This window comes from Rhodnius prolixus, unplaced genomic scaffold (genome assembly GCF_049639745.1).
Source record: "Rhodnius prolixus isolate KJV_2025 unplaced genomic scaffold, Rpr scaffold_10, whole genome shotgun sequence".
Taxonomy (NCBI): domain Eukaryota; kingdom Metazoa; phylum Arthropoda; class Insecta; order Hemiptera; family Reduviidae; genus Rhodnius; species Rhodnius prolixus.
The window spans coordinates 28,480,316-29,057,031 of record NW_027411615.1 but is presented as its reverse complement, the minus strand read 5'-3'; the positions used below and the strand labels follow the sequence as shown (position 1 = coordinate 29,057,031).

Sequence of the window (576,716 nt, the reverse complement as noted above, 5' to 3'; positions counted from 1 at the left end):
ACCGAGGTTTTCAGTTTTATTCAAAAGTTTAGGTTTCGAACTTGGAAAGTACAGCATGAAAACCTTAAAAATTATCATCGGAACATGAAAATATATTTCCCCATTTTAATCAACATTGAAAAAATATAGCAACATTTTCTGTAATTGTTATTATATATATACATCTCTTCGTTGAATGGCCCTTGATATTTTCCATTAAGTTTATAAAGTAGGTCATTTTAAGATGATTGGATAAGTGGGATAAAAGTTTAATTCTCTGGAGTGCTTTTCGTTTGGGTGAGGGCAAAAAAACTACTGGCCGTGGAACCGTTCGAATAGGAGGATGAGACAAGAAAAAGTGTATTCAGGTCGTGTTTCAGGATAAAAAGGAATGAAAGGATGAAGGGTGAAGGAGGTGATCTATTTAATTTCGTGGTTTTGCGGCTCTTTCAGGGTGGTTTGGGAAGGTTGTGCAGAACTGTCTGAACTTGTATGGGGCAGCCAACCCACTTTAATATATGGTATGGTTAGGTTTGTGGAAGTATCTTCTGGTAGGGAGGTTAAGAAACTAAACCGGAGAGAACAAGATGGATTTATCGAGACCGAACAGCTGATGCCAGATCATCACACTGTCCAGTTGAACTACCTACAGCCACAAGATATGGTAAAGATGTATTTTGTGCATTATAAACTACAGCAAACATTAAATGCAGTAGATTCTTTGCTGACATAAATAGATTGACTCACAGTCCTCTGTGAATTTCCCCCCAATCTTACACGGTTACCAACGAGTTTGCCAAATTACTTTTACGTTTAACAAAAGCGTTTTCGGTAATCAGCTCCATAGATTCTTTCAGTTCCCATTAGTATTCTCAAGGGAATACATAAGCCTAACTACAAATCTCTTTGCCTGCAGATTAGAGGTAAGTTGACCCAATCTCAACATCCATTTCCCTACTCTTAGATTAAATCCAATAACTGGCAGAAACTGCTTCTTAAAATTCATAAAATGGAGTAACGTGAAAGAGTAAACTAACAGGAAAATAGAGACTATTAACTAGAGTTTTCAATTACTGCCCAATTTGCTCTTTAAATGAGGTAGTCTATACTTTTAATTTATTTTATTTTTGTTTTTCTTGTGCACATTTGTTTGTTTTTTCAATTTCCCGAAATTTCTAATGAAGAACACCTTTAATAAACAAAACGTAGAACACCAATAAAACGTTTTTTATGATAAATCTTTTTTCTGACGACTAACATGGAACCCACGAGACTCAAATGAATTGACCTCAATCTGAGGTATAAAATGTTGAAAAGGCTACTCGACAAACGATCAAAACTGACCCTGACGAACAAACGATCACGATATACCGCTCTTCTTGCCCCAATGTGGACGTACGGAAAACAGCTCTACGGAAGTGCCTAAAAATAGAACATCAACCGACTTCAGACCTTACAATCAAAAATTCTAAGAACATTAGTTAACGCTTCCTTCTATGTCTCCAATCATACTATTCACTCTGTTCTAAATATTCCTCTCGTCTCGCTACACAAACTTCACTCAAATCTACACAGTCATTACAACCCTCTGATCCACAACATGTCCACTACAACACTTCCTTCAAATCCACTGCGCAGGCTAGAGCAGTGGTGGCCACGAGACCATTTCAACACAACGCCGACCTCCTAGGATGGTTACTGTGTAAGCTTGCAAATCTGGTGAACTAACTGGATGGTCGTCGTTCACTCCACTCACGCCCTTGGCGCACATGCATGTGCGCGTATATGTATATGTTATATGTATTGTAACGAAGTTGACCTGGGCAGAAAAGAAAGGCCTTCGTTGCGGAGTGCTTCGGAGTTAGCCAGTTAGGCGGTTAGACAGTTAGTGAGTAGAGCTGTGTTAGTGCAGCTGAGACTAGTGCAATTCGGTGCAGTGCGGACCAGTGGTCAGTCGTGGAACAGTTTTGTGGCGTTATGTAGTGAGTAAGTAACAGTAAACTGTTGGGACTGTTGTAAATGGTAACTGTAATGAATAGCGTTAGTTGCTAGTAAATGTTAATGTGAGTAATGTTAATGTGTTAATAAATCAGGTTATTACTTACAAATTTAGCGAGTTTTATTATTTATCAAACCCACATATTATTAAATTAACTAGTGGCAGGCACTAGTTGTAGTTGTGAAGTTTTTAGTAAAAGGACAAAAACTTTACAGTATGTACAAATATATACAGTGACTTCCATTAATATTGGGACAGTACATACAGAAGTTCAAAATTGACGAAAATTAAAAGTGGCACCCATTTATTCAAATTTTTATAAATTCATTTCATTTTATAATTACTATTAATTAAATAAAAACTATTTAAATAAGTACATAAAAATGTTTTGGTAGATTAAAAAAAATATATATAATAATAAGAGCAAATTCTACCACTCATAAATATTGGGACACTATTATAATTTATAGTTTGTCCAAGGTTTTGCCCGAATATTTATACAATTTGTAAATATATACCTTAAGCATATATTCAATATGAAATTAATAATTAAATTAGTTTATATAAATCAAGCCAGGTGTAACATGTCGCGCAAAAATACAAATACAACGATTGAACAAAGAAATATAATTTCTTTGCACAAAGACAATAAAAAGTGTTAGAGAGACAGAAAAACTGATCGGACCTAAAACTTCTACTGCGTGGAACATCATTCAGCGTTACCAAAAAGAAAAAAGAATTGTTTCAACCCCACAAAAAGGCCGTCCTCAACTGCTCTCTGAGAGAGAGTAGCGTTATATATTAAAAGAATTAAAAAAGATCACCGACTTAGTGCACCAAAACTTCAATGTGAAATTTTTGACATGTTCAGAGAGCAAAAAAGGAGCAGAAACAGTTCGGAGAGTGCTAAGAAAACTCGACTATCATGGTAGAGTAGCCTGGAAGAATCCTTTTGTCAGTAAGATAAATAGTGTTAAGAGAGTGAAATTTGCCGAAAAATATTCCAATGTAAATAGTGACTTTTGGAATGATATACTCTAGCGATGAATCAAAATTTAATGTTTTCCAGTCAGATGGAAGGGTTATGGTCTGGAGGAAAGCGAATGCTGAACTCGAAAAGAAGAATTTACAGCCAACTTTAAAGGGTTTTAAAGCTGCACCTCCGGGTGGAGGTGGGTCAGTTCTGGTTTGGGGCTGGATGTTCGCATCAGGATTTGGAGAATTAGTGTTTATTGATGGAATGATGCACAAAATGGTTTATAGTAATATATTAAAATATAATTTGAAAAAAGTGCCCAAACATTTGGTATTTTAGGGTCTTCTAAATTCTACCAAGATAACGACCCCAAACCTACGGCTTGGGTGATACGTCAGTGACTGTTATACAATTGCCCAAAAGTATTCCAAACCTCTCCGCAGTCACCAGATCTTAGTCTAATTGAACATTTATGGCAATATTTAGCCAGTGCTTTAAGAAAAACGAATAATATCTAACAAAAATGAATTAAAACGATGTTTCCTGGAAGAATGGGAAAAAAACACCACCTGAATTAACCAAAAACTTGTTTCACCTATGCCTGATCGTTAGAGGGCTATTGTAAGTCAAAAGCAATTACTAAATTATTACCAACCAATTATTAAATAGTAGGAGATTTTAAATATTGTACATTTAAACTCTAGCACTTCTGGTGTCCCAATATTTTTGAGAGCTTTATTTTACACTTTTTCAAAAAGTGCTACCTAACAGTTTGGAATTTCATCGATTTATACTTATATATAATTTCTACAGATGTTGCTAATGTTATTTAAAAAAAAAAAAAAAATCCAAACTTTTGTATGTTGTTTTCATTTTCCTTTTAAATCATTTTGTAATAGGTGTCCCAATATTAATGGGAGTCACTGTACGTGCATGTGTATTTGCGCTATTCTTATCTCTCATCTCTTTTGCTTGTTGAATTGGATACAGTTGCAAAATAAATAAACAAATTTAAAAAAAACAAACTTTTTCTGGCCATTGCTGAACATTTTTTGTTCAATATATAGTTTATTCATTTATTGTTAATTAAATGGTGGATTATATGCATGTAGCTATTGATCTCTAACTCAACTATGTATTTACTCTGCGGATATATCTTTTTAGATCAAGTAAAATAGATAAAAAGTAAAATTCAAAGTCTTGGAATACGGTGTGAAATTTAAAACAGACATATCGTAGCACTACTTTCTGTTTAATGCCATCATTAATTTTTATTTTATTAATGTTATTTTTAGAAAAAATATAAAAGAAAATACTGAAATGTTTTCCTATAGAGCAAGTTATAAATCCGCCTAACCGAGTGCACTTTATAGAATATTTCAAGGCCTACAGACTACGTGAATAATTCTCCCGCTCCAAGAAAGAGAATTCCACTAGAAATTAGGTTTTTTTTTTCGCTCTAAGAACTCCAGTTGAAGTCTGAATATACAAGTACATTGCTTCATATTATACAAACGAAGTTGCGAGATAGTCATAGCAAACACATCAGAATTGATTTGAATAATGTGGTTAAAACTGAGTGACAAGCTTAATGAACGCACGCAACCTTGGCACATCATGTTTTGACAAGTCTCGCTGGAACAATATCATTTCTATCTCCTCCACCTGGTGGATTAAAATGTTAATTCAATGATTCATTTGGTTTATTTTTTCAACAACTATATCTTTAGTTACTAAAATATTCTCTAGAGTTCAGAGATAAGCGTTACTATAAGAACAGAAAATTAAATTTACATCTTTTGATGGATTTATTTTCTAAAGTATTAGAAAAAATAGAGATAAAACTATTAATTAGTTTTTATAATTTACATTTTTGTATTATTTAAAAACTAGGTATGAGCTGCAAAGATTATAAATTTCAAATTTATAACAACCATTACAATTCAATAGGCGTGGTCACCATGAAATTTCCAGCTTTTTGATTGGCCAATCCAACCACCCATATTTCTACACCTTTATCTCTACAATCTGTTTGGTTAATTATTTAACTCTAATTTATGGTCAGGACCAATAATACTACTCTTGATGGGAAAAAACAGAAATTAAAGAAAAAAACCAAAATCAACTTAGATGTGGGCCAGAGAAATAACGATTCGGCTAGTTTACCTTTTGTGGTAACATAATCAATTCTTCAACACCGGTGGATGAACCTGACACCACTGAAGATCAATGAAGATGGCCCCTTTCTCCTTATATATGCTCTTCTTATATATGTGCTAGCATGAGCTCCATTATGTATAGATGTCATGGGGGAAACTGTATTGCCTAGCAATGAATCCCAACTAGGAATGGAGCTGCCTGTGGCACAAGCATCCAGCAACTTCTTTTTGGACTGTCAAAACAGCATAAAGGATTAGCAACGGCAATCCAACTCAAAGACAAGGAGGAATAGTGTAGAACATTACGTGCAATGACCGGGTGAAGTCCTAATTCCGGAAATTCAAAATTATTCCGGAAATGAGAAATAAATGATTAATAAAGTTTTACATCTCTTATTTTTTGATTCATTAAATCGTTGTACTCAATCAAAGAAACATTTATATTAATTTATTAGACTCCTTTAATTACAACATCAATTTGGAATGAACTGTCTCTGGTTATAGGAAATTTGTAATTGAATATCTAAGTAAAAAGAAAAAAAATGTACAGATATTTAATATATAATTACGACAACGCACCAGCTCACACCTCAGCAGTTGTGGTCGCAAAATTAATGGAAATAGGGTTCCAACTCGTTTCACATCCCCCCCTATTCTCCAGACTTGGCTCCCTCGGACTACTATTTGTTCCCCAATATGAAGAAATGGCTGGCGGGAAAAAGATTTTATTCAAACGAGGAGGTGATTGCAGAAACGAATGGCTATTTTTCAGACTTGGACAAATCCTATTATTCGGAAGGGATCAACAAACTAGAGCAGCGTTTGACGAAGTGTATAAGCCTAAAAGGAGTATATAAAAAAAGGTTTACCCCAAAAAAATAAGTAGTTTTTATTTTTGCACGGACTTTTCAAACGACCCTCGTATATATTGATTAAAATCTGATATGTTTAATAAAATTGGGCATGGAATGCGGACAAAGGGAATACAGTGGCGCATGTGACCCGGTGGGCCGCTGTATACAGCAAGAGGGTACTATATCCTCATCTACTTTGCAGAGCCAACCCCAAAACAAAGTCTCTAAGAAAAATGATTCTAATAAAAGTTATAGGTCAGCTTGCACCAAAAAAAATTGCAATGCGATTTTCGATTTTGATTTCGATAAATCAAAAAAGACAAGCATTGATTCCTTCTTGTTTTTTTTTAATAATTCATAGAACAATAAAGAATTTTTTTTATCCACCAAACCATGTTAGGTTACCTTTTTTTTTTACCAAACTTCAAAACAACCACAAAACCCTTTTTTCAGTGTTAAAAAAGTGAAACCCCTAATAAGTGAAGTAAATGTCCCGGTTTAGAGATCTTTTTCGATCATGCAATTTTTAGCTACTTATTTAAAGCCTTCTTGATAATATATAAGATTTAGAATCGTATTTCAGTACTTAAAAGGGGTAGCCTTCGCCCCAGATGTGCTTTTAATCGTATTATAGCCCTGGGAATGATGTTTCAAATAATACTTATAGACTTGCGCATGTCCAGTTTATAGAAAATCCATGAGGATTCAGTACAACGATACTGAATAGATTTTTGTTGCTAAGTTACTGTCAAGTTGTCTGGTAGGAGGATCAGATCGAAATTTGATGTTTTTAGCTTCCCACAATTTTGAATTATTTTATTTAGAATATACTTTAAATCCACTTTTATCCTGGATTAGAAGTCTTCAAAACGGGCATTTCCTCCCCAAAAAAGAAAACCTCAATTTCAAAAAATTAACACGCGAGCTATACTTTTCTGACCAAGTAATAATTGCATATAAATAATGCAGGAATTACTTAATCTTAAAATGCATCTCCTAGAATCATTGCACATTTCACTAACTCTAATTTGATACCGTTTTACACAATAAGATTCTGTACAACGTTATTTTCATATCAAAACAATCTTTTAAATAAAATAAAATGTACAAATGGGAATCCAAACAAAAATGATCGATCTAGTTTATCGATTGTTAGTAATGAATAAATTACCAAGTTTTATGTTATTTAGCGTTTCTGAAGAAATGGTTTCTGTAGTATTAGACACGCAGTAATTTCCTATTTTTTTTATTAGATGTTTCGCTGTAACTCATTAAATAACTTTCAAGTTAATTAACTAATAGTATACTGAATAATTAATCAAGAATGTTAAGTAAATTATATTAGAAAATTAATATTAATTAATTCAATCTAATAAACAATGAGATATATATAATAGGGTTTTGGTTTATTAGTGAAAATTAGGCGTCAATTTTCTCTTTTGTGGAAGTTTTGAATAATTGAGATAATCCTGAAACCCGGAAAATCTGTTAATTTCTTTTTCTCTTATAGGCTAATTAGCCTGCTACCGGCTCTTAAATAAAATTATCGCTTGAACGCATCAACCCTATCTTTTTTATTGAAGAGGTTGACTTTGTTTGTTCATCACCAGTTTGGCTTTCAAAATAGGCACAGCATAATTCAGCAAAACCACCGGATTGTTGATGAGAAATTTCAGCATTGGAATGAAAACAGTGTAGTAAACCATTTTTGGATGTTTCTCAGATATTTAACCATGTTTGGTGGCATTCAATTCTGTTTTAGAGTCAGGACAGAAGACACACCAACCTTAGGATGTAACAATGTAAAAAATATTACAATTCTTAATAAGCATAAGCCCTAAAGATGTTGAAGTCCCTAGATCGAAAGCTTTGCAAAAAATAATGTCTAAAATTGGCAATTGATAAAATCTAAAATCTTACTTCTTTTTGGATCAGCGAATCAGAATCACCAAAAAACGATGAACAATACTCTACAGTAATATTAGAACCAATCAAAAACCTTATTTATTTAGTTTAAAAAAACTTTCTTAAGTTACCTGGATTTTAGATTCTGAATGCAACAATTATAGTTAACAGTAAATTGACCATAATTCTTTTTCTGGCCCCTAATCCTAAATCTCCTTGCATTACGATAAGTTAACCTCATCTCACAACCTCCGTTCTAAAGCACACTGACTTTTACCCATACGATACCAGAAACGTTTTAGTACTCTCGGCCCACTTCACGTTTTCAGCATCCTTTTGATACATCGTAGTTCATACTTATATCCCTAAATCTGTGACGCCCAAAAGTCAATACATAAACAATACTTCTAATCGTGGCATCCAACAATTTTTAAATTAGAAGAAAAAAATTGCATTCTGTCCACTGTTAAATTTTTGCTTTTGCTATTAAAGAATTAAGATTATTTAAATCATTTCGAAGAGTTTTATAATCTTCGAAGTAACTAATTTATTCAATGATTTTTAATTCAAAACTGAATAAAAAAATACCTAAGTAAACTTAAACTTCGAAAGGCTTAACATGTTTCAATTCAACAAAACACATGCACATTATTAACAAAATCATATAGTAAATACAAAAATAACAGCCCATGTTGATTTTATAGCTGGTCATTCACTCGAAGAATGAGACATTGGCGTTAAATCTCCTCTTCACTTAAAGGGATTGAAAGAGACAAATTCTATTCTGAACAGGGAACGAGTTAAAAGTACTTAAAATTCTTTAGAGCTATAAACTAGTTCTGTTTTATGATGGGATGTAAACGTTATGATAGGGATAACACAAACTTTAAAATTCTCTGAAGAGTGATAAAGCAATAAAATAAATTTGTTATGTGTATACAACGTTACAATGAAGTATTTTGCTTTATTATTATCAACAAACAAATCATTAATTTTTCATCTTAAATTTCCAATATTTTTTTAACTAGCTGACAAGAAATAAAAAAAATTAAGCGTATGCCGTTATTGTTTTTGCTTTAATAATAATTTTCACCATACAACATGCAAATTACTTACAACAAAAGCTTAAAAGAGTAAAAAGCACAATTTCAAAAAGCATTTTAGATGCTTTCGCTAAGAGAGAGGGACAATTGCAAGATTTGCTTTGCTTTGGAAGAGACCTTCTTCTGTAGATAGCCGTCCTCGGTTTTCCGGCTCAGCTACTAAACAAGAAGTAGTCAATGTAAGATACAGACTCAGGCTTGAAGAAGAGGCTATAAGTAAAGTAGTAAGTAAAGTAATCGCCTATTTCACCAATTAGGTGTCGTGGACGGAGGCGACTAGCAAACATACTTTACTGTAAATTTCTTTTATTAACCATTAAATAAAATCCAAGGCCTAAAGACCGAGAATCGAACCCAGTACCACAATTCATATTAGCTTCGCAGGTCTCGCCTCTAACCGCTCGGCTACCATGGCGCCTAAGGGTACGTTTACAACAGAGCTGTGAGTATAGATGATAGCAGAGATGATAACTGATAGAGTAAAATATAATCGCTGATTAGTGTGCACAACAGAGCTGTGATACATGCAACATGTCCGAGAAGTGAAGAAGAGTTTTTATGTTCAGCAGCAACAAAAAGGTATATTTTAAAGAAAAAACGCTTTAGAAAATATCATGTACATCCCATAAATAAAAAACGAAGTACTTTGGGCGAATTTCACTATTTATATAAGGAACTTAGAAATTATCCGGATCGTTTTTTTGAATATGTGAGGATGGGTCCACCCACATTCGACTATATTTTAGAAAAAATAAGGTCAAAATTAAGAAAACTTTGGAAAACTTGTCATGGAAATCCTATAACCATAGAAGAAAAACTAGTGATTACTCTTAGGTTAGTAATGATTTTATTGAAAAAAAACAACAAATAAATACACATGAAAATAAATGTAAGCACGATTTAAAAAACAAAATATTGTTTAAAAGTAAATAATAAAAAATAATGAGTAAAGACAGCACTAAATAATTTTTCGACGTCCATTTTGAAGCTCCGATACTGGAGTTCAGCTAGCAGAAAAATGAAAAATTCAATTCTATCATCTATGCTCGTTTATAGCAGCGAGTATGAGTCACTAGTCGAAGCTTTGTTGTGCACGCTCACATAAGAATGTACTAGGTTATTCTATAAGCGCTGATGCATCACTGCTATCATCTCCGCTATCATCTATGCTCACAGCTCCGTTGTGAACGTACCCTAAGAAGAGGCTATACTCAGGCGTATTTCCAGTTAGTAACCATTCTTCTCCTAACTGAAACAGTGGTTAGGCCAAATCTCGGTTCAATTGACCCTGTCCACTGTGCATTGATTTGAGCACTATTAGCTTCCACCACCTACAGATCATGCTTATTTCTAGCGTTTTATTTACTTCTTTTACATTTATTAATGCAATATTAGCGACCAAGAACGAGTGAGAAGGCTGTAAAGTGAGGGAAAAAACCGTCGGTTGGTAGCCATGACCTCTTTCCGCCAGACTTACTTAGTTCAGTATGAGAAAACAAAATTACAACCTAATTTATTAATTATTGTTTATTTCCATTTTGGTAAGATATGTTTGAAAGTGAAATAAAGGAATGTTAGTAATGTAACCAATCTACAGAAGGAATGATGGAGATTCTGTAGAAAACTGTTCTCGATGAAAGAGAGTTTGGAAATGAGAATGCCTTGTCAGTTGGTATCATATCGGATAAAATGCTGGGCTTCACATAGGCAATGCTGCCTTGTTTGGATTAAGTAAAAGTCGTTTGGCCCAGTTGGGAACTTTTTCTAATTCGAGAGAAAAAGGGATGGAGGGGGAAAAAAACTGATGTTGGCTAGAAAGAGGAGACTTGAATTCAGGAGAATTGCTCGGCGTGTGGGATATAGACGGTCCCTTATACAGGGAGCACCCACGACATGCACACGCACCATTCCTTGCCACGGTAGGGCCACTAGAAGGGCGATGAGAAGGAAGTTTTACTCACCCCTCATCCACCCTACAGCCCAAACTTTCGTTTCAACTCTATTCACAACCTTATACTACGTCATTAGAGCAATAACGTTATATTTTCTTTCTGTCCCAGCATCTATAAGATCACATTACGTTAAATTAAATATAAAATTTTCTATAATTTATTTATTTAGTATTGATAAAATCATCTATCAGTGGTAGACTAATCAGAGATTTTGACTTTACTTGCTGACGACAGTAAGAATGGACAGAGATACAATAAATAAATCAGCTGCGAAAATGGATAAAAATAGAATTAGCAACGCTGCCATACAAGGGCATCGATAGTTCTTGTATATCTTAAGATTCTAGTGCAGCCCAACTCGACCCTTAAGAACTGTAAGTATTGAGAAGAAGAAGAAAAGAAATTTATTATTCTGGTACTATTGCCCCCTAAGAATAAAAACATGTACAGTTGGAGACCCTATTAGTTTGGCCTGTAATTTAAAAACTTTTAAAGTAAAGTAAAGTAATCGCCTATTTTTTCAGGCGGCGCTTAACGTCCAACTACCAATTAGGTGTCGTGGACGGAGGCGACTAGCAAACATACTTTACTGTAAATTTCAGCTATTAACTATTTAATAAAATCCAAGGCCTAAGAATGGAAATCGAACCCAGTACCACAATACATATTAGCTTTGCAGGTCTCGCAAAAACTTATAAATAAACATGAATATTTACAAAAATAAGAAGTAAAATTAAGGAAATAAATGAAATTCAATTATTATTTGGAGGAAGCTGGGTAGAAAGGAGATAACTGAACCGAAGGGATTTAAAGATGGAAATGATAGGAGCATGGCGGACAGATAAAGGTAAGGAGTTCCAGAAAGAGGTAGCAAGTATTAGGAAGGATTTGTCGAAGGATGAAGTACAATGTGAGGGAATATAAAGATCAGAGGAACGAGATCTAGTAATACGAGAATGGATCGAGGATTTGAACTTGAAGAGTTGGAAAATACGAGTAACATATGTCACACGACGATCTTGCATTATTAGTTTTTGCACAGCATTAATGTTTTTTGACACAACAACTGATTTTGGACGACCTTCACCGACTTTCGTCGGTGAGCGAACGACGACCACTATTGAATTCGTTATACCAGCGTTTCACAGTGGCAAAGGATGTGGCTTTATCGCCAAAAGTGGAAGTAAGTTGATCGATGCACTCCTGTCTTGATAATCCACGTCGAAAGTCGTAATAAGTAAATCATTGCACGAAAATTTTCACGAGTTAATTCCATTTTTTCGCTGAGACACAATTTTCAAGTGACTGTAAACAACACAAATCGCGCTCAAATAACAAAACGTTCTGAAGAAGATTATGGTCAAAAATGTCAAACTTTCAAGTGGAAACGTCAGATAGCACCTGACAACACTCAGTGTTGCCAAGGCTCAAAATAACAAAATATAAATAGTGCCCACTCTTACGAGATGGCCTTTGAGATTGGATAACTTGGAAAAGGAATGCTGTTAGCTTAAGAGTCCATTAGGACATAAGAGCAACATTATACCCATTGGCAACTTTGGTAAAATGATATTAATGATCACGGCAAAATGGTATATTAATCTTAACCTCCAAGTGAGCGTGTTTGTGAATTTTGCTGACCATTTTGTAACGTCAGAACACTGCCCAAAGACAGGCAGGGCACAGAAAAAGAACCGGGTACCAATGAACTCAAATATTGACGCCTTAAATTTAAATAATAATATTGATTAAAACTCTACAATATGGTAGTTATAAAAGGGATGACCATTAAAAAATAATAAATAATAATTGAATAATTACAATTAATGAAGGTATTAATGATTGAATAAATAAATTTAAAATGCATGTTTTTTGTGTAAGGTTGATTAAGTGTTGATTTCCATAAAGGTGAACTGAGTTCATCACGTGCCCGATCGCGTAATTACCAATAGCACACCCGCTGTGGGGTTAAATTACAGGTATAGATCTGCATACATTGGTGGTAAAAGAAGAAGCTTTATTTAATATCATTTTGCTCTAGCATTAATGTAAAAAGGTATTTCCATCAATAGTGTATTTAAAATATATGTATACTATAGAACAGAAATTAATGATGTCTATTTATACTACAAACTGAGTAAAATAGAACCTGATATTAAACATAAAAAAAATTGTGTTTTGCAACGCGAGCTCTCATAAAACTTAATTAATTTTTTTTTTTATTGCTATTTTATGTAATTTATTGATGTCCCGGTTATGGTTTAATCATTCTATATTACATATTACTAGGTGACTTAATTATTTAAGGCCTAATTAAACTCCTGTAATTTATAGCTAGCCTATCTTTGACTTCTTTACATGCTAGTAAAGAGTATCTTTAATGCAGTCACCATTTCCAGGCACCTTCTTTTATGAACACCCACGAGTGGAGTACTGGAGAGTGTAATTTTATGCATTACACACACGTATACACACGCGCAAAAAAAAAATACATAATCGCACGGTGGCGCAAATTATTATATTTGCTTAAAAGATCAACTGAGGTGGGTTTTAATTAAATTTACAGTCGGTGTCGAGAACCGAGTAAAGAGCTTTCTCTTTAAAGTTGAGAAATAAAGTGTTCCAACAGAACACTGAACTGAAATTTAAATCGTATTTCAACCAGTACAGTAATCTTTAAATAATATATTTTTATTTAATTTTTTCTACGAGTAGAAAGAAATTATACCCGTTACATGTTGGAGTTCGTCATAAATTATTTGCAAAAAATAAAAATCTATGTCATTATACTAGCTGAGAGGTTAGCGAATACTGGATTCCAATGCGGAGATTACAGGTTCAAATCCAGCTGCTAGTCCTTAGATTTACACCTCATTAAAGCCTCTTACAGTTCACTGTCCGTTGTTGGACAGGGCTGTCTGTAACAAGAGAACATTGCCCCGAGGCTGACAGTGCACTGAAAAAAAAAAAACTCTAGGCGCCAATAACCTCAGATGTTGACGCGCCTTGAATATAATAAATAAATCTTTCAAGTATCTGGGTTCAATTATCGAAGCAAACGGTTGAAGAAATGAAAAGGAGGTTATGCTGAGGTAGGAAAGTGATAGACATGCTGAACTGGGTTTTTGTGGAGCATTAATATGCAGAGAAGAACAAAACAGCTTATAGTATAAAACAGTATAGTGGATAGCATGTTACTTGTACGGAGCGGAAACCTGGACAATATTCAAAGCCATTGGAAGGAAACTCCTTGCAATGGAGATGGATTTATTGGAGGAGGTCAGCAGGGATTTCTAGACTGGATACGAGAAGGAGCGGAGAAGTAAAGGAGATAATGGAGGTGAGAAGTAACGTATTAATGCGTACAGAGGAGAGAAGATTGAGATAGTTTGGGCATGTAGTGAGGATAGAGAGGGGTCAGAGAGCGAGGAGGATGTTGGAATGGCAGATGGAGGACAGAAGAAAAAGAAGGAGACCCAAGCAAACATGGAGGGTTTCGCTAAACGAGAGCCTACAAAGTTTGCGAAATGAGGATGCAAGCGACACAGAGAGAAATGGAAGGAATGTCTTAGAAAAAAATTCGATGACGAAAACCTCATCTTTGATGAAACTGTTTATGGAGACTGGTTGGTTTGAAGCGTAACCAGTTAAAAGATTGTATGAGTCAGATCTTGAGGCTTCCACCTCGAAATAATGGTTATATATGGGAAATAAGTCTATTTTTATTGATTGACTTCTCGTAATAAACTTAATGTTTAGTTGCAAAAATGAATCTTCGACAAACTTAATGAATAATTCAGATATTATTAATTTAAGTGTATTTAAATGAACCTAATCTTGCTGCATAATGATAGTATCAATTGTGAATAATTAGCCAATCAGCAGGAAATTGTTTATACAAGCATCATAACTCAAATGGTGTAGAGTTAACAGTGCTATAGTTGTGCAATGCTGCAGTTAATCTGGCAAAATTTGTACATTCAAACATGCAAGCAGAGCTATTTCTGTCCTTCTCTCAATCTCTATCTCATTTCGATGTGTTTGTGATTTCATGTGCATCCTAACCCAACAGGACCTTTTGCTTTTGCCAATCCAAAGCATAAATACACACAGACAAATCATACACAACCACAAACAAACACGTGGATTCAAATATATATATACTCGTACATACATACATACATACACTGACTTCAGGCAATAGCATTCATAAATGTATGCATATTCAGCGTTCAAACCTGACTCTAGCAAGTACGCAAATGCCTAGCTCAACACTATCCTAGTTTGCTAAGCCAGGATGTTCCCTCAACATAGTGTTCTCTCACCAAACATCAAGGCTATCTGCATACTTGAGGTTCATATTATTGTATATATTCGAGAAGTTGAAGATAATCCTAAATTCATAAAATTAATCAAAAAAAATAGAATCATAGGCTAGCAGAAGTTGTGGGTAACCATTGCTATTGGTGATTCCACGCTAATAACTTGTTGGATGCAGCGCTGAAATAGAAACTAGTTTGGTAACATCAAACATCTCTTTTTGCTGCGCTTCATGTATATCGGCCATTTATTTACATCTGTTTCCCATCAAACTGACTATTTACTTACAAAAAGGGTAAATGATTCTTTCTATCAATGGATATTGCATCCAAATACTACCCTTTTCATGCAAACTAAGCAAAGATATCTGCAATCTGAATAAATTGGCCATTAACTCAAAAGTAACTGGATCTTCCGCGGACAAACAATGGTAATAGAATCCTGAAGATCAAAACTTCACAAAAGGGTCGAATAACCAGTATATTTTATTTCTTTTTTTTTTTATCGTTTCATTTAAGGCGCGTCTATATCTGAGGTTATTGGCGCCCATAGCCTTTCTTCAGTGCACTCTCGTACTCTGGGGTTTCTCTCTTTATAGACAACGCTGCCCATCACTGGATAGTGTGCTTAAGAAGGTCTTAGGAGAAGAAAATCTAAGGGCTAGCAGCTTAGATTTGTACCCAGGAACTTGATCTAGAAATCGTATCTCCTTAAGGTCTAATACTAATTATTAGATATAAAGGAGGATTTTCACTATATTTTAAAGAAAATTTGATAACTTTATCTTTTATGTTACGCTTTTTCGTGCAGTTTTTGACGATCAACCCTTATGCAACTGTCCTACCGGACAGTTTTAATCTAACTTCTCTGATTCCCGCATCCTTTAAAACCATCCCACCATAATGTAATTTATTATTAGAATAGTTCATGTTAAACAACAACTACAGAGTAAAATGTTCATTTATTGATTCTAGAAATTATAAAATTTTCTTTCGTCTACCTCTGATTTCTTTCAAAATTTTCGAAAAAGATACAGTGATAGATATACAGTAACGATGCAGTAGCACCGAATCGCCTCATTCATCCAAAAATAATCATCATCTCTAGGTTACCAACAAAAGATGATGGAAAATAGAAGAATTTTATTCCCTTTAATTTTAAGAAATGTTTGACTCTCCTACGACCACATTTATTGACTAAGTTGAAGTCCACTACATGTCTACACAGCTGAATTGTGAGTTACTTGAATTCTGCTTTAAAAAATATATATGCCATATTGGTTGAAATACAGTGGTCTGGATGTATAGGGGAGATGATGTCACCAACCTAAGAAATTTATTTAGTATAATGTAGAAGGGTGGCATGATGGATTGATATGGCATGCTCCAACTGGAAGTAGCCATACCACCACTTTCATTGGGGCTGCTTATTTTCTCAGGACACTTCTTGAGTCCTGGCAGAACAAGAGGGACATTGTATAGCGTTTCAGCACCAATGGTTAGCTGCCTGAACTCGATAGCAGTGAGCAAGTAATGGTAATTGCCTATTTTGAACATAGGATTACAAAATTAGGCGTCATGGACGTGGGCGAAAGCATTTACTTCAAATGAGTATCTACTCCGGGATTCGAACTTGGGACCTCCCACTAACAAATCTACGTTTAGTAACTACTACATCATCTCCTTCCTCTCTAACCCGAGCAGATATGGCCATTCCCTTTAAAATTAATTTCCTATTTGCTACACAAAATACAAGTCGCATAAACCTCAGACTTAAAATAATGGTTCATTCTTAGTACAACTTTGGAAAATTTCCTTTAAATAATCCCTTTGAATCCCTTACCTGATCCTTTGACAGCGCACAAATCAAAAAAACTTCGCGACAACCTCTTAGAAGGATTCTACAAACCATTCATTTCTCTGGTAAATCTGTGATATAACACAGTTTTCAAAGATATCCGGAAGATTAGTGAACACCTCAAAAGAAAAGTGGCCATCAAGAAAAATATCTATGATAATTAAATTTTACTAAATATCTTGGTAAGGTCTTGCAGAATCCTGTTCCCACTCCTAAGATCTCTAGCTTAGTTCTTTGTAATCTCCCTTTTAGGGTACTTCTTTAGTTCTGAAATGCCAGGCACTAAAATGGAACTAAGTTCCTGTTCACAACCGTCACTGTACCAACGTACATTTCAGTTTGTTTTTTATGTGCATATATAAAGATAATTTCAAGTTAAATGCTTTTTGGTGAATGCCCCTTCCTAATGCGATTAATTAAATTCTTGTTTTATTTTTTCTGCGTTTAAAGAAAATTAATTAAGAAAGCTTTCCCGCTTGCCTGAAAATCATGCTTCATTTTCCAACTAATAAACTGGTTGAACTGACACACGCGATGCACTTACTCAACACTTTACCAATGTGACGTAATTTTCTTCACAAACTAAAATGAGTTTAAGGGATCCTCTACGCTTGTTTTGTTCATTTAAATTTAAACTGTTCTACTTTTCCTTTGTCTTACGGTTCTGGAAAATCCGAATCAGAAGCTGTTCATTGTTATTTCATTTTTTAAAAGATCATTTCTCTGGAAAAAAAACTTACTTTGAGAAATGTACTCACATTTACTACACAGCCAGCCATATTATAAAAAATAAATTTAAAAAACCCCTACTGACAATACCATCATCCTCTAAACCTGGCAAAAACCTTGTCTTACGAGAGAACACTGCCGGGAATACTGAAAAGACTAAAATATAAGTACATAAAATATGTAAGTATATATATAAACGAGTATATAAAATGTTCACAATGAGTTTAGTTCTAATGAAAAGAGTAAAATAAAAAATAAATTAAAGTTCAGATTAAAAAATAAAGCTAAAAGATAAATTTTATTTTAACGGGAAAATAGTTATAAAAATAATAGTTTAAACCTTTGATGTATAGATATTATTACTTTTTTAGAATAATAAATTTGCTTGAATACAAATTAATATTAAATCATATTTAAATTTTGCTCCACACTCCTAGACAAACCTAGATAAATTTTGTTGGCTGAGAAAGAGAAAAATTTAAAGATCAGTTCTTGCTTTACTCGTACTATTTTTTAAGTTGCATTTATATTATTTGATACATAAATATTTATTTTTATTATTTATTCTCATATTAAGTTAATCTATAAAGAATTCAAGCTCTTAATTTGAGTACATTACTCACATGTGTACAAATTAATTTTAGAGCAGTTTCAGTTTTAGAATTAAGCAACTTGTCCGTCCAGTTCTCCTCGTTGTTAAAGTTATAAAATTCTCTCAGAGGTTGATATAAGGGGCATTTGAGAAAAATATGATTCAAGTCTTCGATTTCATTTAATTGCCAAAGCTTACATTGAATCTGAGGATTAATATTATGAACAGTATCCCTGGTCAGTAATTTTAATAAAATACTTGCTAGAAGTGCGGAGTTGTGCTATTAATCTGGTGTAGGAGGTAGAGGTTGGTTGAGAGCTAGGTAAGGGTTGAATCGTTAGTCAGGTTAAATATTAATAGGTAATATAGGCTAAAAGTGGAATTGAATAAATAATTTTGGTCTATTGCAGTTAAATAGTTCTGGTATCTGTCTAAAATTTGGGGGTATGATAGTTTTTAAATGAACACAATCCTCAACAACAATTATCTCGGCAAAATCGATTTTATTTAATAACTACCTCAATCCTAATAATTAAATTAATCAATATTCGTACGCTATGAAATGCCAGCAATGAGCCTATAACTTCCTGAATATAGGTTTACGTGTTTGTTGTAGGAAAAATAGCGGATAGTTTATGAGTGCAGGTGTGCAGGTTAGGAGTTTGCCTGTGGGTTCGCTAAGCCCAAATTGTTGCATTCATCAACTAATATCTCAGCAAGCTTTATGAGTGTGCGAATCTAGCGATGTCAGTGTATTATTCTTCAATAACGCCAATATTCCTGAAGAATTGGCTAATGCACTTTCTACTACAAGACACCACTTTTTCCTAACTCCATCTACTTTAAGAAAAAGACATGCAGCATCTTCTCATCAATTTAAAACCATATTTTCTAAAAAGCACAATTAAGATATTCAATTTCAATTAGTTTTACCCCAATTTCCATCGATGTCTTTCATCCTCTCCAATTCTCCTAACCTCTAAGCATCTTCTACTACATTACTCTAGTTTTGTAAGTTAATAATCACTTCAAAGTGTTAAATTGAAATCAACTTTATTTATTTTTGGTAAATTAAATAAAAAATATAATTTTTCAATTATTTTTCGTTAAAGTTTCTAATCTTTTTTCATTTAGTTAGATTTCTATTTGGTAATTCATACTTTTGTAAATTCTGTTAATAATTTCCAAAAGATTCAGATGAAGGACAATGTTACCTTTGAATCGTAGAATTTAAATAAAAAGTTTTCGGAAAAAACAGTACCTCACATTATTTCTGGACATTTTTAAAGAAATCGCCTAATTTTTCAGGCGGGGCTTAACGTCCAACTACCAGTTAGGTGTCGTGGACGGAGGCGACTAGCAAACCATACTTTACTGTAAATTTCTTTTATTAACCATTAAATAAAATCCAAGGTCCCAAGACCGGGAATCGAACCCAGTACCACAATACATATTAGCTTCGCAGGTTAATTTCTGGACATACTTTTTTATAAAACTTTTTATGTTCTGAATTCGCCAACAAGCGTCGATGTGATTTTAAATCTAAATTTCCTTTAGTAATGCTTTTATCAAATTAAATTCATAAATCTAGAAAACTGAAATGAAATTTTCTTAAAATAATAAGGATGTTACTTAACAAAGGTTAAGCTAGAATAGCGAAGTTTTACTGAAGTAAAGGCAGCAAGGAGTACGAATTGCTTAACTGAAAAGAGATTCTATTTTACTCACTACAGGCTTACGAATTTTATTTAATCTAATGTTGTTAAGTGCTCGTAAAATAGTGAGCGGGATTCACTTGTATGTGGTTACGCTCTTTAGTAGGAAATCGATTGAGATTTAATGTTGCTGAGATTAGTTCGGTTACGTGGGCTACGGATGCGCGTTAATGGATTTTAATAGCTACATAAAACCCGCAAGCTTAACTGTACATAATGGTTTATTCTAGTGAAAACAACTTATATGTATTAAATTTATTTTAATAAGGATTATTTAGATTTTACTTTTATTATTATTATTTAATTATTTAAGTTCGTTAATTAGGAAGTTAATTTGATCTATATTAGTAAAATTGTCTACTGAAATTAGAAAAAATAAAGATATATTCGGGTACAAGAAGCTTAAGAAAACGTAAAATGGCCGCCAGTACATATATATTTTATTTGTTAATTTATTTTGCAACTGTATCCAATACAACAACCAAAAGGGATGAGAAATAAGGGATGGCACAAATGCACATGCACCTATATATTATATGTACATAGTACATACACGCGCATATGCGTGTGGAGTGAACGACGACCATCCAGTGATGGAAGCCGTTAGTTTGCTAGGTTGGCAGAACTTACACAGCAACCATCCTAGGAGGTCGGCGTTGTGTTGAGATGGTCGCGTGGCCACCCGCCGCTTTAGTCTGCGTTGTGGATTTGAAGGAAGTGCTTGTAGTAGACAAGTTGTGGATCAGAGGGTTGTAATAACTGTGTAGATTTGAGTGAAGTTTTTTGTATCGAGAATTGGCTATTTCCAGAAACGAGAGGAATATTTAGAACAGAATGTATTGTGTGATTGGAGACGTAGAAGGGAGTTAAAATTATTCAAGTTCATGCTTATAAACTAAATCGGTTTTCCAAAATTTTGGCTATACAGAATAAGTTCAATTTTATTTTCAAAATTGTTTCAGTTAAAAAAAAAGAAAAAGTCGGTAAAACTGGATTGCTTAGAGCGTATTCAAATCTGATAACATGTATTTCTAGAAAGAGCCACTTTAATACCGATGTTTCATCTAAGAAAGTATTGGCTTACGATTGATCTGGGGTGGCACCGAGCCACAAGTCAAGGCGAGAATCAGCAATCTGGAATACCTTGCTCTTGAGCGCCATTTGGCTTACTTTCAGCCCCTATAAAATATTACTCGGATGCTATAAGAGTGACTGCCAAAAAGACAGAGAGGATTGAAGATTATCTCGGCTGTTGTCCAAGGGAGGTACTACCACCCAAAGATGAAGATTAGATTTGTCTACGATTTAAAGAAAGAAGAACATTTGTCTCTAGTAAAGAGTTTGACGCTAGGATAAGCGTGAATTGGAAAAATTTCTTAGATCTACTCGTAACATTCCAGTATAGAAGGAAAAAATGAAAGACATCGCAGAAGCAAATGGATAAAGAATGGAGTGGAAGAGATGTAAGGACTGGAAAGTGAAACCATTGAGAAAGACCGAGCGAAGGTTTTTAGGAACCGACATTCAACTTGAAATCGCAGGAATTTAGAATTCAGAAGATATGGTATACGGTTAAAACAACAGTTGTTACACGATATAGATGCAATAGTGAATAAAAAATGACAGGCGATTTCGTATGTTTGTAGTACAATAGGAAATCGCGGAAACAATAATAGAATAGAAACTATCCGTCAAGTTGGCCGTGGTGTGCATTATGGTAGAAGCATAACAATGTACGACAGGCAAGTGGCTTATTTTTCACAATGTACTCTAGGCTGTACAGAGAATGGTATACCAAGGCGGGAGGTCACACAGAAGGGGGAAATAGGAGTCTGAGAGGAGGTGAATGGGACATTAACGTAACGTATAGGTAAGGTGAGAGAGAGGAAGCTATGATACATGGGTCGACAAGGAAATCGTGCCTTGAATAAATGAGTTTAGGCAACAGTAGCGGAGCTTGGTGGAAGTGAGGAGAAGGTATAGTGGAGGAACCGTTGAGAAAACGTCCAGTGTCACCAAAAACGAACAGGGGCACTGTTTGGGTGTGTTTTACTTCCTCGCCCCCAAAGTACCGGCCGGAAGTGAACTAGAGGAGGCTCCTTCACAAGGGAATGTTGCACACTTCTCTCAGCTACTACAACACTTTACTCAAGGACATACCCTAGCTGGTGGTAGGGCAGTGAAAGGTAAAAGGGGAGATGTCCTGCCGGTTTGTCACCAAGATTTATCCTCCTCCCCTTAGAACATACACACATACAGAGAGGAATGGCAGAGGGTGGAACAAGTAAAGAGAAAATGGACGCAAAATAAATGTCTATTATACCTCATCACTGAGGATGATGTTATCTAGGAGCAATACTTTCTGAGGCGAGACAGCGTAAATCCCATAACACTCTTTCATGAATCTTCAAGCAACGCCACCTATCGGCAGCTAGCTCATCATCCTAATTGTTGTAATTACACCTAATAACTTCTCTAGCTTACGATATGGATGTGGAGACTCTAAAGATTGAAAGCGTTATCTACTAAGAATGCTTCGATGACCTCGAACATTTCTACTTTAAATTAAATTTCAGATGTGCGTAGTAAATTGGTAACTTCTTTAATGACAGAATTGATCACCCCCAATAAAAGTCTGGCTAGTAAAGATTGTTGTTTGTGTTCTTGACTTGTAAGAATGGTTGCAGTTCATATCAGTTTATGTCAATACTATAGAGTCCAACATATCGCACAAAGAAGTAGTTTAGGAGGGTTGATGATTCCTACAAGACAGGGGTGTCAAACTCAAATTAAACACGGGCCAATTGGTATTACAGGCAAGATTCACGCGGGCCACATCACGTTTACAAATCTGTTAAATTTGTCTATTCTGAAGTGAGGAACCAAGAATATGGATAGAATAATTAAAACATTGTATAATTGTATTTATAAAACTAAAATTGCCAGCGATTCCCTCGTACAAGTTTTACTATACCTGGATTCAAAGACTGAGAACGTAAGAATATATTTTGGGAATTCCTACCTCTTTTTTTGTCTTTTAAAACCGAATCATTCTGGAATTCCACTTAGAGTGGCAGACATATCGCTTCCAAACTGAGTCAGCGTGTTTTATACATGCCCGTAGGCCTTCAGGTAAGGCACTGGGCTATGTGGTATACTCGTCTTCAGTAGCTAAAGGGTTAACGAGGGAGGGGATTGTGTGGTACGGTATTGCTTTGATCTCCCCTAAGCGCTATTTTCTTCATAACAATTTTTTCTATTTTCATTTTATTTCAGAACAACGTGGGGCCACAAAAAATTACCTCGGGGGCTGCCAGTTTGACACCTCTAAGGAATAAACGTTACATTTTGACACTCTGGGACTTTCATTTTTTTTTTCTATTCGAAGAACATTGCTCAAGAGAAATTAAGTGCAGCTGTAAGATGCAAGAGCACTGTGCAACATTTGTTTAGTAAAAAAAGAAAGAAGTGCACGTTATATTGTGAGAGCTTAAATGAACAGGTCGCCAATTTAAGTAATAAAGAGAATTAACCCAAGACTGCTTCCCTAAGCAACACCAGTTTCCACTTCGAACCTCTCTGGCTGACAGAAAAAGGAAAACTTGTTATAGGATCTTTTATTTTTCTGAGCTTCCGCAAAAAAAAAAACCCCTGGATTCCAAATTCGGTCAATTGGTTGCACATCGTCGAGAAAGACACCCGAACATTACTGGTCTTGCTCTAGGGTAATAGCAAAAAGATTTAATTCCATTACACGTGGAAATTGTGGAATGAAAACTAATGAACAAGTAGAATGTTGTGAGCATAGAGATTTGGGAAGATGCGCAGAAGCAGGAGCTAAATCGTTCGTTACAATTAATTTTTAACACTTTTTGCAGTAATCAATTCTTTTTCAGTTAATCAGTATTGTTATTATTATTAAAGAATTAAAGAAAGCTATTATTAAAGAATTAAAGAAAGCTATTATTAAAGAATTAAAGAAAGCTATTATTAAAGAATAAAGAAAGCTATTATTAAAGAATTGAAGAAAGCTATTATTAAAGAATTGAAGAAAGCTATTATTAAAGAATTGAAGAAAGCTATTATTAAAGAATTGAAGAAAGCTATTATTAAAGAATTGAAGAAAGCTATTATTAAAGAATTGAAGAAAGCTATTATTAAAGAATTGAAGAAAGCTATTATTAAAGAATAAAGAAAGCTATTATTAAAGAATTGAAGAAAGCTATTATTAAAGAATTGAAGAAAGCTATTATTAAAGAATTAAAGAAAGCTATTATTAAAGAATTGAAGAAAGCTATTATTAAAGAATTGAAGAAAGCTATTATTAAAGAATTGAAGAAAGCTATTATTAAAGAATAAAGAAAGCTATTATTAAAGAATTGAAGAAAGCTATTATTAAAGAATTGAAGAAAGCTATTATTAAAGAATTAAAGAAAGCTATTATTAAAGAATAAAGAAAGCTATTATTAAAGAATTGAAGAAAGCTATTATTAAAGAATTAAAGAAAGCTATTATTAAAGAATAAAGAAAGCTATTATTAAAGAATTGAAGAAAGCTATTATTAAAGAATTAAAGAAAGCTTTTATTAAAGAATTAGTGGAAAATGAATTTGTAATATGTTCGGATGAAAAGAACTTATTTATTGATTGTATATTAGTTAATCTTTTCCAATGATTGAAATTTGTGCACAGAAAGTAGAGTAAGGTAAGGCGAAGAATTGGATATATATATATATATATGGTCTATGAAAGTGTTTGTGTGGGTTCAAACCAGGATGAGATTGAATACGAATACGGTGATGGCTGTTGGTACTGAAGATTTACTAGCATCTATTACTTCCTCTAGCCAATATACACGCGCACACAGTAATCTTGCACGTACATACATACATACATATATGTATTTGTACTGATATTGTGTATGTGTATGTGTATAGTATCCATCCGTCGGAGAGCCACATTTGTCTCAGTCTAACACTAGAACCTAGCTATCCAACTAGAAGGAATGGTACCTATTTAACCAGGCCTTACTTTACAGTCTTACTTGGATTGACACAATTTATACCAATCTATTTTCTAACACATTCTACCAGATAAATGGCTAACCATTTCAAAATCTTCTGTCCAATATATCTGATTAAATAAAACTAGTAGAAGGAAAATTATAGATGAAAAACAGTTACATAGAACGGTGAGAGTTATTAGAGAAAAGTAAATTTATGTTTTACGCTGTTAACCGAAAAAAATTGGATGTCCGATATGAAAGAATCATTATTCCAGAATCGTAACTTACGTAACAAACACTTTCTTGAAGCTATTTCCGGAAAAAAAAAGTCGTCTCAAAATTTATACTGTAAATTGTCACTTCAATCGAATTTTTTATTTTAGAATTACACTTACTGCAATTTCGATTTCAATTACTGTAATTCTTGTTATCATGTCCACGATATACTTAGTAGCCTAATGTGGTTATTTTGTCCGAGTAGGCTGTATTTCATAGGACGTTTATATCAGTTAAATTTCCTACGAACTGTACGGAATATCGTCATCATAGAATACACGGCCATACGAAGAACTTGCGGCGAGATCCTTTATTAGAAAGGAACTCCTTTGGAAAATTTTAATTTAGCCGCAGAATCCAAATTACATATTTTTTTTTTTATCGATTTCCGGAAAGAATTACGAATGAAACTGTTTTTTAAGAGTGATTGCGAATTTCTAAAAACCTTCAAGCTTTAATAAGAATGGACAACTGCGCAAGAGCAGGAGGCTGAAAAAAAGCATCAGTCTTGATTTAATTCTTGAACATTCATGCTTAGTTCATGCCTAGAGCACGTAACTTGAACAAAATATTTTAGATGGCCTCTCTTAGGCGTTGAAACCAAAAAAAGGAAGCTATGCTATTGTTAGTCAAGCCACAGAGTTCGAAACACTTGGTTGTTACATTAGAGAGACACTAAAGTAAACCTCCACACTTCAATTGTTTTAAATATAAGTAATAGATCTGCATTTTTGCAATGAACAACTAATGTTTAAAGAAATAAATGGATCCATAATCGATATCTTAAAAAAAAGTGAAATATCGACAAAGTAATACGATATTTCTGTTTTACGAGATTATAATAACTAAATTATTATCGGGTCCTCTGGTTTGACTCGATCTAGGTGTAAAACGTTCCAGTTTTCCCTGCTACTATTTTGTTTTTGAGATATTCAGTTCACAACTTTTTCTAACTCAAGGGACCACTAAAACAAGAAAATATTTAGTTTCTTTCTCTTGTAACTGTGACCTTTGATGGAAATACGAACAGATAAAAAGTGAAGAAGGTAAGTTTCTAACATTTTTGGAGTTTTTGAACTTATTTTTACGATTTTTTTTTTTTTTTTTTTTAACAGTTCAGTTCAAATTAGTGATCAGGATTGTCGTACCTATGTTTCTAAAAACATTGAAGATATACCAATTAATGACTGCAACAAAGCGAACTGGGTTCAAATCATGATCTTGCTCTAGGATTCTATTAATTGTATAAACTATAGAATATTAATTACTAAGCGCTCCATTCTATGACTACCTGATCGGTATACGTAGATGACTGTCTATGTTTTTCTAAAAAGATATGCCTAACTTGGCAACGTATATTAAAGGAACTTATCTCGGCTCTCTATCATCTTGTAAATTTGTGGAGTCTGTATTATATTCAGTGCACTTTATACTGCACTTGTATAAATGGAAGTTACATAAATCTACTAAAGGTAGACCTAAATTGATATTTGCCATTACCTTATTGCATAATGTAAGGAGTACATTAAGTCACTTAATTGGTAAGTGATACTTAGTGCTTACATGCTTACATACATATTAGCATAACTCATAATATTCACCAAAGTTCTGAAGGTTTTCCCATCATTCAACAGTAATCCTTCCTTCCTAATGTAATTCTACGATCTACTCACAAACATGCTCCTACCATATTCTGCTTGTTAAATCTACTACAAAATGGGATGTAACTAACTTGCACTGATAGAGCTCATCTACTTATACCAATTATAGAACTGTAATGATTAATATTTCCTTTTAAAGTATACTCCAGAATATCTAGTAAAGGCGATGAAGAAAATTCAAGCATTTTTCAACATTAATTTAAAAAAAACTAGGATTGAAATTTCGTTGGTTTAAGATCACATTCAATAATCAAAGTCCTGTATCAATATCCCAAAGGTGAATGTGCTGAAATCTCATTTATATTTCTTTATCTAGACTAAAAAGAACAGAACTAAACAGACGCTATCGACTACTTAAAAGACTTTTAGACGAAAGATCAAAACTCTCTATTTTGAAACCCACTTGAGCGTAAGGAATAGAACTGTGGGGTTCAACCAATCGCACAAATCTCCAAAGGATTCAGTCACTTCAATCTAAAATACTTCGAACTATTGTACACGCTCAATTTTATGTCTCCAACCTGGACTATACACATTGACCTTAACATTCCTTTTATCACCGAAGTCGCTGAAAACACGATACAGAAAACTCCACTTCAACCTACAATCTCATATCAATCCTCTAGCTCAAAATCTTTCTTCAAGAACTCTTCCTGACAACCCGACAAAACGTCTTAAAAGACAAGTGGCCTCGTGATCTCCTCACCAGTGAACAGAGTGACTAATAGCATAATGTTTTCAAATGTAACTAATGTAACAAAAATTTGTTTGTTAAAACGTTAAGAATAAAAGTGTAAGTGTATTTATTTCTAAGTAAATAACAATTTCGTATTAGAAATTAAACCGCGAATACAGAACTTCCTAGAAGGAAATGATGTAAAAGTTAAATTGCGATGACAAAACACCGTTATTCTGACAACATTAACTGAAAGCTCGGGATTTCCCATCGTTTTAGCAATGTTTGAAGAGGAATAGATAAACCATCATTTTACAACTTAGTATTAATTTAAATAAATAATCTAAATAACATTTTTCTTTATCAAAACACACTCATCCAGCCTAAACTAGTAAATATGTAATTCCTTCTTTTTAAAAATAATTTTTCGGAATGAGTAAAATGAAAAAGGTCAACTTTAGTTGTAACTTTTAATAAAGAAATAAAAAGCTGATGTAATTTCCAAATAATAACATTTTTCTCTTTAATTCATTCCACACAATCCGAATAACTACGATAATATAACCTACCAAAGGAAAATTAAGATCGGAAATTGGGTTTCATGATAAATACGATCCCCACGTAGACCAGCTTTGAATACTAAAACTTCGAATAACAAAGTTCATTCCACACAATACGAATAACTACGATAATATAACCTACAATAAGAAAACTGAGATAGGAAATTGGGTTTAAGATAAATACGATCCCTACATAGACCAGCTTTGAATACTACAACTTTGATTGGCAAAGTACATTCCACACAATCCGAATAACTACGATAATATAACCTACAATAAGAAAACTGAGATAGGAAATTGGGTTTAAGATAAATACGATCCCTACATAGACAGCTTTGAATACTACAACTTTGATTGGCAAAGTACATTCCACACAATCCGAATAACTACGATAATATAACCTACAATAAGAAAACTGAGATAGGAAATTGGGTTTAAGATAAATACGATCCCTACATAGACAGCTATGAATACTACAACATTGATTGGCAAAGTACATTCCACACAATCCGAATAACTACGATAATATAACCTACAATAAGAAAATTGAGATAGGAAATTGGGTTTATGATAAAAACGATCCCTACATAGACAGCTTTGAATACTACCACATGGATAGACGAAATACATTTCACACAATACGAATAACTACGATAATATAACCTACAATAAGAAAATTGAGACAGGAAATTGGGTTTATGATAAATACGATCCCTACATAGACAGCTTTGAATACTACAACTTTGATTGACAAAGTTCATTCCACACAATACGAATAACTACGATAATATAACCTACAATAAGAAAATTGAGATAGGAAATTGGGTTTAAGATAAAAACGATCCCTACATAGACAGCTTTGAATACTACCACATGGATGGACGAAATACATTTCACACAATACGAATAACTACGATAATATAACCTACAATAAGAAAATTGAGATAGATAATTGGGTTTAAGATAAATACGATCCCTACATAGACCAGCTTTGAATACTACAACTTTGATTGACAAAGTTCATTCCACACAATACGAATAACTACGATAATATAACCTACAATAAGAAAATTGAGATAGGAAATTGGGTTTAAGATAAAAACGATCCCTACATAGACAGCTTTGAATACTACCACATGGATAGACGAAATACATTCCACACAATACGAATAACTACGATAATATAACATACAATAAGAAAATTGAGATAGGAAATTGGGTTTATGATAAATACGATCCCTACATAGACAGCTTTGAATACTACAACTTTGATTGACAAAGTTCATTCCACACAATACGAATAACTACGATAATATAACCTACAATAAGAAAATTGAGATAGGAAATTGGGTTTAAGATAAAAACGATCCCTACATAGACAGCTTTGAATACTACCACATGGATGGACGAAATACATTTCACACAATAAGAATAACTACGATAATATAACCTACAATAAGAAAATTGAGATAGATAATTGGGTTTATGATAAATACGATCCCTACATAGACCAGCTTTGAATAGTACAATTTTGATTGACAAAGTTCATTCCACACAATACGAATAACTACGATAATATAACCTACAATAAGAAAATTGAGATAGGAAATTGGGTTTAAGATAAAAACGATCCCTACATAGACAGCTTTGAATACTACCACATGGATAGACGAAATACATTCCACACAATACGAATAACTACGATAATATAACCTACAATAAGAAAATTGAGATAGGAAATTGGGTTTAAGATAAAAACGATCCCTACATAGACAGCTTTGAATACTACCACATTGATAGACGAAATACATTTCACACTATACGAATAACTACGATAATATAACCTACAATAAGAAAATTGAGATAGGAAATTGGGTTTAAGAAAAATACGATCCCTACATAGACCAGCTTTGAATACTACAACTTTGATTGACAAAGTTCATTCCACACAATACAAATAAGTACGATAGTATAACCTACAATAAGAAAATTGAGATAGGAAATTGGGTTTAAAATAAAAACGATCCCTACATAGACAGCTTTGAATACTACCACATGGATAGACGAAATACATTTCACACAATACGAATAACTACGATAATATAACCTACAATAAGAAAATTGAGACAGGAAATTGGGTTTATGATAAATACGATCCCTACATAGACAGCTTTGAATACTACAACTTTGATTGACAAAGTTCATTCCACACAATACGAATAACTACGATAATATAACCTACAATAAGAAAATTGAGATAGGAAATTGGGTTTAAGATAAAAACGATCCTACATAGACAGCTTTGAATACTACCACATGCATAGACGAAATACATTTCACACAATACGAATAACTACGATAATATAACCTACAATAAGAAAATTGAGATAGGAAATTAGGTTAATGATAAATACGATCCCTACATAGACCAGCTTTGAATACTACCACATGGATAGACGAAATACATTTCACAAAATACGAATAACTACGATCATATAACCTACAATAAGAAAATTGAGATAGGAAATTGGGTTTATGATAAATACGATCCCTACATAGACCAGCTTTGAATACTACAACTTTGAATGACAAAGTTCACTTTACACAATACGAATAACTACGATAATATAACCTACAATAAGAAAATTGAGATAGGAAATTGGGTTTAAGATAAAAACGATCCCTCCATAGACAGCTTTGAATACTACCACATGGATGGACGAAATACATTTCACACAATACGAATAACTACGATAATAAAACCTACAATATGAAAATTGAGGTAGATAATTGGGTTTATGATAAATACGATCCCTACATAGACCAGCTTTGAATACTACAACTTTGATTGACAAAGTTCATTCCACACAATACGAATAACTACGATAATATAACCTACAATAAGAAAATTGAGATAGGAAATTGGGTTTAAGATAAAAACGATCCCTACATAGACCAGCTTTGAATACTACAACTTTGATTGACAAAGTTCATTCCACACAATACGAATAACTACGATAATATACCCTACAATAAGAAAATTGAGATAGGAAATTGGGTTTAAGATAAAAACGATCCCTACATAGACAGCTTTGAATACTACCACGTGGATAGACGAAATACATTCCACACAATACGAATAACTACGATAATGTAACCTACAATAAGAAAATTGAGATAGGAAATTGGGTTTAAGATAAATACGATCCCTACATAGACCAGCTTTGAATACTACAACTTTGATTGACAAAGATTATTCCACACAATACGAATAACTACGATAATATAACCTACAATAAGAAAATTGAGATAGGAAATTGGGTTTAAAATAAAAACGATCCCTACATAGACAGCTTTGAATACAACCACATGGATAGACGAAATACATTTCACACAATACGAATAACTACGATAATATAACCTACAATAAGAAAATTGAGATAGGAAATTAGGTTAATGATAAATACGATCCCTACATAGACCAGCTTTGAATACTATCACATGGATAGACGAAATACATTTCACACAATACGAATAACTACGATCATATAACCTACAATAAGAAAATTGAGATAGGAAATTGGGTTTATGATAAATACGATCCCTACATAGACCAGCTTTGAAAACTACAACTTTGAATGACAAAGTTCACTCTACACAATACGAATAACTACGATAATATAACCTACAATAAGAAAATTCAGATAGGAAATTGGGTTTAAGATAAAAACGATCCCTACATAGACAGCTTTGAATACTACCACATGGATGGACGAAATACATTTCACACAATACGAATAACTACGATAATATAACCTACAATAAGAAAATTGAGATAGATAATTGGGTTTATGATAAATACGATCCCTACATAGACCAGCTTTGAATACTACATCTTCGATTGACAAAGATCATTTCACACAATACGAATAACTACGATAATATAACCTACAATAAGAAAATTGAGATAGGAAATTGGGTTTAAGATAAAAACGATCCCTACATAGACAGCTTTGAATACTACCACATGGATAGACGAAATACATTTCACACAATACGAATAACTACGATAATATAACCTACAATAAGAAAACTGAGTTAGATAATTGGGTTTATGATGAATACGATTCCTACATAGACCAGCTTTGAATACTACATCTTCGATTGACAAAGATCATTTCACACAATACGAATAACTACGATAATATAACCTACAATAAGAAAATTGAGATAGGAAATTGGGTTTAAGATAAAAACTATCCTACATAGACAGCTTTGAATACTACCACATGGATAGACGAAATACATTTCACACAATACGAATAACTACGATAATATAACCTACAATAAGAAAATTGAGACAGGAAATTGGGTTTATGATAAATACGATCCCTACATAGACAGCTTTGAATACTACCACATGGATAGACGAAATACATTCCACACAATACGAATAACTACGATAATATAACCTACAATAAGAAAATTGAGATAGGAAATTGGGTTTATGATAAATACGATCCCTACATAGACAGCTTTGAATACTACAACTTTGATTGACAAAGTTCATTCCACACAATACGAATAACTACGATAATATAACCTACAATAAGAAAATTGAGATAGGAAATTGGGTTTATGATAAATACGATCCCTACATAGACCAGCTTTGAATACTACAACTTTGATTGGCAAAGTACATTCCACACAATACGAATAACTACGATAATATAACCTACAATAAGAAAATTGAGATAGGAAATTGGGTTTAAGATAAAAACGATCCCTACATAGACAGCTTTGAATACTACCACATGGATAGACGAAATACATTCCACACAATACGAATAACTACGATAATATAACCTACAATAAGAAAATTGAGATAGGAAATTGGGTTTATGATAAATACGATCCCTACATAGACAGCTTTGAATACTACAACTTTGATTGACAAAGTACATTCCACACAATACGAATAACTACGATAATATAACCTACAATAAGAAAATTGAGATAGGAAATTGGGTTTAAGATAAAAACGATCCCTACATAGACAGCTTTGAATACTACCACATGGATAGACGAAATACATTCCACACAATACGAATAACTACGATAATATAACCTACAATAAGAAAATTGAGATAGGAAATTGGGTTTATGATAAATACGATCCCTACATAGACAGCTTTGAATACTACAACTTTGATTGACAAAGTTCATTCCACACAATACGAATAACTACGATAATATAACCTACAATAAGAAAATTGAGATAGGAAATTGGGTTTAAGATAAAAACGATCCCTACATAGACAGCTTTGAATACTACCACATGGATAGACGAAATACCTTTCACACAATACGAATAACTACGATAATATAACCTACAATAAGAAAATTGAGATAGATAATTGGGTTTATGATGAATACGATTCCTACATAGACCAGCTTTGAATACTACAACTTTGATTGACAAAGTTCATTCCACACAATACGAATAACTACGATAATATAACCTACAATAAGAAAATTGAGATAGGAAATTGGGTTTAAGATAAAAACGATCCTACATAGACAGCTTTGAATACTACCACATTGATAGACGAAATACATTTCACACTATACGAATAACTACGATAATATAACCTACAATAAGAAAATTGAGATAGGAAATTGGGTTTATGTTAAATACGATCCCTTCATAGACCAGCTTTGAATACTACAACTTTGATTGACAAAGTTCATTCCACACAATACGAATAACTACGATAATATAACCTACAATAAGAAAATTGAGATAGGAAATTGGGTTTAAGAAAAATACGATCCCTACATAGACCAGCTTTGAATACTACAACTTTGATTGACAAAGTTCATTCCACACAATACAAATAAGTACGATAGTATAACCTACAATAAGAAAATTGAGATAGGAAATTGGGTTTAAAATAAAAACGATCCCTACATAGACAGCTTTGAATACTACCACATGGATAGACGAAATACATTTCACACAATACGAATAACTACGATAATATAACCTACAATAAGAAAATTGAGACAGGAAATTGGGTTTATGATGAATACGATTCCTACATAGACCAGCTTTGAATACTACATCTTCGATTGACAAAGATCATTTCACACAATACGAATAACTACGATAATATAACCTACAATAAGAAAATTGAGATAGGAAATTGGGTTTAAGATAAAAACGATCCTACATAGACAGCTTTGAATACTACCACATGGATAGACGAAATACATTTCACACAATACGAATAACTACGATAATATAACCTACAATAAGAAAATTGAGATAGGAAATTGGGTTTATGTTAAATACGATCCCTTCATAGACCAGCTTTGAATACTACAACTTTGATTGACAAAGTTCATTCCACACAATACGAATAACTACGATAATATAACCTACAATAAGAAAATTGAGATAGGAAATTGGGTTTAAGAAAAATACGATCCCTACATAGACCAGCTTTGAATACTACAACTTTGATTGACAAAGTTCATTCCACACAATACAAATAAGTACGATAGTATAACCTACAATAAGAAAATTGAGATAGGAAATTGGGTTTAAAATAAAAACGATCCCTACATAGACAGCTTTGAATACTACCACATGGATAGACGAAATACATTTCACACAATACGAATAACTACGATAATATAACCTACAATAAGAAAATTGAGACAGGAAATTGGGTTTATGATGAATACGATTCCTACATAGACCAGCTTTGAATACTACATCTTCGATTGACAAAGATCATTTCACACAATACGAATAACTACGATAATATAACCTACAATAAGAAAATTGAGATAGGAAATTGGGTTTAAGATAAAAACGATCCTACATAGACAGCTTTGAATACTACCACATGGATAGACGAAATACATTTCACACAATACGAATAACTACGATAATGTAACCTACAATAAGAAAATTGAGATAGGAAATTAGGTTAATGATAAATACGATCCCTACATGGACCAGCTTTGAATACTACCACATGGATAGACGAAATACATTTCACACAATACGAATAACTACGATAATGTAACCTACAATAAGAAAATTGAGATAGGAAATTAGGTTAATGATAAATACGATCCCTACATGGACCAGCTTTGAATACTACCACATGGATAGACGAAATACATTTCACACAATACGAATAACTACGATAATATAACTTACAATAAGAAAATTGAGATAGGAAATTGGGTTTAAGATAAATACGATCCCTACATAGACCAGCTTTGAATACTACAACTTTGATTGACAAAGTTCATTCCACACAATACGAATAACTACGATAATATAACCTACAATAAGAAAATTGAGATAGGAAATTGGGTTTAAGATAAAAACGATCCCTACATAGACAGCTTTGAATACTACCACGTGGATAGACGAAATACATTCCACACAATACGAATAACTACGATAATGTAACCTACAATAAGAAAATTCAGATAGGAAATTGGGTTTAAGATAAAAACGATCCCTACATAGACAGCTTTGAATACTACCACATGGATGGACGAAATACATTTCACACAATACGAATAACTACGATAATATAACCTACAATAAGAAAATTGAGATAGATAATTGGGTTTATGATAAATACGATCCCTACATAGACCAGCTTTGAATACTACATCTTCGATTGACAAAGATCATTTCACACAATACGAATAACTACGATAATATAACCTACAATAAGAAAATTGAGATAGGAAATTGGGTTTAAGATAAAAACGATCCCTACATAGACAGCTTTGAATACTACCACATGGATAGACGAAATACATTTCACACAATACGAATAACTACGATAATATAACCTACAATAAGAAAACTGAGTTAGATAATTGGGTTTATGATGAATACGATTCCTACATAGACCAGCTTTGAATACTACATCTTCGATTGACAAAGATCATTTCACACAATACGAATAACTACGATAATATAACCTACAATAAGAAAATTGAGATAGGAAATTGGGTTTAAGATAAAAACTATCCTACATAGACAGCTTTGAATACTACCACATGGATAGACGAAATACATTTCACACAATACGAATAACTACGATAATATAACCTACAATAAGAAAATTGAGACAGGAAATTGGGTTTATGATAAATACGATCCCTACATAGACAGCTTTGAATACTACCACATGGATAGACGAAATACATTCCACACAATACGAATAACTACGATAATATAACCTACAATAAGAAAATTGAGATAGGAAATTGGGTTTATGATAAATACGATCCCTACATAGACAGCTTTGAATACTACAACTTTGATTGACAAAGTTCATTCCACACAATACGAATAACTACGATAATATAACCTACAATAAGAAAATTGAGATAGGAAATTGGGTTTATGATAAATACGATCCCTACATAGACCAGCTTTGAATACTACAACTTTGATTGGCAAAGTACATTCCACACAATACGAATAACTACGATAATATAACCTACAATAAGAAAATTGAGATAGGAAATTGGGTTTAAGATAAAAACGATCCCTACATAGACAGCTTTGAATACTACCACATGGATAGACGAAATACATTCCACACAATACGAATAACTACGATAATATAACCTACAATAAGAAAATTGAGATAGGAAATTGGGTTTATGATAAATACGATCCCTACATAGACAGCTTTGAATACTACAACTTTGATTGACAAAGTACATTCCACACAATACGAATAACTACGATAATATAACCTACAATAAGAAAATTGAGATAGGAAATTGGGTTTAAGATAAAAACGATCCCTACATAGACAGCTTTGAATACTACCACATGGATAGACGAAATACATTCCACACAATACGAATAACTACGATAATATAACCTACAATAAGAAAATTGAGATAGGAAATTGGGTTTATGATAAATACGATCCCTACATAGACAGCTTTGAATACTACAACTTTGATTGACAAAGTTCATTCCACACAATACGAATAACTACGATAATATAACCTACAATAAGAAAATTGAGATAGGAAATTGGGTTTAAGATAAAAACGATCCCTACATAGACAGCTTTGAATACTACCACATGGATAGACGAAATACCTTTCACACAATACGAATAACTACGATAATATAACCTACAATAAGAAAATTGAGATAGATAATTGGGTTTATGATGAATACGATTCCTACATAGACCAGCTTTGAATACTACAACTTTGATTGACAAAGTTCATTCCACACAATACGAATAACTACGATAATATAACCTACAATAAGAAAATTGAGATAGGAAATTGGGTTTAAGATAAAAACGATCCTACATAGACAGCTTTGAATACTACCACATTGATAGACGAAATACATTTCACACTATACGAATAACTACGATAATATAACCTACAATAAGAAAATTGAGATAGGAAATTGGGTTTATGTTAAATACGATCCCTTCATAGACCAGCTTTGAATACTACAACTTTGATTGACAAAGTTCATTCCACACAATACGAATAACTACGATAATATAACCTACAATAAGAAAATTGAGATAGGAAATTGGGTTTAAGAAAAATACGATCCCTACATAGACCAGCTTTGAATACTACAACTTTGATTGACAAAGTTCATTCCACACAATACAAATAAGTACGATAGTATAACCTACAATAAGAAAATTGAGATAGGAAATTGGGTTTAAAATAAAAACGATCCCTACATAGACAGCTTTGAATACTACCACATGGATAGACGAAATACATTTCACACAATACGAATAACTACGATAATATAACCTACAATAAGAAAATTGAGACAGGAAATTGGGTTTATGATGAATACGATTCCTACATAGACCAGCTTTGAATACTACATCTTCGATTGACAAAGATCATTTCACACAATACGAATAACTACGATAATATAACCTACAATAAGAAAATTGAGATAGGAAATTGGGTTTAAGATAAAAACGATCCTACATAGACAGCTTTGAATACTACCACATGGATAGACGAAATACATTTCACACAATACGAATAACTACGATAATATAACCTACAATAAGAAAATTGAGATAGGAAATTGGGTTTATGTTAAATACGATCCCTTCATAGACCAGCTTTGAATACTACAACTTTGATTGACAAAGTTCATTCCACACAATACGAATAACTACGATAATATAACCTACAATAAGAAAATTGAGATAGGAAATTGGGTTTAAGAAAAATACGATCCCTACATAGACCAGCTTTGAATACTACAACTTTGATTGACAAAGTTCATTCCACACAATACAAATAAGTACGATAGTATAACCTACAATAAGAAAATTGAGATAGGAAATTGGGTTTAAAATAAAAACGATCCCTACATAGACAGCTTTGAATACTACCACATGGATAGACGAAATACATTTCACACAATACGAATAACTACGATAATATAACCTACAATAAGAAAATTGAGACAGGAAATTGGGTTTATGATGAATACGATTCCTACATAGACCAGCTTTGAATACTACATCTTCGATTGACAAAGATCATTTCACACAATACGAATAACTACGATAATATAACCTACAATAAGAAAATTGAGATAGGAAATTGGGTTTAAGATAAAAACGATCCTACATAGACAGCTTTGAATACTACCACATGGATAGACGAAATACATTTCACACAATACGAATAACTACGATAATGTAACCTACAATAAGAAAATTGAGATAGGAAATTAGGTTAATGATAAATACGATCCCTACATGGACCAGCTTTGAATACTACCACATGGATAGACGAAATACATTTCACACAATACGAATAACTACGATAATGTAACCTACAATAAGAAAATTGAGATAGGAAATTAGGTTAATGATAAATACGATCCCTACATGGACCAGCTTTGAATACTACCACATGGATAGACGAAATACATTTCACACAATACGAATAACTACGATAATATAACTTACAATAAGAAAATTGAGATAGGAAATTGGGTTTAAGATAAATACGATCCCTACATAGACCAGCTTTGAATACTACAACTTTGATTGACAAAGTTCATTCCACACAATACGAATAACTACGATAATATAACCTACAATAAGAAAATTGAGATAGGAAATTGGGTTTAAGATAAAAACGATCCCTACATAGACAGCTTTGAATACTACCACATGGATAGACGAAATACATTTCACACAATACGAATAACTACGATAATATAACCTACAATAAGAAAATTGAGATAGGAAATTGGGTTTAAGATAAATACGATCCCTACATAGACCAGCTTTGAATACTACAACTTTGATTGACAAAGTTCATTCCACACAATACGAATAACTACGATAATATAACCTACAATAAGAAAATTGAGATAGGAAATTGGGTTTAAGATAAAAACGATCCCTACATAGACAGCTTTGAATACTACCACATGGATAGACGAAATACATTTCACACAATACGAATAACTACGATAATATAACCTACAATAAGAAAATTGAGATAGGAAATTGGGTTTAAGATAAATACGATCTCTACATAGACTAGCTTTGAATACTACATCTTCGATTGACAATGATCATTTCACACAATATGAAAAACTTCGAAATTATAAGGGACTGTCAGTTACTTTAGACAGGAAGCTGTGTTTTGTTATATGATCCCTAAATAGGCCACTTTTTAATATTACAACATTGATAGGCAATTTCATTGAAAACAATGAAACTATATTTGTAGGATGTTGTAAATATACTTTAATTTTGCTTTTTTCATTGAGAGTTCATAACAATAGTTGATATTAATTCCGATCCGAGCGTGAAAACGTTTTTGACGAATTTATGCAGACCGTCCAAAAATATCTGTATTGTGGATGAAAATACTTTTCGCAAATTTGCTGCTTCTCGCAATTTATTATATCTTACAATAAAAGAAAGATAACAATTGCTTTAATGAATTGTGCAAATTTCGAAATATGGGATGTTTATTCTGGCTACATATAGTCGAATCACCGTCGATGGAGGATATCTGGTTTCGTTAATAAGCTGACAGTATAATCTGCCTTACAGTTTTACGGAGCATTGGACTGTTTTCTGATCCAAAGGCTGCTCAGGCAACTTGGAATGTTTAGAAGATTCTTAAAACTTGGCTCTGTTAGCCTGCTCAGAGGAGCAGTTTCCCGGGGGGCACCTCGGGGAGGTAGAGCTCAGATTTCTGCCCCCCATAGAATACCATCCTTGCCTTTATTATAAAACCGTATTCCATCCAGTTTTGACCCTCTATAAAGCAGGTTTAGTAGGAAATGTCAAAACATTCATCACCTGCGAAGGTACAAGGTGAAAACCAGCTTTTTTGGAATACGGTTTACCGCGAAAAAAGTTGGCATGAATGGCGGAAAATAGATTTTCGCGTTTGGGGGAAGCAACAGAAATAGAACAACAAAACCCAATAATTCAACCAACAACAACTGAATAACAAAAAGCGAAAGAAGTGAAACAATGGAATGAAACAACAACTGAAACAAAACCAACAACAAAAACAACAAAGTAAAATGAAATATAAAAACCTGAAAACATGGTAAAAATACATATTATATATACATACACATGATATAAAGAAATAATATAAATAAATATAAAGATAATCATGCTTAGTAACATGCAGAATTTCCAAAGTAACTGGTTGATGTGTAGCTGAAAACCCTAACTAAAAAGCAAATTTTAAACTTTAATTTTAAAATTACTTTAAATATCTAACTAATATATTGTATTTTTCCACCTGAAAACCCTAACTAAAAATCAAATTCTAAACTGTAATTTTGAAATGACTTTAAACTATCTAATATGTTGTATGTGTTCAATATCTAAATACATAAAAATAAATCATGCTTAGTAACATGCAGAATTGACTGACCTTTTCTGCTCTACTTGGACTTGAAGTTCCGAAGAAGGATATTAATAGTGGTCATATAAATGAATAATTATGATTCCATTTATTTATAAAATGACTAGTGTCATTTTGTCATGCACTAAATATATATCAAGCACTAAAGAGTGGTTGGATGGCTGGCTGGTGGTTGATGTGTAGCTGAAAATCTTAACTAAAAAGCAAATTCTAAACTTTAATTTTGAAATTACTTTAATTATCTAATATATTGTATTGGTTGGTCCACCTGAAAACCCTAACTAAAAAGCAAATTTTAAACTTTAATTTTGAAATTACTTTAACTATCTAATGTGTTATGTCATCCTTCTTCTTGAAGTTCCTAACATGCCCTAAAAATGGAATCATAATTATAAAGAAATCCGAAGTATTTGTCGTTGACGGAAAAGATAGTTCGCCATCTTACTAACAACTAAGTAAAATTTGGCCAACTATGAAAATGTTAAAATTTTGATAAGGAGATTTTAGTGTGCCACTCGCTGTAGGCTAGCCTAGTGCGAGTGACACGCTACTAATCGCGCCCGAACGACATCGATATAACCACTATAATTCCCCAGTCTACCTTTTATTGCTGTAGGTTGGGATATGTAACAATATCTTGCAGTTACATATCCATCGATGTTGCTTCTTCTTCTTCTGCACCACATCAGATTAACGCAAAAATTTAACGCAAAACAATAAATCGCATGACATTGCGGAATTTAGAAAAATATGAAAAAAAAAATTGATATAAAAATGAAATAAAAAAAGAAAAGAAAGCAATCCCCGATAAAAACACTCCCGGAATTTTAACACTCCCGGAACTTTAACACTCCCGAGCTGAAAAAAAAGTAGCCTCCTCTTGGAGGAGGCTAGTGTTTTGTGTTATGTCTTTATGTGTATATTACTTTTGTTATAAATAGTGCATGGTATTCTGAGCTGGGGTAGCCGTGGGGTCGCTACTCCCCAGGTAGCTGCATGCATCACCTACCCCTTGCGGCATTTGTTAATAATGTTACCGAAATTAGGAATAAACTGCCGAATAGTACTAATTGTCAAGCTTAATTTTTGGATAAAAGAAAAATTAGACGCTACTATAGCGAAGAACAATTAATAATCTTCTTCGACCCAACGATGCAAAAAATGCGAAAGTAATAATGAAGGAAGCTAGTACTTCATTTCTTTATACCATTTCCGGTCTGCAACAGTTGGTTTAAAACATTACAGTGAGCGGTATGAACTAAGAAAGCTAGAGTGAAGTGTGTTCTTTGGCAATTCACTGCTCTTCTGTTGGTAGTCCAAGTTGAAATTCCAGAACTAGGACTTCAGGCTTCAGACCAAGTTAAAAAAAATTAAAAAAATGGAAACCATTTCTTTTACCTATCTGACCAAATACACCTTATTCGGATCAACAACTTACTCAATGTTAATAAATTCTGATCGTAAGATTACGACTGCACTCCGCGTTGAAAAACACAAGATAGAAACAATGAAATTCCTAATAAGTTTACTCTTATAAAGTAATGATATATTTTGCTTTAAATTAAAAAGATAATTAGAATTATTAATGTAATTTTCTTATTTTATAACGCCTTCTAAATCGTACATTTACTTTTAATTTCAAATGTTGGTAATACGGCAAACAATAATGGGTTAAACTGTAAGATGTTTAATCTTAGTTTGAAATGTGAAAAGTCTAAAAGCGGTTTGATAACAAAATATCAAGGTCCTTAAGAAATGGAATAAAATAGCACCTAAAAAAGGGTTTATCAGAAATCTGTCATAGAAAGTGTGGATGAGTTAAAAAGAATTTAGCTTCGTCTGGAGATGAGCTCAAAAAGAGACAAAGAGACTTTAATTAAAAAGGGAATAGAAGTAGCTTTTTTATACTATGTCTTAAGATACTCTGAACGATTATTACCATCCTATCTAATCCAGTAACCCATCTAATGCAGAACATCTATCCCATTTAATCTAGTACATCTATCCCATCTAATCCAGTACATCAATCCCATCTAATCCAGTAACATCTATCCCATCTTATCCAGTACATCTCTCCTATCTAATCCAGTACTTCTATCCCATCTAATCCAGTAACATCTATCCCATCTTATCCAGTACATCTCTCCCATCTAATCCAGTACTTCTATCCCATCTAATCCAGTGCATGTCTCCCATCTAATGCAGCATATCTATCCCCTTTAATCCAGTACTTCTATCCCATCTAATCCAGTGCATCTCTCCCATCTAATCCAGTACATCAATCCCATCTAATCCAGTAACATCTAACCCATCTTATCCAGTACATCAATCCCATCTAATCCAGTAACATCTAACCCATCTTATCCAGTACATCTCTCTCATCTAATCCAATACTTCTATCCCATCTAAGCCAGTTCATCTATCACATCTAATCCAGTACATCTATCCCATTTTATCCAGTACATCTCTCCCACCAAATCCAATTTATCTATCTCATCTTATCCAGTACATCTCTCCCATCTAGTCCAGTATATATATCCCATCTTATCCATTACATCTATCCCATTTAATCCAACTCATTTATCCCACCTAATACAGTACATCTATCCAATCTAACCCACATCATCTATACCTACCTGACAACTTTATACTTCAATAGAAGTTTTATCAGAATTGGCAAATCATTTAAATGAGAAACGATTACCCCAAACTACACGCAGTTGAACGTAATATTTAGCCTACTAGGATGCTAGTCTTCAGTCTTGAATGAATTGAAATGATTAGGAAATCTTTCTTTGTAAAAGGCAATACATGAACTTTAACATTTGAGTCTTTATGAAAATAATAAAGTTAAAAATAAATGAAAAAAAAATCCAAACCAGAACACACTTTCTTAAATTATGTGAACTTCAAAAAAAAAAAAAATATTCTACTTATTGCAAATTTCCGAAACAGTTAGTCTTTTGTTTTTGAATGGTTTCTGTACAATGACGTAAAAGTTCAGACTGAATATGTGGGGCAATATTTACATAAATATTGGACGTGATCTTTTATTTCATATTTAAACCAAAATTTATAATTGCTTCAAGATTGAAACTTATACTTATTCTTTTTAAAAAAAACTTTGTGGAATTTGTCTTATATGCCTTCTTATTGGGCTGGGTCTAAAAGAACAAGAGAGCTAACACGATCAGTTGAGTACGGAACGAAAGATCGCGGAACGGCGCGAAACAGTAGCATGCTACTCGAGTGAAATCGCAGATTCGATTACGAGGAAATGAAACGACTAATACCGTGAAAATCGACCGCCCCCTCTTCACGAGCAACGCCTTTTTTCTCCGACATGCTAAAAGCCGATAAAGGTATCGCCGCGCGCGGGAAATCACGACGTACGCGGTATCTTATCGAACGATAGACCCAGCTTTAAGTCTACAGAGATTTCTCAATTTCATTATCTTTAAATTCAATCTCTGGATACAACATTCTCAGAGTTCTATGATTACAGAACAGTGAAATCAGATCATAGGAGAAGTTTCAATACTTAGTTTTTTCTAAACTTATTATTACTGTTCATGATTTAGCGAAGTCCATCCCACTTTTAAGAGAAACCTAGCTGAATAATACCTTTCTCAATTCTAAACATTTTTAAAGCTTTAGAACATTTTCAATGAACATGGTTCAAAGAACAACATTATCTCTCACCGATTTTCCCATTTAGAGCTTAAAATAATTATCTATTTATCATTACTCGCAACCGGAAGTAACAAACAGCTCGCGAATAAACGCAATCCTGTTTCTGAAAAAAATTCAATTGAATTCCCGGACTGGCAAACTCTTTTGAGCTACCTTGGAGTCAATTTTTTTTCCCCATATTCTGGACTGCAATAAACAGTACAAAGTAAACATACTGAACTAATGGTAGATTATTTTAGAAAATATAGTTCTTTTCTGATTTTTCTCAATAAATATATTTGTATCAACTTTAATAACTTAAACAATACTAGTGTAGTTGTTTTTATTATTATTACTATTATTTAAACTTGAAAGCGTTTATTACTCGTAGCTATATTGCAAACTATACAAGTGCAGACTTCTAAATTCTTGTAGACCAAGGCTAAAATAAAGTGATCTTATATGTATTTAAAAGTATTCAATACTTTTACTATTCAATAAAAATTAATAAGAAAAATTGAATTTAGCATCAATGAAAGACAAATTTCCAAAAAAAATAAAGATAATAATATTTTTTAGATAAAAATTTAATTTAATTAAGTTAAAATTACAGAAAATAAATAGAAAACTATATGACAGTGATTAATAGAAATACATTAACAATTAATACATTTTAATAAAATAAATTGAGCTCATTTCATTAACGTAAAATTTAAAATACGATATTAAATCAATAATTGCATTTTTTTCAAGGCGAGCTTTGTTTGAAGTAAGTGATTAGTTAATCTTTAGTGAGGAATTAAAGAATGGATATTAGTTAGAAAAAGCGAAAGATGCAAGCATTGAGCAATCTTCTGCTGGTAAATTTAAATGTTTGGCTCTCTGTTCTGTATTATTTGTTTATTAAGTTGAGTAAATTCTACTGATTTTATCAAGTGACTTGTTTAGTTTTTTTTTTGTTAAGTATTTTCTATTTGGGTAAATTGTTTACCATAGTTTTATTTTAGAGTCTTGAGTTCATTCAGAATTGTAGATTTCTCGAAAGTAAATTGCGTGCCCAAAAGGATATTTTAAATCTCAAATTTGTTTTTGAATATTCTAATTTTTAAATGTGATATTTAACCAAAGTATAATGTGAATTAACAGAACAATCATTCTCAGCTCAATGTACTGATTAGATTTCATGTTCCTAATTACCAAAATAATACATATTCCAATCTTCAAACTCCTAACAACAAAAATCATCACAATTAGTCTTTTAGCTAACAATATCCATAATCAACTTTTCCTTCTTTTCTATCAAAACATCTTGATCACCTCGTATCTGAGATGACACAGGGCTGGCTGCAGTCCAACTTCTGCAGTTACCTCGATACAGGCCCGTAGTATTGTATAGAAATAGAAAAAGTGATATTTGATATTTGCAGCGTAGACTATGATTGTGATGCTTGTTGTTTTAGTTTAATTGAAATAAAATTAGGTAACATGAAATAAAAAAGTCCAATCGAGTGAAACAGTTTAGATTCTATGTCCTGATTGCTCTAAAATACAAGTGGTCACACATAGAATGTATTTAAAAATAGAATATATAGTCACAAAATTTGATGTTAAAATAAATGAACCTTTTGTGGTAACCGCAATTTTACTTTCCCCAAGTAATGAACTCAAAACTACACAGGATGGACAGAACAATGGTGAACAATAACCATACAGAAACACAAGACAAAACAAAGACACTTGATCGTCTCAGTAGTATTTTTCTTCAACAATTTCCCATTTAATTAATACAAAACAGTCATCCACACATTCACATTTATATTCTCTTGTTACTTGCATATTCCTTTTTCAAAGACCCAAAAATATACCATTTTTAATTCTGCTCTTGTAAAGATTGAACCGAAACCTTTATCACAAACACAGTTCTCCGCTTTAAAATGTAATTTGTAATTTTTCTATTGTATTTAAAGTTTTTACACAAGTAAATAAACTCTTCTTCTTTTTATTATTACTTTATTCTATTAAAATGTATTTGTGGCTACTGTATCATTTAGTTTAATGGTTATAGTTTAGTATAATTCTGTAATTCAACTATTTTATTTTATCTAAAAATATTGTTATATGTTATTTGAATTTTAGCAGCACATTTTTCTTTCATGCTAAATATATTAATTTATTGAATGTAAATAAAATATCCACTTGACATAAATATAAGATCATTTAATTTTTATCTAATGCCAAGATAGAAAAACTGTCAATCTACACTTAGAAGTCTACAGTTAAGCAGTTATTGCAATTATCTCAAGTAATGAACTTTAAAGTTTGAATAAAGTTATGTTTAAGTTAATAACGTTGATAAAAATTAATTTAATTCCCAAAAATCTATCAATACCTCAGCATTCACAGTACTGTTGATCGACGGGAATCGAATAGAACTATGGAACTAATAGTAATTAGTTCACTATTAGGTAATTTTACTTTTAGAATTAGGATTAGAAACTAGTAATTATTAAATTAAATTTTCTAAAAACAGATGTTCAATTACTCGCGAGCTGTATGTTACGTTTAGAAGCGATTATAGTAAAGCTCTAAATGGTGTAATGTTGAGAGACGACTCTATTGAGTTGTTTTTAAATTGTTGGAACTCCGGCAGAGCCCATTTCTGTGTCATAAACAAGGGTTTATGAATTGAGAAAATCGATAATACCCTCTAGTTTCTCTAACACCGTGCAGATGGAAACAACTAAACTGAGAACAGTAATAACATTAAACCTTATGGCTCGATAAAAAAAAACGAAGAATTAAACTTCCACATATTTACTCGATTTAAGTTCTGTTAGTTCAATCAATGAACCCTTCTACGATTAAAAGTATAATGAAATTAAGATTTCTTCCTCCAACTTAAGATGACATATAGAAATTCTGTAATATATGTATACATATTATTTAGTATTAAAGTGTCAGACTGAAAACAATTTTAAAGTTTGGTTGATTGCTAATAAAAGATCACGTGCTATTTACATAGGTATGCTATAAGGCCTATTCAGAACTTAGAAATTTAAACATATTCAGAAAGAAAATCTCATGCAAAACAAGACTAGCTGTTTTAGACAGTAGAAAGGAAACTCTAATAAGTTAAAACAGATTCTGCTTTTTTTATAAATTTTTACTTAATTGTAAGAATATGGGTGCACAGTTTGGAATTCTATTCAAAGTATGTTTAAGCGTTTTTTATATTAACATAGTTATTTTGTCATTAAGTAAGTTCGTTAAATGTTTTTACAACGAAACAATGATCTTGCTCAAATCCAAGAATATTTTTTTAATTTTTTGTTGGGTAAATAATATACGGCCTACTGCGAAGTTCAGAAATAATCGTTTAAAATTTAACAATTCGCCACTACTACACAGATATCAACTAACTTAACTTGAAACTTGTTGATTGGGGGAGGATCAAAAAATTAAATTGAAACTTACAGAAGATGTGGGCTTGAGAAAAGTTGGATCTTCAACAGGTGTTGTTTATGGGCTGAGGCAAGTAGAGGAGTCATTTGAATCTTGCTTTCTTGATCTCTTCAAAAGTGTTAAGGAAGATTATTGCGTCGAAATTAATCCTCTCTGATTGAAGAAGTAGGTTTGAGAAAAGTTGAATCTTGAACTGGTGTTGTTTATGAGCTGAGGCAGTTGAGAAAGAGTCTTTTGATTCTTGCTTTCTTGATCTCTTCAAAAGTGCTAAGGAAGATTATTGCGTCGAAATTAATCCTCTCTGATTGAAGATGTGGGCTTGAGAAAAGTTGGATCTTGTCCGGACGATGTTAATTTGTTAAATTAAGTGCGGACAATTTTTGCGACTATAAATATATATATACAAAAGGCAAGGATTGACAAAAAGAAAGAAGTATAGGAAGACTTTGGAAAAGTTGGAAATCTACTGAAATATAGTTTGATGAAGCGAAACTGATGTATATGAAGAAGCAGAAACCACAGTTTGTGAACCATGTTTATGCCTTGTTTCGGTATGGAACAGCAGGAATTGAACTAAAATCGTTGGATCTCAAAAAAAGACTAATCCATATTTACTCCATAGATTAAAGAGAAACACTAGTTTTAAAGTATTATTTTATTGTAACTTTATGTTGGTAAGATTCATTATTGTCAAAATTTTTTGACTAATTTCAAACTAAGGGTAAACAACGAACACCTAAAAACCTATTTCTTTTCGATTTATGCCCTAAATTTGCTAGAATTTAATGTAAACTTTAAAAAAATATTAATTATTAAAAAAAATTACTTTAATAACTTTAATTTCTTTTTATTTTTTAAATATTCTATTTTTAATGTTAGTGGTATTAAGAAATTTCATTGCTTATTATGCGAACGAAATGTTAGTCTGTTCACAAATTTCAAAGGATCCTCTGAACTTCTCAAAAGAGAATTTGCGTTTCCTTGTACTGGATTGCAACATGGTTCTCCCATTAATAAGATTCAAATGTTTTGGTACGAAAAAAAAATTAACAAAATGATGAGAAGAAGGATTAGACGTTCGTCTCCGCAATATACTGATGAATATAAAATGCTTGATCGTGGATTCAGTTCTTCTGGAAACCAAATATTTTGAATAACGTCTTACTTAGGCAGATCGAAAACATCATATCCTATCGAAATACGAAACTGGCGCAGAAATTTGTCCTCCCTCTCAATTACCAACAGAATATATTTTGCCTTAAACCAACTTTGCATAAAAAAGTCTTATCACAAAGAAGCTATAAAAAGCACGAAAACGAAATTTAAACAAGAATCGCCAAATACATTATATATTTATTCTATAATCTTTGTCCATTGCAGTTAACACGCTGCCAGGAGACAACACCGACACAGCTCTTACTCGGCACTTAATAATATTTCATATAATGCTTGTGCCCACCGAAATAGTGAATTTTGTAGAGATCCCGAAAAAAAGTACCTTTACAGCTAAGAATCAAATTAAATTTAAAAATTAATTAACTGAAAGTTTCCCACAGACAAAGAATTATAAACCAAAAAATTCAATGATATACTATCTACTTCTGGATTTCTCATGATGTTCACTGTTTTTATAAAAAATTATAGTGTTGTTTTGGTAATGTTGTTTGTGTGATTGTTGATATGGTGTCAGTGTCTAAATGTTGTTTGTGTAAATCACCAGGAGCCTAAAAGTACCTGAAAACCCTAACTAAAAAGCAAATTCTAAAGTTTAATTTTGAAATTACTTTAACTATCTAATAAGATATATTGGTCCACCTGAAAACCCTAACTAAAAAGCAAAATCTAAACTTTAATTTTGAAATTACTTTAAATATTTAACTAATATTGTATATTATCCATTTCCAAAGTGTCTGGTTGATGTGTAGCTGAAAACCCTAACTAAAAAGCAAATTTTAAACTTTAATTTTGAAATTACTTTAAATATCTAACTAATATATTGTATTTCTCCACCTGAAAACCCTAACTAAAAATCAAATTCTAAACTGTAATTTTGAAATGACTTTAAACTATCTAATATGTTGTGTTGTTCAATATCTAAATACATAAAAATAATATATACAAAATAAATATAATCATGCTTAGTAACATGCAGAATTTCCAAAGTAACTGGTTGATGTGTAGCTGAAAACCCTAACTAAAAAGCAAATTCTAAAGTTTAATTTTGAAATTACTTTAACTATCTAATAAATTGTATTGGTCCACCTGAAAACCATAACTAAAAAGCAAAATCTAAACTTCAATTTTGAAATTACTTTAAGTATCTAACTAATATTGTATATTATCCATTTTCAAAGTGGCTGGTTGATGTGTAGCTGAAAACCCTAACTAAAAAGCAAATTTTAAACTTTAATTTTGAAATTACTTTAAATAACTAATATATTGTATTTCTCCACCTGAAAACCCTAACTAAAAATCAAATTCTAAACTTTAATTTTGAAATGACTTTAAACTATCTAATATGTTGTATGTGTTCAATATCCTAAATACATAAAAATAATATATATAAAATAAATAGAAAAATAATCATGCTTAGTAACATGCAGAATTGACTTACCCTTCTGCTCTACTTGGACTTGAAGTTCCGAAGAAGGATATTAGTAGTGGTCATATAAATGAATAATTATGATTCCATTTATTTATAAAATGACTAGTGTCATTTTGTCATGCACTAAATATATATCATGCACTAAAGAGTGGCTGGATGGCTGACTGGTGGTTGATGTGTAGCTGAAAATCTTATCTAAAAAGCAAATTCTAAACTTTAATTTTGAAATTACTTTAATTATCTAATATATTGTAATGGTTGGTCCACCTGAAAACCCTAACTAAAAAGCAAAATATAAACTTTAATTTTGAAATTACTTTAACTATCTAATGTGTTATGTCATCCTTCTTCTTGAAGTTCCTAACATGCCCTAATAAATGGAATCATAATTATAAAGAAATCCGAAGTATTTGTCGTTGACGGAAAAGATAGTTCGCCATCTTAGTAACAACTAAGTAAAATTTGGCCAACTATGAAAATGTTAAAATTTTGATAAGGAGATTTTAGTGTGCCACTCGCTGTAGGCTAGCCTAGTGCGAGTGACACGCTACTAATCGCGCCCGAACGACATCGATATAACCACTATAATTCCCCAGCCTACCTTTTATTGCTGTAGGTTGGGATATGTAACAATATATTGCAGTTACATATCCATCGATGTAGTCCTGTGCGCCTTCGTCTTGGTGGATGGGTTAGAGTAGGAGTCCCTCGTCAAATGGCACTGGACACTTGACACTAGTTAAAAATATTTAGGACGCAAACAAATACTTTGAGCGCATGAAATTTTTAGCGGAATTTGGAAGAACCCGAAGCAATTATTTTTTAATACGCACAGGTTAAAATATATATTATATTAAATGAAAGGTAAAAAAAGTTCCGAAGCAATCACTCCCGGAGATTTTAACACGAACTCGGTTCCTGTAACAATAGAAAGACAAAAGATTAGATTATGTATTATGTCACATCTAATAAACTCAAGAAGGTAATAATATTTAAATGGTTATGCTATGCGTTTTGCAGATGACTTCTAGGGAGTCTTAAATTTCATCGTTACCACTTGGAACTAAAAGTATTTTCTAGCTGATTTTAGTACCAATAAATTAATTTTAAGTTTAGAAAAAAGTCAGATTTTAATTTAATTATGATTTCATTAAAAATCCTAATACTTATTATAGATATAAATTTCTGAATTTCATCATCAATCAAAGTTAATCTCACAGTTTTTTTAATATTTTATTTTACTTTCAACTAAATGTACGGATTTTATAAAATCTACTTTTTGAACTTAAATTTAATTCGATCTTAACAATTTGAGTGCTTTCTTTATTCGATTTATTTTTCAATTAGTTCCAAATTTAAGTTCAACACCATTGTTTGTCATGTAATATAATTAGTTCATTAAACGTTTCTAAAATTAGACCGTTTCAATTTAAGATCTTAAGAGCCATAAAAATCTAATTAAACAAAATTTGAAAGGGAAATGGATGACTATTTTATTATTTAACATTTCCTATAAATTCCCAAGTGCTTATTTTGTTTAAAACTAAACTAATAAGTGCATTATATAATTTATCAGTTAGATGATAAAAAACGTTTCCCAGATCAATTTAATAAAAATAAACTTCAGTAAAACTAGGTGAAATTGCCTTTTTAATACACTTAAAATAAATTCTTATTCAACTTGAACTCAATAAATTTTGAGTATTTCAAACACTAATAATTTCAGTAAATTAGTAAAAGTCATTCTAGTCAAAAAAGGACATATTCATTATGACTGATTGGCATAGTATAAATCATTCAAGAATCCACATTATTTAAATTAATTAATGCTAAAAATATTAAAAAAGTAATGTTCAGTAAATACCTAGCACGAATTCATTATATACGTCATAATGTTCACCTATTCACTTTTTAAAACCAAAGATCACTCAAATTACAAATTTACTCAACTCTATTGAAGAAAGATTTGTTGAACAAAACTCTACTTTTTACCATGCATTTAAATGAATTAAATAAATAGTATGACTATTTACTTTAATAAAATTCCATCAAACTTTTATTAGTAAAACTAAATTTTCCTACATAAATCAATAGTAGTTTATAAACATTGAAAAATAAAAATATATATTCATATAAATCCCAAGATATAACCAGTTCAGACATGAATGTACTGGGTCAACTCTATTTTTTCTTAATTTCTTTAAATAAAATTATATAAAACCACAATTTTCTTATGTGTTCTTCTTTCTTTCTAATACTCTATTAACAATTATAAAAATTTGATGGAATATAGTCCATTTAAAATAAGAAAATGTACTTACTGCGCAGAAGTGATGTTACCTCCACCAGAACTCGAGTTACACTAAACCTTCACATGTGTGTAACCTTCACACAGCTGTTGTTAGTGTAACTCGAGTAAAGGTTACACAGCTGTGTGGCTGTTACTGGCCATAACCTTACTACGCAGTAGAAACGAGACGTATTTCTTATGATTATTATTAAAAATCATTTAGTAAATAAATACATATTTATTTTTAAATACTTTTTGATGCTTGAATAATTTTTTAAATGATTTAAACAATTTATATATATTTGGGATACTTTATGACGTCACACGCATATGGTAAATATGTGTTATTTTGAGAATAATATAATAATTATTTATATTATTATTTATTTATATAGAAATATGACAATTGTAGATGCAATAGTAAAGAATATATAGGAAGGTGAAAATTGTAACCTTTCGTTTTCCCTAAACTTTGATTCCTGATATCTCGATTTCTATTGCACAAAATTCAATGTATTTTGGTAGAAATATAGATTATAACTGTCTCTAGAGAAATATGACGATTGTAGATGCAATAGTAAAGAATATATGTATAGGCAGGTAAAGATTGTAACCTTTCGTTTTCCCTAAACTTTGATCCCTGATATCTCGATTTCTATTACACGAAATTCAATGTACTTTGGTATAATTATAATTATAGGCTATAACTGTCTCTAGAGAAATATGACGATTGTAGATGCAATAGTAAAGAATATATGTATAGGCAGGTAAAGATTGTAACCTTTCGTTTTCCCTAAACTTTGATCCCTGATATCTCGATTTCTATTTTACAAGCCTAATTTTCAATTACACTTGGAACATAAGTAAGCTAGCAGTAACAACTTAGTACCACTATCTGCTTCTAATTCAAGATTTAAACTTGAGCACGGTCAGGCTAGTTGACTTGATGTAAGTATATAACTTAAATAAACACACATTTAGAACTTAATTTTGACCAAATAATAAAACTCATTCTTGTTCGTAAATTCTTAAAATACTTTTAAAACAATTTGTAGGAATTTGAATCAATTTGTCCCCTCAGGTAAAAGGACTAATAAGTCAAAAAATAATGTAGAGAAATTTAATTCTAATCTTATCAAAAGGTTCCTTCATTCTACTAGAAACAAAAATATATTTATTTTCCAGTAAACTAGTAACAGTCATTGTAGTCGAAAAAAAGGACTTATTCATTATGACTTATTGGCATAGTATAAATCATTCGAGAATCCCATTATATAAATTAATGAATGCTAAAAATTTTAAAAAAGTAATGTTCAGTAAATACCTAGCACGAATTCATTATATACGTCTTAATATTCACCTATTCACTTTTTAAAACCAAAGATCACTCAAATTACAAATTTACTCAACTCTATTGAAGAAAGATTTGTGGAACAAAACTCTACTTTTTACCATGCATTTAAATGAATTAAATAAATAGTATGACTATTTACTTTAATAAAATTCCATCAAACTTTTATTAGTAAAACTAAATTTTCCTACATAAATCAATAGTAGTTTATAAACATTGAAAAATAAAAATATATATTCATATAAATCCCAAGATATAACCAGTTCAGACATGAATGTACTGGGTCAATTCTATTTTTTCTTAATTCCTTTAAGTAAAGTTATGTAAAACTATAATTTTCTTATGTGTTCTTTCTTTCTTTCTAATACTCTATTAATAATTATAAAAATTTGATGGAATATTATCAATTTAAAATAAGAAAATGTACTTACTGCGCAGAAGTGATGTTACCTCCACCAGAACTCGAGTTAGACTAACAGCTGAGTGAAGGTTACACAGCTGTCTGAAGGTTTCACAGCTGTGTGGCTGTTACTGGCTGTTACCTTACTATGCAGTAGGTACGTGAGGTATTTCTTTTTATTATTATTAATAATAATTTAGTAAATATATATTGATTTTTTTTTTAAATACTATTTGATGCTTGAAATATTTTTTAAATAATTTTAATATTTGGGATACTTGATGACGTCACACGCATATGGTAAATATGTGTTATTTTGAGTATAAAATAGTAATTATTAAATTATTTCAAAGTTTTTTTTTCTACTTTAAATAAAAGATTATAGTGTAGGCTTATTTTTCTTTTTTTTTAATTCAAGTTTTTAAGACAAAGTTACACAGGTGATTGTGACAATTTTCTTTTAACATTTTGTGAAAATCTGTTCAATAGATTTTCTTGTGTTAATTTCTTCTTTTTTTTTTTTTTGTAATAAATGTTAAATAACCTCATTTAATATTTTACCAGTGTTTTAACCGTAATTTAAGTTTAAGGACCAACTGAGAGGGAAGGTCGAGAGATAGATCTTCCCCAAAAAAATTCCAATGAAATCAATAAAAATTATAGAATGTTATGTAAAAAGTTAGGATAAAATGTTTGAAGTAAATTGTTGTTAACATAATATTAGTAAATACGGTTGTGGGTCAGATAATGACAGAACATTCTTGATGCAAAGTAAATAAATACAAATTGACTGATCTAGGATCATGGTAAGCGCTTATTCTATACTAATCCATGAATCACTAATGGAAGCACAATCTATAAACTAAATCGAAGGCGCCACGGTAGCTGAGCGGTTAGAGGCGAGACCTGCGAAGCTAAGATGTATTGTGGTACTGGGTTCGATTCCCGGTCTTAGGCCTTGGATTTTATTTAATGGTTAATAAAAGAAATTTACAGTAAAGTATGTTTGCTAGTCGCCTCCGTCCGCGACACCTAATTGGTAGTTGGACGTTAAGCCCCGCCTGAAAAAATAGGCGATTACTTTACTTTTTAAACTAAATCGAAATTATGAATTTTGAATACAAGTGTAGTGTTCCCTCTAAATGTTGATTTATATCTTCTTTCTTTAAAAGCTGTTCATGAATACAATGATTAATAATTATATTAACCTAGGCAAATTATTGAGGTGCGCCCAATAAATATAAACAATTTTTTACCGACATATTGCCTTCTTCATGGTATTATAAAATTTGTGAAGTTTAATGTTAATCTACATCATCATAACTGTAATTAATAATTATAACCTGAAGAACTGGCAATGTTCCTAAATTATCCGAGTTAATATAAGACGCTAAAGGTGACAGATTAATATGAAATAGTTACATAATTTTACTGGAATCTGTAAGTAAATTTATAATAATTCGATTTTGTTTTGGATTTTGAAGGATTGATTTTTAAAACTTGCATTTATTAGTTGAAATTTACAAACATCCTATGTGGTAAAGTGATAAGAATTGCTGTTAAAAGTTATTATTTACTTAATTTCGTTGCTACAATCGTATCAACAGATAATTTAGATTGAGAAATCACTGAAATATCTATGATATAGAATCTTCTTAAAAATCCATTTCTGCCCAAGTACCCAATAAACGTTTACGAATTCCAAGCGCAAGAACTAGAAGGAAAAGAGCTAGCAATACTAAACTGGCATGTTGAGGAAGGAATATAAAATGGTCTGAGGGACCGCCAAAGCACGCACGATCTCTCCCTTCACACTACGTAGTGTCTGTCCTCTTCAAAGCCCTTATACCATCATTCGCCCCTTTTTTTAGTTCCTCATTTCCTTCTTTAGCCAGAAGCGACATTTCGTTAGTTGGACGGCCCCCACACAGTCAGCGAAGCGAGTGATTTGAGAAGAGATCTTTTGCTTGCCTTAGGCTACTATCAGTCCGTCCTATTCGCCACTTTGGTATGTGAAAGTGGTATGCCAGCGCACGTGTCGTCCCCTCATATAAGTTTATTTAAGATCCTCTCCCTTAACTTTACCCTAGCTTTCCAATAGTCACCATTCTTACCACTGCAGACAGCCAATCTCTCACCAAAAGAAAACTTCTATCTTTATTGATATCTCCCCTGAGTATTAAACTAAGTATGATTTTTTTTAAAGCTCTATTCGTTTTATTTTTTAGTTAGCTTTTATTATTGTTCGTATTTTTAATAAATCCAGAAAGTTACTGCATAACTTGAATGTATGTTTTGGATCTTGAGAACTCATCGATTATTTTTACAGTTGTAAGTATCTCAATTAGATTTACGGAATTATAGAGTATAACTGTCTCTATAATTGAGTGAAATACGATTGTTGTAGATCTAATAGTAAAGATAATACAGGCAGGTAAAAATTAATAACCTTTCATTGAATGGGCTCTTTTATGATGCCGTAAAAAATTTATCACAATTAAAGAGCTCATGACAGTATAAAAGAGCCTGCTAAAAAAGCAGAGGACTGAAAGGGGCACCAAAATCTGCAGTGTTCAAGTCTGGTTTCAGTCTAACTGTAACCATTTTCTTCTACTAGAAACTTATTTGATGTGATAAAGAGTGGTAGAAAAAAGAGAAACATCTCTCGCACAGTACAAGCACCTTCAAAAGAAGTCACAATTTAAGGAACAAGCAGGATGCAAGAAAAGTTATGCCCGAAGAAGGAGTACATCCTTACTAATAATAATTATAATTTCGATAGCTAGCTAGGGCAATCGCTAAATGTGACATTTACACTGAGTATTATATTATATACAAATAATCAAGTTGTAGCTCGCTATTTTTGTAACTTTTGAAATGTTCATTGTAGTGTAGTTAATTTGAGAATTGTTATCATTTCAACAAGCATCAACTACCAGCTAGTTTAAAAACCAGTGGTTCTTAATTCACTGACAGTATTACAAATTTCAAAAATGCCCTATATCTTAGGAAATAATCTATGTTACTGAGATCTGAAGCTTTTTTAGCCACCAGTTTTAATTGCAACAGTACAACATGGATATCTTGGCACCAGTCTAACATCTATCTACATAGCACTTGCTTGTGGACGATTTTAAATGAACAAAAACGGTTTTCCATCTTAACTAGTTGAGTTCATGACATTTATAATGCAAGAACTTAGCAATTAGTGCAAGTAAAGAAAATGTATGTCCTTAAAAAAAAAAGGAAATTTTACTCTGTTTCGGGACGTTTAGGCGTTCTAAAGACCAATGTTTTGACAAGTCAGTAAACTAAAGCAATCTGTGAAGCTGTTTCGTTTTAAAAATAAACAATTTATCATTTTGGAAGAGCTAATCCTTTAAAGAATTACTGAGAGAATGGGTGTAATGCGTTTAACTTCCATCCTGAAAGAATGCCATAAATTGTTAGTGAGAACGAGAGGGTAAGATCGAGTAGGCCAACAGTTAATGTAGCTAAAAGTGGAAGAGTATGGGTGGACCTTGGAGGCGGCGATGGACTGAGGGTGTGAACCTCTACTGGCCGCCGGGTGGTAAGACTAAACAGCGTAGACTATAGCCTGGCTAGTATAGAAACAGACAAAAGCGGACATCTCCGCCCTACCATCAACATTGGTGGCGGCCAGTCTGTTGTTACCGCCTACGAGGTCAAATTTAATGCGGTCGCTTAGAAACGTGTTAAGCCAAGTAATTTGCGGCTGAACGTTTTTCACAGGCGACTTACTGAGTAATTGCTCAGTTGAAAAATACACTATTGTCTGAAAGGGGATGGTTTTAAATGAATTACTGGTGAGCGGAATTGCGGGCTTATTGTTTTAGTGCGGGCAGGCAGTTTTAAAAGTTGACTGTTATTTATTTTAAGTGATAAATCGGTCCTCATTTTAATTTTTTTGTTAAATTCAATAGGATTGTACCGTTGGTATTTCAAATTAAATTTCGTAATTTTAAAACACGAAACCTACTACGATAATCAATATGACTTCCTAATACTGCAGTTCACATACTTAAATTTCAATTTTATTAAAGAGTAGTTCACTTCAATATTATGTACGTTCACGTTAAAGATTTTCACTAGAAAAATCGAAATTACAAATTCCTTTCAGAATAAAGCACTTCCTTCTCTGCCAATTTTCAGTTAATTTGGAATTTAATTTTTATATTTAATTATAATAAAAAAAATAATAAAAACTACAAAAATCTGTTTAGCAATAGATAGTTTGGCACTTTTGGTTAGCCAAATTTTCTTCAAATTTTGGTACTACTAGAGAGATACTTACTTGTCAGTCACAAAGAGTAGTTCGTAAGGCTGCAAAATTTCCATAAAATATATTACGGGTTGACATGCGGCAACCGTAAATCCGGATTCTTCCGTATTCCGGCATGAATATTTCTGGAGCGTATCTTTTAGTTTTATATATATTGAAAATACTGTAGAACCATCTGTACTGTATTTTATTTAATCGGAGCACAATAAAATTTCGTTTTCACTATACTTAGTGTTTATTTTATACCCCCTGTAAAGGAGGGTGAATGCGGTAATTTGTTATTAAATACATACAGCATACATAAACCTTCAATTATCTGGCATTATAAAACATTCCCCTAACCCTCAGGTTCCGAGGTTGCCCGATTTTTGAATGTCAACCTGTAAGTTTATTTAAAAAAATTAATTTATAGTACTTTAGATGGTAAGTTTTTGGACAGAATACCAATAAATTGTATTCATTTTAAATTTATGTACCTTATATCTACTATAAAATATAGGTAAACCCTAAAGGGTTTTAGAGCTGCTCTTATTGTAATGTGAGTTTCTAAATCTAGCTCCAAAGAGGTTATTTCTTGTAGCCCATAGAGTTTATAAGACTTATTGTGAGCTTTTCACTTAACTTTCAATTGAGAAACTTTTTTAATACACACAAGTTTGTTTTGCTGCCAGTGAATGCAATGGAATGGAGTTTTGCATTTATGCATTCGGTCACAGGCTTTTGTTAAAATAAAATCTATTTATTCTAAAATAGAATATTTTAAAAAAACTACGTCATGTAAATCTGAATTAACATTCAATAAGATTATATCTCGTTTTAAGTAAATAATTTGGAATTGTCTTCATATGTTACTTCAATCATTAAGATAATTACCAAACAGCTTGATTGCGTAGAAAATAAAGTAATAAACAATTTTCCTGCAATCATTTAATAATGATGTAATCATTCAGTCAAAAGTAGAGATTGAAATAACATCATTCAGTCAAAAGTAGAGATTGAAATAACATCATTCAGTCAAAAGTAGAGATTGAAATAGCATCATTCAGTCAAAAGTAGAGATTAAAATAGCATCATTCAGTCAAAAGTAGAAAATAAAATCATATGCACAATCTTATGTGGCTTTTAGCCACAGTGGTATTAAGCTACTTTCATCTTTTAACTAGCGCAGCATCTATTCCAGATTTGCAGCTTTTTTCAAAGGATGATTAATTATAAAACTAAGAAAAGTTTATTTAAGAGAAATTTTGTCAAAAAGAAAAGTCCTTATTTGCTTTGCTGAAGTACTTGAAAAGTTCTAATTAATACTCAAACTTAATTTAAAATTAGTCTGGTAAAAAACGAACTGGATAAACTGTAGCCACATTTTCCTAACAGTTGTTATTATTATTTCTAAAAGGGTGCCTTCTGAATGGTACACGAGTATTTGATCTAAACTGATCCTTCCTTAAAATAAAACTAAATTTATCTTACATTTGCTATATTATTATGTAATATCTAACTGACATTTCCGTTGTCAACGAGGACTTGGCTAGCTCTTTCTATACCCTGAGGAACTGGCGTACATCAAGATGGTATTCCTGGACCTATCCTTGTCACTATTTATCCATAATATCTTTCTTCTCATCCTAACTCAGGTATCTTAAACTACCCATTGAACTCAAACGCTTAATATACAGTACTATTCTCAAACCTATTGTGGACTTACGGACTAGAGCTGTGGGGTTCAGCCAACCCTACGAACATACGGACTGTACAAGACATTTCAGTCAAAACTCTTCCGACAAATAGTTGACGCTCCTTTCCACGGTGACTAACCTCACTCTTCACACCGACCTCAACATTCCCTTTATAGACTAACTCGCCAATACTAAATTCCATACTACTCTCTCGACTAGCTCTAATCCTCTTGTACGGTCTCTCGCTTCCTCTGGCATCCGTAATTCTCCTCGCCGACTGAATCGCCAGTGGCCCCGCGACTTCCTTGTAGTCTGAAGGCCTAAACGCCATTATTCTCCTATCTCTCCTCTCTCCTATAGAGAGTGGGTAGTTTTTCTCCTCCTGCTCTCTTCCCGCACCAGTTCATCACTCTCTCCATGTTTACTGATTGTATACAACTGTATGCAGATTGTAAATTACAAAATAAATTAAAAAAAAGAAAAGAAAAAAGTTGTTAGAGACTCCTCACTCTTCACAACGACCTCAACATCCCCTTCATAGACCAACTTGCCAAGATTAAATATCAAAAATCCCGTACTGCTCTCTACTTGCCCCAATCCTCTTGTACTATTGTCTCTCGCCTCCTCTGACAATCCTCCTAACAATCCACCTCGCAGACTGAATCGCCAGTGGCTCCGCGACTTCCTTGAGGTCTGAAGACCTAAAGATCATTATATCCCGTAGAAAGTGCTACCACTGGGTAGTTTCTCTCCTCCTGCTCTTCACGTACCAATTAATCTTGCACTTCCTGATTTACTTATTGTATACATGTATATACAGATTGTAGATAACTTAATAAATTAAAAAATAAAATTTTTTTGTAAACTACATTACTTTATGCAAATTCATTATAACACTATTATTATAACTTTACTGTGAAATACGTGCCACAGCCCTGAAGATGACCTAAGTCCGCATGCTGAAAGCTCGGGAAAGCACTAAAAAGATAAAAAAAATGACCGAAACTGGCATTATTCTTTTTAACTTTTGGATTAATGAAGCAGTCACCAATAAACAATAAACAATATTAAAAGTAAAAAAAATAAAGTAACGCCTATTTTTTCAGGCGAGCTTTACGTCCAACTAGCAATTAGGTGTCGACAAGCTAACATACTTTACTGTAGATTTCTTTTATTACTCATTAAATAAAATCTAAGGCTAAGAGACCGAGAATCGAACCCTACCTAACGCTAAGACCGTACAAGAGGATTAGAGCTAGTCGAGAGAGTAGTATGAAATTTAGTATTGGCGAGTTGGTCTATAAAGGGAATGTTGAGGTCGGTGTGAAGAGTGAGGTTAGTCACCGTGGAAAGGAGCGTCTAATATAAACAAGTAATTCCTGTGAGGCTTTAATTTCGCAATACTCCCTCTAAAACAATATTAAACTATTAAACGAAATCCTCCACCCTACCAATTATGCCACCATGTGGAAGTTAATGACGTAGCTATAGTATAAATTCAACAAGTGTATTATTTATTAGTGGAATAGTTGAAGCTAGGAGCGTTGCTTTATCGCCTAATAACATAGTTGTAAAACATTGCAAGGGGAGAAATTAAAGCCTGCCCACTTTAACGGTTCTAACCTTGGTCTGTGTTATCAAACAGACCAAATCCAGCGTAAATCCACCGTAGGCCTAACACTCGTGCGCCCAGAATTACAACTAACACTGCAATACTTAATGCACTAATCAGCAGCTAGTAAATTAATTCGTATATCCAATCATTTTGTAGGTGACATATTGTAGAGTTTTTATTCGCTGAATATGATTTTTAATATTTTATTTAAACATTGTTATTTGCTTAAATGATTTTACTTTCTCTTACAAATACACATAAGAGGAAGTACCGGTATCGTGCCAAGTATGACCGGAAAATTGCTTTTTAAATATCAAATTTCCGTCGAAAAAAATACTTTGGGGAATTATGACTTTGTGTTAATTTAAATAAAGTTATTTTCGAGCTACAATCAGCGCGTTGGCGCTGTAAGTAACACTGATAGAAGTGAACGTTACGTTAGAAGCAAACGAGTGTAGAAGTTACCCGCTGGTTACACACCAAAACACTGAACTATTAGACACTCTCTTCACTAGAGAGGAGATCAAGAAGCCATTGTCTAGTTGGGTTGTCAGGAACAGTTCTAGAAGAAACAGTGAACTGTAGACGTAAACGAGTGGAGAAGTTACCCAGTGGTAACACTCCAAACATTAGACACTCTCTTCACTAGAGAGGAGATCAAGAAGCCATTTTGTCTTGTTGGGTTATCAGGAACAATTCTAGAAGAAACAGCGAACCGTAGAAGTAAACAAGTGGAGAAGTTATCCAGTGGTAACACTCCAAACATTAGACACTGTAATGGTGTTTGAGGAGATGTTGGTTGTAGATGTTGATGGATAAATAACACCTTGTATTGGTATAAGATATTATATATGTATTTGACTGACTGCCAAGGACTGTATACTTTACACTACAAGAACAGAACAGACTGACTGACGTGGCTAAAACGATGTGTACAATTAAGGTGTAAGACTTTGAACAGAAATCCTTTTTGACTTTCCTCTCGTTCTTATATACATTCACCGAGCCTCCCTTCTCTGTGTGCCGAGGGGGCTGTCTCTCTCTCTCTGGCTAGAGTGGGTGCCTTACAGACACTCTCTTCACTAGAGAGGAGATCAAGAAGCCATTGTCTTGTTGGGTTGTCAGGAACAGTTCTAGAAGAAACAGTGGGCATCAGAAGTGTACGAGTGTAGAAGTTACCCAGTAGTAAAACTCCAAAACACTGAACTATTAGACACTGTCTTCACTAGAGAGGAGATCCAATACACAAACTAACATACAAAGGTGTAGTATCCAACGAAAGCATAGAAATAGGATCTTAGAAAAATAAAACAATGATCTCCTAGTAAAACTACCGAAGATTTTTTCCATTTTCTTTTTTCTGAACTTCTACTTCCGAAACTAGCCGACATCATGTGTACGATAAAGACCTGGCAAACGAATAGAATTGCAGAAGCATAAAGTAAGAAAATTCTATAGAAAGTAGTTACAATTTACATTTTTTAAATTAATTTTCTGAACCTCTACAACCGAACTAACGGACAAAAGCTGTTATATCCAATCAAAGCATAGAAATGGAATGCTAAAAGACAAAACTTTTGTTCTCATACCGTCTGGTCGGGTTATCAGGAAGAGTACTTGAAGAAAGATTTAAGATTTTGAGCTAGAGGATTTACAGATTGAAGTGGTGTTTCTTGTATCGTGTTTCGACGACTTGGTAGATAAAAGGAATGTTAAGATCTGGTTAGAGACATAAAAAGAATCGAAGTATTTTGATGGTACAGATTGGAATTTTTAGCGTTTGGTTGAATCCCACAACTCTATTCAATACGCCCAGATAGATTTTGAAATTGAAATATAAATTAGTCTTTTGTTGTCTAAAGACTGTTTAGATCTATCGTCTAAGAGTGTTCTTAGTTTTTTAAAGCGTCTGTTTAGTTCTGTTCTTTTTAAGTGTAGTGGTGGAGATCATAAGAATCAGATTACAGAAGTCTAAGTGAAAGAATAATTCGTTCGAAGAGTGAAGGCGATGTTTCGAGACTTAGTTTCAGCAAGCTTAGTAGCCTATCTCTTGAAACACTGTTCTAATCAGGAGAGATGTGATAGCAGATATCTGTGAGCTATTACTGGTTCATGATTTTTGGACAGTAAAGAGGTGTCATCTGCGCATGAGTGAAGTGTAGGGTAAGGCTCAGTTCGTATGTTTGAAGCAGAATTTTTGTTTAAATTTCAAAACAGTATCCTAGTGATATTTATATAGTTTTTTCTTCCTCTTCTATTTTCCTCTCTTGTACTTTCATTAACATTTTCAAACAAGAGATTATTTAAATTAGATTCCTAGTTGTAGAAGTTTTGTAACCATATTTAATATCAAAATATTTTAAGTAAATGTAAAGGATGTATGCTCGCAATATTTTATTGTAACTACTTCTGGTTTAGGATATCGTGTATAGTTATGCAAAACTACCCTCTAGCCTTGTTCCAGGTTTATAACTTTCTGCTGTTTCAGGTCAAGGTGAATATTTATTTCACAATATTATTTAAGTTAATATATTCAAACTAGATTTTTTGCCTGAAATTCTGTATTATATTTAAAACAAGATTACTGCAAGATTTCTACTCTGTCACCCTCTCCACAATAATTTCAAACAAACATTCAGCTAGAAATAGTGCAGAAATGCGAAGAAATGATAAAGAAAGTGAAGGAAATCTTAAACTACTGAAGGAAATAATAACGTGAACAGTTTTAATGGAACTCAGCAGAGCCATCACGAAATATGGTCTTGTATAATATCACAGTTATTATTATAATTATATTCTTTTGCTTTGTTAGAAAATAAGAAAGCTAACCAATGCATTGGACTGTAACTTAACGGCCAAGAAAATCTTTAATCAAAAGTAAAGCCCAAGGTAGCGGGCATCATTCACTTCTGGTAGAGATATTAGGTCATAGAAGACTGGTGGAAGAGAAATTCGCTCGAACAGTGAAGGTGATGTTTTCAGACTTAGACTCATTAAGCTAAATGGCCCACTTCTTGAACCAATTCCTCAACTGATTCCATTTTACTACTTTATAGAATTGATTTTTCATTTTGTGATTCCTTTTTTAAATTCGAAACCTGGAGCGTTCTCAGTGCACTGCCGCGAACCTTCGAACAATGTCCTCTCTATAAAGACAACACTGTCCGGATCATTATTAAAAGTGAACAGGAGCTCTTAGGAAGAGAACATTCTGTGGGCTAGAAACTGGATTTGAAACTCAAGATCTTTGAGTGAGAATCCAGTATACTAACCACTGAGCTAATCCCTTTTCTTTTTCTCATTTTTTTGGTTTTAATTTTCTCTGAGAAAATTGGTTTTAATTGTTTTCTTTCTACATCCAAATACATGTAACCTTGTTCATTCTCAACTTGTTATCGGTAACTTTTTCTTAGATTAATCCTATTAATTATTATGTTGCTGTATTATTTTAATTATGAGACAAACTTACTTATAAAACATGAGTTTCGGTTTACTTAATATATCTACTTATATAGGGGCTCTGGCTCCAAAAAAGAAGCACTCCCTGTGTGAATGTTGTTTGTCTGTTTACAGCCAGATTAATATTTTAATTATTTTGATGGAGAAATACACATTCTTACGTATCTCCTTTTTTTAGATATTCTACTCCGTTTTTTGGGGGCAAATATGCGATTTTATGTAGAAATAGTGATTGGAACGTTTCTGAGTTTCATAGAAGGAAGAGTTTGGTACATTTTGTTGGTAGAAAAGCCCAGTGATGATGCTAGGAGTGTGGCCAGGGGCTGGGAATTGGAAGTGACAAGTGGTGGCTCTACTGGGGGTTGCGAGAGGGCTCTAATTTAATAATTTTCCATTTCTTTCTTTCTATTTCTTGCTTTTATATTTTCCTTGATCCGTATCGCCATGCTCCTTACAATGAGATTACTCAACGTACTGCTAGACTGAGAACCGAATCATAAACAATGTTTTGTGCCTTTTGAGAATGTTACATTTGTGTATTCTGGCAGAATTTCAATTAAAAATAGTGCTGCACGAGAAACGAGACAAATCTCGGTCTCGGTCTGACGGAGACGAGACTTGAGCAACCGAGACCGAGATCGAGACATGATATATATCTCGTCGAGAAATCTCGGTCTCGTCTCGGTTTTTCAAATATTAATTTTTAGCTACAAAATTATAAAATTGTGTTCTTTATTAATAAATAATCATTACGGGTATTGAATTAATTATTAAAAGATACGATTTTATTATATATGTTCAATATTACTACATCTAATTGACTTCGAATTACATAAGTAAAGTAATGCCTATTTTTTCAGGCGGGGCTTTACGTCCAACTACCAATTAGGCGAGGCGAATAGCAAACATACTTCACTATAAATTCCTTTTATTAACCATTAAATAAAATCCAAGGCCTAAGACCGGGAATCGAACCCAGTACCACAATGCACATTAGCTTCGAGGTCTCGCACCGCTCGGCTACCGTAGCGCCCCCTTCGAATTACCTAATTTTTACATAAATTCACTAAATTTACTATTCATATCATTCATTCATTCAATTTCATAAATTTCACTATTAATAATCTAATACTTTGAACTTAGATATTATTTGAATTATATTTTAGAATTTTAGAATTAGTGAATTTGAAAAAAAAGACTGTCTACCTATGCATCTAAAAAATATTGCCACAAATTTTCGTTTTTAAGATACTCTTTGCCCAAGCATTGATTCATAAAAGAGCATTTACTGAGTCAGAAGTTAAAGAAGATCTTCTATTGGTCATTAACATCGCAGCTTGCGAAAATAATCTTTCCGATGGCACTGAAGTTGCACAGATACTAAAAATATCTTTTGCCATTCTAGACAAATTTTTGAAGGAATTCTCAAGTGTTTCCACCATTCTAAAATGTCAACGTCTACTGGTGCTTGGTCTAATTTGGTGTAATTAATTATTTCTGTCTTCCATGCTTCGGTTTTATTTGCTGATTTTTGAACAAATGGTGCAAAAATATTGATGCAGTCGTCGTCGTCGTCAAAAGGTGAATCATCAGATTCTTTATCTTCACCAACAGCCATAACTAATGGAGCGGGAAGTTTGTTGGGAGGTGTATTTTTTATTTCACAAATCGACTTGATATAGGAGGCAGATATGTTATTTGGGTCTTTCATTTGGTGCGTTTTTAACATCTTTTTGAAATTATATAAAGATATATAACAGTAATAGTAACATATGATGCATTGAAGTTAAGTAGTTGTCTTCTTTTACACACATTTTCATTACCAATATATAAATTAACATTTTTTGAAAAGATTATTAATAGCAAACCACTTTTAATACTTAAACAAAAATTCAAAAAAACCGAGACCGAGATATCTCGACGAGACCGAGATCGAGACTGCATAAAGTCTCGCCTCGTCTCGGTCTCGTGCAGCACTAATTAAAAACAAATTTACTTGATTCTTCTTGATTATAAAATTAAAACAAAAGCAAAAAAACGTTAAAATAATGAAAAGAATGAATAAACCTTTGCATGTACCCATTTCTTACCAGCAGAATTAAATCAGACTCTTTATTGATAAGGATGTCAATCCTTTCTTAATCCCAGTAATGCGCCTTCAATCCATAGAGTTACTTTTGGCACGCAACCAGAGTATGCCAGACGGATGTACAAAAAGTAGATGCTGAAATTTATTGTTAGAATATGGGCAGTTGATTGGTAAAAAGTAAAAATAAAAAAGAAGTAAAATAATGCCTTATTTTTCAGGCGGGCTTTACGTCAAAGTACCAAATTAGGTGTCTTGGGCGGAGGCGAATAGCAAACATACTTCACTATAAATTCCTTTTATTAACCATTAAATGAAATCCAAGGCCTAGACTGGGACTCGAACCCAATGTACACGACACTTCCTAGCTTTGCGGGTCTCGCCTCTAACCGCTCGGCTATCGTAGGCAGTTGATAATAAAAGGGCGTCAAAAATTATTGTATTATAATTTTTCATATATTTTGAAGCGCCTCAGTAGCCGAGCGGTTAGAGGCGATGCCCGCTTGGTAAAATGTTATTGTTGGCTACTGAGTTCGATTCCTGGTCAAGGCTTTGGATTTTATTTAATGAATTAATCCGCCGAGTACACTTAATTTGGCAGTTGGACGTAAAGCCTGCCACAAAGAATAGGATTACTTTACTTTACTTACTTTAATAATTTATCTAATTGAGAATAATTAACTTTAATATAATTTATGAACAATTACTTATGGTTCTTCTAATTATTTTATTGTAAATTCTCATTAACAATTAGCTGGAAGCTAATTATTTATATACAAGAATTATGTTAATACGCTAATGTTACCGTTAACAAGTGTTAACTTATTTATTTATGGTAATATAATATCATTAACGCACATATACACAAATCATTTCAGCCTGTTGACATAGTTAAAGAGAGCAATTTAAACTAAAATCCACAAAGCAGTAGTAACACATACTGTATCAGTCAGTTCATTTACGTATTTGTGTTCATATATATGTGTATAATATATATAAATATATATATATATATATATATATACATATGCGCGTGTATATAGTTGATATTATGGGGGTTGCATCACTAAAATAGGTTGGAGATAAAAGGAAAGTTTGCCGAAACTCAACGTGTTAAAGTGGTGTGTCTGTTTTGGTGTGTTGTTACATATATACACACATACATATATATATTGTATAACGTGTATACATGGCTGTTGTACACTGTATTATGTTGTAAAAGTATATACATGTATGTGAAGCTCGACTTTACTAAAGAGAAGTCTGCTTATAGCTTTATCATCTATAGGTTTTATACCTTGCTGGCATACATTATACACTCTAATTCTGTGCACTCTAGTTTAAAAGTTTTCTTACTTAGAATACTTTGTTAACCACTAGTGCGTTACTGCCTCATATTTCTATATTATACAACTTGTAATATTTACTTTCATATAGAACACTGAATTCCACTTAAATTCTATTATACACTCAGGTACAATTAAAAGATCATTGTTATACGAGATACGAGTTTAATGTAAGTTTTCTAAATTTTTTATTTAAATTAACTCTTTTTAAGATATGTTTTCAATATTTCGAAAGTAAGTATAATGTTTGTATCTTTATATTTAAGGGGGGATTAGGGATTGAAATTTAGAGAAGTCCCCCTAGTAAGAACTGTTAATGTAGGAAGAGCAAATGTATTTTTTCCTTATTTATTTATTGCTACCTGTATATTGCATAAATACATCAGGCATCGAGTGTAAACTACAATTACATGATGTAAAAGCTGCCCGGCATAGCCGATACCTAATGCAACTGTAGAGGCTAAGGTACGAGAAAGAAATCAGCCAGTACTGTCACTCGCGGGAATTTTTGTAACTAGGATTGTCTGGGACAAGATATCACTAGGAATTAGGTACAGCGGTAGATGTTTAGATCTTTTTGTAGGATGAGGTTAGTGACATAATAGGGAGCATTAACAATGGAGCGGAGGACTTTTGATTGGAAGAATTGGATGCGGGAGGTATTGGAAGCTTTAGTGGAGCCCCTTAGCTCTGATCCTCAAGTCCAGATGGTTTTAAGTAAAGTATTGAAGAGGGTTAGTTTGTTTTAGAGAGTATGCTAGTTTAGAATAATTATGCCCGATCATGCGTTATTAGATGCCCATACCTTTTTGTTTAGTTGTCAAGAGTGTGGGTTCCATGTGAGTCCACTGACCAAATAGAAACCCAGGTAGTGTACTATGTTCCAGTTAATGATGGCATTGTTAAATAAGTTAACACATTTGGGCCACGTTTAAACGCCTGTGCATGAAACTTATGTAAAAACTTTTGTTTTCATTAATTTATTATAGTGACAATGGGTGCAGCAGCTTTCCATTAGATTGAGGTACTCTTGAAGGAATATGCAGATTTCAGATGGTTACTCCATGATTACTCATTACGAAATTTGCAATGTTTTTGAAATTGTCCCAAAATTAGAATTTTGGGTCAACCATAAAGTTTGCAAAAAATAATAATTTTCCCATTTATCTTTGTGATTATTTATTGTATTCTATGGATTTTCTTTTTTGCATTCATGCATTTATGTATTGATGCATTGATCTTGCTGCCATAATTACTCTTGAGGTTCCAGAGAGATTGAACCGACTGGTTATTTCACTTACGAATCTAACCTATCTCTGTCATTATTAATAAATTCAAACTGCGCTAAGAAAACGTCGAGTTGGCGTTTATTTCTAATTTGTTTTGAAACTGATGTAATGCGTACAATAGAATTACTCTATAGCTGCTATCTATAGCTCTGTCGTTTAAATTTTGATTTACTTTCCCTCAGACAAAGCAAGAACAAGCAAAAACGAAAACCTGAATTGCTAATATCCATGTAATATTAGGTGTTATATTAGATTCTTCAACTTCTTCGTAACGGTGTTACAATTCATGAAGATTCTTGGCCCTCTTTAAGAAATGGGGCCCACCAGGCATTTCTTTCCAGCCCAGTCGTCCTCCAGTTGCGAAATCCAAACATTGCCAGTGCGTTTCCTGTTATCGCATGCTTTGGCCTGCCTGGTACAAATGCCCACCACAATTTCCCTTGGGATGTGCGCAGGCTTATCGCAGTTTTTCGAGTTTTATTGCTTTTAGAGATATCCAACTCCTTGAACAGGGTATGAAAACATTATGCCTAATTTTCCAATTCTGCCCATCGCGTATAGAGACATAGATTCTACTTTATATTACTTTAACCGAATAAATTGGATTTTCTTATATTACTATTTAATTAAAGTAAAAAGTTAAAGTAAAAATTAAATTAATATCTCTCACGCCTTTGTTGCGAGTGCAGTGTAAGATAAGAAGGAATTCATTGCAGCTGTCAGTAAATTGCATCCTGAAGGATAGGGATTATATTGAAAAATAAGGGGAAGTAAGGAAAAAAAGTTAAGAAAATAGATAGAGCACAAAAAAATGCATCCTTCACAGCTTGCTAGCTGCAAACAGTGAGAGCTGCTTATTAATTTCCCCTAGACGTTCACGAAGAAGGGGCTGCAATCTAACCACCCTCTTTACCAACCTCTCTCGTAAAAAGAAAAAAAAAACGACAAACACCCCCTTAGAGAATGCATGCTTCAGAGTATAGAAGGAGATCGAAGAATAAAAGGAATGGTTGGGAAGAAGGAAAGCGAGTAATTGTTTACAGTAGGGTTGACGAGGCGGCCATTGCTGTGCTCGACCTGGTGGAATATACTTTCTTATCGTCGCTGCTTACCTGCGGGGTAAATATTTAAACTTAATGAAGTAAATAAAGGGTAAGTTTAACCCTACTTAACTTTATCTTATATTACCTCTAGGTAGAAACTGACAGGGTTGGGGGACTTAGCTGGTTGAATTGCACCTCTGGTCGCACACAATTTTGCTTTCTTATTATCGTCTAAATATATCACCAGTCTTGGCTTTAAATATAAGCTAATATTATACCAGCCAACTTCTGGAATTGTAGATTTGCGTTACAGCCTTAGTTAGCCTCTTTCTAACCTTTCCTTGTAGCCAAATCGCAATTTCCACTATACAGACTTTTTTTTCCAGAAAACCTCGGTTCATAAAACGACGCTATTTACTGTATACTACAAATCATATATAAGGTCACAGACAGCGATTTTTTTGTCATTGTCACGAAGTATTTACATAACATGGATGTTGATACATACATTGTATTATTTTTACAAAAAGTAGAAAGAAAATAAATTTATTATCGTGGTACTGTTGTCCCCTAAGAATATAAACATTTATTTTTATTTCTATTTATTACATACAGCTTTTGGGGCTTAACCCCTTAGCATGGAGTTTGACATTGATTTACAATAATACATAAATGGTAAATAAACGCAAAAAAATAAATTTAAATTCGTGACAAAAAAATTTTATGAACTTCCCAAGGGCTTTTCTCCTCCTTTATGTCTTACGTCAGACCTTAGCTTTCATTAGCTTTCTTAGCTTTTTAAAAGTTACCACTCATTTAGTAAAAAACTTCTTATTTGTAAAGATAATTTAACGTAATCACATATTACGTTGATTTGATTTACAGAGTTAATAGAAAATAGATTTACATAGTTTTCTGGGTCAGGTAAAGCTGTTGCAATATAGTTGTTTAATTTATGTGATCGGAAAGGCTCGAAGACCTGGCAGGAGAAAAGGAAGTGCAGCAAAGGAGTCTGAAAGGTTATTTTTACATATTTAGTGCATATATTGGAGCTATCGAAGACATAAGTACAAGAGTTGAAATTGATTTTTGTTTTATTGAGGTTTACTAATCTAAGCTGGGATATTAAACGAACTCTTTTTTTGATGGAGACAAGCCAAGATAGATGCTGTTCATTGCTGCCCAGACTACTTATGTGACGGTACAAAATATTATATTTACATCGGTCAATTACATAGGCGATATCTCTACTTAAACAGTCATTCCAGAGTTGTTTTTCTAAGTTTTTAATTTGGGATTTAAGAATAACGGGATCTCCCTGCATAAAATCTAAAGCACCTATAGAGTTTAAAATTGATTTAAACTGGTTAACCCAGTTGTATTGAACTTTATTAAACGGAAGAGTTTCCCTAGCGAGAAGAGCGTCTAATTTGAAATAAAGCACTCTTTCTCTATATTCTAAGTTATTTTACACTAAAATAATTAGAAAATTACTCGGTAAATGGTTCTGAAAATTCACAACACTGTTACCCACACGGTAATCTCAATTTGTGCTAATAACCTTAGAAAAAACAAGAAAATTACAGAGACGAAGTGTACACCTGCACAGTCACTGACAAACTCTCTAAGAATATAAACATGTATAATTGGAGACCCTATTGCTTTGGCCTGTATTTATATATAAAAAATAAGTAAGTATTTACAAAAATAAGAATTAAAATTAAGGAAATAAATGAAATTCAATTATTATTTCGGAGGAAGCTGGGTAGAAAGGAGATAGTTTATTTACGTAGTTAAATAGACGGGATTTAAAGATGGAAAGGGTAGGAGCATGTCGGACAGATGATGGCAAGGAGTTCCAGAAAGAGGTAGCGCGTATTAGGAAGGATTTGTCACAGGATGAAGTACGGTGTGAGGGAATGTAGAGATCGGAGTAACGAGATCTAGTACCGCGAGAATGGATCGAGGATTTGAACTTGAAGAGTTGGAAAATCTAAGATGGTCTTTGAGATTGGATAACTTGGAAAAGTAATGAAGCCAAAAAAAATACTGTCGGCTGTAGACAGGGAAAAAGCCACTTCAACTCATCCTAGTAGTGCGAAATGTAGAGTGTCTCTAATGATATTTCTAATTTGGTTTTGAAAACATCTCATCATTTATTAATTTTTTAGTTACTATGTAAATTATTTTTCTTCAACAATATTATTGTAGTACTAAATGATCTTATGAAGCGGACTGATGCCTTTCATTAATCTTTATGCAACTAGAAAAGGCTGTGCACCGCTGGTATAACTAATAGACAAAAATGCTCATATGTATTGTAGGTATAGGGTTGATCGTTCATTGATCAGATCATTTAGATGTGACAAAATGAGTGATTGGAAGTTGAATTTTCTACTCAAAACTGATTAATTACCACTGATGTTAGATGAAGCCGGTCAGGGATTAAAAAAACAAACGTGTTACGGCGGATAAAACCAGCGATATTATCAAGCTCTTCGAACCTTACCACATTTGCATTTATTTTTTTTAATTATTTCCGTGAAAATGTTCAGCCAAATTCGACTTGATCACTAAAACATTTCTTTACCTAAAGTAAGACGCAGTAAAAACATTGGGAATTGGAAATTAATTTGAGATGAATAATATTTGTTTAAGATTGTTGTAAATGATGAAGCGTTTGGCGGATAGCATCATTTGTGAACGAATTTAACATTGAAATAAGGATAGAATTGACATTCCTAAGGGTGCTGCAATGACAACTTTAAGTAGCCTAATTAGTTATACACTTTAAATCCCTCCTTAGGGGATTGCCTTAAATGTAAGACAAAAGAAAGACAAACATAGTAGTAACTACTATTAGGAGAATCCCGAGCAGTAATCCGAAGTTCTAGGACTTAGTTACTCTTCAACTTCGCCCCGCCACCCGTCGTTCCGAGAATACAGTGCTCTCTCGTTGCACCCCATCACTGCTCCTCCCCTACTCTGTACAACACCATTATCATAATAAAACCATCCTAAACTTTTCATTTCTTTTCACATTCAAAAGAAGCAATTTCTTTGCTATGGAGTTTGCATGTAGCTTTCAACAATGACATGATGTGGGCTGCATTTAGAATTCTATAGCAATGGTATTTTACCTCGTACTCTTCTTTTTTTTTATGGTATGGGCACTTGAGATTATACCCTAGGGTGTATAATACAGTTCATGTATTACCTGTTTTAAGGTATTTTAAAAAATAATGTTTGTTGAAGTGGGAATAAAATCTGAAGGCGAGTTTGATTTAAATAGCTACAGTTCTCTCGAAAGAAATATTCAGTTCTAACACTGGATAAAATATGCTCTTTTAGTAAATAAATGATAAAAATGAAGAGCAGTAGTGTAAAAATAGGAATTGTAATTGTGATTCTTCGAAGCTACGGAGGATTCACCCAGTAATGATTTTAAAACCCATCTGCTCCTTCTGGACAGAGCTTTGGAGTTCAGCTAAGCGTTCTAATCTCCAACAAATCCGATTCAATTAGTCTAAAAATCCTACACCGTTCCATATTTATTCTCCAATCTCACAAAATCACATTTATAACCACTATAGCTTGCTCTTCTAATTCTGTATGAAACTCTGATCACCCATATTATAGCCACGGAATTCTCAAATCATCATGACAACTTCTCATCTGCTCCTAGCGTCCAGTAGTGGCCTCGTGATCTCATTGCTGCTGCTAGGAGTGGACATAGTTCCTCCACCAAATTAGTATTTTTGTGTGTCCATATTTAAAGATTTGATTGTGCGCATGAGCTGTAAGTGTACAAAACATCCAATTATTAATAAATCTGCAAGCGTGAAAAATTTATGCGCATTAGGCACATGAAAAATAAATTTCTGAGTGGGTAGAAGTAAAAAGAACAAACTTAAAAATTAAGCGTTCTTTGTTCATTACTTAAAATAAAATAAGCATCATTATAAAAGAATTAAAATGTTTTTTCTTTGTGCCACTCATTTTTTTTTATTATTAAATTGTTTGTTTCACTAGAGATGGAGTTTAAAAGTAGGTTAAACATTTTATTTGAAATTATAAAAGTAAGAAATCAATGATTATTTTTTAGTAATTAGTGTCACAAAAAGCCTGATAATGACAAGGGCACTGAGATGTCCTTAACAAGTTAACTGCGTAGGGATTAAGTTCACTGCAAAACGATTTTTCCAGAAGTAATATTTACGTTTAGAAAGAGGAAAGTTATTTAATTTTTCCTACTTAAAAGTAAAAAAAATTGGATATTTACTTGTATTTTATAAAATAATTAATGCCTATTAACTAAAAATGGCGACTTTGCTGTTGAGCTAACGAAAACAAACTCTGATTCAGATGAGATAGATTTGTAACAAGCTACTGCAAAGACTGCGTTAGTATCCCTATCTACTGAATAACCATAATCTTCTGATTTTCCTTGATATTAAAGAGAACTTCATAATTAATGTATCGTATATTCAATTTATATATATAATATTACACTGAATATTCGCTACATCAAAGATCTAGTCGCTTCTCCAGTTAAACACATATCTATAAGTCACTATTATCCCACACAAATCCTCTTATCTTGTAGCAAAACTACCCTTACATCCTTGGAAATCCTAGACGTCTACTGTAGCACAAGGCTGAGGCCTTGAGACTTCCTCAATTGACGTCAAATTCTAGCGGAAAGTTACTACGGGATGGCTACTTGTTGTACCTGACAGTAATGCTCATAGTTACTAACTTTATATATTCTTTTAATATAAAGAAAGTAGAAGATATAATAATGATTTTATTTTATTTATCAATGTTTACTTCTTTCTTGTGGGTTATTTTTTTTTAATGTAAATTTATCTTAAGGAACTTTGGTCTACCGGATCTAGTTTCTGTTGATGCATCACAAATACCTTGAGGAGTGTCTGCAAGCCGTGTTAAAGCTGCAGATTTAGTTACCATACTCGCCCCTAGAAGACTGTAAATGGCAAAAACATGAAACAAAAAATTATAAGATCGGAAATGTTTATCGCTCACAGGATGTTATGATGCAACATGTAACGCTTGGAATGAAAACGTTTTCAATATTTATACACCAATTAACATTTTTAAGGCACATCAACCTCTGAGATCGTTGGTGTTTGAAGCCTTCACAGTTTAACTGCCAGCTTTGGATAAATAACACGTTGTCCATGGTCGGAAACAGATCTATAATGGCTGCCCAAAGAGGAAGAGATATCACAGAGTGGCATTATCGGAAACCTGGAACTTCCGCCTGTCAAATGTTATACGAAGTGATAATCATTCATAAAAATAAATGGAGAATGATCGAGCAATTTACATCGTTATTTTATTGCTATTTTTAAGGCAAAATGACACACAAAAAAAAAAAAGTCGTTAAAGTTGGACTAATTGAGAACGATTTTGATCGATACCACAATTAGTATCAAATGAAATATGTTGTACAAATGTTGCTCCATTTTTTGGGAGCTTCAAAAATTTTATTATTTAAATATATACCACTCCACTTTCTGTCTTCTTACATCACACACCTATCCCACCATCCGACCAGTGCGGTACCTTGGAATGTACCTAGACAAGAGACTTACCTGGACCATACGAGACTTAAACGTACCGAACTAAACAAACGATACAAACTTCTAGCCAGACTACTTGACAAACGCTCAAAACTCTTACTACAGTGCAAACGACGACTCTATACAGCTCTTCTCACACCAATATGGACTTACGGACTCGAACTTTACGGAACAGCTAAAAAATCCAACATCAATAGTCTGCAAACACTCTAATCCAAAATACTCCGCCGCATAGTAGACGCTCTATTCTATATTAGCAACCACACAATACATACGAATCTCCAAATTCCACTCATCTCCGAACTTGCCAAAATCCGATATAAAAATTTTTCATCAAAAACTCTCATTTCATCCCAACCATTTAGCTGCAAACTTATCTTCCAACTACGCTACCCTCCAATCCTCGAAGATGGCTGAGGCGCCGTTGGCCCCGTGACCAACTGGGTGACTAATGGCGGCCATCACTGGATGACCGTCATTCACGTCTGCCACGCTATTTATACACATTCATCACATTTACCTATTGTACCCTGTAGGTACAGGTGTAAATTTCAATTAAAGGATATATATATATATATATATATATATATATATATATATACCAGGTATTTTTTGTATATATTTACCAGAAAACATTTGGAGTACTAAAAAAATTGCTCAAAACTATAAAAAAATGATTTAAGAACCAAATCCATGTCTTTTTCAATAAATACAATGTCCTTGAACTTGTACCTGCCCTATCTCAACCACACTAATTCTCTAACCGCACCCTTTAATCAATGGCAACCCCAGAAACCAACTACTATGGCTCAAATGCAAGTGTAACCTTGTGACATGCTTAGTGCAGCGCAATTTAATGCATTTGGATAGAATCAAATCGATGAATTATTGCCACACCCTTTTAAAACTCATCGTTTTCTATCTTTTCTGTGTTCATTTTATATATTATATATAAATACAAATATAAGCCATTTATTGAGCTGTACCTAAACAGAGTAAGTTAATATACATTATAATCTCATGGATCCAGCAAAGATCAGAAAGACTGGCACGCTATGTCGGAGACAATCACTCAATTGACAACCTCATCGACTACATCGATATAAGTGCGATTTTAAGCAATTTCCAAAAACTACAACATACTCGCACATCTGTCATTTCATTTCTATTGATAAATTACAGTTGCTAAGCCAATGCCTTTCGTTTTCTTGTAAACCAATATGGTTTTTGTCTCACCAAGGAAAAACAGCACAAGTAAGAATTTTGACCTGGTTTTTCTGCTGCATTAGTAGCAGCTGAAGAGTAAATAATTGATGTCATTCCATCTGCAACCACTATCACATCTGGGATATACGAAGGTCGTTTGAAAAGTCCGTGCAAAAATAAAAACTACTTAATTTTTTGGGGTAAACCTTTTTTATTTTTCAACATAGTCTCCTTTTAGGCTTATACACTTCGTCCAACGCTGCTCTAGTTTGTTGATCCCTTCCGAATAATAGGATTTGTCCAAGTCTGAAAAATAGCCATTTCTTCATATTGGGGAACAAATAGTAGTCCGAGGGAGCCAAGTCTGGAGAATAGGGTGGGTGTGAAACGAGTTGGAACCCTATTTCCATTAATTTTGCGACCACAACTGCTGAGGTGTGAGCTGGTGCGTTGTCATGATGGAAAAGGACTTTTTTGTGGGCCAATCGTAAGCGTTTTTCTTGCAGCTCGGTTTTCAAACGGTCCAATAACGATGAATAATATGCACCTGTAATAGTTTTACCCTTTTCCAGATAGCCGATGAGGATTATTCCTTGCAAATCCCAAAAGACAGTCGCCATAATCTTTCCGGCCGAAGGAACGGTCTTCGCCTTTTTTGGCGCAGATTCCCCCTTGGTAACCCATTGTTTAGATTGTTCTTTGGTCTCAGGAGTGTAGTGATGTATCCATGTTTCATCCACAGTGACGAAACGACGCTTAAAGTCCTGCGGATTCTTCTGGAACAGCTGCAAACCGTCCTTGCAACACTTCACACGATTTCGTTTTTGGTCAAGCGTGAGCAATCGCGGCACCCATCTTGCGGATAGCTTTGTCATGTCCAAATGTTGATGCAAAATATTATGTACCCGTTCATTCGAGATGCCCACAGCACTAGCAATCTCACGCACCTTCCCTCTTCTGTCATCCATCACCATATCATGAATTTTATCAATGATTTCTGGAGTGGTAACCTCAACAGGGCGTCCAGAACGTTCAGCGTCACTTGTGCCCATATGGCCACTTCGAAAATTTTGAAACTGTTCTATCGAAGGTGCAGAGTCACCATAATGTTTATCAAGCTTCTCTTTAGTCTCCTGAGGCGTTTTGCCTTTCATAAAGTAGTGTTTAATCAACACACGAAATTATTTTTCGTCCATTTTTTGAAAATCACTCGACTTCCTCGATTCAAACGAATGCCAAACACAAAGAAATAGACCTATCTGGCTGAAACTTGGTGTGTGTTCTTCCAAGAGATGCTACTAACTAAACATAACCTCGATACGCGCCAGTGGTGCTATCTCTCTGACTTTGCACGGACTTTTCAAACGACCCTCGTAAATGTTACATTTATTTTTGTATAAGAGTGGTTTCAGCGATGGTTAAACATAAACCACAAAAATAGTGGGTATAGAGTAGCCTTTCTCGAGGCACCTAGGAATAACCTAGGTTCGAAATAAGTGGAGGTTTATCGAAATAAAACCACTCTTTACTTTCCTTTGTTGATGCCATCATTTCTGAAAACAAGCTACCTCAGAAATCTGCCGGACAAGCAATCGGATCAATTTTTACTCTTTTAAATCAATTCAATACTTGTAAACTTAAAGTGATATCGGCATTAATGCGTGATGCTTCAAAATTTCTGCTAAATAAAACTTGATTAAATCATTTGAAACGTTAAAGTTATGAATTCATATTGTTTATTACATGTGAAAATGTTAAAAGATCTGATGAAAGTAATCAAAATCGAGGAAGGAGTTCTAATTAAATGTGTTATATTTGACCTCCTTTGGTTCATGTGAGATATTACATCATAAAGGATTCGCTGCTAGACAGGCTCCTGTTTATTGCAGTTTGCAGTTATATTGGGAAGCTCAGCACGTTCTGGTCGTACATTTCAGCGGAGATTTGTGTAAACATTTTTTCAGCAGTTTTCCTCTCAAAATGAAAAAAAGAAGATTATATGTAGGTATGTATATATATAAAGTTTTTTTTTTTACTGAAAATATTACTTATTAGATATTCTAATATTAGTCGAAAAACACCCTATTTTACTCGAGGACAATACTTTCTCACCTATCGAGAGCGATTAAAGATTTTCCCCTCAATAAAAGTCATCAACAAAGTCGAAGCTAAAACCTAGTCTTCTTAATCAACCCGCCGACTGTAAAATATGCGCTGTGATTCCTTTACCAAGTGCTAAAGGTGTGAAAGCGATTGAAATTTATCGTGAGATCAGTGAAAATTTGGTGCACAAAGTTGAAGAAAAAGTGAAAGAGTGTGACTACCACCTGATTTCTGCATTTAAAGATGCATCTGAGTGGACAGCGCTACTGGCTACTGTTTCAGTGGTTGTCAAATCAGGCGGCCGACTTTTATGAGGATGGGATTCAAAGAGCTGAGTTGTACTATAAGATAAGTGCCTTAATATTGGTGGCAATTATGCAGAAAAGTAGATTAAGTTACCAGGCTTTCGGGTAAATATAAAATTGTTAAGAAAAGTATACTTGTTTTTCTTTTATTTACAAAACGGTACTCACTTAAAAAAAACACGCCTCATAGAATATTTAGGTACAAAAGGAAGTTGACTTTTATGGAATATCCGGAAGAAGATAAACCTGAGGCAAAATAGGGTCCAATACCTTGCAACGTATATTCAGAATTGTACGTAATTGCTCAATTACTGACCAGATTTAGCTCTAAAATTGAGATAAATGGCTACAATTTTTGATACAGTAGTTTAGGAAATCTTTTTGATATTTAAATTTGTAGAAAATCGAGAAGAAAGTTGACGCTTGTTTAAAAGGAAATCTATTTCTCTTCGTAATTTTCTATTTTCCTTATTTCTATTAAAATAATACAGAATTCTTAAAAAATGAATTGCAAAGCTTTTCAGTAAAGTGGTACTTCATTTTGAAGAAGTTTATTTTTCCCCATTTCTTGGTGTTTTAAAAGTTAATGTCGGAATACGTTATAGTCGAAACCAAATCGATTTATAAAGCTTCTTGCGATTTAAAAATTTGTTTATCCAGAATTTTGGTATACTCAAAAACCCACGTGAAAAAGCAGATCATACTCGGGAGAAAGTTTTAATATAAAATTACGTATGATTATAATAAAACTTCCTTTAAATATTAAGTCTACTCAATTTCTCGTAGATCTTAAATTATTTAATTATAATTCTTTAAATATTAAGTGAAAACAATTCTCACTGAAGTGATAGCTAAGCCACAAAAATGTATTTTTTTGCGTGGAAATACTAAGTATTCACAGTTTTTGTATTTAGGGTTATATTTTTTTGTTTACAATCTGCTACCACTTATATTTTCTGCAAAAACTTTTGGTTGAATTTTGTGAAATAAATATTATGGTGAGTGGATGAGAAATACGGAAGAGAAAAACAAAAAAAACAAATCAAAACACGGCAAGCTAAATGAGCGTAGCGTCTCGGTGGATACACTTTGTTCCGTTATTGTGCATTTTGTGCTTTGGTTCTGTGCGTGTGTTTGTGAAACCCAGTTGAAACGAAAGCATGGGCAAAACGCTAGCGACATCTAACATAAACATGTTCTCAGACGGATTGCATCTATTTTATTTCTAGATATATATGTACCTGCCTACAACATACGAACTCCTTTCAGTTCTTGTTCTTTTCCACAAGTTGCTTTATCCACTTTTTCATGTTCTACTTCCCTTTTCGCCTAAACTTGAATTCATTCCCTACCTCTTCCCCGCTGGTTGAATAACGAGCTCATTCTTCATTCAACTCCAGGTGTTGAACAAACATTCTCTTGAACTCCTGTGTAACAATACTATATTCTTAACAACATGTAATCAAACTGTATTTGATTAATGTTCTTTTATATTTTATAATAAATTATAGAAAATTTTATTTTGCCGACAGTTTTATATATTTCGCGATTTATTTATTCCAAACAGTTTTCTTCTTCTTTCTCTTAATTTTCCAAGGTAATTTATCTAATAAAATAGATTATTCTATTATTTAATTATTTAAGGGAATAATTAAAGTTCTGAACCATTATTAAGTTATTATAAATGCACCTTTTCAAATATATTTCATTTTATGTTGCTTTAAATTTAATAAATAATTTGGCGTGTCAATTTTTTTTAAAAGTAGGTGATGGACCTTTAATTGAGGGCTTAATGATTGACAAAAAAAACAATAATTAAGGGCAGACAGGACTCAAGTTTGAAAAATCTAGTGCTGCACGAGAAACGAGACCGAGACGAGACTTGAGCAACCGAGACCGAGACCGAGATCGAGACATGATATATATCTCATAGGGAAAAAAAATTCGAATTATTAAGAGTTTTTATTATGTAAATATGTATGTACATACTTACATTGAAAATACGTATGAGCTTACCTAAGTTTTAGGCATATATAGCCTCAAGTAAAAAAGTAAAAATAATGAAAACGACAAAAAAATTACATATGTATTAACATTTCAATAAATAATAATATACACATGTACCTAATTTAAAAAATGAAGAACAGTTTTTTGTTTCAATGTGGCTTGACTTAGTCAAGTGACTTAGAATTGTGGAAAGCGTTGATGGTGGAATATTGAAAGTTTTGGCGATATCTTTTCTCTTCGAACCACTTTTCACGGCCGCGATACTGTTTTCTTTGTCGGACACAGTAACGGAGACGTACTTCCTATCGGGACAAAAAAAAAACGAGACCGAGATTTGAGCGACCGAGATCGAGACTGCATAAAGTCTCGCCTTGTCTCGGTCTCGTGCAGCACTAGAAAAATCCGTTGGAAGTCCAGTGCTTAATCAATTAGCTAATTATTTCCTAGATAAAAACTTAATTACTAAAAATAAGACTACTAGTAATAAAAGAAGTATTAAAAATTATGAGAAAAGAAATAAATAAATAACTTAAAAATATATATTTTTGTTAAATTACAAAGCCAGGTAATAGCTTATAATATTTGCAAATATATGAGAAGCCACTCGATGAAAAGGTAATAATCGTATAAAATATTTCGTAAACCGACTCAAACTACAGCTTTTTACTTGCAGCAAAATAGAAAAAAGTAGGTACTCGTTGAACTAAAATAATGTTAAACATCTCAAAAATTGTAAAAAATAAACACACACAAAAAAATGTCTAAACTACTTCTTTAAAGTTGTTTATTCTAAACATGTTTATTCTATGAGAAGATGCTTTGTAGAGCTTAAAGCTTTACCGCCGTTCTTGTTAAGTTGCATTCCTTAACTTTGTAGTAGTCTTAGTTCAAAATACATTCAACTTGAAGACCAAGTCTGTGACGTACTTTCTCTTGCAAATGTATAAAACAACTACCTCGCAACGTTTTTTTTTTACTATTAGCATTATTTGTAATATTTTATTTATTGGCATATTTTATGTACCATCGCTGACAATAGAGTCTCTAATACAATAATGTATTTTCTCTCGAGTGAATTGCTGCTTTCTGAAATAAAAACTAAGAGACAGTAAAAGTAGATTTTCGTATTTTAGTGCAGAAAAGAAAAGCAACTGTTATTTTATACGCAACGACATGTAACAACACAAATCTATCATATGAAAGAAGTATTTTTTCAGAATTCCATTTTTGTTTTTCTCAGTTTCTCACGATTTTCATTAAATTTAGTATTTTGAGTTCCACTTATAAGTTCACACTCGTAATCAAGCTTACTTTGAAGATATGTCTAGAAAAATTGATTAAAACTGTCCCGGTAGGACAGTTATATAAGGGTTGATCGTCAAAATCTGCACAAAAAAGCGTCACTTCGAAAAACACCCAACTTTACAATTTCTTTCTCTTTTACTATAAAAGATAAAATTCCCAAATTTTCTTTAAAATATAGCGCAAACCCTCCTTTATAGCTGTAATTTTTTTTTTTAATGTTTTTAATAAATTTGAACACTAAAAAGCAAATTTACTGAGAAATTAGTAAATTTTTCGGGTTCTTTCGAAAGAGATTTGTTTTCAAAGACCAGTGGCTTTCCCTCTCGCTTTTTTTTTTTTTTTTTTAAATTTAAGGTGCGGCGTCAACTTCGGAGGTCATTAGCGCCCGGAGTTTTCGCCAGTGCCCTGCCGTTCTCCGCGCATTACTATCCCTTAACAACATTGTTCATCACCGGTAAAATGCTCCTAGAAACAGAAAATCTAAGGGCCAGCAGCTGGATTCAAACCCTGGGATGCGCCACGTGGGAATTTAGTACGCTAACCACTCAGCTAATCTCTTCACGGACTTTTTTATATTGAGGGCGCTTTATTGGTACAGCATTATTGTATATATCATAAAACTCTTGTTGCACAATTGTATGCAATAAATAAGCAAAACTATGCATATGATACGAACGTAAGATTCTGCCAGATATTCTCAGTTGATAATGAATAAAGTTTTTTAAGAGATTTAATTAGTTCTTTGAATCTCAGGTAAAACATCTTGGGAAGCTGAAGGTAGAATATTTTTTTTTAGCAAGGATATCTAGAAAACAGAAAAGTTTTACAAGATTTGAATTTAGTCGGAATTCAGCCATTTTTCAGACTCACAAAAGAGATGAAAGTATTTTTATTTTTATTTTTTAAGATGAGTAAAACATACTTCGTCTAAAACAGAACCATTCACTGCGATCTAAAAGTGCCTTCAATTCAAGACCTAAACAATCCATGACCGATATCAGAAAAAGAAAGTAAAGTAAAGTAATCGCCTATTTTTTCAGGCGGGCTTTACGTCCAGCTACCAATTAGGTATCGTGGACGGACGCGACTAGCAAACATACTTTACTGTAAATTTCTTTTATTAAACATTAAATAAAATCCAAGGCCTAAGACCGGGAATCGAACCCAGTGCCACAATACATATTAGCTTTGCAGGTCTCGCCTCTTAACCGCTCGGCTACTGTGGCGCCCCGATACAAGAAATCTTATTCTCCCATATCCTCACTTATCCTCACAATCCTCTCATTGACCAACTTTCATCTTTGTCACTTCCAGACAACTCCAACGGCGCTGGCCTCGCAATTTACTTTTGGCGATGCAAGTCAATGATTGATTTCATTTGATAGCCAACAGTGGATGGTAAACTCTGCCACATCTTATTCTATCAGTTACTATTTCTACTTGTTGCAGCTGCAATCACATCTGCCATTGTAAATATCAATAGTTATTAAAAATAAATAAATGGAGCAACAATTTGAAGAATTTCAGCTGTGTTCTCAGCAGAATCTTACCTTAATTGCATCGCCAAATCATTTATTGCATAGTAAAACGTGCTTTTTAAAGACTGAATAGTACAATCTAAATTCAGTCTCCTAATTTTCAATCTTGCTTATCAATGGACTTTCTAATAATTGATGCGAATTAGATGAAAATGTAAATTTATAGTCGAAAGAGAATATTGAAATTCACAGCTTCATTTTCTCATGTGAGCATAAAGTTCAATAAACATTTTTGATGGAGTATGCCCAATTATTTCCTAATTTTATTTCATTACTGTTTAATATTAGCATATTGTAAAAGGGTTAGAAGCCAGTAAACAATGTACTGCAATATTCATGAAGCTGGATGAATGAGAGAAAATGCCCTTTTGTTATTGAAATTATTCTTAATTTCAGTTATATTTCAAGGATGAGTTAAAAAGAACACAGCTATGTGGCAATTAGCTGGAGACAAAGGGCCAGGTTAGCAATTGGAAGGGTTAGCAGACTGTCTCATTACCAGCTGTAAACAACTTGCTGACGGCGGCGACTCCCGCAATTTCTCGCCTCCCTTTTTATGGCGCCCTTTTGCTACCTTTTTATCTTCTTTCTTTCTTGTTTAAATGAAAAAAAATAATAAACATTGAGAGCATTTAAAATGATGAATGCTAGGGTTAGTATAAATTTTGACGGCCAAAGGTTGTGGTTTTACCACTTTTATACCTTCAACTCTTTTCTCTTTTTATTCTGTAGGCTTCGTCCGATCCATTACCCTTAAGCTGGTGGATACGGTGAGTCTTTTAGCATGACCGATCGCGGTGAATCAAATTGATCGCATTAAATATATTTTTAAAAAAAGAATATTGTAACAAGATTTTTTGAATAAGTGTGATATCTTTTATCTTCTTTATAATTTTATTAATATTTTAATGTTCAAAACCTTTTCTAAATTTAGACAAAGCTAGAAGCATTTTATTCAATTTTTATTGCGTAAAATTCTGATGATTCGCAAAAAGTAATTGAAAGGAGGCTATCTACTATAAAGGAATTAATTTAGCAAACTACTTGTGCAATAATTATAACAAATGTTCCTATAAATTCAATTTAGGGCCCTATTCCGACAAGCTACCCTAATCCTAATCAACAGACTTGTGCCGCGCTTGTGAGAAAGTAAAATGAGAAATACAATAATTTCCTGAAAAGTAATGGTTCAAAAAGGTTAAGGTAAACTTGGAGATGGCGAATAGCTGGGAGAGGATTATTGCTCTGGCAGTGGATAGCCTTGTCATCGGCTTAGGTGGAAGTTTGGTGACAGGATGTTGTAGAAGATTGGTGTAAAAGTGGGGGCCAATATCCTCTTTTGGTAAACACCAGCAAGGTTAGGAATCATGGGCGAGAGAAAGAAGTTGGCTAGGTCCGCCAGTAATGGATGATAGTATTGCTGATTTTATCAATCGGAGCCACTTGTTCTGACTGTTTTCAAGTATAGTGAGAGACGAAAACATAAGTGAAGTGGAATTCTCCAAACCAAATTTTTGGGGGACAAGGAGCTGGTCTTGTAATTGCAGCAGCCTATGCTAATCTAGTAGGTAAATCCTCGCCACTTGACAATGCCCAGGAACATCCTCACTATTTCTTGTAGTAGTATGATCTTCTCTGATCTCTCCTCACCGTTTTTCTCACATCACATGAGAAAATAAAGCTTTGAATCTCAAAATTCTCTTTCTACTACAAATTGACATTTTTATCTAATTCGCATCAATTATTAGAAAGTCCATCAACAAGCAAGATTAAAAATTGGGAGATTAAATTTAGCTTGTACTATTCAGTCTCTAAAAGCGCGTTTTATTATTTAGAGAATGATTGTCCATGCAATTACAGGACATTCTGCAAAAAATACTTCCGCCCACTTTTGTGAGCCTGAAAAATGGCTGAATTTATATTTATATGGGTAATTAAATTAAATAAAACTAATCAGTGTTCTAGATATGATTATTAGAAATGTCGTACTGTCGGCTTGCCAAGATTGGTCACCCAGTATATCCTAGAGCAGGAATGGCGAACCTTTTTGAGAAGTGGTTCAAATTTTTGTTCATTTTTTTTAGTACTAGCTCTTGGGTCACTAATGCCCATTTGCACAAAAGTTAAGTTTACAAATTTTAAACTGAATATTTTCAAAACTAAACATCTTTAAAATTCAGTTAGCTTAACGGGTAAAACGGGACGAAACAAGTGCTATGGAAGTCTCTTTTTACAAACATAACTGAACGAAACCTTGTAAAAGTGGGTTTTATCTGAAGAAAAATCTAAATATGGTTATTTGCTTTGGGTTGTCGATTTTTTTTTAACAAACAAAATATGAGTAAAATTACACATTTTATTTGATATTTTGTAAACATTTTTGCTTTATTTCAAATACTACAAAAGCATTAGTCGTCATTTGCGTTTTAGAACTGTAATGATCAAACTAAAGGTTATAGATAGCATTTAAATTGCTTTTGTGTCAATGAGTGATTGAAAAAAATACAGATAGAATATAAATTATCCACAACAATTAGAAAATCTAAATCAACCCACGTAAACAAACAAATGGTTGCCTAGCAATTGTGGGTCAGTGAAAAAACTTGCGCGTGTCAGTGTCTGACCCACGGGTCACAGGTTCGCCATCACTGTCCTAGAATATCGTAGTACCAATAATAGTGTTCATCCATTGAACTAGTTAAATCTCTTTAAACTAGAAGGACCTGAAATAGTAAGATTTGATTTAAAGGTAAGACAATAAATGGGAAGGAATGCCCAAAGAATTTTTACAACAAGCGCCAGACGTCATGTATGGTTAAGTGCTTTAGGAAATATCGTGGAAAATCGCTGGTCAGTATCGTTTCCGGTAAAAGGAGGAATCGATGATGTTGTTTGAAGCTCTATTTATGGTAGAATGACAACTATGAAACCCAAACTGGTGGTTTTAGATGAGGATGAATGGAAATTAAAAGTGTTTGGAGAAGGTTTATAAAAGAGGTATTTAAAGATTTTACGAAGTAACGGAAGTAAATTGATATGACAGGAGGAGGAAGTATTGTTATCATTTTCATGAATACTACACATTCTCAAATATCGCTTCATCTTTTTCATTCAAACTCACTACACTGTAAGCGTTAACTCTGTAAACGTAATAAAATAAATGAAATGTAGGAAATATTCTCACCGGATTCTACGAGAACGATTCAAAAATATTCTAATACTTTATTCATAAACTGAATTCATCGTAAACTTTATTTATAAATTATACTCGTATATAAATAAATTCCCACGTTAAATTTATTCAAAATTTACTCAAAAGCTCTCATTAATAACATGTTAAATTTTCTTTTAATAAGAGTAGATGTCTGAAAATGAGCTCTCCCCGCTCACTCTCGGAAAGGCGCTTTCGGCTCCCCGCTGCAACTTCAACACCTAAAGAGCAAAACAGTTATTATATTGTAGGATCTGTTAGTGACAGGTAAAACTCGAATAGTAAAACGAAATTCAGGAGTTTCAAGTTGCCAACGCTATGGTTTTTCTCTTCTGTTTACATTCTCTGTGTGATGGATTTTCTCTTTTCTCCTTGTGCTCGTACTTCTCACTCCACTTAACTAATACAAGCACACAACACTCATATTATCCATCGTATCCTTCACTATAGTATACTACACCTAGTTTCACAACAGTTCTAGAAAGTGGAAAGAGGCGTCTCAAACCCTCTAGCCAATCCCCCTTGCTTGTTTCCATCTTCTCACTTACCACCCTTGCATGCTGTTACTCCCTTCTTGTTACTATAAGGGAGCCCCAGTTTTGATATGTAAATTAGGTGGCAGAATCCTGACAAGACCACTCAGTCTTTAGAGGGCTATTGTCTAGTAGATTGTGCTTCTCTTGTAAGCACAGCCTACCTCCTTCGCTTCCTCGTCATCTCTCACTCCTTCTGTATATAAATATATTCATAAATATATACGCTACTATTTACAAAAAACAATTTTGCTTCTCTCTAATAATTTTATATAAACTAATAATACGTATTCATTTATTTAATTTACAGGAAACAAGAAAGAGAATCACAAGTGATGCTGACAATCATATTGTCTCGCTTAAACACAGCCTCTTCTAAAAGAGAAACTGTAAAACCAATATTCTCCAGTTGCCATTCAACAATAGTGAATTAGAAGAAAAACCTTTGAGTGCTTTATATCCCTCTTTTTATTTATTAAGACGTTTCGGACCAACCAAGACCCATTCTAAGTATCTCTTGTAAGTATTGAGGATTCAATTAGCTAGGAATCGGTTCAGAACAAAAAGTCAAAATCAGTCCGTCTTTTGCCAACGTTTCGGCAAATTTATTGCCTTCTTCAGAGCCTGGATATTACAAATACAATAATTTAGAATATTGAACCACAGGACTACAAATATAATACTCTTGTAAGGCTTTTTTATTTTAGTATTATTTTTATTACAATGTACTTATGTGTAGTCATGTCCTTTTTAGATTACTACCAAATTCCAAAATTTACAATTGGAGTTTTTTGTGATATACACCAGAAGCCGTTCAAATTATTTACATTACAGAATTTTCGTTTGAAAAATTACCATATTTGTTGAGTTTTTTTTTTTGAGGCTATAAAAAGTAAACTAATAAAGTAGTGCCTATTTTTTCAGGCAGACTTTACGACCAACTACCACAAATTAGGTATCGTGGACGGAGGCGATTAGCAAACAAACTTTACTACAAAAGTTCACGTAATTAACCGTATTAAATAAAATCCAAGGTTTAGACTAGGAGACGAACCCACTAAACCAACAATACATCTTAGCATTGCAGGTCTAGCCTATAACCGCCTAACATACTTTACTGTAAATTTCTTTTATTAACCATTAAATAAAATCCAAGGCCCAGAGACTGGGAATCGAACCTACTAAACCAGCAATACATCTTAGCATTGCGGGTTTAGCATACTCGTATAACCGTTCGACAACAGTGGCGCCAATAAGAAGGGAGCACATGGAATCCACAGATCACATTTTGTGTAAATCAGGTTTATTTGTCTTACTCGCTGGTTTTAAAATTAAGTTTTAAATAAGCACAAAGCTGCAGATGTATTTTTTACACTCATGTGACATAAATAACCAAATTAGCCCCACAAATTTGGCAGAAATTATAGTGAATGAGATAATAAAATTTTTATTATATAATTAAAAAAAAAAAAATTGGTCCTACCTTAATTACTATTATCATCGTTATTACACTTATAGGCATATTTTTACTGAAATCCACAATTTATACATTGTATATTAATGAGTAGACCGTAATCAAAGTATTATGTAATAATTACTGTGATCAAATTATATCTTAATAAGCTTGGAATTTTCGAATAATAATAATACAGTTATCCGCTAGCTCACTTAACACGTTTTAATCAATGATTTATAATTATGAAAAAATAGATAATAAGAATTGAAACCCTTCGAGGTATTTCTCTCTTAAATGTTGCCGATAAACTGCATTGCAATATCCTTGGACAAAGATTGAGAAAAGTGCATGAAGACAATTAGGAAGAGGCTCAGTGAGGAAGAAGAGAAGAATTCGGATGACGGGCGTTAAACATTAAGAATCGTTTGGGAGCATAATGCGCGCAGTTAGCTAGGAGATGGATCGAAGATTCATGGCCACATTTCCAACGTAGCGTATCCTCAACTACCCTCAAAGGGAATGCTTATTACCAGGGCTGTAATTTTCCTCAACTTTTCTTTCATACCACCAAGGGGATAGGTTTAACGGGTTTGGCCAGGTCGTCCAGATAAATCTAGGATTGCTTCATTCCCGTTTGCTGCTCTCCAAAAAAAAGAGAGTATGCTTTCCAGTTAGCCACTCACTTGTTCAGTGGTCTTGCGGTAACACAGAACTTCTTACTTAACCTGTATAATGTTAGCACTGGCCTCCTTCTCTCATCTTGAGTACTAATCTTTCACTACAATGACCAGTGGAGAGTTATAAATAAGTTTATCGCGTAATATATACTGCTGAGTAGTATAATGGTGTAATGTGTTTGCAACAGAAGTTTTGATGACGAAAACAGTAGACCCTAGATTAGATTATCTGGGTGGGACCAATGCCCCACGGCACCGTAGCCAAAAGGGGCTTATTGTGCCTTCCCCCTTTGGACTTAGTAGACGAAACCTCCCCAACTAAAGAGATTGAGGACTTTCCCTACTAGTTCTTTTTGCACTACTATCCCCTTCAGGCTCAAAGATCCGAAGGTTTCATAGCGCAATCACTCGAACAGCCAGTGAGAGGCCGTTTCCTCCTCATTCTAACACAATCTACACAACGGTTTCGAGCTAATAAGTCCCTCCTTGTACAGATGACTATACCCTATATTGTACTGTGTAAATGTATTGGGGTGTAACCTTATATGTTGCTCATGTTCATGTTGTTAGGCTGGGATACCCACAGGGACGCCAAGTTCCGAAAACAGTAAATAAATGCAAATTTTTAGCCAGAAAGAAGTTTGCAAGTGAAGTGGCTGTATTTTCCTTCATTTCGGAATTGATGGATTTTTCAGCGCTCCAACTTTCTTGAACATGTAGAAGTCAGCCATTTCGCTTATTGGTAAAAAAAAAAATATTCCATATCTCCCACCAAGATGGATTCCCATACTTTGAGTTATTGGAAAAGAAGACCTAGAAATGGTGGCCCAAAGTGAAACGCAGCCAGTTCAACTTGTTAAATAAACTGTTCGCTAACAGAATTTCTTTATATAAAAAGGACAACACCAAGCATTCATCGGCTATTATGCCGTAATTAGAGAATAGTGGTTTAAGCAATTTTGCCATCATCATGTCTTTGCGGAAGTTAACTATTCACAAAGAGCAGTTTCTTCCGTTCTGATATTGTCCCTTAAATCCATAGAACAGGATTTCTATCTCCATTCATATCTTATAAACTTATTTTGAATTAATTTACTTTAACAAACAAATCAACAGAATTTCTTGTTCTTTTTTTATAATTCAATATAATTTATTTAACTAAAATTCTAGATGAACAAATTAAGCTAATATTTCTAATTTTTGTTGCAGGTAAGACTTGTCTAAGCAGCTGAATAATTGGTGAGCAAATTATTTTTAAAGAAACAACAGTTTTCTCTATTTAATTAAAGATGATCTGAAAATTAGCATCTAAACTTAAAACTAACATTTAAGAGACGATTACAAATAACTAAAAACGTACTTATTTCAAAAAGAAGAAGATTTATTGGCGATGCAATTCTCTAAAAATGGGCTACAGAATGGTCAATCATTTTAGTAATCTAAATAGAAATTTGACCAATTTAATTAATTTAAGACTGACAGTATTTTTGTTATCTGCTGCTGAATATAAAAGGTGTACAGAAATAGTTACAATTTTAATTACAGTAAAAAAAAAAACTGCATTGACTAATCATAGGAGACTGAAGTTCAGTCTTTGAATGATTAGTTTGCCGATATGCAGAACTGAAAATAAAAATTTGTAAATCTATTTATTCTCACATAACGTTATAAATTTTGATTATTTATTCTATTAAGTTCGTAAAACTTTTAAATACCTCTATTATTCAGCCATTTAGCGAAAGTTTCTTTGTATTTACGTCGAAGAATTGCATGTTACACTTCAGTTTTGCGGTTCTTATTCGTCCTTATAATGAACTGTATTTCAACAGAGACATTATAAAAAACGAGAAATGGTGAAATATTGATTGAAATGTTAACAGTTCCGAATTCCCAGTTTTTGAATTTTAAATATTATTAAATAATATACTCGGATCTGTTTAGGTTTTCAATAGAGGGGTATAAACTACAGAAATAAAGTGTATATAGATATGGTAACAGATTTAACTGAACTTTAGAAAACTGGAGAATAAATGTGTTAATACAGGTTGCATTCCCCGCTGAATAAAAGTCAGTTTTACCTATGCCAGTGCCCCCAATGTATGCAAATACTAGGGAATTATCTATGTAGAAGAGGTTTGACTGCAAACCGAGTGAGTTAGTTTTTGGCATGGAGCGTTACAGGCTCTCCTAGGAGAGCTGCAAACAAAGTGGTCCAGCTGGGCTTCACAGTCCCCAAGGAGCCGTTCCGTTTTAATTCAGCCCCCCTCTATTGCATTTTAAGCTTAGTGTTCATCAAAATTACCATCCTCCGTTAGCGCTTTTGTTCTCTTATCACATGTGAGGGAATATAATATATGGTACACCGTGTCTCCCCCTTTTTTTTACAAAAAGGACGAGCTTTGATTTAATGTAATATTTGGTATAAATCAAAAAGGCTGGACCACTTTCATCCTATTATCTCAGCCAACGGTATATTTCATTTTATCTGTTTCAATAAATATTAAGTAATCTTCTTGTTATATCAGTTTATTAAAAGCCTTGCTGATGATATTACGTTGATTTCCTGTAACTCTCGTTTCTACCAGCGGAATAAATTGAAATTAGAACGCTAAATAGAATCTATAATTGAAGAATTGTAAAGGTAAAATTAATTATTTTCTTCAAACGATGGGAAGCATTAGTAGTTTGATTGCCAAGATATTAGGATTGTAAAAAGAAAATACAAATATATTTTCTGGAACCCGCGCACACGACTTAAACGAACTGAAGTTAACAGGCGTTATCAACTACTGGACCAACGTTCAAATCTTTCATTTAATAACAAACGACTGATTTACAATTCCATACTAAAACCTGCCTGGACGTAAGGTATTGAACGGTGGGGTTCAACGAAACGCTCCAATCTTCAAAGAATTCAATCGCTTCAGTTTAAAATGCTCCGCACTATCCGTTAATGGCTCCATTTTACGTTTCAAATCTAACTATCCACACAGACTTGGAAATTCCGTTTGTAGGTCCAGGTTGCACGAACTCGCTATAAAAGTTTTCATCAGAACTTCATCACTCTCATTCCAATCCTCTTGTCCGCCATTGATCATCTCACTTCACCTTCCAGATCATCCTCCCAGACGATTAAAACGCCAGTGGCCTCGCGATTATCTCTCTTCTGAAGAGAGTAGCTAATCCTGGAGATGACTTAGGGAGTGTTATCACTGGGTAACTTCTCTCCTCAATTAGTGAGTTTGTAGTCGTGTCAGTTATTGCATTGTTACTTATGGCGTATCTAGCGCTGGTGTAACAACAAATAAATTTAAAATATACATATATATATATATATATATATATATATTTTAATTTGAATCTGATTCTCAGACTCTCTTTTGAATCTACGAGATCTACAAGCTACTACATTAGCAACTATGTAGCAAAGTTGTGTGAAGTATAATTGTGGCCCTCCTTTAATAGGAGAGAACTTAATGTTCTTTTAGGGTTTTTAAGCAACGCTTGTTGTAGGTTCATTATAAAACAGTTACGTAGTGTTAGATAAACCAGGGTTTTTTTGTTTAAAAGCAGAAATGATTATTAACAAAAATTGCACGAAGTGCGTAATGTTGAAAACATCTACGAGGGTCGTTTGAAAAGTCCGTGCAAAAATAAAAACTCGTTTCTGCAATCACCTCCTCGTTTGAATAAAATCTTTTTCCCGCCAGCCATTTCTTCATATTGGGGAACAAATAGTAGTCCGAGGGAGCCAAGTCTGGAGAATGGGGGGGGATGTGAAACGAGTTGGAACCCTATTTCCATTAATTTTGCGATCACAACTGCTGAGGTGTGAGCTGGTGCGTTGTCGTGATGGAAAAGGACTTTTTTGTGGGCCAATCGTGGGCGTTTTTCTTGCAGCTCGGTTTTCAAACGGTCCAATAACGATGAATAATATGCACCTGTAATAGTTTTACCCTTTTCCAGATAGTCGATGAGGATTATTCCTTGCGAATCCCAAAAGACAGTCGCCATAATCTTTCCGGCCGAAGGAACGGTCTTCGCCTTTTTTTGGCGCAGATTCCCTCTTGGTAACCCATTGTTTAGATTGTTCTTTGGTCTCAGGAGTGTAGTGATGTATCCATGTTTCATGCACAGTGACGAAACGACGCTTAAAGTCCTGCGGATTCTTCTGGAACAGCTGCAAACCGTCCTTACACGATTTCGTTTTTGGTCAAGCGTGAGCAATCGCGGCACCCATCTTGCGGATAGCTTTGTCATGTCCAAATGTTGATGCAAAATATTATGTACCCGTTCATTCGAGATGCCCACAGCACTAGCAATCTCACGCACCTTCACTCTTCTGTCATCCATCACCATATCATGGATTTTATCAATGATTTCTGGAGTAGTAACCTCAACAGGGCGTCCAGAACGTTTAGCGTCACTTGTGCCCATATGGCCACTCCGAAAATTTTGAAACCACTTATAAACTGTTCTAATCGAAGGTGCAGAGTCACCATAATGTTTATCAAGCTTCTCTTTAGTCTCCTGAGGCGTTTTTCCTTTCATAAAGTAGTGTTTAATCAACACACGAAATTCTTTTTCGTCCATTTTTTGAAAATCACTCGACTTCCTCGATTCAAACGAATGCCAAACACAAAGAAATAGACCGATCTGGCTGAAACTTGGTGTGTTCTTCCAAGAGATGCTACTAACTAAACATAACCTCGACACGCGCCAGTGGTGCTATCTCTCTGACTTTGCACGGACTTTTCAAACGACCCTCGTATTTTAACAATTTTTTTCTTATCAAAAACACAGACTCATCGAGGAGGCCAGGACTCTGTGACATCTTTGTAGATACTTAGTACTTTGCAAGTAGGTTCTTAAAGGTTGATCGTTAAAAACTGCCTTAAAAACCGTAACGTTGAAAAACACCCAACTTTGACAATCTTTTTCTCTTTTTCTATAAAAGATAAAATTCCCAAATTTCCTTTAAATTACAGGGCAAATCCTCCTTTATAACTGTAATTTTTTGCAACAACTCAGATTTAAGATTAATAGATTTCGAGAAAAAAGTTTCCAAAAAATGGATTGATAGATAATTTTGTTAATTTTTAATAATTCTAACATTGCTGATCTCAGAACGAACATTTCCGGTGGAAAGATATTTCGAAATTTTGCTTGATCGCAATACTTCCCTTACCAGGTAAGTGAATGAGAAAGAAAGAAAATACACTGCTCCACAAAAAAAGTGGCGCACTTTAAAAATGCGTTATTTTTTTTTCTCTGTAACTTTTTTGTTCTACATTTTATTTTAGTTAGCAAATATAAGAAGTATAAAGTTACGGGAAGGCTAAAATAAAATAAAAAATGATCTAAAAGAAATAAAAACCTTTAATTTAACAAAAAAGTACTTCTCGGCAAAAAATGAGTTTGAAAAAAAATGTATTTCTTCCGATTAAAAAAAGAGGAAAAGAATTTTAGTGACGTGTATTGCTCGCATTACTGCATCCAATCTCCTCGGCATACTCCTTATTAAATCTCTCACGAAATCTTGTGTTAATTCCTGCCATATCTCCACTAGAGCACCTCGCAACTCTTCTAAGCTCCTGGGAGGATTATTTCTCCATCTTAATCGCCTACCCAGCTCATCCCAAAGATGTTCAATTGGATTTAAATCCGGGCTGCGTGCTGGCCACCTCAAAACACGAATGCTAGTATCCTGTAGATATTGAACAACACAGGCGGCAGTGTGTGGTCGGGCATTATCTTGCATAAAAATAAAATTTTCCCCAATAAATGGTGCATAGGATATCACATATTGCTGCAAAATTTTCCTCACATACAAATCTGCATTCAAAATTGCCGTGTTGAACACGTGGAGCTCAGTCTAAGCCCCAAAAGAAATCCCAGCCCACACCATCACTGAACCACCTCCGAATGGTAGTCTACCAGAAATATTGCACGGAGCGTAGCGCTCCCCAGGCCTTCGGTAAACTCATCGCCTCCCATCAGGTGCGTAGAGAGCAAAACGGGACTCGTCTGAAAAGAGAACGTTTCTCCAATCGTTCTCAGACCAGTTGTGGTGTTCCCTAGCGAACTCTAGACGGGCTCTCCGATGGTCTACGGTGAGCAATGGTCCTGTGGCTTGCTTCCTAGGGCGTAAATAATTCATTTCAGCGAGCCTTCTTCGTACGGTTTCGGCACTGAATGAAACTCCACGAACAGTAAGCAGTGTTTGAGCTGTTTCAGAAGGAGTTGATGTACGATTTCTCAGAGTGTGAATTCTAATAAATCGGTCATCAAGTGCTTCTGTGGCTCTTGGTCGACCCGAACCTCGTCTGCGAGTGCAGAGGCCTGTCTCCCGGTAACGATGGATGGCTCTACGGACGGTGGTCTCAGGCAACCCTAACGTTCGTGCTGCGTACCGCTGACTCCGTCCATCCTCAACTAATGCAATAATACGGGCCACTTGTTCTGCAGTAATCACCATTTTCTGAGAATTTGCAATGCTTTCAGCTTGAAAAAAGTCGAAACGCAACTGTAGAGGTCAATAAATTTATTTACTGTTGAGGTAAAGTTCATGTTGTTGTTTACACAAAAAGACCGAAGGGGATTAAACGAGGAATTGCTTCTCTATTTACAAGAAACTTGGGGCCTTGATTCGATTAATTGTTCCCTGACAGTTTATGAAAATAATTAAAACTAATAATCTTTCTCCAAAATGTGATAAAACAAAAAATAAACGCTTTTTCAAAGTGCGCCACTTTTTTTGTGGAGCAGTTTATATATATATATATAAAATGATTTTAAGAATACAAAACAATTTAAATATTTTCAGTTTGGAGGGTTGATTCTCCAGTTACGCTGCTGGAAGATTTAATAAAATGGAGCTTACAAGCTATATATTCCACTAATTCGATTATAGTGAAGTGAAAGGAAATAAAAAATCCCACTTTGTTATTCTAAGAATGTGACTGTATGCTACTAGAGGGCTTAGTTTTATTAGATCAGTAGGGCTTTCATATCCCTCTGGGTACATCCTTGGAATGAAATGAATTTAATCCTATATACTGGCCCTTTTTGTATTATATATGTATTCTAGTTGTCTCTAGTTAATTGGCTAAGGGTTCCAGATTTGTATTCTTATTTTTTATTTAACTTTATGATTGGCGGTAAAATGAAAAAAATTAATTAATAAAATAAAATGGAGAATTATTGAGTTGATTTGGAGTAATGGAAATTTATTATTAAAACTGTCCGACAGAACATTGATCGTCAAAAACTGCACGAAAAAGGGTAACGTTGAAACACACCTAACTTTGACAATTTTTTTTCTCTTATTGTATAAAAGATAAAATTCCCAAATTTTCTTTAAATTATAGGGCAAACCCTCCTTTATGACTGTAATTTTTTTGCAACAACCCAGATCTAATAGGTTTTGAGAAATACGTTGCTGAAAATGGGCAAAAACGGCATTTTCAGAAAATGTTCTTGTTCTTTGTTACCCTTTTTTGTAAACAACGTAGCGCCTAAACATGCGAACCGATTTTCATGAATCTGGTGTCTTTCGATTCAGAATTTCATGTAGATGTTTCTTTTTGTGGATCTCGATGCTGTACATCGAATGGGGGAGGAGTTAGCCCCTTGTATGTGAGGCCCCCTCAAAAATTATTATTATTACTGTAAATCTTAGCCCTATTTTGATAGAATTTGACAGGTTAATGGGGGTTAAAGCTTTCCTACGTGACATTAAAATGCCATCATGCTGTTACATCTACTAAGGGGACGAACTGCAATCGTTTAAATTATCGACGCATGAATGATTTTCATGAATGAATAGCCATTCAATTTGAAATTTTATGTAGGTATGGATTTTCGGGTCTCGATGGTATATAATATACTTTAGGAAGGGTGTTGGCCCCCTTGTAAAAAGGGGCTCTTATTTTAAAATATTGTTAAATACTCGTAATAACTCGTAAATCTTCGCCATATTTTGATAAAATTTGGCAGGAAGAAGAAGTGCCAAAGTATTGCAATCGTGCCGGACTCGCAGTTTGATCTCTCTTTGCCATTTTAGAGAGAAGTACTGTAAACGCAATTTAACTTTTACTTCATTTCCTACGAGGAAGTTCTGTATTCGCAGTCCAATTTCAAATACGAAATTGTTATTTGCCTATAAATAAATACCTTCCACTTTTATTCGAAACGTTTAACAAACAAATTTTTTAAATCATACTGGTATTGTTGCCCGAAGATTCGGAAAGTTCCCCTACATCAAAACTTTAAAAAACAGCTAAATGTTGATCTAATTAAATATTTATGTTTAAATAGAGGACTGTTTTTGAAGGACACTAACCGATATGTTTGAAGCAAATGAAGCTGATGTCTTCCTATCATTTCATGATGAAAGCATGAAGTAGTGATATGTCTTGATGGACATTATCTGAGATTAGGTCTATAATGAGCTAGCCACTTCCACCTTACATTTGACAGGTTTCGGGCTATTGATCTCTTGATAATCTGCAAGGATTAGATGTACTAATTAGTAACGTAGACTAGATTAGGTAATTCCATTGTTAACATTATTTGGAGAGATAACAAAGGATTGGATTTTCAAGTTTTATTTTTAAATTCTAGCTATATGGGTCTTTAGTTTGTTTTCTAATTTCTTGGCATCAGGATTTAGCAGAGAAAAGAGGCGTCTGCAGAATCCATTGACACGTTTTGCAGTGACGGCAGTTCTTGAAGATATGGAAGGTCTTCTCGCGAGAATATAGGGATAAAACAATGTAAAAGGAGTTTAAGGCAGAAAAGTTTCTTGTCCACTGTTGCAGTGGTCAAATACTTTAAATGTTGTAAAACCACAAGAAGAAAAACATTTGATAACCCATGGTTACATAGAAATTTACATTATTTAAAATGTGTGTAAGTTCATTAGATAAAAGGTAGAATCTTAGTGAACTGGGAGAGCCACTTATGAAGAGGATGAATTCTTTGCTCTGTTTGGGTTTGCTCTTTGGTGTGGGAAGGTGCAGGCTGGTGGGTAGAGAGCGAGCATGAGTATAGTGTAGTGGGTACTCGCCCTGTTACTTCGTTTTCCTGCAAACAATATCCCAGAACGGCGACCTGGCCTGACTCATATCTGCTCTGACCTAGTAACTCGTTTATCATTCGAAAGCCCAGAATAGAAACATGAAATCTAAAACGAGGTTATGTCTATTTCGCTTTCTAATACAGTCTTATCCACATATTTATGTTCACTTAATTTTCCTTTTTTTTTCTTTTAAACATACGAACTTTTCATTTCTCATATCAGTTATGCTGCCTAAGGGGTTCTCATTCTTGTTGTCTATGTCTATGCTCCAGTCTACCTCATCTCTAATGTTACGCGATTCAGTTTGAACATCTCAACAAATACTAATATATGTTGGGAAAGAAACTAGCCGTTGTTAGACTGGGAGACATGAGCAACTCTCTTGAAGTTTTAGTAAATGTGAATAACCGCCAGGCGGGATGACTATTATTTGTTAGGGGTTTAACTGGAGTACAGCGCATCCTGTCTTGTTGACTTCTTCCGTTGCCATGTCACTTGCAACCTGCACATATACATCCTTTTTCAAACATATCTGCCGAGTCCAGCTGCATCCATTTCCATTCTTCCTAAAAGTTTTCTCGAACTCTTTTGGATAATTTCCACGGTAAGATAAAATAACAATACTCTGTATTTAGGCAGTTGAGTTACTGGAACCCACCAAACTAGACTGAAAAGACAAGAACTCAATAGACGATACGGACAACTAAGAAGACTGCTAGGGCGGAGATCAGCCATGAACGTACAGAACAAACTGACTCTATACAAGACACTACTAAGACCCATCTGGAGCTATGGAGCTGAGATGTGGAACTCTGTGAAACCATCCAGCATCCAAAGAATCCAATCCTTTCAATCTAAAGTCCTTCGGGCATATCATCAACGCTCCTTATTATGTCTCCAATTTAACCCGCCATACAGACCTCAATATCTCTTTTGTCAATGAACTAATCCATTCTCGCCTAACCATATTAGCCTAACCATACATCCTAATCCAACAGCACAAGCCTTATCCATAACAACCCATCCTAACAATCCTCCACGACGCCTGAAACGACGTTGGCTTCATCATTCCTAACTTTCCATACAACCTCTAGAGAGTTCCAGCATTGGCTGGCCCCTCTCAATATGCCTTCCCGATTGTGGCGCTAGATCCTCCAGAATTCAGCAAACAATCTGTGCCTAACTCAATTTAGAACTCATTTATATATTGTAGCTATGTACAGGTTATAAATAAATAATTAAAAATTAAATTATTGTTTTAGTTGTAAATATCACGTTGCATTTTACACACAAATTGCCTTTTTTTTTTTGTTTTAAAACAAATTAAGATGTAACTAACAATTTTCGATAAATTCCATTTTAAAAGTGTTAGTTGCCAGGTATTTAGTAATTTCGTTGATTTTATCAGTCGTTGTTCGCTTGTTTTTGTATCTATTTCCGGTTTTGGACCTTTCATCCATTATCAGATATCCGTTAATCAAATATATGTGTGTAAAATTTCTATTTTAGTTATATAGAACCTGAACTAGGCTTTGGATTTTAATTGTAGGTTAATAAAAAGAATTCATTGTAAAGTATGTTTGCTATTCATCAACCTGGATGAACATTAAATCCTTCGACCTACATATATGCTGAGAATCCTCTCATTTCTCTGAAAAGGAGAAGACTGAAAAAAAAGTGCCTTTTCAAAGCTTTGCTGCTTTCACTGACAATACGATTAAACTATATATGGAATTGCAGCAATTTGGCCCAACCTCTATCTAAGCTTCCCTAGATGACCCATAAACTATGACCCCGAAAAAAACTGGTACCAGAAAAGTAACAGATCAGTTTTCAAACGAGAATCGGTGAAAATTATTTATTTATTAAAAATGTATACTGTTCTTAGGAAAGTGCGCAGATATTTTATGGCGGAGACATGTTGACGGCCAACAGTACTTGCTCTACAAATTTTATCTAGTAAATTATTCAGTGTCCTTCTCTGTTAGCATACTCGGGCGAGAATTTTGCTTTTTCTTACTTTTTCATCAGTGTGAATATTTTTTCATGTTTTTTGATGCTTGTAACATTTTACACCAAAATAATGTTTTACTTTTGCCCATATTTTATTCACCGCTGGATAGAAACATCTTTCATCATTCATGATTTTCTATTTCGCGTTTTGCAAACTTTAAGGTCATTTCTATACTTTTATTTTATTTTAGCACTATTTACAGGGTGACCAGAGTTATATGCTCCACCCACTTTTTTTTTAACGGCGAGAAATTTCGAAAAAATAAAAAACACGTATTTAATCATTTTTAGTCTAGTTTATTTTCAGTGATTGACCCATTTTTTTAAACCCCTGTATCTCGAGATACAGCATCCAACTTTTGTTTTTCAAATGGAACGTTATATTTTTTGTTGCATATTTTTGTAGTATTTGAGCTCCTAAAAACAACAAAAAAAGTTTTTTGGAAATCGGTTAGGTTTTTCAAAAGTTATGGTAATTTAAAATATGAAAAACAAATTTCAGTTTACTGTCAAAATTACGTTATTTTTTTTAAAGAATCTATTCAAACTGGGCACAACCAACGGATAGGCAAGCCAAAACTCTGGACTCCCACGCTTTGCTTGTAGCAGCACTTATGGTGGCGAAGTCAAGATTTTGGCAGGCTAAAGTTATTCGACGTTCAGGTTGTATTTTCTACAAACGTTTGGTATGAAAGTTTTAGGAAATCAACTAATCGGCCCATACTTATACAGAGAGAACTTAACTGGTGCAAGGTACCCAACTTTTTTTTAAGAGACATTTTGCCAGTTCTGCTTGAAGATGTTCATCTACAACGTCGGCTAGATATGTATTTTCAACAAGATGGTTGCCCGGCACATAATGCGAGAGTGGTTCGAGGTTACCTGGACAGAAATTTCCATGAAAAGTGCTTAGGGGCTCATTGTCCCATCCAATGGCCACCTCGATCTCCGGATTTAACCCAAATGGACTATTTTTTGTGGGGATACCTAAAAAAAATAAAGTGTAAAGTATCCTTAATCCCGTGGCTTCAGTCGATGATCTGAAACGTCGAATAACTCTAGCCTGCCTAGATCTAGACTTCGCCACTATAAGTGCTGCTACAAGCAAAGCGTGGTAGTCCAGAGTTTTGGCTTGCCTATCCGTTGATTGTGCCCAGTTTGAACAGATTCTTTAAAAAAAATAACGTAATTTTGACAGTAAACTGAAATTTGTTTTTCATATTTTAAATTACCATAACTTTTGAAAAACCTAACCGATTTCCAAAAAACTTTTTTTGTTGTTTTTAGGAGCTCAAATACTACAAAAATATGCAACAAAAAATATAACGTTCCATTTGAAAAACAAAAGTTGGATGCTGTATCTCGAGATACAGGGGTTTAAAAAAATGGGTCAATCCCTGAAAATAAACTAGACTAAAAATGATTAAATACGTGTTTTTTATTTTTTCGAAATTTCCCGCCGTTAAAAAAAAAGTGGGTGGAGCCTGTAACCATGGTCACCCTGTATATGAGTACTGCTGTCAATAATTTTCCCTTTTTAATTTTATCATTTTTCACAATCTACAAAATAATTAATAAATAAAATGTAATCAGTGAAAATGATACAAGAAGTCTTCATGACTGGATCAGCTGAAGGAGAAAAGCTGCCAATCGGCAGTTTCTTACATTACTGGAGATGATTACAAGGCCAACAGCGTTTCAATCTGTATAGAAGATGATCCGGAATCGTTGTGGAGATTTTGTATAAGAGGATTTGAGACAGAAAGAAAGGCACGTGATCACAATGGACTATTCATATCTAAATAAAATCGTAAATCAAGGATGCAGTTAATTTAAGGTTAATACTGTGTGATTACCTGCTAATGCGGTTTCAATTAAACAAAATTTTCTGTTAAATTCCCTGTGACCTTAACAGCTTCACTGAAAATCCAAATGACTTTTCAGAATTTCCTATTTTTGCTGGATAAAATTAGATTCATAAAAGCAAACTAATCTCCATGGAGATAAACATATTTCCACTTTAAGCGCTTTTGTTTATAATACGCATTGTGTATTGCAGGATATTATAGGATATTCTGTTTTGAAAATCTCATAGCCTGATGAAAGTCCCTGGTTAATACTTTCTATGGAAACACTAATCCTATATTAACGGTACTCTCGTTCAAATCCACTCTGATTAACTCCTAGGACAGTATTATGGGGATGACCGAGAGGTCATGGACTTTTTGATCTTTCAAATAATCAACGAATAGCTGAAATGAATTCACACACAATTATGTGAATGAATTAGTTTGATTTTAATTCGATTCATTTATAAGAAATAATACTGCGACATCTAATACGAGGGTGGTCGTTTGAAAAGTCCGTGCAAAAATAAAAACTACTTAATTTTTTGGGGTAAACCTTTTTTATTTTTCAACATAGTCTCCTTTTAGGCTTATACACTTCGTCCAACGCTGCTCTAGTTTGTTGATCCCTTCCGAATAATAGGATTTGTCCAAGTCTGAAAAATAGCCATTCGTTTCTGCAATCACCCCCTCGTTTGAATAAAATCTTTTTCCCGCCAGCCATTTCTTCATATTGGGGAACCATTTCTTCAGTAGTCCGAGGGAGCCAAGTCTGGAGAATAGGGGGGATGTGAAACGAGTTGGAACCCTATTTCCATTAATTTTGCGACCACAACTGCTGAGGTGTGAGCTGGTGCGTTGTCGTGATGGAAAAGGACTTTTTTGTGGGCCAATCGTGGGCGTTTTTCTTGCAGCTCGGTTTTCAAACGGTCCAATAACGATGAATAATATGCACCTGTAATAGTTTTAGCCTTTTCCAGATAGTCGATGAGGATTATTCCTTGCGAATCCCAAAAGACAGTCGCCATAATCTTTCCGGGAGGAAAAATCATTTGTCTTAGAAATAATTAGCAATAATGATTTGACCAGTCACAGTGAAGAATGGAAAAAGTAGGTTGGGTAGAAAAGCCTTGACAAGGAAGAACAATTTATTAAACCACGCCTACCTTCCACACTAACGCCCTCTTGCAAAATGGAAGATCTGAATTTTTCATTGTTTTATTTTCGACTAAAAAATATTGCCCAAGTTTACTTGGAATTAGGAATTTGTTGGCCACAGAGAATGTAAATTGAACACAATAGCAAATAATATGAGACAGAGAGATCTTAAACAAAAAAAGTAAAGTAAGTGCCTATTTCTTACCAATTAGGTGTCGTGGACGGAGGCGACTAGCAAACATACTTTACTGTAAATTTCTTTTATTAACCATTAAATAAAATCCAAGGCCTAAGACCGGGAAACGAACCCAGTACCACAATACATATTAGCTTTACAGGTCTCGCCTCTAACCGCTCGGCTATCATGGCGCCTACAAATAGATCAAATCAAAATAATTTGTAATCATCGTAAACTATCTAATCACCATTAATTGGGTTATCTAATAAAGCCCTCGCAGTCCTACAATATGCTAAGGTTTTTTGTGCTGTAATACTTAAATTGCTGTAATACAATTGAAATTATTGTATATTTAAGTTCAATTTCAATTTTAAATCGCAATTTGAAGGCGTTTGTCACAAAGATTTATGAGAATTGTAGTTAAAACAAAGTTAAGTAAACATTTCAAACCAGAGTTGTTTTTTGTTTTTTTACGTTAAAATTTTTTATTTTCCATATTTTTAAATAAAATCTAACGTTAAAAACTCTAACTTTATAATCGCAAGAAGCTCGTGAGAGAGAGAAAATATAGAATAAAACATTATGTGTGAATAAAGTAAGAAAGATATGGGGCATTAAGGGAGCATAACGTCTATAAGACTAGTAAGCTCGGTAAGCACTAGCAAGTGTAAGACCATAAAGTATGCTTAACTTCTGCTGCCTTTCCTTGGGTATACCATGCTTGGCCATGTTCTCATGCAGTACTTGTGGGGCATTACATGGTTACATTCACAAAGAATGATATACTTACCCACTGACTGTTAAGATTTCTATACTACATCAATAAACTTCTTATCTACTTATTGGTTTGTTATGGTTTCTTTAACATTTGTTTTTTATTATTTAAGAGCTTAAGAATATTACTAGAATTGTTATTACGATTCTATAAATGGTCTACCATTTACACACGTTTAACAGAATCGATAGATTTTTCTGAACACTAAGAATAACTAGTATCAATTAAATTTCTGTTCAAGGAATCGTTTTACCCATGGTTTAAAAATAGAAACAAATTTGACTAAATCTAAAATTATAATTCAATCTGTTTTTACCTAAACAGCACTTCTTTCTCACAACAGATTGTATAAAGTGTCTAGGATTCTTTCTAGGATAAACGGCTAACCTAGAGTCTAAATGCTAGTCCTAAACGGAAAGAACTAAACAGACGATTCAAACTTCTCTCTGGACTTTTCGACAAACGATCGAAACTTTCATGAAACAAAAACGACTTAGCAAGCACTAGTATGATACTCGAACCTATCAGGACAAACGAACTTGGGGCTCAGCCAAGGCGTCTTACTTTGTTCTAACGTTGCCCTTATCCAATTTCTCTTCTATTTCCGAAGCTGTGAAATTTTAAGTACCACGCCTCAGTTTCCTTATTTACATCTTAACCCTCTGTTAAGAGTTCTATGTTTGGATGACTTTTTCTGAAAATGGTTCATTTAAATTATATATATATATATATATATATATAAACAATGAAGTTAGGTGCCACGGTAGGCGAGCGGTCAGAGAGCGAGACCTGCAAAGCTAATATGTATTTTGGTACTGGGTTCGATTCCCCGGTCTTAGGCCTTGGATTTTATTTAATGGTTAATAAAAGAAATTTACAGTAAAGTATGTTTGCTAGTCGCCTCCGTCCACGACACCTAACTGGTAGTTGGACGTTAAGCCCCGCCTGAAAAAATAGGCGATTACTGTACTTACTTTTTTTTTTAAAAACGAAGTTAACCTACTTTTTCAGTACCCATTTGAAAGCACCGAAACTATCACTGCACGTAAAAAAACTGAGTCGAGTGAGTCAGATATTCGCTCCAGAGTTTATAAACTCATTTGCATAAATGCAGTACATATTAGTGCAACAAGTCGAGCTGAGATTCATTTCATAACAAGTGGGTGGAAACCAGAAAGCTGGGTAAGATTACCAAAGATGAGCATTACACTGTACTCATGGTGCTTTGGCGTGTACCCTATTAGGACGATACTTCGGGCGCTTCAAGCGTAGGTGAAAGTTTCTCTACTGACAGTGCTATGAGTTGGGTTACCTTGAGGGTTAGAAAGTGAAGAAATTGAAACGTGGATTTTATTAAGAGCCAGCAGTTTTAGAGTCATCGAGATCACATTCTGTAGAGTAGTATTAACTGTTTATCTTGATACTGAGTTATTGTAGCTTCATGATATTGTAAGATCAAGATTGATTCATAAACGCTAAGGTTTGATGGTTTGTAGGATGGCGAGCAAGGAAACCCAAATTGATGGAGGTATTTTCTGTAAAGTAAGAATTAGAAATGGGACGGGACCTACGCCCCATACCACCGCAAAGAGACTTATTGTGGTGCGCTTTCCTTTAGATCTAGTAGATGAAACTTCTCCCACTAAAGAGTTGGAGGACTTTACCTACTAGTTCTTTTTGCGCTACTATCTCCTTTGATCTGAAAGATCCAAAGGTTTCATAGCGCAACCGCTCGATTGCTACACAATCGAACAACAAGTGAGAGGCCGTTTCCTTCTCATTCTGACACAATCTGCACCACAGTTCCGAGCTAATAAGCCCCCACCTTGTACAGATGCTCCTGTAAAGTACAGTAATGCCAATTTTTCGAAGTGGGCTTTACGTCCAACTACCAAAGGTGTCGTGGACGGAGGCGACTAGCAAACGTACTTTACTAGGTCTAAGGTCTAGACCGGGAATCGGAACCCAGTATCACAAATGCATATTAGCTTTGCAGGTCTCGCCACTAACCGCTCGGCTACCGTGGGGCAGTTTCTAATTGCGAGTACCCCTAAGAAAGATGAAAGTAAATTTTTTTAATTAAAATTAAGAGACTAATTAAATTGTAACCCAGTATTTGGATGAATAAGTATCGTATAATTAACAGCTGTTAAAAAAAATGTAATTTAATAAAAGAAGTATTAATTATAGTAACAGAGCTGTGCATTATCTCTCTTCCGCCACCCATATCAGGCGGGACTGTGCGTGTCTCTCGAAGGACAGAGAATGGTTTACGTTTCCTCCGCAGGCATTGGGTTGCGTGGCCATTTATTTCCAAATATTTATGTTTAAATTAAAATATTCATAACAATTTCGCACTTCTTCCGAATATGTTGGCGATAATGGAATTAGTGTGAGCATGATTTCCTCTTTAGCTGTTGTCCGTAGGAGATAATCTGTGATAAGGTTCTCTAAATTAATAACACTGTGGTAGTGTGTAGACCAGGGGTCCCCAAACTACGGTCCACGGGCCACAAGCGGGCCCCTGAGGGCATTTATCCGGCTCTCGCCGCTCATTCCGGAAGGGGTATCTCTTTCATTGGTGATCAGTGAGAGAAGCACTATATGTGGCGGAACCGCAAAGCGCTGCGTCGCTCATGTACAGTATTATTTCCGGTGACGCGGGTCGCACGGCGTCACGGCTCCGAAAAATAACAGCAGAAGTAGGAAGAAAGGCAAAGCACTATAACTAAACCGGACATTGACCATCTCCATGGTTGGCGATGGTCATAGTTCCCACAGAAATACTGGGCAGTTTGTTGATTTAAATTAACTTGTTCTTTATTTGAAATATTCTATTTGTTCCCGTTTTGTTTTTTTGTTTTTTACTTTAAAATAGTTTGTTTTATAGTCCGGCCCTCCAACGGTCTGAGGTGCAGTGAACTGGCCCCCTGTGTAAAAAGTTTGGGGCCCTTGGTGTAGACAGTGTGTTTGGTTGGGTGACAACGTAAAATATACAAAGAAACCAAAAAAAAGAATCAAAATTCGTTTGTACCAATTAAAATTCACCAATCCGGAAACATTCTTTGGGCACAACATTACCACCTCGTTAAAGATTTTACTACGTGATAAAGGAAAACAGAAAAAAAGTATTGGTTGATGAAAGATGACAAGCAATAATTTTGAATGCACTATTGAATCGATACTTTGTAATCGTAAAAATTAAAAAAAAAAAAAAATTAAATGGTTAATAAAGGTCCATTCGTGCACAATTTAAATAAATCCATTGGATCTTGATAAATTAGCATCGCAGACCCTTAATTGCGTGATTCGATCCCATTAACAAATATCGTTTAAAAAAAAGAAGAAATAATTAACAAAAAATCAATATTATCTTTATAAATTATGTCTTTCGATTTATCACAACTCTATTATAACTCAATCTGCCAGGCCAAAAATGAAACATTACCGATATCATCACATCGCATGAAATATCGATAAATAATTTTCTTTTATCACAGTGGATAAAATGTTCATTGACATCTCTTTTTAAAGTGTGACAGTGTGACATTTGAGTTGATGTTAGTTTATAGTACACACAGCGTGGCAATCAATTTCTTTAATGGCAGTTACTCGATTCAAAGTACAAGTAAGGTTGAAATTCATTCATTTTAAATAATTATATGTAAGCACAACTACGCTTAATGATTTAACACTGTTTAATCACAGAAATTATACGCCAGTTTCACGTGTCAGGTTCACTTATTGTTTAATTACAATTAAATCGAATCACAATGCAGGTAAATCCATTCGATTCAGTATTTAGGGGGGGACATAAAATTTCATTAACTATGCAAATAATCTACCCTTAAATGAAGGTCAAATGCCGTTGAACTAATTTTAAACATATTTATTTTTGGCGTAAAACTGTAAATGCTAACAGATGTAACAGGGAACTTGCTTTATGGGAAGGGATAATAAAATTGTTTAAAATAGGCAATTTTGTGGGTTTTTTAAAGGCCTAATTAGCCTATCTTCTCAAGCCATAATTTGTCCATGAGCCGATGTTGTGGAAAGACAAAGATACCCCTTAAACCAGTTAAGCGCGTTCGACGAGTATACTCGTTGTGAAAAATATAAAATTGCCATTAACTATAAAAACTCGAAATTTTAATAAAATACAATAAGAATATTATTTGGTAGGATATTTCCTTTATCTTACCAATAGAACTGCCAAGTATTTTATACGGAGAGGGATGGATGGAGTCATCCAAATGATAAGTGGTTGGTCCATATTTGGTCTCCGCATTAGAGATTCGGAATTACGCACACAAATAGAAGCTCTCAACCCTTGAGCAATGCCGTTTTTACCTTAGATAGAGGTTCAGACCTCAATACGAGCATGATTTTTCATTTTGCACAGAATTCAAAGCTCTTTTCTTCTTTATAAAAGGGCTCTTGCGTCCCTAGTTAACTAGACCGTGAATCGGTGCAAGATTTTTGAAAGATCACAGAAATGCTCTGTAATCTCAAGCTCCAGAGATTGCAGAAAAAGTCGGTTGTAGTGACTATTATGATCTTGTAAACTTTTTGGTTGTTTTGCCCGCCTTGCGTTCGACGTCGAGTATACATGTCCATTGTCTGATTTTAATTCCGCACACTGTGGGGGAGTTTTTAAAATTAAATTCCACACTTAACCGGTTAATACATCTCTCAGAGACGAAATTATTTGGCGAATTTCAGAATAAGTTCACTGAATCGTGCTGCGACCGATAAAAACAGAGATATAATAATTTGAATTTAAATTATATACGTATATTATAGTGGTATATCTAGCTGGAGTGGCTTTTATTGGACTAGATTTCCGGTAAGGGTGGCACAGAGAATCTGGCCAAACTTTTGAAATCTGAGCTAAGTGCAACTTTTGTTCATTGGGCAACTAAATTAGTACAAAATTTAATCAAACTACAGTAGCAGCTTGCTTCTTCTCAAATGTTAATTTGAGGACTTATGTATTTGATTTGGTATTAAATTCCATTACCATTCTGTTCGTCTTTTATTCTCGCTACATGGCCTATCTCCTTTTAATCTTTTATCTTTTATTTCTTCATACTACAAACCCTATTTGTGCTATCATCAGACATTATTCTACCATCAGACATCATTATAAGGCCCTGAAGTTCATTGGATCAGATCTGTGATGTCAGCGTAAGATCAATTGCATATTTTACAAGCACAATTAATAACAAAAAGAAAAAGGTTTGTCCAGAGCAGAGAGAAAAAAATCATTAGATATTTTTTCAACATAGTAATTTAGACAGAGGAAGCGAATAAACGCTGTTGTAAGTGGTTTGAGAATAAAGCATGTGAAAGTGATGTAATGGAGATGACTAAGAAGGCAAGAAGATGATAGATGATAGATGAGTTATATAGGGAAGTGGAAGAGAGATGAGGAAATAAACAAGCAGAGAGTGAGATGGAAGAAGGAGAGCAGGTCCTATTCCAGAGCATTCAGCGAACACGAGGGGACGCGGCAATGGAGTGGCGAGAAGTGGCCTAAACAGCACTTACTGCCGTTAGTAGCTTGCCGATATTGATTTATTGGCAGAACTGGCACAGGGTATACGGATGTTGGCGATGTTATGTACCAAGAAACACTGGTTATATTAACTGCACTCTCTCTTGAATTTACACCGAACATGCCAGCACTATGTCTAGCTAACTAACCAAACTGCAGTTGGCCTCTGCTATTCAACTACTTTTACGCTAAGACTGATCATAGCATCACTGATGACGGCACTGAATCTTGACTGGAGGTGGAACATCGCAGGAACTTCCGTTGATTCTTTAACTACAAATACTTAATTATGTTGTAATTACTAATTAAAAGGAGGTTCTATATTGTACCTTTAAGCACTATATTAAGGTAGCCATTACACATGAAAGTTTTATTTTTCCCTTAGTCCTGCCGCCCTCGAAGAGCCCATGACCCCTTCCCTAATTACACCCTAGACGCTTCGGTCTTTCGACTGTAATCTCCAATTTGCTTGTACCAATTTTTCTTAATTCTCTTTCCCAATACTTCGGCTCACCTTCTTCTCAGACTCTATCGATCATTCTTCCCCATTCCGATAGGCTTCCTTACCATTCTCGACGTCTTTCATTCTTCCTACATAACCTATCTTCACTAATCTTGTATCTTTTACTTCTACCACTAAGACTACTGCAGCATCTAGTCTTGAGCACCCAGGAGTTCACTGATTTCAGTTTTTCCTGATTTCTCCAGACACCCCCTTTCTTGCATATTCTTTACAAGATCTTCCACTTCTGAATTCTCACCATATTCATTGCACATGCATTCTGTAATGGACAAATCATGACCTCTGATTTTCTTTTTTTCGAGAGATAGAACGGCATTTCAGTTCTTTTTTCTTTGCCTTGGTTTAACCCCTTACACCCTGGCTACCATTCCTTCCTTTGTCTTAGAGCCGTCAGTTTACCTCATTGGATCTCGAAACCCCTCAGAAATATAAAAATATTCCCCTAGGTATGCACATATTTAGCGAGTGTTCGAACTTATTCTTTCAATCTATGCACTTATTCTTCAGATTGACACAAATTAAAAGAGAAATCCAATTTTTAAAGTATTTTACTTAGTTCACCAGAACATTTATAACCTTTACTTAACTCTTATAACCTTTAATTACCCATTAAAATCCATCAACTCTTCGGCATACAGTTTTTTTAACATCAAAGACTTTAAAATCTTATTTTAGAAACAAGTGTTTATATAATTCAAATGATTGATGTTCTATATAAGTCAAATATAGCTTTCTGTTTCTGTTTAGGCACGTTATTTTTCGTATCGTGTTTGTGAACACCTATGAATTATTAACTAGACAATTGCCATAATTGCAATTATTACGTCAATAATAACCCTTTTTCTCGTCAAATTACCTTGATTTCTTCATGAATAAAAATTGGTTCAAACCTTATTTTACTTCCGTCTATGTTTTCTAAATTTTAAAACAGTATCATTTATTTATGTATGTAAATAATTCTCACATACAGTTGACTAGAATTGAAAGTATTGTTCAGATTGAATTATTTATATTGAATTCAATCATTTTTATTTGTATAGGGATGGACAGATGGTTATCAGGGGTCTAAAAAAGGTATTTTACGATCAGCGAACTGATACTAAACGGGTATTTAACTATTTTAAAAGGTTTTATCGAAACAGGCCCCGATTAGTTTCCTAGGCGTGGTTATAGGCTAGACCCGCAAAACTAAGATGTATTCTTGGTTAGTAGGTTCGATTCCCCGGTCTAGGACTTGGATTTTTTTAACGTTTAATGTAAGAAATTTATAGTCGCTAGTCGCCTCGTCCGCGACAACAAATTGGTAGTTGGATATAAAGCCTGCCTTGTATTTATTATATTTTATATATTATATTATTCTTATATTTAAATTTAAAACAAAACATCCCGTGAAAAATAATTTCCTATATTTTGGCTAATTTTAGAGTATGGTACATAGATGTAATATGGGTTTATTGGGTAAAAAGAGAAAGGTTGTATACAGGAGACAATGAATAATGTAGTGCCGGCAATAACTCTTGTAATATCCAAGAGCCTATGTAGTAGCCCGTTATAGCGCAGTAAATGTATTCATACAGCCATACCGGGCAACAGTGAACTTACATACACTCTCAGCCATATCTTTTCGGCAAGTATCATAAATATATTGGCGAACACCTTCCAGGTCTTCACTCTCTGTACTGACGAATCCAAGTTCTGCAATATCGTGCAGGATATCAAAGCTCATGTTTTTATTCGTGCAGAAAAAAAAACCACTTCACGTTTTTACAAATCAAATTCAACTTTAATTAGTAAAGCATGCCGTTATTTTGGTATTTAAACCGGAAATGGTTACCCTTGATCATTATTCTCGTACAGATTTTAATTTTCTTGTTAAATAAAGTAATCGCCTATTTTTACTGGCGGGACTTAACGTTCAACTACTAATTAGGTGTCGTGGACGGGGGTGGAAGATATAAACCATTTTTACTAACAAATAAAAAGTAGTCATACGCGGGATTCGAACTGGGGATCTCCCACTAACCAAGCCCACGTTCTTGACCGCTAGACCAACCCTAATTATAAGTAAGCACCGCTAGGATTAATGATAAGCACTGATAATCATAGAAATAATACGCCAGCTTCACGCATCAGGACTACATATTGTTTAATAATAATGTAAGGCTGGTATGGGACTGACTGGGTGCCCTGAAGGAAATTAGTGTCCAAAATAAGATCTTTTTAGTGTGGGTGTCTGGTCATTCAGGACATAAGGGAAACGAAGCGGTAGATCTACTGGCCAGGGAAGGTTCTGCGGGACACTTTGTTGGCCTGGAGCCCTATTTTGGGGTCTCCAAGTGACTTAAGACTGCGGCCATTAAACTATGGGTGCAGACTAGGTCTCAAAAGGGGTAGCTTGCCACCACTGGGCAAAGATAGGCGAAGGAGTTCATCAAAGGCTACTCGCCAAGGCTGATTGCCTTGATTAATCCGTCAAGACCGTGGGGTTATAAAGATAATTGTAGGCCTATTAACTGGCCACTGCAGGCTCAGCCACTGCATCGCATGGTCCTGGAAGATGATAGCCTCTGTAGGTTCTGTCAGGAAGAGGAGGAAACGGCACTGCACGTGTTGTGCTAGTGTGAAGGGCTTGTCTAAGGATGTTACTTCTTGGAGAGGAAAAACCAAGGCCTGCGAGCTTTACACAGGAGTCGCTCTCCAAAATTAAGAGTCTGATTAAAAGGACACTTTTGGAGGGCGAGCTCTAGAGCGGTGGGAGCCACAAAGGGGTCGCAGTGGCGCAGGTCTTAAGCCACCCTACTAGAAACTTAGCGCCGTCTCGTCACATAAAAACCTCTCGCGCTCGGATAGTACCTCCTCCTCCTTCGCTACAAGCTGTCGATGCGCCGGAAAAGGAAAATTATCACGAATCACGAGGCGTAATGAGAGTAAATCATTCGATTCAATATTTGGGGGGATAAAATTTTATTAAATATGGAAACAATCTGCCCATGAATGAAGATCAAATGCTGTTGAACTAATTTCGAACAAATTTAGCAAACATATTTTTGGCACATAACTGTAAATGCTGTAAGAGACGTTACAGGAAACTCCCTTTTTGGGAAAAGGATGATAAAATTGCATAAGATAGGCAATTTTGTGGGTTTTTTTTTAGAACCCTAATTAGCCCTCTTGTTAGGAATATAACAACTTAATATTCTTATGCTTTGAGTACATCTGTAGAAGACGGGATGAAATATCTTTTTATGTGTAACTAAATATTAAAAGTACAACTTCAATCTCCATTTTTGATTAAATAATATTATGCGGATCCTGCACCAAAAAAAATTAGGAATTTGGGTACATTATATGAATAATTTTAATTTTAAAAAAGTGATTAATTTTTGCTTCAATAATATTTGAAAAGATTTGAGTCTAGAGTACAATTTGAAAAGAGATGGTGTAGAGTACATTTTAGTAAGAGGTGATAACGTACAGTCCAAAATATATTGGCTCTTGTATTTAGGTCACGTAGAGCAGAGTGGAGTGTACACACGCGGCAGCAGACAACAATCACGCCTCACAAATACAACAAAACTCAGTCTGGGTGCTGGAGTAACGGGCGGTGGTGGATATTTGGCGTAAAACTCGAGCCAGTTTATTAGTGTTTGGACAGTGGCCCTGTCACCAGTACCACTACCATACTCTACTTCTTCTTCCTCATTGCTCTCCTCTACCTCCACCAAACTATCTCTTCCTCTTCTGATATATTTCCTCTCTCTGATTCTTCTTCAGATGTCTCCATGCCAACCAATCACCCAATTTTAAAATGTTATCTTCAATAATGGTTCTATTTTTTCTAAAAAAAACAAACAGTTGTTTAACCCTCAAGCAGGCTCGCTAATTTAACTATTATTTTGTGAGTTCGTATAAAGAAATTACAAACAAAAAAACGTGTACACTGTTTAAGGCTTGTAATTGTTCCCATATTTTCGAAACGCCAATTAAAATAGTGTTTATAAAACTACTTCATTTATTGGGCCGAACCTCAATAAATCTGATAAAGAATTAAATCTTTATTTTGATCCCCATTATCACACATTACGCAATCAGGATCTCTTTCTTCTTCCGAATCGATTCCTTTAAATCAATTTTCATAGGCCTATGAAATTAAATAAAAAATTACAATAGTATAAATCAACCTTTTAAATATTTCATTGGTTTTTATCCGTCCTTTGCAGGAATGTTTGTTGTATCCCATGTCCAGTTTTGGACTTCAATGAATCATCAGAATTAGATTTATCATTTTAGAGAACAGAGAATTTGACTTATCATAACTTGAGCTTCACACACAATATTTGCTGTAACAGACTGAGACGAAAACATAGTTGAAGTCATTTTTTTAAACTGATAACTGCTCAGAGCTCAAGATTCCTTCCAAGCAGTATCTCGATCAAGGATTGCTGCTATCTGAATTTTTGTGGTTGCAATTTTAGCAATTTTTCCCCAAATTAAATACTTTTAAAAACAAAAGTTATTGAGGTAAAGTTAAAAGGGAGCCACATGCCAGAACCAATTTAAGTACTATATACAAATAATAATAAATTTGAGTAATATAAAAATACAAAATTATATGATTAGTAATTTTTGAACCTGGTGCAATAGGCGAACTAATAGATCTTTTTCTTCTTCTTTTTGGAACCGAGGTAAAGTGATAAACAGATCGACACTATTTTATTCTAGGATAACTCTTATTTCTTTGAAATCAATGATCCTATAAATTCACACACTTTAAATGATGCAGAATAAGATATTACTAAAAGTGTAAGCTCTGATTTGCTAAATAATTGGATCATAATTAACAAGTCAAAAATAAAATAACTGGAATTAAAAAAATTCAACAATTTTACGAGGGTCGTTTGAAAAGTCCGTGCAAAAATAAAAACTACTTAATTTTTTGGGGTAAACCTTTTTTATTTTTCAACATAGTCTCCTTTTAGGCTTATACACTTCGTCCAACGCTGCTCTAGTTTGTTGATCCCTTCCGAATAATAGGATTTGTCCAAGTCTGAAAAATAGCCATTCGTTTCTGCAATCACCCCCTCGTTTGAATAAAATCTTTTTCCCGCCAGCCATTTCTTCATATTGGGGAACCATTTCTTCAGTAGTCCGAGGGAGCCAAGTCTGGAGAATAGGGGGGATGTGAAACGAGTTGGAACCCTATTTCCATTAATTTTGCGACCACAACTGCTGAGGTGTGAGCTGGTGCGTTGTCGTGATGGAAAAGGAATTTTTTGTGGGCCAATCGTGGGCGTTTTTCTTGCAGCTCGGTTTTCAAACGGTCCAATAACGATGAATAATATGCACCTGTAATAGTTTTAGCCTTTTCCAGATAGTCGATGAGGATTATTCCTTGCGAATCCCAAAGGACAGTCGCCATATTCTTTCCGGCCGAAGGAACGGTCTTCGCCTTTTTTGGCGCAGATTCCCCCTTGGTAACCCATTGTTTAGATTGTTCTTTGGTCTCAGCAGTGTAGTGATGTATCCATGTTTCATCCACAGTGACGAAACGACGCTTAAAGTCCTGCGGATTCTTCTGGAACAGCTGCAAACCGTCCTTGCAACACTTCACACGATTTCGATTTTGGTCAAGCGTGAGCAATCGCGGCACCCATCTTGCGGATAGCTTTGTCATGTCCAAATGTTGAAGCAAAATATTGTGTACCCGTTCATTCGAGATGCCCACAGCACTAGCAATCTCACGCACCTTCACTCTTCTGTCATCCATCACCATATCATGGATTTTATCAATGATTTCTGGAGTAGTAACCTCAACAGGGCGTCCAGAACGTTCAGCGTCACTTGTGCCCATATGGCCACTCCGAAAATTTTGAAACCACTTATAAACTGTTCTAATCGAAGGTGCAGAGTCACCATAATGTTTATCAAGCTTCTCTTTAGTCTCCTCAGGCGTTTTGCCTTTCATAAAGTAGTGTTTAATCAACACACGAAATTCTTTTTCGTCCATTTTTTGAAAATCACTCGACTTCCTCGATTCAAACGAATGCCAAACACAAAGAAATAGACCGATCTGGCTGAAACTTGGTGTGTGTTCTTCCAAGAGATGCTACTAACTAAACATAACCACGATACGCGCCAGTAGTGCTATCTCTCTGACTTTGCACGGACTTTTCAAACGACCCTCGTATGTTACATTGAAATGCGCCAGTTGTATATCTAACTACATCTTTTATTATATTAATACATACTGAAAATCAGCGAACTGTGGATTACCAACAAAATAATGCTAGCTTATGTTTCCGCTTGAGAATAACTTATTTTTGTCAAAACGTTGCAATTAGTAAAGTTTAGAATCCACTTTGTATATTAGTGAAATCATAAAACATGATACTTCAGCATTGAAGAACATGCAACATGCTATTATATTCACTATGCTTTTCTAATTTATTATCCAGCAAATAAAGAAATAAATAAAATATCTAAAAGTTACCTTCCGAGTCAATTCAATACCGAAAAGCTTTATCACAATGGTTAGATCGTATTAACCGATTGGTTGAAAATGGAATATAAGGAAAATCCATTAGAAAATCAAATAGAATAATGGGAAAGATAATGAAAGGAAAAGTTTTTGAGCAAAATAATTTGCGAAGCTGGAAAATGAAATAAGGTTAAGAAAATGTTATGTAGCAATATCAGACAGGTAGCACAAGTTTGGTTTGTGTATTATTTCAACATTTGAGAGCAAAATGTTATTTTGCAAATAACCATGCCTAGCATTTTCCCAGCTTATGTAAATTTTAAGAATGAAAACAATGATTATTTATTTAAATTTTACTTTAATATGACTTTCATAAAGAAGCAAACAATAGCTTATTTATAGAAATCCAAAAATATGTATAATTCATTTTGGTCTTTACATTTTGAAATTGATTACCGAATTTCCATTTCCTTTATTAGTTAGTTTTCTCTCAGTATGATTTTGTAAAAGTATGAATGTTTGTAAGTCGTCACAAACATATCTAAATGTTCTTCTAATTTATATCAGAAAACCTAGCATAATTAGTATAAAATCTATGGCTTTATTTCCTCAAAAATTATTCTTATCTATGAACGTTTCGATCCCAAGGAGCCATCATCTGTGATACGCCCACATCATGGCAAATTTATTATATGAAACGTATTTTTTTAAGTAACGGTTTGGAAATTTGGTTGCTGCAGTGCTGTGGTCAGCATTTGGCACATGCGCACTGTGTACATCTGTCAGGAAGAAACCGGACGCTATTATGGAAGCAATCGACATGTTCACGTTTGTTCATGAGGCATTTAAAATGCCTCCGCCAATTGAGAATCCCGCCGACTGTGAAATACTGCGCTTTGATCCGTTTTCTTCATGCTAATGGTGGGGAAAGCAGCTGAAATTCATCGTGAAGATCAGTGTGAAGTTTATGGAGAAAACATTATGAGCAGTGGGAATGGGTACGGAAATGGGTTAGAGCTTTTAAAGATGGCCGAACGAATGTTCATGATGTGGGACGCGAATTTTAATTTTACATGAAAGTCAGTACCATAATCTAACTTTTCTACAGAATTGCTACTAATATTAAGGCACTTATCGTATTGTACAACCAGCTTTTTGAATCCCATTCTCATAAAAGTCGGCCGCCTGATTCGACAACCACTGCATTCCGATCCGTTTTGACCTCATCATCGTCATCCTGGTGCTAACCACTTAGATGCATCTTCAAATGAAGAAAGAAACTTATGCCATTACTGAAGAAGATTTGGTGCAGAAAGTAGACGATAAAAGTGAAAGAGAACAGAACGCTTTACGTTTTTCATCTTTATCAAAATGAGCTTCCTCAAGTGTCAAGAAGTGTTCTCCATGAAATTGTGACCGGACGCTTCAATTATCGAATGTTGTGTTCACGCCGAATGCCGAAAATGTTCGACTGAGGATAACAACTTGGATCCGATCTAGCGCCCACTGACTACCACCTGTTTCTTCATTTAATGATGCATCTTGGTGGACAGCGCCGCGATGATGAGGTGAAAACTACCGTATTGCAGTGGTTGTAAAAATCAGGCAGCAGACTTATATGAGAATGAGATTCAAAAAGCTGGTTGTACGATACGATAAGTGCCTTAATATTGGTGGAAATTAGGCAGAAAAGTAGATTAATTTACCAGGCTTTCAGGTAAAAATATAATTGTTAAGAAAAGTATACTTGCTTTTCTTTCATTTCAAAACGGTACTTAAAAAACATGACTCGTATAGAGATAACAAATACCTAAATCTACAACTTTTACCTAAAACATTTTTAGTCCATAAATTTGATTAAAGTTCAAGGGGATATATTATTTCCAAATTAGTAAGAATTAAATACGTCTTAAAACTACTTCGTTTGAAGAAAATTTGTTAAATGGAACGCTGAGAATAATGCTAATAAAAAGTTGTGAGATTTTTTACTGATGTTTTGTTCTATTTTTACTTAAAATGGCTTCCCCAACGTTTTTCCACAAGTTCATAAAGTTTTATTTTTTTTCCCCCACGTTCGTTACAGATAACCCTGTATAATTCTGAAAATTTCGTGGCTATATAGAGATACAGTTTTTATTCATCTCATTTATTACGAAAAATGGAGTGGCAGAGGGGCGTCCAGAGAGAGAAATGCGAGTGGGAATAAAAAAATATATAAAAAAAGTTAAGAAAACCGAGGCTCATTCATAATTCATTAGCGATCGGCTTCAAAAGTTTTGTATCCAGTTTTCAACTTGTCCAGAGCCGGTAGTAAATAATGCCTTACTTTCTCGGACACACCTTCTTTTTTTTTATCATTGTAAGAATGGGCAGGAGAATTAGCCTGCTTTATCCTAGCTTTTTTTTAACCATCCATATAATTAATGGATTGCGAGGATTTTCTAGTCTAATTATTCTCTAGGGAATCTCGAAGCAAGGCAACTCTTTGTCTCCCTGGTCTAGCTGGAACAATGTAAAGCTAAGCGAATGGTTTAGCTACACCCACCAAGTTAATGGCCAGCTTAACTTGAGATGACATGGAACTGACAATGAACTAGATCTACGGAGGGGCTACTGCTCTCAAATGTTGTAAAACTTTTTTTAAAACTATAACACTTTTTTTGCTAGCAACTCTAGTTTGTGAATTTAAAAGAGAAAAACAAAGCAACAAAAGTTAAACTGGTATGAAAAAATTCATTCGACTTTCCCTGTACAATAATGCTCGTGGTTTTACTTATTCATTTTATATTTGAGCCAGAATATTTGAACATACATAATTACTAGTAACGTTACCTTATTGCAATGGAAACGGGAATGGGAAACACTTCTATTAATGAATAAGCTGAGAAATATTAAATTAAAACCATTGAAATGGATGACTTCAAGTAGACAGTCCCGCCACGAAGAAGTCATACTTGCAAGACTAAGAATAGGCCATACGATGTTAACCCATGGCTATATCTTTAGAGGTGAGCAGCAACCCCATATGTGGAACCTGCAATGTAATACTATCCGTCCATCATATTTTCGTAGAATATACCAGATATACCCATGTATATCTGGTACATTCTACGAAAATATGAGCCCATGCTAGGCCATGCTAGGCGGAAGTTAAACATGGGTAATAGCATGAAAGAGATATTGGACGATAATGAAGACAATGCAAGGAAAGCCTTGCAATACCTTAAAGATATAGATTTATATAGTCTCATATGACACTATGCTAGTCTCTAATTATGAAAGTATGTAAATATGTTTTTATTTTAGATTAGGTTATTAATGTGATGCGAGGAATATCAAGTACTCCATCACAAATCGCGATTGGATTTAATGTGTGTGATTGTATTTATTTGGATGAATGTATTTATATGCATGAGTGTTTTTTATTAGAATGATTGTTTTAGTCTAGAATGAACTAGTACAGTGTCATTCAGCAACATTGTCAGGTGCGAAGGACCTTAGATGTTGAGCACCTTTAAAAAGAACACAATAATAATAATAATAGTAACGTTATCTGTATTATGAAACTGCATAATTCATCCTAATTAACATTTTAAAGGAATATTAGCCTCATCTGACCTCAGAATACTCTAAAAAAGATTTTATAAAAAAAAAGTTATTGATCAATAAGTATAATTCGCTGAAATGAACAACGTCTAGCCATTGCTTGAAATAACAATTCCCTTCTGTAAAACGGATAATTGGCGTTCAGCGTATTTATTATTGCGATAATTTTTACAGATCGATGACCCTCATTTAGATTAGTAGTAAAATAAGAAATAGGATAATCGCCTATTTTTTACAGATAGGGCTTAACGTCCAACTACCCAATTAGGTGTCGTGGACGGAAACACATAATTTACTATAAACATTTTTTTTTCCTAACAAATATATGCGGGATTCGAACTAGAGATCTCCCACTTACAAAGCCTCGCTCCTGACCACTAGACTAACACCCGCCCCATTTATAAGCATTTAGATTTGAAACCAGCGGCTGGTTTTTTTTTTTTTTTTTTTTACGTATTCTCTTCCTTAGAAGCTTCTTCGGTGATGGATGGTATTGTCTGTAACAAGAGAACACTGTTCTCGAGGCCGGCAGTTTATTGGAAAAAAAAAAACTCTGGACTCCAATGAGCTTAGATGTTGAAGCACTTTGATCTTATCCGTCGCAAGTACTCATGTTTATTGTATCTCTGACTGGATTCTGACTTTTCTCCATAATCAGAGTTAGCTTAATTAGTTTGGAGTACAGATTTCGTCTTCACTTTATATTTTCCTTTTGCACTAGTCAGAGTCAACAGAGCCTCTCAACCAACTCTGCCTAAAATTAAATGGTACCAAAAAATTGACTAAAATAAACGTTGTAGATACGTAAATATTTATTAAATAAACTCACAAATTTCAATAACAAAATTGGTGGTGGGTGTCTTGGAAAAATCACACACTAAATTTTCAAATCCATACAGAAAATTGGAATTTTAGGTTTTAAAATCCCTTCCTTTTATCCCTAACCACAGTTTCAGTTAATATTTCAATTAGTACAAACAGAATTCGTATTAAACAAAATTGAACTAGCCTTTAGAATTCAACCCTTAAAAAAAGTTATGTTTTTTAAAAATCACTCTAAAAAGGAATATGTACTGAAATAAATGGGAGAAAAATTTAAATAAAAAACTTTGCAACTTTTTGAAATATTACATTTTAAATTATTTATGTATTATGATTGTGAGTGTGATTTTTGAAATATATAAAAGCGTATTAAAAATTGAAACATTAAATTGACAACAGATTTCGCCAGTTGGTGCTTTAATTTGAAAATTCTTTTTCAAATTTCCTAATCATTTCCTCTATGATATCCTAATAAAATATTGTTCCTCTGTGAAGAAGAACCTCGGTATCACTTTTGACCAAAACCTATCCTGGAAAAACCTCCAATAGCACCCTCCGTTGGTTCCAATCCTTCCTGTCAAATCGTTCCCAATTCGTTGTCACTCCCGATAGTAATCCTTATTCACTTCTTCCTTTGTCACGCGGTGTACCTCAAGGTTCTTCCCTATCTCCCACCCTCTTCTCAATTTACATCAATGACCTTCCTCTTTCCATCTCTCATTCCCAGTATCACCTCTATGCTGATGATTTTCAGATTTACCTATCCTTTTCCCCGTCGGATTTGTTTGAAGCTGTATTTAAACTTCAAGAAGACCTCAATAATATCTCAGCATGGGCCACGAACAATAAGCTTACCCTGAATGTAGAAAAGACCAAAGCTATTGTTATTGGCTCCAACCCACTCCTTAAATCATTGGCTCCTCGTCCTAATCTTTTCCTTTACAATACCTCTAAAAAAAATATTGTTCCTCTGTGAAAAACCTTGGTATCACTTTTGATCAAAACCTATCCTGGAAAAACCATGTTTCCCAAATCTCTCGTCGTTCCATCCATATCCTTAAGCATTTTAATAGTTCCCGTCACCTTTCTCCAATTAAGACCCGGCAACTCCTAGTTTCCTCTCTTATATTCCCCCATTTCGACTATGGTTGCTTAGTGTATGGCCGGTCTCTCTGGTGATATTGAAGCTAAGCTCAAGCGCCTCCATTAACTGCTTCATAAGATTTATTTTCAGCATTGCCCAGAGACTCCCGCATTTCGCCACTACTACGATGAGTTGAAGTGGCTTTTTCTCTGTCCTACAGTCGCCAGTATTTTTAGTTATCCAATCTCAAAGACCATCTTATATTTTCCAACTCTTCAAGTTCCAAATCCTCGATTCATTCCCATAATACTAGATCTCGTTCCTCTGATCTCTATATTTTCACTCACACCGTACTTCATCCTTCGACAAATCCTTCCCAATTTGCGCTATCTCTTTCTGGAACTCCTTACCTTCATCTGTCCGCCATGCTCCTACCCTTTCCATCTTTAAATCCCTTCTGTTCAATTATCTCCTTTCTACCCAGCTTCCTTCCAAAATATTTATTTCCTTAATTTTAATTCTTTTCTTAGTAAATACTTATTTTTTATGTATAAATAACTAAAATGCAGGCCAAAACAATAGAAACAATAAAGGTGTTGGGCAAACAAAAACTTATTACAAGGGTATTCTTGCCGATGCAGCTTCACGAAAGTTAAAATATATAAAATCGTAATTAAATTTACTAATAAATAATGGTTTATTAATTGTTTTAAATTCAATAATGTTTATTCATACGTAAAATAAACATATGTACATAATGCATAACTGGAAAGCAAAAGCAAATTAGAACAACCAAATTGTGTCACAGGCAGTAAATCATTCCCTTTGCGACGAAATAAACGTGTTTATTCATGTAGGAACTTGTCTGTAAGTACACTAGCATAACTAAAAATATGTATAACAACTTCACGTTAATTGGTGAGTTGCCAAAGCTTCTATTTTAGAATTCGTATTATTTGTTCCAGAGGAATGTTTGTGGGGTTTAGGTGCACATTTGAAATTAATGTTTTTTGTACATGTTATTGTATAAATTAATTTCTCATATGAACATTATAAAAAACTAGATGCGTACTAAGTTAAGAAGTTTTTACAGAGTTGTACTTCTTTGTATTAAATTTAATATATTTTGCATATCTTATTTGTTGCATGTATACAATGATTTATATTTCGGGTGATGGTGGAACGATGGGTTAAAATTTTTAGTGGAGAATTATGTGTTAAAAGTGATGAGGGCGATATGCAAATTAGAAGATCTTCGTTTTTTATTGCCTATGTTAATCTAATAAAAGTAATTTCGGAAGAATAAATTGAAGGAATTTATTTATGAATTTTGCACAATGTTTAAACTTAAATTTACTAAAATTTAAACTTCCTTATTTTGGACAATCTTTTTAAAGTAAATAAAAAAGAGAATGATTATATCGCTTAAATCTAAAAGATCTTAAATGGCATTTTCAAATACACATGTAGATAGAAGAATCATGCAGATAGAAGCAAATTTCCAGAGGATGAGGAAGTGCGTGGTTCTTAAGACGGAATTGTATATGGTGGCAATGAATACTATAGCTTTTTTGGGAAGTTGGATCAGGATGTTAGAAGTGATCTAATCGTAGCCAGGACTTTAAAAAAAAAATAATAATAATAATATTTATTTGGAGGGAAGAAATCAGCAGAGTGGTTAGCTTATGCTGGATTCCAGCTCGGAGATGACTGGTTCGAATCCAGCTGCTATCCTAGGGGAAATCTAGGTTTTCTCTTCCCTAGGAGCTTCTTACAGCTCACCGTCCGGTGATGAATGACCTCATACTGGCCGTGTCTTAAATAAATAAATAAAAATTATAAAAAAATCATCGCGCGTGAAGTTATTGGCTCCCGAAAATTTTTTTGAGTGCACCGCCGGATTTGTGGCCAGTGTTTTCTTGTCACAGGCAACTAGGAACTGTATAAGAGCTCCTAGGGAGAGAAAGTATAAGAACCAGCAGCTGGATTCGGATCCGGAAATCCAGTAAGTTGACCACCTAGCTAATCTCTACCTTTAGATTTTATTTATTTATTAATAACTGTTTAGTACAGTTGTTCGAGGGGCACTAATTTATATTTTGAGCCTTGGCAACATTGCATGATCATTTAGCCGAGAAAAAGGTTTGTTCTCGTTGGTTCCCACATAATCTGACAAAATCTCAAATAGATGCTCGTGTCGATCGGTGCAAACAAATGCTTAAGAAATACAATGGCGGTTCTTCAAAAGACGTGTATAAGATTGTAACAGGTGACGAATCATGGATATATGCGTATGAGCCGGAAACTAAACAGCAGTCAACTGTATGGGTGTTTCAAGATGAACCAAATCCAACAAAAGTTGTTCGCGCTCGAAGCACTTCGAAACAAATGGTCGCCTGTTTTTTCAGAAAACCTGGTCATATGGCAACAGTGCCTTTAGAGAAACGTAGAACGGTCAATTCTGAATGGTACACAACCAATTGTTTGCCGGAAGTCTTCGATGAAATAAGGAAAACAAACAAGCGCCGTCGGATCATTCTTCATCAAGACAATGCCAGCTGTCACACATCTCGTCTAACAACCGACTATTTGAGCACTCAAAATCGAGAATCTGAACAAATGCTAGTAAGAATTAAGATTAAGTCAAAAGTCAATGTTTCAGTTTTAAAAATATAATATGCGTAAATACGAGTAGTATTCTATTTACAAAAGACATGTCAACAAAGTGAATAACTTACAAAAATCTTGTACTTTATGCTAAAATAAATATTCCCCAAAAATATAACCACTAAACAAATATGTTCCTTCTGTGTACGGACTGTGGTAGTACTTGTTGAAGAAGAAAGAAAAGTGAACAAATATAAAAGAAGCGGCAGTGGACTCCATGGAGGGTTGTAGCTGTTGCAAGGTTAGCATTGTGGAAGAATAAGATAGTCCAAGTGTCAAGAAGGTAGTATGTCGCTTCTCAAATAGAAATATAGGGCAACGAGGAAATAGAAATGTGGAAACAGTTTGCGAATTTGTGTGGTATTGTTAAAAAGACAGTCCTATGAATATATCTATTACAGATGGCAGCCAGTTATGTAGAAGGAAGAAGACGGAAAAAGAGCTGTAGACTGCAGGAGGAGTATGTGGGAAATAAAAGTGAATGATAAGGGAACGGATGGATGGTTACCGTCAGCGGTGGCTGCAAGAAATAAGGGGAAAAATAAATGTTGTCGTCACCACGAATCCGGTTTTTTTTGCTTCTTGCTGTTGTAAGACTTTTCCATCCTTTACCAAGGTTAGGGGAGTGGCTGAGAATGTTAGGACGAGACCAGTGGTGCAAGTGTCCGCCTAGGGCTGTTATCAGAGAGTAACACAAGCTTCTGTCAGTTTGTATCTGTGCAAAGCCCAACTTTAACTCGCTTAATCTTTTAGCTTCTTTATTCCACAGTATTCACAGACACAAAATACAAACTTCAAAAATTTTCCTAACTTATCAACAACTAATTCCCAAAAATTACTAGGAAAGTAAAACTTTAAAATTTTGGGTATTATTTTGATTTGTAAAAATTTGGAAGATTTTATTATTTTATTGGTACTCGTATTTTTCCATAATACGCCTTGGAGGCGACCTATTTCATGATTCTGGTCGAACTTCACCAAGACCAATAAAACAGGGTATTGATACAAATTTAAGTGAGTAGCACCTCTTAAATGGACGGCTTTTTCAATTAACAGCGCTTTTTTTAAGAGCAGTTCGGTCGTTAGAATCATTGGTAAAAAACATTTATACTGTGGTCACCCTTCCTTTCCTGGGACTTTCTTGGAGAGCTTGGTCCTTTTTTTTAGGATTACAGAGATTCAGAAGGCTGGGCTAAAGAAGCTTTGTCACCTGCAAGACACTTGCAGATTTCAGGGGAAGACGGAGAATGTTCCACAATGTACCTGCTAAAACTAGCTGCGATGTCCTTTCCAAGGTACATTCAGACACCTGGGGAGCTAATAAGGTGTAGGAGAAGAACATACCCTCGCTAGTTCCTGCTCAGATTTCAGAGATTTGTCCAACATCTGTGACTGTACATCAGACACGAACTTACTGTGAACAAAGTCTGAGATATAAGAAAGCTGCGATAGAAATTTGAGGCTGCCAAAGACTTAAAAAGAAAAACAAAAAAATCTACAAACTTAAAACTAATGTTTACAATGACAGGACTTCATCCCAGGCATCAAATAATTCTTTCTGGGATGAAGTCCTGACTATGAAATGAATTTTGAAAGCTAGATAAAATCAGCCACTAAATTTATGGTCATATAAATTCAAGGCTTCTAGCAAAAGTAGGAACAAAAAGACTCTTTATGACTCTTTCAACTCAGGAAAGCTCATTTTGTTATGAAAAATTTGTCTTTAACTAAGCCGGTGTAACAAAGTAATTAGAGGGACTGCCTAAAATAAGCCTACTCTTTGTAATGCCAAGGCTTTATTACCATAGCTTTCCTTAATTCTTTCTACCCGCAGCTGTGGCTGCGCTCGGTTAATGTCTTTTTTCCTTCCTCCATTGAAATTAAATATTTCTTTTTTTTCTTCTATTAAAATGAGAATTACGTATTGTCTGACTGCTGACTGATAAGATAGTTTTTGATAAGGATAAAAATAATTACTAGTAATCGCTCGCAGTTCTTCTCTAATTAGATTAGATTAGATTCTAGTAGGGGGCCCTTAAAGGGCCTACGCTACAGTGACCCAATGAATCTATTCTGGCTCCAACCTCTCTAGAGCTCGCCCTTCTTAATTCTAGAGAACGGCTCCTGGGTAAAGTTCTCAGGCCTTGCTTATTCCTCCCCGAAAAGGAACATCCTTAGCCAAAGAAGCCCCTCGCACTGACACAACACGTGCCGTTTCCTCCTCCTCCTTCTGACAAAACCTACAAAGGCTTTGATCAGGCTCATGCAATGCATGTGTTTTCTGAGCCTGCAATTTTTTAATTAAATAATTGGCGAATTTCTTCTTTTGTATTATTATTTTTTTTTAATTTTTAACATAAATGACATGTAAATGTATTTGGTTTGGTCATCTATCTCTATCTATCTCTCCTAAATCAGTTTTCAGGTTCCTATCCAAATCATTCAAAATCCACATTCACATTCAAAATTTTGAAAACAAATACCTTCTTATGAACTTTATCTAGTTGGTAAAACCATATAGTACATCACGCGTAAACATTTTTTATCCCGGATCAGTACACCGATTTCAAGTGGTCCGTGATAGAACATCCTAAAAAGATGAACAAAAAAGTCAAACCTGTTGATATTAATGTAGATTTAAAATGATGAACATAATTTACAAAAAAGTTAGCCAGAAAAAATAGTTATTGCTTCAAAATTATTTATTTAAAATTTAAATAATCCATAATTTTGGATAAAAAAACGTTATATCATTGGAAGTGGAACCATAAATTGCTTCTAAACTGTATCTTAATTTTTGATTACATATTACGTAAAACACAAAATTCTCTTTTAACTTTAGTAATTCCTGAACGAGGTGGGTTTTTTAGGTAGTAAAGTTCTCGCGAACGGAAATATGAAGTCAACAAAATTTTATGAACACATCGCGTCTGCCTCCTGCTGAAAATGCATTTAATTATACAGGATTATCAATTCGATAAGCTAATATGAGAACATGATTACGTCGTATATGTTTAAAGAATTTGTTTTCTGAGATCTATGTCGCCTTTAAATTACCTTTAAACGGGTTCAAAATACAATTTTGGATAAGGTTCAGTTCAGTTCACTGTTTCGTCATTATTTTAGTAAACATGGATATAATTAAAAGTAATTAAAAATTATAATTTTCAAGAACATATGATTGAGTAAATTGCGGTCAAAATATAAACCAGATTATTATTTTTTTTTTTTAAATAGTTTCAACTTACCATATTTGGGCAGAAGAAGGATATTACAAATTTTGCTTATGATATTAAGAAATTGAAGAGCACTGGGGGGTATAAGATGATGGAAAAGTATGCAGTATACCGTGGTAGGGTACTGTGAGAAAAGTTTATATCCAATATAATAATATTTTAATAATATCTATTAATAATACTACGGCTGTGAAGATGTGGTATGTTCGAGGAAAATTCTAGGGAAATCAGTTTGATTGGGGTGTGCCCGAGGGGGTTGTTTTCTTCTTTCCACAAGAAAATCACGTTTTCTAGTTTATTTTTTTTTTACTTTTTCTCTTTTCATTCACTGAAAGGGGAATTTTTATAATCGTTTAGATGGCTTTATTTTAATATTTCAACGGAAACACATGTTTTGGAAGACGACTGTTCACGACTAATGTTGTTTTTTGGTCACAATTTATTTTTTGTGCCTCTAGGTCTGCATTTTAGTCTGTATTCATCAAAAGTAAATGCCAAGTGAGCATCTACTGGCCATATCGTTTGGACAAAAATAGTGTACTTTCCACGCGGAGGTCCCGGGTTCGAATAATCCAGCTGCTGACCCTTAGTTTTTCCTCTTCCCTAGGGAGCTTCTTACAGTGCTGTCTGTAACGAGAGAACACTGTCCGGAGGCCGATAGTGCACTGAAAAAAAGCTTCGGGCGCCAATAACCTTAGATGTTGACGCGCCTTAAATCATTAAAAAAAAATTGCGCACCGAAAGTATCGAATAGATATTAAATTTTTGGAAGCTGGAAGCTCTACAACCTTTGTTCAATATTAATTACATAAAAAATGGGTCGTAATGTTATCTTTAATCGTTGTATCGCTGAATTCTTCTCCAATGATGACTTGTGAGATCTATGTAACACTTCATTGAAGAAAGATGAAATAATTAAAAGTGCTTACTTCAAAACCAATTAGCATATAATTTAAAATATTAAGTAATAAACAATGTAATCATTTTTGGCTAATGAATAATTTCAATCTTGATTATTAGGAGAATTAATTTCGTACAAAAACACTTTCACGTTAATTCTTCTACGAAATTAAAGTCCATCCAGAAAATAGATTGATAGATGGTGTTACGTGGTTTTGCTTTACGAGACAATAAAATAAGAATGATTACTTTCGATTACAAGGGAATGAAACATTCTAAAAGACACGACAGCCTCTAGAAGTTTTGTAATAGGGCCCCAACAACGTAGCTTAGGCTCAAAATGTCCAATGTTCAGACTTTACCTTAATTGTAGTTACAATGCTTGTTTGTGCACGTTTGTGTGTGTGTGATGCTGTACCTATACACTGTCTCTGTTTAACCATTAATCTTCGTTACATGAGGTTATGGGGACGTTAGGGTCTCCCTCCCACTTTGCCCACGTAGTTGCTAGTTTGTTGGGCCAATATCTCATACTTGGAGGCTGCAGAGGGTGACTCAGAGAGCTCCCTACACACTCTTTATGGACCCCCCCACAAGATAATATACTCAATGACTTCCATTCTCAATTTTACGCCCTTCTACCTTATTAAACTACTCAAAGGGTTTGGGCCTGTTTTATCCGCTAATGCTTATTTGACGGGGCTAAAAATTCTTCAATTAATTTATTTCCGCTGGATTTTACACGAACTGTAAATTATTTTTGTGATTAATAATATCTATTTTTATTTTTAAGTAAATTAGTCTTAATTTTGAGTCTTTATTCCATCAGAAACGTCTTGGCATCCCTAATATCTTCTTCACTCAACACTCAGTCAAATCCGTTTTGCATCGCGTGAAGCTCAAATATCTTGTTGCATTCTCCTCTTCATAACGCAAGAGTATTCAGAATTTCGGCTTTTATTAACTTTAATGTTAAATTTATTGATGTGGGGTCATTTAATGTAAGTACCGAAAAAACATGTGCCTTTACCAGAAACATTAAGATTCTCTACTTGTGGATACCATGGCACTTAATTAAACAAAACTAAGTACCCTAATGGAAAATCCTACACAGAGTCTCTTTGGTCCTTTGTTTAGGCAGCACGGGCAAAATACTCTTGCCGTGTTTAACCCCAAGAAGCGTCACCCAGTTCTTTTCATGTTCTTTCCATATCCAATCTCTTGGAACCACACGAACTTCACACCTTTGGTGATCCCCAGGACTGGTTCCGGGCCGATGAAAGGAGTGTTAGCTTCGTTTCTATCCAGTTGATCGGCTTCATTCCCCTTAATCCCCATATGACCCGGCACCCATTCCAGCCGAACGTTATTATGCCGAGCTAGTAAGTTCCAGGGCCCATTCCCAAACCAGGGAAGAGGTAGTTCTGAAGGAAGTAAGGGCCTTTAGTGCAGCTTGGCTGTACGAAAAGATACAAATCTCCCTATTTCTAAGATCCATTCACAGGTTTTCCTCAACACAAGTTTTGATGGCAAAGAACTCGGTCGGCCTGGAAGACGGTGGCATAATTCCCAAGAGCTTTCTCAATGAGTATTTAAATTATTTAATAGACCAAATATTTAAAACAACAAAACCAAAAAAAGCACCTCAAGCATTGATGCCACACGAACAAGCATGGATAAGTATCTAATAAAATAATAAATGCTTATTTCAAAAGACGTTTAAGCTTATTTTGTTGTTTTAAGCTAATTTAATTAATGCGCCTCAAGGCTATAAATGACGAAATAAACGCACCGTTACTCTACAAAGTTGTGGATATTGATGAACCATTGTGACAAGCTGATTGAAAGTAAATAATAATTCCAATCGTAAAATGAAATCCACTATCTTACTTCTCTTTTCAAACATTTTCAGTTTGACCAAACTTTATTGCCGACAAGGAGAGGCGATTTGAATAATACAATATTATTATTAGAGGGGCAATTTGCAAATTTGCACTAATATGGATTAGTAGCCGCTAGCGGTGCCGCCTTTATTCAAATTATGGAGCTAACTTAACCTCCAGTCATACTTGTAATTGGGCGCTTGTTTCTCATTGATTATAAAGCTCTACAAATAGCAATTTATTCAAAAAATTTAAAGTTACCATCTTGCTTTCCTGATAATTTTTATTTAAAAATAAATAAATTTAATTAACTCGCATTCCCCTCTCCACCTCTCCAAAAAAAAGATTATTGGAAATAATTGGAACTCATAATCTATCCGTTATTAAACCCATGGGTATCGTTTACAGTTGCAATCTGTTATACATTTGGGATTGCTATGTAGCTAGCCCGCGTTGGCCGTATAAATTAACCTTCTATGATTAACAATGGGTTATCTTTATTTATAATTACCTAAAATGCAATATTGGCAATACTTGGCTAATAAAATAATTTTATTAACTTAATAATAAAACAATTCATTTGTATTTTGCATTAATGAATTTGGGTATTCTTTTAGTAATAATAGTGAACATTTTGAATGTTATTGTTTGTGAATATATAGGTTTCGTGACCGTAAATTGTTAACTTAGCATTCAAGATTGGCGAGGAATCGGTCAAACAAAAAAACAAACCCGTCTTCTTGCCAACGTTTCGACACAAATATATTGTCCTCTTCAGGGCGTGGCTATGCGGGATGGTTGAGTTACAGAAACTGTCATTCTATAAGACTTATGAGTCAACTTATAAAATGGCAAAACAAAGATTTACACAAGTTTATTGCTCATTATCTTCCATTCCGAGATTTATCTCTTTTTTTAACTACTGAGCTACAATAGCTTTATAATATTTTTAAACAAAGTAAACAACGATTACAATAGTGGGGAAATGGCTAATTATAAATTACCACGCACCGATATCAAGTGTACAATTGCAAAAGCAGCACTACAAAAATGGCCAGACAGATTACAGTAATGGTAATAAAGGGAGATTCTATAAAACTATAGCAGATCAGTTACCTAGACAACCATGGTTTAAGGGGAACTGTCACCAATAAATGGGTTGTTAAGACAATAAGCAGGCTGAGAGCGAACCATGCGGTGTGCGGATCGTATTTTCACAGGATCAACAAAAGGTTCTCTCTCCTCTTTGCGTAGTTTGCAATGAGGAGGAGGATTTCAAACATATAATAATGATATGTCCACGTTATGTGGTAGAAAGGAAACTAATGTTTGACGACATATAACTTATAGGTAATGACGATTTATAGGTATTTAGATGCACCATTTCGCTACGAAGACCTAACAATTCACCACCAACTCTATGTGCTTACATCTATAGCAGAACTAGCAAAGAAATATATTTACATTCGTACTTAAAAGTTATAGCAGATTAGAATGAATGGAAGAAAATGATTAGAGAAGGATTACGTGATTTTAATTTCGGTTAAGCTATAAGGAAGGCAGGAATATAGAGTACTGATCCATCCATAAGTTGTAAGGTTTATGTAAATAGTTGTATACAGTAGAGGGATGAATGTGTGAAACGAATGTATTTGTAGGTAAGAATGGAGAGTGAGTGATATTCTAGTGATAAGCACCTGTATGGCGAAAGCCAATGCCAAAAACAAGGCCAAAAAAAACAACGATTACTAATGGCAACACTAATTTTACCAAAATTTTAGAATAGAAGAAAATATGCAACCAAAAGTCCCATTTCAATGAAAAAAAATGACTTTAGCGATATTTTTTTCGGAAGTGTTACCCTGAAAGTGAAAATGCACAAGTTCGAAGTTATCTACTATTTATTATCTGCAAATTGTAAGTTACAATAAAATGTAATTACGTAAGCTGTAAGAGAAAGCCTCGTGCTCATTCCAGACATATTTTTAGGAAAATTCTTTTTAAGAAGTTTTGAGAAAGAATAAAATGAAATATGATTTTCAATTCAGAACTGAAAAAAGATTTATATTTCAGTAGTTGAAGAATTAGTAGCAAGAGATATTCATGCGAACTATAAAGACAAGAACTCTACTTCATCTAGTTTTCTTTTACAGTATAAATACTTAATTCTTTTCAATGATTTACTTACAGAATAGAAGGGCAACCAATTTATAACCCTAGTAATTAAAAAGGACATTATAGTTATTATCAATTAAACTATATAAGCAAAATCTTGTAACAATTTTCTTTTTTCTTTTCTTTTGTATTTTCCAGTTGAAACGAGTAATTAATCTTGACTTTCATTAGTTTTCCAACTTTTTCTTTCCACCATTTATCACTCTTTAACACAAAGTTATATTTTATTAATTGTTTTTCTTTTTACTTCGCTGCTCCTTCAGTTTTATTATTATTATATTTTAACACACGCATATTAATCTTTTTGTTTTTGTTTTGGTAAAAGTTATTGTGTCGTTACGAATTGGAATTGATAAATTTTGCTAAATTATATTTAATTAATTAATAGTTGCATAACCAGTTAACTGTTTCGATCTTGTTGGAAAAATCTGTTCCCTAAGTGCGTCGTACGAATTAAGCGATGACGAATATATTCGTCAAACCCAGAGTAGGTTTGATATGAAATTGGGTTGCAATGAAATGACTTTTATATTTTTTCCCCCGTTATTTATTTCATTTACATTTATTCATTTATTTATATTAGATTAGATTAAATTAGGGCGGCCTCAAGGCCTACGCCACCGCGACCCCTGTGGATCTATTGTGGCTCCCCGACTTTAGAGCTCACCCTCCAGACCTGTCCTTTTAATCAGACTCTTAATTCTAGAGTACGGCTCCTGGGTAAAGCTCTCAGGCCTTGGTTTTTCCTCCCCGAGAAGTAATATCCTTAGCCAGAGACAAGCTCCTCACATTGACACAACACGTGCAGTGCCGTTTCCTCTTCTTCCTGACAGAACCTACAAAGGCTATCTCATCTGCCAGGCCCATGCGATGCATGTGTTTTCTGAGCCTGCAGTGGCCAATTATATTTTATATTAACATAAATAGGAACCAAAAACATCAAAAATAAATTTCGTTGCGCTCGAATATACTATTGTTGTTGATCTGGTAACAGCTTCTACACACTGATTTACTTTCTTCGATCGGACAAAAATATTTTTTCTAAATTACCTTATTACCTCAAATACGCATTCAAATGATAAAGTGTTATGAGGAAATCCGACAAAGAATCATAAAAACTTGGAAAAACCTGGTGCGACTAAACAGCTTACTCCAATACTGCCCTTGCATAAATACCAAATTACAAAGAATGCACACTGCTGCAATTATCCCGAGTAGGTCGCAACATTACAGACTGGTATTTATGCAAATGAATCCCCGGACCAGATGATAAAATACAAATAATTATGCTGGGAAATATCTTGGCAGGTTAGTAGCCCACGACGCAGCAATTTGGATGAACGCTAAATCTTGAACCCCGCACATGAGCCAAAAGCTCCGCCTCTTGAATACAGGTAAATAGGGAACAAAAGGATCCTCATCCCGTTTTTTATTACCAGGCGCGCCACTTACTGCATAGTCTAGCCCAGTGGTCGGCAAAGTGCGGCTCCGGAGCCGCATGTGATCTTTAGCTCCTTAAGTGCGGCTCTGGCACAAATATCCACGGAAGGCGCAATAATATTTTCATTTAAAAAAAAACTTGGTAAGAAAAAAATTACATCTTATTTTGATAAATAAAATTCTTCTATAAATCGAGAACATGTATAATTTTTTGTTTAAGTTAAAAGATAGATAGGTAATTAAAGTTTTATATTGTTGTAAAAATACGTAGCGAACATCGAGTTTAATTTTATTAGTTTTCGTAAACGTAAACACAAACCATGTACAAGCTACCGGCTGAAATTGTTCGTATGTTATAGCAGGTTTCAAAAATTTAAAAACAGCAGAGCAACTTTAGCATTTGTCAAAAATCCTCTTAATGCTACGATAACCGAGTTGAAATTTTCTCTTTTTGAAATTGACATTGGTAGCTTTGAAATACAATTGCTGGATTTAAAAAACAAGGAGATATGGCGCTCTAGATTCGAACGTCTTTGTGTTGAATTGGAAATATTGGAGAAGAAAAAATGTGATCTTAGTTCACAACACAAGTGGTCTGCTTTGAATGACCTGGAGAAGGAAGACATGATCATTTTCAACGTTTGGAATAGTATTCCTGACTTTTTGGAATAAACGATCAGCTGAAAAAGTTCGCGTTTGCTGTTCTTTCCCTTTTCGGTTCTACATATATATACGAACAATGTTTTTCAAGCATGAACATTATCAAGAGTAAACTGAGAAGTCGTCTTATTGATGAGAACTTGGAATCATGCCTAAAATTAAAAACAGCCACATACAAACCTGACTTACTCAAACTTTCCAAGGAGATGCAAGCACATTGTTCGCATCAATAAATATTTATTAAGTATGAAATTTAGTTTTATTTAGTGTACTACTTATTTAGTGTAATAAAAGTTTACTAAACAAGCAGATTTGGCTCCCAATTTTTTTTAATATCATTGTAATGTTCATATTTGGCTCTTTGGCTAATAAGTTTGTTGACCACTGGTCTAGCCTAACACAATATATGAATTCGTTATTGATTCAGTGATGACTAATAAAAGACAAGGATATATACTCGAAGACCAATTCATATACTGTATCTATCTAGGAGTTCTTTTTATTTCGATATGGCCTCACAATATTCCAAACTTCTTGCAGTTTACGAATATATTATTAGTTTTAACTAAAATTGCAAAATTAACTGCCGATGGTCATATACTCGTCATAACATAAAATTTTAACACTTTTTCCATGACGAATATCTTCGTCATAAACAGTTAACTAGTTAAACATTGTTATTAATATAAGCTTAAGCTATTATCTTAATTTAGTTAAACATACTCTAATCAAAATTCTGAATTCAAGTTCCAATAACATCATTAGTGCTGACTGCAGCTGTTTCTAAAAAGTAAAATTAACGTTGTATGTAAACAGTTTAGCGCATTTTATTTCTCAAACGGTTTTTTTTTTTTTTTTTTTACCTTTATTTAGATTTTTACCACTGCACAGAAATAAATGCAACAAGCAAAACAGATGGTCGATAATAGAGTGTGCTGATAGGCTAGGCCAACAAGCACACATTGACATGTCTGACATGAACGACGGCCATACAGCGATAGCAGTCGTAATATGCCATAATAGCAGGAGTATCACGACTGTCTCACTAGATAGCCGACGCTACATTCGCAGATGGTCGCGAGGCCACCGACGCCTCAACCGTCGTGGAGGATTAGTTGGGAGGGTGGAGGTTGAGAGGGCTTGGACTAAAGGATTCATTTGAGAGGATAGTCGGGAATGGAATTTTATGTAACGGGATTTGGCGAGGACAGAGACGAAGGGAATTTTAAGGTCATTGTGGATAGTATGGTTAGAGACGTAGAAAGGAGCATTGACAAGGGTACGAAGGATTTTGGATTGAAGGGATTGGATACGATGAAGGTTCGAGTGTTTGGCTGTCCCGTACAGTTCTATTCCATATGTCCATATAGGGGCTAGTAATGTGTAGTACAGCTGTCTTTTGTTACGTAGCGTCAGTTTTGAACGTTTGTCTAGTAATTTTTTTAATAGTTAATATCTGTTATTTAACTCAGTTCGTTTTAGTCGAGTATGAAGATTCCAGGTTAGTCGCTTGTCGAGGTGAAGTCCAAGGTAACGTACTTTTGTAACGGTAGGAAGAGCAATATGGTTGAAATATATGAAAGGGAGGGTTTTCCGGTTTAGTGTGAAGACCATATGTTTGGATTTTTGTTGATTTACCTTAATTCTCCACTTTCGCAGCCAGGGTTCTAGGATATTAATATGGGATTGAAGATGGCGAGTTGCCATGACAGGATCATTGTCACACGATAAAATGGCCGTGTCGTCAGCGAAGGTAAAGGTAGCAGAGTATTTGGATGCAGTGGAAGGTCAGCAGTGTAAATTGTATAGAGGAGGGGTGCGAGAATACTCCCTTGTGGGACAAGAATAGGATATATAGGAGAAAAAAAAGTGCCTTGTACAACCATGAAATATCCATCAGCAAGGTATGATTTTAAGATGAGGTAGTAGGTTGAAGGAAGGATGCCCTTAAGTTTCCACAGAAGACCCGGATGCCATACCCGATCAAATGCTTGAGAAATGTCTAGGAAGGCTCCCGGGCAATACTGTCTCAAACGGTTAAGGCACAAGAACTTTTTACGTACTGGTTAAACAAGTACCTTTATTTCAGCCTAAAAATAACCTTAAATTGAAACGAGAAAATCAAAATGAACTGTCTGTCATTTTAAAAACTTTAATTGCAGCATTTAATACGCAAAAAAAAAAAGTAATAAAAAAAAGGGTCTGTGGCAATATTCAAGGATTTCGAGTAAACCCTTATTAGCATATAAAGGTGAACTTGAACTCCAAGGCACCCCAGATATCCGGATACTTAAACTTAAGATCTGGAGATATGCTTCTGTTGGAAGGAAACTTTATTTTAATTAAATTTAAAATAAAATTGCTTTATAAAAAATAAATAAAACTGGATTTAAGAGTAGATTTGTTACTGGAGTTGAGTAGTTTGATGCTGCGAAGAGATGGGAGAGCAAACGCGCAAAATATTTACTGAATGAATAATAATAAATATGAATTAGCAACCGGAAATAAACAAAAGAGAAATGATTAAAAGCTTTATTTAGGAAAATCAAAAAAATCAAAGTGCCCTTTGATTAGCAATGATGCGAATGTTTACTTATCTGATAACACTTTTGAAACATCGATTAGAACTCTTTCCTCATCACAGCCTCTATAATCAACGTGTACGCTTTGACGTACACACTTCCTTTATTAGCTACTCATTTTTATTCCAAAATTTTTTTTTTTTTTTTATGAATGAGAGATTTGATTTCATGATAATTTGCTAAAGAGATGTTCACATAATGATGAAAGAATTTTTTACAACCATTTTGCTTTCTTGAATAAAGTGAAATTGGTTTTCATCGTATTAGAAAGGCCCAAGTACACAAAATTAGTGTAGAATTAAAGAGGTAATTTCACAAATCTGTCTCTGATGTCGCTCGTTTAGCAGGACGCCACAACCGTCCGGTTTCTTTCATTTGACTACAGGTTTCTTAGGATTAAAGATATGTTTCTGTCATTAAATCATTTACTACATCCACAATTCCGTATTTACTCAGGTTACAAAGAGGTTAACTAACCCTGGAGATGGGATTGCTAAAGTTTAAACGTAAACTTAGCGTTTTATTTCCGTTTACTTTGTCTAAAATTGTATTTATTGCACTTTTTTACTCGCATTTTTCTCAGAAAAATGTTTAAAATAAAATTTTTATACCTACATAAGTATAATTATCACAAGTTTTTGAACAAATTCTAAAGAAATATTTTCGTGGGACTTTAAACGGACATTTTGAGCGAAAACCTACTGGATTACAAATACTTTCTCTTACTAGAGTAAGAAACAGGTACAACTTGACATCTGTAAGAAACGTGAGGAACAAAATATTCCTTCAAAAAAACAGCAATATCAATTTTTAGTGTCTAAGGTGAACGCCCTTGAAACAAGAGGGGAAATTCACATGCAATTTAATTCGACGTTGACTTGATGGAGTGAAGCGACCTTTGGAACGCTCTTACGATGGTAAATATAGATTTCTATTTTGAAAACATTTCAATTTTTTGACGTGGAATCCCCAAACTAGACTGAAAAGACAAGAAACTAACCAACGCTTCAAAACTTCTCGCCAGACTACTTGACAAACGATCTAAACTCAACTTACAAAACAAAAGACTCTTATACCTTCTGCTACTGCGACCTATTTGGTCATACGGCATCGAAGTATGGAGATCGACTAAGCGTTCCAACTCTCTACGCCTCCAGACATTGCAGTCAAAAATACTACGAAAACTTCTTAATGCTCCATTCTATATTTCTAACCTCACCATTCATAATGACCTTAACATCCCTTTCATTAACGACCTTACTAAAACTCGTTTCTTAAAATTTCATTCCTCTACAGCAGCTCATCCTGATCCTTTAATTGAACACTTATCTTCTTCCACATTACCAGGTAATCCTCCAAGGAGATTAAAGAGAAGATGGCCCCGCGACATACTCTCCTCACAACAGTATAGTGATCTGATCACGTTAATGGAGTGTCACCACTGGGTGCCTTCTCCAATCTTCATTCAAGACATTACATTACAACACATTTGCTTGTTGCAACAACCGTTGCAGTCGCAAATTTATAAAAAATTTAAAAAAAAAAATTCAATTTTGTGAATAAGTAATTATCTTAGAAACTAGAGAGACAGTTAATCTTTATTAAAGAAAAAGTAATGCCTATTTTTTTAGGTGTCGGGGACGGAGCCGACAAGCAAAATATTTTACTACAAAGTCCTCATATTAAACATTAAATAAAATCCAAGGAATAGAGTCCGAGAATGGAACCTACTAAATCAACAATACATCTTAGCTTAGCCACCAGCCGCTCAGCTACCGTGGCGCTTGGTTAAAATTCATTATTAAATGCATAAACTTAATTAAAAAGATGTAGTACCAATGTAAGTATATTTACTTTTTAACCTTCATCACAGTTTAGGGAGCGCTTACGATGGGACAAGAATTCAGTATGCAGGAAAAGAAGGATGATAGGAAAACAGTTGTATGTGACACATTCTGGCCAGGAGCATTCCAATGAAGTTACTTCTCCTAAGAAGCGGTAGTTTGGCTTTTTTACTTTAAATAGTTTGCATTAATAATTAAGTTTAAGCTCCTAGTAGTAACTAGCAATATAAGTAGCCCACTTTTAATTATTTTGGTTTCTATTTTGTTTATTTCTTTAAATCATGGTAAAAGAATTGTTTAGAGAAAAAATTATTCCCCTTCATTCATAAAGGCTCTCCAAGCTTTTTGGTTTTACTTTCAACCAATCCTGTCCATTGTGCTTAAAGTCTTTGCGATATTGATTAGAATCGGAACACAAACACCAACAAACTGATTGTGTGTCGCACAGCTGCTTGGATTTCTTTCTTTTTTTATTTGTATCCGACCTATCAGATTTCATGGCTCTTGTTAAAAGAGAAAGATGAAACGGAGGAGAGTGGGTTCTCTTACTTGTTTGTTAACAAGGTGCAAAAAGCCTCTTGTCAATTTCTTAACAAGCAATACTGCATAAATATGAACACACTTCTTTTTATCATTCCTTTATATACGTACATAAACATCAAGGTTTAAATTCAAGTCGCTTGTTATTTTATTATTCGTTTATATAAAAACTGAAATACTCTTTTACAATTTTAACAGATTTATGAATTAATAAAAGAATTGTGTCAACAATCACTCGTAACTTATCTTTTTTTACATTAATGGTAACAAGGATCAATCTTATAAATAACAAATTTGCTGATCAATAAAATGTATTCAGGGGCATATCTTTTTGTTGAATTGGCGACCTGCTGATTTATTTTTTGATCTCTCAACTAGAATAAAGTTTTTTTTCCCACCGATAGTAAAATCTACGTATTTATTTATTAAATATAGTACTAGTGTAGCCGCGCGAAGACACCTACACCCAGAAGCGGATACGCGAGGGTTTTAGAGAGGGTTAATCTTTAGTGCCCTTAGTGCGTAAGCCCCACCACCTCGACAAGGTTGGACACCAAGTGGGGTCAAGGCCTGAAGGGCCAGGGCCATAAAGAGGGCAAACAAAAGACACCGAGACAACCCTGCAGTTGAAGATGGAGAGAAACTGATGCTGAAGATAAGTGTAATGTAAAGGATTCAGGAAGGCGCGGTTTTTGCTCCTCCTTTTTGCCGATGAACGAGTTGCACTGTAGTCTGGAAAGAAGAGAAGTGAAAACACAAGGAAGCTTACTAGATGCGAGGCTACAGAAGTTTGGCGGGAACTAAAACGCGGGAAGAGAATGGCGGCAAATTTAAAAAAGAGGGGGCGCCGAGAAAAGCTGTATTCCAACTATATTCAACATTTTTCCACTTCGTAGTGGCAGGATGCAGCAGCAGCACGCTGGTTTCGTCGACAGATAATGAAAAAGTGGACAGTAGAGTTGTCATTGAAACAAATTATTCAAATTAAGAATACATTTTCTTATCCACCTTAGATCTGGAGTCAAAAAAGACGTTGCATTTAAGCAAGAATTTTATTATCATGGAAATCAAAATGCAGACGCTTATAACGCTGATGTATTGCATTTAATACCCCTTAATACAGGATTTTCAAACTGGGGGCCCGCGGAATTAGGGAGTGGCTATTTTAAATCTTCTCTTAGAACTAATGCTGGCGGAACTATATTGGGTTCCCGATACTGAAAACTAACAATACCACGGAAACTGGCTTCTACCCCAAGTACGAGAACTTTTAATGTACTCTACTTGAGAGGTGCAGTTTTAATCATCTATTAGAATACTTAATTCTTTCTTTTTTTTAAATTGTGGCCGCCTAAACCGCTTAATGCGAGGTGTAAATTGATATATGTATTTATATATATAAATCTCCCTCCATTTCTATATCATGATTGTTGTATTTTACGCTCTCCTGATCGTGTAACCGATTATTGATGATGTATAACGGCAAGCTTCCATCTGTCTACAATGTCCGGTTGTTTATACTAGACCAGTCGTCCTCTAACACTCTGAGAATCCATTAGGTCACGCAACTCGGATCAAGAGTTCGTAATTTATTGCTTCTTCAAAAACCAATGCTTGGTGAAAAAGAAATTGAAAATATATGTTGTATATTACTTTTTTTTCTCTCAAATCTCGTAAATGATCAGATTTTCAATTTTGATTTTTCTCAGGTCCATTTTGGCGTCCTCTGAGTTCAAAAAAGTGATTTTTACAAATTATACTGTTTGTTTAATGGCTTCTCTTTTGGGTATTCGGGCATCTGGCTTACAGGTACAATGAGGTGGCGGATTGCGAGAAGGGTCTTACGCAGTACTTTGTGCACATGAACCCTTTTGCGGTATCGCAAAATATCAACGCGACCATCACAGAATAGGTGCGAAAGAAGTCGCACGAATGGTAATCGCAGGTGAGAGGCAGGCGTAAAAGTTAATTAATACTCGTCTTAACTTCATGTGGCCATTTCGCTTGTCATTGTACAGATTGAACAAACTCATGCATCGCAGGCGCTTGGCAGAATTTGTCAGAAAGAAGATGGTGTATTGGTAATAATGTGGACGAGCTAATGTGAACTTAGTGTTCGGTTCTTCGGGCAAGAAAAAACTCTTCTTTGCTTTGCCCAGGAGCCTCTCAGCAGACTCCTAAGTCTAGTAAAAAAGACAGGACTGAAGGAGATGATGTAACTGGTGGGTATCATACTAGATCAGGGATGGCGAACCTTTTTGAGACGTGGGCCAAAGTTTGTTCATTTTTTTTTTTTTAGTACTAGCTCTTGGGTCACTAATGCCCATTTGCACAAGAGTTAAGTTTACAAATTTTAAACTGAATATTTTCAAAACTAAAAATCTTTAAAATTCAGTTGGCTTAACGGGTAAAACGGGACGAAACAAGTGCTATGGAAGTCTCTTTTTACAAACATAACTGAACAAAACCTTAAAAAAGTGTGTTTTATCTGAAGAAAAATCTAAATATGGTTATTTGCTTTGAGTTGTCTATTTTTTTAACAAACAAAATATGAGTAAAATTATACATTTTATTTGATATTTTGTAAACACTTTTGCTTTATTTCAAATACTACAAAAGCATTTGTCGTCATTTGCGTTTTAGAACTGTAATGATCAAACTAAAGGTTATAGATAGCATTTAAATTGCTTTTGTGTCAATGCGTGATTGAAAAAAAATACAGATAGAATATAAATTATCCACCACAATTAGAAAATCTAAATCAACCCGTGTAAACAAACAAATGGTTGCCTAGCAATGGTGGGTCAGTGAAAAAGCTTGCGCGGGTCAGTGTCTGACCCGCGGGTCATAAGTTCGCCATGACTTGGGGCACGGTAGCCTAGGCGTTCAGAAATTAGAAAAAAACTTAACTATACTAACTAAGGGAATAAATCAGCTGTAGGCCCTTAGATTTTCTCTTCCTAGGAGCTTCTTACAGCCTACTGTCTGGTGATAGACAGTGTTGTCTCTATCAAGATCAGCAGTGCGTCACTTTCGATTTTGACGCGCGTTCAATTAAATATATATATATATATATACACTAGCGGAACAACTATCAATAATTTAGGAGTACCCCATTCACCCTAAACCCTTCAAAAAATTATAATTTAAGCTCTGCTACAGGCGCTGACACATTATCACATAAATATAGACTTTAATAGCCATCTTTACGGTGATCATTCGGATTGATCAAACTAGAAGGTAGATGGGAGGTTACTTCTTCATTTTTATTTTAACAACCCCCAGAAGGAGGGATATCAACTTGCGCCATGAACAGCGGATCTGAGTCATTTATTTTTTAATGAGTTCCTCTCTACCGCCAGCCAGCCATTGATCTACTTACCTACCACTTCTTGTTATTTGTTCTACCATCTGGGAACGATTCTCTTTTTTTCAAGAACAAAATGTTTAATAAGGATTTATTTTTTAAAATTAGAAAAAAAAAATCCGTTCATTATTAAATAAAAAAGAATTCTTCCAACTGATGAGTGTCACAATAGATGCTAAAAAATCTTAATTTTAATAAAATAATTTATCGTTTTTACTTTAGAAAAAAGAGTTTTCTTCTTATAAGAAATAGTGGGCTATTTTAGGAGATCTAATGAACTCATTTATCCCAAATGTAAGAGAAATCAATGCCAATTTCAGTTCTATTTTATTATTCATCTTTGCCAAGCGTTCGTCCTATTCACCAGGTCATCTTTAGGGCTTGTATTGATTAAATAGCCATTTCCCCTATGTATTTAATATATTGTTTGAACATAGAAAGCCTTCCAAGGGAGAAAAAGTTGAAATGGAGAAGGTGTGCAAGAAAAACAAGATCCAATCGAGTTAGAAATGAAGAGATTTTTAAAGGAATGAGCTTAAGAAAAACTGTTAGAACAAAAAGTAACAGAAAGAAAACTGGGGATGGTACAGGCATATCCATAGGATGGATCCAGACAAGTGGGCTGAGAAGATTCGGAGTTGGATCCTCTCCAGAAAGAAGACGAAGAGGAAGTCCAGCGCGTCAATGGCAGGAGGAGATCGAGGAGGAAATAATGGGTAGTGATTTGAAAGATGGTGATTGGAATGATAGGAAATTATGGAAAGAACAGCTGACTTGAGGCGAACACTTTGAGGAAAACGCCGTAAAATAAGTAAATATTTAATATATAATATTTCATAATAACTTGTATAAAACTATGTGATAACCCAAATTTTGAAGCTATTTAGGTATTGTAAAATACAGGTTTATACCACTTCTAAAAACATCTGGTACGTTCATTCGCATTTCTTTCTCTTATTGCAATAATGCAGGTTTCTTTAACCAGTTAAGCGTAGGATTTAATTTTAAAAAAAAACCACAGTGTGCGAAATTAAAATCAGACAATGACGTGTATACACGTCGAACGCAGGGCTAAACAACCAAAAAGTTTACAAGATCATAATAGTCACTGCAAGCGATTTCTGAGGCTTGAAGTAACAGAGCATTCTGTGCTCTTTCAAAATCTTGCACCGCTTCAAGTGTGCATTGCCTAGTAAACTAGGGATGCAAGAGCTTTTACAAGGAGCTTTGAATTCTGTGCAAAAAGAAATCATGCTCGTACTGAGGTCTGAACCTCTATCTAAGGTAAAAACGGCATTGCACAAGGGTTGAGAGCTTCTATTTGTATGCGTAATTCCTAGTCTCTAATGCGGAGACCAAACATGTACCAATCACTTATCATTTGGTTGACTCCCACCATCCCCCCTTCGTATAAAATACTTGGCAGTTCTATTGGTAATCACAAAAAGGTGGATCTTAAAAGTTAGTCTGTTATTTATGTGACGGAATGTGTATGTTTTGACTATGAAATGGTGTCAGCATAACTCAAATGCGCAAAAATTGTTCTAGATTTATGAATTTCGTAGTACGTATTTGTAAAGACATTCAATATTTTAAACCAGTTAAGCGTGGAATTTAATTTTTAAAAAAACCCCACAGGGGGCGGAATTAAAATCAGACAATGACGTGTATACACGTCGAACGCAGGGCAAAACAACCAAAAGTTCACAACGTCTCGTAATAGTCACTGCAAGCTCTCTTTTTCTGCAATATCTCTGGGGCTTGAGATTACCAGAGCATTCTGTGCATTTCAAAATCTTGCACCGCTTCACGTAATGCATTGCTCCTAGTTAACTAGGGACGCACAAGAGCTTTTACAAGGAAGAAAAGAGCTCTGAATTCTGTGCAAAATGAAATCAAGCTCGTACTGTGAGGTCTGAATCTCTATCTAAGGTAAAAACGGCATTGCACAAGGGTTGAGAGCTTCTATTTGTGTACGTAATTCCCCAATCTCTAATGCGGAGACCAAACATGTACCAATCACTTATCATTTGGTTGACTCCCTCCACACCCCTCCGTATAAAATACTTGGCAGTTCTATTGGTAAGATAAAGGAAACATCCCACCAAGTAATATTCTTATTGTATTTTATTAAAATTTCGAGTTTTTATAGTTAATAGCAATTTTATATTTTTCACAACGAGTATACACGTCGAACGCACTGTTATAGAGATTTGGTTTGACGTGTATATAAATAATCTTCACACTTGGAATTTTTCCTGAACATATTTAATTCTCATAAAGTTTGTAGAACTACACATTATACCAAAATAGCACATTAGAGTGGAATTACCCTTGAGATTTTTTGCTTTCTCATTGCTTTTACAGCGCAATGTTCAATGTTAGCATTATCAAAACATAAAATGAACATATTTGTTGCTCATACAATGCACTTATCAGCCAGCAGAGGTTTGTTAATTTTTTTTAGTGGGTTTAACGAACCCACAGACAGATTCTAATTGATACTTAAAATTATACTTACAAAAAAATTGACACTTACGAGAGCTGCAATAGATCTTTTAGAGTTGTACACAATTTGGTCCAAATTAAGAGCCATGGCCTCATTGAGCAATCAATCCAGATTAAGACTTTACTTAGATTTATTCAGTTAATTTAATCCAGGAACCACCTCCTCCTATAACAAGATAAGGGAGATGATGTCATCTCAAGAGCAATAAAGTAGGAAAGGAAATAAGAATAAAAATTTATGAGTGATAAGAATAAAATAAAGAGCTTTTATTTTTAGAACTCAATTTAGGAGGAGTTTCCTCTCTCAACCCCTCGCGCTGTCCACTCGCTCACCCTTTCTCTTTCTCTCTAGGTGCCAAGAGAATAGGCTTTATAAGCATAAAAAGGTAAAATAAAGATTTATTCAGAATTTACTGGATGATGTTCTGATGATCAAGATTTATTGCGGATTGAAACTATTCTTTGCATTTATATAAATACTATTTGAATCATCAAACTCCTTTATATTTCTGGACAGATAACAAGTCTATTCTTGTTTTTTATCTGTGAAAGTCTCAGTCAAAAGTTTGTTCACCCTGCAATCTCAGGGCTGCTGAAAGAAACTCTTTATGCTACTTGGAATGACTTTAGATAAGATGCTGAAAAAGGAATCCAAAACATTTATAACACTTTGCAAGTAATCTTAAATTTGCAAAACTACTTGCATCCGAAATAATGAAATCGCTTAATAATTATTGTAAGGTGAAGACCGATTAATGATTGCCAAATTGTACAGGCTGTTCACGGAGGAATGGTCGAAACTTCGGGAGGTGATTCTGGGCATCATTTGCAACAAAAAATTCTATATAAACTATTGCTCTATTTTGCTCCGTTTTATAGATATTTTTAATTTTATGTTTTTTCAAGGTTTTACTACTTTTTAGCAAACAGTTGCCTATATTTCTCAAACTATTGAAGCAAAAGCAAATTCAATTAGCTCATTAGAAAGAAGGTTAAATTTCCTTTTAAATAAGCTAATTTATATTACAAAATAATTATATCAAGAATTTCACTTTGTAGCCCAAACATAAGAAATAGCAAGTTTCTAATTTTTTCCAAAAACTTTGACTTCATTTTTCTCAAAAACATTTTATATAAAAAAAACCGTGCACTATTCCTGAAAATCATCTACAAACAAACACCTTTCGAAAGGTATACCATGAATAGTGATTATTTTAAAAAATTGATGCAAAAATCTGTGATTAATTGCAAAAAAAAAGTAGGACTCAAAACAGCGTCGGCATTATGAAAGGAATTCACCTACCATAAGAATATAATTGATCAGAAACATCAAATCCAGTACGATTTTTTTGCAAACTTATAATTTAATAATTAATTAAGAAATATATTCAAAAATATAAAATTATGTATAAAATTTGCATATTTCATTGAAGGAAATTGCAGTGAATGTTTTTTTTTGGCAAAAGCAACACTTGATCTACAGCAACAATACTAAAATATAGCCTGTCACAATAACATTAACTAATTCAAATCTACTCTGACTACTGGGGACTACCACCAGCCGAACTGGCTCTTGCAGCTGCACCGTTCCTCGTCTTGCATCAGTCTGACAGTCAACCTGCCGACCCAGTAAACTCATCCATTTCAGTGTGTGATTTCTCTGACCTTATACCAAGGCTGCTAATTATCCATTAAATTTCATTAATAAATGTCAGGAAATTTAATATTCAATTTCATTTTCATATTGATATTACCTGTAAATAAAGTGCCAAAATTTTCATCATTTATTTATACTTAGACCTTACATTTTGCATATATTTTACCTTATTAACCTTAATTTAATTTTAATTCTAACTTGTTTCCTCATAATGTACTTATTTTTTTTTTGGCGCATCGACTGCCTTGGCCATTAGCGCCCACTAATTATGTTCTTTTCACTTTCCAAATACTACTCGAGCTGGGATGATACGTGTGCAGACCCATAGCTTCCAATCGCTGCACCTTGCTTAGCAAGGTAGGGTGGAGCCTGGGTCTGCAAGATTGTCTCCACACATCCCCTCTTATTTCATCGACATTGTCGACGAGGGGGAGTGTGGAACATCATTGTGCCATCCCTTAAATAAACTAAATTTTACAATATATAACTAAATCTGAATTAATAATTATAATAAATGTTTTCTATTATATTTATTGTAGGCAAAACCAAAAGTATTATAATTTCTATGTTTACTATTTGCTTGGGCTTTACTAATACTAAATCCGAGGAGGCTATTTACTCTACTAGCAGTTGGATGTGCAGTACTTTGAACTAATATTCCTGCACATCCTAAAATAAACTAGAACTAAATAAAATTAACCTAATGGGGTTGAAATACTCGTATAAAATTTCTTTCAACCCCGGGATAAAAAACCTAACCTAAACGTACATACGACTTTCTCGCCAATAAATACGTTCACGCCAATAAATACATTCACGCCTATAATACACTCTCGCCAATAAATACATATACGCCGATAAATACATTCATACTAATAAATACATTCTCACCTTAATATAATACACTCATCCTAAGCACTCACATTAATAACGTACTTATTATTATTATTAAGGTAAATTATATTGTCTCTTAATGCAATCACTTTCTGAGAACTTCTTTACACGGAAAAAGACGCACTTTGCAAAGAAGCATAAGATCTTTCACCTTCTGTAAACTCAGTAAATGAATTTCTCAGAGAAAATGTTTTCAATTAAAATCAATCTTGTGCCCTAATTTGCATACAATAACAGTTCCTAAGGGAAACGATTTGCTTAGTGGTTAGCAGTCTGGATTACCACACGGAGATCCAGTTATAAGGACCAGCTGTTGGTCGTTAGATTTTCTATTCCTAGGAGCGAGAAATTGGCTAGTAGTCATTAAGAAAATAGAACTGCTCTAACCTTGCGCGGTGGTAATATCTTAAAAAAGTTCTGTTAAAGAACGTTCGTTAGTAATTGAAAACGAGGAGTATCTAGGTTTAGATTGTATTATTTAAAATTTCAATGGAACTTGTTGTAAACATTTCAAAATTCGGAGATTGAAACAAAATTTATTTGAATTTCGGGTGTAGTCATGCGAGAAAGTGATGTAGAGCTCACAGCAGTTGCTTAAATTGAAGACTCTTCAAAATCTAAGATCAACATTGACCAAAGAATTCACAAAGTACAATCGACAACGTAAGTTTTCTCTCGGAAATCCGATAGCAGCAGATTTAGATTTAGATTTACACGGCGGGACGGGTCCCATGACCCACGGCACCTAGAGGCTTATTGTGCCTTCCCCTTCTGAGTCTAGTAGATGAAACCTCCCCTTCTAAGAAGGTTGAGGGCTTTCCCTACCAGTTCCGTTCTGAGCTACCATCACTTCTGGTCTCAAGGTACCAAGGATTTCGTAGCAAAGCAATCGAATAACAGGTGAGAGAAACCGTTTCTTCCTCTTCCTGGCACAATCTGCACAACGGTTCCGAGCTAATAAGCTCCTACCTTGTGCAGGTGATTCCTGAACCTTCCGTGCTCTGTGAGTAGGCCTTGTAATCAGAGTGATCTGATTCCTGCCCAAACCTAGAGTCACTTTGGTTCTTTGTTTGCACAACAAGGACATGACCCTCTTGCTGTGTTTGACCCCAGGAAGCATTACCCTCAGTACTTTTCATGTTCTCTCATAGCAGCAAGTTGGATGTGAAACCAGGATTTCCATTCTGGATCCATTGCCTCCTTAGATACAGAGAGAAGTTGATAACCTCCAGGCTAACCTGGTTTGCGAGCCAGAGGAGGCACCTTTGAAGGCACAGTCGTACATGCTGCGCGAGTTGAGTTAAGTGCATTGTTTGTTAAATTAAGGAATAAGTTTGATCCTTTACATTAAAGATATTGATCACTTAAATATGTGGCGGGAGGTTTCCAATGTTTTTGGTAATTAAACGCAACTCTCCCAAAATTACCAAATAATTATTAAACTTTATTGTTTGTTACAGATGTAAAATTAATTTTTAGCTATTTTGTGTATGCTTGAGAACATCTAAAGCTCGAACGATTTTTTTTCCAGATATTAAGAAAAGTACTAGTTTTACTGCCTTGGTAATATTTTTAGTAGAAAGGGGATGAAAAAATACATTAAAATGAGCGTGCTCTTCTTTCTCATTGATAACAAGTTTAAAAATTTAAACATGATTGATAAATTCCAGATTTTGAAATGGCCTAGCACCTTTAATTTTGAAGATATCGAATTGCGATTTCCGGTTTCTTTCATAACTTTGTATACTCTTTAAAACTGTTTATATGGAAATGGGGGTCAACTGCGAATACTCACTTTTGGTCGCGCGTCAGCCGCGTATGCGGGCAGGAATCTAAAATCAAGTTACATATTCTGAAACTAGAGGTGACGGGCAACAAATTTTTCCTCTACCATTTTTTTGCTCAGATCAACCGTTTAAGCATGAAATGCATTTGAGCCGTCTTAAAATGAACACCCTGTATACTTATATTTATTTATTTTTTTTGTTGCACTAATTGTAATTTACAATTACAAACTTTAATTTACCAGTTGGTTAAATTGCACTTTACAAATTACAAGAACAAAATAAGTATAATATGTTTTCATTTAGGTTTTCAAATAATAGAAATGTACAAACTAATGAAATTGTATTTCTTAATTTTTAGAATTTAATTTCGCTGTAAATAAATGTTAATTATTTCACACAAACCTGACGTCACAAAATGGAATAACCAGAATACGGATGGCTACATCCACCGGCTATTAGATTCTATTATCAAAGGATTACTTTCCCATTATAGGCTGTATATTAGGTTTTCATTCCATTCGCCTCGTATTATGCACATATTTAGTTTTGCATACATCTAAGCCCTCCTTGTCTAGCCTATATAATTCGCAAACTCCACTCCTCCTCCTCCTTGCTACATAACATAAATACTACAATAATCTACTCTCTCATTAGTAGATTAATATAAATGGATTTATATATTTTACATAGCCAAGTACTGGGTGTACCACAATATATCGGTATTGTTCGCAAAGTACATCATCTATGTATACCCATAATTATTAATAATATTTGTAATATTATTGTCTAGGATTTGATTTTACTGGATATAATAAAATTCATTTATTCAGCAGTGCATTAACTGATTATCAAATTATTGTTAGAATTAGATCATGTTAAGTTCAATAGAATATGATGAAAATGCAGTTAGCTTCATCGTGTTGGATAATATTGCTGATTTTATCCGTCAAAGATGATTTCTTTTGTATTTCTGTCCGGAAAAGGTTGATTTTAAGGGAAGTATGAGACGGAAACAGTTGGAAATCAAACTCTCCCTTTGAAGAACAATCTATGAAGATGGAACAAGGAAACACGAGCAAAACTAGGATATATTTTTGGCAAAATAAAGATCAATAGGTTAGGTTAGGGAAGGAATCAGCCAAGTGGTTAGCGCAAAGAACTCCTACGCGAAGAAAGCCCAGGTTCGAGAGTCTTGTTTGCCCTTAGATTTGTTTTGTTTCGCTAGGATCTTCATATAGCTTACCATCTGGTTGACTGGCTTTAAAACTAAAAATAATGATTAACAATAATTATTTTGGATTGGAACTGATCAGTGGAGTGGCTAAGTGCACTGAGCTCCATAGACAGAATCACGCGTGCAGTCTAACAGAACAATGCCCGGATGCTAGGAGTGCACTAAGAAGGCTCTCGGCGCCTAAAAACAATTAAATTGATCACCATCGGCCATGCAATCAAGAAGAAGGTAGTTACTAATCTTAGGATTCAAGATTGGCGAGAAAAAAACAAACTCGTCTTCTTGCCAACGTTTCGACAAATATATTGGTTGGTTGACTTACAGAAACTGTTTCTGTATAAATAAGAGGACAATGTATTTGCAAAACGTTGGCAATAAGACGAGTTTGTTTATTATTTGACCGATTCCTCGCAAATCTTGAATCCCAAGCTTAACAATTTACGGTCACGAAACCTACGTATATATTCGTAGTTACTAATTCTAAACTACTGCAGTTCAATTTAGCCATTACTATTACATTCCTCGAATTAAGTGAACGGGTTCTGTTCGGTGCTCATCTGACGTTCAGGTTACAAGTGGGTGAATAGCAAACGTTCTATAGAAGAGTAGGTTAACTGCAAATATAGAAAACTTATAAAACAAGCGGTAAACAGTAACAGCAGTGACATTAAGTGGCAACGATGCCGTCTCCTTATAAAAGCAACTGAGGCCTAAAGAAGCTACGCAAGAGTTAGTGGTGCAACTAAATCGGGTTTTTGGATTCTGGATAGCCATAGGGAATTCATCCAGACAAGAATCATTGAACAACGAGCAACTAGTGCTCCAAAGAATCGTGCGTGGGCACACTCCTTAATGGTATAAAAACTAAAACCTCAAGTCAAGAAAAAGAAATCATAGAATACTAGTATAGTTAACGATTCCTATTAACAGAGAAATGCAAGTTAAAGTGTGGTAAAAAAGTAATGAGCATTTAACGAGAGCATTAATGTTCACCATTTTACTTAGCTATAACTATTACAAACTAAACCGCGAAGGATCTATAATTACTTTGTAAGGAAGGAATTAGCCAAGAGGTTTAGTGCTCTAGACTCAAAACGCTGATATCCAGATTCGAATCCAGTTGGCTGCTTTTAAACTTCATCCTTCTAGGTGCCCCTTACAAGCACATTTCCATTCATTGACAGGGTTAATTGCTATAATGTTGTTATAAAATTAAAATTAAGATAAGAGAAATTAATGAAGTTATGCGAAGTTAAACATCGGGTAGATATCGAGGGAAAAATATAATTGATTGAAAATAATTATTAATCTTAATTATGGTTTTTTAAAAATTAAAATGTTCTTTAGCCAAAGTTCTCTCTAAATTATGCAAACTTATAACCAAACTTCTAGCTGATGACGTAGTGACACAGTAAGCCACTCCCTCACCAATAAAAGCACAGTTTTCCAGTACGTAAAATGGTGCTCTCCCACTTTCATTCAATGATCTATATTTTACTTTCTTTTACTTCAGGAAAATATTTCGTTAACATTTTTGATTTTGCATTACATTAGAAGTATGAAACCGGAAATATAATGTTGGAAACATGTTTATTTTGGACATTTTTACGATATCAATTTTTATTGCATTATTCGATAATTTATCAAATACCTATGGGGGAAAAATTAGTAAAAAAAATTTAAATAGTATTTTTCCTAGAAATAATTACTAAAAACGATTGGCTAATCTCATTGGCGAACGGGATGTGGGAATAGGCGGACCGTAGCTGATGACGTAGGGACACAGTAAGCCACTCCCTCACCAATAAAAGCACAGTTTTCCAGTACGTAAAATGGTGCTCTCCCACTTTCATTCAATGATCTATATTTTACTTTCTTTTACTTAAGGAAAATATTTCGTTAACATTTTTGATTTTGCATTACATTAGAAGTATGAAACCGGAAATATAATGTTCGAAACATGTTTATTTTGGACATTTTTACGATATCAATTTTTATTGCATTATTCGATAATTTATCAAATACCTATGGGGGGAAAATTAGTAAAAAAAATTTAAATAGTATTTTTCCTAGAAATAATTACCAAAAACGATTGGCTAATCTCATTGGCGAACGGGATGTGGAGTAGGCGGATTGTAGCTGATGACGTAGTGACACAGTAAGCCACTCCCTCACCAATAAAAGCACAGTTATCTAGTACATAAAATGGTGCTCTTTCACTTTCATTCAATGATCTATATTTTACATTCTTTGACTTTAGGAAAATATTTCGTTAACTATTTTGATTTTGCATTACATTAGAAGTACTAAACCGGAAATATAATGTTCAAAACATATTTTGAGTTCAAAACATGAGCCCAAAATGGTTGGCTAACCTTACTCTGAAACTTTAGTGTCTATTATTTTAATGTAGGTGTTAAGGATTACCTTCTGGTAGATGTGAGTAATTTGTTTAATTTTTAACAAGTCATTTGAGAAAATAATAATAATAATTAATAAATAGACCTAATATCGTGGGTTAACGAGGATTCCCCATCTAGTAAAATGTAACTTTCTTTGATAACTCCCACTAGTAAGCTGGATGGTCGACAAGTTAAGAAACATCTCCACAAAACTGTTGAGGAAACACACAATAGTTTTTATGTTTTACAACCCCTTGGGGGCCAGACACCAAACCAGTAACCACCCCTAACTGCAAACAAGTCACCCTCTCTCTAGAGACCTCTGTCCAGAGATGTTTAACAAAATAAAAATAAATAAAACTCTCTAGGCGGAAGGATCGCTCTTTGTTTTTCTGCCATTCCCAGAACATCGATCTGTTTATTAGGGAAATCTTAATATGTATAATCTAATGCGGGTAATACAGAACCTTGTTTATGGGAGTTCTGATTTAAAAATCGATATTGGAATGCCGCAAACATAATTATATTGTTATACTTTTAGCTGGCCCCCCACTCATTTCCTTGGGGTAAAACACAGTATTTTAGAAATTCCTTACTTATAAATAATGAAATTTATTAGACAAATTTAAGTAAAATAGATTCTTGTTAAAATTCCTGTTATGAAAAAATGTATTTTTAGAAAAACAAAACTTTGCTAAGAGTTAAGGAAATTTAAAAGTGACAGGCGTTGTACATAATAAGTGCCTAATATCAAGGTAACATCCATGTTTGTACCTACGTGAATAATTGATTGCATGATGATTTATTGCATTATCCAAGGATAGCTGCACTTGACGTTGTGATAATCGTATATTGTCAAATTGTAATATAATGACAGCTTTAAATTGTTTGGTAATAACTTCCATATTATTTTATAATTACTATAAAATTATTAATAAATCGACTATTAATTGTAAAATTAAATTGTAGTGGTGTATCAAATTTCAATGTTTTCTATCTCTTACGTAAAAGGAAGTATTGCAATCGTGCAGACTATTGATTAATTAAAATTTCTTCCTGTTTTTATGGAATTTGTCTTTTTGTTCACAATTTTTCCATTTATCCCTTCTTAGTAATATCTTTTTTCAAGTCATCCAGTCTCAAAGGCCTTCCTATATTTCTCAACTCCTTAAGTTTAAATCCTCCATCCATTCCCGTAACACTAGATCTCGCTCATCTGATCTCTATATTCCCTCTCACCGTACCTCATCCTTTGACAAGTCCTTCCTCATACGTGCTACCTCTCTCTGGAACTCCTTGCCTTCATCTGTCCGCCATGCTCCTACCCTATCCATCTTTAAATCCCGTCTATTCAGTTAACTACTTTCTATTCAGCTTCCTCCAAAATTCTAATTGTTTTAATTTATTTCCTTAATTTCTGCTGTTTTATTATTTTATTTTTACTTTCATTTTCACTTATTATATTTTCACTTTTGTAAATACTTATTTATTTATTTAATTTCTCTATAATCACAGGCCAAACTGTTAAGGCCTCTATTTGTTCCTGTGTTTATTCTTAGGGGACAATTGTCCCAGAATAATAAATTTCTTTTCTATTTCTATTCTATTTCTATTTCTATCTTGAACTTTAAGGGTAAACCTCCAATCTCATTCTCTCTGAACTCTAACACAAAAAAGGAAAAGCTACTTGGTAAAACTCAAGAAACCCTGAAACGGATGTTTCTCACTCGACAATTAGAACATATTGTAATATTTTTTGTAGGAGCGAGTAAACATTTATTAAGATCCATAATTTTGTGAGATGTCTGAGAAAATTTGAATAATTCTTTAACTTAAATAAAAAACAAAATATATCTTTAGATCAATCCTTTACATCGGAAAAACCTCTTTTCTCTGCGGGGATTGTGCTTATGAATAATTCCATTCATTTTATACCGGAATAATGCAATCTCCCAATTCAACATATTTGATTCTATAAGTTCCAATAGTTTATAGAGATTATTAAAATTAAATTGACATTTTTTTATTTAGAAGCCCAAAATTTTGCTGCTTTTTTAAAAATCTATTTCTTGGCCGATCATATAAATTAAAGAATTAGAAGGATACAGAAATCATAACTTGCAATCTATTAGATGATTTCATTTACGCCTCATTTTCGTAATTTTAAATAAACTAAAACATTTGGATAGAATTAGAAAATCTAGCATGCTGTCGGGTGAATCACTGATATTATACACCTTTGCTAACGCGACCATTTGTTTAACTTTAAATATAACTTCCAAATTTTACCTGTTTATGTTCAATACACAATTTTTTTTTACATGTAAATCAATTTAAAAACATTAATAATATCTGCGTCAAGAAATAAAAAGATATTATTTCATTTTATTTTTATGTTTAAACTATTCGGCCTAATTATGAGATCATTTCAATTTCTTGGATTTTAAATTTTTCAAAGTAGGAAGTTTAGTAAAGTAATCGCCTATTTTTTCAGACGGGGCTTAACGTCCAACTACCAAATAGATGTCGTGGACGGAGGCGACTAGCAAACATACTTAACTGTAAATTTCTTTTATTAACCATTAAATAAAATCCAAGGCCAAAGACCGGGGAATCGAACCCAGTACCACAATACATATTAGCTTTACTAGTCTCGCCTCTAACCGCTCGGCTACCGTGGCGCCCTAGTAGAAAGTTTAATTTTTTACTTATTTATGTCGTTATTTTAATCCCAAACTGTTTTTGGTTTTTATTTTTTGAGTTATAATCTTATAGATATTTATTTCTGTTTCATTTTTTTGTAAGTATAGTGACCTCAACTCGTTGCCATAAAGATGTAATTCTTTTGTGCAAATAAAGTGATTTATTGATTGAATATCTGTCTCAAATTTCTATCCCAAAAAAATGTATATTGACCTAAAATGAACTATTATAAGAAATTAGAATTCTTTAGGCTAGTTTTAGCCTAAAGATAGCGTTGCAATCGCAAGAAAGTTGTTTTTATGTAGAGAATGCTTGTATCGGTACAGTTAAGAGCCAATCCTAGTGGCTATGAAATTAGATTTGTTTAGAAATGGATGTGAAGCCAAAAGAACTGATGTAGTTGTTTGGTATTTAAGGCACGTCAACATTTAAGGAGCATCACAAGCCTCTGTATCCTCTAATTACAGACAACACTGCCCATCACCGGACAGTGAGCTGTAAGAAGCTCCTAGGAAGAGAAAACCTGAAGGACAGCCGATGAATGTTAACCCAGGATCTCCTAGTAAGAATACTGTACGCTAATACTGTCCCTTCCATGTTTTTAAAAGATCTTTAGTGGCTCCATCAAGAGTCAAGGTTGGTAACATAGATTACTGGCATCTGTAGAGTGGCGGGGGGGGGGGGAGAAAGAGAGACAAAACAATGGGTTTTCCCTGTGGGTTCGCTAAACCCAAACAGTTGCCCACAACACTATCCTTCTTTAAGCCCTATGTTTATCGTGGTTTATTGAGGGTCTCGGTGTAAGTGTTATTGTGTTGTTTGTTTGGGTTACCCACGGAATCCGTCAATACTCTGAAGTAACTTCAATACTCCTGCTTTACTCTACGTAGAACCTGGGGGCAATAGTGCAAGTACTATGTTTTATACTGAAGCTTACTTTATTAGAAACTAAATTGAGAGAATGTCTCAATATCAATTCTGTCCACTGGGTTACGGTTTTAACGCTGTTATTTCTTACAACCTCCAGTACAAACTGAGAAATCGCCAACAAAATTAGTGAATCGGATCTGTATACTTTGCTGATTCAAGACTTTTTAGTTGTTTTTGTTTGTTGTTTACTTGAAAATGACTCCAAAGAGATTCTTTATTATTTAATGGGTTTTGTTGGCGTTTGTTTTTACCGTTGATTCAATCGAAATATTGCCTTTTTTTTAAAAACCAAAGTTGAGAAACTTTTATTGCTTTATTACTTTTATTAACTGAATTTATTAAACGTTACCACATTGGTCTGCTTTTTTTTTCAAGCTGTATAATTTTTATTTTATTTATTTATCCTTTTATTGAGATTTCCACCTGTACCCGCAGGGCACAATAAGTAAATGAGTTAAATGTATGAATACAGTAACGTGGCAGACGTGAATGACGGTCATCCAGTGATGGCCGCCATTAGTCGCCCAGTTGGTCACGGGGCCAACGGCGCCTCAGCCGTCTTCAAAGATTGGAGGGTAGCTTAGTTGAGGACAAGTGTGCAGCTAAAGGGTTGGGGATGAAATGAGAGTTTTTGATGAAAATTTTCAAAATATTTTTTTTTTTTAAATTTATTTTGTTATTTACAATCTGTATATTTCACTATACAATAAGTATATAGGGAGATTGAAGTACGAGGGTCGTTTGAAAAGTCCGTGCAAAAATAAAAACTACCTTATTTTTTGGGGTAAACCTTTTTAATTTTTCAACATAGTCTCCTTTTAGGCTTATACACTTCGTCCAACGCTGCTCTAGTTTGTTGATCCCTTCCGAATAATAGGATTTGTCCAAGTCTGAAAAATAGCCATTCGTTTCTGCAATCACCTCCTCGTTTGAATAAAATCTTTTTCCCGCCAGCCATTTCTTCATATTGGGGAACAAATAGTAGTCCGAGGGAGCCAAGTCTGGAGAATAGGGGGGGATGTGAAACGAGTTGGAACCCTATTTCCATTAATTTTGCGACCACAACTGCTGAGGTGTGAGCTGGTGCGTTGTCGTGATGGAAAAGGACTTTTTTGTGGGCCAATCGTGGGCGTTTTTCTTGCAGCTCGATTTTCAAACGGCCCAAATAACGATGAATAATATGCACCTGTAATAGTTTTACCCTTTTCCAGATAGTCGATGAGGATTATTCCTTGCGAATCCCAAAAGACAGTCGCCATAATCTTTCCGGCCGAAGGAACGGTCTTCGCCTTTTTTGGCGCAGATTCCCCCCTTGGTAACCCATTGTTTAGATTGTTCTTTGGTCTCAGGAGTGTAGTGATGTATCCATGTTTCATCCACAGTGACGAAACGACGCTTAAAGTCCTGCGGATTCTTCTGGAACAGCTGCAAACCGTCCTTGCAACACTTCACACGATTTCGTTTTTGGTCAAGCGTGAGCAATCGCGGCACCCATCTTGCGGATAGCTTTGTCATGTCCAAATGTTGATGCAAAATATTATGTACCCGTTCATTCGAGATGCCCACAGCACTAGCAATCTCACGCACCTTCACTCTTCTGTCATCCATCACCATATCATGGATTTTATCAATGATTTCTGGAGTAGTAACCTCAACAGGGCGTCCAGAGCGTTCAGCGTCACTTGTGCCCATATGGCCACTCGGAAAATTTTGAAACCACTTATAAACTGTTCTAATCGAAGGTGCAGAGTCACCATAATGTTTATCAAGCTTCTCTTTAGTCTCCTGAGGCGTTTTGCCTTTCATAAAGTAGTGTTTAATCAACACACGAAATTCTTTTTCGTCCATTATTTGAAAATCACTCGACTTCCTCGATTCAAACGAATGCCAAACACAAAGAAATAGACCGATCTGGCTGAAACTTGGTGTGTGTTCTTCCAAGAGATGCTACTAACTAAACATAACCTCGATACGCGCCAGTAGTGCTATCTCTCTGACTTTGCACGGACTTTTCAAGCGATCCTCGTATAGAGGTGTGAAAGGCAGGAGGAAAGAAACTCCCCAGCGGCAGCACTTTCTACAGGATATTAATTTTAGGCCTTCAGACTGCGAGGAAGTCGCGGGGCCACTGGCGATTCAGTCGACTAGGAGGATTGTCAGGAATGTCAGAGGAGGCGAGAGACTATACTAGAGGAATTAATATTAAAATATTAAAGCTGTAAAAATATTTATAATAAAATGTTAGTATTAAATATAAAATATGTATTGAGGGTCCGATATGTTCACCTATACCAGGGGTCGGCAACCTGCAGCTCGCGAGCCGCATACGGCTCTTTTATCCAAATTGTGTGGCTCTTCAGCCTGCCTACAATATGTTATATCGTATATGTCAATCTTATTGAAACAAATGAAAATTTCACCTATTAAAGTAATGATATTTTTCAAAAATAATTTTAAATGCGATAAATCAAACATCAATAGACTGCAAACACTCCAATCCAAAATACTCCGCCGCATAGTAGTAGAAGCTCCATTCTATGTTAGCAACCACACAATCCATACAGATCTCCAAATTCCATTCATCTCCGAACTTGCCAAAATCCGATATAACAGTTTTCATCAAAAACTCTCACTTCATCCCTCAACTTTTTAGCTGCAAACTTGTCTTCAACTACGCTACCCTCCAATCCTCGAAGACGGCTGAGGCGCCGTTGGCCCCATGACCAACTGGATGATTAATGGCGGCCATCACTGGATGACCGTCATTCACGGTTGACACGTTATTTATTTATACACTTATCGCATTTACTTATTGTACCCTGTAGGTACAGGTGTAAATTTCAATAATAGCATAAATAAATAAAATAAAAAATGCGATAGGTTTGAAATTAAATAGAATTACATTAAAACAAAGTACGTAATTATATAAGACAGCCTCCTTTTCATTGAAATACAGGTTTAGTTATTATTTATTTGATTATTTACTTCGCAACAGAGTTTTTTACAACATTATTCCTGATGGCTCTTACTAAAATTATTTAAGGAAAAATGGCTCTCTACTTAAAATAGGTTGCCGACCCCTGACCTTTATATTGATGTCCGAAACTTGAATCTCTGGTATTCATTTGTACTTCTTAAGAAGCAAAAACTAACGGTAGCCGAGCAGCTAGAGGCGAGACCTGCGAAGCTAATATGTATTGTGGTACCGGGTTCGATTCCCCGATCTTAGGCCTTGGATTTTATTTAATTGTTAATAAATGAAATTTACAGTAAAGTATGTTAGGTAGTCGCCTCCGTCCACGATGCCTAATCGGTAGTTCGACGTTAAGCCCCGCCTGAAAAAATAGGAGATTACCTTACCTTAAAATATGAATATAAAACATTAGGGAACACACTTGATTTTACATAATTCTTTAAGGAATGAAGGGTTTTCAGTATGGACTAACTTAGGGATTTAACATTAATTCCCAGAGTTAGAAAAGAACATGCAAGAAGTATTAACGCTTTGAAGCAGAAGGCGTCGTAGTCTTTCTATTAATGGAACTTAATAATAGTTACTTAACTAACTTGGGATGTAAAGAGCTGCGATTCGGACTGAATTCAAACTCGGTACCAAACGAGGAGGGCAAAGTAAAGTCGAGAAAAACAAAAGGGGCAAAAAATAGAAGCAATTCAACGTCTGGCAGTAGTTATAGTCTTGCTGTTTTTAATGTACCAAAGTGTAAAACCAGGGGTGTGGTGTACACGTGTTTTAGCGAGTTCAGAGGGGGAATATGGTCACGTGACTAAATTAAGTTTATGTTCACTAATCCGTACTTGTAATCAAGCGATAACCAACTGCTACCGACCCCGGCTATATGGGTGGGGCACATCAAAATTGCTAGCGAACGTTGCTCACCATCCCGGACTAGGGGAGGAGTCGTATAACTGAACGGCTCCTGCTCCTGAATTATGGACCCAGTGTATAATGTGCAAAGAGTGAGCTATCATCAGGCGGGGGTTACCATGGCGAACTGAGATAGAGGAAAATTACGCTCCAGCGATTCTAAATTAGAATTATTCTCTTATGAAGCTCACAGTTCTATCAGAACTGGTAACGTTCCTCTACTTGGATTAAGTTGCATTCATGCAACCAAACAAATACACGAATACTTACGAGTAAAATATGATTCATGCTTGTCAATTATAAGTTAGCTGTGAATTTACAATAAAGATTTGGCATTATAAGTGCAACAAAGAACATACTCGTATAATTATGGAAACAATGTTAATTGAATTGGATATTGATGGCCGAATAGCCGGACTCAAAATTAATGAAAAAAAGACAAAAATCATAACAAACGGTTTAAAAGAAAATGTAAAGTTGTCGGGCAAAACACTGAACTGATGTAGTTAATACTGTACGCCTTCAGCTGGCCTGTTACAGCCGTTTGAATGTTTTCGACTGTCCCAAGATTAGTTCCCTAGAGGTGATTTTTCAACTTCGGGAAGAGAAAAAAAGTCACAAGGACTCAAGTCAGGCGGAATAAGGAGGCTGAGGAGCCCCAGGAATGTTTTTACTGGCCCAAAAACTCTGGTTTATTGAAATGACTGTGTGACAAGGAGCATTATCGTGATGCTCAACACCCACTTGTTCTTGATGTTCACCTCAAGGGAACTGATTTTGGGGTCAGTCGAAAACATTTAAACTATTCCAGGCTATTCCAGTATCGGAGTTCGAGCACTGCTATGAGCAGTGGAAGAAACGTCTCCAGCGCTGTGTGGCTTCAGAAGGAAGTTATTTTGAAGGTGACAATATAGAATTGTAATTCTTTTAGAATAAAAAAAATGTAAAAAAATCAGTCTCATTACTTAATTTTTCAGACCTCGTATATCTGGATTTGTATAGGATTTGAAAAGAGGATTGAAAGAGAAATAGAAAGAAGAATTGCGTTATCTTGGAGAAAATATTGGTCACTGGGACATCTTATGAAAAACCGCAATGTGCCAATAAAGAAAAAAGGAAAAGTATTGGATTGCTGTGTAATGCCGTGTTTAACAACATGGATTCTAACAATAAAGATAATTAATAAGTTAGAAGCGACGCAAAGAGCAATGGAAAGAAGTATGAAAGGTGTGAAAAGAAAATATAGCATCAGAAGATCAATAATTAGGCAAGATACGGAAGTTATAAAGACTTAGAGAAGACCTGTGAAGACATAGAAATGGAAGTGGGCTGGCCATGTTGTGCGATGTAATGATGGAAGATGGTCTCTAGACATACAACATTATTATTATTATTATTAATCTCAAGGCTACATCAATTCAATAAATAGAAAAAGCATTGCAATTAAATAATTATTAAATTTTTCATACAAAGAATGCCACAGTTTCCGCTAATATTTCAAAAAATGGTGCCAATGATTATGTATAAAAATATTATGGGCTCCATGGTAAACCGCTTTGTTGGGAACGTTTTTTATTTGTATTTAACGAGGATTCTGAGGTAGAGATGAAGCAAACTTTAAAATGCCATTTCAGTATTCTGTAAGGTTTTTAATAATGATTACGAAATTTATAAACTAGATCCTATTAATATATGTACACCGGATATTAGATAGTTGCTATCTAATTAGTTTGAAACAAAGAGGATATTATTTTTAGTTAATGTTTAGTGAATTCTGACGCGATATAATTCCTTTAACGATTTAATAGTGAAATCAATTATCTAGTTTTCAAGGAAGTGTAATCACTACAGCAAGAAAAAGTCATGTTAGTGATCACATTAAATATTTTATTTCTCAGAACATTGACAAGGTGCTATCGATTGGTACTCTTCATTAACTTCAAGTCGATACTTCCTTCGAAAATAAATAACACAAGTTAATTTAATGTCATTTCCGGCCCTAAAACAAAAAACTGAAAGATTCTCTTTTCTTCAATTTATTTATTTTGTCATTTCGCATCCTTTGACCAAGCTGAACTTAAATAGGAAATTGAATTAACTCCAGCTTCCTTTTTATTATTTACATTTATTGATTTTATCGGTGAACGTTCAGAAAAATTGGATGATGTCATTTCCTCATACTTTCAGTTCTCTAATATCAATGACAGAAGTTTTTAATTTTTTTTTTTTTGCTCAGTTTTTAATTAATATGGATTACATTAAAGAACGTGTTTTAATTTTAATATATAAATTATTATTATTTAAGATGCGTCACCATGTGAGGTCATTATTTGAAAACATATTTACAAACCCCGACTTTTCTTAAAGACCCCTTTTTCATGTCCAGGATACTTTAAGATTCATATTCTCTTATGTAGAATACTGTTCTCTCTTGCGGAGAAAGTTAACTGCATGAATATGGTTAATTCCATCACTGGTACCATTTTCGAATGTCTATTTCAACATTTAATTACTCGTACATACTAGCCAGCGTTGAAGGCGTGTTAATCAAGAAAAGGAACAATTTCAATGTTAACCCCATTAATCCTGCCCTATTTCTTATCCAACACAAATCGGTTGTGATGTAGAAGATCCTTTTGGTCTCACAGAGGTTTCTTTAAAAAAAACTACACCAATACATGCAGCAATACCCATTTTAACCTTTAGAAATTGAGCGCGATGAGAGCGAAGAAATCAAACATGTCACAACGCGTTGTTGTATCTTCGCTTTGCTTCCCACTATGCGCGGTCCAACATGATAACGTGCTAGTTTTCGCCGCTTTGTTCGCCGCTCCACTATGTTTCCAGCCTTAGGGGAATGAAACAGCCAATCAACTGGCCAGGAACAGAACTAACACTCCTTTCATAGGCCTGGAAAGGTGGCTCTCAGAGACTGGATCTGGAGAGAACATGAAAAGAACTGGTTGACGCTTCCTGGGTTTAAACACTGTAAGAGTGTTATGCCCATGCTGTGTAAACAAAGAACCAAAGATACTCCTTGACTTGGGCAGAAATCAGATTACTCTGATTACAGGCCTATTCACGGGGCACGGCAGCTTCAGGAAGCACCTGTACAAGGTAGGGCTTATCAGCTCGGAACCGTTGTACAGACAGTATCAGGAAGAGGAGGACACGGCCTGTCACTTGTTGTACGATTACGTTACAATTGAGCGGTTGCGCTATGATATATTTGGAACTTTGAGACCAAAGGAGATAGTAGCGCAGAAGGAATTGGTAGGGAAAGTCCACAACCTCCTTAGTAGGGGAGGTTTCGTTTACTAGATCCAAAGGGAGCTGGACACAATAAGTGCCTTTTGGCTGCGTTGCCGTGGGGCGTAGGCCCGACCCGTTTTCTATTTATATTTCTAAAATGAACCATTCAATTCTATTTAGGAGGAAATAATCTTGAGTAAAATTTTTGAAATTTTGAACAAAATTAGTACTTTAGGACTCCAACTTAGTGTGGCATCAATCCAAATTGTATCTTTAACACGATTTATGTAAATATTTAGAATCCTGGAAGAACTTTTGGAAGTATGAGATTTCGTGGGTTATATTTACACAGCCCTGAGAGTGAGTAATGAATGCTAATGCAGGGTTAATGTTGTCGCGTTGGATGGAGGCCCTTGTTTGAGTGACAATCTGTCTAGTGTTGTGGTCACCCTGTTAAGGTATGGTTTAGAGCACTGTCTTGTAAAGCTATATATTATATTCACGGTGATCCATAGACTAATGAGAAGGAAGATTCAGAAGGAAGATAGTGTATACATTCTGACAGTGTTTAGTATTCACTATACAAAGGTTACCAAAGGTTACCCACCTCACTGGACAAGGCTTTCCATGGTTACCTGTCATTTTATCGTGTCAGTTTCCTCGGTACGCCAAATGACCTTCCGTTATTGTGATCATTCATTATTGAAGGGCACTACTTTAAAACAAGCACCCGTGTGAAGTTCTCGCTCTGATAATGAAAGAATGTTCGGGAAACATGGCGGACTTACATCTCCTGACTCATTTATAAGCAGATTTGAGTTTTTCATTTTCTCCTATTAAAATCAAGCAAATTTACCTATTTATTTATTTTTTCTAATAATTTTAAATAAGATACAATGAGTATTAATTGTTTTGGAACTGATATTTTCTTGTAGAATTTTTATTACATAACCTGCGGAGCAAAATTAGTTTAAAAAAAAACAAAATCTTAACAATTTAGTTCATATTTTAGCTCTCAAATTACAATAGGTTTCAAATCACTGATTTTTTGGGGAAAAAAATTAATCTAATTGTGAGAAATGCAATAAAAGGTATAAGTATGATCGAGTTACAGCTTCACACCGGATTTATTGTTTTTCTCGTTGATTTATTGAAAATAAAGTAATTTTTTTACCTAAATACCTTCCACGGAAAGTACTCAATTTCCCAAATGTTTCGTCATTCTATGATAAAGCTGCTAGATGAGGATAATGTTGGTTGTAAATAATTACAATGATAGATCGATAGCTAATTTGATTTACTTAAAGAATATTGAATAGTGAAAACATTACAATCACCTGTTGAAAAACTGATGAAAAGGTCCGAAAAGCTATAAATTTGGTTATAGAATTTGTGATTTATTAGATAATCTATTGAGATTAAATGGAAATTGCCTTTATGGTAGTCAGTTTTTTTTAAATTTTATCTTCTCTTATACTGGGGAAAACCTGGGAATTCATTGCTCTGGAAATCATTAACTTGATGACACATAACTCCTGTAGACTAGATTATCGGGGTGGGACCTATGCCCCACGGCACCTAAACACCGCAGCCTAAAGAGACTTACTGTGCCTTCCCCTTTGGACCTAGTAGACGAAACGTCCTCTACTAAAGAGGTTGAGGACTTTCCCTACTAGTTCTTGTTGCGCTACTACCACCTTTGGTCTCAAAGTTCCAAAAGTATCATAGCGCAACGGCTCGATTGCAACATAAACAGGCCGTTTCCTCCTCATCCTGTCACAATCTGCACAATAAGCCCCCACCTTGTACAGATGACTATGCCCTATGTGTACTGTGTAAATGTATTGGGGTGTAACAGTAACATATATGTTGCTCATGTTCATGTTGTTAGACTGGGATACCCGCAGGGACGCCAAGTATCCTGATGAAGTGGCTAATCCACTTTCGCCTACGGGGTAACTCCTGTAAGTTGTGTGGATATAAGGTCCACTGCGGAGAGAAACGAAGTGGCTGGTCGCTTGGTTAAGCTAGCTACTGATTGTAAGTATTCTTATCTCTTTGGAGACATCAAAAATCATTTTAAAAGATAATAATATTACATACAGTGGCAAAATGGAAAGCACTTCACTACAGCGTGATTCAGTTCAATTCAAACGAGATTTGAAGATAATTGGTTACTAGCCAATCATGTACAGAATAGACCATTAAGATACACCGAAATGTCATAGTTGCGAAATGAACAGTGCTCATGCTGCTATGATGCTGTAGGTTACAACAATAAAGTCAGGGCAATCCTCGAGAAATAGACAGACCAAACGGACTAACTCATCAACATTGATAATTACACGGAGACAAAGATCTAAACTCAATTGCAGTAATAAATATAAACAATAATGAGGTGGCAAATAAACTGATCAGTTTTAATAATGAATTTGAGTTGAGTTCCTTGTAAATATAAAAATATCTCCTCAGTCATGTCCTCAGCGTTTTATGCCTGAATGCAGCAGGCTAGGCAACTTAATAATTTTTTATAAAACGCGGCTCATTAGTCACTTCCTTTGCCACAAGTCTCCACAGTACAGATTAAATTGAACTTATTCAAATTCATCTCTTGACACCCCTAGAAGAATTTGAAAGCTGTAGATATTCCAAAACTAAATTCGAAATTTCCTAAGCTCAGCATTAGGAATCATTATCTTATTTATCTTTTTATTATCATTCATTTATTGGTAAATATTGTTCGAATTAGCTTAATCAGTTTTGTACTGCTTTATCCCAGTACAGTAAGACCCCGCTTAACGCGGGGGATACGTTCCATCAAAGTAGAGCGTAATGCGAAACAGCGCTAAACGAGGCTATCTTAATATGTTTCTTCGACGTCTTTGAACTATTTCTTCGACGTCTTCCACATTTACCTCATCTAAACCGGTTTGTTTCGCTAATTCCACTATTTCTTCCACAATTTCGGGGAATCCCCGTAATGCTGCGAGCAATTTCTGGGAATCCCCGGTTTGAAATAAAAGAGTGCTAAACCGAAACAGCGCTAAACGAAACAGCGCTAAACGAAACAGCGTTAATCGGGGTCTTACTGTACTTTTTTTTTGACCAATATTGCGATCATTTTTTTTATATTATGGTGCATCAAATATGAGTTCATTGGCGCCCGTCGTTATGCAATACCTGCATTCAGATAATGTTCTATCTTTTCACACAACATCTGTCCATCACCGGAACAGTGAAATGTAAGAAGCTCCTAAAGGCAAAAATCTAAAGGCCTGCAGCTAGATTGGAACCCGTGATCCGAAGATGTACAGTATTTTTTAAATTGTATTTTGATATTAATTAATACATTAAATAGAAAAATAAATAAAATCTTTTTTTAAAGACTTTTTTATTCAGCCAAAAAAATATTCCTTTTTTAACAAGCAATTTTTAATTTTGATAAAAACGTGCGTATTACGTATAAATAATTAAATACCATTTTTAATAGATTCCTAACCAAATGAGTGGGAATATTCACACTGGATTGATGTTTTACGTCTTTTTCACTTTGACTTGCATTGATGAACAGTTTTGCAGGCAGTCCTCTGGAATCCCCAGTATTTCATCCTGAAAATCAACATTATTTATTGTAATTCAAATAATTTAAATATGTATTGAGTTTTACCTAATATTAGGAAGCATGAGAAAAAAAGCATCTACAACAATTACGAGTAATGTAAATTATAAAAATTAAATAAACACTATGATTAATCTAAAGAATTGATCTTTTTATTAAAAAACCAAAATCTTTTATCTGTTTGTCACTAATTTAGCCGTGAATCCCGATTACGTTTTACTAAACTCTAAACTTGACTACAATACTGACAATTTTCTTATTATAGAAATGAAATTTGCAAATAACAGCTATTTTTTTTTTGTTTGCTTGTTGGCTTCCTGTCTGGGCAGATTAGCCAGGGATGTACTAATGTATTATTTAATGGGATGTGTTATGATGAGTACTATTGTTATTTTTGTTTTAGTTGCTGTTATGGTTTATTTTTTACTTTTTATTTTCAAAGTTTGATTTTGTTTTTGGTAATGAATTGGAAAATAGCCAGATACGTTTCGAATATTGGTTCTGTGAGGATGGTATGTAGGTTGGCAGGAAGTGGACATTTCGCTTTGATGTCTGCATTCCACAGTTTGTCCCTATCATCCTGGTGACTATTGCAATCAAGGGTCAGGTGGTTGGCGTCTATAATTGTATCAGAAGGGCAAGAGCAAATTGGAGGGACTGAAATTCCTATACGGCTGAGATGGTGGGGCGAGAAGTTATGGTTGAAGCGCAGTCGTATCAAAGTAGTAGTGAACTTTCTGCCTTCTGCGAAGTCAAAGTACCACGGTTTTTTAGGTATTGTCGGCTGCAGTGAAGTGTAAAATTTACCTTTGGCATATTTTGATTTTTCGTAATCTATAGACCATGCCCTGTAGTAGGAACGTTTAGAGAAGTTCTTTATATCTGAAGGTAACAGTTTCTCGAGCTTTAGATTCTCCAGGCGTATTGCCTCTTTTGCCTTAGAGTCTGCAATTTCATTGCCAGTTATCCCTGGGTGGCCCCTAATCCATATCAATCGAACTGTCTTTCCGCTAAGACCCGCTCTCTTCAGGAGGTGGACAGTTTCGAGCACCGTGAAATCGGCTTTATGCCCGGGGCATTTAAGCTTGTTGAGCACACTCTTGCTATCAGAAAGTATGACAACTATTTGTGCCTCTGTCGAGGCCACTAGATTTGCGCATTTATTGATGGCAGTGAGTTCAGCCGAAAAGGCTGAGGCATGGCGGTGTAACTTATATAGTCTACTGAGGTTGGTTTGCGGGTCATACACTGGACATCCCACCCCTTCAGGGGATTTAGACCCATCAGTGTAGAGGAAGTACGCACTTGGGAACCTGGCATTTAGTTTTGCCGATAAGTATTCATTATTTGCCGATTCAGGGATACTTTTATCGTATTGGTAGAAGTTAGTTATGACACATTCTGGAGCTCCCAGTGTACACTCAAGGTCAAAAGAAAATGTTGGGAGATGGGTACTCCGGTGTAGGGACAGCATGAATTGCGACAGAGACCAGAACTGATGTACAAGAATTGGTGTACTTTTTTTATACCAATAACTTTCAGTAAATAACAGCTTAAAATATTAAAAACAGTATTTATTTTGGTTTATTTTTCAAATTGTATTTTGTGCATCATAAATTTGTTTTAATATTTGTTAAAGCTAACTCCGACCGCGTAAATTAGATAAAATGAAATAAATACATTAAATAATGAGGTGGCAAATTAAATTTGTACGCATTCAGTGTGAAACAAGGGCTAACCGATTGTAGACTGAAACTTGCTGGACCCTTTTGATGTAATATATTTGAAAATAATGTGCAAAAATATTGATATCGAATTATGTTAATTCAAGTATTTACAGTTATTTAAAGTGTTATTGGATTAAATTATGAAGTTATTTGATTTTTAATCCAAACATTTTGTTTACATAATACGTAATTTAGTTTGGATTAGTAGATGAATGGGTGGCTAGGCCAGTCTGATCTAGTTCATACAGATAATGAGGGTTATGCACAGTTCTGTTCTACTTTCGCCCCTTTGCAGTGGACGGAGTTGCTGTGGCCCTCATCTGTCATCCAATATTAAAGTCGGTCTCCGCGGTCTTGTGATGAAGTGTCTCTAGAGGAACCAACAGCTCTGCTCTACCTTTCCGCCATCTACCACCTCTTCCGGGTCGAACTCCTTCCTTCTCTCCTTGCTATTCTCCTTACCAAGCTGCGCCCTCTCTAACTCCTTTCTTTCTTTTACTTCAACGACATTTACTGTATAAAATTTATGATTCGCGATCCCCCTGTTCGTTCTTGTTATTAAGGAGAACCGATACACATAAATCATAAATAAAGAAAGAAACTTGGTTGAAGCTTCCGCCTTAACCTAGAGTCCCTATTGTACTATTTCCATGTTTCTCATAACCAGCTTTCCCAGAACTTCAAGACCTGTGGAGAAAAAGTTTTTTTCTTTTTTAGGAGCATTGTAGAGGGAAAATGCTATGTGTTTGTGAATGTTAGAATTGCCGCAGTGAACTGAGCATGAAATCCTCCTCCTGTTCTGGGATTTTAGTATTGCGATAGGGGGAGGGGGGCTAGTTGTTTTGGAGAGAAATAGCTTGCAGCCATACGGCAGATGGGTGTGGGCAAAGAGGTGAAGGTCCGCGCACATACTCACGTAGAAACTTTGTGTAAGGCCACGTGAGTGTACGTGTGTATTGAGGATGAGATCGCGTGTGATATGAGTTTAATGTGACGCGATCTACACAACAATAGATAATGTATGAGGGGGACACAGCCCGGGGGTTGTAGCCGCCTCCAAACTTACCCAGCCAGACAGCCGCTCCCTTTCCTAAAACACAATTAAGCGACCGCTCTACTAACCCAGCTCTCTCAACTCTCCACTTTCTCCAAAAAACCCCTCCACCTACACACACACACACACACACAGTAGACAGATACCCCCTCCCAAACTAAATACATCTCCCCCATCCCCAAAACAGCCATATACGCAACAAAATCCATCTCTTCCTCTCGAATCCTCCCCTTACCCTATAGATCTCCCTTCAAAGTCCTTTGGGATTTATTTATATACCATTCTCTTGGGCTTTAAATTAAATATCGTAACTGATTTCCATTAAAGGGTTCCGGTGATTTATCTCGGATTTTTTTTTGTGTGAGTGTGTTCCTTTAAACTACTATCCTGTGCCCTTCTACAGAGCTGAACCATCTTTAAGCCCTTCTATTCCTTCTATAGCCACCCATACCTAACAAACCCTAACAGTATTAGACTCGTCATATGGACACATTCGGGCAGACATGTGGTCTAGTCGTATCCACTACAGTCGCCTCCATATCCCATTATGAATAATCCCTCTTCAATTCTCCCACAGATGGCATTTACAATATTTTTACTGAGATTTGAAAATATCCTTGAGCCAGATAGTTGAAGTTCGTCTTCTAATATTTTCCCTAGTTTTTTCTTCTCATCCCTTTTTGCGGTAAAATCATCGCGTTGGCGGTATAAGCCACCATGATAACAGTGAACAGTAAATGTAAACGAGAGAAGTTACACAGTGGTAAGACGCCAAAACACATATAGCGTTTCATCCTTGCCGATAAATACCTTTAGCAGAACTCCATTTTCGGACACATACAAAGTACTCACGGGTAATTTATTTAGTAATTAATAATTTACCAGGATTCCGACTTTTTCCAGTGATTATTAAGCATATATTCTGGAAAAAAGGGCGACCCAGTCTCTAACAACTTTTTTTCTTTTTTTTTAATTTATTTTGTAATTTACAATCTGTATACATTGTATACAATCAGTAAATATGGAGAGAGTGATGAACTGGTGCGGGAGGAGAGCAGGAGGAGAGAAGCTACCCAGCGGTAGCACTCTCTATAGGAGAGAGGAGAATGTGTGGAGGAGAATATGAGGAGGAGAGAGTGATGAACTGTTGCGGGAGGAGAGTAGGAGGAGAGAAACTACCCAGTGGTAGCACTCTCTATAGGAGAGAGGAGAGATAGGAGAATAATGGCGTTTAGGCCTTCAGACTACAAGGAAGTCGCGGGGCCACTGGCGATTCAGTCGGCGAGGAGTTGTAGGGATGCCAGAGGAAACGAGAGACAATACAAGAGGATTAGAGCTAGTCGAGAGAGTAGTACGGAATGTTTGGTATTTAGTCTTGGCGAGTTGGTCTATGAAGGGAATGTTAAGGTCGTTGTGAAGAGTGTGGTTAGTCACCGTAGAAAGGAGCGTCAGCTATCTGTAGGCAGTAGTTTTGACTGAAATGTCTTGTACTGTCCGTATGTTTTGTAGGTTTGGCTGAACCCCACAACTCTAGTCCGTAAGTCCACATAGGTTTGAGGATATCGTTGTATATTAAGCTTTTGAGTTCTATGGGCAATTTGGAGCGTCGTCCAAGAAGTCTGTAGAGCAGTTTCGCACGTTTTGTCATTGCTGGTCTTTTAAGTATAGTGTGTGGGTTCCACGTGTCCAACAACCAGCACTGCTCTTGTAAATAGTTATCTCAGTAACAGTAATAAAAGTAACATGAAATATATTCAAATTTCAATTTACTGTATGAAAACTTTGAATTCTAGGAATATTAATTTTGGCTTTTACAATGTCTGACATTCTTTATATTCTCATGAGAGTAACGTACTGATGAGAATCTTTATGGTAGTAGTCTATTCGACCTTTTCTTCTAGTTGATGAACAAATGTTATATCCCCTACGTCATCTTATCAAACATACAGGGTTCCTGAAGGTTAAATGTTACTATAGTTTCTTCACACCCTACGTTTATGTTTTTATTCCCGTGATTTATTGTTTTTAAAAGGTCTCAGAACAGTTAGCCGCCTGTTTTCACCACACATTCTGGCTCCTGTTGTTAACGAGTTTCAGCTCAATTTAGCGACCATGTTGCTATGGAAAGAAGCAATATGGTTTCAAGATTCACAAAATTCTCTCTTACTATTTTCTCGAGGTTCTATCTTATTTTATTTTATTTTTTTAACTCGGTATTTTAAAAAATATTTAATGATTAAGGCGGCTGGGGGCTTATATCGATCTCAGCAAAACTGAACATTTTACAGAAGTTCAGTACAAGCTACAGCTCGGTTCTACAGAGCTGAAGATGAACACATTTCCAAGAATCTGGAATCCATAGTAGAACGCTGACCTTCAGGAATGAACTACGCGTAAACAGCCACATCTTTCATGCAATAGAAATAAAGCAATTGGAATCGTTTATTGTTGTAAATTTCATTAGCAATCCCGTCAGGATAATGCCAAATTGGAAATCGCATACCCGGGTTTCGATACCACATACAGATTTCAGATTTGATTTACTAGTGTGCAATACTGAACGTATTCCTAAAGGCAGGAAGAGATGAGTTCAATGGTTAGCAAACTGGACTCCCACACGAAGATCTGGGGTTCGAATCCAGCTGCTAGCCATTAGATTTCCTATTCCTAGAAGATTCTTCTTACAGCTCACTGTCTGTGGTGATGGACAATGTTATCTCCAACGAAAGAAACTATCCGGAGGCCGATAGTGCACCAATGTCTTCAGATATTGTCGCGTTTTAAATTATTATAGAAAAATATATTTGTTTACTAAAACGTTTGTATCCAAAATACAACCTTTCTTAGCTTATATTAATTGCCAATATCCACATTTTTGTGGTGTTTCGGTATGGAACAAATAGACTTGAAGGGCTAAAACACAGTTTATTGAACCCAATCAATTATAAAACATCAATAAAATAAAAATATGAACTATTATTCTTAGATTTTAATATTTCCCAATTAAAAGTTACTGCTGTTAATCTATTTTTAATTATCTCGAAAGTTACCGTTCTATTTTTTAAAAGACCCATAAAAAAATAGAATTTTGAAACCAAAAAAGAAAAAAAAAACTTATTAAGCATTTATTATTCGATTGGATGAACTTTAGTAAATTATTCTTTGAAACACCGGCTGTTAATTGAAGCAGTTTATTCTATACAAGTCTGTTTCTATTAGCTGTTTTCGAATGTTCATTCATTTGTAAATGATTTTTGGTATGACAGTTTAGACAATCACCGTGTACATTTCCACTCTGGGTGTATTCACACAGACTCTGAATGGAACGAGTGTTGGAGAAGTGTGGCTGAAAGTTTTGAATGAAGAGTTAATTCATGATTTACTGTACGGTTGATTTTTCTGACAGTTTGCTGTTTTTTTTTTAACAGCAGTTCATCTAAACAACATTAATTTCCTCTTTTAGTTTTTTTTTTTTCAGAACTGTTGTTGACAAATAGTCAATCTACAATAAGAATCTTTGTAAAAGTATTTAGCAAATAATCGATAGGATTTTTAACTTTACATCCCTTATAAAACACGAGGGGTGTTTTTTTTATAGTAAAATCCGTTTTGAAATAAAGCTTTTCTTATCCATTTTAAGTTTACCTGAAAGCTTATACCTTAATCTACTTTTCTACATAATTGCCACTAATTTTATGGCACTTATCGTATTGTACAACCCAGCTTTTTGAATCCCATCCTCATAGAAGTCGGCCACCTTATTTGACTACCACTGCAACCCGTTCGTTTTGACCTTATCATTGTCTTCGAGGCGCAGATGCATCTTCAAATGCAGACACAGGGTGGTAGATCGATATTGTTTTGAGTTTGATTAGCCGTGTATGGTCGGACATTGTCATGGAGCAAAACGCTCCCTTTATTCTGCATTACAGACCTTTTGTTGTTTTGGATTGCACCGTGCAGTTTTTTTTTTAAAGATTTAAATACAAGATGCAGAATTGCAGAAAAAAACGATACTTATTTAAAAATAAACACGCCTAAATATACTAAAAATTTTTTATTTCAAATTCTAGTTATTAACCCAACTAAGTCTAAATACATAGTCTTCACACTCAAACGTCAAACTCCGCCACCTGTCTTCTTACATCACACACCTATCCCACCAGCCGACCATGTGCGGTACCTTAGAATGTACCTAGACAAGAGACTTACCTGGAACCCCCATACGAGACTTAAACGTACCGAACTAAACAAACGATGCAAACTTCTAACCAGACTATTCGATAAACGCTCAAAACTCTCACTACAGAACAAACGACGACTCTATACAGCCCTTCTCACACCAATATGGACTTACGGACTCGAACTTTACGGAACAGCTAAAAAATCCAACCTCAATAGACTACAATCACTGCAATCCAAAATACTCCGCCGCATACTAGACGCCCCATTCTATGTTAGCAACCACACTATACATACAGATCTCCAAATTCCACTCATCTCCGAACTTGCCAAAATCCGATGTAAAAATTTTCATCAAAAACTCTCACTTCATCCCAACCCTTTAGCTGCAAATTTGTCTACAACTGCGCTACCCTCCAATCCTCGAAGACGGCTGAGGCGCCGTTGGCCCCGTGACCAACTGGGTGACTAATGGCGGCCATCACTGGATGACCGTCATTCACGTTTGCCACGCTATTAATATACGCTTATCGCATTCACTTATTGTACTCTGTAGGTACAGGTGTAAATTACATTAAAAGGATAATAAAAAAAAAAAAAAAAAATTCTAGTTACTGAGAATAATTACAATCGAATCAAATTTTCAAAGAGTCAAGAAAAGCAACCAAAGTAAAACAATATCAGCAACAGAACCTAGATGAAAATCCATTTCCAGTCCTAAGCCTCCTTATGGTCAAAGCTGTCCGACAAATCGAGCAACAACTTTGCTCCTCCAACGTCAACCTATTCCGATCAAAGATATCCAACATAAGATGGATAGTTGTTTTCTCTCCCGTCTCAACAGACTAGAAAGAACATCAGCCCCCATTTTTGTACAAGTGACTCCTCAAACCCAAACCCTCAGCGAGAGAACGAACCATTTGTCTTGCAGATGTCCGTGAGAAATTCCAAAGAATCTTAATAGGAACTCTGGTAAAACCAAGAGCTAATAACTTGATAGCTATAAGTACTTCGAAGTGATCTGGAAACCAGGCTTAAACGATACCGTAAATGTCGGCGAACAAATGAGCCTTTCACTGCACAAATCATTAACTCCACAGAACAAAAAAGTGGATAAATGCGATGAAATAATGTACTTTAATTTTTAAAATTCTATTTATAATATAAATTCAAATAAATTTGGTCGTTCTCATTCATCACCGGCTTCAGGATTTGAGTTCAATTATTACAGCCATTTACATTACAGCACGGAGTTAATCAAAATAGTTTTAGAAATAAATTATTCATTCTTCAATTACCATAAAATTTTTGTCGTTTAATGGTGTTAATCTTTATTATTTGGAAAATTCATTATAATTATAAAAAGCTTGGAACTTTTCAAAAAAGGTATTTTTCACCCTTTAAGGTCTCCCCAAAATCGGCTGCAAAGATTTTCCCAAAAACTCTATGTACCCCCATTTTGATCCACAGCTTCTACTGAAAACATTTCCCTAAGAAAATTCAAGACAGGCTTCCCAGACATTAATTCAATCGGTGCATTGGACTTCAGAATTTGAATTATAGTAGACAATTGCAGTAAAACAATATTCTTGTCAGTTATTAAAAGCAAATTTTACACAATACTATAAATTATTATTTTGTAATTAGAAAATTCATCATAAGAGTAATTTATTGAAGTTTGCCTACGTTTGAAGTAAATATTAAAGTAAAATCTGTTATATCTTTGCTATTTGTTTATTAGCCTTCTATAAGTGGCTCTGTGTGTAATCGCAGGATATGTGAAATTATTATGAGTGTTGCTATGGTAATTTCGCTGGTGTTTCCGAAATTAGTAAACTTCCTTTCTCCAAAACATGATAATAAATAACTTTATACTCTCTGTAAGAGCCCAAACCCATGAAGGCTCCCTAGTTAATTATGAAATCCTTTGAATTGTTTCCGACAATTAATGTTGTATACGTTTTACTTTTAACTAAAATTTTACTGAATCAAAATTGCAAGGAGTATAATAAAGTATTAAAAGCACCTATTTAAATTTTATTTAAACTTTCAGGCAAAAAAAGTGGCCACCCTTCAGTAAGTGCCCTGATTTTCAATCAATTTGTTATTAACGTCTCCACATATTTTTAGAATAAATAACAGACCACAGGAATATTAAAGGAAAATAATAACAAGTGGTATTTAGAAAAAAGAAAAATGATTAAGTAATTTGAAATTAACAAAATGTTAATTTTCCAATTATTATGGTGTGTTCGACGGAGTATTGACCTAATAGGATTTTGAATAATTTCCTGAAGGATAGTTTGATATTCTTCCGCTAGTGCAATTCTTAACTCCTGAAGTGAATCTGCTAATGTTGGACGTCTCTTAATTCGTCTTGACAACTCATCCCTTAGATTAAGATCTGAACTACGAGTACATGCTGGGCCACTCTAAATATCGGTTTAAAGCGTTTTCCAGGTAGCGGGAAACAATCTTTGCTGAATGAGGTCGTGCATTATCGTGCTTAAACGAAAATTCATCGCTAAAGTATGGTACGAATGGGTTCAAACAGCCTCCGAAAGAATGTCATCTATGTAGCCAGTAGCTGTTAGAGCTCTATAAAAATTAATTCAGTCCGAGCTTCAAATTAATCCTGGCTCAAACCACATCACTGTGAATTTCAAGGATTGGAGATCAATGTTTACAAAAACAAACGGTGTGCTAGTGATTTGTTTGTTATTTTTTTTTTTGTTTTCTCCATATTTCTGTATTTCCCTATTTTGAATTTCCTTATCATTTCTTTAAGCTACCATACGTTTATCAAAATTGCATGCTAAAAATATTTTATCTTTGCAATAACGAATGGTTAAATACATTTTGTTAAGGGTGGCCACTTTTTTTGCCTCTCAGTGTATTTTTTATTCTTAAGAGAATTTTAAGGCAAGAGAAACAAGTTTCTCTCTCCAGTAAATAGCAAGCTATAAAAATTGATGTTCAGTCACGCTTAAAACGCTTGTTGTACTAAGTTTTCGATCGGAATCGGTTAAATAAAATAAGTTAATCGATAAAATCGACTTTATATGTCGAATCTCACACGACTTCTACCTCCAACAGTTGTCAAGGTTTTCTTCATAAACTACTTTTGGCAGTAATTTAAAAAAGATAAAATGTTTTATGCATTTTATGAAGGGGGCTTGTTCGGTAAGTTTAGGCTTGTTCTGCACAAAAAAGGCAACAAATTTTGGTTATTTTGGAATGTGCTTTTGTCTCTTGTAGCTCTGTGAACAGTATGCACTTAAATAAATGCAACATAACAAATTATTGGGTGAATAAGTGATTTTTTTTGACCCGCTCTTACGTTTTTTGGACTATCGCAGTGACTCAAGATAGGTTCTTTGTAATACTGTCGCTTGATCTTATTTCATTCTTCTTTCTTTTTTTGCTATAAAGCCCGCGTAAGGCCCTGGACTCCTCAGTAGTTTAAACTAGGGCGGCCTCATGGCCTACGCCACTGCGACCCCTTTGGATCTATTGTGGCTCCCCACACCCTGTGACCCTCCAGACTTGTCCTTTTAATCAGACTCTTGATGCTGGAGAGCGGCTCTTGGGTAAAGCTCTCAAGGCCTTTACGAGCCTCTCACACTGACACAACACGTGCAGTGCCATTTCCTCCTCTTCCTGACAGGACCTGCAAAGGCTATCATCTGCCAGGCCCATGCGGATGCATGTGTTTCCTCAGCCTGCAGTAGCTGAGTTAATAGGCCTACAATCATTCTTATAGCCTCACGGCCTTGACGGATTAATTCTGCAGTCAGCCTCGGCGAATAGCCTTAAATGAACTCCTTCGCCTGTCACTGCCCAGCCACCACCACTCTTGGGTCTCCTCAGTAATTTTGCTCCATTCGTACCTCTCCATCTGGTTATACCCAGCTTCGCAATATTCTTTTCAACTCCATCAATCCATCTTCTTCTCGGTCTTCTATCTTCCCTTCAGGGTTTATTTCAATTAAACTTACTAGCTATCCTATCCCTTGTCCATGCGCTCTACAAGTCTTAGCCAGGTCACGAATCTTTTTCCTTTAATTCCTGCTACTGTCTTTGGTGGCAACGCATACAGCTTACTGAGCTCATCGTTTAATCTTATATTTTAAAACTCCATCATCCAGTTTATAACCAAATATTTTCCTCACGCTTTTTCTTTCCCAATCTTTCAACAGATAACTATAGTTCCGGCTATTTCACTCATTTGCTCTACATAATTACCCAGGATGGTGAATTAATAAAACTTGCTGGTCGAACATCCCTTTCTTCTGTTTCAGTAAATCCAGAAAATTGTTTTCAGTCGCCTTCATTGTTGAATATACTGGATTTTGAACGACGGGACGGGACCCATGCCCCACGGCACCGCAGCCACCAAAAGGCTTATTGTGCCTTCCCTTAAGTCTAGCAGGGATCCCTAACCCCTTCTAAGAAGGTTGAGGGCTTTCCCTACCAGTTCCTTCTGCGCTATAATCTCCTCTGGTCTCAAGGTACTAAAGATATCGTAGCGCAGTCTCTCGATTGTAACGCAATCGAATAACAGGTGAGAGGCCGTTTCTTCCTCTTCCTGGCACAATCTGCACATCGGTTCCGAGCTAATAAGCCCCCACCTTGTGTAGGTGCTTCCTGAACCTTCCGTGCCCTGTGAATAGGCCTGTAATCAGGGTGATCTGATTCCTGCCCAAACCTAGAGTCACTTTGGTTCTTTGTTCACACAGCAAGGGCATAACCCTCTTGCTGTGTTTGACCCCAGGAAGCATCACCCAGTACCTTTCATGTTATAACCAGATCCAATCTCTGCACCCTTGGCGATCCCCAGGACTGGTTCCGGGCTAATGAAAGGAGTACTAGCTCCATTCCTGGCCAGTTGATCAGCTATTTCATTCCCCTTGGTCCCCACATGGCCCGGCACCTATTCAAGTCGAACTTTATTGTGCCGCTCCAGATGATCTAGGACCTTTTTACATTCCCAAACCAGGGAAGAGGTAGTTCTGAAGGAAGTAAGGGCAGTTTCAGTACAGCTTGACTGTCCGAAAAAATGCAAATCTCCCTATTTCTAAGATTCATTCGCAGATTTTTCCCTAGCGCAAGTTTTAATGGCAAAAAAATATAAAGGATACTAAACGGCTCAACGCTATTTTCTTTTTTTACCAGAGCTGGGTTAGAGACAAAAATTATGCTCGCGTAGCTGCACTAACTGACAAAATAGTTTGTTAAGGTAAATATTTGTACGAAGAATGCATATAAATCATCTGTTTCAGGGAAGTATTTCGCTTAATGCAAGACATACAATGCATGCTTTGAATTCTTTTTATTTTTATTTTTTTGGGCAGAATTCTTTTCGGAACTTTTACAGTTTTAAAAAACCATTTACATCTTTCGATCAGAATAATGATTTACATGAATTGGTCGATGGTTAGCGCTAATGTGTATTCAAAACAAATTTTATATCAAAATATTTATGCGTTTCAGTTATTTTATGATCTTTTTGTTCTTGTTCTAGATGTTTCAGTCAAATAACTTTACATGTGCACAATTTTAAATGTTATTTCTTTAATTACATTCATTATAAAATCTGCTTTGTTTAAAAATCACTCGTTTACAACAAATGACCGACCTATAAATTCTCTTTCTTCCGAAATTCTGTGAGTTGATAATTAACATTGTATTTTTCATTACATAAAACATTATAAACCATAATCATTGCAAACATTGCGGGTACGCTATTAATGGAATGATCTACAAAACAGGACCTGATATTTGAATCCGAATCATATCCTTTGTCCAAATGGCCACACTTTATGACCTCTATATTCCTCTTGAGTAGGCAAAGGGTAGGTCCTGGGAGTGCGGTCATGGCGCCTAGCCACAATGTCTGCCTGTAGCTGACCGTTTGTGGACAACCTTGTACAGAGAGGTTTGTATCCAAGTATATATTGGTATAAATTTGCGCCTAACAGCCAGCTTGTTCTGTTTACTAGGGGTTTGCTATTAATTCTAATATTTTGACCTCGTTTTGTAATCTTTACGATTTGAGTTTATTAAACTTTTATGTAATGTTCTTTTAGTTTGATAAATACCAATAAAATTGTATTGGTCAGGGATGTTTTGCAAACCATGTGAATTTATCACTTCCGTTTACTAACTTTAAAAAAGAAAATCTTGAAAATCGGTTTTGAGTTCGAACAGAACAAATTTTTAGAAAATCAATTTGTGTGGAGATGCAAGTGCACTTTTTTTGTGAATGCACCTGAGTGCAGTGGCGTTGCTCTGCTTCAAGGCAGAGTCCACTTAAAATATTTTTTTTTATAACCATTTTTACCGCAAACGATTTCAACTATCTTAGATAATTTTGTACTGTTAACTCAACGAAAGACTGAATCGTCGTGAACTACATTACAGACATATAATATGCAGTTTACTGCATAGACGCAGTTCTCCACTCTTGTGAGGTTAACTCGATAAGAAGTATACTCTTTTTTTTTCTTTTTTTTAATGATTTAAGGCGCGTCAACATCTAAGGTTATTGGCGCCCGGAGCTTTTTTTCAGTGTTCTCCCGTTACAGACAACACAATCCATCACCGGACAGTGAGCTGTAAGAAGCTCCTAGGAAGAGAAAATCTAAGGGTCAGCAGCTGGATTCGAACCCGGGACCTCCGTTTGGGAGTCCAGTAAGCTAACCGCATAGCTAATCCGTTCCCTAAGAAGTATACAGTTAGCAGTTAGTCTTCTTAAGCTTTTTCGAAGTGAGGCGACCCTAAAAATTGAAAAAAATCCTACCAAGTTTAAGCTATAGTTTCTATTTTAATTGTTTAAGAGAAGACATTATGATGTATCAAAATTTTGATCATGTTGAAGTCTTGTCTTCGAAACCGGAGCCAATCGTAACTTCTCTTCTTTTTACTTCTGTTGATATTGCTCTTTTTATGTTTATAAAGTCATTTCTTAAAAACATTAAACTTTCTTTGTGTATTTCATTTACTTCATCAATGACTCTCTTTTTTTACCAACACAATAAATTACGATTAGCGATAGGATGGAATGCAGCCGAAGGCTTCAAAAGAGGTCTCACAGCTATTGTTATACTTTGAAACTGCTATTAAAAGCACTGGCACATTCTCATAACGTTTTAGTTTTATTCTGTTATCGATATTATTAATCGCCAAACCCCTTCTAATAGCGTTCGCAATTCACAAACTTTCTTGAATTTACGCAGTTTAGAAAGAAGTGTAGTAACTACAATGCATTTGTAAGTTCAGTTAAAAAAAGATGTAATTATTGTTCATAACTTTTAACTTTCATTTCGCACTGAATTTGACTGCACTTTATAAAAATATTATTTAATTTCTAGCTGTATTGTTTTGAAATAACATTTCGGCACTTTTAGTCATTTTTAAAAGCTACAATGGACTGAGAAACAATAAATATATTAAGATTTATTATAAAAACCATTCATTAAATCCACAAACGTAAAAATGTTTTAATTACATCCCAATCTTTGTTATTTTTTTTCTAAAATGGAGTTTTGTTACAAGGCTATTTAGGTTGGACTCCAATAGTTATAATGGGGGCCAAAATCGAGTAGATCGGCTTGAAATTTACAAATAAATGGGTTGGGCATTTACGAACAATATTTTTTTTTTTTTTAACTTCGTAAAACTGCCTTTTAAAAAAGGTCTTTTCCACCAGCTCCAAATAGAGGTATAATTGGAGGTAAAATTTGTGCGATGAAGTATTGGACATGTCTTGTGTCCTTGGCGATACGTTAATTCGCTCAACACTTGAAACAGTAAAAGTTTTGTAAGCGCAAGAAACCAAGAGAGAAGAGAGGGAGACGGCCGCGAGAGAAGAGAACCAGGGAGGGGAGCGAGCCTGACCGAGCGCTGATGCCGAATGGAGGGAGTCAGTCAGGGCCTGAGTGGCGTAAGACCAGGTAATAGGCGCTAGCGGTGCAAGTTCTTCTCTCTCTCCAGCTTGAGGTGTGCGTACGCTTTAAGGAGGACGTTTCATCACGTACAGTTTCTTTTTTATTATTTTTACTACCAGGCTAAGGGAGCCTGAGGCTATTTTATTTCTTTGTATTTTCTTTTCTTTTATGTTAGTGTACTTATTGTGTTTTAGTTAATAAATAGGGCTGGTGCCCGTCTGTTAATCTCTCTTAGCGGCCTTGTTAATTCTTACCCTTTCCCTTCCTCCTCCCCCATTACACTGGTGTCAGGTGTGGGGTTCCTTTGGTGTAATTAAAAAAAAAAAAAAAAAAAAAAAAAAAAAAAAAAAAAAAAAAAAAAAAAAAAAAAAAAAAAAAAAAAAAAAATTGGTTTGTGTTTATTCTATGTGGGTGATAATTTAGGTGTGTTCCATATTTTGAAATTTAGTAATTTAGCGATAGAATACGTACATGGTATTAATAAGTAAATAGTAATAAGAATAGAAGTGTCAATAACTTATTGTACATAGTGTACTAACTACCATAGAAGAGTATTAAACACCAAATCGAGTGCACGACATTCTGTTTATGTTTGTTGACCTTATAACCATTGGAATAACAAAGTAAGTTTGCAACAGAGGTTTGTCTGTCGGTGAGGCTGTTGCTAAGAGCGTGATTCTTAGTGGAGTAGTGGGAGAGCTGCTAGACAGTACGCCTCAGTTAAAACGGCCTCAAAAAAGGCTCGAGCGTCTGCAGCGAAACGGCAGCGTTTTCATCATTTTTATGCATTTTTTTTTCTCCTCTTTATTAGTGTAATTAAGTAATAATTAAATTATTAATTAATAATTAAAATATAATTAATAATTAAAATATAATTAATAGTAATCATTAGTGTTGTTTGTCACTATGGCATGTTGGGTATCATAGGAAACAGTTTTGAAAGTCCTATGCATCTATGCAACTTTTATTGGAAAAGTAAGAAACCCTGACAAATTTTTGCGTTTTCAATTATTCGTAATTATAAAGTTCTGTAGTATTCTCTGCCCACATATTTCCTGTTCTAGAGAATTTATAGTTCCTTAACGAAACGATTCATTATGGGAGATATCGAGCAATTAAAGAAAGAAATGGCCGTGTTAAAACAAGAATGCGACGAGCTACGGCGACTTTCGCTAGCGCGGTCTAGTACCACTACAGCTCAGACTAGCAGCGCGAAACGGGACCTTAGTCTGCAATCCCTGATAAGCCCTTGGGGTGGAGGCGAAGACGAGGAAGGAGTAGATATATTTTTACAAAATATTGAACTGCTGGCGGTCTCAGGGGGTTGGACTGATGATGATCTGAAACTCATATGTAGATTGAAGTTGACTGGCGCTGCTTCGGCGTGTATAGCGGGCCACCCAGAGCTCTTAGAACCGGCGGCAACCTTCCAAGATCTTAAGAAGGTATTAAGAGACCGTTTTGATACCTTGCTCTCCCCAGCCCAGAGACTGCTGCAATTAAATTCGCTTGTACAGCGACCAGACGAGGGGGTGTTGGCTTTTGCAGATCGATGCAGGCGATTGGGCGAAGGTACTATTCCAAAGTCGTTAACGGCGGAGCAATCACGTTACGCCAGGGAGCAAGCCGAACAGGTCTTGCTGGCCGCCTATGTAAAGGGCTTGCGTGGGGAGCCGGGGCTCCAGTTACAGTACCATCCGCCCACTAATTTCCAAGATGCTGTGGCTACAGCAGCAAGGATAGAATTGGCAAAGGCACAGGTCCGCATGGCTAATCAGGAGGTGTGTGCGGTCCAAGGACTATCCGGTAACGAGACACGTTTTTCTCGCCGAGGACCCTGCTTTAAATGTAGAGAAGATGGACACGCGGCGAAAGACTGCCCGGGAATTCAGCCAGGCCCGGAATCTGGGAGCCCCTCAAAACGAAACGCGAGGAAGGGGAAAAGGGGCGCCTGTTTTGTTTGTGGTCAGCAGGGACATTTTGCGAGAGAATGCCCCAGGCGGTCGAACGCAGCAAACGTCTGCTCGTGTAACTCAGGAGTAGCGGAGCTCCAGGCCCCAAATGGGAAGGGACCGGTGGAAGCCCCGTCCACCGGAACTACAAGAACCTAGGGGCCTCAATCTCGATTCCTAACGTCTGCGCGAACACTTCGAAGAATATGCTGGTAACTGTCGAGGTGGCGGGTAGGCATCTACGCCTTTTAGTGGACAGCGGGTCGGAAATTAGTATAATTAAGAAAGCGATACCGGATGTACCCCTAAAAGATGCGGAGATTACAGCGACCGGGGTTACGGGGAGTATTATCCCTGTTCAGGGGACCCAAACGTTACCGTGCCGTCTAGGTAGAAATAGAATAACCCACCGCTTTACTGTGGCGTCAGTCAGTACTATTGGGGATGGACTTATCGGATTAGATTTCATGGCGGCCGTGGGTATGGTAGTGGACGTACCGCAGAATTGTGTGAGAGCCAATGGCGGGTTTATCGAGAAGGTTGCACACTCCGCGGACTATCGAACAGCGGATAATGTTTCGAAGCAAGGAATGAGGAAGGTAAAATTAGCACGTAAGACTGAGGTGGCTCCGTTAAGTGAGCAACTGTTAGAAGGGCGCCTTCATGATAAATTGGAGGGAGACTTGTTGTTTGAGCCGGCATCAGTCCCTTTAGGCCTGAGGATGGCTCATAGTGTCCATACGGCATCAGGGAAACGAGTATGGGTAAACGTGGTAAATCTCTCGGGAGTAGCCATTCACCTAGATAAAGGGCAACCGCTGGGAACCGTTGAGCCCTTAATGGGACAGCAGGAGATCATAGGCTACTGCGCGGCAGTGGAGGCCACGAGGAAACACTCGGCCTCGCCAGATAACCGGGAGCAGGAGTTCCGGAGCAAACTTGAACATTTGCCAGAAGAGGCTCAGAATTGTATCCTAAGGGTTCTTAGGAAATATAGTGTCCTATTCGAGGAACCCGGGCCAGAGGGGTGTACGTTACCGGTTTACCACCGCATATATACTAATGAGGAGGTGCCAATCACCAAAAGACCTTATCGTGTGCCACACTACCAGAAGGGAAAAGTGGCCGAGCACTTGAGGGATATGCTGGATCGGGAGATAATTGCACCGTCGTCAAGTCCATGGTCGGCTCCGGTAATCCTGGTACCTAAAAAGTCGAATGGAGGGGAGGTCAGGTACCGGTTTTGTACCGACTTTCGAGGCCTTAATCAAATAACGAAGACTGATGCCTATCCCCTTCCCCTAATCGTGGAGACACTGGAGACACTGGGAAGGAGCCGTTTTTTTTCCACTCTGGACCTGGCGAGTGGATATCACCAGATACCCATCTGGCCTGGGGACTGTGAAAAGACAGCATTTTCCACGTTGGGAGGGCATTATGAATATCGGAAAATGGCCTTCGGACTGGTCAACGCGCCGGCCACCTTCCAAAGATTGATGGATCACTTGCTCGCGGAACTCAAGGGCGAGGAGTGCCTTGTCTATCTGGACGACATAGTGATATTCAGCGCCACCATTGGAGAGCACGGTGCTCGGTTGGACCGAGTCCTCACCCGATTGCAAAACGCTAACCTGAAAGTTAACCTCAGTAAATGTAGTTTCGCCCAGGAAGAAGTTAAATATCTGGGACACGTAGTATCTGCAGAAGGCTTGAAACCCGATCCCGAGAAGATTAAGGCCGTTCGGGATTATCCTGTCCCCAAGAGTGTAAAGGAGCTGAAAAGCTTCCTGGGATTAGCAGGATATTATCGGAGATTCATCCCGAGATTTGCAGATACGGCTAAACCACTGACGTCCTTGTTGAAGCAGGAGGCTCCATATTCGTGGGGACTGGAACAGGAGAGGGCATTTGAGGCACTCCGAAAAGCTTTATGCGCGGATTCCCTCCTTATCTACCCAGATTTTAAAGATCCTTTCATATTGGCGACGGACGCTTCGGGAGTAGCGTTGGGCGCAATATTGTCACAAGTAAGGGATGGTAAGGAAAGGCCCATCGCGTATGTGAGCAGGCAGCTTAACGCTGCCGAGAGAAATTACTCAACGACGGAGCGCGAGTTGCTTGCTGTTGTATGGGCTACCGCTCAGTTCCGTTGTTACCTACTGGGAAGAACGTTCACCCTACAAACGGACCACTCAGCTTTGAAATGGATGCTGCGGCTAAAGGACCCTTCCGCCAGGCTCACTAGATGGGCTTTACGGTTAGCGGAATTTTCGTACGAGGTGGTGCACCGTCCGGGCTTGAAGCACCAGCACGCGGATGCGCTCAGTCGGGCAGTAGGAACCATTCAAAGCTCACCCACTCCGGAGGAGCTCCGGTTTCGGCGAGAACAACAACGGGATTCGTGGTGCCAAAGTACACTCTCAAGGGAGACGGAGTGTGTTAAGACCGGGGAAAATGGCCTTTTATATTGGACCGAGGGAGGGGAGAACGTTGATCAGTGGAGAGTAATGGTCCCTGCATCCCTTAGGGACCATATTCTCGAGCTTCTCCATAATGCCCCTTGGTCGGGGCACCCGGGGGTTATACGTACCACCAACCGCATTAAAAGATACTTTTATTGGCCTAAAGTCAAAGAAGATGTAGAGAAACATGTTCGGAAATGTCAGCGGTGCAATGAAAGAAAAACCCCAGCTGGGCTGCAAGTACCCCTGGGACAGACCTATGAAGCGCATCGACCATGGGAACAGGTGTCACTTGATATCGTGGGGCCACTGCCCACTTCCCTTTCAGGCAAGCGTTACCTACTGACGATGGTAGATACCTTCTCCCGATACGCCGAGGCGGTACCGCTACGAGAGCAAACGGCAAAAGAAACGGCCCGAGGTTTTGTTGAATGTATCGTCCTAAGGCATGGGGCTCCAAAGCGAGTATTAACGGACCAGGGCCGAAATTTCGTGTCGGACGTGTTCCGACAGACATGTAAACAGCTAGGGGTAAAGAAGCTTCAGACGACGGCCTACCATCCTGAAAGCAACGGAGTCGTAGAAAGGTTTCATCGGACCTTGGTAGAGGCCATGGCGCATGTAGTAAGGAGGGATGGACGGGACTGGGACCGGTGGCTGCCGTTTGTTTTGATGGCCTACCGAACCACACCGCACACCTCGACAGGGTATACCCCTCATTCCCTCATTTATGGAAAGGAGCTGGACTTACCCTTTGACTGTTCAGTTGCTCCCAGTTGCCCGCCAACCAACTTGCCGGAGTACGTGGCTGCCTGGCAAGAGAAGGTGGCGAATGCGTTCACGGAAGTTCGGGAAGCACATCGGAAAGCGAGACACGCGAGGGCCAAAGCCCACGATAAAGGAAAAGTTATGAGGGAATACGAGATAGGAGAGAAGGTCTATCTTTATGAACCTGCACTCCCCGCCGGCCATGCGCGCAAATTCCACCGCCCGTGGTCAGGACCACATACGGTCGTAGCGCAACCCTCACCTTGGACATATAAATTAGCCTTGAACAAGGGGGGATATGGACTAGTACATGTAAACCGGATAAAACCGGCTCCCGACGCCATCCCGGAGGAAAGGGACCCGCACCGGGATCCAAACGGGGGTATCGGGGCCTTCCCAGAAAGCGAAAACCCAACGGGGGGCCGCATCGGCGAATGCGAAAATTGGATAAGGGGAAATGATGAGGATAGTCTGGAAGGGGAGCTAAGCCACCAGGAGGAAATAGGAGACATCCCCCCGGGGAACGGTACCGACACTAGTGGGGGGGATGAACAAAGTGACGAAGGGAGTGAGGAGGAGTCCGCCTGGGACCCAGAAGCGGCGCTGGAGGAAATCTCCGAAGAAGTCGACAGCTTCAGATCACCCTATCACCTACGGAGTCACCCGGAAAGGGACCGCGAAGCCACCTCAGAGATTCCCTGGGATGTTGGAGTCAACGTGCAGGATAGGCGCCGAATCCAACGAGATTAGCATGCCCAGATAATAGCATGAGGGCCTTACGGCAGGGGCGAGTAGAGTAATATGTGTTGCATGCTGTTGTAGTTAACAGGGAAATTAAAGGTAACCTTGCCAGTAAGTAGGTTTAGGGACATAAAATACAAAGAAATCCTTGGGAAGGGGCGTTCACGGGGGATACAGCGTACCCTTTTGTCTGTGAGGAAGAGGGGAGGCGGCCCGGTAAGCTCCGAGTAAACAGTCCGCTGGCAGCTGCGTTTGGAGAGGCCCCATCCACTCATGAGATAAGGTGGAAAACATACTACCCCAAGCGGCGCGTTCATACTGTTAGCCGAAATTCGCCTCACGGAGGAGACCGCTAGGAGACGGAAAAATGGCAGCCAACCCTGAGAAGAAGCAGGAGGATGCCCTAAAAGTGGAGCCTTTACTGGGTACTCCACTTTTCAAAAGGGGGAGACAAATGTAAGCGCAAGAAACCAAGAGAGAAGAGAGGGAGACGGCCGCGAGAGAAGAGAACCAGGGAGGGGAGCGAGCCTGACCGAGCGCTGATGCCGAATGGAGGGAGTCAGTCAGGGCCTGAGTGGCGTAAGACCAGGTAATAGGCGCTAGCGGTGCAAGTTCTTCTCTCTCTCCAGCTTGAGGTGTGCGTACGCTTTAAGGAGGACGTTTCATCACGTACAGTTTCTTTTTTATTATTTTTACTACCAGGCTAAGGGAGCCTGAGGCTATTTTATTTCTTTGTATTTTCTTTTCTTTTATGTTAGTGTACTTATTGTGTTTTAGTTAATAAATAGGGCTGGTGCCCGTCTGTTAATCTCTCTTAGCGGCCTTGTTAATTCTTACCCTTTCCCTTCCTCCTCCCCCATTACAGTTTGTTGTTTTTTTTAGAATTATTTTAAACTAGTGCTGCACGAGACGAGACTTGAGCAACCGAGACCGAGATCGAGACATCATATATATCTCGTCGAGAAATCTCGGTCTCGTCTCGGTTTTTCAAATATTAATTTTTAGCTACAAAATTATAAAATTGTGTTCTTTATTAATAAATAATCATTACGGGTATTGAATTAATTATTAAAAGATACGATTTTATTATATATGTTCAATAATACTACATCTATTTGACTTCGAATTACATAAGTAAAGTAAGCAAAGTAAAGTAATCGCCTATTTTTTCAGGCCGGGCTTTACGTCCAACTACCAATTAGGTGTCGCGGGCGGAGGTGACTAGCAAACATACTTTACTGTAAATGTCTTTTATTAACCATTAAATAAAATCCAAGGCCTAAGATCTGGAATCGAACCCAGTACCACAATACATATTAGCTTCGCAGGTCTCGCCTCTAACCGATCTTCTATTGGTCATTATCAACGCAGCTTGCGAAAATAATCTTTCAGATGGCACTGAAGTTGTACAGATACTAAAAATATCTTTCGCCATTCTAGACAAATTTTTGAAGGAATTCTCAAGTGTTTTCCACCATTCTAAAATGTCAACGTCTACTGGTGCTTGGTCTAATTTGGTATAATTAATTATTTCTGTCTTCCATGCTTCGGTGATATTTGCTGATTTTTGAGCAAATGGTGCAAAAATATTGATGCAGCCGACGTCGTTGTCAAAAGGTGAATCATCTGATTCTTTATCTTCACCAACAGACATAACTAATGGAGCGGGAAGTTTGTTGGGAGGGGTATTTTTTTATTTCACGAATCGACTTGATATAGGAGGCAGATATGTTATTTGGGTCTTTCATTTGGCGCGTTTTTAACATCTTTTTGAAATTATATAAAGATATATAACAGCAATAGTAACATATGATGCATTGAAGTGTAGTTGTCTTCTTTTACATTTTTTTTCTTTATATCAATACCAATATATAAATTAAAATAATTATTAGAAAATAATAACATTTTTTGAAAATATTATTAATAGCAAACCATTTTTAATACTTAAACAAAAATTCAAAAAACCGAGATATATCGACTAGTCCTAGACCGAGACCGAGATTTGAGCGACCGAGATCGAGACTGCATAAAGTCTCGCCTCGTCTCGGTCTCGTGCAGCACTATTTTAAACTACAAAATTCCTCGTCTCTCATAATATCATAAAATATTACGTATTTCCAACATTATCTTTGCGGGCGTAACAATAAAGACTATCAATTGTTGTTTTACTTTATTTAATTGATTTTAAATAATCAAACTTATTGAATATTTAACAAAAACTTACAGTTTAAAATGTTAAGTATAAGGGTTGATTAAACGCCAAAAGGTACACAAATCAGCAAGCACCCAACATTTCATTAATTCTTCATTAATATTTAAGTAATTTTACTGCATTAATATTCATTAATATTTTTTAGAATTTATTAGATGTCACAGACCCTTATGCTGGCCATTTTCGTCTACAAAATATTTGTTCAAGTAGCACTGTAGATTGACTGTAATATGTAGTTATTTATAATAATCAAACTATTAAATACAGGATAAAAAGAAAAACGTTATAAAAAATAAAAAAAAATTATGAGGCTAAAAAATTCAAAACTTTTTTTTATAAAAAAAAATGTAATATGTAATATAAAGTAAATAAGATATGTATATTTTTAGGACAGCTAATTATTCCAGTATTTTACTATAAGTAAAATTAGGGAGACTAAATTAAATTACAATTGAGAAATCAATAATTGTTGTTGAATAATCTACTTGTTATTAACTCTGTGTTATTTGTGCTCTCGAATATTTCGGTAAGACGAATTCAAGACAGTAGCCTACTCTAACTTTGTCTTTTTCTACTTTAACATGCATGTACATATGTGTGATTTATCATAATTATAACAAAAAAATATTATAAATGAAGTGGCCAGCATAAGGGTCTGTGACATCTAATAAATTCTAAAAAATATTAATGAATATTAATGCAGTAAAATTACTTAAATATTAATGAAGAATCTGATTTGTGTACCTTTTGGCGTTTAATCAACCCTTATACTTAACATTTTAAACTGTAAGTTTTTGTTAAAGAGATTTTTGTACCTCTTGGATAGATTTTCCTTTTTGTCTATTTTACAAAGTTACATATCTGCTTTACAGATTTTTTTAAATTTGGAATAAGCAATTCTATCATTATAACCTGATAAGATGGTAAGTCGGAACCGTAACTACCACTAGAGAGATCTTTTTAAAGAATGATTATCGTTAAGGTCCCCCAAACCATCCTCAGTAACAACTTTTTTTGAAAAAGCGTTTTGAATAACATAGGAAGGTACTTGTGCGTGAATAGCAAAATTAAACTGCGATTTCATTACTTCCTTTTAAGAGGAGTAAGAAAAATAAACTGCGATGCAGAACTTCTAGGCAAAGAGGCAAAGATTTTTTAATCGAACGACAATTCATTGATTTAAATCGGTTCACTCATTGATAATTTAAACGATTGCAGTACTTCCTCTTAGTAGGTGCAAGAGCATCAGCAATGTAGAGGAGCTTTAACCACTTATTCGAGCTGAATTTTATCAAAATCGGATTAAGCGTTATAGAAATATTGGTAATAATAGTTTTAGAAAGGGCCTTATTTGGGTGGGGCAAACTCTCCTCCTTATGAGGCACAGCGTCGAGACTTTTAAAGTGCAAATCTGTACAAAATTTCGATTCGAATGACATTTCATTCATGAAAATCGGTTCACGTGTCGATAATTTGAAACGATTGCTATACTTCCCCTTAACAAGTGTAAGAGCTGATCGCCGCTTTAATGTTACATAGGGGAGCCCTAACTCTATCATCCTACCAAATTTTATCAAAATCGGGCCAAGATTTACAGAGTAATTAGTAATAATAATTTTGGAGGGGGCCTTACATAAAGGGGGCTAACTCCTCTCCCATTCGATGTACAGGGTCGAGACCCCCAAAAGGCACATCTACATAAAATTCCGAATCGAATGACACCTCATTCATGAAAATCGGTTCGCGCGTTTAGGCTGTACGTTGTTTACAAAAAAGGTAACAAGAACAACAACAACAACAACAACAACAACAACAACAACAACAACAACAACAACAACAACAACAACAACAAGAACATTTTTTGAAAAAGCCGTTTTTGCTCATTTTCGGCAACTTTTTTCTCGAAACCTATTAGATCTGGGTTGTTGCAAAAAAATTACAGCTATAAAGGAGGATTTGCCCCATATTTTAAAGAAAATTTGGGAATTTTATCTTTAGTAGAAAAAGAGAAAAAAATTGTCAAAGTTGGGTCTTTTTCAACGTTACGCTTTTTCGTGCACTTTTTGACGATCAACCCTTATACAACTGTCCTACCGGACAGTTTTAATTTGTAGCACAATAAGTTATTGTAGTAAAATGTCAATGGCTGCTAAATCATAAAAATAATTTTGATTCTATTTGTTAATAAAAAAAAAAAAGAAGTCAATTATTCTGATTAATAATCACGTAATTAATTAGTTTCTCTTGCATAAATATTAGATAATAGTAATTACTGCATTAATCATGAAATTAGTGGTAAAGATGGTGAGGAAGCTAAATAGCTCTACAGCTATTCCGCTAATTAAAATAATTAGGAATATCTGATTACAATTCAATTTAAAACAATACCAGCGAAAGGGTACGCAATTCAAGATTTAAAAAATTTAACTATATTTAAATTCAGAAAGGAACCGTGGACAAGATTAGGCTAGATACATCTAGGAATAATACCATTACACCTGAACTAAACGATGGGATATGTTTAAAAAATAGTAACAAACTCGAAACCTTCATTTATTAATTTTTTTATTTTAAATTCACCTAATTTTTTTTTTTTTAATGATTTAAGGCGCGTCAACATCTAAGGTTATTGGCGCCCGGAGCTTTTTTCAGCGCACTGCCGGCCTCCGGACAGTGTTCTCTCATTACAGACAATACTGTCCATCACCGGACAGTGAGCTGTAAGAAGCTCCTAGGAAGAAAAAATCTAATGGTCAGCAGCTGGATTCGAACCCGGGACCTCCGCGTGGGAGTCCAGTATGCTAACCTCATAGCTAATCCCTTCCCTACCTAAATTTATTGTTTTTAATTCCCTTTGTAATGTACTGTATTTAAATAAAATAAATTTCATACATTTTTATGCCTCTTTATTAAATGAAGTTTTATATATAATTATCCTCTACTTTTCAAAAGATAAAAAAGTATTTAGGATAAAAAAAAGACAGTGGTAATTTAAATTTCAGTTATTGTATAAAACGATGAATTTTGAGTGCAAAAAAAATATTTTGAAAAATAATGTGTTTTATTTTAAAAGTAATTTCATGTAACGCATTTATTAATTAAATGAGAATTAAATGTTTTGTCAGTTTATCATTAAAATATTTATTTATATAAAGCAGAGAGAACTACATGATCTGCATTTTTATCAGTTTTTTTTACGACAGTATTTGTCTTTAAATTGGTCCAATTTTATTTTAATATAAAATTTGAAGTAATATTTTAATTAAATAAAGTGTGCTGCCAATCTTAATTGGGCAGTTAATCAACAATTAACTGATTTTTATAAATTAAATTACTTTAATAGTTCAAGAGATGGGCTTATTAAACTTAATGAAACCAAGTCTCAAAATAACACCTTCACTCTTCGGCGCATTACTCTTCCTCCAGTATTCTATAACCTAACACCTCTACCAGTAGTGAACATTGCCCGCTACCTTGGGCTTTACTTAGACCGAACACTTTCTTGGAATCCCCAAAAAGAACAGAACTGAACAGACGGTATCGACTGTTTAAAAAGACTCTTAGACGACAGATCAAAACTCTCTCTGGACAACAAAAGACTAATTTATACTTCTATTTTGAAACCCATCTGGGCGTATGGAATAGAGCTGTGGGGTTCAACCAAACGCTCCAATCTCCAAAGGATTCAATCTCTACAATCTAAAATACTTCGAACTATTGTACACGCTCCTTTTTATGTCTCCATCCTGACTACACGCACTGACCCTTAACATTCCTTTTGCTAAAACACGATGCGGAAAACTCCAAACTGCAATCTCATATAAATCCTCTAGCTAAAAATCTTTCTTCTAGAACTCTTCCTGACAACTCGGACAAGACGTCTTAAAAGACAGTGGCCTCGTGATCTTCTCTCAAGTGAAGAGAGTGACTAACCATCTAATATTTGGGAGTGTTACCACTGGGTAAATTCTCCACTCGTTACCTTATCATTTATTGCTCTATTGTATCATAGTTACTTATAGCGCTAACGCGCTGATTGTAGCGCAATAAACGCAAAAAAAAAAAAAAAATTACTTTATTTCACGTAATTTATTAACTTTTAAGGTCAAAACTCAACTTATTATTAAAGCTCCTAGCTTGCGAATTTTAGTATAGTTACTCTGACAGTTGATTTTTATTTCTTTTTAAAATTGTAACTGTGCTCTAAAGATATTTTTATTCTGCTCCCGTCTGATATTAATTTATGATGGATAGAGAAACAAATAAATAAGTAGAATGGTTTTAATCCAATTTAATACATTAAATATCCAAAGAAATGGATTCATAAAGAAATGTAATTTGTTTCAAAGATTAAAAATCATTAACCTCAATTAATGTTCATAAAAAATGTAGTGAAAGAAGTTAGAAAATAATTTGAATCTCTTTGGAATAAAGCAAAGAATTTCTCTTACTCCATTAACTGAGAAAAGATATCGTAACCGTGAGTTTTTATTATAACTTTTTTTCACAGGTAATATCAGTTTTGGAGAACTGATGTGGCACCAAAAAATGATACCATTTTGTTTAAGCATTAATGCTAATTGTTTGTAGATAATGTAAATTATATTTCTAAAAATGCATAAACACCTTATTTCATTACCTGGGAATAAACGAGATAAAAAAATCTTATACATTGTGAACAACTTTTTTTTGTTCTAGATCTTCATCCAATTGAACAGAGTTTACAAATTTTTGCGAAAAATAGCTCTGTATAATAACGCTAAAATTATAAGAAAAGTACTCTCTGAAGCAAGTTAAAATATTTATAAAAATAAATTTTGTATAAAAATGAAAAATAACAGAGAAAAAACAACAAAAAAATTAGATACAACGATAATGTAAACATAAATTATGTTTTATGAGAGATTGCGCTAAGATTTGTGCATGGACGACTTCTAATGTATTATTTCAAGGCTTCACTGTAATAATTTATATTTCTACATGGGTTATGATGCTGGCGAAAAGCGGTGTACATTATCTTTGGAAAATTCATTTCCTTTAGTTTATTTTATTCACAACGGAGGTATCCTTCATTTCTTAAAATATAGAACTCTCATTACAAGTCCTTCGTGTAGAATTAATGAGATTTTCATGGGTATAAATATTATTACCGTATTTATTTTCTGTATACTTGCGGTGAAATAAAAGAAAGATTATAATTCAAAAATGAAATGACAAGAAGATGAATTAGATTCATTTTATTTTTGCGCCTTCTTGAATACTCGTCTGACACGTCTCGCTGAACATATAATTATAACACCTCTTCAAATTGGATTCAGGAAATCATATTCTCCGGTTCAACGGCAATAAATAACTAAATGAAATAGAGAGCAGATTCAAACTGAAACACTATATGACTATTGTACTCGTATCTCTGGAAGAATAGCTTTTGCATTCGACACATAATAGCATGACAGTAAACATGAATTCGACCAAAAGTGCATGAGAGTTATCAATGCTGGGCTTCTTCAGGGTTTCTAGGTCTTCAGGGTTGTCTTCGGTTCTATGCTATTTACCATTTACACTCACGATATTCCTACATTCATGCACCTGATGTTGCAATTTTGCCGAAGACAACCTCCTTCTATTATGACACAACAAATACGCACAAGTTATTAAAATAGCAAACTTAAACAAAACAGAAAATTGAAACTAGAGATAAACGGCCAAAATCTTTAGCTTTTATAGACTTCATCTATTCGTAACTTCAAAAGTAACTGCAGTAATTTAGAAGTGGAAAAAAGATAAACAAAACCTTAACTAGAACTTGATTCAGAACTAAACTACACCCAAAATGTTACACTGGAGATAGAAACAATCTCTACCAAATTCTCAGACAGCTCTATCCACTCATTAACCGACGGACACTTCTGTAACTGCAATGCTCCAGGCTTTTCTAGCATCTCCAAACTTAGACTTGATGCTTGCTCTGTCTGGCTGGGGATTAGTAACACTACAATATAGGGGTCCCCAAACTACGGCCCCTGCCACACTTCCGGAAGGGGCATCTCTTTCATTGGTGGTCAGTGAGAGGAGCACTATATGTGGCGGTGCCGCAAAGCGCTGCGTCGCTCATGTACAGTACTACTTCCGATGACGCGGGACGCACGCGTCACGGCTCCGAAAACAGTGTAAAATAACAGCAGAAGTAGCAAGAAAGGCATAGCACAATAACTAAACCGGACATTGACCATGCCATTAGCCAAAAGCAGGTCCATAATTCCCACAGGAATAGTGGGCAGTTTGGTGATTTAAATTTACTTGTTCTTTATTTGAAATATTCTATTTGTTCCCGTTTTTTTTTTTTTTTTTTTTTTACTTTAAAATAGTTTGTTTTATAGTCCAGCCCTCCAACGGTCTGAGGGACAGTGAACTGGCCCTCTGTGTAAAAAGTTTGGGGACCCCTGCTATAATAAATAAGTTTGCAGGATTTTTCAAATTTAAGTGCTGCGTTTGGGAGTACAATGTAAGAGTACCATCGCTTGTTCAAGGATTGTTCAAATACGCAGGAAGCAGTACGTACGCAAAATTAAAGACTTCATCGGCACCTTAGCATAGATAGTTCTAGAATTAGTATACGAATAACAGAAGATGCAAAATTCTGCCATTGAATCGACAGAAAACAAACCACAGTTTGCACTACTCTTAATAACATTTCGATTATATAAAACTACAATTTGTACGTTATCTTTAATTGTTAATTTACTTTCCTTGGGCAGAAATAAACTTCCAGCCAAATAAAGATGTTTTTCTTCTTCATTTTCTTCTTTTATTTTGTTGCAGAAGTAGAGAAACGTAATATAATTAGGAATTTATAGACTAGACTGCTAGAAACACATTGAACGAGACGGGAATGTTTTATCTCTTCTTCCCTTGCATAGACAGCGTCATCTGACTCATGAACTGCATGTTTCACATGCCCCAAGAGATGACATACCTTCATCTGACTACCATTCTAAAGCTACATGCTCCACTTTAAACGATTTGGGTTAAATACAGATTTTGCTGTCAGTCTGTTTTCATACAGCTTTCTCGGAAGAGGAAGTGGATAATCAGGCAGATTTACGACTGTAAGTTTTCGCTAAATGCAATACAAAAAAAAGAAGTGTTTTTTACGAATTGTTCAGTTAATTTCTGTTTGTATGTGATCAGCTTGACTGAAAAACGGCAGACAGTTTTTATTTTTTGCTTTATTTTAAGGCGCGTTAACATCTGAGGTCATCTGGGTGCCCTGAGCTTTTTTCGTGCAATGTCTATCACTGGACAGCGAGCTGTAAGTAGCTCCTAGGAAGGGAAAATTTAAGGATCATATCAGTTGGATTCGAATCTCCCCCATTGGAATCCAATATACGCTTCCCTAGGCAAAATGTGCAAATTAGATGTTTGGCTTAAAAGCTACCTTGGTACTTCTTGCCTCCCTCTCTGACTGTGGCATGAGACTTTAGGCAGTTGTGTCTAGATTTGTCGCGAAGATAATGGATCAAAAACTGAATCTCATGCAGAGATTAGGCTTTCTATCTACTAAACCTTTGAAGGGGTAGGGCTATAAGCATCTTTGTTGCCTAGGACAACAAAATTGAACGTGTGTATCCAAAATAAGGATACATTTTTTTTAAATATGGTTAGTTCCACATTGCTGGAAAATATATTTTCATTTTATCCGTCGCGCTCCACATATACCTCAGATACAGAGAGCAGTTGATAACCTCCTGGCTAACCTGGCTTGCGAGCCAGAGGAGGCACCTTTGAAGGGACAGTACATGTTTCACAAGTTGAGTAAAGTGCATTATTTGATAAATTAAGGAATAAGTTTGATCCTTTACATTAAAGATATTGATCACTTAAATATGTGGCTGGAGGTTTCCAATTCGTTTTAGTAATTAAACGCAACTCTCCCAAAACTACCAAATAATTATTAAACCTTCTTGTTTGTAACAGATGTAAAATTAATTTTTAGCAATTCTGTGTATGCTAGAGAACATCTAAAGCTCTTAACATTTGATTGTTCTTAGAAAAATCACTCGGAAAACGACTTATTTCCCGATATTAAGAAAAATACTAGCTTTACTGCCTTGGCAATATTTTTAGTAGAAAGGGGATGAAAAAATACATAAAAATGGCCTATCGCGTGCTCTTCTTTCTCTTTGATAACAAGTTAAAAAATTGAAATATGATTAATAAATACCAGATTTTGAAAAGGCCTAGCACCTTTAATTTTAAAGATATCGAATTGCGGTTTCCGGTTTCTTTCATAACTTTTTTGTACTCTTTAAAAGTGGGTATATGAACATGGGGGTCAACTGCAAACCCTCACTTTTGGTAGCACGTCAGCCGCGTAAGCGGGCAGGAATCTAAAATCAAGTCGCATATTCTGAAACTAGAGGCGACGGGCAACAAATTTTTCCTCTACCATTTTTTGCGCAGAACTACCGTTTAAGCATGAAATGCATTTGAGTTGTCTTAAAATGAACACCCTGTATATCGTATCCCAGACCTGTTTAACAGGCGTGCTATAACAGGTTAAAATCAAAGAATAGTATTGATTTTAAAGAAAATTTGGAAATTTTACCTTTTATAGAAAAAAAGAGAGAAAAAATATTTGTCAAAGTTGAATATTTCTTTTGTAACATTACGCTTTTTCGTGTAGTTTTTAACGATCAACCTTTTCGTTACTGTTTTAATAAATATGTCGGCAACTGACGATGCAGAGAGCTGGGTTTGTGCATAACAGGGCGTTCCTTAAAAAATAGAAAAAGGGGTAGGTAAATTTTTATTTAAATGGGAATATTTTCTTTGATGTTTTGTGGAAAAAGTCTAAGTACTCCTTTGATGTGACATAATTAATTATTTTTCACCCTTCAGGGCCTGTAATCTTTATATTTACCTATTTAAAGCTTATAGACTTTGTATTATGTACCGTGTATTTAATATAAAAGATGGACAAAAGTAAATTATAAAACAATATGGTGTGAATACACAAGCACGCGATTTTCTCTTTAATTCTTCCGCAAACTCCGAAATTTTATTTAATCCTAATTGATCCTAATTAAATCCATTTCCCAAAATCCTCCAAAGTGTCTAAAGTAAAGTATTTCACTCGAAAGTTTAAAGAAAATTTTTGAAAAACAAAATTTGAAAACGATTAGGATAAAATATCACTTCTGGTGGATCATTTTTGGAAAAAAAAAAATCTTATTTTAGGGCCCCTTCATTTTATTGGCATTTTAAAAAAATATTCATTTTTGAACAATCCGTTATTTTCCAAATTTTGGAGTTAAGCTGGTCCACAAAGTGCCAGATAATTTCCGGACAATTTGCCAGACTTTCAACAGATCTCATTCACCAATTTATAATCACTACATTTTTCGTAGCTTAAAATTAGTTTGTTTTTTTACTTCCCCAATTTAAAGAAGGCTTATAACATAAATTGATACACTGCCGACAATGATAATGGTGTTTAATAAGTTGTGTGTTGATTAAACTTGCAGTCTTGACTGCAGTGTTGTTAATTATGCGGTTTATTGTAGAACTGCCATTAAGAGTACGATGAGCGCAGAAGGATCTGGGATAGGAGGCTGTCAGGAGCCATCCCTGGTGCTGCAGATTTTGGTGGTAGTAGCATTATTAGAAGAAGTGGTGGTAATATGGAAAGCTTCTTTGTTTTTGACTTACCAATGCTGGGCATTCCAAAAAAATTGTATTGCTTTCTCTGGTAATTACTAGCTTTATATATTAGTCTTGCACTATTGTTTATTGTTAGTCAACCACCAGATGAGCAACCTTCAATTTTATGGAAAAAGTGGAAAGTGGTGCCTCTGACTTGAGGTGCAGGTAATATGGAACATCTTAGTATTTTCATTGCAAGTCGCCGTAGAGTGGGTTTAGGTACAATGAATATTTTTACAGCTTTTTTTTTAGCCCCATTTTAGATTCTTTTTGCCCCAGAAATATAAATGATTTCCTTGTAATGCTTGCAATATGGAACCCCATGAAATTTTCCTACTGCGAGTGTAGAACAGGGTTCCAGATTATACAGCACCCATGGGGTTCCATATTGCAAGCATCGCTATCTTGGTGTTGATATGTCACCGCAAAAAAAATTTGGAGACATATGAACTGATTGACATTATGAAAATCGCTGTAATACATCCCTTTGAAGCAATCTATACAGCGGATTTTGATAACAAAACAAAAATTACAGTTTGAACTTGCCTTCTTAAAGTTTTCAAGAATCGATAAAAACGAAATTGAAAATATCAAAATGAACATACAGTAGCAACTGAACCAACCACCTGCTTTGCACACATCTAGCTACAGTTTGAGGGGGATGCTGTTAACACAAGATCACTGTCGCCAAAATATTATAAGGTTCTATAATACCAGCAGGGTTCCATATAACCACCACTTCCTCTTAAGAATTTACAAATTAAAATGCAATTTGTAACCTTTGAATTCCTTATTTTAAGACAATCTACTTTAAAAATTGACTACTGGTCCATCTAAAAGAATTTTCAATGAATTAAACCACTTGATAACTAACACTGTTGAGTGCTCGTGAACCCATTTTCTTGTAAAACAAACGTAATTTCTCATACGAAGATAAAAGGAATCCTGGAAAATGATATACCGTTTGAAAGCCTATTAGACAAGGAAACTTTTATAAAAAAGTGCCAGCACCTAGGTCTGATAATGATCACGTAAGGGCCTAATGAGTTTTCTTAAAAATTTCAACTACTTTTATTTTCCCAGTTTCCAGAGGAAGATTGAGGCTGTTTGGAGAATAACTTATGCTTCAAAATGGTATCAATTTTTAAAAAATTTATCTACCTTTCTAACCGTGTCATCAGAATCGAATTCGGACTAAAACTTTCTGAGTAATAACATTTTTATTGGAAAAAAAAAGTAACGATTTTAGAAAAAAGTGACGTCACTCAAGAACAGTGGGAAATATGAAGTTGGCCAATACGTCATTGAACTCCACTTTAGATGTATATACACAGTTGGCCTATGGACAATACTTACTGGTTCACCCTGTATATAGAAAAATAAAGATTCTAATTTCCGTGGAGCAAAAGGAAGTATACAAGAGATTTCATATTAACTAGATATATGTGGTAAGGTTATGTTGTCCGTCCATAAACTACTCTATTCTTTGACAGCCATGTTTGATAGGCCTCCTCCCATTCAGAGAATAACAATGTTTTATATATTATATTTATACATATATGATAAAGGACCGACTATTGTTAGCCCTTAAAGGGTATAAATAATGAGGTGAGTAAAGTCGTTGTTATCTTTACACTAATATCTTGCATAGCCGGCACTACGCTACCAACCTTACACGCTCGTAAACATCCCTAAATGTACTACAGGGGCTACATCACCTCCCCAAACCGTCGGCTGGCTGCTCATTTTACTTTCCTAAACATCTACGTCATCTACATTTTTTCTTTTTTCTTTTTTTTTTGGGCCAACTTTTCATATCTTACGTGCTAACATTTTCCCTAAACTTTGTATGGAAAACAGAAACAAAGTATCTTTACGATGTTTATCTTAATAATTTATTAAAGAAGTGAGAAAATGGAATTATTAATTCATTAACATGAAACGGCGTAAATTCACCTTCTTTCCACTTACAAAACTTTTCTTTAAGTTTAATCAGGTATAATAAAATTTACTACGAGGAATAAGGTAAGAATAACTTTCAACACAGGTTTGATTCCTGCCGAAGACCAATAGTTTTTCTCTCTCGGTGAGCTTATTACGGCTCACTGTTTAGTGACGAATAGAGTTCACTGTGACGAGAGAGCATTGTTCTAAGGCCAGCTGTCTAATGAAAAAAAAAGGCGCAAGTGACTTCATATTTGGATGCACCTTAAAATTAAACAATTAAAACTGCCCGGTATAAGAGTTGTATAAGGGTTGATCGTCAAAAAGTGCACCAGAAAAAGCGAAACGTTGAAAAACACCCCAACTTTGACAATTTTTTGATCTTTTTCTATAAAAGATAAAATTCCCAAATTTTCTTTAAAATATAGGGCAAATCCTCGTTTACAAAAGAAATTTTTTTTACACCAACGGAGATCTAATATTTTACGAGAAACACGATGAGCAAAAAGTGCATTTCAAAAATTGTTCTGGTTGTTCTTCTTGTAACCTTTTTTTGTAAACAACGTAGCGCCAAAACGCTGAAGAGGAGTTAACCTGATTTATGTATGGCATCCCTCTTAAAAAATTATTACTAATAATTCTATAAATATTTTCCCGATATTAATAAATTTGGCATTATGATGGGGTTAAGGTTCCCCTACCAAACATTAAAATGCAGTCTTTTTCTTACACCTACTAAGGGGAAGAACTACAATCATTCAAATTATCTACGTGAGAACTGATTCTCATGAATGAATTTGTAATTCGATTCGAAATTTTATCTATATAGTTGGCTCTTTGGGATATCGATGGTATATACTTTAGAAAGGAAGTTTGCCTCCACCTAAGATGGCTCCCTCTTACAACAATTATTAAATAATAACTCTGAAAATCTTCGCCATATTTCAATAAAATTTGGCGGGAAGAAGAGGTGGCAGGGGAATTATAGCAATCTTACCGAATCTGCAGTTTGATCCTTACCCTTTTAAGGAAAAGTACTTAAACCCAATTTAACTTTTATTAATTTTCTTAAGAAGAGTACTGTGTGACGGTTAAATTCCCAATACGAAATTGCTATTTACTTAAAAATAAATACCTTCCACTTTTATTCAAAATGTTTTACCAAAAAAATTGTTTGTGGACTTTTTTTGAATGCTGCAACACTAAGCATCATTTTAAACAATCTCTTCAATGGCAGATAAAGTTCTACTGGTTCACAATATCAAGTTATAACGAAAGTATTGCCTATTCCTAATGTTAAGAAATTCTGCAATCTAGATATGCAACTTAACGAAATAGACTTTTAAAGGTTTGCATTTTTTGGGCATTATTGATTATTTTAAAATATAGAATGATAATTAAAAATTAGGTATAATTCAGTTTTTCTTGCTTAAGTTCTCACAACTTCCATTTTACAATTCTAAAATATAACCTAGGCACAAAAAATGCATTTCCCTTAAATACATTCCAGGAATCTTTAATTTTATTTCAGCTACTTTACAGAAAAAGAAAAAAGATGTCCCCATAGATGGATTATTACCAAACTACTTCCGTCATGTTCAAGGACCGGAAATTATTTATTTAAAGCTCCTTAAAAACAACCTAGAATTCTCTTACAAACAGAAAGATCAAGGAGTATGATAACTTGACCTAACTCTGGACGTAGACACATCAACACAAAACTGCAACAATCATAACCTAACTGAGACAGTTACAGCCACTCATTAACATAAGTACACTAACAATAACCTACAAGACACTGACCTATTCTGACCTTCCCCTATCAAATTTTGATTACAGCTAGCAAACGACTGGCCAAAACAACTGAAGACATTACAAAAAAAAATAATACACTGAACATCTCTTCGTGAAACAAAAACCACAGTCCTCTAACAATGTACTTGTTATATACCAATGGTAACTTGGTTAGCAGTAATTGCCTTGTTAGTAATTACTTCTTCTTCTTTAAAGTTTAAGGTGATGCACTTGAGATTTCTTGACTTGTTACTTATATACATCAAAAAGGTTTAGAAATCTTCTCTAAAACACTATTTTAGGAAACAAAGAAAGCTAATTTTAAAGAAATAGCCAGTTAAATAAAGATCAAAGAATACTTCAATAAAGCTTTGAAAACAATTTGGGTAAACAAAAACGCGAATTAAGAACTTATAATAATTTTTTAAAGAAAAGATTAAAGAATGCATCTAAAATCAGTTAAAAAGCAACGATTAAACATTACATTAAAAAAATCTATAAATAAATACCAAAAAACCATTTGGGGAAACCAAGAATGCTAATTTTGAACTTATACTCGATTAAAAAGAAATAAATAAAAATAAAATAATACAACAAAAAGGCTTAGAAATAAATTTGAATATTTTTTGTAGAATTCAATATTAAAGAATTAACCAACACTAAATGTAGTCAAGACGAAGAAATAATATTAATTTGTAAGTAATAATTAAATGATAACATGCTATTTTCATGCAAGAATAATAGAAATATAATTGAAATTTAAAATAAGTAATTGATCATAAAATCTTACCTTGTTTAAGGAATATCCAAGTTCATCAGCATTCCCAGTAGATCACCAGCCCAATAGCACTTGGCACATGACACTATTTAAAATAATTCATAACACTATTCACAACTATAACTGTATAACACGCACTTATATTCATTTAAAAATCGCGGTAATAGAGAGACACGACTAACAAGTTAAAGATGGCCGTCGGTAACTGGCCAAAGAGATCAGTTGGTAAATTGAGGTTACTTGAGATGAGTAACAAGTTGTTTTTTAAAATTTATTTTCATTCAAAATTTACAAAAATAAAATGTAAATAATAACTTTTATCTCAAAATTTTAGAAAATTTAAGTCATGTGAGTGTTCAAACTATATTTGCTTTATTTTGCAATTGTATCTTCGTTGATTTTTTTTTTAAAGATCACAAAAATAAATCGATGAAATAAAATAATTGATTCAATAATTACATATTCACTATTAACATTTTATTTTGGTAGATTTTTAATGAAAATAAATTAATAACAAAAAGCAGCTTTTAACTCATCTCTGGTAACCTCTATGTTCCAACTGATCTCTCTGGCCAGTTATCGGCGGCCATCTTTAACTCGTTAGTCATGTCTTTTTTATTACCGTGATTTTTAAGTGAATATAAGTGTTTGTTAAAGTGAAGTTCGGGTTTATAAATTGTGTTTAAGTTATACTTAGTGCGTGAAATACAGTTTTAGTGCAAATAGTGCTGTGAATTATTTTAACTAGTGTCAAGTGCTGTTGGTTTGGTGATCTACTGAGATGCTGAGAAATTTGGTTATTCCTTAAACAAGGTAAGACTTTATTATCAATTACTTATTTTAAATTTCAACTATGTTATTTGTTTATATTCTTGCAAGAAAACTGCATGTTATCATTGCATAATTATTACTTACCAATTGAATATTATTGCTTCGTCTTCACTACGTTCAGTGTTGGTCAATTCTTTAATTTTTTGAACACTACAAAAAGTATTCAAATTGATTTCTAAGCCCTTTTGTTGTATTCTTTTATCTTTTCTTTTAAATCAACTATAAGTTCAAAATTAGCATTCTTGATTTCTCCAAATGGTTTTCCAGAATGGTTTCTAGACTTTTTTGACTACAGATTCAAAATTATTATTCATAGTTTTCCCCAAATTGTTTTATAATTTTTTTTTTGTGATGCATTCTTTATTCTTTTCTTTTTAATCGCCTATAGGTTGTAAATTAACGTTGCTGTTTCCTCAAAATAATATCTCTGCATTTGTGATTATATTCTTTGATATTTTCTATTTTATTGACTAATAGTTTAAAACTAGCATTCTTTGTTTCCCCAAATAATTTTTTAAAATTTGTAAACCTTTTTGATGTAAAGTTTTTTTTTTAATTGGATAAAATTTCAATATTGGTATTCTTTGTTCTACAAATTGTTTTTCTAAAATCTATGTAATAGACTACCATAATGATGTGTCGACTTCCAAAATTACATAGGTCCAATTAATGCACTCTGATTTTTCTGATTCTAAGAGATTGCTTAGATCATTCTCTCTAGCTTGGCTCTAGTTTTAATGCTTTCTAATGTTATACTGCTATTAGTCTTGATTATAGCAATGATGTCTGACTCCATCATTCTGTGTTCTAGAATTCTAGTTCTGGAATACGTTTTGTTAATGACTGTGGTTGTATTTTGTTAGATATGGTTTCTTAAGAGGCTGACATCTTTATACTGAGTTTACTGTCCATAGAGTAGAAATTAAAGATTATATTACCTTTTGCTCCCTGAAGCAGGCTTGCTAGAATTGTCGTCGAATACTGTAAATGTTATTGAATCTTATTCAGAAAGTTAGGTTTTGTAAGAAAGACTCGTATAATTTGAATATTGTAATTAAAAGCGTAAGTCTACCGAATTTTGTAAAGCAGTCCAGCGTGTCGAACTAGTCTACATCCTCTAAATCAAGAAATACAGCTGCTGTGTACTTTCTGTTTTCTACTTTATTCACGATATGTTCAGTTACTCGCTTAACTTGATGTTACTGATAAATGCTTTGACCTGAACCCAAATTGGTGAGATTGTATTTTGTGTGAGTCAGTCAAGTTATGTAATAGTTGTTAGCAGATTTGTCCAACCGTAATTATTTAAATTAATACATAAATATCCAATGCTTGATCTACAAGTGATTGTGATTGCATTTGATATCAGTTACATTACTCTAACGTTTTCAAGCTTTTTACTGTGTCTCACCCTTTCTATGTAGAAGTATTAGTATCGTGCCGATTATGGATATGCCGGAAGTAAATAATTTCCTGTCCTTGAACATAACGTTAGTAGTTTGGGCGGATTGAAGTGTTTAGGACCATTTGGAATGAAATTTGGTACAACGTGATTTGGCTATGTCAAGGGCAAAAAGGGATTTTCAGGTCATTGTGGGTACTCTGATTACTGACGTAGATAGGTTAACGATAGTGGATAGGATTTTCGATTGGAAGGATTGGATGCGGTTAATGATGATGCACTATGATGCTGGTATGCTGTGTATAGTTTCCTTTTGTTTTGTTAGAACCAATTTGTATCGTTTGTCGTGTAGTATTTTGGTAAGTTCAAGTTCATGTCGTTTAAATCAAATATGGGGATCCCACGTGAGGCTTTTATCGAAATAGAGTCCGATATATCGCAGTTTATCTGCCGGAGGAATATGAATATGGCCCAGATAGATTAGAGGGAGTACATTATGATTGAGAGTAGAGGCTCTGTAGTGTAATTTGGCCTCATTAACCTGTACTCTCCGTTTGTGAAACCAGGGTTTGAGAATATGAAGAGGAGACTGGATGGATCGGATGGCAATTACGGGATCGAAATTATGGGAAACTGTATAATTTACTCTAAACTTTATTTTGTAAATTAATTACCTATATATAGAACTGTATCCTTTGTTTCATTTTTCAAAGAAAAAGTTTGTAATGGCATTTTTGTGAGATGATAGGGATTGTGCTTTCAACAAATTGTAACGTCTTGCTAAAAAGTATGTATTTGTTTCAAAATTTAGGCTTAAATATATTCATTAGAACGTAGACAATCATAGTAAGACAATGTCTTATAAGTGTTTGCACGAATTTTTTGTTTTAGTTCCTATAAAGTTTAACAAAGCTAATCAATTTATCTGTAATATAATTAATTGTAGTTGTAATTGAGTTGGTCAGGTTACATAAACGAATTACAACAGAAACTAGCTGTACTTCGATTAGTAAAGCGCTACTATAATGCCCTAAGGGATTCCGCCGTAGGATTTTGTTCCCTTTTAGTTTTCTATATCATAAATTTATCTGATACGTACGTTATTTAATTAACATTTAACGATTCTCATTAATGTTTTATCCTCCTTATTTGATATTTGTTTAGTTACTTTCAAGAATCAGTTATTGCTTGCAAAGAGGTGTAATTTAAGACATGAAAAGCCTAGGCGGACGAATTTTATTCTAGAAAGATTAAAATAAAGTGCTCAATTTTGGATCTTCCCCAAAATCTGATATCGCGAATTATTGGAATTATACTACAACCAAATGATATTCTTTGACTGGAACAGGGGAATAAGTTAGTTCATGTGTATTTGAATTTAGTGATGATGATGTTCATGATTGTTAGCTTGCCCAGGATGCTAATTTGCCACAATTTTAGATTTTCGTATCTATTAAATTCTTCCACTCTCATACGAATGAAATAAGCAGTTAATACAGTTTAAAGATTAATTATATCTTTAAAGTTCTGCGACTCAAAATATTTTTTATTCCACACACTTCTGTCTCTTGTTGTGGTCTTCATGTATTAGTTATTTCTTTTGTCGATTATGTAGGCCATTTTTCTTTGTTTCATTCTCTATAAATTTTCATTTTCTACATTTTACGAGGGTCGTTTGAAAAGTCCGTGCAAAGTCAGAGAGATAGCACTACTGGCGCGTATCGAGGTTATGTTTAGTTAGTAGCGTCTCTTGGAAGAACACACACCAAGTTTCAGCCAGATCGGTCTATTTCTTTGTGTTTGGCATTCGTTTGAATCGAGGAAGTCGAGTGATTTTCAAAAAATGGACGAAAAAGAATTTCGTGTGTTGATTAAACACTACTTTATGAAAGGCAAAACGCCTGAGGAGACTAAAGAGAAGCTTGATAAACATTATGGTGACTCTGCACCTTCGATTAGAACAGTTTATAAGTGGTTTCAAAATTTTCGGAGTGGCCATATGGGCACAAGTGACGCTGAACGTTCTGGACGGTTACTACTCCAGAAATCATTGATAAAATCCATGATATGGTGATGGATGACAGAAGAGTGAAGGTGCGTGAGATTGCTAGTGCTGTGGGCATCTCGAATGAACGGGTACATAATATTTTGCATCAACATTTAGACACGACAAAGCTATCCGCAAGATGGGTGCCGCGATTGCTCACGCTTGACCAAAAACGAAATCGTGTGAAGTGTTGCAAGGATGGTTTGCAGCTGTTCCAGAAGAATCCGCAGGACTTTAAGCGTCGTTTCGTCACGGGTTCCAACTCGTTTCGCATCCCCCCCCTATTCTCCAGACTTGGCTCCCTCGGACTACTATTTGTTCCCCAATACGAAGTAATGGCTGGCGGGAAAAAGATTTTATTCAAACGAGGAGGTGATTGCAGAAACGAATGGCTATTTTTCAGACTTGGACAAATCCTATTATTCGGAAGGGATCAACACAGCGTTGGACGAAGTGTATAAGCCTTAAAGGAGACTATGTTGAAAAATAAAAAAGGTTTACCCCAAAAAATTAAGTAGTTTTTATTTTTGCACGGACTTTTCAAACGACCCTCGTATTCTATCATTTATTCAATTTCCAGCTCGCTTAATTATTTCATATGTTTTCTGCTCTTTGTTCTCATATGATGTTATTTAATGCATTCTTCTGGTACAATTATTATATTAATATTAATTGTTAATTGTTCTATTCTAAACTTCAGTATGTATTTTGTAAACACTGTAATTCAGAATGTACAATTCGAGTTCGTAAACGTTTAAAAGGAGAGGATTTTATTTGTCTGTAAAGGGTGTAAATAAGGTTCATTATTAACATTTTAGGGTTAAAAACTCTTCATTTTTGCAGAAATATTTCTTCCCTTTAATTAGGGTACACCTATTTAAAAAATGCAGTGCCATATAAATTAAGGATCCAATTAAGACTGTCCTGCAATAAGTACACTTCCTTTCACAATAGAAATGAGGAGTGTAAATTTAAGCCTCATTCTAATCTGTCCACTATGTAATGGTAGCTCTGTTCGGTTCACTTTTTGTGTGGTGCCCAATGTTAGGTCATATAAGTGCTAATCCGTCTGATTACTTAGTTATACAGGGTGTATGCGGAGGATTGGTCGAAACTTCGGGAGGTGATTCAGCAGCTCAAATGCAACAAAAAATATTCTCTTCACTTTGGCCCGATTCTCAATAGTGTCCAAGATATTTGCATTTTTTACTTTTCCATTCGATATTCGCGTTTTTCGACATAAAAACGGTCGTAACTTTTCTATTCTTAATCCTGCAACAAATCTGCTTATTTCAAACGAACGAGCATTAAATTTCTTATAAATTTGCTCAACACAGAGCCTCAAAACGTTTCTTATAACAATGAAATTTTTTACTTTAATGTCTAAAAAATTCGTTCTCGATGATTATTGTTAAAATTTTCAACTGCATTTTTTCAATGATTAATGAATCAAGGAATCACATATTTTCAGAAAAAGTTGCGCATTTATTGAGCTTCAAGACCATATGGATTTTTTTGGTTTTTAATAAAAACCTACCCCGAACAGAGGGGTGTAAATGCAGAAAAACTGGGATTTAGCTTAACCTACTTTTCACTGCTAATTTAAGGTAAAAATTTCATTGTTATAAGAAACGTTTTGAGGCTCTGGGTTAAGCACATATATAGGAAATTTAATGCTCTTTCGTTTGGAGTAAGCAGATTTCTTGTAGGATAAAGGGCAAAATAGTTACGACCGTTTTTATGGTAGAAAACGCGAATATCGATGGAAAAGTTAAAAATGCAAATATCTTGGACACTATTGAGAATCGGGCCAAAGTGAAGAGAATATTTTTTGTCGCATTTTAGCTGCTGAATCACCTCCCGAAGTTTCGACCACTCCTCCGCATACACCCTGTATATCAGGGCAGTGGCTGATTTACTGATTTATTAATTCTGAATTGATATTCGAGCTTAAATAATTTTTTCTTTTCACTGTTAGATGGATGAAAGTAAGTTTTACTTCTTTGAGCTGCAATATCTTTAAAAAAAAGGAGAAAATTCTACATTTACAGCATTTTTTTTCTAACACATTCCATTCTCACAAAATACTTTACTAACTTTAAAACCCATAACCGCTACGTTTTCACGAACGCCAAAACAAATAGTGGTTGTAAATAAAATAAACATTTTGGATTGTATTAATTTGGTTAAAATCAATTAACAACCTACATCAGGATAACAAAACAAGAGTAATATTATCTTCTTAAGGCTTTTTCTTTTTGATTGGGTTTAGTGCACTTATCCAACAGGGGCAAATGGATTAGTCGTTTCTTCAAGGGAACTTCTCCACGCGTATCCCCAGCCTAACTACGAGAACAGCCCTTACACGGACACCTTCAAGACACAAAGAGATTGGTAACTACTTGGCTTACTCGATCATCACATCCACTCACCTCACTTACTCGCTGTAACATTACTCATGTCTACAATCACTTAACAAATAATAATAAACCCAAAGAAGTTGTCTGATTAATTTAATAAAAATCGCAAATATTTCTATCTTAATACTAACACATGATTAATATTGGTTTTAAAAAGTAATATTAAAGTTAACACAAACAATTTAGAATTTACAAAACTACCGGCGAAACTAAAATGATTAAAACTAAATCCTGTAATCAAACTTATGGTCTCTCTGGGGCTTAGCCTAACTGACAAACGCAAGGACATTACATATACTTCACAATCTAAAATACTGCGACAAATAGTTAAGTCAGGAACCTGACACTAAACATGGATCTTGGACATTCCTTTAGTAGAGCAGCTGGCCAAAGAAAAATACCAAAAAATAACATACGACATTGCCATAATCCTTTCGTACAGTCTCTCGCCTCCTCTACCTCTTCAGACAATCCGATAATCCTCAACACTGACAGAACCGCCTGTGGCTTCCGAGATCTTCTTCGGGAAGTTATAAATACCACCAAGTGTTACCAGTCAGTAGTTTCTTTCCTCCTGCTATTCACGTTTAACAGATTCAACTACTCCCTTATCCACCTATTGTCTTCTTAAATACACAAAATGTTAATTTTTAAATAAATTAAAAAGAAAAAGGTTAACAAAATAGGAAACATTAGTTAAAAGTTAATTCTATTGTTTAAAGAATAAAGTTATGCACAATTTATGGCATCGATTTGGTAGTCAAGTAGTTTGGGAACACAAGTGATTAATATAGTCTATTCCAAGGAACAAGTGTGTACAGAACTTTACCTAATGTTAAAATGATGTTTGTAATTGCAATTGAGTATGCCGTACTGTATAGAGCATGATTAGGAGAATTGCCATCGATTGATTGATTGTTAAATAGCAACCTCAAAATCAATTAATCTAGATTGATGCTTTGAATCACAACTACTTGGTTATAAACCGTTCATGATTATAATGTACTAGCTGTATTTAGATTATCATAAATAAATTGATATTATATACTACGTATACAGGGTGACCAAAGTTATATGCTCCGCCCACTTTTTTTTTTTTAACGGCGGGAAATTTCGAAAAAATAAAAAACACGTATTTAATCATTTTTAGTCTAGTTTATTTTCATTTTTTTAAACCCTTGTATCTCGAGATACAGCATCCAACTTTTGTTTTTCAAATGGAACGTTATATTTTTTGTTGCATATTTTTGTAGCATTTGAGCTCCTAAAAGAAACAAAAAAAGTTTTTTGGAAATCGGTTAGGTTTTTCAAAAGTTATGGTAATTTAAAATATGAAAAACAAATTTCAGTTTACTGTCGAAATTACCTTATTTTTTTTTAAAGAATCTGCTCAAACTGGGCACAATCAACGGATAGGCAAGCCAAAACTCTGAACTTCCACGCTTTGCTTGTAGCAGCACTTATGGTAACAAAGTCTAGATCTAGGCAGGCTAGAGTTATTCGACGTTCAGGTTGTTATTTCTACAAGCGTTTGGTGTGGAGTTTTAGGAAATCAACTAATCGGCCCATACTTTTACAGAGAGAACTTAACTGGTGCAAGGTATCTAACTTTTTTTTAAGAGACATTTTGCCAGTTCCGCTTGAAGATGTTTCTCTACAACGTCGGTCACATATATGTATTTTCAGCAAGATGGTTGCCTGGCACATAATGCGAGAGTTGTTCGACGTTACCTGGACAGAAATTTCCATGAAAAGTGCTTGGGAACTCATTGTCCCATCCAATGGCCACTTCGATCTCTGGACTTAACCCCAATGGACTATTTTTTGTGGGGATATCTAAAAAATATGGCTTCAGTCGAAAATCTGGAACGTCGAATAACTCTAGCCTGCCTAGATCTTGACTTCGCCACCGTAAGTGCTGCTACAAGCAAAGCGTGGGAGTCCAGAGTTTTGGCTTGCCTATCCGTTAATAGTGCCCAGTTCGAACAGATTCTTTAAAAAAAAATAACGTAATTCTGACAATAAACTGAAATTTATTTTTCATATTTTAAATTACCATAACTTTTGAAAAACTTAACCGATTTCAAAAAATTTTTTTTTGTTTTTTTTTTAGGAGCTCAAATACTATAAAAATATGCAACAAAAAATATAACGTTCCATTTGAAAAACAAAAGTTGGATGCTGTATCTCGAGATACAGGAGTTTAAAAAAATGGGTCAATCACTGAAAATAAACTAGACTAAAAATGATTAAATACGTGTTTTTTATTTTTTCGAAATTTCCCGCCGTTAAAAAAAAAAGTGGGGGGGCATATAACTTTGGTCACCCTGTATATTCTAATCATAATATCCATTCATAAACGCACTTACATCGGTGATTACTGATTAAAGTTTAGTAAAAAAATATTTTATAATCAATAATTCTGAGAAAAAATTTGGTGAAAAATTATCGAGGCAATAAAAGTTGATTCAAAGAGATGATGGACATAATCTGAGCATAATTATATATACGAGTACAATTCTTTAATGATCTGAACAGCTGGGAGAAGTATTGTTAGAAATAAATGCACCATCTTGAAGAGGGGAAGCTTGTAAAAACATTACAACCACCGGAAATACTAAATATACTTCATGCAATAGAATTAAAGGAATTGAAACGGTTTGGCCAGCAACTTAGGATGTACGATTGCCGAATATCGTAGGCAGTTTTTTAATAAGAAGAATATCTCACAAAGAAAAACCACAACAAGCAATTTTTAAAGAGAAGGGAGTCTGCATTAATTTTTTGTGGGTAAGAGGTCATTGTGGTATAAAAGAGAATGAAATTGTTGATACACTTGCAAAGGAAGCCACCAATAGTGGGGAAATGGCTAATTATAAATTACCACACACCGATATCAAGCGTATAATTGCAAAAGCAGCACTACAAAAATGGCAGACAGATTACAATAATGGTGATAAAGGTAGATTCTATAAAACTATGGCAGATCAGTTACCTAGACAACCATGGTTTAAGGGAACTGGCACTAATAAATGGGTTGTTACGACAATAAGCAGGCTGAGAGCGAACCACGCGGTGTGCGGATCGTATCTACACAGGATCAACAAAAGGTCCTCTCCTCTTTGCGTAGATTGCAATGAGGAGGAAGAATTCAAACATGTAATAATGATATGTCCACGTTATGTGGTAGAAAGGAAACGAATGTTTGACGATATATACAGGTATTTAGATGCACCATTTCGCTACGAAGACATTATATTCTCCACCAACAGTTATGTGCTTAAGTCGATAGCAGAGCTAGCAATGAAATATGAATGTATTTAGAAGCTATAGCCGAATTAGAATGAATGGAACAAAATGCTTAGAGAAGGATTACGTGATTTTAATTTTGGTTAAGCGAGAAGGATGGCAGGAGCACAGAGTGCTGCTCCATCCATTAGCAGTAGTTTATGTAAATAGCGGTATATAGTAGAATGATGAATGTGTGAAGCGAATGTATTTGTAGGTAAGAACGGAGAGTGAGTGATATTCTAGTGATAAGCACCTAGACGATGCTGGCTGTATGGCGGAAGCCGATGCAAAAAAAAAAAAAAAAAAAAAAAAAAAAAAGTTTTAATACGATTTTAAATTTCGAAATTGGATCAAATTTAAGCGAAAGAACTTTGAAAATGTAGTAAGAGATTGCGATGAGTGTGACCAATTATATTTTGTCATGTCTCCAATAATCGGGTTGACAGGTGTCCAGGTATTTCAAGCGTTACTCTCATTAATAATTGGGTATCATATATCTCCCAATAATTATATTAGCTCAGTTAAATAGAATATCTCGTGAACGCCAGAGACCGGAATAGCGATCACATTAGGTTAGTATCAAGATTAGTAAATTGCCGGGCGATTCTAATTTAATCGACATAAAAAAAAAAATTATAAAATTTTTAAAAATTAAAAACTGAAATTCAATTTGCGGGTAAAACTCTATTGGGCATTAAAATCAGAGTTGCATGAAATCCGATTAAACTGTTTGGAGCACTAATTAGCAATAATTACATTTTATTGGACCAATCAAACTTCCGCAGAATTTTAGCCAATATCAAAGTAAAAAATAAACCAGATGGGTTTAAAAAAAAAAATTGTCTCTAATTTCTTCGTACAACGCAGCAAAATCATCATCCAACAAATTCTAACAAATCATCAATGCCATTCTTTCTCAATTAGCATTTCTAGACTTTACTGATTTTAACAGAAACGATTAACTTTAAAGAAACTGCAAAACAAATCCACTGAACTGAGTGCTGAGTTAGTTCACAGCATCACGCATTAAATTGCAAACAAAAGATAATAAAACAGATGGCAACGAATTATAGAATACTTCATCTTTTTTCGTCGGTATAATCGTCCAGCATGGATTTTCCCTAAACTCTTAAGTCTCATTGGATTACAACTACATCCTGAACAGATTTTGAACGAATTGGATGGACTTATCTTTCCAATTACATCCTTCCTTTTTGTGCCTATACTTTTTTTACTCCTTCTATTCTTTGTAAAAATTATTTTATAATTAATTAACAATAGAGTTCATGGAGATTATTAATTGACTAGGGAGATAATGGTGATATTGTGAGCATAATACACGAGTTCTTCAAGGTACATACTCGTTCTCAACAGTTTGGTGGCGAATTATTACAAATGAGCTTACTAAAGATAAATCAAAATCCTATACAAAATATTTATTACTAAAAACAATATTGCATGAAGGATGTTTACACAAACTTTTCTCTGGATTAGCGTATTAGATTTCCACGAGGAGCACTCGGGTTCGAATCCAGTTGCTGACCTTTAGATTTTCTCTTTCTAGGAGCTTCTTACAGATCACTGTCCGTTGATGGAGACCGACAGTTCACTGAAAAAAAAAAAAAAAAAAAACTCCGGGCGCCAATATCGCAACCTCAGATGTTGACGCGCCTTAAATCATTAAAAAAACTTTTCCCCAAAAATGCGCTTTATCTGTTTCAGCGGGTTCTCAAAAACTATTATTTCCTATATGAAATTAACTTCGAAATTTTAGCATGACCACGATATTCTCCTTTTAGCAGTCAGAGAAACTAATGGATCGTAATTTCTTGCTATATAGCAAGAGTTAAATTGAATTTCTGAGTTATGAGACTTCAGAAATTAGCAATCAAAAATTCTCCAATGCTTTGCATTTCTACAGAATGCTTATTTCCAGAAAATATATTGCAGTAAAATTATTTTTAGTAACAAAGAGCATAATATTGAATAGTAAGAAGATATTATCCTTAAAAAAAAAGACCTTGAACATAGAGTTGGTTTAACTAAAGTTAAGCAAAGACCTAGTCTATATTTGAATACTGTTCTACTTTCATAGACTTTAATAAAACTATAAGAGAATTCAAAGATAAGATGATTGGCTAAACGAGGTCTCACTGTTTTGTTATAACGTTCAACATCTCAATTTTTAGCTGAATGGTTGAAAAACATGTAACATGGCATGGTAAACAGATGTCACTAACTACATGAATACGAGACCAATTTAGCCTTTGGTTTCGTGAGAATGGCCAATTGAAATTTCTTATATTTTTTTGCTTATTGAAACAATCACTTAGCAGATGTAACTTTCTGTTACTTTGACCAATCAATTTCCAATCGGTATAACGTTATAAATAATATATAACTTAGTATATAGATTTATGTATATTGATTTAATGAAAAGTTTTATTTTCCGTCGTATTAGTTTTACAAAATTGATTAGAAAGTGATAAAATCCATTGTAATGTTGATGATCGATTGCATTCGCACTATTAAATCGAGTTAGATTGAATGTCCGCGTGGTAATGTACACCTATTTGTGTGTTGGGTCTGTTTTAGAGAGGGCTATCAATGACAGACAAAAGGGCCCGTCGGTAGCCGAGCGGTTAAAAACGAGACTTGCAAAGCTGAGATGTACGTAGTGTTGGTTAGTGAGTTCGATTCCCTTGTCTAAACCTTGGACTTTGTCTAAAGAACTTTGTAGTAAAATATGTTTGCTAGATCAATTCACGATACCTAATTTGGTAGTTGGACGTAGTAAAGACTGACCGACAAAATTGGCATTACTTTTACTACAGTAGATAGATACGATAGATAGATAGATTAAACTTCCTGACCTCTTTGGATCTATTGTGGCTCCCCTCACTCTAAAGCTCACCCTACAGACCTGACCTTTTAATCAGACTCTTGATGCTGGAGAGCGGCTCTTGGGTAAAGCTCACAGGCCTTGGTTTTTTCCTCCCCGAGAAGTAACATCCTTAGCCATACGAGCCTCTCGCACTGACACAACACGTGCAGTGCCGTTTCCTCCTCTTCCTGACAGAACCTGCAAAGGCTATCATCTGCCAGACCCATGCGATGCATGTGCTTCCTAAGTTGCAGTGGCCAGTTAATAGGCCTACAATCATCCTTATAGCCCCATGGCTTTGACGGATTAATTCTGCAGTCAGCTTGTTTACAGTGGAAGAAGATAACGATTTAGGTAGCCAAGACAGAATAATTAAGGGAGAGTTTCTTTGCCATGATTACAGAACTATACAATTGCAATTCACTGATCAGAAAAGTTCACGATAGTGTAGATTAGTCGTTAAACATATTTAGACCTTAGACGTTACTAGCCAGTCGTTGTTTTCTCTGGTTTTTCAACGTACTTCAGAACACACGTATTTAAACTTAGTTGAGGTTTTCTGTACCTCAACCTGCAGATTCCCGACGAATTTTCTTCGCCTCCTTGATGTCACCGTGTACTGGTGAGTGCTTTTTACCTGAAGTCCAAAGGCGCCGCTTTTTTTTTCTATCAATTCTTTGAAGATTTCTTGTATTGTTGCCACTTTGTGAGCATAAGCATAGAATCAGGTGTTGAGGGTAGAGTACTGGGGAATCTTTTCCTTGTCTTGATCATCTTTTACTGGAAATTCCAGTGACATCTCCTTGCGTCAACTTTCAGTCTATCGTAGGCAATGTCCAAACCGTTGAACAGCTGTGTGGTCATTTGGTCGACCATTCTTGCCCAAACCAACTCCGGTAATCGCCAGAATTTATAACAACGATAATTATCTTCTATATTATTATTTTTTCAAATATTACGAAAATTAGGGCAGTTTTTTCAATTGTTTGGTATCTTTCCTTTCGATTCGCAAATTCAGAATCAGGATATCACCTAATACTTCCGTCATCTCTTGCGAAAAAAAAACAAATATTCCTTGCTGTAGAATATATTTAATAGAAAATTCCATCGGAAGATGAAAGCCGAAGAACTTGGTGATTGATTGAGAAATCTGCAGCATTGATTCATTCGACGCTGGCAAGGCGCTTCAAGTAGTGGGATAGACAATCATATCTTTGACGAGCTTTACGTCAAAACTGTAAGACAATTACTATAGCCCAGTAAGTAGTTCCAAAAGTTGAATAAGTGAAGACAGGTGTGAAAATTCACTGAAGCGCGTTTGATAATTGACTGATTATGAATGCTAGACAGTCTTCAAATAATCCTCCGTTAAATCGTAGCGAATACAAGTAGATCTAATAAGACGAGGTGACTTAAGGATAAGTACTTTCTTAAATTAATTAATTAGCCATGTTAACTGGAAATAGTCTTGAACAGATTTGTATCAGCATCCCCCCCACATTCGGCGACAAAATGAACAGAAAACCTCTCCTCTTATTCCTTGTAATTACAATCTTGGATTCTTCTTTAAATAGAGAGATTCTGAGGGAAAAAGTGCAGGATCTTTCTAACACTCTTTCACAGCCTTCTTCAAGCCCTAACTCGATCGAACTGAGCATTGAGTGAAATCATGACCGGCTTCCCTATATACTCATTGTCGCTCTGTCTAATTAGCAAACTCAGTTTGATGCTGTTAAATGAGAATTTCAAAACCGCAGGCTCTGTTTTCGCAAATCTTGAGCTTTTTCTTACAGACCACTTACTCAGCTGAGCTCGACTTACCGCGCAAAGGAATTTAAATAATCTTAATTCTGATTAAATTTTTTTTTTTTTCTAAAACCTTATTGTGAGGCATCCTCTGTTAGAATTTACCCAAAATAGGCAATTTTAACCAATTTGTTTAAACCACGTTTTCGAACTAAAAGGAATTGAAAAAACGGAAATTTCTGATGAAACGTTAATCTAGAAAATCTGCACAGATCCACTGGGTCGCGGTGGCGTAGTCCTATAAGGCCGCCCTGCTAGAATCTAAGGCAGGGGATCCCAAACTTTTTACCCAGGGGGCCAGTTCACTGTCCCTTGGACCGTTGGTGGGCCAGGGACTATAAAACAAACTATTTTAAAGTAAAAAAAAAAACAAAAAACAAAACGGGAACAAAAAGAATATTTCAAATAAAGAACAAGTAAATTTAAATCACCAAACTGCCCAGTATTCCTGTGGGAATTATGGACCTGCTTTTGGCTAATGAGATGGTCACTGTCCGGGTTTAGTTATAGTGCTTTGCCTTTCTTCCTACTTCTGCTGTTATTTTACACTGTTTTCGGAGCTGTGACGCGTGCGTCCCGCGTCATCGGAAGTAGTACTGTATGTGAGCGATGCAGCGCTTTGTGGCACCGCCACATATTGTGCTCCTCTCACTGACTACCAATGAAAGAGATGCCCCTTCCGGAAGTGCGGTGGGGGCAGGATAAATGTCCTCAGGGGGCCGTATGTAGCCCGCGGGCCGTAGTTTGGGAACCCCTGATCCAAGGTCCCTGAAAGAAATAGATCAATTCATGTGCTGCGCATGTCAATTATAAATGAACATTTTACTACAGGAAATTAATTGATCTTTTAAAAGTTTAACAGTTTATTGTCACATTTCTTTCTCCATTCCTGAAACAGAAGTAACCGGCTCTTAAATTTAGTTGAAATAAAGTTTATTGTTTTTTAACTTTCGGCATGTTAACAAACTAGCAAATAAAAAAGAATATATAAAACGAAAGTTATTAGCTGAAATAAGCAGGATGTTCTATTTATTGCCACTGAGTGCGTAAACGCAGAATCCTGTCTTTGTTAGGTTGGTGCTACTGGGTGAGACCAGCGATTATTGGAAAACGGGGAAGTGTTCTGGTACAATCTAGTTCTGTACTTTGTTCTGAAGTCTTGTTATATGGGAAACAAAGTTAAACCTTTTGTACAAATTAGGGCAGGAATCCCTTAGTTGATTTGTTGAGTTAGACCAATTAGACTGACTAGTCAGACTCATTATAATTTATAGAAACTTCAGAATTAGTGGCGATAAGTAACAACTTTTTTTTGCATCTTCGTGTGTTTTTTTGTTTCTATGGTGGCGCGAAGAGGTAGGTGGGGCCATTATCTCGAGCAGATAGTCCAGTATGCTTGCTACCTAACTTTTGGCCGATGTTAGAGATCTCTTTGTAGGTGATTAGGCGAGGACATGCGTTGGGCTAAGCGGCGTGGACTTGGTGGACTTGATCCAAGGGGCGAATTTCCTCACACCTGCAGGCGAAGGAGAGGCTGCTACTTGCGATAATACAATGAAGCAAGCATGAGTACATTCCTCAGCTTCTGCTGGTGAATAACACACGTCCTGGTAACCTCATTGGTAGTGGGTCTAGGTGCGGACGTGGTTGAATGCCATGCCGACCTAATCTGGTGTATGTTGCCTTTAAAAAAAACACAGGGTGTTCCACTGTTGGTAGATTCAGGCCCCGGTGAACACTGTAACAGAAGGAGAAGTAACTCTGCAGAGATTTGAAACCACTGGCACTTGAAGTTCAGTGCAGGCAATTTGAAATAAAAAAAAAAATTGGATAGATTAGAAACCCTGGATCTCGCAAAGAAGGCGAGGCTTTTCCAACAAGAATTTCAATAGCGATCCTAAAAGTAGGCCTCTTTTTCTGTCATTGCGTTTTACCTGGAACCATTGTGGAGACTTATTACCATTATGCCAGAAATAGGAATGATCTTCCTGTTTGAGATCTCTGGCTTGTTGAGACCAAAGCCCGTCAAAAATCCACTAAATTTTGTGGCGAATGATGCTGTTCGGTCGTGATCGGAGACGTTCGGCTAGGTCGGCTGGTTATGACTTCTCGCTGGTCAGCCTATCGCCCGCGCGTGTAATGACGTACGCATCCGCTTGTTGGACTTTCAGCTTTTCGTGTATATTTAAAAAACCTTATACTTATTCTCTGAAGCTTTGAATATATTTTAACTTATTTCTATGTTATTCTGTGCCATTCTATCGCTACAAGGCTACCCCATCTACCTTCTCTTAGACCGCATGGTCACCTCCTTATCTATTGTGGGAGTCCGCTAGTGACCAGCGTCCTGGTCGGTGCTTGGGCCTGCTGTATGTGCTTTTGAGCCGGCCGGTTTTACTGTGCTTCTTACCGCCTCTCAACTCTGCTACGCTTCGCCTCCGCCGAGCCTTGGTGGTATACACGTACCATCACTCGATTGGCCTCAAGGGACATCACCCCAATTATTCTACGCTTAGCGGGCCACTCCGTAGTTACTCAACGCTACGCTTAACCCACAGACACGCCTATACAGTTACCATTTCCGCTTTCCTTAGAGACGCTTATATCTCTACCATATCCGCTTTCTTGGCATTCCACCTCTAGCAATGCGCTCCAGGAGCTTCACTTCTGGCCGCAGGGGTAAGTGTAACTCATTCCTCTACCTCTGCACTATTCCGTACATATATTTGCATGTATTTAATTGTGAACTATTTACGATTATTGTGACCCTAACGCGCCCCGCCTAACGCTTCGCTTCATGGCTTACGCGCTGACAGATGCAATAAGCATCTTTTTGGGCAGAATCCCTCACTTTGTTCCCAATAATTATACTAATAAATAAATATTACATTTTTATTTTAGATGCCATTAAATAAGAAAAATTAATGAATCCTAGAACTATTTCACAGAATAAAAACTAAGTTTTTGGAATTTTTAGAATAACTTTCCTTACTGCTGTAATAATACTTAACTGTAAGCACCAACTTGGGAAATGTAAATTATTTATTCAAGAATAGTAAAGCTTTGCGCTGAGGTTAGCCGCTTAGGCTAGGCTGTCCTTCTAGTTGGATTGGCTTAGAGAGCAGCCTTAATCACAGGCCATAATTCCGACTGTCCGGCCGGCGGTCCAATTCTCTCCCAGTCTCTCTCTAGTCCACTCAATAACCGCTCCTTCTTTCCAACATTTCTCTCCCCAAGTGCTCTATCCTTCCTTAATTGCCTTTGATTTCACCCATTCCTTTTGAATCTTTTCTATCTCTAGCGTTTTCTTTCTTTTATTTCCTTCTCAAACCCCCAAAAACGTTTCCTCTTTTTTTAAGAAAAACAAAACTAAATTGTTCTTAAATAGACTTTATCTAGATTTAAACTTGTGCCCTAAATTGGATTGCCTAAAATAAAAGGGAAAGAAGATTTACTTCCTTTTACAACAACCTGAAAGTTCAATTTTTGTAAGAAATTATATCTTTTAATGAAAACCTTATTACAAACTCTAGTAGGCGTTATTTTTATTTTAGAACCAATTAGAAACAGCTTCCGTAAAGTAGCATTTCTTTGATGGGGTTTTCTTCTGTTTTTTAGGCAAGAACTTAATTAGCTGCCTTCTTCCAACCAATCAAATTAAATTCATCGTAAAAATTCCATAAAAGAGAAGTTTGCTGGCTATTGATTGGCGATTGTAATGTCTACCTCTCCTTGGTTATTAAAACATAATTTATTTCCATGTTATAATCTATTCAAAATAATTATTTTACTTTAAACATTATTTGGTAAAAAAAATATTTTAAATTATACTTTTTAAATTTTATCTTAGTAGAATAATTGGGAGCTTCAAAAGTTTGTGAACAGAATGATGGAAAAATTATGTGGCTTCCCAATTAGATAGAAACCAAATTCCAGATTCTTCCAGGAGTTATTTAAGGGCTAGCCGTTCTTGAGATTAAAAAAAAAGATTGGTTAGAGCAAAGGTTCCCAATCTTTTTCGGTTTGCGGTTCCCTAAATAATCGGATTTTTTTCCGTGGCACCCTTAATACATAAGATTTTTTTTAAAAAAATTTTTACTTCAAAAGATGCGGATTGGTAAGAAAACAATGAAAGACTCGAAAGTTGCTAAATTCTTGGAATTTTGCCAGCATAAACGATTGTTAGGCGCAAAATTTCGAGTATTGGAAATTTCAAGAAAATTGCCGAATCGTTTAATTGAATATTTCGCGGCGCCCTAATGACGGTACCGCGGAGCTCCGGGGAGCCGCGGCGCACACTTTGGGAATCCCTGGGTTAGAGCATAAAATATAGCAGGGATGGCCAACAAGTCGACAAGCTGGCCGATCGCGAGTTCAGTTTTGGTCGATCGTCGATCGCTCGCAATGTCTGGGGGGATGGAATTCCGTGTACCATGGACTTTGAAGCGATTGTAGAAGATTCCCCTGGATGTGAGTTTTTTGGCCCTTTAAATAATTATTGTTGTTGTTTTCTGCGTAGGTAGATAAGCCGTATAGCTATATTTCAGTACGAGGTGTACTCAGCGAGCTATTGATAGATTAGCAAAAAGTAAGTCATTTTATTCTTTCACGATAAATTTTCCTGGCCCCTCCAAAAAATCGCGAAAGTGAAACATTGAAATCAAATTATCAGCCATATTGTGCATTTTTATAACAACTTTTTCATATTTACGAACAAATAGTACAACAACTTATACATTGCAGTTGATAAAAAAATTAAATTGCATTTTAAGTTAGTAAAAATCTATTTTGAAAAAGTGACGGAAAATTGAATTTTGTAGGTACCGCATGCTGCGGAATGCTGCTATCAAAAGTTGGGAATGGAAATTTATTTTCTTCATGAGGCCTATATCTACGGTGACCATTATTTTTGTATCAAAAAACAGGACAAGGAGGAAAAAAAACCTATAAAAAATATTAACACGTTTATTAACTCGAGATCGGTTATTACAAAACAATGGCCATATAATATGGCCCATGTTCAACCGAAACTGAGCGACTACTTGCACTATACACTTATTAGTTAGTAACAAAATGTAAATAGTAACTCTTGTAAATAGAAAAAATATTCAGTCTTTTAAAATCACAACAAAATTTGTTTTAATGTCACATTCTTTAAAACTATACTAACGACAATAATATACAAATATATCTAATTCACAATATGAAGGTCAGATCTTAACAAAATCATACATAAATCTTCGAAAAAATATTCATATTTTCATTAATTTCATTGAGTATAATTAAAATTTCATTGAAAAACAGTACAAATGAATAAAAAACAGGACATTTATGCTTAAAAAAAAAGAAGAAGGACAGCGTCTTAAAAAGCAGTACTGTCCTGCCAAAAACAGTACGAATGGTCACCGTACCTATATCTCGAAAACTTAATAAGTGATTTAAAAAATAATATATTTTACTTATCTACCCATACCTCGCTGGAATGCACCTTATACTGAAACACAGTGTGCATAAACATAGTATGCATTTCACACCCCTTCTTCGCCCTTAGACTATGCCAATGACAACAAGTCGATTGCGACACAACTTTTAAGATAAAAAGTAGATCTTATATAAAGAAAAGTTGGCCACTCCTGGTATATAAGATGCTAATTTGCCCAAATATAGGTACTGTAGTGGAGTAATGATGCTAGTTGAGTTAAATGATGATGCTGGGTCGAAGCAAAAGAATAATCACTCTTCGAACGGTCCAAGTGCCCCAACCTTCAGCTTCTAAATTTTTTTCTGTACAGAAACTTGGACTTTTTATGAGGAAATAAAACCTTAAAAAACTTCGTTCTATCAAAGACATACTTTCGGCGTAAAAATCTTCCGCAAAAATTAAAAGAAAATAGTAATAATGAAACACTTATGGTTTTGGTTTTTTTTGCTAAAGCTCTTTTCTTTTTGACTTCGATAGTGGAACCTAAACTAAGAATAAAGTTTGAAAATTTTTGCTTTTTTTTGCCTTGAGTTATGAAATGGACTACTAACTTCACCAACAGACACCTACAACCAGACAAATTTTTATAAAACATTTTTGTTCATTAAGTTAAATACCGATAACTGAAATTCGGTTACGATCGCAATACATATTTTGGACAAAAGCATTAGACATTAGATAAAATGATAAGGATTTCAAACTCTGCCAGTAACATTTTAAAAAAATACGAGGGTCGTTTGAAAAGTCCGTGCAAAAATAAAATCTACTTAATTTTTGGGGGTAAACCTTTTTTATTTTCCAACATAGTCTCCTTTTAGGTTTATACACTTCGTCCAACGCTGCTCTAGTTTGTTGATCCCTTCCGAATAATAGGATTTGTCCAAGCCTGAAAAATAGCCATTCGTTTCTGCAATTACCTCCTCGTTTGAATAAAATCTTTTTCCCGCCAGCCATTTCTTCATATTGGGGAACAAATAGTAGTCCGAGGGAGCCAAGTCTGGAGAATAGGGGGGATGTGAAACGAGTTGGAACCCTATTTCCATTAATTTTGCGACCACAACTGCTGAGGTGTGAGCTGGTGCGTTGTCGTGATGGAAAAGGACTTTTTTGTGGGTCAATTGTGGGCGTTTTTCTTGCAGCTCGGTTTTCAAACGGTCCAATAACGATGAATAATATGCACCTGTAATAGTTTTACCCTTTTCCAGATAGTCGATGAGGATTATTCCTTGCGAATCCCAAAAGACAGTCGCCATAATCTTTCCGGCCGAAGGAACGGTCTTCGCCTTTTTTGGCGCAGATTCCCCCTTGGTAACCCATTGTTTAGATTGTTCTTTGGTCTCAGGAGTGTAGTGATGTATCCATGTTTCATCCACAGTGACGAAACGACGCTTAAAGTCCTGCGGATTCTTCTGGAACAGCTGCAAACCGTCCTTGCAACACTTCAAACGATTTCGTTTTTGGTCAAGCGTGAGCAATCGCGGCACCCATCTTGCGGATAGCTTTGTCATGTCCAAATGTTGATGCAAAATATTATGTACCCTTTCATTCGAGATGCCCACAGCACTAGCAATCTCACGCACCTTCACTCTTCTGTCATCCATCACCATATCATGGATTTTATCAATGATTTCTGGAGTAGTAACCTCAACAGGGCGTCCAGAACGTTCAGCGTCACTTGTGCCCATATTGCCACTCTGAAAATTTTGAAACCATTTATAAACTGTTCTAATCGAAGGTGCAGAGTCACCATAATGTTTATCAAGCTTCTCTTTAGACTCCTGAGGCGTTTTGCCTTTCATAAAGTAGTGTTTAATCAACACACGAAATTCTTTTTCGTCCATTTTTTGAAAATCACTCGACTTCCTCGATTCAAACGAATGCCAGACACAAAGAAATAGACCGATCTGGCTGAAACTTGGTGTGTGTTCTTCCAAGAGATGCTACTAACTAAACATAACCTCGATACGCGCCAGTGGTGCTATCTCTCTGACTTTGCACGGACTTTTCAAACGACCCTCGTATATAAATCAGCTTTTTCCAAGATCCATTACTTTTTGAATGAAGAGTAATTTTATAGTTAATCTCAAAAAAAAAAAAAATAATGATTGATTTTTTGCTAAAGGGGTACTTGATGTTAACTGACTTTAAACCAAAAACTTATTGTAGTCGCTCCCGAATGAAATATCGCATTTGAACTATTTGCTACTTTAACCCTTGAGTTAAATTGTATACGTACGTACATGCAAAAAATTTTTAAAACCCCTTTTGGGGTGGGCGAGGGCACTCATTGTTCTCATATCCGGTGAAAAAGCAAATCCGAAAAGCTATTACGATTACAATACCTACAATAAGGAGTTGAAAGTAAATAATAAGATTTTAATCTAGTCGCTTTCACTTTACGAAGATCGATGAAGCACCACAGTAATTATAATCCTAGTTAGAACTTGTTAAACTACACTATAATCCTTGGTACCCAATATCTCTCTAAGACTCCCCCTAACTTTACGCACAATCCTAACTCCAATTATGGTAAATTAACGGCCAAGTTATTAAATTACGTTCTTTGTCGATAAAGTATTTATTTTGAGTTGGAAAAAAAATCAATTACATTATATTTATTTATTTTTTTCTAATCGCCAAAAGTTGAAAGAACATGGAGGTTAAAGATCAAAGTTTTTTGTAAAGATTGCCGCCAGAAAGAGCCCGCTAACAGTTTAGCGTGTTTGACGTGCATACACGTCAAACCAAATCTCTGTTACGGTGCGTTCGACAAGTATAGTCGTTGTAAAAAATATAAAATTCCCATTAACAATAAAAACTCAAAATTTTAATAAAATGCTATAAGAATATTATTTGGATGGATGTTTCCTTTATCTTACCAATAGAACTGCCAAGTATTTTATACAGTGGGAGGTGGTGGGAGTCAGCCAAATGATAAGTGGAAGGTACATGTTTGGTCTCCGCATTAGAGATTGGGAATTACGCGCACAAATAGAAACTCTCAACCCTTGTGCAATGCCGTTTTTACCTTAGATAGAGAGATTCAGACCTCACAGTACGAGCTTGATTTCATTTTGCACAGAATTCAGAGCTCTTTTCTTCCTTGTAAAAGCTCTTGTGCGTCCCTAGTTAACTAGGAGCAATGCATACGTGAAGCGGTGCAAGATTTTGAAATGCACAGAATGCTCTGGTAATCTCAAGCCCCAGAGATATTGCAGAAAAAGAGAGCTTGCAGTGACTATTACGAGACGTTGTAAACTTTTGGTTGTTTTGCCCCTGCGTTCGACGTGTATACACGTCATTGTCTGATTTTAATTCCGCACACTGTGGGGGTTTTTTAAAAATTAAATTCCACGCTTAACTGGTTTAAAATATTGAATGTCTTTACAAATATGTACTACGAAATTCATAAATCTAGAACAATTTTTGCGCATTTGAGTTATGCTGACACCATTTCATAGTCAAAACATACACATTCCGTCACACAAATAACAGACTAACTTTTAAGATCCACCTTTTTGTGATTGAAAATACTTTTAAACGGGTATTTCAATTAAAAAAAACAAAAATTAAAGTTTAAAAATTTAAATTACTTTACGTAACTTTACGCTCATCTTTTTTATGTAGTATCATAAGAAAAATAAGGTGAAATAAAGTGAAGTACCAAATAAGTGTACACTAATCTTCTACCACATTTTGGAATACAGTAAGACCCCGCTTAACGCTGTTTCGTTTAGCGCTGTTTCGGTTTAGCGCTCTTTTATTTCAACCCGGGGATTCCCAAAAATTGCTCGCAGCACTACGGGGATTCTCCGAAATTGTGCGCTTGATATGGATGTAATAGTGGAATTAGCGAAACAAATCGGTTTAGATGAGGTAAATGTGGAAGACGTCGAAGAAATAGTTCATGTTATATAGTAAGTAGAAACATGTTAAGATAGCCTCGTTTAGCGCTGTTTCGCATTACGCTCTACTTTGATGGAACGTATCCCCCGCGTTAAGCGGGGTCTTACTGTAACATTAAACGTAAAGGAAGATCCCTAAGGGCTAATAGCGTTCTAAGGGATAGTTATGTTGCCCCTGATTCCTTTGACTGTTTATATTCTAGAAAGGTTAGAACTGTCCAACACATACACCCACCCGGGTTGCCCATGCTGTCCCGTATAGGTGACCTACTCTGTATTTAGATTTCTCCCAAACTGTCGCCTCCTCATCCGAATAATATGGCCTACACCAGTAGCATAGTTTGGTCAATTTATGTGCTCAAAGTGAGGTGAATCTTCAATTCTGTATAGCCAAACGTTTCTTAAGGAACGCTTCCGAATGTTGTGCTTTTATATATTAAAGAGGTCCTGAGAACATTTTGGAAGTTGGCTCACTGTTGAGGAACTTCAGTAAAAATTTAAATTTAGGCGAGAAATCTAATTGTTTTTACTCATGAAACTGTTACAGAAAAAATTGCATTTCTAATCTAGCGTACTTAACGTGTAGAAATTTATGAAATAGTTTTTCCTAGAGAAGGAAAATAGAGATTCTATTAAATTATCTGAACATTTTTTTGTTTTTCAATTGAAGTAAGATCTGCTTTAAAAATAAAAAATAATAATAATAAAAAAAAATCTTGACCACAGATCCAAACTCGACTTGAATCACAAACTGACAATTTACAAGGCACTGTTAAGACCCGTATGGACATACGGAGCAGAAGTGTGGGGCTCAACCAAACCCTCGTAACTCCAAACGCCTGCAGCAGACACTACAGTCTAAAATCCTACGGAAAATCCTGAATGCTCCAAACTACATCTCTAACCTTACCATACACACTGACCTTCACATCCCTTTCGTCACTGACCTAATAAAGTCTCGCTACCGCAAATTTCACTGCCTCCTAGTTCTCCATCCTAATCCTCTTGTACAACAACTCTCCTCTCCTCACCTTCCTGACAATCCTCCTCGTCGCATGAAGCGGAAGTGGTCTAGAGATCTATTGCTGTGATTAAATAATTGTGAAAGAGTTTCACCATTGGGTGATTGCGCTAACCTAATTACAAGTGAACTGAACCAGTAAGATCAAATTTACTTGATGCAACAACTGTTGCAGTTGTAAATATACAAATAAAGTGAGAAAATAAAATAAACAAAATAATAAGGCGTGCATCACAGGTTATTTGGCTCCCAGAACCTTTTTAAGTGTTTTGCCGGCTTCTGGACAGTGTTCCTTCAGGCAACACTTCCCATCACCGGACTTGGGGATGTAAATAGCTCCTAATAAGGAGAAATCTAATGGCCAGCAGCAGTTCCTAGATTTGTTTGTTGCTAAATTTTTCACCTGACCATAATTCACACGCAAGAAAGCAGTGATACGCTAATCTGGAATTGGCACTGAGCAATGATGGAGTATTTAAATATAATCATGTGCGTTTAGAGGCGAGAACTGCAAAGCTAATATGCATTGTGGTGCTGGGTTCGATTCCCGGTCTTAGGCCTTGGATTTCATTTAATGGTTAATAAAAGAAATTTACAGTAAAGTATGTTTGCTAGTCGCCTCCGTCCACGGCACCTTTGATGGTTGGATGTTAAGCCCCGACTGAAAAAATAGACGATTACTTTACTTTACTTTTTTAATCATGTTTTTTTGGTTCGAAATCGCTGTCTGATTAGAGTACGCATAATCTCTCCGATAACTAGTCTTTGGCCCTTCAGAACTATTAAGTTGTAATCACTACTAATGTGAGGGAAGATATTAGCTGTGTAGCGAAGATCGTGGGTTCAAATCCAGCTGCAGGCCCTTAGATTTTCTCCTCCTTGAAGCTTCTTACTGTCCGTTGTTGGGCAGAGCTGTCTGCAACGAGAGAACACAGTCCGAAAGCCAGCAGTGCGCAGAAAGAAAGCTGAGATATGAAATTATAAAAAAGAAATAGTGTGAACTAACTACTGCGCAGGTGTATAATGGCTGCGAAAACCTTACGCTTCATTTATTCGTATTGCAGATAACTCGGCAAGTGGATGGAGCCTTTGTGAGCTGAAATTATAATTATCAAAGACTAGTGAAAGCAATGATTTATTCTTCTTCTTTTTTTTAAAAGATTTTATAGTATTAAATTATGCTACCCCTAACGCCCTATCTACGATGATAGGTTTCACACTCTAAATGTTGGTGTATAGTTTGAAAGGTTAGCTAAAAATCCTTGACAAGCAGAATTATTCGATTGATATAGTTTCATTTTCCATATAAATAAACTATTATTTATTTTTGTGGTTATGCTATTAAAATTTTGCAACGTTCGGCAGACTGACAGTTGGACAGTATATATATATATATAACTGAGTGATGAATATATAGTATTTGACAGAAACGACAGAAGAATAAGAGGAGACGAGTAATGGCAAAAGGGGTTTGAGGATCTACCGTTGTCACTGGCACCTGTCCAGAGGTGCGCGCTCCAACGGCAGATATTAACAACAGATGTTCAATATTCCCCTGGTTCGATATATGAGGTCTCTCCGCCTCTGAATGCTTCAACCCTTCACCCTAGCAGCTCTTTCCCTGCTTGGTGGTAACCGTGACAGAAAAGACCACGTTTTTACTATTAATCATAAACACCCAGTGGGTTTTTTTCCCAGTTGAAATGGACGTACACTAAACCAGGCTGTCTGTTAGATGTTCAAATATTCTAACTGAAATAAATTTATTTACTTATTTATTAAATTAATTTTACTTCCTGTGTATTATTTTTCGGATCGATCACATTGAAGAGTGCTTCCGTTTTTGTGAGGAAAACGCCGAAAATCATTAAATTGAAGAAGTGGATTGATTTATTGAATTAGAAATGACGATTTTTTTTAAAAGAATCTTTCTGCCATTACTGTTTTGGACAACTTACAGTCGCCTTCTTGCAAAGTGCGATAAAATATTTATTTGCCAGATACGCAAAGCTATACTTTTGACGAGTTATTCAATTTAACTTTCAATTTAAATTTTAACTTTGAAACAGTGCGATAAAATAGAATAAAACAATAAATTTGTTTAATAAAAGGACACTTTCGCTTAACCGATTTGCTTCAAATAATATTGTAATTTTACTTATTTATTGCATTAGTATTAGTATACATATTTAAGGATAAAGAGGGCCGTGCATTGTCCTTAGAGCTCCCTTTAGAAGGATGTTTAGGTCCACCCATCCCTTACTTCTACTTTTAGAAGCGTCAAGCGTTGAAATAAGTTCAATCAAAACTTACAAAACAATATTAGTGCAATGAGCAAGAGAATTTAAAAAAGTTTTAAAAAATCGCAGTCATTTCATTGAAATCGCCAAAAACTAAAAAAAAAAAAAATAATAATGCGGCACACAAATCGGATAATCGCGTCTTCCGGTACTTCTGCTATCCAAAAAATCATATTTAAACTTTTTGCGATTATCTTTTATTGAGTTTTCCTCAATTGTCTTAGTGAAGAAGAGACTTTTTTTATTTTTAGATTCAGAAGATCCCGATACAAATATTTCTGGTAAAATGAAAAATCTTCGAAGCTAGTAATAGGGAATGTATTTGTACCTTAATAATACTGTTTAGTAATATTGCTTAGGATTAAGAAAAGCTCAGTGATTAGTGTATCGAGTACGATTCCTTCGCGGAGATCTCGGGTTCGAATCTAGCTGCTGCTCCTTAGATTTCCTCTTCTTAGGAGCTTTTTGTTACAGAACATTGTCTTAGTGAAGGACACTATACTCTGTAACTAGAGAACACTGTCCGAAGATAAGATAAGATAAGATGGTAGACGGGACGGGACCTATGCCCCATGGCACTGCAGCCACAAAAGACTTATTGTGCCAGCCCCTTCTTAGTTCTAGTAAGCGAACCCTCCCCTCCTAAAGAGGTTGAGGACCTTCCCTACTAGTTCTTTTTGCGCTACTATCTCCTTCGGCCTCAACGTTCCAAAGGTTTCATAGCGCAAACGTTCGATTGCGTTACGCAATCGAACAACAGGTGAGAGGCCGTTTCCTCCTCTTCCTGACATAATCTGCACAGCGGCTCCGAGCTGATAAGCCCCACCCTGCACAGATGCTTTTTAAACCTACCGTGCCCCGTGAATAGGCCTGTAATCAGAGTAATCTGATTTCTGCCCAAACACAGGGTCTCTTTGGATCTTTGCTTACGCAGCCAAGGCATCAAGGTCTTGCTGTGTTTAACCCCAGGACACATCACCCAGTCCTTTTCATGCTCCCTCCAGATCCAATCTCTGAGAGCCGCACGAACCGAACCCCTGGTGATCCCCAGGACAGGCTCTGGACCGATGAAAGGAGTGTTAGCTCCATTCCTGGCCAGATAATCAGCTTTTTCATTCCCTTTAATACCCACATGGCCCGGCACCCATTCCAACCGAACTTTGTTGTGCCGCGCCAGTAGATCTAGGGCCTTCCTGCATTCCCAAACCAGGGAAGAGGTCATTCTGAAGGATACAAGAGCCTTCAGTGCAGCCTGGCTGTCCGAAAAGATACGAATCTCCCTATTTCTAGGTTCCATCCGCAGGTTTTCCTCAGCACATATTTTAATAGCAAAAACCTCGGCCTGGAAGACAGTGGCGTATCTCCCAAGAGATCTCTCTATGAGTACCTCGGGTTTAACCCCATACACTCCAGACCCAGTCCCACAGTCCATCTTGGAGCCATCGGTAAACCAAATGCCTCCCTTCCGGTACTGGTCCGTCCAGTTCACCTTCCATTCAGTCCTCGGTTTGATACAAACCTGAAAAGGAGTCTCGAAACTGTATTTAGGACAGATACTGTCCCCTGCCATGTCAATAACCGGTCCAGGGTCGACCTTATCTGAAATACTCATATGGCCGATGCAGGAGCTAATACGCCTCCATTGACCATTGCTCGCCATTCTGTACGCACTGGCCCTTGCCTCCGCCTGAATAACATATTGAAGCGGAGCCAGCCCCAGCAGTACCTCCAGCGCTGCAGTAGGGGTACTACTAAAGGCCCCCGTGATCATCAGACAGGCCAGTCTCTGCACCCTTGCTAGAGCCTTAATTGCCGTCTGTTGTTCAGTCTTCCTCCACCACACCACTGAACCGTAGGTGATGATAGGTATGACTGACTGTACGTGTGTAGAGCCAGTGGGTCATCTTTGGGCTAAGACCCCATGTCTTCCCACAGGTTCTAGTTATTCCACAAAGGGCACACTGTCCGAATGTTGGCAGTGCTCCGAAAAAAAAAACTCAGGCCGTCAATGACCTCAGATGTTGATGCATCTTAAATTAAAAAAAAAGAACACTACAATAAAATCAAAGTATTTCTGTTAATAGGTGTTTATTAATTTTTTGAGATTAATTAAAATTTTAACCTCACTTGTAGAGAAACATTATAAAACTTACTTTTTTTGTAAGTTTCATCTGCTGTAACAGATTCGCATTCTCAACTGATCTAGCATTCTAAGACTATTGATCAAATAACGTTGTATATGATGTCCAGTTTTTTTTAAATAGTTATCGCTTGCAAATTCTTCATTATCTATAAATGGGGCGAATTCATGTTTTACCAGTTAATAATTACGATAAATGATTAATGGTAAAATAGTTTAACTATACAAAAAAGGGCCATTAAAATTGCCAGATATTGCAGTTTGGTTTTTTGAAACTTATAAGAGCAATTACTACAATAGTTGCACTTTTCAAATTAAGAAAACCGTTATAAAGAGTAAAAAACAACAAAAAAAAAAAATGTAAAAAAGATATCTTTAAAAAGTGAGTAAAGAAATGGCCACAGAAGTCGAGGAATTGTAGATACAATCAAAGCCCCTTGAGAATAACAGGGTCTAACAGCAAGAGCTCTTCCCCTGAGTGTACTGATGCTGGCAGAGTGGTAGATCAGTACCACCAACTGAACAAACTACGAACATATTCTTTGGATCGTTTGTATTTCTAGCTTCATTGAGTACAATCAATAAAATAAATGGTTCTGGAGAATGTAGATAATCAGTTACTGACAAATTATTTGAATGATAAATTATATTTTTAAATGTTTAGAAAATGTGATAAAAACTATTTTGTGCGAAAAATTCGCATAATCTATTCAGCAAAGTAGACCACAGCTTATCATTCTTCTTAAAATTTTGAGTTGAAATTCTATATTAAGCTCTAGTGAAAATTAAATAGGCAATGTGGCCGTTTAATACAAAATAATACTACCTTAAAAAGCATTTTCCTCAAATAAAAATTTTTAGATTTTCATGCGTGCAATAAGCAAAGAAAATTAAAAAAAAGTCAATGGAAACTTTGAACATACGTCTCAGAAACCTGGACCATTTCAAAGATAAACGAACACCCTGTTTTCAAGTGTGGCAGAGAGGAAGCGGCTACGTAAAATCTATAGAAAGTGGAAGTCAAGATGTGGTGACGTAGAAAGAATGGAGATCTGTACGCTCTAAAAAAAAGGAGACCCTCAGTAGTTGCTTGGATTAATTTTGGACAGATCATATGGCGAGATTCCCTCTGAACTATAGCCCGAAACTTCGTATTTAAAATAAAGGAAAATTGGATTGGAAGACCCCTAATTCCTGAAGGGATTGCCCAGGACGCGAAGTATTACCCAGGACCTGCGTAACTGGCGGAAACATACTGAGAAAGCTAAGACCCACAACAATTGGGTTTTTGGAGCCAGGAAAGATGAAGTAGAAGATTTAACATAGACACACTTGACTATACAAAAAAAGGGCCATTAAAATTGCCAGATATTGCAGTTTGGCTTTTTGAAACTTATAAGAGCAATTACTACAATAGTTGCACTTTTCAAATTAAGAAAAACGTTATAAACAGTAAAAAACAACAAAAAAAAACTGTAAAAAAGATATCTTTAAAAAGTGATTAAAGAAATGGCCACAGAAGTCGAGGAATTGTAGATACAATCAAAGCCCGTTTATCGTTTTCTAAATTCCACTTTCTTTTTTTTTTTGACACAAAATAAGGAACTGCAGAACGGATATTGCGGGAAAAAATTAAATTAAAAATTTGGCATAAAACTTTTTTTTTTTGGCATTCGCTTCCGCCATACAGCCAACATCGTCTTCTAGGTGCTTATCACTAGAATATCACTTACTCTCCATTCTTACTTATAAATACATTCGCTTCACACATTCATCCCTCTACTATATACAGTAAAAACTCTTTATTCGCGGGGTATATGTTCCATAAATATGCCGCGAATACAGAAACCGTGAATACGGAATGGTAATTTATATGGGATTATAGGGGATACGTTCCTAGGTGACAAAATAAAAAAAAAAACAAATATATAAAAATATCAATTTAATTGAAGTTTTTGAACATTTTGATTAATTATCTTCAGGCTTAGGCAATGGTTTGAAGAATTTTGTAATTTTCTCTTGCTTGGCAGTTTTTAAAAGCTTTTGTTTGCAGTCAAAGTTTGAACTTGCCACTACAACTACCATCAGGTTCTTTAAAATGAGCGTAAAGATACTTTGCCTTCACCCGGACCATTGGACCACTCATGGGGCACCCTTTTTTTGGATGCGGTCTTCGATCCATAATGACAACGCCACTTCCATTTTTTTCTATTGCTGGATCACGAACAATTGCTTTCATTCTGTGCGTTTACATTCTCAAAAACACCGATCGCGGCGAAGGCGGCTTATGTCAAAGTCCTCGGCGATATCATTTAACAACATACTTTAGGCAAAGTTGTAATACTAAGATCTATTTTACTTTTTTTATTAGTCCATTTGACGGCATTTACAAAGGATATTGGGTTGGATACCTATTGGAATCCTTTTATTATCATAGTGTACTTCCGCGAATATAGGAATTGGGTCGCATTTTTTTAATCCACGAATAGTGAAAACGCGAATGAAGGAAGCGCGAATAAGGAGCTTTTTCTGTACAACTATTTACATAAACCTTACAACTAATGGATGGATCAGTACTCTATATTCCTGCCATACTTATAGCTTAACCGAAATTAAAATCACGTAATCCTTCTCTAAGCATTTTCTTGCATTCATTCTAATCGGCTATAACTTTTATATACATTCATATTTCATTGCTAGCTCTGCTTCAGACTTAAGCACATAGATGTTAGTGGAGAATATTATGTCTTCGTAGCGAAAATGGTGCATCTAAATACCCGTATATGTGGTCAAACATTCGTTTCCTTTCTGTCACATAACGTGGACATATCATTATTATTTGTTTGAAATCCTCCTCTTCATTGCAATCTAAGCAAAGAGGAGAGGAACTTCATAAAACTTTCCCTTACCACAGGAACGTTGAATGTGAAACTTCGCAAATTTTAGAAGAAAATTAAGCACAAGTTACAACTACATAGAGAACTATAGTGTGAGTAAGGCGTGTAAAGGCCAGATTTTGCCACTCTATTACTGAATAGCCTACGTATAAGCCTTTGTTGGGTGAAATCCCGTCTAAAAATAGTTTTTTTTTTTTTTTGTACTCTCTGCAAGGGAGAATAAAGTGCCAGTTTAACATACTCACTCGAGTCAGCTCGGCCCAACTGAACGAGCACAGCGCTAAACATCAGCTATAAGAGCACTTCAGTATTATACATTTTATTTTTATATTTTCTACAACAGTTACAACCATTTCAATGTTAAACATGTAAACTTATGTAGTGCCTCCATATTTAAAAAAAATAAATAAATTTTCCAGCTATATTTCTTTATATTCGTGGGCCATATTTGACTTAGTTTATGCAAGTTTAATTTATTGTTTTTGTGAAAATGTTAATTGTAATATTTTATTTTAAGATCAAATTAACTTCATTTGGCTCGGCTCATTATCCATCGGACTCTATATGCAGATCTTAACATTCCTTTTACCACCCAAGTCACCAAAATACGGTACAGGAAACACCATTTCAGCTGGCAGTCACACGTAAACCACCCTCTAGCTTAAAATCTATCTTCTAGAACTGTTCCTGACAACCCAACTAGGCAATGGGCTTCTTGATCTCCTCTCTAGTGAAGAGAGTGTCTAATAATTCAATGTTTTGGAGTGTTACCACTGGGTAACTTGTACACTTGTTTACTTCTACGTTCGCTGTTTCTTCTAGAACTGTTCCTGACAACCCAACTAGACAATGGGCTTCTTGATCTCCTCTCTAGTGAAGAGAGTGTCTAATAATTCAATGTTTTGGAGTGTTACCACTGGGTAACTTGTACACTTGTTTACTTCTACGTTCGCTGTTTCTTCTAGAACTGTTCCTGATAACCCAACTAGACAATGGGCTTCTTGATCTCCTCTCTAGTGAAAAGAGTGTCTAATAGTTCAATGTTTTGGAGTGTTACCACTGGGTAACTTGAACACTTGTTTACTTCTACTGTTCACTGTTTCTTCTAGAACTATTCCTGACAACCCAACTAGACAATGGCTTCTTGATCTCTGTTCTAGTGAAGAGAGTGTCTAATAGTTCAATGTTTTGGAGTGTTACCACTGGGTAACTTGAACACTTGTTTACTTCTACTGTTCACTGTTTCTTCTAGAACTGTTCCTGACAACCCAACTAGACAATGGCTTCTTGATCTCTGTTCTAGTGAAGAGAGTGTCTAATAGTTCAATGTTTTGGACTGTTACCACTGGGACACTTCTCCACTCGTTTACTTCTACTGTTCATTGTTTCTTCTAGAACTGTTCCTGACAACCCAACTAGACAATGGGCTTCTTGATCTCCTCTCTAGTGAAAAGAGTGTCTAATAGTTCAATGTTTTGGAGTGTTACCACTGGGTAACTTGAACACTTGTTTACTTCTACTGTTCACTGTTTCTTCTAGAACTGTTCCTGACAACCCAACTAGACAATGGCTTCTTGATCTCTGTTCTAGTGAAGAGAGTGTCTAATAGTTCAATGTTTTGGACTGTTACCACTGGGTAACTTCTCCACTCGTTTACTTCTACTGTTCATTGTTTCTTCTAGAACTGTTCCTGACAACCCAACTAGACAATGGGCCTCGTGATCTCCTCTCTAGTGAAGAGAGTGACTAACAGTCTTAAGTTTTGGAGTGTTACTATTGGGTAACTTCTACAATCGTTTCCTTCTACTGTTCACTGTTTCTTCTAGAACTGCCTGATCATACGATCATGTTAATAAACCATAAGCCCAAACAAAGCGGAGTGCGCGAAAATTTTAATCAAAATATTTCTCCCATTTTAAGACATGCAAAGAAGTGGACCGATTTAGAGGGCCTTAAAAAAAATTGTTTCTTGATAAAAAAATAAATAAATAAATAAAATCGCTTGCTTTTTTAGCGTTCATAGGAAGAAGTACAAAATAGCTACTTCTTCAAAGAAATAAATGCTATCATATTATATTAAAAAAAAAAAAAAACTACAAAAAAAATACAATATTTCTTGTTGCTAGAAATTTATTTAGATAGAACTGGGAATAATGTGGCCTGAGTTTGGGAAGAAGCTTGGTGCGAGAGGACCAGTGGCAGCACAGCCAGGACTCGTTGTCCTGCGGACAGGAGTGCGGGCCATCCTTATACTCGCATAGGCAACATCTGTATTATCATTTTATAGGTTTCTTCTGAGGTCGTACCGGGCGGCCGTGCTAGTGTAGAGAGTTAATCCGCGAGGTTATTTATCATGTTGAGCCAGGTTTAGCACGTCTACTGTTAGACCATTTCTTACCGCCCCCAACTACTCCTCTACTTGCCGCCTCCTTGGCATACTACCCATGCCTACCATATCTCCATGATATATACAGGGGGATACATTTTTGTTATTGCACCATCCTCTTCCACGCTTTGTACCTTATTCCCATCTTCCAGTGCTTCCTTATTCAACTTTCAAACAATAAAATTTCCTTCCTTACACACTTTATTTACTTCCCTTCCTCGCGTGTTATTTATTTGAATTATATTATATTCTAGATTTAGAGTAGTCTATATGCAGACGCCCTGTTTACATCAGCTAGCTTTAAACCTCATCTAATAAATAAAAAAATAAAATATCCGAGCGTCTTCTTTCTATTTAGATATTTACTAACCCCTTACTGCTTGCCAAGAACAAATATTTTAGGCGTCAAGTATTCGAATAGGGGAGGAATGAACTAAGATATCAGCGTATTGGATTACCACGTGGATATCCCGGTTTCAAATCCAGCTATCGGCCCGTAGACTTTTTCTCTTCCTAAAGGCTTCTTACAGCTTACTTGTCCGGTGGTGGAATATATTGGCTGCATCGAAAGAATTTATATTATTTTTCCTTTTTTAGACCGTAGAAACAATATTATGCGCGAATTTCAAACAACAGCAAAGAGTTCATAATCCATAAAAATCTGAATTCAATTATCTGTAGCCATCTTAAATAATTTCTTTACGTTAATGATACAAAACTTAGCGTCGTATATATTATTTTGAGATAACAAGTTATGTAATCATATGCTGTAATATGCCTCATTATACTTGAGCTAGATGAATCTGGGATGTAATTGAAGTAATTACTGATGTAATACACATGTAACTACGCATGTAAGATGCCAATTCTGTAATTCACATAATAATGGAAGTGGAATTGATCCATTGAATGTAGTATTGACATTATAGCACACACACACAGATGTATAATGTACTGGAGGACGGTTACTGTATTATCTATGTATATGAGCCTGCATAAATACAAATGAAGGGGGTTTAGAATAACCACCTTCCGCGCTAGCCGCTCCTGTATGTACAAACATCTCCCTTCTTGTCCCTTCCAAACGTACCCACAACCTGCTTGCTCAGCCTCATTATCAAACTTACATATTGGTACAGTTGAATACCCGAATCTCTGACCTTTCGTCATCAGCGCTCGTTAGCATTCATTATACGAGATATGTCAAACTTTTTTTTATACTCGTAAATGTCAAAAAACATAATTATTAAATCGGTTTTAAAATTAATCGTTGTAACCCGATCTGCAAGCCGAAATTTGGTCTTATTATTGACATAACGTTAATGTTCTGAAGTAGTATGGTCCAATTTTAGAAACCCTTGTATTATATTCTCTTATCTCGAATGATTGAAGGCCCCATCACGTTGAATACTGGATGTCTCCTAAGTCTTATAACTTCCCAATCCTGGGTTCCACAACGTGAGTCTGGCTGTTGAAATTGGTTAAATGAATTTAGTTTGAGTCAGGAAAAAGTGTTTCTTATCAACTATATAAATTTTTCCCTTTTTTAAAAAATAATAAAATAACGTTACGAAATAAGTGTCAGGATTAACTTAAATATTTGTACAACTATCATAGATTAAAACTGTGAAATCAGAAAAATATAAATCAAAGATCCGCTAACAAAAGCGAGGTAAAATTTCTCTTACAAAATTTGTTGATGGGACTAAAAGTAACTACACCGAATTGCTATGGTAAATTTCTTGCCAATGATTGGCATTGTTTACTAGGAACTTTTGGGATTGATTGATCAGTCATTTAGTAATTATATTAAACGTTGTGCGGTTCTCGGACTCTATAAGGAGAGAAAAAGGATCAGCCTAAGTGTACGGAAGTAACCTTAGACATATCAAAGGAAAACTGGCCATAGTTTTTCAGAAGTTAGTTGCAATATATTTGTGCTGCCGGTTTGGCTGAAGCCCCCGCTTTAGGATTTCAGGATGGAATTTTTACAATAATCTTTTGATTTCTATAGATAGTTACAAATTCTGTAATATTCTCTTATTAAAGCTGGTTCATGAATATTATATTTTAAATATTATTTTGCATTTGGTTTGGTTGTACCTAGTGTGATATTTTTTTCTTTGCACTAAGCTAGAAAGAAATCTGAATAATGTACAAATAAAAGTAAGAATTACGACTTAAATTTGATAGAGGCACAAGAAATATGTGGAATTGCTGGGTTTGAAAGTGGAGAAAACCCATTGTTCACAGGAGCAGAAGTCTGTGTAGGATGGGAACTCGATCTATAGGTACAAGTCTGGAGCACACCGAGGTGTTTTCTCCTGGAACGAGGTTTTGCGAAGGGAGCGAGTGAAATAGCGAGAGAGATCTTTAGGTTCTTCCTTCAGGAACGGCTTGCCCACAATATATTCACTCTTGCCTTACTTTACATATTCTTGTCATAAATGTGTGCATGTGTTAGTTGAACATAGTACGTACTGCCCGGGCTCTTTACCATAGAGACCATAAAATGTTTTGGATAGGACATTGTGATAACCCTGCGCCTTGCTGTACTATTTATTATAATATAGCCTCACAATTACTTTTTATTCCTTTCCAATAGTATATTTTATTTGATAAACGATTCTAGCACAAATAATACAAATTTATTTCCTACCTCACTGAATGGATTAAACCCAGCTTAAATCCTTTATGGTTATCTACTGGAGTGGAGCGATCGGATTTAATGCTACTAAATTTAGGATCTTCGCACCCTGTACCAAGGATCTCCTTTGGAAGGATGGATAAAGAATTCTTAGTACTTTCCACCATCTCTTTGTGAGCCTTCAAACAGCGCTTCAGTTGACTTCTCCTCCAGTTCTCGAACTAAATTACTTTATTTATGTAAAGAGTATACTTGGAAGGGTAAATATTTTGAAGATTCCCATGTTATCTTTGAATAGAATTGTTAATTGTTTATTTATTTAGTTCTGTTTTTTTAATTTAAGTCGCATAAAATCTGAGGTTCTTGGTGACTGTAGCTTTTTTCTATTCTGTCTAGTGAGAGTGTTCTCTCTTTACTGTGTATAACCCGAACAGTGAGCTGTTAGATGCTGCTAGGAAGTCAAAATTTATTCATTTTTAGCAGGATGAAAAAAATAAATGCCTTTTCAGTCTTATTTTGTGTTATTTTATTGTGCCGAGCTTTCGACCTAGGGACTAGGTCATCTTCGGGGCTAATTGGCAGTCTAATATTTTACAACATTAAAGGTTGGTGTGTGTCTTCTAGACATGATTATATTGTCAATTAGCCCTGAAGATGACCTAGTCCCTAGGTCGAAAGCTTGGCACTATGAAAAATACAAATTATGACTGAAATTGGCATTTGTTTTTTCATCCTATTGTCACTAAAAATAATGGAACTGCAATTTATTAATTTTATTTGCTGATATTTTTCATCTAATTAATTTTATCGCTGACCATCATTCTATCTGACCAAGTACTTTTAGTACTCCGTTAAGATCTAATGATTTAGTTGTATTTCACACAATATTAATAGAATGTTCAGATGTTTGTGTGTTACTGGAAGATTTTGGACGAGGGCAAAGTTTTGAAAGTACGGCCAGTTTCTTTGCCAAGTTATGCTTTAGTTCTGTAATGTTGGTAAGATGAATATGGTTTGGATTATGTTGTCGCAAGGATGTGTGTAGCTGAAGAAACGTGTGAAGGTAGATTTTGCTCGACTCCCAGGAAAGACCTGTGCGTTTTCAGCCATTAGACCAAGTATATCTATAGGTAGAAGTAAGATTGTGCTTCTAGTAAGGCGAAGAAGTTCTGTAACTTTACTGCTCTTTTGGACAGTGCCTCCTTGACACACGCCAATTACCTGCTAAGTCGGTGCACAAGCTCTTCGAACAAACTTACAAAACGTTCTCTCTTTCTCATAAACTCACACGAACTCACAAACACATTTCTATATACTGAAAAACACGTCTTCCTTCCCCCTTTTAGACTTTTCCACCTCTAAAATCCGTTTCTCGATATACGACATAAACTAAAAACAACACCTGGCCCATTCTAAACTTTTCCTCTCTACCCTACGACCGGCCGGGTCGGTCGCCAGGGCGGAAAACTAACCATTACTCTCGCGACACTTTACACGAATACAAGCGCACACATTACTATCTCTTTAGAAACTTAATGCGTAAATTATTAAATCCTTTGCCACCCCCGGCTTTCGGCGAGGTTTTCTCAGCATTGTTACAGCTGCTGCTACAAAACATCTCGGCACAGAGTGTGCCCGGTTAGAAAATAGTAGCAGAATACAGAAGAAGTTGTTCACCAAGTGTTGCCCAATTTTCCACATTTAATGTACTCTCTCTTTTTTGAACTGCTGTTTGTCACTAGAAGGTTTTTTTTATTTATTATGAAACTTTAAGTCGTAATTATATGTTCGCAGAAAGTAACTTCATATCTTTGTTCATAACTTTGGATAGACGATATCATATTCTTTTTGGAACAAAGTTTTCGACATAGAAGTGTAATGTAAAACAGTAACGAAAATCTCCATGATCCGGAACTTTTCCAAAAAACAAATGTGGCTCCTAATAAATACAGCATCATCGTAGGAACCCAAACATTCAAGTCGCACGATTGATTCGTTAATATCTTGTCACATCAGAAACGTTTCGAACTTGGCATTTATTCATCCTGTGGTTTACATCAACAATGATATAATAAGTTTTTCTTTTTTTTGCATTTATTCGTGCTACAATCAGCGTGTTAGCGCTATAAGTAACAACGATAACAGAGTAACAAATGAAACAAACGATTGGAGAAGTTACCCAGTGGCAACACTCCCAAAACATTAGACTATTAGTCACTCTCTTCACTTGAGAGGAGTTCACGAGGCCACACTGTTTTTTAAGACGTCTTGTCCGGGTTATCAGTAAGAGTTCTAGAAGAAAGATTTTGAGCTAGTGGATTTATATGAGATTGCAGGCTGAAGTGGAGTTTCCTGTATCGGGTTTTGGTGATTTGGGTGATAAAAGGAATGTTAAGGTCAGTGGTGTATAGTCCAGATTGGAGACATGAAATGGAGCGTTTACAATAGTTCGAAGTATTTTAGATTGAAGAGATTGAATTTCTTTGGAGATTGGAGCGTTTGGTTGAATCCCACAGCTCTGTTCCAAACGCCCAGATGGGTTTTAAAATAGTAGTACAAATCAGGCTTTTGTTGTCTAGAGACAGTTTAGATCTATCGTCTAAGAGTCGTTTAAGTAGTCGATAGCGTCTGTTTAGTTCTGTTCTTTTTAGTCTAGTGTAGAGATATATTTCTATAAAAATCCTTACAAAATATTTGGAAGAAAAGCGTTGATAGAGCTTAAGTGTTAAAAACAAGGCTGACTTTCAGAAATACTAGATGGCCAACCACCTGAGTAGATAAGGATGTACCAGATTCCGGTGTGTATCACTCTATCATCTCACGTAATCCACACCGATACTCTGTCAGCCATCAAATCCGATTAGCCTATTTCATATTGTATGTTTTAGTTAACCCAAATTAATTAACTGTAATCATTTTTCGTTATTGCTAGTCATTAAATTCTTAAATAGCATTTCCAAAACTTTATGCTACTTTGCACATTTATCTTTCTTATTATCTCTAAATTATCCATTTGTGCCTATTAAATATTAAGCCTCCGTCATTCTACTTCAACTTCATCTTTCCAATTCACAGCTTCTTCACAAATTAAAGCTTCTTTCTTCAACAGATAGGGCTGCTCTCTTAAACATTGATCAAAGAATATACGAGTATAATCAATTAGGTACAAATTTAGTCTACTGGCGTTTATTTGTAAAATGAAGGAGACATTCTGAAGATATTTTTATTAATCAATTAAAAGTTAAGAGTTAATCAAAAGTTATTGTGGTGATGTGCTGTATGTTATCTGTAATATTTGCTTAGTTATATTTTATTTGTTTAAATGAATGAGAGATAGTAAATGATAAGCAACCATAACAGGCCAGAATCAAAGGCCAGCACGCGTGGTAATATAGGCCAGACAATACGCCAAGGTCCGTAGTAAATTTTGAGCAAAATGGACCAATTTATTAATTTGAGCGTCTTTCACTAAAATTATGGGTAGAACTGAAAAAGTAGGGCCGAGGAACTGGAAGAAGACTTCTTGAGGTAGAAAGTGACATTACTCAGGATTCTCTAAGGGTACGTTCACAACGGAGCTGTGAGCATAGTAGATAGCGGAGATGATAGCAGTGATGCATCAGCGCTTATAGAATAACCTAGTACATTCTTATGTGAGCGTGCACAACGAAGCTTCGACTAGTGACTCATACGCGCTGCTATAAACGAGCATAGATGATAGAATTGAATTTTTCATTTTTCTGCTAGCTGAACTCCAGTATCGGAGCTTCAAAATGGACGTCGAAAAATTATTTAGTGCTGTCTTTACTCATTATTTTTGGTTATTATTTTATTATTTACGTTTAAACAATATTTTGTTTTTTAAATCGTGCTTACATTTATTTTCATGTGTATTTATTTGTTGTTTTTTTTTTTTCAATCAAATCATTACTTACCTAAGAGTAATCACTAGTTTTTCTTCTATGGTTATAGGATTTCCATGACAATTTTTCCAAAGTTTTCTTAATTTTGACCTTATTTTTTCTAAAATATAGTCGAATGTGGGTGGACCCATCCTCACATATTCAAAAAAACGATCCGGATAATTTCTAAGTTCCTTATATAAATAGTGAAATTCGCCCAAAGTACTTCGTTTTTTTATTTATGGTATGTACATGATATTTTCTAAAGCGTTTTTTCTTTAAAATATACCATTTCGTTGCTGCTGAACATAAAAACTCTTCTTCACTTCTCGGACATGTTGCATGTATCACAGCTCTGTTGTGCACACTAATCAGCGATTATATTTTACTCTATCAGTTATCATCTTTGCTATCATCTATACTCACAGCTCCGTTGTAAACGTACCCTAATATTGCCGGAACGTCGTAAGAGTTTTCTCACATTGTGCATTTAAAATCCCCTTGGCAATGAACTATATCAGAGATGCCTCTCAACCGGCTCTGAGATCTGCTTGTGAGCATTTTGGCTTGCGTGGCTTTGAGCCATTATTTGTTAGTGATGGATGACAGGGGATTCGATTCTCACAGATCCGCTTAATCATTCCTCTTTTTCGAAATTCCAAGCGTAATTCACAGGGACCTCAACTAGGGATTTATCGTGAGACAAATATAACTAAACACGTTAAAAAAATTTAGTATCCGTAGATTATTATACAATTAGACACTTCTTAACCAAATATTCATGATCAGATTAGTATGATAGCATGAGCGTTAAAACCACATTTACAGAAATAATTGTTAAACAAGGTAATAAGTGATATAAATATGAAGGTTATTTGGGGAAGTCTTAATGGGCTTTCATTATTTATTAGCCAACGTAGCCATTTCTAGAGAGGAGATGTGCAGCAGAAACATAACTTGACGCCGGCATGCTTAACCGTAGCGTTGATAAAGCAGGAATTGCGTCTGGCTGCATATTTAATATCGTCAAGATAGGTGTTCACTTATTCATGATGAGCTGGCGTTGCACAAAGCTCGCATTGCCGGCGACCTGACACTACTTACACCCCCCCCCCCCCCCGCCTTACCCAAGTTTCGGTTGCGGCCTTAATTTCTCTCTTCCAGCATCCAGTCTCACTCCTGATAGCAGCTACCCTCTCATTTACTAATGCACCTTATTAGAATTTTCAAGGTTATGTACATTTAACTTTTTATATCTTCACTAAATTTTATTTTTACTTTTAGCTGCAAAATATATACAACTTAGTGTAGATATAATGCAAATTGTTAGCTATATGCAGAATGCACAATTGACATCTCTTCTGAATAGTGGTGAGAGACGTCATCCATTGCTGGAATTCTTCAGGAGTTAGGATCTAATTTGATCAAATCGAAGTGGGATGTCAGGGCAGAGATGAGGCTTGAGCTTAGAGATTAAAATGATTGGATTAGAATAATTTGGAAGATAAGAAAACCTGAAAGGAAATATATTGAGGTTCTTTTTTGCAGGTTATGATATTGGAAACGTAGAAGAGCATTAACGATTAACATCTTTCTTAGGACTGTATTCTTTGGATATTTCGGGGATCCCACAGTTCCGCTTTGCATCTCCATATCGGTCTTATAAACTTGCAGACGGCCAGTTTTATAGGTGTATTCATTCACTGAAGAGTTAGGTTGAAGGAGTTGTCTCAATTGAATGTATTTTTAGTCCGGTTTATACCTCTTCAGTCACGTAATCCAGACTGGATTACGATCTGGATAGAATCTTTGATTGCTGAGATGGAAAGATGCTGGTAATATTTATCATCTGTACAGTTGGGCAGTTGTTTTTGTAGTCTAAGTTGCCAGAAATTTGTGCGCATTTATTTTTTATTCGCTAGAGCGTGCACCATTCAAATATACATCAGATCGAAGTGATTTTTTGCATCTTTTGGGAGATATTTGGGGTTCAAATCGATTGTGAGGATTGCAAAGTGGTAGGCGATATTTTTTTTTGGTATGTCTACTGTACGAATAGAATTTAGGATGGGACCCAGGATGCTGCCTTGCAGGCGCCAGCTAGTAGCGTATGATAACATGATAGAGAATTCAACTCCACTTTGAAATAGGACTGGCTGAGGTAGTAAGTGATGGGAGTTATTTAACTTGAATTAGAGTCTTGGGAACCATTTCTTAGGGACTTTTTTTACAAATAAATTTTCACAATTCAGTTTAAACAATACTTGTTTTATTTTTCATTTTGTTTTTCTCTTTTTCTAATATTTGGCTGCTTTTACCTTAATTTTCCATCGTACTTCTTTTGTAAAAGGATTGGATTTGATTAACTTACATTTTTTCCGTATTCTCTGATTGATCTTATTCCCTTACCTCGCCCTGGCCTCAAATCTCCATCACTAAATGATCTTTTCCGCTTCATCTTCACAAAAGAGATCACAAAAAAACTTTATAAATTACTCTAAATCTGTACCTTTTTAAGCCAGACAGTGCTAACAATCAAAATTAGCAGTAAAGCATTTTTTTTAAAGTTAAATATCCAATTTCTTTTGATCTCCTTTTGTATAAAAGGGTTCATTAATGGAAAGATTAATTAGATTTTATTATTGGAGGTTAATTCATGTTTTATATTTGATGGATTTATATTGGTTTATTGTTTTTTTTCTCTGAAATATGAATGTTTCCCGCGAAATGTTAATAAAAGTTGGCGGTACTGATCTAGGTAAAATTGACACCCTGATTTTGGTTCCAGAAGTAGATGTGCCATCAAAATTCTTCTTCAATTTATAGCTACAAAAAGTAATGTGGGAAGCAAATATCTCTAACTAAGGGGCTCTAATATTCCAGCCTGATCGCAGACCACGTTGATATTTATTGAAGGAATCATTTAAAGATATGGAGGATTGTTAGGTGGCTGATCAGAGCAGAGTTTTGAGCGCCTAACTTTAAAATGGTGTTTGGGTAAATGCCAAAAAGAGCAGTAGGTATATGGATGCATTCATCTATTTGGGAAGGAAATGTTGCATCATTGGAAGTGAAAAGGGAGATTATCCATTATGAAGTTATGGTCTTATTTTGGATTCATCCATCAACTGAGCTGTAATATATAGTCTCCACAAATACTAGAAGTTTTTTTGTGACAATACACTTTTTCATTTACTGTTCAGAATCATGAGTTGTCTCCGTGGTAAACGAAAAGAGGTCTTCGAAAACAATTCTGCAACATATATGAGGTCCTATTAAAGAGGCTACGTTTCGGAGTCGCAAGACACATCAGTTGTTGGTACATTTTTTCAAAAAAAAAAATCGCAAACATGGCAAAGCTTGTCTTATTAAGTTGGGCAATCCTCAAAATACTGAGGAAAAATTGTTACTTGCCCAGAAATATATGCAGGTCAAAACTAGGCCTTGTCTGATAATGTTCAGAAAGATCTAGAAATCTTTCAGCAACAAGAAATTGAAATGGTTGCAACAAATAATATGGAAAACTAGGGGCACCCTAGAATAGAAGTTCATTAATGGTCTTTAGCACCATCAACCAACCGATCAAGCATTATTGATCTTGATTATTGATTAGAGTAAATAAAAGCTATTAGCTATATAGATAAATGGTTGATCATAAATAGAAGAATTTACAAAAGCAAAAATGAAACTACTAGTACATTTTGTATCTAATTTCTGAAGTGTTTAGCTTTCATTGTGTACTGATGTGTTAATGTTACACATTCAGTGGCTGTTTGATAAAAACTTATTGTCTTATATTTAGAGCGCTTATATACGAGGGTCGTTTGAAAAGTCCGTACAAAAATAAAAACTACTTAATTTTTTGGGGTAAACCTTTTTTATTTTTCAACATAGTCTCCTTTTAGGCTTATACACTTCGTCCAACGCTGCTCTAGTTTGTTGATCCCTTCCGAATAATAGGATTTGTCCAAGTCTGAAAAATAGCCATTCGTTTCTGCAATCACCTCCTCGTTTGAATAAAATCTTTTTCCCGCCAGCCATTTCTTCATATTGGGGAACAAATAGTAGTCCGAGGGAGCCAAGTCTGGAGAATAAGGGGGATGTGAAACGAGTTGGAACCCTATTTCCATTAATTTGGCGACCACAACTGCTGAGGTGTGAGCTGGTGCGTTGTCGTGATGGAAAAGGACTTTTTTTGTGGGCCAATCGTGGGCGTTTTTCTTGCAGCTCGGTTTTCAAACGGTCCAATAACGATGAATAATATGCACCTGTAATAGTTTTACCCTTTTCCAGATAGTCGATGAGGATTATTCCTTGCGAATCACAAAAGACAGTCGCCATAATCTTTCCGGCCGAAGGAACGGTCTTCGCCTTTTTTGGCGCAGATTCCCCCTTGGTAACCCATTGTTTAGATTGTTCTTTGGTCTCAGGAGTGTAGTGATGTATCCATGTTTCATCCACAGTGACGAAACGACGTTTAAAGTCCTGCGGATTCTTCTGGAACAGCTGCAAACCGTCCTTACACGATTTCGTTTTTGGTCAAGCGTGAGCAATCGCGGCACCCATCTTGCGGATAGCTTTGTCATGTCCAAATGTTGATGCAAAATATTATGTACCCGTACATTCGAGATGCCCACAGCACTAGCAATCTCACGCACCTTCACTCTTCTGTCATCCATCACCATATCATGGATTTTATCAATGATTTCTGGAGTAGTAACCTCAACAGGGCGTCCAGAACGTTCAGCGTCACTTGTGCCCATATGGCCACTCCGAAAATTTTGAAACCACTTATAAACTGTTCTGATCGAAGGTGCAGAGTCACCATAATGTTTATCAAGCTTCTCTTTAGTCTCCTGAGGCGTTTTGCCTTTCATAAAGTAGTGTTTAATCAACACACAAAATTCTTTTTCGTCCATTTTTTGAAAATCACTCGACTTCCTCGATTCAAACGAATGCCAAACACAAAGAAATAGACCGATCTGGCTGAAACTTGGTGTGTGCTCTTCCAAGAGATGCTACTAACTAAACATAACCTCGATACGCGCCAGTAGTGCTATCTCTCTGACTTTGCACGGACTTTTCAAACGACCCTCGTATATTCTATGTTTCAGTTATTCGAACATGAAACGGCATTTATATGTGCATTTATACAGCGAATTAAAAAACAATGTTATTGATATATATTCTTCTTCTTTTTAAAAATGTGCTAGATCAGATTGCTAGTAATATTGGAACAGTGCACAACAGAAGATTGTAGGAAAAATAATCAAGCCCAGTAGGAGTTATCTAGTGACCCATGTGTTGGTTGGAACTCTTTCATGTCGATCTGAATGTCTGAGATTAAGTTTACCAAGAGGTTCACATAGAAGAAATGTGACGGCAGATCTCTTCTTCTAACTTGGCTCTCTAAATGGAGAGAGAGCACGAGAGAGAGGCGAAAAGAAAGGGAAGAAAACCAAAAAGCAATATATGTGTGACTTGCTGCCGAACAACTAGTATTTGGGTTTAGGTTTGCAAATAAGGAGCGTAGAAGGAATGAAGCTGGGACTCTGGCTGCTAAGCAATTGATCTTGCCTCTTACTATTCCTTCCTACCCATTCCTCTCTAAAAAAAATACTCGCTTTATTTTATTGTTTACATTTTATTGGAATCTTTCTACTAATACATAAATATCTATCGCAACCAATGAAAACATTGCATTCATTCATAATCAAATTTATTCTACTTTAGTTTAGTAATAACAAATTTACCATATATTCATGGAGAATCATAGGTAGCTCTAAAGTGTCGCCATTGATTTAAATTTCAAGAAAAAACGTATTTGAAGGAGAGATATTCTGTGTTTTATAGTTAAAAACATTTCAGTCAAAACTACTGCCGACAGATAGCTGACGCTCCTTTCTACGGTGACTAACCTCACTCTTCACCACGACCTCAACATTCCCTTCTTAGACCAAATCGCCAAGACAAAGTACCAAAAATTCCGTACTACTGTCTCGACTAGCTCTAATCCTCTTGTACTGTCTCTCGCCTCCTCTGACATCCCTAATACTCCTCGCCGACTGAATCGCCAGTGGCACCGCGACTTCCTTGTAGGCTGAGGACCTAAATCATTATTCTCTTATCTCTCCTCTCTCCTCCTCGTATTCTTCTCCTCACACTCTCCTCGTATTCTCCTATCTCCCCTCTCTCTCCTATAGAGAGTGCTACCGTTGGGTAGCTTCTCACCTCCTGCTCTCCTCACGCACCAGTTCATCATAGTCTTCATTGTTGTTCATTCTTTTTGGTGACTGATTCATAGTTTCAATAGGATGAAAAAATAACTGCCATTTCAGTGTAGTAAAATTTATTTTGCCGAGCTTCGACCTAGGGACTCGGTCATCTTCAGGGCTGTGGAACATATTATATTTACAGTTTGTTAATGGTTCTATTGAAATGAATATGTATAATATAACGAAATTTACAAAAATTATTTACCTAGTTTACAAAGTAATACTTTTACATTACAGGGTTGGTGTGTCTTCTGTCTTGTCTGTAGAAATGATACACATATCTAAGACAGAAAACATTTTAAATTTCAAAAAAGACACAAACAATTTAAACAACATATACGCAAACTTACTACAAAGTACTTGACAATTGGCAACACTAACTTCCACACAACCTAACACATATTACACATAGACCGATCACACTCAGTCCATGAACAGACAAGACAGAGGACACACCAACCCTCTAATGATGAAAAATATTACTTTGTAAACTAGGTCAATAATTTTTGGTCAATTTCGTTTTATTGTACATACTCATTTCAATAGAATCATTGTTAACAAACTGTAAACATGTTCCACAGTCTTGAAGATGATCTAGTCCCTAGGTCGAAAGCTCGGCAGAATAAATTTTACCAGACTGAAATGGCAATTATTTTTTCATCCTATTCATACTCTCCATATTTACTTATTGTATACAATGTATACAGATTGTAGATTACAAAATAAATTTTAAAAAAATAATATAAACATTACACTTAATTCCAGTATAATTGAGTTATTTATTTATTTTTATTTTTTTAACGTCTGAGGTTATTTATTGGCTACCAGAGCTTTTTCAGTGCACTGCTAGCCTCCGGACAGTGTTCTCTCGTTACAGACTGCACTACCCATCACCGAGCAGTGAACACAGTTAGAAGCACCTAGGAAGTGAATAAAATCTTATGGCCTACAGCCTGGATTCGAACCCGTGATCTCCACGTTGGAGTCCAGTCTTTTCCCTTAATTGTGTTATTGAGTTTTGTTCAAATTAATTATAATTTACAGAAAAATTATTTATTTTTGAAAATTAGTAACACAGCTCATTTTATTTTACGTTTTTTGGAGGTACCGAATCCAAATATGGCCTTTTTTATTTTCTACTACTCTTACCAAATAAGAGAAGGTTTTGCCTACCTACCCCATGGCGCTAGGGCCCTACAAGGACATGGGCCTCCTCCACTATTCTTCGCCATTGGGCTTTGTCAAAGGCGTACCTCCGCCATCTTCTTACACCCACTTCCTCCACACCATCCAACCATCTCGTACGAGGCCTCCCTCTGCTACGGCTTCCTCCTCCTGGCTTTCCCTCCATAAGTTTCCTTGGAATCCTATTTTCTGGCACATTCTTTTTCGACATGTCCAAGCCACCTTAACTGGTTCTCTTCCTTACAAAAGATACCAGATCTGGTTCCGCCGAAACTCTGCCGAAGTTCTTCATTTTTTCTAATTCTCCAGCGCCCATTTTCGCGGCAGACAGGCCCAAATATTCGTCCAAATACTTTTCTTTCCCATGTTGAGAAGGTTTTGCACTGAAAAATGCACTGGGCGCCAATAACCTCAGATGTTGTCGCGCCTTAAATAAAAATAATAATAAAAAGTAAATGAAAGTCGTTAGAGAGTACCCAATTTTTCGTCGGCTCTCTTTTTGAGTTATAAAACTCTTTAGTAAAAAGTAACCATCTTGTTTGGAAACCTCACACGACTTTACAATTTTCATGTGATAAATTATCTTTTCTACTACATTTTATTGATAATTTCGGTCACAAACCCTTAACAGGCAATCAATATGCACCATTTTAATCAGGTACGTGTCTCCAATTATTCTGAATACCTGTTTTTTTGTCCAAAAATTCCAGCCCTGGTCCCTTCTTTTCACTCGTTTTCCTGCCTGGTGGTCTTTTCTAATGGAAAATGTTACACTGGACGCCAATGTATCAGATGTTGATGCGTCTTAAGTTAAAAAGAAAGAGAAAAAGTTGGAGATACTTTCATTATTATTAAAAGCACCCAATTGATTGAGCTATTCAATTGATGGAAATTTTCTAAGATTTAATAGAATTTTGATCAAGCTAATCAACCCTGAAGATTTTACTAGTTGTTACTAAATAAGATTTTTAGGCATATGTGAACCAGCAGAGTTTAAGTCAATTTTTAAAAACGTTGTTTAAATTAGGAATAAAGTTCTGATTTATTTGATCTTTAAGGATAAAAAAAAAAAAAAAATTCTTTCTTCATCGCTCACTTAATGAGACAGTTAATGTTTGTAAAATTAATAACCTAAATAGTATTATATTTGAATAAATATCTCTTATTTTCCTACAATACATTATAATAATATAATTCTTTATTGTAGGAAATTAAGCGTATCCTCTAAGTATATTGTTTTATTATGTGGGACAAAGATAAATAATGGATGACCCAAGTAAACATAAGTGCGAACTGGATTATGATGAGGCTACAGCTAGTGGGTGGTAGTAGATGACGTTCTTCCTGACGTAATGCTCAAACGGTAGCAGCAAGGAGAAGAATGAGAGGGGGGAGAGGAGGATTCAAGTGTTCTGTGCGTGTGTGTGTCAGAGAGAGAGCGTTTGTACGTATGTTCGGAGGTAGTGGGTGGCAATGGAGTTAAGCTAGAAGGTTGAGAGTATAGAGCGCAAGGGGAGCGAGCATGTCTTGAAGCATAGGCCCCCCCTACGAAGAAGATGAAGAAGAAGAAGGACCTTGCTGCTGTTATAATAAATGACAGAACCATAGCTCATGGTTCTTGTGCGCCACATGGCTGAGATTAATGCCTGAACCCATTTCTTATTTGGACAGCATGCCGAACTCCTTTGCTATGCTCACCATCCGAACACCCACTAGCTGTGGGCTCTCTACCCTAACCGCCCACTTGCTATCAATTATTTGGCTTATAGCATACTCTTCTTTCTTTTATGCTGCTTACGCTACTCCCAATAACTCTGCTAGACAGTAAAAATTTATTTTTTGATTTTTCATTGAATAGCTAGATCAGTTAAAACAAAAACGAAAACGATCTGATGTGATTTGAACTCTTAAGATAAGATAAGATTCTAATAGAGCGGCCTTTTAAGGCCTACGCCCCTGCGACCCTTTTGGATCTATTGTGGCTCCCCTTCTCTAGAGATCGCCCTCCACACCCGTCCTTTTAATCAGACACTTAATTCTGGAAAGCGACTCTTGAGTAAAGCTCACAGGCCTTGGTTTTTCCTCCCCGAGAAGTAACATCCTTAGCCCCCTCACACTGACACAACACGTGCAGTGCCGTTTCCTCCTCTTCCTGACAGAACCTACAAAGGCTATCATCTGCCAGACCCATGCGATGCATGTGTTTTCTGAGCCTGCAGTGGCCGGTTAATAGACCCACGCGGCCTTGACGGATCAAATCTGCAGTCAGCTTTGGCGAATAGCCCTTAATGAACTCCTTCGCCTGTCTCTGCCCTGTGGTGGCAAGCCACCACTCCTGTGACCTATTCTTCACCCATAGTTTAATGGCCGCAGTCTTAAGACACACTTGGAGACCCCAAAATAGGGCTCCGGGCCAACGTAGTGTCCCGCAGAGCATTCCCGGGCCAATAAATCTACCACTTCGTTTCTTTTATGTCCTGAATGACCAGGTACCCAAACCTTATTGTGGTCACTGATTTCCTTCAGGGCACCCATACAGTCCCAAACCAACCTTGAATTGACCTGGTAATTTGAACTCTTACTAAGTGTACAAATCTCTCTTACTACAAATATTAATTTTGAAAGAAATTGCTATTTAAATTTAATTACATGAACCAATTCATTTCATTAAGGAGGGTCATACTTTCAGTCTCCTAATCCAGATAGCCCCTGTTCTTAAACGTGTCTCCAATTATTCTGAATACCTGTTTTTTTGTCCAAAAATTCCAGCCCTGGTCCCTTTTTTTCACTCGTTTTCCTGCCTGGTGGTTTTTTCTAATGGAAAATGTTACACTGGACGCCAATGTATCAGATGTTGATGCGTCTTAAGTTAAAAAGAAAGAGAAAAAGATGGAGATACTTTCATTATTATTAAAAGCACCCAATTGATTGAGCTATTCAATTGATGGAAATTTTCTAAGATTTAATAGAATTTTGATCAAGCTAATCAACCCTGAAGATTTTACTAGTTGTTACTAAAAAGTTACTCGCATAAAATATTTACAATAAACTTTCAGTTATTTACTTCAGGAATGGTAGCTGAATTTTTTTTTGCAGCTTAGTTACAGTAATTCTGATTGAACGATGATATATTATCGTAATTATTTGCCCGCTCTTCTCGAAGAGGTACTAGGCGCCACAGTAGCCGAGCGGTTAGAGAGGCGACTCCTGTAAGCTAATATGTATCTTGGTATTGGGTTCAATTCCCGGTCTCTAAGCCTTGGATTTTATTTAATGGTTAATGATAGAAATTCATAGCAAAGTAAATTTGCTAGTTGTGTCTCGTTCCACGACATGAAGCCGCTCTTAAAAAAAAAAAAAGTAGATTTTACTTTACTTCTCTTTTACTGAGCCGCTACCGAATTGCACATATAAGTACAAGACTCGACACTTACAGGGCCATTTGATGACACGTGAATCTTCCACCAACCTTGCCAATCGTGCCGGTTTGATCCTCGCTATTAATCCTAAATGTTATACTGCCAGCGTGTTTTACGATTCACTTAGGAACTTCATACGGATTGCCCACAACATTACAGAAATTCTACAAGAAAACTTCAAACACATTGACTTATTTTAGACATTTTTTGACTTATAGACATATTTTACATAGTACAAATTATACAGATTTAAGGCGATATAATCCTGTGTTTAACCACTTTAAAACAAATTAATAATTACTATTTCATGGCGCAATATAATCGCACCTGATTAAAATGGTGCATATTGATTGCCTGTTAAGGGTTTGTGACCGAAATTATCAATAAAATGTAGTAAAAAAGATAATTTATCACATGAAAATTGTAAAGTCGTGTGAGGTTTCCAAACAAGATGGTTACTTTTTAAATTAAATAAGTTGAACGTAAGTTTAGCGAGCATAACAATTTCGTTTACGGTTTGTATAACTGCTTAATGCTAATTCTTATCGTTGTAGTTTTAGTCAATAAAAATGGTAAAGCGATTACTAAGGGCACTCTAGTTAATTGGAAGGTTTAAAGAGGATTAAAATTTAAACAGTGTATAAAAAATAAAACTGACATTGGATCTGTAACAGTAGGGAACAAAGTTACTAACCTCTACGTCATTTACTGAACAGAATTGGGAATCAAATCGTTACTCTTTTAAACAGACAGCTGATGTTAATTACAGTATCTAATCTTGAAATTTATTCGTTGAAAAAAAAGGAGAGGGGAAGACTGAAATTTCAGATTCTCCCCCTCCATTCACCCTAAGTTTCATTCCATTCCATAGCCTCTGCACATCCAGGACTTACGGACTCTCATTTAGCTAGATTAACTTGTGCCTGCGGTTAAGGCACCAGCTTAAATGATCATTATTGATTTCTGTACTTAGATGACTTTTGCAATGGTGGTTCGAAGGCTGTTGTAAACAAATGGTTACTAATTGTCGCGGAGAACATTTTTAGGAATGATTCTTTATGTTACTTACTGGATCTTACTTCCAGTTATACATTAATAAAATTATTGTTTATGAAGGAACTATTTGCTTCCCTTCCATTCAGGGAAACACTATATTTCTGGCTTTCCAAGTTGGGAAATTGTTTTATAGACTTTCCACTGACTATAAAATTTGGTCCTAAGAACTGAATTAATGTATACAGGGGTGAACCAGTAAGTAATGTCCATAGGCCTACTGAGTGAAGTACATCTGAAGTGGACTTCAAAGATGTATTGACCAACTTCATATTTTCCACTGTTCTTGAGTGACGTCACTTTAATTTTTTTTCTAAAATCATTACTTTTTTTTCCAATAAAAATGTTATTTCTGTAAAATATAAAATAAAAATGGGAGAGAAACACAAACTAAAACACATAAACCATAATAATAATTTACTTAATATTCATAAGGGTTTGAATAAACACAAATTAACCTAAACATAGTTTATTCTCTTAATTCATAAGGCATAACACACATAAAGCATAACTTCCATAAAGAGTGACAAAACTAAACTCAACTCAACTAAGGAATGTCTCCAACTACCTGCAACCCTCTAGCTACCCCTAACGGTCAGCCCTTCTCTTACACCCTCAACAGGGTTGCCAAATATCTAACATTCCAAATTTACTACATTACTCAGAAAGTTTTAGTCCGAATTCGATTCTGATGACACGGTTAGAAAGACAGATAAATTTCCTAAAAATTGACACCATTTCGAAGCATAATTCATTCTCCAAACAGCCTCAATCTTCCTCCAGAAACTGGGAAAATAAAAGTAATCGAAATTTTTGAAGAAAACTCATTAGGCCCTTATGTGATCATTATTCGACCTAGGTGCTGGCACTTTTTATAAACGTTTCCTTGCCTAATGGGCTTTCGAACGGTATATCATTTTCCAGGATTCCTTTTATCTTCGTATGAGAAATTACGTTTGTTTTACCAGAAAACGTGTTCACGAGCACACAACAGTGTTAGTTTATCAAGTTGTTTAATTCATTGAAAACTCTTTTAGATGGACCAGTAGTCAATTTTTAAAGTAAATTGTCTTAAAATAAGGAAGTTAAAGGTTACAAATTGCACTTTAAACAGGCTGTTTGGAGAATAATTTATGCTTCAAAATGGTGTCAATTTTTTAAAAAATTTACGTGTCTTTCTAACCGTGTCATTAGAATCGAATTCGGACTAAAACTTTCTGAGTAATAACATTTTTATTGGAAAAAAAGTAATGATTTTAGAAAAAAAAATTAAAGTGACGTCACTCAAGAACAGTGGGAAATATGAAGTCGGCCAATACGTCTTTGAAGTCCACTTTAGATGTACTTCACACAGTAGGCCTATGGACCATTATTTCCTGGTTCACCCTGCATAGTTACGCCGATCAGATAAGAGGGGATGAGTGGAGTAACTATCAGCTGATGTAGGATGCACCCTGCCTTGCTGGGTATCATCTGTGGAAGCCAGAAGATTACGCGTGCCAACCCAACTCGAATGGCCACAAGAAGAGAAAAGCATGAAATAATTAGGGGCGCTAATGTCCGCAGTAGTTGATGCGCTATATACGAGGTGTGTTCAAAAAGTAACGGGAATTTTTAAATTTCGCGGGTTTGGAGAGTCTGATTGTAAATTTTTTTTTTTTATTATGTTGGTACACGTGCCCCTGAAGTACGATAAAATTTTCAGTAATATTCATTGTTTACTTCTTAAGTGGCAGCCGTTAAGGTTAGACGTGTTTTTCGAGCTTGGCGATTTTTGTTTGTTAAAAAAAATGGATCAAAGAATTTGTATTAAATTTTGCGTAAAAAATGAAATAAAGTGTGTGAAATGTTAATAAAGGCATATGGTGAGTCTGCTATGAGTAAAACAAGGATTTACGAGTGGTATAAGCGTTTCCAAGATGGCCGCGAAAACGTTGAAGATGACGAACGACCTGGACGTCCAAGCACATCAACAACCGATGAAAACGTGAAAAAAGTGAAAGAAATGGTTATGAACGATCGCCGAATCACAATCAGAGAAGTCGCTGATGATGTTGCCATATCAATTGGCTCATGCCATGAAATTTTTTCGGATGTTTTGGGTATAAAACGTGTGGCAGCAAAATTTGTTCCAAAATTGTTGAATTTCGAACAAAAACAGCGGAGAATGGAAGTTGCTCAAGAGTCACTCAATGAAGTCGACAACGATGCGGATCTACTGAAACGTGTTATAACAGGTGACGAAACATGGGTTTACGGATATGATGTCGAAACTAAGGCTCAATCGTCCCAGTGGAGGCATTCTGGATCGCCAAGACCGAAAAAGGCTCGACAAGTGCGGTCGAATGTGAAGGTTATGCTCACTGTGTTCTTCGATTTTAATGGCATAGTGCATCATGAATTCTTGCCACAAGGTCAAACAATCAATAAGGAGTACTACCTACAAGTTCAACGCCGTTTGCGTGAAGCAATCCGAAAAAAACGCCCGGATTTGTGGCAAAACAATTCATGGATTTTGCACCACGATAATGCACCTGCTCACACTTCATTGCTTGTTCGTGAATTTTTGGCCAAAAACAAAACTTTAACGATGCCCCAGCCTCCATATTCGCCAGACATGGCTCCATGTGACTTTTTTCTATTTCCAAACATAAAGAGAACATTAAAAGGCCGTCGTTTTACAAGCATAGATGACATTAAAAGCGAATCGCTGAAAGAGCTGAAAGCTATCACAAAGATCGAGTTTAAGAAGTGTTTCGAGGATTGGAAAAAGCGCTGGCACAAGTGTATTGTATGCGAAGGGGACTACTTTGAAGGCGACAATATTAATGTAGATGAATAAATAAATATTTTTTTCAAAAAACGAAAATTCCCGTTACTTTTTGAACACACCTCGTATATGTAGTTAGGTTAGGAAAATAATAACTCGTTTTTTGGATTTCGGTAGGGGATTTTACCTTCGATGATCTAGGACAGATTATGTATCATGTATTCCATTATTTTCAACTATAAGTTTTTAATTATTAAATCAGCTGATCTGAATTGAAGAGAATGAAAATAAAATAATCAAAATTAGTAACTCATTGGTTTATTTCTTTTATATACAAATTCACAATAAGGATTTCGTTTTACAAATTTACCAAAACCTTTCCGAACTTTAAAAACACCCTTATAATAGCATATCGCGCCCTTGACTAATACAATATCCGGATTACCAATAATTTTCATCTTATGAAATATATTATAATCACAATTTTGATCATGTTTCTGGTAGACAATTTGTTTGAATTTCTGTGGATCCCAAATTACAATATCCGCATCAGAACCAACATCTATAATACCTTTTTTCGGATACATATTGAATATTTTCGCTGCATTGGTACTAGTGACGGCCACAAAGTGACATTTCGACAGCATACCAGTGTTAACTCCTTTTTCCCATACAACGGACATTCTATCTTCTACACCATTAACTCCGCAAGGTATTTCTGCAAAGTCTTCTGGATAACATAGCTTATCGTCTATATAATAACTACAATCATCACTAGCAGTAAGCGTTAACTCTCCTTGTGATAGTCGTTTCATTAGATTCACCGAAGTTGTTTGATCTTGACGAATTGGCGGTGACCTTATGTATGCGGTTTGTAAAGATTCCGAACTGTTTGCTGGTGGCCCAGTTGAGCCCAAAGCGGAAGCGGTTACTTCGCCATATATCGGTATTTTAGTGGTTTGTAATTTTCCATTAATAACGTCGGCAGCATATTCACTCATAACATTGCAAACATAAAGCGGAGCTTTTACTGAATTCGCAATGGTACAGGCCCTATAAACGGCTTCACCTTCGATTAAATCCGGTCTAGCTAGGTAATGAGCTTCTGGACCTTTAATATTTTTCACTAATAAGATTTGACTGTTACAATCGATTAATGTCTGATTTTCAGCGTGCACCATGGGCAATGCTCCACTTTTACGGCAAGCTAAAAAGATGTTATACATGACATCATCGGGCACTATTAAATCTTTAGCATATCCCATGAAAACTTTAAACGAATTAACACCTTTTGTATTTGTTACACAAGAGATTTCATTGGGTGTTTTCTCGTCGAAGGAACGGACCACCATATGGAGGCTGTAATCGCATACCACTGAATCGTTAGCTATTAATTGGGTTCTCTTCAAAGCCTCGACTAGGCACTCATTTTCATACGGAATCGCGAAGTCCATTATCATCGTAGTACCACCAGCCAAGGCCGCTTTTGTGCCTGAATAAAAATTTTCCGCAGTTCTAACACCATTTTGTATGAAATCAAAATGCGTGCTCGGATCTATACCTCCTGGCATTAAGAGCATATCAGTAGCGTCTATTACGAATGTATCTTCGTAAGCCAACAAGCCTTTACCTATTTCGCTCACTTTACCATTCACAATTAGGACGTCCGCTAAAGCATATGAATCTGAATTCACCACCGTTCCATTTCTGATCAGAATAACTGTAACAAAAAGAAAAAAATATGATCTAAAATGATTACAGCATCTACATACTTAGCAGATTCAAACCATTGTTTTCCTACTTTTGTTTTAAGATTCATACAGCAATAAATACTTCGAATATAATTTTAGTTAGTTACTTTACGGTATCCAGCATCCAGCCATTTGGTGTCTTTATTTACTCACAATATCTTCAATAACACAATCCAACTTACATCTATCTATTCATCTAATCCAGGAATTCTTAACCTTTTTTTGTATCAAGGGGGCAATTAGGATTGCAAAAAATAGTGGTCGGCGTAATTGGATTTGGAAGAAAAATAAATGAAAAATATAAAATTGCTATTAACTATAAAAACTCGAAATTTTAATAAAATACAATAAGAATATTACTTGGTGGGATGTTTCCTTTATCTTACCAATAGAACTGCCAAGTATTTTATACGGAAGGGGGTGGAGGGAGCCAGCCAAATGATAAGTGATTGGTACATGTTTGGTCTCCGCATTAGATATTGGGGAATTACGCACAAAAATAGAAGCTCTCAACCCTTGTGCAATGCCGTTTCTACCTTAGATAGAGGTTCAGACCTCAGGTTCGAGCATGATTTCATTTTGAACAGAATTCAAAGCACTTTTCTTCCTTGTAAAAGGCTCTTGCATCCCTAGTTAACTAGAGCAATGCATAACGTGAAGCGGTGCAAGATTTTAAATGAGCACAGAATGCTCTGGTAATCTCAAGGCATTACAGAAAAAGTCGCTTGCAGTGACAATTACGAGACGTTGTAAACTTTTAGTTGTTTTGCCCCTGCGTTCGACGTGTATACACGTCATTGTCTGATTTTAATTCCGCACACTGTGGGGGTTTTTTTTCTTTTAAACTAAATTCCGCGCATGCAAATCGTAGCGCGGGTACAATGTTGAGGGCCCCTGATCTAACCACATAGCCCATCTTTATAGCCCCAAGCTGGCAGTACTCAACCTTTTTGCTTTCCATCATTACATCTCATTTTGGCGATTGTCCCTCCTGGATGTAATCAAACTCCTATTTATTAAGTTAAGTACTACCATTGATTAAAGAAAATAAATGTTGGAGGAGATAATGTAAAAAACCTATTACAACAACATGCATTTAAAACTTGTATTATTTAAATTAATTATCCTGTTTTTACAAAATAATTTTTTTACTAATAAAATTATACGTATTTTTACAATTACCTACCTTTTGAAAATTTAATAAAAAAAATATACAATATCTTTGCATGTTTTATGGTTTTGCCAACCAAGCTTTGTCTGTTCGAAATCTGCGCTTTCCTTAATTTTTATTGGTCCATTATCTTTATTGCATTAGTTGGTTCTTTTTTAAATTATATCTTTGTTGCAGTTTAAACAATTTAAAGAAAAAAGTTTTTTGAAGGGAGTCGGCAACCTATTTTAAGTAGAGAGCCATTTCTTCTTAAATAATTTTAATAAATCTTACCAAGAGCCGCAAGGATGATAGTGTAAAAACCTCTATTGATCATTTGTATTTACAAATTATTATTTTATGATATTCAATAACATTTAAATGTTTTATATATTTATTTTCACATATTGCAAAGTAAATATAGAAATAACTAAACCTGTATTTGAATGAAAATGGTGGCTGTCCTATACATTACGTACTGTATTTTAATATAATTCTATTCAATTTCAATCCTGTCAATTTAAAATTCATTTTAGAAAAAATATCTTTACTTTAATAAATGGAATTTTCATTTGTTTCAATAAAATTGAAATATACAATTTATTTTGGGGCAGGCTGAAGAGCCACAAAATTTAGATAAAAGAGCCGCATGCGGCTCGCGAGCCGCGGCTTGCCGACCCCTGCCCTAACCTGATGAATTACAATTATTTCATTTTTAATTCACGACTATCAATAGTTGAATTGTACAACAATCGATTAATATTATTTATTTATTTTCAGGTAAGTTGCTGTTCTCAATCTGGTTTAAAGTAAGTGGCTTTATAATTAATCTATTTTTCTTTTCTTCTTATAAACATTTAAGTAAAATAGATTTATTATTATTTTATTTATTATTTATTTATCCAATTATTTATTATTATTGGACACAAAACATATCTTGTTAGTTGAATAATTTGAAAAATAAAGTAAGGAATTCCAGTTTGGACACAAAACATATCTTGTTAGTTGAATAATTTGAAAAATAAAGTAAGGAATTCCAGTTTGGACACAAAACATATCTTGTTAGTTGAATAATTTGAAAAATAAAGTAAGGAATTCCAATTTGAGTTTTCAACAAAAATAAAAAATGTGTTGTCGTATTTCGAAAATGGAAAAGTGCTGAAAATTTTTATCTAAAGGTACTGAGGGCGGCCGAATTTAAGATTTTTACCATAATCAGCTTTATTTTTGCTGAAAATTTTTATCTAAAGGTACTGAGGGCGGCCGAATTTAAGATTTTTACCATAATCAGCTTTATTTTTGCTGAAAATTGTTTTTATGGAGATTTCTTTCTGTAATTCTATTTATTATTATTTTTTGCTATCGGATCCAACATTTTTATTAGCTTTCTGAGGCACTATCTAGTTAGTATAGATTGGATTTGCACTTATTTTTAAATATTTATTTTTTTGTAAAGTGTATGTTTTAGGGAAGGCGGGGTCATGTTACCTTGAAAGAAAATCTAATTATCAAGCCCTAAACAACGCTGAAACTTATCAAAACGTCCACCAGAATGCGCTAGTCTCTAGCAAACCATTCTGAACTTTAACCAAAAACAGGTGTTCACCAGAAAATCACTGCTAATATGAGCGTATTAAACGTTCGGTAAATAAAAACATAACTTCCGTCTTATGCTTACTCTGTTCATCTGTTGCATCGTCTTCTTCGGAATCGTCAATGTTATGTGTCCTCCACCAGCCAAACATTCTCGTATTGATCCTGGACTGTTTTCTCTCTCTACGGCTCCCTTACAGCTAGTCACTCTTTTTCTCCTTCTTTCGGGTTAAAAAAAAAATAAATATTTACTATAAAATGAGTTCAATAATTTTTTACCAAAGTCACAATCACATTATTTGTTTAATTTTCCAAAATTACGACCAAAATTATATTTATTTTTAAACTTTTATATTTTGTGATATATTGTGATCGTCTTATGGATAAATCGATTTAAAGAATCATATGTTTTAAAAAATATATTATAAAGATGAAGTGCTATTATAATAAACTGCTTTTAACTGTAATTTCACTGAATAATTGGCCGCTGCACCATTCTTACTTCTAAAACATGTTATGCGCGTAATTCAAAGGACTGGACTGACTAGTTAACAATACTTCACCGTGAATTTCAAAATAATCATTAAATAAAATCCAAGGCTTAGGCGGGGGGGAATCGAACCTACAATACCACAATGCATCTTATTTTTGCGGGCCTTGCCTCTAACCACACGGCTATCGTGGCGAATTGCCTTTAGGACTATCTAAGCACATTCATCTGTAGTCGGGAAAATTAATGATATAAGAAACAATTATTAATCTGTTTATTATTAAAGCGGAATAATTTATTAAAAAGGACATATGTTAAAAAGACTATGTGTTCTCATTTATTAAGACTTCTATACCAAAATTATAAAAGTTGCTTGTAAATGAGTTGTCCTTTAGACTTACCCAAATAATGTTTCTTCTAATATGAACTATAGTAAAAATATGAAATTTCAGAGCTTTTCAAATAGTCATTTAAATAATCTATTTCGCTAGATTTAGTTGAAAATTGAACAATTTTTAAACTTTTAGAATAAGCTATCCTCAGTAACTCTAGGATAAGCCGTCCTAGAAAAACAAGGAGTTTTCACAAATTGACCCTCAGATTTTTCGCTAGTAAATTCTTCATATTTGAAAACCAGTTTGCCACCAACAAATATATGAATTGGTCCACCATAGATGTGCATCCCTTCAAATATATTAAAATCGGTAGCCTGCTTATGTGTCTCCTTGGAAATGGTCGATTTAGCATTTTTATCCCAAACAATTATATCTGCATCAGATCCGACGGCTATAGCTCCTTTTCTAGGGTATATGTTGAACACTTTTGCAGCATTTGTACTGGTCGCGGCCACAAACTCACTGCAGGACAAATAACCTTCTGTGACTCCTTTCTGCCAAACAACTGCCATACGATCTTCGACACCGTTCACTCCGTTTGGAATTTTTGTGAAACATTCCTTGCCCATTTTCTCTTTCTGTTCAGTGGTGAAGGTACAATTGTCACTGCCCACGCATGATAGTACTCCTGATGATAAATGTTTCAACATCTTGATACGATTAGTTGGATCATGGCTTATTGGTGGACTCATGACGTGTGCAGCTGCTATCTGAAAGGAACAACCTTTTGGAGCGCCAGTGCTACCAATAGCTGCGGCTAAAGTTTCTCCCATTATCTGTATGTTTGCGTCTCTTTTATGCTCTTCTATAACTTTAGCAGCTGCATCTGTCATTACATGCACCACATACAGTGGACTTTCCACAAGTTTGGCAATAATACAAGCTCTATTTGTTGCTTCTGCTTCAACATCTTCCGGCCTTGATAGAGCATGTCCTTCTGGGCCGGTTATACCTTTAGCTATTAATCTTTTAGCATTTTCAGCAATAATTGAACCATTTTCAGCATGTACCATTGGTATTGCGCCGAGTTCTTTACAACGTGAAAACGCCTCAAATAATTCAGCATCGTTCAACATCAACATGCCCTTATAGGCCATGAACATTTTAAAGGAATTTATACCTTTTTTTGTCATATCTTCCATTTCTTTTGCTACTTCGTCACTCCACCATGTTATCGCCATGTGGAAACCATAATCACACTTAGCATTTCCTTCCGCCTTTTTTACATACCTGTCGTATGCACTCAACAAACTTTCACCAATTCTGGGCACAATGAAATCGATAATCATTGTTGTCGCTCCTTTAATTGCAGCTTCGGTACCAGTAGCAAAATCATCAATAGTTTTGGTGCCCATAAATTCAAAATCTAAATGGGTGTGGGGATCAATGCCTCCAGGCAGAACATATTTATATGATGCGTCGATAACAGTCATATTTTCTTCTGGTTCAATAATGGGCTGAATATCGATAATTTTTGTATCTTTCACCAAAATATCACTGGTAATCATTGAATCAGCATTAACTATAATACCTTTCTTAATCAGATAACCTGCAAAAGTGTTCAATGAGATTACGATATTTTAAATTATAAAATGTCAACAAATTTTTAAGTTTTTATTAATGAAGTAATAAGAATTTAGGTTTGTAGTTTTTGAAACTGTAGAGTTTAACTTGGCCCTATTTAGGTACCTTTAAGTATGCCTCATCTAACCACCTTATAACTATTGTGTCCTAAATGTTCCAAATAAAAGTTAAAGAAGATCATTACTGTAAAACACACGTCTTTTTTTTTTGTTTAATTGATTTAAGGCGCGTCAACATCTAAGGTTATTGGTGCCCGGAGCTTTTTTCAGTACACTACCGGACGGTGAGCTGTAAGAAGCTCCTAGGAAGAGAAAATCTAAGGGTCAGCAGCTGGATTCGAACCCGGGACCTCCGCGTGGGAATCCAATACGCTAACCGCATAGCTAATCCCTTCCCTCACGTTTATTTTATAGGTTAATGAAGGATGAAGTCCTAAAACAAACAACTTTTGTTAATTAAATTTGATTTTTTGTAAAGAGGTAGGTACCCAGTTTTAGCAAAGAAAAAATATTTTTTTAAAGAAATATGATTATTGTGTTCGGTTTTTCTATTGTTTTGATTCATCATTGTTCATTGTTTTTCATGGAACAAAAAAAATAATTACACAGAGAGTGATTGTTCTGTGTTTATAAATATCTCAAAATTGAAAAAAAAGAAGCTGTATAAACAAAATGAGCGTACAAATTTGAAAATAGGCTTTTTTTTGTGAATAAAACTTTCTAAATTTTTTATTCTATTTTTGTAGCCGGTCAAATAAATTCAACCGAATTCCTTTATACCTGATTCTCCTCCTTAACAGAAGTTTACCCTTCCAGGATAGCCCGCGAGTTCCGCCCACTGATAAGTAGCAGACTTCTCGCCGGTGTATATTTTTCGAAGTCTAGCGATGCTGCATTGCCAGTGGGATGTGCCATTTTTTTTTTTTATTGTAATGCATGGTCCTAAACTCTTGGGTGTGTCATAGGCATTTTATGTGTTGCTAAAATTGGTTTGATTAAAATTCGTCAAACGAATTTCTTCCTTCACTCGATTGTTCAAGCTATTTGAAATAGTTGTTCATTTTTACTGTAAACTTTCATGGATACGCTTATAGATACATACTCGTAAATAAAGTAATATGTAATATATTAAATATAAAGTATTTAAAAATATTAAAATATTAATTAAGCTAGGTAAATTAATAAGAGGGAAGGAATTAGCTCAGAGATTAGGGTATACTGGATTCCAATGCGAAATTCTGACTGCAGGACCTTAGGATTTCTTCTTCTTAATAGCATCTTACAGCTCACTGTAATGGACAGTTTGTCTGTAACGAGAGAACACTAAGAAAAGGCCGGCAATGCACTGAAAAAAGCTCCAGATGTCAATGACCTCAGATCTTGACGCGCCTTAATTACTATACTGTAAAGTTTTTCCCAAAAAAACTTTACTTACACAACTAGTGCCTGCCACTAGTTATTTTAATATGTGGGTTTGATTAAATAATAAAACTCGCTAAAGTTTGTAAGTAATAACCTGATTTATTCACACATTAACATTAACTAACATTAACATTTACTAGCAACTAACGCTATTCATTACAGTCACCATTTACAACAGTCACAACAGTTTACTGTTACTTACTCACTTCGTAACGCCACAAAACTGTTCCCCGACTGACCACTGGTCCGCACTGCACCGAATTGCACTAGTCTCAGCTGCACTAAAACAGCTCTACTCATCAACTGACTAATTTCCCAACTAGCTACCACTGAAGCACTCCACAACACTGACTCTCTCTAACTATGTCTCAACACTGACTCTCCAAGACTAACTCCAAAACTAACTGATTAACAACTCGTTAAGAACTCCTTAAAACTTGCTTGAAACTCGATTAAAACTGACTTCTCCAGCTGTGTCTGCCTCCTTTTAACTACGTGCCTCCCTCCAACTGGAACTGCCCTCCTCCAACTCTCTGAGCATAAGTTTCCACGCCCTCCTGATGTTCATTGGCTGGAGAAAACATACTGCCACCACCTCAGCTGTGAGACGCCTCCTCCCATTCTCCGTCTCTCTCCAACTCCGTCTGTCTCACTCTCACCTGTCAATCACTGGCTGGGAAACACTTATGCCACCACCCCAACTGAGGCCTTTCTCTTAGCTGGCTTTTACACAGGTCACTAACTCCTTGAACAATCTAGCCCTTTCCTTTCTAGTTCAAGTAAAGACCGGCCCTTTTGTCTACCCAGTGGTGGCCTGTTACCGGCTTTAGTCGCTTAACCCCTAGAACAATCTAGGCCTTTCTTTTCTGCCACAAGTAGATACCACCCCTTTTGTTTATGCAGTGGCGGCCTGTTACTGACTTTGGTCGTTCAACCTCTAGAACAATCTAGGCCTTTCTTCTCCGCCCAGGTCAACTTCGTTACAATACAATAATTTTTACTTTTCTCTTCCTTTTTCTAGAAAAATTAGTTTTATAACAACCCTCGGGGAGGAATAGACTCCTCTATAAGTTAATCGAATCTCCTAAATCGAATGCTTTTACTTCTTCAAAATTTAGAGTCAAGTCATAACTTTATTTATAACTTAATTCTAGCAAAGACAACTAAGTAACTGCATTAATTGTGGTAATTAAAAATCTTTAAAGGACATTCATACGATTCTTAAAAAAGTGATAGAATTTCGGGTTTAGCTGTCGATTCACCAATTTAAAAAATAAAATTGCTTGAACAAAGACTTTCTCATGTTTCTAACTTAAGCATTTTCTTCTACTTATTGTTTTAACCAGTTAAGCGTGGAATTTAGTTTTAAAAACCCTCCCACAGTGTGCGGAATTAAATTCAGACAATGACGTGTATACACGTTGAACGCTCAGGGCAAAACAATCAAAAGTTTACAACGTCATAATAGTCACTGCACTGCAAGCGACTTTTTCTGCAATTTCTGGGGCTTCAGATTACCAGAGCATTCTGTGCTCATTCAAAAATCTTGCACCGCTTCACGTATGCATTGCTCTAGTTAACTAGAGACGCAAGAGCTTTTACAAGGTAGAAAAGAGCTTTAAAGTCTGTACAAAATGAAATCATGCTCGAACCTGAGGTCTGAACCTCTATCTAAGGTAAAAACGGCAATGAACAAGGGTTGAGAGTTTCTATTTGTGTGCGTAATTCCCAATCTCTAATGCGGAGACCAAACATGGTCACCAACCACTTATCATTTTGCTGACTTCCACCCCCCCCTCCCCTCCGTATAAAATACTTGGCAGTTCTATTGGTAAGATAAAGAAAACATCCCACCAAATAATATTCTTATTGTATTTTCTTAAAATTTCGAGTTTTTGTAGATAATGGCAATTTTATATGTTTCACGAGTATATACACGTCGAACGCGCCGTAATAGAGATTTGGTTTGACGTGTATACACATCAAACGCGCTTAACAGGTTAAAACATTTAAATTCTTGTTGTCATTATCTAATAATTATAATTTAATGATAATAATTTAGATTCTTATTTGTAGAATCGTAAATATAAAGAATGGTTTTAAATGAACTCCTAGATTTTCCATTCCTATAAGCTTCTTGTTGTAGCTTATTGTCTACCAGCTTTTTTAAAATTCAACTTCCGTCATTAATCGAAAGGAAATGTAACAATATAATAATGTAATAACTGGTCTCAAACAAAAAATAGTGCACGGCAATTGACGACATCTACAAAAGTCGATTTTAAAATATATGCAGTTTATAGATGCAGACTAAACGTCTACTTTGTTTATGCCCAGATCTGTATAAAGCTACACAAACACACAGAAATTTATTATTTACTCACATGTAGTTTGATCCTCTACTTCTTCCTCTTCTTCGCTATCAAATTCGTCTTTTTATGGTTGATGAAATAGAAAGAAATTGTGAGAAATCATTTTGCTAAAATACTTTGTGATTTTAATGAAGATAATAAGGAGATATTTTAAATAAAATAATAATACATACCTTTATGTCTACTAAGAGGTTCTTTTATTTGTTCATCTTCTTCGGATCCGGATGTACCTAGGTCTTGGTCTCTCCACCAGCCGAACATTCTTGTAATCGATTCAGCGCTACTCTCGTTCTGATTCTTCTTTTTATTAGGGTGGCGGATTCAATACCAATTGTTAAATTAATAAATTGTTATTAGCTAATAATCTGCTTTTGTTTTCATTTTACAATATGTAATTATTTCTAAATATATTGTATTTATTTATTCTAATAGCTTTATTAAAAATTTGTGGAGAACTAGTTGTCTAGCAACTAACTAGCAATTCAATTAGATATTCTGCTTGCACACAACTTTTGGTAAAACCAAGTTGAAAATAAAGAGTTATTTTATTGGTCTAAGGGTACGTTTACAACGGAGCTGTGAGTATAGATGATAGCAGAGATGATAACTGATAGAGTAAAATATAATCGCTGATTAGTGTGCACAACAGAGCTGTGATACATGCAACATGTCCGAGAAGTGAAGAAGAGTTTTTATGTTCAGCAGCAACGAAATGGTATATTTTAAAGAAAAAACGCTTTAGAAAATATCATGTACATAGCATAAATAAAAAACGAAGTACTTTGGGCGAATTTCACTATTTATATAAGGAACTTAGAAATTATCCGGATCGTTTTTTTGAATATGTGAGGATGGGTCCACCCACATTCGACTATATTTTAGAAAAAATAAGGTCAAAATTAAGAAAACTTTGGAAAAATTGTCATGGAAATCCTATAACCATAGAAGAAAAACTAGTGATTACTCTTAGGTAAGTAATGGTTTTATTGAGAAAAAAAAACAAATAAATACACATGAAAATAAATGTAAGCACGATTTAAAAAACAAAATATTGTTTAAAAGTAAATAATAAAATAATAACCAAAAATAATGAGTAAAGACAGCACTAAATAATTTTTCGACGTCCATTTTGAAGCTCCGATACTGGAGTTCAGCTAGCAGAAAAATGAAAAATTCAATTCTATCATCTATGCTCCTTTATAGCAGCGAGTATGAGACACTAGTCGAAGCTTCGTTGTGCACGCTCACATAAGAATGTACTAGGTTATTCTATAAGCGCTGATGCATCACTGCTATCATCTCCGCTATCATCTATGCTCACAGCTCCGTTGTGAACATACCCTTAGACTTTCAACTTTCCCTCGCAGTTTGTAGAGATACTCGTGACTAGAGTTAACGTCAAAATTATTTGTAACATGTGATCGATATTTGTATATTAATCGATTTTAAGATTCATATGTTTAAAATGTGTTCACACGATCTTTCTAATAGTTACAGTAATCAATAAGCTAGATACTATCAATTCTCTAGTTTCCAAAAAATTGGTATAACTGTTGTTTCCATCGGTTATAGATGGCCTCTCGTAGGTGCAAAGTGGAAAGTAAAGGACTGTAGTTGAGCAATCAAGGTCGAGCCTCCAGGCTCCTAGATGCTGTCAGGAATCGTTTCAAATCTTATGTCCACACCTTTCGTAAAACTTGTTACTTGAATTCTCTTAAACGCTTTCTCAATTTTTTTTTTGAATCAATTTTGTTCCTTCAAAAGAATTTATTAATTTTTCAACAAGATTGCAATCAACAAATCGGTATACTCAGTTACTGATGATTAGAATCCTGACCATTTTCCTCATCGATATATACCACTTTCTAATTATCACTTGACTCTATTTTTAAGCAATAAAAAATTAAAATATAAAACAGGACACTTTTATAGAGAATTTTCGCCTAAAATAATAGCTCTTTAGATCTATAGCTAAAATTTTATCCACTAATTGTACAAATCTATATAAATTTTTTAATTACATACTGTAAAACGCACCCAATGGATTTAAATAAGATTTACAAGACTGTACGAGGGTCGTTTGAAAAGTCCGTGCAAAAATAAAAACTACTTAATTTTTTGGGGTAAACCTTTTTTATTTTTCAACATAGTCTTCTTTTAGGCTTATACACTTCGTCCAACGCTGCTCTAGTTTGTTGATCCCTTCCGAATAATAGGATTTGTCCAAGTCTGAAAAATAGCCATTCGTTTCTGCAATCACCTCCTCGTTTGAATAAAATCTTTTTCCCGCCAGCCATTTCTTCATATTGGGGAACAAATAGTAGTCCGAGGGAGCCAAGTCTGGAGAATAGGGAGGATGTGAAACGAGTTGGAACCCTATTTCCATTAATTTTGCGACCACAATTGCTGAGGTGTGAGCTGGTGCGTTGTCGTGATGGAAAAGGACTTTTTTTGTGGGCCAATCGTGGGAGTTTTTTTGCAGCTCGGTTTTCAAACGGTCCAATAACCATGAATAATAGTTTTACCCTTTTCCAGATAGTCGATGAGGATTATTCCTTGCGAATCCCAAAAGACAGTCGCCATAATCTTTCCGGCCGAAGGAACGGTCTTCGCCTTTTTTGGCGCAGATTCCCCCTTGGGAACCCATTGTTTAGATTGTTCTTTGGTCTCAGGAGTGTAGTGATGTATCCAGGTTTCATCCACAGTGACGAAACGACGCTTAAAGACATGCGGATTCTTCTGGAACAACTGCAAACCGTCCTTGCAACACTTCACACGATTTCGTTTTTGGTCAAGCGTGAGCAATCGCGGCACCCATCTTGCGGATAGCTTTGTCATGTCCAAATGTTGATGCAAAATATTATGTACCCGTTCATTCGAGATGTCCACAGCACTAGCAATCTCACGCACCTTCACTCTTCTGTCATCCATCACCATATTATGGATTTTATCAATGATTTCTGGAGTAGTAACCTCAACAGGGCGTACAGAACGTTCAGCGTCACTTGTGCCCATATGGCCACTCCGAAAATTTTGAAACCACTTAGAAACTGTTCTAATCGAAGGTGCAGAGTCACCATAATGTTTATCAAGCTTCTCTTTAGTCTCCAGAGGCGTTTTGCCTTTCATAAAGTAGTGTTTAATCAACACACGAAATTCTTTTTCGTCCATTTTTTGAAAATCACTCGACTTCCTCGATTCAAACGAATGCCAAACACAAAGAAATAGACCGATCTGGCTGAAACTTGGTGTGTGTTCTTCCAAGAGATGCTACTAACTAATCATAACCTCGATACGCGCCAGTGGTGCTATCTCTCTGACTTTGCACGGACTTTTCAAACCACCCTCGTAAAGAGAAAATTCTAAGCTTAGCATGCCTGGATTTGAACTTGAGACTTTCGGCTTTCGAGCTAATCGTTTCACACAATGAATGATAATCAGATAACCTACATTTATTTTTTCTTGAATCGACGATATTGTAATGCCAAAACGAAAATTCTTATCAGGTTATTAACCCTTTAAATCATCAAAATTTGTAGGAAACTAACAATCTAATCGGCCAGATAAATCTCAAATTCTTTATTTAAGATATAATTATAGAATTTAGAGATAGTGAAGTGTATACTAAATATACATTCAAAAATATTATTTTAGATAAAGGAAGATAATATATAAATTTTAATTAATTTGTTCATTATATAATCATAATTGATGATATCTTAAGCAGATTGGAGTGCCAGAAGAAGACATACTCTGAGGGTCTTGAGATCTAAGTAGAATGGCTGCAAATATTAAAAAAATATTTGGTCTTTTATTTGGCACAGTTTACCAGTGATTTTATAATTTGCGTAATTTTCTAACAGATATAAAATGTTAAAACGGAAATGCTCTGTATCAAAGTAAAATTTATTTTGAATATTAAGAAATAATAATAATTTTAACAAAAACTAATAAAGTTTAGTATTAATGCACTTTCGAATTATAATTTTATCTAACAGTAGTATTGCCTGCAAATATAATTGTTACAGAATTCCAGGGAATCAAACAGTTTTAGGGTAAACTGCACTGCAGAAACAAGGGGTCTCCACAAATCGGCCAACCGTTTTTACTCTGGTAAATTCTTTGTCTTTATAAACTAATTTGCCTCCCACCATTACGTGCGTTGGTCCACCTTCGATTTTCATTCCTTCAAATATATTAAAATCGGTAGCCTGCTTGTGTGTCTCCTTGGAAATGGTCGATTTAGCATTTTTATCCCAAACAACTATATCTGCATCAGATCCGACCGCTATAGCTCCTTTTCTAGGATATATGTTGAATATTTTTGCAGTATTTGTACTGGTCACGGCCACAAACTCACTGCAGGACAAATAACCTTCTGTGACTCCTTTCTGCCAAACAACTGCCATACGATCTTCGACACCGTTCACTCCGTTTGGAATTTTAGTGAAACATTCCTTGCCCATTTGCTCTTTCTGTTCAGTGGTGAAAGTGCAATTGTCACTGCCCACGCAGGACAGTACTTCTGATGATAAATGTTTCAACATCTTGATACGATTAGTTGGGTCATGGCTTATTGGTGGACTCATGACGTGTGCAGCTGCTACGTGAAAGGAACAACCTTTTGGAGCGCCAGTGCTACCAACAGCTGCGGCTAAAGTTTCTCCAATAATCTGCACTTTCCCATTTTTTTTATGCTCTCCTATCACTTTAGCAGCTGCATCTGTCATCACATGGACCACATACAGCGGACTGTCCACCATTTTGGCAATAACACAAGCTCTATTTGTTGCTTCTGCTTCAACATCTTCCGGCCTTGATAGATCATGTCCTTCCGGGCCGGTTATACCATTAGCTATTATCTTTTTAGCATTTTCAGCAATAATTGAACCATTTTCAGCGTGTACCATTGGTAGTGCGCCAAGTTCTTTACAACGTGAAAACGCCTGAAATAATTCAGCATCGTTCACCATCAACATATCCTTATATGCCATGAACATTTTAAAGGAATTTATACCTTTTTTTGTGATTTCTTCCATTTCTTTCGCCACTTTGTCACTCCACCATGTTATCGCCATGTGGAAACCATAATCACACTTAGCATTTCCTTCCGCCTTTTTTACGTACCTGTTGTATGCACTCAACAAACTTTCACCAATTCTGGGCACAATGAAATCGATGACCATTGTTGTCGCTCCTTTAATGGCAGCTTCAGTACCAGTAGAAAAATCGTCAATAGTTTTGGTGCCCATAAATTCAAAATCTAAATGGGTGTGGGGATCGATGCCTCCAGGCAGAACATATTTTGATGATGCGTCGATAACAGTCATATTGTCTTTAGCTTCGATTGACGGCTGAATATCGACAATTTTTCCTCCTTTCACCAAAACATCACTTGTAAACATTGAATCAGCGTTAACAACGGTTCCATTCTTTATCAGATAACCTGGAAATAAATGGAGTACTATTAGAATATTAATTGATCATAGCTTGGGGTGTTTTGTACATGTCGTAAGTCAAATAGAATAATAATTAAAATTTTATATTTGTGTGGTTGGTGCGAGTTGTATATGTTGTCAGACCGGTTCTTAACTTCTTCTGCGTATTTCTCCTTAACATAGGAAGGCATTGGAAACGAATTAAAATCCAATGTTCTTGTTCTTATCTCATCCCAATCAACTCATAACAAGCAGATGATGAACACTATGTGGGAAATTTAGTTACAATAATTATATTAAGAGATTTGATTGGCTCAGTGATCATCCATTGATCACAAATCGCTGAGTTTCTTGACTGCCCTTAAAGTTTCCTCTCCTAGACACTAAAAATACAGTTTCCCTACGTCCGGGAAATTAGACTTTACTGATGCTATTTCCAAGTTATCTCGAGATTCCCTTTATAACTCTACGATTTGGTTTAACATTTTTAAACAATATATGTTTATACGTTTAAAAAACTTTAGCAATTTAGTGTTGTATTACTTAGAAGCAAGACAATTTTATTTTCCTACATGGCAGTTATAAATTAAAGTAAGAATTAAATTTGGAAATTTTACACGCCTGTAGTACATTTTTTCTTTTTAATTTCAATTTTCTCATCAATTTTTTTTTACCCAATTAATTGCATGAAATTCTATCATCATTTATCTAGAGCATTTTTCTAGAATTTGGGGAAGGCAGTCCACGTCACAGACTGATCTCTACAAATTTGTTTTTCACACGTTCAGCGGCTGTACGATGTTATTTATAGCAAAAAAAAAAAAAAATTAATAAAGTAATCGCCTATTTTTTCAGACGGGGCTTAACGTCCAACTACCAGAGAATTAGGTGTCGTAGACCGAGGCGACTAGCAAACATTACTTTACTGTAAATTTCATTTATTAACCGTTAAATAAAATCCAAGGCCTAAGACCGGGGAATCGAACCCAGTACCACAATATACGTACATATTAGCTTCGCAGGTCTAACCTCTAACCGCTCGGCTACCGTGGCGCCCTGTTATTTATAGTTTGTATAATATATGTTTTTTAGTTGTGTTATTTCAATTTTTTTTGTGAGGTAGTTGGCCATTTCCGTCTTCTCCCCATAGTTGGACGATATTGCTGCGTAAAAACCTGTCCGATTTTGAAGCTACTTATTTATTTATTTGCTTATAAGGCTCATCAACATCTGAAATCATTAGCGCTCAGACCATTTTTTTTTTTCAGTGCACTGCCAAGCTCCAAACAGTATTCTCTCGTTACTGACTCCCCTGCCCAACACAGGACAGTGAGCTGTAAAAAATTCCTAGCTAGACTATATCCTAAAACCTGTATCTCCACTCAGCTAATCTCCACCCAATGGTGGCCAACTATTTTTAAAAATTCCCTTATTTATAATTTTTTTTTTTTGAAAAATTTATGTCACAACTTTGAGCTGTCATTAGAGAAATTAGAGTTAGTATTTCGCAATTCATTATTATTATTTTTTCCACCTTAAAGACGAAATTAATATTTTATAATTTTGTATTACCTTCTATAAAACTTGTCTTTAACTCTGACACTCTCAGGTGCGTGGTTTTAATTGAGGAGCCAATTAAAATACAAAATAACGTTTAGAGATAATTGAAATTAATTGATGTTTTAAAGTATAAAAAAAAAACCAGTTAGTAAATATAGATATTTTGCTTTCTAAAATTAGGCAAAATGTTAGGGGGAGAAGAATTGTTAGACCACGTGTTTACAAAAAATATTATTTTATATTTATTTTTTTTCCTCATTCTATTCTTTATAAAATAATGTTGTATTTGTGCGTTTCACAAAATTTCTACGCGAGCTTGCTTTACTTTAAATGGCCACACTGCAGTTAGCTATTGATTCTTCTTACTAAACATGGGTGAAAGGTGAAAACCTAGTAGAAGTACCTTTAATCGAGTTTTGCTGAGAAAATGTTTTTAATTAAAACCTATTTCTCCAACAATATGCAATTAGTGCACAAATGCAAAGAAAATCGTCGAGTTCGTTTTTTTAGTAATCTTAAAAAATAAAATAAAATTGTATTTCTAATTGTGAGTGGCCTCATCTGTGTTGACACCTGAACGATGAACGAAAAATCAAATCTCAACTTTCTGATATTTTATTATTATTATTATTATCTACAGACTGACAGACAAACATACAAGGCACGAACATACAGAGAACATGTCTCCAGAGACCTCAAATTATATAATTTCGGTGGCAGTCAAAATAGAAAATTTGCACTATTACAATTTTACAGTTCTTGCTACAGTACAGTAAAAAAAAAAAAATATAAGTTAATCAGGCGCATAGAGCCAGAGATAAACACTGTAGAACCAGTTTTAGCACTGTAATACCCGAAGAACAAGAACGATTAGCGCTTAGAAGCATTTGCTAGACTATAGTGTTAGTTTAAACTTAGTAGCAAGTAAAGTAATGCCTATTTTTATAGGCATTACTTTACGTCCAACTATCAAATTAGATGACTTGGTCGGAGGCAACTAGCATGCATACTTTACAATTAATTTCTCATATTAACCATTAAATAAAATCCAAAGCCCTAGACAGGGAATCGAACCCAGTCTGTGAAATCGTCACTTAGAACTACAGTAGAGAAATTTAAAGTGCCAGGAATCCAATTGACCCCAAGTGACCTGTTGAAGCTTTAAAAAAAATCAAAATTTTCTTTTATATTTATGGAATCGACAAAATAAATATTTTGTGTACTCACATGTTGTATTTTGAAAAGCTTTTTTATCATCCATTTTCGTCTTTTATATTTTTTTATAATGGATATAAATTTAAATAAAAACTGTATTAAATTGTGAAAAGTCACTGCTAAAATTAACTGAAAGTTGTAGCGTAAAAAATAATGAAAGTGAAAAAATATGCAACGCTGTCGCCTTAAACTCTCCACTGCTATTAGCTTCACGATCTAAACATTCTGGTTTTCCCCACTACATTCGGTTCGGTTTCCATATCGCCGTATCTCTCTGTTTCTATCTTTCTCTAAAATAATCCCTTCTCTCTTTCGATAAGAGTTACATAATTTTACGATCAATTGTCAATCGCCGTCATTTGTGAATATTTTTTAATAAATTAATATATTCAATTATTTGAGCGTTAATTATTTTCAACTTTTCTTAAATTAGTAAGAAATAGTATTGAGGAAATCTCAGAGTTTTAGTTTTTATCGATAATATTCGATTTGAGGTTACCATAAAAAATGGTTATTACAAATTTGTGGGTGTTTGTGAGTTCAAATTTGATATTTCGAATCGATCTCACAATAAAAGCCGATAGTGAAATGTCACTTATCGCTTTTGTGTTGATTTATTTATTTCATTTATAAGGCGTGTCATTATCTGAAGTTGTTGGCTCCCAGAGCTAATTTTCGGTGCACTACCGGCCTCCAGAATTACAGAAAACATTTTCCATCACCGCACGGACAATGAACTGTTAGTAGCTTCTAGATAAAAAAAAGCAAATCTAAGAGCTAGCAGTTCAGGATTTGAACCTGGGATCTCCGAGAGTTAGAATCCAGTAGGCTAACCGCATAGCTAATCCGTTCCCTAATTGCTTATTAAAACAGTTTTCTAGGTGAACGGTGGAGTTTTAAGCTTTGCTTTTAAAGGTCATTTAAGTATAACGAGCGGCTTCATTAATTTTTCTTTTGAACACAAAAGAGTTCGAACCTAAAAAAATCCTTTTTCCTGAAGAGCGGATAGAGTTGCGCAGATGTTGTCACCATTATTTCGTTTATTTTTTAGAATTTTTTGGTTTTTGTCTCAATGGTTGATGAGAAATAAAGCTTTAGATAAATAAATAAAATAATTAATCAAGAATGAGTTCAAATATTACTTAATGTTTTACTGTTTTCTACATCTTTAAAGTATTCTTAACAAATCTATATCAATAAACAGTCGGTACTTTACGTACATACGAGGGTCGTTTGAAAAGTCCGTGCAAAGTCGGAGAGATAGCACTTCTGGCGCGTATCGAGGTTATGTTTATTTAGTAGCATCTCTTGGAAGAACACACACCAAGTTTCAGCCAGATCGGTCTATTTCTTTGTGTTTGGCATTCGTTTGAATCGAGGAAGTCGAGTGATTTTCAAAAAATGGACGAAAAAGAATTTCGTGTGTTGATTAAACACTACTTTATGAAAGGCAAAATGCCTCAGGAGGCTAAAGAGAAGCTTGATAAACATTATGGTGACTCTGCACCTTCGATTAGAACAGTTTATAAGTGGTTTCAAAATTTTCGGAGTGACCATATGGGCACAAGTGACGCTGAACGTTCTGGACGCCCTGTTGAGGTTACTACTCCAGAAATCATTGATAAAATCCATGATATGGTGATGGATGTCAAAAGAGTGAAGGTGCGTGAGATTGCTAGTGCTGTGGGCATCTTGAATGAACGGGTACATAATATTTTGCATCAACCTTTGGACATGACAAAGCTATCCGCAAGTTGGGTGCCGCGATTGCTCACGCTTGACCGAAAACGAAATCGTGTGAAGTGTTGCAAGGACGGTTTGCAGCTGTTCCAGAAGAATCCGCATGACTTTAAGCGTCGTTTCGTCACTGTGGATGAAACCTGGATACATCACTACACTCCTGAGACCAAAGAACAATCTAAACAATGGGTTACCAAGGGGGAATTTGCGCCAAAAAAGGCGAAGGCCGTTCCTTCGGCCGGAAAGATTATGGCGACTGTCTTTTGGGATTCGCAAGGAATAATCCTCATTGACTCTCTGGAAAAGGGTAAAACTATTACAGGTGCAGATTATTCATCGTTATTGGACCGTTTGAAAACCGAGCTGCAAGAAAAACGCCCACGATTTGCCCACAAAAAAGTCCTTTTCCATCACGACAACGCACCAGCTCACACCTCAGCAGTTGTGGTCGCAAAATTAATGGAAATAGGGTTCCAACTCGTTTCACATCCTCCCTATTCTCCAGACTTGGCTCCCTCGGACTACTATTTGTTGCCCAATATGAAGAAATGGCTGGCGGGAAAAAGATTTTATTCAAACGAGGAGGTGATTGCAGAAACGAATGGCTATTTTTCAGACTTGGACAAATCCTATTATTCGGAAGGGATCAACAAACTAGAGCAGCGTTGGACGAAGTGTATAAGCCTAAAAGGAGACTATGTTGAAAAATAAAAAAGGTTTACCCCAAAAAATTAAGTAGTTTTTATTTTTGCACGGACTTTTCGAACGACCCTCGTATCTATATTTTTTTAATTTAAACATATTGTGACAAACGTTAATATCTGTCCCACTGGTGAGGTAGCTTTGAACACAATATAAAATAGAAAGAAATGATATTACTTTACTCTGAATCTACCTTCTATCACAGCGTTTCCCAACCTTTTTTGTGTCATGCCCCATCTTAACCTTTATAAAATTTTCATGCCCCCCTATGTAACATATATAATTTTTAACATTAAAAAATTGATTCGTTCACTTAAGAAACATAAATGATAGGTTCTAGGAAGAAATCACTCTGAAATTGTTAACAAAACACAGTAAGTAAAATTTCAAAACATATAATGAAAAACTGAAATTCAAATTCCAAATAATTTTAATACAGATTTTTCTATATTAATTTATTATTTTAATTTAGTGAGATCCTTGCACTTGATGCTTGCTGCACAGAGATTTTATATTAGGTTCCAATTTGGTTAGCTGCAGTCTCAAGTCTCCACGTTGTGTTATATCCAGCCGATTTCTTTTTTTTACCAGTAAATCATTTACAGCACTAAATCCACATTCAGCTAAAAATGAAGATGGAAACGGTAGCAATAGTTTTCTTGCACATTTGGTTGAATTTAGGTATTTGATTTCTGTTTCCTCACAAAGCCATGCCATCGCTCCTTTTATATTAAATAAAGTTTTAACTGACTCATCATTTTGCAATTCTGCGAGTTCTTCTTGATACTGCATATTTGATATGCAGCGATGGGCCAATTAAGTGCCAACAACTGCGCTGTTTAGCGAGTTTTTAAAACGTCGGGGGTTCCCCGCGGCAGACTGCACGCTCCGCGGTGAACCCCGGACGAAGTTTACTTGACGACGCCAATCACCCAGTTGATATTTTGGTCTCGTCAAACGGAATTATACCTAATAATTATTTACCGCAATTATTTAAGAATTTGCTTTTTTTGTTAAATTTGGCACCGATATCTAGCATTGCATTTGAATGGCCCGGAGCGAAAGGGTTAAAGTCGTGTCGAGTCCATTTTCGAATTGCCCCCCTTAACTATCAAATTGCCCCCCTGGGGGGCGTGGGCCCCACGTTGGGAAACACCGTTCTATCAGCTATTTCTCTCACTACTACATTACTTTCTCTTTTAAACCACTGAACTCTAGTTCAAAATTCTAGAATGACTCAGTTCAGGATGTTGTACCCAAAGTGAAGGGGTTTAGGAAGTTTGAACAAAATATTCGGTTCGTTGCGCTTCTTAATGTAGGTTCGGACCCACTTTCCCCTTCTCTGCGATTAAACAAAAAAAAAAAAGTCACAAACTTGCAGGTCGGTAGGGCGGCACATTTTAACTGTGATGTTGAAATGTGCCCCCCTCTCCATCCATAAAAGAAAATATAATATCCAACAGTTTTCGCAAGCAAATAGTCTTTTGTAAATACTAGGATTAAAAATACGAATTCCAAATGGTAATATGGGGACTAACAGTACTAACAAACTTGTCCACTACAATCTTCGCAATACACTTCCCAAAGCTGCAACAAAAATTTTACTTCCAACTTACAAAATATAACATTCCTCAACTCTGACTTAACAAACAATGAAATCGAAGGGAAACTCTATCAATAATAAAACAGGTCTACCAACAAAATATGGAAAAAAAAGTTACCAATCATAAATGTTTTAAATATTTGGCGAGAAATTAAAACTGTTCAAAGGTGCCCCCCCTCTCCCCTACATATTTTTTAAGAGCAATCAAAATTTTTTATAAGTAAAGGTTATGTGTCTGTTTATACAAGGGACAATTTCATTTCCGCTTTTGGTTTAATTTTGATGATGTTGAATATTGTATATGTCTGAACCACTCAAGAGGATAATTTTGGGAATATACAATAATTAATGTGTGGGAGCTAAATTTTGTGGTGCTAACTGACGATAGGTTTAACAGAAACTAGGGCTAGAATTTCATGGACTTCTGTGCCATTTAACCAAGTAGTAACTCCGAATATAACCGTCAATAAAGACTACGCAATAGCTCGATAGCTGTAATTTTTTTTTTTTTTTTTTTTGGCGGCACCAGGTTTTTTACTTTAGAGATTTAGGCGCTGATTATTGACAGTCATTTTGGTGGTGCTAATGTAACGAAATTTTTTGTTGAGGGGAGGGGCACTCAGGAAACCACAAAAAAAAACCCGGATATTTCTGGTGTAAAAAATCAAAATCGATATCTGCCAAAAATGCGATACTTTCTCCTTAATCGATTTAGCGGAAGTACAAATTATTGAAATAAAAAAATAAAATATGAGAACACAAAATTTTCCAATTTATTTCGAATTACATTTTGATCTTTTCCCCCCTCACTGTCCACCCAAAATCAATCCGAAATGTATATTTATATAAATTCTGCAGCTTTTTGATTTTTAAAAACAATATCTAAACCATTTAGAAATGCTGTATAATTAATTAGTATTTGGTCACGTTCGTTCTTAATTCCAAAGCACTTCATTAATACTTCAAGCTCTTTAATTGTTATGAAGTGAAGAACTTTTAAATCATAAAGTGCCTTCATGAATGTATATCTATCTAAAGTGCCTTTCTGTTCCGGATCTAAAGACTGTAATAAATCATTTGTTATGAATAAATTGATATAATTATTACAGATAATAATTATCTTTAAGATTATTGCCAGTTATCTAATAAAAGTAATTAAAATATATATTGATTGATATTACAAGATTATATCGAGTTTTATACATCGAGAAAAGAAAGAAATAGTGTAAAATTAAAAGTATTAAAATTATAAAATACATAAATACATTTTTGTTTTATATCCTTTTATTAAGATTTACACCTGTGGGGCACAATACGAGGGTCGTTTGAAAAGTCCGTGCAAAAATAAAAACAACTTAATTTTTGAGGGTAAACCTTTTTTATTTTTCAACATAGTCTCCTTTTAGGCTTATACACTTCGTCCAACGCTGCTCTAGTTTGTTGATCCCTTCCGAATAATAGGATTTGTCCAAGTCTGAAAAATAGCCATTCGTTTCTGCAATCACCTCCTCGTTTGAATAAAAAATTTTTTCAGCCAGCCATTTCTTCATATTGGGGAACAAATAGTAGTCCGAGGGAGCCAAGTCTGGAGAATAGGGGGCATGTGAAACGAGTTGGAACCCTATTTCCATTAATTTTGCGACCACAACTGCTGAGGTGTGAGCTGGTGCGTTGTCGTGATGGAAAAGGACTTTTTTTGTGGGCCAATCGTGGGCGTTTTTTTTGCAGCTCGGTTTTCAAACGGTCCAATAACGATGAATAATATGCACCTGTAATAGTTTTACCCTTTTCCAGAGAGTCAATGAGGATTATTCCTTGCGAATCCCAAAAGACAGTCGCCATAATCTTTCCGGCCGAAGGAACGGTTCATAAGCAATTTTTTGGCGCAGATTCCCCTTTGGTAACCCATTTTTTAGATTGTTCTTTGGTCTCAGGAGTGTAGTGATGTATCCATGTTTCATCCACAGTGACGAAACGACGCTTAAAGTCCTGCGGATTCTTCTGGAACAGCTGCAAACCGTCCTTGCAACACTTCACACGATTTCGTTTTTGGTCAAACGTGAGCAATCGCGGCACCCATCTTGCGGATAGCTTTGTCATGTCCAAATGTTGATGCAAAATGTTATGTACCCGTTCATTCGAGATGCCCACAGCACTAGCAATCTCACGCACCTTCACTCTTCTGTCATCCATCACCATATCATGGATTTTATCAATGATTTCTGGAGTAGTAACCTCAACAGGGCGTCCAGAACGTTCAGCGTCACTTGTGCCCATATGGCCACTCCGAAAATTTTGAAACCACTTATAAACTGTTCTAATCGAAGGTGCAGAGTCACCATAATGTTTATCAAGCTTCTCTTTAGTCTCCTCAGGCGTTTTGCCTTTCATAAAGTAGTGTTTAATCAACACACGAAATTCTTTTTCGTCCATTTTTTGAAAATCATTCGACTTCTTCGATTCAAACGAATGCCAAACACAAAGAAATAGACCGATCTGGCTGAAACTTGGTGTGTGTTCTTCCAAGAGATGCTACTAACTAAACATAACCTCGATACGCGCCAGTAGTGCTATCTCTCTGACTTTGCACGAACTTTTCAAACGACCCTCGTAAGTTAATGAGTTAAATGTATGTATACAGACAGTAACATGGCAGACGTGAATGACGGTCATCCAGTGATGGCCGCCATTAGTCACCCAGTTGGTCACGGGGCCAACGGCATCTCAGCCGTCTTCGAGGATCGGAGGGTAGCGTAGTTAGAAGAAAGTTGGCAGCTAAAGGGTTAGGGGATGATATGAGAATTTTTGGTGAAAATGTTTATATCGGATTTTTGGCAAGTTCGGAGATGAGTGGAATTTGGAGATCTGTATGGATTGGTGTGGTTGCTATAACATAGAATGGAGCGTCTACTATGCGGCGGAATGTTTACAATCTATTGATGTTTGATTTTTTTAGCTGTTCCGTAAAGTTGCGAGTCCGTAAGTCCATATTGGTGGTGAGAAGAGCTGTATAGAGTCGTCGTTTGTTCTGTAGTGAGAGTTTTGAGCGTTTGTCAAGTTGTCTGGCTAGAAGTTTGTATTATGTGTTTTGTATAAATTTGATGGTATTAAATAACTTCCGAGTGTGACTGGAGTAACATTGTGGTTGCCAATGTTAGCTCGAGTTTAGTGCAAACTGAGAATAATGGCAGTCAAACTAAGTTGCTAGTATTATAACACGAAAAGCAATATATATGAGAGAGTGCATTATTGCAGTAAATGTTTATGCATTAATTGAAATTGCATGCAATCTGTTCTTTTTCAACTTTCTGGCATTGGTTTAAGTTTATTTACAGTTGTTAATTATAAGTTCTATTTTTACAGTTAAGATTTAGAATTAGAGGGACCGAAAGTGAATTTCAGATTCGAGTTAATTACCGCTTCTGTCAAAGTAAGAGAACGAATTGTAATCGTGTAAGTTTTAGACTTTTAAGTTTCCATCTGAGGACTTTTTTTTTCACACTTTTGAACGTCTTAAGAGTCACTCTGAGTATGTTTTAGCCATTGTACGTATATTATTATCCTTGTTGCTTACAACGCAATAAGTGAAGATCTTCTGGTTCGTCACAATCGAGAACAGTGAGAATTCAGGTTCTGCGCCAAACTGTTGCCATTCGTAATTGATCTAATTACCTCCTTCTATTTTTGTTATGGAATTATGGTTTATCCGAAATTTTTGGTGATCCTATGGTGGCATCCACGGTAATTAATGTTATTTGATTAGTTGACATTAAAAGAGTTACCATAACCGAGACGTTACTGTTTAATAAACACCTTAGACATTGGTAGATCTCCTCCAAATTGTGAATAATTCAAAAGTTTAGTTACGTTACCACTGCTAAAATACATTATGGAAATTTTAGCCCAAAAGTTTTGCAATTATCTGAGCTAAAAGCTCTCTAGGGGTTATGTCGTATCATTGGCTTTTTAGTCAACATTGAAGTACCCAAGTTAAATCCATCAACTGAGAGCAACAGTCATGAAAGTGGAAATCTATGTTATTCTAACCCGCCTAGATTCTTTAGTATAAAATTTATTATTTGATCTCTGCCGCAGAAAAACTTATTTTAACTCTTGGAGATTACTAACGTGTCTTTCGAAAATTTTGCTCGTTTTCAAAATGTTTACTTTAAATTACAATTCTGTACCTCGGAGAGAAAAGGCACCATGTCCATTTTTTTCGATTTTCAGATTTTGGCATCATTTTACAAATTTTTTGTTGCTCTTTCTAGAGGTGTAAAGCACAATGTCCTATGTTTACTATTAAGCGATTTATGTATTTTTAAAAAGCGCTATGATACTTCATTACTTAAGGGTAAAAGGCACTACATGGGCATAAATTTTTTTCACAATGGAGATCAAAATAAAATATTTTAAAATATGGGAGGTTAAGTGGCCATACCAACTGTAATAATTAAGGTGAGAAGTACAGGAAAGAGTACAACCGGAAAAGTGGAACAAAAAATGAATTTGGAAAAATGTCTTCATTTGGCTCCCCTGTAAAATTTACTTTTTGTGACATGGTGCCTTTTCCCTCCGAGGTACAGAAATATTTCCTTTAGTTAAACATTCTTATTAAAATCCTTGGTCTGTTTTGATTTGAACAGTTTGGGGCAGAATTCATTTCTTTTATCAAATTTTCTTATATACCAACTACAGTTTTTTCAAAAAAAAAAAAGAAAAAAACATTAGTGTTCATAATGATAATAGTGTTCACAGGGAAGGGATTAGCTGAGTGGTTCGAATACTGGAGATAAAAGGCGGAGATGAAGGGTTCGAATCCCAGCTGCTGGCCCTTAGATCTTCTCTTTCTAGGAGCTTACTGTCCGGTAATAAACTGAATAAACCCTGTCCAGAGGCCAGCAGTGCACTGAAAAAAAGCTCCGGGCGCCCATAACCTCTGATATAAACGCGCCTTAAATACAAAATAATAAAAATAATAATTGTGTTTACCTTAAAATAATCTAAATTTCCTAATGTCACCAAACGATTTAATTTTTTCATCGCTATGCTAGCAGTCTGCCGTTCACTAAAATTAAGAAATTCATACTCAATTGGTGGTTTGGCTACAGCTTCAGCGGCCAGTTTCATTGCTTCCTTGAGTGGTGTATGCGTTAAACAAGGCCTTAATGAGCTTTCATCCACTGTTCTGGTAAACTTAGTGTATTCTACCAATTTGGTATCTTGTGGATAGCAAAATCTAAACAGGAAAGTAGAAATTTATCCTCTAATAATCCCATACTAAACAGTTTCAACAGCTGTTCTTAAGGAGGAAAAACAAACATGCGAGAAACGCTAGGTTTCCATTGTTTGTAGACCATTTCTTCCTCTCTTGCTTTCTGCAGTTTATGATATTAACAAGTCCAGAGCCCAATATCTAGAGAATACAGTTCCTATAATATAATCTAATGCGAATCGACAACGTTTCTAATGATACGAGTATCTTTCATTAAATCCTCTGCTTTCTATATAATTTCGAATTAATTCGCGCGGGCTTTCTTTTTATCCAAACTAATCCATCTAGTCATCGTAATATTACAGCTTAAGCTCTCTCTTCTATTTCCTCACTCGACAACCCACCATGTCGCTTAAAAATGGTGATAACTGCGTTATATCTGATGAGATCAATCTAGTTGTCTTCTCTCATCAAGACTCAGCGGATGTGCGGGCTAGCAATTAGCAAGTTGCATGTATTGATTAATGCATTCAATGATGCATTAAATTATTGAATACTTATACTTTAGCCAAAATAAAAACTTTGTTAACTATTGCAAATAATAGGAAACTTGTAAATTATATTGGTGATAGCATCCAGAAAATGCTACGTTAGGGTTTTCACACAATATTGCGTAAAAGTTTGGGAAATCAAGAAGTTGTGGAGGAGGTTGCTATGAAGGAGGTTTGGGTAAATTGGAAATAAGGGCGTGAAGGGAGTGCCTAACGAACTATGCTTTTTTTTTTTTCTTTTTTTTTTTTTTATTCACAAATGTGAAGTGAACGAAGAAGGGAGAATACGAAGGGCTACATGGAATTGGTAGGGAAGAACTGTGAGGAAGTTATTCATTAACAAACTGGTTCCCCCAAAAATGATGGAAATACAATCGAAAGGGAGCTCGGTGAGCAGAGAATAAGGGGAGTTACCAATACGTGCCAAGTTCATTAAATGTACGCTTTTATGGGGGCACAATATCACTGGGGCTTGTTATGCAAAAGATGGGGACCAGAGCCGAAGGGTGACATGCAGTTGTCAACTTTCTGGGTACTTTCCGAACACAGAGAATGGCAGTTAAAGCAGGACATAATAGCACCTGAATACACACCTGACTTACGAGTGATAATTGCGACAGTTTCCATCATCTAACTAAACGATAAATTTAGTAATTTTTGGTCAATTTTTACTATTTCTTACTCTTTTAGTGTAGGGAAGATATTTTGCAGGCTTTAGATTTTGAGATATTATCGTTAAATTATGTTTTTAGGCTTCCCTAAGTAGTATAAGTGGATTTAACAAATTGGTGCATTATGTGCATTATAATAAAGCCTATTGACATGCATGATGGTAATATGATTCAAACGAAGAATTATGGTGCTTAAAATAAAAGGAGCAAGTAAACCAATAAAAAAAAATACATAGATGAAAATAGAAAATATGTAATTGCGCAAAATTCAAGTTAATAGCAGGTCAACACGTCTGTAGAATCAGTAAATTGCAAAAAACGATGCAAAGGTGGATGAAAAAGATGCCAGAGATTAGATAGACAGGCCAAGCCTCAAACTAGGCAGAAACTTCCACAGTCGTGGCGCCTATTTCGGGTTTAACAGCGTGCAGCTCAGCTCGAAATGCTCCAAATTCTGTATGCAGCTCTTACAATGCTTACAAGAAGTATTGCCAACAATCTTGTTGCAATTTACTAGAGGATTCAATGTATCTAGAAGCTCAAACTTATCAAATTTGGTAATTAGGCCTAAGTGTATCTATTTTGTTCTCATATAAGGGCAGGATTGTTGAAGTAGTTATTAATTTCGGAGTAAAGGTAAAGTAAAGTAATGCCTATTTTTTCAGGCGGGGCTTAACGCCCAACTACCAATTAGGTGTCGTGGACGGGGGCGGAAGCTCATACTTTACTATAAACAATTTTTTCTACCAAATAAAAAGTAGTTACTAACTATACGCGGGATTCGTACTAGGATTCGAACTGGAGATCTCCCACATATAAAGCCACGCTCTTGACCACTAGACCCGCCCCTATAATTTTGGACTACTAGTTTTTATTTATTTTATTTAATGGTGATCTACAGCTCCAGTCCACCTAGTTTGGTAGTTGAACGTTAAGACCCTCCTTAGAAAATGGACAATTACTGTATTACTTCATATCTATTGTCCAGCATGCCCGGTAACTGGAATACACACTGTCTGGTTGAACACCAAATGACATGATCTGCCATGACCCAATTGATCTTTCATAAAAATGCCATTACGAAGACCTCCAGGAAGGTAAGAGGAGACTCCGTCATAATCCATCATCAACTAAGACGTGGATGACCAGCCCCCAATTGTTAGAAGTGGCCAAAAAAAAAAATGGCCCGGAGTTGATATAACATCCTATGTAAGTCGATGAGATGGCCAATTGAATTTGTGCCTTGGATTTTATTGAATGTGTCTTTGGTAATAAATTCTTGTTTGAAGAATTTATCTTTATGAAAACAAATACTGGATTAAATACTCAGGTATTTTATTGAAGTATTTTAGTTTTTTCTTGACAAATACTGCTTTTATGTACTCGAGTTCAGAACAAGGAGTAAGATTCCCTCAAAAATTTGGAGCTTCAACACGGCGTGTTCAAAGTGGTTTTCTCACTTCTTTGCTATTTAGAGTTAAATAAAATGACTATAACTAATAAGTGGAACAGAATGGAGGCCTTTACGTTTAGAAATCTAATGAAATAAAAGATTATTTACTATATACTCGTAATTATGTAAATTATGCTACAAAGATTATGTTAGAAATCATGAGAGAATTGAAGATTTCACTTTAATCTTTATTTTGAGTGAATAATCGTCTAATTTCAAGTAAAATAATTTCAAGAAGAACAAAAGTCACCCTCTATAAAACGCTAATCAGGCCGATGCTTAAGTAAGGATGGTTCTGCACGAGAATCGAGACAAATCTGTCTTCCACTATTTCTGTCTTCCATGCTTCGGTGAAATTTGCTGATTTTTGAGGAAATGGTGCAAAAATATTGATGCAGTCGTCGTCGTCGTCAAAAAGTGAATCATCAGATTCTCTATCTTCACCAATAGCCATAACTAATGGAGCGGGAAGTTTGTTGGGGAGGTGTATTTTTTATTTCACGAATCGACTTGTTATAGCAGGCAGATATGTTATTTGGGTCTTTCATTTGGCGCGTTTTTAACATCTTTTTGAAATTATATAAAGATATATATAACAGTAATATAGTAACATATGATGCATTGAAGTGTAGTTGTCTTCTTTTACAACATTTTTTTTCTTTATATCAATACCAATATATAAATTAAAATAATTATTAGAAAAAAATAACATTTTTTGAAAAGATTATTAATAGCAAACCATTTTTAATACTTAAACAAAAATTCAAAAACCGAGACCGAGATATCTCGACGAGACCGAGACCGAGATTTGAGCAACTGAGACCGAGACCGAGATCGAGACTGCATAAAGTCTCGCCTCGTCTCGGTCTCGTGCAGCACTAGTTCTGAGGCTTAGATATTGTAACAAAAAGATGAAAAGAGGCTACAAGTTTTTAAAATGAATTCCCCGGCGATACGGTCCAGTCCGAGAGAGCCAGATTTTGTACGAAAACCAGAAATTACAGGATTTTTTTTCCGGGATACAGGTATCGTTAAGACGATCAATCTTGACCGGCTCAGATATACGGGCCATCTAGTTAGGATAGTCGCATGAGTAAGTGACCAAAACGGGCTCTTGGACGAAGGAAGTTCACCGGGTTAGGCGAGTAGGCAGACCCAAATTAAGATGGACAGATGGAGTAGGTAGATGATGCTGCACCTAAGAAACTGGAAGGATGCTGCTACAAATAGAGATGGCTGGCGGAAGTGGTTTGAAGAGGCCAAGGCTGCAGTAATAAGCTGTAGTGCCAATTATTATTGTTATTAATCGTCGTCTAATTATTAATGGAGGTCATAATATAGATTTAATTAATAATAATTTCGGTTTACTTACACGTCGAGTAGAATCTCATTTTCAGTTTGACTCAGATTCAAATCATGCACCTTAAGGGCGCTCAAAAAATGTTCCACAGTGATTAAGCCGGATTTAGTTTTATCATAAGGCTCCATATAATCATTAATTTTAGCCCTGAAACAGATCAACTGAGAAAAAAAAATGGCGTGAAATGAAAAAGAAATTAAATAATAATAATAAATGATAGTTATTTGTAATAAGTGAGGAAGTGAGTTTAGTTTTGTGCTTCTAATAAAGTACTTCTAACTTTTTTTTACAATTTTATGGAAATGAAAAATAGAAACTTTGCTTACATTTGACTTAATTTTAGCCAACACCCCAATGATGTTACACTCTCTTTTAGCCATTTCCTGTTTAAGGTTTTCATCCTCTTGTTTCTTCTTCAAGTTCTCTTCAATCGATGGTTCTTTTTCTGCCTGCATCGAAGAAACTTAATTATTAGAAGTTAATTACTGCACTTGCAAGTTTTAAATGGGGCATCATTCATAAATTTCTACCTTTTGGCGGGATTTTCCTACAAATTGTCCTTGAACTTTATTTAATTTTCATTGTGTATTACCTAATTAAAAGAGAAGACAGCCATGTCTGTGCATTGTTAGCACGAACAAGTTCTCCATTGATGATTTTTTTTATATTTTTTAATGAGTTATGATGATCTTGTTGGGTACTTTTAAAATAGAAAATTCCTGCTAAGAATTTGTTTTGTTCAAATTTAAACTTCTTTTTGCTTCTTTGATGGGGTGTACTTGCCCTCTAGGTTTAAAGTCAACAGGAAAAGAGGGCCGTCTTACCTTTTAAAAAAACTAATATAAATTCTGTGACCTTTATTTTAAAATGAAATCTTTAGGTGATCCTAGAATCTCGTTAAAACTAATTCTGGATCACAGAAATGTAATTATTTTCTTTTTACCCAAAGACAAAATCCATTAATAAATGCTGTAACGTTAGTATGCATAAAATTCATTAATAAAAAAGTGTAACTTTGATTTTATCCGGTCGTAGCACTTATATTTATTACATCTCTGACCGGTAACGCACTTTTAAACATCATTAGAGCGAAATTAATCAATCTAATGAAGAGTTATTGACTTCACTTACGTCACCATCTCGCCGATCTCATGTGTATTGCACACGGTTGGCATAAAAATACAATATTAGTAATAGAAAATATGATAATTCCAGCCAAACTAAGAAAGATATTTGTATTTTTCCCTATTTTCTAAACTACTGAATCCTAAAATAGCCGAACCTAATCTGTATAATATCCGCTTGGCATTAAAGTACAATGTTTAGAAACCGAAATTAAGGAAATTCCAGCAAAACTAATCAAAATTTTGTTTTTTCCCCTGTTTTCTGAACTACTGAATCCTAAAATAGCCGACCTAATCTGTATACTATACGCTTGGCATTAAAGTATAATATTAGAAACAGAAATTAAGGAAATTCCAGCAAAACTAATGGATATTTTGTATTTTTCCCCTTTTTTCTAAACCTCTATTTGCTAGACTAGCCGGCCTATTATGTGTACATAGAATACATACATTGACTTAGTGCCTATTTCTAACATTGTATTATTTTATTATGATACACGCTTGTCCAATTTCTCAATTGTTGGACGACGTTGGAGCAGGCTTATTTAACAAAGAAGCATTGGGATGTATGGTGTACAGTCTGCCTATCTTTTACTTAGTTTCCTTAGATATGTCAGGTTGTCCTCGTTTGTGTCGTTCAAATGATTTTCTACTCGCGTTCCATGTATAATAAGTAGTCACTTGCGAATACAGCATTGTTTTCGTAAACGCGACATTTTGGCATAAAGTGAAGAAAGCAGTTAACGTTGTAGTCGATGGATTTAGGGCTATTAGTTGCACATAGATATCTATGAACATTTAATTTAACAATGCAATCGGAAACATTGAAATGGTTCGTAAAATATTTAGTATAGCTTGTGATGTTTTTACGTCCAACAGTTGGCGCTGATTATTTTTTTAAACATGTTTTTACGTGTCACTGGTGTGACATTTATATAATAGGTATATAAAAATACGCTCGTATTCCAATGCAACTACTTGTCAAGATTTTAAAGCAATCGGTGAAGAACTTTCGCAGATTTAAGATTATTTGAACAAAATAACATTTACATTTTTATCTATATTTTACAACTAACGTAGAAAGCAACGTAAATACATTTCATATTTAATATAAATTATAAAATATTTCTGAAGGTTTATAAGCAATTTATGAGGATTGGTAATTCAGGGTGACCATGTTCAGGTAAATTTTTGTTCCTATGTTTATAAATTAAAATCCTCGGATTCCGAATTTCCTAGAGAAATTAGAAAAATACCTCTCCTTTTTATAAAAAACAGTTTTAATGTGCGGTTATTGTGGTAATAGATCTTAGGGAATACGTAAGAGGGTCGTTTGAAAAGTCCGTGCAAAAATAAAAACTACTTAATTTTTTGGGGTAAACCTTTTTTATTATTCAACATAGTCTCCTTTTAGGCTTATACACTTCGTCCAACGCTGCTCTAGTTTGTTGATCCCTTCCAAATAATAGGATTTGTCCAAGTCTGAAAAATAGCCATTCGTTTCTGCAATCATCTCCTCGTTTGAATAAAATCTTTTTCCCGCCAGCCATTTCTTCATATTGGGGAACAAATAGTAGTCGAGGGAGCCAAGTCTGGAGAATAGGGGACATGTGAAACGAGTTGGAACCCTATTTCCATTAATTTTGCGACCACAACTGCTGAGGTGTGAGCTGGTGCGTTGTCGTGATGGAAAAGGACTTTTTTGTGGGCCAATCGTGGGCGTTTTTCTTGCAGCTCGGTTTTCAAACAGTCCAATAACGATGAATAATACGCACCTGTAATAGTTTTACCCTTTTTCAGATAGTCGATGAGGATTATTCCTTGCGAATCCCAAAAGACAGTCGCCATAATCTTTCCGGCCGAAGGAACGGTTCATAAGCAATTTTTTGGCGCAGATTCCCCTTTGGTAACCCATTGTTTAGATTGTTCTTTGGTCTCAGGAGTGTAGTGATGTATCCATGTTTCATCCACAGTGACGAAACGACGCTTAAAGTCCTGCGGATTCTTCTGGAACAGCTGCAAACCGTCCTTGCAACACTTCACACGATTTCGTTTTTGGTCAAGCGTGAGCAATCGCGGCACCCATCTTGCGGATAGCTTTGTCATGTCCAAATGTTGATGCAAAATATTATGTACCCGTTCATTCGAGATGCCCACAGCACTAGCAATCTCACGCACCTTCACTCTTCTGTCATCCATCACCATATCATGGATTTTATCAATGATTTCTGGAGTAGTAACCTCAACAGGGCGTCCAAAACGTTCAGCGTCACTTGTGCCCATATGGCCACTCCGAAAATTTTGAAACCACTTATAAACTGTTCTAATCGAAGGTGCAGAGTCACCATAATGTTTATCAAGCTTCTCTTCAGTCTCCTGAGGCGTTTTGCCTTTCATAAAGTAGTGTTTAATCAACACACGAAATTCTTTTTCGTCCATTTTTTGAAAATCACTCGACTTGCTCGATTCAAACGAATGCCAAACACAAAGAAATAGACCGATCTGGCTGAAACTTGGTGTGTGTTCTTCCAAGAGATGCTACTAACTAAACATAACCTCGATACGCGCCAGTGGTGCTATCTCTCTGACTTTGCACGGACTTTTCAAACGACCCTCGTATGAGAGTATGATTGCTCTTAGAAACTAAATACAATCCTTAAAATTCCTAAGTATATTCAGAAATAAAGAAAATTGATGCAAAATTTGCCAACTACAGCTGGACACAACTAAATATATTTGCTCACCTCATTCAGCGGCGTATTTACTACGTCATTAATAAATTCTTTCCAGTTTATCATTTTAAAATTTTGCATATACATTTGACAAATCCAATTCACTTCGATCTCAGTTAAGAATATGTTAACAAAGGCCAAAGCTTCAATAAATGATTTCTTAGATACGAAGCCACTGTTATCTCTAAAAAAAAAAGGACAGAAAAGAAAATGATTAATAATTATTATTTATGAAAAGGCACCTAAATACTGAAGGACTGTGATAGTATTGTTCGGCAATTCACAGCTCTAAATCTTTATCTTGCCCAATATGTTGAACTAAGTTGGGGCTGAGTATTTGATCTCATTGAGTAAATCAACAAAACTTCTCTTGGGAGCTTAATATAAGCTTACGAAAGTAAGGAAATCAGAAAGTCTAAAAAGCCTTCCTTAAAGTTTCACTTCCGTACGGCTAACACTCATCTAAAACACGGATTTTCGGAGAAAAATCTAATCTAATAAAAAAATAATATAGAAGTTTTAGAATTGTTCAATATTTGAAACTATACTTCAGAGATTAGCTTACGAGGTGTGGCTATTAAATAACGAGATTATTGCTGTAAAACATTTTATTTTAAATTTATACATATTTCGTTATTATCACCTTCAATATACACCCCACCCCTATCCCTACAACGCTCCATGCGAATTTACCATTGTTCGAAACAGTGCTGGAAGTCTTTTTCTGTGAGCTCCTGCATGACGCGTGCCGCTTTTTCTTTCACAGCTTCAACAGACTGAAATCGTGTTTCTTTTAATGCAGATTTGACTTTGGGGAACAGATAAAAGTCACATGGGGCCAGGTCAGGCGAATAAGGCGGATAGCCTAAAACTGGGATGATGTACTTGGCTAGAAACTGTTCTTGACAGACAATGCAGTGTGAGCCCGGCGCGCTGTCTTGATGGAGAACCTATGATTTGTTCTTCCACCAATTGGGTCGTTTTTTCCTTACTCTTTTCACGGTGTTGAGCAAGCACCTCACGGTAGTAATATTGATTAATTATAATCGATATTTTCATCAGTTTTGGACGTGGAAGGGCGACCCGGGCGGTCATCACCTCCGACGTCTTCTCGGCCATCTTGGAAACGCTTGAACCACTCAAAAACTTGCTCACGTAATTAACATTCATCACCATAAACTTCTTTTAATAAAAGTTAAGTTTCAGTAGCGGTTTTACCAACTTTTATGTGAAAGTTCACGACAATTCGTTGCTCTACTACATGTGTAGTATCATGTTTTCGGCTAAACGGAAACTAAAACCTCTTACACAAACGGCGGTTCCGGTCAGACAGATTTCTCTACAAACACGTGAGACGCTGCAATCGAAAAGAGAAGGCATTACGCTGCACAGCTGTCGGTCGTTAGGATTTGGCGCATGCATAGTTCTTCTGTAGCAGCATCAGTCTCGTCATTTAATAGCATCACCTCCTATCTTTACGCTTATTTAAATATACTTTCATGAAAAGAATATTCCAAAAAAATATTACAAACTTGTATGTGTGCAATCAAATCATTGGAACCATTTTCGATGAACTTACTGAAACTGAAAAAAAAAGAACCATTCGGTAAACTGACATTTTCAGTTTTTAAATTCGCTTTTCTTTAAATTTGAAATTTTACTAGCCTTTCTTGTAACATCTGTAAAAATAGTCACAGCCTTTTAAGTTGGACAATGCGCTGAAATGAGTGTTAGAGAAAAGCCTATCCCTCAATCATCCCCCCTTTGTTTAATAAACAAAAAACTGTTATAGATGTGCACCTGCACAATTAGAATACCGAGTTTAAAGAACAATTTTTTGGACCGTTTTTGGGGAAGAGATTTGTCCAAAATTTTGAGAAAAAATTAAGTAAAATTCAGTGAATTGACGCTTACTAGTCAGTCTCACAATGGCAATCAATATTAAAAATCGAATTTAAACTTTACGTTTATGAATTATGCAGACCATAAACTAGACAGACAGACTCACCAAATTGTAAAAATAACTTGTTTTTTCCCTCAGGCGAACTGAAAACAGATATTTCCACTCAAAAACTCATTTCCGCCCGAAGAAAAAGAAAAAACAGTCTTCTAATTTAGACTAAAAATAATTTTGTCTAAAAAATAGAAAAGTAGGTTTTAAACTAGTGCATTGAATGAAAAGTATTTATTTAGAAAACTTCAATTAAGATTGGATACAAGTTTTTCCTGGCCACAGTATCCAGAATCCTTACAGAAAGTTGTAGGAAGTTTGCCATTGTAACTATAGTTTCGGCAACCCAAAACATGCCCTCGAGACCTTTGTAAACACTTCTTCTGAGGGGTGAAATAAAGTACTTTTACAAGATTACAAGTACAATTTATCTGTCTAAAGTATTTTTCCGATACTTATTCAGTGGTTTATTCTTTTATTTGTTTGTTGGAAAATTGGGGAAATTTTTCTAATTTTAGAATTAGTGTCAGGAAGTATTAAAACCATTTTCTAATTCATCAGAACTTACTAAATTTTGAGTTAAGTTAGAAATAATAAAGTTCTTATTAGCATTAAAATGGACCAGGTAAATTAGATACCGCAGTAATCACAGACTTCTGAATCATCTTCAGAAGCCTCTGATGAAGGACACAAAAGGTGCCCTAACTTTGATCTTGAAAGAAGTATTATTATCCTAAAAAAAGTCCTATTATTCAAGGCCTAACGATAGATAGATAGAGAGATAAGTAGTGCTTTTATTTATAAAATTATAAAATAGAAACAAAAATTCAAATAGCATATACACTATAGACAATGGACATTTGTCCGTCTGCCGAGTTAATCTTATGGAACAAACTGAAAATATTTTCTCCTAATTTTACTTCTTGTTAATTAATTAATTAATAATTTTTCAAGCCCTAACGAAGGCAATAATAAATTAGAAAATTATAATTGTTCCTTAAATACGGCCATTAATTTAAATTTCCCGGATAGAAGACAACGCTGTCGAATCATAGAAATATTAGCTGAGAGAAAGAGATGAACACTTAGCTGTTAGCAAGGTTGAGGAGTTCCTAGACTTTTCATATCAGTATAAGTTGAGTACTTAGTATCTTCGTCATTTTAGTTTGAATTCACATTTCCTTGAGATGCCATGCTTTTAAAGTTCCTCTCGGCCGCCCTCGGATTAGTAACTCAGTAAGACCTATTTATGCTGCAGTGTAAATGGAGAGGACCAAGGTATGCCTATTGCAACGATTCCCAAGTAAGACTCTTAGCTCCTTTTGGTTCATTTTCTTTTCTTTGAATCCTTTATCGATCTAGTTGCAGAAACATGAGTCTTCTTTTCCAGAGTCGTCTAGTTCTGTACGGTATAAGGTGAGCCTTAAATTGTACATTAGCCTATTGTTTGACGTCTGATTGAAATGAAGATCTATTAATTTAGAATAATAGACCTAAATATATCTAAATAATATACCAGGAAATTCTCCGGAGCTAATTATATTGAATCAATATTAACGTAGCAACGACATAATTTTTTAACGTTTACTCAATTGCCTGCACATAGAGAATATTACCCTGTACAATAATAGTTCATTATAGATTCTAATTTAAAACTTATTTTATTGTTATATCTTACATATCTATCCGAAGAAACGCCCCTGCAAGGTCAACTTTTTCTTTAGCCATTTTCATTTTAAATCCCAACAATAAATCATCAATTGTTTCGCATTTTTTTGGCGGCCTATCTGGTATTGGATACCTTTCAACTATCTCTTGTGAGGGTATGTCCAAAGGAGTTCTGGGCCATTTTTTTAATTCCGCAGCGTCTATTTCTTTATAAAAAAAAAGAGGTGGTAACTGTGACTTTGTCTTTTCAAATGCTTATTTAAATAGATTAATTAGTAATTACAGAGAGTTTTGATCAAAAAAGTAGGGGAAAAATAGGGATTCTGGGGCACTTTTTGTTTAATATGGCTGCCACCCCCACTCCTGACCATCCAACCCACCCAACCCTTTACTCACAGACCTATAAGACAGTCAGAGGTTTCCCTTAGGGTACGTTCACAACGGAGCTGTGAGCATAGATGATAGCGGAGATGATAGCAGTGGTGCATCAGCGCTTATAGAATAACCTAGTACATCTTATGAGCGTGCACAACGAAGCTTCGACTAGTGACTCTGCTATAAAGGAGCATAGATGATAGAATTGAATTTTTCATTTTTCTGCTAGCTGAACTCCAGTATCGGAGCTTCAAAATGGACGTCGAAAAATTATTTAGTGCTGTCTTTACTCATTATTTTTGGTTATTATTTTATTATTTACTTTTAAACAATATTTTGTTTTTTAAATCGTGCTTACATTTATTTTCATGTGTATTTATTTGTTTTGTTTTTTTTCAATAAAATCATTACTTACCTAAGAGTAATCACTAGTTTTTCTTCTATGGTTATAGGATTTCCATGACAATTTTTCCAAAGTTTTCTTAATTTTGACCTTATTTTTTCTAAAATATAGTCGAATGTGGGTGGACCCATCCTTACATATTCAAAAAAACGATCCGGATAATTTCTAAGTTCCTTATATAAATAGTGAAATTCACCCAAAGTACTTCGTTTTTTATTTATGGTATGTACATGATATTTTCTAAAGCGTTTTTTCTTTAAAATATACCATTTCGTTGCTGCTGAACATAAAAACTCTTCTTCACTTCTCGGACATGTTGCATGTATCACAGCTCTGTTGTGCACACTAATCAGCGATTATATTTTACTCTATCAGTTATCATCTCTGCCCTTAGGGTACGTTTACAACGGAGCTGTGAGTATAGATGATAGCAGAGATGATAACTGATGGAGTAAAATATGACTTTGGCCAAAAAATACCTGCAGCTGAGCTAAAATATACATATGGGTCATCCTGATTCGGGCAACAAACATCAAAAACGAAAAGAAAATTACGAAAGATTAGCTGGCATATCCAGTTATTTTCTCTATTTGGGCTCTTTTCAACAATACCAATAGCAGAACTAGATACTGCAGATATGGTCGTCCTACTTAAAAACGAAGGAAAAGTACTAAATATATTGCTAGAATGATCTCCAATATGTGTATTTTGACTCACGCCATCTTTAAACAACAAATAATTTCAAAATGGAGAAATGTAAAACATTAGACATGCAATACCAAAGGAGATACTGGAAGATAAAGTTTGCTAATCTTCTATAAGACCTTCTGAAATGCTTTTTGTCTAACCTTCAATGAATCTAATCTAATTCATTCTGATAATTAACTAAATAATTCAAATGTGTGCTATATATATATTACTGTCTTCCACATCGTCTTCGAGTACTTTCCATAATTTCCTCTCTGGGTATACTGGATCGGAATATAAGTATATTAGAAGATCAACCTCCTTTGGGTTTAAATACAAATTAACAGTATTCACTCTGCCATAAGCTAGCCACCTTAGTCCCATTATGAAGTCATTCTCGTCTACTCTATCTGTTTCGCCAGGATCGTACTCCTATATAACACAAAATATAGCTCAACATTATTGCTAGGAGATGATTACTGTAACTATTTTTGGTAACTATCTCCAGGGTAAAATTAAAACATCATAAATTAAGTAAGGGTAAAATTTCTTGTTAGTTCCGTTAATTTCTTGTTAGTTAAAATTTTAAATTTAAGATTTGAATATTTTAGTCATACTCTTTGCACTTGAATTTCAATATCAATTCCATTATTAAAATGCTCTACATTATTCACCTTTCAAATATCAATAACCATTTCTACCTTGAACAGGCCAAATTTCAAGAACCGTGTATCATATTTAGTCCATCTTAGTTCTATTGTAGAATAACGCAAGCATTATTATGAATTTATAGGTTTCGTGACCGTAAATTGTTAAACTTAGGATTGAAGATTGGCGAGGAATCGTTTTACCGATTCCTCATTCTTCGTCGGGCGAACCCGAATTGTTTTATTTGACCGATTCCTCGCCAATCTTCAATCCTAAGCAAGCATTATTCTTTCATGAATTGTTTCTCGTAGTTTCACTTCTTTTTCGCTTTTTTCTGCTCTGGCCGAACTAAGTCTTTCTGATGTCTCTTTTGAGATTCATCCTTCACAAGATCCTAACAAAGGATCCATCGACCAGAATCGGATATACGTAAACTCGTTCAGCTCCTAATATAAGACAGTGTAAAGAGTCGGAGATGTAAAGAGACTGCGTTATCTATCTTTTTGGCAATCTTTTTCTTAATGTTTTACTCTGGTGAATACAAAGAATGGCATTTCTTTAGTCCTTCAATATATCCGTCACTTGGAACTAAGAATTAAAGAGTAAAGTTACTCTATATTATGTTTGAAAGAACAAAACTTCTTCTGAATACTTATGAATCATTTTCAAATTATATATTGAAGGAAAAAAACGGAAATAAGGTAAGTTTTCAACGCCAGTTTACTGGCATTCCAATAGTAAAACATGATAAATAAATTACATTCACTGCCTAAAATAAATAAAGTTTTAAACAATAAATAAATAAATAAATAAAAATAAACAAAGATAAAATCAAACTGTTACAAAATAAATATGGTCAAATTAATTCAGTTATGTTTGCACAATACGATATTGTAGTGATGAAGTATTTGTTATTTATTTATTTTTTTCTATAAAAAAATATGCATTTATAAAATTTATATTATTTTGCATAAAGCGCATTCTATTTCATTTATTTATTTTATTGAAAGCTCTTTATTTATTTATAGGCTCATCAATTCAATCGTTCGCTTGAAGTGGGCAACCACCATTTTGTTTGCAAAACTTTAATATCCTGAATGATAAATCATACACATTATTTTAATCTTCTGTATAAACAATATTTTTTGCATACCAAAATTTAGATGATACTCGAAAATTATCAATGTTAGTGTTCCCTTTTGCTCACAATATTTTGAAAACAATCGGTAATTGCCTGGAGTTTTTTTTTTTGATGGCCTGAATTTAAACCGGAAGTGACACTGGAGCTAGAGCGGACTGCATGTCGGAAATATTATTTTGATACTTAATTTTTTTACTTAAAAGTCTTAACGCTTGGAACCTCCACACTAGACTAAAAAAGAACAGGACTAAACGTAAGCTATCGACTACTTAAAAGACTTTTAGACGAAAGATCAAAACTCTCTCCGGACAACAAAATGACTGATTTATACTTCTGCTTTAAAACCCATCTGGGCGTATGGAATAGAGCTGTGGGGTTCAACCCAAACGCTCCAATCTCCGTAAGGATTCAATCTCTTCAATCTAAAATACTTCGAACTATTGTACACGCTCCATTTTATGACTCCAACCTGACTATACACACTGACCTTAACATTCCCTTTTATCACCCAAGTCGCTGAAAACACGATACAGAAAACTCCACTTCAACCTACAATCTCATATAATAATCCTCTAGCTCAAAATCTTTCTTTTAGAACTCTTCCTGATAGACGCCTTAAAAGACTTGATCCCTTCTTGATCTCCTCTCTAGAGTGAAGAGAGTGACTAAGGCTGGAAACATAGTGGAGCGGCGGGCAAAGCGGCGATGATAGCGAAGAGCACAGCGGCAAAAACAAAAACTAGAAATAGATAGAGTTGCTCTATCTTCGCTTTGCTCGCCACTATGCGCGGTCCCATATGTTTACTTGTGTTTGATTTCGCCGCTTCGCTCTTCGCTATCATCGCCGCTTTGCTCGCCGCTCCACTATGTTTCCAGCCTAACAGACTAATGTTTTGAGTGTTACCACTGGGGATAACTTCTCCACTCGTTTGCTTCATTTGTTACTCTGTTATCATTGTTACTTATAGCTCCAACGCGCTGATTGTAGCACAAATAAACGCAAAAAAAGTCAAGAAATGTTTTTACTCAAGTGGCGAACGTTTAACAAGGATTAGTACCTTCATCAGTCGCTCTATGACTACGGAGGTATGCATTAAAATGGAGCTATTACTCAAAAATTAACAAGAAACTGCGGTTGGGAATATATCTATACGTCTTTTAGTATAGCTAATTTCGTTTTGTTTCATAAATGTTCGCTAGAATATTCCAAAATGTTTTTTGTATAATACCAATTCAAAATTCCAAAATATTATTTACATAGAAGGTCAGTAAGTCAATAAAGGTGTTAACGCATTTGAAGTTGTTAATCAGCTGTATAATTATAACTTTTATATCAGTCAAGCAAAGTGATTTAACTGGGAAACTCGCTTTTTAGATGTATTTTGTAAGTTCAGCAAATTGCAATGCAACTTTTTTATGGATGCGTTTTCACTTTTACTTTTTCTTAAGTGGCTACCCTAACAGAAATCCCTGATAATGTACTTCAAGATGCAAGATATAAAATACTGTGATTAAATTACCTCATAAAAATCGCGCATTCTAATTTTGTTGCGTAGAACGTGATCTCTAATCTTCGTTATGATCATTTCCACTTCCCTGGGATCAACTTTGTTCTTCTCCCTCCAGTTTGGAAGAAATACCTGACGGAGACCCACTTCTGGCCCTCTTAATGGCGCTTTCTCAAATAGTGGTATATTAGATGGGTCCCACAGTTGCTAGTAGAAGTAAAAAAATTAAATATTATTTTTAAATTCAATATAGCTACAACTATTCAAGAATCTTGGTTCAGATTTTTACTGAAGAGGGCAAAAGATGCTGCCTAATCTTTTGCCAATAATACTCGTACTATTAGTACGAGAATCTGGTAATTTACGATCGTCCTGGGAACAATGGGCAAGTTTTGCTGCATTTCTTCTCTTACAGGAGCCTTCCTTTTATGCAATCTAATCTAATTGGAACTATCTCATGTTCCACTATCATCTCGTCCAGCATTCATGCTTCTATTTCAATTTAAAGCGTAGAGATGAATTTAAACTTTATCTTCCAAGCCAGGAATTGAACAAATTCCCTTGGTAATCAATCATTTAATATCCCAGGGGAGATACTACTAATTAGGAACTTCTTTCTTGTCTTACTTTGATTAGAGAGTGATTTCCCTTTTTTCTTTTAAGCACAACACCGAACACTGGCGCACACTAACAACTGAACAACTCTTTCATCCCCATCGCTGTGCTCAATAATTTATTACACTCGAAAGAAAGCTGTTAATTAATTCGATTCAAATAACTTTGTTCTGGAGCTCAACCTCTTTTGTGCCATTGTTTTTTGTTTTTTGTTTCTTCTTTTAAATAAATTTGTGAGAGGGAAGATTTTTTTAAGGGTTCTCTTTTTCATACGTCACCTTTATGTATACCTTTAACCCCCTGATGTTTAGTGTAATAGTTGTTTTTAATCTTTTAAAGTACCTTTTTTTTTGATGCCCCTTATAAAAGCTGTTGGTCTAAGGTGTTTGTTTTGAAAAATATAATTTTGAAAACATTGAACATTAAAATGTTTAATCTGTATTGACTTTTAAAGTTTTTGACACGGATAAAACATAAAAGCTAAATGTTTTATTTTTTTAAAAAAAACTTCATTACTGTACGGAACCAAAAAACCTCAAACCTTTTGGTTTTAAGTGATTTACGAAATAAAAATGAGACGAAATTTAGTCGGGACGTAATTTATAGACTTAAAACATTTCTTTGCGCAAAGGGTCGACATTTTTCTCGTTTAATATTAATACCTTCATTTAATATTTTCTTCAATTAAAAGATAATGTAGAAGATAAATAATACTTTATTGGTCGAAAGAAATATCGACTCGGAAGATGCAAAAAAAAAAAGAAGACAAAAAACAATAAAGAAGATATCAGAAGTGATCCTATTTGATCATAAAGAGGAACCTGCAAGTTCCAAGAAGGTTTGGTTAGTGAAAAATGTAGCACTAGGTGGTCTCAAAGAATTACCAGGGTCTTCCAGTAATAAAAGACATCTTTGAGTGAGGAGGAGACTCAGACTCTTGAACGGATTCTTTACCGGACACCCTGGTTTAAGAAGACAATTTTAGGCAATAGACCTCGGTCAAGGTCAATTCTGTTGACTAGCTATACATTTCATGACTCTGGAGAAGCTAATTTTTTTTGGGGGGGGGCGCATCGACTGCTGAAGTCATTAGCGCCCCTAATCATTTTAGTATTATCTCTTCTTTTATCCACTAGAGCTGGGTCGGCACGCGGTTCCTCCGGGCTTCCACATACTGCACCTTGCCGAGCAAGGTAGGGTGGAGCCCAGGTATGTTGGAGAATATATCCCACTCATCCCCTCTTATCCATCGATCCAGTCGACGAGAGGGAGAGTGGAATATATTCGTGCCTTCCCTTATCTACATTAACTTAAGATATCAACGCAAGACCAAAAGTGTTTTATACCGAATATAAATAAACCTAATCTACCATAAGGATACTATTTCCTTAGGGAGAAGCTAGTTATCCAACAGGTTGACTTCCAGAAGAGCTTAGATTGTTTCCCCTCTTGTCCGACTTCGCCACGGTAGCCGAGGGGTTAGAGGCGAGATCAGTAAAGCTAATATGTATTGTGGTACTGGGTTCGATTCCCCGGTCTTAGGCCTTGGATTTTATTTAATGGTTAATAAAAGAAATTTACAGTAAAGTATGTTTGCTAGTCTTGCCTCCGTCCACGACACCTAATTGGTAGTTGGACGTTAAGCCCCGCCTGAAAAAAATAGGCGATTACTTTACTTTTTTTTACTTTATTGTCCGACCTATTCAAAGTTCTGTGAATCTTAGGAGTACCCAAGTCCTGAGTTTGGCTTTCTGCTCCAGGTCAGTTTAAGATGTGTTGGATTTCAGGGTGTAGCATTTGATTTCTCATCATGGACGAATGCAAGGCTGAATACTCGGTCTTGCGAGAACTCATTCAATCTCGTTTCTTAAATCAAATGCTAGGAAGAAAAAAGAATGTAACTTGCAATCCAAATAAAACAACAAGAACTCAAAACACATCGCGATCTATTTGCAGACTTTCAAAACTGAGGATCTACATAGTTAAATCTGCTAAATTTTTACATAAAACGTGCTTATATATGAAGATACAAAATGTTTTGTTCTTCCTCAGACATTCGAAGATAATTCTCTTTATTTTGTATATTGTCGCTGAAAATAAACTTTATCAAAAAAACAATCTATTTTAGAAATAAAATAAATGCAATCTAAACTGATGAAATTAGTAAAAATTTACCCCAGTTCCGTCAGAATAATTGTTCTTCTCCAGGTAGTCGAATACTTCATCAAGTTCCTTAAGAAATGCATTATATTTTATGCTATAATTATCTCTCATATAACGTTTTACAAGCACATCTAGTCTATGTTTTTCCAATCTGGCTCCCATAAAGTCCAATACTTTAAAAAACGTGGTCTTCGTAATTACGCCGTTATTTTTTTTTATCTAAAATATAAATTTTTTTATTAATTTATTATTATTATTATTTTGTATAATAATTAAGACGCGTCAAGATCTGAGGTCATTGACATCTGGAGCTTTTTTCAGTGCATTGCCGGCCTTTTCTTAGTGTTCTCTCGTTACAGACAAACTGTCCATCACAGTGTGCTGTAAGATGCTCTTAAGAAAAAGAAATCCTACGGTCCAGCAGCCAGAATTTTCGCATTGGAATCCAGTATACCCTAAACTCTGAGCTAATTCATTCCCTCTTATCAATTTACCTAGCGTTAATTAATATTTTTTAATATTTTTAAATACTTTATATTTAATATATTACATATTATTTTATTTATATTATATATAAATTCATATATTTTTTTAAATGTTTATTTCTATTAATATTTTGTTTCAGTAGTTTATTATTATCTTTAATTCAGGAGAATTCTCAGCAATCTTACCTCTGATATTCAGTGTAGTACTTGAATCATGTAGTTCACTGCAGGTGTAAGATGTTGTTTCATTAGGTCAAACGTTTATTGATTAACAAAATAATTTTGTCTCTAATTAGTTTCTGCTATTAATTATTAATACTGTTGAATTATCACTTCTCTATTAATTATAATTTGTTGTAATTGATTTGGTATTTTCTGAAAATATTGGCAATTACCCAAATGTTAGCCCTTAGTTCACTTCCAAAGAGACACTAAATTAAGAACAAATTTAGTAGTTGATAGCCTCTTTTGCCAGGATTCCCATGTTTAATTCTGGGGGTGCTAGATCTTCACTTACTTAGGATAGCTCATTCTCCGGTGATGGTCTGCCGTGGCTGTCCTACGATGGTCGAGGTCTCCTCCAATTTGTTTGTTCCTTTTCATTCTCCGTTTATCTGAGAGTTGATTTCATTAATAATGATGGATGTAATAAAATTAACTAGGGACTTTATTCGCAAAGTAAGTGTAACTTTCTGAAAAGTACGCGTTTCTAGGGGCCATTTCGATGACTAGGTTAACATTACTTCCGTAACATATTCTCCCATAAATACGGGTATTTTGTGTTCAAAGTCCATTTTCTTGATACGATATAATGACTGCTATTTAAGGTATTTCTTTTTAAGTTGTGACTTCTTCCTTCTTTGGTTTTGCTGTTTCCTCGGTCATTCTCTTCCATTTTTTTTTCTTTCACTAAAGCTTGCTTCTTCAAATCCTTAGACAATGTTTGGAAATGTTGTCCACATCATCGTCCAGCCTCCTAATTCTAGAACTCTTTTTTACCTTCTCTCACTAAAGTAGACGACGTCACACTTCCACTATAAAAAACACACTGGCATGGTACTACTCGAATTAAAAAAAGCCTTTGACACCGTTTGGCATACTGGACTCCTCTTCCGCTTAATCGAATACCAATATCAATCGAATTTCCTGTATACCTCATTAAACTCCTCCACTCTTACCTCTCCAACAGAAAGTCTGTCATCCACCTAAACTCTGCCTCCTTATACCCCAATCCAACCGCAGCCAGCGTTCCTCAAGGTTCCATCCTAGGTCCTATCCTGTTTAACACCTACATAAATCCTCTACCCAAACCTCCTCATGTCAACCTTGCCTTAAGGTTTCTGGAATCTTCCATTGACAGATGTGAAAAAAATATATTGTACTGACATTTTTATATTTTTAAAATATACTTATCGATCATAATTTATAAATATTAACTTTTATTGGCTGAATAATACTAGGAGATTGTTGGTCAGATGTGCAAAAGAAAATTAGACTTTTGGCAGAATACTGTAAATGTCATTGTCTTCAGTTGAACATATCTAAGACTAAGATGATGTGCTTCCAAAAAAGAGGAAAACGAAAGGTAATGAGGGATTTATATTATGAAGAACAAAAGATTGAAATAGTTCAAAACTATACTTACTTGGGTGTCCCCCTTTCTACGTCTGGTAGGTTTTTAATAGCTGCCAATCACTTCAAAAATAAGGGCTTAATGGCTTTCAGTAAGATTAAGGGAATACTTAGAAAGGGCAGAGTGGAATCCAATGAGGGTCGCTTAAAACTGTTCTCAGCAATAACCGAAGCTACCTTATTATATTTATCGGAGGTTTGGGCTCTCAGATATTTTGATGTGGTTGAGCAATGTCAATCCAAATTTTTGAAATCCATCTTTCTACTCCCTCGAAATACCCCAAATTATCTACTCCGAACTGAGTTGAGTATAAGAGAGTTAAAAATTAAAATATTTTCCAGAATAATTAATTGGTTAGACAAGATACAGAAAATGTCACCAGATCGTCTTCCCAAAATTTGCTTTGAAAAATTGCTGGAATTAGATTGTTCTCCTCATAATTCCGTAGAACTTAATTGGGCCTCTCAGGTAAAACAGCTTTTTATAGTGATAGGGGAACAGAATATATGGGAAAACCAAAATAACTATGAATTCAAGAAACTGAAAACGGATTTGGTTTCTAAGTTAACCAACCACTCTTTCTCACAGGATGTTGTCCGGATATTGAATTCCAACTATAACCCTTTTTACAGGAAAATATCTTCTCTGGACTTTGTTGAGCCCTATAGCAACTTTAAATGCTCTATCATCAAAACAAGAATTATATGTCAGTTGCGAATTTCCTGTATTAAATTAATAAGATTATTTCGCAAAGGGATTAGTTATGTGCTGGATAGCTCAAAAAGTTGCCCGATATGTAATTCAGGTGAAAGTGATGACTTAAATCACTTCTTTATAGGTTGTCCCTTGTTGGCAAACCTGAGAGAAAGATTTCTGCGAGATTATATTCAAAATTGTAGCGAACCCCTTGTGGATTTGCTACAAGTATCGAGTTTAAAGCAATTAAACGATATTTATTATTTCGTGGATGGGGCATTTAAAGTGAGAAATTTAGTTTTAGATTAACAAGGAGCACATCTGTTAATATTCACACACATTTATTAATATATATATAAAAGAAAAATAATAATTTTTGTTTAGTTATATTTAGAACCTAGAGAATATTATATTTCCGTTAAGAATCTTTTTCCAGTTCAAATTACTAGGCTCATTATAATTTCTTTCTTAATTATTTGCTATTAAGTGCTTTATTTATTTTGTACTTCTTTTTATGTGTGTTGTTTTTTATTTGTCTCTCTGTCTGATTTAAGTATTTAATAATAATAATGTACAAACCTCTTTGTATAGACCACGGTCTCAAGCAAATAAATAATAATAATAATAATAATAATAATAATAATAATAATACTGGGGCTGAAGTGTTAGCGAGGTCGATTAGCAATCAGGCTTACTCACTGTTTTATTTCATCCTTTGATCTGATTAGTTATCATTTACCTTGTTTGACAAATAGTAAAATGCATTATTTATTTGCAAGCTTGTTTGTTATTGAACTTTTATCCTAACCGAAGTAATATTGCGGTTGAATTGCAATATTGAATCCTCCTTTGGAACGTTACGACGTACTTAGACTGTATTTATTTAATTTTTTTGAGGAAGGCACCTAGGATTCGAGGTTTTTATTGAACGATAATTACATTATTACCTAACTCCAACAGTAGCATTTCGTCAATATTGAAATTCTTGATGAAGATATAATATTGATCGAAAAGTTGACATAAGTGGTAAATTGGTCAGATAACATTTCTCATAACTTATTACAAAATTAACAAAACTAGGTAGTTACTTCTTTTTTTTATACTAAATTAAAACTTTCAAAGACTTTACCATTTCATAATCTTGAAAGAAAGGTCTTAGAACGAGTCTTTTTTTAGTAACATTTACAGCAATATCCGTCAATATTTCATACAGCATTCTCTCTTCTCGTTTCGTCAAATTTTTATTTACTGTATAAGGATCTTCTCGTTCCATTTCCTCCATTGTTTCAGCTGGAGGTCCTGTACAAAGGATAATATCATTATTTTATTGATGCTTAAGAAATAGTTTGGTGTTTTCTGATTTTGTGGTTTAGGTAATGATTTCCTTAACAACTTGTTTGTTATTACAGTCTCTGTAACTGTACTAAAGCAGAGGAAGTTCTGCCCTCAAGTCGAGAATTTTAAAAATTTTTGTTCGGAAATATCCTGTATTTTTTTTTTTTTAAGTCCTTATGTTTTTGATCTGTGTCTCCAAAAAGTTTTTCTTTTTTAAAGTTGAAACAATTTTAAGTTAAATAATTACCATTTACTAACAGCTAGTTTTATACATTATGCTGCAGCTAAATGTTACAATATGTTCTACTCACTATAGTCGTGTATTAGTTGACAGAACTGGTCATATGTTACATATCCATCGGGTTTCTTAAATAAATTTGATACGGAAAGTATTTCTTCTTCTTCGAGGCCAATTAATTGTCGTAAAGGACCATTAAGTACTGAGAGAAATTTGGTTTCTAAAAAGAAAAAACAAAACACAAGAATCGAATCGAATTTTAGAATTATTTGAGAAACTGTTGTTAGGATTTACAATCTCAATTAATAAGCATTATCTCGCCATAAATTCGATGAAACAAACTTATTCTCAGGTCCATAGCACGACCTGTACCTGAGCTTGAAGCAGCTGTACTATTGGAAAGTAACAATGAACCATTTGGCTCAATTTTCCAATAATCTAGATATAATATTGCTAACGTAAAACGGGGAAATCAACAGAATTATTAGAATATAATATGGTTTCCAGTGTGGAAACCATAAAGCATTACGGTTTATTATTTCCTGGGTAATAGGGTAGCGATAAATCTGGAAGCTGTAAGATTTTACAGATATAACCAAAACATAGGTTCAAAACAAAAGAAGAATAATGGATCCGAATTATAATTTCATCAATTATTTCAGATATATAAACTCTACCTCTCACTCTTGAATGTACTTAAGATATTTGAATATATAGGCTTCTTGAGCATAAATTATTAAACTAAGGATTGGCGGAGGAATCGTTCAAATAAAAAACAACTCGTCTTTTTGCCAACGGTTTCGACAAATATATTGTCTTCTTCACGGCCTGGATATTACTAATACAAAAAATACTAACAATTTAGAGAATCAGTAACATAGAAAATCAGTAAAAAGTCAGTAATATAAAAATAAAGTAAAATACAATAAATTCTTTGTAATTATTGAAAACTTACGTGGCTATGCGAGTTATGTTGAGTTACAGAAAACTAAGAGCCAGAACTGGAGAACAGGTTTATATACGAGGGTCGTTTGAAAAGTCCGTGCAAAAATAAAAACTACTTAATTTTTTGGGGTAAACCTTTTTTATTTTTCAACATAGTCTCCTTTTAGGCTTATACACTTCGTCCAACGCTGCTCTAGTTTGTTGATCCCTTCCGAATAATAGGATTTGTCCAAGTCTGAAAAATAGCCATTCGTTTCTGCAATCACCTCCTCGTTTGAATAAAATCTTTTTCCCGCCAGCCATTTCTTCATATTGGGGAACAAATAGTACTCCCAAGTCTGGAGAATAGGGGGGATGTGAAACGAGTTGGAACCCTATTTCCATTAATTTTGCGACCACAACTGCTGAGGTGTGAGCTGGTGCGTTGTCGTGATGGAAAAGGACTTTTTTGTGGGCCAATCGTGGGCGTTTTTCTTGCAGCTCGGTTTTCAAACGGTCCAATAACGATGAATAATATGCACCTGTAATAGTTTTACCCTTTTCCAGATAGTCGATGAGGATTATTCCTTGCGAATCTCAAAAAGACAGTCGCCATAATCTTTCCGGCCGAAGGAACGGTCTTCGCCTTTTTTGGCGCAGATTCTCCCTTGGTAACCCATTGTTTAGATTGTTCTTTGGTCTCAGGAGTGTAGTGATGTATCCATGTTTCATCCACAGTGACGACACGACGCTTAAAGTCATGCGGATTCTTCTGGAACAGCTGCAAACCGTCCTTGCAACACTTCACACGATTTCGTTTTTGGTCAAGCGTGAGAAAATCACTCGACTTCCTCGATTCTAACGAATGCCAAACACAAAGAAATAGACCGATCTGGCTGAAACTTGGTGTGTGTTCTTCCAAGTGATGCTACTAACTAAACATAACCTCGATACGCGCCAGTAGTGCTATCTCTCTGACTTTGCACGGACTTTTCAAACGACCCTCGTATATATATACAGATATAGCGGGACTTTCACGGGAATTTATGTACTGACAATGGGACAGATACAATAGAGTAATTACAATGTTCAATTTTGAAAAAAGAGTAAATAAAATATTGGGAAATTTCTTTTAATACAAAAACGTTACAAGACAAACATAGGAAAAACAAAAAAAAAACCCTTATGAGCTAAATACCATAATATATCACTGATTCTCTAAATTGTTTGTATTTTTGGTATTTGTAATAACCAGGTCCTGATGAAGACAACATATTTGTCGAAACGTTGGCAAAAAAGACGGAGTTGTTTTTTTAACCGATTCTTCGCCAATCTTGAATCCTTAGTTCTATCAGAGAATATGTTTAATCAATTTGCGACAAATTCTTATGAAAAAATTGCCAGAGTTTTTTGAAAAAGACCTGTAAGCAACTTATTGTACCTAAATCAAAAGGTTTTTTGGGAGTTCATTTTCATCAGGGACAAAGCTTTTAATTTGTAAAGTTATTTTTTCTACCTTTCATATCTTGAAATCCTGGATAGATCCTAGTGTAAATTTTATTTCAAATAAAAAAAAATCAATAATAATCCACTTACAATTTGAAACTCGTTACCTGGAATAGTATAAGTTCTATCTGGATCCAACTGTTTGAAGATATCCCAAAGATTGAATCCTATCCTGAACATGCCGGCTTGAATTTTCTTTAATGTGCGATAAACATGAGGCGGTTGCTCCTTGCAAGCCTTGATTGGGCATAAAAATAAAGTAGATTATAAGTAGTCAATCCTGATTATGGGGAATAGTTTTTTTTTTGTCTTTTTATAGTCTTGGCTAGAGTCTTAATTAATGTATGAATAAATAAATTATTGAATGTTTTGATTGGCTTCAAAGCACTCTTATTAAAATAGGTTTTAATATCAGTAATTAGCTGGACGTTGATCATCTTTTATTTAAATGAAATTAAAGTCGAATTTCTGCCCAACTTTTCTAAATTATCCTCTCCCAAAAAAATCAGAAAATTATCGGAGATTTGTAAATGATGATGTTATAAAAAGATGGCTTGGTGTAAGACAAGCAACCTAAAAATGCTCCCGCTACTTGTCTCAGAAAGAACAGTAATTATGTTCTTTCCCTTATCATCTACCGTTCGTACTTATCTCTTCCAGCAATAATACCCTAAAAATTGATCAGTACTTTTTATTAAAGTGAAATAACTAGATAAAAAGGAGAAATTCTAGACACGAAAAATTAAGTTCAACTTAACACAACCATAATTAGACCCAATTTAAGCACTCGGGCTTCAACTTTCTTTAGGGAGCTGCCAAAGGGACACTTATTTTTTTATATACCAAAAGCGCAGTATCCTCTCTGCATGTTACAAATACTACTTTATTTATTTGATTCCCAAAAATGATTCCTCAACAAACTGGGCACACACTAAGAAACAAAATAGCCAACACCTATATTTTTATGGCGACATTTGGAAGTTCTTCCAGATTTTGAAAGCGCCATTAACCAAGAAAACTTAATGGCAGCGCTGCATGAGTATCGAACGTGTCTAGGATGGGGTACAGGATACAGGCAACCTACGGTTAAGCTGCTTTAAGTCGGTTTACTCTTTTTGGTTTTTGGTTTTTACAGCTTGTAAATAATATAAATAATGTTTAAAAACAAAAATAAATCAATTTTTTGAGTTAATAAAACTTTTTATGATTAATTAATATTTGAAAATAAAGTGGTAATAATTAGGAGCGTTACTTTCCAATTAAAGCCAACAGCCAATCAAAAGAAAGAAAGCGGAGGTACAAAAAAAGTTATTAGATTTCAGTTGATCGTAAGCACTTAACGACTTTTCTGAGACTCTTTCGTTTGAAAAAATACCCAATGAAAAGTTTTAAGCTCAACGGAGAAACACTTAAAAAGCTGTTGAAAAGTTTGAACGTCATTGGTAGAAACTTAACATTTCCTCGTTATAAATGCCTTCACTTCCTGTTAACAGCCTCTTAAATCTTTTATTTTTACTATTTTTTTGTTTTTGTTTTTCTGTTTTTTTACCCCCTGAAACTGTTTTGTAACTGGTCTAATTGTAAAGAAATGATTGGGTGAAACATGGAAACTTCATGGGCAGAGAGCTGGTAGAATGAAGAATTGATGTGACAGTTAACCTGTTTCCTGGTTAAAGGATAGGTGTCAGTTAGACTGCGTAAATAAGGAAGATGCCAGGAAGCCAGAAGTTTGGGAAGCGACGTCATCTAGAAAGCTAAATCTCTCTAATAAATCTTACTTTATGTCCACTGATATACAAAATTGCTGTTAACAAATTACATTTGTTATTAAATTTTTTTTCCCCTCCCATTTCTGCATTGTTAGGGCAACTCCCAGCCGAATTCCACCTTCCAAAATAATAACAGTCCTTTATAACGCTTCTTTCTTTCCTTTTTGCTTTTTTCTTGGTATTGACATCTTCTACAAAAATCTATACTCTTACTAAGTCCGTTACTGCAATCTCAAAACATGAGCTCCAGTTTACTTAGACAATTTTCAAGACTGCACTCTACAGTGAACTCTACAAACTAAAAACTGTGGACTCTACAAATCACTTTTAGATCGATATATCAGGGTAAGGAGCGAAACTGGTGTCGATCTAGGAAGCCAGTGATGGGCCAACTCCGGCCCAATGAAAGGTTCCATTCGACCCGTCACATACTTTATAATAATAATAATTATAAATAACAATTACACTTCATGTAGCAGCCTTTATCTGTAATGGAACTTAGAAAAAGCTTTGCCAGAAATAGATTGACGAGCGATCACTCTTAAGACGTCCCCAATTTGAACCAAATTATGACGAACTATTATCAAAAAAACACTCGCAGCTTCATGCATCGCATTAGTATAATTTGGATATTATAAAAATGTCTTACTCACTTACTGTATTACGAAATTTCGTATTATGGCCCATCAAAAAAGTTGAGTTTTAGCTTTTGGCCCCTCTCTTAAAAAAAAAATTTGCCCATCGCTGTGCTAAGCCATCCAATGTGCAGAGAATTAAAAGTCCTCAGACTATGTACAAACTTGTCAATGCTTCTTACAACGTTTCCAATGATACCCTCCTCCGTAAAGACTTCAAAATATCTTTTATTTTTTAAACAAATCTGCTCTAGCTTTCTTACCTTCCACACTATCTAACCAGATTACCTAATTAAAACCCAGCATCAGCTTAAATCCATTACAATAGATCTCGCCAATGACCTGCTGATATGATCAAGCTGGATTAGTCCAGCAATGGCAGGCATTTCTTTTCTCTTTCTCAGCGGATGTGGTCATTAAGTAAGCACGAATTTATTGGTAAAGAATGGAAAAATAATTAAATAAAACTATAAAAAAATACTTTTGGCAATTCGAGTTATTATTATTTCATTGAAGAAATTCTGAAATGCAATTACCAAATTTGGTGAAGTGGAGGGCACCTTGATTATTCTATTTTTGTTTTTCTAAAAAAATCTAAATTTGTTGTTACTCTACATTTTTTCCGCTCAAAAACGGCCCCGTTCTTTTTGTATTTAATTTGTTTTAATGGATATGTAATAGGACTAATTATTGGGCTATCGGAAATTATGTAGGCCTTGATGAATAGTGTAAAGCCATTGATGAACAGACAATTTTTGGAGTTTACAAGAGGCAATAAACAAATTGTAGACTATCCCTTATTTTTTTTAAAAGAAAACCAAACTTATTTTACCGTCATTTCTTCCAGCAAGTTCTTCTGCATGTTGATGGTTCAACGTTTCCAAAACTTGATTGATTTTAATAACTTTAAAAAATTATTTAATTAAATTTAAATTATGTAAAAAAAAAGATCCATGAATAGAGAATAATTATTTTATTCTCCATATGTTAAATTGTTAACATTTTTTATTTATTTTTCTACCTATAAAACAATCACAAAAGTTTTGCTTCTTATTATTTAGTGAGATTTAGAGAAAACAGAGAAACTGGTAATTTCATACCAAAAAAATGGGAGGGAAAATTCGATTCAGACCAACTCTGTGAAAACGGTGGTCTTAAGATTTGACTCAAAAGTCACATTTAGTAAAATTTACTATCTCTCTAACTGTAAAATATAAATACTAATGAAATATGTAAATGAATTACAAAATTTGAAGCACTAACTGTTTAGTTGATGTGCTGCTTCAAAGAAAAGATTTTTTTAGTTTTTTAAACCATGTTTTCTGAAAATGGTTGCAATAATTTTCTTTTAACTTTGTGTAATTTGTGGTGGATTCTTAGGAAGTATAAAGTGCAATTTAAGTTTTCTGAAAATGAGATCTCAAAATGTGTGTTTTCGAAATCAGAACTTTGAGGAATCAAAATACTTTTTTCTCTTATTTATTTATTTATTTATTTATTGTATTTGTGGTCTTGTTTGCACATTAACCAATTACTTTATATAGCGAAGATCTCTTCACTATGAAGTATCTTGTAAAGAATCTCCGTACGTCCATTTAGATTTATATGATAAGGTGAAAGAAGAATGGGGGGATTTAACATACCTAGCTTTTATAGCGCGCATGAGGGAAATCATAATCAACCCTTATTTACTATTTACGGACGGATCAAAATCGGAGCAGGGAGTAGGTTGTGCTGTACTTGACCCGCAAACGGGAAGTTTTCGCCTATACAAGCTCCCTAATAATGCCTCAATATTTACCGCAGAAATCGTAGCGATTTGGAATGCGGTAATCCTGGCGGAACAAATACAAAGTAATGACATAATAGTCATTCTTAGTGATTCTAAAAGTGCACTCCAAAAAATAAAACGTCCGGGCGATGTTTTTGATCCCATAATTATAGAAATTATAAGTCATTTGATTAATGCAATGGGTAGGTTGCATCTGGTTTGGCTGAAAGGGCATGCTGGGATAGTAACGAGAAAGTCGACGTGCTAGCAAAAAGAGCGATCTTGTTAGGGGAACACACTCCAGTGCTCAATTTAGCGGATTTCGAAGGTGCTTTAAGAAAGCGTTGTTATGACGCATGGCAAAAGCTCTACGATCTGGAAAAAGAAATTAAGGGTAAATATTACGCTGATTTACAGCCTAGGATTCCCAACAAGCCATGGTTTGTAGAAGTACTGGAGGGGGAAGGCAATTTTACACAACAATAATGCGACTGAGGTTCAACCATAATCTCACAAATCCGCATCTGCATAAAATTAAGTTATTAGATAGTCCCAAATGTGATTGCAATAGCGGGGAGGATGGGGACATCGATCACCTCCTCTTCAGATGCAGTAGATATAATAGAAATAGAGACAAGTTCCTAAAGGAATTGGCAACACATGTACGATTTCCCTGTAGTGCTAAAAGTGTTTTAGCTATAATGAATCCTGATGCGCTACGAATTATTTGCAAATTCATTAGAGAGAATAAAATAAAAATATAGGACTTTTTTCTCTTATTGACTTAAAAAAAAAAGAAAAAAAAGAAGAAGTTTTTCAGCAGCATGATAATGCAAGACCGTAAACTATATGCATCAATTAGCCTCAAATATTAATAAACCGGATTTGAACTCCTTCGTCATAATTGTTTATAGTCTAAACTCAATCCTTCGCAATACCACTCTATTTCGAAATCGAAACACGGCTCTTTTTTCCCGTAGAAGAGGAATCTAGTGAATTATTTGCCAGCAAAGTACTTTGGTATTACCAAAGAGTACTTATTGGTACAGTAACAGAATCACCTAGCTTAGCGTACCTGGATTCCCAATAGGTGAGCCCGGATTCGAATCTAGCTGATGGCACTTAGATTTTTCTTCCTTCCTAGGATAGATGTTTCTTACTGCTCATTGTACGGCACTCAATTGTAGTGCACTAAATAAAAGCCAATGACAGCAAATTTTGTCAAACATAACCGAATTCAAAAATGTTATATTTCCAGTTAGTCCTTAATTTGGAGAATTTGGCCTTATATACGTATGTAAAAGTGCCATCAGAGGGGGCTGCTGACAACGCCATACAGCCTGAAGGTTAGGGTGATAGTCTAGGAAGGTTTAGCGTCATTTTAGAGTATTTACCTTACAGTTTTTCATAGTGTTTAACGACGGTGAACTATAACTAGTAATTTAATTTGTAAGACGGTTTTCAAAAATAGATTTTCTTATTCTGTGATGTAAAAGTGCCATCAGAGGGGGCTTGCCTACAACGCCACACAGCCTGAAGGTTAGGTTGATAGTCTAGGAAGGTTTAGCGTCATTTTAGAGTGTTTACCTTACAATTTTTTAAAATTTTAACGACGGTGAACTATAACTAGTAATTTAATTTGTAAGACGGTTTTCAAAAATAGATTTTCTTATTCTGTGATGTAAAAGTGCCATCAGAGGGGGCTGCCTACAACGCCACACAGCCTGAAGGTTAGGTTGATAGTCTAGCAAGGTTTAGCGTCATTTTAGAGTGTTTACCTTACAGTTTTTCATAGTGTTTAACGACGGTGAACTACGAGGGTCGTTTGAAAAGTCCGTGCAAAGTCAGAGAGATAGCACTACTGGCGCGTATCGAGGTTATGTTTAGTTAGTAGCATCTCTTGGAAGAACACACACCAAGTTTCAGCCAGATCGGTCTATTTCTTTGTGTTTGGCATTCGTTTGAATCGAGGAAGTCGAGTGATTTTAAAAAAAATGGACGAAAAAGAATTTCGTGTGTTGATTAAACACTACTTTATGAAAGGCAAAACGCCTGAGGAGACTAAAGAGAAGCTTGATAAACATTATGGTGACTCTGCACCTTCGATTAGAACAGTTTATAAGTGGTTTCAAAATTTTCGGAGTGGCCATATGGGCACAAGTGACGCTGAACGTTCTGGACGCCCTGTTGAGGTTACTACTCCAGAAATCATTGATAAAATCTATGATATGGTGATGGATGACAGAAGAGTGAAGGTGCGTGAGATTGCTAGTGCTGTGGGCATCTCGAATGAACGGGTACATAATATTTTGCATCAACATTTGGACATGACAAAGCTATCCGCAAGATGGGTGCCGCGATTGCTCACGCTTGACCAAAAACAAAATCGTGTGAAGTGTTGCCAGGACGGTTTGCAGCTGTTCCAGAAGAATCCGCAAGACTTTAAGCGTCGTTTCGTCACTGTGGATGAAACATGGATACATCACTACACTCCTGAGACCAAAGAACAATCTAAACAATGGGTTACCAAGGGGGAATCTGCGCCAAAAAAAGGCGAAGACCGTTCCTTCGGCCGGAAAGATTATGGCGACTGTCTTTTGGGATTCGCAAGGAATAATCCTCATCGACTATCTGGAAAAGGGTAAAACTATTACAGGTGCATATTATTCATCGTTATTGGACCGTTTGAAAACCGAGCTGCAAGAAAAACGCCCACGATTGGCCCACAAAAAAGGTCCTTTTCCATCACGACAACGCACCAGCTCACACCTGTGGTCGCAAAATTAATGGAAATAGGGTTCCAACTCGTTTCACATCCCCCCTATTCTCCAAACTTGGCTCCCTCGGACTACTATTTGTTCCCCAATATGAAGAAATGGCTGGCGGGAAAAAGATTTTATTCAAACGAGGAGATGATTGCAGAAACGAATGGCTATTTTTCAGACTTGGACAAATCCTATTATTCGGAAGGGGTCAAGAAACTAGAGCAGCGTTGGACGCAGTGTATAATCCTAAAAGGAGACTATGTTGAAAAATAAAAAAGGTTTACCCCAAAAAATTAAGTAGTTTTTATTTTTGCACGGACTTTTTAAACGACCCTCGTATAACTAGTAATTTAATTTGTAAGACGGTTTTCAAAAATAGATTTTCTTATTCTGTGATGTAAAAGTGCCATCAGAGGGGGCTGCCGACAACGCCACACAGCCTGAAGGTTAGGCGATAGTCTAGGAAGGTTTAGCGTCATTTTAGAGTGTTTTCCTTACAGTTTTTCATAGTGTTTAACGACGGTGAACTATAACTAGTAATTTAATTTGTAAGACGGTTTTCAAAAATAGATTTTCTTATTCTGTGATGTAAAAGTGCCATCAGAGGGGGCTGCCGACAACGCCACACAGCCTGAAGGTTAGGCGATAGTCTAGGAAGGTTTAGCGTCATTTTAGAGTGTTTTCCTTACAGTTTTTCATAGTGTTTCATCTTTACAGAATAATCAAATCTGTTTTTGAAAACCGTCTTACATATAATGTATCTGGTAGGATAAATTATGAAATTCCCTATTACTAATTAGGTACCTACAAATTGTCTTGATCACAACAGTTTACAATTTTAAGTAAATAATCAAGTTTAAATATTGCTATCTTAATTAATGTCTAAGTGGTAGTTTGTAATGTTAAAATAGATAGTAAGTTCAGGTTGGAATTGGCCTAAATGGTTCAACGATTTTGGTTAATTTAATTTTCTTAAGGTTAAAGGCAAGGCAGAGGCGTACACATACCTGGTTTTATTTATACAGGTTTATGTTAGGACAACATATTTAGCGCCTGTCCTTGTTTTATAGTTTAGGAGGAGTCAGTCCGAGCTATACACAGTCTAGGGGTTATATCTAATACGAAGTGTTTGTGTGCGCGTACGTATATGCATGCACGAGTTTTCGTAATTGAGTTGTGGCCGGGTCAGTGTGGTGTTTAGATAGCAAGGGGTTCGCAGAGCAGGGTTTTATGTAGCAGGGTCTCTCCCGGCCAGAGTAAAGGGTCCGCCTGGGATATCTCTAGGGATGGCTAGTTACCTAGTATCTAGTTGGTACTTCCTTTTTAGTAAAACGCCACACACACACACTCTCAAAATGTCTTTGACAATCATCTACACACTTGCTAATCATCAACTTTAACCTCTCCTCTCTGTTACACGTGTAACCTTTCTCAAACAGAATTTTACTTGTTCCAAATTCTGTTCACATTTATTCTTTAATTGAATTTTCAAACAGTATTCCCAATTTAAATGTATTACTAGGTAATAAATTGAATTAGTGAATTAGGTATTTCCATGATTCTTTATTGACTTTGTACGTTGTCGAGTTTGGGACTGCCATTCCGGAAGAAAGGTATTTGAGTTACTGGATAGTAAACTGGACAGAAAACTAGATAGAGACATTTTGCTCTACTGAACTTTCATCAATGCCCTTCATTCCAGTGAATTGAATCTGCAGTTATTACCATCGAACCAAATATAATCGTGGGCTAATATTTGTTTTTGTTTTTTAATTTTAATTAAATTATAATTATTATAAATAGGAAAGGAATTAGCTGGCTGATTAACGCACTGATTCCTACGCGGTGATTCCGGGTTCGAATCAAGCTGCTGGCCCGTAGATTCCAAAGAACTTCTTACAGCTCATTGCCTAGTGGGTGCACAGAGTTTTCTGTAACAAGTGAACACTTTCTGGTTGTCTGCAGTGGGTTAATGAAAGCTCCTGGCGCCAATGAACTCAGATGTTGACGCGCCTGAAATTAAAACAACAAAGAAGAAATAAAATTGCAAAAAATGAAGAATGAGAATTCATTAATTGAAATATTTAATGTATTCACAAACGTGTAATACATAATATAGTTCTTTATTTTCTCTTTTTTTGTATTAAGGCGCGACTGCATTTGAGGTTATTGGCGTCCGGAGCTTTTTCCAGTGCATTTGCGGCCTCTGGAAAGTGTTCTTTCGTTACAGACTAGACAGCACTGTCCATTACCGTGAGTGAGCTGTAAGAAGCTTCTAGGAAAAGCTAAGGATTCGAACCTGGGATCTCCGCGTTGGAATCCAGTATTGGCTAACCACTCAGCTAATAGGCGCATTCACATCTAATCAGTTAACCATAGAATTTAGTTTTAAAAAACCCCCTACAGTATGCGGAATTAAAATCAGACAATGACGTGTATACACGACGAACGCAGTTTACAACGTCGTAATATTTATTTTTGAGTAATTAAAATGTTTATAATGAAATGTTAAATTATTTTTACGAATTACTGCTCATATAGAAGTATAAGTTTGACAGCTGTTTATCTAGTGACAGCTGATTAGTAGAAATACTAGACGGACGTTGCATTATCACAGCTATTAATCCCTGATTGGCTGAAATCATTAAAATGTAGCAAATTGATTGCTGTTGAGTTTGTGAGTGAAATTATCTAATGTAATGTAATAAATTAATTGAATTAAATCTAAACTGATATTCTTTACTTTTCTGTTTCAGGTAGGCGAGAGAAATCTTAAAATTTTCTTAAATTGAATTAAATTTAAGACAACTAATATCTGGTAAGCTGGAAAATTATAAATATTCATTAATTAGGAAACATTTGGTGATGTTGAGATTAGCAAGTTAGTTCTGCATTCCCGCCAGATAGATCGCAAAGTTATTTGAATCTGTGTTAGTGAATGGACAGCAAGTCCGTCAATATAAAGTGCCAGTGAATGTTCCAACTGCTACTGACTGTCGCTGGGTCTGTTTTACATTGCAAAATCTTGCGGCACGGCCAGGGTAGTGATAACTAGAATCAGTTAGACCACAGTTGCCAGATAGCCTTGAAACAGCTCTCCAGTCAGGCAGTGTGGAGTCACACCTTATTTAGGTACACTTGGAAAACTCTCTTACTTCCAGCATCTTCTCCCCATAGCTTTCACTGCTCATCCACAACTGCTACTAACTTCTCCCTTTACTTTAATACTCAGTCTCAGGTATCTAGACAGGGCTTTATTGTCTAACTTTCTCAGATAAATACTCTCATTCAATTTATTCTATTATTCCCATTGCCATGCTTTAACTAATTCAAATTATTCTTTCGCATCTTGAATTTCCTCAGTTTTTCAAGACTTCCTTCTTTCTCTGCCTTTAACCAGTTAAGCGTGGAATTTACTTTTACAAACCCTCCTACAGTATGAGGAATTAAAATCAGACAATGACGTGTATACACGTCGAACGCGGGGCAAAACAACCAAAAGTTTACAACGTCGTAATAGTCACTGCAAGCGACTTTTTCTGCAATCTCTTGGGCTTGAGATTACCAGAGCATTCTGTGCTCATTCAATATCTTGCACCGCTTTACGTAAGCATTGCTCTAGTTAACTAGAGAAGCAAGAGCTTTTACAAGGAAGAAAAGAGCTTTGAATTCTGTGCAAAATGAAATCTTGGTCGTACTGAGGTCTGAACCTCTAACTAAGGTAAAAACGGCAATGCACAAGGGTTGAGAGCTTCTATTTGTGTGCATAATTCCTAATCTCTAATGCGGAGACCAAACATGTACCAACCACTTATCATTTGACTGACTTCCACCACCCCTCTCCGTATAAAATACTTGGCAGTTCTGTTGGTAAGGTAAAGGAAACATCCCACCATAAAATATTCTTATTGTATTTTATTAAAATTTCGAGTTTTTATAGTTAATGGCAATTTTGTTATTTTTCACAACGAGAATAAACGTTGAACGCACCGTAACAGAGATTTGGTTTACACGTGTATACACGTGAAACACACTTAACAGGCTAAGGTCTCTGGTGCCAGGAGCTTTTCTTCAACTTTTTTGCCGGTTTCAGGTTAGACAACAACATTGGTTTCTAATCCATGATCTCCGCTTGAGAATCCAGTACTCTAGCCGCTTTACCTCAGTGTTTAGGGCTCCGTGTCGCTTCTTTTGAAGATTTTTTTCAATATTATGGTTTCTTGATTTTTGGGTACCATTGCGAGCCATTCACCAGGTTTTTCTGATAATGTGTTAACCATATAGACAATGTGGTTCTTTTTTTTATAAGTCATACAAGGCGATTTTTGAAGCATAATTCAGTTAATAATATAATTCAATCTCTCTTTAGTACCTGGGAGGTTGTTAGAAGATATAGTATTCAATTCAACCTGCTGACAGATATTTTTTGTTTCTATAGCTTTAGAAAATTAGGTTCAATTAATACATTTAATAATTAAGAATAGATTATGGCTTTTTAAAAACAAACAGCGTGTATAAGAATTCATTTTTGAAACATCAATTTAGTTAAAAGCTTGGTCAAAGCTAAGGTAATAGGTAAAAGAAAGTGGATTGAGCAAAAGAAAAGTGTCAGCAAGGCACTTAGCTAAGGGACTTAAGACTGTCTTATCAGTAAGCTTTAGCTTGACTAAGAAATACTTTACTTAGAAGGAGTCCCAGGGTAAGAAGAAAACCGAGTTTATACCTTAAGAGTTGGAACAAGAGTTTTTGGTGCGGTGTTGTATCGTCTAGAGTGTTTAGTAAGGTTGTAATGAGGTCACCCTGCAGATATTATCTTACAAAGTCCTTACAGGCGCTTCCTTCCTGCGCGTACTTACTGGTGTAACCCACCACCAGGAGCGGCGCTCACTATTGCTGGCCCCAAGTAGCAGCTTACTTATTCACTAGCCTATCTGGTTTATATAACCACTCTTCAGCTAGTGTACTTCTCTCTTATTACCCTACACACAAACAATTCCAGCTTGTGTTTACGTAAGCACCCCGCCCCGTGTTGAGAGTGTGTGCAAAGTCTGCGTCACTATAAGATCCCTTTTATGAATAAAGAGAGAGGCCTTCCCCCCTTCCTTCTTTCACTTTTTGCAACGGCCCCAAAGCCTTCGAGTTTAAGGGGTTGGGCACGCCTTCGAATGCTATCCAGTAATGTTAGGTAAGATGTCTACATTGTAGAAGGCATATTAAAAAAAATGACGTCACTGATGTAAAGAAGCTTTACTGTGTAAAAAACCCTCAGCCTAAAGTAAAGGGTCATTTTATCCAGAATGCCAAGCCTGCTTGAATGTTATACGTAATGAATAGAAATGGTACACTTGCAGTATACTTTGACTCTGCAAAGGCTAAAGAGAAAAAAAAGATACACAATTTCCTTCCCTTTTCTTTCAAAGAAAAATCATATATAAACCATAGAATAATATATCTCTGCTTAGAAGATGCTCTACTGACAGATTTACGGAATTGTTTGGATAACTTCTCTCCCAAAATAAGTTTGGAGCTTACCGCACAGGCTCTACTCAACTTAATTTTTGTCAAATATATTTTCTATAAATAATACTTTACGGCGCAGACTAACAAATTTAGTAAAGTAAAGTAATCGCCGATTTCTTCAGGAAGGCTATACGTCCAACTACCGAATTAGGATGCCGTGGACGGAGGCTACTAGCAAACATACTTTACTGTAAATTCCTCATATTAACCATTAAATAAAATGCAAGACTTAGATCGGGAATCGAACCCACTAAACCAACAATACATCTTAGCTTCACAGGTCTCGCCTCTAACCGCCTCTACGGTGGCGCCTAACAAATTTAGTATTCTCTTATTAAAGAAAGTATTGTTTTGTTAAATTGAATAATAAATAATTTATTTCAAAAGCCATTTTGATTAGCTCCCTGCTGTAGAGTAAATCGTTGCAATAATTCAAATCAAATTCAGTAGCAGGCGCTGAATGATAGCGATAAATTTATTTGAATTTATACAATAAACGGAATGTTAAAAAGAGAGTACATTATTTCATCGCATTTCTCCATTTTTTTTTTGCTTTTACGGAGTTAATCAAGTTGTGGAATGAATGGCTCAAGTATTTCCTATCTCCTAGAATGCCATCCCAATCCACTATGCCGCGACATAGCCTCCTACAGATCCTTCTATTCCCTACAGATAGAATACTCCTCTAACTCTCTACACTAGCTGCAGGTTTTTCCTCTCCTTTTTTCCCTGCATTCCAATCCTCCTCACCTAACTTTTCTCTTTCTTCACTAGATAAGAAGGTTAAAATGTATAATACATTTACACTTCTGTATGTCTGTTCTAGATACAGTTTCGAGACTCCGTTTCAGGTGATCCTCAGATCGAGGAATGAATGGAGGGTAAACTGGACCGAACAGTGCCAGAAGGGAGTCATGTGGTTTACGGATGGCTCCAAGATGGCCTGCGGGACCGGAGCTGGAGTGTATGGGGCTAAACCTAAGGTACTCATTGAGAGTCCTCTTGGGAGATACGCTACTGTATTTCAGGCCGAGGTCTTTTCCATTAGAGCTTGCGCTGGGGAAAATCTGCGAATGGATCTTAGAAATAGGGAGATTTGCATTTTTTCGGACAGTCAAGCGGCACTGAAGGCCCTCTCTTCCTTCAGAAGAGATCAACTGGCTCGGCACAACAAAGTCCGATTGGAATGGGTGCCGGGCCATGTAGGGATCAAGGGGAATGAAATAACTGTTCAGTTGGCCAGGAATGGAGCTAATACTCCCTTCACTGGTCCGGAACCAGTCCTGGGGATCTCTAGGGGGTGCAGTTCGTGAGGCTCTCAGAGACTAGATCTGGAGAGAACACGAAAAGTACTGGGTGATGCTTCCAGGGGTCAAACACAGCAAGAGGGTTATGCCCTTGTTGTGCAAACAAAGAACTAAAGTGACTCTAGGTTTGGGCAGCAATCAGATTACTCTGATTACAGGCCTATTCACGGGGCACGGAAGGTTCAGAAAGCACCTGCACAAGATAGGGCTTATTAGCTCGGAACCTTTGTGCAGATTGTGCCAGGAAGAGGAGGAAACGGCCTCTCACCTGTTGTTCAATTGCGTTGCAATTGAGAGACTGCGCTATGACATCTTTGGAACCTTGAGGCCAAAGGAGATAATAGCGCAGAAGGAACTAGTAGGGAAAGCTCTCGACCTTCTTAGGAGGGGAGGTTTCACCTATTAGGTTTAAGGGGAAGGCACAATAAGCCTCGTGTGGCTGTGGTGCCGTGGGGATAGGGTCCCGCCCCGTCTTTTTAAAATCTAAAAAAAATCTACACTTCTGTATTTATTTTATGTATATATTTATTGTGATAAATTTTAATTCATTCATTCATGTTTCCTATCTACAATAATTTCTTAATTACTTGTGATTAGAAGCAAAGTTGTTAATGAGAAATTAATTTGAAACCCAAATAAATAATGAGAAATGAGGCTCCACGATAGCCGAGCGGTTAGAGGGGAGACCTGTAAAGCTAATATGTATTGTGGTACTGGGTTCGATTCCTGGTCTCAGGCTTTGGATTTTACTTAATGATTTATAAAAAGAAATTTACAGTAAAGTATGTTTCCTAGTAGCCTCCGTCCATTACACCTAATTGGTAGTTGGGCGTAAAGTGCGCCAGAAGAAGTAGGCAATTACTTTACTTTAGTTTAATGAGGAATGGCCACTTTATTTAGCCTCATTGAAATGAGTGAATCAATGTTTTTCACTTCACTGTATGAGAAATTCAATTCAGCGTCAACAAACAACTGAGAAATAGAAAGAGAAATAAACAAAAATACTGAGAAAACCTTCTTGTTGACAAAGTTGGAGAAGATAGGAGTACGTTAGTATATAAGAGACGCTTGGATACATTGTGAACTTAATTAAGTCTTATTGTACTGTTACACTGATTTAGCTTTTCTGGGCGTAAAGTCTCTATTGTTAGGATTGTGAGAGAAATTCACTGCATAGCTAACATTGGAATTGTACTGAGCCAGGATTGTCAAAGCTTGTGTGCCGTTGTTTCTATTTGGGTTAGGATATGTTTGTTGTCATTACCCATTTCCACCCACATACTAGCATATATATATATATATATTACTCTCACCTAAATGTATTGTTTAGGGCCAAACCTTGCTTTAATTTGAAAACCTCAGGTTGGTAATTAACTAGGGACCCTATCAAACAATACTAGGCGATCTAAAGTAAGATTAGTGTGTCCGCCCCTGGTCTCCGGCCGCCCATATAAAACTGGGAAATGGTTCTCCGCGCTACAGAATTCTTCTACTTCTTCTTCTTCCAGTTTAGCCGCTCCTCAGCATAGGTGGAAACTTACTTTTCACTAGAAGTCTTTTTTGTAAATTATTACTACCCAGTCCCTACACCCTGGCTTCTAGTTCACTTTTGACACATTATATTACTGGTTGTAGAAATGTGGCCAAGACCATACTCTTTGCTGCTTTCATCTCTATTCTTTCTAGGAGGAGCAACGTATTATCTACAATTTCATTTCTTCAATCAAATATATCTTTGTTACATTTCCTTCCTTTCGATTCTAATCTTTCTTTAAGTGAATGAAATTAATTATCCTATTCTTAAGATATTATTCTTCACAGCATAAAGTCTGCATACCTAATCGTAAATATTTCTGTATTGGCAAATAAGTCGGAGCTTTTAACAGTTCGGTATCGCAAACTGGTTTTCATTCCCGTATTTGTTTGCCTTGGATTTAATTAAATGATGTAACAAGTAAGAAAATTGCACTTTACACGCAATTGAAAACAGTCACTTATAAATCGAAGAAAAATCAAATTTATTTCATTTGCTAAACTATGCGGTTCGTGCGGCTCTCAGAGATTGGATCTGGAGGGAGCACGAGAAGAACTGGATGATGTGTCCCGCCTTGGCTGTGTAAGCAAAGAACCAAAGAGACCCTGTGTTTGGGCAGAATAAATATTTTTCTAATCACAGTCTTATTCACGGGGCATGGTAGGTTCAGGAAGTATCTGCGCAAGGTGGGGCTTATCAGCTCGGAGCCGTTGTGCAGATTGTGTCAGGAAGAGGAGGAGACGGCCTCTCACCTGTTGTTCGATTGCAACGTTGCAATTTAGCGGTTACGCTATGAAACCTTAGGAACTTTGAGACCAATGGAGATAGTAGCGCAAAAAGAACTAGTAGGGAAAGTCTTCAACCTCTTTAGTAGGGGTGGTTTCGTCTACTAGATCCAAAGGGGAGGGTTCAATAAGTCTTGTGGCTGCAGTGCTTTGGGGTATAGGTTCCGTCTCGTTTCAAAACTATAAATCTAAATCTAATCTACTAAACGATACCTACTTTTCTATGTTAAATTTTCATTTAATTATTTTTCTTTTTGTCGAAAATGGAAATCTTTTTTCTTTTAATCTACTTCAACAATTGTTACCTCCTAAAAGCAGTCAATGTAAGTTAAATGGGTGCCACACTGATAGCGAGCCAATATTTTGTAGATGAAAATGGTCAGCATAAGGATCAGTGAGATCTAATAAGTTCTCAAATATAAGGTTTATTAGAAACATTAATTTTAGAAGGATTTTTAAGATGATGTAAGGATTAAATCACCCACTATAGTGGCTAGAAATAGGCTTTTTGGACAAAGCAGTCAATCAGTCTCTCAAATTCTTGGCTGGATTCCTTGCAGGGCATTGGGGGTTTCACAAGTTTTTTCTACTTAATGGAGGTTTATGACATATTTTTAGACTGCTGGTAAGAAGGAAGACTCTGCCACCGTTGATCTTGGACTGCTCGGGTTGTGAGAAGGGCCAAGTGCTTTGGTCAGATATTTCGCTAAAAGATTGCTCTCCAAAATTTAAGATTTAATGATTAATAGTTTAATACCTCCTAAAAGCAGTCAATGTAAGTTAAATGGGTGCCACACTGATACCGAGCCAATATTTTGTAGATGAAAATGGTCAGCATAAGGATCAGTGAGATCTAATAAGTTCTCAAAAAATTATAATGAAAATTTAATGCAGTAAAATTATTTACATGGGCATCAATTGTTACAAAATATCAATTAAAACACGCTTTTTCAGACGTATCTAATTGACTGAAATCACGAGCTGAAGTAAGAGTGAAATGTTGGGGACTTTCTGATTTTTATATCTTTTATCGTTTAATCAATCCTTTTCACTTAATTTTTTAAACTGATTTTATTGTTAAGGAGATATTTATAGGAGGATTTATTTCATAAAAATACAATAATTTGCATTTAGAGCTTAGTCTTTTGGGTGAGGTTGTTGACATTGCTCTAAGATTGGTTAGAAGCATTAGTATTTCACAGTACTAAAATGTGGTTTTATTTTGGGCAGCGTATCGTATCTTTGACTTTCTCTCAGCTGAAGTAAGAGGAAGGAAGCGACAAAAATTACAGCTATAATTTCTCATTTAATTCACAATAACTACGCAAAGATATGTTTAATAGTAAACTCCGTCAGGAACAGTAATCCATTCCTTAGAGATAGCCGACTTATTTCGAGGTTAATAACACCATTCTGTGCCAGAACCTGAAGCTGGATATTATCTCTATTACATTCAAAGCGCACTTTTCCTTTACATGAACTTTTTCTTCTTCTTTTTTTTGTTGTTGTTGTTGCTAAAGAAAACCAATTTTTATACGATATCCTCCTCAACGATAGAACTTTGTAAAAGAGCTTGAAAGTGGTAAGAGGGCAAGAAAAACGAAATAGGAAACCCCCTTTGAGAATTACATCCCCTTCTTAGTAAAACGTTAAGAAGTATAGTGAAAAAGCTTTACTATGTTGCGTAGGCGTATAAGTGTTGATCTTGCTGAAGATAGATTGCCACCATCCTGAGATATTATATAATCCTTCCCTCTGCAACCTATCCCAGGATTGGGATCCCTTTTCTTCACTATACTTTATGTATCCGCTCCACCATAACCCTACATCTTCTTTTTTTTCAGCTCTTTCCCGTTCAATGTTGCAACTTATTTTGATTTTTTTCCTATAAGATTGGTAAAACAAGTTATTTGTTGAATAAATATGATAAGTAGGCACTAGTCATCCAATTCTATCCACACTATTCAATTTGGGTCTTTCTATTAAAGTGTTGAAATAAGGCGGTAAAAAAAACTTCAGAATTTCCCAGTATAAACGATCAGTTTTCGCTAACTCCAAATTTATAACTTAAATCGAAATCTAGTTAAATAAAAGCCACGTTTACTCTCCGGCGGGGCTCTTGTCCACCTGTCTTCTTCAGCAGAAATCCTCTTCCTTGTTGAGATCTGGTGCGCTATCTTGGGCCCCTCATAGATAACCCACACACTGGACTTAAAAGACAAGCAATGGCAAAACGTGCGGAACAGCTTTACAGATTACTTGGACGACGCTCCAAATTGCCCATAGAACTCAAACGCCTAATATACAGTACTATCCTCAAACCTATGCGGGCTAACAGACTAGAGCTGTGGGATTCAGCCAAAACTACAAACATCAGTCAAAACTACTATAGTTGACGCTTCTTTCTACGTGACTAACCTTACTCTTAACAACGACCTCAACATCCTCAACAATTCGCCAAGAGTAAAATATCAAAAACTTCATACTGTTCTCTCGACTAGCTCTAATCCTCTTGTGCAGTCTCTCGCCTCCTCTGACATCCCTAACAATACTCGCCGACTGAATCGCCAGATGTCACGCGACTTCCTTGCAGTCTGAAGACCTAAATATCATCAATATCCTGTAAAGAGTGCTACCGTTGAATAGTTTCTCTCCTCCTGCCTTCACGCATTCATCTATCCTATACAATATTACTATTTACTTATTATATATATACAGATTGTAAATAACGAAATAAATTAAAAAAAAAAATAAATAAATGAACGTTTTTATTTAAATTATATTGATAATTATTATTAATTAGCTATTTTTATTATTTATTTATAGCAATATCTGAGTTAGTGAGTTAAATGTTAATAATATCTTACGGTAAAAAGACAGTCACGGAATGTTAGTTAGTGATACTTTCACATTGTGAGGTGCGCCTGGAGTGGACGAGGAGAATGCTGAACTTACAACTAAAGTTTACCAACAAGTAAACCTCCATGTTACCCTTACCCTACAACATTATCTATCCTTTTTCTCTAAGTGTTCCTTTAGTATGTTACCCAAGCTGACTGTGTATTTACTGGGACTCGGGCTTGGATTAGAATTCCAGTAGCAAGAAAAAGAGTTCCACAACCTTTTACAAAGTCAACTCGAATACTTTAATTAATCTCAAGTAATCCCTTTGTACCTTACTCCGAAGAATCTTAATTTGTTCTAGTAATTGCTTCTGGTATATTACCTTGGGACTAGCACTGTGTGGACATAGGGACGAAGATAGTGGGTGGTAAGAATCGGAGTTCTCTCATCTCTATGTGGTTACGCGAATTACTTTTTACTAATTTTTTAATGTAAATTTCATACAATCCCAGCAAGCTGAAATATTAAATTTAGATTGGTCCTCACAACCAGGAGGCATGGCTGAAACTGCATCGTCAACCGAAAGGACCTGAATTTTAAGAATTTAAATATTAATGTGGCGTATTTCCACCCTTGGGTTGACCACTGTTTGTAACGATTTGATGACGTCTTAAGTGTAATTCTGAGAGGATTATTTCTATATTCTACATTAAAGCTGGACACCACATTATTCATCTTGACAGCTCTTTTTATACAGGGTGAACCAGTAAGTATTGTCCATAGGCCTACTGTGTGTAGAACATCTAAGTGGAGTACAATGACGAATTGGCCTACTTCATATTTCCCACTGTTGTTGAGTGACGTCACTTTAATTTTTTTTCTAAAATCATTACTTTTTCCAATAAAAATGTTATTGCTCAGAAAGTTTTAGTCCGAATTCGATTCTGATGACGCAGTTAGAAAGACAGATAAATTTCCTAAAAACTGACACCATTTCGAAGCATTAAGTTATTCTCGAAACACAGCCTCAATCTTCCTCCGAATGCTGGAAAAATAAAAGTAATCGAAATTTTTAAGAAAACCCTTATGTGATCATTTTCAGACCTAGGTGCTGGCACTTTTTATAAAAGTTTCCTTGTTTAATGGGCTTTCAAACGGTATATCATTTTCCAGGATTCCTTTTATCTTCGTACGAGAAATTACGTTTGTTTTACAAGAAAACGTGTTCACGAGCACTCAACAGTGTTAGTTATCAAGTTGTTTAATTCATTGTAAACTCTTTTAGATGGACCAGTAGTCAATTTTTAAAGTAGATTGTCTTAAATTAAGAAAGTCAAAGGTTACAAATTGCACTAAAAAAAAAGTATTTCAGAGATCAGAATATTCAGAATACACAGCCTACTGTGTATAGATGTACTATACACAGTAGGCCTATGGACAATACTTACTGGTTCACCCTTTAGATGTTCAATAGGGCCGACTGGGCTGAGAGTGTTTAGAGAAGATTTAGCTTGCAGCAATCCTGTTGTCAAAGAAGAATCTATGGTGGGCCAGGAGTTAGGGTTCGGAGCTTGGGTTAGTTTGAAAGCCCGAATAGAATTTTTTTTTTAACCAACAAACATTAACTACGTGAAGGCACTTTCAGAGGCTGTTGCTCCAATTTGTGCCAATATTTTTTTGGAAACTAAATTTTGGTTTATGCTCGTGATTGTTTGACCATTGTTATCAGCAAGAATTGTTTTCAACTATTTGGACAATGTTTCAATTCGATGTTTAAAGAGAACAACTTCTAATCTTGATTTAAACTCTGTTAAAACCCCTAGCTTCATGTCGCATAATGAAATGTGTAGCTTTACTAGAAGCCGCTCAATACTTGAAGTTTTCTTCTGAGTTAGGATTATGGAAATATGCATCAGAAATTTATCCCGAACCATATTAAATTGATGCCTGTCGTATGCCTGGAGAAGTGAAATATGCCGTGAATTTTTAATTGGTTCAGACTTTTTTGGGGTTTAATATTAATTATTAATTTATTAATTTTTATGTTTTACGTTCATTTCTAGACTTCATTAGTCTCTTATTTATTATTATTTGTAGTAAAAATTAGTAAATTGTTAATTAGGAATTACTTGGACACCATTAAAAATAATAAGGGGCGACCACTTTTTGTGTCGCTCAGTGTTTAACGTGAAGAGTGACTAATGTAGAAGTATTTATACGGAAAACGGGACAAAGTTACTAGGGAACAGTTAATTATGGAGACAGGTTAGAGGGATTAGCTTGGAAGGTTATTTAAACTCTTCAAGTGATCTCTTTACCAACACTTTAGCTAACAGAATGGAGGCTGCGGTAGTATTTACCCCCCCACCGAGAACAAACATAACTACCAAACCGTCAAATAAAGCTTTGTTAATTTCCACTTTAATGCATATATAGTGCAGCACAATAAAGTAACAGCCGACATGTTACTAGTATATATTTACTGAACACTTCACAATAAGTGCGCAGGCTCTACAAGTCACACTAAAACTCTATTAACGCACTTCACACTGTCGACAAACAATCTCTGTCTCTCTCACTAGCACAGTTACCATAACCTATTTGCTGTACGCCAACAAACTATCAACAAACAATAACAGTCCATTTGTTGAAGTTGATCCAATGAATATACAAGAGTTACTCTGCCAAAGATTTTAAAACAGTGTGAACAATTACACAAATAAGCTAAAACAATTTGGTACGCATTATTTCAAAGATGGAATCTTTCGAGTAATCTCAGAGAGTTTGATTAAAGACTGTAGTTTTTGAGGGTTGTTTGGGCAGTTTCCCCACTCTAGAGCCCTTAGACAAAGTAATAATAAAAATATATACAGGGTGTACCAAGCTATATGGATAACGACTTTTTCTCGAAAACTAAAAAATACGTGTTCCCTTTGTTTTTTGTTAGAAATCCAAATTTAATCCACCATCAGGCATGTGAAGAGATATCTCGATAGGAAATTTGATGGGCGTGTTATATCGACACGGGGAACGATTCAGTGGCCACCTCTCTCACCGGATTTGACACCTATGGACTATTTCCTTTGGGTATCCCTGAAAAACAAGGTGATTATTCATAACTTTTTTCTTTCTTTCCTTATTTCTGCTTATCTAAAAGCATTTCTAAATCTAGGTGTATCAGAATCAAGCCGGAATTGCATCTGTAGATGAACTAAAGCAGAGAATAATAGATGCCTGTAACTCGGTTAAAGCCGAATCTATTTCTTTGGCAGTAAGGGACAATTGGCAGGAATAGAATGTCTATGCATCTCTAATGGTGGAGGCCATTTTGAGCATGATCTGTAATATTAATGGGGAGTAAAATTTATAATAAAATAGTACTTTTCTTCTTATTTAATCAAAAAACCGTTATAATATTATCATTTTGACATTTCTTATAAGAATCATGTTTTCATTCATAACTTCTAAAATATCGCTCACAGAAAAAAACCGTTCAAGTAAATTTTTCTTTAAAAAAATTGAGGAATCTATTTCTGAAATAAAAACCGCACCTTCCCATTTGAAAAAATGAAGTTGGTGCCTGTATCTCGCTTCTGGAAGCACCGAAAAATTTTTACAAATTAAATTTGGATTTCTAACAAAAAAACTAAGGAGACACGTATTTTTTAGTTTTTTTCTAGCTATCTTAGTTTCCGAGAAAATGTCGTTATCCATATAGCTTGGGACACCCTGTATATATTTATATTATAAAAATGAAAGAAATTTCAAGAAATTACGAGTGAATGTTGACATACAACTACCACCGAAATAGAATCTCTTTTTTTGTTGGAAGGAAGTAATCAGTGCCTGCAATTGCAATTAAATTTGCCCTTATCCTTATGCACAAATGAAAACTCAACTTCGCACTGACATATACAAACTAGCTGACCAAAAAATTAAAAAAAAAAATAATAATAACATATTTAGCATAGAGTAACAGTGGTCGAGAATGGAACTGACCGGTTAAATTTGATCAAAATCAAATTGTTATCATTTGAAGCAAATCGAAACACAAAAAGGGGTCCCTATAAGAGGAAAATGGCTCAATAATAAAGATACAAATAGTGTCGCTGTGCGGTCGCATTGTAGATACTTCCCGGTTTGCTGGGGTTGCAAAACTCAGTCAGGTATAATGATCCGAACATGAACAAACATGTCTCTTTCTGCCGATTTACTCAGTCTCAAATTCACCTTGACAAAATCTCAAAGAAAAATATTAAGTTGTAATAGAATTAAATTTAAATCCGTTTGAAGGTAATTCTCACAGGGACACTAACTCGGGTATAGCTCTGGCAGTCCTAATGCGCTTACTTAAAATTAAATTTTGCGAAATCTACCAAAGCTTTGGCTCCTAAAACTTAATTTTTGTTTAAAGCTACAATTTAAAATTTAAGGTCACTCCCAGCTAATTAAATTGCCTCTGCTTTTCTTAGTTTAAAAAGAAATATTGTACTTTAACGCGAAGAAAATTCAAATTAATTATAAAACCTAAGCGATATGCCTCATTGAAGTGGAACTTGCTTTAATACCAGAATGTCTGATTTGTGTGGAGATAATGGTACTGATATAATGGCAATGTGATATTAATAGTGGAATGTTATATCACTAATTATATCTCCTTCATTCAAGGGCTCCAATTAATCATAGTTCCAATTTATATGGCATTGAATCGAAGTTCTAATTACAATTGTCAATTTGACTGACTTCACATCACGGATGCTAAAGATGCTTAACTATATAATCAGATTGCAATTAAATGTTAGAGAGACATTAATGTGGTAATCGAGCTATATGGGAAACATTGGCCTACAATTAAATTTGCAATACCTCTTTTACAATTTAACATTAACTAATTGTACTGTTTAAAGATGGAGGGTTCATGAAATGGCTGTCAAACAGTGGTACGATCTACCTGACAGTAATTAGTATAAAAATTCCAATTTATAATTAATTGACTACAATTTCAAAATAATTAAACACACACACACACACAAATGCAATTAAAAAAACAAAAAAGTGAACATCGCTTAATGTAAGTGTCGGAGATGGTACTTTCATCTGTCTCAGATTTATGATTGGGTCTATTTGTCAGAGATGGAGGAAAAAGCTGCCCTGTATTCAGCCAGAGTTACTTCTTTAATCACCATGATCTTGGTGTTTTCAAGGGACAAATATTTAGAGCAGATTCTGAGGGTGTGGATACCTAATTTTTGGCCAAAAGTGGAGCCCCGAGGGGGTCATACTTTCACTATCTTCAGATATGAAGAGCAGCCACTGAACTCCAGTAATCCTCATAAAGGATTTTCAAAATTAGTTAAATTATTATTACTTTATACGCAGAAGATTGTTTTTGTCTCACAAGCAGCAATATTACAGTTTTTTTTTGTTTTTTTTAATTAGTGACTGCAACTTGAAGCTGTTGATTAATTTTATTAAAAATGTCTGGTAAATAAGCTATATTTTGGGTTAATCGAATTAGATCATCAAGCTTCGACTTTTTTTCCCCAAAAATTTAAGCATCAGCACAAAATCTAAGAGAGTCCAACAATCTATTTAAACATACATTAACATTAAACAGTTTTTGATACGAGTAACCAAAGTTTGCTGGAGTGCCTCAGGGCTGAATAATAGGACCGATCTTATTTCTTATTTACTTTAAACCCAATGCCTCGACCAAAAGATGTTCGACTGGCCTTGTGCGCTCTTTGATGTTGCTGTCTATGCTTCGTCCTGGAGATTGGACACGATAGTCAACAGGCTTACTAGGGCCATGTCCATGTATGGACCGATTTTTTACCAAGTTGAAAATAAAAATTAACCCGTTAAAAACAGAGGCTATCCTTTTCACTAAGCGCAGGCCGATCTTGTATCGACATGTCCACTTCGGGGGACGGATTGTGCCGTGGGGGGACATCTTGGAGTATTACTGGATCGTGGGCTGGACTTTACCCCCACATAAAGGACAGAGTCAATAAAGGGTAAGGCAGCCATTCGAGTACTATTCCCGCTGTTCTGCAGGGACTCTAAACTGTCTCCAGAGAATAAACTCCTCCTATATAAGTTAGTGGTTAGGCCCATGTTACTTTATGCCTGTCCCTCTTGGAGTTTGACATGTCGATCCAATATCGCCTCGCTGCAGATCATACAAAATAAATTCCTCAGGCTTGTGACAACTTCCCCCCGCTACACCCGTATTATGGACTTACACTCTAACACCAACATGGACTATGTAGAACACTACATCAAGTACCTCGCTACTGGTTTCTTCAGTAAGTGTGAATCAAGTCACAACCACCTATGCAGACTAATAGGAGACTATAGTTTGGACACGGTGCACAGGCACAGGCGAGTTAAGGACTCCCTGAAGTAGAACTTTCCTTTAGAGGCTGAGGGTTTTTCATTGTTTTTCCCCTCATTACTTACTTTTATACTATATTCTGTAACAATTTATGTAATTAGCTGGAGGTTATAGTATTTATACTGGAACTCCGATGTACATATGTATATACTTTCAACTATTAACTAAAATGTTTCTTCTTCTTCGAGTACCCAAAGAACTTCATGGCACCAACATTTGAATTCTGTTATTTTGAGAAAATACTTATGTTTTAATTAATTAAATATCAAATTATATATTTTTTAGCTGCAAAAGGTTTCATTCTTTGTAGTTTTAGTGCTGTTCTGTGCTTTTAATGATCATTTATTCTACAGAACGCTCTTCAGTTAGCTAACCACTGGCTCGATGAGCGGTTTCATTGCCTCCAACGGGGTAATATCGCCTACTTTCAGCACTTATGCTTTAAAAAGAAAAGGGAAGGTATTATTTTTTGGCTTACACATCGATTTAGTAAATTTTTTGGACGATCTCCTATTCCTAATATTAACTAAAATTGACTAGATCAACAAGTCAGTGCCGCGCCTTAATAACAATCGAGTATAACAATCTTGTTCTCAATCGGCTGAAGAGAACGCCAATAAATCTGAATTATTCCCTGTACCAGGTTGTAGAGGATATGTCGGCCAACGTGCAAGAACTCACCAGGCCATTCCTAAGTGGGCCCACCAAACAATGTCCACAGTTTTCCAACCAATCACATTGCATACTATTCCCGCTTTATATTGAAACCTTTTCCATCCTATTCTACTAGGTCATTTCAATATTCTTACCATACTCGGACCAGCGCCCGCTTTTATTCAATAAGAAGGCTTCTTCTTTTATTTTTTTCTTTAATATAACTTGGCAATTTTACCGTAAACCAATTTCTGCTTCATTTATTTGTCTTGATTTCTTTTGCAATTTACACGATACTTTATTACAATCCCCTATGGCTACAATTTTGGCGAATTATTTTACTTTTTGGGAAGGCAGTTTTTTGCTAAGCTTTCAACATAGGAACTAGATCATCTCTAGGGCGGATGAACTATTTTACTGTAACTGATATAAAAAAATACAGTTTTTAAAAAAATGATTTACCTTACGCTTGGTAAAAATGTAAAAATTATAATTGTTAATAAGCGTAAAGATAAATCATTTTTTTAAACTGTATTTTTTATTATATAAAATTAATGTACATTATAATCAGTAACTGTAAAATATTGATGCAAGGCCCTGGAGATGACGTAGTCCCTACAAAAATAAATAAAAAAAATCTGTCACCAAAAACGGTGAACAGTATTCTAAAATACTAAAACAATCCATTTTTTTTGTCTGTAATAATCCAAAAAGTTTATTATTGAACCGTAGGGGAGCTCAATATGCATATAGAAGCAAGCTAATATTGGAAGTTATTATTTTCATCTCTTACAAAAAGGTGCTCTGAAAAAAACTGCATAAAAACATGCACTTTTTAGTATGCAGATATCGTCTAGTTACTATCTAATATTGTTATTACATCCAGTGCAATAAAGACGCTTGGGGAAATAAAGATAGTCTTGGCAAGACTCCTCAAGGGAGGCAAATCTCATTCTTTGACCTTCTTCAAACCCCCCGAAGGCAGTTCTGAGCAGTGACTGAAGACAGCATTGGGACCCATCTGTGAAAAGGAGGCACTCCAGCAATTTTGCCCAGTTCCAAATGTGTTAATAAACTTGAATCTTGTATAGAACTACTGGCGGATAAGATTTCCTTCAGATTGGACTAGCTGTGTTCGCTTAGATCGTTTGTTCTAATGAACACTATAAACCTTTTGAAACAGTTTAATGCGTTGGTTCCAATTAATAAAAGAGTTCTACAGACGTTTCCAGTGCTAAGAATTGAATGTTGAACCTTGTTCGTTTATATTGCTATGGCTACGCAAGCTCTGTTTCCGCCATTAATCTCTAGCTCTTATTTATTTGATTATTATTTAGCCGATATCTAAAAATTAATTGTAATCAGCCGTCATTCCAAATTGTGCCACTTATCTAACCAAAACTCATGAGTCTATCATCTCACCCCTTTACATTCTCACTTTTATTTTTTAGTTTTTAATTTAAGGCGCTGCAATATCTGAGGAAAGCTCTTTTCCTTCGCCTCCGAACAAACTGCCCTAGCCATCACCGAACATCATTCTTACTGAGCTATAAGAAGCAACTAGGAAGAGAATAATCAAAGGTCCAGCTGGTGGATTCGTACCTGGGGTCTCCACTTAAAATCCCAGGGATCCAGTACGCTAACCATTTAGCTAATATCTTCCTTTCTCTCTTTTATTGAATTATTTTTTCCACTTTGTAGGAAAAATCATGACGTTCAGAACTTATCTTTGTTTCAATTTCTTAGTTTTCTTATTTTTCCTCGTTTCCATTATTCTCGCATACTTTCTTGCTACAAAAAAAAGTCAAAAGTATTCATTATTTCTGGTGACTGATTCATATAGTTTCATTAGGATGAAAAAATAGCCAGTTTCAGTCATATTTTGTATTTTCTTTATTATGCCGAGCTTTTGACCCTAGAGGGTAGGTCATCTTCTAGGGCTGTAGAAATTCAGAAAAAAGTATAAATTTCAAAAACTGACACCAACAATTTAAACAACAATATACGCCAACTTACTGCAAAATACATGGACAATTGGCAACACTGACTTACCTCACAACCAAACACATACCACACAGTACGATCACACTCAGTCCATGAGCAGACAAGACAAAAGACCCACTAACCCTTTAATGATTACATTACATTGTCAATTAGGTAAATAATTTTTTAACTTACGAACTTTACGGAACCGCTAAAAAAATCCAAAATCAATAGATTGCAAACACTCCAATCCAAAATACTCCGCCGCATAGTAGATGCTCCATTCTATGTTAGCAACCACACAATCCGTACATATCTCCAAATTCCACTCATCTCCGAACTTGCCAAAATCCGATGTAAAAATTTTCACCAAAAACTCTCACTTCATCCCAACTCTTTAGCTGCAAACTTATCTTCAACTAAGCTACCCTCCAATCCTCGAAGACGGCTGAGGCGCCGTTGGCCCCGTGACCAACTGGGTGACTAATGGCGGCCATCACTGGATGACCGTCATTCACGTTTGCCACGCTATTCACATACACCTATCGCATTTACCTATTGTACCACCCTGTAGGAACAGGTGTAAATTACATTAAAAGGATAAATAATAAAAATATTCGTTACATTATACATATTCATTTTAATAGAATTATTGTTAACACACTGTAAATATGTTCCACAGCCCTGAAGATGAACATAGTATCTTTGTTTCAATTTCTTAGTCTTCTTATTTTTCCTCGTTTCCATTATTCTCGCATACTTTCTTGCTACAAAAAAAAAGTCAAAAGTATTTTGTTAGTTATTTGTTCATTATTTCTGGTGAGTGATTCAAATAGTTTCATTAGGTCGAAAGCTCGACAGAATAAAAATATATCATGACTGAAACTTGGCAGTAACTTTTCCATCCTATTGTATTTTGTTAGGTTATGCCCAAAGTTTATTCTTAAGGATATTATTATTTTGGTTCAGTTATCATTTCCGCATAATGCTCCTTATTACAAGAAAAAACACTGTTAAGGAGAGAAATATAATGAATCGAATTTTCAACCAGCCAGTTGGAAAGTTCCTTTTAAGCACTAAAAAGATAGAAGTTTGTTACTTAACTTTTCCATCTTTTTTTAACTTCAAGTATCTGCATATTTTATTTTTTTATACAATAATCTATAATATTGTTTTCCTTAATATCTTATTATATTCTTAGATTGAATTTTTAATTACAAAATATTTTAGATCTAATTTAAAACACTTAACCACGCAATACCATTCAGCAGGGCCATGGACATTATGGTAATTTAAGAACGGTTATCCGGTAAAATCTCTTCAGCACGATCACAATACATCCATTTATTCTCTTAGAAGAGTAAGAGAAAGAAAGAAATATTTTATTCTGTTTTTTTTTTTTTTTTTTTTTAAAGAAAAACCCCCACCCTTTTTTTTATTCTTGATTCAAGATTTCGGAGTAACAATTTAAGATAAAGAGCGGCTGTCACCTTTTGTGACAGATGTTGCTCATGAAATAAAAAGGATCCTGCTATGTCGTCCATCTCAACTTAGAATATGACTGTCTAAGTTTGAAAAATTATCTTAAGCTTCAAAAATCACTTATATTCTGTTACGTGAAAAAAGTTCTTAATTCTTCAGTAACTCTGTAAGTCTGTTTTTAGTTGTTCTAAAATAAAGCGGATTTTTGTATTAGAAAAAATAATTATTAAAATTTTATTTAGTAAATAAATGAATTAGTCGTTCTCTCACTGAGTTATAACAAAGAATATCTCGAAACACAACATAAAGTTCCAAGTTGCAGGTAACAAGTTGGTTACACTATGTGTTGCGAAATTTTGGGTAAAATAGGTCACAACACAAAGTGTGACTTTAATGGATTAAAAAAAAGATTGCGACTTCAACTGGTTCAAATTTTCTAAATAGCTTTTTGCTGAGGTTTATTTTGTCACTTGAATATGAAAAAATGGTTTACCACATATTCAGCGTTCTTGTATGTTCTTGAAAAAATAATTCAAACAAAAATGGTAATTCGATTTTTCTCGCTTCTGGTTAAGAGTTTTCTCTTTTTCTCAGTTTTCGCGATTCCCTCTTATGCCAATTAATAAAATATTTTCTTAACAATCTAAGTTATATTTTGAACTTTGCCCAGCTAAATGGATTTTTAGGAATATCTAGGAATAGAATTATAAGCACTCCTATAAAGTCAGAACTAAGCTCTCCGTCAGCATGAAAATATTATGCTATATCATAAGCATTAACTGAAAACAGAGATAAAATATAAAAAACTAAATTTTTTGCTACTTATTTATGCACAAATGTACAAATGTGAATTACCATCGGTAAGCGTAAGATTGATGTAGAATGAGATGTGCATTATTGTTATTTCTTTTAATTTAAGGCGCGTCAAAACCAGAGGTTATTGGCGCCCAGAGACTTTTTTATTTTTTCAGTGCTCTGACTCCGAACAGTGTTCTCTCGTTATTGACAACACGGTCAGTGGACTGTAAGAAGCTCCTAGGAAGAGAAAATCTAAGGGTCAGCAGCTGCAAACAAATTGCGTTTGAGCTAATCTTTTCTCTGATATCAATGTGATTACCATTTTTAATGAGGAAAATTTTAGAGGGTTATAGATGAACCAATAACTTGAGAAGACGACCAATAAACGTCCATAATTGTCAGCCCAGAATTTCAGCAACCCATATCCGATCGAAGGCTCACTTATATCAAGGAAGTTAGATGAGCAACAAATTTTTTCCGCACAAGGAATGAATGTTGTCCATGATCTTGCTGAATGGAAGCATCTTCTAAAACTATACAGACCTTCTGGGAGTGCCTAGACTTGATAACAAACTGATAGAACGATAAAAGATTGGTAAAAACCTAGATAAATATTTATTACAACAAATACTTCATCTTGAACAGAATGAATTTATATTTAAAAATGTTCTTACCATAGAAAAGAAGCAAAAATAGTGACACCAGCAAAATTAAAGGAACATTTCATTGAACATATATTTTTTAGAAAATTTAACAAACTTTGCTGTTCTGGAAATTAGATTGCATCATAGTTGTGACGTTGTGAAGAGGAAGAGAGAAGTAAAGTTATTGTTGTAAAACGTAAGGATCAAATTACTTGCTAAAAAGTCTTGTTTAGTTCTTAATTACAAGTAAAGCCAGTACTGACAACATGCCAGTATTGTTTGCTGGCAGTTTGGCCCATTCTCCTCGCTGTCAGTACACATTAGATAACTCTTACTCTACTTTACAGTTGCACAAGAAATAATGAATTCTTTCTCATTTTAACTGCTTTTATCAGTTATCTTTGGTTCCATGGGTTTATTTTCACAAAAGTAATTTTAATTTAAAAAAAAATAAAATACTATTTAAAATCACTTTCTGTTGACATTCTTTTAGCTTCAAAATAATAAAGTTTAGAACATTTCATTCCATCCCACGTGATCTAATCGCAAGTAAATAATTCTGTTCAAAATAATTTTAGGAAATAGGAATCATTTTCTAGCATTTAAAAATGATAGATTCTATCCAAAATCTTACTTGAAAGCGACGAAACATTAAAACAGAACAATAATTTTGAGTTTTCTGAGACTCATATTTGAGATATTCTATTGAGACGAACTCAAAATCGATCACGCGCTTAAAGAAACAAAAAATGAAAAATCTGGGGATCCCAAAACTCAGATTTCAATTTGCAATATATCCGCTTACTCTAGGAAAAGCGGAAGTAAAATATTCAAAAAAATTGTGAAGCTAAAACTTATGGCTCTATTTACGCACTATTGGTATATTTCTTTGATGAGATTCTCATAGTTTTATCGCCGATTCATTTGAAGTTTTTAAAGAAGTAGACACTCAAACTATAACCTGATTTTATTTGCCATAAATAAGTCTGTAGTGATTAATTAAAACTGTCCGGTAGGACAGTTGTATAAGGATTGATCGTCAAAAAGTGCACGAAAAAGCGTAACGTTAAAAAACACCCAACTTTGACAATTTTTTTCTCTTTTTCTATAAAAGATAAAATTCCCAAATTTTCTTTAAAATATAGGGCAAACCCTCCTTTATAACTGTAATTTTTTTGCAACCCCCCAGACCTAATAGATTTCGAGAAAAAAGTTGCCGAAAATGAGCAAAAACGGCATTTTCAGAAATTGTTGTTGTTCTTGTTCTTCTTCTTCTTCTTCTTCTTCTTCTTCTTCTTCTTCTTGTTGTTACCTTTTTTGTAAACTACGTAGCGCCTAAACGCGAGAACCGATTTTCATGAATGAGGTGACATTCGATTCGGAATTTTATGTAGATGTGCCTTTTGGGGGTCTCGACGCTGTACACCGAATGGGAGAGGAGTTAGCCCCCTTTATGTAAGGCCCCCTTCAAAATTATTATTACTAATTACTCTGTAAATCTTAGCCCGATTTTGATAAAATTTGGTAGGATGATAGAATTAGGGCTCCCCTACGTAACATTAAAGCGGCGATCTGCTCTTACACTAGTTAAGGGGAAGTATAGCAATCGTTTCAAATTATCGACAAGTGAACTGATTTTCATGAATGAAGTGTCATTCGAATCGAAATTTTGTACAGATTTGCACTTTAAAAGTCTCGTCGCTACGCCTCATATGGAGGGGAGTTTGCCCCACCCAAGTATGGCCGTTTCTAAAACTATTATTACCAATATTTCTATAACGCTTTGTCCGATTTTGATAAAATTTAGCACGAAGAAGTGATTAAAGCTCCTCTACATGGCTGTGAAGTGCCATCATGCTCTTACACCTACTAAGAGGAAGTACTGAAATCGTTAAAATTATCAATGGGTGAACCTATTTACATTAATGAATTGTCGTTCGATTCAAAATCTTTGCCTCTTTGCCTTTTAGGGAGAAGTACTGTAATCGCCCGTTTATTTTTCTTACTCCTCTTAAAAGGAAGGTCTGAAATTGCAGTTTAAATTTGCTTTTTACGTACAAATACCTTCCTATTTTATATAAAAAGGCTTTCTCAAAAAAATTGTTATTGAGGATGGTTTGGGGACCGCAACTATAATCATTCTTTAAAAAGATCTCTCCAGTGGTAGTTACGGTTCCTACTTAACACCTTATCAGGTTATAATGATAGAATTGCTTATTCCTAATTTAAAAAAAACAGTAAAGCAGATATGTAACTTAGCAAAATAGACAAAAATGAAAATCTATCCAAAAGGTACAAAAATCTCCTTAACAAAAACTTACAGTTTAAAAAGTTAAGTATAAGGGTTGATTAAGCGCCAAAAGGTACACAAATCAGCTAGTACCCAACATTTCATTCAAGCTTAGTTGATATAATTTAAGTAATTTTGCTGCATTAACTTTTCCTTCACATTTTTTAGAATTTATTAGATGTCACAGACCCTTATGCTGGCCATTTTCATCTACAAAATATTTGTTCAAGTAGCACTGTAGATTGACTTTAATATCTATTAATCTATAATAATCAAACTATTAATTACAGGTTAAAAAGAAAACGGTATAAAAAATAAAAAAAATTACGAGGCTACAAAATTTAAAAACTTTTTTAAAAAAATGCTTACACCAACATACATCAATGATCTCGATTATTTTATTTTTAATAAAAATCGTCGGTTTAAGTTCATTCTTCGATTAAAGTAATTGTTATTTTATGAAGTAGTCAAACGTTTATAATAATAGGTAATAATTATCTGGCTCTATCGCAAATAATATAGTTTTCTTCAATCACACTCTCAATGTAGCTGTTCTTCTCACAATGTTATATATATGTTATGTAATATAAAATAAATAAGTATTGCATACTTTTAGGACAGCTAATTATTCCAGTATTTTACTATAAGTAAAATTAAATTACAATTGAGAAATGAATAATTGTTGTTGAATAATCTACTTGTTATTAACTGTGTGTTATTTGTGCTCACGAATATTTCGGTAAGACGAATTCAAGTCTGAAATATTGTTTTAAATCCTCCGTGATTCAAATTTAAACAGTAGCCGACTCTAACTTTGTCTTTTTCTACTTTAACATGCATGTATAAGATGTGACAACTTCAGAATAAAGGGCATATTAAAGATAAATCAGAAGAATAATTTGGAATAGAGTTAAAATAAAGTACCTATTTAAAAACGAAGATATAATATACATTTTATCATAATTATAACCAAATAATATTATGAACGAACTGGCCAGCATAAGGGTCTGTGACATCTAATAAATTCTAAAAAATGTGAAGGAAAAGTTAATGCAGCAAAATTACTTAAATTATATCAACTAAGCTTGAATGAAATGTTGGGTACTAGCTGATTTGTGTACCTTTTGGCGCTTAATCAACCCTTATACTTAACTTTTTAAACTGTAAGTTTTTGTTAAGGTACCTAAAGAGGATCACCTCCACCAAAATGTTTTGTACGCTTCCCTTTTTCAAGTACCCTCATTCAGGGCATCTTCCACAAGCAATCCATTAATCCGGATATCCATTTGCTCCTAAACTTACCTTTTCGTCTTTTGCTCTACTTAAAAACTGACTTCGGAATTTGTTCTTAATCTATTCCTAACTTTCTGGTTTAATGACATGCATAGCTTTTCTTGTTATGTAGCTATTACTGCAGGACCTGTTCAGTTTCCGCTCCAGGGTGATTCTCCATTGCAATACTCTGCCGAATGTACCAGTTATTTCCACAGCAAACCCTAGATACTGGTAATCACCTATTGCCTTCATTTCATTCCCATCAACCTACTACTTATATTTGTTCTTGTATAAATTGACCTGCAGGTTGCACCTAGAATATTCTTCTACCAGCTTTCTCGAGGAGTCTTGTTCTCGACATCGTCATGATATTGCCCCATCATTACCTGGACATATTTAATCAGCGGCAATACCATGAATTGCTGATATTTTTGCCGATAATTCTTTGTTGATTTGATTAAAAAGACTGTTTTGGGTTAACAATAATTACACAATTGCGCAAAAAATTGTATGAGCGCTATTACCTATAATAGGAAACCAGACATTAATCTACTTGAATGGGAAGGCTGAGTGGTTATTGTACTGGGTTCAAACGCGGAGTTCATGGGTTCGAATCCAGCTGGTGGCCCTTAGACTTTCTCTTCCTAGGAACTTCTTACACCTCACTGCCCGGTAATCGACAATGTTGTCTTAACCGAGATAATACTGTCCGGAGGCCAACAGTACACTGAAAAAAAGCTCTGGGCGCCAATACTCTCAAATGTTGACGCGCCTTAAATATAAAAAAAAATACAAAAAAATAATAATCTACTTGAAATTACTGAAGAAACAACATTGCATGAATTTCATTTTGTTGATATTGTGGTACTGGGTTCGATTCCCAGACTAGTCGTTGCATTTTATTTAATGGTAATAAGAAATCAACACTAAAGTAAGTTTGCTGTCCTCTTCCATACACGAAATTTCATTTGGTAGTTGGGCGTAGAGCCCGCCTGAACATTGGGCGGCAATACTTTAACAGTTATTTTCATGAACATACAACTGATTTAATGGTAATGTTTAAGAAATCTATATTTTTCAAAATAAAAGTATTTACTTTCGGTTTTTAAATTTATTTTTGAGTAATTAAAATGTTTATAATGAAATGTTCAATTATTTTTCCGAATTACTGCTCATATAGAAGTATAAGTTTGACAGCTGTTTATCTAGTGACAACTGATTAGTAGAAATACTAGACGGACGTTGCATTATCACAGCTATTCATCTCTGATTGGCTGAAATTATTAAAATGTAGCAAATTGATTGCTGTTGAGTTTGTGAGTGAAATTATCAAATGTAATGTAATAAATTAATTGAATTAAATCTAAACTGATATTCTTTACTTTTCTGTTTCAGGTAGGCGAGAGAAATCTTAAAATTTTCTTAAATTGAATTAAATTTAAGACAACTAATATCTGGTAAGCTGGAAAATGATAAATATTCATTAATTAGGAAACATTTGGTGATGTTGAGATTAGCAAGTTAGTTCTGCATACCCGCCAGATAGATCGCAAAGTTATTTGAATCTGTGTTAGTGAATGGACAGCAAGTCCGTCAATATAAGGTGCCAGTGAATGTTCCAACTGCTACTGACTGTCGCTGGGTCTGTTTTACATTGCAAAATCTTGCGGCACGGCCAGGGTAGTGATAACTAGAATCAGTTAGATCACAGTTGCCAGATAGCCTTGAAACAGCTCTCCAGTCAGGCAGTGTGGAGTCACACCTTATTTAGGTACACTTGGAAAACTCTCTTACTTCCAGCATCTTCTTCCCATAGCTTTCACTGCTCATCCACAACTGCTACTAACTTCTCCCTTTACTTTAATACTCAGTCTCAGGTATCTCGACAGGGCTTTATTGTCTAACTTTCTCAGATAAATACTCTCATTCAATTTATTCTATTATTCCCATGGCCATGCTTTAACTAATTCAAATTATTCTTTCGCATCTTGAATTTTCTCAGTTTTTCAAGACCTCCTTCTTTCACCTGCCTTTAACCAGTTAAGCGTGGAATTTAGTTTTAAAAAACCCGCCACAGTTAGCGGAATTAAAATCAGACAATGACGTGTATACACGTCGAACGCGGGGCAAAACAACCAAAAGTTTACAACGTCGTAATAGTGATTGCAAGCGACTTTTTCTGCAATTTCTGGGGCTTGATATTACAGAGCATTCTGTGCTCATTCAAAAATCTTGCACCGCTTCACTTATGCATTGCCTAGTTAACTAGAGACGCAAGAGTTTTTACAAGGAAGAAAAGAGCTTTGACTTCTGTGCAAAATGAAATCATGCTCGTACTGAGGTCCTGAACCTCTATCTAAGGTAAAAACGGCATTGCACAAGGGTTGAGAGCTTCTATTTGTGTGCGTAATTCCCAATCCCTAATGCGGAGACCAAACATGTACCAACCACTTATCATTTGGCTGGCTCCCACCGCAGTTCTGTTGGTAATATAAAGGAAACATCCCGCCAAATAATATTCTTATTGTATTTTATTAAAATTTCGAGTTTTTATAGTTAATGGCAATTTTATATTTTTCACAACGTGTATACACGTCAAACTCATTTGGTTTGACGTCAATCGCGCTTAACTGGTTAAGGTAGAGAGAAAGAAAAGAAGAGAAATGTTGATTGTATCATAGTTTCGAGTCAAGTTTTGTACCTGCTTTAAGGTCAAATACAAGTTTCTTTAGCTTTCGGCCTAGAATCAAGGTACAGGATGAAGTCTACAACGTAAAATTTTTAATACAAAATCATGTCCGACCGACATGATGGATTTCTACGACAAGATCATCAAAATAACTTCCTGTGTTCCACCTAGGGCCTGACCTGTATCAGAAATAATTAAACATCCGTAGACAACTTGGAACAAATACCTTAAACCAGGCGACTGATTCTCTATATGACAAACTGAAATCGAACTAAAACCATCATGAAAAATCTTGCCGAAATTATCTTCAGCTAAATCCCATTTCCACTATAGGATGCCATTTTGAACCCACTCTGCCGTTAAATAGCCAACGTGATCCTTCCATTCCCTGAAGACTAAAAAAAACCTTCTCCTATTTTAACACTCTTCTCAAGCGGCAGATTCTTTTCCCCTCTTTTTTTTTTTTTATGCATGCAATCTTCTGGTCATTAGGTCTATGTAAAACTTTTACTTCATTTGTTGGAAGTGTCCTTGAAAGGAAGGAGGCCTTAGAGGGCGTCCTTTTAGTCTCCAAGAAGGATTGTTTGTGATAGTGTCAAAGAAATGTCTGTAAATGGACAGGTCAGGACGTAAAGCCACAGCGGTTTTAAAATGCCCAAATAATTTTGAGGATTATGTTGTTGGTAATATTACCCAGTACTATTCACCAGAGGGATTGTACACTGTAGGAGTTAGAATGTTTGGTTGAACCCCAAAGTTGCATTCCAAACAAGCCTTATTAAATTTTTAATCTGATTTGGCTCCTCTCACGACACCCTATTTATTATTCCCAAGTTTCTAACTTAAAAAATTTATTTTTATACTCCGAACACTTTTAGTCATACTAAATCCTTACCAACATTATACAGTTTTTCAAAATTTCTCGAGAAAATGATATAAGAAAAGTTATTAAAAAGAGAAAAAATAATACATTTTTATTGAAAAAGTGGTTGAAATGGTCAAATTTTGACTAAAACTTTATACAGGCATCTTAGTGAAGTTTGAGATTTTTTTCGTCTTTTTAGGGTGGAACTGATCAATTTGTAAAAACCACCTTTTCGTAATCAGGGCTCATCAAAATGGATATTTTCGGTTAAGTCTCAAAATAGAAAATTTTACTAGCATTGTAAGAGCAGTAAATATGGTAATGTAAAGTAAATAGTTCTTCATTGAGAAATAAACACCAATGAAAACAGTGTTATTTCAAATAGTGATATTTTGTAAGAAATTAATAACTGTATAAATCCTCCATTTCTTTCTGGTAAAACAATGTTTGACGCGCTTAGTTTACAATAGGTGGAAAGCCCTAGTACTCTGAGAACCTATATAATTGATTTCGAATATACGAGGGTCGTTTGAAAAGTCCGTGCAAAGTCAGAGAGATAGCACCACTGGCGCGTATCGAGGTTATGTTTAGTTAGTAGCATCTCTTGGAAGAACACACGCCAAGTTTCAGCCAGATCGGTCTATTTCTTTGTGTTTGGCATTCGTTTGAATCGAAGAAGTCGAGTGATTTTCAAAAAATGGACGAAAAAGAATTTCGTGTGTTAATTAAACACTACTTTATGAAAGGCAAAACGCCTCAGGAGACTAAAGAGAAGCTTGATAAACATTATGGTGACTCTGCACCTTCGATTAGAACAGTTTATAAGTGGTTTCAAAATTTTCAGAGTGGCCATATGGGCACAAGTGACGCTGAACGTTCTGGACGCCCTGTAGAGGTTACTACTCCAGAAATCATTGATAAAATCCATGATATGGTGATGGATGACAGAAGAGTGAAGGTGCGTGAGATTGCTAGTGCTGTGGGCATCTCGAATGAACGGGTACATAATCCTATTCAACAAACTAGAGCAGCGTTGGACGAATTGTATAAGCCTAAAAGGAGACTATGTTGAAAAATAAAAAAGGTTTACCCCAAAAAATTAAGTAGTTTTTATTTTTGCACGGACTTTTCAAACGACCCTCGTAGAAAAGCCAAAATATCCACGAAGTATAGAGCTTTCTGAGATTAACTGAGAGCCCAGCTCGATCTCACGAACTAACAGAAGATTACAGTACTAAAAAAAAGGAACTAATTAAATTGTTGACTGACTTGGAACCCTCACTCACGACTTAAACGAACTGAAGTTAACAGGCGTTATCGACTACTTAAAAGACCACTAGACCAACGATCTAATCTTTCACTTAATAACAAACTGTCTGATTTACAATTCTATACTAAAACCCGTCCTGGACGTACGGTATTGAACTGTGGGGTTCAACGAAACGCTCAAATCTTCAACGAATTCAATCTCTTCAGTCTAAAATTCTCCGCACTATCCGTTAACGGCTCCATTTTTGCGTTTCAAGTCTAACTATTCACACAGACTTGGAAATTCCGATTGTAGGTCAGATTGCACGAACTCGCTATAAAAGTTTTCATCAGAACTTGTACTCTCATTCCAATCCTCTTGTCCGCCATTTATCATCTCAACACCATCCAGATCATCCTCCAAGGCGATTAAAACGTCAGCGGCTTCGCGATTTTCTCTTTTCTGAAGAGAGTAGCTAATCTTGGAGACGACTTAGGGAGTGTTATCACTGGGTAACTTCTCCCCTCGATTAGTGAGTTTGGAGTGGTGTCAGTTGTTGTCATTGTTACTAATCTTAACAATTAAATTAAAAAAAAAATAATTAAATTGTCAATAAAATTAATTTAAACACTTTTATCAAAGTAAAAGTGATGTAGATGTAAATAGAGGTTACATATTAAGAGTTATGAACTTACCTTGAACGTTTTCCAAAACACTGAATTTGAATTGTGGTCATAATGAAAATTGACAAGGATTCAGTTAATCTTGTACTATCAAATTGGGAGACAGACCTCTCAGTTGCCGTGTAAATCCACTAACCTTCGGGATTAATTCTACATGTACTACATTGGAGTGTGTGTGTGTGTGATTTTAGACGTAAAGATTTGCTTGTTAAATACGTGCTCGGTATGAAGACGCGGCTCTGCGCCAAGACAAGAGTGGTACTCACAGAAGATAATGTTTAATGCAAATTTAACTGCTTTACTCTATTACTTCTTCATCTTTTAGCTACAAACGACATTAAAACTAATAGTTTGTTTATAATCTTTACACAAACGATAATCTTCACAATTTTAGCTAAAAAGAAAAAACCCGCATCGTTGTCTATCATCAATTTGTTGTTCAAGATCATAGTTAGCTAGTAAATCAACGATTTTGGAATAAATTAATACAATATTATTATTATTATTATTATTATTATTATTTTAGAATAGAATAGAAAAGAAATTTATTATTCTGGGACAATTGGCCCCTAAGAATAAACACAGGTACAAATACAGGCCTTAATAGTTTGGCCTGTGATTAAACAGAAAATAAATAAATAAATAAGTATTTACAAAAAGTGAAAATAAAAATAACAGCAGAAATTAAGGAAATTAAGGAGATAACTGAATAGACGGGATTTAAAGCTAGAAAGGGTAGGAGCATGGCGGATAGATGATGGCAAGGAGTTCCAGAGAGAGGTAGCACGTATAAGGAAGGATTTGTCAAAGGATGAGGTACGGTGTGAGGGAATATAGAGATCAGATGAGCGAGATCTGGTATTACGAGAATGGATGGAGGATTTAAACTTAAGGAGTTGAAAAATATAGGAAGGCCTTTGAGACTGGATGACTAGAAAAAGGAAAGAAGCCAAAAAAATATTGGCGGCGATAGAAAGGAAAATAGCCACTTCAACTCATCGTAGCAGTGCGAAATGCAGAGAGTCTCTGGGAATGCTGAAAATGAATCTTATGAAGCAGTTCATGGAGGCGCTTGAGTTTAGCTTCAATATCACCAGAAAGACCGCGCCATACACTAAACAACCATAGTTGAAATGGAGGGGAAACTAGGAGTTGCCGGGTCTTAATTGGTGACGAGAACTATTAAACTGCTTTAGGATATGGATGGAACGACGAGAGATTTGGGAAACATGGTTTTTCCAGGATAGGTTTTGGTCAAAAGTGATACCAAGGTTTTTTCACAGAGGAACAATATTTCATTGGGATATTATAAAGGAAAAGATTAGGAAGAGGAGCCAATGACTTAAGGAGTGGTTTTACTTATTGAAAGAAGAAGTAAGTAAGTTCTAAAGTTTACAGTAAGTAAGTATTTTTCTTCTACAGCAGCCCACACGTGAAAGCTCACATTCAAAAGATTTGTCAATGATAGAAATATTGCCAATATTTAGGATTTAAAGAAACTACAAAACGAACAAAAATAGAACTACCTACAAATATTTGTGACCTGCAGGTGGAAAGAAGTAAAAAATAACAGATTACACGTTGTTATTTAAACAATTTTTAATATCTAGAATGAGAATGATGTTTTCTTACCTCAAGATTTCTTAAGTGGAAGAAAGTAAATCTTTTGTCGGTTGGCTGGAATAAAAATAATATTCTTTGAAAGAAGATAATTCTGAAGAAATATAGTAAAAGTTTTAATTAAAATCAACCTTATATGGCGAAAATAAAAACTTTCCATCTATATTAACAAAAAAGAAAAAAGAAAAACTCAGACTTTTTACTTTTTTTCTCTTCTTTTCTTTTTTCATTTTGAGTTTTATTTAATTAACTTTTATTTATTCAAAGTTCGAACGAGGGAGAGCTTTACAGCATCAAGGCTATTAAATTAGATTTATAATAATAAATAAGCTTTATTTCAATTTTTCAAGTTGTAATGGAAAAAAAATGTTAGAATTGTCCTCAAAAGCTTCGGAGAATGCAGTATGGCAGTTTTACATGCAGTATGTACGTACCGGAATATGCAACTGTAGGAACATATTCTATCCGTAATAATTAGATAAATAATTTGTTACATCTAGAGAAATATTAGTTAAAACAGGTCATATCCTGCAGATTACGTTAGTTCTTAAGAGGATTTTTGCCTCATATGGAAAACAGATTCATAGATAAACGTTTAAATTGGATTTGTACACGTGGTATTGTAGTTTTTCTCCAAAGTATTGTAGATTTATACATTGTACTATAGGATTTTACATTCATGCGCAATTAATTTGTTCATTAAAGGTTTTGTGTACCAATTATTGTTATTTACGACAAGTTTTTGCTATTTTTACTCACAAATATAGAAAGCTTTATGCCCCCCCCAAAAGACAGAAAATGCGGTTATAACGAAATAGGCGTAGGGCCAAGGGACGCACATCGAAAAGGGAATGGCCAACAGCATGCCACTTTCGGCTGCAGATAACCATTGACTGATGGCTGCCTCGCATGCTACGACCCCCGGCCATCGATCCTGACTCCATATCGCTCCCCCATAATCTGCACCCTCCTGCACTCCAGCCCTGTTGCTCCTTCATCAGTCTCTTCCCGTTTTTACTCTTCCTTTTTTTATCTCGCTCCTATCTCCAGCTATCTTTCACACTGAACCTATCTTTTATTTTTTTAGCTAACTAGACATACACATAGTTAGAAATATGACAAATCACTTTAAGGTTATAGGTTATCTATTTTTTGTTTATAAAAATATAAATATAACTCATTCCATCCTATACAATGCTTATCTAAAACGTCTCTCCAGTATCCTAACTTTAATATTTAAATAAAAATAATTACTAATTAAAAAAAAACAAAAACAGTAACCTATTATCTACTGGTTTCTATAAACAGAATTTTATTGATTATCAGCAGAATTTATTATCTAAACTCCTATTTCTATCGTTTCTTTAATTTCAATCCATTATCAATTCTTACGTAATATCAATAGCAAGAGGGCCTCTATCTTCTAATCTTTGCAGGACCTGCTTTCTTTATAGCGCCTCCTCAAGCCCTTTAACTCTGCGGTTTTGCGTTGAGTACAAAATAAACAATTTGATGGGAACGAGAATTGAGTTTAAAAAAAGATATACCATAGTAGGATACATACTTTGCTTTACAAATTTTTGTTCTTTTTAAAAATTTTTACATCCTTGAATATTCTAAATTAAATTATTTTTTACTTTTCGTTGCTCGTCATAAAAGAAAATATTCTAATCGTACTAGTTTCCGAATTTGAGATTCACCGGAAATTACGTTTTGAAATTCCCTGACTAAGAAAGTTATTTTATTTTCATTTTTATTTTTTAATTATTTAAGGCGGATCAAGATCTGAGATTATTGGCGCCCGGAGCTTTTTGCAGTGCACAGCCGGCTTTCAAACTGTGTTAAAGACAACACTGCCCATCATCGGACAGTGAACTGTAAGAAGCTTCTAGAAAGAGAAAATTACAGTGCTAGCAGCTGGATTCGAACCTGTGATCTCCGCGTTGGAATCCACTCAGCTATTCTCTTCCCTGTTTTCCGTGTACTCAACTCAAATACAGGAAATCGGCAAAAGTTTCACAATTCCTTAATTTTCTTAGCTGCTACCTGACGTGACAAGCAAGGGTATTATATTTATTATAGAACTCGTTCAATTACGGTAAAAGTACATTTGTGGGACACAGTAATTACGCGAAAACGGTTGGGAAATTAACACATAAGTACAAGTACAAATTCTCGTACACATACTGTACATTGTCACCAAGGCGCCACGGTAGCCGAGCGGTTAGAGGCGAGACCTGCGAAGCTAATATGTATTGTGTTGCTGGGTTCGATTCCCTGTCTTAGGTCTTGGATTTTATTTAATGGTTAATAAAAGAAATTTACAGTAAAGTATGTTTGCTAGTCGCCTCCGTCCACGACACCTAATTGGTAGTGGACGTAAAGCCCGCCTGAAAAATAGGCAATTACTTTACATTGACAACACGTGTATCGTACTTGTTATAGAGCGTATACCACGTGGAATCATCCAGTTAATGTTAGAATTATATATGCGGTATGCGATCATATATGTACAGAAAAACGTTTAAGAAATTGGCAAGTACGGTACAAGTTCACGTACGGTACAATGCAAGGGTAGCCTACATCCCAGAATAGCGCATTACGTGTACGGACCTCATTCTCTTAAGATGCCCAGTTTTTGGAACACATTTTCGAAAGCAACAAAGGTATAAGTGCGTTCGGTGCACTTTCACTTACCTCAACTTTGTTTCCGGAAAAATTATTCGGATTCGGAAAAGGAGTTACTGTGGACTTTCTTCTGAACTGAAAGAGGATCACTTTTCTACCTTTTCACTTTCTACCCTTATGAAATTGAAAATTCAAATACCAGTTATTAAACAAATTTCAGAGTTGATCCAAGTTGATCCAAATATGGGGAGTCTGACACCAAATATTTTAATTTTTTTTTTATTTTGTTTAGTATTTTTACAATATATTTATTTTAATCTTTTATCTCCTACGTTTATCTCTATTTGTAATTGTTTAATTATTTGATTCGTTTTATTTTCATTTATTGTTGAACCAGCGGTATCTGTAAAAATAGAATGCCATGTAAGTGAATAGAAATAAAAATTAATTCTATTTTAAACTGAATTGATATTGCGGTCACAAATGGCTTCGTGCAGAAGCTTATCATTAATAGCATTCCTGAAGTTGACAGTTCGTTCATTTGCCAAAGTTATCGAAGCTACAGTTACTATACTTTGAATCATCAGGGTATTTCTATCAACTGGTTATCACAATCAATCTGTTTCGGTTGAGGAGGGGGAAAATTTGTTTAACTTAAATACGGTTTGATACACTAAAAAATTTATTTATATAAAATAATCATTGTGACAGATCAAACCGGAAATAAATTTTACGGGTATCTGTGACTTTACTGTAATTACTAAGGAACTGATTTTTATATATTTAAAAATGCCAAATATTTAATTAAAATATGCATTTATTTTCGTCAATTATGTGGAAAATATGTGATTTTCTTAAAATATTTTCTGGAATATTTAAGTAAAATGGACATTTTTTTTTATGAAAATGGAATTTTTTTTTGTGGGGCAAGTTATAATTATTTATACAAGAAAAGAACATTTTTACAATTTATAATAATTTATTAGGAACAAAATAATTTGTTTTTACAAGTTATAATGATTTATACAACAAAGAACATTTTTACTATTTATAAAAAGATGTGTTAAATTTTCAATTTTGAAAACTTCACTCCTCGAAATTGTTTACAACCACATGAAATTTCAAATGTTGGAACGTAAAGTGACGACGATCTGGGCGTAAGATGGACTTGTAACGACTAAAATCCTTTGAAATGAGGATTTTTAAGTTTGTGGAAAGGGATATCTGCTCTAACCAAAGCCCGACACAGATCTGTACTTACTTGTAGATGGAGTAGACTTACTTGATGATGGAGATGTAAGGAAGGCTTGATAGGACGTCCTCTCTTTCTTTCTGTTTTTATTCTCTATGTGCAATATGTTGGGTGACTTAGGAACGTTCAGAGCAAGAAACGCGCTTGTCACAAGCTGTGCAGTACAAAATGTCTCCATCACTTCGAAAAAGTTCTGCTGGAAACTCGCGAAGATATTTAGCAACTAGTTGTTTGTTTGAGGCCGATGTTGGTGGCATTTCACCCAGAAAAGAATACACTAAGTGACCGAACGGAATGAATTGGACACTTCAACGAACGAGCTGAAAGAACAGACAACGTCAGACAACTTCAAAGAACTAACAAGTGCCCGTCACTGTTTAGCAGCATTCTGTGTAAATTACAATAACCATTGTACCCACTGTGATTCACAGCCCTACAGTCTGTGGTTCACAGTTCCTGTCAACCACCTCCCAATTATGAAAATATGCCCAAAATGAAAAATATGAAAAAATATGTACATATTTTGATTAAATATGTAGAAATATTTATTTATTTTAATCAAATATGTATAAATATGCGATAACATCCAAATATGTGGAAATATGTGAAATAAAAGTAGACTCAAACGGCTTAAAAAGTGTCAGTATGAATACTTCTAGTTGAAAAACGTCTGTGAATTGCCTAGAAAAAAATATGTAAATACATACGAATCCGTTCCCTAGTAATTACGTATAGTTTGCCATCTTTACAAATAACATTTTATTTAATTACATAAACCTACAAACGTACGGACTGTACAAACATTTCAGTCAAAACTCCTCCGACAGATAGCTGACGCTCCTTTCTACTTGACTAACCTCACTCTACACAACGACCTCAACATCCCCTTCGTACACCAGTTAGCCAAGACTAAATATCAAAAATTCCATAGTGCTCTCTCCACATGCTCCAATTCTCTAGTACAATCTCTCGCCTTCTCTGATATTCCTGACAATCCTCCTCGCCGACTGAATCGCCAGTGGCCCCGCGACTTCCTCGCAGTCTGAAGGCCTAAAATAAATATCCTGTAGAAAGTGCTGCCGCTGGGCAGTTTCTTTCCTCCTGCCTTTCAAGCCTCTATACTTCTATCTCCTTATTTACTTATTGTATAGTGTATTATACAGATTGTAAATGGCTAAATAAATTAAAAAAAAAAAAAAAAAAAAAAAAAAAAAATTCATTACATAAATCTTAAATTCGAGTCACTACATTCAGTAATCAGTCTGCACATCATCTCTGCTTTTTTTTTGGGGGGGGGGGGCGAATACAAGGTCTGCATTGCATAGTATATTCTTAACAACTTATGTTCTATATGCATTTTATTAGTTATGGAAGATTAATAAATGCCAGTGTTATCTTTTAGCTGATCCAGTTTTCTAGTTTGAAAATATCTTCACATTCTTTGATAGAAGCTTTCTTGCTGTGGAAGTTCATAAGCAGGCTGGCATTCAGCGCCACTGTATACTGTACGAGTTGGGTTGATGTCAACTCCTTTAGGTTCCATCCACAAAAATAATCAAATTTAATTGGTGGTAAAATAAGCTGGGCTTTTTTTCATGCAATTTCAAAACTGCATGCATGACAATAATCTTAGAAATGATTATATTATCTGTTACAAATTGCATCCGGCTATTGGCTGAATGTTTATGACTCTCCTATAAAGTAAACTAAACGAGTTGATTGAGTTGAAACATAGAGTTTATTGAGTTGAAACATAGAGTATATTGAGTTGAAACATAGTGTTCCTTTTAATTAAGTATCTCATACTACAGGTTTTTATTCGGTCTCTTCACTATTTCTGCTGCATTTTATATGAATCAATTCACCGCTCTAACCATCGCTATTTTATTTCGTAATATTTTATTATTATTATTATTATTTATTTGCTTGAGACCGTGGTCTATACAAAGAGGTTTGTACATTATTATTATTAAAAAAAAAAAAAAAAAAAAAAACTTAAATCAGACAGAGATACAAAGTAAAACAACACACATAAAAAGAAGTACAAAATAAATAAAGCACTTAATAGCAAATAATTAAGAAAGAAATTATAATGAGCCTAGCAATTTGAACTGGAAAAAGATTCTTAACGGAAATATAATATATTCTAGGTTCTAAATATAACTAAACAAAAATTATTATTTTTCTTTTATATATATATATTAATAAATGTGTGTGAATATTAACAGATGTGCTCCTTGTTAATCTAAAACTAAATTTCTCACTTTAAATGCCCCATCCACGAAATAATAAATATCGTTTAATTGCTTTAAACTCGATACTTGTAGCAAATCCACAAGAGGTTCGCTACAATTTTGGATATAATCCCGCAGAAATCTTTCTCTCAGGTTTGCCAACAAGGGACAACCTATAAAGAAGTGATTTAAGTCATCACTTTCACCTGAATTACATATCGGGCAACTTTTTGAGCTATCCAGCACATAACTATTCCCTTTGTGAAATAATCTTATTAATTTAATACAGGAAATTCGCAACTGACATATAATTCTTGTTTTGATGATAGAGCATTTAAAGTTGCTATAGGGCTCAACAAAGTCCAAAGAAGATATTTTCCTGTAAAAAGGGTTATAATTGGAATTCAATATCCGGACAACATCCTGTGAGAAAGAGTGGTTGGTTAACTTAGAAACCAAATCCGTTTTCAGTTTCTTGAATTCATAGTTATTTTGGTTTTCCCATATATTCTGTTCTCCTATCACTATAAAAAGCTGTTTTACCTGAGAGGCCCAATTAAGTTCTACGGAATTATGAGGAGAACAATCTAATTCCAGCAATTTTTCAAAGCAAATTTTGGGAAGACGATCTGGTGACATTTTCTGTATCTTGTCTAACCAATTAATTATTCTGGAAAATATTTTAATTTTTAACTCTCTTATACTCAACTCAGTTCGGAGTAGATAATTTGGGGTATTTCGAGGGAGTAGAAAGATGGATTTCAAAAATTTGGATTGACATTGCTCAACCACATCAAAATATCTGAGAGCCCAAACCTCCGATAAATATAATAAGGTAGCTTCGGCTATTGCTGAGAACAGTTTTATGCGACCCTCATTGGATTCCACTCTGCCCTTTCTAAGTATTCCCTTAATCTTACTGAAAGCCATTAAGCCCTTATTTTTGAAGTGATTGGCAGCTATTAAAAACCTACCAGACGTAGAAAGGGGGACACCCAAGTAAGTATAGTTTTGAACTATTTCAATCTTTTGTTCTTCATAGTATAAATCCCTCATTACCTTTCGTTTTCCTCCTTTTTGGAAGCACATCATCTTAGTCTTAGATATGTTCAACTGAAGACAATGACATTTACAGTAATCTGCCAAAAGTCTAATTTTCTTTTGCATATCTGACCAACAATCTCCTAGTATTACAAGATCGTCTGCGTATAATAACATTAACAGATCAATGTTATTATTAATTTTAATACCAGAAACTCCACGATCTCTGAAATATTCCTCTACATTAGAAATAAATAGATTGAAGAGGAGAGGACTCAAGGATTCACCCTGCAATACTCCCTTGTTAATCGCTATTTCCTCACTTACAGCTCCATTTACATCCAGTTTTATTTTGGCTTCATTGTAAAAATTGATCATTATGCGTAAAAATTTGGCGCTCACCCCCAAGGTCCTTAGCTTGTCCCACAATTTAACATGACTCAAAGAGTCAAAAGCTTTTTGAAAATCAATAAAAAGACCCAACACAGGAGTCTTTTTCATGATCAAATTGGAATTAATTGTGGAAATCAACACAAACACATTATCCAAACAACTGCGCGTCTTTCTAAACCCACTTTGTATTTCGGGAATTTTACTATATGTTTCTGCCCAATTTGAAAGTCTTAACCTCAATATATTAGTAAATAGTTTAGAGATTGTATTGAAGAGTGCTATGCCTCTATAATTTCCGGGATCAGTATCATTTCCCTTTTTAAATAATAATTTAATGATAGCTAAAGACCAAATTTTAGGAGGCTCTTCACTATCTAAAATTTTGTTCAGCAGCCGAAGCAAATATTCCATCAAACAGGGGGTTAAATTTGTATACATCTCATAAGGAATATTGTCCGTCCCCGTAGCTTTATTACGCTTGGACAATAAAATTACTTGTTTAAGTTCATTTAGCGTTATTTTGTCATCAAGGATTGGGATTGTTGTTTCGAAAACTATGGATGAAGGACTAATATGCGAGGTACAATCATGTAATTTATTATAATATTCAGTCCATCTTTCAATACTAATAGGGTTTATCTTACGCGGTGCATATCCTATCGCTTTAACTGTTTTCCAAAAGTCACCAGAATTAGTTACATTGGACAATATTTCAGTTATTTGATTCAAATATTCTTTTTTACTCTTTTTAATAAGCCTTCTATAATCGGTCCTTTCAGACAAAAACAGCCGTACAATTTGATCATCAGAATAATTTCCCTTAATTTTCATCTTTAGTTTCCTTAACTCTTTTTTCTTTTGCCTGCATAGATCATTAAACCATGGTTTCTTTGAATTTGCACACAATCCAGAATTATCATTTTTTTGAAAAAACTCTTTAACCATTTGACAATTTCCCGCTACCACATGTAATATACTAATAAAATTATCATATTGAGAAGTTACACAGTTATTATCATCAAAAACTAAACATTCATAGCTACTAAGTTCTTTTTGAAAAAGCTCAACCTTATTATCATCCCACTTTATTGCGGTTCTTTTCTCCACTTTAGCAGAATTAATATTACTTGTTATATAAAGACGTGATTTATTACCATACATAGTTAGTTTACAGAACAGGTGATCACATAAGTCACTTAGACAAACTATCTCCATATCATAACGGTTAACCGCAGCATCATGGTTGACAATAATTAAATCAATTATACTCTGACCAATAGTAGATTGAAAAGTATAATTAGCTGGAGAATCAGAATAACTTCGACCATTAACCACGATTAAACCAAATGACTCTAAGATGTCAAGTAACAAGTTTCCCCTTACATTAACGATTTTGTCGTACGATTTTCTATAACATTTGAGATTACAATTTTCGAAAATGTAGTCATCGAAGTTGTTATTGAATAAGCCAACACGGGCGTTCCAGTCACCTCCGCACACTAGTCTTGCATCGGTTTACAATTCTGTTATTTTGTTTAGAATTTCCTCAAAATCCACTAACTGCAGTTTATAACTTTCGGTATAAGGCTTGAAATAAACTAGGCCTACTATATAAACACAGTTTTCATAGTGAAGTTTAATAAAAATCCATGAATGAGTTACATTAAAAATAGTTGCATTTAAATCTTTACTAATGGCCAATATTAACCCACCACTAGGTCTACCATATACTTGAGTTTTTGTAGCCTGACTAGAGAAAATAGAATATTTCGTAAAATATGAAGGCAAGTTAGGAACTGAACTAGTGTGCCAGGTTTCACTGAAGCCCAAAATTTGAAATTTACTCAGATAGGAGCACAAATCTACATCTAGATTAAATAGCTTATAAATACCTTCAACATTCCAAAAACCCATTAAAAGATGTGAAACATTTTGTAGTTTTGAGTGAGACGATTGGCTGACTGGACTGGGACACACGAGCGAGTTGATATCCATTTGTTGTCATAGTTTATCACCTTCCTGTTCTCCTCTGCGTTCCTCCTTTCCGGAATCGCTTCCTAGGGCCGCTCCAGACTGAGAAGGTGTTGTAGAATTAAGTTTCTTAATAGAGGGTGAGGCGCATTCTCGACCTTTTCTTTTCTGAGAAAATCTAATTTTTTCAGAACCCCCATCGGAATCAGATTTGCCTTCTTTCCGACTAATTTTATTTCTAGTCGGGTTTTCTCTTTCGAGTTCGCTAACTGTGTAATCACGACCATCTATAGATAATACATCATTCTTCATAAAAACTTTACAATCCTCTTTTCTTGCTCGAATTAAATATGGGAGTAATTTTTTCCTAATAACTCTAACTTCTTGAGGGTAGTCGTTAGATATAGCGTAATTAGTTCCTTTCAAAATTTTACTTGCTTTCATTACCTCAAGTTTGCGCCAAAAAGAAACGAATCTTATTAGAATTGGTCTTTTACCAACAACTTTTCCTAGACGGAAAGCAAAATCGATATCTCTCGACTCCAGTAATATTCCCAAATTAATTGATATAAAATCTATAACAGTATTTATTAACTCAATTTGGGCCATTCTGGGCTGTTCTTCAACATTATAAATAATTATATTATTTTTTCTACGGTTGGTTTCTTCTATATTCGCTCTTTCTCTGGCATTTTCAATCTCTTTTAGTATTTTGGCATTTTCTTGCTCTAGTTTATGAACTCTTGCTTTAGTTTCCTCAAGTTCTTTTTTATAAATTTTTGCTTCTTCTGTTCCTGCTTTAATTAACTCAGCGATTTGTTCTAAAGTCACTGGTGAACCCATGACTATTTTAAATTGAATAACTTTTAAATTAATTTAATTTCTTCAATAATAATTATTATTAAATAATTATTTAATTATTAGCTAACATTCCCTTGAATTTCTACGGGAAGTAATATTTTCGTTGAGTTTTAACGCATTTATTGTAACTTATATTAGAAATAGTTTATTATTGATACTCTATATATAGAATATATATATAGGTATATAAAGGAAGAGTGACAGTAGTAGTGTAGTAGCTAAGTGTGTGTATACTGATGATATAAACAACTGAAGTCCACAGTCCCTTAGTTATGGAGAAATAAAAAGTTTTACCTGTTCGTTTAGGTGAATAAAAAGTGTAGATTTCTTTTACTTTTTTTAAAACAGTCACTGCACAGAAAATCACAAAATTTTGCCGTATTAATTTACCGCAAAAAAGGCACAAAATAAGATGTCTCTGAAGAAAATTGATCGACTTTAACCAACCTAACTAATCACTTTTTACGGAGCACGATGTGAACGTATCAAACACTTGTACAATTCTCTCTCTATATTATTTCGTAATATAGCCTTTGCTTTAGATTTTTGTTCAAAAAAGCTCCATTGAACATTTATTTGAGTAAACATCGGAACGCGGGCCTAACGTGAATGACTTAAAATTAATGTTTTATTTGATGTGAAATTAATACAAGAATCATCATTTTGTCAATGAATAATTTTTACTATTATTGTTTTATATTATTGTTATTATTATTTTAAATCTCTGTTACTGCGACCTATTTGGTCATACGGCATCGAAGTATGGGGATCGACTAAACCGTTCCAACTCACTACGCCTCCCAGGGACAGTTAATGCTCCATTCTATGTATCTAACCTCACCTATCCATAATGACCTCAAAATCCCCTTCATTGCAGATCTTGCTCGTTTTCTCAAATTTCATTCCTCTACAGCAGCTCATCCTAACCCTCTCATAGAACACCTACCTTCCTCCACATTACCTCTAAGGAGATTGAAGAGAAGATGCCCTCTTGATCTACTCTTATCGTGAGAGTAGTATAGACGTTATTGGAGTGACACCACTGGGTGCCTTCTCCACTCGTGATTTCCACGTATTTTTTTTATCATGTACCATATTTGCTTGTTGCAACAACCGTTGCAGTGGCTTCTACGTGACTAACCTCACTCTTCACAACGACCTCAACCTTCATAGACCAACTCGCTAAGACTAAATACCAAAAATTCCATACTACCCTCTCGACTAGCTCTAATCCTCTTGTACTATCTCTCGCTTCCTCTGGCATCCCTAATACTCCTCGCCGACTGAATCGCCAGTGACCCCGCGACTTCCTTGTAGGCTGAAGACCTAAATTATTACTCTCCTCTCTCCTATAGAGAGTGCTACCACTGAGTAGCTTCTCTCCTCCTGCTCACCTCCCGCACCAGTTCACCATATTCAGTCTTCATATTTACTTATTGTGTACTGTATACATTGTAAATAACAAAATAAATTAAAAAAATATTAAAAAAACTGTTATTGTAGAACGACTTATTTATTTTATATAACAACAGTTACATAGATTTGTATCTGAATGTCTTGGGTCTTGATCAGTCTAAAAAGGTAATATTGTACTCAATACTTAGAAGCTCACTTAGCAGCATTACTATTACACAATACTGAAATATGATTTCATTCTGGGCATGATAGCTCCCATTACTGCAATTAACTTTAATTATCCTCAGACAGTACAAAAACCTTTTGCTTGCTTCAACTACTGACCCAATCTTCGGGGTTCACAAAGAACTTCCACTACCATTTAACGGTTCTCTATTATTCTTTCGATAACTACTTAAAAGATTGCTCATTACATAACATTTTTATGTAATTATTAAACATAATATCTATTTATTAATTTCAACAATATATATTCACCTTACGATTTATAAAGAAATCCATTGCTAGGGCATAATAGACGAGACTAGATTCTCGCATCTATTCTTATTGTAGCTACAGCGAGTATTCTGTGTCTGTATTATTGTTACTGAAATAAATCAAAGCCAACTAGAATTGATTACGTCACTGTTGAACATAAAATAAAAGAATTGTAAGAATAAAACAAATTGAATTTTAATTGTTAAACGATTTTATTTTGAGGGCAATTCTTCTTGAAGCTTGTTAGACTCTTTTCTTCTTTTTTATTGAACATTGAAATCTTTATTTCACACTCAATCGCACTCGCTAAGTGATAAAACCATTCTGCTTTTAATTAAAAAATGCTTGTTAAAAAGAAAAAAAGGAAGAAATATGAGAAAAGAAACTGCCCTTCCTTCCTGTAACCAGCGTTTCTCCTCCTTCTGTCGGAATGAGAAAATAATTACTTTGCCATTAATAGTTACTTCTTCTTGCACTAATTTCGTTTTATTCTACATTAAAGAAAGATGCTGAGTGTTGCTGTACAAACTGGCTTTATTCTACAATTTTCTTTTTCACTAGGCGTTCTACATTCTCTTTTTTCCTTTTTATTTTCCACGCTATGCTGCCAACTTGCCCCTTCATGATTGGTGGAACGAAGCAAGGAGAGAGAGAGAGACAGAGAAAGAATTAGGAGCCCTTAGTAAATTCCGTCTCAATTTCCCTCGGTGTTCCCACCCTCTGCGTCCCCCCAAACCGCCAGAGATTGCTGGAGAGTTCTGATTGGTTTGGAATGTAGGGCGAGAAATGGCCAAGTCTCTGGCTGTAAAATTAATTTTTCACACTTATCGAATCGACGTACCATCGAGTTCCCAATTAAAATGCTGATTCCCCCATCACAGCTACGTAATTGGGAAAGCAGTTCCCCGACTTATATAGCTATTTGCATTTTACTTTCCCTATTTTAATATTATTTTTACATTTTTCCATTTAGACATGAATATCCCCATTAATTATTCCAATATCCATTATTGTTATTATTTAATAATTCATTGTTTGATTCAAATTAAATGTACAAAATGATTGATTTTATTATTATGAATAGAAAGAAGACTTGTTAATAATGCATATTCTTATATTATTCAAGTGATTTCATATAATAATTTTTTGATTGTTTATTTAGAAATTTACAATTAAATACAATTTACTGTTCATCATTTTTGGTGATTGAATCATCACCATTGGTGGTTGGCATGGAATCCCCATGCTAGACTGAAAAGACAAAAAACTAGCCAACGCTACAAAACTTCTCGCCAGACTACTTGACTAACGTTCGAAACTTAACCTACATAACAAAAGACTCTTATATCTACTGTTACTGCGACTTATTTGGTCACACGGCATCGAAGTATGGGGGATTCGACTAAGCGTTCCAACTCACTACGCCTCCAGGGATATTACAGTCAAAAATACTTCGAAAACTTCTTACCGCTCCGTTCTATGTATCTAACCTCACTATACATAATGACCTCAAAATCCCTTTCATTACAGATCTTGCTAACACTCTCGTTTTCTCAAATTTCATTCCTCTACAGCAGCTCATCCTAACCCTCTAATAGAATACCTGTCTTCTTCCACATTACCAGGTAATCCTCTAGGGAGATTGAAGAGAAGAAGGCCTCGTGATCTTCTCTTATCGTGAGAGCAAAGCACGTTACTGGAGTGACACCACTGGGTGCCTTCTCCACTCATGGTTTTCTTCTATTTCTCTTTTCTTTTACCATATTTGCTTGTTGCAACAACTGTTGCAGTGGTAAATTCCAATAAAAGATTAAAAAAAAAAATCATAGTTTCAATAGGATGAAAAATTAATGTTATTTTCAGTCATGACAAACTTTATTATGCCGAGCTTTCGTCCTAGAGACTAGGTCATCTTCAGGCCAATTTACAAAGTTTACAATGTTTTACATCATTGGTTGGTGTGAAGAGTCCATGCACAGACAAGACAGAAGACACATCTGACTGAATGGCTGAAAATGACATTAATTTTTCATCCTATTTTAATACAAAATTATTTAAAAATGAGGCCATGATTGGGGCGATTGGCAAATGCACATTTAACCCCTCCAATAGGCTTAGAAGGAGGATATTGGTGTTGCTGACAATGAGGAGACTGATGGCATAGCTAGACGTGCTGTCCCAGAGGGTAGCCCGTGACCAGTATCTGACTAAGTGGCTCTTATTAAGAGAAAAGTGAAGGAGTAATGGAGTCAGAGATGGTACGCCATGGCTAACAATAAATTGAGAGAAATTAAAAGCGATGTCCAACAGTTGGAGCTCCTCATTCAGGAGCTAAACGTCCAGAAGAAGGAAATACAAGACTAACACTTACAGGGCATTCTGATGACCAACTTGCAAATAATATGGTGTTACCCTAACTATTAAACAAATTTTGACTGACTCCTGTCTTCAGAACTTCCAACGGACTGCCTCAACAACCTATGAACAAACTTCTACTCGATAATTCCAGCCATTTATTTATTTTTATCTTCGACGTAGAATAATCAGTAAAAAATTTTGAAAAAAAAGTCAGTGGAAAGCTTACCGCACCCTTTTCTTGAATTTGTAGAAATGATGGCCTAAGGTATTTTTTATAATTCCACGTGGAGCTCTACTAGTGCTTAGGCAGCATATATATACAGTCAAGTGAGGTTTATTTTAGGCCAGTATTCTGGCTGTGCATTTATCTGTGCAGTCCCACGTGTGCATGTGTATGTATAGAGACCAAATGAACGTCCTGGGATTGTGTGTGTGCCCCATGTACATATATAGACAAGTTGATCTATTGTAGAGATTAGTGTTAGATTAGTTTGATTTTAATTTACTGGCGTAACGTTGGGGGCCAGTTCATCACTAAACGATGTGCGCAGTCTATTGCCGCTACAGTAGAGACTCTTTCCTCATCCGGTTGCAACCACCACCCCCGCAATCCCATTGCGTCACTCTATAACATCCGGCGCCATTTTCTCCCCAACTTGTGAAGCTAACCCCTATTGTACCTTTTTCTATGTAATCATTACCAACCACTTTAAAAGAATTGAATGTTAATTTTCTAGAGAATTATCTCCATATTAATCCAATTTTGATCTTAATCCACTTACGTTTATTTTAATTACATAAATGCTCGATCCATTTTTATAATAGCAATACGTTTAAGAATTAACTTTTTTCAGTTTTATTTTTTGCAAATATTAGATTAACATATACATTTAATCGATTATACTCGTACTGACTATAATCTGTTATCGATTCTGTGCGATAAAAACACATAAATATTTTTAAAGCAAACTAAATAAAGCAGCATGGAGAAGATTCCCAATACAATCTAATAAGTTTATAAGTGGTTTCAATAATTAGAATTAAGTGTTATTTATAATTCTTATTTCAGCGAATCAGCAGTAGATTCAGCTGCATACATCATCTCATTACAATTTATAAAGATTAATTCTTCTTCTCCTTGTGGTATATCCGGTTTTCCGAACGTTTCCTATCACTTTTCGCGAAAGAGCCTCGTGAAAGAGCTCTCCCGCACTCCATATTACCCGCTCCAAATCTCTGACGTTCCTCAGCCAGGAAGATTGCTTCCTCTCCAAACCGCGACGTCCCTCAATTTGTCCCTTTACTCCTTAAGATATAGCCTAGGTATCCGGACCTTTCTGCTTTTGATGGTGGTTAATTAATCAATCAAATTGTTAATAATTTACATTTAATGATAAAAAAATAATAATAAACATATCAATCATATTCTCGTTTTTTAGTTTCTCTTACTGTACTTAGAGATGGTATTTTAGACTAGCAGATACCCAAATTTGAGTTTCGAGGTCTTCTAAATACAAAATTAGGCGCCACGGTAGCCGAGCGGTTAGAGACGAAACCTGTAAAGCTAATATGTATTGTGGTACTGGGTTCGATTCCCGGTTTCTAGGTCTTGGATTTTATTTAATGGTTAATAAAAGAAATTTATAGTAAAGTATGTTTGCTAGTCGCCTCCGTCCACGACACCTGATTGGTGGTTGGCCCGCCTGAAAAAATAGGCGATTACTACTTTATTACTACTTTTTACTTTTTCTTTTTTTTCCCCTTTTTTTCTTAAATTCGCAACTGCGTAACACCTAAACGCAACAAGCAAATATGATATCGTATAGTACATCATAAATGTGAAATATAGAACAAAAATAAAAATAAAGTAATATATAAAGTAAAAACAAGATAAAATAATAAATAAATGAGTAAATAAAATAAAATCACGGGAAGGGCTTGAATGAGGGCCATCCAACGATGACCATCATAATAGGTTAAAGTAAAATACCGAATGGATTGAATACGAAGGATGACCATTTTATCGTGATCGCGAGGCCATCGGCGCCTCAGTGTCTGCGAGGAGGATTTGACTGGGAGGTTAGTGCAGGACAGGTTGCTGATCATGGGATTATGGTGTAGGTAAAGTCTGGAGTGGAATTTGATGTAGCCGGGACTGGGAAAGGTCAGAAACAAATGGGATTCGCAGGTCGGTGTGGATGGTATGGTTGCTTACATTGAAAGGTGATGGTTCAAAGGATTTTTGACTGGAGGGTTTGGATACTGTTTAGGTTCGAACGCTTGGCTGTTCCGTACAGTTCAAGTCTGTAAGTCCAGATAGGAGCGAGTTGGGCTGAGTATAGTCATTTCTTGTTTGTAAGAGTCAGTTTTGACCGTTTACTTTTTACTAAATATAAAATTGTGATTTTTTACAAAATGGTCGGTGCGTACATCTTTCTTTGAGAATGTAAACCGTAACTTTAAATGCTTCCAGACGTTGCTACAATAGGTTTTCTAAGTTTGAAGCTCGAGATTAGTAGTAAGAGATAATCGTGTGAGTGGTCACAGTTTTATTTTTGTTTATCTCTTACAGGTTAAAGAGACAGCTGACCTCTTTCATTACAATTTTTAATCATTACTTAATTTGTACAGTTACTGACTCTTTACTATTCTGTTTTGAAGTGGTTTTGTTCAATTGCCGAGTTGGAATGAATGTTGTCGACAGGATAAAGCTTGCCACTGAAATAGCTAAAGAACTTGTCACAACCAGAGCCCAGTTTTAGTGACACATTGTAATTTAAGCTTTTAGAACAGTTTTAATCAATAAATAACACTTTTAAAACTTGTAATTATTTAATATAAATTTTTTTGTTTTTCTTTTTTAAGAATTAAATTTTCATAAAATGTGCGCTATCCTTAAAAGGATAAAAAATATGGTGCGAAACAGTTCCTGTATAATCCTCTTTCTTCCTCATGTTAGGCACAATTGATTTTATTTTGGGGCGAATTTTTGCTAAATTATCATCTTTTTTCGTGATATTTGATTGCTATAAATATTTACACGTTATCAATGCCCTGAAGGCCCTTACTTCCTTTAGAACTACCTCTTCCCTGGTTTGGGAATGTGAAAAAGCCCTAGAACAACTAGATCGGCTCAGTAAAGTGAAAAAATAGGCGATTACTTTACTTTACTTTACTTTACTTACCAATATCTTATATAGGTACCTACTGCAATCGCTAGAAAACACTCTCATACTAAGGCGCTACTGTAGCCGAACGGTTATACGAGTATGCTAGACCCGCAATGCTAAGATGTATTGTTGGTTTAGTAGATTCGACTCCTAGTCTATACCTTGGATTTTATTTAATATTTAATATGAGTTTATGGAAAAGTTTGTTCGCTAGTTGCCTCCGTCCACGATACCTAATTTGGTAGTTAGACGTAAAGCCAGCCTGAAAAAATAGGCGATTACTTTACTTTACTTTACTTACCAATATTTTATATAGGTACCTACTGCAATCGCTAGAAAACACTCTCATACTAAGGCGCTACTGTAGCCGAACGGTTATACGAGTATGCTAGACCCGCAATGCTAAGATGTATTGTTGGTTTAGTAGATTCGACTCCTAGTCTATACCTTGGATTTTATTTAATATTTAATATGAGTTTATGGAAAAGTTTGTTCGCTAGTTGCCTCCGTCCACGATACCTAATTTGGTAGTTAGACGTAAAGCCAGCCTGAAAAAATAGGCGATTACTTTACTTTACTTTACTTACCAATATTTTATATAGGTACCTACTGCAATTGCTAGAAAACACTCTCATACTTAGGCTGGAAACATAGTGGAGCGGCGAGCAAAGCGGCGCTGATAGCGAAGAGCGAAGCGGCGAAATCAAATACAAGTAAACATATGGGACCGCGCATAGTGGCGAGCAAAGCGAAGATAGAGCAACTCTATCTATTTCTAGTTTTTGTTTTTGCCGCTTCGCTCTTCGCTATCATCGCCGCTTTGCTCGCCGCTCCACTATGTTTCCAGCCTAAGGCGCTACTGTAGCCGAACGGTTATACGAGTATGCTAGACCCGCAATGCTAAGATGTATTGTTGGTTTAGTAGGTTCGACTCCTAGTCTATACCTTGGATTTTATTTAATATTTAATATGAGAAATTTATAGAAAAGTTTGTTCGCTAGTTGCCTCCGTCCATGAAACCTAATTTGGTAGTTAGACGTAAAGCCAGCCTGAAAAAATAGGCATTACTTTACTTTTTTAAATTTATTTAGTGAAGGAAATTACAAATCACCTTTCATGCTCCTAATTATTAATCTGCTACAGTAATAATTCTGTGCACAGTTGCGGTGCAATTATTTTCCTTAATCGTTGATTTCTGCTAATATTGAGTAATTCAAGGGTAAAAAAAAGAAAAAAATACGAGTGGCGACTTCTACAATTAGTACAACCGAGAACTGCGCATGACAGACTTTATGTTATCATTGCTTCCGCAATCTTTGTTCATAAAAATATTCTGTTTAGTTTTAAAAAGTGTTTCATCCCCAATAAAATCCACCTTAACGATAGCTATGAAACGTCAATGGCCACGTGATATTCTTATTGAAGCCAGTAAATTATAAATAAATTATTTTATTTTTTTTTTTTAATTTAATATTTGGCTCAGTATTTAAATAATAGGCTCCAAATGGCCCCGAGAATGTCTTCAGAGTCCTGTAGATGATTATTACATCGACGACATCCTTTAGGGTGTACTTCCACTGGGTAGTTTCTCTCCTCTTGCCCATCACGCACCATAAATAATAAATAAAATGCAGAAAACTTACTAATATATTTGTAGCAACTATACAACAGCAAAGAAATCCACTATTACCAGTTACTTATACAATTGATTATTCCTTAAACATCAATAGAATAAATAATAATTTTTAAGGAATTATTATATCGCTTAGTTCATATCAATGTTTAAATTTCCCAGATAATCCAATGTTCTAAATTGATGATTTTTCACTAGAAATATTTGTTTTTAAGGTCTCCTAAAAAACAAAACAAATAAGTACAAGCGTTAACAACTGAACACTTTTTTCTTGAACATTATTTATTTTCATAACTGCAGTATATTCATGCAACTAATGAAGCTGATAGATAATGATACAGGAGTAGCTTGAATAGATAATGATACAGGAGAATTCTTCCCAACGGCGAAACTCCCAAAGAAAAGCAATTACACTACTTATTACTGGCTTCAATAAGAATATCACGTAGCCATTGACGTTTCATAGCTAATCGTTAAGGTGGATTTTTTTGGTGGATGAAACGTTTTTTAAAACTAAACAGAACATTTTTATGAAAAAAGATTGCGGAAGCAACGATAACATAAAGTCTGTCATGCGCAGTTCTCGGTTGTACTAATTGTAGAAGTCGCCACTCGTATTGGAGGCCAGCGTTTTGCTAGTTTTTTTTCCCTTGATTACTCAATATTAGCAGAAAACAAACGATTAAGAAAGATAAATGCACGCAACTTTGCACAGAATTGTTACTGTAGCAGATAATTATAGAAGAAATTGGATCTGCCATTGCAGCACCAATGTACGTAAAATTGAACCGTGTTATAGAGGATAATGGCTTTATAGTTTCCAAAACTTTTTGTAGAGGTTTGAAGTTAAGAAGTAAGTTGTGGACAATAAGTTTTAGAATAAATTTTAAATTCAATTTTATCTTTTACACTTTAATGACAGACATCATTTGTATCTTACTGACTTTGTTTTACACTTGGCTCTTAAAAAAAGGAGCAAATCCTAAAAGAACTCAAAAAATAAAAAAAAACTTTACAGAAATGTAAATCTTTGTTATTTAGATACAAGTATTGTGGGTTTAGTTGTTATTAATGTTTGTGTCTAAGGTCTGTAAATGTTAGACAGGGGATGAAATTTCGTGGAAGGGAACTTTGGCCTCAGTGAGGAAAAGGAAGTAAAGCCTGTTTGGATGATTTCCCATGGCGCCGAAGGTGCATACATCTTAGGCCTTTTGGATGTAGAAATACTAGGGCAGTAGTATTTATACTAGCCTCGGCTCCCTCCAGTTAAACAATGTAACTACTGGGATGCCCTGGAGGGCTGTTAACAACGGGGACCATTTCTTGGTTAAGTCACAATCATTTCCAATTCATTTAAAAGCAAAAAAAGGAAAAAAAAAATTGTTTTTGATAACCTAATTGTTATTTGGAGAACTGCAGCAAATGAATAATGCATCTTTTTTTTATTCAGTTTTAATGTTACCAGACGATTCTATCCGTTTATTAATGCATATTTTCAATTTAATAACAACTTCACTCAAGATGAAGGAAGTTCTATGTTTAAAGTCTTTTGATATTTTCTGTTTCAATTTTCTTCTTTGTCTCTTGAATCAGGAACTTAGGGTACTGGCACCTGGTACTAGCACCATCTTCACTCGAGATTCACACCTTAATTACCTCGCGCACCTATGCGAGCCAGCGACCAGGTAGTTGCCAATGAAATACTTGTCTAAGAAGGCGCTTAAAATCTTCTTCTTTTTTTTTTTTAAGGATACGTCTAAACCATATCAGCCTCCTCCTTTCTTTTATTCAATTGAACCGAAGTCTTTTTCGCTACGGCTGCCTTTCTAAATGCTGGGAAGATTACACTAACTGAGCAAATCCATGGTCTCAATTGTTCCCTCACACCGAGCAATCCTGCAATGGAATTATCCTTGATTTTTTTTTATCCTTTTGTAGCACACATGTTTATTGATAGTACAAAACCGGTCAGGGATATTATAACGCATGCGTGTTGTTTTCCTGCACTTTGGGCATAACTACATTATCAAATGCACGCTCTCAGACGGTGCAATTAGAAGTAAAAAAAAAAGTGTTCTTAGAACGTTTTTCAGCGCTCGCCCAGCCTACAGCTAAGTTTTGCTGTGTTAAATGATTGTAAGAACAGTTTCTTTAACCCACTTTTCGCTTAACTCTTTTTAGAATGGGATAGATTGCGATAAAATGATAGATATCTTTTTGTTGTCAAAGATGTGCGAAGCGAGCAGTCTATATAGAATATAGTAAGAATTAGCTTGCTAACATTCTAAGTTTAATGAAATACGAGGGTCGTTTGAAAAGTCCGTGCAAAGTCAGAGAGATAGCACCACTGGCGCATATCGAGGTTATGTTTAGTTAGTAGCTTCTCTTGGAAGAACACACACCAAGTTTCAGCCAGATCGGTCTATTTCTTTGTGTTTGGCATTCGTTTGAATCGGGGAAGTCGATTTTCAAAAAATGGACGAATTTCGTGTGTTGATTAAACACTACTTTTTGAAAGGCAAAACGCCTCAGGAGACTAAAGAGAAGCTTGATAAACATTAATGGAAATAGGGTTCCAACTCGTTTCACATCCCCCCTATTCTCCAGACTTGGCTCCCTCGGACTACTATTTGTTTCCCAATATGAAGAAATGGCTGGCGGGAAAAAGATTTTATTCAAACGAGGAGGTGAGTGCAGAAACGAATGGCTATTTTTCAGACTTGGACAAATCCTATTATTCGGAAGGGATCAAGAAACTAGAGCAGCGTTGGACGAAGTGTATAAGCCTAAAAGGAGACTATGTTGAAAAATAAAAAAGGTTTACCCCAAAAAATTAAGTAGTTTTTATTTTTGCACGCACTTTTCAAACGACCCTCGTAACTGGCCAGAAGTGTAGAGAAAAGGAAGTAATTAGAGGGTTACATCAGTTTTTAATACTTACTTTTCCTAAGTTAAAGTACTGCAATATAATGGGAAATAAGCTAAAACTGTATGTTTCGATTGGGTCTCTCCTGGAAACCGAACTATAAGTTAGCAATCAAAATCACTCAATCGAAACTTACTTTTCTCCAAAATTGCTCCAACAAATTTTTTTGTTTACAAACTTTGTAAACACTCTTTTGCTCATCTAGTTTTACAACTCCTATTTAAAACATATTTTTTTGCAAGATAATTCCTTTAAGGGCTGTAAAAGGCTTCACTTTAAAGTACCAGTAATGCTGTGCGGCCATGTTTTATTGTATTGTAAAGTAGGGATAAATGTTTAGCGCTAAAATCACGAGTTTTATGAAAATTCCACAGTTGTAATTTTATCAATTTAATGATGGACTTTTTTTCTATGATAATTTTTATATCAAACTGAACGCATGAATTTAGGCTTTCTTTTTATAAAGTCAAATTTGAAGATTTACTAGCTAGATAGGGTAAAGTTAAAAGTGGCGTAATCACCCAATTTTCCGAGCGGGGCTTTACGTCTAACCACCAATTAGGTGTCGTGGACGGGGGCGGAAGCTCATACTTTACTATAAACAATTTTGTCTAACAAATAAAAATGAAATACACGAGGGATTCTCGAACTGGGGATCTCCCACTTACAAAGCCATGCTCTCGTCCACTAGCTCAACACCCGCCCCAGCTGGATGTTTGTAAAAAAAAAATATGTTTCAAAATTCGAAGTTAAAAAAGAAATTTAATGCAAGAATCTGGGAAAATTTTAGTTTAGAGTAGGTCTTGTGAGTATGATGGCACTAGATTTTGTTCGTGGGTTTAATTTTCTGAATTTGTCTGTTTTTTTTTTGTTTTTTTTCTTGGGTGAGTTTCGAGCCGTCACAATTGGGGTGCGGACTTCATCCTTCGAGAAATCCTTCCTAATACGCGCTACCTCTTTCTGGAACTCCTTACCTTCATCTGTCCACCATGCTCCTATGCTTTCCATCATTAAATCTCTTCTGTTTCATTATCTTCTTTCTACTACTTAGCTTCCTCCCAAATGAATTCATTTGTTTCCTTAATTTTAATTCTTATTTTTGTAAACACTTATTTTTTGTATATAAATATCTAAAATACAGGCCAATCCAATAGGGAGGGCCTCCAATTGTACATGTTTTTATTCTGTCGGGATAATAGTCCCAGGATAATAAATTTATTTTCTTTCTGTCTTAATATTCATTCTGTAAATCAATATTTTAACAGACGATTCATCAATAATGTAATTTAAGATTTTTGGTTTATTTCCTAAGGTCACAAATAGAAGGAAGGACAAAGAAGGGAACTACTAGGGCATTTGTTTGTGTGTCTATGTGTGAACAGAAAGAGAGCGCACAAAAGGTTGACTTGAAAAATCGTAAATTGAATATCCTGGTGTCTGTGCCAAGAGAGGATTTCTTCTAGGCAGTGGTTGGTAGCGGGGAGTGCAACATCGATTCCCTTTCTCCCTTGGAGTAGCGGCAGCCGGCTTGTGAACCATAGACTGCACGTAACGAGCCTAATAGGGATTGATCCTGGTACATTATTTGCTGGAACTTGTGGAATGAGTTAGAGCGGAAGGCCTGGGGGGGGGGGGTTGGCCAAACTGAAGAAGGGAGAAAGAGGTGAACAGGACTTGTCAAAAGATTTCCCTTTTCCAGCCGTCCCCTGGTCTTTCTCTTGCCGATACACCACGCACTCCCATCCTTCTGCTACACCCTGAAGAGCAGCGTTCCTAATTGCCAAGGACGGTCCCTTGTTTTAAAACGTTCGCATTACGCTTACGCCTCTGTCCTAGTTACTACCTTCTACCACTACTAATACAAATGCTTTGCCTTTCTACCTCAGTGTCTTTACCAGCACTTCTAAAGTGTACAACCCCATGTGACTTAATCAATTTAGCTTGTTCCCTTCTCTTCCTTCATTCTGTGTCTATCCACTTTAGAAGGTTCTACTGAAAGCTTCCGCCCAATTGTATTACGTCAACAACGACAGCCGGCGCCATACTTCCTATTTAAGACGGCAGGGCTAAATTTAAAATAACAATGAAATTGAATAAAGACGGCTTCTCTATCAAATTTAACTGAAACTCAATACTGTAAACCAATGAAATAACAAACATTTTAACTTAAAGTTGACAAGAATAAACAATCTTTTGTTAAAATAATAATGTTAAAAATAACTAATAACAAATAAAGCTTATTTGAACTCGAGTTTATGGAAAAGTAACTCCAGTTTGAGAAAAAATGAATAACTATATTACGAAGACAGAACAGCGCAGATATCAAGTAAAGATAGAATGCAATGGCTCCAGGGATTCTGTAAAGTAAAGTAATTGCCTATTTTCTCAGGCAGCATTACATCCAACTATCAAATTAGGATGCCGTGGACGGAGGCGACAAGCAAACATACTTTACTGTGAATTTCTTTTATTAACCATTATATAAAATCCATGGCCTAAGACCGGCAATCGAACTCAGTACCGCAATACATATTAGCTTCGCAGGTCTCGTCTCTAACCGCTCGGCTTCCGTCGCGGCTAGGAATTCTGCAGTAGTGTGAAAAAAAAAAAATTAAGTATGTTAAAAAAAAACTAAAATATTTGGTGTCAGACTCCCCATATTTGGATCCATTTGGATCAACTCTGAAATTTGCATAATAACTGGTATTTGAATTCTCAATAATATAAAGGGAGAAAAGTGAAAAGGTAGAAAAGTGATCCTCTTTCAGTTCAGAAGGAAGTCCACAGTAACTCCTTTTCCGAATCCGAATAATTTTTCCGAAAACAAAGTTGAGGTAAGTGAAAGTGCACCGAACGCACTTGTACCTCTGTTGCTGTGTTCCGAAAACTGTGCATCTTAAGAGAATGAGGTCCGTACACGTAATGCGCTATTCAGTGATGTGGGCTACACTTGCATTGTACCGTACGCGAACTTGTACCGTACTTGCAAATTTCTTAAACGTTTTTCTGTACATATATGATCGCATACCGCATATATAATTCTAACATTAACTGGATGATTCCACGTGGTATACGCTCTATAACAAGTACGATACACGTGTTGTCAATGTAAAGTAATTGCCTATTTTTCAGGCGGGCTTTACGTCCACTACCAATTAGGTGTCGTGGACGTAGGCGACTAGCAAACATACTTTACTGTGAATTTCTTTTATTAACCATTAAATAAAATCCAAGACCTAGAGACCGGGAATCGAACCCAGTACCGCAATACATATTAGCTTCGCAGGTCTCGCCTCTAACCGTGGCGGCTAGGAATTCTGCAGTAGTGTGGAGTGAAAATGGAAGGATACCCAGGAATGGTGGAAAATAAGCAACCGAAGGATAAAAGTGAGTGCTTAGTGTTTGTCAAAAAAAGAAGGACTATCGGGGAGAAAAAACTGCAAGTACAGCGGCATTTCTTTGAATAAGAAGGAAAGAAAGTCCAAAGTGTTTTTAATGTTAAGGCCATGAGCCATAAGTAGATATTATGCTTTCCTAAGAATACAGAACTAAGCTATGTAGGCAGTAAAGAAGCAGCATCATGAGTAGCTCGCTTGCTATGTGGGCAGGAGCAGGAGAACTTAAGAAAAAGAAAGGATGAGGTTAAAACAAGACAAGGAGCTCAATGTAGGACGACTACAATAAGACTCGCTTGAAACGTTTTCCCAATAAAGCTTTGCTTCCCAAATCCCATATTATACCCACATATGTTAAAAACTTCAGTTTTCCCAGAAATTGATGTACGTTGTCTTATAGTTGGTCAAAATTTAATAAATTGCATCCCAAGAAAGTCTGCTAATTCTTTTTTCATCTATTTATTTTTTAATGACAAATTCTTGAATATAGCTGGAAACTTACGATTTATACTCAAAAGATAAGGACCAGCAATAGAATAGGTGTTCACTTCAGTTGAACTATTGAATAAGGGAATGATTTAAAAAGAATAGGAACTCTTTAGTAAAATGGTCAATAGATTCCCAAATTAGGAATTTTAGACACATATTTCTCTGTACATATGCAGACGTCACAGCCATATTAGCTACAAGTACACATCCTTCATCAGCTTCATACAAGTTACAGACACACTTACATGAAATAGAATCCTGGGCAAAGAAGTGGAAGATTAAAATGAACCTACAGAAATGCCAGCATGCCACGTTTACTCTCCGGCGGGGCTCCTGTCCACCTGTCCTCTTCAACAGCTGGTGTACAGATCTGGTGCGCTACCTTGGGCTCTTCATAGACAAACGACTCACGTGAAACCTGCACACTAGACTTAAAAGACAAGCAATGACAAAACGTGCGAACTCTGCTTTACAGACTACTTGGACGACGCTCCAAATGGCCCATAGATCTCAAACGATTGACATGTAGTAGTATCCTCAAACCTTCGTGGACTAGAGCTGTGGGGTTCAGCCAAACCCACAAACACACGGATTGAACAGAAATTTCAATCAATGAGTGTTGGTCTAATGGTTATGAAGCATGACTTTGAAAGAGGGAGATCCTCAGTTCGAATCACGTGTGTGTAGCTACTTTTTATTTGTTAAAAAAAATATTATTTATAAAGTATGAGCTTCCGCCCCCGTTCACGATACCTAATCGTTAGACGCTAAGCCCCGCCTGGAAAATAGGCAATTACTTCATTTACTAATTATATTTAAAACTTATAGGATTCAAACAATTGGTAAAAAAATAGACCATATGTTCCTAGAATGAATTCAACAAAGACAAATGTATAGTAAATAGTTCTAAATGTCTAATTACTACGTATAGTAGCTCCTAAGGAAATATGACATTTTTCCCTCTTCGATTTTGGATTAGGATAGATACACACAATTTAGGGGAACACTTTTTTCGAACGCAGAGAATCCTCTTATACAATTTGCTCAATTCCAATACATTTTCCCTGAGAAAATGTTAAAGGTAAAGTGACAAAGAGAATGCAATTTCCGGTAAATAAAATGCAGCTGATCAGGCGATTCGTCACCTGATGAGCGCCAGGTTTTTTTTATCTGCCATAAATTTGTCAATAACTTCAAATATTCAAGAAAAATCTAGTGATACCAGGAATTACGTTCAAGTTATCCGGGAATCGTTTGCTATAGGAAAGAGGGAAATAAAGCACTCATTTCCGCCGAAGATAAATTCTTCAGGAACAAACGAATACGGTTGTTCTGGTAGCTCCTTTAACTTTAGCATTCTTTAAAATGGTTCTTCTTCATTTGAAGCTAATATCTTGTTTATTTTATTACTCTCTTCTTTAAAAGTAGGTATTGCAATCGTGCTGATTTCGTCATTTCATCACAAACAACCGTATTGTAGTCGATGTTCATTCGGGTTTTGAATATCGCAGAGCTGGATCCTTCCCAAAGATGATTTCTAATGAAGTATTATTAATAATTACTAATAATACTTCTTAAAAATGTGGTTATTAGATAGTTCTAGACGTGCGGTTCCACCAGAAAGGGGAAGGAACGCAGGCAATCCAAAATGCCCATTGTTCCCCGTCCACCCATCATCTCATAAGAGATGCCGGGGCTTTAAAACAACAAATCCGGCTAAAGGTTGCCAGATGCTAATATAATAAACTAATAAAGTAGTGACAGGACACTAGGGAGCATGGCGACTCAATCGCCCAGTACACTGAATAACTAAACCTAGAAAGTTCGTTAAGATTACCAGATGCCACAATCTCCGGTAGGGAAAAATTTACCCTACCGAAGACGAGGAATCTAAAAAATGTAGTTATGCTTGTTGCATGGTTGATTTTATCCTTCATACCTCGTGTGATTATAGCATCTCTATAGATAATATAGACATAGAAACTCTATAATACAGATCTCTATATTATGTCTAAGTTTTATTAACTTTATTTCTTCATTTTTACAAAAAAATGTCCAACTATTCTTTAATATTTTAAATAACACACCATATAACTTCCCTTACTCAGTCAGCAAGAGTTGTGTAAGACGGAAACATAGTTAAAGTCGAATTTTTTTTACACCAAACTGATGAATTAACTTCTGATGGTCGATGGAAGTCGAAATCAGCGAGGGATATAAAATAAAAACGGCATGAAAGTTAGATAAAATCATCAATAATAATACTTGGTTAGTACTCATCTTTGGGAAGGGACCAGCTCCAAGATATTCGGAAACAATGATCCGATCAGATTGTAAAGGAAGGTATAACTAACAGGGAAGGTTCAAGAATGGCTCCATGTTCCGGGAAGTGTTCAACGATGTTCTTGAACAGGAGGAAGTGGGTCTAATTATCTTTCAAACAAAACAGAAATATAAAATAAAACAGAATTTATTTTCTTTTAAAAAAAAAGTATATCGCTGTCCTTTTTTTTTGTATTTTTTGTTTCTTTTCAGAAAACCCTGTAACAAGTTTCTGTCTGCCTCAGTTTCAGTAGGTAACAGCGCTCGCAAAAAGAGAAAGATGAAATAAATAATAAAAAGGAAAAGACTAAAAAAGAAAAGAAAAGAAAAAAAAACCACTTCAAAGAAGGCAATTGAATAAGTGTTTATACTTTGAGAAGGACCTTACTTCAACTATGGTAGAGGTTGTTTGGTTTGGGCTCTATAAGAGACCATGGGGCGTGTTTGGATTGCTAGGAAAGCTAGGCTCAATAAAATGTAAATACCTCAGTTCTGTTTGGCGTACAGACCACGCCAGTGCTGGTCCCCTCTCAGAACACAATAAATCTGGTACAGTTTTGTGCACAGCATTCTTGGTCATCCTGAAATCATGCACAAAGTTACTCAAATATTTAGTTTTCTCACTAATCTTTAATATTAACCAGATAAAAGCTATATTTTCTTCTTTTTTTTTATATATACATAATTATGCTGACCCTGACCCATTTCATACATTTTACACACTGTCAACTTTTTAAAAAACCATTTTTTTTCGAATTCAGGGGATCGGACAGATATTTCCTGTAAAAATTCGAATTCGAAAATCTGAATGCAATGAGCAAAAAATTCGTAAGTTTCACTGTCAATAGGTTATTCCGAAATTCAGCTATTTGGGTAAATTAATGTATAGTGTTCATTGACAAAACTCTAGAATTTATACTTGGAACACTCGTCGGTTCCCATTTTTTTTTGGAATCCATTCTGCCTACAGTGGAATACCTGTACAGTTTTTTTCTGACTTTTCGCGCCTTATAAAAATGACATAAGGCTTGATTTTGTCGCCAAAGGCACTCGGCCATGTAAGATTTGAAACTAATTTGAAGATAACATTTTTTTGGGGGTAAAATGATCATGCAGGTTTTCACGAGAATGGGCTAACCTATATCCTGGCCTAAAAAGGGCGCCCAGAAGGCACCAGGAGTACACTTTATAGGGCATCAGCCTTTGATTCAACTCTCAGCACAAATTGGCAAAAAATAGTGTGAAATGAGAGTGAAAGTGTAAGGTAAAAAAAAAATTACTATGGTATTATATCCCGTAGGTGGAAGTGGATTAGCCACTTCTTCAGGGAACTTGGCGTCCCTGCGGGTATCCCAGCCTAACGACATGAACATGAGCAACATATACTGTTACACCCCAATACATTTACACAGTACACATGCGAGGGGCTTGTATGGCTAAGGATGTTACTTCTCGGGGAGGAAAAACCAAGGCCTGAGAGCTTTACCCAGGAGCCAAGAATCTGATTAAAAGGACAGGTCTGGAGGATGAGCTTTAGAGTGAGGGGAGCCACAATAGATCCAAAGGGGTCACAGTGGCGTTAGCCTTGAGACCGCCCTAGTTTAATCTACTCTACACAGTACACATAGGGGATAGTGATCTGTACAAGGTGGGGCTTATTAGCTCGGAACCGTTGTGCAGACTGTCAGGAAGAGAAGAAAACGACCTCTCACCTAAGAAGAAGAACAAAAATCAAAAAGAACTAGTAGGGAAAGTCCTCAAACTCCTTAGTAGGGGAGGTTTCGTCTACTAGATCCAAAGAGGAGGGCAGAATAAGCCCCTTTTGGGTGAGTTGCCATGGGATGTAGGTCCCACCCCGATAATCTAATCTAATCTAATGGTTTTATAATTTGTCATTATCGAGAAAAGAAGTAAAAAAAACGAAACATGACCTTAGATCGAACCATCCGAAATGCAGAGCACACCGGTTAAAATATGGAGAAAATTACCAATCATAAATGTTTTTAATATTTGGCAAGAAATTAAAACTGTTCAAAGGTGCCCCTCTCACCTATTTGAAATTTGAATTAAAATAAAAAGTAGATCAAATTCAAAATTTAATAATTAATTGCGTAATATTATAAATATCCATACACTTATTGATTAACAAAGATTTTTAGCCTGTTAACAAATAAAATGCAAAAAAAATGGCAAAATCGCTGCGATTCCTAAATAAAATTAATTAATTTTGTTTTTCTCACTTGAGTTACGAATTTGTCAATTGATTAATTTCTGTTAATGATCATTCACTTCCTCTTTAATGATGACATAAAAGTAGGCATTGTACTCATCGAAGTATTTTGATTGATCAAATTGTGAGGGGGAAAAAAAACTAGGTACGAGTACATGCCAATTGTTCATTAAATATAATAATAAAATTAATTTCAGTTATTGGTGGACGCGTGAATAGACGTGGTGAACAGCATGTAGGTGAAGTTCAGGACACGCTAGAAAGCAATAAACTGGGTGGCATTGGAAGCGTTAGAAGGGATGGATGTAGGAACTGAAAGACTAAGGGCAGGTAGCTGGCCCTGGGCCCATCGATCCCCGTTTCATTCTTTCCCATCTCCATCTACCCATGCATACAGATATACAGAGGAATGGCCGTTATAGTCTTGCACATTTTGAGATTCAGTAATTAAAGTCAAGAAAATTAACCCAAATTCATTTATCATATTGGCTTTTCCACAAATAAATATATAAATCGTGCTAATAGATAGTTATATAACAAATATATGTACGATTACTATACTTGCTGGAGCCTTGCGACAAGACTCTTCTCGAGGTACTAAAATCGATTCACTCCACGAGACTGCATCCATTATCCCCGGTACACTCCTATATCCAAAATCGTCTGCTGAAACTCCTTTCCATTCTAGACTGTCATCCTAATCCACTCTGCCGCGACATAGCCTCCTACCAATTCCCTACAGACACAAAACACTGAAGCATATCCTTCTCTAACTTTCTACGACTCTCGTACATTTGCTGCAGGTTTTTCCTTCTTTTTTCCCTGCATACTTTATCCTTCATCCTTCTTATCTTAACCTTCCTATACTAATACTAGTTATGAAGGTTACATTGTTCCGTATATTGACACTTCGTGTATTTATTTATTTTTGAACATACTTATAATATACTAAAGATTTATTAGATTCTTTTCTAGAGACGCCATCCATTGATGGAACTATTTAGAAGTGCTAGCTTGATCTAGCTTGATCAAATTAGAAGATCGCCGGGCATCGCCATTTTTAGCGGTGTGAGATGAAATTTGAAAGAGAAAGCTTGAGGATTATGATATCTGGATAATTTAGTGTGGAAGAATACGGAAACGTTAAAGGATTATTTTCTAAATAAAAAGTAAACGTTGAAAGAAGCATTGAGGATTCGTCTTTGGATTGATCTGGATTGTGGAATTGAGATTAGGAGGATTATTAATCTCTGGGTATTGGACGATTTAGTAGATCCCTTCAGTTCCGCTCCAACTAACCGTATAGGTCTTACAAGTGATTTGTGTTCACTCTAGAGTTCAGTCTAAGAAGTCTTCCACATTTGTTTTTATCTTCTGTTCAGTTCTTATCTTTTCTTTCGGGTTTGTGGGTTTCATAATAGTTTTCCCGCAAGTGGCAACTTGGGTTTGACGTATTAGTTTTGTTTTGTTTTTTTAAAAGTAATTTGTGCGCACTTATTCACCTTTAAGTTTATCAGCAGCGCGAGTACCATTCAGTTATTAGATCAAGGAGGTCCTGCATATTTTGGGAGGCTTTTGGGCGGGTCAGGTTGTGGAGTTAGTATAGAGGTATCGTTGGCATAAGTGGTGATCTTTGTTCTGATTCCTAACTGTTCGATATGTGCTTCAAATTATTCAGATATGATTCAAATAATGTTTTTTATTGTACACATAATATCAATTAAATGTGAATAGGTATACGATGATGAGGGAAATTAATTTAATATAGTGGTAATTTATAATTTGTCAGTTTTCACATTGGGGTGGCCTGATTGCATTTAATGCTACAGTAATCTTTTCTTTAAAAAATTCTCAGGGTAAAAATCAAATCAAAATTTTAATTTAAAAAATTTTCCTGAACCTTGTGACGGCTGCAAATTTCATTCTTCATATTATACAGTAAAAGCAAATCTTTTTATACTATTAAAGGAAACGAGTTAGAATGGTGCGTCAAGAAAAGTAAATTAATTCAAGATTATATTTAAAAATAGCGCTTATAAGTAAAGGGGTTGGAAAGCTGAAGGAATGGAACCGTGGTTCCTCGTCCTCTTGTAGCCCTCTCTCATAGTGTGACATTGAAACGGAAGCTTTCCAGACAACCAGCTGGGAAATATCCTTAAAGCGAGAAATAAAATTAAATTACTCCTACTAGTTCTGGGTTTGGCAGTAACCCACCGCAGTCGGCTCTCTACTCAGTACTCTGCCCTTCTGTATCCTTAGTTCCTCCTGCATTACCCAGTCTAAACCCCCTGGTAACTTCCAGGGTGACCTCCGTTTTCTCTTTCACTCTGCCTACCGTGCATTCTCCAACAGGCTCTTCAAATCTAACAGACTTGATCCTTGCCCTATTCAGCCTTATAATTGGCGGATTTACTCTACTAGATAACTCTTTTAGGAAAACCAGGGTAGATTCTCCTAATTTAACTTGTGTGGGGTGGATAGCCAATGCTAGGAAGTAGAGTTACCCATGGCGTAGGGTAATTCCTCTGGCTAACCACTACGGTAAGTCTCCGGCCTTCATTCTTTCTAATTCGTATTAATTTAATTTATTATGTAAACACAGTTACGCTGCTAGAACTATTACGGTTTAAATATTCTCAATTGGCGAAGTCTCATTTTCAAATTTGAGTGTCCACTCGATTTATATTTTTGAATTCTTTTAAACATGAAAGAGCGTTCCTAATTGTTTTTATTTCAGCTTCTGGATTGATAAATCTCTTCATTCATAGGATTTCTACTGAAAAACAAAAAAAAATACAAAGCAATTATAAATGTTGATAAGTTCGCTACTTCTAAAAGAATTCAAAAAGCATATAATACTCGTACGAACGGTTCAGAAAACAAAATTCTCTCAGAGTGTGATAAATCGAACGCCACACTATCTAGAAGCCGAAGATGTCAGAAGCAGGACCTCTTTTACAGATATGCGAGCATAGTGATCGAAACTCAAGCCCAGGTACAGGAAATCAACTGAGCAATATGATCCTGATCATTCTGACGTCATCCTCAAACATCATCAATCATTTATACGATCTCGAAGGCGTTACCCCATAAAGATAAAAAGAGTTAAAGGTACTTCTGGAGAGGAAGCTACAGCATCGCTATATTGTCGTTAGTTGATGTTCTACAAAAGCTTAGGTTTCCATCTAGTGGAATTCGCTCGTAAACTTATTTGGAATCTTTCCTAGTTTATATTTTTACTGGACTTAAAATTGATCAAAAACGCTTTACAAACCTTACAAACAAGAAGTGTTACCACTTTGTAAAACCCTAAATTTCACTGTCACTCCTCCTTTACTTTACGCGAAATTAATTACTTTTAATTATAAAGAAAGCTTTGTAAAGATAATATTAGTTAAATGAGAAGGAAAACATTAATAACAACATGATTGTATACACTTTTGTTGAAAGGGAATGATTGTTAAAAAAAAAAAAATGCTGCAGGAGCTGAAGAAGTGGCAGCAGCAAGAAAAAGGAGTCATGATGAGAAGTGGTAGGAAACCACTTTCAAAGGGAAGATAAATAAATAGAGGGGTAACAACAAAAAAGAGGGTGTTTGGTAAAAATAAAGATGTTGAGCATTAAGGTCGCCCGCATTTACTTCTTCAACTCCTTCTTTTCCTAATGATCTACAAGAAAGTATTACAATTTCCATGGCCGAAGCGCTCATCCGTCTCATCCTAAAGCCCAAAGCTCTGCAACATGGCATGTAAGAGTTACTTTTCAGTCCTCTACTCAGTCCAACCACCCAGTTTTCTTTCTCTAATGAGTTCTGTATTTCTATTTAAGACACATCCTATCTTCCTTTCGTCCGCTAACAACGACGGAATTCTCCTCTCATCCATCTTCTTACACTTTCTTAATTTCTTACCACAATAAATGTCTTTTCAATTTCTTTATTTAACCCAAATACAACTTTTTTTAAATGTATAATTTCAATTGTTGTTTTCTTTTTGATGTACATATTTCTGTTATTTAATTTTGTAATTACTTGTAAAATTGTTAATTTTAACTTACGAAAATCTTATTTTTGTTTTATTTATTTAGTAATTTATAATCTGAAAAATATATACAATAAGTAAATAGGAAGAATAAAAGATAAATGGATGCGTGTAAGGCAGGAGAAGAGAAACTACCCAGTGGTAGCACTCTCTACAGGATATTAACGGTGTTTATGGTCTTTAGACCTGAAGGAAGTCCTGGGGTCATTGGCGATTCAGTCGGCGAGGAGGATTCTTAGGAACGTCAGAGGAGGCGAGAGACAGTACTAGAGGATTAGAGCAAGTAGAGAGAGAGCAGTATGGAACTTTTGATATTTAGTCTTGGCGTGTTGGTGTATGAAGGGAATGTTGAGGTCGGTGTGAAGAGTGAGGTTAGTCACTGTAGAAAGGAGCGTCAGCTATCTGTCGGCAGTAGTTTTGACTGAAATGTCCTGTACAGTCCGTATGTTTGTAGGTTTGGCTGAACCTCACAGCTCTAGTCCATAGGTCCACATAGGTTTGAGAATAGTGTTGTACGTATTCGTATGTTAAACGTTTTAGTTTTAAGGGCAATTTGGAGCGTCGTCCAAGTGGTCTGTAAAGAAGTTTCACACGTTTTGTCATTGCTTGTTTCTTAAGTCAGGTTCCACCATCGATTGTCTATAAAGATCCCAAGATAGCCTACCATATCTGTGCAAGGAAGAGGATTGCTGTTGAAGAGGACAGGTGGACACGAGCCCCGCCGGAGAGTCGAAAATATTTAAATACTTTTTCTTGAATACTCTACACCATCAAAACAAAGGCGTTATCTTGGCTAGATTTAGAGGATGAAACCTCCAGAAAACATGATGTACTCCAAGATCCTCCCGATTATCCGCTCTTCTTATCACACCACTTCCTTCATAGTCGTAACCTTAGGAACTCAAATAATCCTTGATAATAATATGCTATACACTAAGTGACAATTTAAAAATACGCGTTACCTAACATCCTTTCTTTAAACGTGAATCCCCTCACAACCACACAATGACAAAACGTTTCAACGTGACAATCTTTCGGCGTCTTTTGGAGTTACCCTCTTCCTTAAAAATAAAAGCGAACACATTTGCTACGTTCTTTCTTCCATATTAAAAATGCTTCTATTCTTCATCAAATTTGGACGTTTCAGCTTTACAATGCCACTTTCAGCAATAATTTCGTTAAGAGGATTCTTCTTTAATTTATTCTGGAACCACGAACTCTAGATCATCCTCATCAATCCAAAAAAAAAAAAAAAATACATGGCATAATTGCGGCTCAAACCCGAAGAACAGTCCTGCAAGAAATTACTCGCTGAAGACAGCCTTATTAGCACATGTGGATACAGAAAATTCTAAAGGAGTAACCTCTATTTTTGTCCATCACCGGACAGTGAGCTGTAAGAAGCTCCTAGGAAGAGAAAATCTAAGGGTGAGCAGCTGGATTCGAACCCCGGACCTCCGCGTGGGAGTCCAGTATGCTAACCTCATAGCTAACCCAGTAACCTCTATTCATTCTAGAACGAGGCTCACCAAACGAAATAAAATAAAAATTAATCAAACAATAATAAATGCCATAATATCTATTTATTATTAATATAAACAATTCTTGTCAAATTTAGCGTATAATTAATTAAATATATATTTATAATATATTAAATATTAATTATATTAATATATTAATTAAATGATATATTAATTATTATATAGTAATTTTGAAGCTATTTGATTACCTTTATTTCTTATTAAATTAGAAATACATTATTAAAGTTACAGTAATTATATAAATTAATGTTTCTGTTGAACTTCCGTTTTACATATTATTGTTCATAACAACATCTGCCCGGAAATCAATTATTCAGGCGAGAAATCGCTCAGTAAGCATTGTCCTAGCTAGCAATCATTGTTGGCTTTATAATTCTCCTAGAACCCAATGGTTCTAACCAAGAGCAATTACGAAATATCTCAAACTTCTTGTTGACACAAACATAACAATATTAAGTAAAACTTGTTAATATACTTACAACTTCAACGAAACTTGCTAATTGTAAGTGGCGTCTTTATTATATAATGTTTTAAAGTAAAATCAGTAAACCGGGCTATTGTTGTAAGTCTTAGCTAGGTTTGCTCGGAAATTATTTGGATTTAACGATACCAAGAACTTAACTTATCCGTTTAGCTGAAAACTAAGTAAATTTCGCTAACAAATTTCTGGTAGTATGAAAAAAATAAAGTGTATTCATGGGTGATGCATTTTTGGAAATTTTTGACGCATGCATTTTTTATTGATTATTATCCAAAGTGAAACATTGAAATTATTCTAATTGCAGTTACAGTTATTTTAATTGGATAATTTGCTACTGGCATCCATGTCTTTTTTTCTGGTCTGAACAAATTATTTTCTCCAAAAGTTTATATGAATTCGAATGTTCGATGTGTACCTGTTAAGACTGATTAAGCTTTAGAATGAAGAGTATTTATTAAGCCGAAACTCATGCATTAGCGTGGACAGGTGAAATACATTAGTGTAAGAACGAGTTTTGTATATAAATGGAGTTCAGCTGGGCATTTGTTTGACTGGGAATGCGATCGATAGTATGAATGAATGGGTTTAATGTTTGGTCAAGAGTATAACCTTTATTTAGGAGTCAAGTAACATTGTTGTTGAACATCTGTAAGGTAAATAATAAAAAGTTATCTCTATTATGTAAAAAGAGAAGAAGTATTAGCAATAAAGGTAAGCTTAGGTTCATAAATGTATAATAAATAAGGCTGAAATTGGCTATAATTTCTTATCCTTATTGAGAAGTAGAGTGAATGAACGTTGTGTTTATACAGGATAAGCTGAAATTGCTTTTGAGTTGATTATTAAATATTTAGAAGCAAATATTGATGGAATAAAATATTTGAACAGTTTTGTTTGGATCATCTAATAGATGACAGAATTCTTCGAGAGTACAGGCTCCTTGCTATTAATTCAAAGAAATCATGTACATATTAAACATTAATGCCCCAAAAAATGGGTAACATAGATAAAGATCTCCCAATTTTTCAGTGTACAGTGGAGTGAATTTGTGCCCAAAATATTTATTTTACTCGGCTAGAAATCTCCAAATAGAATAACCTGTTCAAAATTCCACTTCTCCTCCTCAGTGTCACTTGCTCACACTAGAATGCACTCAGGTTGTCTTGTATCTGTACCATTGTCTCATATTTGCGCTCTAGCATATTTGATAAGCCCCCTCCTGTGTGTGATAAAGCACTCCTGTCCGGTCTCATTTCTCTTGCAACTCATTCTTTTATTCATAATTCTAGGCCAACTGCAAAACTTTGCCATGATGTCCAAACTTTTTGTTCAAACATTACTTACTGCACTACTACCATAACTGTCTAGTGCTAATTTAATTGATTTTATATTATATACTGGGCGAAAAAGATCGTGTATTTACAATAATCTTCCAAAAATTTGACTAAACATTTCAAGTTTTATTATTGAAAAACATGTTTTGTCTGGTAAACGCAAGTATCCAAAAATGTAGATTGGTTACAATATATTACGAAGAATGGTTAGTGATTGAAGCGATAAATGATGTTCACTCTTTAAATAGTAAATATGCAAATGCAGGCTATAAACTGACCGATAGTGGCCTTGTACTTCATCCAAACTGAACCTTCTTGAAGCGTTTTTGTTCGTGAATAGACTGCGACTGGATGGCGGAGGTTTACTTTAACCAGGCGATGGCTCTTGATGAATTGTAAACTGCTTTCCAGGCTGTTTTGTGCTTTTTTTTTTCTTTTTTTTGTATTTGGAATGAGCGAACTCGTCACACCTTGGTTAAAAGGGTTTGCATTTGTCCGGACAATCTTAGATGAAGACGCTGAATCCATAAGATTTCCCTTTCTTGAATGGTATTAGATAGTTCTAAGAGTCTGAATGTGATGTTATTATTAGAGACATTCTTCTGGTCTGATTGCTGGTTCATACGAGGATTTCGGGCAACAAAGAGACGGATTGACTGGCAAAATCGTCTTATTTCTCTTCATCGGTCTCGAACTTACTGTTGTGCATGCGTGTTAATCAGAAGTAAACTCACTGCATATCGTCTGAATACGAGAACAAAAAGCGGGGATTAAATAAGATTTTGAGATTGGGCGCTCACGAAATTAGTTCTTATCACGTATGTATCGACCCTGGTATGTAGATTGCAAAAGGAGCCAAACTGCTGCACTTTTGGTAAATTTAATTTAAACATATTGGAAACAATTTAGAACCCCTTAATTCTAATATAGTTGTATAATACTAAAATTGGACTTGAATAATTTTCATTTTTACATTTTTAGTAGTAAATAAAAAAAAATTTTTGAACCTGAAATCGAACGTCAACCGACTTCAGACCTTACAATCAAAAATTCTAAGAACAATAGTTAACGCTCCCTTCTACGTCTCCAATCACACAATACACTCTGATCTAAATATTCCTCTCGTCTCTGAAATAGCCCCAGTCTCGTTACACTCAAATCTACACAGTCATTACAACCCTCTGATCCACAACATGTCTATTACAACACTTCCTTCAAATCCGCAGCGCAGACTAAAGCAGCCGTGGCCACGCGACCATCTCAACATTTAACGCCGACCTCCTAGGATGTGGCTGCGTTTTAATCTGGCGAACTAACGGTTTCCATCACTGGATGGTCGTCGTTCACTCCACTCACGCCCTTGGTGCACATGCATGTGCTCGTGTATGTATGTACACACATATAGATGCGGCGCCATCCCTTACCTCTCATCACTTTTGCCTATTGTACTGCATACAGTTGCAAAACAAATAAACAAATTTTAAAAAAATAAAAAAGAACCTGAAAAATGACTACATAAATTTATGTATTTGAGAACTGAGTAAATCGTTCGAAGTACATCCCAGTGTGGCAGCTACAGTAGCCGTTTACAGAACTTTCTGACAACATTTGGGTCTCCTTAGAATATTGACTGTTCTAGAGTGCTGAACGATGATAGTGAATACAGTGTACATCTATTCCAAGTGTTTGTGGTATTTTTGAGGGCGTGTTAGTGTTGGTGGTATGTTTAAAGTGAAAATCTACGTGCGGCTTACTAAATCATTGGTGTCGTCACTGTGAACGCAATCTACGCGCCGCAACTACGTGAGACATTAGATCTGCTAAATCTTATAGCCTATAAAACTAGGCAATATATATATCTGATGAAAGTTACGCTCATTCTGTAGCTGCGACTAAAGCTGTAGAGCCATCTAACTGCAAATATTTATTTATACATCTCTTGTTTGGGGGGGATTTTAAAAGGATTTTTTAATCCACATAAAATTTTCTGGTTATGCAATTCTACAGTATAAAAAACGTAATACCTAAGACGTTTTTGCTTGTTTCGAGAACCACTATGTTTCTAACCAAATTTCTGATCCAAATTTCGTTACTTAAATAGAATCGGTAGATTATAAGATCAAAGTGACTAGAATTTGTTTTCACTTTTTGGGAGATTTTCTAAAATCTAAAAATGGGAAATTTTCTAAAAAATGTTTTTTGACTAATATTTCAATATTTTATCTGGACACATTGCTTTTCTTGGTGAGTCAGCGAAACTCGTTTCTCTTAAAAGTAGCGTCTTATCTTCGGATTTTCCGTATTACGGAAAAAAAGTACAGAATTTTAGAAGTTTAAGAGAGTATGTTAGCTAGAACTTAGAGAATTGCAGTAGGAAAACGTCATTTAAGAGTTTTTGGCTATTTTCTTTGGTTTTCCTTTTATAATTTATCCCTTTTCATTCTAATAACCCGCTCATTTCAATCAAGCTCATGCTTTTCCGGTCCTACAAAAAATCAACAACTGTTTGGACTTAGAACTTCCTGCTCTTAACTATTTTGTAGCTCATCAGAAGGGAGATAGTTTAACCTACATTTTGTCTCAGCTAAAGGAAGTCACATGGACCTTTCTATTCTCTCGCTCAAGAAGGCGTGAAAGATAGTCACGGCCTGTCGCCATTCTGAATAATGTCCTCTTGGGTCCTAGGGGATCCCATTACAATGCTGCTTAGGTCTACCTTTTTCTTTTTTTATCTTCTTTTCATTTTTGGTCCACTGTCATATTTATAACGCGGTTTTCATTTCTCATATAATTAGTTCCTTATTTAGTGCTTCTGCATTATAAATAATATTTATATCTGACTCTTATTTAATATCTGACTTGAAAACTGATGTTTTTTAAAATTTTAATCACTACTTAATCTCTCCATACTAGACTGAAAAGACAAGAAACTAACCAATGCTACAAACTTCTCGCCAGGCTACTTAACAAACGATTTAAACTCAGCCTAAATTACAGAAGACTCTTATATCTACTGTTACTGCGACCTATTTGGGTCATACGGCATTGAAGTATGAGGATCGACTAAACTATACCATCTGCGCATCCAGATTTTACAGTTCGAAAACTTCTTAACGCTTCATTCTGTATTTCTAACCTCACTATCCATATTGACCTCAAAATCCCTTTCATTAACGACCTTACTAAAACTCGTTTCTTAAAATTTCATTCCTTTACAGCAGCTCATCCTAATCCTCTCATAGAACACCTAACTTCTTCCACATTACGAAGTAATCCTCCAAGGAGATTGAAGAGAAGATGGCCTCATGATTTACTCTTATCATAAGAGCAGTATTGTATACAGGGTGTCCCCAAGCTATATGGATAACGACTTTTTCTCGGAAACTAAGATAGCTAGAAAAAAACTAAAAAATACGTGTTCCCTTAGTTTTTTGTTAGGAATCCAAATTTACTTTGCGAATTTTGTTCGGTGCTTCCAGAAGCGAGATACAGGCACCAACTTCATTTTTTCAAATGGGAAGGTGCTGTTTTTATTTCAGAAATGGATTCCTCTATTTTTTTAAAGAAAAATTTACTTGAACGGTTTTTTTCTGTGAGCGATATTTTAGAAGTTATGAATGAAAACATGATTCTTATAAGAAATTTCAAAATGATAATATTATAACGGTTTTTTTGATTGAATAAGAAGAAAAGTACTATTTTATTATAAATTTTACTCCTCATTAATATTACAGATCATGCTCGAACTGGCCTCCACCATTAGAGATACATAGACATGCTCTTTCCTGCCAATTGCCCTTACTGCCAAAGAAATAGATTCGAATTTAACCAAGTTACAGGCATCTATTATTCTTTGCTTTTGTTCATCTACAGATGCAATCCTGGCTTGATTCTGATGCACCTAGATTTAGTAATGCTTTTAGATAAGCAGAAATAAGGAAAGAAAGAAAAAAGTTATGAATAATCACCTTGTTTTTCAGGTATCCCCAAAGGAAATAGTCCATAGGTGTGAAATCCGGTGAACGAGGTGGCCATTGAATTGCCCCCCCCCCCGTGTCGATATAACACGCCCATCAAATTGCCTATCGAGATATCTCTTTACATGCCTGATGGTGTTATATCGACACGGGGGGCGATTCAGTGGCCATACTCGAAAAACAAGGTGATTATTCATAACTTTTTCTTTCTTTCCTTATTTCTGCTTATCTAAAAGCTTTACTAAATCTAGGTGCATCAGAATCAAGCCAGGATTGCATCTGTAGATGAACCGAATGATGCTTATGTTCCCAATGCTTGCCAATTGTTCGCTACTATTGTCCTACCTACATCCAAAAACATGCATTTCCTTCGATTGTATAAAATTATAGTTCATTGAGAGGTATAAAACCTTGGTATCACTTTCGATCAAAACCTATCCTGGAAAAACCATGTTTCCCAAATCTCTCGTAAGTCCATCCATATCCTTAAGCAGTTTAATAGTTCCCGTCACCTTTTTCCAATTAAGACCCGGCAACTCCTAGTTTCCTCTCTTATATTCCCCCATTTCGACTATGGTTGTTTAGTGTATGGCGGTCTTTCTGGTGATATTGAAGCTAAGCTTAAGCGCCTCATGAACTGCTTCATAAGATTTATTTTCAGCATTTCCAGAGACTCTCGCATTTCGCACTGCTACGATGAGTTGAAGTGGCTTTTTCCTGTCTATCGCCGCCAATATTTTTTGGCTTCTTTCCTTTTTCAAGTCATCCAGTCTCAAAGGCCTTCCTATATTTTTCAACTCCTTAAGTTTAAATCCTCCATCCATTCCCGTAACACTAGATCTCGCTCATCTGATCTTTATATTCCCTCTCACCGTACCTCATCCTTTGACAAGTCCTTCCTCATACGTGCTACCTCTCTCTGGAACTCCTTGCCTTCATCTGTCCGCTATGCTCCTACCCTATCCATCTTTAAATCCCGTCTATTCAGTTATCTCCTTTCTATTCAGCTTCCTCCGAAATTCTAATTGTTTTAATTTATTTCCTTAATTTCTGCTGTTTTATTATTTTATTTTTACTTTCATTTTCACTTATTATATTTTCACTTTTGTAAATATTTATTTATTTATTTAATTTCTCTATAATCACAGGCCAAACTATTAAGGCCTCTATTTGTACCTGTATTTATTCTTAGGGGACAATTGTCCCAGAATAATAAATTTCTTTTCTATTTCTATTTCTATTCTATAATAGATTTGCTGTACTTGTTCAGACTTCTTGAGAGATCTTACTGTATTGTTATTTTTTTACATTAATTTATAGAATGAGCGGTGAATTACCTTCAACCCAAATCTCTTGACGAAAGGGAAGTGCGTCAATGAGTGAAATCATTAGAAGGTAACATTTCTATTTTTTTAATCAGTATTTCCCGAAGTTGATTAATAATGGTGCTTTTGTTTCTACATCTCTCTCTTGTACAGAGTCTTGTTTTTGTTTTTAATTACAATATTGGAAATTAATTTCTATGAATATTACAATATTATATCAAACTGAAATTCCATCCATACCATTTGGTAATTCTGGTGGACGTCAGCTCCCATCTTGTTTATCCCTTCTGTTGGAGGGTAACTTCAATTACCAGCTTATAGGGCTACATCGCCCAGTCGACGGCTCTAACTAGACAGAGCTGCCAATAACCCATACACTGACAACTCTCTACTCTCACTGCGAAGAGATTTTACCGTCAAATCACCTTTCTGGTGTGCTTGTGTATGCCTCCAACCGCTACTATATCTCACTTTTCTTAGTGTATAAGTTCCCTCCATCTCTGCTTTTAACCTCATCGACAACCCGCTCAGAGACTGCGCCAATAGAACCACCGCGTCTTCCAGGCCTATTGGACCGACCAAATCTGATTTATTTGCCTCGCCTTTATCCTACTACTTCCACCACCCGCCCGCTCACCGCCATTACTGGGTACTCCCTTACTAAGTTAGACTTCTGTGGTCCCCATATTTGGAAGTTTTCCGCACACAAGCATTTCATGTCATCCTAAGTCTGGATAATCTTATTGCCCACCCTAAAAGCGAAGCAGAACTGCTCATCGTTCCAAAATCTCCTCTTCCTATTTTCAATCTTCAATCGGTTCTTCTGTATTCTTTTTAGCTTTATATCGGCTTGTAAGGGATTTACCTTCTAAAAAAGAAAATGATAATAATAATAATTAATGAATTTCACTCAAAATTATTTAACTTCATCGGAATTCATATTCTTTAACTATTCTATTTCATTATTTACGGCTATTTTTAACTGCCACCAGCTCTTACCAGAGGAAGTACTGCTTTTTTTGATATTAACCGGAAGTTAAAGTTCAAATTTCCCCTGAACAAGTAAAAGTAGTTAACATAAATCGCACTGATTTTGTTTTTAATCAGCATTCCTTCAAATCGGAGAGAATTGATAAAACTTACGAGCAGTTTACAAATATAAAAATGTAGATTTTTATCTATCGGATCATCCCTGACCGGTTTCAGACTTTCATCCTTCATCCAGAGATGGATTAATCAGGTTGGTGATGGATTGAAGTCCGCAATCAGGTCAGAGATGCAATAAAAATGCTTGCTGGAGAATTTTTTTTTTTTTTGCAACTGTACAAAATATACATCTAGCAAATGTGTATTTACAGATAAACATTTGATTGTGTCACAGAGCAGGCTCAGTGCCACAACCAGGATGACGGGATGAGAGAAACCAGCCGGCGCTGGAACTCTCTAGGAACTTATTGGGGTTTAGGAAGCAATGAGGTCACGTGGCCAACGCCGCTTTATACGACGTGGAGGATTGTCAGAATGGGACGATGTGGATAGTGATTGAGCCAGAGGATTTGGGTGATCAGAGAGTTTGCTGTGGAAATTTAGGAATCCGGGTGTGGATTAATTCATTTACATACAGAATATTGAGATCATGATGGAGGGTGCGGTTGGAGACATAGAATGGTTCGTTAACGATTCGGCGGAGGAGTTTAGGTTAGAAAGATTGGATAGGTTGGATGTTGGATGGTTTGGCGGAGCCCCACAATTCTGCTCCATATGTCCATATTGGTCGTAATAGTGTTTTGTAAAGTGTAAGTTTGTTCATGGAGAATTTCGGTCCAAGGAGTCTCCTTAGTAGTCCGCAATTTCTGTTCAGTTCTTGTCTTTTAAGCCTTGTGTGAGGGTTCCAGGTTAGATGGCTGTCTAGGTAGAGCCCTAGATAACGAACCTGTGTGTAAATCGGTAGGTCAGTATTGTTAATAGTTAGTGGAGGGCATGTCTGTCTTCGTAATGTGAATGTCACCTTTATACATTTGGTAGTGTTTAGTTTAATCCTCCATGTTCGGCACCAAGCTTCTGTGAGCTCAAGTTGTTCTTGGACAATGTTAGAGACTTGAAGAGGATCAGGGTGGGAAGATAGTATGGCGGTGTCATCGGCGTAGATTGTGATTAGGGTTTGGGGATGGGTAGGGATGTCAGCAGTATAGATGGTGTATAGGATCGGTCCAAGTATGCTTCTCTGTGGCACGCCGGCGAGTATTGCATGAAGATCAGAGACCTCTCCACCGCATCTCACTCTGAATAAGCGATCGATAAGGTAGGATTGTAGGAGTAGCTAAAAAGGAGTGGGGAGGAATTTTTTAAGTTTAAATAGTAGTCCTGGGTGCCAAACTCTGCCTAGGCCACGTCGTGGAAGACACCCAGGCAGTACTTCTTGTGTTCTAGAGCCGATGAAATAGTGTCGATGACTCTGAATGATTGTTGGATAGTGGAGTGACTGGTGCGAAAACCAAACTGATGGGTAGGGATGATAATTTGGACTTCTAGGATGGGGATAAGTCTCTTGAGGAGTAATTTTTCCAAAACTTTGGATAGAGTAGGAAGAAGGCTAATTCGTCTATAAGAAGATACCTCGCTAGAAGGTTTATATGGATGCTAGAGAATAGAATCAAAAATTAGAAAATATAGCACTAGATTAGCATAATTAACGGACGAAATTAGATTCATTTTTCTGATATCCAAGTTTTGGGGTTTATTCAAGCTTAGTGTGACTTAGCACCTGTGTAAACCTCTCAAATTGATGAGAAATTTCGTTTTGTCTTTTGACTCTAATAACCGCACCAAACTGCGGTCTAACTTGAGTTTATGTTTTGAGTTTGTGCGGCCATTACATTGTCATCAACATCGCTAACCACATCGATGCCAACACGTATCAAAAATTTGATCATTTGAAACAGATCGTTTGGTAAAACTGTCCATATTCTAAACAAAGCCTTATAAGTACTTTATTTCACAGTCTAGAGTTGTGGTTAATGTTAATAATAATCAAATACTTAACTGCACATCGCCTGCAGTCTCGAATTTCACTGTTTAGCTAACGATAAATTTCCTCTTCAAATGCACTTAGAATCTAATTATTAAAACTGTCTGGTAGGACAGTTGTATATCTCTTTAAAAAAAACTTAACAGTTTAAAATGTTAAGTATAAGGGTTGATTAAACGCCAAAAGGTACACAAATCAGCTAGTACCCAACATTTCATTCATGCTTAGCTGATATAATTTAAGTAATTTTGCTGCATTAACTTTTTCTTCACATTTTTTTAGAAATTATTAGATGTCACAGACCCTTATGCTGGCCCTTTTCATCTACAAAATATTTGTTCAAGTAGCACTGTAGATTGACTGTTATATCTAGTTATTTATAATAATCAAACTATTAATTACAGGTGAAAAAGAAAAACGTTATAAAAAATAAAAAAAAATTATGAGGCTAAAAAATTCAAAACCTTTTTTTAAAAAATGCTTATATCAACATACATCAATGATTTTGTTTATTTTATTTATTTATTTTATTTTATTTATTTTTTTAAATCGTCGGTTTAAGTTCATTCTTCGATTAAAGTAATTGTTATTGTATGTAGTAGTCAAACGTTTATAATAATAGGTAATAATTATCTGGCTTTATCGCAAATAATATAGTTTTCTTCAATTACACTCTCAATGTAGGTGTTCTTCTCACAATGTTGAATATATGTAATATAAAGTAAATAAGATATGCATATTTTTAGGACAGCTAATTATTCCAGTATTTTACTATAAGTAAAATTAGGGGGCCTAAATTAAATTACAATTGAGAAATGAATAATTATTGTTGAATAATCTACTTGTTATTAACTGTGTGTTATTTGTGCTCACGAATATTTCGGTAAGACGAATTCAAGACTGAAATATTCTGTTAAATCCGTGATTCAAATTTAAACAGTAGCTGACTCTAACTTTGTTTTTCTCTACTTTAACATGAATGTATATGTGACTACTAAGAATAAAGGGCATATTAAAGAGAAATTTGAAGAATAATTTGAAATGGAGTTAAAATAAAGTACCTATTTAAAAACGAAGATATAATATACATTTTATCATAATTATAACAAAATAATATTATGATCTGGCCAGCATAAGGGTCTGTGACATCTAATAATTTCTAAAAAAATGTGAAGAAAAAGTTAATGCAGCAAAATTACTTAAATTATATCAGCTAAGCATGAATGAAATGTTGGGTACTAGCTGATTTGTGTACCTTTTGGCGTTTAATCAACCCTTATACTTAACATTTTAAACTGTAAGTTTTTGTTAAAGAGATTTTTGTACCTTTTGGATAGATTTTCATTTTTGTCCATTTTACAAAGTTACTTATCTGCTTCACAGATTTTTTTAAAATTTAGAATAAGCAATTCTATCATTATAACCTGATAAGGTGTTAAGTCGGAACCGTAACTACCATTGGAGAGATCTTTTTAAAGAATGATTATAGTTGCCATCCTCAATAACAATTTTTTTGAGAAAGCGTTTTGAATAAAATAGGAAGGTATTTGTACGTAAAAAGCAAAATTAAACTGCGATTTCAGTACTTCCTCTTAAGAGGAGTAAGAAAAATAAACTGCGATTACAGTACTTCTCCCTAAAAGGCAAAGATTTTGAATCGAACGACTATTCATTAATGTAAATAGGTTCACCCATTGATAATTTTAACGATTGCAGTACTTCCTCTTAGTAGGTGCAAGAGCATCAGCAACGTAGAGGAGCTTTAACCACTTATTCGTGCTAAATTTTATCAAAATCGGACAAAGCGTTACAGAAATATTGGTAATAATAGTTTTAGAAAGGGCCTTACTTGGGTGGGGCAAACTCCCCTCTTTATGAGGCACAGCGTTCAGACTTTTAAAGTGCAAATCTGTAAAAAATTTCAATTCGAATGACACTTCATTCATGACAATCGGTTCTCGTGTCGATAATTTGAAACGATTGCTATACTTTCCCTTAACAAGTGTAAGAGCTGATCGCCGCTTTAATGTTACGTAGGGGAGCCCTAACTCTATCATCCTACCAAATAATTTCAAAATCGGGCTAAGATTTACAGAATAATTAGTAATAATAATTTTGGAGGGGGCCTTATTACATAAAGGGGGCTAACTCCTCTCCTATTCGATGTACAGCGTCGAGACCCCCAAAAGGCACATCTACATAAAATTCCGAATCGAATGACACCTCATTCATGAAAATCGGTTCCCGCGTTTAGGCGCTACGTAGTTTACAAAAAAGGTAACAACAACAACAACAAGAAGAAGAAGAAGAACAAGAACAACAACAATTTTTGAAAAAGCCGTTTTTGCTCATTTTCGGCAACTTTTTTCTCGAAACCTATTAGATCTGGGTTGTTGCAAAAAAATTGCAGCTATAAAGGAGGGTTTGCCCTATAATTTAAAGAAAATTTGGGAATTTTATCTTTTATAGAAAAAGAGAAAAAAATTGTCAAAGTTGGGTGTTTTTCAACATTACGCTTTTTCGTGCAGTTTTTGACGATCAACCCTTATACAACTGTCCTACCGGACAGTTTTAATAAGGGTTGATCGTTAAAAAATGCACGTTGAAAAACACCCAACTTTGACATTTTTTTTCTCTTTTTCTATAAAAGATAAAATTCCCAAATTTTCTTTATAATATAGGGCAAATCCTCCTTTATATCAGTAATTTTTTCCTAATTACATAGATCTGATAGATTTCTAGAAAAAAAGCAAAAACTCAAGGTACAATATATTCTTTGTATTTATACTCGTATTTCCTCTACCCATTCTACATCAAAACACTACCTTTTGTTTAGCTCGGGGTAATTCCCGATCCAAAACTAAACAGAAAATCAATATATTATTATTCAATCTCACTAGAACTCGTACTTACTTGATAATCCGTGATTCAAGTGTTTTTTTGTGTTCTAGTTTCATCAACGTTCACTAATCAATCAACGCGCGAAATCTCGAGATTACCGTCCCGGATCACCTTCATCTCACTGTTTATTCCCGTATATTCTTTATTATTAAAAACTAAATTGATTAAAGCGAGTGTAATCTAGTCATATTTGCGCAGCACAAAATTAAAAATATAAATAATAAAAAAATACACGCCTCCAGCAAGCTATTGCCAGATGCCCTGGATAAGTATTCTGTTTCAATAATATCTAGTTATCCACACCATTTATGTCAATTGTAAAACTAATTTATATTGTATTCTATATATTGTAGTCGATACATTGATTGTAGAAGTTTTTAATGGATTCGCATATTTGTGGTTAGTTTAAACACTCAAACTATTGTTGCTTCTACGATCTTACAAAAGCGGTACCTCCTAGAGAAACGGTTCAGCTGTTGAAAACTGTTGAAAGATATCTATCGTTGATTTTATCCTCCGTAGAACGTATGTTTATTGTATCAAAGAATCGCATGTTTATTGTGACAAAAATATTACAAAGGAGAATCGATTCTTTCATTATTTTTTTTTATTGGTTCCAAACATCATGGCGTCTCTACTGACTATCAAAGTTGTACAAAGCTGAGTCAAGCATGGTTGGAAGGTGTTCCATCTAGGGTTACCACAAGTAAAGCCATTGTGAAACTGTTTGGATGGACGTTATGACGTGTGAAGAATATTGGTGAATATTGTCTAGGAGCCTGGACAATCAGGACTTAAATGGAATTAGATGGCTGCGCACGCTAGCAAGAGAGGATTACCATGATACCTCTCAAAGCATTTCGCAATGACTTAACTAACAAAGCGTGGACGCACATATCTTTTCAGAGAGGTAGGCAGTGAAAACTTTCTGACGTTTGTGGGCTTCCTGATTGCTAAACTGTGCTTCGTAATGCGCCTGCCAACGGATTACCGGACAACGGTAGATTCTACAGAAAGGAGAAGGAAAAGGCTCTACTCGTATTTCCAGTCAGACAGTTGTTTAATTCTTAGTTTAATGAAACAAGCTTGACTGGAGGATGCTCCATCCATGGTTACCACAAGATAAAAGTAAAGTAAATGCCTATTTCTTCAGACAGGCTTTACGTCCTACTGCCAAATTAGGTGCGCGGACTTAAGCGACTAGCATTCATTCTTTAATAACGAATTTTCATATTGACCATCAAATAATATTCTAGTTCTAGAACCGGAATCGAACCTAGTACCACAATAGATCTTAATTTTGTTGGCCCTCAATTCCACTGGTTCACAATAAAATAAACTGACTGAAAAGAAATTTAATCTAAATTTGTGACTAATTTTTAGATTTGAGATTTTTGAATGCAGGCAACAGATGCATTAACACAGAAGTAGGCGAGTTTAACGCATTTAATCTTGAAGGAATTTCATAAATAAAATCATATAGCTTCAGGATATGTCACAATTACGTTTTTATTCCAAATTATGAGGAAATTTTGCATTTGTTTGTACATTTTTGGACCGACTTCCATCCCGTCTTAACCCTTCTGGGTACGCACACGCCTCAACTACAATCTTGAGTTACAATGCTGAGTGTTACAAGACATAGTTAAACTAAAGTTTGAACAGTAAATGTAGTTAGTACTGTAGTTATAGCAATCTGGCAAAAATTATAATTCGTTAAATAATACACAACTGAGTACTGTTGAAGTTTAGAACCATCTAAACATGCCAATTTTAAAATCCATTTATATATTCTAACATTAATACAAACTTATTCATGAATGTATTAATTGTAAATGGTTTTTATTCTAAATTCTGTATTTTTAATAAATTTAAAGTTACTAATTTATTATTAAATGTTTTTCTGGAGTTGCCATTTTATTTTAGCAAAATAATTATTTATTTACATAGTTTTAATTAATATTATGTTAATTTTCTAAATATATCAGCGTTTAACCTTTAGAATTAAATATCAATACAGACTTTCCTCATCTGATTTAAAATTACTATTTAAATTCCACATTTGAATTAACTATTAGTGGGGTTACGCCGGAATATTAAATGTAAATACCAACTTATAATTAAGCAAGTTTAACAAAGCTTTTTACTTTGGTAATATGAATATATTACATACATATAAAAGCACTTACTTTGCATTAATCCTGAATTATTATTGTCCTATATCTAGAATTGTGCAAACTAGAACCTTGGTGCAGCTATATTCCAGCTTTTAACTGGAATTAATTTACTAAGTTTTGGATTTGAGTGGAAGGTTTAATACTAAAATTGAAACCTCTATGGCTTTTGGAATTACCTTATACTTACTGCAAAGCTCAAGAGCTTGGAATGAGCCTTGGCTTTCCTGAGAAGTCGTTACTGAAAAGTCCTCCGTTTACTTTTTCTCTCCAATTCGACGTGTCCATCGACTTCTAAGTCCTGCAACTAAAGTTTCAAGAGTTTAACTGTTTTTCTTGTGTTGCAAAATTGATGGATACTTTTCTCAGCTACTCTTCCATTCAAGCTCATAACTTGCTTAAAGATCCCCTAATGAAAACTCCTTAAAATTTACCGCCTTCAGATAAGTCTCTCAAGAAATCTTACATCTTTTGAAAGTAACAGAAAAAAATAACCTTACATTTAGTCCCTACAACCCAATATGGATAATGGGCACTTTCTTATGGATCTGAACGACTCTGTGGGGACCCCAGCCTATAAATAAAATGCCACTTTTATTGGTAAGTGGGACAACCCCAGTTCGTGTCCAGTTTGTAGCTATTTTTTATTTTTTTTAATGATTTAAGGCGCGTCAATAACTGAGGTTATTGGCGTCTAGAGATTTTTACAGTGCACTACCGGCCTCCAGACAGTGTTCTCTCGTTACACTGTCCATCCCTAACAGTGAGCTGTAAGGAGTTGGATTCGAATCCGGGATCTCCGCGTGGGAATCCAATACGCTAACCTCATAGCTAATCCCCTCCCTAGCTATTTTTTTATTAATTTCAAAAACGTTAATGGTGAATAGTAAAGTTAAATAGCCAGTTCATTAATCATACAGGAGACACGCCAACCTTTGATGTAACAAAGTAAAAAATATACCTGTGAATAGCCATAAAGATGACCTAGTCCAGGAATGGCGAACCTTTTTGAGAAGTGGTTCAAATTTTTGTTCATTTTTTTTAGTACTAGCTCTTGGGTCAATAATGCCCATTTGCACAAGAGTTAAGTTTAAAAATTTTAAACTGAATATTTTCAAAACTAAACATCTTTAAAATTCAGTTGGCTTAACGAGTAAAACGAGACGAAACAAGTGCTATGGAAGTCTCTTTTTACAAACATAACTGAACAAAACCTTTAAAAATTGCACAAACAAAATATGAGTAAAATTATTATTTGATATTTTGTAAACACTTTTGCTTTCTTTCAAATATGTACTAAAAAAGCATTTGTCGTCATTTGCGTTTTAGAATTGTAATGATCAAACTAAAGGTTATAGATAGCATTTAAATTGCTTTTGTGTCCAATGCGTGATTGAAAAAAATACAGATAGAATATAAATTATCTACATAATTAGAAAATCTAAATCAACCAGCGTAAACAAACAAATGGTTGTCTAGCAATTGTGGGTCAGTGAAAAAGCTTGCGCGGGTCAGTGTTTGGCCCGCGGGTCATAGGTTCGCCATCACTGACCTAGCCCATAGTTCGAAAACTTGGCAAAAATGAAAAAGGTAATGACTGAATTGGGCAATATGTATTATTTCTTCCCTTTCGATAAATAGTAAAATATGTTTTTATACTCATCCAATTAGAACGTTGGAAATAGGCCTATTACTTTACAATAACCAAATATTTTCAAAAGATCTCCTTACAGTTTAAAACCAGATTCGAACTAGTTTTCCTCCGTTATATTCTTTGTTTTGAAGATTTTTTTCATTCAGGAAGCTGATTGTAAAACCTTTTGGTTTTATATTATCAAGAAATTTACAATTCTAGCGACTGAAATAACCCAACTAGTAAAGTTTCTTCATTTTTTCAGTTATTTTTCATTTTAATGAAAAATTCAGTATTTAGAATTGCCTTAACCACATAGTTCATATTATATTTTACGTCATTTTAAAATCATTTTTTTCAGGCTAATTTTTGTCTGGCAAGCCTAAAATAGGTGCAAATGAAACAGTAGATTTTTCTACTTCATTCTGAAACGAGCAATATTACATTTTAGAAAGAAAGTTAGACCTCTCAGTTCTAAACTTAAAACGAAAATTTAGAGATTAAGATTGAAAATGCAAATCACAAATGAAAATTACACCTCCATAAAGAAAACTGTGGAGTTGAATAATAAGAAATACTTAATTGAAAATCTTTCTCAGGATCTTTTATTAAGAATGGACAAGAGGGTTCACACAGCAAATTTACAACACAAAGAGATTTAATAAGAGCAGTTCACAGGGAAACCCAGCAAAGATTTCCTCTTTGGGCAGAAAAGTGTAATGTTTTTGTGAAAATTATGTATGGGGTAGAGGACATTGAGTATCTAACTTTAGATGGCAAAGAATGGGAAGATGTGCCTTTGCTGAATTGTGACGTACGAAAGGTAGAAAAGAGTGGTGGGCCCGTGAGTACAACGGGAAGTGGAGTCTGTTGTTCTCGCAAGTTTTTTAGTGGTTCCGGTGAGATGAGGCTAGTCTGGTGGAAGTTTGGTTTTGTACGTCACAATTCAGCAAAGCCATTAATATTGATGTGCCTTGTTAGCGTCTGCGATTTCATTAACGTCCTCTTGCTTGTTATCCGCACAATCAGCTTCAAAGTGACTCTGCAGACTTTGTTCAATGTTTTCCGACTTTATCCACTCTGGCTCTTCAATTGCTTTAACTCTACTTCGCTTTCCTTTTTTGTCTCTAATATAAACCAGACTTATAAGCTTTTTTTTAATTTGATTTTTTTTTATTCTAATTTTTTTTTTTTTTTTGCGTTTGTTGTGCTACAATTGTGTTGTCCAGAGAGAGTTTTGATCTATCGTCTAAGAGTCTTTTAAGTAGTCGATAGCGTCTGTTCAGTTCTGTTCTTTTAAGTCTAGTGTGGGGGTTCCAAGAAAGTGTTCGGTCTAAGTAAAGCCCAAGGAAGCGGGCAACGTTCACTACTGGTAGAGGTGTTAGGTAATAGAAGACTGGAGGAAGAGTAATGCGACGAAGAAAGAAGATGATGTTTTGCGACTTAGTCTTATTAAGTCTTGTAGAGGGTTAGTTTGTTGGATCTACTTAGTTTAGATTTAGGGCTGATCATGCGTTTTAGTTGTCCGTACCTGTTGTTTAGGTAGTTGTCTTTTAAGTCTTGTGCGTGGGTTCCATGTGAATCTGGATATAATTAATGACAAATGCTAAAAATGAAAAACCTCTGATGTCTGATGTTACTAATTTTAGAGGTGAAAGAGAAAAACAGTTTTTACAGCGATTTCAAATATTAATACAGAATTTCTTTATTAAATTATGTTATAAAAGATCTTAGAAACGTGCCTTCTGTGCCATCATGTGGGCATTTTCACAGAAATACCGGTAACAAGACAAGCAAGGCTTTCATGCTTTTGTGTAACGATGTGTTACATGGTTTTCAAATTATTGTTTGAATTCCTGAAAGTAGATTTCAGTGTCTTTTATGTTATCTTTTATGTAGACTTTGAGAAACTGTTAATGAAGTACTCCTCAATTACTAATTAATGTATGATATACATCAAATAGAAAGTGCCTTAAACTAATAAGTAAGGAAAAGGTAGAGCCTTGTTAACTCCGAGTTCAAATACTTGGCGAATGAAATTTTTTGAATTAAGTATAGGTCGTATCTTAGAGTATACTGTCTTGGGGCAAATGTCTTGGTGTAGTGATCGTTTCGTAAAATGTGGATTCGAATGTGGGAGTACTCTATTTCGAATCCCGCCTGTTTCTTTTTTATATCTGATATAGAAAAAATAATAACAATAAGTTATCGCCTATTTTTTTGAGCTGGGCTAGAAATCCAACTTCCAAATTGGGTGTTTTAGAATGGAGCGGAAGTATGGCCATTTTTTATTTTCAAATAATCACTTTCAATTTGCTGGACGGCCATGCAGAGATCCTAGTTTCGAATCCAGTTGCTGGTTTATAGAGTTTTTTTTTTTACAGCTCACTGCCCGGTGATGGATAGAGGTGTCAGTAGATCACTGTCCTGCGGCTGTCAGTGCATTGCAAAAAAGCTCTGTGTGCGAATAATCTCAGACGTTGACGCGCCTTTAATTAAAGAAATAAAAAAAATAAACAATATTGAATTGAATACGAGAGTACACACTTGGGCGGCAAATCACTAGACAATCTTACGCACTCTGAGCGCCAAATTACTTGAACAAATACTCACTGCTCTAAGCGAGGTAGCTCGAACCCACATATTAAGAAGGTTATTTTGAATAATGATAACGATCTGATGTAGTCACTTAAGAGAATTTTGAACTGTGCTCCACCTTCGTCGGGATCCGAATTTTGTCAGTTGACCGCTGGAAAGCGGTATTAATTCAATTTGATTATTTTTATATCATTGGCATATGAGATTTTCAGTCATTCCTTCAAATATCTAATTTTCCGAAAAAAAAAGCCGTCTGACGAGGTTTTAATATTTAAGTGTCCCATTATTGATGGAGTGTTAACCATAGTACTGAGATGTCACTTCAGAGAAAAGTCGACCTACAAACTACGCTCTCGTAAAAGTGCTTTTAATAGAACTTCTTAGAGAATATGTATCGAACAGATATTACCTCGCTGCCCTTTAGGGTGGTATAGTGACTGAGAAGGGTATAACGAACGGGTTTTTCTCAAAACAAAAAAAACCTCATAAAGGTTTCCCAAAAAATCACAGGAATGTTTGTTAATGAGGCGTACGTAATTAATTTAAGACGTTTAGATTAAAAAAACAAAAATTATAATTACGAAAATCGCTATTTTAGTATTGATCCTTTGGTTTTCAATTAAAAGCTAAACTAAATATCGCTGATTTTGTCCGTTTATATTTTTAACTCGCATGTTATTTTTTTTATATTCTTCACAGATTTCAAATCTTCATTCATTATCGCAGACGGAGACTTAGTTTAAGCCAAATTCTTTCCACCAAACTTATTATACAACCTCTGATAATGGATGTAAATCTGAAACTGGTCAGAAATTACATTAAATTTTAAAAAAAACGCGTACAACCACATTCCGTTTTATGCTAACCAAACTGAGGACTTACCCACATTTTAAACATGAATCTAATGCGTTAATTTCAAAAATTGGGCACCTATATATTTCTCTCTCCACTTATTGCACTAAATTTAATCATTTGATTTTACTGCTGAAATTTAGGCTCATATTGTTGAAATTTTTGATTGATTAATTTGTACGACACAATTTGAATTGATGTTTAATTTAAATTGGAAATTATTGCTATAATTTACGTTCAACTTACTATTAGTATTTTAAGATAGTTTGTAAATGTTGTCTTGTTGTTGACAATAACAAGACATGTTCTGTAATTAACGCTACATATACGTATGCGTAATTATAGCTATCTTCTGATAATTTACTCGCTAATTGTAGGTAAGTGATGTTAATGGTCATTGCTGTCTCTCTCTCACTCTATATATATATATATATATATATACATGTATAATATATATTATACGCTATCCATTTCTATTATAATAATGGCCCTAATTATAATCACACTGGCCTTGTTTCCTGCTTGACCCTTCTATAGCTCCGTTATTGTTATTTACTTATACTATTTTCTAATATTTATTTTAATTTTTTTCAGACGGGATTTCTTTTAAGGGTTGTCTGTAATCGAAACAAATATTCCGAAGCGTGTGAATTTGCAAATGTTGATTTTTGTAAATGTTTTTCGTGTTAGTGAAATTGGTGACTGCCAGTTCAATTTCTGCAATGCGCAAGTGTGATAGAAACTTAAGTGGAAATCCAAAAATGCTCTACACCAGGGCTTCTTAAACTGTGGGTCGCGACCCCAAACGGGGTCGCGTAGCAAAATTCTGCGGTCGCGAGAGATTTTAATGTCAAATATTTATATATACCATTTTATAACATCACTAGAGTTGGCGGAATACAGTGGACTTGCAGCGTCTAGACACGCGCATTTGTTGAAGGTTTTGAGCTATCTCCACCGACAGCAGTAAACGATCGATGATCGCTTGACTGAATTCTGGATCGGAACTAGAACTGAATTTCCCACAATCGCTGATATGGCGTTAAATGTACTTCTGCCATTCAACACCACATATTTATGTGAAGTTACTTTCTCAGCTTTAACACATATTAAATCCCAATATCGTTCAGCGCTAAAAAATGTTGAAGAGGTCTTACGTCCAGCAGTTTCAAACATTCCACCAATATTTGATTTGTTATGCAATAAAAAACAGGCATTTCCATCTCATTAAATGTTTTACTTATATTTTAATTTAATACTTACCACGCAACTACTTGAATATATTCGAGCGAATTAAGACGCTCAGAATCCACTTTTATTTTTGAAACTGCAATAAATACAATTTTATAATTTTTTGTGCAATTTTTAATTTTAGATTTTTGTATGTTTCAAAACGAATTCTAAAACTATATTATATTTTCATATGTATATGTATATTGTTACCTAATAAATAAATAATCAAAAAATATTAATTTATTTTTCTTTTATATTTGTATGGGGTCGTCAAGAAACTCGCAATCATAAATGGGGTCGTGAATGACAAAAGTTTAAGAAGCCCTGCTCTACACCAAACTAATAACAACCTCTGATTGTAGATGAAATTCAAAACCGGTCAGAAATATTTTAACAGTTTTACCTCTGTTTTTTATTAAACCTAAACATGAACGTTGTTCAATTTTACTAAAGGCGAGGAATAAAAAGAACAGTAATTTTGAGTTAAATTACATAATTTAACAGCTTAGGTGAGTGTAAAATGCCCATAAATCTGATTTCTAAAGGAGCGACGAGGTGCTGGGAGCGTTTGTGTTGGGTCTTGAGAGCGTTGAAGCCCCAAAATGGATCAGAAATGTCCGAGAACGTGAGCTACCTGCTAAACAGCCCCACTCTCTCTCCTTTGCCACCCCCAATGGCTGTTAGTTCCCCCTGAGTTCTCCTTGTCTTGCTGGTGCACTCTAACGTGATAATTCTATCTGGTTTTCTCCTGCTAACTCCTCTTCGTTTGTGGGTTCTTTCTTAATATCTTTAAATATGCTGCGGTCTGCCCTGGATTTATCTAGTTTTTTAAACTTTTTTTTGGCATTGGCTTTCGCCATACAGCCAGCATCGTCTAGGTGCTTATCACTAGAATATCACTCACTCTCCATTCTTACTTATAAATACATTCGCTTCACACATTCATCCCTCTACTATATACAACTATTTACATAATATATATTCTTAGCCATCCTTATAGCTTAACCTAAATTAAAATCACCGTAATCATTTCCTTGCATTCATTCTAATCGGCTATAACTTTTAAATACATTCATATTTCATTGAATAGATTGCTATAGATTTAAGCACATAGATGTTGGTGGAGAATATTATGTCTTCGTAGCGAAATGGTGCATCTAAATACCTGTATAAGTCGTCAAACATTCGTTTCCTTTCCACCACATAACGTGGACATATCCATTATTATATGTTTGAAATCCTCCTCCTCATTGCAATCTACGGCAAAGAGGAGAGGGCCTTTTTTGTTGATCCTGCGAAGATCAACGATCCGCACACTGCGTGGTTTGCTCTCAGCCTGCTTATTGTCCGTAACAACCCATTTATTAGTGACAGTTCCCTTAAACCATGGTTGTCTAGGTAGTGGATCTATCATAGTTTTATAGAATCTCCCTTTATTACCATTAGTGTAATCTGTCGGCCATTTTTGCAGTGCTGCTTTTGCAATTGCACACTTGATATCGGTGTGTGTGGTAATTTATAATTAGCCATTTCCCCTCTATTGGTGGCTTCCTTTGCAAGTTTATCAACAATTTGTTTTGGTTTTAATGATATTCGCCTAGTTTTTGAATACTGTAAGAAATTTCTAGGGTAGAGTAGATCTATGGAGCGACAGCTGGATTCAATTCCAGCATCTCCTCGTGAGAATCCAAGGCGCTAAACACTCAGCTAATTCCTTCTCTTTCTCTTCTCTCGTTCTTTGAGTTCTCTCGTTACAGACAACACTGTCCATCGTCGGGTCAGTAAGCTGTAAGACAGTCCTAGAAAGAGGGAATCTAGGTGTCAAACCCGGGGTCTCCGTGTGGGAATCAGTAAGCTAACCAATCAGCTAATCTATTCCCTATGGATATTATTACCTTAATTTTTTGCGCTTTTTATTTTAAATACAAACTCTAATGGACTTTTTTATACTTCTTACCAAAAGTACTGAGCTAACGATCTATCATAATGTAGGCACCACGGTAGCCGAGCGGTTAGAGGCGAGTCCTGCGAAACTATTAATATGTATTGTGATACTGGGTTCGATTCCCGGTCTTAGGCCTTGGATTTTATTTAATGGTTAAAAAAAGAAATTTACAGTAAAGTATGTTTGCTAGTCGCCTCCGTCCACGACACCTAATTTGGTAGTTGGACGTAAAGCCCCTCCTGAAAAAATAGGCGATTACTTTACTTTTTTACTTTTTTTGATCTATGTTATCATAATAATTTGTCATTTAAATTTTTATTATTTTAATTATTTATTGAAAAATTTACAACTTCATAAACTTGCATCTAGTAAATATGAAAAGTGCAAAAGCTGAGTGAGTACAAGAGTGGAGCAGTTGTCCACCGACAACCTAAACAAAAAAAAAACAATTTTTGCCTTATCACGAAAAATTAATCTTTATCTTAACTTATTCTGTCTTAATCTATTTTATTATATAAATAACACAATTATAGATAAAGCCTTAAATGAAAAAAAAGCCATTCTTATTTTTGTTTGTTCAGTTTGTTGGGTTTAGTAGAAGAATTCCTTAATATCAGAACCTCCAAAAACTGCTTCACTCGTAAACCCATAAAACCCATAAAACCCTCGATACGGATCAGCGAGAGAGAATTCACGTTTCTTATAGTAAGCTAAAAGTAAAAGCAATTATTTTCTCTAATAACTTAATATAATAAATTACATTCTTTCGAAAAGCTATAAGATTAACTTTTCTTGGATTATATCCTCAAATATTAGGCGATTTCTTCCAAGCACAATGCTTGCGTCACGTTCGTCTTATCACATTTCTTACATTTTAATACGTGAGCCACTAAAAGCAAACTTTCCATGTTCATTTCTCTGTATTTTTGCTAGAAGTACCATCTTCGAGATCAAGATTCTATTTTAGCTTTATTCTCAGGGACCAGTGACACTCTGCCGAATGATCTACTTCTTGGCAGTGCCTAGATAGTGGTGGTGCTAATTCACAACGTACTTTGGTAATTTTTTGAAGATATAATGTCATTCATTGCCTCCAATATCCTGTTGCAATTAACGTCTCTTTTTGGGATTACTTTATTCCGGAAATACCCTTATGCATGGCTACATAAAAGCTGTTATTGATTATATTCGTTCCGTATGTGACTTTATTACGAGGGGCACTATTTATATTTTGAGCCTAATAATAAAAAAAAACAGTAATTTGTCATTGAAAATCACTTTATTGTTTTTCAAAATATTCTCCTTTATGATCTATACACTTCTGCATGCGTTCGAACCACTTGTCAAAGCATTTTTTCCATTCCGTTTGAGACACCTCCAATGCATCAACGGCTTCTTCTGCCGACGAAAATCGTTGTCCACATAATTTATTCTTGACGTTCAGAAAACAAAAAGAAGTCATTTGGTGTCAAATCAGGACTGTACGGCGGATGACCCATTAATTTGATTTTTTGAGTGCTCAAATAGTCGGTTGTTAGGCGAGATGTGTGACAGCTGGCATTGTCTTGTTTGTTTTCCTTATTTCATCGAAGACTTCCGGCAAACAAATGGCTGTGTACCATTTAGAATTGACCGTTCTACGTTCCTCTAAAGGCACTGTTGCCACATGACCAGTTTTTCCGAAAAAAAACAGGCGACCATTTGTTTCGATGTGCTTCGAGCGCGAACAACTTTTTTTTGGATTTGGTTCATCTTGAAACACCCATACAGTCGACTGCTGTGTTTAGTTTCCGGCTCATACGCATATATCCATGATTTGTCACCTGTTACAATCTTATACACGTCTTTAATTCCATTATACACGAGTTAATTCCATTTTTTCGCTGAGACACAATTTGCAAGTGACTGTAAACAACACAAATCGCGCTCAAATAACAAAACGTTCTGAAGAAGGTTATGGTCAAAAATGTCAAACTTTCAAGTGGAAACGTCAGATAGCACTCAGTGTTGCCAGGGCTCAAAATATAAGTAGTGCCCCTCGTATGAGTAAAAATTGTTACCTTTTTTTTTATTTATCCAGAGCTAACTGTTGTCAATTTGGTTTCTTCGTTACGTACAACCCCATAAATATGGTCTGAAGAAGAAGGAACTTGAACGTGGAATTCCCTTGCGCTGCTGGTGGAGAGCCAGGCATCATTTAGTCTGGTTATTGTACAAAAGACGAATGTCAATTCGTGTCCATTAAATTTCATTGAAAGTGTTACCATTGATGGATATCCATCGCATAATGCACTTCATCTTCTTTCTTTTTATCCAACTATTCGGTCAATTTCATATTGGGCAACAATTTAAAAGCAACGCTATGAAATGAAAGATTTTTTTGCGCCCTATAAGCAAAGTCCACTATGCAAGTGAAATTTAAAATGGCGTCTGTAAACGTATTTATATTTCGCAGAATATTATTAAAGTCAGCGATTTTTTGTATTTACTTTTTAAATAAAACTGCTGCCATATGCAAAAAAGGTTTTGTAACAAGCCCTTTCAACAAATAAAATATTAATTAGAATATTTAATTAAACAAAACGAAAAAAATATTCTATAAAGAGAATTAGTCGAATAATAAGATTTAAATTTCTAAATTTAATACCAGCCTCGGTTTGTTTGCCAGATTTATTTTCTAGACTAATTCATGCATTTTCATTCTCGCATAAAGCGAAGGAAAGTGATAAATTCTGCTTCTTCAGTTCCACATTATAAGAGAACAATAGCTAAATTTATTACTTCTTTAAAGTTTCTTCTTAGAATGAATCTTTGAAATTATTACTTAATCTAAAAATTAAAATTATTAACTAAATTTTAAAGTTAAAATTAACTTAAAATAGAATATTTATTTGTTTTAAATAGCATTCATGTAAAAATAAATAAATAATGTATCTGAGCGGATATTTTTTTAAAATCTTTTATTGAAATTCTCAACTGTAACAGCTGTTGCATCAACAAGCAAATGTGATTTTTAAGATAACTATATCATGAATATGATCGGAGAAGGCACCCAGAGTGTCACTCCATTAACGTGAATATACTATACAGCTCTTATGAGGAGATCGCTGTGGCCATCTTCTCTTCAATCTGCTTGAAAGATAACCTGGTAATGTAGAAGAAGATAGGTGTTCTATGAGAGGGGTAGGATGAGCTGCTGTAGAGGAATGAAATTTGAGGGAAACGAGTTTTAGCAAGATCTTTAATGAAAGGGATTTTGAGGTTATTATGAATGGTGAGGTTAGAAATATAGAATGGAGCGTTAAGAAGTTTTCGTAGTATTTTTGATTGTAAAGTCTGAATGCTTAAAGAATTGGAACGTTTAGTCGATCCCCATACTTCGATGACCAAATAAATCGTAGAAGGTCTTTTGTTATAAGTTTAGATCGTTTGTCAAGTAGTCTGGCGAGAGGTTTTGTAGCATTGGTTAGTTTCTTGTCTTTTCAGTCTAGTATGGGGGGGATTCCATGTCAACCGTTTGTCTAGGTGCAATCCAAGGTAGCGTACTTTGTCCTCAGTTGGTATAGGAGTTTTTGGTTCATGAAGATGGTAGGTAGGATTTTCCGTCTTAGAGTAAATACTATAAATTTTGATTTCGTAACTTTAGTTTTGATTCACCATTTGTTAAGCCAGTTGTGTAAGTGGGTGACGTGTGTTTGAAGAGTCCGTGTAGCGGTAAGAGGATCGAATGAGAAGAAAAGATTGCAGTATCATCAGCAAAGGTATTTGGAAGCTGAGTTATATCTTGAGCGGAAAGAAATAAATAATTTGAAATATATATAATTAATAACTTTTGTTTGATTGATTAACGATTTCTCTGTCTTCCTCGGTCATGCTTGGATAGTTTGGTTCCCTTTCGATCAAAAGGCTTTCCTACCACCGTTCTTAGAGTGCCATCTACTTTGTCGACATACTCTGTAGATACTTCAACACATCATCGAGCCAACTCCAAGTTTGCCAGTTTTGCTGAGCCCTAGAGTTGTATATTAGTCCTTTTAGTTTCGTTGGTAGTTTAGATCTTCGTCCAAGTAGTCGGTCATGAGGTCTAGCACGTAATGTTACAGCTTGTCTTTTATGTTTAGTGTATGGGTTCTATGTTAGTCGTTTGTCTACGAGGGGCCGAAGATTGCCTTGAATGGAGGGAGACTGGAGGTAAGAAAGTCTGACAAATTAAAAATAAATTATCATCTATTAAAAGTTGAATTAGATATAAATTGAAAAAAACAAAAAATCCAACAAAGGTAGAATACAATCAAGGCAGTGCTGAATCCTTTTCCCTAAAGATCGTTGCTGAATGTCTCTGAAGGTTCCAAAAAACAATCCTTAAGTCTGTACACGTACAGAAAGCTGCGTGAAAGTGTTGTACGAATACTATAGTGTTAAAGGTGTTTGGGGATACTACTGAAGGGTTTGAGACTTTTTGTCTAAGGTGGGGAGTTTGCTAAAGAAAATGAGAGGGGAGTGGATTGTTGGGCAAGTTGGATAGGTAAAGGAGAGGAATAGAAATGTTGGAGGGAAGGTGTTCGGCATGTATGAGAAGAACGAAGTGCCGAGCTGACTGGGTCTTCTTGCACGGAGCGGGGCCGGAATTTGTGTTTGTTTTGTAAGAAGTGTGTTGGACGGGCCAACTGAGAGAGAATGGCTTAAAAGGAACTTGAGGAAAGTGAGAGAGAGGAATATCTAAGACTTTGCGAAAGGGTGACTGTGAGGCTCTAATCCACAGCTAACAAGATCTACGCGCACACCCCCGCAATGGAAGCACAAAGAACGGCGGCCATTCTCCACCCAGCGACGCCTTTCTCACAACATCTTGCCGCCCCCCCCCCGTTTCCAACACCTTAACATTGAGCATAAACGTTTCCGTCCGTCTTTTATATAAGGAAACAGCTCGTTTTTATTCCCATCACATTTCGCTACTTCCGACCGATCTCCTTTACATGGCCCACTTAGGACCCTTCCATTTGCCCCCTATATTCGGGAAATACTGGAAGGAAATTGGGAAAACCCAACTCTTCTGTTATTAAATGGAATATCCCTAAGCCAATTCTCTCCCTTTATTTTATTTTTTTCCCCTAACTTTTCAATAGACTTCAAACGTTATTTGAATGTAGATTATTTTCTATGATCATTCAAAAAAACAACTGATTATGTGTCATTTTGATTTAGATTTTTCTTATCGTACTGAATAGGAATGGATTTTTGCTGAAAAAAACTGAATAAACACTTAATCAGTCTGGAATACACCAGTTTCAGTATTTTGTTGAATGCAGCGCTAAGAATGTTGGGAAATAAGATCACCAAGGAATCATTATAGCAGAAGGTTTTGGCTACTTCATAATTCATTCAGCTAACAGAATATGCTGTAGATTTTATTTAATTCCTGATGTCAGACACACCTCTCAAATTTCCGAACACCAACAAAATATAATTTGTTGGGATATCCTCAACCCAACACCTAACTAGTAACCATCCAGGTTCTTTGGGGAGAGAGTGGCAGAAGATTAGAATGACCATTCCTTAAAGCATTCACATCTTGCGCTAATGAAAAGAGAGGCTAGGGTTATCTAAGCAGATCTTCTTGGAGAAGTCAAATACTCTTTTAAGCCCTCGTTATTCCGGAAAGGCTGCTTACTCCAGGAAGTACTCGAAGGCTGTACTATCGACACAGTTACTTATATCTTATCTAACCTTCGGCACTAATCGCATTATGCTTTCTAATTGGGTAGTAAAGTAAAGGCGTGCCATATGTTTGTGGGTTTAGAATCTAGCTCAAGAATGTGGAAGAAGCAATAATTCAATCAAAACTGATTTTAATATGATAATTTACTTCTTCTCAGGTTCATCATCTTAGGTCGAAACAGTAGAAAAAATGCAATCGCTACTTTTTAAGGTTGTTGTCCTTATTAAGTATTACAGACGGCTGAGCATCTTAATTATCACAAGTCTAAGGGCTCTAATTTTTACTCGTCTCTGCTTGGCTATTTAGTCTCTAGTTTTAAGTCTCAGGAGTAGAAATAATAACAAAATCTTGTAGCCTTCGAATGGCCGTCTTCGCAAAATTGGCTCGAAACCTAAAACCACTTTTACAATTTTACGCTCTTTATATGAACATTACTTGACTTCTAACTTAGTTACCATTTCAGAAATAATTAACTCATATTCCGAAAGTCTGAAAAAAATGATCGATGACTCTCATTAGGGGGAAGTCATGAAAGAATTAGTAATTAGAAGCCTTTAGGGTGTATTTCTGTTGATGAGAAAAACAAGATTTAAGAACTGCTTGGTAATTAAGAGGGCCAGAATCTAGAATGAGAAGTCAGTATTTCTTTTCCTTAATATTTGTATTTATCTTCTATTTGTCTTTTTGTCTGAAGAAAAAAAATGATATTCAATTTTTATAGTTCAATTAGATATTATAATTAGAATATCTAATTAAGCCTCAACTAGTTGTATACAATTCTTATATTTACCAACATAACAAATTATTCAACTTACCTAAATGTTACTTTCCTCTTTGTAGTTGGCTATTCCAAGTATAGAGCCCATATATAACCAGCTTGTTACAGGAAACCTCCCCTGCTGCATTGCAAGAGGCTTATTTAACCGATAACAACTCCTTCCTGAAACGAGGTCACATCCTTCTCCCACTAGTTATACACTTTCCTTAATTTTATTTCTGTGTTTAGCTTAATTTATGTAACAAATTTGCCTTTAACAAGAATTTCGTATTATCTACTCACTCGCTCATTCCCATCTTAAACACATAACTTCCGTCTACTCCTCTTTATCTAGTGTATTGGATGGGGAAAATCTTCATATTTGTTTTAAAAAAGTAGGTAACTGAAAACATAAACTTGTTATTTATAGAGTGTGAGTTATTTACTATATGTACGAGGGTCGTTTGAAAAGTCCGTGCAAAGTCAGAGAGATAGCACTACTGGCGCGTATCGAGGTTATGTTTAGTTAGTAGCATCTCTTGGAAGAACACACACCAAGTTTCAGCAGATCAGTCTATTTCATTGTGTTTGGCATTCGTTTGAATCGAGGAAGTCGAGTGATTTTCAAAAAATGGACGAAAAAGAATTTCGTGTGTTGATTAAACACTACTTTATAAAAGGCAAAACGCCACAGGAGACTAAAGAGAAGCTTGATAAACATTATGGTGACTCTGCACCTTCGATTAGAACAGTTTATAAGTGGTTTCAAAATTTTCGGAGTGGCCATATGGGCACAAGTGACGCTGAACGTTCTGGACGGTTACTACTCCAGAAATCATTGATAAAATCCATGATATGGTGATGGATGACAGAAGAGTGAAGGTGCGTGAGATTGCTAGTGCTGTGGGCATCTCGAATGAACGGGTACATAATATTTTGCTTCAACATTTGGACATGACAAAGCTATCCGCAAGATGGGTGCCAGAATTGCTCACGCTTGACCAAAATCGAAATCGTGTGAAGTGTTGCAAGGACGGTTTGCAGCTGTTCCAGAAGAATCCGCAGGACTTTAAGCGTCGTTTCGTCACTGTGGATGAAACATGGATACATCACTACACTCCTGAGACCAAAGAACAATCTAAACAATGGGTTACCAAGGGGGAATCTGCGCCAAAAAAGGCGAAGACCGTTCCTTCGGCCGGAAAGATTAAGGCGACTGTCTTTTGGGATTCGCTAGGAATAATCCTCAACGACCATCTGGAAAAGGGTAAAACTATTACAGGTGCATATTATTCATCGTTATTGGACCGTTTGAAAACCGAGCTGTAAGAAAAACGCCCACGATTGGCCCACAAAAAAGTCCTTTTCCATCACGACAACGCACCAGCTCACACCTCAGCAGTTGTGGTCGCAAAATTAATGGAAATAGGGTTCCAACTCGTTTCACATCCCCTCTATTCTCCAGACTTGGCTCCCTCGGACTACTATTTGTTCCCCAATATGAAGAAATGGCTGGCGGGAAAAAGATTTTATTCAAACGAGGAGGTGATTGCAGAAACGAATGGCTATTTTTCAGACTTGGACAAATCCTATTATTCGGAAGGGATCAACAAACTAGAGCAGCGTTGGACGAAGTGTATAAGCCTAAAAGGAGACTATGTTGAAAAATAAAAAAGGTTTACCCCAAAAAATTAAGTAGTTTTTATTTTTGCACGGACTTTTCAAACGACCCTCGTATATAAGCGCTCGTGTGAGAGATAAGGTTAATTTTTTTGACGAAGGAATAAGGATGTCGAGGAAACGCAGACCGAAAATCAGAGGTAATTGCGCAGTAGCCTGAAAAAAGAACTTTCGAATTAGGCTAGTCGAGGAGGCCTTTAGATTTGCCTTTCAGATAGATAATTGGTAGAGAATTTAAACGATCATTTACCACTTTTATGGCGTTTAATTTTAACACTTCTTTAAATGTACACAACAAAAATAAATAATTAAATATATAATTAACGCGTTAATTTATCGAAATCTAATGATTGGCAGAAATTCTAAGCGACTTCTTTGGTAAAACTGTATCACTCTGCAACCTTACGGCTTTAGCAGTAACTATAATATTGGTTTAGTTCAATGCTAGCCCACTAGTTGTGAGAAAATGGTTCCCTAATACCATCAAAAGTAGTAAATTTAGGAATTATAAATATTGAGTGTGCTGGTGTTTATTTTTTAAATGGGATTTAGGACGTTTAATATCATGAAGTCTACATTTTCATTTGCAGGAAATGTTTAAAGACTAAAGCAATCTAAATAAACTTTGTAGAATGGATTATATGAATCTATGAGCTGAAGATTGAATTTCTATCAAAGGAAAATATAAAAATGTATCAGGAAATTTAAATTTGATATTATTTGAGTTCTAAGTGATCCAGACTTGAATTATCGTTTAATCCATCTTGTCTGGACTCTACCGACATTTTCCCTAAATTTGGTGAGTTATTGACCTGCTACTTAATAAATTTGGTATGCTTCATTTAGGCGAGATTGGCCGGCATTCTCAGTGAATATGGATTTCTTAATTTCTCTAAAGCAGTAAGTTCAAAAGGAAATTTATTCTATAAAGATGAGAAAATAAAGTCACAAAATGCAAGTTATTCTAGATTGTTAATCCATAAAATAAAATCTTAAGGTTCAATTTCATTGGTCAAAGAGCACTGTATTTTCGGTGTTTCATTAAGATTTCTTCTGTGAATCTTTATTGTTGCTCAGATTAGCTATTTCACAGTATTGTATTTCCAATCACCTCTTCAGCTATTTATTTAATAATGTTTAGAAAACTATTTTTCATTAAAAGGCAATCCGCTATATTAACATCACAAAATGGCCGACTTACTTCTACTTACAAACGTGTAATCTAAGTTTTTCCTTTATTTTGCTTAATACCAAACAAATCTTCATATTTTTCCCCAACTTAAGCATAAATAAGACAAACTAGTGATTGATTATTAATTAGTTTTGAATAGATATTTTCAAGAAGAACTTTTATTGCATAATCTGTTAATTTACTAAATACCTACTTGAGAAAAATTAGTTAAAAAAATCTAAACTATAATTTTCTTTGAAATAATTAATGTTAAATAAATAACCAGTTAAAATGGAAAGGTAGAAACATCTTCTGCCTCGTGGCAATAACAGAAACTATTTGCGATGGTTTAGTTCAAGGTTATACCACGTGTAGCGTGCGATTGAGATTCAATTCTTTTAAAAACGTTCCGCACTCACTTACGAATAAGTTATCTTTTTTTTTTTATTTACTCTGAATTCGCATTAAAATTAATATTTTATGGAAGCATATATTTGCCCTTTATAATGTTAAACCTCGATTAACTGAACTGTATTCTGTATTTTAAATGCTTTTTTGTTAAACTCTAGTTAGTTGCCAACAGAATGCGCTACATGCTGCTTTTTGTTTAAAAATCAATAACGATGCTTTAAATCGCCAACAGAGTTCTCCACCTCTCTGACGTAGTAAGTTCATCATAAAAGTTTTCCAACCAATAAATCCCTAATGAAACCATAACTCTTAAGCTAAAGTTTAGCGAAAGGAAAATTAGGTTAATAAAAAAGGCCTAAATTTAAATAATTAACTACATTGGCAGGAGTTTCTCACTTTAATTTTGTTATTTAAATATTTTATTAGTTCATATTTGGTAATTGAGTTCCATCAGTTGACACGATGTTTTGGAAAAAACGGAAGTGGTTACCAAGTTAAGTAATCGATTCTCCGGTTCGGTTTTTTTTTGAATATTTTTCACTGATTTTCTCTTTACAAAATTTCTTGCAATTCAGATATATCTTCCACTTTTATTTGTAATATTTTTGCAAGAATGATTTCTTTATGGCATTTCAGCATGAGGTTGGGTTAAGCATCTCACTCTAAAATGCAGTTTTATTTTTTAATGTACATTGTCATCACCTGCATAACATTAATAAAGATAAAATGCGTTGCTAGTAATCTGAGTTTCAAGAATTGTAGAAACTGGAATGGCGAATTTAAGGAAGTTTTTCGTTAGTTTTATTCCATTTCCTGAAAAGGGATCTAGTTAGTATTTTTTAATGCTTAGTACGAGGGTCGTTTGAAAAGTCCGTGCAAAGTCAGAGAGATAGCACCACTGGCGCGTATCGAGGTTATGTTTAGTTAGTAGCATCTCTTGGAAGAACACACACCAAGTTTCAGCCAGATCGGTCTATTTCTTTGTGTTTGGCATTCGTTTGAATCGAGGAAGTCGAGTGATTTTCAAAAAATGGAAGAAAAAGAATTTCGTGTGTTGATTAAACACTACTTTATGAAAGGCAAAACGCCTCAGGAGACTAAAGAGAAGCTTGACAAACATTATGGTGACTCTGCACCTTCGATTAGAACAGTTCCAGAAGAATCCGCAGGACTTTAAGCGTCGTTTCGTCACTGTGGATGAAACATGGATATATCACTACACTCCTGCGACCAAAGAACAATCTAAACAATGGGTTACCAAGGGGGAATCTGCGCCAAAAAAGGCGAAGACCGTTCCTTCGGCGGGAAAGATTATGGCGACTGTCTTTTGGGATTCGCAAGGAATAATCCTCATCGACTATCTGGAAAAGGGTAAAACTATTACAGGTGCATATTATTCATGGTTATTGGACCGTTTGAAAACCGAGCTGCAAGAAAAACGCCCACGATTGGCCCACAAAAAAAGTCCTTTTCCATCACGACAACGCACCAGCTCACACCTCAGCAGTTGTGGTCGCAAAATTAATGGAAATAGGGTTCCAACTCGTTTCACATCCCCCCTATTCTCCAGACTTGGCTCCCTCGGACTACTATTTGTTCCCCAATATGAAGAAATGGCTGGCGGGAAAAAGATTTTATTCAAACGAGGAGGTGATTGCAGAAACGAATGGCTATTTTTCAGACTTGGACAAATCCTATTATTCGGAAGGGATCAACAAACTAGAGCAGCGTTAGACGAAGTGTATAAGCCTAAAAGGAGACTATGTTGAAAAATAAAAAAGGTTTACCCCAAAAAATTAAGTAGTTTTTATTTTTGCACGGACTTTTCAAACGACCCTCGTTTAATAACCACTCATGAAGCTTTTAAGACCTTTCAAGGAATGTAGGGCTTCCTTTCAAGGTACCACTTTTGGATTATCGTCGATTACCAATACAAATTTATTGGAAATAAAATATCTTGGGATAAAATTGCGAGCTTGCGGAACAACCACGATTGTGTGTTCCTTCGAGAATCGCATTTGCTTGTAAATTGCGCAATTTAAATTTAATAATTGAGAAGACTGGTTAGATATTTGTTCCCTCATCTGTATTTTTTACAACATCCTCTTTCCAACTCTCTATAGACCCCGAGTGTAGATCTCACCACCTAGCGGATTTTGCTGAAACTAGATTGGTTTAACTATATATTTTATTTCCCAATAGGTAGTGCTTGCATTGTAGAGTTGGCAATCATTACCACGAAAGCTTTTGGAGTGGCTCATGATTATTAATCCTTATGAAACGTTCTTCAATGGCCCTACAGGCTGTTTTAAACAAAGTGCCACCGAGAATCACCATCAGGTCGATTTTTAATTGTGTTTATAATAATAATAACTGTTCTATTTCATTAGTGATGCATTTTTTTTTTTATAAATGCATTTCTTGAGTACCCATTACGGACTAATTTCCAGTTAAAGGTGATATCCAATCGTATATTTGGAGTGCTGTTCTTTCGGTAAAAAAAATAAAAGGGAAAATGCTTGCGCAATGGTTGGTTTTCCATTTTCTCGAAAATGGCTTCCAAGCTTTCCCATCATTTTCGTATGCACTTTAAATTCACATAGATTCTTTCTTTCTTTTTTTACCAGAAAAAAAAAGAGCAGTTTTCCAGAAGGGGCTGGTGAAGACTTCTCAATAATGGTAAATATCAGTTTAAAGTACGGTTTTAAGAACTGTAATTGTTGGAGAGAATTAAATGTGGCTTTAATATTTAGAGTAATGAGTTAGAACCTTAAAAATAGAAAGGGAAGGTCGTGTGAGTGGTCCTCCAGATTATATTTTTTTATCGCTTAGTGAGAATCATAACTATTAATACCAACGGGCAAGAGACTAGCTAACTAATTAGCGTACTGGACTTAGGTGCGGAAATCCCAGGTTCGAATCCAGCTGTAGACAATTAGATTTTTTCTTTTTAGGAGCTACTTACTGGCTCACTACCCAGTTATTTACAGTTAGTAACGAGAATACACTTCCCTTAGGCTGTCCGTGTACTGAAAAAAAAAAAAAAACTCCAGGCGCTAATGATCTTTGATGTTGACGCGCCTTAAATTAAAAAATAAAAGATCAACAAAGTTTTTCTTTGAAAAAAGGAAAACAAAAAATGGATTACCCCCTCTCCGTACCAAGACTATTATGGAGGCGGTTAAATGGAAAAACTGGCTTTCTTAACTACCGCAGAATTTTTACCTTTACCAATAAACGAACGTAACAACTTTTAAGAAAAGTCCATCAAAGTTTCGTTTAAAGAAGAAAATACGGCAGAGTTTAAAAGAGCTTCCGATTTTAACTTTCCCAACCTGGGTAGGCCTGCCTCATCATTTCTTTCCATTAAACGTTAAAGTTATCTTTTATATATAAATTAAATTTTTTTCCCCCTTCTTACTCCGAAGGAAATATTTATTACTTTTTTTTTCTAAACCTTATTTATTTATTTTTAAATTAAATAAAAATTTCCATGCTTTGTAATGCGGTTCATTCAAAATGACCGCAAAAGAAAAAGTCAATTTTTCGTTATTTATCCTTTTATTGAAATTTACATCTGTAGCCGCAGGGCACAAAAAGTAAATGAGATAAATGTATACAGTAACGTGGCAGACGTAAATGACGGTCATTCAGTGATGGCCGCCATTAGTCGCCCAGTTGGTCACGGGGCCAACGGCGCCTCACCCGTCTTCGAGGATTGGAGGTTAGCCTAGTTGAAGACAAGTTTGGGATGAAGTGAGAGTTTTTGATGAAAATTTTCATATCGAATTTTGGCAAGTTCGGAGATGAGTGGAATTTGGAGATCTGTATGGAATGTGTGGTTGCTAACATAGAATGGAGCGTCTACTACGCGGGCGGAGTATTTTGGATCGGAGTGTTTGCACAGTCTATTGATGTTGGATTTTTTTAGTGTTCCGTAAAGTTGCGAGTCCGTAAGTCCCCTATTGGTGGTGAGAAGAGCTGTATAGAGTCGTCGTTTGTTCTGTAGTGAGAGTTTTGAGCGTTTGTCAAGTAGTCTGCCTAGAAGTTTGTATCGTTTGTTTAGTTCGGTACGTTTAAGTCTTGTATGGGGGTTCCAGGTAAGTCTCTTGTCTAGGTACATTTCATACCTAGACAAGTCAATTTTATATTAAATTTTAACGAATTATGTATTAACGTTCAATCTACAGAGTCCATTATGATTACCAAGCCATCCTTTCAGGCTGCCGTTGGATCTACTTCCGAACCAGAGCTTCACAATCAGCTATTTGCTGCAGCAACAGTTTCAAATTTTATAAAGTTATTCATTCTTTCTTCAGCTAAAAAAAAGAAGACTTCAATGGCATAAATAAAATTTTAATCTAAGTGATGAAGCTAAGTTAGGACTTGGTGAATGCCATTATGTTTCTTTTCACTTGGTACTCGCAGAATTTTACTTTAAAGCCCGTTTCTGGTTTTCCTGAAGCACCATGAACTTCACCATTAAAGGAGTACCAAATTCTACAACTAGAAGGTATTCAGGGGGAAAATAATTACGTACTTTAAATAAAAACTCTGTATCGGATTTTGATTGGATTGCAACAATTCTTCTTACCAACAGTGAGAAAGAATAAAATTCTATAATATTAATCTTAAAAGTGCAGTTGCCCTTGTGTCGGTTGAAGGCTGACTGTTTATAACCTGGAGCTTGGCTTCCTCCTCTTCTGTAATTTCATGTTTTCAGTCTGAAAGCATGAAACATTAAATTTAGAGTGCATGAAGAGAACTACCTTGTTTTCATCCTCCTCTTCACGTGTAGATACGTCAAAAAAGAAAATCTAATATTATTTACAGCCAGGATGTCAGCATGGTAAAAAGATGATTAAATTTTCAACCAGTGGAAGAAGTTAACATTTTCTAAAAGCTTCCGCGTTAATTAGGTTTTGACGTCTTCCTCAGGTTACTTTTTGTTTATAATATTAACCTTTATATTAACATACTGTTCTAATTAACTTGATTTCTTGTTGTTTAATTTTGTATTTAATTTTAAACAAAGAAAACAGTTTGCCTTTTATTAGCCAATAATATTTCGAAAGCCTTTTTTTGGCGGCATTTACTGGTAGTCTTTCAGAATAATTGCAGTAACCAACTATAGGTTACAATTTAAATAATATTTAACCAAATTCTAGAACGAAAGAGAAATTTCCTAAGACAAAAAGTAATATTTAAGTACTTTGAAAACTTTATTATTAAAAACACTTTTTATAAAGTAGAAGAGTACTTACAGAAAAAAAAAAATGGAATGTAACCTACTTCATCACCCACTGAGTTGATTTTATGATAAACATGTTTAGAATGTTTAATAGTTTAGAATAATTATTTTAGTCCGAAGTGTATTTAATTATATTATGAACAGTTACATATTGATTGACCTATTTTATGCAAAAAAATAGTATTTGCAGGCAAGATATACACATACTAATATTTTATCAATTTATGATTGTTACAGACAATGGGAGTGTTGAATCCGTTCAGAAGGACAGAAATGTCGATTCTGCAAGATACGGATTTAGCTGGACCACTCGTATTCTGTCTTGCATTTGGAGCGTTACTACTTTTGGTTAGTAGTACAGTTATCGTTATTCCAAATTGTAGTAATATAGCATGTTTACTTATAAATGTGATTTATTGGGTTTAGTTGAATAAATATTCATTTTTCTCTCATTTCAAACAAATTTATAAATGAATATAGCATGGCACTTCATAAAAAATACACAAAATATAACACAAACTTCGTGTAACGTACAATACCATTGATAGTAATAGAGTTCGCCGATAAAGCCCAACAGATTCTGATTAAAAAGTGGCTATCCACTCAGTGGACCTACAACCAGAACAGGGTACCAACAAGTGATAGGGGAACACGAAACAACCTAACTCACGTCTAGCCCATGCTCAACACACCAAAAATTGGCGAAAGTGGCTCCTGTTTCATTGTTCAGGATTCCTCGTACATTTTCATGAGATGTTGGCAGCAAGATCTGCATTTAAATTTTCAACTTCTTGTCTGGGGTGCTTGCAGTCATCAAGGACAATACGATTCGGTCCCTTGGTCTTTTATGGTTAGGGGAATAAAGTTATTTAGTGCCAGCTTCCTGCCTTCATCCTTCTAGCCTCTGTTTGGAAATGCGAACAGTACCCCTGCGAGCATCTGGGTCTTGACGGAATGAGTGCCTAATTCTACTTATTCCGGCCTTACTGGACACTATATCTCAGTAATCAATTTACTGTATTTACCGATCTGGGCGTGTACAGCCTGTGTGCAGACTATGCCAAAAGAAGAGGAAACGTCTCCTGTATTCTTTCAGATTACGTAGCAATCGCTAATTTGCGTATTGAATCTTCTGGCACTTGTAATCCTTCAAGTTAACTTTCAAAAACGACTACTGATAATCCCAGATAATACCAAAAGAAAGATGACTTACACGAAATGATAGAATAATCAGATTAAAAAATTAACTGCAACGACTGTACACTTCTCACACTTCGTAACTATTAGAGAAAAAAATAAAACCACAAAAGAGAGGCTTAAATAAAAAAGCAAATCAAAACATTTTGCCTTGTTTTCCATAAGTTCGGCACCATTAAGTCAAGATTCATGGACAAAACAAATTAGTAATAAGCTCCCGCGAACGATTGGTACATTTTCTCACCTCATCGACACCATCAGTTGCTGCCCCAATTTATCTATCAGAAGTCAGCAACTATAATTGAGGTATTTAATGGATGTGGGCTTTGCTTCCAATAAGAGCTTGAATCTGTGAATGAGCGCTAAAGTTACAGATTTTACTACGTCCGAACTGTACTTACTGACAGAAGAGTCCAACACAATCCAGCTGACGTTCTGCTGACGTTCTGCTGGATTGTTTTGGACAGTAGGACCGGTAATGTTGGTAGAAATTTCTGTCACGTGCATTGGACAACCTTCTTCAGGAGTTTCAAGAGTGTAAAAAAGAAATCTTTGCTGACCTTAAGAGGCTGAAAGAAAATAGTTCAGGTGAGAGCCTGTAGTACTTTTGGCAATTGACATAGTTCAATTGGAACAATACACTGAATATAATAGGGCCGAAACGTTTACATCCAATTGTAAAAAGCAGCGATCTTGAACAAATGCTGCTTTGTCCGCACATTACTAGGCAATCAATAATGTCTTGGCTTGATAAACCATACATCGTTATTACATCTCAGGATTCTGAGATTGGAAAAAGAAATAGCAATTATTCCTTGCGAATTCCAAAAGACAGTCACCATAATCTTTCCGGCCGAAGGAACGGTCTTCGCCTTTTTTGGCGCAGATTCCCCCTTGGTAACCCATTGTTTAGATTGTTCTTTGGTCTCAGGAGTGTAGTGATGTATCCACGTTTCATCCACAGTGACGAAACGACGCTTAAAGTCCTGCGGATTCTTCTGGAACAGCTGCAAACCGTCCTTGCAACACTTCACACGATTTCGTTTTTGGTCAAGCGTGTGCAATCGCGGCACCCATCTTGCGGATAGCTTTGTCATGTCCAAATGTTGATGCAATATATTATGTACCCGTTCATTCGAGATGCCCACAGCACTAGCAATCTCACGCACCTTCACTCTTCTGTCATCCATCACCATATCATGGATTTTATCAATGATTTCTGGAGTAGTAACCTCAACAGGGCGTCCAGAACGTTCAGCGTCACTTGTGCCCATATGGCCACTCCGAAAATTTTGAAACCACTTATAAACTGTTCTAATCGAAGGTGCAGAGTCACCATAATGTTTATCAAGCTTCTCTTTAGTCTTCTGAGGCGTTTTGCCTTTCATAAAGTAGTGTTTAATCAACACACGAAATTCTTTTTCGTCCATTTTTTGAAAATCACTCGACTTCCTCGATTCAAACGAATGCCAAACACAAAGAAATAGACCGATCTGGCTGAAACTTGGTGTGTGTTCTTCCAAGAGATGCTACTAACTAAACATAACCTCGATACGCGCCAGTGGTGCTATCTCTCTGACTTTGCACGGACTTTTCAAACGACCCTCGTATATATCCAAATAATCAAAACCCAATCAAGAAGGCACTACTTGCTTCAGTGGCCTTAAAAATCACTTGAATTTAATTATAACCTTGCTTAACCTGTACATGAATCGATACTCTAACACATAGCAGACTTTTCAGCTTGCTCCAACACCATCCTGCTGAAACATTCAGCATATAAAAACCTATTTTTTAAAGTCCTTCAACAAACTAAATTTCAAAGCAAAAAAAAAAGAGAACAAATAAGCGACTCCTAAATTATTAAATGAATCTCAGAATTGTTTTTGCCTTCAATCAACTTCTTTTCTGTTATTCAAAGATCCATAGAATAACTTTGAAGTATATACAAATACAATAACATTTAAATAAATCTCTCAAGCTTAAAAACCTTAGAAATTCAGTTACATAAAAGCGGTCCAATGATATATATTTTCTCTCCGCATTCCGCCCTTTCAAAAATTCCTTCGCCTGGAGATTCCATAATCCTTTATTTCGTTTGTTATTTATTTATTTTTAATAGTAGCTTTATTCTCTCCTTTCCGCTTCTTTGAAGTTGCTTAAATTAGATGTGATTCTCAATTTTAAGATATTTAAGAAAAATTCATTCGGATTTTTTTATGTATTTATTTTCATTCGTCATCAGGGTGGGAAAACTTAGCAATATTAGTATTGGATCAATTTATGAAAGAAGACCCAATACTAGTGAAACTGGACTAAAATATATGTTTGTTTAAGTGAAATAGAATTCAAAATTTAAAGGCTTTGAACTGTTTGATAAATCTCCGGTAAAAAAAAAAGCGTACTTAATATTATAAGAAATAAGAAATGCCTACAGGAGACCTACAAGTCTAAATGAAGCAGAATCAGTGTCGCATTTCTTTTGTAGTAAAGTAAAGTAATTGCCTATTTTTTCAGGCGGGGCTTTACGTCCAACTACCAATTAGGTGCCTTGGACGGAGGCGCTAGCAAACATACTTAACTATATATTTCTCATATTAAACATTAAATGAAATCCAAGGCCTAAGACCGGGAATCGAACCCAGTACCACAATACATATTAGCTTCGCAGGTCTCGCCTCTAACCGCTCGGCTACCGTGGCGCCTTTTCTTTTTGTAATTGTCCTAAATTTGTACGTTTTTCTGTGGATGATGTTATGTTGCTCTTCAGCATAGTGCTCAATGATTTACTGAATAAAACTTCAGTCAAGTCGTTTTTTTTTTTTTAGGCTAGGTTTTTAGAATTAGTTTCTAAGTTGAAATAAATTTTCTAAGTGTTTTGAATTTTCTTTTATACTTTTTGAAACAAGTCTTCGCACTCATAAGTTTTTATTTTCTATTTTTTCTTTAAAGTAAAGTAAAGTAATCGCCTATTTTTTCAGGCGGGGCTTAACGTCCAACTACCATTTACTAGGTGTCGTGGACGGAGGCGACTAGCAAACGTACTTTACTATTTCTCATTTAACCATTAAATAAAATCCAAGGCCAAGACCGGGAATCGAACCCAGTACCACAATGCATATTAGCTTTGCAGGTCTCGCCTCTAACCGCTCGGCTACCGTGGCTATTTCTATTTTTTCTTTAAAAAAAAAAGAGTATGATTTGAGGCGCGTCAGCATCTGCGGTTATTGGAGCCCGGAGCTTTTTTTCAGTGCACTGCTGGGCTCCGGACATTTTTCTCTCGTTAAATATAACACTGCCCACAACCGGACAGTGAGCTGTAAGAACCTCCTAGGAAGAGAAAATCTAAGAGCCAGTAGCTGGTTTCGAACCCCGGATTTCCGTTGTGGGAATACATTATCTATCCTTATTATATTATTTTTATTTTTTAAATTTTAACCAGTTGTTTAATAAATTCTGTAATTTAAGAGAAATATTTTTTTGATTATTTTTATTGGAATGATAATTAATTCTTTGCATTTTGTATGTATTAAATAATGTTTAACAAACTCTTATCATATAATGGGTGAACCTTTATACGATCTACAGATATAAATAAATAAAAATTTATAGTTGCCGAGGGATAAAATAATTTGGAAAAAGGAAATAACGAACACATTACGGAAATTTATAACTTTAAGAAATTATTGCCAAGCGTATTTATCAAGACATAAATACTTGAATTCATATTTTCTCTTTGAAAAAGTTAACTTACTAGGAGAGAGGACTTACTTGAGAAAAAGTAATCTCACTTTTATTTTCTATGAAATAAAAAGAAAAAAAAAAAGACCAAAACGAAGTGTTTGTATATATTTTAAAGTTTGCAAGAGGAAAGCACGCGCGCACAACGACGTCCGTAGAAGTTTTTGTGGCAAGGCATATATCCGGCAGCCAATCCGGCGAGATTGCTTGTTGGCAGCCCTGCCACCATCGCCAGTCCATACCCAGTCTGGTAGCCTTCACAGCCGCCCGTCTGGAAGCTTGCTCTTCTCCTAGCTCGTTCTCTTACCGCGCACTCTGCCAACCAGATATATTTCAGTTCTTCCACTTAGTAGAATAATTTCTAAATTTTTAATCTTCTACCCATTTTCGTTACTTATTTCTAGGTACGATAAGGGCAGAAACATGGAGCGGGTTGGTTGCTGTGTTTTCTCCAGTAAATAATGTTTCACAAACAAAAGGCAATTTCATTACATCTCTACTCCTTTTTCTCTTCTATGAACGGCCTCTTCTTGGGGGAACATTTTCCCTCCAACAAGCAGCTCTCGTTCTATAATTTTCCAACTGACTAACCTCTTTGTTTATAACAGCATGGGTGCGTATCTCTTTTGTCGCCAATTTAATACGAATCATCTTGATTACTTATTTATAAAACACATTCACGTACAATATTATAATTTTTTTTCCTTACCAACTAGCACTTCAAAAAAGATTACCTATTTATCTTATCGTGAAAAAATAAAATCTTATTTTGAATCTCCATACAAGCATTTCTCATTTCGTTACAATTTAGGCATATTATTCAGATTTGATCATTTCTTCAACACAGTTCCGACTTACTAAGGCGTTATGTTAGGCTAGACCCGCAAAGCTAAGATGTATTGTTGGTTAGTAGGTTCGGTTCGCCCGGTCTAACCCTTGCATTTTATTTATTTAAAGGTTAATACGAGAAATCGCCTTCGTCCACGATACTCAGTTTGGTGTCTTCCCAAAATGTACCCCAAATTTTACTAGAAAAAACAAAAATGATACAAGAAAAAATATTTCATTGTGTACATAAGTGTGTTATGGAGTTAACAGACTCTAGTCTATGGGCCTAGGAAAGCTAGTACGAGGGTCGTTTGAAAAGTCCGTGCAAAGTCAGAGAGATAGCAGTACTGGCGCGTATCGAGGTTATGTTTAGTTAGTAGCATCTCTTGGAAGAACACACACCAAGTTTCAGCCAGATCGGTCTATTTCTTTGTGTTTGGCATTCGTTTGAATCGAGGAAGTCGAGTGATTTTCAAAAAATGGACGAAAAAGAATTTCGTGTGTTGATTAAACACTACTTTATGAAAGGCAAAACGCCTCAGGAGACTAAAGAGAAGCTTGATAAACATTATGGTGACTCTGCACCTTCGATTAGAACAGTTTATAAGTGGTTTCAAAATTTTCGGAGTGGCCATATGGGCACAAGTGACGCTGAACGTTCTGGACGCCCTGTTGTGGTTACTACTCCAGAAATCATTGATAAAATCCATGATATGGTGATGGATGACAGAAGAGTGAAGGTGCGTGAGATTGCTAGTGCTGTGGGCATCTCGAATGAACGGGTACATAATATATTGCATCAACATTTGGACATGACAAAGCTATCCGCAAGATGGGTGCCGCGATTGCTCACGCTTGACCAAAAACGAAATCGTGTGAAGTGTTGCAAGGACGGTTTGCAGCTGTTCCAGAAGAATCCGCAGGACTTTAAGCGTCGTTTCGTCACTGTGGATGAAACATGGATACATCACTACACTCCTGAGACCAAAGAACAATCTAAACAATGGGTTACCAAGGGGGAATCTGCGCCAAAAAAGGCGAAGACCGTTCCTTCGGCCGGAAAGATTATGGCGACTGTCTTTTGGGATTCGCAAGGAATAATCCTCATCGACTATCTGGAAAAGGGTAAAACTATTACAGGTGCATATTATTCATCGTTATTGGACCGTTTGAAAACCGAGCTGCAAGAAAAACGCCCACGATTGGCCCACAAAAAAGTCCTTTTCCATCACGACAACGCACCAGTTCACACCTCAGCAGTTGTGGTCGCAAAATTAATGGAAATAGGGTTCCAACTCGTTTCACATCCCCCCTATTCTCCAGACTTGGCTCCCTCGGACTACTATTTGTTCCCCAATATGAAGAAATGGCTGACGGGAAAAAGATTTTATTCAAACGAGGAGGTGATTGCAGAAACGAATGGCTATTTTTCAGACTTGGACAAATCCTATTATTCGGAAGGGATCAACAAACTAGAGCAGCGTTGGACGAAGTGTATAAGCCTAAAAGGAGACTATGTTGAAAAATAAAAAAGGTTTACCCCAAAAAATTAAGTAGTTTTTATTTTTGCACGGACTTTTCAAACGACCCTCGTAAATAGTCGATAAAAGTAAATAAATTTAGTAAATAAATGGCGACACCTCCAAAAAAAATATCAAATTTAGTGGATTTTCAAAGAGTTTTCGTTTTTGAATTTTGGTGCCCACACCAGAACAAAGTCTAATTTTTTGTTTTAAAACTTTCTCTTTCTTTGAGATCCTCAGTTATCTCGTCAGTCATTTCCGATTAAATCTTTAAAAATCAAATATCTGCGCAATTACAATATCTTCTTCTACCAGTAGTGAAAGTGTAGTGAAACACTACACACGTGCAGGACAAAATAAACTCAGGCAAACTGGACTACACGACTATTATTTCCTCTACTCTCTGTGACCAACAAACTTCTCCTTTACAAAGTGGTCATTAGACCGATGTTACTCTATGCCTGCTCCGCCTGGAGCCTGGACTTGTAGTAGCGACATCAAGAAACTCCAGGACAAAACAGAACTAATTTCTCAGACTCTCCTCGAAGTATTAAAATCGACTCATTCCACGGAGACTGCATCCATTATCCCCGTACTCTCCTATATCCAAAATCGTCTGCTCAAATTCCTTGCCATCCTAGACTGTCATCCTAATCCACTCTGCCGCGACATAGCTTCCTACAGATCCTTCTACACCCTACTGGAGCAAAAGAATTAAACACATACTGTTCTAACTTTCTAAACTAGCTGCAGGTTTTTCCTCTTTTTCCCTGCATTCTGTATCCTTCAAATCTTGAGCTCCCCACATACCATTGTTATGAAGGTTATAATGTATTGTACATTGGCACTTCATATCTGTATTTATTGTACATATTTATAATAAAGTTTTATTTATCTATTTATCTAATCAACCAGTAGAGTGAAAAAAAGTTAGAATAAGCGTACTTTTGCCCGAATTCAGGTTCTACATCTGCTATTGAAACTGACTTTTCCCCCTTAAGATTTCAATGTCCAAAATACTGGTGCAAACATCTTCGTAACTATTGTAGTTTTAACTTATTTATAGGGCATGCTGTTATCTATGTTTTGGCAAGATGGCCTAGGGTCATGATATTGGGCTAGGCTGGACTGAAAGGTAAATCAATATTGCAAGAGGCTGTTATCAAACACAATGCGAATGGATAGATATCTAATACTAAACGAGCTCCTGCAAAGTTTGCGATTTAAGGGCGTGTTTTTTTTTTCTGAATTTAAACTTAAACGAGCGGTGGATTTAGGTTTATTCTGAAATCTTATATTCACCGTTCGTCTGGCTTAATCCTAAATTCACAACATTAGCTAATGCTCCTGAGGATGTCATGAAGCAGTAAGTCAGCAATGTGAGGAGGCCTTCAAACGTGTCCCTTCTCATTATTCTGCAAAAGCATCCCCAGAATCACTGTGCTGTATTGATGTTTCAGAACTCTATCCATTAGTGGACTACCCAAAACCCTCTTGGTCACCAAGATTGCTATCCTTCCTTTCGAAATAGTGATGGCTAACTATTGGCTATTTAATTAAAAGATACTGTCACCACATTCACTTCCTGTCACTGCAATATTACCAAATTACTACTTATATATTTTAGTAATTAAAGTTAAAATAATAATTATAAAGAATGGGCGAACTGAAGAAAGTAGATATATAAAGTTAGAGTAAGGTAGAAGTAGATACAATACTGGCCCATGGTAGTACGGTGAGGGGGGGGTATCCTAGGTTCGTTGGTCCAACTCTTTCCTGCCAGCCAATGCCTTTCCTTTGGGAAATAACGGTAAAGTCTTTGTTGCAAACTGAAAGTAACTTTGCCAGCACCATCGTACAACCTTCTATTCATCGTACGCTCTACTAACTACGGGCTTAACTTCATCCCGATTGCTAATATATATATAACTTACTTGTCATCATTCTCTACACAATAGTTCTAATTAATTTCTATGCAAATAAATTCGATGGATATTACATTAATGTAAGAAAGATGCCGTTCTGAAGTAATACCTCAAGTTTTACAAATTTTATTTTCTTCATTTCCGTGGCTATTACTGTAAAACATTTTATTTTAAAATTGATACATATTTAGTTATTATCACCTTCAATATAAATCCCTCCCCTAACCCTACAACGCTCCATGCGAATTTACCATTGTTCGAAACAGTGCTGGATGTCTTTTTCTGTGAGCTCCTGTATGACGCAAACCGCTTTTTCTTTCACAGCTTCAACGGACTGAAATCGGGTCCCTTTTAATGCAGATTTGACTTTGGGGAACAGATAGAAGTCACACGAGGCCAGGTCAGGCGAATAAGGCGGATGGCCTAAAACTGGGATGTTTTACTTGGCTAGAAACGTCTTGCGACAGACAATGCAGTGTGAGCCGGCGCGTTGTCCTAATGAAGAACCCGTCACTTGTTCTTCCACAAATCGGGTCGGTTTTTCCTTACTCTTTCACGGAGTTAAGCGAGCACCTCTCGGTAGTAATGTTGATTAATTTTAATCGATATTTTTTTTAACCGTTTTGGATGTGGAAGGGCGTCCCGGGCGGTCATCATCTCCGACGTCTACTCGGCCAACTTGGAAACGCTTGAACCACTCTAAAACTCGCGCACGTGATTAACATTCATCGCCATAAACTTCTTTTAATAAAAGATAAGTTTCAGTAGCGGTTTTACCAAGTATCATGTGAAATTTCACGACAATTCGTTGTTGTACATACTAACATACATATGTAGTATCATGTTTTCGACAAAACGACGGTTCCGGTCAGACAGATTTCTCTACAAACACGTGAGACGCTGCAATCGAAAGAGAAGGCTTTACGCTGCACAGCTGTCGGTTGTTAGGATTTGGCACACGCATAGTTCTTTTGAAGAAAACATCAGTCTCGTTATTTAATAGCCACACCTCGTAGATCTTTGCAGTATACTGGCATAGACGTATAACATTTCAATTATTTTTTTTTTTGTCACCAATTTAAGCTCACATTTAATAATAATCCAGTGTACTTGTTCATCTCATTTGCATACGAAATTTAACAGGCTTTGCATAATTCTCTTTGTGTTAAATTATTATACCTTAAATGGTAAAGAATTTAGAAGGATAATTAGTTTTTTGAAACTTTGCTGTGAAATAAATCAGTTTCTACTCTTTCAAGTACAAATAAGACGGAAGTAGTTATTGAGGTGATAGCTTGAACTTCATCCAACTTCTAAAGAGTTTTTCAGAAAAATGTATGAAAAACAGAAAATATTTACTTGATTTTTGAAAAAAAAAAGAATTAAAAACTTTCATTTCGTGTGGTTGAATTGAGGGAAAATACAGGAAAGCTGCTAGTGAACTATTTGGTATTTTGGTCGTACTTTAATCCAAATCGATGCATTGCATTGTTTTTTTTGAATAAGTGCCTAGCGCCATGGTATTTAACTACCTTGCAGGAATTGCCGCTTTAACACAGCCGAATAGATGGTTTCTAGTAGACTATTCTGCACGCTATAAATATACCAGAAAGCACTCCCTTTGGGCAATCGTCCTAGTAGTCTTCTCTGTGAAAAGGGTTAAAAAAAAAGAAAGGAAGTCGGTCTCCACTTTTGTGCCGTTTCCTCACGCCGGAAGTTCGGCCGTTCTTTTGTCTCAGACTTCTTCAGCCTTAGCTCTTCTACTCCACTAATACAGCTCTTCGAATAATTTCAGCCCAACTGGAGTCTTTTCCACTATTCTCTCTAATTTACTTCGTTCCTTTTTTTGTTCCGTTTTTTTTAGGGCCACAAATAGTAAGATGAAATGTTTTCAATTTGTTAATATTTCTATTTTCCCATCTCCTTAAAAGCCACTATTTATTTATTAAATTGTAGATATGCAAATTCATTTTCATTGCTAATATTATTTTATATAAATTCTTAACAAGAAATGAATTAATTTTAATAATTCTTTAGTTTTTTTAATTAAACTTTAAATGAGAGAGAATCTATGGAATTGTGCTGCTATCTGTCTTCGCTATCTTAGATATGAAGATTTTGTAGATATTTAAATCAAGATTAAATACGGGATTTTGCCAATGTTTATTTATTATTAGACAGAAAAAATGACTACTTTGGCATGGAATGATTAAATACGCTAAAAATATTTTTTTGATATTTTATAGTGATATGGTTGTCAGCGCGTGAGCGTTGACACCCCGAGGCGAAGCGTTAGGCGGGGCGCAATGCGCCAGCGGATAAAACCAAAAGTGGCGAAGCGGGTTACAGTAATCGTAAATAGTGCACAATTAAATACATGCAAATATATATAGAGAGTAGAGCAGAGGTAGGAATGAGTAACACTTACCCTAGCGGCCGGAAGTGAAGCTCCTGAAGCGCAGTGCTAGAGGTATAAGGGCGAATGCCAGGACAGCGGATATGGTAGAGGTATAAGCGTCTCTAAGGAAAGCGGAAATAGTACATGTATATACTTGTCTGAGGGTTAAGCGTAGCGTGGAGGAAGAGGGAAATCTCAGGAAAGGCGTAAGGAGAGAACGAACCTTGCACCGGAAGCGGGTCTACGGAGTGGCCCGCGAAGCGTAGAATAATTGGGGGGATGTCCCTTGATGTCAATCGAGTGATGGTACGTTTATACCACCAAGGCGGAAGCGAAGCGTATTAGCGTAGAGAAGCGGTAAGGAGCACAGTAAAACCAGCAGGCTCAAAAGCACATCAGCAGACCAAGCACCGTACAGGACGCTGGTCAGTAGCGGACTCCCTCAATAGATAAGGAGGTGACCCTATGGTCTAAGAGAAGGTAGAGGGGGTAGTTGGGTAGCGTGAGAATGGCATAGAATAACATAGAAAATAAGGTAAAATATATACAAAGCTTCAGAGAATAAGAATAAGGTTTTCAATATACACGAAAAGCTGAAAGTCCAACCAGCGGGGGCGAACGTCAGGACGCGCGCGGGCGATGGGCCGACCAGCGCGAAGTCATAGCCAGCCGAACTGGCCGAACGTCCCCGATCGCTACCGAACAATGGTCCTCACAATTCTAAAGATGTTCTTTACCAATAGTAGCTAGATAACTTTTTAATTGTAGAGCCTAGTTATAAGGTAAGGAAGGGCAGTCGGTAAGAGCTTTTAATTTTCGAAAGGCAATATAAGGCAATCTGTTTCGAGGTAATTTCAAAAATGGGAATGCTTAGTAACCCACAAACCGTGGTTGTTGAATAGATGTGATAAATATAATCTTTAACTTCCTCCATATCTTTTCTATCAAAAGTTTAGAATATCAATCAAGTAATCAGAAAAGAAGTTTATAGCTACTGTTTAGTTTCTTGTCTGTCAGGTGTGTTTGTGTGGGTACCCAAGTTAGAAGGTTTGTCTAGTCCAGGATATCTCACTGAACTGTAGAGACAATGGTTCCATTACAGAGGATAAAAGGAAGAATTGCGCTTCTAAGTGTGCAGTATAATGTACTTCAAATTTTTGTGTCTTGTAAGCAAAATTTAAAAGCGAATTATTTAGGAATATATAGTTTTCGTGACCGCAAATTGTTAAACTTAAGATGGAAGATTTGCGAGGAATCGGTCAAATAAAACAACTCGTCTTTTTGCCAACAGTTTCTGTAACTCAACCAACCTGCATAGCCACGCCCTGAAGAGGACAATATATTTGTCGAAACGCTGGCAAAAAGACGAGTTGTTTTATTTGACCGATTCCTCGCAAATCTTCCATCCTAAGAATTATTTAAGTTTAAAGGGTACGTAGGAGGACACATTAGGAGCGATTACATTATATTAATAATAATAATAAATTTATTGCTTTCAAGTTTTCACCATAGCAAGGGGTGTGAGCATACAAAGCTGATAACATACGAGCATAAGCATTACCAAATATCAATCTGACACTAGTGCTGGGTTCTTTGAAATCCTGTAAAATAGTGAAATTTACATAAAAAAATACATATGAGTATAAAAAAAACCTTATTTAGACAATATAATGGAAATCTTCAGCATCTTAACATATAGATAAATGACAATAATTATAATGATATTTTGAAGAAATGAATGTTATGTCAGAGAATAATTCAAACACAAAAGTACAAAAGAGACAACAATAGTACATGTTTAAGCCCTACAGTATTATTGGTCTTACTCTTAATCCCTCAATAGTATATTTACAAATATTGTTTGCTTTGATATCATCTAAGCACAATAATTTTTCAAAATGGACCAAGTTAGAAACCTGCTCCTCTTGAAAATGAAATAGTAAGAATTTATTTCTCAGCCAATCTAAAATTTTACATTCTGTAAAGAAATGACAAAGATCGTCCTTAGAATTTAGCCTCATTACACAATTTACATTAGCTTTCAGGAGAAAAATGTGTGTTTCAGTCCATTAATAAATAATCGAACAGATTTTTAAGAAACTAGTCTAATCTGAGAAATAATTCTGATTTGACTGATTTGAGGAATTGAATTCAGGTACGTTTCTTGGCCGCCCAATAAACTAATATTTCTGTAGAACAAATTAAAAGTTGAATTTATAGCAAAATCTATATCTTTGCTCCAACAAGTGGTTACTGAATGCGCTAATACACAGTCTTTTTTATATTTTATAATGATATTATGGTCCTCACAGTTCCATAGATGTTCTTTACCAATAGTAGCTAGATAACTTTTGAGTTGTGGAGCCCAGTTAAACGGTATGGAAGGGCAGTCGGTAAGAGCTTTCATTTTTAGAAAGGCAATATAAGGGAACCTGTTTCGAGGTAATTTCAAAATTTGTAGCCACCAACCAATCATTCTGGTGAACACTTTTAATTTTAAATGAGATCGTCCTGTCTCAAGCCGAATTAGAGCACTCGGCGATTACATTATTGTGAGAAAGAATAAGATAAATTTGTTTAATAAAGTAAAAGTGAAAGTACAGTAAATTGAATTAAAAAAAGGTTAGCAGATATTCGCGAAGCAAGAGAGAAGTGCTAAATACGTAAGATGTGCAAACATGAGCAAATTGCCTGAGTGAGTTTAAGCGACTTTCTAGTTTGTATTAACTTCCTATAAAAATACCTTCAGCTAACTTTTCTTGTACATAGAAAACTTTCAAGATACTCTAAACCATCGTCGCTTTTGTCTATATAAACCAGCTCAGCTTGTAGAACCAGTTCTTCTCTAAACAGTATGCAGTTTTTACACAGACACCTGGGTTTTAGCGGTAGTTTTTGGTGTGTTTTAAAACCTGCAATGACATCTGCTTTTTCATACAGTTTTCGGACGTTATTGTCCGTGTTTGTTCAGTACATTACTTAAATTTTAATTAGTTTTAATATATCGCTCCATACTTAAAGCTGTTCATTGTACAGGCGATAAAACTGATGATAATAATTTGTGGAAGGTAACCACAAGGTTTTATTTTTATCCCAAGGATTGGCCTCCATCTAAACTGCTCAATTTTTGAAAACTACATCGGTTATCGGGCCTCAATTTGGAAATATTCATTCTCGACAATGCTCGTTTTACCGCCTGTTTTTCTGAGGAATTTCTCCTTCGTAGCCACCGTTTAGAGGAACGTTTGTCCCTCAAAGTCAATCAGCAGGAAGTAGAAGGTGGAACTTTTAAAAAAAAAGAAAAAGGATCGTTGTTTGTTACTCTTCTAAGTTATTAACCAGGATATTACTTCCCCAAAAGACGGAAGATGCACCACTGTGAAGATACATTATCATGTGTTCCTAGACGCAACATCCCTATATCTACTATCTAAGAAAGCCGCGGAAAAGTATTCTGCCTTCTTATTAGCACAGGTTTTTTTGTTTTCTTTTTTTGGCATTGGCTTCCGCCATACAGCCAGCATCGTCTAGGTGCTTATCACTAGAACATCACTCACTCTCCATTCTTACTTATAAAAACATTCGCTTCACACATTCATGCCTCTACTATATACAACTATTTACATAAACTACAGCTAATGGATGGATCAGTACTCTGTGCTCCTGCCATCCTTGTAGCTTAACCGAAATTTAAATCACGTAATCCTTCTCTAATCATTTTCTTCCATTCATTCTAATTTATTCTAATAACTTTTAAATACATTCATATTTCATTACTAGCTCTGCTATAGATTTAAGCACAGATGTTGGTGGAGAATATTATGTCTTCGTAGCGAAATGGTGCATCTAAATACCTGTATATGTCGTCAAACATTCGTTTCCTTTCTACTACATAACGTGGACATATCATTATTATATGTTTGAAATCCTCCTCCTCATTGCAATCTACGCAAAGAGGAGAGGACCTTTTGTTGATCATGTGAAGATACAATCCACACACCGCGTGGTTAGCTCTCAGCCTGCTTATTGTTGCACAGATTTGTCTTCTGTAATGGTGCGAAAGTATGGTTTTTTTAAAGTTACGTTGATGCTGTCACACGCATTACCTAAGAGGAATAGTTAATTTTCTGGGTCGCTAACGAGGACTGCAGAGCTCAAAATGATTGTTTAATATTAGAACTTTATAGTTTACCTAATTAGGCAATTGGACGTTAAGTTGGGAGAGAATAACATCAGTATTTAAGTGAATAGTTTCTGTAATGTTTGTGGTCTTGACTGCATTATAAGGAATCGAGATGCAATGATGCAAGACTGCGGTTAGAGATTGATACGTCATCTGTGTAACTAGATATCCGTGCTAAGATGTAAAGTCTGGAGTGGAATTCTTTTTTATCGAATCATAAAAAGAGAAAGAGATTTCTAAGTGTATTGAGGTAATTATGGAGGTTAAGATAGAAGACACAACACGTAGCTTCAAATTATTCGACTTTAAATGGCGATGTCTGGTATTGGTACCAGGGAATTAGCCAGATAAAACGTTTAATTACTGCGAAAAGTTAGCTGCAATGATTTAGAGCAGACGTGGCAAAAAGCAATCCGCAAAGGCACCTTATTTGTCATGACGAATTAATGGAAAAACATTTTTTAGATTAAAGCCGAAAATTGAATAATTTTGTTATGTGAGCCTGCAAAGATGGGTTGGTATTACGTACTAAGGGTCAATGCCCGGTCTAGGCATTCGATTTTATTTAATTATTAACGTGAGAACTTTGTAGTAAAGTGTGTTTGCTATTCACCTCCGTTCACCACTTCTAATTAGGTAGTTGGACGTAAAGCTCGCTTGAAAAAATAGGCAATTACTTTACTTTTTTAATTAATTTGTTCAATTTAAAATTTGAACAAATATCGCTCTCTAAAATTAGTCATTCAAAAATAAAATGATTAGATAGACCTTACTCAATGAATAAGTCGATTCAAATCATTTGAATTTTACTTTACTCCATACATTGTAATCTAGAAAAAAAAGAATACGATTTTAACCCCACTTTCAATAATATAGAAGTTCGAAGACGATTTTGGGTCTTGTTTTTGCAGTGGTGTTAATATCAGCCTGCATGTGTACGTCTGGGTTTATATCGTTGCTAATATCAGTTTGTGGTGGTTTTAACCCTGGCGTATAATACTTCTTAGATATAGCTAAGTATATATGATGGGTAAGAGAGAGAGAGGAAAGCTTGGATACTTGCTCGCTGGGTTTGTTTGCTTTCACTTGAGTTGTGCCTTTAGTTATCAACCATTTTCTCACATTACTAAGTTGGGAAACCTAATATCTGAAACTAAATGACACTTTGGGCTTCACTATATATACTATATGGGTTTTAATTTATCAACGCTGGAGCACTCATTGCTCAGCGTTAAGCTGGTGCTCAGTTCTAGTCTAATAACTCACCTCTTAGTCACTTCACTGCATCATGTATTTCCATTCATCGAAATATTTTCACTAACACTCTGAGAATAATGAATACTTATTTGTTTTGGTATTTACTTTTACTATCAAATTTTAAACACATAAACAAGAACAATTTATTCTATCGGCTAGAGTTACACTCAATAAAATAATGCATCAGTTTTCTCTGCAGCCCAGTAACAACAGATAATTGAACCGTTCACTGCACAAATCGATTAATTTCACGTATTAAAATATCTGAAATTTAAATTTCAAAGCACTTGTTCAGTCATAGCTTTTTATGTTATATTTATAATAAATTTTCTAAATAATAAAGATTAACTCCATTAAACGGCAGAATTTATTTAGCCATTGTATAATAAATAATTTATTTCAGAAGCCATTTTGATTAGCTCCCTGCTGTAGAGTAAATCGTTGCAATAATTCAACTAAACATTCAGTAGCAGGCGCTGAATGATAAAGGTAAATTTATTTAAGGTTATATTGAAAACTGAATTAAACAAAAAAAGTACATAATTTCATTGCATTTTTCCACTTTTTGTTGTAAGGGGTTAATCGAGTTGTGGCAGTGAATGGCTCGATTAAGGAAATAAGAACCAAAATATAGATAGAAAATTCCTTATTTTAAAAAAGGCAAAATAAACCAAATAAATAAACTTTATTATGAATAAGAATCTGTACACAAGGAACATACGAGGGTCGTTTGAAAAGTCCGTGCAAAGTCAGAGAGATAGCACTACTGGCGCGTATCGAGGTTATGTTTAGTTAGTAGCATCTCTTGGAAGAACACACACCAAGTTTCAGCCAGATCGGTCTATTTCTTTGTGTTTGGCATTCGTTTGAATCGAGGAAGTCGAGTGATTTTCAAAAAATGGACGAAAAAGAATTTCGTGTGTTGATTAAATACTACTTTATGAAAGGCAAAACGCCTCAGGAGACTAAAGAGAAGCTTGATAAACATTATGATGACTCTACACCTTCGATTAGAACAGTTTATAAGTGGTTTCAAAATTTTCGGAGTGGCCATATGGGCACAAGTGACGCTGAACGTTCTGGACGCCCTGTTGAGGTTACTACTCCAGAAATCATTGATAAAATCCATGATATGGTGATGGATGACAGAAGAGTGAAGGTGCGTGAGATAGCTAGTGCTGTGGGCATCTCGAATGAAGGGGTACATAATATTTTGCATCAACATTTGGACATGACAAAGCTATCCGCAAGATGGGTGCCGCGATTGCTGACGCTTGACCAAAAACGAAATCGTGTGAAGTGTTGCAAGGACGGTTTGCAGCTGTTCCAGAAGAATCCGCAGGACTTTAAGCGTCGTTTCGTCACTGTGGATGAAACATGGATCCATCACTACACTCCTGAGACCAAAGAACAATCTAAACAATGAGTTACCAAGGGGGAATCTGCGCCAAAAAAGGCGAAGTCCGTTCCTTCGGCCGGAAAGATTATGGTGACTGTCTTTTGGGATTCGCAAGGAATAATCCTCATCGACTATCTGGAAAAGGGTAAAACTAACAGGTGCATATTATTCATCGTTATTGGACCGTTTGAAAACCGAGCTGCAAGAAAAACGCCCACGATTGGCCCACAAAAAAGTCATTTTCCATCACGACAACGCACCAGCTCACACCTCAGCAATTGTGGTCGCAAAATTAATGGAAATAGGGTTCCAACTCGTTTCACATTCCCCCTATACTCCAGACTTGGCTCCCTCGGACTACTATTTGTTCCCCAATATGAAGAAATGGCTGGCGGGAAAAAGATTTTATTCAAACGAGGAGGTGATTGCAGAAACGAATGGCTATTTTTCAGACTTGGACAAATCCTATTATTCGGAAGGGATCAACAAACTAGAGCAGCGTTGGACGAAGTGTATAAGCCTAAAAGGAGACTATGTTGAAAAATAAAAAAGGTTTACCCCAAAAAATTAAGTAGTTTTTATTTTTGCACGGATTTTTCAAACGACCCTCGTAATTATTCTGAACACTTCATTTTTATTTCAAACAACGAGTTTACTTAACGGAGCCTAACGTTCCATTTCTGCCCTATTCAGAGCACATTTTCTTTTTTCATCCTACACTTAAATTCAAATTTTACATCTGTCCTTTATATTAAATGTATTTTTCATCACTTCAAAAAGGTTTTTCAACCGTAATGCATTGATTTATCGCCAGATAAAACTGCTATTCACAATGGCACAATAACTGACCTACCGGACAGATTGAATACTATAAAATGCAGAATATATTTTAATTACAATTTTTACTATAAATTAATGCAGAAAATAATAATGATTATAGTAAGAAGAGATCACTGTAAGCACTTGATTTAAACGCCGAAATCCCAGAATCAAATCCAGCTGGTTCCCTTATATTATTTCTTCATAAGAGTTTCTTTCTATTCACTGTCGGGCGGTTTACAATGATGTCTGTATCGAGAGAACACTATCCGCAGGCTGGCATTGCACTGAAAAAGCTCCAAGCATCAATGACACTATAGAATGTGGTAGCTGGCCTTAAATTACTAAAACAATAATAATAATTATTGTATTTAATATTGTGAAATTATGTTGTTTATATTTTTCGAAATTGTGTCGAAGTTCTGCCACTTTACTTTGAAGTTTGAATGCGTAGTTTATACCTTATTTTAATGACTAACATAACAGCCCCTAGAAACAGTAAATAGTAAGGTCGAAGTTATAGACGTGATCCCTACAGTCCAATACAGTCACGTCAGAAGTTTATCATTTAGGACCCCAGGCGACGTGACGACTTAGCAGCGCGTACAGCTGGCTAGCTCAGTATGCTATACTTCTTTTTCTTTTTTTTTAATTTTCTGACCCAACGCACATCTATTTTTATGTTTATTACTCACGAATTCGATCGTATTTTTTCCCTTTTATGAATTTTTCTCATTAATTATCTTGATGACTTCAGTTTTTTTTTCTTTTTGAACGTTGCAAAGGTTGTAATTATTAGAAATTATAATTATTTTTTCAAGTGGGCTTTACATCCAGCCACCTAATTAGGTGCCGCGAACGGAGGCGATTAGCAAACGTACTTTCTTTGAAGTTCTCTTATTAAAAAATTAATTAAAATCCAAAGCTTAGACCGGGAATCGAACGCAGTACGACAGTACTGATCTTATGCTTTGGCAGCTTCGCCTCAAATTGCTCGGCTATCGTGTCGCTTATTGATATTTAAGTATAATGAGCGGAGAAAACAAAGGTCTAGTTTTCACAGCAATTATACGTCCTATCTGGACTTACCTAACTGGAGTTTAAGGCATAACTAAGTCTTGTTGCATTTGCTTATCTCGATTAAAAATCCTCCGCAAAATCAGAAGTTAAGATTCTAGTAAGGCGGTCCAAGGCCTACGCCACCGCAACCCCTATGAATCTATTGTGGCTTCCTCCACTCAGAGCTTGCCCTCCAGACCCGTCCGTTTAATCAGACTCTTAATTCTGGATAGCGACTCCTGGGTAAAACTCACAGGCCTTGGTTTTTCCTCCCCCGAGGGGTAACCTCCTTAGCCAGACAAGCCCCTCACACTGACACAAGTGCAGTGCCGTTTCCTCCTCTTCCTGGCTGAACCTACAAAGGCTATCATCCGCGATGCATGCGTTTTCTGAGCCTCCAGTGGCCGGTTAGTAGGCCTACAATTATTCTTATAACCCCACGGCCTTGATGCCTGTCTTTGCCTGTTTCGTGCCCCGTCGCGGCAAGCCACCACTCTTGAGACCAAATCAGAAGTAACCTATTATATCGCCAATCTTATTAAATTATTTATTTCCGATCTGGTTAAACTTCGATAAAGAAAATTCCACTCCAGACTTTCCGCCCATGCCGATGACCTAATATCCATTCTTCCAGGAAATCCAATGCACTTCCGGAAATGCAAGTGGCCTCCAGATTACAGATATTTGAAACTAGTAATTGGGAGGGGACACCCCTTTGAGTGTGTACTTCCTTAAGAGCCACATGTTATTACTTATTTGTATTACAACTATATAGATGTAAGTACTCGTAAAACGAGAGAGAAAAAAAAATTAATTATAATATGAGATTAAAAGAGGATATACATGTTTACTTTCCGGCTTTAGATGCTTAGAAGCTGCGACAGCTGGTTAGAAGGATAAAGAGAAGCGAAAATGGAGTTTGTATAAAGTGTTGGGCACTTATATCAGCTGGAAGTGAGGGGAGTCAGGGGGAGCAGGCGTTCATTTAGTTGAAGTTGAGGTTCAACAATGGGAAGCAAACTAGTGCCGTGTTTAATAATTAAAATCTTGCTAGAGCTGTGGAGGCGGCTATGCGTTCCTTCTAAACTGCAAGGCGCTTCTCAATGAGGAGCGTTGTTCAATGGGTGGATATGCGTGACTGAAAGAGACAACCTCTTTAGGATATAACGCTAGCTGATAACTTTGAATATTGTATGCGGTAAGATTACGAGAATGTTGTACTCACGTTAGGTTTAGAGTGGAATACCATGTAGAATAGGAGAGCCAGGATAAAAGAAGGTAGTCGTCTGCAGTTCTTCTTTCCCTTTAAGAGTTTTCCTTCACTAAAAGACTTGAAAGGGACGTATTGAGTATGAAAGTTAAAAAAAGGAAATGAACATTTTTAAGATTTCCACCTGCCGTACCCCAACAACATCATCATGGTTTCTTAACTCTTCTTCTTATCTACTTATAACCTCCTCAGACAAAAAAGAATAGCTATAGTTTCACCAGACTGTTGTAGCATGTTCACCCATAAATATTTGAGATGTCTTAGAATATGTTAGATCCAACACATCTCTTAACTCATTTACACTAAAAGCACTCTAAAACTTAGGAGCAGACTTTGTTGCCAAAACAGACAATGGAATAGTTGCATTTTATCCCTTAACTATTCTAGTTATCATTGCCGTTTTTTTCTGCCGAAATAGTTTGCAAATCAGATTTTTGATCGGAATATGCCGATCATAACAATCTAGAGGTTATTAATGATAAAACAACTATCATTTATTTCCATAAAGGCTACGTTTTTTCCCTATTTTATTTATTTATTATCACTTTTTATTTTCTTTAACCATAAGTTCTGTTTTGCATTATACTGATTGCAGTGCACTAACTGTAATATCAATATATTAATACTTCATTAATAGACTCTGACGGTCTTTATGGCCAAGTAATTTGTCTTTATATGCAATATAATTTAACATGTGTAACATGTTAAATTATAAATATTTTATTTTGATATTAAGTTAATCCCCTGTAATAGCATGCCGTGCACTCCAATCACACCTCAATCTTCTCGAGCCTTGGCTGCAAAAGTGGAGAAACAAAGTTGAAGAGAATTGAAATCTAAATACATAGTATTCACCTTAAACAAGAAAACTCTTCCTCCTCTCTCCTTCCACAATACTATATACCAATTACTAACCAAGTACGATATCTCGGACTACATCTTGACAAACGACTAACTTGGAACCCACACACGAGACTCAAACGAATTGACCTCAATCTGAGGTATAAAATGTTGAAAAGACTACTCGACAAACGTTCAAAACTGACCCTGACGAACAAAAGAAAACTATATACCGCCTTAGTTGCCCCCAATATGGACGTATGGAAGCGCCAAAAAAATCGAACACCAGCAGACTTCAAACCTTACAATCAAAAATTCTAAGAACAATAGTTAACGCTCCCTTTCTACGTCTCCAACCACACAATACTCTCTGATCTAAATATTCCTCTCGTCTCTGAAATAGACCCAATCTCGATGCATAAAACTCCACTCAAATCTACACAGTCATTACAACGCTCTGGTCCACAATGTCTACTAAAACACTTCCTTTAAATCCACAGCGCAGACTGAAGTGGCTGTGTAGATGGTTGCTGTGTAAGCTTGCCAATCTAGCGAACTAACGGCTTCCGTCACTGGATGGTCGTCGTTCACTCTACTCACGCCCTTTTCGCACACAGATCTCACAGATCTCCTTTTTTTTTATGAATCTAGTAGCTTTCTATTAATCAAATATATTCAGGTATATAGAGATTTGGACCACAGCACCCTAGTCTATAGGGAGAAAAATTGTAGAATTATGCGATTTAAACACTAATACAAAATGTTAAATAACTTCGTTTGCAAGAAAATTTGAAAATACGGAAAATTCTATTTGGAAAAATGGCTTTTCAGGTCAGTTGATTTTCAAATAAAGTCTGGAATTTAATTCTCATTAATATTAGACAGATGGTAAGCCAGTAATATAAACTGTAATGGCACGTTAAAGCAAATATCTATCCATCTCTCTCTTAGAAGTACGAATTCCCTTGGAAATCAAAGATAATAAAGATGAAGATCTATAACTTTTATTTAAATCTATGCACGTACAGTTAACGCAATAGATATAAGGGAATTCCTGGTGCAATTTTTGGGAAAATCCATTATTTAGTAAAATGATACTTTCCGTTGACCAATTGTAACCAAAACCTTATTGTAGCCTCCTCTGTTGGTAGTTAAATTAAATATCAAATTTAAGTTTCTAGTTTTTCAGTTACAATGGACGCCAATATACCCAAACAAGGCACACGTTTTTGTAAAAGCCACCTTTTCGTAATTATAGGACCCCTCTAAAAGTATATTCTCGATGAAGACCCCAAACCGTAAACACTGCATGATATCAATATCTTCTCTTAGTAGAGCACGAGCTAGTAAAAATCACTACTTTAGTGCGAGTAGTCGCTCTTTAAAGTAGGTACTCAATCCCGTTTCATTTAATTAATGTGAAGGAAGCAATTTCTAATTAAGTCCCAGGAAATGCCTTGGAGCTCTTCAAGTTAAGTTAATTCTCAGAACCAAAAAATATCAATTCCCTTCTCATTTCTAAATTTCTTTTACTCGAAGTCAGTGAATATTTTGAACTATTAAAGCAAACTTTAATATTGCTACATTATTTAACTAATTCTACTAAAACTATAGAACAAAAATGGAAAATAAGAATGCAGTAAATTGATTTCGTACAAAATTAACATTTAAAGTTCATTAAAATACAGAGTATGAGGATGCTTTAAGCGAGATGATGTATTTCAAAGAAATGTAAGCGCAAAAAGAGCTTACTGAACTACGTATTATGGAACAGCAATATTATAAATAATACCAAAAAGACATTATTTAGCGGCTTGAATCAGAACTATAAACATTTTAAGACTGACAGTACCAAGTGTGACATCTGTGTGGTTACATTGAAATCGAGGACTTCTCGTATTTCACTTCTTAGCTGTCTGTCCGGCATTATGCGAAATAACAAAGGACTGCTTTAATAAATCTTTTCTAGCCGCCAGTGAGATACTTTGAGTACATTAATGGGAAAGATTGGAGATTTTTAATAAAATATTGTAAGCATCCTTATCAATTTAAGACCTTAGTATAATTTAAAATAATGCCTAGATTGGTTTCCTTTCTAATTTTTCTATAAATTTAAGACAGAACTTGTTTTGTCAATTAATTCTGTTTTTCTCTATCTTCAGTTTCCTTTTATTTATATACATTCTGTTCTTTGACAATTATTTCATTAGAATATTTATTTATTTATCGTAACAAGACTCCATTCTTACGTCTATGAAACCAAGAGTTATGTCTTTAGTTCAAAAATAAAATGCATTCTAGTACATATTTAGTTATTTTCTTTTGTATTTTTTTAATTTTATGATAATTATGAATATAAATGTAAATATTAATTAATAAAGACAATTACTATTATAGTAGCTTGGTACCAAGTATACTAATATGTCGCTGAGATTTGGAACTAGAAGTAAGTCTTCAAGGAAAAAGCTTCTAGCCATCGAAATGGATTACTGGAGAAAAGTAGTACGAACATCAAGGTTGGAAAGATTAAGAAAGAAAATAAACGTTCCAAAAAGTGTGGTGCAGAAGGTGGAGGAAAAGATACTTAGATGATACGGCCACACAAAAAGAATGGAAGATGAAAGAATGGCTAAGGAAATCCTAGATTGGGAAGCCGAAAGAAGAACAGGAAATGTGCAGATCCAAGAAAAAGTGGATAGATGGCGTCCGAGAAAGCCTCCACGATTACCGACTGCGAGAAAAGAATATCCAGGATAGATTCAGTTGGAATTATTTGGTTGAGAAAAAACTCAGTATTGAGGGAATCCTTGAACAAAAAATATAATAAATTTAAGGAAATAGAGCCTCCGAATCTAAGTAACTCAGAGATTCAGTAGACTTTATAATAATGACTCATATATTAGAAATAAGAAGCATTTTGTAATGTTGAGCTTGCTGAATAATTAATAAATAGTAACCAATACCCATTCTACAGAAGATTCCCTTTATGAAGTGTTGACTTTTCCAAGCGCAAATCTTCTGTGCTAATGAATAGATTAGATATAACAGTTGGTTGGGCGGATGTGGTAATGCATAGAAAGGAAATAAATCTTCTCCCTTTATAAGGCTTATCCATTTATATATAAACCCACTTAAACTGCAGGAAGAGGAAGTAAGAAGAGATATTGTCAAGAGTTTATGAGCATAGTTTTGGTTAATTACTAAACTTCGTTGAGTAAGTTGGAAGCTAACATCGTGTGAGTATGAAGAGCCACTTTCTTTATACCACCAAGCTCGAGGCCTCCCTACCAAGCAGCATCATCCCAGTTCGCCACCGTAGAAGTGTGGTTATCGTTACAGATGGCCTCCCGAGACGTCCGCTTTCTCAATTTGTTAGAAGTGAACCCCGACCAGCGCAAAGTCCGTGAGAACGCAACCCTCTTGTGTATGCGTTGTTAACTTAATAAGAAGAACTTAAATTGCTTACTGTAAATCTTAGATCATACAAGTAACAAATCATATTGTAAAGTTTTACTTCAAATAGGATATTAAATTCTATGTTCAGTATTTATTTAAGTATTAAGTAATTTATAGTTTTCGAAAACCATAGTAAAACAGTTTTCTATTATTTAAAAAATGACAATTTTTGATGAAACTTTACAAATTTAATTGAAACATTTCGATCTTAAATTTGATTGAAATTCAGTCTTTTCCTAAATAAAGAACTATGTTTGAAGTGAATTACTATAAACTAAATTCAAGGTTACGTGCACGAACTAGAACTTCACAGGACAGCAGCACCTCCCAATCTGAAACTAGTCCAAAACCTCCAATCTAACACCTACCGCCATTTTACATTTCCTCCTAATTGGCGCTACCACTCGCTTGCGTGAATCTTGGCCTCCACTAGCGAAGTACGCCAATTATGCCGGTCCAATGCCGCCACCGTCTAGTTTCGGACACCTAGGAGAGTTCTCGCATCCTTAGAAACACCATCGCGATCTCGTTGCGTGCCATTTATATACATTATGTGGTATTTCCTCAGGATTCTTGCTGCCTACGTTTACTGCCCAACGAAGGCGTCCCAAGCTTTATCCAACTCACCACGTCGACGTCTCTGTACAACTCCTTAGTTCCGCGTTACTTCTTCGTCTCCATGTTTCGCCATCCAAAATGGAAATGCTTCGAAAAATTTTTCTTTCGAATCTAAGGAGAACAAACTCATTATTTCTAGTGGTGACCAAGCACTCTAAGACGTATGTTAAGACGGGTCGGATAAGGGTCTTGTAAAGTCTTAACTTAGACCTCGACCTGGAGATTAACTGACATTTCAGCCGAAGTATCTCCTATTAGCCAGTTCTATTAATTTCGCAGTGCACATTATTGTCGGAGTTCTTCTGGATGCCTCTAATCTCCACATCATTCTGCAACAGATTTCATTCCAGACTCCAAGCTTTTCTTTTTCGCCATACATCCAGCATCGTCTAGGTGCTTATCACTAGAATATCACTCACTCTCCATTCTTACTTATAAATACCTCCGCTTCACACATTCATCCCTCTACTACAAACAACTATTTACATACAAACTTACAACATTGATGGATCAGTACTCTATATTCCTGCCATCCTTATAGCTTAACCGAAATTAAAATCATGTAATCCTTATCTAATCTATTCCTTGCATTCATTCTAATCGGCTATAACTTTTAAATACAATCACATTTCTTTGCTAGCTCTGCTAAAGATTTAAGTACATAGATGTTGCTGGAGAATACTATGTCTTCGTAGCGAAATGGTGCGTTTAAATACCTGTATATGTCGTCAAACATTCGTTTCCTCATTCGCGTTGTTCGCTCTCAGCCTGCTTATTGTCGTTACAACCTATTTTTTAATCAAACTCCAAGCTTATTTCAATCTTTTATACTGCGCAGCACTCTTTCCTCAGACTCACCCTTTTAATCTACATCGAAGATTACAGGGTCAATGTTCCTTTAGACTTTAATAACTGTCTAATGGAATTCATCAGTAGATGAACCCTAATTAAGACAATCAACGTAATTACTTATTTATCTTAATCATATTTCTATGAATCTAAAGACAAAACTCTGAATCCATTTTATAAAATCATATTTTCCCTGTACTTTAAATGTTGACAATAGTCGTAATAAATAATGTTACGAACATGGTTCTGAGTTAGCAGTTTATAGAAACGTTTTTTCTAGAACCCTAAGAATTTAATTTTTCTGAAAGTTCGATGTTTTCTTTCTAAATTCAGATCTAAATTGTTTGTAATTTAATAGTTAATGTCCTAGAAAAAGAAAGCCATCCAAATAAAAGTGTCCCAAAGATTATCGACCCGACATAAAGACAATAAATAGCAACAATTACAGCTTTGATTCCGTACAATGCAATTCTTACAATCAGTTCGTTAAGAATTTATGTTGATGGTATGTTTGTTAGTAGTTTTCAAAGATTTCAGGACAGTCAAACAGAAGAATGACCCAAATTCTTCTTGGCTGCTGAAGAAAATAAAAGAGAGAAAGAACCCTTTAGAAGGGCCCAGCGAGAACCATTGTCGGCCATCTCTAATCTTTAGCTTTCTTGTAACAATAAAATCAGATTACCAAACCCTCTTTGCTCAATTTCCCCTCTCTCTACAATTTATGCTACTTCTTTCAAGAATCCGTTCTACATGCTTTCTTTTCTTTTAAGCACCTTTTACTAAATTTAAATTGTGAACTTTCTACTTTCTATTCATATTTTATATTTATTATTATTACAACTAATCGAAAAAAAATTAAACAATATACAAAATGTATGCGGAAAAGGCTTAATTACATGAAATGGTTTTGTATTAGAGAATACAAACTAAATAATTGAAAGAAATTAAAATGCTGGAAGATGATAAAGCTTAAAATGCTTCTCTATCGCATTTGCACTCACTAAATGTATGTAAAGCAATGAATCCATTTGTTGCAAAATTGACATGATTTTTACCGATTAATACTTAATTCTACTTGTAATGTTTAAAGTAATGCACTTTCTCGAGTTGTTACTTATGACTTAAATCGTACATCAAAAAGATGTGATCAATACCAAAAAACAAATTGGGGGTCACCATGAATGCTAATTTTTAACTTAATGCATTTGAAGAGAAAAGTTTAAAGAATAGTGATTTTATATTACAAAATTTGAAAGTGTAAGAAAATTTAATTTAAAACGTTCACACCAGTTTTGTCTTATTTTGGAATTATATTAATTTTTTTTATATTTTAAGTTGACTTTAAAATAAATCGATGAAATAAAACCCCTAATTCACTAATTACATTTTATTTTTGTAGATTATGAATGAAAATAAATAAATAAAAAACAGCTGATTAATTTGTTAAGTTAACCTCAATTTACCAGCTGATCCACCTGGCCAGTTACCAGCGGCCATCTTTAACTAGTTAGTCGGGTCTCTTTATTGACGTGATTTTTTAAGTTAAAGTGAAGTTTGGGTTTATAAATTGTGTTTAAGTTATACTTAGTGCGTGTTATACAGTTTTAGCGCGAATAGTGTTGCGAATTATTTTAAATAGTGTCAAGTGTCAAGTGCTATTGGACTGGTGATCTACTGGGATGCTGATGGATTTGGATATTCCTTTGACAAGGTAAGTCTTTATTATCAATTACTTATTTTAAATTTCAATTATATTTTTATTACTGCTATTTCTTGATTATGTTCAGTGATGGTTAATTCTTTAATTTTGAATACAACAAAAAGTATTCAAAATGACTTCTGAACCTTTTTGATGAATTTCGTGATCTTTTCTTTTTTAATGACTGAAAGATCAAAATTACTTTTCTTTGTTTCCTTAATTGTTTTTTAGAATTGATTTCTAAACCTTTTTCTTGTATTCTTTCATCTTTTGTTCTTAATGGACTATAATTTCTAATTGAGCATTCTTGGTTTCGATATCTATAATCGTTTTTTAGAATTGATTTCTAAACCTTTTTCTTGTATTCTTTCATCTTTTGTTCTTAATGGACTATAATTTCTAATTGAGTATTCTTGGTTTCGATATCTATAATCGTTTTTTAGAATTGATTTCTAAACCTTTTTCTTGTATTCTTTCATCTTTTGTTCTTAATTGACTATAATTTCTAATTGAGCATTCTTGGTTTCGATATCTATAATCGTTTTTTAGAATTGATTTCTAAACCTTTTTCTTGTATTCTTTCATCTTTTGTTCTTAATGGACTATAATTTCTAATTGAGCATTCTTGGTTTCGATATCTATAATCGTTTTTTAGAATTGATTTCTAAACCTTTTTCTTGTATTCTTTCATCTTTTGTTCTTAATGGACTATAATTTCTAATTGAGCATTCTTGGTTTCGATATCTATAATCGTTTTTTAGAATTGATTTCTAAACCTTTTTCTTGTATTCTTTCATCTTTTGTTCTTAATGGACTATAATTTCTAATTGAGCATTCTTGGTTTCGATATCTATAATCGTTTTTTAGAATTGATTTCTAAACCTTTTTCTTGTATTCTTTCATATTTTGTTCTTAATGGACTATAGGTTCTAATTTAGCGTTTTTGTTTCCATAAATACTTTTATAAAATTCATTTCTTATCTTTTTTAATGTTTTTTTTTTTTATTTCTCATTTTTAATCGATTATAATTTCAAAATTAGCATTATTTGCTTTCACAAATACTTTTTCGGAATTGATTTCTAAACCTTGTTGATGTAGGTAAAAGTAAATTTTGGGTCATATTTCGCCTATTGTTCTACGCTATTTTTTGTGTTTATTTGCAATGGACTGTTATTTAACGGTTTTAAAGATTTAATTATTAATAGTTTGATACCTTTCATTACAATCTAAGTTGATTCAACTTACTACACTGATACTGAACCAATATTTTGTAGATGAAAATGGCCAGCATAATGGTCTGATATCTAGTTAATTGTAAACAACATTAATGAAAGTTTGATGCAGTAAAATTAATTTAATGATGTTATAAAATTTGAATAAAACACATAAGCTTCTTCTTACGTTTCTAAATGGCTGAAATTACGAGCTGAAGTATGAATGAAAGGGTACTTACTGATTTGTGTACCTTTTGCCGTTTAATCAACCCTTATACCTAACTTTTTAAGCTCACTTTTTTGTTAATTAGCATCCTGTAGTGCTTAATTTAAAAATGAATATTTAATTAATTTGCCACTAAAAAAGTGATTAAAAAACCAAACTTAGGTATTTTGTGATCATCAAGAAAACTTAAAAAGTATCCGATATTCAGTATAATAGAGCAACCATTATCCAAAACGTTGTCCAGGGTAACGTTGCTTTCGCTGGACTTTTTATTTTCCAAACCAATACGAGTAGAACCACCTCGAAAGAGAAACCTTGGGGAAAAAAAATTTCTTGTCTTACATTGAGAAAAAAGAAAAACTTAGAAAATGGTTCAGAATATCTGAAGGGTAAAACATCTGAATCACTATTCCAGTGACATCATCCTTTAGGTACATTTTTTTTTTGCCCTTTTCCTGTGTAGCTCTTTTTCTTACTTTAATATTTGGTGACATACTGCCTCCTTTAGTAGAAGAAGACACCTCAATCGATATCAAAGATACTGACTCATCGGGTTTTCTTTTTCTTTTTTTTTTTTAACCTCATTTTAGTGAAAAAATAACCCAGCATTTTCTCTTCTAGTTTTCTCCTGTAGATAAAAAGTTCTAAAATATATCTAGGAGTTCATAGAAACATAATAAAAATGTTATATTTCTCCAATCTTACTAGACATAATATATAACTGCTGTTATCGCTATACTTTTATAAAAAAAATTAAATTTAAATTTAAATATTTAAAATTAATTATTTCCTAGCGAAGTATCAATCAATCTTAAACCCACATATTACCTAGAAATGTTCTTCTTCAATAAGTTGTTGAAAAACCTTTGATCTCCAGGTAGAACCATTTTGGTTCTATTATCCAATATTTCTAGTAGGAGTTGCTTCCGCATTACAAGGCAATTCTCGACTTTCCTCTCGAATTATTCATTAAAATACCAGATTCACTTGTTCAGCACCACAATGGTGTAATTTAAGCAAATAAATAAATAAGAATTTGTCTTCCATTCGGTGAAAATTGTTTACCGTTATCTTTGTGGACAATAATGTTAAATGTTATAAATATGTTTGAATTGAAATTGGTAAAATCTTGTCTCAAGTCAGCTGTTGGTTTTATTTAGCTGTTTCATGTTTCTCACAGTACGTTAGATAGTTTAGGGAAAACAGAAGGTTACAAAACTTTGCCTTCCTATATTTCCATTGCTATTGCATCTGGAACCATGAAATTTCTCACAATTCTGTAGATAGTTACACTCTATAATTGTGCCAAATTGCATAGAATTTCGTGCGATAGAAATCGAGATATTATGTCTCAAAGTTTAGGGAAAACAGAAGGTTACAAAACTTTACCTTCCTATATTTCCATTGCTATTGCATCTGGAACCATGAAATTTCTCACAAATCTGTATATAGTTATACTCTATAATTGTGCCAAATTGCATAGAATTACGTGCGATAGAAATCGAGATATTATGTCTCAAAGTTTAGGGAAAACAGAAGGTTACAAAACTTTACCTTCCTATATTTCCATTGCTATTGCATCTGGAACCATGAAATTTCTCACAAATCTGTATATAGTTATACTCTATAATTGTGCCAAATTGCATAGAATTACGTGCGATAGAAATCGAGATATTATGTCTCAAAGTTTAGGGAAAACAGAAGGTTACAAAACTTTACCTTCCTATATTTCCATTGCTATTGCATCTGGTACCATGAAATTTCTCACAAATCTGTATATAGTTATACTCTATAATTGTGCCAAATTGCATAGAATTACGTGCGATAGAAATCGAGATATTATGTCTCAAAGTTTAGGGAAAACAGAAGGTTACAAAACTTTACCTTCCTATATTTCCATTGCTATTGCATCTGGAACCATGAAATTTCTCACAATTCTGTAGATAGTTACACTCTATAATTGTGCCAAATTGCATAGAATTACGTGCGATAGAAATCGAGATATTATGTCTCAAAGTTTAGGGAAAACAGAAGGTTACAAAACTTTACCTTCCTATATTTCCATTGCTATTGCATCTGGAACCATGAAATTTCTCACAATTCTGTAGATAGTTACACTCTATAATTGTGCCAAATTGCATAGAATTTCGTGCGATAGAAATTGAGATATTATGTCTCAAAGTTTAGGGAAAACAGAAGGTTACAAAACTTTACCTTCCTATATTTCCATTGCTATTGCATCTGGAACCATGAAATTTCTCACAATTCTGTAGATAGTTACACTCTATAATTGTGCCAAATTGCATAGAATTACGTGCGATAGAAATCGAGATATTATGTCTCAAAGTTTAGGGAAAACAGAAGGTTACAAAACTTTACCTTCCTATATTTCCATTGCTATTGCATCTGGAACCATGAAATTTCTCACAATTCTGTAGATAGTTACACTCTATAATTGTGCCAAATTGCATAGAATTACGTGCGATAGAAATCGAGATATTATGTCTCAAAGTTTAGGGAAAACAGAAGGTTACAAAACTTTACCTTCCTATATTTCCATTGCTATTGCATCTGGTACCATGAAATTTCTCACAAATCTGTATATAGTTACACTCTATAATTGTGCCAAATTGCATAGAATTACGTGCGATAGAAATCGAGATATTATGTCTCAAAGTTTAGGGAAAACAGAAGGTTACAAAACTTTACCTTCCTATATTTCCATTGCTATTGCATCTGGAACCATGAAATTTCTCACAATTCTGTAGATAGTTACACTCTATAATTGTGCCAAATTGCATAGAATTTCGTGCGATAGAAATCGAGATATTATGTCTCAAAGTTTAGGGAAAACAGAAGGTTACAAAACTTTACCTTCCTATATTTCCATTGCTATTGCATCTGGTACCATGAAATTTCTCACAAATCTGTATATAGTTACACTCTATAATTGTGCCAAATTGCATAGAATTTCGTGCGATAGAAATCGAGATATTATGTCTCAAAGTTTAGGCAGAAGGTTACGGAACTTAACCTTCCTGTATTTCAATTCCTATTGCATCTGGAATCATGATATTTCTCGCAATTCTGTAGGTAGTTATAGTCTGTAATTGTGCAAAAATAAATTGAATTAAGTGCAATAGAAATCGAGATATTAGGTCTCAAAGTTTAGGGAAAACAGAAGGTTACAAAACTTTACCTTCCTATATTTCCATTGCTATTGCATCTGGTACCATGAAATTTCTCACAAATCTGTAGATAGTTACACTCTATAATTGTGCCAAATTGCATAGAATTACGTGCGATAGAAATCGAGATATTATGTCTCAAAGTTTAGGGAAAACAGAAGGTTACAAAACTTTACCTTCCTATATTTCCATTGCTATTGCATCTGGAACCATGAAATTTCTCACAATTCTGTAGATAGTTACACTCTATAATTGTGCCAAATTGCATAGAATTTCGTGCGATAGAAATCGAGATATTATGTCTCAAAGTTTAGGGAAAACAGAAGGTTACAAAACTTTACCTTCCTATATTTCCATTGCTATTGCATCTGGTACCATGAAATTTCTCACAAATCTGTATATAGTTACACTCTATAATTGTGCCAAATTGCATAGAATTTCGTGCGATAGAAATCGAGATATTATGTCTCAAAGTTTAGGCAGAAGGTTACGGAACTTAACCTTCCTGTATTTCAATTCCTATTGCATCTGGAATCATGATATTTCTCGCAATTCTGTAGGTAGTTATAGTCTGTAATTGTGCAAAAATAAATTGAATTAAGTGCAATAGAAATCGAGATATTAGGTCTCAAAGTTTAGGGAAAACAGAAGGTTACGAAACTTTACTTTTCTATATTTCTATTCCTATTGCATCTGGAACTATTACTTTTTCACAATGCTATGAGTAATTATATTCTGAGATTGTCGAAATTACATTGAATTTTCCATACAAATTACATCGGAACACCAATATATTTGAAGGCCAACCTCTGCACTGTCCAATGAAGGAGCAGAAATGCATTGAACTTGATGATATAAAGTTAATAAAGTACGGAAGTTGCTTTTTTTATTTCGTAATTTCATTGGTTTTCTATCAGTAACACTTCCTTAATCATTCAAAATCGGCCAGTGATCACTCTCGGCCAGATGGGGTTAGATTGGCGTGGTTTGCAAGCGTATCAAGTAGAATATATATTATCGAACAATGAAACAAAATTAAAATGCCGCAAGTGATCCTATATTGAGAGCGGAAATAGAATACCTTATAGTTGCTACTTGAATATCTAAGTAAAGCACTCGAGCCAAAATGTTGGGATTATTGTCTAACCAAACTTGGTTTAGAAAAGATGGAAGAAAATTTGCAAACTTTCTACTTAGAACTCCCTAAATAAATAGGGCACATAAGGGGGGTAAAAAGATGAATTATATCCAGTAAAAGTTGCTTCAAACGGTGTAGCAAGGGTAAGCTTTATTAAAAGCTTCGTAAAAAAAAGTAGCTTTAAAATTACATTATACGAGAATGTTCAGTGTCCTCCTTTATGAAGAACAATTTTACTTTTATATTAATTCGTAAAATTTCAATGGTCTGATATTAAATTTGGTACTTTTTCTGTTTCTGACGGTGAAAATAACGTTAATTTAATTTCGTCCTTAATTCCAATAACATTTTCTCTCCTTGTTTTAAAATTTGTTTTCCCTACCTGAACGAGTGGAATTTGTTTTGAATGTTTCTGTGAATAACAACTGGATTAGGATCCGCAGAAAATATTACAGATTCGCTTGCTGTAATTTTACTGGCTTTTGGGATGATTGTGATTTCTGCCGATACTACACTGCGTACAATGCTTCTTTGAACATCTTCTCCGCTCTTTGGAATGGAGAGAGCCACTCAGAAGTTCCTGTTAGTGCACCACATATGGGTTTATATTTTAGAATAACGTATGTTTCTATTTAGAGTTCTGGAATAACTATCATATGATTAGTGTGTTAAGAACATTATTAGTATTCAATTTTGTAGTATATTAAAACTGTCCGGTAGGACAGTTGTATAAGGGTTGACCATCAAAAACTGCACGAAAAAGCGTAACGTTGAAAAACACCCAACTTTGAAATTTTTTTTCTCTTTTTCTATAAAAGATAAAATTCCCAAATTTTCTTTAAATTATAGGGCAAACCCTCCTTTATAACTGTAATTTTTTTGCAACAACCCAGATCTTATAGGTTTCGAGAAAAAAGTTGCTGAAAATGAGCAAAAACCGCTTTTTCAAAAAATGTTCTTGTTCTTGTTCTTCTTGTTCTTGTTCTTCTTGTTACCTTTTTTGTAAACAACGTAGCGCCTAAACGCGTGAACCGATATTCATGAATGAGGTGTCATTCGATTCGGAATTTTATGTAGATGTGCCTTTTGGGGGTCTCGACGCTGTACATCGAATGGGAAAGGAGTTAGCCCCCTTTATGTAAGGCCCCCTCCAAAATTATTATTACTAATTACTCTGTAAATCTTGGCCCGATTTTGATAAAATTTGGTAGGATGATAGGGTTAGGGCTCCCCTACGTAACATTAAAGCGGCGATCAGCTCTTACACTTGTTAAGGGGAAGTATAGCAATCGTTGCAAATTATCGACACGTGAACCGATTTTCATGAATGAAGGGTCATTCGAATCGAAATTTTGTACAGATTTGCACTTTAAAAGTCTCGACGCCGTGCCTCATAAGGAGGGGAGTTTGCCCCACCCAAATAAGGCCCTTTCTAAAACTATTATTACCAATATTTCTATAACGCTTAGTCCGATTTTGATAAAATTCAGCTCGAATAAATGGTTAAAGCTCCTCTACGTGGCTGTGAAGTGCCATCTTGCTCTTACACCTACTAAGAGGAAGTACTGCAATCGTTTAAATTATCAATGAGTGAACCGATTTAAATCAATGAATTGTCGTTCGATTAAAAAATCTTTCCTCTTTGCCTTTTAGGGAGAAGTACTGCAATCGTAGTTTATTTTTCTTACTCCTCCTAAAAGGAAGTACTGAAATCGCAGTTTAATTTTGCTATTTACGTACAAATACCTTCCTATGTTATTCAAAACGCTTTTTCAAAAAAATTGTTATTGAGGATGGTTTGGGGGAACGCAACTATAATCATTCTATAAAAAGATCTCTCCAGTGGTAGTTACGGTTCCGACTTAACACCTTATCAGATTATAATGATAGAATTGCTTATTCCAAAAGGGTCTGTGACATCTAATAAATTCCAAAAAATAACTTATTAATGAAAATTAATGCAGTAGAATTACTTAACTATTAATGAGATGTTGGGTACTCGCTGATTTGTGTACCTTTTGGCGTTTAATCAACCCTTATACTTAACATTTTAAACTGTAAGTTTTTGTTAAGGATTTTGTATCTAGTTTTGGGTTTTGGATCCGGAGAAGCAGACAAATGTGGTAATGCCATATTCATTGTTAATTTGTTAGCATAAGTTCTATTCTCTTATATTCATATAAGTGTTGCGAGTTGTGAGTTCTGAGTTGAGAATTGTTTGGTTGAATAAACTCCGTTGCACAGAATCCTGTTATTTTGATCTGGATCCGAATACAGTTCCAACCATTTCTAGATAAAAATTTAAGAAATAATAACGTTTTACTGTAGGGTAAAGTGTCCAAATTTAGTCCCTGCGCCTAATTTCGTCCCCTTACTTAAAACAATCGCCAAGTATTGCACACTAATGGCAATTTTAAGAAAGCTACATTGAGGCAGCAGTAATCGTTTGGATACGTCAACTCGGGGTACGGTTCATGTCCAGCCGAGTTTTGAAGTGTTATATTTTTAGTCATTGTTTAGTTGTGATATTTGGTAGTGTTTCAAAACGTATTCCTATCTTTTAAAGGTTCGTTAAAATATTAATGTTGCTTAGGGCGAGTCCTCATATTGTCTTTATTTTGAAATGAGTACGGCTATTTCTCAAACAAAAGACATGCCAGTTTTTTTCAGTGAAATTTGTTCAGAGTTTTGACTTTTCATCTTATTTGAGATTTGTGTATCAATATACAGGGTGAACCAGTAAGTATTGGTCCACAGGCCTACTGTGTGTAGTACATCTAAAGGGAGTTCAATGACGTATTGGCCAACTTCATATTTTCCACTGTTTTAAAAAAAATTAAATTAAATTTTAAGTGACGTCACTCAAGAACAGAGGAAAATATGTAGTTGGCCAATACGTCATTGAACTCCACTTTAGGTGTACTGACACACAGTAGGCCTATGGACAATACTTACTGGTTCACCCTGTATAGTATTATAAAAAAACACTATATTCCTTATTACCCAATATTTTGTTTTTACTTGTAGCCGAGGGGACGAAATTAAGAACACTTTTTTTAAACAACTAAAAGTGTACTGTTTTTTAATTATATTTTTTGCGTTTCTTGTATAATTTACAATATTATTGCAAATATCAATAACTGAATCTTCAAGGTAACCATAGAAATTTAGTCGAAGTTATTATTATTTTTTATTTTACAATAAAATTCAATATACTTAAGGGGAACGAAATTTGGGCACTTTACCCTATCTCTTGATTTAAAATCTAAATTAACTCTATTGTTGTAACATCGGACACGTTTAACATAGCGACAGACCACAGGAAATATACTGGTAAATCCAATCTCTGATTTTGGAGACTTATTTGCAGGCTATTGAAGCGATTATAAGATAAAACAACTAGTTACATTTCAAAATCTCAAAATCTTCTTTCGAAATGATTGAGTTGAATCAAAATTATATTTTTGTACCTCAATTTATTTATTAGGAAGTTAGGAATGATTTTTTTGTTCTGATTTGAGTAAAAGCTATCAGATGGTTGCAATTTTACTGCTGTTATTTTGCTTTTTAGAATATGTGGTTCAGTATTTACTGAAAACCTTTCTAGATGCCCCCACTCAATACGTGCACATAATAAATAAATAAACTATATTTAGATAAAAGAAAAAGAAAAACTAGCAAACCTCATTTCCCTTATTTTCTCATTAATTACATTTTCCGTTATTAATATTCTAGCTATAGCAAGCTATTAAAAGTGATAACGTCTCCTATATATTCCAATGTTTGTTGGGATCGTGCCAATAATGTTCCAGCTACATCCCAGTATTATGAATTTGAATAAATTACACTTTTAAATGGCACTTCTTTTGACAGTTTGTCGATTTTTGCTTCCTTTATTATTCGATGATAATTTTCAAAAAAAAAAATAAATGAAATGGAAAAATCGAAGTTATTTACGTTTACTTCGTATTCTTTTAGTAAAAGGACGTTTCACTTATGTCCAGAATAAAATTTTTGAAGAGTAATTACCGAAATTTTGGAGTCAACTAAGTACGAAATAGAGATTTTTTAAAAAAAATGTGATTCTGCGATTGTGAATGCTCAGCGACAATCGCTGAAAACGCCAAATTCAAAAATTTTTTGAGTATAATTCGACAGAGTTCTAGCCGTTCAACAAGAAATATTAAGCATAACAAAAATTGGATTACAGTTGCCCCCCAAATTATAATTATTCTATCTTGAATTTTGTATTGTAATATGTAATCTATTTTATCTGACTCAAATTTAATTGATTGAAGTCTGGAATCTACGGAGCAAGTGATTGGTACAGAAATACAATGTAAGATGTTAAAAAATTGAACACTTCTCATCTTTTTTTCTAAGGTATATCGATCATCAGTTGTTTAACCCTATTGTAAGGGCTGAATATTTATTATGTATGAACAATATTTCACAAATGTCTGAACACTATGATGGGACATATTGGTATTCGAAGGTTCAAACAACGTTAGATACAGTAGTAACAGAATTAAACACCTTACATCTTCCTTCAAGTAATGTATCTTGAAAGCAATTTAGAACAAATATTTATTTTCATTAATAATGATGAATATAATATTTATTTGAACAAAATATCATTTAGTTTTGAAAATTTCCAAGCGAGTTATTAGATATCAAAGGCGCCACGGTAGCCGAGCGGTTAAGAGGCGAAACCTGCAAAGCTAATATGTACTGGGTTCGATTCCCGGTCTTAGCCTTGAATTTTATTTAATGGTTAATAAAAGAAATTTACAGTAAAATACGAGGGTCGTTTGAAAAGTTCGTGCAAAGTCAGAGCGATAGCACTACTGGCGCGTATCGAGGTTATGTTTAGTTAGTAGCATCTCTTGGAAGAACACACACCAAGTTTCAGCCAGATCGGTCTATTTCTTTGTGTTTGGCATTCGTTTGAATCGAGGAAGTCGAGTGATTTTCAAAAAATGGACGAAAAAGAATTTCGTGTGTTGATTAAACACTACTTTATGAAAGGCAAAACGCCTCAGGAGACTAAAGAGAAGCTTGATAAACATTATGGTGACTCTGCACCTTCGATTAGAACAGTTTATAAGTGGTTTCAAAATTTTCGGAGTGGCCATATGGGCACAAGTGACGCTGAACGTTCTGGACGCCCTGTTGAGGTTATTACTCCAGAAATCATTGATAAAATCCATGGTGATGGATGACAGAAGAGTGAAGGTGCGTAAGATTGCTAGTGCTGTGGGCATCTCGAATGAACGGGTACATAATATTTTGCATCAACATTTGGACATGACAAAGCTATCCGCAAGATGGGTGCCGCGATTGCTGACGCTTGACCAAAAACGAAATCGTGTGAAGTGTTGCAAGGACGGTTTGCAGCTGTTCCAGAAGAATCCGCAGAACTTTAAGCGTCGTTTCGTCACTGTGGATGAAACATGGATACATCACTACACTCCTGAGACCAAAGAACAATCTAAACAATGGGTTACCAAGGGAGAATCTGCGCCAAAAAAGGCGAAGACCGTTCCTTCGGCCGGAAAGATTATGGCGACTGTCTTTTGGGATTCGAAAGGAATAATCCTCATCGACTATCTGGAAAAGGGTAAAACTATTACAGGTGCGTATTATTCATCGTTATTGGACCGTTTGAAAACCGAGCTGCAAAAAAACGCCCACGATTGGCCCACAAAAAAGTCCTTTTCCATCACGACAACGCACCAGCTCACACCTCAGCAGTTGTGGTCGCCAAATTAATGGAAATAGGGTTCCAACTCGTTTCACATCCCCCCTATTCTCCAGACTCGGCTCCCTCGGACTACTATTTGTTCCCCAATATGAAGAAATGGCTGGCGGGAAAAAGATTTTATTCAAACGAGGAGGTGATTGCAGAAACGAATGGCTATTTTTCAGACTTGGACAAATCCTATTATTCGGAAGGGATCAACAAACTAGAGCAGCGTTGGACGAAGTGTATAAGCCTAAAAGGAGACTATGTTGAAAAATAAAAAAGGTTTACTCCAAAAAATTAAGTAGTTTTTATTTTTGCACGGACTTTTCAAACGACCCTCGTATGTACTGGGTTCGATTCCCGGTCTTAGCCTTGGATTTTATTTAATGGTTAATAAAAGAAATTTACAGTAAAATATGTTTGCTAGTCGCCTCCGTCCAAGACACCTAATTAGGTAGTTGGACATCTAGCCCGCCTGAAAATACAGGCAATTACTTTACTACTTTACTTTATTAGATATCAAATCTTGAACATGAAAAGAGATTTTCAAAATTTGACGCTCAATATCTCCACAAATATTTTACCTTGAATTTTGATACTTTACACAATTGTAGATATGTATATTCTTTATAACTGAGTGAATTTAAATAGAGGTGTGAATAATATATTGAACCTAAATCATTTTAATGTAAAGACTCCTGAGAAAGCTTGACTTACCGAAACACACCCACATTATATTATAATCATTTTTCTTGAACAAGAATTTCAAATAAAATTGATATCCAATTTATTTTTTCCGAGTTTCTACTTAAGTAAAAAATTCCAATTTGAAGAATAAAAAAAAGAAATCTGCATTTGATTGCAATACTTGCAGTAAAAGAGAACCCTAGAGTTATTGTCTTCATCCCAGCTTTGTTCACATTAAAATCAGGAAATGAATAATGCATTCTCCATGGTTAGATTTGACCTGTAAGCCGACCAACACTAACTATACCACTTCTTAGGAAAGAAGTTGGTTACTTTAACTTGAATAAAATTCATAGTGTTTGTTCTATTTTGTTAATAATAAAGATTGTTTTTTGGTTTAGTTCGGAATTAAGAGTTGATTTCTTACATTAATTTGTTTAGATGATGAAGCATGTTCAATGGCTGCGATTTGTTTTTGCCTTTTTTTTTTTGGCATTGGCTTTCGCCATACAGCCAGCATCGTCTAGGTGCTTATCCGCCACCGTCTAGTTTCGGACATCTGGGAGAGTTCTCGCATCCTTAGAAACCCCATCACGATCTTGACGGTGCCATATATATTTTCTTTAATTACATTATGTAGTATTTCTTCAGGATTCATTCTGCCTACATGTACTGCTCAACGAAGGCATCCCAAGCTTTATCCAACTCACCACGTCGACGTCCCTGTACAAACTCCTTTGTTCCGCGTTACTTCTCAGTCACCATGTTTCGCCATCCAAAATGGAAATGCTTCGAAAAATTTTTCTTTCGAATCTATGGAGAACAAACTCATTATTTCTAGTGGTGACCAAGCACTCTAAGACGTATGTTAAGACGGGTCGGATAAGGGTCTTGTAAAGTCTTAACTTAGACCTCGACCTGGAGATTAACTGACTTTTAAGCCGAAGTATCTCCTATTAGCCAGTTCTATTAATTTCGCAGTGCACATTATTGTCGGAGTTCTTCTGGGTGCCTCTTATCTCCACATCATTCTGCAACAGATTTCATTCCAGGCTCCAAGCTTTTTTTTTCGCCATACATCCAGCATCGTCTAGGTGCTTATCACTAGAATATCACTCACTCTCCATTCTTACTTATAAATACCTCCGCTTCACACATTCATCCCTCTACTACAAACAACTATTTACATACAAACTTACAACTAATGGATGGATCAGTACTCTATATTCCTGCCATCCTTATAGCTTAACCGAAATTAAAATCATGTAATCCTTATCTAATCTATTCCTTGCATTCATTCTAATCGGCTATAACTTTTTTCCGCGAGTTCTTACAAGGAATTTAGGGCTAGTACTTTTGTCTTTGCTCAATGGATTATTATATATTAGAACCTAAAGGAAAATATAACTAGGAACAAATTTTTGGGATCAGTACTTCTTTGACATAATTGGCAATATAATTAAACTTGTCTTCTCCCAACTACTGACTTAATTCACACATTTTCCCCACGCAGAAAGTAAATTAATTTTAATCAACAGAATGAAAAATAAATTCTTCAAGCGAGTTTTCACTCAATCGCTTTGTTTTCTTTTGTAACAAAAAAATGTGATGGCCACAATTTCAAAACAATGAACAATACTTTATTTTCCTTTTGTCCGGCCTAAAATTAAAAACTTCATATATATCAATTTGGATCTTCATCAAACAATAGTTGATTCACTTTACATTTTAGTAAACAATTGATTTTTTTTTTAGTGCAAAAATCATAAAACAAAAAGAAAAATACTCCTGTCTTCTCCTGCCATTTGTATTTTTGCCAGTTTTGTGTGTGTTGGCTGCAGTAATCTATCAGCTGTCGTTTGCATAGTGTAGCATGAGTTTTTTTGTTTTGGGGTTCTTTTTTTATTTGTGACGAATTGGATTTTCATATCCATCAAGGTGGATAAAAAATTATTCAACTATTTTTCAGCCGGTGGCCGGCGATTTTTCTGCAAGGCGATCCTACGACAATCAAGTACGCAAAGTCTGTATTAATTTGGTTAAGAACCATAAATAGTTTGCTGTTTCATTACTGTACCCCTTTTTTCCCCCAGTTTTACTTTTAATTATTCCAGTTAAATAAAATAAATAAATAAATTTAAGTTTAGCCAATTTATTAAGGTTTAGTAAACCCACATAGCTTTAGGAACGAACTACCAGTAATGATAAAGTACAGTTAGTTAGGCAGGCAGAAGACAAGTATAAACATGCCTGATTTTGTTGAGATACTATCTAAACAAACTGCAATTGAATGGCCAATACAAACTTGATTGTTGATTTGAATGAATGTATTTGTTTAAGACTTAGGAGTATCGGCAGCCTGTGGCAACCTATCGGGGCTCCGATGCGTCATTGTGATTGGATGAATATGTAAAGTTTATAAATGGTAATATTGATCAAATGATTGTAACCTACAAAAAGTTATAATCGTTCGAAATTTTATAATCTAACCAAATGAATCAATCAAATTGGTAAATTGAAAGATTCGTCCTATATTTTTAAATAAAGAATCACATCCCCTAATTTCTAAATCAAGTCCAACGATTGCTGACTTTGTAAACAATGAAGTGCATGAGTACTGTCGTATCTTGTCAGGCGGACTTTACAGACAAAACTATAAATTAGGTGTCGTAAACATACATTTAATTTTTCAAAAAATTTGTGACTCACATTTTTGAAAAAAATGTTCCATTAAATGTAACAAAACTTTTATTCAAAGCTATCACATTCTGAATGTAATGGGCTAAATTTAAGGTAAGCTTCAATTAAGCCAAAAGAAAAAGTTAATTTAGCTTTGTAAAATTTTGACTACGTAAAGTGCGACGTACGTTTACGTCAAGATTTGAACACTATCTGAAAACCAATTTGGTAGCTTGTATTCAGAAAGGCGCCACGGTAGCCGAGCGGTTAGAGACGAGACCTGCGAAGCTAATATATATTGTGGTACTGGGTTCGATTCCCCGGTCTTAGGCCTTGGATTCTATTTAATGGTTAATAGCTGAAATTTACAGTAAAGTATGTTTGCTAGTCGCCTCCGTCCACGACACCTAATTGGTAGTTGGACGTTAAGCCCCGCATGAAAAAATAGGCGATTACTCTACTTTACTTTTTACTTACTATTCAGAAAGGCAGTCACAGTCAATTATTATTTATTTATCATTAAAATGGACAGCCTTTTATGAATCTTGCTTTCAATTCTAATAAGGAAAACTCAAGATTTAAGGAGTAAATCCTAGGATGGGAAATGCCTCTGTTTAATTATCCCAAGAAAGGATATTGATCAGTTTTGATGTGAAACATCTTAATATGGAAACGAAATTGGTGACTCAACAACTGTACGCTCAAAAAGGACTATAATTTAGTGTTCTTAAACCATTCAAGGTTATGAAGTAAGTAACTCCTTGTCCTGGAGGAAGAAGTCCTGACAGTCTATTGATTCTGTCTGTGTCATCTCTTGCTGCCACTTATACAGTATCTTCTCATAAACTATTAATAAAACATTTATGCTCATCCTTCAGTGCCTTTAATGCTCTTCTGCTCTGAAATTCTGTCGCTATGATTTAGTTGCTAGAGAACATGGAGTATGATTTAGAGTCACCAAAATTTGGTTGGTTAGAACATCTACAATAGAGTGGCCGATCTATAAAATACGCAGCGTGTTTATTGCTTTCGACTAAAAAAACAAAAAGAAGAGCTAGATAATTTACATCACCTTGCTAACACTATTTGTGTTTTGGGGCTATTACCTTAGCCCCTTTAATGGGCTAACCCAGGTATTTTTGTTTGAATACTACAAAGTTATTATCTAATATCTGTATTGTTTGTCTGTTTGTTACATATAGAGTGGAAAAGTACACTTTGGCTATATTTACGGACTGGGCGTGCTCGGATGTGTTGGCATATATATGCTCTTGTCACTGATGACCGAAACTGGAGTTAGTTTTGGAGTTGTGGTCACCGTACTTGGTTATTGCCTTCTGCCCATTGTCATACTGGCTGGAGTGAACGTTGTTTTCTCTTTACAGTAAGTAAACATCGCTATAAATGTGTATGTAAATGTATTGTTTGTTTGTAGAACTAGTCATTTTGTTCGTTAGTAAATATGACGAGATTTCCGTTTAGTAAAACAAAGTATTGTGAAACTAATGTTTCAAAATTTCATTGTCATATCCGTTTTAAATTATTACAAATAAAGAATTTAGATTTTCATTGACCCTTTTCATTATAAGAATGATCTTAATGATTAAATGACTAGTTACTATGGATTATTAATGAATTATTAATTTGACTTTTTTCATGCGCTAAAACCTCCGTTTTGAGAGTATAGAGGAAGATTAGGCCTAAACAGTGTCCAATTGTCATAAAAAAAAAAGCTCCACTGTGTCTGTGTCATGGACACGGCCGTGTGTTGTACGTGAATACGTTTACGTAACGGGTTATATTTTTTATATAAAATATTTTTATTTATGCATTTAGGATGAAATCAAGGAAACAAATTATTACTGTGTTACAATATAACTTTATTAATTATAGGTCTGTTATACGAAAAGTACGACACAAATGGCATACAAGATACATCGAGATTTCTGGTAAACGTTAATTCAATATAGGTACTACCTAATGTTGTTGGAGAAGTTTCAATATAAGACAAATTGAACGCGCTGAAGTCGGGCAATGAGCGGTTTTGTGAGACATCAACATTAAAGTCTCCAACTAACATAATTGGTGTAGTAAGATCAGGCTCGTAATCGGGTATAATTTTAGTGATGATTTTGGAATATTTTAACAACGGTCGTAACATAAAGATTTTAATTTCTGCTAACGCTGTGCCCGGATGGATATACACACGCCCGAGTACGAATTTGAAGATGCCATTGGCCTTTTTCGTTTACTAGACAGACATCACCAGCTTTTGCGTCTTTCATTTCCAAATAAATTTCCGAAATGTCAATGTTCACTCTATTACAATCAGTGAAGCTATTGATGTTGCGATATATGGCGACTCCACCGGCTTTGCGACTTTTACCATTCGATTGTTCTTGAGAAGCCCTTTCCAACCGTATACGATCTCTGCATTTGGTTTTGGCTTTTCGACGCATTAAAGAGGAGTCTGCCCTTCGAGATATACTAAGTATAACATATCCCTTGGTCTCCTTTCCTTATAAATTTTTAATTTTTCGCCAGAAGGTAGATACAAGGCAAAAACAGCTCATCTTAGGGGAAGAAAACGGACAAAAGAACAAATTTCTGGGCATTAAGGATGGAGGATGCTATATTGGATATTTTCTCGGCGGCGACTCCAAGAAATAGGCTGAACAGAAAAAAACGAATTGGGAACGTGGTTTGTCTATCTGGCATGTGTTCCCCAAAAAATTCATGGAATGAAATTGAACAATTAAATTGACAGAAATTGAGAAGGAAATTGGGTCATTTTGGTTGACAAATAGATTTCCCGGGTGGGAGTAGGCTAAAATCAAGCCGAGAAAAAGCTGGTTCATACGAGGAAAGTGTGGAAAAGTAAAAACAGAGAATTAAGAATCCATCAGTGAGGATATGATTGAATCAGAGATAACTCTTTGTTGTAGAGAGCATAATGTCTTCGCTTTTAGATTCGCCATTCTTCAGGATCTCTTTTTACCTGGAAAATAGATGAAAATGTAATAAGGAATGTGTTCTTCCTACAAATAGCGGGACAGACTGGGCTTCAAATTTTTCTTCTCTACTAAAAGATAAGACTTTGAAGATTGTATATCCTTCCAATCTACCATCGCTTTTAGATCTCCCGTTGTAATCACCTTTTTTTTCGGGTGATGCCTCTCTTTTTTCCCTGAGTGCACCCAAAAAGTGGTCTTTTTTCGGAAAAACCCTCACCAGAATCTATCGTCACCCCATTTATTTCTTTTCATTAGCCTAGATGGCGGTCAGAAAATAATGTGATAACGGGAAAACATGGAAAGAATTTGGGAAGGAATTTCTTTGCTTCTAGAGGTTTACTTCGAGGTTGCAGTAGACCTCCAACACTCTTTAAAATTTATTTAAATGTAAGCCTACGAAACTGAACAAAGATATGTGACTAAATAAAACTGAAAATAGATAAGATTACATTCCTACATATCTTTCTATTTGCCTATTTATCCTACATATATTTTTTTGTATGATGATAGCAAAGTGGTCATCGCTATATGTTCAAAGAATTAGAAACGGGCGACTTAGCAAGAGATAATATTTTCAAACAAATGGCGACAAAGTAATGACAAAAAGAGTAAATCGGCATGTGACATCCAATATTGTAAATCGGCTATGAGCTATGCAAGAGTTCGTGATAAATATATCCTAAATGGACGGAATTTCAGATTCAAAGTTAATTTGTACTTCTGTTGAAGTAGAAAGGTATCAAAATAGCAGAGAGTTTTGAGGCGTGGCCCACAAAACTAAGATATATTGCGGTCCAGGGTTCGATTCCCAATCTAAGCCTTGGATTTTAGATAACGGTTAATAAAAGGAATTTATATTTGAGTATAGTTGCTGGTCACTTCCGTCCGCGACAACAAATTTTGGAATTGGACTAAAGCCCGCGTAAAAATAATAGGCGTTACCTTTACATAAAAATCTGCTTATTATTAAAAAAAGGCCAAAAAGTTAATATTATCTATAAGTTCAGAATACCTTACATTACGGAAGCGGAACATAGAATAATGAAATCCTCAACGCTGTAAACATTTTGGTACAATTAATTAAAGCAATTACGATTACTAATTGATTTCTAAATTAATTTCTGCGTTATACTTTAGTATAATACTAGAATATAATCTAGAGATAAGGGAATAACATGTAGAGGCCTTTATGTTATACTAATCTTATTAAAGAAATACCGGTACGCTAGAGGCCTATAACTTTATTTAATTCAAAGTATATTTCATTTTGAGCTTGTTACCATGCTAAACCAGTCTATCAGTCTTACCTGTATAATCATAACCATAATCAGGTATTCCTTTGAAGCATTATTGGCTTCATTTATGCAATGCATTCACCAGCATCTCTTTATATCCTATTCATTATCTTTCTTATTAATTAAGTATTCTTTTTAATTATGCAATTAATTATTTCTTATTTCTTAGAAGCTTTATTTTATTCTTAATTTCATAATTAAAGCGACGTTCACCCTACGGTATGCATACATTAGGGCTGCAGTAACACCGCTAGTAGCAATAGTGGTTTTTTACAGACTGGAATGCATGCCATTGGGAACAAAAAGCAACAAACCAAATGCACGGTTGCCTGGCTAAACGGTCCAGAGTTGTACATTGCATCCATCCCCGCTTGTTCTTCTAAACAAAAAGCACTTAACTTTTCAATGGTTAATTAGTAATCATTTCCACTGTTTCGAGACTAAAAAAAGTGTTGTTCAGTTCGTCTAGTTCTGAAATTAAAATCCTGTATGTAACCCCTTATTTAAAAAAAAAAAAAATTATTAGCAATTAACTGAATGAAGTATATTATAAATAAACAAAATACACTTGCAGTACGAAGTATATTTACAAAATTACATAAAACAAACTATTTTTTTGCAAATTATTTCTTACATCGTAGACAATAGAGACTATCATGGCCGTCTGTCGCGATGTTCAAATACTACTAATTTAAACATAACGCAAATGCGGCCTTCATTAATATTATCGTTATTATTCTATTTTAGTTTTATTTCTTTGATACAATGACTAGCAATGCCGGAGGACTGACTAAAATGATATAGCATACAACAAAATGAAATATATATCCTGGCAAAAAAAACTAAGTAGATCTGAGCTACGAAAAGATCTTGAAATTCAAACAAAAATATAAAGTAAGCAAGATTTTAGAATAGAAGTAAACAAAATGAACACATAACACATATAATATCAACTTAACCAGTTAAGCGTGTTTGACATGTATAAACGTCAAACCAAATCTCTGTTACGGTGCGTTCGACGTGTATACTTGTTCGCTAAAAAATATAAAATTGCCATTAACTATAAAAACTCGAAATTTTAATATAAAATACAATAAGAATATTATTTGGCGGGATGTTTCCTTTATCTTACCAACAGAACTGCGGTGGGAGCTAGCCAAATGACAAGAGGTTGGTACATGTTTGGTCTCCGCATTAGAGATTGGGAATTAAGCACACAAATAGAAGCTCTCAACCCTTGTGCAATGCCGTTTTCACCTTAGAGGTTCAGACCTCAGTACGAGCATGACTCCCATTTTGCACAGAATTCAAAGCTCTTTTCTTCCTTGTAAAAGCTCTTGCTTCTCTAGTAAACTAGGCAATGCATAAGTGAAGCGGTGCAAGATTTTTGAATGAGCACAGAATGCTCTGTAATCTCAAGCCCCAGAGATTGCAGAAAAAGTCGCTTGCAGTGACTATTATGACGTAAACTTTTGGTTGTTTTACCCTGCGTTCGACGTGCATACACGGTCATTGTCTGATTTTAATTCCGCACACTGTGGGTTTTTTTAAAACTAAATTCGTTGCTTAACTGGTTTACTGGGCAATACTTTGTTGATAGTAACATTTGTCAGTCTTTCTGATAGAACTACATACGAGGGTCGTTTGAAAAGTCCGTGCAAAGTCAGAGAGATAGCAGTACTGGCGCGTATCGAGGTTATGTTTAGTTAGTAGCATCTCTTGGAAGAACACACACCAAGTTTCAGCCAGATCGGTCTATTTCTTTGTGTTTGGCATTCGTTTGAATCGAGGAAGTCGAGTGATTTTCAAAAAATGGACGAAAAAGAATTTCGTGTGTTGATTAAACACTACTTTATGAAAGGCAAAACGCCTCAGGAGACTAAAGAGAAGCTTGATAAACATTATGGTGACTCTGCACCTTCGATTAGAACAGTTTATAAGTGGTTTCAAAATTTTCAGAGTGGCCATATGGGCACAAGTGACGCTGAACGTTCTGGACCCCCTGTTGAGGTTACTACTCCAGAAATCATTGATAAAATCCATGATATGGTGATGGATGACAGAAGAGTGAAGGTGCGTGAGATTGCTAGTGCTGTGGGCATCTCGAATGAATGGGTACATAATATTTTGCATCAACATTTGGACATGGCAAAGCTATCCGCAAGATGGGTGCCGCGATTGCTCACGCTTGACCAAAAACGAAATCGTGTGAAGTGTTGCAAGGACGGTTTGCAGCTGTTCCAGAAGAATCCGCAGGACTTTAAGCGTCGTTTCGTCACTGTGGATGAAACATGGATACATCACTACACTCCTGAGACCAAAGAACAATCTAAGCAATTGGTTACCAAGGGGGAATCTGCGCCAAAAAAGGCGAAGACCGTTCCTTCGGCCGGAAAGATTATGGCGACTGTCTTTTGGGATTCGCAAGGAATAATCCTCATCGACTATCTGGAAAAGGGTAAAACTATTACAGGTGCATTTTATTCATCGTTATTGGACCGTTTGAAAACCGAGCTGCAAGAAAAACGCCCACGATTGGCCCACAAAAAAGTCCTTTTCCATCACGACAACGCACCAGCTCACACCTCAGCAGTTGTGGTCGCAAAATTAATGGAAATAGGGTTCCAACTCGTTTCACATCCCCCCTATTCTCCAGACTTGGCTCCCTCGGACTACTATTTGTTCCCCAATATGAAGAAATGGCTGGCGGGAAAAAGATTTTATTCAAACGAGGAGGTGATTGCAGAAACGAATGGCTATTTTTCAGACTTGGACCAATCCTATTATTCGGAAGGGATCAACAAACTAGAGCAGCGTTGGACGAAGTGTATAAGCCTAAAAGGAGACTATGTTGAAAAATTAAAAAGGTTTACCCTAAAAAATTAAGTAGTTTTTATTTTTGCACGGACTTTTCAAACGACCCTCGTACATATGGAATAATTCAAAAATTATTGAATTAACTGTTGCTAATAAGTAGCGTCAATGAGTGCGGAGTATTCCATTAAAAACGAATCTATGATTGGGGGAAAATAGGTTTTATTCCTACGATTCCAACATTCCAATCAGGATATCTTGTTATTGCAAAAGAAGAGAGCTGCACAATGCAGTGGAATCAGATGTCCATCATGCGAGGTATTCAATTAATAAGGATTGAATTTCATTTCGTGTATTCAAGAAGGAACTCGGTACTTAATGTGCTCACAAATCCTAACTTTTAGGATTTTGGGAAATATTTATTGAAATTCTTAGTTTAAAAAGGTTGTGTGTGTTTTAAGTGAAATTTGGAGAATATGAAGTACAATTATACAAATTGTGCTTGGCTTACTGATGTGCAATTGCACTTCTAACTTGTTGGGCCGTATGTTCTCTCTCTCGTGTTTATGAGTGTAAGCGGTTATTTTTACAACTCTTTGAGCTCATTTTGTTGCAATAATAAAAATCAGTGATGAAAGAAATAAAATAATAATTTAAAACGTATCTCTTAAAGAGCGAAAGAGACAATATTAAATACATTGCCACAGCTTCCTTAATACAGAGTGATGAAGTGTAGCTATAGATGAAAGGGGTTGTTCCTCGTCTAGCTACCTCCATCGAGTCTTTGCTTCGTTCTAAACGCAATTCACTCACCGCAATCCTCTTGCAAACCATCTGCTTCATCAAATTCAGGCTTAGACTCATCACTTCCTCTGGCAGTATTAGTCTACATTTTCTGGCCGTTCATTTTCTTCACCTAGTGAGCCAGCTCACTCAAACTTCATCTTCTACTCCCTAAAGTGCTCCACTCTATTCTATTTACTTGAGCAGCAAGCCGGCCCCTTGTTATTGCTTCCAAATTACACCAAGTGAATCTTCCCTCCTTTTAAGCCTCTTCCGCAGCTTGCCACTTCCTTCAAAAAATAATTACCCGCCTCTATTCTTCACTCGCACTATCTTTAAAACCCTTTCTCCTCTTTTTTTCCCCCGCCTCTGTCCTTTATAACTGTGAGCAGAGCACCCTTTTGTATATTGCGCCTCAACTAACTCCTTTTGGCATCTAACAAAGTTTTGGGTCTCACCTTAATGAGGTTATTCTCGCTACATTTAATTTGGCCACCATCTTGAACATAATGCAATAGACCCTTCATTTAGCGGCAAACAGCTTTTTAAATTTTAATTCTACCAAGGATAGCTTGTTGTTATTCTTTTTCTTTTTTTTAATGATTTAAGGCGCGTCATAATCTGAGGTTAATAGCGCCTGGAGCTTTTTTCAGTGCACTACTGGCATCCGGACATTGTTCTCTCGTTACAGATAACACTGACCATTATCGGTCAGTGAGCTGTAAGAAGCTCCTAGGAAGAGAAAATCTAAGGGTCAACAGCTGGATTCGAACCCGGGACCTCCGCGTGGGAATGCAATAGGCTAACCCAGGGGTCGGCAACCCGCGGCTCGCGTGCCGCATGCGGTTGTTTTATTCAAATTGTGTGTCTCTTCTGCCTGCCCAAATTATATTGCATAATTTTATTGAAACGAATGAAAATTCCATTTATTGAAGTAAAGATATTCTTTCAAAAATAATTTTAAATGTGATAGGTTCGAAATTGAATAGAATTATACAATATCATAATAAAGTACTTGATTTATATTGTAAGACTGCCGCCTTTTCATTCGTCAAGTTATTATTTATTTGTTTATTTACTTGGCAATATGTGAAAATAAATATATAAAACATTTAAATTATTTAAATATAAATTATTATTTTAATTATTGAATATCGTAAAATAATAATTTGTGAATACAAATGATCTACAGAGTTTTTTACTCTATCATCCTTGCGGCTCTTGGTAAGATTTATTAAAACTATTTATGGAGAAATGGCTCTAAACTTAAAATAGGTTGCCGACCCCTGGGCTAACCGCATAGCTAATCCCCTCCCTTTGTTGTAATTCATTTATAATTTTGCTCATTGGTGAGTAAAAAAAGAAATCATATATTTCAGTAAGAAAAAAAAAATCGAAATCATTATCTTTTCAAAGGAAATATCGATTTTGTGTCACCAGGAGTCAGGAAAAGTGGATTTTAGATTACGATCTAGTGAAATGTTTATCTAGTGAAATAATAAAAAACAAAAAATGATATCTTCTACTGACCCTATTATAAGCTTTTGGACAAAAGGGTGTCACCATGGGACCCTATTATAAGCCTTTGGGCAAAAGGGTGTCACCATGGGACCCTATTATAAGCTTTTGGGCAAAAGGGTGTCACCATGGGACCCTATTATAAGCTTTTGGACAAAATGGCGTTATCATGAAAGTTCCAGGCTCCTCAGATGTTGACTAGCCTTAAAATTGTGCTGTAAAAGTGGTAATACAAAAACCACTCCTAACTGTAGAAGGGATGGAAACCATTTTGATTAGAGGCCATCTTTTTTTTTTTTAACAAGAATGTGCCTTATTTTATCAGCACAAAACACATTTTTGATTTATTTGATTTATTACCGCATTTGCTCGAATTTGAATTCCAGTTAGTGTTATGAAATATTATGTTTGTCCGTCTAATCAGGGTGACTCGGATATTAATTCCAGTTACGGCTTGTGCACAAATTATTAAAATTAATTTGTTTAATGAGTACCAAATCCTATTCCTTAATCAACATCGCTGAGGCTACATAACATTAACGGGAATTTAGATTTACTAACTAAAGTTACATACAAATAAGTACCAAATAAATGATTTCCCTATTTGGTGTTTTTTATTAATGCAATTATATTTTCTTTCTTCATAAATATACCTAATTCTTAGTTTATATTCATTGTTTATTAATGAACAGGTAAATAATATTCAAGGTAGCTACTGAGTTGAAGCTTTATTAATTGTGCAAAAGTACATATTTATTCATTGCAACTGCAACAGCCATACTTAGAGCCCTAAAAGAATGTTTCACGTACTAACACGGAAGGTGGATTTGATTCTAGCAAATAAGCAATTTCCTGTGAGCTGCAGTGTAACTCATTTAAGCGCAAAATAACCCATTGTGACGTAGAGCCTAACTAACCGGGCTCGACGTGGATTTATTAATCCCATCCGAGATTAAAATCATGCAACGGTCTCTCTTACACAGCACTAGCTCTCTCTTACTTTCTTTCTTTCTGCAAACTGTTTTATTTATAGCTTTGAGTTTAACGACAATTTAAGCGTTACTCCCCCCACCCTTTTGGTCACACAGGATTGGTGGACAAAGTAGTGCGGAGATATCTAACCCTTTATACCTGTCCATCTAGCATGGTCGTCAATTTTGACATTATAACCTGGTTTTTTAAAAAAAAAATTATTATAAAACAAGTGTCAAGCTTTTTTTGGTTAAAATAAAATTTTATTCTAGTTTTCTGAAGGCAGATTACCGTCGTTGTCAAACCAATAACTGCTATATGCACTTTTTGGAGATTTCGACATTTTGACTATTATGACTAGTTTACTAACCAAATTTTCGTATAAAAAGACTGCAATGAGACTCTAAGCATTATATGGTGAACTGTGGTCACTAAATATGCTCTGTGCATCAGCCACTATATTGTCAGAATAAAACTAACGAAATCAAATAAGATTACAGAGCATCTAACCACCAATTTTCAGTCTATCAGAGATGGTTAAAAAACGGGTGATCCCACTGTGAATGATATCAGAAGATTTTTATAAAGGGTCTAATAGTGGAAATGTGCTTCTAACTTCGCCTGTCCACATAATTATATAATACTTCCTCAAGGAAGGCGTCTTTCTCGAGAGTATCCTGAACCTTTGAACATTGTACGACGGCCTATTGGAAATAACTCGATCTAAGTTCAATCAGTTACAGGGAGTTAAACCGTTTATTGACCTGGACTACCATCCATTTTATGATTGTTTAAAGTATTAATCTGATTAATGCCAGTTTTTCATTCAACAATAATAAAATACTGATGTAAATTAGACATGTTTTTCCAATAATACCTGCTATGTGCCAATAATTGACAGTATATAATCCATTATATGTATTCACAAATTACTCTAACTACCTTAAAATCAAATCAAATAACGAATAACAATACTTTAATTTAAATTAGTTTTCGAAAATCTGCTTCACATAAAATTGTACAGGAGAACGTTTTTATTGAATATCTCAAAGTTATACTTTTTGCACATAGCAGGTATTGGTTTATGCTTGGCGTTATGCTATTGTTTGCTTGCATTTTTATGAATTATTAGTCAAAAAGCAGATTTTGTTTACCTGATAATAACATAATAACATAACATAGGGAAGGGATTAGCTATGAGGTTAGCATACTGGACTCTCACGCGGAAGTCCCGGGTTCGAATCCAGCTGCTGACCCTTAGATTTTCTCTTCCTAGGAGCTTCTTACAGCTCACTGTCCGGTGATGGACAGTGTTGTCTGTAACGAGAGAACACTGTCCGGAGGCCGGCAGTGCACTGGAAAAAGCTCCGGGCGCCAATAACCTTAGATGTTGACGCGCCTTAAATCATAAAAAAAAAAAAATATATATAAAATCTGGATTTCTTTTTTAGTAAAACATTGCTTTAGATTTTATTTTTCATTTAGAATTTTTGGTTGATGCTTATTATTCTACGAATGGAATGTATTTCTAGACTTGATGAGGAACGGTGCATTAGACGTAGCCAAAGCAAGCTGCATCGCGCTTTTAATTCGAGGAAATTAGCTTTATTGCTTTTAGCAAGGTATATCAGAAAGTATGGAGGAATATAGGAGGACATATTGAACCCATAATGCAGAGGTAGACGGTTATTTTATGGTCAATAAGTTTTCCGTTCGAATATTTGAATTTCGATAATAATATCTACATAAAAACAATAGAAAAAGCAAAGTATTGCGTGAATAGAGCGCCGCACTGTCGTGACAGATTAATTTCGATGGCGAGTACAATCTGACTTAGTCTTTCCGAGTAAAACACTGCAGAATACCAGAGTACATTTCCTTTATAAGAGTGCGTAGCACGGAAAAAATGCTACGGAAAAAATCTCTTCTTGGAAAATGAGACATAAGAACTGGTTTCGCCAAACTTCTCCGTTGGTTTCCGTGTTTTTCGTGGCACTGTTTTTAAGCTAGGTTACTTGCTACCAGAGATTTGTACGTCTAAAATTTGTGCATGGATGTAAAGACCTCTTTGGGACGGTCATGATTGGTTGTTCCAGTAGTGAGTACCTAGCCAAAGTTTCTATGAGCAAGTGCTTCTTTCCGCCATCTTAGTTCCTAGGAGCATACAACATACAAGACCTAGCCACTGGCCTCTGCTGATGAGGGCAAATAACATATTACATTGCTGCTCAGTCGGAAAAGGCTAACTGCTCTCTTAATCCATCATAATCTGGCCTTATGTTTTTCTTTTTTTTTTAAGTTTGCTAGACTTTTCCTTAGGTAGAACTAATTAAACCAGATCCATTTGAGTTTGTGAAAGGCTAAGAAGTATACAACCTTGCGTTGTAGTAAGTTTGAGACTATTGGACCAATAGTCTCAACAAACGACATTTGGCTGCAGGTTTGGGTGAAGATAACCCGCCTAATATCAGAATCTAAATCTTTTTTTTTTTTAATCTTTTATTGTAATTTACCACTGCAACAGTTGTTGCAACAAGCAAATATGGTGAAAGAAAAAAGAAATAAAAGAAAATCATGAGTGGAGAAGGCACCCAGTGGTGCCACTCCAGTAACGTGCTTTGCTCTCACGTTAAGAGATGATCACGAGGCCATCTTCTCTTCAATCTCCTTAGAGGATTACCCTGGTAATATGGAGGAAGATAGGTGTTCTATGAGAGGGTTAGGATGAGATGCTGTAGAGAAATGAAATTTGAGAAAACGAGTGTTAGCAAGATGTATAATGAAAGGGATTTTGAGGTCATTATGTATAGTGAGGTTAGATAAATAGAACGGAGCGTTAAGAAGTTTTCGAAGTATTTTTGACTGTAATGCCTGGAGGCGTAGTGAGTTGGAACGCTTTGTTGATCACCATACTTCGATGCCGTATGACCAAACAAGTCGCAGTAATAGCAGGAATAAGTGTCTTCGGTAATTTAGGCTGAGTTTCGATCGTTTGTCAAATAGTCTGGCGAGAAGTTTGTAGCGTTGGTTAGTTTCTTGTCTTTTCAGTCTAGTATGGGGGATTCCATGTCAACCGTTTGCCTAGGTGCAGTCCAAGGTAGCGTACTTTGTCCACAGTTGGTATAGGAGTTTGGTTCAAGATGATGGGAGGTAGGATTTTCCATCTGATAGTAAATACTATAAACTTTGACTTCGTAACGTTAGTTTTGATTCTCCACTTGAAAAGCCAGTCCTGTAAGTGGTTGATGTGTGATTTGTAGAGTTCGTGTAGCGATAAGAGGATCGGAATGAGGAGATAAGATTGCCGTATCGTCAGCCAAAGGTGGAGAGGATGGTATTTGGATGTTGAATATAAATCTAAATTTTTTTTAGATTATTGCTGTTGCTCTAGTAACCGACAATATTTTTCCTTTAATAAATTATTTGTGCTATGAAATTGGGTCTTTTACATTTCCGGTGTAGAGAGCGTCTCCTATTTCTTTTTTAGTATTAGAGAAAGTAAAAACAATTTCTTAAGTTAATTTATAAAGAAATTAGAGTTGGCCTGTAGATTTACGACTTCTCCATAAAAGAGGAAGTCATAAAACTAAGTGATTTAGATACCTAGAGTGAAAGAAGAGATCCAGTCCACACTGGGTATAAAGTCTGGTTTGATTTATTTATGAACGTTTTTTTGCGAATAAATTTTAAATTAAATTCAAATTTATTTATTTATTTGCTGATGCTCATTTAAAAATAAAAATAAAGAAATAAATAATTCAACGCCAGAAACTGTGTTCTTTTTTGTTATAATTTTGAAATGAAAGTAGTTTCACATTCATAGACTTTTAGGTTCAGACCAGTCTTTCACTTATTGTATCTCTCATGAATCTAACATTAAACATTTCGCCTATTTTTTTGTAGGCAGGCTTTACGAATTGCTATTAACTAACTGTCGTGGAAGTAGGCGAATAGCTAGTATACCTTACTTTACGTTTTACTAACACTTCAAATACCATTTAAGGCTCAGAAAGAACCAATGCGAATCAATCAATACATACTGGGTGACCCAGTGAAAATGACCACATTTATTTCTTTAATAACAACAAAAGTATTATAGATATAAAAGTAACAAAAAAATCTTTGAAAAGTAGAAACATGGGAGATTATTTGTGGAATATTACATCCTTCAAATGATGACCGTTCTGGGCTTTACATTCTTCCAATCGTTTAACGAAGTTTTTGAATACTTTCTTCAGCATGGAAGCCGAAATTTTTGCGAATTCGGCTCTAATCCTCGATTTTAAATCCTCTAGATCACGGGGCTTGGTTTCATAAACACGACTTTTCAAATACCCCCACAAAAAAAAATCTGGAACCGTCAAATCTGGCGAGCGAGGCGGCCAAGCGAAATCTGAAGAACGTGACAATAAACGAATTCCCAACGTTTCTTCCAACAACGCAAGTGTAAGAGCGGCGGTGTGACAAGTTGCCCCGTCTTGCTGGAACCAGGTTCGATTCAAACGACGTTTGCGGCGGAGTTGGGGGACGAGGAACAAGTTTAACATCTCCCTGTACCTCTCTCCATTGACGGTTCCGTCGAAAAAATACGGTCCGATAATTCCCCACGACGCTACACCGGCCCATACTGTAACTCGTTGGCTATGTGACGGTTTTTCTGGAATGAATTGGGGATTACCACTTGCCCAGTACCGAAAGTTTTGTTTATTTACCGATCCAGAGAGTTCGAAATGAGCTTCATCGCTCATTAAAAGATTATTTAAATCAATCTCACCATCGTCCAATTTCTTTAACATGTTCTCGGCGAAAAGTAATCTCTGTCGGTAATCAGTTTCTTTCAACTCTTGAGTGATCATCAACTTATATGGATGGTGGTTCAAGTCTGAGGTTAGAATTCGACGCACAGATTCCCTTGATAACTTTAAAGAAGCTGCGTGACGGCGAGCGGAACGAGGTGGACTAATTTTTATTGCTTGGCAAACTTTTCCGATGTTTTCCGGTGTACGAACTGTTCTTTTGGCACCTGGATGAATCTTATCAGTCGTCTTGCCACTTTCACGGAAGTTTTCAACCCACCTGAGGATCGATTTTCGCGTAGGAACAGATTCATTACTTTTAACTTTGAACTGTTTACGAAACGCTCTATGAACTTTCACAACCGATTTATCTCGAAAATATGCTTCTACACAAAATGCTCGTTCTTTTGCAGTGTAACGTTCCATGATTACTAAAATTTTGATAACAGGAATCTCCCAGGTCTCTACTAACCATAGAGCGCGCGTTCGTCTCTGTAGCAGTGTTACCAGCACAGTTATTCAAAAAAGAAATGTGGTCATTTTCACTGGGTCACCCTGTATATTATATACCTTATAGTTTCGTCGATCGAAGCCAAGAACCATTCAGTTAGATTCATTGTGAATTCATGCGTAACTTGCAACAACATAATATTTGCAAAGAGGATAAAGGCACAAACACTATTGATTCAAATTCCAGATTGTAGTGAAACGTGCGTTCGTAGAATTTCAATATGCATATATAATTGGCGTACGCATTGGGAATTTGGCCGCGATCTAGATATGCTGTACCCATAGTCATGTCGCTTCGTCTAGAGTATCTTTCCAGGTATAATCTACAGCACCTTTACATACTGAAATTGTTATAGACTGTTTATCTGTTCTCCTTGAAGTCTGTAATAATTGAAAGTTTTGGGGTTAATTATATTTTATTTCTAGATAACTGGTTATAAGTCTCAAAGGCAAAGGAGCCCCAAATCACTAGGAATGAAAATAGGCAATAAAAACTGGTGCGAACCCTCTAATGACTTCCTCCTTAGTGTTAGTGCGCAACACATGGGTTGCTATTTTAGAATAAGTACGAATATATGGGTTCTATTTTAGAATAACTATCATATGATTGATGTGTTAAGAACATTATTAGTATTCAGTTTTGTAGTTAGTTTGGTATCTAGTTTTGGGTTTTGGATCCGGAGAAGCAGACAAATGTGGTAAATGTCATATTTATTGTTAATTTGACAGCATATATTATTCATATAAGTACAAAAATATTTATTGTTTATAGAAACGAGTTGTGAGTTATGAGCTATGGTTGAATAAACTCCGTTGCACAGAATCCTGTTGTTTTGATCTGGATCCAAATACACTTAGCGCTAATTACGTTTAACGAGTTAAGCGTGGAATTTAGTTTTTAAAAAAAAAATCCACAGTATGCGGAATTAAAATCAGACAATGATGTGTATATACGTCAAACGCTGGGCAAAACAACCAAAAGTTTACAACGTCATAATAGTCACTGCAAGCACTTTTTCTGCAATTGCTAGGGCTTGAGATTACAGAGCATTCTGTGCTCTTCCAAAATCTTGTACCGCTTTACGTTATGCATTTCCTAGTTAACTAGAGACGCAAGAGCTTTAAATTCTGTGCAAAATGAAATCATGCTCGTACTGAGGTCTGTACCTCTATCTAAGGTAAAAACGGCATTGCCCAAGAGTTGAGAGCTTCTATTTGTGTGCCTAATTCCCAGTCTCTAATGCGGAGACCAAACATGGTCATCAACCACTTATCATTTGGCTGACTCCACCATCCCCCTCCGTATAAAATACTTGGCAGTTCTATTGGTAAGGTAAAGGAAACATCCCACCAAATAATATTCTTATTGTATTTTATTAAAATTTCGAGTTTTTGTAGTTAATGGCAATTTTATATTTTTCACAACGAGTATACGAGTACACGTCGAATGCGCCTAACTGGTTAATTATATTTTATTAAAACTTCGCAATAAATATTTCTAATCACGAATAAATCAATTCGCACTCAATCAACGCAGTCACTCAATCAACCAAGCTATTGAGCGAAGCCATTTTTTGTGAAAATCTCAAAAATTCTTTGATTAAAGTGATGTTTTGATGTTAATATCCTGGCATTGCATTGCAAAGTATAAACAAATATTGATATTGGACGTAACAGAAATAACATTTTAATATATTAGACTACAATAAGCCTTTTGCTCAGCTCACTATTCATAAAAAATTAGCGTTAATTGAGGCGTTAGCCTCGAAATGTTCCGAACTTAAGGCTAAGATTGTCCTGTTCTTTTACTCTGTAACATTTTTTTTCAGTTTAATGTTTATTTGTGACTTTTTTACTGTGATTTACTCTCGTGTTTTACCAGAGTTCATCTGTAGTTTTTAGCTTGATCCGTTTACTAGTCTGTAATTCTTAGTTTCCCTTATTCTCTAGTAAGCGATTTCAAATATGGAAATTGAATATTCATTTAAAATACTTGTTTTGAGAAATCCTGGTTATATACTGTATAAAGTGCAGTCTTTGTGTGCGAGAGAAATGAGATTTTGAGTTTAGCCCTAAACCCTAAATGTTGTTATTCGTCAAGTATTTTTGGCTACTAAAGACATACGACCGAAATTTGATGGTATAACCATTATTCCTTTAGATTGGTCCAGCCAATATTGTGGCTGATACCCACACTAAACAACCAAAGATATGAAAACGAGAATAGCCACAAAAAGTAAACAAATTTTCGAAGTATTGAAGAAGTTAGACAGTACGTACATCTTGGTCAGATCTAAGCCAAAGTATAGGTCTAAGAATTACGAATTTCGGCGTAAACAGTCGACCGATATTACGGATTTAACTAAAGCAATGATACAACGGAAGTATTGAAGAAGACAAAGCGCTCAGTAGATCCCAGGTCAGCCGTAATTCAAACTTAAACCCTACAATTAATATTTATTTTAATACAAATACAATTTAAGTACTTACAAGTGTAAGTCATATGGAGTGTTCCACTCTAGATATTTCGTAAATTATTCATTTAAACTGAATAAAATATGGAGTCAAAATTATTACCTAATATTCATTAACAAATTGTTTTAATTGTTAATTAATGAAGGTAATTTAATTTTAAATTGTAGAAAATAAATTCAAACTATCTTAAGTCATTATATCATTCCAGTAATTACGGAGTCATTAATTTTTGGCCCGCAGTTAAAACTGTTTCTAACGTTTCCTCTTCCTAATTGTTATTCCTGGTTGCTTTGAAATTTATACCCTATAAATATTCATTGCTTCTTTTTATCTCTCTTATAAAATTTGTAACTTACCTTTCTTTTGTGCTTCCGTTTATTGTTGGTACCCCCAAATTCTAATAATGTGAATTCGTTTTGTGAGTGGAATGATTTTTTTATTACTTCTTATTATTTCAGATTAGTTATTAAACACTTATGAAAACGCCTATAAAATTGCCTATAAAAGGTAAAATTTTCAGTTGAACCCTATAGTTCAATTCTGTACTCCCGATAAGTTGTAAAAAGTATTTTATATTAGTCGTTTGTTGTTTAACGACAAATCTGTTGATGTAGCTTCATGAAGTTCAAAATTTAGATTTTGTTTATATACGCGAGTATTCAAAAATCTATAGCCGGAAGTAATAATTTAGACAGTGGTAGTAAAAGAAAGTCGTTTGAGTGTAAAGTCCAGAAAATCTAAGAAAAGCAACACTGATGTCTTTTCTTAAAAAAGGAACTCAAATTTAAAACGGAAAATTGGAAAAATCAGTCTTTTCCTTGTAAAAAATTTGAAGTCTTTATGAAGTAGAATTATATATTTCCTGCAATCCAATACCAACAGCTGATAGATAGAAAAGTCTATGAATCAGAAAAGCCTGTGGGCGAACTCAAGATGGATAGGGCAGAGAGAGAATTAAGGATTCCGTTGATGCCACTGGTAGTTTGGTAGGAGTGGTAAGGGTGGAGTGGCTCCTACATACCAGAATAAAGCTAGCAGCACCAGAAAGAGGCGACGCCGGTGGTAAAAGAGGCTTGATGGGGGAAGGCAAGTTGTTTCCGCTTCGTTTACCAAATGGTCTGTGGGCCTTCGTACAACCTGCGCTCCTTCCTTGTTACTCTTTCTACTCGTCCTTAGCCGACCTAGGAGTCGGCACAACTCTTCTACTATTCCTGTAAAGACTGGCGCAAATCTAACCGTACTTCTTTACTACATTTCCAAGTGAACCTCGTTTCCCCATCTAGCCCACCAATTTACAATTTAGCCCAAATTATAAGGCTCTTCACAGGATGAAACAACCTTGAAATTGTTTTAGTCCTCTGTTAACGTCTTCGATTCAAGGCGGCGGCATTTTGAAAAAAATAAATAAAATAAATAAATTATAACTCATTTTGCGCTTTTTTTTTTACAGCGATTTCCCCATATCTGAATAAATAATTTCGAATTAAGTTGAACCAATTCCCGTTCAGCAAACTTGCACCAATTCTTGAAGATTTATCTTCTCTAATTCATTTTTACATGTTTTTCTGTCGGGTAAATCAAATATATTGCATGAATCCTGCGTGATTCAATTAATGACCTATGAAAATAAGAAAGAGTGCCCTGTATGCTTAACATCATCTCCTTGTCTGGGCCGATTTTACACTCAATTTGCCAGAAATAGTTCATTTTTGAAAATAAACTTTGTCTGTTGATTAGATGTCTTCTTGCCCTTCATGTAGGTCTATTGCTGAGGTACATCAACTGGTTCAGATGAACATTGCAATAAAGCAATCAAATCTGCACGCCCGACAATTCCGTTTTCAATAACAGTTTTCTTGGTTTGCTGTGGCAAAGGGCGGAATTTTTGTCTGGGGGATCCCAGAGAAGGACCATGGATTTGAGTTAGGTTACTTACTTATTTTTATGTATTCTGATGTAATTACATATTTATGTTTTTAACAGTTTTCTCTGAAACGGTTCCGTTTGTTTTAATTTCAGTATGTCATCTCAATGAGCGCAATCGGTATTATTTGAAACATTTTTCTAGGTGAACTGATTTCTTGAGTTACTGTAAGATCTTAGTTGGTTCTTGGTTACTCTTCTAATTTCTTCGTTACTAATTATTTAAATGCATCCATATAATTCATTAACTTTTTAAAGTACAAGAATCATAACATTATTAGGTATATTGTTTGTAGCAAATTAAAAACTCCGCTTCGAAACGCAATTAAAAGTAGGTTTAAAAAAACTATTTAATACTTCAATAAATCATCTTTATTTTGATCTCCATTATCAAACATTTTGCAAACAGGAACTCCTTCTTCTTCCGAATCGATATTGCGATCTAGTTAGTGAACTCTTTCTTCTTCGTCCTTCTGAAAAATTAAAGCACTGATTCAGATTTCGTTTCTATAAATCAATATTTTGTTGATTTTCAGCATTATAAAGTTCGTGTAATATTTTATTTTAAACCTTTAAACTCCGCCGCATAGTAGATGCTCCATTCTATGTTAGCAACCACACAATACATACAGATCTCCAAATTCCACTCATCTCCGAACTTGCCAAAATACGATATAAAAATTTTCATCAAAAACTCTCACTTCTTCCCAATCCTTTAGCTGCAAACTTATCTTCAACTACGCTACCCTCCAATCCTCGAAGACGGCTGAGGCCCCGTGACCAACTGGATGAATAATGGCGGCCATCACTGGATGACCGTCATTCACGTCTGCCACGCTATTTATACACTTATCGCATTTGCTTATTGTGTCCTGTAGATACAGGTGTAAATTTCAATAAAAGGATGTGAAATAGAATAAAAAAAATGTATAAATAGCAGAGTGGACTTTACATTAAGTGATTAATTAGAAAAAAAAATCACATGAATGGACGCAGTATCGAATTTAATGCCCAAAATATTGAAGTATTATACCTACCAGATTTAAAAGTATACGTGGAAATATAACAATAGCTGGTAAAGCATTTGATAATCTTCCCTCAAAGGAAACAAAGAAATTGGCAGGATCGTGAACAAAATTCACCAGCGAGCCCTCATGAGGGTTTTTACAAATTGTGAATAGAGATGTGGTATGGAGCCTTTTTTCCATTATTTATGTTTAATATTAAATAACAATTACTGTGGGCGTTTAAATTCAGCGAAATGGGTTAAATGAGGGATTTTGAAACAGGTATTAATGGGTAGAGGCAAATAAGTCCTATCTTGGGCAGGTACTTTTGACCACAAATCCTATTCTCTCATTAAGGATTCCAGAACCGTAGCAATAGATACAAGGATGGGGTGGACGTTGTACTCAGTTAAGTATGGCGGTGGTGATGAGGTAGAGTGGCCTAGCAATGAGAAGGTTACATTCAATTGTAGCATAAGTTGTAACAATAGTGACAATACAACTTGCGTGGAGGCGGCTAGAAATGAGGGCCAGTTAGTTGGAGAAGGAGTTGCCCGCGGCTCACCATTCACTTGCACAGAGTGTGTTCAATGTTCCAGACTTCTCACAGTGCTTTGTAGCGTATGGCTGTTGAAGCGTAGCACCATCAACTAAGAGATGGTTCGGTAAAGCTCCGTGGTCTTTCTCTCATTAAACTTAACTGTACCGACATCTGTTAACACCTTCGCTAAATAAATCTCCTTCGCGCCTCTTCAGTCATTATTCTCATTTCACTCCTTCGCCTCCATAATCAGGCCTTCCTGTCAGCCATTTCTACTAGTCCTGCCTCTCAACAACCTAAAACTTGGTCCTTTACTAACTTTATCTCTAGTGTCCAGCCCACACACTTTTCAAACCCAACTATATCTTTGGTAATTCTCCGATTGGTAAAAAAACCAGTGCCAGTTCTTCATCTTCTTAGAAACAAAGACCAATCGAGTTTGAGTTCTAACTATTGCATTATCCAATTTCAGAAATAAACCTATTTTTAAATTTTTTCCCATTTTATCAAAATATATTAGATTTTTAATAGTAGGAGCTACAATTGGATGTTAAGTTTCATTTACAACACCTCGCCGCCTTCCTTGGCTAAGCCACCAGAAACTTTTCACTTTTATTTCCATTTCGTTTGGCATTAAAATGTTTTCTAGTGGGAAAGCAACTGACTTCCCAATCAGTTCTCAACCTGAAGCTTAAACTTTGGTTATCCAACTTCGAGAGAAGAATCGAGCAATAACAATAAGTTTTTCGATTTATAGTGAACGAATGACCAAGTTTTGCTAAAGTGTATCAGTAAATTAAAAATCCATAATAATTTGAACTTTAAGAGAATAGTTTATATTATTTTAGATTACTATAAGGCACATTATATAGAAGAAGTAGCATTTTATTCCATTTAGGAGAATATGAAACGTACTTTTTGTTAGGATCGAAAGTAAATAAAGGCGTCCCCAATTCTTTGTTTGCCTAAAAATTGAGTGAAGAGATTTCAGCTTTATTCTTTCGTAATGCCCCAACCATTGTACGTTTACACGACAACATTTTGCAAATAATTGACCGGTTTAAAGCTAACTGTCTGTGGCCATATTCTGTTTGAGCCTTGGTTGTACTACGTCAATTTTATTCCTCTTTTGCGCAGTTTATCTTTCCAATATATGGTTTTTGCCTTCACAATTTCATCTCTTATAAAATACATAAAGCTACTTGATCATAATTGTTTTGATTCTGTACCTATCAGGTTTTGAGATTAGGTAGACCCGAAAGGGATATATCTATATCCCAACAACTGTCCATCTGTTGTAACTTATTCTATAAAGAGATAAATTATAAGAACAAGACTTACGTATATCTGTTAGCCTTATTCCTTATACCAATTTCAGATAATTCTTTCACTTTCAATTCCTGATACTTCATCAGATTCCCCCGCATTAAAATATACACTTCTTTTTTCCTATCACCTTCCAATCGTTAAAGAATTTTATGGACTTCAACTGGCGCCCAGACACAAATTGTTTTCCTTAATGTTGGACACCATACTTATTTGACTAAAACCAGAAACAAACAAGGTGTACTAAATCTCATATTTTGGCTAAATTTTTGTACTGAGAAACAAAACTTATAATAATAACTAGGTAACATTGCATACTGGTATGTGAAAAATCCCAGAACCACACTGGGATGTGGTGACAAATTCCAGAACCACACTGGGATGGAAAAATCTCAGAATTATTTTATATTGTAATTACTAAAATCTGGAGTGATATCGAATCCCTAACTGCTCGTGAAATGAATGTGAACTGAATGAAGTTTATTAATTCGAAAGTTGCCATGTATTTGTATTTTAGAGGAAAATATAGTATTTTAGGGCACATTATTAAAAACTGTCAGACTCTCTAGAATTAATTCTATTTCAAACCATTAATGTTTTCAACGTGTAAAACAAATTTATTATAATTAATTGTTTTTGTTTTTACAGAGGGATTGCCGGCAATGCACTTTCAGGAATGGCCATATTCTGGTGCAGTCTCTCTTCATCAAAACTATTCGTCACTGCACTAACAATGGATCATCAGCAACCGTTAATTGCATTTCCATGTGCATTACTTTATGGAGTTTTTGCATTAATTACTATATTTTAATTGCAAATTTTGCTTAATAAAATACTTTTTGGATAAAAAAATAATTCAGTTAGTTTAAAACATTAATTTACTATATTTTATTATATTTTTGTTTGGAATGTTTCTAATTTGAAAAATTATTATTCTTTATAATACTATTTTTAATAAAGTAAAGATTTCGTTTTGAACCAAAGTTTAGATTTAATTTTAAAAAAGTAGCCTTATTATTTTCAAAATCATTAATATGAAGCAAACTGTTACAGATGTTGATTGAAAATGTTTTATTTGTAATCCAAACAGAATTAATGAGGATAAAGTAAGCAGGATAAGAAGATGATCTTTTAATTTTAGATAGGAAATGCTATTCTGTAAAAATTACAGAATAAGTAATGCAAAGCAAAAAAGATAACATCGCGCTTTCTAAGATGGGTGTAAATGTCTGTTATCCGTCTCTAAAAGGCTGTACAAGATTTAAACCTTCTTAGGTCAGATTGAAAAGGTTAAACTGTATCCTCGCCCTTAAAACAAAGAGGATATGGAGTTTTGTGATAAAAGTGACAAGCTATGTTTGTGTTTGCTTAGTCTACGTTTTTCCAGTCATTTTTCGGATGGTACTAGTCTATCTACAAGAACATTTGAATTTAAGATTAATAATTTTTGAGTTAGAATAAAAGAAATTGTGAAATTTGGTTGGAAAACTTAGGAATAATAATTAGAAACTTCTTACTTGGCTTTTCCAGAAAAGTTAACTTTCCTTGAGCGAGTTATCAGCCCAACGCGCGAAAAAGTTCTGTAGTGGGACTGCCTTTTTAAGGCCAAGTCAGGCGCTAGATTGAGAGTCATCAGGCAATTAATGGGCTTCAATCGAAAACATTAAATTCGACTCAAGAGGTAAGATCTAAAGCAACTTGATTACTTCGCCGACAAACCAAATCCGGATTTACAATACATTGCTAATACCCATTTATATTCACTTGGTCAGCCAGACCTAGAATCGAATAAATCTTTGATATAATATTTTGTACAAAAAGTAAATAAATGAAGTATCAATATGCAAAACATTGTAACCTTCATAACAAGTGCTAGTAGAAAGGTTAAGATGTGAAGGATACAGAATGCAGGGAAAAAGGAAATAGATAGAAATAGAAATAGAAAAGAAATTTATTATTCTGGGACAATTGTCCCCTAAGAATAAATACAGGAACAAATAGAGTCCTTAACAGTTTGGCCTGTGATTATACAGAAATTAAATAAATAAATAAGTATTTACAAAAGTGAAAATATAATAAGTGAAAATGAAAGTAAAAATAAAATAATAAAACAGCAGAAATTAAGGAAATAAATTAAAACAATTAGAATTTCGGAGGAAGCTGAATAGAAAGGAGATAACTGAATAGACGGGATTTAAAGATGGATAGGGTAGGAGCATGGCGGACAGATGAAGGCAAGGAGTTCCAGAGAGAGGTAGCACGTATTAGGAAGGACTTGTCAAAGGATGAGGTACGGTGAGAGGGAATATAAAGATCAGATGAGCGAGATCTAGTGTTACGGGAATGGATGGAGGATTTAAACTTAAGGAGTTGAAAAATATAGGAAGGCCTTTGAGACTGGATGACTTGAAAAAGGAAAGAAGCCAAAAAATATTGGCGGCGATAGACAGGAAAAAGCCACTTCAACTCATCGTAGCAGTGCGAAATGCGAGAGTCACTGGAAATGCTGAAAATAAATCTTATGAAGCAGTTCATGAGGCGCTTAAGCTTAGCTTCAATATCACCAGAAAGACCGCCATACACTAAACAACCATAGTCGAAATGGGGGAATATAAGAGAGGAAACTAGGAGTTACCGGGTCTTAATTGGAAAAAGGTGACGGGAACTATTAAACTGCTTGGAGATGGATCGTAGGAGGATATGCCGCGGCAGGAGTGGATTAGGATGACAGTCTAGGATGGAAAGGAGTTTGAGCAGACGATTTTGGATATAGGAGTGTACGGGAATAATGGATGCAGACTCGTGGAGTGAGTCAATTCTAGTGCGTCGAGGAGAGTCTGTGAAATTAGTTCTGTGTTGTCCTGGAGTCTCTTAATGTTGCTACTACAAGCCAGGCTCCAGGTGGAGCAAGCGTGGAGCAACATCGGCCTAATGACCACTTTTTAAAGGAGGAGTTTGTTGTTCACACAGTCATTTTGGAGTCACAGAGAGTAGAAGAAATAATAGTCGTGTTTGCCTGAGTTTACTTTGCCCAGAACGTAGTCAGCCAGACCTATTGTACCCAAAAGTATTTGCCAAATTGCACAAATATTCATATTATCTCTGACAGAGCAGTACATTATTATTTCAAGTTACCTTCTCATCAAGGTCTTAGTAACATCTCATCTTAAATGATTGTATTGAAAATACGTAAATCATTCCTGCCTGCGATCCAACCTTTGTCTCTTCCTTAAATAATCCCTCAACAGGTTCATCAAATATATCTGCAGTGGAAATCAGTAAAAAATCGTACATTTTAGGTGTTGACTTGCCACAGGTCTCTTTAATTGCTTATTTACTCCTTGCAGGGCTGTTTTGCATTTGTAAAATACTAAATATTTATGGGAATAAGTGTTTTGCCAAATTCTTTTTTGTTTCATTTATACCGACATATTTTCAATCCAAGTTGGAAATATAACAAATATATATATCTCTGAAGTCGACCTAAATAAAGAAGCAGTGTTACAATCCCACTACGATAAATCAGCAGTTTTCTCAGCCAAGATTTTCGCCTCTGCTACCAAGTACATATCCAATAATATGTAATTTTATTTCTGTGGATGAGTGGACATTTCCCCCAATCGCTTGGGGCGATTCACCCTCCAACATAGACGTACTACACCGTGTCTAAACTGACATCATCTCTCTCTCTCTCTATGAAGTCATTATTTACTGTTGATGGATGTGAGGGACGCTTATTGATTTTTTTTATTTTGAGGTTTTGCTCGAAGGCGGATCTAACGATTTCGTTTAAACGTAGTTGCATGATTATACTTGATATTCTGTAATGTTCATTGTATGGAGATTATATATATATAACGGTTTCGTTTGCGGCTAAGTGAGACTGGATCTAGAGAGAGCATGAAAAGAACTGGATGGTGTATCCTGAGGTTTAAGCACAGCAAGGCTGTAAACAAAAAGCCAAAGTGACTCTGTGCTGAGTAGAAATCAGATTACTCTAATCACAGGTCTATTTACGGGACATGGTAGGTTCAAGAAGCATCTGTACAAGGTGCGGGCTTATTAGCTCGGAACCATTGTACAGATTGTGTCAGCAAGAGGAAGAATTAGTAGGAAAAGTCCTCAACCTCTTTAGTAGGGGAGGTTTCATCTACTAGATCCAAAGGTAAATAAATCTCTTTTGGCTACAGTACCGTGGATATAGGTCCCATCCTGCTTTCTAATCTAACCTTACAATTTCATAGCTAGCCGCATCCTTTGTATTACTATGACAGTAATCTTGCTTGGCTCGATTCTGTTAAGGAAGTGGTTGGGCGAACTTCGTCCAGTTATCGTATACGTCTCCACTAGAGAGGATACGTCCATGAGAGCCTTTTTTCAATGCCCCACTAAGCACACTTTAATGGCCTAAGTCATCTTTTAAATTTTGGAAATCTTGTTCCAGCAGCCTATAAAGGACCGAGCCTCTCAAAATTTCAAAAGCTGTATCTACGGAAAAACATACAAACTTTTCTGGAACCGGTTTTCTAAATAATATATATTTAATTTTCGATAGTCAGGTATTTTGTTATTATCTAATTCAAAACATATGCTGATAAAAGATCGAAATAAATGGAACGAAGAAGGGGAAGAAAGACAACTGAATAAATTTGCTGAAAAGAAAGAAATTGCAACACGTTTTCTTTATGCGGACTTTTGCGGGAGGGTTCGTTTGAGCGCGAAAATTCAACAGTTTTAATTAAGAGACAAAGATGATCTGGCACATCTCACTGCCTCTCTCCCCGCCCAATGGCGACTTAATCTATTCTCTTATCTCAACCCCCTTTATCTGGCCGAGAAGAAAAAGCAGAAGAAGATGGCGACTTCATCCTTGAGACCATTTGTTCGGCTATAGCTATACTGTTTTAAGACTTTACACTGGAGCAATGTAGTTATACTAGTCTAACCCAGAAAATATCTTTCCTCTTAACCCACACCTAACCACTACTACCCACCAACTCAATTGGGAACATTTTAACCCCAGTGGCTGTATCTGTTACCAGGATTAGAACAATCTGAGCAGAATTTCGTATAATTAAACCTCCTCTTCTGTTTCATGAATAGATACTTTTGGTTCAGTTTTATTATTATTATTATCATCTTCAAAGTATCTTCTTTAATTCAACATTATTTTTACTAGTAATAACTAAATTTTGTTTATTTTCTCACTAATGTAGAAGAGTGCCAAATTTTTGATAATCCGCTTCCAATTGCTTACTTGCCTGAATACCCACAAAGATGTTATCTAAACAGTGTCTTCTTCCTTCTTTTCGTGTGTATATGGGTCAACGGCCATCTTATAATTTCCAACTCTTCAAGTTCAAATCCTCGATCCATTCCCATAATTCTAGATCTCGTTTCTCTGATCTCTGTATTCCTTCACACCGTACTTCATCCTTAGACAAATCCTTTCTTAATACGCGCTGCCTCTTTCTGGAACTCCTTACCTTCATTTGTCCGCCATGCTCCTACCCTTTCTATCTTTAAATCCCTTCTGTTTAATTATCTCCTTTCTACTACTTAGCTTCCTCCGAAATTAATTCATTTATTTCCTTTATAAATAACTAAAATACAGGCCAAACCAATAGAGCCTCCAATTCTACATGTTTTTATTCTTAGTGGACTAAGTTTTTATTATTAGGGAATTCTAATAGTCGCAGGATAATTCATTTACTTCTCTATTCTTTATATTCTTTCTAAACATTGCACTAAGATTTGTAGATTGCATTACATTTCCAAGCGTTTATTCTTATAGTTATTTGTTGTGCTCTGCATTCATTCCTTCTACTACATTGCAAAACGGACACTAAAAACTTTTGAAGCACCAATGCGATGAAGTTGGTATTGCAGATAAATGCCAAGTCTCAGCTTTGGGTAAGCCTTGCCTATGGTTCATGTCTGCCTCTGTAATGTGTTAATAAAAGTAATTAAGCCTATTTTTTGTAGGTGGAGCTTAACGTCCAGCTTCCAATTAGGTTTGTTGGGCGAGGGCGGAAGCTCATACTACGTACTATAAACAATTTTTTCTAACAAATAAAAAGTAGCCATATGATTCGAACTGGGGATCTCCCAATTACAAAGCCACGCTCTTGACCACTAGACCAACTGTACTTTTAATAGCGGCCCTGATAATTTCCTTGGTGGTGATTAATGACTATACTGGAGGTCGGTATTGAGCTGTACTGGATCTTCCCCAGGATGTCTACCTGCCTGGAATTCCACAAGGAGCTGGTACCCATTATACCAGCACCATGTCAGATTTTCCAGGGTAGGAAATATGGCAGCGAAATATAAACAGCTATACCATCTTCTTGAAGTCTTTATGGGGACATTGATGAATAACTACATTCTTAATCTTAACCTAAATGCTACGAAGACTTCACCAGAACTGTGCAGACTGCTGCCCCTCCTTGTTACTGAAGAGTTGTAGTGGGTAACGAACCCACCTCATTAGTGCCTTTTCTCTTGCATCTTCTTTCAAGCGTCTAGAGATAGAAAAAAAAAAAAAAAAAGCACGCATCAAATGAGCGCTAGTAGCCAAGTGAAGAGCCAATTAAGAAACTGTTCCTTAAAGTATTCTTAGAGTATTCGGGTATTTCTCATTTTTCTTTTGTAAAATTGTTTATTATCCCAAAAATGATGTTTTTAGGGATCTTGACACCTCTGCGGCTATCCCAGCTTAACAACTTATACACTGCCTTTTCACAGTTCAGAGAATTGTTGAACAGTGTTAGTTGATATGCACAAATATTTGGGTGTCATGTACCCAAAACACACTTTACACACATTTACTTGCCAGTATGTTGCTACTACAAACCCACGCATATTTACAGACCCATTACACCGTTTCCTAAGGAACCTTCAGGGCTAATTATTCCCTAATAATCATCCCTAATAATAATATTATATAATAATAATCTCTCAAGTTTAGTTACAATTTATCCAAAAAGTGAATTTTTTGAATTAAAAAAACTAGATATTTTTTTCTACTTAACATTGCTTCATTTTAGTTTTTAAATTTAAAAATATATTCTATTCTGAAACCTAATATGTCCCAGAATGCAGTGGACATTGACAAAAAAAGGATTGATGGAGATACAGACAAATTGACAGCAAGAAATTCTTTGGCAGACCTCTCAATAGAATTATAAAAAACAGATTCAAAGATGATACTAGCTAATAAATTTGAGATGAATTCCAAAACATGATTATACTGAGATGCTAAATGTTCCTTTGAATTCTACATTTACAATAATTGAGATCGATGGTCGATGGAACTGATACTTTAAACGTGAAGTGACCGGAAAAGTCATAAGATAAATTTGAATCCTTGATAGAATCTGTTCCATCGGAGTTTAATCCTGTTTATGCAAATAGGTAGAGGTAAGTATGATATGTGCGCTATAACGTCTGTCTATCTGTATGCATCATTGCCGAAACAGAGTAAAAAAATGGGCACCAATTAATTTAAGAAAAGATTTCATTTTCATTTAGAAAGCGACTTGTTTCATTCCATGTGCAACTATTTGGCTTCAGCGAACCCACGGCCAATTTTACTAGCTTACCTATTCTCTAGGGCAGCTTTTGGTGTCTTAGAACGCGTAGAGCCTGGGTTCTTTTCCAAATAATAATAATAAAAACAAACAATCAAAAGAAACGTAACTTTATATTCCCTTAAGACGTCAAGAAAGGTATAGGTCAGTATAGATTTTGTTTCCTTTCCTCAATATTGTACGACTTGCTGGCTAACAAGGTGATCATTTTCCCCAAAAAATTATACTCTGTTTTATCACAATGATTTACTAAAATAAGTTTTTTGTCTATGTACTTACTTGGTTTTCTAAAACAAATAATTTTAAAATTTTCAATTGTAAAGAGAACAGGAAGTTATTTGTCCCACAGTTTGTACAGGGTCGTATTAGTTCCGTTTTTTTTTTTATGAATGTAAAATCTAAAGAAATAAAGGAAAGAGAGAAACTGCTGAATCCATTACAAACATTGAAGAAATTTTGAAAACAGTTTACAAGTAATTGTGATTGTTGTGAAAGAATTCTGTTTCAAAACTCGTACTTAATTAAAAATTCCTGGTCCAAAAAAGTGGAGAGTCAAATTCAATACTCAAAAGTGCCAACAGATAACTTTTACCGTGCGACGTAATTCTTGTCCTCCTATAAGTTTTAACTCAATCCCTCTTCATTCTGCTAATTTAGTTCTGCTAATTTGTCGATGTACTTCGACAAAAGACTAACGTGGAATCTGCACACCAAACTGAAAAGACTTGAACACAACCGACGAAACAAATTACTGTTACGACTAATTGGCAGACAATCTAAGTTACCACTGGAACATAAAAGACTAATGTACAACAGCGTACTCAAACCGATCTAGACTTACGGACTTGAGCTGTGGAGTTCAGCCAAACTTTCCAATTCACAAAAGATCCAGTCCTTCCAATCCAAAATACTCTGTCAGATTACGAATTCTCCATTTTATGTCTATAACTCCACCCTCCATAACGACCTCAAAATCTCATACCTAACTGACGAATCTAAATCTAAGTATAGAAAATTCTTTGACTCTCTTCCATTCTCTACAAATCCTCTTGTCCAAAATCTTGCCTCCAAAACGATTCCAGATCGTCCTCCACGACGATTGAAACGCTGTTGGTCTCGTGACCATCTTCAGTAATGTAAGAAACTCCAGCGAGAGTGTTGCCAGTGGGGCAGCTTCTCTCCTCAAGCTGGTCCAGTCATGAAGTCTTCTTTTATCACATTCACTGATTACATTTTATTCTTTTTGTAGATTGTGAATAACAAATAAATTAAAGAATAATTAAAAATTATACTATTTTATATTTATTTTAGCAATGATTTAAGTATAAGTTTTAAAGAGAAGGGGGTCTGCATTAATTTTTTGTGAGTGAGGGGTCATTGTGTGGTATAAAAGAAAATGAAATTGTTGATAAACTTGCAAAGGAAGCCACTAATAGTGGGGGAAATGGCTAATTATAAATTACCACACACCGATGTCAAGTGACAATTGCAAAAGCAGCACTACAAAAATGGCCAGACAGATTACAGTAATGGTAATAAAGGGAGATTCTATAAAACTATGGCTGATCAGTTACCTAGACAACCATGGTTTAAGGGAACTGTCACTAATAAATGGGTAGTTACGACAATAAGTAGGCTGAGAGCGAACTACGCGGTGTGCAGATCGTATCTTCACAGGATCAACAAAAGGTCCTCTCCTCTTTGCCGTAGATTGCAATGAGGAGGACGATTTCAAACATATAATAATGATATGTCCGCGTTATGTACTAGAAAGGAAACGAGCTAGCAAAGAAATATGAATGTATTTAAAAGTTATAGCCGATTAGAATGAATGCAAGAAAATGATTAGAGAAGGATTACGGTGATTTTAATTTCGGTTAAGCTATAAGGATGGCAGGAACATGGAGTACTGATCCATTAGTTGTAAGTTTGTATGTAAATAGTTGTATATAGCAGATGGATGAATGTGTGAAGCTACTTTATAAGCAAGAATGATTCTAGTGATAAACACCTAGACAATGCTGGCTGTATGGCGAAAGCCAATGCCAAAAAAAAATAAGTAAGGCAGTGCATTCAAGGAAAATATACTCCATGGAAAGTGTAAAATAATAAAGTGTTGCAATATTTTCCTAATCTGAAGACTGGAAAAGCGATTTCCACCAGTTTTTACTTCGAAAAATATTTATTCAGCGAGTTAATGATTAGGAGAAATTTGATAATTTCTATTTAACCTATGAAGGCTCACTTTTAATTGTCAAGTTGTCATTCAAACTAAATTATTGGGTTGGTTTTTTCTATTTTATTTCTATTTGTTATTTCTTTTTTCTTTTTTTTTGGTAGAGGTTATTGTCAACTGGAGGCGCATGATTTAATCAGACGACGCGGCCCTCATGAATATGCCTTTGCTCCCTTGTTATCGAACAGTTAGTGGGCAGTCGGCTTCAGACCCCGTCTCATCTTCTCATCTTGTTAGAGCTGCCACTTCTCCATTCATTCACACCGCCTCCTCCATACTGGAAATCTACATTTCCAGGGCTACTCCAGCATTTGCCAAACTACCTCCCTTCTTCTCTTCATTATAGTCGGTGTACCCTCCAGCCATCCCACCCTTACCACCACTTCTATTCCATCATCACGTTGCCAATGTTTCTACTACTTTCTCCTTGCCGTTTTAAAAAACACTACGCTCACTGACTGGAAATGTACATGCTTCTTCTATGCTACTTTTTCTTTGAGGGCGGCGGAGGGATGCTGTATGAAGGAGCAGGGAGGGTAATATTGGAGTCTAAAATAAATAATCATTAAAATTGCCTCTTTCCCAAATATTATTCTTTACGCTGAGTAATTCTGTTCGGGTTTTATTTACTTTTTAATTGAAAGAATTTTTTCCATTGTCTCATTGCCTAGGTATTCTCAAATTCATTTTACACAGACAATATTTTGTTTCTGAGAACTAATTTTGCGGAAAATTAAAACTAATTTGCATAATTGTTTATGATATCGGAAGATACTGGGCATCCAGTTCTCCCTTAATTAAAAAAAGAAAAAAAAAGTATTTAAAGTAAAAAGAAATTACAGACTTAAATTATTGTTAAACTCTAACTGGTCATTCACTCACTTCAGTTTTCATTTGATATTAGGACTATATGCCAAACATTCTTAGATTTTTTTTTTTTGGGGGGCGCATCAACAGCTGAGGTTATTAGCGCTCGGAGCTTTTTCCGGCCTCCGTACAGTGTTCTCTCGTTAAAGACAACACTGTCCATCACCGGACAGTGAGCTGTAAGAAGCTCCTAGGAAGAGAAAATCTAAGGGTCAGCTGCTGGATTCGAACCCGGGACCTCCGCGTGGGGGAGTACAGTATGCTAACCTCATAGCTAATCCCTTCCCTGGATTAATTCTTAGATTTGCTTTAGGTTTTAAGACGTCTCCTCAAAAAAAAAGAAAACTTCTAAGAAAGACAATAAAATTTATTCAAAATGTATTACATAATTGTTATGAAGATGTAGTAAAGTAAAGTAATCGCCTATTTTTTTCAGGCAGGGCTTAACGTCCAACTACCAATTAGGTGTCGTGGACGGAGGCAAGACTAGCAAACATACTTTACTATAAATTTCTTTTATTAACCATTAAATAAAATCCAAGGCCTAAAGACCGGGAATCGAACCTACTAAACCAACAATACATACTAGCTCCGCAGGTCTCTCCTCTAACCGTTTGGCTACCTCTACAAATTTATATTACCCCGAAGAAGGTGATAAATTTGCTGAAACGTCAGTCAAAAAGAAATTTGTCAAGAAAATTTGTTTTTCTCCGGTCCCTCAATGTTCACCTTAAGTTGGTTTAGTAGCTTCGATTCCCCCAGTCAAAGTTTTGGATTTTATTAAATGGTAAATTTTAGAAATTTATATTAAAGTATGTTTGCTAGTTGTCTTCGTTATCGACACCTAATTCGGTGGTTTATAAGGCACGTCTGAAAAAAAAGTGAAACATTATTTATTTTACTTTGCTTTTAACTTTTACAATACAATTTTTTGATGCAATCGCAAACAAATGGAAAACATAATCTGGTCTAATAAAACTTTAGATCAATGTTTTTTTTTCAAATTTGGGCTCTTCCTTACATATTTAATATCTATTTACAAAAATTAAGGACGAAACACCGGACGTGTTACACTTAAGAGAAGTTACCTTCTCCAAAATACCTTAAATTGAACTTATCACCTAAAGTGTTTCAAAATATAAATTATAGATTTGCAAATATGAAAGAGTTTTTCAGTTAAAAGAAAATCTTTCAAGAAATTATCTATAACAAAAAAGGAAAATGGGTTTTCCAATGGGTCCTCATGCAATAGGTAAGAAAAATTTAAATTTATAATCCTGTCCTTTGTTTGTTCAATTTGAGGGATTCATATTTAAGTAATTAATTAACAACTAAATAATTAAAATTAATTCGCATTAAATCGCATAATTTTGCAGTGCACAAGAGGGTGGGGGGATTAATTAATTATCTAATCAAGTTTCTAAGGGCCGAAGAGGAAGATTCATGGTGTTTAATGTTCCAGTAGTGTACCTGACCAGGTAAGTTCCAGTCTTCCTCCAGACGGTTCAATTATCTCCAGTAAAACAACTACGAACAACTAGTGAACTTAAGTATTTAGGAATTCGTATAAGAATTCCTAAGTTAGTAATTCTAATACAATTTTAATTATTGGCCTTGATTGGCTTCCCTACTTTAACGAGTAAGTTACTAAAAAGTTCCTCTTTTAGCTCATTCAATTCAATTTCATTTTAAATTTTATTAAATCAAAATAAAATTTTAAAAAAATGGCAATGTGCAAACAATCAAACCAAACAAACAATATATACAGCAAACAAAATATTTGTGCACAAATTACAAGAAAAGTAAACAAACAAAATCAGAAAAATAGCCGGAATTGTTTGTTTTTTAATTAAAAAAAACATGACGTAAAACACTCGTGGCTTTCATTAAATCTTGGAAAGTCTATCAAAATGCGCTAAATAGTCTGTGAACAATTCGTTCAAACTAATTAAGAAAATTACATTAAATTTGAAGAAAGAGAAGAAAGAATTTGAGAATTTTGACTGCCACTTTATGGTCCTCTGGCAGTCGCCGGACAGTGATCTCTCATTCTACGATGCAATACTTTCGAATTACCGGACAGTGAGCTTTAAGGAAGAGTGAGAAACTGGGATTCGAACCTGGGCATCTCTAAACATTTATCTAATCCCTTCCGTAGAGGTTCCGATATGTTCACAAACAGCTTACATGAACTTGCACTGTTCCAGATAAATATGTCCCTAAATGGACGTAATTTCAGATTTGATTCGTGTTTAGTAGTGAACCGTTTTTATTTAAATAACATTTTGGTAAATCAAGAATTCCTCTATTTTTGGTAACGCAGAACTCTATTGGCTAAATAAAACGTAATTTTTTATTTATTTATTTATTTATATTTTTATGGCATCGGTTGTAACCATACATCCAGCATATCATTCATTTGTACATACAAATTAAATGCGTTACCAAAAATTTAGATTTAAACCTCTATGTTTGATATATTATCCATTAAAATGCTATTAGTAAAATCTGTTAAATTTTTATGTCGGTTTCTACTACAAAACTATATAATGCTTCATATACATTTACATTTTTGCTGCTCAATATGTAGATATAATTGAATGGAGGGGGTTAGCTCCTTATATAGACGGCAGAAAAGCTCTTTCCTGTGTTTATCGTGCTTCGCAAATTCCATGATAATGTGCTCAGCACTGTCCACCTCATTGCATTTTTCACACAAGTCAGTATTGCGCTTCCCGATTCTACTCGTATACGTATAAATATCTACCGCAAATAGCATGGTTTTAAGCGTAACCGGCATATACTGCTAATAAATCTCCTGTTAGAGTACTCTAAGTTTCAAAACCAGGGTTTTCTTTTACCAATGTCCGGATTATATTGCTTATAAAATGCCCCATTTTCGTTTCCGTACATCTGTCGCCAACTCTCCACCGCTATTTGTCGGCTCAGTGTGGTAACGTCCTCTCGTTAGTAAGTCTGTAGTCTGTCCATCCATTGTGGCTTCCCTGACCAGACCTTCCACTTTCTCATTGTGCACTATACCAACATGACTTCTGATCCAGACAAACCTCACCATCTTATCTGCGGCTACTATTTTCTTATACAACTCTAGAATTTCCACTAGTAAATGAGAATTATTTACAGAAAATTTAAAATTTTGCAGTTTCTGTGGTGAACTATTGCTGTCTGTGTAAATTACGGTTTTTTTGAGGTTTAGTGTGTTGATATACCCCATACTATAGTACGCTATACTTTTATAGCGTACAGTTCAGCGCTGTATACCGTAGATTGTGGTGCAAGTTTGAATTTAGCCCCAAAGTCTATTTGAGGATCATAGAACGCAGCTCCTGTGCAACCATCCAAAAACATAATATTATCATAACAAAGATTTATTACAGATTTCTAACAAACTTTATGCATCAAGTTAGTCCTCGCTTAACTTCAGAATAGTTACAAAAAAAAAAAAAAAGTCTTTACTTCGCAGTGCCTAATGAGAAATAGAAGAGGTAACTTATCCGTCAAATCGGATGCGACTGTTGTCAGTTTATAGTTCATCTGAAAAGGAAAATCTGTAGTTTTTATTTGCCATTTATTTTTCTGTTTTGGTATTCTTATTTTAGATTTTGTATGAGCTATTGCTTGATTTACGTAGCTATAAAAAGGATGTACGCGTGTGAGCGTGTGTAGAGGAAAGGGAAAAAGCAGGAATAGATAGTGAAAAGTAAAGGGTGGAAAGGTTTGGTAAAACCAAGCAGAAAACTGCCAAGGAGTTTCTCGGGCTAGGGCTAGAAGGAGGGTTATTTATGTGTTGGGAATGTGACGCCGTTGGAGTCGATGGACTCGCTGAATAAAACATATTGAGGCCAGACTCTTGGCAGTAAGGACTTGGAGCTCGCTGTTTTCTTATTAGAGATAGATACCAACTAGATAGAGCCCCATGTTCCCTCAACCCCTTCATCCGACCTTCATCTCTTCCCCTACTTAATCATTGTTTCCTCTTATTTGGGTCAGTGTTCGTCCATGCGCATGTGGCCATTAACACTTGCATTTTCTTCTCCTTCTGCTTCTTCTAGTATATCTGATTTCTCTGCCCCATAAAGCACATTGCTGTACATTTGCTGAATTGTAAGTTATTCTACCTCAACACAACTATACTCTGCCTAAAGTAAAAACCTTTCTAGCAATTAATTTAATAGAAAAAGTCAAAAGAAATACTTACCTTAATTTCTAGGCTTTTCTGCACACATAGCTAAAACACTAGCTGAGAATAATTACAATCTATAGATTTGATTAGCGAATCGATTAACTTTTACCCCGCTAGGTTGGTTCAGCCTATTTGAAGGCAATCCTACCTTCAATTTCTGCAAAAACAAAAAAAATATTCTTCTGAAGCATTGCTCACGATTGAAAAGTATAAATCATTCTCTACAAAATACGCATAAGGAGGCATTTCCCATCTGGACTAGCTTTGAGTAAAGACTGTCCATTGCAGTAATGGTTATCTTTGAAAACAAGAATCGATTCAAAACTTTAAAATATTCAGTCGCTTTGCAGTAATTAATTATTATTTATTTTTTTCCAACTCTTTAACCAGATACAGTTTACAATATTTTTGTTTGATGTTTACTATAATAAGCAATAAGGAAAAATAATTTTTATATTTTTTAAGCAGTATTAAAACTATTGTAAGCTTTTGATCATGTTCAAAACAATGCCATTACTTCTTTAATTTTTTAATCAAATTTAAATGTTACTTAATTGAGAATATTCATTGAAAACCAAGCAACCTTCGGCGCAATGTCTTACAAATTTTTATGCCAGTAAAATATTACCGTAATTATTATACTTTAAAACTCGTAAAAGCTAATATTGAATTAAGTACTGCTAGACTTTGTACTTACTAATTACACTTGAGATTGAAACCAGCAATGCCGGTAATGAATGCAAAGGCAAACTCTTATTATGTCAATGATACCTAATGGATGTTAGGTAAGCTTTGTTTGAAGCGAATTGATATAGTTAAACTCTTAAATTTCTAAGACTTTGTGTTGACATACGACTGACGTTGAATCCACGTACAAAGCTTAAACGATTAAAGAGCAGCTACATCTGGCATGACTTTTGGCTGATTGATACTAACACTAAGCATCAAAGTCACTGATTTGGACTACTGACTCGAAATATGTGGATTAGCAAAGCATTCCAGTATTACAGTCCAAAATTCTTCGCCGAATAAATAACGCACCCTAATTATGTCGCCAACTTTGTGGACTTACCCAGTCGCCAATCTGCGCCGGCTGTCGTGAGTCCAATGAGACTGTGCAGCACTTGGTAGAGGAGTGTTCCGTTTATTCTAAAACTAGATTTCTAGTCTTCAGGAAATTAAATGTTTCCCTTGTGACAACACTGGTAATCTTAAAGAACTTTCTAGGTTTATTCAGTGCACTGTAGCGATTGAGTCGCCATGCTCCCTAGTGCCCTATAACTGCTTTATAAGTTTATTGTACTGTTATCCGTTAATCTCTTGCTAGATTTGTTGGTCTTGAAGCCCCCCGGTGTCTCAGCATGAGGGCAAGAGGGAAACAATAAGCATTTTGGATTGCCTGCGTTCCTTCTCCCTTTTGGGGGAACCGCACTTTGTTATAATCAATCAATGTCTCAAACCGCCATCATCCATAATGATCTTAAAGTACCAGTTCATCTAACCCTTCATAAAACCTCGTTAGAGTTTCATACTCATCTCTCTGGCCATCCTTAGCTCTTATTCCATCAACTTTCATCTCATACTAAACCCAACAATCGTATTCGACATTTAAAGCGGCACTGGCTGCGTGTTTTTCTCGGCGATGGAGGACATTAATTAAATGTAACTTTTGGATAGTCACCATTTACTCCTCAGCAGTTGAAGGAAGGTCTTAAACATTCAACTTTGATGAGATAGTTGGAAACAAGTGATACCAGAAAAAATGCATAATTTTTTTGAAAAAAGAAGTAGAATAAGAACCGGAAGGCGGGACGAAAGTTAGAAGAAGAATCTGCATTGATGAACTGCGAAATGACATTCTTCACAACATTCTATTGGAAAAAATTCTAAAGAAAAACAACATTCAAAATAGCAAGTTTCCCAAGCTTGGAGAAGAGAGTTGAATGTACAAGAGAAGAGCGAAGTATTTATGAGTGGAAGAAAGATGCATAACGGTGCGAGAATTGATAAGAATGTATCCGGTGCGTACATATCCTTCGTAGCGTATCATATGCTTTCTCTTTTTATAAACAAAATGAAAGTTTGTTTCAACTTATCTCCGTTAGCTTTTATCTATGACACAACTTCACGCTATATTAAATATACACGCAATGCACTAGATGATGCTCTCTTTTTTGTGGTTCTATGATTACACAAAAAACAACATCAACAAATGCACATTTTAAATAGAAAATTTTTAATGGGACTGAAAAAATAACTGCCATTTCAGTCTAGTAAAATTTATTTTGCCGAGCTTTCGTCCATGAACAGACAAGACAGAAGACACACCAACCCTGAAATGTAATAGTACTACTTTCTAAACTAGCCCTGAAGATGACCTAGTCCCTAGGTTGAAAGCTCGGCAAAATAAATTTTACTAGAAATGGCAGTTATTTCTATGAATCAGTCACCAAAAAGAATGAACAACAATTAGAAAATTTTTGATAGAACTTGATTTTAAGCAATACTTACTCATATTTTAAGTATCAGCTGGTTTTGCAATCAAGTCAAATTATCAATACTTACTTTTCAACAGTATTTTAACCTTTTTTAAAATAAAAAAATGACTGCAGGTATAATCTTTACGAGTATACTTTGTTTTGATTCTTTCATTAAACCGTTATGTTCAATTAGTGATGAAAATCCTATGGACCAGTTAACATACCTAAATACATCTTAAAATAGATACATTCTTCAAGTTTAGAGTTAAAGCTTTCTCAGATAAAGTATTTAGGTACTTATTTTCTTTATTTGCAATTTCTTTTTTCTTTTTTTTTTTTTTTGGCGTTTATTTGTGCTACAAAGTTGGCGCTATGAGTAACAATGATACGATAGAGTAATAAATGATAAGGTAACGAGAGGAGAAGTTACCCAGTGGTAACACTCCAAAACATTGTATGGTTAGTCACTCTATTCACTTGAGAGGAGTTCACGAGGCCACTATCTTTTAGACGTCTTGTCCGGGTTGTCAGGAAGAGTTCTAGAAGAAAGATTTTTAGCTAGAGGATTGTTATATGAGATTGCAGGCTGAAGTGGAGTTTTCTGTATCTTGTTTTAGCAACGTGGGTGACAAAAGGAATGTTAAGGTCAGTGGTGTATAGTCCAGGTTGGAGACATAAAATGGAGCGTGTACAATAGTTCGAAGTATTTTAGATTGTAGCGAATCCTTTGGAGTTTGGAGCGTTTGGTTGAACCACACAGCTCTATTCCATACGGCCAGATGGGTTTTAAAATAAAAGTATAAATCAGTCTTTTGTTGTCTAGATAGAGTTTTGATCTATCGTCAAAGTCTTTTAAGTAGTGGATAGCGTCTGTTCAGTTCTGTTCTTTTAAGTCTAGTGTGGGGGTTCCAAGAAAGTCTTCGGTCTAAGTAAAGCCCAAGGAAGCGGGCAACCTTTGCAAATTCAAATTTAATTTATTTCCACTCTTGATTATTATTGTTATTATTATTATTATTATTGTTATCCTAATAGTTTATTCGTAATTTATAATTTTTGTCGGGTTTCTTGTTAGATTAAATCTTATTTTTTCTTTCTGTTTTTAATCATGTTTTTAATGATATTTTTTTTTGCCCATGAAAATATTATTACTTATTGAAGGACGGCCATCGTTGAAAAGAGCCCCACTAACATTAAGCGCCGCAATACGCTATCATTGGATATTATTACAAGCCCAGCCGAAACTCGATATTCTAATATAAGACGGCTCATAATACTTGTATCTCTCTCCAAAATAAATGACACATTTCTTCATATTTATTGGACTTTTTTTCTCTTTTCCGTTGTTATTGATATCTCTAAAGTTCCAATTAGTCCTAAGGGATTCCTTTTTTTGCTCTGCTGCTTATTTTTATAAAGTACATTTTGTTTAAATAATTTCCTTATTATTTATTAATATAATATTAAGGAAAACAGTGCACTGCCTCTTGAGCATTCTAAAATATTAAAGATGTTATTGTCCTTTGAACCCAGACAAAAAACTCTTTTTACCAGGACTTCTCTGCAAATGAATAGAGCTTTTTTATTTTAATTTTTTAATTTTTATTACTAATTTAAGAAATTTAGATTAACCTAAAGATATGCTCTACAACAGGGGTCGCCAAACTTTTTTGATCATGGACCACTATATAATTTTTCGAAATCTCGATCGACCCTCATAAAATTAATTTTCAGTTAATTAAAATAAAACTATCTATTAGGTACTGTGTGTGTACATTATTTTATGTTTTTAAACATTTATTAAAGTAAGTTTACATTGTGTAACAATAGTTTCATGAAAAATATCTTAATGTTGAAATTTAAATACCTTAATATTTTTTAAATAATAAGTAATTATAAATAATTAAAGTAACTACAGTATGGCTTCTTAATTAATGAGACGGGTGTGCCTGGTTTTTCTTTGCAAAGTTCGCTATATTGGGTTCAAAATTGTCTTCCCTTCGACCCCCCTACTTTTGTTAAATAGACCCCTGGGGGGGTCTATATAGACCTCTTTGGCGACCTCTGCTCTACAATATGACAGCTAATTTAAAGTGTCCAGTAAGACAGTTGTATAAGTGTTGATGTAAGGGACACAAGTTATGACTCTTTAACAAAAACTTACAGTTTAAAATGTTAAGTATAAGGGTTGATTAAACGCCAAAAGGTACACAAATCAGCAAGCACCCAACATTTCATTAATTCTTCATTAATATTTAAGTAATTTTACTGCATTAATTTTCATTAATATTTTTTAGAATTTATTAGATGTCACAGACCCTTATGCTGGCCATTTTCGTCTACAAAATATTTGTTCAAGTAGCACTGTAGATTGACTGTAATATCTAGTTATTTATAATAATCAAACTATTAAATACAGGTTAAAAAGAAAAACGTTATAAAAAATAAAAAAAAATTATGAGGCTAAAAAATTCAAAACTTTTTTTTATAAAAAAAAATGTAATATGTAATATAAAGTAAATAAGATATGTATATTTTTAGGACAGCTAATTATTCCAGTATTTTACTATAAGTAAAATTAGGGGGACTAAATTAAATTACAATTGAGAAATCAATAATTGTTGTTGAATAATCTACTTGTTATTAACTGTGTGTTATTTGTGCTCACGAATATTTCGGTAAGACGAATTCAAGACAGTAGCCTACTCTAACTTTGTCTTTTTCTACTTTAACATGCATGTACATATGTGTGATTTATCATAATTATAACAAAAAAATATAAATGAAGTGGCCAGCATAAGGGTCTGTGACATCTAATAAATTCTAAAAAATATTAATGAAAATTAATGCAGTAAAATTACTTAAATATTAATGAAGAATTAATGAAATGTTGGGTGCTTGCTGATTTGTGTACCTTTTGGCGTTTAATCAACCCTTATACTTAACATTTTAAACTGTAAGTTTTTGTTAAAGAGATTTTTGTACCTTTTGGATAGATTTTCCTTTTTGTCTATTTTACAAAGTTACATATCTGCTTTACAGAATTTTTTAAATTTGGAATAAGCAATTCTATCATTATAACCTGATAAGATGGTAAGTCGGAACCGTAACTACCACTAGAGAGATCTTTTTAAAGAATGATTATCGTTAAGGTCCCCCAAACCATCCTCAGTAACAACTTTTTTTGAAAAAGCGTTTTGAATAAAATAGGAAGGTATTTGTGCGTAAATAGCAAAATTAAACTGCGATTTCATTACTTCCTTTTAAGAGGAGTAAGAAAAATAAACTGCGATTGCAGTACTTCTAGGCAAAGAGGCAAAGATTTTTTAATCGAACGACAATTCATTGATTTAAATCGGTTCACTCATTGATAATTTAAACGATTGCAGTACTTCCTCTTAGTAGGTGCAAGAGCATCAGCAATGTAGAGGAGCTTTAACCACTTATTCGAGCTGAATTTTATCAAAATCGGACTAAGCGTTATAGAAATATTGGTAATAATAGTTTTAGAAAGGGCCTTATTTGGGTGGGGCAAACTCCCCTCCTTATGAGGCACGGCGTCGAGACCTTTATAGTGCAAATCTGTACAAAATTTCGATTCGAATGACATTTCATTCATGAAAATCGGTTCACGTGTCGATAATTTGAAACGATTCCTATACTTCCCCTTAACAAGTGTAAGAGCTGATTGCCGCTTTAATGTTACGTAGGGGAGCCCTAACCCTATCATCCTACCAAATTTTATCAAAATCGGGCTAAGATTTACAGAGTAATTAGTAATAATAATTTTGGAGGGGGCCTTACATAAAGGGGGCTAACTCCTCTCCCATTCGATGTACAGGATCGAGACCCTCAAAAGGCACATCTACATAAAATTCCGAATCGAATGACACCTCATTCATGAAAATCGGTTCACGCGTTTAGGCGCTACGTTGTTTACAAAAAAGGTAACAAGAAGAAGAAGAACAACAACAACAACAACAACAAGAACAAGAACAAGAACATTTTTTGAAAAAGCCGTTTTTGCTCATTTTCAGCAACTTTTTTCTCGAAACCTATTAGATCTGGGTGGTTGCAAAAAAATTACAGCTATAAAGGAGGGTTTGCCCTATATTTTAAAGAAAATTTGGGAATTTTATCTTTTATAGAAAAAGAGAAAAAAATTGTCAAAGTTGGGTGTTTTTCAACGTTACGCTTTTTCGTGCAGTTTTTGACGATCAACCCTTATACAACTGTCCTACCGGACAGTTTTAATTTGGACGAAAAAAAAATTATCTTTTAACCCAAAGAGATGTCACGCAGTTTTTCACTTTTACCGAAGTCTTTGTAAACATTTTGCAGTTTCTCCTTCATTTTTAAGTTCTTTATTTTAAGTACTAAATAGGATTCATTGTTTAGTGTTAGATTTTATTATTTCGTAAAAATTAAATTATTTTATTTTGATTTAAATTCTAATTGTCACGATTTAAAATCTTACAAAATATTATTTATACATAAAAAATAAAACTTCATAAGCTCCGCCCTTATTTTAACTATAAAATAGCGCCATTTTCGGCTCTCCATTTTACTCGTCATTTTGTTCTCCTGTTCTTAGAATCAACAATTTTTTATTTCTTTTTTGCGGGGATTTAAAAGAAAAAAGTATCTTTTGAAATGCCAAACGAGCGCCTTCCGCCTGTCCTTTTGCAACCATCGTACATTTATTATAGTGTCCCTCCAGTGAAAATTACTTAGAAAATTCTAAGTTATTTCTTTTGAGAACAACTGAAAGAAGGAAATTAGATTTTTAAAATGTTACTCAAACTTTTCTTAAAGAATATTTGTTTATTATCTTCTAAAATAGCGTTTCCCAACCTTTTTTGGTTCGCGTACCACTTGGTAGTACTTCATGCTACCACTTCATAAAAATGATAGTATTTCGTGAAATTTGTTATTCCGAGTGTCTTATTTTACTGTAATTATCCTTATTTGAATAAAGATACAATGTATCTGCTACAAAGAAGTTTAAGTTCATGTTCACTTTATAAACTTTTGTTAAGTGTCAGATCTTAGTTTTAAAACTTTTTTAAATAATAGGAAATTGCGTACATATTTTTCTCTTCAAAATTATTAATTAATTTACAAAGTTCTTCTGTAGGATTATTAAATTTGTGCCCAAATCTTCTAAATTATTTTCTTTTAAGCATTCAACTACCAGTAAGTACCAATTAAATTGGATAGAGCTTACTCATCAGTCTCTTTAAGCAGATTTAAACATAGTTATAATTTCAGTTCTGCCACATGATAATTCTATTAAATTGTCTATATCTTTTATTGATAATGATGTAGCTTTTCCTAAATTTTCTTTATAGAAGGGGTTTGAAATCCATTTATCATTTGTGTTTTCGGGTTTTGGAAAATACTCCATGAAAGACAATTTTAATCCAGTTAAATGTGCTGTTATATTCTCTCATATACCTTGAGATAGACTAACCTTATTACTGTACATGTTAACAACTTTACTGTAAATTAATTTATTAATTAAAATAATTTTTATGAATTATGGAAAAAACGTTTCTGATATTTTTATGCTTCAATTTTGTTTTGTATTTTTACGTCCGCCATTATAGATTATTTTTCGCGTACCACCAACCAGCGTACGCGTACCACAGGTTGGGAAACGTTGTTCTGGAAGAAATAAAGCATTATGCACATTAGACTTAAAATGGGAATGAAATAGTACGGAATATTAATAATTATTACATTATCTTAAACAGGATGGTCCATAAATAGATATTACAGTGGAAATCACCAAAATTATTAACATTAATTTCTTCCGTTTCCTTTTAATACTCACTTTTGTCTGCGTTCCATTGAGTTTAGTTTTAATGGAGAATAAATTCAGAAGCTCTTTGTCATGATTAAGTATCAATTTCCGATGGTGCGGCCTTGGTCCTAACTCTTCTTTTTATTAAACGAATATTAATCTTTGCGCTTTTTACACAGCCTTTTCTATCTATTTCCCTTTCAATCAATATTGACTGTTCAATACAAAATAAGAGAGAATACAAAATAAGTGGGGTACTGCTTCATTTAATATTGAAATTTTTTGAAATATTCAATCATTATTACCTATATAGCCAAAATGTTTATTTTTCATTTTATTTTTCTCTTGTAAATTATATAACGGCCACTGAAATTGAAATTAAACTTTTTTGAATGACTTTTCTCTTGAATTTATTATAGGATTCTTAAAAATGTATTTCTATCCCCCTTAAAATAATATAATTATAAAACAAAGTACCCTATTTTCATTTATTCATAGTCTGAATTAATAACATTCAAACTATAATAATAATTATGCTAATGTCTACTTTACAAGGAATTATACGAGCAATTGGCGGCACAAATTCCTCGATATTCCTCGTCCATTTTCACTAAATTATTTCTTACTCGAATAGTATTCTAGCTAGCCACATTGGTAGTCTTGATCTGTTTCACTTTATAGTCTTTTGAACTGTGCACATCGAGCGTTCATCTTTTGTCACTTAAGTTGAGCCAGTGTTCAGCGTTAAGGCAGTGTCACTTTTTAAAGTGTAAAAGTGATTTGGTGACAATTGTTTTCATTTAAATTTTTTTACTATCCACCATAGAAACTAACTTGCAAGTGATTCTACATATTTCTGTAATAGATTATTGGGTCAGGATCAGATAAAATGATAGACGTATCTTTAACGTACCTAGAGGAGGATAGACCAATGTACAAGATACTTAGCACAATCTGCACTCTAACAAGTAATTTAATGATATGTTCTGGTTAGTACGTCAAGAGAATTATGGTTTGTTGTTATTGTTGCCGAGCTGCCTGCAGGCTACATTGTCGTGATACCTTTTATCAGAGAATCATAACAGCAATTAGTTTTATTCATTCTGATTTCGTACTTTTACAACCAATCGAATCTATAGTTATAAAACGTAAAAGATTATTTTAAATCTTAATGACATAGAAGTTAAACCATCCTAAAATAATAGGATATTTAATTGTTAGTAGATACTTGATACTCCAATTACATAAAATTGAAAACCTTATATTAAGGTACATCATTTAAACTTAAAATAATTATAACATCATTAACATTTAATGCTTTATTGCTAAAAGTTTCGAAACTAATTACTTCTTAAATTTCGCAAATTAAATAAACCAGTTTATTCTAATTAAGAAACTTGGTCGACCCTCTTCTTTCATTTTATTCCCATCGAAACTAAGACCTGCCCATGGTTTAGGGCCCTCCTAACAGTTCCTTTTCTTTCAATTATAGTTAACGTTTAATTAAAACTTTTCTAACAATAATCGTAAAACTTTTTATAAAATAGAAAATTGATTTAAAAAAAAAAAAATGATTAAAAGCGCAAAGAACATTTGGAAAAGGCTGGTTTCCGTTTTGGCAGTAGGAGACAGGAAACGGTAAAGAAAAAAGATACGTTATTAGTATTAATCATAAAAACTTTGTGCAAGATGGACGCCGCATTTGTTAAATACTGACCAAAAACAAATTCAGGAGACGAATTCAGTAGCAATAGTTGGACTGTTCTAAAACAGTATCAAATAGGATGAGATATGGATCTAGCATTAATAGCCAGAAACAAAAACCATCAAACAACAAAGGATTGGTTAGAATTATGGATTATCAGCTGGCCAGCGTTTTCTGGAATATAAAATGGATTCTCTTGATTGTTATTGTAGTTTGCAAAGAGCAAAAAGAAAACTACAGTCTTAATAAATAAAAATAAATAAATAAAAAATGAAAGAAAGAGGGCAGGACTGCAAAAGAAAAAAAAATTATCTTTTATCAGGAAATTTGCCCACGAAATCGTTTTGGCAATGGAAAAACTAAGGGATTAAAAGGATAAATTCTTGCTACATCCATCCTATTCAATTGATTTTGGTTCCCTCTGACTTGGGTACATATAAAAAATATATGTGACTAGAAATCGTTTTATGTAGATGACTGCAAAAATATAGATGGAGATATTTTGTATAATTCAGGGTTAGGATCTATTCACTGGGGAAACTTTAAAACTAATTACAATGTAGATCAGGGATCCTCAAACTACGGCCCGTGGGCCACATGCGGTCCCCTGAGGACATTTATCCGGCCTCCGCCGCACTTCCGGGAAGGGGCATCTCTTTCATTGTTGGTCAGTGAGAGGAGCACTACATGTGGCGGTGCCGCAAAGCGCTGCGTCGCTCATGTACAGTTCTACTTCCGATGACGCGGGAAAGCACGAGTCACGGCTCCGAAAACAGTGTAAAATAACAGCAGAAGTAAGAAGAAAGGCAAAGCACTATAACTAAACCGGAGATTGACCATCTCATTAGCCCAAAAGCAGGTTCCCACAGAAATACTGGGCAGTTTGGTGATTTTAAATTAACTTGTTCTTTATTTAAAATATTCTATTTGTTCCCATTTTGTTTTTTTTTTACATTAAAATAGTTTTTTTTATGTATATATTCTGGCCCTCCAACGGTCTGAGGGACAGTGAACTGGCCCCCCTGAGTAAAAAGTTTGGGGTCCCCTGATTTAGATGAATAATTTTTACAAGAATTTCTTTCTTAGCACATATTTTGTTTGAAGTTGCAGTACAATCGTTGATACAAGAGGCTAAGGCTGGAAACATAGTGGAGCAAAGCGGCGATGATAGCGAAGAGCAAAGCGGCGAAATCAAACACAAGTTAACATATGGGACCGCGCATAGTGGCGAGCAAAGCGAAGATATAGCAACTCTATCTATTTCTAGTGTTTGTTTTCGCCGCTTTGCTCCTCGCTATCATCGCCGCTTTGCTCGCCGCTCCACTATGTTTCCAGCCTAATCCAGTTCCAAAAAGAGACCCGAACAAATAAAGGAACACTTCAAAAAATGAATAGATGAATAAATTTCTTAAAAACATAAAATATTATTAAATGAATTCATATTGGAAGATGGAAGTCAAGTAAATTTTGAATTTATGGTTGCTTAATTTCCTCTTGATGACATTTAGTAGACGTTCATCGAATGAGATTTGATCATATAAGTTCTCAATTTTATGATGAATGGATTTTGCAATAAGAGCTACATGCGAACAGTTAATTTATGTTAGTTAAGAGATGTTATGATTTATTTACTGTAGTGAACATTGTGAAGGTGATAGTTTAAGTAGCTGTCTTCAGTAGGCAACAAGTCTTAGCGCAGAGATGTGTCTATGTGCGTGAATAGCTAGAGCAGTACTTGGGTTAATAAGATGAAATCAACAGAACTAGGAGTGGGTTATAGTCCTGGTTAGACCTCGACGGTGTGTAATAACAATAAATCAGTCTGGAGATCATTGGCAAGAACAATGCAAGAGGGCGGCTGTCATGTTCAGGACTCGTTGTCAGCAGTGCTACCCCGCGATACAAGCATTTAGCCACCAAACGCTAGACCCTATCCCGCACTATCGACATGGAACCCTAGCGGTTGCTACTCCTTCAATGGCCACCATTATTCCAGATCAAACATATGATCTATGGAGTCATGTAACTCGCCTCTTGTAAAAGACCCAAGATATATTCCTGCTCTTGCACGTAATGGACTGTCAATACATTCTTCATGTATGAGCCACTCTATTTTTTTTTATTTTAATAAAATATTTCTCCTGAAAGCTTGAAATAATCCTAAGATCTTTCTTCTTTTTTTTGGCGTTCATTTTGTGCTACAATCAGCGCTATAAGTAACAATGATAACAGTGTAACAAATGAAGCAAACGAGTGGAGAAATTACCACAGTCTTAACACTCCAAAACATTAGACTGTTAGTCACTCTCTTCACTTGAGAGGAGATCACGAGGCCACTGTCTCTTAAGGCGTCTTGTCCGGATTATCAGGAAGAGTTCTAGAAGAAAGATTTTGAGCTAGAGGATTTATATGAGATTGCAGACTGAAGTGTAGTTTTCTGTGTCGTGTTTTAGCAACTTCGGTGATAAAAGGAATGTTAAGGTCAGTGTGTATAGTCCAGGTTGGAGACATAAAATGGAGCGTTTACGATAGTTCGAAGTATTTTAGATTGTAGCGATTGAATCCTTTGGAGATTGGAGCGTTTGGTTGAACCCTACAGCTCTATTCCATACGCCCAGATGGGTTTCAAAATAGAAGTATAAATTAGTCTTTTGCTGTATAAAGACAGTTCAGATCTATCTTCTAAGATTCTTTTAATCAATCGATAGAGTCTGTATAGTTCTGATCTTTGAAGTCTAGTGTAGTATTTTTCTCTTTCTTGGCCTTATGTTTCTTGCAAATCAGCCATCAGGTTGGTTTTACGTCTACCAAATTAGGTTTCATGGACGGAGGCGACCAGCGAACAAACTTTACTGTAAAGTTCTAATATTAACCATTAATTAAAATCCAAGGGATAGACTAGGAGTCGAACCTACTAAACCAACAATACATCTTAGCATTGCTGGTCTAGCCTATAAGCGCTGGCGTCTACACTGTTGGCCAATCTATACATAATGGTTGGTCTGTCTGTAATATGCAGTCTTAAAATCATTGTGTGCATTTTATCATTGGTTGCATTTTAATTTTATTAGTTATTAGGTAAATGCTTCTGAGTAAATGCTAAGTCAGAATTGGGTGTAAGTTGGTCTCGGAAGTAATAGTGCCCTCCACAGCTGTACCGTTCTGTTTTTGTGCTTACTGCAGGCAAGACTTTGTCTTAACATCACCAATATCTTGTATTCCAATGTCAAAATAAAAATAAATATAAAACGAAAGATGAAAAAAGACTGATTCATCGCAATGTGAACTCATGTTTAAGAAACATTTCATAAAAGGGATCCTTTGATTTAATTATAAAACTTATAAACTCAGTTTCTGTAAAAAAAAAAAAATATAATAAAGATGAACACTTCTTCATTAAAAACAAAATAATGGTTAACTAATGTGGATAAAAGTGACAGAATGAAGAGCCCCTTGAGGCAGGAATTTTATTAGTTCATGAAATATTTATGCGAGGAGACAGAATACTCGTTCAATTTTCGACAACTGATGGCTATTGATTGGCCTATATTTTTTAAAGAGCTCAAGGAATCGGGGACAGGTAAGCACTTTCTGGGATCTGGACTATCCCATCAAAACCTCTTTAATATCTTGCCTTTTCCGGATTTTATTTTTTTTCTTTAAAAAAAAGTAAAAGCGGAAGCTTTTCTCAAATTGAGTGAAAATTATTTAATGTGTGTAATGAGGAATTTATTTATAAATTTGTTTTAAAGTAGGACAGTATGATAAAGCAAACAATCTTGGAGTTGAAGTATTAAATTACAAAACTATTGTTGTGGCCTCGCCATTTCCGTTTCTACAAATGAAGGAAACATCTCTCCTTGCAGGGAACAAGTGCCCAAGTGCGTGCAAGATTAAGTTATAGCCGAAACGTCTCTGTTTAGCCGTAGCGCAATAAACATGACGCTACAATACAAAAAATAAAAAATATATAAAATAAGACCGAAATACTTGCCATTAGCGAGCTAAAACTGTTTACTTTGTTAGGCGCGTGGTTGATGTCATTCCAACAGTAAAGGAGAAATCTTTATATTTAGAAAATCCTAACATTTAAATTCTGGATCCCCCTGCTAAGGAGATAAACATCTCTCCTTAATATTGCGAGGGTCGTTTGAAAAGTCCGTGCAAAGTCAGAGAGATAGCAGTACTGGCGCGTATCGAGGTTATGTTTAGTTAGTAGCATCTCTTGGAAGAACACACACCAAGTTTCAGCCAGATCGGTATATTTCTTTGTGTTTGGCATTCGTTTGAATCGAGGAAGTCGAGTGATTTTCAAAAAATGGACGAAAAAGAATTTCGTGTGTTAATTAAACACTACTTTATGAAAGGCAAAACGCCTGAGGAGACTAAAGAGAAGCTTGATAAACATTATGGTGACTCTGCACCTTCGATTAGAACAGTTTATAAGTGGTTTCAAAATTTTCAGAGTGGCCATATGGGCACAAGTGACGCTGAACGTTCTGGACGCCCTGTTGAGGTTACTACTCCAGAAATCATTGATAAAATCCATGATATGGTGATGGATGACAGAAGAGTGAAGGTGCGTGAGATTGCTAGTGCTGTGGGCATCTCGAATGAACGGGTACATAATATTTTGCATCAACATTTGGACATGACAAAGCTATCCACAAGAAGGGTGCCGCGATTGCTCACGCTTGACCAAAAACGAAATCGTGTAAGGACGGTTTGCAGCTGTTCCAGAAGAATCCGCAGGACTTTAAGCGTCATTTCGTCACTGTGGATGAAACATGGATACATCACTACACTCCTGAGACCAAAGAACAATCTAAACAATGGGTTACCAAGGGGGAATCAGCGCCAAAAAAGGCGAAGACCGTTCCTTCGGCCGGAAAGATTATGGCGACTGTCTTTTGGGATTCGCAAGGAATAATCCTCATCGACTATCTGGAACAGGGTAAAACTATTACAGGTGCATATTATTCATCGTTTTTGGACCGTTTGAAAACCGAGCTGCAAGAAAAACGCCCACGATTGGCCCACAAAAAAGTCCTTTTCCATCACGACAACGCACCAGCTCACACCTCAGCAGTTGTGGTCGCAAAATTAATGGAAATAGGGTTACAACTCGTTTCACATCCTCCCTATTCTCCAGACTTGGCTCCCTCGGACTACTATTTGTTCCCCAATATGAAGAAATGGCTGGCGGGAAAAAGATTTTATTCAAACGAGGAGGTGATTGCAGAAACGAATGGCTATTTTTCAGACTTGGACAAATCCTATTATTCGGAAGGGATCAACAAACTAGAGCAGCGTTGGACGAAGTGTATAAGCCTAAAAGGAGACTATGTTGAAAAATAAAAAAGGTTTACCCCAAAAAATTAAGTAGTTTTTATTTTTGCACGGACTTTTCAAACGACCCTCGTATGCATTCCAAGTTAAGGGATTAGAGCGTTTGCGAAATAAAATATGAGGCCTAGTAATAAGCGAGGCTTAAGCTAGTTGTAAAATACGCTTTGTTCTCTACAATAGTTTGACGTATCTTACAACATCTTATACCTTATTTAAATTGTTTGTTTTGTACATTTTTTATCTAATAATTAAATTCTTGTATTGGTTCGCACTTTAATGGATTAATTGAAATTTAGTTGACTGACATTGTGTTAATTTAACCTCTCCTGCAAGACAATTTGAAAAGTATAAAAAGTGATTGATAAAAACTGCACGAAAAAGCGTTATGTTGAATAAGCAGCCAACCTTTAACAATTTAAATTGTCGAAAATCCAAATTCGGTGAAATTCAGTTGTCAGCGAAAGTGCCACTTCACTAGATAAATTTTGTGCTTTTGGCAATTTTCTGAACAAACTCCTAATTTTAACGGTAACATCCGCCACAAGTGGCCACCCAGTCCAATGTTCTAAATTTTGTTTTCTGTCCTCACGATCAATTCACTAAGCGAACAGTTAGGTTGATGAAGGCATAATGCAAGAAATGTAACGGCTGAATTTGTAAATTACAAGAGTGAATGATGACTGTAACTGATTCACAGTCTCTAATAATCATTGTAATTGATTGAAACCTTCCAGAAATTGGTAAAAATATTTGTAATAATTGATTACCTCCATTGTTGGGTAAGTGGATTAACCTCATCTTCAAGGTTTTTGGCGTCTCTTTGCGGTTGTCTCAGTCTAGCAACCGCTGCCAAACTGCCAGTCCCTAACACCCAATTACTCACAGGCCTGCAGAGATAGTTGATGTATGCCGCTAATTGGGTTCAGCGAACTCTAGCTTCAATATCACACTACATACTTCACTTAGAAAGGGAGAATCTACCAAGTCGCTTTGGATTTGCTTAAGTTACTTTGGGCTTAGTCTTCCCCCCTCCGATTCTCATTAATTATAATAATAGTCGTAATGACTTAATGTGGCTTTTAGAGTTCTGTGTGGCATAATAACGATAATTTAATGACTTGTGTTTTCTTTTACAGCTTACAGAACCTTGATGGTTGTTCTCGATTTTGTATCATTATTTTTAATATAATGAGTGAATTACAACTAAAAGTAACTTTTAAAAAAATGAATATGAACTCTCATTATAAACATCAACAGAAGCAAAAACATCCACAAGAAGTTGTATTTTAAGTCTTAATATCTAAGGTCCGTTCACTTAAGAGTGGGAGAGGTCATGTGTTTACATTAAGCGATGTGGGGGTGTGGTGAGCGATGTGAGTTTTGTGTTAGTTTACGTGATGATATCCTCTTGGTATACACTGTACGCGACATATTCGCATATGTGCCCGTACCCAAATGGAGACCAGGAGAGGAAGACATGGCTAAGAATCTACCAACCCTCTTGTCCACCCCCGCTAGCTAACCAGCACACTGGAACTTTGAGCACTACCAAAGATGTGGAGAGGATGGAAGCACTCCTTTTGCACCAGTGACAAACTTTCGTGCTTAAACTTCTTCGCTAAGCCTTTAGACTCTGGCTGATAAGAACTTTTCTGCAACATGCTTACGGAGAAAAGTTGCTCACACACAAACCTACTTAACTACGTGCTTTCTCACTTAAAATTACAAGCTTAAATGCATAACGTTACTTTATTGCTACAGCTATTGTGTTTTTTATTTTTATTATACTTTACTTTTTTTCAGAGCACTTACTCACTTAATTATAACGCTGTTTGAGTTGTTGTTTACTGGTGATTTTAAATTTAATCTCATAATTATGTATATGCACAAATTTTTATATTTAATTAACTTTTTTCGATTTATATTTTTATTGCCTAAACATCGGTAAATTGCTTCTGTTATGTTAATAGGCATACGTGATGAAGGCAGTAAGAAATGGTCTCCATAACTTACCGCAATGAAGTGAACACGTCACAAAGTTGTAGAAGGACTTAGCCAACAATTGAAGGTGACAAAAGTTAACATTAAGCCTTTACAACTCAGAATAAGGTGATACCAGATCGAATATTCTATACTCACCCTTCTTCATTTTGCAATTAATTTACAATTGTCAACAGTCAAAATAGAAGTGAACACAAATATATCGTAGACAAACTTTACTGTGATAGTTGAATACCCTGCGGACTGCTTTCCCTAACATCAGGCGAGTTAGTTTTGTAGTAAATTATCTTTTGTTGGTCACTTTTGCTTCTGATGACTTTTGTTTCCAGCGATGATGGCAGTTGACAATGAGGATATCTTGGGATTTGGCATGAGCGGTAAAGCTGGAATGGAATTTCCTGAAACGTTAGTTCGCAGACGTATTAAGAGGCAACAGTTCACCTCAAACAGGATTTTGGTTTTGAAAAACAGGTTACGACAGGAATTGGAAAGCTTGGATGAACCACAGAGTTCAGCTCCATAAATCAAGGTAAAGTCGTATAAAATCATAAATTATATCATAAGCTGTTTATATCAAGTCTTTCGCCTTGTTGTAATCGTTAATATCAGAGTATAGTCTTAGTAAATGTTATCGTAAATAGAGATTTCTTATATTTTAAGTCTCATGCGGATATCCCAGGTGTCTTACATTGACCACGTGAAATGCAATCACACAAAATGCAATCGATAAAAAAAATCACTTATTCGAACCCAGGGAACCGTAATAATAATAATAATAATAATAAACGCTTTATTCATTTTACACTTTTTTGTATACATTATTTACAGTTTGAATTAAAGCAGAATAAGGCATGGCTATTAGCCGTCTGCCAGGAGTTTGGTATTATTCCAGTTCTACAAATTTAGAAATATTTGTAAATTATGCTTTCTTTATTAAGAGTGTTTAGTAAGATTATTTATTATTAAAGATTAGGGATCATAATTAAATTGTTCAATTAGAAATGCTCGGTAACGCCAGGCTTCAAGAGTGTATCTATGAATACTCCGCCAACCGTACTGTCCATTCAGGTGGTTAATAACCTCCCTCCGACTGATGGAGACCTTTCCTAGCCATCTGACACGGAACTCTCTCAGAACAGGACAAGTTCCCACAAAATGGACCGTATCTTCTAAATCTCCAGTGTTGCAGAGCGCACAAATACACCCTCTCTCAGATCTACTGACACTATAGTTCAGCGATAGCAACTCCCCTCTCAATTTCATTACAGTACTTATTAAATTTAGCGAGTGACCATCGCTGACTTAATGATTTGCACCAAGATCTACTTTTAGGTCTTTATACAATGCGTGAAATCTGGCGTTCAATATTCTGGTGTCCAGCATTCTCTTAAAATCTACATAAATTGATGCAATTAAATTTTCAAAAGTACTATCCTCTAATCCAGTACTATCAAACAATTGTAAATTATATTTATTACACAACTGAATATATTCTTTATACCAGAACAATTTTATTTGAATAATAATTGAAGCTAACATATTTGGAAGGCGAGATTGTGGCATAGATAACACTTTGGTGATATAATTATAGTGCAATCTAAATGTATATAAATATAGAGGGTGTACATTAGTTTCATTATATAAAACATAGTGCGGCGTACATTGAGGAAGTCTAAACAACTTCTTCAGGAAAAACTGATTGAGTTTCTCTACAGTTTGATGCTGCTGAAAACCCCACACTTGTGCTGCATAACACATTATTGCCCTCATTACTGCATTAAAAACATAAATTTAGGTTGTAAAGCAATATTCTGATTTTTAATTATATTGTTATATGTTATTAAAATAGCTGCTTTGGACGTACCTAACCTTTCTTGAAAGTGACGAGTTAGTGACAGTTGCGGAGTTAAGCCAACACCCAGTTATTTGTAATAATTTACCGTTTCTATTGGCTCATTGTTTATTTTCCAGGATTCTTTTTTGGACAATTTACCTCCATTCCTGAACACCATAATTTTAGATTTGTTCAGGTTTATCGTCAAATTCCATATCTCACAATATTTAGCCAATCTGTGAATCATAACTTGAAGGACATGTGGGTCCGTAGATAGCAAAACAATGTCGTCTGCGTAAAGTAAGCATCTCACGTTAATCCCGCCCACGATAAGTCCGCCGCCAATGAACTTGGGTAAATCGTTCAGAAACAGAGAAAATAAAATAGGAGAGAGGAGACATCCCTGTTTGAGACCAATTGTGGTTGGAAAACAATGGGTTACTCCGTTTTTCGTCCATACCGCTGACTCACTATTTAGATATAAATTCTGTAATACATTTATAAATTTATAAGAAACGCCAAGTGTAAAGAGTTTGTAGTACAGTGCTTGTCTGTCTGGGGAATCAAAAGCGGATTTAAAGTCCACAAAGAACGGATAAACCTTTTTTCTTTTATGGGCAGTTACAATTTTAACAATATTCATTAAATTAAATATATTATCCACTGCTGAATACCCTTTACGAAATCCAGCTTGGAATTCGTTTAGGATATTATTTTCATTAACCCAGCATTCTAGACGCAGCAATAACAAACCTGAGAATATCTTTGCGATGGAGTCAAGGAACGAAATACCCCGGTAATTATTAACCAGGTAATTAAGATCTCCTTTTTTACGAAGTGGATAGATGATCGATTTACTAAAACTAGGCGGAATCTTGGCACTATTATAAATGAAGTTGTAAAATTCTAGTAAATGCTCTTGATAGTTTAAATTAACGTTTTTGTAAAATTCAAACGGGACACCATCGAAACCCGGAGCTTTTCCATTTTTACACTTATTTATTACCGCTTGTAGTTCAGAGAGTTCGATAGACTTATCTAAGGAATCAATTTGTACAAAATGAGGGGCATATGATATACGTTCTGGAGCGACCTCGGAGTTGAGTAATTCACTGAAATGTTTCACCCATTCGTTAGATGCGATAGCAGGACTTGCTAGAAAGTTGAGTTTTTTAAATAATTTTACAGTATTCCAGAAATCCTTACCATCTCTCACTGAATTTAGGTTTACTATCAGATCACCATGAAACTTTAGTTTTTTTATTCCAGGGAACCGTAAACTTGAATATTTCCAGTTTCAAACCTCTCTTGAAACGATTTAAGGCCATACAGCCTGTATTATAACAGTTTTGAAACCACATTGTAAATATATTTGGATTTTTAGTAGATTTACATTGCTTATAAAAATGCATTTTTTTAGCGTATACTGAAGGTGTTTGTTCCTAACACTAAATACTTTCATTTATTATGATAAAGATACGAGACTTGCAACGATTATATAAATATTACCGCCGGAAGTTTATATATATATATATTAAGCGAGTGAGAGAGAGAAAGAGAGAGGAGGAGAGTTGATGCTGCTGCCGACATCAATTTGCATTAATATTGCATTAACTGTTAGGGCGGCCATTAAAAAGTAACTCACATTTATAACAATTATTTTAAAATAAACCAAAAGGGAAAAACTTTCAGGTTAATTAATGAATGAGTTAGCAATAGAACAGACCGTTCCCCATCAATGATGTAATCTCGACCATAATTGGCCAAGTATGACGTATTTGTTGTGCACTTTATGCAAAAACAGAATTCTCACAGTCAGGAATTTTTTTTTTTTTTTTTTGGAGCATCAACAGCTGAGGTTATTAGCGCCCGGAGCTTTTTCCAGTGCACTGCCGGCCTCCGGACAGTGTTCTCTCGTTACAGACAACACTGTCCATCACCGGACAGTGAGGTGTAAGAAGCTCCTAGGAAGAGAAAATCTAAGGGTCAGCTGCTGGATTCGAACCCGGGACCTCCGCGTGGGAGTCCAGTATGCTAACCTCATAGCTAATCCCTTCCCTTTTTTTTTTGTTAATTAATGAATGAATATCTCTAAGATATAACACATCAATCTTAGGCTCTTAACTTTGTGTTTATTATTAATAATAAATTTCTTTTGAAAGTTCATGTCGAGCCAACTATAATTATGGTAACTGCAAAGTAATTGTTTCAGCCTCATTGTGGAGAAGTTCAATATGTCTCTCCACTCATATCCCTGCACATCTTGCAACTTTAACTTTCAAGCCTTTGAAAGATAAAGACATGAATAAACATTACCTTCGAGTAAAACTCTTGCGATGTTGTGAAGTAGATTGAATTATTCCACAAGAGTGAATTTACTTCGTTTAAACATTCAATTTGTCGTCGTTACGTACTGATTGCGTGCATATAGAGGGCTGTAGCTGTTTTTGCTTTCAAATACATAAATAAACAAATTATTAAAATGAAAGAAGTTGATTAGATTAAATCAAATTTAATATTTATCCAAACAAGACGAAAATGTTCTCGAGGAATTTATTTCTAATTAAAAAATAAAAATAATTAATTAAAGAAATAAACTTTCTTTAAGCCGAAAGATAGGATGTGTTTGTAAAAAATACACTTAGGATACAACGACATCTATGGTTAGCTAGGTTGTCGCGGCATCACAGCCAATCCCTATTTTTAAAGTACAGTTGACTGTTAGACAAAGACAGATGGAATCCTTTTGGCAAAGTTTCAAAAGTCCACTATCCTCTCTTTTGGCTATATCCATTTACTTCAGATTCCAGTCTTATATGTCAAATTCTTGAAGATCAACTGTTTACCCAATTCTTGGAGAAAGAAAGACCTGGATATTGAATACGCAAGGTGTGCAGAGGGTGAGCCTTGCTACTCAACTGATTCCTGTGGTCCTAGAGGCTCAAAAAAAAAAGGCGTTTAAAACTTCGTTTAGTTCAGTTCTTTTTTCATTCGGCTAAATTCGTTCTTGGGTAACTGTACTGCAAATTTATCTTGTCTTGGCGCAAAATTCCTGACGGTCTAAATTTAGCCACTCCTTAAAGGAATTCCAAAATTGGTATGTCCTAGTTTTTTGCATTAATAATAATAAATTCCCCAAATAATAAATGGATTAACACCATTAAATGGCAACATATTTTGGGCCATTAAATAATTTATTTCAGAAGCCATTTTGATTAACTCCGTGCTCTAATGTAAATCGTTGCAGTAATTCAACTCAAATTTTGTAGCGGGCGCTGAATCATAGCGGTAATTATTTGAATTTATATTAAAAACGGAATTAAAAAAAAAAAAAAATGCACATTATTTCATCTCATTTCTCCACCTTGTTTTATTTAATGGAGTTATTCGAGTTGTGCACTTATGCCGATGATGCGGCAATTCGCTCTCCTCATAAAGAGCCGGTCCTTGCCTATCGCTCCCTTCAAACCCATTTAGAATCTCTTGAGCCTTGGTTAAAGAAACGGAGAATTCAGATAAATGAAAACAAATGTAATTACATTACATTCTCCCTAAGGCGAACTATCCTTTCACCCGTTTACCTAAATTACACTCCTCTTCCCACAACAGATTGTGGTTAGTCCCTAGGACTCTTCATGGACAAACGCCTATCATGGGATCCACATACTAGACTCAAACGGAAAGAACTGAACAGACGATTCAAACTTCTCTCTAGACATCTCGACAAGCGATGTAAACTCTTACTACAGAATAAATGACTTATCTACACTATGATACTGAAACCTGACTGGACTTACGGAATGGAAGCTTCCAATATCTACAAAATCCAATCCTTCCAGTAAAAAAAACACTCCATCAAATCGCTAATGCTCCTTACTACGATATGTCTCTTACTCAACCTTGCACCGAGATTTCCTTGTTCCTTATGTTTCAGAAGCTATAATATCCCGTTAAAATTAAATTCCACACATCAATCATCTCACATCCTAATCCTCTAGTTTCCCAACTTACTGCATTACCAAAGAATTCCTCGAAGACGTTTGAAGCGCCTGTGGCTACGAGATCTTCTCAATGAAAAGCCAGTGTACAATAGTGAACTGTAAGGCGCCACGGTAGCCGAGCGGTTAGAGGCGAGACCTGCAAAGCTAATATGCATTGTGGTACTGGGTTCGATTCCCGGTCTTTAGGCCTTGGATTTTATTTAATGGTTAATAAAAGAAATTTACAGTAAAGTACGTTTGCTATTCGCCTCCGTCCACGACACTTAATTTGGTAGTTGGACGTTAAGCCCCGCCTGAAAAAATAGGCGATTACTTTTTTTTTTACTTTTACTAGTGAACTGTACCTCTTTGGGAGTTCCACCAATGGGTGAATTCTTCCCTCATGCTATTCATGTATTTATTCTATGTATCATGTTGTATCACCTTCACTTATTGCAGAAATATACTGCAATTTAGAAAATAAAGTAAAAAAAAGCGAGTTATGCAGTGAACGGCTGATATATAAATACATATATAAAAAACCTCTACCAAGTTCATTTCTTAACAAAGTCCTTAAATGTTATTAACCGCCGAAGTGTGAGTAATTAAGTTATTGACTTGATAAAAGACAGGAACTAATTTTGTTTTTAGAATAATATTTCTTTAAGTGGTAGAATCTTTTATGTGGTTCATCTCATAAAAATGTATTTCTTCTTCTAATAGAAAGAAGATGCCCTCGAAGAAATAAAAAATGTATTCAAGTAAGAAGAAACCACAAGAACCTGAAACAAAAATATGTAACTGGAAGAATGAATGGACAGGACGGGCGATAGGGAAGAGATTTCGGTTGGCGGAGAAGTTAAATGGAGGCAGCAGTGCCTAGGCCTCTGTATGACAAACACAAGCCATTCCAATCTGCATAAAGAACAATTGCCAATGCGCATATATTACTTAAACAACAGTGTTAGTGATGGTGGAGTGTGCGGTGGTCGAAGTGGGTTGCGATAAGGCCGGCGGTAGGAGGACAGAGCCAGCATCATGACCCAGTGGTCTCTCCTTTCTGTGTGTCTGTTTGTAAATGTACTTTGGTCCCCATTTTGTTATTCTCTCTCTCTAGACCGTGGTTAGCTGGTCTCTTGCTCACTCTGGAGAATGTCTCCACGATCTACTCTGCAGACTGAAAGGATGCCCTGCACCTCTAAGTGTGTTCACTTTACTCCCACTCGTGCAGTTGTTGTTGCTGTTGTTCTTTACACTACTGCCATCGATGGCAGTAGTGGTAATGCTGGAGAGATTTTGGAACAGCTTCCAGTCACAGCCTACTTGCAGTTTTCATTCCACACCCTACTTACTGAAACCGACAAAACAAAGATGAAAATTATGGATTCATACATATTCGTTTTACAAGAGTGTAGAATTTAAAATTATAATTGAGCCCTTACAGGCTTAATAAAGGAAGAGAACTAGCAGCACTAGAATCTCGCCTACATTCAAATTAATATATGCATACATAATACATATTTAAATTTTTTATTATGCACTCCTTAATTTTATTTCATTCGACATTTAATTACCTCGCAGGTATTGAATATTTAAATAGCAATCTGGCCAACATTTGAAAACAGAATATTTGCAACAATAATTATTAAATTCATGCCAAAGCGTTATTTTAAAATAAGTAATTATTCTTATGTTAAGAATATTTTTTTAAATCTTAAAACGACATTAGAGAAAAAGTAGGTTAACGATACCAAATCCCACATCATCATAACCTTTAACCTCAATATTTAAGAACCTCCTTTAACCTAACAAGATTTCATTCTTATCTTTAGTAAAGATGTAATGAGATTCCTATAACTAGGGTACTCTAATTCAACAGATCCTTAACCGGAAACCCATTCGACAAAAGCGACAGAAACTTACGAATGAAAAAAAATTAACTTAACACAGCCCTACTTGCCCTAAACTGAACTTACAGACTTGGAATCTATGGAACAGCTAAGGCGTTCCAATCTTAACCGTATCCACTTCGTTCAATCGAAAAATCATTAGAAATTCTTTACTATTTAACCTCTTGCGCTATTAATTAATTAGCAAAAATGTGTGCCCATCCCACTGGGAAAAAAGAAGCAAAATATGCTATCAATATAGCATTGATATCAATATAGCATCAACATAGCTTGTAACGGTGTTACGTTTTGTCCCATAACTTCAAGCGTTGATTTCTCTATTCCAGAAATTCTCGAGAAATGCCATACTTTATTATTATTTGGTTCATTTTTCTACACCCCAAACAGTTCCAACTTCTTCGTCTGAAATTCTAGAGTTATTCCGAAATGAACAAACAATATCGCTAGATTCACTACCCAGTCTCCTCATCCTCGCTTAACATTGCTCACTTTCTTTTTGAGAGTGGTCGAATAATATCCACTACCTTCACTATCATTATCCTTCTTCTTAACTAGTGAAGAAAGACAAAGTTCAGTGAGTGGGATTGGAATGCAGGGAAAAAAGGAGAGGAAAAACCTGAAGCTAGTGCAGAGAGTTACAGGAATATCTGTTTTATTCATTGTTATAGAAGGATCTGTAGGAGGCTATGTTGCGGCATAATGGATTAGGATGGCAGTCTAGGATGGAAAGGAGTTGGAGCAGACGATGTTGGATATAGGAGTGTACCAGGGGATAATGGACGCAGTCTCGTGAGTCAATTCTAGTGCATCGTGGAGAGTCTGTTGCGAGTCTGAGAAATTTGTTTTGCGTTGTCTGTAGTTTCTTGATGTTACAACTACAGGCTCCAAGCGGAGCAGGCGTACAGCTACATATTTATTTACTTAATTTATTTTATTTACTTTATATAAATAATAGTTCTTCGGAAAGTCTAGATGTTTCGAGTGGGTTAGATGTTTGGCTAGAAATAATTAAATAAAGTGGTTAAAGTTCACTGGTTAAATAAAGTGGTTGTTGTTTTTTTACTTTTTGCGCGTTTTTCCTATAAAATTAATTAAATAAATTGGGTGTAATTGTTTAACTTGACAAATAAAGTAAAAGATCCCTTTCTGTCACTTGTGGTTAAAAGTACCAGTCTTTCTCTTCACTTTTGATTAATTAACTATCACATCATTATAAGGTTGGGAAAAAAAAATATTTTTTTAACTTTATTTTTTACTCATTATTCAGCATTTTCTGGAAGGTGCTTACATCTACATAAATAAGGAGATTTTTTATTTATTATTAACTCTATATTCTCTCTGGAGTTTATTTTATTTTCACGGAGCAAGTCTTTGGAGCCTCTATTTTATATTTTCCCTTCTTTTTTTTAGCCAGTGATAAAGTGGCGGTGTACAAGTGTGGGACTAGTGCAAATCCCATGTAAATAATTGTGTTCCTGGACGTGGCTGTCGGGCCATGTGTTTCTGTCCTGGCCAATCAGAATGGCAGGTGGCCATTCTGCTGTGTGGGTGTGACAGGGAAGACTAGAAAGCCCACAAATCACAGAGTTAGTCTTCCTCATTCCTCTGCTATCCCAGATAATACTCTTTCTTCATTCTTACGCCGTCTTTATTCCTCTTGGTTTAAGCCCTACTTCGTGGCCATTTCCTTTCCCATAGTTCCCTTCAATGTCATTTCGCCTTTACTATCCGTCACTAGAAGACGTTACATTTACAATCTTTTTTCTTTTCTCTACTCAGTGAAACTGTGATGGGAAATATTGTAAAGAACTCTTTCAATAATATACTAGTATCTGGGCGAAGCTAGAACTTGAGAGAAGATAAGTTACACGAAGAAGATGGTATGAAGAACTGAACTGGTACTAGTATTGTGAAATATTGCCCAGCCTGCACTTTGTTGAAATCAGATATCTTACTTTTAGGAGGATCAGATAAGACCTCTATTGTCTTCGTCCATTTCTTTACCGACTTAACTATATTATATCTGGCAATAAAGACTACATAAAGACTAAAGTCTTTATACCAATTAGGTATCGTGGACGGGAGACGGAAGCGCATACTTTACAATAAACAATTTTTTCTAACAAATAAAAAGTAGCCCCTTACACAGGATTCGAACTGGGAATCACCTACTCGCAAAACCACGCTGATAACCACTAGACCAACATCCGTCCCTGGTATTCTGTGTATATCATTTTAAAGACATTCCCTTTTTCTTTATCTTACTAAAAGAGAAAGAAAAAACATTACCATTTGCTATACCGAGTACCAAACAGACGTTCAAAACTGATTCTGAACAATTTAAGTGATGATTTAGGATGTAATTTTGAAACCCAACTGGACTAAGGGACTCGTATAGTCAGCCAATATTTTAATATATACCGTTTTCAATCAGAAAGGTGACGCGCGTTAAATTAAAAAATAAAGTAAAGTAACAAGTTGCTGATGTTCAAAAACATGCAAAGCCTCTACCCCCCCAAAAAATCCATCTTTTTCTAGCCTAGTTTTGGTGCCGTGCATTTCCAAAGTAAATTATAATTTTACTAATATATAGGGATGAAGTTAAAAGTGGATACTGCACCAGCAAAACTAACTCTTCTTCTAAAAAAAAAATTTACGAATTAAAATTATTTAGGCGCCACGGTAGCCGAACGGTTAGAGGGCGAGACCTGCAAAGCTAAGATATATTGTGGTACTGGGTTCGATTCCCGGTCTAAACCCTTGGATTTTATTTAATGTTTAATATGAGAACTTCATAGTAAAGTATGTTTGCTAGTAAGTTTGGTGGTTGGACGTAAAACCCACCTGAAAAAATGGGCATAACTTTACTTTATAGCGTTTTTAATCTTTACTGTCTTAAGATTTTTCGCCAGATGACTACTGCTCTTTATTGTGCATCCTTACAACCATTAAAGACCTAAAAATATCATTGATCAAAGACATCATGACAGCTCGCTAAAAAAACAAAATTCATTCTCACCAATCTTGCCTTCAAAATCCAGTTACCCATAACTTCCCATCTTCATTCCCGCTTAAACAAAGCCATTTGACTTATGCGGCACTGGTTGTACGATTCCTTCAGCGACGGAGATCAATAAATAAATACTACATTTGGAAAATCACCTCCTGAACAATCAATCACTCCTGTATCGTCAGTCTTGGTCACACTGTTCACTTAATGCAGGAGATCTGCTCTTTTGGTTTTATGGTATTCAATCCTTGATATGATTTTTACCGGTAGAAAATATGGAAATATGCAAGCATTACGTGGTAAGTAAAATTCTATCAGAGTTAAGTCTACTTGTCAAGGTGTCATTTAATATAGCCTATTTTCTTTGCAATGTTACATGCAATGCTGCACCGAGAAAATCATGGCCTACAATGCACTTGAACGGACATTCTCATTCCTCGGCATGGTATTTTCAATGAGATATTGTCAATGAAAATATGTTCATTAACTTTAAATATGATATCGAACCAAAATGAGGATTCAATTAATGATAGAAGCGATTCGAGTAAGCTAGCAACTAGCGGTACGTTCTTTGCTCAAAGTGATACATATCACTCCGGTGAAGGACCTCTAGGTGTAAATAAGAGTGGTGGCTCCTCCAGGAGGAACTTCTCAGTACTGAGATGGAGAAAGTCTCTCTACTCTAATTAACCCTGAAGCTTACTTCAGTCTGAAATGTTTTCTTAAAGAGGCTTAGCCGAAGAAGCTGCGCCTGGGAACCTTATAGCACATGTAGATTCTATGGGAAACTCTACACGCAATGTGCGATGATACCGTTGTTCTAAAGATTTCTGTATGAGTGGGCCACGTCGCCATGACGTACTCTCCCTAAAACCTTTTCAGACTCTTAAAACTGCTCATAATCTCAATTTTGAGTGCTGTAGAGTTTCTGGTCTCACCCCACATCACTTATTTTATGTTTTATTATAATTTATTTATTTTTCTTTTCAGATTCTGTGATTGGCCTAAAGATTCTACAGAGCCATATTTTATCAAGCATGCAATAAGTTTGCACCATCACTTAAGCGCCTACAAAGTGAAGTTATATAGAAGACTTATAAGACGAATAAAGATTTTTATTGTCAATAAAGACTGACAATAAAGAAGATGCATCTTTAAGATGCTATGAAATCAGGGTAACATCACAACCTTGTTTATATCTAGAACAAAACGAAAAATGTTTATATTGAAGTATGTTGCCTATCCGCTTCCGTCCACTACTGATCGATAGTTTGATGGACCTGAAGCCTAGGCAAAAGATAAAGGTTAAGAAACATATCGATCCACAAAGTGGCCATATTTATCTATCCAGCTGTAAAGGCGTGGTTTTAATTGAGATTTCAGTTTTAACAAAAGGAGCACCTTTCAATTAAAGAGGAGTTGAAGATGAAATATAAAAAGAAGGTGTCGAAAGAAAAAGTTTAAAGTGGATGTTTCAAGTAGTCTAAGGAAAGACAAAGTTTTTTTCAAAAGATAACTGAGAAAGAAAAGTTAATTTACATTAAAACAAGAAAAGAAGATTTTTTTAGTAAAGAAAATTCGACAGCAATTTAGTGAGCAATTTTCTCTTTTATCTACACACCATCAAACCACATCTCAGAATAAAAATTGTGACTAATATAGTAGCGGTAAATTGCCACATTAGCCAAGCGGTTAGAGGCAAGGTTCGCAACACTAAGAAGTATTTTGTGGTGGTAGGTTCGATTCCCAGTCTGGGCCTTGTATTTTATTTAATGGTTTACAATAAATTATAATGTAAAGTATGTTGGCTAGCCGCCTCTGTCCTCGACGCCTAATTTGATGCTTGGACGTAAAAATATAGACTACTTTACTTTCAGTCAGTACTGCGAAGTTTAATCGTGATTATGCAATATTTATACCGTACACCCACCGACTGGAAAATATGCTGCCTAACCGACTGCCTTGCAAAAGGATTACTAGATTGTGTTGCTTGCTATCTATCTAAAAGCTTCTACTTTTGTGATGCAAATTTTTCAGTAATTGGAACTAAACTTTGAACCTAGAAATAAAATTGGATTCATGAAGAGGGCTTAAAATGTGTGAGAAATTTGAAAAAGGGAAAATTCTATATTAAATTTAGCCCAATACCGTTTGTAATCCATTTTACCGATTAGTTACTTAAGAATTTTACATGTAAAGTCAACAGTTATTCTTAAAATCAGTAATTTAAAATGTAATTTTAATAATTAAGTCAAGTAATTCAAATTAAGAACTGATGAAATATTAGTTCCAGTTGAATAATTTAAATTAGATTAGATTAAATTAGGGTGGCCTCAAGGCCTGCGCCACCGCGACCCCTATGGATCTATTGTGGCTCACCGGCTTTAGAGCTCACCCTCCAGACCCGTCCGTTTAATCAGACTCTTAATTCTGGAGAGTGGCTCCTGGGTAAAGCTCTCAGGCCTTGGTTTTTCCTCCCCGAGAAGTAACATCCTTAGCCATAAGAGCCCCTCACACTGACACAACACGTGCAGTGCCGTTTCCTCCTCTTCCTGACAGAACCTACAAAGGCTATCTTCTGCCAGGCCCATGCGATACATGTGCTTTCTGAGCCTGCAGTGGCCCGTTAATAGGCCTACAATTATCCTTATAGCCCCACGGCCTTGACGGATTAATTCTGCGGTCAGCCTCGGTGAATAGCCTCTGATGAACTCCTTCGCTTGTCTCAGCCCAGTGGTGGCAAGCCACCACTCCTGAGCCCTACTCTGCACCCATACATTGATGGCCGCAGACTTAACACATTTCGAAACCCCAAAGCAGGGCTCCGGGCCAACAAAGTGTCCCGCAGAGCCTTACCGGGCCAATAAATCTGCCACTTCGTTCCCCTTGTGTCCTGAATGACCAGGTACCCAAACTAGAAAGGCCTTATTCAGGTCACTAATTTCCTTCAGGGCACCCAGACAGTCCCAAACCAGCCTTGAGTTGACCCTGGTAGGAACTAATTGCCCGTAGAGCAGCCTGACTATCCGAGAAAATTACGACCTTAGAGTTAATAATTCCTCGCCCTTTAATCTCGGTAGCACAGAACCTAATTGCAGCTAGCTCAGCCTAAAAAACTAGGCTCAGCTAGTTTTCCTAGGCTAACCGAAAACCTACATTTCGGTTTCGCCCCGTACACTCCCGCCCTACGCCCTCCTCCATCTTGGAGCCATCTGTGTACCACATCGAATCTCCCACAACTGGGGGTCCACTTTTCCAAGCCTCCCGGTCCCCAATACAGACTTTGAACGGTTTGTTGAAGTATAATTTAAATTACAATGATCATATTTTACTCTGTATTTTTTATTTATTTTGCAACTGTAATAGATACAACAAGCAAAAAAAAAAAGAGGGTAAGGAAATGACGTAAATAAATGTGCACGCATATATATGCAGTTACATGCACGCAAGCGCACATGCTTGTGCAAGTTCGCCACGTTGGCAGAGCTTACGCTGCAACCATCCTAGGAGATCGCCGTTCTGTGTTGAGATGATCGCGTGGCCACCGCCGCTTCAGTCTGCGCTGTGGATTTGAAGGAAGTGTTGTAGTGGACATGTTGTGGATCAGAGAGTTGTAATGACTGTATAGATTTGAGTGGAGTTTTGTGTACCGAAATTAGGGCTATTTCAGAGACGAGAGGAATATTTAGATCAGAGTGTATAGTATGATTAGAGACGTAGAAGGGAGCGTTAACTATTGTTCTTAGAATATTAGATTGCAAGGTCTGAAGTCGGTTGATGTTCGATTTTTTGGCACTTCCGTAGAGATGTATTCCGTACGGACTTCCATATTGGGGCAAGTAGGGCGGTATATATCTTTCTTTTGTTTGTCAGTCAGTTTTGAACGTTTGTCGAGTAGTCTTTTCAACATTTTATATCTCAGATTAAGGTCATTTCGTTTGAGTCTCGTGTTGGGGTTCCATGTTAGTCGTTTTTTCAAGATCTAGTCCGAGATATCGTACTTGGTTAGTAATTGGTATAGAAGTGCTGTGGAAGGAGAGAGGAGGGAGAGTTTTCTTATTTAGAGTGAATACTCTGAATTTAAACTTTGAATTTATGAGTATCGTTTTGGTGTAATAGTATTACTAAAACAGAACATCCTAGATAAATTGCTTTTCATCTAAAAAATTTCTTTCCACTTGAGGATCCCTAACCAATATTTTCGGACACTTTCCCTCCTGAATGAGCCGGCATTAACCAAAGAGGAAAAAATGCTTATGGAATTCACAGAATAGTAATTGCAGCGATATAAACTTATTGCTGTCTACAAAAAGGGATCGATTAATAAATATTTTGTTGTAAGGGTTGTATTAAGAATAAAAAGGGTGCTACTTGGTGAAATAGAGTGATTGCTAAGCGATGTAGTTTTATCAAAAGGACAGAATGGCAAAGTTATGTCGAATGGTTTTGTAGTTATAGAAATTAAACAGATCAAAACTGTCTATTTAGACTATTATAGTGGATTGATGGAGCTTAGAACTGAAACACAAAACTTGCTTTAACTTTATATTTACACTTGTTTTGTACAACACTGAGCGAAAATGTTAACTGATAATGGAACTGGTTGGCATTCTCAGAAATACTTTTAGCACTAGTTCACTGGTTTAATACTTTATCGCCAGACTTGCGGTTTAATACTTGCGGTAATAATCAGAAGCCCTTCGATCACAATAACGGGGAGGTGTGTATTGATCTCTATGTCTTGGGCTTTCAGCTAGCTGCTCGAGTAAATTTGATGGTATAGATCTGCATTAACGTTCAGTATCGTTCAGCTGTAGGCTATAGCACGATAATTACGCAGGCTAACGCGTTTGTTAACACTTGAAGATGATTTACAAACGGAGAAGTACAAGAACATACAATTCCTCTACATTTACCATAAAGTTTTAATTAAGCTTTTTAGAGACAAAAATAGAAAATAAATTTATTATTCTGAGACAATTGTCCCCTAAGAATAAATACAGGTACAGTTAGAGGCCTTAATAGTTTGGCCTGTGATTGAACAGAAAATAAATAAATAAATAAAATAAGTACTTACAAAAAGTGAAAATGAAAATAACAATAGAAATTAAGGAAATAAATTAAAACAATTAAAGTTTCGGAGGAAGCTGGATAGAAGGGAGATAACTGAATAGACGGGATTTAAAGATTGATAGAGTAGGAGACAGATGATGGCAAGGAGTTCCAGAGAGAGGTAGCACGTGTAAGGAAGGATTTGTCAAAGGATGAGGTACGGTGGAACGAGCTCTAGTATTACGGGAATGGATCGAGGGTTTAAACTTAAGGAGTTGAAAAATAGAGGAAGGCCTTTGAGACTGGATGACTTGAAAAAGGAAAGAAGCCAAAAAATATTGGCGGCGATAGACAGGAAAAAGCCACTTCAACTCATCGTAGCAGTGCGAAATGCTCGATATTCGATATTTTTATGTTTTAATGCTGCCGCTAAATCTGGGCTCGACGAAACGTCAAACAAATTTGTCTATATTAAAGCAATTTCACACCAATTAGTTAATGGTTTAGTTAAATTCAGTTGCAGTATTTTATAAAAGTTCACTTATTGATCGAAGAAAAGACCTCATTGATTAATTAAACATTTCTTAAAATAAGACATTATTTCCAATGAGCTTTTCAATAAAATTGAATTATAAAATGGATAATATCAGTTATAATTCCTTTTGCGTGTAATAAAAGAGATGGACTCCCTGGTTGAAAACAAAGAGTAAAATGTCGAATAGATGGATTGTTAGAAGAAACTGAGCAAGTCCTTTATCACAGATTGACAAACTTTTCTCAACTTTTAGCTTTTACTTGAAATTGAAAACGAAGAAGTAACTTAACCCTTTCTTATTTGCTCTACTTAACTTTCATGTCAAAATAGATTTGTTTCTAACTAGCGTCAAGCTATACTTTTGTGTTTCCCATTTTGTTGTGATGTAACATAACCTCCAACCCCTCTCTAGCCTGTTCCTTACTTTTTTCCCTTAATATTTCCTCTATTACTTTGCCTGTTGTGCTAGTTTTTTTTCCGAGCGATTCTTTGACAACTTTATCTTCAAGTTTACTTATTTTGGTTAATACTATACTGTAAAGTCTAAATCGATATTTGACTTCAATATTTAGGAATCAATGTTTACTTCATTGACTACAATAAGTGTAGTGTTAAAGGATTTGTTTGTTAGAACGTGTTTCTGAGTTTGGCATTGACATTTACGATAAGATATTGACAAAGTTCTCTGATTAGCAAATGACATTGATTAATTTCGTTTAAACTATCGCGTGTTAATTACTCTCAGAAAAAATGCTTAAAACATTTTGTCCAGACTAATTGACTATTGAGGAGTTCTCGGAGAATTGCATCCGTAACGTTTTTCTCGAACATGCCACTCGAAAGTAATGTAGAAATTTACTACCTCTATATAATCTTTTATGGTATAATCAACAATGGAGCCACTTCTCTCATCTCCTCTTGTGCTAAGCTAGCTAAGGTGCTTTACTCCCACAAAGACGCAGCTTTTTTTTTTAAATCATTTTCTCATTCCAAGGCCAAGTTTCTGAACTGTGATAACCGTTTCTTTATTGCTACAAACATGTAAGGACAGACTGAGATTTCTACCGCTCCAATTCCATGAAGAATACAATATAGAAGTTCATTTCCCGTTTTCAACCAAAGAAAGTTATTCCCAACGCTCTGGGTAAATTCAGGGGACTCAAGGACTGATTCTTTAGCTGAAAGAATGTTGTTCCAGGTCGCTGATAAAACCTCGTCTTGTCACAAATATTGAGATCGTAGCTGAGAGTAGAACAGCAGTTCCGAGATTCGGAAGCTCAAAAATAAATCAAGGATTAATCATTTGCTACAATTCTTTATTAAAAGAAATTATTTAGCCGCAAATACGAAATGAAATAATGGATACCGAAGTTTTTAAAGTTATCTTCTAGACATGATGAACTAATTTCTATTTTTTCAAATTGAATAGCTATTTCTTTATTTTTTTAATTATCTCGGAAAGTGATTTTTAGAATTATGGGGCACCTGGAGGTTACAATTGAAATGATGCAATACTGGTACTTCTGCTGGCGTTCCACGCCCTGTAATAAATAATACAGTTACATTATATTTCTGTATGAACATCAAAGATTGAAGAAAATCGACACAGTCTTGAAGCGGAAGGGAGGCTCAATATTAAGAATATGGACACTTTTTTTTTTTGCAAGATTTTCTTAATCTGGTTTAGTTCAAATCTCAAAATAAACTATAAAACTTAATAAAATAACAGTAACATAAACTACAGAAATGTGTACTTAATTTAGAAAAGAACATGATTTAACACTTGCCTAGAGTTACGAATGAATAATATTTTACTAGAATTGGAATAGAAAATTATTTATCTCTTGTAAAATTCAAGATGAAATGGTTTTATTATGCGGTTTTGGGGAAACCTTATTTCTGGATTCCCAAAGTCCCACACCTATTTAGGAAAACATTAAAAAAAAGGAGAGAGAGACGATGAAAAGAGGGAATTATACTTCAGTTGAAATCCGTTTAAAAGTAACTTGATGCATACCATTATAACTGACTGTTCTTCTTAAAGCTGGGAATGGCCACCCTGCAGCCGAAGAAGGGTATGGCTGGGATTCTGTCGAAAGTACAAGAGATTTATACGAGTTTGTATAAAGTTTAAGAATTCGTTCTCTAGGATTACGCAATGTTTCTATAGAAAGTTACATTGGGCCAGCTTTGTCCTCTCTTTTCTTTAACATTAAGTATAACCAGAATTATTGTTATCTGCGGTAAGAGTCTGTTTAATTCATACTGTGTAAAACAGGGATTTTCGGAATGAAGTGGTGGTGAAGGAAAGTGAAAAAAATGGTAAGAATTACAATAATAACCACTTCCGGAAAAACTCGTTGCCCAAGAAAACATTTCACTGTAAATAAAACAAATAACCACTGTCTTACAAAAGAACTTACAAAAAACCAAGGCGCCACGGTAGCCGAGCGGGTTAAGAGGTGATACCTGCAAAGCTAATATGCATTGTGGTACTGGGTTCGATTCCCGGTCTTAGGCCTTGGATTTTATTTAATGGTTAAATGAGAAATAGTAAAGTAAGTTTGCTAGTCGCCTCCGTCCACGACACCTAGTAAATGGTAGTTGGACGTTAAGCCCCGCCTGAAAAAATAGGCGATTACTTTACTTTAGTTTTACAAAAAAACATGGAATTTTACGTGTCGTAAATGGTTGATTTTCAAAAAATAAAATAAAAAATATGTATGTAAAAGATAAAAAAAAGGATTGCCGTCTAAGATAGGAGTTGATCTCTGGGACGAAACAGTAATGTATTACTGTGTAATACTGTGTATTCGGTTTAACCGGGATTTCAGTTTTCCGGGGTGGGTATAGCCGGAGTTCAGCCCGGTTGTACTGTATTTATAAACTTGAAATCGCCTGGATGAGTTGTTGGAATTGGAGATTGCAATCATTTACAGGTGAATTAAAAAATCAGAAAAATCGTTTTTTCCTTGGTTTTTGAAACGTAGCAGAGTTAAATCGAAGTCATAATAAACTTGTTTTCTCCCCGAGACTAAGGCTACTGCAATAAGCCTAGAGTTGTAACAGTTTTACGAGACTATTGGTTAAATAGTAAACAGTATTTATGGTAATCTTTTTTTCTTTCTCTTCTAACAAATGTGCGCTTAACAAATAAAAATTATGAAAAGTAACAATAAAAAGTGAAATAATGGAATATATTTGTTGCTAAAAAGAAATGTTTAGTAAATAGGTTCGACTGGCGTTAAAATTCTGTAGTTAGATAGTGTAGTATAGGATTTAAGGCAATAAATTATTTCATGGAATGCCTATTATTTCGATTACAATGCGAAGATTGTAATTAATGTGCGACGCTGAGATAACTGAAGGAAGAGAAGCGTTTGAACCGAAAGGTCCGGTTTGAGCGGGGGTTGGCGTATAATGGTGTTCTTGCAAAGCACGCTGGTATAGTATATATATTGTTTTTATTATTTTTATTTTCTCAGGGAATAAGAGGAAGGTTTTTTGATTATACGAAGCCTAGGAAATCCCTTCCTTTTACTGGGTGGAAGTAGCCAAGGGGAAATGGCAGGGGAAGGGCAAAAAGCAGTACAGAATGGCTGTTGTTCTCTCGGGTAAGTACTGGGTGTACTGGCCGCCCGCCACACAGCGCTCAATAGAATGAAGGCACACAAGGTATGAGCACTGGTCTTTCTTTTCATCCTATGGACTATAAGAGTTTTGATTTATTGAACCCTAACCTAAACACGGGACCTCACAGAAAATGCTCCTTGAGTGGAGCGGTTAACGGGCTAGCCTTCGCATAAAACACTGGGAGCGACATGTAATGGAAATAAAACTGGCAATTCTCCTTTTCTCTTTCCCAAAACTCACATTTCATTCCCTATCCCAGAATGGGGATGCTCTACCTTTTTTTTTTTAATAACGCTACCGACCTTTCTCCTAATACAACCTACTTATATCCCTCCTTTTGGGTTTTATTATTGTTATTATTATTACAATATTTATATTTGCTTTATTGTCACCCCGCTAGCATTACTTAAAATTATATTTAGTAGACGCTAGTTTTTACATAATAATTTACAAAGTAAAGTAATTGCCTATTTTTTTTGGCAAGCCTTAACGTTCAATTAATGATTTACAAATTACAGAAATCTATCAAAAGTTTTCGCGTTTTGGACTTTTTTATTTTAATAATGATTAAACACCGACTTCAGACCTTACAATCAAAAATTCTAAGAACAATACGCTCCCTTCTACGTCTCCAATCATACTATACACTCTGATCTAAATATTCCTCTTGTCTCTGAAATAGCCCGAATCTCGTTACACAAAACTCCACTCAAATCTACACAATCGTTACAACCCTCTGATCCACAACATGTCTACCACAACACTTCCTTCAAATCTACTTCGCAGACTAAAGCGGCGTTGGCCACGCGATCATCTCAACATATAACGCCGACCTCCTAGGATGGTTGCCGCTTTAGCTTGTCAATCTTCCATCACTGGGATGGTCGTCGTTCACTCCACTCACGCCTCTTAGCGTACTTGCATGTGCGCGTATATGTATAGGCTTATACATGCGTGCATGTGTATTTGTGCTATCCTTATCATTCATCTATTTTGCTTATTGTACTGCATACAGTTGCAAAATAAATAAAAAAAATGATTAAAAAAATAAGTTATCACTAACTTTTGTACATATTTGGATGAATATGATGAATTTAAGTGGAATATAATTAGGAATATTTATATATGTATAGTGCACATGTATTTTGCAATAAAACGGAAACTGTGAAACGGAAGTTAGGCGATGTGTTTTGTAATGAACACAGCTGGTAGCAACCTTTTGTAAAGGTGAAGAGGGACAACTGAAGCGGAATATTTTCCACATTTCAGTTAAGTTTAAGCTACAAATAGTTGGATTTAACAAGCAGTTTAACGCTTTAGAATAAATGAACACAAACATATGGTTTAATCCATCAAACTTTTTTTTGTAACTGTTGTGTACCTGATTATTGTTATATTAATTATTATTATTAAATAGATAACTGCCGATTTACCAACTCATCCGACTACAATTACTTTCACATTCGCCGACGACACTGCTATTCTTTCTCCTCATCTGGATTCTGTAATAGCATGCCGTGCACTCCAATCACACCTAAATCTTCTCGAGCCTTGGCTGCAAAACTGGAGAATCAAAGTGAATGAATTGAAATCTAAATACATAGTATTCACCTTAAACAAGAAAACTCTCCCTCCTCTCTCCTTCCACAGCACTTCTATACCAATTACTAACCAAGTACGATATCTCGGACTACATCTTGACCTACACACGAGACTCAAACGAATTGACCTTAATCTGAGTCATAAAATGTTGAAAAGACTACTCGACAGACGATCAAAACTGGCACTGACAAACAAACGAACACTATATACCGCTCTACTTGCCCCAATATGGACGTACGGAATACAACTCTACGGAAGTGCCAAAAAAATCGAACATCAACCGACATTAATCCTTACAATCTAAAATTCTAAGAACAATAGTTAACGCTCCCTTCATACTATACACTCTGATCTAAATATTCCTCTCGTCTCTGGAAATAGCCCAATCTCGAAACACAAAACTCTACTACAAATCTACGCAGTCATTACCACTGATCCGCAACATGTCTACTACAAAAATTCCTTCAAATCCACATCGCAGACTGAAGCTCAACACACAACGCCGACCTCCTAGGATTGTCGCTGCGTAAGCTTGTCAGCGTGGCGAACTAACAGCTTCCATCACTGGATGGTCGTCGTTCATTCCATTCATGTCTGTGGATGCACATGCGTAATAATGCATATCAAAGTAAACTTATTTATTCTCATAAGCAGAATATTTAAAAATTTCTTGGATATTATGTCCTAGAGCCTAGATTAACTCAATATTTGGAAAATTCCTAACAATAATATTGTTGGTATCGTACAATTTTCAATTCAACTTTTTTGATGAGGCCGCAAAAAGTTTCTTTGAATCTTTTAAATTGTTATAGCAAACAACATGAGTGTAATACAGAATGTTAATTACTGTTCGTCAATTTGAGTGTGTGTTGTGTAACAAACAAATTCTGTATTGTTTGCGTTTTATGTGACAAATAGGAATACAAAAAAAAAGAAAAGAAAAATAAATAAAACAAAAGCCAGTGTTTATCTTTTATGTACACTGTTATAAATAAACAAGTGCCTTTGCAATTGTTGGGAATAGATTCTTCTTTAATGCTCTTCAATTGTCCTGTTCAAATTCTAAATAAATTATGAAAAAAACATAAATGTGTAAACAAAGATTCCCTTTTTTCCAAGGCTAATTTAACATGGTGGTCTCTCGTTTTACATTGTTATATTAATGGAAAAATCATAAATGTAGCAATTTAAGAGAAGCCTTTAAAGTCAAAGGTCATTTTTAATTGGTTGTAAAAATTTTATAGGAGTTAATTTACTCGGTTAGTAACACGTTTTAAAACTTAAATATTTTCAGCTACATTGGAGTTATTAGCTAATGGCTTTTGTTTGGACTTTAGGTATCTAGATGTTCAAATTGATAATTCAGTTGAGATTATTGCAGCCTTCTCCCAAAGACTTATGGGTAGATTTATCATGTGTTATTTCTATGTATATTGTTTGTTAATAAAGTTATTTTGCACTTAAAATTACTCTTAATTATAAAGTTTAATGTTTAAAATAAATAATTAATATACCAGTACATTTCCTTAATAAAAACTGGAATTAAAAAATACAATTTCGGTTAGTGTGAAAATGAATTTCCTTTTTGAACAAAAAGTATTAAAAATATTTTAATTAAAAACATAAAATTTTTAAATTTAAAAGTCAAAAGTCCATTTACAACTCTATTCTCAGAACTACTTACTACCCTATACTCTGGAAATTTTCTACAGTTCGAATGATACCTAAGCCCAACAAACCGACCCAACTACCTTCTTCTTATCGACCGATAAGCCTGCTGCCTCTCTTGGGCAAAATATTCGAGAGTCTTCTGTTACCACGCCTCCACGAAATTATAGAATCTCTTGAAATTATACCGGACCATCAGTTTGGGTTCAGAAAATGCCACTAGACGATCCAGCAGGCCCATCGTGTTGTAGACACCATCGCTACTTCACTCGAGCGAAAACAATACTGCGCTGGAGTATTCCTCGATGTATCGCAAGCCTTCGACGCACGAAGGTCTTCTGTGGAAACTAAAGCGCATTCTTCCTAGCACTTATTACCTCATAATCAGCTCTTATCTCTCTGACAGATTCTTTCAAGTTCTTCAAGGCACTACTCACTCTTCCATCTATCCTGTCCTTGCTGGTGTACCACAGGGAAGTGTCTCAGCTCCTCTTCTTTACACAATCTACACTGCCGACTTACCTTCTAACCTTAATACCTCTATTTACACCTTCGCTGACGACACTGCCATTCTCTCCACACACTCTGACCCTATCCCCGCAGTACGCTCACTACAGTCCCACCTTCACTCAATAGAACCTTGGTTAAAAACTGGCGAATAAAAATTAACCCAACTAAGTCTAAATACATAGTCTTCACACTCAAACGTCAAACTCCACCACCTGTCTTCTTACATCATACACCTATCCCACAGCCGACCATGTGCGGTACCTTGGAATGTACTTAGACAAGAGACTTACCTGGAACCCCCATACGAGACTTAAACGTACCGAACTAAACAAACGATACAAACTTCTAGCCAGACTACTCGACAAACGCTCAAAACTCTCACTACAGAACAAACGACGACTCTATACAGCTCTTCTCACACCAATATGGACTTACGGACTCGAACTTTACGGAACAGCTAAAAAATCCAACATCAATAGATTGCAAACTCTCCAATCTAAAATACTCCGCCGCATAGTAGACGCTCCATTCTATGTTAGCAACCACACAATTCATACAGATCTCCAAATTCCACTCATCTCCGAACTTGCCAAAATTCGATATAAAAATTTTCACCAAAAACTCTCACTTCATCACAACCCTTTAGCTGCAAACTTGTCTTCAATTACGCTGCCCTCCAATCCTCGAAGACGGCTGAGGCGCCGTTGGTCCCGTGACCAACTGGGTGACTAATGGCGGCCATCACTGGATGGCCGTCATTCACGTCTGACACGCTATTGATTTATACCTATCACATTTACCTTACCCTGTAGAGGTGTAAATCTCATTAAAAGGATATATAAAAAAGTCAAAGTCAATATTAAAAGAAAAAAGTTGAATTTTTACAAAATAAAACGGACTTTAAAGTTAAACATATCTTACAATAATAATAATAATAATAATAATACTTTATTTGAAAAGAAATTCTAATACAAACATAAAAAATGAAAAGAAAAGTATTCTACGGCAATGGAAAACCGTCTGCCGGAGGTTGATATATATATCTGTACCTCGGAGGGAAAAGGCACCATGTCACAAAAAGTAAATTTTACAGGGGAGCCAAATGAAGATATTTTTCCAAATTCATTTTTTGTTCCACTTTTCCGGTTGTACTCTTTCCTGTACTTCTTCACCGTAATTATTACAGTTGGTATGGCCACTTAACCTCCCATATTTTAAAATATTTTATTTTGATCTCCATTGTGAAAAAAATTTATGCCCATGTAGTGCCTTTTACCCTTAAGCAATGAAGTATCATAGCGCTTTTTAAAAATACATAAATCGCTTAATAGTAAACATAGGACATTGTGCTTTACACCTCTAGAAAGAGCAACAAAAAATCTGTAAAATGATGCCAAAATCTGAAAATCGAAAAAAATGGACATGGTGCCTTTTCCTTCCGAGGTACAGATATATAAAATAACAATTACAAATTGCTTTATAAATTGACTAAGTAATTAAAAACAAAAACTGCTAAAAGAGAATACAAAAGATGAGAAAAAAAAAAACAAATAAATAATAATACAAATAAAATAGTAATAATAAGCAGAAAAAAGAAAAGAAAGTTATTCTCTTAAAATAAATTATTATTTTCTATTTTTTTCCTCTTCTTTTTCTTTTTAAGTAAAAATACATGAAATAAACTAAATATAAAAAAAATAAAATAAATAATAAAAAAGAAAAAAAATAATAATAATAATAAAAAAATAAACTAAATATAAAAAAAGAAAATAAATAATAAAAAAGAAAAAAAAATAATAATAAAAAATAAACTAAATATAATAAAAAAAAAAAAATAATAATAATACTCGTAATAATAACAATAATATACTAAATATATGAACTACTAAACTAAGTACATATCACTAAACTAACATATCTTACAATGGTTCCTTTATTTTCAAAACAGTTTACTTATCAACGGAATATTGTAATAATGTAGCGCATATAGGCAATATGGTTCAATCAGAATAAGCCTTAACAATATTTACTATAGTGTTAATGGAAACTGCTTGTTGTCGGCAATTGGTATAGAGGGTAAAGGCATTGCCTTAGTATATAAGCCTTTAGTTAGTCCATTCACGTACTGGTAACAACCGGCACCCAAACCGAATAACGCTGTACTTTCCTTGCTCTCCTCGATGCAGTCCCTCCTCTGGTCATACACTAACACATGAAACCTACACTGGTCTAACTTCTTTGCCACTGGGCTATAAAATCCCTTGAGATCCGTTTTATTGGACGCCAAAATTAAATGAACTTACTATAATATCTAAACCAAAAAATACTATTTATTCAAAAATTTAATTCAGAAATGCAATATTTTTGTTTTCACAGCTGTAGAAGGCAGAAGTTTATGTAATTACAGATTGAGTGCCTTTGCTTGCCCCCCAAAAATGAAATAAAATATATTTTTTTTGTAAGAAGGAGATTAAATTAGATTCTGACATGGGATATCTTGTAAGAGATATCTTCAACTTTCATTACGTTCTGTAATCTAGCTATCGCCTAGCAAAAAGATAATATGAACTCTGATTATTGGTACGTAACTAAAGCAACTGATGATTGGGTGATACTTTCTCTTCTTGACACAATCTGTTCAGAGGTGCTGAGTCTAGACTACGACGTGACTCATGGCCAGCTGTCCGTGGAGGAATCGCTTAAAGTTGTGCTATTTTTGCACAAAAGAGACTTATGTATGTTGTCTAAAGTTATCATCTCTAGACCTCGAAAGCTTCAAGGAACGTAGATGAAGAGGTATCTAAGAACTAGCTTTGACTCCAGGTCTTCGCAAGTGGGTAAGATCAATAGAGAATACTGGATTGAGCAGTCTGTATAGGGTGGATGGTTCTAGTCCTTGGTGTACCGTATTTCTGAATTAAGATTTAAGTTAGCACATTATTATAGCAGGGAAAGGTCTGATGGGTTGTCTTGTCGTTTGGAGTGGTATCTAAAGATATATTTGGGTCATTCGAAAATGACTAACCGTTGAAAGTTGATTGTAAAACACACTTAGAGAGACACGTCTTCTTCGAACGGTAAAAGAAGTGGTCGTAGATTTTTAGTAAATTAATTTCGTTTTTCAGGCGGTAGAATTCCTCTAGAAAGTTCTTGAGAGTAATAGAAGAAATGATTGGCTGAATTTTCCGCTAAATAAATATGGTGGTCAGAAAATGAGTATGGAATTAGCTGTGCATATCTAAATTGTGAGCATATCTAACCAGAAAGTTGAAGCTAAGGGATTAGCAATGCTACTGGTTCGAATCCAGCTGCTGGCCCTTAGATTTACTCTTTCTAGGAGCTTCTTACAGCTCATTTTCTATCACCGGACAGTGTTGTCTGTAACGAGAGAACACTGTCCGGAGGCCGCCATTGCATTAAAAAAAACTCCGGGCGCCAATAACCTTAGATGTTGACGCGCCTTAAATACGATACAAAAAAAAACTAGATTGAAATGGCCATGTGATTAGCTAGTAGATTAACTGGAGTTTTGATAATATATTATGTAATTGATAGAAGTTTTTATACACAGCAGAAACAAAAAAAGTTAAACCGAGAAAAAAGTGGAATAAAGGGAGAGATTCTACTATTCCTAATAGGATCTTCACTGCTTTCAGTAAGCCTGAAGGACGGTTCAGGCTATACATTTTTACATGCTTAATAGTAACAAGGGGGTAAATGCTTCTTAAGCAGAAAAAAAAGTTAGCGCCAACTTGAATCAGCCTGCAGGATATGGAACAGCGTAAATCGAATTTACTTTCCATTGAACTAATTGGACCTCTATTTTGCCCTCTACGGACAAGGTGGAGCAGCCATCCTGATTAACTTCAGCTAAAGCCCTAAACGGTATGAGAGCTTTTCGTACGATCTTCAGAAAGAATTCAGCCCTTTATAATTAAGTAACTTGTAATTTAATTGTTGTACCCTTCTTATCTATTTCAGATAAAAGAGGGCTTCTGCAAGGCTTTGGTCTGGAATTCAGCGAGTATTATTTTATATTTATTTTTAATTGGAAGAAATTAATGCAATAATTGCAGTATAGTGTAATGATGTAAACTGCAGCGCGTCATGTCAAATGAACCTTGTTACTAGGTTCCGCAATACCTCATCTTTAAAGTATGATCAATATTCTATTCAAAAAGTATTCTTGATCAATCCAGTGTTTTTTTTTTAAAAAGATTTCTACAAATTAAAGAGGCAGAGAATTCTAGGTAGTGAGAAATGAGATGCTTGCCTGTAGCGCTTAAGATAACCTTATCTAGTAACAGTCGCAGAGAAGAATGCAGAATAATGGAGAAGGCCTTACAGTCGCTTCTCATTTAAAATGCAAGATCATTTGGAAAGATTAGCTGCATTTCTTCCACAAATATTGACAGAAAACATGTTTAAATAATATTTAAGTTACATATTGGCAACCTGCTGGAAATAAAATGATAAATAGTTGTGGGTACACATATTGTAAAACGGCAACGGTTGTGAAACAGAACTCCGTACCCTGTAAGAACTACTACATTCTGTGTACATATCAGTGTATTTAGTAAATTTTAAATTTTTTAAGTTTATTAAAATGCGATTTAATCACAATTATTCGCCGCACCATCTAGCCAGGATTGGGTTGTAAACATCTCACAAGTGTTCCTGTACTTCTGGAATAATAGCAGACGCCAACCACCTAATTCTGGAATGTGCTAACAATACTAAAGGAAGAGAACGATGGTGGAGGGCTGTTCTAGCGACTGGATGTCCCTTACCTGCCAATCTAAACACTATTCTTGCTTCTGATGATGGCAACATTTACACAGAACTCTTTAAATTTTTAAATCATAATAGGATAACGCTGTAATTAATCAAAATATTAAAGACGCTCGTCATGTATAGGGTTAATAGAGTAGACAACTAAGAAATCAAAAACCAAAACTCAAAATAACTTAATGGATGTAAAAGAGGCAACTAAGTAAACATTTATAAGAAGATAATCATTGATTTTATTTTGGATCAATTGACAGAGGTATTTCTTCGAACACCCAACATTTAAATGTCTGAATTGCTAAGTACGAGTACAAGAGGCTAAAAACCAAGAGAGGAAAAAAAGGTAAAATTAAAAATAACTTACGTTTTAAATAATTGATTTCTCGTTACTCGTAAAGTAATATATCTATGTCTTTGTGAATCGCAGGAACCACATTGAAAAAGATAATATTGCGGATATTTTTTGGAATTTAAAGGCTAAAGACAAAATAAATCAAACAGTTGAAGTAGAAATAACTTTTGATTTGCAAAATAATAATAAAAACAAAAGTGAATTACCTACAAAATTTGGTACCGAAATCAGAATTGGTCAGTTACACTTAGAATAGAATATATTAAATTAGGGCGGCCTCAAGGCCTACGCCACTGCAACCTCTATAGATCTATTGTGGCTCCCCGACTTTAGAGCTCACCCTCCAGACCCGTCTGCTTAATCAGACTCTTAATTCTAGAGAGTGGCTCCTGGGTAAAGCTCACAGGCCTTGGGTTTTTTCCTCCCAGAGAAATAACATCCTTAGCCATACAAACCCCTCACATTGACCACAACACGCGCAGTGCCGTTTCCTTTTCTTCCTGACAGAACCTACAAAGGCTATCATCTGCCAGGGCCATGCGATGCATGTGTTTTCTGAGCCTGCAATGGCTAGTTAATAGGCCTACAATTATCCTTATAGCCCCACGGCCTTGAAGGATTAATTCTGCGGCCAGTCAGTTACACTTAGCCTCCAAGCAGGGTGACCTAGACTGTCCTTCAGGAGGCTTCAAAATTTCTCATTAAATTTACAAAATAGTTTTTTTGTCAAATTCTTTACAAACCACTTTTTTTGTTTAACTCCAAGAACTTAATAATAATAAAAAAAAAAAAACAGCAAATATTTCTGTTTTCAACATGTCTTCTAATTATTTTTTTATTTTTAATCGGTGATTTTTATGAAGAGCACAATCAGATAAATATTTAGAGCTACCAGTTTGTTAAAGTTGATAAATGTTGTTATCAAAACATCCGGATGACATGTCAATTTTGTGTTAAGTAAATATTTGATTTCTTCGAAGAGTGATTTGGTGGGTTGTCCCTTGGTTGGAGGAATTAGATTGGGTTGGTTGGTGTAGATCTGGTGAAGGAAAGTGTAAAGTATAGAGACAGGCAAGAGCCAGTTCTGGAGACAAATTCAAAGAGCCCTGGGCAGGGTACTGCTGGGAGCCAAATCGATTACTCTATGGATCTACTCGGCAGATGATTAATGTAAGAGGAATGAAGTTCTTGCGTGACTGATGAACACAGACTGCTGCTAACCCCCTCCTGACTCCATAATCACCGTTTCTCCTCAGCCAGCTACTCACTTGACTACCTCCACCATCTTCTGCTGGCCAAGTCTTAAACACCACACTTCCACTCTTCCTGCTAAACTTGCCAAATTACCCCTTTCCTCCGGCTAGATGTCCGACCACTATCACCTCTCGCTTCTCGCTTCTGGAGAAACATCCGGAGAAAGGGTAAAGCAATTCGTTCATCACTTCGCCCTGCAGCTTCACATTGTCAACCTACCAGTTTTTCCTTTTTCATTTTCCCTTCCTTTCTTTCTCAATTTTATCACAAACTGAGAGAAAAAAAAAATAAGATTGAGATTTTAAAAACTTCCGCATAATGTTCTGATAACTTCGGTAATTGAGTTTCCGTCCTAACCCATACCTCACTCACACACACATCTACATCAACTCCAATTTTCATACCCAATAAGTATATCAACCAATCATAGTTTTTTGGTTAAAACTTTTTTAATAGGACACTATAAGGGCGTTAAACTAAACTAGTTCTGCAAAGATAGTGATTTAAGTTAAAATAGTTTGCCTACTTTTCATATTATTTCCAGAATGACTTAAAAAGTTTTCTAAAATCGTTAAGGTTGTATTAATTGGCTGAATAACTTTAAAATATTTAAACATTTTTAAAGCAATGATTGGATATTTTGTTAAAACTGGATGGAGACGAAATTACGAGTATATCAAGGAAGGGATAAATAAAGCAGGAAAGATATCACTTAGCCCTACTCTTTCGATTGCAGCGTCTCACTTGTTTGTAGAGAAATCTGTCTGACCGGAACCGTCGTTTGTGTAAGTGGTGTTAGTTTCGTTTTGCCGAAAACATGATACTACACATGTAGTAGAGCAACGAATTGTCGTGAAATTTCACATGAAACTGGGTAAAACCGCTACTGAAACTTATCTTTTATTAAAAGAAGTTTATGGCGATGAATGTTAATCACAGTACGCGAGTTTTTGAGTGGTTCAAGCGTTTACCAAGATGGCCGAGAAGACGTTGGAGATGATGACCACCCGGGTCGTTCTTCCACGTCCAAAACGGATGAAAATATCGATTATAATTATACGATTTCAGTCCGTTGAAGCTGTGAAAGAAAAAGCTGCACGCGTCATGCAGCAGCTCACAGAAAAAGACTTCCAGCACTGTTTTGAACGATGGTAAATTCGCATGGAGCGTTGTAGCGATAGGGGAGGGGTGTATATTGAAGGTGACAATAACTAAATACGTATAAATTTAAAATAAAATGTTTTACAGCAATAGTCTCGTTATTTAATAGCCACACCTCGTACAATGTATCCTGTATTCTTGTAAAACGAGTTTAGAGTAATTTTTAGAGAATTCCTTTAGTTATAATAAAACAAGAAATATTTTGATTCTCGTGTTTAAGCGAATATCTTGAATAGAAGAAATATCGCACAAAATCGCAGAAGTTGTTGCAGAATAATAATAGAAACGGGACGATAGAGAATCCTGAATTTCGATCCAAGATATTTTAGGATTTTTGTTTCAATATTTTTCAGGACGTTTAATTTTAGTGTGATTTCATTAAACTCCCCATTACAGTATCCCATAAAGGTGCTATTTTTTATTGGACCTGTTAATATTAAAGCCAAAAAAAATTTAATAAATATTATAAATTTTGAAGAAAATTAGATTCTTGAGTTTATAAAAATTAAGGTCATGCGAAAGTTTTCTCCAGAAGCATTTATATATAACCCAGTAAATAGAACATAAATAACCAAGAAAACCCAGTAAATATAATAACATATAAATAACGCAGTAAACACGGTAAATAGAATATAAATAACGCTGTAAACCCAGTAAATAGTATACAAATAACTCAGTAAACCCAAAAGTTTTATGAATATCAGATGAAAACGATGAGTTGAAGGTATGTGGCTCTTGCAGTAATCAATCTAACAGGTCCAAACATGATCCTCGCCACAGATCTCCTTGTTTCGTATGGTTGATCCCTTTGTGGCTATAAGAGCCCATAGAACAATAGTCAGTAATGAGGCCGCATAATGTGAGATTTAGGAAAGACAATCAACCAGTTTACCATAATTGGGTCTTATCCTTGAATGAGACTACGACTGCAGATAGTTTTGGCTTAACCGCTGTTTGCGAGAGGTTACCAATTAAAAAAGAAATTAATAGCATAGATTTTGGTACTTCTAAAATTAAAAATATATCAAAAATGGCTAATGTCACAAAAATAAAGGTAAAATTAAAAATATTCTCTTAATAAATAGTTCAAAACTAATATAAAGAAAGAAAGAGCTTTTGATTTACAAAAAATAAGATTAAACGCTTCGATTTGTGGTAAGCAAGTTTGCCTTAAGGTCAACAGAAATAACTTTGAAATGAGATAAGTCCATCGTAATAACATCTAAGTACATTAACTTCAATTTTTATTGTGTAGCAAGGAAATTTACCAGCGAACAGCAGGAGTCGAAACATGTTTAAAATCGTTCCCACAGCTAACTTCGCTGCTGCCATCTAGGATAGACTTACATCTAGAAAGGCGTTCAGTTATCCCAATCTGCCTACTACCTTCCTATCTCGCTGCAAGAAAACTTTCTTGAAGAGGCTGTTTCCCCCTTAATTGGGGGAATCATCTTCAGTTGAACAATTGGGGAATGCGTCAGATGGGCGTTTTTTGCTACAGCATGTGTTTGTCGACTTTCCGCTGTATCTGAGTAAGAGTATACTTTACCACTGTTTGGATCGCTCACCAGCATTAAGAGTCTGATTAAAAGGACAAGTCTGGAGGGTGAGCTTTAGAGTGAGGGGAGCCACAATAGATCCAAAGGGGTTGCAGTGGCGTAGGCCTTGAGGCCGCCCTAGTTTAATCTATCTACCTCTGTTTGGAACGATTTCTTCAGAATATTTAGGGAGGTCATTGCCGGGAAGGGTTGAATTGGTTTCTTCGCCCAGTGGCAAGTATAAAGATCTTTTTGGCCTCAATGCAGAGTAAATAAGTAAACAGAAAAATACCTTTAGTGGATTTCTTCTTGTTATTAAACCCCCTTTAGTTGCTTCCCTCAATTGTGGACTATTTTAGAAAATTATTGATGGTTCTTACATTATATTGATAATTTTATTTCACGTCGTACTAAAAAAAAAAAAAAACTTATGTGGAAGCTTTGCCAGAGGTTTTGGAGCTTATCACCCAAACTTACACCTCAACAACCTCCAGAAGAATGGATACTTGCCAACTTTTCTTTAAAAAAAAAAATCCAACTAACATGCGCTTCTACAAAAAATATTGGCAAGTGATGAGTAGTGAATTTACTGGCTAAATCCAAAGATAGGCTATCAACAGTTAGCACACAATCAAACGGCCTTTTAGGCTTTTGCGCAAGGGCAACTTGAAGAAAACAAAGCAATGTTGAGTGTTTCACTGTTTTGGAAAGGAATATGTGAACAAGAATTCCTTTACATTGGACGCGAAAGTTGGTGTTACCAATAAAATTACCAAAGAAGAGAATTGAAAAACTCCAATAACATTGAATATTTTTTAAAAATAACCCCTATTTTCTTGACATAGCACAAGTCTTACGGCACAAACCTCGTTTCGAATACGGTGAAATTTCATACGTTTATATCTCTTTTATTATTTGTCAGAATTCTATGATTTCTTTACCAAATTGTAGAAAAAAAAACATAGGTGTATAGCTGGCACAAATTGCAATGTTCTAGAGATATTAGTTAACGAGATATTAAAAGGCTAATTTTGGAGGTATTCAAATTCATTCAAATTTCAAACGTTTATATCTCTTCTTGTATTAGACCAGAGGTTCTTAACCGGTGTTCCGCGGAACACTGGTGTTCCGCGAATATGGTCCAAGTGTTCCGCGAAATTTCAATTTTAAATGTATTGAAATTTAGAAACTTAAGAAAGATACGAAAACAAAAACTTGTTCCTTTTTTTTAATTTGAATTTAATTTTAAGTTCTTGCTAAATACAGAATTTCAAATTATTTAATGTTAGTGTTCCGCGAGAAAAATATATACATATAATTGTGTTCCGCGTTTATGAAAAGGTTAAGAACCACTGATATAAAAGGTTGAAAATTTTTTGGGCCATGAAATTCTGTAAAATTATGGCCGTTCTATATCTCCTACTGTGAACCACGTATTAATATGGATTTTTTTTTCTCTTATACACTTTGTTTTTCTCAATTATAAACTATAGTTAGGTTGTGCACAGATCTGTAAATCTAGAAGATATAAAGAGTAGAAAATTTTTTGGGTCATGAAATTCTGTAAAATTGTGGCCGTTCTATATCTCCCACTGTGAACCACGTATTGATATAGAATTTTGCTCTCTAATACACTTTGTTTTTCTCGATAATAAACTATAGTTATTTTACGCACAGATCTAAAAAGGTAGAAGATATAAAGGGTTGAAAATATTTTGGGTCATGAAATTCTGTAAATTATAGCCGTTCTATATCTCCAACTGTGAACCACGTATTAGTGTGGAATTTTGTTCTCTTATACACTTAGTTTTTCTCAATTATAAACTATAGTTATTTTGTGCACAGATCTATAAATGTAGAAGATATAAAGAGTTGAAATTTTTTTGGGTCATGAAATTCTGTAAAATTATGGCCGTGCTATATCTCCCACTGTGAACCACATATTGGTATGGAATTTTTTTCTCTTGTACACTTTGTTTTTCTCAATTATAAACTATAGTTATTTTGTGCACAGATCTATAAATGTAGAAGGTATAAGGAGTTGAAAATATTTTGGGTCTTGAAATTCTGTAAAATTATGGCCGTTCTATATCTCCAACTGTGAACCACGTATTAGTGTGGAATTTTGTTCTCTTATACACTTTGTTTTTCTCAATTATAAACTATAGTTATTTTGTGCACAGATCTATATATGTAGAAGATATAAAGGGTTGAAAATTTTTTGGGTCATGAAATTCTGTAAAATTATGGCCGTTTTGTATTTCCCTCTGTGAACCACGTATTGGTATGGAATTTATTTCCCTTGTTCACTTTGTTTTTCTCAATTATAAACTATAGTTATTTTGTGCACAGATCTATAAATGTAGAAGATATAAAGGGTTGAAAATTTTTTGGGTCATGAAATTCTGTAAAATTATGGCCGTTTTATATCTCCCACTGTGAACCACGTATTGGTATGGAATTTTTTTCTCTTGTACACTTTGTTTTTCTCAATTATAAACTATAGTTATTTTGTGCACAGATCTATAAATGTAGAAGATATAAAGGGTTGAAAATTTTTTGGGTCATGAAATTCTGTAAAATTATGGCCGTTTTATATCTCCCACTGTGAACCACGTATTAGTATGGAATTTTGTTCTCTTATACACTTTGTTTTTCTCAATTATAAACTATAGTTATTTTGTGCACAGATCTAAAAAGGTAGAAGATATAAAGGGTTGAAAATTTTTTGGGTCATGAAATTCTGTAAAATTATGGCCGTTCTATATCTCCCACTGTGAACCACGTATTGGTGTGGAATTTTGTTCTCTAATACACTTTGCTTTTCTCGATTATAAACTATAGTTATTTTGTGCACAGATTTAAAAAGGTAAAAGATATAAAGGGTTGAAAATATTTTGGGTCATGAAATTCTGTAAAATTATGGCCGTTCTATATCTCCCACTGTGAACCACGTATTGGTGTGGAATTTTGTTCTCTAATACACTTTGCTTTTCTCGATTATAAACTATAGTTATTTTGTGCACAGATTTAAAAAGGTAAAAGATATAAAGGGTTGAAAATATTTTGGGTCATGAAATTCTGTAAAATTATGGCCGTTCTATATCTCCCACTGTAAACCACGTATTGGTGTGGAATTTTGTTCTCTAATACACTTTGCTTTTCTCGATTATAAACTATAGTTATTTTGTGCACAGATTTAAAAAGGTAAAAGATATAAAGGGTTGAAAATTTTTTGGGTCATGAAGTTCTGTAAAATTATGGCCGTTTTATATCTCCCACTGTGAACCTCGTATTGGTATGGAATTTTTTTCTCTTGTGCACTTTGTTTTTCTCAATTATAAACTATAGTTATTTTGTGCACAGATCTATAAATTTAGAAGATATAAAGGGTTGAAAATTTTTTGGGTCATGAAATTCTGTAAAATTATGGCTGTTTTATATCTCCCACTGTGAACCACGTATTAGTATGGAATTTTGTTCTCTTATACACTTTGTTTTTCTCAATTATAAACTATAGTTATTTTGTGCACAGATCTAAAAAGGTAGAAGATATAAAGGGTTGAAAATATTTTGGGTCATGAAATTCTGTAAAATTATGGCCGTTCTATATCTCCAACTGTGAACCACGTATTGGTGTGGAATTTGTTCTTTTATACACTTTGTTTTTCTCAATTATAAACTATAGTTATTTTGTGCATAGATCTATAAATGTAGAAGATATAACGGGTTGAAAATTTTTTGGGTCATGAAATTCTGTAAAATTATGGCCGTTCTCTATTTCCAACTGTGAACCACGTATTGGTGTGGAATTTGTTCTTTTATACACTTTGTTTTTCTCAATTATAAACTATAGTTATTTTGTGCATAGATCTATAAATGTAGAAGATATAACGGGTTGAAAATTTTTTGGGTCATGAAATTCTGTAAAATTATGGCCGTTTTGTATTTCCCTCTGTGAACCACGTATTGGTATGGAATTTATTTCTCTTGTTCACTTTGTTTTTCTCAATTATAAACTATAGTTATTTTGTGCATAGATCTATAAATGTAGAAGATATAACGGGTTGAAAATTTTTTGGGTCATGAAATTCTGTAAAATTATGGCCGTTTTGTATTTCCCTCTGTGAACCACGTATTGGTGTGGAATTTTGTTCTCTAATACACTTTGCTTTTCTCGATTATAAACTATAGTTATTTTGTGCACAGATTTAAAAAGGTAAAAGATATAAAGGGTTGAAAATATTTTGGGTCATGAAATTCTGTAAAATTATGGCCGTTCTATATCTCCCACTGTAAACCACGTATTGGTGTGGAATTTTGTTCTCTAATACACTTTGCTTTTCTCGATTATAAACTATAGTTATTTTGTGCACAGATTTAAAAAGGTAAAAGATATAAAGGGTTGAAAATTTTTTGGGTCATGAAGTTCTGTAAAATTATGGCCGTTTTATATCTCCCACTGTGAACCTCGTATTGGTATGGAATTTTTTTCTCTTGTGCACTTTGTTTTTCTCAATTATAAACTATAGTTATTTTGTGCACAGATCTATAAATTTAGAAGATATAAAGGGTTGAAAATTTTTTGGGTCATGAAATTCTGTAAAATTATGGCCGTTTTATATCTCCCACTGTGAACCACGTATTAGTATGGAATTTTGTTCTCTTATACACTTTGTTTTTCTCAATTATAAACTATAGTTATTTTGTGCACAGATCTAAAAAGGTAGAAGATATAAAGGGTTGAAAATATTTTGGGTCATGAAATTCTGTAAAATTATGGCCGTTCTATATCTCCAACTGTGAACCACGTATTGGTGTGGAATTTGTTCTTTTATACACTTTGTTTTTCTCAATTATAAACTATAGTTATTTTGTGCATAGATCTATAAATGTAGAAGATATAACGGGTTGAAAATTTTTTGGGTCATGAAATTCTGTAAAATTATGGCCGTTCTCTATTTCCAACTGTGAACCACGTATTGGTGTGGAATTTGTTCTTTTATACACTTTGTTTTTCTCAATTATAAACTATAGTTATTTTGTGCATAGATCTATAAATGTAGAAGATATAACGGGTTGAAAATTTTTTGGGTCATGAAATTCTGTAAAATTATGGCCGTTTTGTATTTCCCTCTGTGAACCACGTATTGGTATGGAATTTATTTCTCTTGTTCACTTTGTTTTTCTCAATTATAAACTATAGTTATTTTGTGCATAGATCTATAAATGTAGAAGATATAACGGGTTGAAAATTTTTTGGGTCATGAAATTCTGTAAAATTATGGCCGTTTTGTATTTCCCTCTGTGAACCACGTATTGGTATGGAATTTATTTCTCTTGTTCACTTTGTTTTTCTCAATTATAAACTATAGTTATTTTGTGCACAGATCTATAAATGTAAAAGATATAAAGGGTTGAAAATTTTTTGGGTCATGAAGTTCTGTAAAATTATGGCCGTTTTATATCTCCCACTGTGAACCTCGTATTGGTATGGAATTTTTTTCTCTTGTGCACTTTGTTTTTCTCAATTATAAACTATAGTTATTTTGTGCACAGATCTATAAATTTAGAAGATATAAAGGGTTGAAAATTTTTTGGGTCATGAAATTCTGTAAAATTATGGCCGTTTTATATCTCCCACTGTGAACCACGTATTAGTATGGAATTTTGTTCTCTTATACACTTTGTTTTTCTCAATTATAAACTATAGTTATTTTGTGCACAGATCTAAAAAGGTAAAGATATAAAGGGTTGAAAATATTTTGGGTCATGAAATTCTGTAAAATTATGGCCGTTCTATATCTCCAACTGTGAACCACGTATTGGTGTGGAATTTGTTCTTTTATACACTTTGTTTTTCTCAATTATAAACTATAGTTATTTTGTGCATAGATCTATAAATGTAGAAGATATAACGGGTTGAAAATTTTTTGGGTCATGAAATTCTGTAAAATTATGGCCGTTCTCTATTTCCAACTGTGAACCACGTATTGGTGTGGAATTTGTTCTTTTATACACTTTGTTTTTCTCAATTATAAACTATAGTTATTTTGTGCATAGATCTATAAATGTAGAAGATATAACGGGTTGAAAATTTTTTGGGTCATGAAATTCTGTAAAATTATGGCCGTTTTGTATTTCCCTCTGTGAACCACGTATTGGTATGGAATTTATTTCTCTTGTTCACTTTGTTTTTCTCAATTATAAACTATAGTTATTTTGTGCATAGATCTATAAATGTAGAAGATATAACGGGTTGAAAATTTTTTGGGTCATGAAATTCTGTAAAATTATGGCCGTTTTGTATTTCCCTCTGTGAACCACGTATTGGTATGGAATTTATTTCTCTTGTTCACTTTGTTTTTCTCAATTATAAACTATAGTTATTTTGTGCACAGATCTATAAATGTAAAAGATATAACGGGTTGAAAATTTTTTGGGTCATGAAATTCTGTAAAATTATGGCCGTTTTGTATTTCCCTCTGTGAACCACGTATTGGTATGGAATTTATTTCTCTTGTTCACTTTGTTTTTCTCAATTATAAACTATAGTTATTTTGTGCATAGATCTATAAATGTAGAAGATATAACGGGTTGAAAATTTTTTGGGTTATGAAATTCTGTAAAATTATGGCCGTTTTGTATTTCCCTCTGTGAACCACGTATTGGTATGGAATTTATTTCTCTTGTTCACTTTGTTTTTCTCAATTATAAACTATAGTTATTTTGTGCACAGATCTATAAATGTAAAAGATATAACGGGTTGAAAATTTTTTGGGTCATGAAATTCTGTAAAATTGTGGCCGTTTTATTTCTTCCACTGTGAACCAAGTATTGATATAGAATTTTGCTTTCTAATACACTTTGTTTTTCTCGATTATAAACTATAGTTATTTTGTGCACAGATTTAAAAAGGTAAAAGATATAAAGGGTTGAAAATATTTTGGGTCATGAAATTCTGTAAAATTATGGCCGTTCTATATCTCCAACTGTGAACCACGTATTGGTGTGGAATTTGTTCTTTTATACACTTTGTTTTTCTCAATTATAAACTATAGTTATTTTGTGCATAGATCTATAAATGTAGAAGATATAACGGGTTGAAAATTTTTTGGGTCATGAAATTCTGTAAAATTATGGCCGTTTTGTATTTCCCTCTGTGAACCACGTATTGGTATGGAATTTATTTCTCTTGTTCACTTTGTTTTTCTCAATTATAAACTATAGTTATTTTGTGCATAGATCTATAAATGTAGAAGATATAACGGGTTGAAAATTTTTTGGCTCATGAAATTCTGTAAAATTATGGCCGTTGTATATCTCCCACTGGGAACCACGTATTGGTATGGATTTTTTTTCTCTTGTACACTTTGTTTTTCTCAATTATAAACTATAGTTATTTTGTGCACAGATCTATAAATGTAAAAGATATAACGGGTTGAAAATTTTTTGGGTCATGAAATTCTGTAAAATTGTGGCCGTTTTATTTCTTCCACTGTGAACCAAGTATTGATATAGAATTTTGCTTTCTAATACACTTTGTTTTTCTCGATTATAAACTATAGTTATTTTGTGCACAGATTTAAAAAGGTAAAAGATATAAAGGGTTGAAAATATTTTGGGTCATGAAATTCTGTAAAATTATGGCCGTTCTATATCTCCAACTGTGAACCACGTATTGGTGTGGAATTTGTTCTTTTATACACTTTGTTTTTCTCAATTATAAACTATAGTTATTTTGTGCACAGATCTATAAATGTAGAAGATATAAAGAGTTGAAAATTTTTTGGGTCATGAAATTGTGTAAAATTATGGCCGTTCTATATCTCCCACTGGGAACCACGTATTGGTATGGAATTTTTTTCTCTTGTACACTTTGTTTTTCTCAATTATAAACTATAGTTATTTTGGGCACAGATCTATAAATGTAGAAGATATAACGGGTTGAAAATTTTTTGGGTCATGAAATTCTGTAAAATTGTGGCCGTTCTATATCTCCTACGTATACTGTGAACCACGTATTGATATAGCATTTTGCTCTCTAATACACTTTGTTTTTCTCGATAATAAACTATAGTTATTTTATGCACAGATCTAAAAAGGTAGAAGATATAAAGGGTTGAAAATATTTTGGGTCTTGAAATTCTGTAAAATTATGGCCGTTCTATATCTCCAACTGTGAACCAAGTATTAGTGTGGAATTTTGTTCTCTTATACACTTTGTTTTTCTCAATTATAAACTATAGTTATTTTGTGCACAGATCTATAAATGTAGAAGATATAAAGGGTTGAAAATTTTTTGGGTCATGAAATTCTGTAAAATTATGGCCGTTTTGTATTTCCCACTGTGAACCAAGTATTGGTATGGAATTTATTTCTCTTGTTCACTTTGTTTTTCTCAATTATAAACTATAGTTATTTTGTGCACAGATCTATAAATGTAGAAGATATAAAGGGTTGAAAATTTTTTGGGTCATGAAATTCTGTAAAATTATGGCCGTTTTATATCTCCCACTGTGAACCTCGTATTGGTATGGAATTTTTTTCTCTTGTGCACTTTGTTTTTCTCAATTATAAACTATAGTTATTTTGTGCACAGATCTATAAATGTAGAAGATATAAAGGGTTGAAAATTTTTTGGGTCATGAAATTCTGTAAAATTATGGCCGTTCTATATCTCCCACTGGGAACCACGTATTGGTATGGATTTTTTTTCTCTTGTACACTTTGTTTTTCTCAATTATAAACTATAGTTATTTTGTGCACAGATCTATAAATGTAAAAGATATAACGGGTTGAAAATTTTTTGGGTCATGAAATTCTGTAAAATTGTGGCCGTTTTATTTCTTCCACTGTGAACCAAGTATTGATATAGAATTTTGCTCTCTAATACACTTTGTTTTTCTCGATTATAAACTATAGTTATTTTGTGCACAGATTTAAAAAGGTAAAAGATATAAAGGGTTGAAAATATTTTGGGTCATGAAATTCTGTAAAATTATGGCCGTTCTATATCTCCCACTGGGAACCACGTATTGGTATGGATTTTTTTTCTCTTGTACACTTTGTTTTTCTCAATTATAAACTATAGTTATTTTGTGCACAGATCTATAAATGTAGAAGATATAACGGGTTGAAAATTTTTTGGGTCATGAAATTCTGTAAAATTGTGGCCGTTCTATATCTCCCACGTATACTGTGAACCACGTATTGATGTAGCATTTTGCTCTCTAATACACTTTGTTTTTCTCGATAATAAACTATAGTTATTTTATGCACAGATCTAAAAAGGTAGAAGATATAAAGGGTTGAAAATATTTTGGGTCTTGAAATTCTGTAAAATTATGGCCGTTCTATATCTCCAACTGTGAACCAAGTATTAGTGTGGAATTTTGTTCTCTTATACACTTTGTTTTTCTCAATTATAAACTATAGTTATTTTGTGCACAGATCTATAAATGTAGAAGATATAAAGGGTTGAAAATTTTTTGGGTCATGAAATTCTGTAAAATTATAGCCGTTTTATATCTCCCACTGTGAACCTCGTATTGGTATGGAATTTTTTTCTCTTGTGCACTTTGTTTTTCTCAATTATAAACTATAGTTATTTTGTGCACAGATCTATAAATGTAGAAGATATAAAGGGTTGAAAATTTTTTGGGTCATGAAATTCTGTAAAATTATGGCCGTTTTATATCTCCCACTGTGAACCACGTATTAGTATGGAATTTTGTTCTCTTATACACTTTGTTTTTCTCAATTATAAACTAT

General features: G+C 35.1%; 5 protein-coding genes and 4 long non-coding RNA genes across 11 annotated transcripts; 2 read left to right on the top strand and 7 right to left on the bottom strand.

Annotated features, from left to right (window-relative positions):
- Positions 1 to 89,238: 89,238 nt before the first annotated feature.
- LOC141456784 (uncharacterized) lies at positions 89,239 to 104,926 on the bottom strand. Of its 2 annotated transcripts, XR_012459992.1 has the most exons (4): positions 104,794 to 104,926; positions 100,187 to 100,350; positions 93,558 to 93,657; positions 89,239 to 89,397 (listed from the first exon to the last, which is right to left on the bottom strand). It is a non-coding gene; the product is annotated as an uncharacterized lncRNA (long non-coding RNA). The 2 variants fall into 2 exon arrangements; XR_012459993.1 differs by lacking the exon at positions 93,558 to 93,657.
- Positions 104,927 to 209,023: 104,097 nt separating this feature from the next.
- On the top strand, positions 209,024 to 502,861 carry Yip1d1 (Yip1 domain-containing 1). Its single transcript, XM_074133061.1, has 4 exons — positions 209,024 to 209,212; positions 435,202 to 435,312; positions 480,107 to 480,288; positions 502,527 to 502,861. Exons 2-4 carry the CDS (start codon positions 435,205 to 435,207, stop codon positions 502,687 to 502,689), a joined length of 453 nt encoding a protein of 150 aa, XP_073989162.1. The 5' UTR covers positions 209,024 to 209,212; positions 435,202 to 435,204; the 3' UTR covers positions 502,690 to 502,861.
- LOC141456825 (dihydropyrimidinase-like) lies at positions 264,765 to 269,344 on the bottom strand. Its single transcript, XM_074133120.1, has 2 exons — positions 269,042 to 269,344; positions 264,765 to 266,182 (listed from the first exon to the last, which is right to left on the bottom strand). The coding sequence occupies exons 1-2, from the start codon at positions 269,106 to 269,108 to the stop codon at positions 264,765 to 264,767; spliced, it is 1,485 nt and encodes a 494-aa protein (XP_073989221.1). The 5' UTR covers positions 269,109 to 269,344.
- On the bottom strand, positions 269,042 to 277,787 carry LOC141456824 (dihydropyrimidinase-like). Its single transcript, XM_074133119.1, has 4 exons — positions 275,392 to 277,787; positions 275,231 to 275,278; positions 269,848 to 271,390; positions 269,042 to 269,177 (listed from the first exon to the last, which is right to left on the bottom strand). Exons 1-3 carry the CDS (start codon positions 275,477 to 275,479, stop codon positions 269,970 to 269,972), a joined length of 1,557 nt encoding a protein of 518 aa, XP_073989220.1. The 5' UTR covers positions 275,480 to 277,787; the 3' UTR covers positions 269,042 to 269,177; positions 269,848 to 269,969.
- On the bottom strand, positions 279,104 to 283,669 carry LOC141456670 (dihydropyrimidinase-like). Of its 2 annotated transcripts, none has more exons than XM_074132834.1 (2): positions 283,444 to 283,669; positions 279,104 to 280,664 (listed from the first exon to the last, which is right to left on the bottom strand). In XM_074132834.1, exons 1-2 carry the CDS (start codon positions 283,475 to 283,477, stop codon positions 279,259 to 279,261), a joined length of 1,440 nt encoding a protein of 479 aa, XP_073988935.1. In that variant the 5' UTR covers positions 283,478 to 283,669; the 3' UTR covers positions 279,104 to 279,258. The 2 variants fall into 2 exon arrangements, with proteins under 2 accessions (XP_073988935.1, XP_073988937.1); XM_074132836.1 differs by lacking the exon at positions 283,444 to 283,669 and adding an exon at positions 283,252 to 283,373.
- Positions 288,231 to 321,938, bottom strand: LOC141456669 (uncharacterized). The gene is made up of 13 exons (XM_074132833.1): positions 321,795 to 321,938; positions 318,666 to 318,795; positions 316,202 to 316,348; positions 315,685 to 315,854; positions 311,754 to 311,960; positions 308,976 to 309,170; positions 305,900 to 306,098; positions 304,212 to 304,407; positions 300,595 to 300,766; positions 297,053 to 297,175; positions 296,739 to 296,887; positions 292,469 to 292,715; positions 288,231 to 288,539 (listed from the first exon to the last, which is right to left on the bottom strand). The coding sequence occupies exons 1-13, from the start codon at positions 321,822 to 321,824 to the stop codon at positions 288,318 to 288,320; spliced, it is 2,187 nt and encodes a 728-aa protein (XP_073988934.1). The 5' UTR covers positions 321,825 to 321,938; the 3' UTR covers positions 288,231 to 288,317.
- On the bottom strand, positions 499,323 to 504,503 carry LOC141456785 (uncharacterized). Its single transcript, XR_012459994.1, has 3 exons — positions 503,396 to 504,503; positions 501,894 to 502,095; positions 499,323 to 499,477 (listed from the first exon to the last, which is right to left on the bottom strand). It is a non-coding gene; the product is annotated as an uncharacterized lncRNA (long non-coding RNA).
- A 19,156-nt stretch (positions 504,504 to 523,659) lies between these two features.
- On the bottom strand, positions 523,660 to 525,427 carry LOC141457371 (uncharacterized). The gene is made up of 3 exons (XR_012460355.1): positions 525,366 to 525,427; positions 525,091 to 525,274; positions 523,660 to 524,018 (listed from the first exon to the last, which is right to left on the bottom strand). It is a non-coding gene; the product is annotated as an uncharacterized lncRNA (long non-coding RNA).
- Positions 525,428 to 533,440: 8,013 nt separating this feature from the next.
- On the top strand, positions 533,441 to 557,125 carry LOC141456832 (uncharacterized). Its single transcript, XR_012460061.1, has 3 exons — positions 533,441 to 534,182; positions 534,292 to 534,644; positions 545,840 to 557,125. It is a non-coding gene; the product is annotated as an uncharacterized lncRNA (long non-coding RNA).
- Positions 557,126 to 576,716: the final 19,591 nt, after the last annotated feature.

Coding starts and splice junctions, on each gene's coding strand:
- LOC141456825 (XM_074133120.1), bottom strand. CDS start 269,108: ATGTTTGGCTGGTGGAGGACACATAACATTGACGATTCCGAAGAAGAC. Junction 266,183..269,041: donor CGATGCAACAGATGAACAGA/GTAAGCATAAGA, acceptor TTTTTGTTACAG/TTATTCTGATCAGAAATGGA.
- LOC141456824 (XM_074133119.1), bottom strand. CDS start 275,479: ATGTTCGGCTGGTGGAGAGACCAAGACCTAGGTACATCCGGATCCGAA. Junction 275,279..275,391: donor ACCTCTTAGTAGACATAAAG/GTATGTATTATT, acceptor AACCATAAAAAG/ACGAATTTGATAGCGAAGAA. Junction 271,391..275,230: donor AGTAGAGGATCAAACTACAT/GTGAGTAAATAA, acceptor ACACTTTTGCAG/GTTATCTGATTAAGAAAGGT.
- LOC141456670 (XM_074132834.1), bottom strand. CDS start 283,477: ATGGATGATAAAAAAGCTTTTCAAAATACAACAT. Junction 280,665..283,443: donor AGCTTTTCAAAATACAACAT/GTGAGTACACAA, acceptor ATTTATTTCCAG/GTTATCTGATAAAGAATGGA.
- LOC141456669 (XM_074132833.1), bottom strand. CDS start 321,824: ATGCAGAAGAACTTGCTGGAAGAAATGACG. Junction 304,408..305,899: donor CGAAGACGATGTGGAAGACA/GTAATATATATA, acceptor TTTTTTATAAAG/AAATAGACGCTGCGGAATTA. Junction 296,888..297,052: donor TGGCTAAAATTAAGTCAAAT/GTAAGCAAAGTT, acceptor TTTTTTTCTCAG/TTGATCTGTTTCAGGGCTAA.
- Yip1d1 (XM_074133061.1), top strand. CDS start 435,205: ATGGGAGTGTTGAATCCGTTCAGAAGGACAGAAATGTCGATTCTGCAA. Junction 435,313..480,106: donor TTGGAGCGTTACTACTTTTG/GTTAGTAGTACA, acceptor TGTTACATATAG/AGTGGAAAAGTACACTTTGG. Junction 480,289..502,526: donor AACGTTGTTTTCTCTTTACA/GTAAGTAAACAT, acceptor TTGTTTTTACAG/AGGGATTGCCGGCAATGCAC.